A 537,645-nucleotide genomic window follows, 5' to 3' on the forward strand; every position below is an offset into this window, starting at 1 on the left:
ACTGCAAACCATTGTTCATGAAAATCATGAGACCTTGTGGGCTAAAATTGACTCAGTTGCATCTACCGATTCGGTTACGCAACTTGCAAAAACTCAGGAAAACTTAAAGGACACAGTAGATTCGATTTCAACACAAATGGACACTCTGAAACTTGGTTCAGAAAAACACACTGAGGAAATGTGTTCACTATCGGAGAAAGTAGCCGAACTTTCGGATCAGGTCACTAACTTATCTACAAAGGTAGATGATGATCTGAATGACACAAGACCTGTAGCCTTCACTGACACAGAAGAGAATGAACAAATTAGAAAATTCAAACAAAAACAAAATCAAATCAATACACAGTACAAAAGAGAAATCCGGGAAGTACAAGATCAGTTGACGCAGGTAATACAAGAATTACATATTTCAGAGGACACTCGCGCTCCAGTACGGGAAGAGGGACATAGAAATACGGAACAACCACAAAATAATAACACAGGACACTTCGGAAATTATGAAAGAAATTGGCAAGGCGCATTGGATTTTGAGATGGAACCGCCGAAACGAAGTAACAATGAGCGATGGGCGACTCGCCGACACGATGATTTCGACTATAAGCTGTTCATTACTACACGTAAATTCAAAACATTTAAGAATTCTGGCAACGACATTCATCCTCAAGCATGGATTCATCAATTTTCTCATTGTTTTCCTCCCAACTGGTCATTGGAGCACAGGTTAGAATTTATGTGTGGCTACTTGGAGAATGAACCAGCTGTAAGAATGCGATCGGTCGTTCACGATTGCCACAGTGAAGGAGATTTTTATCATGCCTTCCTCTCAGCGTATTGGTCTCAAGCTACACAAGACCGAGTAAAACATAGCATCATAATGATGAAACGTTTCGAACAATCTGAATTTTCCAGTCTTATGAAATATTTTGAAGACATGTTGCATAAGAATCAGTATCTTTCAAACCCGTACAGCCCCTCAGAACTCATCCGCATTTGCTTAATCAAACTGCCTGAACATTTACGACATATTATTTTAGCAGGACGTTGCAAAGACGACATTGAAGCTTTTCAGGGACTGTTACAAGAACTGGAAATTGACACTGACAATCGCGGAACGCGAAAACAGGAGCACAACAATTACAGGTCACATCTGTCACAATTCCGCGATGACAGAAATAATACACGACAAGGCTATTCTTATAACGTAAATCGTGACCAAAACAGACACCACCCGTATGACAACCGTTGGCAGAGTAGTAATAATTATAGGGAAAGATCACCTCTCCGCGGTAATGACTATCACAGAGACAATCAGAGAAACAGACAATATGGGAACCAAAATAATTATTATCAAGGGAGACAGAATAACTTTAGACGCAACAATCCTGCGCGCAGTTACGACTCAGGGAGAAATTCTCCACCACGTGACCGACAAGAAAGAAACTATGGAATCTACCGACATGACGACAGACGATATGATCGTAACGACAGACCTGAACTGCATCAGAACTGGCGGGATTTAAACAGGGCAGGGCCCTCTCGTCACGGTGAATTTGTGGAAGTTAGGTCTCCAAATCCCAATAACGACACGCGCCAAGAAAGAGACAATAGACAATGACTCGCACCGCAGGCAGCCACGTGCGCCTGCTGGCTCAGGGAAAAATAACATAGACGCTAACCTTGAGTCACAAATTCTTTCTAGTTTACAATGGACCTTACAGAATCCGACGTATACCACATGATAATTGCGTTGAAGTTGAAACTCTGCGTACTAGGAAGAGCAAAGGGTTACACCACATTTCACATGTAAAACCGTTTATTGAAAGATAATCTGCGTTTTAACTTTGTCTTTGCCATATAACTTTTCACTTTACATTACTAGTATGCTTTGTCAGACTTAGAATCTGTTTGCGGTGTTTCTGTTTCATATCTGCACAGTTTTTCTGTATTCTTCTGTAAAGTAAAACATGTTTTAGTAGTAACTTTTGTGCTATACCTACAAGGAGACAGCCTTTTCTGTAGGACAACAATACGTTACAGCACAGTACTTTCATCATCACAACAATAAGCGTAATAACTAAGATATCTATACGCAAAGCATTTCACTTTTGTTTATCATGAGGTAAGTACATTGGCTTCTGCAGAACTTAGCTTTCGGAGGAAAGTAACTACAACACTTCCAGAGAGATTATCTTACAACAAGATGCACATTTAGCGCTACAGGACACGCATTTCAGTGATTAATTTTGTACTTAAACCATTTATTTTTAAAGATTTTTGAATTACAAAGAAAGTTTTCTGTGATACATTTCATTCCATTGCTGTAATCTGTAACACCTGAGGGTATAATTACATTAATCCTCAGGGGGGTACACGCCTACTTTGTGTACCATGTGTTTGGCAAGCACAAGGAGCCTTAGCTAATATGGTATTTGCTTATACAACTTTACACATCGGTACCATATTCCTCTAACACACAAATTACACAGCTATCTGATTATTTACCAGAGAAACAAACATTTTTTTACTACATCAGTGACACATGTTTACGCAATTACACCGTTGGATAACTTCACACTTACGAAATTGTATTTTGTCTGTACTTTGTGAACTGTTCATATTTTTTCGGACCCATTGTGATATTATGAGAGCTTTGAATGATATATTTGGTATGGGATCACGATTTTTAAAGTACGTTTGAGGTAGATGACGCTATTTAAATGAGTAGAGAATGTTTTTAGGTTTTGAAATTATTGCAGAAAGCTACGACGTTTTTGAGATTTGACCGAGGTGTTATGATGTTATTATTATGACGACGACGTGTATTATGCTGTTGAGGAATGTTTATTATGATATGTATTTATTATGATGAATTGTTGAAGACGTGTTGATGAATATGTATATGTGTAATAAGGTAAGGAATAAGGAGTAGTGATTAGGGACTCTGACTTGTGAAAAAGGATGTTGGAAACCAAGAATCATACTTTAAGAGTTATGAAATGTGTGTAAATGCGTGAATGTATCACAATGCCGGCGAAAATTTTTTGGACACTGTTATATTCATAAGATTTTGTTTCTACGCATTTGCAACGCAAATTCTTGACCCGTGAAATTTTGTATATGAGACTGTCACTGTAGCGGAAACTGCTGTCGTAAATATTTCCATAAGAAAGTTAAGTGACCACCTGCACGTAATGCGTCGTGGGCACCCAGCTGTGTCAGACGCCTGAAAAAAAAGCCATTAGTGTGGGTCTTTTCAGAGGCACAGGTAGAAAAAAAAAAAAGGGAGGCCATTATCCTCGCTATTGACATTCCTTTGTAGAAAGCACCGCAAATACGACACGCTCATTACTTGGAAAGATACTTACATCTGCACACCTCATTATGACAAGCGTCTTTCTCGAGAGTTGAGAGAATTTTTACTGCCTTATGAAATGCCATATGGCTAATGAATGATGTCTCATGCCGTCCTTTGTACATATTTGCTCATTTTCTTTAATATCTAGTTTCTAGCTGCACTGCAGCATTGGTTAAAATAAAATTTTATGAATGTACTAATATAGATATTTTATGCCTACAGATCCAGTAAACAATAACTTAAAAAGAAAACGAAGGAGCACAAAAAGACATTTCCCTTTACAGACTTGCATACATAATTTTCTTTTCAACTATTTGGTAATATTTTTTGTAGAATAAGTTGTGGTGCACCACTTTAATCACATAGACATTAAGATGTGAATATACATTTCCCTTGTCTGCATTGTTGTCTTTAGTGTACTATTTTTTCTGCTTGAGCTTTGTCATGCTTAGGTATAAGTTATAGCATTTACTGCTGCTGTTTGCCAGGTATAGTACTACTAAATTTCACTTTACATTACTCTGTTAAGCCAGTTTTACTACTGATTTATTTTTCTTGTTGCTGCACATTGGCTCATACTAGTTGTAATTTTGCATTTTATCTGTTAATTTAGATTTACTGCTGCTTGCTTTGCAAATTGGCATTTTTTTGTCATTGCTGTTTGCGTTAATTGTTTTGTGCTGCTGCATTGCCTCGTCCCTTAGTTTAGCATCTGAGCTCAGTAGATTTAAGTTAGCTTAAGAGGGGTAGACTATATAAGAAACTGACTATGGAAAATAGGCAAAGAATGCATTGCGAAGTTATATGAAAAAGATTTGGGTCAAAATGAGTACTCTACAATCAGAAATAATTATTTTGAAAGAAATATGAACATAATTTAGGAAGGAGGTATAGATAGGACCTTTTGGGAATAATGATGAATGAAGGGAGATCTCCAAGAAGTAAAGAAAGTTTTGTTTGCAAAATACTGCACTAAAACAAACCCTGTCCTTTCCTTTTGTATTATTCCGCTATATGTGTTTGTGTACCCTTGTGTATTTGTGTTCTTCCTGTCTTTATGTGTTTATCTGATACGATTTATATCGTACAATTTTTCTAATACTCAGCTACATTCACTATGATGAGGAATACTGTTAGCCTCAAATATAATTTGCATTAATATGTTATTTACTTTGTAAAGATATTTAGACATTATTTATTCTGTTTTGTTTTAATGCTCATGTGTAAAGTTGATGTTTCAAAAGTTATTCTGATCTTTTATGTATGTACTCATGTCATAATTCCTGTAACACTGATGTATATGTTATTTCGATTCTTTTGTAAAACCTGTACTACAAATGTTATCTGTATTGTTATGTTCTTTAATGATGTATTTTGTACCTTTGTAATTGTATTCTTATGTTGTAAATTTATAATAATATTGACACCAGTTCATCAAATAAAGTAACTTGTAAGTTACATTTCACTGCACACGTTTCTGTTGGTCATAGTATATGGACAATATGTGAGAAGTAGGGAGTGATAGTGTTTGCACGTGTGTTAATAATTCAGCAAGGGACTGGATAACAGCATTGCTGGTTCTAAGGACAATTCCAAAAACTTTGTGAGTGCACAAGTGGTGGTTTATGGACTTGCTATATTCTCCGCAAGACTCTTCGATGGTGAATGTGCACCTGCACAGTCGCAACAGATGGCTGCTGGCCGTCTCTACATGGACTACAGTGGGTCTGCACCTTTGCTGACTCACCAGCACCATTATTTCTACAAGGACTGCAGTGGGTCTGCACCTCTGGTGGCCCACCAATACCGTAATCTCTACCAGGACTACAGTGGGTCTGCTCTGTGATGACATAGCTACCAATATTCTTCAAAACGTCGAATGACTCTGCTGTGGGTTTGCTCTGTTGTCGCCCATTACCTGTCAGCATGTCAAGAGTCAGCACTGTCTTTCCGTTGGAAGGACAACACTACTTCTTCAAGACTGCATGGAAATCCACTACTTCCGTGTGCATTGTCTTTTACTGCTCAGACCTTGAGAAAGAAACGGCAGTTTCACTGTGTTGAATGATCAGGACTGTCTTTATGGACTGTGAGAAAATTTTCGCTTTTGACCAACATTGTATCAGTAAGTGTGTGCATTTGATTTCTTTGTTATTGTAATTACGATTATGAAAAATTTTAACAAATATGTATTGCCCAGTGCCCAAAACAATTTGTAAAATTTTTTGTGGGGTGCGTGGGGGCTATGTAAGTAGGCTGTTTATGTTTTCTTATTGGCAACGTTACATAGCGCTCTGTATGAAAATCACTGGCTGTGCTGTGTGCAGTCTGTGGCTAGTTTGCATTGTTGTCTGCCATTGTAGCGTTGGGCAGCGGCAGCTGGATGTGAACAGCGCGTAGCGTTGCGCAGTTGGAGGTGAGCCGCCAGCAGTGGTGGATGTGGGGAGAGAGATGGCGGAGTTTTGAAATTTGTTTGACTGGATGTCATGAACTGCTATATATATTATGACTATTAAGGTAAATACATTGTTTGTTCTCTATTAAAATCTTTCATTTGCTAACTATGCCTATCAGTAGTTAGTGCCTTCCATAGTTTGAATCTTTTATTTAGCTGGCAGTAGTGGCGCTCGCTGTATTGCAGTAGTTCGAGTAACGAAGATTTTTGTGAGGTAAGTGATTTGTGAAAGGTATAGGTTAATGTTAGTCAGGGCCATTCCTTTGTAGGGATTTCTGAAAGTCAGACTGCGTTGCGCTAAAAAATATTGTGTGTCAGTTTAAGCACAGTCATACAGGGTGTTTCAAAAATGACCGGTATATTTGAAACGGCAATAAGAACTAAACGAGCAGCGATAGAAATACACCGTTTGTTGCAATATGCTTGGAACAACAGTACATTTTCAGGCGGACAAACTTTCGAAATTACAGTAGTTACAATGGCGCTGCGGTCTGGGAAACTCTATAGTACGATATTTTCCACATATCAACCATGCGTAGCAATAATATGGCGTAGTCTCTGAATGAAATTACCCGAAACCTTTGACATCGTGTCTGGCGGAATGGCTTCACATGCATATGAGATGTGCTGCTTCAGCTGTATGTATAAATTGTTGAAAGGGGACGTTTCACACGTCGTAGAAAAATCTTGTATCTGTTCAAGCCTTTCTTTCATGGATTTGAACACGGTGTCCAAAACAGCATTAAAAAACTTCACTTCAAATTTCTTTTTTGTGTCAATTATTTAATCATCAACAGCAAGCATCTTCATCCGGTCTGCGTTTAATACGTCTTAGTCGCATTTGTTGTTTAAATAATGGCTGTGTATTAAGATCCGACTCTAATTCAGTTGCTGTTACAATTGCTTGATCGAAACCTGTTTGTCTATATGTTTCCAAATAAGAGCAACATTTATCAAGGATTTCGATAAACTCGACAAAGCTGATTGTAGTTGACTGACTTGCTTTGCTCACAACGTTAATTTGAAACAGAACATCACACAATGTCACGAGAGAAACATTGAAACTGAAGTCATTTAATTGTCTTCCTAGTTTTGTCGCTTCGTGTGACGTCGCAGCATCGCTTTGTTGGGTAAAATCGGTCAAGGAAACCAAAACACTGTGTAGTTCACATAATTGATGACGAACCGCTTTGGCGCTTTCAATTCGACCTTTCCAGAGTGTTTCACTAACATTTTTCAGGTTGTATATTTTCAAATTGTTGGTCAAAATTTTCCATCTGTTCACCGAACTTGCAAATAAATTAAACATTTCTTGTAACATCCCGAACAGGGTCAAGGATTTTACTGATGATTTTGTCACATCACATAATACCAAATTATTACTATGGCATCCACGAGGTACAAAAAGTTAGCAGATTTAACTTCGTAATTCCGTTCTGAACGCCTTTATTTCTCCCCTTCATGTCCGTGCCATTATCGTAACCCTGTCCTCTGCAGTCACTAATGTTAAGGCCTAGATCACTCAGTGTTTTTAAATTCTTTCTGCATGACGTGTATCGGTTGTATCATCTATTTCCAAAAACGAAATAAATTAGTCTTTTTCACTTACGCCATCCTCTGTTATGTCGGCGCATCTTAAGGTTATCGAAAGTTGCTTTTTATGGCTTATACCAGGTTTACAATCAGCTATAATTGCATAGTGCTTTGAACCCTTTATGCGAGACGCTATTTTAGACATAACGTTTGATGACATCGGTTCCATTAATTTATTTTGTATACTTTTGCCACAATAATGGTCAGCCGAATCACCATTCACTGCTAATCTGACATGCTCTTACATGATGGGATCAAATTTTGCCAATAATTGTACAAGGCCTACGAATTTTTCAGTACTTTGTGTAAATAATTTATCTGATAGCCGTCTCATCGCCATATTATTGTCAGTTAAATACAAAGTTCTGTACATCAATCTTTGGAGCACATTGTTCCATCATAAACTTCCTTTAGAAATTAGCTTTTGTTCTGAAGACCACAACAACAACAACTTCCTTGTCAATAGTTAATCCAGCTTTAAACCTGATTTCAGCTTCAGTCCATTGAGTAAATGCTCTTTTGTGCTTCATTTAAATGTTTCCAATTTTTGAAACCCTCAGTGGTGGGCAAATTAGCAGTTTACTTTAAGTCAAACAATCGACAACAAAAGGAAAAGAGTCTGTCGTTTGTTACTGAATAAAGTAGTCCCGTCATCTGATAGTTCCTTTGTTTGATAGTTTTCTTGTGTAATGTGCTGAAGAGAAATTATGCCGATTTTCATCTTCTGGAAAATTATTTAGATATACTTGTGACACTCCACATAGTATAATGCGATCCATATCTCTTGCAGTAAGTATTTTTGGGCACGTACCTACATGTGAAGCATTGTATTCTTTTATTCCATGTACGTTGATACTTTCATTAACGACAGAAGTCATACATTGATTCTGGCTTAGAGAAATCTCAGAGGGTTCATGAAAGGATTTACTGATCTGGTCAATTTGATTACCTTCAATAGATGATTATATATTTATAGTGCCTAATTGCTCAGAATCTAAAGAAATATTAGCTGACACATGGACGTCTGATTCAATATCTGAAGTACTTGCCTTAGAATTTCTTTTAAGGTATTTATAAATATTCATGTGCCTTTTTAGTTTCTTCAAAAAAATTTCTTTTTCAACTTTTCTTTTCCGATTTTTTTAACTAGAAAGCTTTTTTTAAATTATTTCCGTGTCTTCTGGCATGATTTAATAATATGGTAAATTATTGCGTAGTCACTCTCTATTTCACAACCACAATATTACAGCTATAACAAATAAAGAAAATAATCTGGAGATGTAACTAAGAAAAACGTGACCCAAAAGATAAAAATGTTGTTTTGACTTACCAAAAATTAGAATATTGACACAGTCACCACACTCGTTTCAGTCACAATGACTCACCAACGAAAACATGACATCTGCCTCCGACGCTTACTCACAATTACTGAGTGTAAATAGTGGCCCTACCAACATATGCTGTCTAAAAATGTGTGGTGCTGTATTATTCCAGCACGTATTCTTTCGTTGTGACGTGGTATGTGAGATAACATGGGCGAAATTCTCGTGACTCCTCAGAGACTCTGAGCACTATGGGACTCAACATCTGAGGTCATCAGTCCCCTAGAACCTAAGGACATCACACACATCCATGCCCGAGGCAGGATTCGAACCTGCGACAGTAGTGGTCACGCGGTTCCAAACTGAAGCGCCTAGAACCGCACGGTCACACCAGCCGGCTATGACTCCTCAGACACCATGTATTAAGCCTGTGGTGCGAAAAATTATTATGAATGTGTATGAGCGCTGCAAAGAAGAAAAAAATTAAATACATTATCGGTCCTTTGGAGCAACCTGTGAAGCGTATTGTAACATACACAAAGTTCGGCAATTTGTCGGAAATAATCCTGGAGAATCACCCAGTACTCCTGGAAGGGAAAGATGAGCATTTATTCAATACACTCATTCGACCTCCCACTGTGACTCATAGCGTCCTCCATAGTACAAATTACATGTTAAAAATTCAGTGTATCGACGCCACACTAGGCAGGCAGCATGTTATCATAACTTAATATATGAATTGTCAGACTTGACGAAAAGAGTATTGTCAAGCTACCATTGTTATAATTATTATCACGAGTGATATTTACTTTCTTTTTGAGAGTCAGTTGTCGGCAGTGACAACAGCCCGCCTCCCCGCACCTCTGTGTTTGCGCGGTCGCCCAAGCCCTGACTTGTCTCGTGGCAAGGGGTCCTGCTTTCGTGGCTGAGTCGTACACATTATCATTTTTTGAAAAGTAGTAATATACTGTATTTAGTTTAGCCTAAAGTCTGACCAATTACAGTAATTTTCACGACTCAATAAGTATGAACCGTTCCAGCCAAGGTTTAGAAAGAAGTTTAATGAAACGAACTACTATTTCGTTTCAGTCATTCGTTAATAACTTCAGATCTACTTCACTTCAAAAAATCATTCCACAGTGAGACAGGGTACGTCACGCTGTACTTCCGAGGAGTTCCATCTGATGGCGATGGCATCGTTTTCACAGTTCTTTGGATTTAAATTCATCATTTATATATAAACAGACAGATAGAGAGAGAAAGAGATATACTACATACCATCCGCCCTCCCCCCACTCATTGGCTCCCCACCTACAAACCATCGTAGGGCGCCCTTGGTTACAAAATGGAGAATTGTTTTATTCATTCTTTCTCAATATCCATTCCTTTCATGACCGACGGCCCCTTTTTTTTGTTTTACTTATTTTATCTGTGGCCAGTGTCAAAAGAGTGCCGTAAATGTCATTGCGTTACAAGCGACTACTAATTCAGAGCTTTTTTGAATAACATTTTAGGCATCTTCAGAAATCCAAAAGTTTTATAAAATAAATGTTTTTAAGCTACTGTATAAATGTTAAAAACATTGAAGTGTTGTGGTTAATTTTAGATCCAACATTGTTCATCTCCTTTAGCGATTTTTTAGGTATGCACTGGCATGTGTGGCACCCCCTCCCTCCAAATTCGACGCTGCTTACACATTTTTCGAATATAGTTTACAGTTGATGCACATTAACCATAATTAATCAGAATATTTGCAGTTCACCTGTGGGACACAACATTAAATTACATGCACTCTTTATTGGTATTGTCAGCAGCAGTGCAACTTACCCTAAAGTTAAAGGAATATATACAATAAACAGTGTAATAAACTCACAGACATAGTGCACAAAACAATATAATCCACAAAAAAGGTGCGCAAAACAATACACAAGTGCTATTCGGAAAGCAAGTTCCGATCGGTCGTAAAATGGAAAACACTGTGAAAATTCTATGAAGCTTTGGGCTGTGTCTTACTATACCCATCGATTGCGTCACATTGCTCTTTTCAGTTCTGAACGCACAGTGACCACGTAAAGATGTCTAGGTAAGAGCGTCTCCCGCCAAGTATGAGGGCCTGGTGAGGGATTTCACCTGATGTCATGCAACCCACATAACACAACTGTCATGCGGTTCCTCCTACATGACAATTCTCGGCCGTACTAAGCAGGGGCAACGAAGATGCTCCTGCAGTGTTTACGATGGGAAGTCTTAGATCGCCCACAATAGAGTCCGTAACTGGATGCCCTGCTAGTTTCATCTCTGCTCACATGAACCGAGCTGTAGACCAGTGTAGAGTATTGGTAGAAAGCACAGGCGCCTGCCCTCTAGGACGAGACTATTATAAAGTTACGCTACGACAAATGTCTGAGTGACGACCATGTAGAAATGTAGCTGGAAGGTGTAGCTAGCTGTTGCAAATGAAACATTTTTGATTTTCACAGTGGTTTCCATTTCGCGACCGATAGGAAATTACTTTCAGAATACCCTTTGTATCTTGTACACAAGGTGTGTACTGACACATACAGTATGCCCTCTGCCACACACACATAGTGTACTCTCTCTTTCTCTCTCTCTCTCTCTCTCTCTCTCTCTCTATCTATCTATCTACCTCTTTCTCTCTGTCACACACACACACACACACACACACACACACACACACATCTCTCCCTCTCTCTCTCTCTCTCTCTCTCTCTCACATATACACTATACACGCACTGACTCACACACACAGATGTACATGTACACACCTATATTCCTAATACGATAAACTAAGCATACTATTCCACATACACACAGGCATTTTCTTACTCTATTGATAATATATACATGCACTTGCAAGAGGGCTGTCGCTGTCGTGAGCCTCGACTTAATTAGCCAGTTTAGTGTCTCATCCCGTCTGGACATCCCGGAAATCAGTACGCTCCCTATGTGTTCAGATGCGTAATGTAAAAAGTTTTCGCAATGAATAACGCAAAAGAACCCTCCCAAATGAACCATGGATGCCAGTCTTGCACAATCATTAAACATGGAGGAGCAGGGGTTGTCTAGCCTAAGAAAAGACGCAACAAGTCCATGTTACGTAACGTATTTGCTCTCATTGGCACACAAATGACATTGGGAGGCGGGGAGGGGTGAATCATTACCTGAGTGCACATTAAGCTCTGTCGAGTGGACCAGAGGGGACTGGGATAATAAAAGGGCAAAAATGTCATCTCCAAGGAAATCGTTCAAATTTACTTTTGCCGGTGGAACAAAAAAAAGTGCACTGATCATGTTATTTGAAAGTATTAATCAAGCATGCAAGGAGTTACCTGTACGTAATTGGCACAGCATGATCAATCGTATAAAAAAAGTATGTGGACAATCATCAACCAGGATAAGTCCACCTTCAAGTCACAGAAAAGAGTTAAATGACAAAATATTAATATGATACTAAAACAATCACGCATTCCCATAGAATTACTTATGAAATTAATAACGTGATTTCGGATTCACATCCTAGCCACTTTCCAAATCCATATTTCACAGAACAAAGCAACGCTCACCAACAAAGAGATGCCTTCAGACCCTGAAGGTAAAGTCTGCGTCCATCAAAATCTAAGGCCAGGAACCAAGTATCTCCATCGAAGTCAGATGCCAGAGTCACAAGAGCCTGGGCACCTGTCGAGATCTCAGTGTGTACCGCCTGTCTCAACCGAAATATCAACCCAGAATGTCAGAATATCTGCACCAATCGAGACCTGACGTCGGAGACCAAGTGCCGCAAAACTTCGCTTCTAACCACTCTCGAGCTTTCGGCAAAAAAACAGCCCCATCTAACCTTTCTCAGCCGATCAAAAAGAGTAACTTGTGCTCAGCCAACGACATGAGTGGAGATCGGCTCACCAAAACCTTATCCGCACAACTTTTTTTTGAAAAGGACCCAGTGGAAGTTTCCACTCAGGAAAGGAAGAGAGAGAAAGAGACAGGGAGAGCGAGAGAGAGAGAGAGAGAGAGAGAGAGAGAGAGGGACGGTACATCGGTGTTCCGTTCAGAAAGCTTTGAAATTCCATTGTCCAGATGTATCGGTCAAACAAGAGGTCTTCCTCCCATAATAGTGTGGCACACGCCTTCAGGATGCCAGACGGAAACCTCGGTCCTGGCCTGAGAAACGGTTTCAGCTTGCCAAGGGTTGCGTACCTCATTTTAGCTATTCAAACTGTAACGGGACAATTCCTTCAGTAAAATAGGAAAAACTTGCAAGTAAATGATCACTCGTGGCTCTCGTCGGTCGAGATGTGGCTATGCACAAACAGTTCTCACATTTGTAAACGACAAGTTCACCAGTACACAATAGGAGGATGTGTCTTGAAAGAGTTGCGTGACATCTTGGCACTAGCCTTACCAACCACGGAGCAAGAAATGATTCTTTTCTGAAGCTGGCCCCACCCACAGCATCTGAAGACGTAACCGGCCCCCCTTTTGTGCAGTCACAGAGAGACGCCGCACATTGGCCTGGATACACCAGAGCTGCACTCACATGCTGTATGGAGGCACTCTCGGTTGAGATGTGTCGCTTAGAAAAGAATTTAATGACGAGTAAAAGCGCGCCCACTTTATTAACGAGGAAATTTTGTCAGTCAATGCCCCTGCAGGGAAGTGCATCCAAATTACAATCGGAAAATGGAATGTGAGTGCCATTTGCCTGCCTCCTGCAATTATTTCTGTTATTTTGGAATTCAGTATTCATTCTCTCCATCAGGGTGACTGAAACTGGTATCTCATGAAACGAGTCATTCAGACAATTGGTGGATGCACTTCAGACTCTATCACTCAAGCCAATAGCGTATGTAGGGTAGAGTTTCAGTCCCATCAGCACAAATGACACCCTTATCATCTCCTTGTGATAGACCGATTCTCAGTTGCAATACAATTCGCACCTCATCTCTTCATGAGTGAATACTAACTTGGTGCGCCATATGCAAGAAGGAGGCGGAACACCACCAAATGATCCTCAACTGTAAGAGTCATTGAGGCCGCACACTTACGCGGCCTAAGGGTGGCACCTGTGCCTGTACAGTATGCTCACACTTTTGAGCGAAGACCTACCAATTCCACGACTGACGACCCATTCGCCTCAAATTTCATCAAGCCAATAACATTACTGTTAGCAGGTTTTATGCCATAAGGATTATCAGCTGTATATCCAGATGTGTCGAATGCATCGTGATGGCACCTTATTACTTCATATGGATCGCAGTTCTCTGCCCAAAGGGTGAGGCTGTCCGTGTCCATATAAAGTAACTTTTGATCAGTAAAATGACATTTTGCAAACTCAAAATGGAATTGGTATATGTGGAGTTTAGATGGGTCTATTATAAACTTACCTTTGTAAACAGGTTACAGGAAATCGACCGAAACCTGCGCCGTCTCCAGAGTGACGGATTCTTATTGAATATTGTGGCTCACTTAAAATTTACCCTGGTGAGATAATCTCCTGCACCATACACCCCTTCCAATGGGTGACTAAGTGATTTTCGCAGTGGTTTTTAATATTTTCCACAGTTTCGGGGAAAGCTGCATCATTCATATGTTTATAAAATCCTTTTCAAATGAACACGTTGCGGAAGCCCACTTTTTAGATTTTACATCAATCTATTCCTTCAACAAGGGACGGCTGCCTGAATCCTCTATCCATTTTCAGCCCCATCTTGAGACATTTTTTCAACCCCATCTTGAGACATTGCTGGATGTTTCGATAATGTATGATGCACCTTGTTTTAAGCTCTAGCGTTGTCAACAGCTTGGGTGGGAACCGTTTTGTGCAACATGGTTCTCTGAATATACACTCCTGGAAACTGAAATAAGAACACCGTGAATTCATTGTCCCAGGAAGGGGAAACTTTATTGACACATTCCTGGTGTCAGATACATCACATGATCACACTGACAGAACCACAGGCACACAGACACAGGCAACAGAGCATGCACAATGTCGGCACTAGTACAGTGTATATCCACCTTTCGCAGCAATGCAGGCTGCTATTCTCCCATGGAGACGATCGTAGAGATGCTGGATGTAGTCCTGTGGAACGGCTTGCCATGCCATTTCCACCTGGCGCCTCAGTTGGACCAGCGTTCGTGCTGGACGTGCAGACCGCGTGAGACGACGCTTCATCCAGTCCCAAACATGCTCAATGGGGGACAGATCCGGAGATCTTGCTGGCCAGGGTAGTTGACTTACACCTTCTAGAGCACGTTGGGTGGCACGGGATACATGCGGACGTGCATTGTCCTGTTGGAACAGCAAGTTCCCTTGCCGGTCTAGGAATGGTAGAACGATGGGTTCGATGACGGTTTGGATGTACCGTGCACTATTCAGTGTCCCCTCGACGATCACCAGTGGTATACGGCCAGTGTAGGAGATCGCTCCCCACACCATGATGCCGGGTGTTGGCCCTGTGTGCCTCGGTCGTATGCAGTCCTGATTGTGGCGCTAACCTGCACGGCGCCAAACATGCATACGACCATCATTGGCACCAAGGCAGAAGCGACTCTCATCGCTGAAGACGACACGTCTCCATTCGTCCCTCCATTCACGCCTGTCGCGACACCACTGGAGGCGGGCTGCACGATGTTGGGGCGTGAGCGGAAGACGGCCTAACGGTGTGCGGGACCGTAGCCCAGCTTCATGGAGACGGTTGCGAATGGTCCTCGCCGATACCCCAGGAGCAACAGTGTCCCTAATTTGCTGGGAAGTGGCGGTGCTGTCCCCTACGGCACTGCGTAGGATCCTACGGTCTTGGCGTGCATCCGTGCGTCGCTGCGGTCCGGTCCCAGGTCGACGGGCACGTGCACCTTCCGCCGACCACTGGCGATAACATCGATGTACTGTGGAGACCTCACGCTCCACGTGTTGAGCAATTCGGCGGTACATCCACTCGGCCTCCCGCATGCCCACTATACGCCCTCGCTCAAAGTCCGTCAACTGCACATACGGTTCACGTCCACGCTGTCGCGGCATGCTACCAGTGTTAAAGACTGCGATGGAGCTCCGTATGCCACGGCAAACTGGCTGACACTGACGGTGGCGGTGCACAAATGCTGCGCAGCTAGCGCCATTCGACGGCCAACACCGCGGTTCCTGGTGTGTCCGCTGTGCCGTGCGTGTGATCATTGCTTGTACAGCCCTCTCGCAGTGTCCGGAGCAAGTATGGTGGGTCTGACACACCGGTGTCAATGTGTTCTTTTTTCCATTTCCAGGAGTGTATATCAAATTCCTGAGCACGTCATGCATACTATTAGGATAAATTAAGTCTACCTCCAAAACATATCTTACATCAGAATCTGGTGTCACAGATAAAAAAATTACCGAATCCCATGATTTCCTCATCAGGCGGTATTTGAGATCCTGCAACAAGTAAAGATTGTTGCATGGCATGCCCTTATAAGCTGATTACATCCAAGTACGTGATATAGCTTAAATCGTCGGATGTTTCATTCAGATTTTCACCCATTCGTTTTGTTTCATTCAGATGTTCATCCATTCGTGGGTGATTTGACTTGGCGTGCCTACGAAAGCATTGGCACAGCTAAGTATGAATCACTTGCTCTAAAAGCAATGGCATGTCAATATCACTTAAAGTTCCATTTTGGCACGAGTGAGTGTGAGTATGGCATCCTACGAAAGCCGTAGCATAGTGTAGTGGAATACAGGTTGCAGAGAGGACGTTTCAAGGCATACACTGGGAAATCGTTCGAAACTGTCTGCAAGTGAGCTTACATCTGTGTCCATAGAAAAAATCTCATACCCCCATAGTTTAAAGATGTGAAACTCCTGCCAGACATTCACTGCCTGCTCATAAACCACATTCGATGTGACGGTGCCTCCAACGTTGCTGGAGAATGCGATTGTGTTGAACAGTGTGGTTTCGTTGAGTTTCTCCCTCGAATCCAGATAATCGTATGGAAAGACTCCTTTCTTTACTACAAGCTGATTATCAGGAAATGTAGACTGAGTGAGATGTTAATCCTCCTGAGATTTGATTTCAGCTAGTTACTGTAGTGATGCCTGCAAAAATCTCCGTTAGTCCAGGAAGGGCAGTGTAATTTTCTTTGTGATTCCCTTTGAAAACGAAATATATTTCTGTGTATTGTCAGGCAAGACACTAACCTGACCATTGCTCAGACTGAAATTTGCCAAGAGATCACCTAGGAAATGAGTACCACACCCACTTAAATTTTGGATGAAAAAGAGTATGTGCCATGGGAGATGGTGATTCAAGTTGAATGAATTGTGTGCAGCACCACGGAATTGGTCAGATGGATGTCAGTTACCTCTATGCACCTGTTCAGCTTTATTAGCTAATGGCTGCACGTAAAAATAACAACAGCTGCATTCTTGTACAGTGATCTAGCTTGCTGTGTGTCAGTCATAGAAACATTGAAGCAATAAATCACATCAACTTCCCTTGCAAGGTCTTCAAGTTCAGAGAGCAACTGTCTTGCAGGATCATCCTTAATATACACTCCTGGAAATGGAAAAAAGAACACATTGACACCGGTGTGTCAGACCCACCATACTTGCTCCGGACACTGCGAGAGGGCTGTACAAGCAATGATGACACGCACGGCACAGCGGACACACCAGGAACCGCGATGTTGGCCGTCGAATGGCGCTAGCTGCGCAGCATTTGTGCACCGCCACCGTCAGTGTCAGCCGGTTTGCCGTGGCATACGGAGCTCCATCGCAGTCTTTAACACTGGTAGCATGCCGCGACAGCGTGGACGTGAACCGTATGTGCAGTTGACGGACTTTGAGCGAGGGCGTATAGTGGGCATGCGGGAGGACGGGTGGACGTACCGCCGAATTGCTCAACACGTGGGGCGTGAGGTCTCCACAGTACATCGATGTTGTCGCCAGTGGTCGGCGGAAGGTGCACGTGCCCGTCGACCTGGGACCGGACCGCAGCGACGCACGGATGCACGCCAAGACCGTAGGATCCTACGCAGTGCCGTAGGGGACCGCACCGCCACTTCCCAGCAAATTAGGGACACTGTTGCTCCTGGGGTATCGGCGAGGACCATTCGCAACCGTCTCCATGAAGCTGAGCTACGGTCCCGCACACCGTTAGGCCGTCTTCCGCTCACGCCCCAACATCGTGCAGCCCGCCTCCAGTGGTGTCGCGACAGGCGTGAATGGAGGGACGAATGGAGGCGTGTCGTCTTCAGCGATGAGAGTCGCTTCTGCCTTGGTGCCAATGATGGTCGTATGCGTGTTTGGCGCCGTGCAGGTGAGCGCCACAATCAGGACTGCATACGACCGAGGCACACAGGGCCAACACCCGGCCTCATGGTGTGGGGAGCGATCTCCTACACTGGCCGTATACCACTGGTGATCTCTCGAGGGGACACTGAATAGTGCACGGTACATCCAAACCGTCATCGAACCCATCGTTCTACCATTCCTAGACCGGCAAGGGAACTTGCTGTTCCAACAGGACAATGCACGTCCGCATGTATCCCGTGCCACCCAACGTGCTCTAGAAGGTGTAAGTCAACTACCCTGGCCAGCAAGATCTCCGGATCTGTCCCCCATTGAGCATGTTTGGGACTGGATGAAGCGTCGTTTCACGCGGTCTGCACGTCCAGCACGAACGCTGGTCCAACTGAGGCGCCAGGTGGAAATGGCATGGCAAGCCGTTCCACAGGACTACATCCAGCATCTCTACGATCGTCTCCATGGGAGAATAGCAGCCTGCATTGCTGCGAAAGGTGGATATACACTGTACTAGTGCCGACATTGTGCATGCTCTGTTGCCTGTGTCTGTGTGCCTGTGGTTCTGTCAGTGTGATCATGTGATGTATCTGACACCAGGAATGTGTCAATAAAGTTTCCCCTTCCTGGGACAATGAATTCACGGTGTTCTTATTTCAATTTCCAGGAGTGTATAATCCGAATTGATTATGCATAGAATCGTTTGCAAGCACAACTTGATATACTGCTGCATAAGGTGTGTGGTATTCTGTGACAGTACTGTGTGAAGCAGTGTAGTTACCATCATAGCCCACAATGGGAGTGAGATGGCACTCAGAGTCAGCATATACAACATAGGGTACTCATTTACTGTATAAAACTTGTTAAACCTTAAGAATTTATTCACTCAGTGGCCATTTCTACACATGCCAGGTACTGTTAAGAGCAATACAGCAGATGAAACTTCCTGGCAGATTAAAACTGTGTGCCCGACCAAAACTCGAACTCGGGACCTCTGCCTTTCGCGGGCAAGTGCTCTACCATCTGAGCTACCGAAGCACGACTCACGCCCGGTACTCACAGCTTTACTTCTGCCAGTATCTCGTCTCCTACCTTCCAAACTTTACAGAATCTCTCCTGCGAGCCTTGCAGAACTAGCACTCCTGAAAGAAAGGATATAGCTTAGCCACAGCCTCGGGGATCTTTCCAGAATGAGATTTTCACTCTGCAGCGGAGTGTGCGCTGACATGAAACTTCCTGGCAGATTAAAACTGTGTGCCCGATCGAGACTCGAACTCGGGACCTTTGCCTTTCGCAGGCAAGTGCTCTACCATCTTTTTTTTTTTTTTTACATAGTTCACAAACACTAAATGAAATGCATCCTCTGCAAAAACAAAAAAAATCGTTGTAAAACAAATCACAAATGTAAAGGAATAGGGATACAGGGATGTCGTTTTTATTTTTTTTTATTTATTTATTTTCCATAAAGATGACTCTGTTAATAGGAACATGTAGATCATTTCATGGGATAGTATGAGCATTATATATGGAGCGGTGAGAGAAGCGTGAGGTTCAATATCAGCTGTCAAATGTGCTTACCGACTGCACCCGGCACATCCCAACTGCGTGGGGGGTCGAGGAAGACTGCCTGAAGATAGCTGGCAAAGGTTTTCCGATAGTGTGACCATCTATGAACCTCATTGTGGGCTTGCTGCAAGAAATACCAAAAGTCGAGTCGCGACTTGGCAGCGTCCCCATAGAGGTACGCTATCGTCCAACTTTTGACCCAGATGATCGAGTGTGATTTAGTCGCCGGAAAGTAGTCACTCTCCGGATATAAGAAGGAAGCAGGTGTAATATGTTGCGGGGTCACACGGAGATAGCAAGCCACCATCTGTCTTCCTAGGAGCCATACGTCCTCCACCGCGATACAAGTTAAGCGGTGATGGTCGTCATCCACTTGGCGACATTTCGGGCAAAGTGGAGTGTCCACTAGTCCAATTGCATAGAGTCGTTCGTTGGTGTTGAACTTGCCACAGGTGACAGAGAACCACAGTGCCCGAACGAAGGTAGGAAGGAATTTTTGGTGCACATGTCTCCAAATCTTCGGCCAATGCAACTTGGGGTGTTTGAGTTCAATGACATTACGACTTATCCGTCGTTGCAGCCAAACATAAAAATCCTTCGCGCATGGTGGTCTCGTGCGCGGAAGCTCGTCTCTGACATAACTAAGTCCCACGCTAAATGTTGATACATGCGCAAAATGTGGCGTAATGTTGCCCACCGCTACCGGAGGTGTGAGGGACGCTGGAACTAGGAGATCCAGTAGGCGGGATGTAAGGGAATCACGCCCGCTACGCCATTGCTTGTACATCGTGGCTAGAAGGAGCGCCGTCGCTCGGCAGTGAACATTCGTAAGTCCGAGTCCCCCCTTGTCCGTAGGGAGCGTGAGCGTTGTGTATCGCACTTTGAGGGGCGATCCAATCATCACAAAATAGCCTAGTGCTGATTGAAGTCGACGTCCGAGCGTGAGTGGTAGGGGCAGGATCTGCGAAATATGCACCATTCGAGAAACCACATAAGTGTTCAGATATTCGACTCGCTGCAAAGAATCGAGGCGCCGTAGGAGATGTTGTCGGACCATGGTACGTGTTGCCTGTAAAATCGTCGGTAGTTAACTGCCGCAGTATGTTTTACAGATGAGGTAAAGTCTATGCCGAGATAGCGGAATCGTTGCACACAAGGAAACGGACTGATTTCTTCTGGCGTAAGGCCCCTTCCAACAGGCATTGCTGCCGATTTGTTCATGTTCACTGCACTACCCGCCGTCACACTGTGGTCCAACAACAGTTCAAGGACCGTCTTCACCTCTTCTTCAGAACGAACGAGCAGCAGGAGGTCGTCCGCATAGGCACGACATTTGAAGGTGTAGCCCCGCAGTTCCATCCCAGAAAGAGAATTTGTTAGCCTCCCAATTAATGGTTCCAACGCTATCGCGAACAGCAGCATCGAAAGAGGGCAGCCCTGGCGAATGGATCGTCGAATTTGAATGGGCCCTGCTATACGCCCATTAACCTGTACCAAGGATTGTGCGCCCCCATAAATCCTTCTAATGAGACCAGTAAAACGGTCTGGAAATCCCATTTGTTCCAGTACAGCGTACAGATAGTTGTGGCGCACCTTATCAAAAGCACTGTCAAAATCAACCGCCACCATCGCCGCTTTAAGCCGGCACTCCTCCGCCAGCGCTATCACATCACGGCATTCGCCAGTAGCTGTTTGCACATTCACCGATCCACCCGGTGTCGTCTGTTCTGGAGAGAGAACGCTACGAATTAACATACGACATCGGGACGCTAGCAACCGTGCAAAGATCTTATAGTCGGCATTAAGCAGGGTGATGGGGCGATAATGTGTGACCGTAATTCCTGGCTTCGGTTTATGTACTGGCACCAAGAGGCCTTCCATAAAAGCCGGTGGAATAGGCGCATCGGAATTTAACATCTCGTTGTACATTTCCGTCCATCGCGGTGCCATTTAGTTGCGAAATTCTCGATAAAATTCAGCAGGAAGTCCATCAATGCCTGGGGACCGGTTCAACGCACCCTTTGCGATCGCATCACGTACTTCCTCACAGCTAATGGCTTCCAGTAAGGTTCCCGCGGCTTCCACCGTCAGTGTACGGGAGACGTACGTGGCTATACGTTCGAGGTCATCGACAGGGGCTGCTTCTTCCCGATAGATGTGTTGGTAATGGTCGACGAACGCAGAGACAATGTCCGCTTGACGCGTCACTCTCCGGCCTTCGCGGGTAATTAATTCCCGTACCAAAACGCGTCGTCGGTGCTTTCGTTCATTCACGACGTGGTGCATGGAAGGAATCTCATGCATTATCGTATCGTGACATCTGGCGTGCACCATGGTTCCCTGAAGATGTTTCCGAGCTAAAGCCACTAGTTTAGCTTTTATCCTTTTGCGTTCGATCCAGACGTCCTGTCCCGGCGGACCATCGTCCAGGTCGCGCAGCGCTGCAAAATAAAAGTCGGTCGTACGGCGGCGCCATTCTGCCATCTCCCTGCTATATGAGATGAACGTACGGCGAAGCGCCGGTTTAGCACAAGTCAGCCACCAATCAAGCTTCATCGCATACCTTCCAACCCTTCGCTCGCACATCGTCCATGTCTCAAGGATCCGGTGACGGCATTCAGGATCATGTAGATGTTGAATGTTTAATTTCCACGGGGCCTTACTGTTCCACACCTCTCTACGGGGAAGAAGCACCGTACAGATGTAAGCGCTGTGATCGGAAAATGCCAATGGCCAGCGTTCCGCGTCCTGGACATCATTTGCATGAGCGCGTGAGATATAAATGCGATCTAACCTGCTCGCCGAATGACTTGTCACATAGGTGTATCCCGGTGCATCTCCATGTCGTAATTCCCACGTGTCACTAAGTACAAGGTCGTTGACAACGATTCACAACTCTTGGCTGATGTTTGCTTGCGGCCATTGGTCTTTCGGGCTGAGAACACAGTTGAAATCTCCACCAATTATTACACATTCATAACGTCCATGGAAAAGTGGGGCAATGTCTTCTGCATAAAATCGCGCCCTTTCCCGCCGCCGATTGTTTCCCGACGGTGCATAAAGATTGATGATGCGTGTCCCAAACGTCGTGAAAGCCATTCCCCTAGCCGAGGGAAGGTAACACACGTTTTCCACTGGGAAGCCACCTCGCACGTAAACTGCCACCCCACTCCCATTGTGATCTCCATGTGACGAGTAGGATTGGTAGCCTGCGATGTATGGGAGTGCAGCTATGTGGACTTCCTGCAGCAAAGCAATATCCACATCAGATGCCCAAATCGTTTCCTTCAGTAGGTGTATTTTGGCCGGTGAACGCACGTCATTGATATTTAATGTCGCAATACGGTTCGCATGGCGTTGAATCCCACTCTGTCGATGCGCAACACCATCTCCCTGCATCGGCGCTGGGGACTGAGGTATAAGACGTTCTCTCGCCCCTCTCCCTTCACCTTCAGCAATTATTAGGCCGTCTTCGTGAGTGCCGGCTGCCTCTGTATGACGTCCGGCGCCTCCTCAATATCGTCATACCAGGCAGGCGGTAATATATTCGTGTCCATTGCCACAGCATCTGCTTCTGGAGAGCCAATTGGTTGTGATTCCTCTTCAGCATCACCACGTCCCGGTACCGTCAATGTGACAGACCGCTGCGGGTCTGATCGAACAGTTTCCATTGCCTCATCCTGTGTCGTAGAGGCTGTTGTGTCGTCTTGGTCCACAGGCACAGCGTCGTCGGGGCAAGGGGAGTCATCCTTAGGAGATGTCGTGTGACGACGCCGATTCCTCCTTTTCGGGGAACGTTGTTTGCGTGATCTTCCTTCCGTGTCCTCAGATTGTAGGGAATCACGGCTGCCCGACAGAAAAGCATCCGTAGGAACAGGAAGTGTGTCGAGTCCCATCGTTGTACTTGGCGGGAGTTCGGTCGAAACTGATGTTGTCGTCACAGAGTGCGTTCCAGACGGTACAGCATCCGTAGTGGCTGGAACTGCTTCATGTACTATCGGTGTGCTTGGTGGGAGTTCGGTCTCATCGGATGTTGTCGCTGTAGATTTTATGCTCGATGGAGCAGCAACCTCTGTCATCCCGACGTCTGCTACAAGGTTTCGGAGAGTGCCATCTTCCACCAGGGCTGTGTCTGTTCGGTCATCAGCGGACGCAGTGAGGGCTTTGGAATAGGTGATCGGAAGTACTGTCATCGCCGGCGACGGCTCCCGCACGTCTGAAGGCAGTTGCGTAATCCGCCGTTGCATACAGTTCGACCCGAGGTGTCCCTCCTGGCCACAGCCAGAACATGTACGTGGTTGACCATCGTAAATCACCACCGCCCGACAACCACCAATTGTCAGATAGGACGGTACATGCTTCTGAAGATCAATAGTGATCTGTCGCACTCCGTTAAGAACTGGGTACGTGGCGAATTGTGTCCAGCGTTCTGCTGTGTGACCATGTACCGTGCCGTATGGCTTAAAAGCCTCGATAACTTCGTCAGCCGGGAGCTCAAAAGGCAGCTCAAAAACACGTATTGTTCGTACACCCAGACCAGCATGTTCTACAGTTACCGTGCCGACATTCCCGTCACTATGGCAAAATCGGAGACCTGCTTTTGTCGCCTGTAGAATTCTCTCACACGCCGCGTCATTTACCATCTTAACATACACCGTGGGACTAACGATGGACAGATGAATTCCGACAATATCGTTTGGCGGTATCTTGACGTCCTCTCGAATGAATCGTTCCACTGCTAAAGCCTTTGGTCGTTCGTAGTCTTTGCAGAAATTGAATCGTAATGTAGTTTTCCTGTACTTGTTCGCCATGATCGTTGTTACTAGCTCGCGCGCAGACTAAGTCCACAAGTAAACAAACACTCGCACACGCCGCACAGGCGGAAGTAGCGGACCTCCGCTTCGCACGGCCGCTAGCGCCGAACTGCCCCAGAAACTGTGTGCCCGATCGAGACTCGAACTCGGGACCTTTGCCTTTCGCGGGCAAGTGCTCTACCATCTGAGCTACCGAAGCACGACTCACGCCCGGTACTCACAGCTTTACTTCTGCCAGTATCTCGTCTCCTACCTTCCAAACTTTACAGAAGCTCTCCTGCGAACCTTGCAGAACTAGCACTCCTGAAAGAAAGGATATAGCGAAGACATGGCTTAGCCACAGCCTGGGGGATCTTTCCAGAATGAGATTTTCACTCTGCAGCGGAGTGTGCTAGTTCTGCAAGGTTCACAGGAGAGCTTCTGTAAAGTTTGAAAGGTAGGAGACGAGATACTGGCAGAAGTAAAGCTGTGAGTACCGGGCGTGAGTCGTGCTTCGGTAGCTCAGATGGTAGAACACTTGCCCGCGAAAGGCAAAGGTCCCGAGTTCGAGTCTCGGTCAGGCACAAAGTTTTAATCTGCCAAGAAGTTTCATATCAGCGCACACTCCGCTGCAGAGTGAAAATCTCATTCTGAATACAGCAGATTTTTTTTTTAATTGCTCGTTTGTAGCAAACAAGTTATGGTACCCAAGGCATGTGTGGAATGCACCTTTACATTTTGACAGTTGATGGTAAAGAAGCTGGGACATTTTTTTGAACCAGAAGTAGTATTGTTTCTCATCCTTGGAGATAAACAACAAATCTGCATCGGCCGGAGTGAATGAGCGGTTCTAGACGCTACAGTCAGGAACCGTGCGACCGCTACGATCGCAGGTTCGAATCCTGCCTCGGGCATGGATGTGTGTGATGTCCTTAGGTTACTTAGGTTTAAGTAGTTCTAAGTTCTAGGAGACTGATGACCACAGCAGTTAAGTCTCATAGTGCTCAGAGCCATTTTGAACAAATCTGCATATGCTGCGTGCTGACCAGAGAGTTTGCAAAAGTGTAGTGGTCCAATGATTTTATGAATAACAAGACAATCACATGACTTGCACTATTTCAGGCTATATCATGAATAGGTACAAGCAGATTATGCCTCTCTAATTTACGGATGCACGAAGACTCATGGTAAATTCAAGAACATAATGTTTTCAATACCCACAAATATCTTCATGGTATTTCCTTGTACACTGATAATGATTTTTAACTCACAAGCCATAAGTTACCAAATAAAGCAGTATTTGTCGTTATTTTGGACGTTAATAACGCCCTGTTTATCAGCTGTATCGTTTGGAAGACAGATATAAGAGGACACCCACTCTCCCCCCTCCCCCCCCCCCTTATGTGCAGTATCAGGCACATGCACATGTAAGTCCAAGTGCAGGACTCTACTAAGAACTTTCCCGGAATCCCCCCCTGTTTATGTGTAATGGTATTTTCAGAGCACTCCTTTGGCGAAAGAGTTAAATCGCAGAATAGTGTTACACTTAATGGCAGGATACTGTGGATCATTTACTATCTTGGAAAGATCCCTGTCCAAAATGGGTAGCCACATATTTACGAAAATGATAGGTTCATGTTATCCTGTCCCCAAGTGCACCTCAGAGCAGACTGAGCACGACAGTTCCGCTTGGTATATCTGATCATCTTCATCCTCACTACCAGACCAGGCAGATATGTTGCTGCTGTCCTATAGCTTATCATCACTAAAACTGCAAAGACCACATCCAGATGGTCTGGGTGTCGGCCACGGTGCTGCTGCTCATGGCAAACCAAACGTTGGCGATGCCCTCGGTCTGTAGATGTGGACAGTGGAGGCGTCAGCGCTCGCGCTCACGCTCGCCATGTCTCAGGCATGGGATCTTGTACTGCTGGCCCCTGTAGTCCAGGCACGGGCTGTGTCATGGCTGCTGGTGCTGCAGGCTGTGTTGTACCCGATGCCGTGGGTGTAGATGCTGACATTGCTGCTCACAAAAGCCCAGTCTTGGGTGCAAGTGATAGGGGTGGCAGCTCCAATTCGTCCAGCATTTCTGAAACATGATAACAATCTATATGTATTATGCTGAAAACGTTATACACACATACCCATGTAGAGAGAGGGAGACAGACAGATTCATATACAAAAACGCTGCCTCCTGAAAATCAGTGACGGGTGTGAATCGCTACAGTTCTATCTCTAGTTTATGCGTTTGCTCATAATCTGTGATAGTAGGCTGCAGGTCATTACCATCCAACTCAACATCGTCATGAGACGGTGTGAGCTGGCTCACTGGGATGTAACGCATCATGACGAATAGCATGCACTGCATCTGGCTCACTAGAACAAACTAAATAACGAGACTTGTTAAGAATACATGGAAACAACAGCACTTGAAACGTATGTGCACAAAGAGATATAGATATAAATTACATAGCTTCATCATCATTACCTTCCTTAGTGTGGCCAATATTTCTGTGCACCTATTAATATTACGATGTGAGTCATCCGGTGCCAGCGAATTTGAATACTGACTCGGTATACGAACATCATTCATCAGTTCTAAAACAACAACGACACTAGACAAGTAAAATGTGAAAAATACAGACACTAGCACAGATATGTATACATGATACCTTGAAATGGGGCAGCCAACGTTTCTATAAACCTTTTAACGTTAGGGCCAACCTTCCAATGCCAGTCAAGACAAGAACAGAATGGGCTGCGCAATACCAACATTAATCCAACATAAAACAACAACGGCACTGGCCAGGTAAAAATGCTAAAAATGCAGACAAGAACACAGACATGTACATACGATACTCACCCTGAGGTTCTGCCACTTCATCATTTTCCAAACTGTTAATACAACGATTCACATTGAGACGCCAGTTCTCTGGTGCCGGTGAATCGGAGAACTGACTCAGTGGCAGTACATCGATGTTGATAGATCCTAAAAACAAGAACGACACTGGATAAGTAAGAAGCGAGAAATACAGACATTATGCGATTGTGTATTGAACCGGGGAACTAGAAACGACAGAGAGGCTTCGTCCTGCCGTAGCTCTCAGTGATTCACAACCCCAAAACAGGCCACAGCAGTCCACCCACCCCACCGCCGCCCAACATCGAACTCAGGGTTATTGTGCGGTTCGGCCCCCAGTATACCCCCCCCCCTCCTCCCCTCTGGAATGTCTCATACCAGACGAGTGTAACCCCAAATGTTTGTATGGTAGATTAATTATGGTGTTCGCGTACATGGAGACAGTGTTTGCGCTGCAATCGCCGACATAGTGTAACTGAGGCGCAATAAGGGGAACCAACCCGCATTCGCCGAGGCAGCTGGAAAACCGCCTTAAGAACCATCCACAGGTTGGCCGGCACATGGACCGTGACACTAATCCGCCGAGCGGATTCGTGCCGGGGACCGGCACGCCTTCCTGCTCGGGAAGCAACGCGTTAGACCGCGCGGCTAGCCAGGCGGGCTAACTATACGATACTCACCCTGAGATGGTGCTGCCACATCTATCACAGTTGCTCTGAAATGATTATCACCATTCAATATTCCTAAAACAACCGCAGTCTATAAGTATCGAAAATTTATACACAGTTGTGCACCCATGCGGGAAACAGCTGCTAATTGTGTGCAAGACCCTCGTCTGTAAAACGTTCCATTAAACCTGAAAACGTGTCTTCATCAAAGAAGACTGATGACCATGCTATCATCATCCTCCCTCTCAATATGACGACCCTTGTCGCCGCTGCTGCTGCCACTGCTGATGCTGCCAAGTCTCATTATGGTGTTGCTGATGATGATGATGCTAACGGCACACACGAATGCTGTAAACAGAGTGAAGCGAAATACAACCTGCTGGCCTGCCTTATATAACTTATTTTATTCTCTTCATGACTGGCACCTACTCCTTTGATGTATGAGTTACCGTCCATTCCATTTCGTACTAACAAGGGAACCTCCCCATCGCACCCCCCTCAGATTTAGTTATAAGTTGGCACAGTGGATAGGCATTGAAAAACTGAACACAGATCAATCGAGAAAACAGGAAGAAGTTGTGTGGAACTATGAAAAAAATAAGCAAAATATACAAACTGAGTAGTCCATGCGCAACATAGGCAACATCAAGGATAGTTTGAGTTCAGGAGCGCCGTGGTCCTGTGGTTAGCGTGGGCAGCTGCAGAACGAGGGGTCCTTGGTTCAAGTCTTCCCTCGAGTGAAAAGTTTACTTTCTTTATTTTCGCAAAGTTATGATCTGTCCGTTCATTGAGGTCTCTGTTCACTGTAATAAGTTAAGTGTCTGTGTTTTGCGACTGCACCGCAAAACCGTGCGATTAGTAGACGAAAGGACGTGCTTCTCCAATGGGAACCGAAAACATTTGACCGCAAGGTCATAGGTCAACCGATTCCTCCACAGGAAAATACGTCTGATATATTCTATACCACACTGGTGACGGCATGTGCGTCACATGACAGGAATATGTTGTCGACCCACCTAACTTGTACACTTGGCGAATGGGTAAAAAGATTCTTCTACCTTGCCCGATTTAGGTTTTCTTGTGGATGTGATAATTACTCCCAAAAAAGTGATGAAAACATAAGGGTTTGTCACATAAACTTCAACAAATGAATGCAACAGTTTCACAGTCGCACAGTTTTCCCTGTGCTCTGTCAAAACATATGTTTTTAACGTTTTCAAATTTTTCCGTGCGTAGACCGTCAAATCGTGCATATGTCCAAGCAAATCTGAACATGTCCTGGAATTTTGGAGAGCGAAGTTGATTATGTGTGAGTGCCTGAACTTTGATAATTGTCTGAAAAATAAAAAATTAAACTTTTCACTCGAGGGAGGACTTGAACCAAGGACCTCTCGTTCCGCAGCTGCTCACGCTAACCACGGGACCACGACGCTCCTGAACTCAAATTCTGCTTGATTTTGCCTATCTTACGCATGGACTACTCAGTTTGTATATGTTTCTTATTTTTTTCATAGTTCCACACAACTTCTTCCTGTTTTCTCGATTCATCTGTGTTCAGTTTATCTAGGCCTATCCACTGTGCCAACTTATAACTAAATCTGAGGGGGATGCGATGGGGAGGTTCCCTTGTAAGATGTCTTCCTGCTTAAAATTAACTAAAATGCACTTCATATAGTACAAGTTTCCTATCATCATCTTGAAACGTATGTACGCACTGAGTCGCTTATATTCGTCGGCTGATACCGGTTTCTCCACAAACCGTCCAGAATTTTCTAAACCGTTCAAGTCTAATTTTGGTGCCGGACTAGTGTTTTTAAGGTTGATGTGATACCTACATTATGAGTGCAGTCAATGTCAACACCATTCAGCCTGTGTCACACTTCATGAAACAGGAAAACAAATGCATTACGTATAAGATGAGATGTTGCTGTAGGAGCTTCTTCAAGAATTTCCCCTATAAACACAGGAAACTGTTGGTTGGAATGGTCAACTCATCTTGGTGCTCGATCAGAACTCGGATCTCGTCATTGTTCTCGAACATCACTGAAGCAGAAGGTTTCTGCCAGAATTAAAGCTGGCGAATGATTCATTCATCATATTCGACTGGAGCGGTTATGTTGAGCGACGAAGTTGTTCTTGCATATTTTCAAGCCCAAAGACAATGAACTGATGATCCATAACATTTCGGTTCTAAACTGATGTGCTGGTTTTATATCACATGCCCATTCTGCTTCAAATGTAAGCGCATAATGAGTTCTTCACCACGCAAGTCGATGAGACGATCGTATTGGTCCACAATCTTCCACATGAGATGATCTAATATCTGAACAGTCTGTAGGAGGTAAATGGCGTTGCTTGCCATATGTACAATTTTATATCCTGAGTCGACTGCACAGAAGACTCCGTAGATTGTATGACTCAGTTTGTCGCTGAGAAACCGACTGGTTGCAATACGTATTACACTCAGTCCAGATTGTGCTATCGGGGAGTGTATCCACTGAATGAGATGACTCGTAAGTATATTGCCTCCTTGGACATTCCTACTTGCATTTTAAGCGTATTGACATGAGTATGTAACTCAAAATCTGGTATAGTCTGCTTTAAATATATGTTTAAATCATCAGTGTCAAATGTGCGGTGGGATATTTGCACAACTTTACCACCTCTCAGATATAGACTGCTTTTCAATAATAGTGTCATACATATCCAGTCCATCAATGCAGCACTCCAATCCTCTTTGCTTAAGTCGGTTGGTTGAAAGTAACTGCTATGTCGCACCAACGATAGATCTTTTAAAGTTAAAGTGTATGACACAACTCCTCAAGCTCAACTGACGAACTGATGTGTTTGATTATTGCTTTTATATCTTCTTCTTCTTTTTGTCTGACAGGATGAACATGGGGCATTAGTGTCCGCACAGGTATGTATTGAAATTTTGGTAACATCGAAAATTGTAGAATATATCGTTCCTGTAAACTAGTGGCGTAATTCTTCTGGTGGTTGTAAATCTCTGAATGAATCAAAGTGACAGATTATATTTTGGGTTTTCCTTTTAACATAGCCACCCAGTGAGTCCCACCTGCTCCCTCAACGTCAGAATTTACAACCCTGCTTTCATTAGGGGAAAAAAATGGTTCAAATAGCTCTGAGCACTATGGGACTTAACATCTGAGGTCATCAGTCCCCTAGAACTTAGAACTACTTAAACCTAACTAACCTAAGGACATCACACACATCCATGCCCGAGGCAGGATTCGAACCTGCGACCGTAGCGGTCGCGCAATTCCAGACTGAAGCGCCTAGAACCGCTCGGCCACCGCGGCCGGCGCTTTCATTCCACATAAACACTCCACGAAATCTTGGAACAGAGAACTTTTTGAGAGATTTAAGCAGATGTACATTTGTCAGCGGTCTGCTGGGCAGTATGGCAAGCAGCTTATTTTTTTTTATGATCAATTCATGCCCTTTCCTATGTGGTTTTAAATATGGTACTTTCCAAACAACCACAAATTTCCTGAACCTATTGTGTCTTTTTCTTCACCAAGCTGCTGCTTTGCATTTTCCGCGTGTTTCACTGTTCTGGCGATAGCTGCCGTGCCACCAGCTAAAGAGCCAATTGCTGAAAGTCCCACTATAGCTGGAAGAATACCACCCAATGAGCTGGCAGTGGCAGGACACTTGGCATTTGAATCAGTTTTCCTTTCGAGGCTCTTTTAGCTGCCGCCATCGATAGCTGAATGCATTTTTTAATCATTTTGATGTGATCTTCTCCTTCTTCTTCCTCATTTTCAACAGACAACGAGCTGCATTCATAATTCAACTGAAATTTAGCCCCATACCCGATTTAAGTTTTGCACGTATTCTTTTATCGAATACAAGTGTCGCGATACGCTAACCAATACCGTTATCCCATCTTGCGTGTATTTTCGTAGCTCTGCCATCCAAATTTCGATGTGCAAAGTGAAATCCTAGGAGATCCTTGTTTTCTGCCTACGCGATATCGTGTTGTCTGCAGGACTCATCTAAAAATTTATTCCCTTGTAAAAATGTGTAAGTCATTTCTCAAGCTCAGTGCCTAGCCCATAATAATTACATGTGAATAATTATATGTGGTGATGCGAAGTTGTACAGGTAATTCGTCAAGAGTACCACTACCTCTGTTGATGTTCTTCCTGTCATTCGTGTAATCATATCAAACTGTTTGATGTTGGTGTACCATTTTATACGAGGTGAGTCAGGAGGAAAATCCTTTGAGGGGTGATGGTATTGATGATTCTGGACAGAAAACTTCAATTTTCTTAACCGTATATAACATACAGCTGTTTGAAAATTATGGGTATCAGTCGCATGACCTTCTTCACCAGCATTCACATGCGGCTCTAACCAAAGCGACTAGGCTACGTAGTGTTGTCCTTACTGAGCATATTCAACGTGCACTCCACATGCGCAGATGGGGCGTCGATTGCTTCAAGTGTACACGTTGTTAATCCCACGCCTCAGTACCACAGTGGTTGCACCAGTGTACTACAGTGTTGTTACGTGCACAGTCAAAACATTACGGGTCAGTGTAGTGAAAATGCCACAGGTCTTCATGCATGAGGAGTATGGTAACACGATCTTTGTCTGTGGGTTTTGCAGTGGGAATTCCACAGCAGATGTTTGCGTGTATGAACAACGATTTCCTAATCTCAGAGTTCATGATACCAGGGTATTTATCAGAGTGTTTGACAGAATATGTGGGTGCGCTTCGCTTCCCAGCGTACCTATTGTATCTAAACATCCTGTCCAACAAGACCTTAGTGAAGTTGATAACATTCTTCAAATGGTAGAATGCATCCCAACTACCAGATCTAGAAGAATTGCTTCTCAGCTTGGTATCCCACAAACACGAGTAATGTAATCAGCAGAGTCTGCATCTGTATGATCGGCAGAGTGTGCAACATATGCATGTGGGAGATTATGCCAAACAAAAGGAATACTGTCAATGGATCATTGCCAATGAACTCTGTATTCCACTCACTGATGAGTCTTCACTGATGAGTCAACATTCACTCGCAACGGTATCAATAATACGTTCAACTCTCACGTGCGGGCAGGTAAAAATCTTGATGGTATTGTGGAAACAAATTTTCAACGACGTTTCTCGGTGCACGTGTAGTGTTGTATTACTGATGATCAGCTCATCGGTCCAGTTGTATCAAGTAAGTATCTTAATGGAGTACTGTATCTTCATTTCCTTGAAAACGTGTTGCCAGAATACGTGGAGGATATACCTTTGGCAACATGATGTCATATTTACTTTCAGCATGATGGAGCTCTTGCACATCCCATACTCCCAGTGACATAGTAAATCGCAGAAGCGCTTCCTGGGAATTGGATCCGTCACCGAGCAGTCATTTCTTGGCCACTGAGGTCACCTGCTCTTACATTGCATTACTGTTTGTGAGTTTGGATTAAGAGCGAAGTTACAAGCGCAGAGTGGACACAGAGGACGAACGTCTCGCTCGTATTCTCCGTGCCCGTACGAATGAACTCAAATCATCAACTCAGCAGCTGTCTACAAGAGCTGCAAAATGCATTCAGTTGACGGTGGACTTTTAGAATATATTTCGTGAGGAAATGTACACAATTAAACAAAATATTAAATCACAATGTTTCATTTACTATAACCTGCATTTGACCTGTTCCCCATTGTTTTCATTAGTTTCCTCGGAAACTGTTAAGAACAGAACATACGTTCATATGACGTTTTTTGTTCAGAATCACTAATACTATGACAGCTCAAATCATGTACCTCTCCTCCTGATTCACCCTGTACAGAAAATCATAGCATCCACCTAATGTTGTGCGATGAACGGAAGCCAAGCCATTTAACAAGGGCCTTATTCCCCTATCGTCTTATGGCACATTCTACAAGAAAGACGTCCGGTTCATTGCTTCCCTGTAATTCTTCTGTGCAAAAACTACCAACAGTTTCACTACTGCTGCTATGCCCTAATATGTAAAGTCTAACATTCGTTCGCAATCCTTTGGAAACTGTAAATATCTCCGTCAACCAGTTTGGTAGATACACTCTAAAACAAAAATAAAAAAAGTAGGAAACGACTCACCACGAAGGATTTATCCGAATGAGACCGAAATCTGCAGATACCATGTACGTGTACAGACAAACAAGTGATTACAATTTCAGAAAAATTGGATTGGCTCAAATGGTTCAAATGGCTCTGAGCACCATGGGACTTAACATCTGAGGTCACCAGTCCCCTAGAACTTAGAACTACTTAAACCTAACTAACCTAAGGACATCACACACATCCATGCCCGAGGCAGGATTCGAACCTGCGACTGTGGCGGTCGCGCGGCTCCAGACCGAAGCACCTAGAACCGCTCGGCCACACCGGCCGGCAAAATCTGATTTATTGAAGAAAAAGAAATTCACAAACTGATCAAGTCAACAACACATTGGTTCACCTCTTGCCCTTATGCAAGCAGTTAATTGGATTGGTATTGGCTGATAAGGTTTTTGGATGCCATCCTGTGGGATATCATGCCAAATTCTGTCCAATGGCACGTTAGATCGTCAAAATCCCGAGTTGCTTGGGAGGCCCTGCCCATGATGCTCCAAACGTTCTCAACTGGGAGAGACCCGGCGACCTTGCTGGCCAAGGTAGGCTTTGGTAAGCGCGAAGAGAAGCATTAGAAACTTTCGCCGTGTGAGTGAGGGCATTCATTACCTTGCCGAAATGTAGCCCCTTGCCATGAAGGGCAACAAAATGGGGCGTAGAATATCGTCGACACACCGCTGTGCTGTAAGGTTTCCGCGGATGACAACCAAATGAGTTCTGCTATGAAAAGAAATGGCACCAAGAGCATCTTTCCTAGTTGTCGGGCCGTATGACGGGCGACAATCAGATTGGTGTCCCACCGTTCGCCGTGGAGTCTCACTCACTGGGGTAGAATGTCTTCAGTGATGAGTCCCTCGTCGAGGCTCTGAGCACTATGGGACTTAACATCTATGGTCATCAGTCCCATAGAACTTAGAACTACTTAAACCTAACTAACCTAAGGACAGCACACAACACCCAGTCATCACGAGGCAGAGAAAATCCCTGACCCCGCCGGGAATCGAACCCGGGAACCCGGGCGTGGGAAGCGAGAACGCTACCGCTCCCTCGTCGAACTGAGCCCCAATGACCATATGGCCTTGTGCTTTCTTTATCGTCATGGCATAACATAAGCTCACCGGGAATTGGACACGTTTATAGCGAAATGGTATATTGTTGGGAGTATGCGAGATTCGGAGTATAAGAACTCGCTCGCCTGCACCACTTTCCATCAAATTTTCTGCTTCTACGATGATATGTTGGAGAGAAGTCACTTAAAGCATCGGTCCGTTACACAACTTTGACGGGCCTAAATTTCTCAACAGATTAATTGAGACGCCGTTTTTCAAATTATTTTTGTGTGATGGAAAAATGGTTCAAATGGCTCTGAGCACTATGCGACTCAACTTCTGAGGTCATAAGTCACCTAGAACTTAGAACGAATTAAACCTAAATAACCTAAGGACATCACACACATCCATGCCCGAGGCAGGATTCGAAACTGCGACCTTAGCGGTCGCTCAGTTCCAGACCTGTAGCGCCTAGAGCCGCACGGCCACTGCGGCCGGCGTATGATGGAAAGCCAGGTGCGCTAAATTCTGTCACTGACGTATACTTCCGAAAATACATCAGTCACTCAGTTTAAAAAATTCCAGCCACCATGATCTGTTTAAAGATTGTCTGTGATGCGATTGGTTTCCGCTGCAATAATTGAACACATACCTATGCACCTGCCTTCACATCTTTGTTTCCACAGGTAAGGCCCAGGAAAATTTCGAGCACTTATCAATTATCATTACAATGTACTTGAAACCATTGTTTTCCCATTAATACTGCATCATATCTACAAGATCCATCTGCTGTAAGTCATCCAAACCTCGAATTGTATTATGCCTAGTCAAGTACGTCTTGCATGCTGGTTTATGGACCTCTTGATCTACTGTTTCCGTTATTATTCGATGATACCTCTTTCTCGAAGCTCTGAGATAACTGAAGTGATCTTATTCAAATGAACTGTATTCACAGCTGTAGCCGACGCTGTGAGCAGTCATAATCATTTAACTATTTCGTTGGGGTCGTCTCAGTAGCATGATCGATTGTTAATTTTCCTGTTCTGAGTGTCGATAATGTCACTGCCAGGTACACCCTTTAACGCCAGTTTAAGAATGTTTTTGTATTTCGAAATATTGGGTCTTTTTGCTCCTCTTCCATCGGTTTTCTTATAAACATTTTCTATACACTTCTTCCTACGCACTATTCACGAGTGGAACAAGGTTGGAGGGATAAGGCAGTGGTACCGAAAGTACCCTCCGCCACTCACCATTAGTTGGCTTGCCGAGTATGATGTAAATGTAGATGTCATTCTTAATATTTGACGATGTATTTCTATTTCTTTCTGTGATAACTGTCGAGTATTGTGATTTCTTTAAATATCAAATTCAGTAAACCAGTTGTCCTTTCAAATCACAGGTCACAATCCAAGATTTATTATAAACACGGCTTGCGGCGCTACGACTACGAGGAAGTACCAACACGTCCGATCGCTGTCACGTCCCAAGCGGAACTAAGCATATACGGTTTCTCCATGTTTTCTCCTTATATTTGATCTATATGACTATTGATGTGAGTCAGGGATTTTCTCTGCCTCGTGATGACTGGGTGTTGTGTGATGTCCTTAGGTTAGTTAGGTTTAAGTAGTTATAAGTTCTAGGGGACTGATGACCGTAGATGTTAAGTCCCATAGTGCTCAGAGCCATTTGAACTATTGATGTGATGTTTAATGAAATCGGCAATATCATATTCAGATTCACTCGTTTTCGAGAGTCGTTCAATAGATACTGTAACAGATCTAAACGTTGCGCTGAATGACTGATCTCTTTCCATAACCTAACTTCAGCAATCATAGTTTCTCGCAGACAGCCTTGTGCAGTTCAACAGCATTATGTTTCTATGACATATACGCTAAGCAGTGTACAACTCTCGTTTGCCTTCTTTACAATTACATCACCGCTTTCCTGAGAATGAGTGTTCGCTTCCCTGGTACTTTTGCTGAGTACATCAAGTCTAGTAGCATGACGTTTGATACTATCATCGCGTGCCTGAGTTTTGGCATCGTCATACAGACGAATGTACTCCCTTCCCCTCTCAGACTGATTTTGGATGGATGGGCGTGCAAGTTTATCCATAGCGTGAAGTATAGTGTGTATTATGACTGATTATCCATAAGATAATACGAATTTAAAACATATTCGCCAACCACATAGAGAAAGAGACATGGTAGTTGAGGGATTTATAACTTTATGCAGAGTTGCTGGAATCATTCACAGTACAGCTTTTCGGTTATCCATAAGCCGAAACAACTGAATGATTGTCTATACCAACAGAACTTTCAGGGGGGCTTTAGTTCTTAATTTGGGACTTTCAAAAACCTCCTGAAAGTTCTGTTAGTACAGACAATCATTCAATTCAGAATGAGATTTTCACTCTGCAGCGGAGTGTGCGCTGATATGAAATTTCCTGGCAGATTAAAACTGTGTGCCCGACCGAGACTCGAACTCGGGACCTTTTCCTTTCGCGGGCAAGTGCTCTACCATCTTTTTTTTAACCTTTTTTTCCTTTATTAAAACAACCATATATGTACATAAGCACAAAAACAAAATATTGAAGAGCTGGAACTGATTCAACATGGAATTGTATCCTACAATAGACTGAAGAACACATTTCAATATAGTGCCATTTGTAAGCTTACAAAATAGAACATAAATAGTAGCCACTTCAGTCCAGACAGAGATATAGATCCGAAACGCAAACACATATATAATTGATTGTCTTAAATGGAATGACAGTTCTGTCATTTGATTCATAACCGTCCAAACTCAAAATCATTTGGAGCACACAAACGGATAACAAGAGATTCACAGGTACATAAATTAATGAAAACGTCATAATGAATTTAATAACACCATTGAGAAGTCGGGAGTAGTCCTAGGAACTGGCATAACCCCTTACTCGTTGTGTATTTTGTTCGCTACATAGTCTTGCATGTGATTTGTGTCCTTACCGGCATCGAGAATTACCCTACGCCTTGTTTTTCAAAAATTATGTCTAACATGTTAGCAAACATCTTCCTGAAATTTGGGTAACATCTTCCAGCGTGCCGTTCTCATGTAAGCCTCGAAACTAATGAGATTATCTTCACTATTGTGGATGATGATATATGTCACAAACTGTCCTAACATCCACATCACGGTGTTGTTCTTGGTAGCGGGAAAATGTTTCGCGTCCGGCCAGAGCAGGATGTCGGTGCAGTGGCTGGCTGGGCTGCTGCGGGTAATCAGGCCCAGCCTCTGCTGCACCCATTTCCAGTTAATGATATGACCGCCACAAGTGAAGCGATGGCGTAAGGTGTCGACCAGGCCACAGCGGACGCATTTATCACTGTCATTAAACCGATTCCATGCAACCTTTCATTAGTGGGTATAACATCGTTTACCACTTTATACCATGTGGACGCCACTTCAGCAGTGTGGATGGTTAAACTTATGTTGTCCCAAACTGCCTTCCAATGAACACTCGGGTATTTAAGTTCAATGGGATTCCGGACTATTGGAGATGTCCATCTTTTTAATAACAGGTGCGTCGTCGGTAAATCCTGCGTGAAATAATGTCCATCAATATAGCTTACTTCAAGAAAAAACTGCTTGACATGTCGTAGTTTGTAATGTATTTTACCTACATCAATGGGTGGATGCGTATCGGTGGGTTGTAAGGTTCTGAAGAGCCAACTGGTTACGCTGAGAGGTTCCTTGTCCAACAAATGGGTGATTCGTTTAATATATAACGCAGTACACTTTCGGTTAATGTCAGGCATGTTTAGTCCGCCGGCCTGTCTGGAAGACGTCAGCGTGGTGTATTTCATTTTGAACAGATGCCCTTGCCAGATAAATCTATTAGAGAGTTTCATCACGTGTTTGGCCTGCATCTTGGGGACTGGAAAAAGTTGGGCCATATAGTACGCTTTACTGAATATATAACTGCTTAGGAGTCGTATGCGTTGGAGAATGTTAACGGACCGCCAATTGTTTTCATAGATGGCACCTTGCATGTTATTGGTGACCTGCTTCCAATTTTTTGCATTCATTTTTAGCGGGCATTTGTCGATAATCATCCCCAGAGTGGTGTGGTTTTCGACACGCTTCGCCCAAGGTATAATAACTGCGTCGAATCCTCGAATGTTGACAAAGTTGCATTTACCGGCGTTGATTTTAGCACCGGAAGCACGACAGTACTCGTCTACCGCGGTCTTGAGGGTTGATACGTCTCCGTCGTTGCGCAGTAACACTCCGACGTCGTCGGCGTAAGCACGAACCACGAAGGACGTCCCGGCGATCGAAAGGCCTGCAAGTTTGTCATGAATAGAGCGTAAGAGCGGCTCGAGCGATAAAACAAATAACATCATGGAGAGAGGGCTCCCCTGCGGCACTCCTCTTTGGACCTCGATGGGTTGAGTAAGCTGTCCATTTACGCTGATTCTGGTTGTAACGCCCGTGACGAAATGTTGCACGACATTTATAACCCGTTGCTCAAAACCACACCGTTGCAGTAGCTGTAGGAGGTACTCGTGGCGGACGCGATCAAAAGCCTTGCAAAAGTCGATAAACAGCAATGCGAGATTCACGTTAGTGACTGACGTTATGGCTATTACATCTCTATATTCCGAAAGGGGCGTCATAATAGTGCGACCAGGGATGCATGATTGATAGTTGTGAATCACTTGCTTCATTAACGGAGACAATCTGCTGTTGAGTGCTCTGGCGAAGGTTTTGTAATCAAAATTGAGTAAAGTAATAGGTCGGAAGTTATCTAAGGTTTTTCGGTGTTTGCTTTTTGGTATCAATACAATTCGGCCTTCCTTCATTTCGGCCGGCACGTCACTCCCTCGCATCACTTCATTGAGAACATCTGTAAATGCGTGTCCGATTATGGGCCAGAAGCGCACATAAAATTCCCGTGGCAAACCATCAGGGCCAGGGGATTTATTTGATGGCGAGCCAGAAATCAGTTCAAGGACTTCGTCTGGAGCAAAATCGTGTACGACCGCCAAGTTGTCCGCAGGCGTAATTACTGTGGGCAGAGCACTCACGATATCGCCGCCGTCATCACCATATGTATCGCATTGCGAGTACGATCCGTGAAGTACCGGTAAACTGCAGTAAGAATATCACTCTGTCGGGTCAAACGGAGTCCATCATCTGTGTCCAGCTCCCCGATAAAAGCTCGCTTGCGATGGGCACGATGTTTTATGAGGTGATACAGCGATACAAGTTCGTCCTCTTGAAGCTATTTTGCTTTAGATCTGATCTTCAGACCTTCAAGCTGCGTTCGCTTTATGCCTATAAGCTTCGCCTTTATTTGTTTGATGCTCGTCAGCTGTGTGTTGGTTGGTGTCTTAGTCGCATACAACTCTCTCAGAACTGTTTGGTAAAAATCAATCGTGCGTTTGACATCTTGCGCCCGTTGCCAACTGTAGTTCTTAAAGATAATCGCATTTTCCGTTTGACCACAGCATTCCACCAGGCTATCTTGCTCGGATATCTGCAGCATTGCTTGAGACAATCCGCCCATGTCGTGGAGATGACATCTTGTAGCAAGGCATCGGCGAGAATAGAAACATTTAGGCTCCACGGAACCCTATACCATTTAGTATGCTGTTTGTCCAGATTTATTGTGACACAGAGGGCGCAGTGGTCGGAGGAGCTAGCCGGAATGACATCGGCGTCCAGAACATGTTGGCAAATGTTCTCAGAGATGTACAAACGGTCTAGACGGCTACATGCGGTGGTGGTCAGGTACGTGTACTTTACCAGGGTAGGAAATTTTAGTTCCCACGCATCCTTCAGCAGCAGGTGACGCACCAGATCATGTAGTTCCCTACAGTAATTAAAGTTTGGCGATTGGTCTTTCCTGTGGATCACACAGTTGAAATCACCACTAATTATCAACTGGGTTGGGTTGCGGCGTAGCAAGTATATGATGTCTTGTTTAAAGAAGTTAGCTCTTTCTGATTTTAAGGTCGTTCCAGATGGAGCATAGATATTGACGAGGGTGACATCAAAAATTTGGCAAGCTATGCCTCTACCGGAGTCCAACATTTCGATATTGCTCACTGGGATTCCGTCTCGTGATAGAATGGCCGTACCTGTACCCCCGTCCGCCACGGTGTTTACGATTGTTGCAAATCCTGATACATGAAAACTTAAGATAGACACTTCCTGTAACAGAACTATATCAGCTTCGGACTCATGGAGAAACTGCCGTAGCATTGCTAATTTTAAATCTGTCCTAACTCTATTAATGTTCAGGGACAAAAACTTATAAGCTTGACTCATGATCGTCCGAGACTTGTGGGTGATGGGAAGCGTAGGAAGCCCAGTCCATCTCACCATCGGACTTCGAACCTACATCCGCAGGTTTTGTACCAGTTTTTGCGCTGACTTTACTTTTTGAGTTACTTCGAGCCACCGAGTCCTTTGGTTTTACTTTATTTTGCCGTCGCAAAGGCGTCCGAAGTGTCATTGAAGACGGCGGAGTCGGCGAGTCATGGTTGTAAGCAGTATGTGAAAGTCCTTGCTTCGGAACGGGTGACGGCAAGTCCGAAGACGCGGCGTCAGTAGGCTCACTGTGTTTGTTTGGAGCCGCACTGGCTGTTTGTATACAGCTGTCCGGGTCCTCGTGTTGTTTGGGAGCAGTTTCGAGGTGGCGACTGTTTATGTTATGCTCTACACCGCGTGCTTCATCCACCGTGGTTACGAGTTGCAGTTGACTGACTGCCGCCTCTTGTGTGTTGGCCACCTGCGGCGAGTCGGCAAGCGGCATCGGAACGGATTGCTGTAAACACTCGGCTGCACTCGTATTGACTGTTTCTGCGTCGGGCGGTTGAATGGGAATTAGGCGGGTCGTAACTGAACCATCCGACACATGCGTGTCCTGTGTAGAGGCCCGTGGCTCCGCGTCATCGGTTTGATTTTTTACTGCCTGTTCGCCGGAACCACTACCGTCACTTATAGTACGTCGTCGTTTGTTACCGACAGATAATGCAACACCGGTGGCTAAGGGGTGACTGGCCACGGGGTTTTGAGGCAAGGGTGGGAAGGTGCCGTTACCGAGATCGTTGTCCTCTGACACAGATGCACTCGGTTGGGAGTCAGTCACAGAAGGCGTCTGATTTTGAGTTAGGACATCAGCCAATGTTAATCTCTATCGTTGTTGCAGATTGTTTCGAAGTACGACAACTCGCCGTGGACAATCCTCTCGTAAATGGCCACTCGTGTTACAGATGAAACAAGTACCTACTTGCCCCTCGTAAATGACATGAGCCTTATAACCACAAACCATTATATACGATGGGATATTGACTTTAACGGCCATGTCAACTGAGCGAACCCCACTATAACATTGGAGTTTGTGACGGCTCGACCATTTTTCGTTTCTAATCTGTCGGATGTCACCGTATTTTGCGAGGACATCTCTAAGAAAACAATTCTCAACCTCAGGTGGCAAATTGAACACTCGCACTTGTTTATACTCAAAGTCAGCGTTAGTTATTGAAACTGTACTCACCGACTGATCACGATGTCGGAACTCTGCTTTCCCACCAGTATTCACCAAAATTTTCTCCAGTTGTATCTGGTCTAAAAACTTCACAAAGAAACAGTATTCCGCCATGTCATAATATGCTGTGTGGACCTGATCGGATGTGATGCCAATAATATCTACTATCCAGTCATGGATTTCTAGAGAACTCGGTTGCACATTCCTGGAAGATTTCTCAAATGCAAAACACAGGGTATTCTTACGTGGTACACTGGGAGCCATAACTGCACTATATGCGCGGTCGGGACCGCTGTGAGTAAATTAAGAAGCTTGTGTACGACGGTAGTGAAGAAGCACTGAGAATATCACAGGTCACAATCCAAGAATTATTATAAACACGGCTTGCGGCGCTACGACTACGAGGAAGAACCAACACGTCCGATCGCTGTCACGTCCCAAGCGGAACTAAGCATATACGGTTTCTCCATGTTTTCTCCTTATATTTGATCTATATGACTATTGATGTGAGTCAGGGATTTTCTCTGCCTCGTGATGACTGGGTGTTGTGTGATGTCCTTAGGTTAGTTAGGTTTAAGTAGTTATAAGTTCTAGGGGACTGATGACCGTAGATGTTAAGTCCCATAGTGCTCAGAGCCATTTGAACTATTGATGTGATGTTTAATGAAATCGGCAATATCATATTCAGATTCACTCGTTTTCGAGAGTCGTTCAATAGATACTGTAACAGATCTAAACGTTGCGCTGAATGACTGATCTCTTTCCATAACCTAACTTCAGCAATCATAGTTTCTCGCAGACAGCCTTGTGCAGTTCAACAGCATTATGTTTCTATGACATATACGCTAAGCAGTGTACAACTCTCGTTTGCCTTCTTTACAATTACATCACCGCTTTCCTGAGAATGAGTGTTCGCTTCCCTGGTACTTTTGCTGAGTACATCAAGTCTAGTAGCATGACGTTTGATACTATCATCGCGTGCCTGAGTTTTGGCATCGTCATACAGACGAATGTACTCCCTTCCCCTCTCAGACTGATTTTGGATGGATGGGCGTGCAAGTTTATCCATAGCGTGAAGTATAGTGTGTATTATGACTGATTATCCATAAGATAATACGAATTTAAAACATATTCGCCAACCACATAGAGAAAGAGACATGGTAGTTGAGGGATTTATAACTTTATGCAGAGTTGCTGGAATCATTCACAGTACAGCTTTTCGGTTATCCATAAGCCGAAACAACTGAATGATTGTCTATACCAACAGAACTTTCAGGGGGGCTTTAGTTCTTAATTTGGGACTTTCAAAAACCTCCTGAAAGTTCTGTTAGTACAGACAATCATTCAATTCAGAATGAGATTTTCACTCTGCAGCGGAGTGTGCGCTGATATGAAATTTCCTGGCAGATTAAAACTGTGTGCCCAACCGAGACTCGATCTCGGGACCTTTGCCTTTCGCGGGCAAGTGCTCTACCATCTGAGCTACCGAAGCACGACTCACGCCCGGTACTCACAGCTTTACTTCTGCCTTACTTACTTTCAGGAGTGCTAGTTCTGCAAGGTTCGCAGGAGAGCTTCTGTAAAGTTTGGAAGGTGGGAAACGAGATACTGGCAGAAGTAAAGCTGTGAGTACCGGCCGTGAGTCGTGCTTCGGTAGCTCAGATGGTAGAGCACTTACCCGCGAAAGGCAAAGGTCCCGAGTTCGAGTCTCGGTCGGGTACACAGTTTTAATCTGCCAGGAAGTTTCAATCATTCAGTTGTTTCGGTTCATCGATAACCAAAAAGCTGTACTGTGGATGATTCCATCAATCTCTGTATAATTCTTCAACTATCATGTCTCTTGCTGTATGTGGCTGGTAAACATGTTATAAATTTGTATTGTCTCGTTTGAATGCAGTAATAAGTTTGTATTATCTCGTATCAGTCGCTTTGGAATCCTAATGCACGTACATGTGAGTTAGGTAAAATACACCTGATGTGTCCGCCAAAGGCAGCAAAGGGAAATACCCATGTGCCAATGAACATGAAGTTTATTGTAACACACACAAACAGTTTTCTCCGATGGGAAATAGTTCGGAGCGTAGTTACTGAAACCAAGTCACTTCTTGAATATTGGTTGGTTGGTTTGGGGAAGGAGACCAGACAGCGTGGTCATCGGTCTCTTGAATATTGAAAGAACAATAATAAAATCTGAAGGCTGAAGAACTGCAATTGTCACGCAAAGTTGAAAGTTCCAACATTCATTGTCCATACACTAAGCATGCCACAATCGAAGTCCAAAAGGGACATGCGAACGTTAAAGTTCAGAAGGAATGCACAAAAGTTTAAGTCCGGTGTATTGTCGTTGAAAAACAAAGACAAATTTTACAAAGTCCATTTACTAGTCATGGCAGCGGAGGCCACGTCTCTTCGGCGTAGAGTCCATGAATGGTGTAAGTCCACAATGGCAGCTCCTGGAGGCGAGGATCGGCGTGGACGGCGTCACTGTCGTAGTGGTGGCTCCGGGGTCAGATCCTAATAGTCGGGATGCTTTCGCAATCGGCGCCAAACCCAGGTAACTCACTTGGAGTGAACTGCCTGAGTGTGCCCCGAGTGTCGATCTACGAGGGCAGTTCAATAAGTAATGCAACACATTTTTTTCTGAAACAGGGGTTGTTTTATTCAGCATTGAAATACACCAGGTTATTCCCCAATCTTTTAGCTACACAACACTATTTTTCAACGTAATCTCCATTCAATGCTACGGCCTTACGCCACCTTGAAATGAGGGCCTGTATGCCTGCACGGTACCATTCCACTGGTCGATGTCGGAGCCAACGTCGTACTGCATCAATAACTTCTTTATCATCCGCGTAGTGCCTCCCACGGATTGCGTCCTTCATTGGGCCAAACATATGGAAATCCGACGGTGCGAGTTCGGGGCTGTAGGGTGCATGAGGAAGAACAGTCCACTGAAGTTTTGTGAGCTCCTCTCGGGTGCGAAGACTTGTGTGAGGTCTTGCGTTGTCATGAAGAAGGAGAAGTTCGTTCAGATTTTTGTGCCTACGAACACGCTGAAGTCGTTTCTTCAATTTCTGAAGAGTAGCACGAGTGTGTTCGCACGCTCCGCCATTGCAGGAGTCACAGATGTGCACGGCCGGCCCGCACGCGGGAGATCAGACAGTCTTGCTTGACCTTGCGGCGATGATGACACACGCTTTGCCCAACGACTTACCGTGCTTTTGTCCACTGCCAGATCACCGTAGACATTCTGCAAGCGCCTATGAATATCTGAGATGCCCTGGTTTTCCGCCAAAAGAAACTCGATCACTGCCCGTTGTTTGCAACTCACATCCGTTACAGACGCCATTTTAACAGCTCCGTACAGCGCTGCCACCTGTCGGAAGTCAATGAAACTATACGAGACGAAGCGGGAATGTTTGAAAATATTCCACAAGATATTTCCGGTTTTTTCAACCAAAATTGGCCGAGAAAAAAAATGTGTTGCATTACTTATTGAACGGCCCTCGTTAATACTGCCTGAGTGCCAGGATACTTCATGTACTACTTTCAGCCACGTGACCCATGATGGAGAAAAGGTTCGATAGGTCAGTGACCTCTGGTGGCGCTTGGGTTACTGGGTGGGGCCGGGCCGAACGTGGCCGTCCCTTGCGTGTCACTGAACAGCTGTCCCGCGTGAAGTCTGCGCCCACATAACCTGTCCGTGTTACTGGTTCCAAGCGTCAGAAAAAAGAAGACAGATGACATACACGTACTTGCAGGAGTATACACATATTCAAATAAAAACGAAGTTCTATTCCTACATCAACACTGTAAACTCATATATACTTCTGCGTTTTGGCGACAACACATATCAAAATATCTTCTTCTGTAGGTTTCGGAGTTCGTCATGACGGTTGTAATAAATTACTCCATAGTGTTTAGAAGATATAAATGTACGGCTACCAATCCCTGGTTGAGTTCGTGGTTCGAACTGTATGGCATAACTACTATACACTAAATTCTTAAAAGTTCCTTCCTGCTTGTGACTGGATTCTGTTTCATTAAAAAGTTCATGGGGAATCGCCTGCATTGATCTTCTGATAACTTGATACCAATGTGGGTGTCTGAGTATTTCGGGCAAACATGCCTCCAATCGTAACTGAGCTATCGTACAGCCGACATCACTCTGTATGGGGTAGTATCACGTTAGCGCCACAATAACGAGGGTTTTCTAAAATGATAGCTGGCTTGAATACATAATCAGACATCACCGCAGAGCTCACACGTTTATTTTGACTTCAACTTAAGATGCAAGACATATTGAAAATGGATATATCGTCTTGTTAAGACATCTTCACCTATGGGTGCTGCACAACACTATCTGGAAACTAAAATAAAACGATTTAAACCAGATACGACACACATATACACAAGAATTTTGCCTATACTTACATGATGGTGGTGATGATGTAGCCTGCCACTTCATGAAGGGGATTTTCACCCTTTAACAGCTCATTACTAACTGAAATTATTATTTATCTGCAATATGTAGTATGAATAACTTCATCAAAAAAAGGGTGTGTTCGATGTGGTACAGAAAGTTACAGGATCTACTGTCTGAATCTTTGGTGTTAAAGTAGACCTTATTTGAGTCTATGGATTAAACTTACTATGATAGCTACAACTACTACTCGAAAGACTGGTTCACATTGACCACACATCTTTACTCGGTTTTAGGTAGGTCACGGTATATAAGGAAGGCTATTAACGTACGTCTATCATCTTCAGGTTTCTTTATTTGCTGATTGAGTTACAATTGTTTTGAATTACAGTATTCTTTATTCCTTCATTATCATATTGGAAGTTTTGACGCATTTCATTACTAATACCGGATGAACTGTATTCCAGTGTGTGTGTGTGTGTGTGTGTGTGTGTGTGTGTGTGTGTGCGCGCGCGCGCGTACGTGGAGTAACTTGAAACTCTGAAATCCTGACACCAGAAAGTACTCATATGTCTTCACATTTCTAGCAAGTAAATTACCGTGGAAAAATGTAGGTCTTCTGTAATTAGCTAGCAGGTTGGTACCTGTAAACTACAAATAGCATATCTAGGTCCTCTTATTGATGAATGGATAATAGGTTTCTCACTGCAGAGGAATAACATGTTTACGCCTGCGAAGTGGATTTTCACGTTGTCAGCTGTAAGTACGAGGGTCGGTCAGTAAACAATACAACTCATTTTTTCTCGCCAATTTCGGTTGAAAGAGGTGGAATTTGCTGTGGGACATCGTGAATTATTCCCTCTTTAGCCCCCATAGTCTCATGAAGTTACCATAGATGACGGCGCTATACGTAGCCTTCAAAATGGCTTCCGTAACGGAGGTGCGTTCCAAGCAGAGAACTCTCATTGAGTTCCTTTCGGCGAAAACCCAGAGCATCACAGACGTTCATAGACACTTGCAGAGTGTCGACGGAGACCTGGCAAGGAACAAAAGCACTGTGTGTCATTAGGTGAGGCGCCTGTCATCGTCGTAACAAGGTCACGCAAACCTGTCTGATCTCCCACGTGTCATCGGACGCACACTGATGTGAGTCTGAGTCCTGCGATGTTGGAACGTTACAACACTCTCATTCGAGGTTCTCTGTCGCACACCTCGCTGCTCAACTGGACGTCTCTGTTGGTAATGCCGACACATTCGTCCAACAGTTGGGGTACTCAAACGTGTGTGTCCGCTGGATTCCCCGCCGCCTAAAGGAAGACCATAAAGAGCAACGAAGGTCCATCTGTGCGGAACTGCTTGCGTGTTAGGAGTCTGATCGTGACAATTTTTTGTTGAACATCGTCACAGCCGATGAAACATGTCCATGGAGTAACGTCACACCACCTCTCATACGAAGAAAAAAGTTCAAAGCTACACCCTCAGCCAGTAAAGTCAGGGCGACAGTCTTATGGGACTCTGAAGGCGTTATTTGTTTGATATCCTCCGCCGGTTGCTGGTGGCCGAGCGGTTCTAGGCGCTTCAGTCTGGAACCGCGCGACCGCTACGGCCGCAGGTTCGAATCCTGCCTCGGGCATGGATGTGTGTGATGTCCTTAGGTTAGTTAGGTTTAAGTAGTTCTAAGTTCTAGGGGACTGATGACCTGAGATGTTAAGTCCCATAGTGCTCAGAGCCATTTGAACCATTTCTTTGCCACCAGGTCAGATGGAGCGTTTATGCATTTCAGCACGGACGCAGGCCGGCGGGGTTAGTGTTCTCCCCCTAGGATCCCATGGGATTTATAGTAGTAATCAAAGGCACCACGACGGCTGCGGACAACGTGAACATTACTTCGAATCACTTCCATCCCTCCAAGCAATATACTGCTTGACTCCTCGATGAAGGTATGTTCTCGAAACTTCAACAAAAGCCCGTACCGAGCTACTGGGCATCTCTCCTGCAGAGTCTTCCACTGGAGTTTATCTATCATCTCCGTAACGTTTTCGCGATTACTAAATGATCCTGTAACGAAGCGTGCTGCTCCCCGTTGGATCTTCTCTATCTCTTCTATCAACCCTATTTGGTACGGATCCCACACTGGTGAGCGGCATTCAAGTAGTGGGCGAACAAGTGTAGTGTAACCTACTTCCTTTATTTTCGGATTGCATTTCCTTAGGATTCTTCCAATGAATCTCAGTCTGGCATCTGCTTTACCGACGATCAACTTTATATGATCGTTCCATTTTAAATCACTCCTAATGCGTATTCCCAGATAATTTATGGAATTAACTGCTTCCAGTTGCTGACCTGCTGTATTGTAGCTAAATGATGAGGGATCTTTCTTTCTGTGTATTCGCAGCACATTAAACTTGTCTACATTGAGATTCAATTGCCATTCCCTGCACCATGCGTCAATTCGCTGCAGATCCTCCTGCATTTCAGTACAGTTTTCCATTGTTACTGTAGTGTTGGCAGAAGAGCCAACACCGAGTTACTAGAGGAGGCCGAAATGCACGCGTTTTAGCACACGCAGGCTGGCGTGAGGAGGGAAGAACTATACTGACGTGAGGTCTGGAACATGACAAGGAATTAGAATTCAGAAAGCGGACGGAAGTAGTTTGATACTTAACTTTAATCCATTGATGATGAACGTCGCTCTTGACGGTACATGAGTCACAATATTATCTGTTCAGAAGACATAGTAACTGAATATGGCGAATTGCTAGGTCGTAGCAAATGACGTAGCTGAAGGCTATGCTAAACTGTCGTCTCTGCAAATGAGAGCGTATGTAGACAGTGAACCCTCGCTAGCAAAGTCGGCTGTACAACTGGGGCGAGTGCTAGGGAGTCTCTCTAGACTAGACCTGCCATTTGGCGGCGCTCGGTCTGCAATCACTGATAGTGGCGACACGCGGGTCCGACGTATACTAACGGACCGCGGCCGATTTAAAGGCTACCACCTAGAAGTGTGGTGTCTGGCGGTGACACCACAGTTACAACCTCTCGATATACCACAGCATCATCCGCAAAAAGCCTCAGTGAACTTCCGATGTTATCCACAAGGACATTTATGTATATTGTGAGTAGAAATGGTCCTACCACACTCCCCTGCGGCACACCTGAAATCACTCTTACTTCGGAAGACTTCTCTCCATTGAGAATGACATGCTGCGTTCTGTTATCTAGGAACTCTTCAATCCAATCACACAATTGGTCTGATAGTCCATATACTCTTACTTTGTTCATTAAACGACTGTGGGGAACTGTATCGAACGCCTTGCAGAAGTCAAGAAACACGGCATCTACCTGGGAACCCGTGTCTATGGCCCTCTGAGTCTCGTGGACGAATAGCGCGAGCTGGGTTTCACACGATCGTCTTTTTTGAAACCCATGCTGATTCCTACAGAGTAGATTTCTAGTCTCCAGAAAAGTCATTATACTCGATCATAATACGTGTTCCAAAATTCTAGAACTGATCGACGTAAGTAGTTCTGCACATCTGTTCGACGTCCCTTCTTGAAAACGAGGATGACCTGTGCCCTTTTCCAAACTTTTGGAACGCTACGCTCTTCTAGAGACCTACGGTACACCACTGCAAGAAGGGGGGTAAGTTCCTTCTTGTACTCTGTGTAAAATCGAACTGGTATCCCATCAGGTCCAGCGGCCTTTCCTCTTTTGAGCGATTTTATTTGTTTCTCTATCCCTCTATCGTCTATTTCGATATCTACCATTTTGTCATCTGTGCGACAATCTAGAGAAGGAACTACAGTGCAGTCTTCCTCTGTGAAACAGCTTTGGAAAAAGACATTTAGTAATTCGGCATTTAGTCTGTCATCCTCTGTTTGAGTACCATTTTGGTCACAGAGTGTCTGGACATTTTGTTTTGATCCACCTACCGCTTTGACATAAGACCAAAATTTCTTAGGATTTTCTGCCAAGTCAGTACATAGAACTTTACTTTCGAATTCATTGAACGCCTATCGCATAGCCCTCCTCACACTACATTTCGCTTCACGTAATTTTTGTTTGTCTGCACATTTATTTAGAAAGCTTTAAGAGTTTTCACATAAAAAATTTGGAGGCATTACTTTTGAGCACGGCCTTATACGGGTTGCAATTGATTTTGTTAACTTCCTTATCGCTTGGTGTGAATAAGCCTAAGCTGTCAGGGGGCCAGGGACTCAGAATTTGAGGCACCAGATGTCGCTTGGGTTGGGGTAGCGTCTTCTCACTGTTCCTCGACGCACAGACATTGTACCACTCAACATTCGAACATTATGTACAGTAATCCAAAACGCTAAAAACTGATACAAATGGAATCCATTTGAAATTAAAACATCAAGCAAAGACAATATAATTTTTTTTATTTATTGAACCTGGCAAGATTAATGCAATAACGCCTTCTCTTAAATTTAACATGGACTTCTCCGTACTTTACACAACCTTTATTACGATAAGCATCTTATAAGACATATATGATACAATACACATTTAGACATTGCAGTAGCGCATAAAAAACACAATCTACATTCCTTCATGAGAATTACAGCAATCAAGACCAATTACAGAAAAGTAGATTTAAACTATGAGCGCTAGAAGGTAGGGACATGAGAGAAGGTGTAGAAGAGGAAAAAGAGCGGATTGTGGTAAAACACAATTAATGAAGATAGGGGAGAAAAACCGACATGACAGAGAAATGACTGGGAGAATATGGGATCAAAATGGCTCTGAGCACTATGGGACTTAACTTCTGAGGTCATCAGTCCCCTAGAACTTAGAACTACTTAAACCTAACTAACCTAAGGACATCACACAGCCGCGCGGGATTAGCTGAGCGGTCCAAGGCGCTGCAGTCATAGACTGTGTGGCCCGTCCCGGCGGAGGTTCGAGTCCTCCCTCGGGCATGAGTGTGTGTGTTTGTCCTTAGGATAATTTAGGTTAAGTAGTGTGTAAGCTTAGGGACTGATGACCTTAGCAGTTAAGTCCCATAAGATTTCACACACATTTGAACATTTTTTTTTTTTTTTTTTTTTTTTTTGACATCATACATCCATGCCCGAGGCAGGATTCGAACCTGCGTCCATAGCGGTCGCGCATGGGATCATTTTCTTTACTATTCAACAGAGAGAAAACTGGCCATATGCGTCAATTTTTAGGGAGACATAACGAGGGTGGCAGAAGAAGGTTCTCCAGCTTCTTAAAAGCGATTGCATGTGACCAGGAACTGTCAAAACCTCACAATCTAATCTCTCCTATATCTAACGGAAGGAGATGATGCAGGTGGCAGAACGGCCCATAATGGTGACATTCTTGTTGTCAGAGAGATTTGCGGGAAACCACTTCTAACTGATCTTCTGCAAGCTGGTAAGGACAGGCTGTCAGCGGAATAATTATTTTATCCGGGTTTTAATATGTAGTATTAATGCGTTAATTGCATTGAGATGGGCCGCTGTAGTCACTAACACAAATACTAGCAACAGGGAGAATTCCGGCAGCTGCTCCGAACTGCAATTTAGTTGGTACGCTTCTACTATTGGCAGCCTTGCGCCACGCGAGGATTTCCACTAAATCCCACCACACTGAAGCTTTCCAGAAAGATTAAGCTTTCAGAGCATGTCGAAAGCTTTGCTAGTCGTTGTCCCGAGAGTTTCAGATGATTTCACAGAATCTTTACTGGTCAGTACGTTGTAGAATAGACTTACGAGTGATTCTGTTAAGCGGCTGCAGGGACAAGAGTGGTTATTGGCTGTATAGAGACTGAACTAATTACGATATCTATAGGTGAGAGGCGGCCGGAGTGGCCGAGCGGTTCTAGGTGCTACAGTCTGGAACCGCGCGACCGCTACGGTCGCAGGTTCGAATCCTGCCTCGGGCATGGATGTGTGTAATGTCATTAGGTTAGTTAGGTTTAAGTAGTTCTAAGTTCTAGGGGACTGATGACCACAGAAGTTAAGTCCCGTAGTGCTCAGAACCAACCTACAGGTGAGAAAAAAGTCAAACATTTATTGGGAGAACTCTAGAAAGCATAGCTCATCTATAAAGGAGACCAAGTACAGAACACTTGTGCGACCCATTCTTGAAAACTGCTTGTAAGGGAGTGAATTGATAATGAAGTCGCCCTACGAGGTCGCAGAAATGTAAATTAAATTGATTGAGCAACTGAAATTCATATGGCCCCACGCTGAGCGCCCAAAATGTAATGAGGTAGTGAACGCTTGGAAACATGTACATTTAATATTATTGCCATTTAAAGATCAACAGTACTGGAATAATCTTAGAGTTAATTTGACTAGACATAAACACAACTCAGCAATTGAGTAAGAAGAGGGAGACTGGGGAATAAACCATTTCATCTCGCCACTCGAAGGGGTCAGGAACACTTGCTGATATCTGTGGCTGATGCGATGTTGGCGCGACATGTCGATCCCATCTCACATTGTGTGACTCGGCAGTTCTCATCTCTGGTGTCCCGCGGCTCTGCGGTGGCGATCTGGGCTAGCTCAATTCCTTCCTTCTTCCGCAATTTGACAGCCGGCCTGATTCCTCTATATGAATAATTAGAATGAAGGGAATGGAAAGGAAATGGGGTGGGAAAGAGATAGGAAGGAAATAATGACTGAGTTGAAAATTTGTGCCGGCCCGGGACTCGAAACCGGATGCTCCTTTTCTCTAGAACGTTTGTCTCAACCGCCTCGGCCATCCCGACACGCTTTCCGTCAGCCCGGAATCGCCAACTTCCCGCTCTCTACACCGCAACGACCCAGCCCACTAACCCCCTACTCGCAAATATCTGATGCCCGTAGGACTTCGGACGTTGGTTGTGCATTCGCACTGAAACTTTTTCACCAGAGACCGGCGCGCCCATAGAATTATAGATATGAGTATTGTCTGTTTTGTCGGACATATCCGACAGACCAGACACCACTCATATCTATAATTCCTCTATGTAGAGGCCGTGTTGCAGCCGACCTAATATTTTTGTCCACGCACTCAGCGCCTTTTGTCTACAGTGATTAGCTCTTAGAGGCGGTGTAATTATTGTATTTGGAGACAAAGGTCGTACAAGGGATACACAGTCGGATACTCTACCATGCGAAGTGGGACAGTGGTTAGCACACTGGACTTGCAATCTGGAGGAAGACGGTTCAGATCTCCATTCAGTCATCCAGATTTAGGTTTTCTATGGTTTCCCTAAATCGTTTCAGGCAAATGGCGGGATGGTTCCTTTGACAATGGTGCGGCCGATTTCCTTCCTCATTCTTTCGCAGTCGGAGCTTGTGCTCCGTCACTAAAGAGCACGCTGTCGACGGAACGTTAAGCTTTAATCTTCCTTTCTTCTTTCGAATGCTTAAAGCTTAATGCATTGGACAGTAAGAATTTCCATATGCCATAGAATGAAAACTGAGTATCACACAAAGCGACGAGAGACACTGAAATTAATGCAGGGATCCAACTCTGAGCCTGAAAAATGAGCAAACAATAGGCTGACATGCCTCCAGAAGGCAATGTATGAAGCAGCACGCAAATCACTTCTTCTCAGGCGCCTTTGGGTCCTTCTCTCACTGATCACTGAATCACACTACCTGTCTGATCTCTCACTTCCTACCTGTCTGAACTAACTCCTGGTGCTGCTCAACAGTTGTATTCATTTTCACCCACTCCGTCCTACAGTGCGCTGAATTTTCCGTCGTATCGTCTTTCTCACTAGTGAGCGCAATTTGCAATTTGGTATGATGAATGATCAACACTGCGAAACCTCTCCTTCCTTTCTTCGCACTAACAAAATTTCCATCCGTCCCTGTGCGGCAGTTGGCGTTTAGCACTTTCAGGCTGTATCATGTTGCGATACAATACTTAACACTACGTGCTGCGCGTTCTCTAGCGGCTTCCATGGCAGATTCTCTGTTGCACACAGTTAGTAACTACTTCAAGTGTTTGTCTGCATTGCTGAGTTGTCGGGAAGGCTACAGCACACCATCAAGCCCGCTTGTTTGTAACGGAAATACTTGTAAGCCTTTGATCAAGTGAGCCTAGGCACTTGGGCTCAACGGTGGCCCTCTGCTGCCCGTCAGTCTTTAAACGGGACAATCCTTTCAGACAGGAGCTAACAGTTCAGTTAAGCCGTAGTTGTCCGGCTTTAGAGAAAGTCTTTCTACGTGCAGATGCATATTAATTAGAAGCCTTTTGTCGTGAGGGACTGGCGGCGTTCTAACAGTTCGGATTAAAGGAAGACGTAGGGGTTCACATGCGTATTGCTAGATTTGTTACCGGTAGGTTCGATAAACTCGCTAGTAGTACGGAAATATTCCGTGAACTCAAATAGGAGTCATCGGAGGGAAGAAGACGAGTCTTTAGGCGAAACACTATTGAGAAAGTTTAGCAACTGACAATATGTACAACAACCAAGAGGGAATAATAAGAGTGGACGATCAAGAACAAAGGGCTCGCATTAAGAAGGGTGTAAGGCAAGGCTGTAGCCTTTCGCCCCTACTCTTCAATCTGTACATCGAGGAAGCAATGATGGAAATAAAAGAAAGGACAGGAGTGGAATTAAAATACAAGGTGAAAGGATATCAATGATACGATTCGCTGATGACATTGCTATCCTGAGTGAAAGTGAAGAAGAATTAAATGATCTGCTGAACGGAATGAACAGACTAATGAGTACACAGTATGGTTTGAGAGTAAATCGGAGAAAGACGAAGGTAATGAGAAGTGGTAGAAATGAGAACAGCGAGAAACTTAACATCAGGATTGATGCTCACGAAGTCAATGAAGTTAAGGAATTCTGCTACCTAGGCAGTAAAATAACCAATGACGGACGGGGCAAAAAGGATATCAAAAGCAGACTCGCTATGGCAAAAAAGGCATTTCTGGCCAAGAGAAGTCTACTAATATCAAATACCGGCCTTAATTTGAGGAAGAAATTTCTGAGGATGTACGTCTGGAGTACAGCATTGTATGGTAGTGAAACATGGACTGTGGGAAAACCAGAACAGAGGAGAATCGAAGCATTTGAGATGCGGTGCTATAGACGAATGTTGAAAATTAGGTGGACTGATAAGGTAAGGAATGAGGAGGTTCTACGCAGAATCGGAGAGGAAAGGAATATGTGGAAAACACTGATAAGGAGAAGGGACAAGATGATAGGACATCTGCTAAGACATGAGGGAATGACTTCCATGGTACTACAGGGAGCTGTAGAGGGCAAAAACTGTAGAGGAAGACAGAGATTGGAATACGTCAAGCAAATAATTGAGGACGTAGGTTGCAAGTGCTACTCTGAGATGAAGAGGTTAGCACAGGAAAGGAATTCGTGGCGGGCCGCATCAAACCAGTCAGTAGACTGACGACCAAAAAAAAAAAAAAAAAAAAAAATTGCAGCAGACTGCAGTACGATGCTACCACCACCAGTGCGTATCTCGCGTAAGGACCGCAAAGGCAAGGTAAATCAGAGCTCGTATGGAAGTATATAGATAGTCGTTTTTCCCTCCTTCCATTGGCGAGCGAACAAACAAAAGTAATGACTAGCTGTGGCACAAGATACCCTCCGCCAAGTCACGTATGGTGGCTTGCGAAGTGTGTATTTAGGTTCTGAAGATTCTTCAGCTCATAGTTAAAATTTAGAAGTGTTCAAAATATTTCTAGAGCTTCTCTGAACTCGGGAATTCTGAAGCGTCTGTCGTGGACTCAAGTGGAAGGTGAAGCCAGGTCCAACGAATCCAGGAAATTTAGTATTATCGGCAGTTCTCTACTTCGTAAATACAAATGCAGTCGTGTAGCAAGGCGCGTGTTATTTTATGGTGGCAGCTTTACTATAGTGATAGTTACTGAACAGGTGGGACTTTCAAAGACAAGTGTAGGATAATTTGTCCAAAGCGGTTGTTATTATTCGACTCTAGCCTTCCCCACATGAGGGGACTGATAGCAGGAGGAGCTGATAGTGGGAGAATCGAATTTCGCAAGTTTCAGTCTGTGACAATAAAATGTATTAACCTCAGAAAATTGATGTTGTTACGGCTACCTGACTCTCATGTCGGTGAACCATTAGACTTTGACTTTTCTGCGTTTGCCGAGGATGCTGCAAGGAGCCATGGAAGACAGGCGGAGGCATGCTGTTGACACTGTATATTAGAGTCCACTGGTCGGATCTTCGAATTATTTAAGTGCAGTTTGATTGTTACACTACTGGCCATTAAAATTGCTACACCAATAGGAAATGCAGATGATAAATGGGTATTCATTGGAAAATATATTATACGAGAACTGACATGTGATTATATTTTCACGCAATTTGGGTGCATGGATCCCGAAAAAAATCAGTACCCAGAACAACCACCTCTGGCCGTAATAACGGCCTTGATACGCCTAGGCATTGACTCCAACAGAGCTTGGATGGCGTGTACAGGTACAGTTGTCCATGCAGCTTCAACACGATACCACAGTTCATCAAGACTAGTGACAGGTGTATTGTGACGATCCAGTTGCTCGGCCACCGTTGACCAGGCGTTTACAGTTGTTGAGAGATCTGGAGAATGTGCTGGCCAGGGCAGCAGTCGAACATTTTCTGTGTCCAAAAAGGCCCGTACAGGACCTGCAACATGCGGTCGTGCATTATCCAGCTGAAATGTAGGGTTTCGCAGGGATCGAATGAAGGGTAGAGCCACGGGTCGTAACACATCTGAAATGTAACGTCCACTGTTCAAAGTGGCGTCAATGCGAACAAGAGATGACCGAGACGTGTAACCAATGGCACCCCATACCATCATGCCGGGTGATACGCCAGTATGGCGATGACGAATAAACGCTTCCAATGTACGTTCACCGTGATGTCGCCAAACACGGATGCGACCATCATGATGCTGTAAACACAACCTGGATTCATCCGAAAAAATGACGTTTTGCCATTCGTGCACCCAGGTTCGTCGTTGAGTACACCATCGCAGGCGCTCCTGCCTGTGATGCAGCGTCAAGGATATCCGTAGCCATGGTCTCCGAGCTGATAGTCCATGCTCCTGCAAACGTCGTCGAACTGTTCGTGCATATGGTTGTTGTCGTGCAAACGTCCCCATCTGTTGACTCAGGGATCGAGACGTGGCTGCACGATCCGTTACAGCCATGCGGATAGGATGCCTGTCATCTCGACTGCTAGTGATACGAGGCCGTTGGGATCCAGCACGGCGTTCCGTATTACCCTCCTGAACACACCGATTCCATATTCTGCTAACAGTCATTGGAGCTCGACCAACACGAGCAGCATGTCGCGATATGATAAACCACAATTGTGATAGGCTACAATGCGACCTTTATCAAAGTCGGAAACGCGATGGTACGCATTTCTCCTCCTTACACGAGGCATCACACCAACGTTTCACCAGGCAACGCCGTTGAGCTGCTGTTTGTGTATGAGAAATCGGTTGGAAACGTTCCTCATGTCAGCACGTTGTAGGTACCGCCACCGGCGCCATCCTTGTTTGAATGCTCTGAAAAGCTAATCATTTGCATATCACTGCATCTTCTTCCTGTCGGTTAAATTTCGCGTCAGTAGCACGTCATCTTCGTGGTGTACCAATTTTAATGGCCAATAGTGTACAGGGCTATAATCAGTAATATTAGACTTGTAATTTTTCAACTTTATCTCCGGGTCGAAGCAAAGCTGGTGACCATTATAAAAAATATTTTAGTGAATACGCTAGTGCATATAAAGCATTTACATGTCCTTGTATCAGCATTCGCTTTTTCCGACGGCTGAAAAATTACATTACATTACAAGGAAAGTTATATCGTAAAGAGGACTCATATGTTATACATGAACGGATGGGAAGGAGATGTTCGACGGATAAACGTAGCAGCTGTTCATAACATTGCCTAGCAAAAAAGTGGAACAACCAGAAGGAATTGTGGAACCGAAATAAAACTTCACGGGTTGAGGGTGCGTGTAGTGTTGTTTCAGTGATTATAAAATGGAGTCAAATTTACAGAGAACTTGGTAATATGAGCCCATTTATCAGTATGAGGTTTTGAAGTTGCCCTGGCACATACAGTGTTGTTGTTGTTGTTGTTGTTGTTGTTGTGGTCTTCAGTCCTGAGACTGGTTTGATGCAGCTCTCCATGCTACTCTATCCTGTGCAAGCTTCTTCATCTCCCACTACCTACTGCAACCTACATCCTTCTGAATCTGCTTAGTGTATTCATCTCTTGGTCTCCCTCTACGATTTTTACCCTCCACGCTGCCCTCCAGTACTAAACTGGTGATCCCTTGATGCCTCAGAACATGTCCTACCAACCGATCCCTTCTTCTAGTCAAGTTGTGCCACAAACTTCTCTTCTCCCCAGTCCTATTCAATACTTCCTCATTAGTTATGTGATCTACCCATCTAATCTTCAGCATTCTTCTGTAGCACCACATTTCGAAAGCTTCTATTCTCTTCTTGTCCAGACTATTTATCGTCCATGTTTCACTTCCATACATGGCTACACTCCATACAAATACTTTCAGAAACGACTTCCTGACACTTAAATCTATACTCGATGTTAACAAATTTCTCTTCTTCAGAAACGCTTCGATCTCATTTTTGAGACGTTTGTATTCCTTTTTGCCTGCTTCATTTACTGCCTTTTTATATTTCCTCGTTTCATCAATTAAATTCATTATTTCTTCTGTTACCCAAGGATTTCTACTAGCCCTCGTCTTCCTACCTACTTGATCCTCTGCTGCCTTCACTACTTCATCCTTCATAGCTACCCATTCTTCTTCTACTGTATTTCTTTCCCCCATTCTTGTCAATTGTTCGCTTCTGCTCTCCCTGAAAGTCTGTACAACCTCTGGTTTAGTTAGTTTATCCAGGTCCCATCTCCTTAAATTCCCACCTTTTTGCAGTTTCTTCAGTTTTAATCTACAGTTGATAACCAATAGATTGTGGTCAGAGTCCACATCTGCCCCTGGAAATGTCTTACAATTTATAACCTGGTTCCTAAATCTCTGTCTTACCATTATAGAATCTATCTGAAACCTGTCAGTATCTCCAGGCTTCTTCCATGTATACAATCTTCTTTTATGATTCTTGGACCAAGTGTTAGCTATGATTAAGTTGTGCTCTGTGCAAAATTCTACAAGGCGGCTTCCTCTTTCGTTTCTAACCCCCAATCCATATTCAGCTACTACGTTTCCTTCTCTCCCTTTTCCTACTGACCAGTTCCAGTCACCCATGACTATTAAATTTTCGTCTCCCTTCACTATCTGAATAATTTCTTTTATTTCATCATACATTTCTTCAATTTCTTCGTCATCTGCAGAGCTAGTAGGCATATAAACTTGTACTACTGTGGTAGGCGCGGGCTTCGTATCTATCTTGGCCACAATAATGCATTCACTATGCTGTTTGTAGTAGCTTACCCGCATTACTATTTTCCTATTCATTATTAAACCTACTCCTGCATTACCCCTATTTGATTTTGTGTTTATAACCCTGTATTCACCTGACCAGAAGTCTTGTTCCTCCTGCCACCGAACTTCACTAATTCCCATTATATCTAACTTTAACCTATCCATTTCCCTTTTTAAATTTTCTAACCTACCTGCCCGATTAAGGGATCTGACATTCCACGCTCCGATCCGTAGAACGCCAGTTTTCTTTCTCCTGATAACGACATCCTCTTGAGTTGTTCCCGCCCGGAGGTCCGAATGGGGGACTATTTTACCTCCGGAATGTTTTACCCAAGAGGACGCCATCATCATTTAACCATACAGTAAAGCTGCATGCCCTCGGGAAAAATTACGGTCGTAGTTTCCTCTTGCTTTCAGCCGTTCGCAGTACCAGCACAGCAAGGCCGTTTTGGTTAGTGTTACAAGGCCAGATCAGTCAATCATCCAGACTGTTGCCCCTGCAACTACTGAAAAGGCTGCTGCCCCTCTTCAGGAACCACACGTTTGTCTGGCCTCTCAACAGATACCCCTCCGTTGTGGTTGCACCTACGGTACGGCTATCTGTATCGCTGAGGAAAACAGAACACAGCATGTTGTTCTCAACGGAGAGACGTCTACAGACGTTAAAGTAACCTCTGGCGTGCCACAGGGGAGTGTTATGGGACCATTGCTTTTCACAGTATATATAAATGACCTAGTAGATAGTGCGGCTTTTCGCGGATGATGCTGTAGTATACAGAGAAGTTGCAGCATTAGAAAATTGTAGCGAAATGCAGGAAGATCTGCAGCGGATAGGCACTTGGTGCAGGGAGTGGCAACTGACCCTTAACATAGACAAATGTAATGTATTCCGAATACATAGAAAGAAGGATCCTTTATTGTATGATTATATGATAGCGGAACAAACACTGGTAGCAGTTACTTCTGTAAAATATCTGGGAGTATGCGTGCGGAACGATTTGAAGTGGAATGATCATATAAAATTAATTGTTGGTAAGGCGGGTACCAGGTTGAGATTCATTGGGAGAGTCCTTAGAAAATGTAGTCCATCAACAAAGGAGGTGGCTTACAAAACACTCGTTCGACCTATACTTGAGTATTGCTCATCAGTGTGGGATCCGTACCAGATCGGGTTGACGGAAGAGATAGAGAAGATCCAAAGAAGAGCGGCGCGTTTCGTCACAGGGTTATTTGGTAACCGTGATAGCGTTACGGAGATGTTTAACAAACTCCAGTGGCAGACTCTGCAAGAGAGGCGCTCTGCATCGCGGTGTAGCTTGCTCGCCAGGTTTCGAGAGGGTGCGTTTCTGGATGAGGTATCGAATATATTGCTTCCCCCTACTTATACCTCCCGAGGAGATCACGAATGTAAAATCAGAGAGATTAGAGCGCGCACAGAGGCTTTCAGACAGTCGTTCTTCCCGCGAAGCATACGCGACTGGAACAGGAAAGGGAGGTAATGACAGTGGCACGTAAAGTGCCCTCCGCCACACACCCTTGGGTGGCTTGCGGAGTATAAATGTAGAATGTAGATGTAGAAGCCTCCCCACCAACGGCAAGGTCCAAGGTTCATGGGGGAGAGAGGGGGGGGGGGGGTGACATAATCTACTTTGATAAATAGCAGATTGTTGTTACGGTACGACACTTGGGAACAAGCATCTCGTAAACGGCGAATTTGGTCTACTATTTGCGGGTACTCACGTGAGCATCTACAGAAGCTGGTCGAGGAACGGTGCAACCACGAGTAGGCGACAAGGTGTTAGACGTCCACGCCTTATCACAGAATGTGGACGTCGGAGACTTGCTCGCTCGGTAATGCAGGATAGGTGGTGATCTGTGACAGATCTGAAGACGGAATACAATGCTGGTGCACGTACAAGTGTTTCGGAGCACACTGTTCGGCGCACAGCGATGAACGTGGGATTACCCAGCAGACGACCCCTGCTTGTCCAAATGCTGACTTTACAATACAGTCATTTATGATTGCAGTGGGCATGGGATCATTGAGATTGAGCCATGAATCAAGGGAGACGTGCCACCAGGTAGCCGGCCGCGGTGACCGTGCGGTTCTAGGCACTTCAGTCCGGAACCGCGTGACTGCTACGGTCGCAGGTTCGAATCCTGCCTCGGGCATCGATGTGTGTGATGTCCTTAGGTTAGTTAGGTTTAAGTAGTTCAAAGTTCTAGGGGTGACCTCAGATGTTGAGCCCCATAGTGCTCAGAGCCATTTGAACCATTTCTTTGCCACCAGGTCAGATGGAGCGTTTATGCATTTCACCACGGATGCAGGCCGGCGGGGTTAGTGTTCTCCCCCTAGGATCCCATGGGATTTATAGTAGTAATCAAAGGCACCACGACGGCTGCGGACAACGTGAACATTACTTCGAATCACTTCCATCCCTCCATGCTTAATCTCTTACCCGACATTGATGGCATTGTCCAGAAGGATAATTATCCGTGTCACAAGGTGATAATAATGCTACAGTGGCTTGTGGAGCATGATAGTGAACTCATGTTGGTATCTGCGACGCCAAATTCGTCTGATTTGAACTACACTCCTGGAAATGGAAAAAAGAACACATTGACACCGGTGTGTCAGACCCACCATACTTGCTCCGGACACTGCGAGAGGGCTGTACAAGCAATGATCACACGCACGGCACAGCGGACACACCAGGAACCGCGGTGTTGGCCGTCGAATGGCGCTAGCTGCGCAGCATTTGTGCACCGCCGCCGTCAGTGTCAGCCAGTTTGCCGTGGCATACGGAGCTCCATCGCAGTGTTTAACACTGGTAGCATGCCGCGACAGCGTGGACGTGAACCGTATGTGCAGTTGACGGACTTTGAGCGAGGGCGTATAGTGGGCATGCGGGAGGCCGGGTGGACGTACCGCCGAATTGCTCAACACGTGGGGCGTGAGGTCTCCACAGTACATCGATGTTGTCGCCAGTGGTCGGCGGAAGGTGCACGTGCCCGTCGACCTGGGACCGGACCGCAGCGACGCACGGATGCACGCCAAGACCGTAAGATCCTACGCAGTGCCGTAGGGGACCGCACCGCCACTTCCCAGCAAATTAGGGACACTGTTGCTCCTGGGGTATCGGCGAGGACCATTCGCAACCGTCTCCATGAAGCTGGGCTACGGTCCCGCACACCGTTAGGCCGTCTTCCGCTCACGCCCCAACATCGTGCAGCCCGCCTCCAGTGGTGTCGCGACAGGCGTGAATGGAGGGACGAATGGAGACGTGTCGTCTTCAGCGATGAGAGTCGCTTCTGCCTTGGTGCCAATGATGGTCGTATGCGTGTTTGGCGCCGTGCAGGTGAGCGCACAATCAGGACTGCATACGACCGAGGCACACAGGGCCAACACCCGGCATCATGGTGTGGGGAGCGATCTCCTACACTGGCCGTACACCACTGGTGATCGTCGAGGGGACACTGAATAGTGCACGGTACATCCAAACCGTCATCGAACCCATCTTTCTACCATTCCTAGACCGGCAAGGGAACTTGCTGTTCCAACAGGACAATGCACGTCCGCATGTATCCCGTGCCACCCAACGTGCTCTAGAAGGTGTAAGTCAACTACCCTGGCCAGCAAGATCTCCGGATCTGTCCCCCATAGAGCATGTTTGGGACTGGATGAAGCGTCGTCTCACGCGGTCTGCACGTCCAGCACGAACGCTGGTCCAACTGAGGCGCCAGGTGGAAATGGCATGGCAAGCCGTTCCACAGGACTACATCCAGCATCTCTACGATCGTCTCCATGGGAGAATAGCAGCCTGCATTGCTGCGAAAGGTGGATATACACTGTACTAGTGCCGACATTGTGCATGCTCTGTTGCCTGTGTCTATGTGCCTGTGGTTCTGTCAGTGTGATCATGTGATGTATCTGACCCCAGGAATGTGTCAATAAAGTTTCCCCTTCCTGGGACAATGAATTCACGGTGTTCTTATTTCAATTTCCAGGAGTGTAGATAATCACTCACTGTAATCGACGATAATCGTCAAATACTGTACAAAGAGGAATCTTCCGAAGCTATTGAAGATATAACGCCACAGCACATATAATTATAGGGGAAAAAATGAAACGAGTATATGACATTTTTGGCCGGGAGTCCCCGTTTGAGAATTCAGCCGCCTGGTGTAGGTCTTTTTACTCGACGCCACTTCGACAATTTGCGTATCGATGACATTCATGAAATGATGATGAGGAAAACATTCACACCCAGTTCCGAGGGGTGAAAATCCCCGCCCCGCCAAGGAATTTAAACCGGTGCCCTGTGATCGAGAGTCAGCAACATCAACTAAAAGACCTCGAGCTGCTGACAGTTATGAGGAATACAGACGCCAACTAGAGGATCTCTGGAAGCAACGTAAAAAACTGTAATTCATTCATGATGGACGTCGCTTACAGAACTCTAGTTGGACTGATTGGTGAGTACAGTTAATCAGATCCACACTCCTGAGAGGCTGTGTTTACGGCAAGTGGGGACGGGAGTGTTGGGAGAGGGAGCGAGGGAGAGCGAGTGAGAGAGAAAAAGAAAAGACTTGCCAAATGTTACATCTGGAGCGTTGCACTGTATGGTGCTGAGACCTGGACATTGAGGAAGGAAGATGAAACAAGATTGGAGGCACTAGAGATGTGGGTATGAAGAAGAATGGAAAAAGTGAAATGGGAAGACCGAGTAAGGAATGGAGAAGTATTAAGAAGAGTTGGAGAAGAAAGAAACATGCTGAAAGTCATCACAAAGAGAAAACAGAACTGGATTGGACATTGTTTGAGGAAGGACTGTTTATTGAAGGAAGGAATAGAAGAAATGGTGGAGGGAAAAAGGGGAAGAGGAAAAAGGAGATACCAAATGCTGGACAATATCAAAGGAGACAAATATTCAGAAATGAAAAGACTGGCTATGGACAGACAAAAGTGGAAGAGGCTTAACCCATGACAAGACCTGCCGTAAGGCAGAGTACCATACTACTACGGAAACACATTTATGTATTTTAGACAAACAGTTTCAGCTGTCTTAAATGATTATCCTCAGATCTAAAAATACAATTTATAACTACATGTTTTGACATATTACATATAAAATAAATTTCTTATTATAAAAAATGTGATTTATAAAATTGTCATACCAATGAGTCACACACGTTGCCACTAGCATAAAAAGCGATATGGTCGTACTAGCGGTAGAAGCTACCCAGTGCATTGTGCTCATATGAGTTCTGGATGTGCTGGAGGAAATATGTTCGAATTATAAAAAAAATGGTTCAAATGGCTCTGAGCACTATGTGACTTAACATCTGACGTCATCACTCTCCTAGAACTTAGAACTACTTAAACCTAACTAACCTAAGGACATCACACACATCCATGCCCGAGGCAGGATTCGAACCTGCGACCGTAGCGGTCGCGCGGTTCCAGACTGTAGCGCCTAGAACCGCACGCCCACTCCTGCCGGCCCTGCCAGAGGGTTTAACGAATCACCTTCAAGCTATTTCTCTACTGTTCCGCTCTCGAAAAGCGGGGGAGGGGGGGGGGGGAACGAAAACTTATATCATTGCGTGCAAGCTCTGATTTCTCTTATTTTATTGCAATGATCATTTTCCCTATGTAGGTGAGCGCCAACAAAGTATTTTCGCATTCGGAGGAGGAAGTTGGTGATTGAATTTTCGTGAGAAGATCCTGCCGCAGCGAAAAACGTCTTTGTTTTAATGATTGCCATCCCAATTCGCGTATCGTATCCGTGGCATTCTCTACCGATTTCGCGATAATACAAAACGAGCTGCCCTTCGTTGAAATTTCTCTATGTCCTCTGTCAATCTTATCTGAGGTGAATCCCACAAAATGCAGTGCAGGGACAAGCGCAGGACGGATGAGCGTAGTATACGCGGTCTCTTTACAAGATCTGTTGCATTTCCTAAGTGTTGTGTCAATAAATCGCAATTTTTGGCTCGGTTTCCACACTAAATTATCCGCGTGATCGGATTATTCTCAACTGTAATCAATAAGTATTTAATTGAATTCATACCCTTTAAATTCGTGTGCTCTATCGTGTAAGCGAAATTTAGCGGATTCCTTTTAGCATTCATGTGAATGACTTCACGCTTTTCTTTATTTAGAGTCAATTGCCACCTTTCGCACCATACAGAAATGTTGTATAAATCATTTTGTAATTTTCATGATCATAGGATGATTTTACGAAGCGGTAAATGGCATCAGGTTATATAACATATTTTTTAAAATTATTGACGCAGTTGCTATACAGATAAGTTTTTATATAAATATAATAAAAATTAGTAAAATACTGACGCAGAAATGACTGAGATCCACTAGTGGACGCATCCTTTTCGACTGACGATTTATTTGCACTGTAGTCAAGTCTCGCAGTTGTTACTGGCAGGAAGACATGTAAAATCTTGCACATTTATTCGTATAGGGAATTGGGTGCATATACTGAAAAAAGTGTCCGTAATAAATTATTTTTTCCAGTCAGCAACTTACTCGAGTCCTTCCTGTTTGTTGTGCAGATTTTCAGCTTCTCCATTGTGTCAAAATAAAGTCCTCTTTACGCTGTTTACACGATTTTTCACAATTTCAATTAATATTTGTAATGTTTTTTTTTCGATTTGTAAGCGAAAATCTAGTGTTTGTTTACTCTTTATAAAGTATCTCTAAATTTCTTCTCGTTTGGCCCAGGTGGTATTTTTCAGTTACCAAACGTAATATTGTAAACGCTGCAACTGATGAACTTACTAATTCTAGCCTAGACGTCATTTCGGATACACCCTATGATTCAAACCGTGTACGTTACAGGACTAGTCAGGAACTAGAATACTTCCTTCCACATAAATCTTGCCTAAAAATCACGACATTAAAATGAGCGAAATCCGAGACGTTCTGACGTTCTTTCCGGCGCAATATCCGAAAATGTAATAGGAAGGAGAGAAAGCGATAAGAGTACATTATGAACCTTACGCCACACATATGAGGCTTGCAGAGTGTAAACGAGTCAGTGGAATACAAAACTGTGAACGGTACTCCCACAAATATTCCCGAGTGCGTGGCCTGACGCTCTTTGTTGGAAAATTGAGTCTGTAGATGACTATGTGCAAACACGCCCCGTTGACCTATTGGCATCGGCATTAACGATCTCAGTGGACACAGCAAAATAGTGATTTTAAAAAATATGCAGCTGAGAGCGTGATTCATCCGTCCATGCAACTAATTCCAGTGGTCCATGATCCAATCACTATTTTTGTGTGTCCGCTGAAATAGCTAAAGACGGCGTCATTGGTCAACGGGACGCACTAGTGCATGAAGTCAGTGACCGTGTATGAATGATTCCTCACTGGCAAACGCTTGAGTGAGTCGACCACGGACTGCGGTGACAATATTAAGACATGGTGGTTATGCAAGACACCTTAAAAGGCGTGTGTTGCATCTGCATTTACACTCTCGAAAAGCGCGAGAAAAACGAACACTTAAATCTTTCCGTTCGAGTTTTGATTTCTCTTATTTTATTTTCATAATCATTTCTTCCTACATTGGTGGGCGTCACCAAAATATTTTCATACTTTTAGGAGAAAGTTGGTGATTGAAATTTCACGAGAATGTCCTGCTTCAGCAAAAAAAAAGCCTTTGTTTTAATGTTTGCCACCTCAATTCGTGTACCATATCTTTGGTGTCGTCTCGTTGTCACTGTAGCCTTGTACTATGGGAAGCAAGGAGAAGATGATGTTTGGTGGTCGGTATCCTCTTTCTATAACACACCTGCACAAATATATTAACAGAGTTCTTTATTAACTTAAACAGGAAGGTACTTAACTTAAGATAGTCCAGGTTTTGTGGTACAAGCTCTTCTGTAATAGTACACGTTAGCCTCACTGGTGGCGAAGTATAAGTCTCGCTATGTACACTACTCTGGTACTGACTGATTCTGAGCTAGAGGCTGAGCTAACTAGCACTGCGACGCCCAGTGGGCTGCGACTGATGACTCGACCCGTTGACTCACAGGATGACTGACTGGGCCCTCTGGTGCGCGGCGGCGATCTAAATACTGGCGGTCGAGAGGGCGTTGGCGGTACGTTTCTTGCGAGTTTGTCTTTGGCCTCTCTCCTGATAGGTTCGCTTGCTCCGGTGCCTACTATCGATCTTCTCGTAGCCTCTTTAGCGATCAGAGTGCTGTCAACAACTTAAGACAGCACAATATCCACGGTACTCTCTCTCTTATATCTCAATAATACAAAACGAGCTGTCCTATTTTGATTTTTTCAGTGTCCTCCATCAATTCAATCTGATGTGTATCCCATATTGCGCAGCAATACTCCAGAAGAGAGCGGACATGCGTAGTGTAAGCTGTCTCTTAAGTTGAACTGTTACATTTTCTAAGTGTTCTGGCAATAAATCGCAGTCTTTGGTTTGCTTTGACCCCAACATTATATTTGTGATCGCTCCAATTTACGTTATTCGTTGTAATCCCTAAGTATTTAATTGAGTTTACAGCCTTTAGATTTGTGTAATTTATCGCGTGACTGACATTTAGCTGATTCCTTTTAGTGCTCATGTGGATGACTTCCCATTTTTCTTTACTTAGAGTCAATTGCCCCTTGCTGTATCATACAAATATCTTGTCTAAATTATTTTGCTGTTCTGTTTGATCATCTGATAACTTTGCAAAACGGTAAACGACAGCATCATCTACAAACAGTCTAAGAGACCGTTTAGATTGCCTCCTAAATCATTCCTGTAGATCAGGAACAACAGAATGTCTGTAAAACTTCCCTGGGGAACGCTGGTGTAGCTGTTCAGCCATCCACGACTATCTTCCCCACCGAAAACAACATTTTCCAAAAAGACACACGCCCATCTTAGAACACCCAGAAGTGAATAACAAAGCTTTGATGTCTTCTTGAGGTCCACATTTCCTTCGTATCAGCCATATCGAAGACACGTAGAGTGCCGTATGCAGTCAGCTCAGGGCTCAATAATCACTTTCCCGTAAAGTGCAGGAATTACTTAGCTTGATTCTACTTCGGAGAGTCATTGGGTTTTCTCCCTTGGTTATACATACTGCGCTGAATTATTCTAATTTTTCAGCTGAATTCACGTCCGTTTTCTCAATAGCGTCGTCAGGAAACAATCTCTGAAAACTATATATATTTTCAGTAACTTAAGTACGTTTTCTGTGTCCACCAGTATCTCAGTACTCTTCCGTCACGGCGTTCACTCATTTCCACCATGAACGCACTGTATCAAAAGTCCGAAAGTCAAGGGGTCGTTCAGAATGCCAGCATCTACCCCCACTTCGCATCTCGTAACCATCACAAAATGTTATCAGTTGAGATAAGATATTGTCGATCTATAACATTCTTATCGCCGTTGGCTACTGAACGTTAATCAACACTCTGAAATTTCATTAAGGTTGTGGCAGTGAGAAACATAGAACGATTATAAAACAGCATTAGATATTATCAGATACGTGTATCACTACGTACAGCACATGCAGCAGAAAAACAAAATAATTTTTGTGGTTGCTTTATGTGAATCATCCGGCTTTTTCAGCGTTCGCCACGTCTGCTAAGCTAGTCTCCCACCCGCTGCGTCGTTGGTGACACTGCAGGTGATGGATGGCGCAGACAAGATCAGATTGCCTGCAACACGTCAGCCACCAGTTCTGGCTTCGCTTCCACCTTCACTCCAAAGGCAGTTTCTCTTAAAAGTAATAGTGACCATATTCTGTGGCACTAAATGTAGAAAACAATTTTAACGAAAATAATGAATTCGTTCCCACGTGGGCTAGGCCGCTAAGGCAACTAGTACTGTGGTGTTCGAGCAGTAGGCACAGGTTTCAAATTCTGTTGGTGACTCAAAATTTCGTTGCACTTGATAAGGGAGGAGAGGTAGCGGTGAAAAGTTCTGAGTTACTGTACTGTTCGCCAATGTCCTGGGTTATACACAAAGCCTCGCTGCAGTGTCTACTGTTATCGATAGTTAATTACAGACGTGAGTTAGTAACGTCTACCAGATGATTGTGTGTGTGCACCACATACTATTCTAACAGCACGTTTTATAACAATGAAAACTTTCCTTCTTAAAATGAGTTATCCTGGAACATTATTCCATATGACATTACTGAATGAAAATATGCAAAATACACTGAGGCGCCAAGGAAACTGGTATAAGGATGCGTAGTCAAATACAGAGATACGTAAACAGGCAGAAACGGCGTTGTGGTCGGCAACGCCTATTTAAGACAAGTGTCTGGCGCAGTTGTTAGATCGGTTACTGCTGCTACAATGGCAGATTACCGATATTTAAGTGAGTTTGAACGTGGTGTTATAGTCGGCGCACGAGCGATGGGACAAAGCATCTCCGAGGTAGCGATGAAATGGGGATATTCCCGTACGACCATTTCAAGAGTCTACCGTGAATATCAGGAATCCGGTAAAACATTAAATCTCCGACATCACTGTTGCCGGAAAAAGATCCTGCAAGAACAGGACCAACGACGAATGAAGAGAATCGTTCAACATGAAAGAAGTGTAACCCTTCCGCAAATTGCTGCAGATTTCAATGCTCAGCCATCAGCAAGTGTCAGCGTGCGAACCATTCAACGAAACTTCATCGATATGGGCTTTCGGAGCCTTGGGCCCACTCATGTACCTTTGATTACTGCACGACACAAAGCTTTACGCCTCGCCTGGGCCCGTTAACACCGACATTGGACTGTTTGTTGATGGCTGGAAACATGTTGTCTGGTCGGACGAGTCTCGTTTCAAATTGTACCGTGCGGATGAATGTCTACGGGTATGGAAACAACCTGATGAATCCATCGACCCTGCATATCGGCAGGGTCCTCTTCAAGCTGTTGGAGGGTCTGTAATGGTATGGGGCGTGTACAGTTGGAGTGATACAGGTCCCCTAATACGTCTTGATACGACTCTGGCAGATGACACGTGCGAAAGCATCCTGTCCGATCATCTGCATCCATTCATGTCAACTGCTACGGTCGCAGGTTGGAATCCTGCCTCGGGCATGGATGTGTGTGATGTCCTTAAGTTAGTTAGGTTTAAGTAGTTCTAAGTTCTAGGGGACTGATGACCTCAGATGTTAAGTCCCATAGTGCTCAGAGCCATTTGAAACATTCATGTCAATTGTGCATTCCGACGGAGTTGGCCAATTCCAGCAGGACAATGCACCACCTCACACGTCCATAATTGCTAAAGAGTGGCTCCAGGAATACCTTTTGAGTTTAAACACTTCCACTGGCCACCAATCTCCCCAGACATGAACATTATTGAGCATATCTGGGATAACTTGCAACGTGCCTTTCAGAAGACATCTCCACCCCCTCGTACTCTTACGGATTTATGGAGAGTCCTGCAGAATTCATGATGTCAGTTCCCTCCAGCACTACTTCAGACATTAGTCGAATCCATGTCACGTCGTGTTGCGGCACTTCTGCGTACTCGCAGGGATCCTACACGATATCAGACAGGTGTACCAGTTCCTTTGGCTCTTAAGTGTATGTCAACTTGCTGACGAGCCTCTTCCCAAAATTTGCAATGATTCTGAGTACAAATGTGGCTGAATTAAGTTTCTTTTAAAATTTCCCAAATGAGCTTTTTCCAGACAAAATTCTCATCAATATGGACATTTAAGTATTTTGAAGTTTCCATCCTATTTATTGTTTCCTCACCATATTTTATTTTATTTATTTTACACGTCTAGTTTGGTAGGACCAAACTGAGGACCAAATCTCCAAGGTCATGGAACGAGTCATTTTATGAAATTACAACATAAAAGTAATAACAGATAAAATAAAATATTTATGAACCCAAAAAAAGACAAGCCATAAGTCTATATAAAAGAGATCAACAATATAACACATGAATTAGCTTAGTTTTTCAAGAAATCCTCGACAGAATAGAAGGAGTGATCCATGAGGACACTCTTCAGCTTCGGTTTGAAACCACGTTGATTGCTGCTAAGATTTTCGAATTCTTGTGGTAGCTTATTTAAGAGCACGTGGATTTCTGATAATATTTTTTAATTCTTGTGGTACATTATTGAAAATGGATACTGCACACCCTTCTGCACAGGAGTCAAGGAAGTGCGATCCAAATGCAGATTCGATTTCTGCCTGGTATTAACTGAGTCAAAGCTGCTAATTCTTGGGAATAAGATGATATTGTTAACAAGAAACGACAGTAAAAAATACATATATGTTGATAAACCAATGTCAGAACACCTAGTCTAGTGAGCAGGGGACGACAAGAGGTTGCGAACTTACTTCACTTATTGCCCGAACATCCCATTTCCGGGCCATAAATATCCTTTGAGAACGGGAAGAGTTACCCCAAAATATATACCATACGACTTAAGCGAATCAAAATAAGCAAAGTAGATTACTTTTCGTGTCGAACTATCACTTACTTCAGAAACTGTTCGAATAGAAAAAATGGCAGCATTAAGTCTCTGAACAAGATCCTGAACGTGGGCATTCCATGACAGTTTACGTCACTAATCATATGCCCATTTAGTGAAAAGAAAACGTTGGGTATTGTTGAATTGTGTGTTATAAAATGAAAAAACTGAGTCTTACTGTGATTTAGCGTTACTTTATTTTCTACAAGCCATCAACTTATGTAATGATCTGCACTATTTGAATCAGTGACAGTGTTGCATGCAACATCATTTACTACCTAGCTAGTGTCATCAGCAAACAGAAAAATTTTAGGATCACCTGTAATATTAGGGGGCATATCATTTATATAAATAAGGAACAGGAGAGACCCCAGCACTGATCCCTAGGGCACCCCCCCCCCCCCCCCATTTGACCGTGTCCCACTCAGCCTCCATATCATAGTCATGCTCAACACTATGGATAATGACCTTCTGCTGTCTGCTGTTAAAGTAAGAGGTGAACCAATTGACAGCTACTTTCCATATTCCATAATGGTCCAACTTCTGGAGCAATATTTTGTGATGGACACAATGAAACGCATTAGTTAAATCAAAAGCCTTCGAAACCTTTTGTTTAACCCATCCAGTACCTCACAGATAAAAGAGAATAGAGCATTTGCAGGTGTTAAACCACTTCTAAAACTGAACTGTACATTAGATAGCAAACTATGTGAAATAAAATGATCAATTATCCTTACATACGCAGCCTTGTCTAACATTAGCGAACACTGATGACATAGAAATAGGTCTAGAATTGTCTTCATTATCCCTTTCTCCCTTTTTATAAAGCGGATTTACTACTAGGTACTTTAATCTTTCAGGAAACAGACCATTCTTCAAGGAAAAATTACAAATATGACTAAGTACAGGGCTAACATGTGCAGCACAGTACTTTCATATTCTGCTAGGTACTCTATCATATGCATGAGAGTCCTTAGTCTTCAGTGATTTAATTATTGACTCAATCTATCCCTTGTCAGTATCACAGAGTATTATTTCAGACACCACTGTCGGAAATGCATTTTCCAAGAGAGATATATGATTCCCTGTAGAAATTAAATTTTTATATAATTGACCAGCAACACTCAGAAAGTGATAATTAAATACTGTACATATATCTGACTTACTGACTTTATATCGCCGGCCAGTGTGGCCACGCGGTTAAAGGCGCTTCAGTCTGGAACCGGGCGACCGCTACGGTCGCAGGTTCCAATCCTGCCTCGGGCATGGATGTGTGTGATGTCCTTAGGTTAGTTAGGTTTAAGTAGTTCTAAGTTGTAGGGGACTGATGACCTGAGATGTTAAGTCCCACAGTGCTCAGAGCCACTTGAACCATTTTTGACTTTATATCGTCGACCTTGTGCTGCTGACGAGACGCTTCATTCACGACTGACCATATGGTTTTAGTTTATGCTTTGAATTAGCTATTCTATTTGCGTACCACATAGTCTTCGCCTTCCTAATAATATTTTTAAGCACCTTACAATACTGTTTTTAATGGACTACTGTAGTTCGATTGTGACTACTTCTAACGTTTGGATATAATTCCCATTTTGTTGTTAATGATATCCTTATCTCACTAGTCAGCCACCCAGGCTGCCTTTTACTGCTAGTACACTTTTCAGAACATTCTAATGGAAAGCAACTTTCAAAGAGCATGAGAAATGTGTTAAGGAAAGCATTATATTTGTCATCTATGTTATCGGTACTATAAATGTCCTGCCACTCTTGTTCCTTAACGAGGTTTAAAAAACTCTCTATTCCCGTTGGGTTACATTTTCTACATAGTCTTCGCCTTCCTAATAATATTTTTAAGCACCTTACAATACTGTTTTTAATGGACTACTGTAGTTCGATTGTGACTACTTCTAACATTTGGATATAATTCCCACTTTGTTGTTAATGAGATCCTTATCTCACTAGTCAGCCACCCAGGCTGCCTTTTACTGCTAGTACACTTTTCAGAACATTCTAATGGAAAGCAACTTTCAAAGAGCATGAGAAATGTGTTAAGGAAAGCATTATATTTGTCATCTATGTTATCGGTACTATAAATGTCCTGCCACTCTTGTTCCTTAACGAGGTTTAAAAAACTCTCTATTCCCGTTGGGTTACATTTTCTACATAGTCTTCGCCTTCCTAATAATATTTTTAAGCACCTTACAATACTGTTTTTAATGGACTACTGTAGTTCGATTGTGACTACTTCTAACATTTGGATATAATTCCCACTTTGTTGTTAATGAGATCCTTATCTCACTAGTCAGCCACCCAGGCTGCCTTTTACTGCTAGTACACTTTTCAGAACATTCTAATGGAAAGCAACTTTCAAAGAGCATGAGAAATGTGTTAAGGAAAGCATTATATTTGTCATCTATGTTATCGGTACTATAAATGTCCTGCCACTCTTGTTCCTTAACGAGGTTTAAAAAACTCTCTATTCCCGTTGGGTTACATTTTCTACATAGTCTTCGCCTTCCTAATAATATTTTTAAGCACCTTACAATACTGTTTTTAATGGACTACTGTAGTTCGATTGTGACTACTTCTAACATTTGGATATAATTCCCACTTTGTTGTTAATGAGATCCTTATCTCACTAGTCAGCCACCCAGGCTGCCTTTTACTGCTAGTACACTTTTCAGAACATTCTAATGGAAAGCAACTTTCAAAGAGCATGAGAAATGTGTTAAGGAAAGCATTATATTTGTCATCTATGTTATCGGTACTATAAATGTCCTGCCACTCTTGTTCCTTAACGAGGTTTAAAAAACTCTCTATTCCCGTTGGGTTACATTTTCTACATAGTCTTCGCCTTCCTAATAATATTTTTAAGCACCTTACAATACTGTTTTTAATGGACTACTGTAGTTCGATTGTGACTACTTCTAACATTTGGATATAATTCCCACTTTGTTGTTAATGAGATCCTTATCTCACTAGTCAGCCACCCAGGCTGCCTTTTACTGCTAGTACACTTTTCAGAACATTCTAATGGAAAGCAACTTTCAAAGAGCATGAGAAATGTGTTAAGGAAAGCATTATATTTGTCATCTATGTTATCGGTACTATAAATGTCCTGCCACTCTTGTTCCTTAACGAGGTTTAAAAAACTCTCTATTCCCGTTGGGTTACATTTTCTACATAGTCTTCGCCTTCCTAATAATATTTTTAAGCACCTTACAATACTGTTTTTAATGGACTACTGTAGTTCGATTGTGACTACTTCTAACATTTGGATATAATTCCCACTTTGTTGTTAATGAGATCCTTATCTCACTAGTCAGCCACCCAGGCTGCCTTTTACTGCTAGTACACTTTTCAGAACATTCTAATGGAAAGCAACTTTCAAAGAGCATGAGAAATGTGTTAAGGAAAGCATTATATTTGTCATCTATGTTATCGGTACTATAAATGTCCTGCCACTCTTGTTCCTTAACGAGGTTTAAAAAACTCTCTATTCCCGTTGGGTTACATTTTCTACATAGTCTTCGCCTTCCTAATAATATTTTTAAGCACCTTACAATACTGTTTTTAATGGACTACTTTAGTTCGATTGTGACTACTTCTAACATTTGGATATAATTCCCACTTTGTTGTTAATGATATCCTTATCTCACTAATCAGCCACCCAGGCTGCCTTTTACTGCTAGTACACTTTTCAGAACATTCTAATGGAAAGCAACTTTCAAAGAGCATGAGAAATGTGTTAAGGAAAGTATTATATTTGTCATCTATGTTATCGGTACTATAAATGTCCTGCCACTCTTGTTCCTTAACAAGGTTTAAAAAACTCTCTATTCCCGTTGGGTTACATTTTCTACGTAGTTGTAATTATTGTTTGAGTACAAAAACCTTTTCGTATTAAAATTTGTGCATCATGGAATGAAAGACCATTCAACCTTTTACTAATAGAATGCCCATCTACTAATAAAGAATGAAAAAAATTTTGTCTACGGCTGTGCTACTTTTACCCTGCACCTAGGTTGAAAACAACACAGTCTGCATCAGATCATTTGAATTTAGGAGATCTGCCAACATCCATTTTCTTGCACAATCACATACGAAATTAATACTGAAGTCACCATATATAACTAATTTTTGGCACTTCGTATAAAGTGAACCAAGAACCCTCTCTAGCTTGAGCTGAAGTGCTCTGAAGTTAGAGTAAGGGGATCTATTAGCAACAGCAATTAGAAGTACAGTTTCGCTAAATTCAACTGCCCCTGCGGACTACGTACATGGCCACTCCCCCACTCAGCAAAGAACTTCTTGAAAAACAGACAGCTAATCTGTATTCTGGTAAAGGAAGCCTCTGAGTTGTCAAATTATTTAAGTGGCCTTCCGATATATCAATAATATCAGAGTCAACATCTATACGCAGGTCACTAGCTTTATCTGTAATACCTCTTACATTTTGATGAACTATGCTAATTCCTTCACTACCTGTATTTTTGGCCTCCTTTGAAGGTGACTACTTTGTTAGAGGGACCTCCCTTAAGCAGGGATACCTATCAGCTGACTTCAATCTAAAAAGAGTGCACCTCTAACATCAACTGCTACAGGAATTTTCCCATGTGTGATCCCACCACCACCCACTATACTGTCACCTATAAGCTTTGCTAGCCTGCACTTCCCATACCTATTGAACTGCAACCCATGCCTAGTGAAACCCGATTTATAGATAGACTCAAATGGCATCAGTGTTATGTGAGCCATGCCCTCCGCCATCAGCGCCTTCTCCAGCCCCATATTAACACGTCTAACAGCAGTAATAAGATGAGGCCTATCATAACGCTGAAACAGTTGCACGAAGTGCACATTAGTGCACCAGTTTGAGTAGCTACCTTTAGCAGGTCACCACCTACATCATACTCCCTGGCTATATCAAGACTATTCCCACTTCTATGCACAATTACTACATAAACCTCTTTCGTAAACTTCCTACATAACTCCTCTATGTTGTCAGTCACCTGAACCAAGCCTGCACTATGCTTCACAATTCTGGTGACCTGGTAGTTACTCCCCAGCACTTCCTGAAACTTCTGGCCCAGACCTCTGCGATTCGAACTACAATGATTAGCCAAAGAAATTGGTACCCCTGTCTAATATCGTGCAGAGGCCCTGCGAACACGCAGAAGTGCCGCAACACAGCGTGGCATGGACTCGACTAAAGTCTGAAGTAGCGCTGGAGGGAATTGACACCATAAATCCTGCAGGGGTGTTCATAAATCCGTAAGACTACGAGGGGGTGGAGATGTCATCTCAAAAGCACGTTGCAAGGTATCCCAGATATACTCAATAATGTTCATGCCTGGGGAGATTGGTGGCCCGTAGAAGTGGATAAATTCAGAAGAGTATTCCTGGAGCCACTCTGTAGCAACTCTGGACGTGTGAGGTGTCGCATTGTCATGCTGGAATTGGCCAACTCCGTCGGAAAGCACAAGTGACATGAACGGATGCAGGTGGTCAACAGGATGCTTACGTACGTGTCACCTGTCAGAGTCGTATCTAGACGTATCAGGGGTCCCCTATCACTCTAACTGTACACGCCCCGCACCACTACAGACCCTCCATCAGCTTTTTACAGTCCCCTGCTGACACGCAGTGCCCATGGACTCATGATGTTGTCTCCATACCCGTACACATCCATCCGCTCGATATAATTTGAAACGAGACTCGTCCTAACAGACAACATGTTTCCAGCCATCAACAGTCCAATGTCGGCGTTGAAGGGCCCAGGCGAAGCGTAAAGCTTTGTGTCGTGCAAACATCAAAGATACACGAGTGGGCCCAAGACTCCGAAAGCCCATATCGATGATGTTTCGTTGAATGGTTCGCACGCTGACACTTGCTGATGGCTCAGCATTGAAACCTGCAGCAGTTTGCGGAAGGGTTATACTTCTGTCACGTTCAACGATTCTCTTCATCCGTCGCTGGTCCCGTTCTTGCAGGATCTTTTTCGGCCGCAACGATGTCGGAGATTTGATTTTTTACCGGATTTCTGATATTCACGGTACACTCGTGTAATGGTCGTATGGGAAAATCCCCACTTCATCGCTACCACGAAGATGCTGTGTCCCCATCTCTCGTGCGCCGAATATATCGCCGCGTTCAAACTCACTTAAATCTTGATAACCTGCCATTGTAGTAGCAGCAACCGATCTAATCACTGCGCCAAACACGTGTTGTCTTATACAGGCGTTGCCGAGTGCAGCGCCATATTCTGCCTGTTTACATATCTCTTAATTTGAATACCCATACCTATACCAGTTTCTTTGGCACTTCTGTGTACCTAACAGCAGAACCTTCTTCTTTCTGTTAGAATTTCCAACTAACTGAGACATCGTAACTGTTGAGGACTGTTGCTTGTTTCGTACACCGAGAGCTACAAGAGGCTCCTCTCATGTAAACTCTGACAGTTGGTCAGATCCATTGGTTATACGCAATGTAAAACTGTCTGAATATCTCCTCGTCCTAGCTGCCTTCTTAGCAACTGCCAGTTCCCATTCTCTGCGGCCTTCACCCTTCTCAATCTGTGTAGTTTCTCTTTTGGTTTTTGTAACTGCAGCTGAAGGGAACAGATCTTACACTCCTGTTCCTCTATTTCGCTTAAATAGAAAAAAATTTTCGGTTGCCTGATGAATTATTATTGTACCCACGGTGTACCTGTTCGTCCTAAGCAGAGCAACGGCCATAAACATCTATCTTCCGGGCTCCAAAAATATGGAGATTGTATGGGGAGCGGTCGGGACTGTACGGTGGATGTGTAAGGTCTCCCCAGCGTAACTTCTGCATTGGAGACGAAACTACCTGCCATCAAAATTCCCTCCCAAATGTTGCCAAAGTTGTTTCGGTTACGCTGCAGAATTTTCGCTGGGCAACCTCCATACAGTCCCGATATCTCCCCATACGATTTACATATTTTTGGAGCTCGAAGAAAGACATTAATGGTCGTCTATTTGCTTCCACGAAGAGGTGCACGACTGTGTACAACCACAGTTCTGTAGTTAACGAAAAATTTTTCCAAGAAGGCACTGACCTTGTCTCACAGTGGGATAAGTGTATTAACAGCTGTGGCGGTTATAATGATTACTTTTGAAACAATAAACAGTTTGCTTACCTTTATCAATCTGTCTCGTTTTTGTTTGACTTACCCTTATACACTGTGACTGGCTGCTTCATTTTCATTGTCTATAAAGTGATTTTAGAAGTGGAAATACTGTAAGTTAAACCCTTCCCATAATTTTTTTGAAACATGCTTTTAAACGTGGTGCAAAAAAAAATCGGGACTTATGAGCATGACGAAAAATACTGCACTTTAGATGCTTTAGGTAATGTTTTGGATAAATACCTGTGAACACAGCACATAAATTCAGTGTGTTCAGATACTTTTGTGCACAAAGATGACTGCATTGTGACTGATTTTTCTTTCTAATAGTCTGTTAAGTCCTAGGCTCTGACTGGAAGAGAGCAGCTAGGAGGGCAGGGCTGAGATGCTACAAAACACAGTTGGCCTAGCTCCGCCAGCTTAGATTTCTTACATTTCTCTCCATCTCCCATATTTAATTTATAAATTTACCATCATCCACTATCTTTAATGTTTAAATTTCCCTCCAACTTCCATCTCCACGACATCGTTGAAAAAGGGATGTGGTTTATGACATCATAATGATGATGTCATAATTATAGGGGCATGGCTTGTGACGTCACAAATGCAAACAAATTAAAACTTTTTGACTTTCCAATATGGTGGTCTGTGATGCCCATAGACACACTTCTGTCACCGGCCTAAAATGGTTTGTGCATGGCTTGACTGATATTCAGCAGCAATGAAATATGTGTGTGTGACTGAAATATCGCAAATAACTAAGTACTACGTTAACTCTGAGAGTAAGCGAAGGCATCTACGCAGTCTCATCTGTCACCCAGGAGTAATTAAACGTTATTGTAACTCGCATTCAAAACCTCGTACTGTCTATCCCAAAGCGAATTTCAACTTTTATAGATCATCCTGGAAGTGTCACTGTATCAGGCCAGGGATGAATAATTGCATCTGTTATGAGCTCTATGTTTTTAATGGAGCTTGGAGACAGTTCGTTGGATTAAAGAGCTATTTGACTGCTATAAAGATGCGGAGTCATAATGTGTGGTGAAGCTTAGAAACTGAGATAAAATTTTTACTCTACGGTGGGCGTCGATATACGGTAGGATTTTGGAAATTTACTATGGTCGACTATTATGAATTACTTTGAAGAAAACGATTTACTGACCCATAGCCCGGATTAAGAAAATATCTTTCTTGAGATACACAACTATCTCGCTATCTGCACGAAGCAATGAGTGCTATCGACAGGGGAACTCAAGTTGATTCCATATTATAGATTTCCAGAAGGCTTTTGATTCCGTTCCTCACAAGAGACTTCTATCAAAAAACGGAGAACATCGAAAAAATCCAAAGAAGGGCAGCTCGTTTTGTATTATCGCGAAAGAAGGGAGAGAATACCACGGATATGATACGCGAGTTGGGGTGGCAACCATTAAAACAAAGGCGTTTTTCGTTGAGGCTAAATCTTTCCACTAATTTTCAGTCTGCAACTTTATCCTCGGAATATGAAAAAATTTTATTGTCGCACCCTGCATGGGGGGAGATGGCGATCGTGAAATAAGAGACACAATCAGCACGAATTCAGAAAACATCGTTCTTGTAGAACATAACGGAGCTCATGAAACTCATTGCACTGTTCTCCCTCATCCACCCTACAGCCCGGATCTCGCACCTTCCGACTTCCATCTGTTTGGCCCAATGAAGGATGCAGTCCATGGGAAGTAGTAAGTGGATGATGAGTAGGTTACTGATGCAGCAAGCCTTTGGGTCCGACGTCGACTAATAGAGCGGTACCCCGCGAGCCTACAGGCTATCCCAGTAAGGTGGTGTAAGGTCGTCGCATTCAGTGGAGATTATGTTGAAAAATAGAGGTTTGTCGCCAAAAGAGTGAGAAATAATAAATTGTACTGGTATTCTGAATAAAGCATTTCCGCTTTCAGAAAAAAATGTGTTGCATTACTTATTGAACACTCACGATAGCAAAGCACGTTTTAAATGTAATTGAAAATCATTTCTCCTGGACAACTCCTTGTATTCCATGGACGCATTTTTGTTTAAGAGTAGGTAGCCTGTAAAAACTGGTTTTCATTGCATTTACATGAGTAGAAATAAAGATGATGTGTTTATTAATATTAACACTAATCGTGTATACATATCCTGTAAACTGACCCGTTATGTCTCATTAATAATCGTTAAAATGGTCTACGAAACGTGTAACTAACTAAGAACAGGCTTACTGATACTTACTGATAAGTATCTCTGCGGCTTCAGAAGCCAACTGTGTGAAAACCAAAAGACATACAGAAAACAGACACATATCAGTAGATAATGCTTCTCTCCAAGTTCCCAACCCATATTACAGGTGCTCAATACAGACACCATTTATGAGACGGCAGATGTCCATGCTGGCGGAAGAGCAGGTGCACGTAATTCACTGAAGTCGCTGCTGGCGTAACAACAGAAGCCCATTATGGAAATCTGTTCTCTGGGTTGCCTATCGGCGGGTGCAAACTACAATAACGGAAAAAATCACAGCACCAAAAAATATTTAATGTGCAGCAATGAAATTTCGTGAAGATATTTGTTTATGGAACATATTTAAGTGAATAACATTGCAAGACCGCAGGTTAATACACGCGCAAGATAAACCATTGCAAATGTGAAAAGCTGGTACATTAATAACCGATGTAGCCGTCAGAATGTTGAATGAGAGCGTGGAGACGGGCAAGCATTTTGTTGTACAGGTGCCTGATGTCAGTTTGTACGATGGAGATCCATCCCTGTTGCACTTGCCCGGCCAATACAGGGATAGTTAGTGCCGTCTGTGGATAGCGCTGAAGTTGTCCAACGATGTCCCATATGTGCACGATTGAAGACATATCTAGTGATCGAGCAGGCGAAGGCAACATGTCGATACTCTGTAGACCACGTTGGGCTACAATAGCGGCATGTGCACGAGCATTATCGTACTGGAAAACACCCTCTGGAATGCTGTTCATGAATGGCAGCACAACAGGTTAAATTACCAAATCGACGTACAATTTTGCAGTCAGGGTGCTGAAGTTGTCCAACGATGTCCCATATGTGCACGATTGAAGACATATCTAGTGATCGAGCAGGCGAAGGCAACATGTCGATACACTGTAGACCACGTTGGGCTACAACAGCGGCATGTGCACGAGCATTATCGTATTGGAAAACACCCTCTGGAATGCTGTTCATGAATGGCAGCACAACAGGTTAAATTACCAAATCGATGTACAATTTTGCAGTCAGGGTGCATGGAATAACAACGAGAGTGCTCCTGCTGTCATACAAAATTGGACCGCAGACCATAACTCCTGGTGTAGGTGCAGTATGTCTAGCACGTCCAGTATGTCTGGTTGCGGGCTCTCAACTGGCCTCCTCCTAACCAACACACGGCCATTACCGGCACCGAGGGGGAACCAGCATTCATCAGAAAACATAGCAGACCACCGCCCTGCTCCCCAATGAGCTCTCGCTTGACGCCACTGAAGTTCCAAATGGCGGTGGTTTGGGGTCAGTGTAATGCACGCTACATGTCGTCTGGCACGGAGCTGTACTTGAAGTAACCTATTTGTAACAGTTCGTTGTGTAACTGTGGTGCCAATTGCCGCTTAAATTGCCGCTGCAGATGTAGTAAGTTGGCGAACGTGATGGTCTTACCTCTCGGTAGTGGCACGTTGCCTTGCCCAGTCTTCTTGCGAGCATACCTTCTCGTGACCACCACTGCCAGCAAATGTGTACAGTGGCTACATCCCTGCCAAGTCTATCTGCAGATCGCAGAAGGCTTCTCGTAACCCTACCACACGACCTCGTTCAAACTCACGCGAAATTTGAACAGACATCATGTTGAAGATGTAGAGAGATGCATGCCAACTTTCGTTTGTGTCGCACAACTCCTTCTTGGTATAACGCTTTCTTTTCGTCAGTAATTCGATGCGACAATACAGAGCGAATGATTTGCCTACATGTTCTGACACGCCTGTTCCCTAGTGCAGCTATGGTACGGCGCCTATTACGAATCGAAACTTGGAGAGATAGTCTAGTCACTGATATGTGTCATTTTTCTGTATGTCTTGTGTTTTCATACAGTTGTATTCTGAAACCCCAAATATACTTATGAATAACTCTGTATTCCTGTTGCTGATCTCGTGCTACTGCCTCTGTTCCTGCTACTGGTAAGTGACGCCAGATGGAGTTTGATCATCTACAAAGATTTTTATTAGGAGGAGGACCTCGAATACGGTACTGATAACACAACTTTAGTAGCCCCACAGCGTGTTCAGATGCGGATAGGTAAATATCTCGATCCACAAAAAAAAAAAAATGGTTCAAATGGCTCTGAGCACTATGGGACTCAACTGCTGAGGTCATAAGTCCCCAAGAACTTAGAAATACTTAAACCTAACTAACCTAAGGACATCACACACATCCATGCCCGAGGCAGGATTCGAACCTGCGACCGTAGCAGTTGCGCGGTTCCAGACTGTAGCGTCTAGAACCGCTCGGCCACTCCGGCCGGCCTCGATCCACAACGTTGGCTGAAGTTGGTATAGTCTATTGGAAAACAGCTCTGGAGTTCGTCCTCATTCTTCCCAAAGAGATAATTTAATGTGTTATTCACCATTCTTTTCGCTTTTAAGCTAGGTTACTGATAACGAAATGAGGTAGATATTTATATGTCGCACCTGGCTTAAGATCGGAATTGTTTCAGTCTTTTCTGATTGATGGAATTTCTATTTCTCAACATTTGTTTGAAATGGAGGACCGAATGCTGCTCATCTATACCAAGGTTTTTCTAAAGTTCAACAACGCCTCTAACGAGGCAAAGGCTGTTCTTCACCTTTAGGGACTTAAAAGTTTAAGAAACATAAATGATGAAGAGGTTCAAGTTCAGTTTTATCAAAAAATCTTAAATTTTTTGTTTTTATAATTTCCTATTTTTTTTTTAATTGCTTAGGAAGTGACTGCGAGTGGTTGTAGGATTTAAGTTGTTCCACTAAAACTTTATCTTTATACAAATAACACCTGTTTTAATTGAGTTACTGGCAACGGCCTTGACGCAGTGGCTACACCGGTTCCCGTGAGATCACCGAAGTTAAGCGCTGTTGGGCGTGGCCGGCACTTGGTTTGGTGACCATCTAGCCGCCATGCGCTGTTGCCATTTTTCGGGGTGCACTCAGCCTCGTGATGCCAGTTGAGGAGCTACTCGACCAAATAGTAGCTGCTTCGGTCAAGAATACCATCATAACGACCGGGAGAGTGGTGTGCTCACCCCATGTTCCTCCTATCCGCATCCTCCTCTGAGGATGACACGGCTGTCAGATGGTCCCGGTAGGCCACTCGTGGTCTGAAGACGGAGTGCCTTTAAGTGAGTTACTAGGCACTTATCTTTCTGCGTCTATAGGTGTAATAAATTTGAACACACTCCTACTATCTTTCCTGTAATCTTAATTACCCAGAAACTTGGAAAAATACTTTTAACGTTTATCACGTCCTTTCTCATTATTGCCACTTTTCATTTGCATTCTATGTCAAGTATTACAGCTTTTGCTTGCTTTGCTTGTCTTTTTACCTTGTAACTCTTACTTTTCTGCCTTTCTAATAATGAATTCCAAAAAGGTTTGCAACTATGTCGTTTTCGCTGCTAGAGAAGTAATTCACATATCCTCTCCGGGATTTTTTCTACATCTACATATATACTCCGCTAGCCACCAAGCTGTGTGTGGCGGAGGGCACAATTCGCGCCAAAGTCATTACCCCCCCCCCCCCCCCCCCCCCCTTCTGTTCGACTTGAGGATCGCGCGAGGGAAAAACGACTGTCTGAACGCCTCAGTAAGAGCTCTAATTTCCCTTATCTTTGAATAGTGATCATTGCGCGATTTGAAAGTTGTTGGTAATAATACATGCTCTACATCCTCGGTGACGATCGGATTTCGGAATTTAGTGAGCAGCCCCTTCCGTTTAGCGCGCCATCTATCTGCAAGTGTGTCCCATTTCAAACTTTCTATGAGATGTCTAAATGTACCAGTCACGCTCTTCTTTTGACCTTCTCAGTCTCTTGAATCAGACCCAACTGGTAAGGGTCCCATACAGACGAACAATACTCTAAGACTGGACAAACTAACGTATTGTAAGCCATTTCCTTTGTAGAAGGGCTGCATCGCTTCGGGACTCTACCAATAAACCGCACTCTAGAGTTTGCCTTACCCGTTACTTGTGTAATCTGATCATTCCATTTGAAATCATTTCGAATAGTCACACCCATATACTTGACGGATGTTACCACTTCCAAAGACTGGGCATTTGTTTTGTACTCGTACATTAATGGGAATTTTTGCCTTGTTATACGCAGTAGTTTACACATACTGATATTGAGAGATAACTGCCAGTCATTACACGCATTTATTTTCTGCAAATCCCCATTAATTTGTTCACAACTTTCGTGTGATACTACTTTCCTGTAGACTACAGCATCATCGGCAAACAGTCTAATGCCGCTGTCAATACCATCAACCAGATCGTTTATGTAAATCGTAAAAAGCAGCGGACCTATTACGCTGCCCTGGGGCACACCTGAAGTTACGCTTGTTTCTGTTGAAGTCACCCCGTTCTTGGAAGATTCCATGAAAGTTAAATTATTTTTGATGTAAATGTGTTTCCAATCTTTTTCTTAAACTTGGCTCTTTCCGTCTCCAAATGCCCTGGTGCACATCCGCAGTGTAGTGACTATGGCAGGGGAGAGTGTTGTACCTTGTAACGCTTTTCAAACTTTCACTTCTAGCCAGCACTGTAATAGAAGTTTAATATGTTTTCTTATTTCATGTAACTGTGTTGCAGTGTTTTGCTGACAAAAATCACTCCATAAAAGTAAGTGTTTTCCAAACGTGAAAAATTGTTCTATGTTCATGTATCAAGGAATAGACATTCTACTCAAATTTAAAAGTGTTGCGATCTACAGTTACTGATGTAGTGACTACAAAGTGTAAGCAGACAATGTGATGTTAAAGCATTGTACATTTACATTTCAGTAAATCTAACATCAAATATTAATAGTCACGAATGTCTGACTGCAACAACAAGCCGATATTTTCGTCTTATGAACAAATATAAAAGTTTTTATCCACAAAATTTGAATTATTTTCCTGCGAAAATGAAACATACTTTTGAAAGTCGATCGCTTGTTGACAGTAAGCCAAAAACACAGATATTCTAGCGGTTTTTGCTGCTGTGGTCCGACGTTACTTCGTATCTGGTTTATCTCTGGTTCTCTGCTAAATTGTAATATGGGTTCCACCATTTGAACTTATTATAAAATTTATAAAATACAGCTCTTGGAATTTTCCATCTCAGACTTTCATGTCCGATAAATATGTACCTGTAATTGAAACATTCGGTAAGTACTGAATCACTTAGTAATGATGAAATCTCAGGGCACTAGCTAATCGTCAATAGTAAAACTAAAACTGTCTACTATGAAACAAGGTTCCTGGAGTAGACGACATTGACTCAGAAATATTGAGATCGTCAGTAAAGCTATGACAAAACTATTTCACCTGGTATGCAAGATATTTGAGAGAGATGAAATACTCTCAGACTTCAAGAAGAATACAATAATTTCATTTCCATAGAACGTGCGTGCTGACAGGTGTGAGTGCTGCCGAACCATCTGTTTGATAAATCGTGATTGCAAAATACTGAGACGAATTATTTACAGAAGAATGGAGAAACTGGTGGAAGCTGATCATTCAGATTCGGTTCCATAGAAATGTAGGAATACACGAGGCAATACTGAGCCTGCAACTCTTATTAGGACACAGGTGGAAGAACGAGAAACCTATATGTGTAGCATTTGCGGATTTAGAGAAAGCCTTTGACAATATTGACTGGAAGGTAGCAGGGATAAAATACTTAGAGCGAGAGGTTATCTACGTCTTGTACAGAAATCAGGCTGCAGTAGTGGGTCGATGGACGTGAAAGGGAAGCAGTAGTTGAGAAGTCAGTGGGACAAGATTGTATCCTATCCCCGATTTCATTCAATCTGTGCAGTGAGGCAACTGTGAAGGAAAGCATTCAGAAACTTGGAGCGTCATAAAATTCGGGGGGAATTAGTTAAAACTTTGAGGTTTCCCGATGACAGTTTAATTCTGTCAGAGACGGCAAAGGACTTGGAAGTTGAACAAAATGAATATTGTCTTGAAAGGAGGATATAAGCTGAGTATTAACAAAAGTAAAAATTTGTGGTAAGTACTATGGCACCAAACTGCTGAGGTCATCGGTCCCTAAGCTTACCCACTACTTAATTTAATTCAAACTAACTTACTCTAAGAACAACACACACACCCATGCCCGAGGGAAGACTCGAACCTCCGACGGCAGGAGCCGCGCGAACCGTGACAAGACGCCCGAGACCACTCTGCTACACCGCGCGGCTAACAAAAGTAAAACAATGGTAACTGAATGTAGTCGAATTAGATCAGACGGTGCTCAGGGAATTCGATTAGAAAAAAAGACACCAAAAGTTGTAAATCACTTTTGTTTTTTGGACAGCAAAATAACCGAAGTAGAAAACAACCGAAGTGGAGAGAATGTCAAAGTCTGTCTGGCAGCAGCAAGAAAAGCGACTTTGAAAATGAGAAATTTGCTAACATAAAATATAAACATAAGGTATTTGCGTGGAGTCAGCATTGAACAGAAGTTAAACATCGACGATAAAAAGATGACGAGAAGGTACTGAATCGAATTGGGGAAATAAAGAAATTTATGGCACAATGTGACTAAAAGAAAAGATCAGTGTATAGGACACATCCTGAGGCATGAAGGAATAGTCGTTTGGCAATGGTAGGAATTCTGGGGGCGGTGGAGGGCAAGAATTGGAGAGTGCGACTACAGTAGCAGGTCAAGTTGGATGATGTAGACTACAGTATTTACACAGAAACTAAGCCCAAACCGTTAAGGATAAGTACTTGTATTTTGGAGATGGTGTGGATCTTGTACTGGATGCATCGTTTAAGAAGATATTGTTCGAAATTCCATTCTTAATGGGGTGAAATAGTGGATAAAAGGCTTTTTGAAAATATGTCACTGTTAAGGCAATTTTGAAGTGAGAACTACGAAAAATGGTATGTAGTTTCTCAGTCAGAAATAAAACGTGTTTCAGGATTTTTGGAAATTCAGCCACTAAAGGGATAAAATAGAGATGAAAATTTTAAAGAAAATATTTCGTTTTATTAAAAACATAATAAAGCTATGAAAATTGGTATTTCACTTCTCGGTGAATATAAAGGAGTACGTGTTAGAGCACGGAAGTTACTATGGAAATATCACTACAAGAACGCAAAGGGAATGGTCAACAAAACCCTTAGACACCAGCTACCAGAACCGTTTTTTGGTGAAAAGTACATTCAGAAAAGACCATGCTTATATGGCCTTAATTAGTGTGAAAAATTTAGAAAGTGTTACAATTTATGATCAACTTAAAATTTCGACTAAATAAAAAAAATCTGTGCGGTTCGTAACAGTCTACGTGAGCGAAGCAGCTTGCGCTGAGCTAGTTCAGCAGAAAATTAAAAAAGAAAAATCACTCAAAACCCTTAAACCATAGTATTACATTTCTTTATGATCCACGCTACCATAGCAGCGGATGGTTTACTGTCAGTTGCTGATCTTAACTTGTGGAACACCACGTGGTTAAAGAAGGTATGTTCTTCAAGAAGCCCCTGCTGATGAATTCTAAATCTGTTGATCTATGCTATCGTTACTTACGTCTATGCGAGTGAGTCCCCGACTTCTGCGGACAACATGCTGAATCTCTAGAACCGAAATTGCAGGAAACCCATATTATTCCCAAACAATTCCAAACCCAATACTTGATACTGACCTCAATTTGGCGAAGTAGAGAGCCGAAAAGTTTCTTCATGTATGCCATAAACAGGTTAAGCCACCCGTTGATAATTGCATCTCACAGAGCTACTAAAGTACGGTAATTTTGATTGCTATGATTCACCCGCTGTTCCAAGTATTTTCAGATATTTTCTATCAGATTAAGATAGGGTGATAGAGTGCGCCATTCGAGGTGGCGGAGGGTACCTGAAGGTTTCTCGAACCAGTTGTTGTTGTTGTTGTTGTTGTTGTTGTGGTCTTCAGTCCTGAAACTGGTTTGATGCAGCTCTCCATGCTACTCTATCCTGTGCAAGCTTCTTCATCTCCCAGTACCTACTGCAACCTACATCCTTCTGAATCTGTTTGGTGTACTCATCTCTTGGTCTCTCTTTACGATTTTTACCCTCCACGCTTCCCTCCAATACTAAATTGGTGATCCCTTGATGCCTCAGAACATGTCCCACCAACCGATCCCTTCTTCTAGTCAAGTTATGCCACAAACTTCTCTTCTCCCCAATCCTATTCAATACCTCCTCATTAGTTATATGATCAACCCATCTAATCTTAAGCATTCTTCTGTAGCACCACATTTCGAAAGCTTCTATTCTCTTCTTGTCCAAACTAGTTACCGTCCATGTTTCACTTCCATACGTGGTTACACTCCATACAAATACTTTCAGAAACGACTTCCTCACACTTAAATCTATACTCGATGTTAACAAATTTCTCTTCTTCAGAAACGCTTTCTTTGCCATTGCCAGTCTACATTTTATATCCTCTGCACTTCGACCGTCATCAGTTATTTTGCTCCCCAAATAGCAAAACTCCTTTACTACTTTAAGTGTCTCATTTCCTAATCTAATTCCCTCAATATCACCCGACTTAATTCGACTACATTCCATTATCCTCATTTTGCTTTTGTTGATGTTCATCTTATATCCTCCTTTCAAGACACTATCCATTCCGTTCAACTGCTCTTCCAAGTCCTTTGCTGTCTCTGACAGAATTACAATGTCATCGGCGAACCTCAAAGTTTTTATTTCTTCTCCGTGGATTTTAATACCTACTCCGAATTTTTCTTTTGTTTCCTTCACTGCTTGCTCAATATACAGATTGAATAACATTGGGAAGAGGCTACAACCCTGTCTCAAATGGTTCAAATGGCTCTGAGCACTATGGGCTGTTTCACAGAGGAAGACCGCACTGCAGTTCCTTCTCTAAATCCTCGCACAAACGAAAAAATGGCTGACATCGAAATAAATGTCCAAGGAATAGAAAAGCAACTGGAATCACTCAACAGAGGAAAGTCCACTGGACCTGACGGGATACCAATTCGATTCTACACAGAGTACGCGAAAGAACTTGCCCCCCTTCTAACAGCCGTGTACCGCAAGTCTCTAGAGGAACGGAAGGTTCCAAATGATTGGAAAAGAGCACAGGTAGTCCCAGTCTTCAAGAAGGGTCGTCGAGCAGATGCGCAAAACTATAGACCTATATCTCTGACGTCGATCTGTTGTAGAATTTTAGAACATGTTTTTTGCTCGAATATCATGTCGTTTTTGGAAACTCAGAATCTACTATGTAGGAATCAACATGGATTCCGGAAACAGCGATCGTGTGAGACCCAACTCGCATTATTTGTTCATGAGACCCAGAAAATATTAGATACAGGCTCCCAGGTAGATGCTATTTTTCTTGACTTCCGGAAGGCGTTCGATACAGTTCCGCACTGTCGCCTGATAAACAAAGTAAGAGCCTACGGAATATCAGACCAGCTGTGTGGCTGGATTGAAGAGTTTTTAGCAAACAGAACGCAGCATGTTGTTATCAACGGAGAGACGTCTACAGACGTTAAAGTAACCTCTGGTGTGCCACAGGGGAGTGTTATGGGACCATTGCTTTTCACAATATATATAAATGACCTAGTAGATAGTGTCGGAAGTTCCATGCGGCTTTTCGCGGATGATGCTGTAGTATACAGAGAAGTTTCAGCATTAGAAAATTGTAGCGAAATGCAGGAAGATCTGCAGCGGATAGGCACTTGGTGCAGGGAGTGGCAACTGACCCTTAACATAGACAAATGTAATGTATTGCGAATACATAGAAAGAAGGATCCTTTATTGTATGATTATATGATAGCGGAACAAACACTGGTAGCAGTTACTTCTGTAAAATATCTGGGAGTATGCGTGCGGAACGATTTGAAGTGGAATGATCATATAAAATTAATTGTTGGTAAGGCGGGTACCAGGTTGAGATTCATTGGGAGAGTCCTTAGAAAATGTAGTCCATCAACAAAGGAGGTGGCTTACAAAACACTCGTTCGACCTATACTTGAGTATTGCTCATCAGTGTGGGATCCGTACCAGATCGGGTTGACGGAGGAGATAGAGAAGATTCAAAGAAGAGCGGCGCGTTTCGTCACAGGGTTATTTGGTAACCGTGATAGCGTTACGCAGATGTTTAACAAACTCAAGTGGCGGACTCTGCAAGAGAGGCGCTCTGCTTCGCGGTGTAGCTTGCTCGCCAGGTTTCGAGAGGGTGCGTTTCTGGATGAGGTATCGAATATATTGCTTCCCCCTACTTATACCTCCCGAGGAGATCACGAATGTAAAATTAGAGAGATTAGAGCGCGCACAGAGGCTTTCAGACAGTCGTTCTTCCCGCGAACCATACGCGACTGGAACAGGAAAGGGAGGTAATGACAGTGGCACGTAAAGTGCCCTCCGCCACACACCGTTGGGTGGCTTGCGGAGTATAAATGTAGATGTAGTAGATGGGACTTAACATCTGTGGTCATCAGTCCCCTAGAACTTAGAACTACTTAAATCTAACTAACCTAAGGACATCACACACATCCATGCCCGAGGCAGGATTCGAACCTGTGACCGTAGCAGCCGCGCGGTTCCGGACTGCGCGCCTAGAACCGCTAGACCACCGCGGCCGGCCAAGCCTGTCTCACTCCCTTCCCAACCAGTAGCCCTGTGAATACAGCTGTTGTCATCTTGAATGACGGGAGTGTCCACAGTGTCATAAGGATGAGGGAAGGACAGCGCTTTTTTTACCAAGGATGTTGAAATAAACTTCCCAGTTCATGGTCATGGTCATGAGTGGCGTAGGTCATGGTGCGAAAAACACCCAAAAAACATCACAGAAGCACCTCTGGTCTACCCTCCACACCCTGCAGGTTGAACACCTCAATGGGCGTCAGTGCACTCGAAGCCTTGCATCACTTGAAAAGAGGCAAAATCGAAACTCGTCAGACCACTTTACACGCCTCCACTCAGCTACTATCCCGTTTCTGTCTCGTTTGGCTCACTGAAGACGTGCAGCTCAATGTGCCGCTGTGGGCAATGGCCTTTCGCTAGGTACCTGACTCTAATCTCCATTACATGCAGTTCCCTTCGTAACTTTCGCTCAGTAGCTAGTTGAGATGGATATGCATCCACTGACAGCAGAAATTCCTGTTGAGTTGTAAGCCTATTGTCACTAAAAAGGCGTGACACTTGTTTCCGGCCTCGGACTGTTAGGATCTTTTTACGACCACTCTCATAAGGGCGTGTTACATAGCTACAATTGATACGCAATTCCTTGTGCAGGGGACTATCAAAAAGTTTCCGGTGAGGGTGTTGCTGCGGCATATATGTAACGAATAGTGACTCTGACGTGAGTATATAAACACCGACTTTAGGCATGGGATTAGTGTGGCATTCGTGTCTTTCCGATGTGCGTGCGGTAAATGCGAAAATGTGAACTATGGCGACGTTATTACCAAATGAATCCAAACAAGACCAACGTGCTGTTATTCTTTTCTTTGTTTCCTAAGGACAAACACCAGTAAACATCCACCAGAGAATGAAGAATGTTTATTGGCATGTCTGTCAAATATCAACGTTGTGGAATGGTGCAGGAAGTTCCGTGCTGGTCGAGATTCGACACAAGACGCCGGTCGATCTGGAAGACTGTGAGATATAGGACACTCGAGCACCCCGCCCTGTAATCCTGATCTCTTCCCAAGCGATTATCACGCATTCGGTCCCTTAAAAAAGGCCTTGAACGGTTGACGATTTCTGTCTGTCAAGGATGTGCAGCAGGCAGTTACAGACTTCTTCAGGCAGCAGAACACGCTATTTTACCAAATGGGTATCTTCAACCAGATGCATGGGTGAGATGATTGCCTCAATGCAAACGGCCATTTTGCCTGATTCGCATACCGATTTCATACTGTACGGCCTTCGAACGGAAACTTTTTGATCACCTCTTGTCGATGCGCTGAATAGTCCGCGTTGGTACACTAACAAATCTGACAAATTCATTCAAGATGCGGACATGGACACGTTCGAACACTATAACTCCTTTCAGCCATTCTGTCACGTCTCCACGTCGCCCCCCCCCCCCCCCCTCCACTCCCTCATACGGCACGATTCCGTACAACTGACTACCACATACACAGCAATCCACTGCCATCACTTAGTCAGCAATGGACGGACACACGACCACATGGTACCAGTTATAAACCATATACAGCGCTCCAAAACGACTAGTACGCTTTTTTGTCCAATGAGCTTACGCGCGTGAACCTCGCAGATTTCAGCCGCAGTTCTCCTCGAAGTAGGTTTCGCCCTTGGCTTTCAACAATTAATTTCTTAGTAGCTGCAATTTCCTCTTGCGTAAAATACTATTATTTTCGTCCAGTTAAATACCCTTCCAGTGTTAACAGTAAATTTGTGTCTGCGTCAGTTAATGGTGGACTCACATCTATGACCACCAAAACAGATAATGGTACAATCAGAGTTCTTCAGTTAAAGATGATGTTTGCCCTAAGCGATGGCCCAGATTTCAGTAAAAGTTTTGGAATTCATTATATTAAATAAATTGAGGCGCAAAATAGAACTGAGTGGTAGAGAAAGTTTACGTGTATCTCTGTGTGTGTAGTAAACTTCGATACAATGGGATTTTAGAAAACAGAGCTGAATTTGTGTGGACTGTAAGAACATATTAAAAATCAAAGCAGCGCATCAGAATGAGGTCCTGTGTACCAAGCTCTTTTTTTTTTCCTTTAACTGGTAGAAGCCCTGTCCCCGGCCGCGCGGGATAGCCGCGTGGTCTACGGCGTTTTGTCACGGTCCGCGTGGCTCCCCCCATCGGAGGTTCGTGTCTCCCCTTAGTTTAAGTTAGATTAAGTAGTGTGTAAGGGGTTTGGGACCGATGACCTCAGCAGTTTGGTCCCATAAGACCTTACCACAAATATCCAAAAAATTCCCCTGTCCGCTACGTGGGCGCACCAACGTGACCCAGCACTCAGAAATGTGTGTCTAGAGCAGTTGATTTCTTGCTGTTGCAGCAGAGTTTTCACCGTACAGCGAAAAAACTAAAATTCAGGAATTAAAGACATAAAATGGATACCATATGCAGTAGCAAGTGAAACAATATTAGACTTTCTATCCCCTCTTGTCATAAGATCAATCCTTCAGTTGCAAATAAGAAGTAAATAAAAAACAAAAAACAAATAATGTGTTCCTCTCGTAATACTTTCAGGTTGTTTCAAAGAAACTATACATTTGCTTACTTCTTTCTGGTGATACTAACAGTTAGGCTGCGAAGTGATCATAAACTTAAAAATTTTAATGATATACTCGGGATAGACGCTGTGCTGTGAAAAAGGCGTATAAGGCAGCGTGTAATGGGTTGTTATCTTGTTGAAATGTAGTCCCAATAGTCAGCTGAAGGAAGGGTACGACGTTTCCTTCTATGGTTTCCAGAAGTAGCATCTGCTACAACTAGAATCCGATAATTGTTACAGCTCATATCGATTGTGACGTCCGAAGCAGACCACACTACCACGCCTGACAGTAAAAGTGTATGTTGCAACTGCCTAAGCAGCTCATACTAGCTTCTCATATTTGTTTTGTTTTGTAACAGTTTGCATAGATTTTATGCACTACACATAGTTTCTTCGCAGTTCCAGTTATTTGCTCCCTTTTCTAAAGTCTTATTCCAAAAGATGGCTGCAATATTCCCATACGATCAAAAAATGTATGCCAGCATTAAACGAATGTGTAATTAAATTGAATGAATCAATAATAATAATTTTGTGCCTTTGTCAGAGGATAATTTCAATCTACAGATAATGAGGCACCTGTTCCAGTAACCGATGCCTATAACGCATAATAGGGTTGTGGTACTTGACTCCCTGGCAGCAGCTTCAAAATGTGGTGGTACAAGAAAACTTCTCATTAATTTAAGATTTATAAACGAAAGGAGTAGTGGTAGCCAAAAATTCCTGATAAACAGACCACGTGCCAATGTCCCGAACTAAATCCCAAATATCTACATAGAGTCTCAAGGAGTGAGGGCACACGACTCGCCTGATGATGATTCATCTTTGGAGTGGGAGCGTTAAATATGGTGGGCTTTCTGATGCTATATGTAATAGTTCATGCACCAGAACAAAGTTTCACGGGTTCAGTAGTAGTAGTAGTAGTAGTAGTAGTAGTAGTAGTAGTAAAAGTAGTTGTAGTAGTGGTAGTTTTATTCCTCCATGGATCACTTTTACAAGGATATTGGACATGTCTTGGTATTACAATTTAAGAACAACAAAAGTAACATAATCCATGCATACAGGCATTTACACGTCCAGTTTGACAAGGATCGGACAGGTAATCGGCGGTGGCCTTATAGTACGAACCATCTGGGCATTTGTCTGAAGTAATTTGGGGAAACCACTGAGAACCTAAATCAGGATGGCCGGATGAAGGTTGGGGCCTCCGCCCTACTTCATTCGGTCTACTCCCAGTGTACAAAACTGTTTTGCAAAGAAGTTATTGAGAAACGTAAAAGGCTAATGCTACACTGTCCACTCATTTCTTACTCCCAGTCACTGTACACACTATACATACGAGGGCTGTCCAGAAAGTAAGTTACGATCGGTCGCGAAATGGAAACGACTATGAAAATCCGATAAAGATTTGCAAAGATGTGTAGGGCAGTGTCTCTAGTATGACTCTAGGTAGAATTATGTCGCTCTTTTCGTTCCTGACCTCTTAGTGAGCGCGTGAAGATGTTATAGAAAATAGTCTCTCCCGCCAAGTACGACGGCCTGGTGAGAATTTTCCCCTGAAGCTATGAAACCAGCATTACATAACTGTCGTGCGGTTTCTTCTTCAAGACAATTCTCAGCCTCATTCTGCAGGGACAATGAAGATGTTCCTGCATCGTTCCAATTGGAAACGTTTGGTTACCCAGAATACAGCCCGTAATTGTCTCCCACTGAGTTTCATCTCTGCTCAAACGAACCGCTGGCTATGAAAACAACATTTTGGCACAGACAACGAGCTTTAGGCCAGCGTAGAGAATTGGCGGAAAGCACTGGCGGCTGCCTTCTATGATGAGGGCACAGGAAAGTTGGTACAACGCTACGACGAATGTCTGAGTCAGAACGGCGACTACGTAGAGAAGTAGCTGAAAGGTGTAGCTAACTGTTACAAATGAAACATTTCTGATTTTCATTGTGATTTTCATTTCGCCATCAATCGTAACTTACTTTCTGGACAGCCCTCGTACATTGTTCCATAGTGTTACGCTACACATCCTATCAGCTGATGGCACGACCAAACGTGTGGTTTTCATTTTATGCACCGCAACTTTCCATTTGCTCGCGTGAAAAATAGAATCAGCATCCCTCTGCAACAAGTAAGACGTTGAGCTCAGGAAGAGGATAAAGTGTTAGTATTATACATCGCGCAGCTTTTGTAGTACGCTTTGTCAGAAAAGAAAACGGGCAAAAACACAATGTGAATGTGTTATGGGAACTGACAGATGTCTTATTATAGCTATTATTATTTATTGGTTATATATTTTACCAAACCACTGCTGTGTGTTATCTGAGTAATCTTTCAATTTATGGAATATTCTGCTTAACGGGTACTTTTTAACTACATTTTAAATAAGGTTGCTTCAGTAATCTATTTTATCTCTATGGATAGTTTATTGTATAGTTTTATTCCTTGGTAAAAAATGCTGTTTACGTTTATTCTTCTTTGGTAAATGTAAGTTCAGACTAGCTCTTCTTCCATGCTCATGGACAGAGGTCTTTGTGCAATAATTATCAGTGTTATATGTTATGTGTACAACTGACTGGTAAATGTACTCACATGGTGTAGTTAAAATCCTTAGTGTTTTGAACAGATTTTTACAACGAGCTCGACTGCTAGTTTTGGTTATAATCCTTATGGCAAGTATCGGTAGTTTAAAAACCGTGTTCATATTTTGTCCATTTGTTCCCCAGAAACGATTCCATAACAAGGAACTATACGAATAGCACGTAACTAAAAGACACTGCCTGTTACAGATGCCAGGATTCTACGGGCGTAACATGCTGATGACATTGTGTTTGTGTGTTCACGACGCTGCAGTATTCATTCCTAGAAATTCTGTGTTTGTTACGCAGTCTATAGAAGTTATGTCTACATTTAATGTAACAGTGTCATTTTCTTCTCTTCAAACCAAAGTTCATGACATTTGTTTTCCTTATGTTCAACGTCACTAATTGCGTATTGGCCAATTGTAAACTTCCTTGAGTGTTTCATTTGCTCTTTCTGGAGTCAGTTCTTTTGTTTTCTAAGTGACTATAATATTCCGGTCAACAGCAAGGAGAATTCACTTCACTCACTCATTGTAGTTAACTAAACAAGTATAACACTTTACTTTGTGAACACTCGTTACAGTCATCTACTCAATACAGTTATATTTAACTCAACCGCTCTTAGAATTCGTAATGGAATGGTGCAGAGTGAGCGTGACTAAAGAGAATCTTTCTGATTTAGACAGGTATGTCACTAGAGGACTTTCTGGCCAACGATGCCATGCGACATTTACTTTTATTGTTGCTGCTAATGGGAGGGAAATGGCGAAGGTGGCCTCTAGCAACCATGAGGGTATTTGCTTGGAATGAGTTGAGAAGACCGTTGAAAATTCAGATCAAGAAGGCAAAAAATCAAATGCATTCTGGAAGGCACCGATTCCTAGTACATAAACGTTCCTAACTTCCTTTCATATTAAATATGCTTGCTCTCGCCCTCATTTCAGTGACTTTAATATCGCGCGCGCTATTTTTACTTTTATCTAGCAATCGTAAATGCCATAAGTGAATTCTAAAGATACCTTTACAAAGGCTTTTAACAGTTTTACTGTCGGACATGTTCAGTTTTATCTACTTACAGCTGTCTGTTGTAGGTCACTACTGGTAATCTTCATATCTAATGAACAGGAAACGAAAAGAGTAAGCACTACAATACGTTCTTATAATGCTGTTTAGTCGAAAACGGCCTTTTCAGATCGTGGATGTGAACAAATAAAAACTGATTCTTGCAAAGAAGAAAACAGCAACTGGCCACTGTCAATAATCCTGTTTATTCACACAAATAACGCCTTTACTGGTTTGGAACTGACAGATTCGTCTTCAGAAGGCTGTTCACATTTAGATTACATTGTTGTTGTTTACATAGAAAAACCAGCAGGCAGCTAATGTAAACAACAACAAATGTGATCCAAACGTGAACAGCCTTCCGAAGATAAGTCTGTGTGTTCGAAACTGATAACTCCGCTATATTTTGAGAATAAATAGCGTTATTAATAGTATCTGGTTGAGTGGCCCGTCGAAATGTGTTAACTTTCTGAGTTATTTATATCCTGACCAAGTTACACAGTATGGATATAACTTATACAGCTTTTGTAAAAGCTTTAAAAACCTAAATATTTAAAAAATATTTTAAAAACTTCACAACTTTTACGTTAGAGTTCTGTAGCAATTTCAAAATAGTTTAAAAATGTGAACACACCCTACGTTTACACGCGAATTTCGGGAACTGTTTTTCGCTGTCGTATTGGGATGTTAAGGTCTGAAGCAGATTTGCTAGCCCAGATAAATATGGCGTCTGGAAAACAGCACAGCCAGTTGCTAATTCAGTCAACAAAAAAATGGCCCTGAGCACTATGGGACTTAACATCTGTGGTCATCAGTCCCCTAGAACTTAGAACTACTTAAAACTAACTAACCTAATGACATCACACACATCCATGCCCGAGGCAGGATTCGAACCTGCGACCGCAGCGGTCACGCCGTTCCAGACTGAAGCGCCTAGAACCGCACGGCCTTCTCGCTATTTCTCTTCACTTGATATTACAGTTAGACAGCTTCATGCTTAGTCTAATATTTCCGCTTCTCCTTCACTGCACAATAAGTCTGTGTAGCCGAATATTCTGAAACAAGGCGTAAGTTGACAACCGAAGCACGTTTCAAATCCAGTTGTGTTTACATGGAAGCGAAAATCGATAGCGGAACTGGAAAACTGGTAACTCGAAGCGTATTTCCAGAATCTTCCTCAGTTGCGTGTAATATTACGGTATATTGAAAATTTTTACTTATGGACCGTCTGACAGCAACTGAATAAAACACAATGTTAGTGCCATACGCGTTTCGCCTTTATTTTCTGCAAGGCATCATCAGTGGCCTGGAATATGTACATATGTTTGCTATTTAATTTACATTTTTGTCACTGTGCCTATAGGTTATTAACAGTTCTGGTGGTTGGTATTTCCTATTAAGTAGTAATGTTTTGACCTGTACTTACAGGTTGCGTGGACAGTTTCTTACATATTACGCTCCTGTTGCATTTTTGGTGTTGTTCTTCTTCTTATGAATGCCAATTTGCGGTTTTTTCCCCACATTCCAGAGCACTATGAACTGAACACTTGTTTCAATGCAATGTTTTGGTTTCTGTTGGCAACTGTCAAATGTTTTTGCCAAAGATCGAATGTTATTGCCAAACTTTCGAGTGTAATTACAGATCACAGATACTTCAATAATTACACTTGAAAGTTTGGCAATAACATTCGATCTTTGACAAATACATTTGACAGTCGCCAACAGAAATCAAAACATTGCATTGAAACAAGCGTTCAGTTCATAGTGCTCTGGAATGTGGGAAAAAAACCACAAATTGGCATTCATAAGAAGAACAACAACACAAAAAAATGCAACAGGAGCGTAACATGTAAGAAATTGTCCACGCAACCTGTAAGTACAGGTCAAAACATTACTACTTAATAGGAAATACCAACCACCAGAACTGTTAATAACCTATAGGCACAGTGACAAAAATGTAAATTAAATAGCAAACATATGTACATATTCCAGGCCACTGATGATGCCTTGCAGAAAATAAAGGCGAAACGCGTATGGCACTAACATTGTGTTTTATTCAGTTGCTGACAGACTGTTCATAAGTAAAAATTATCAATATATCGATTTTGAAGTGTCTACATGACCACCCAGAAACGATATTGGGAAATCGGTTTAGGATATCCGGTTTTGGGAGCTCCATGGAAACGGGACGACATACAAGTATAGTCCACTTCCACGATTTATAATTATCTCCACTGTCTAGAGACATCGGGAGATAATTTACAACATTTAGAAACTGTTCTCAAAGAAAAATACTTACGAAATACTTGCATAGACACTATTGCAAAAATGAAAAGGATTGCAATTAGACACGCAATACACTATCAAAAGGGTTTGATAAATCGGTTATAAAAGCCAGACTCTCGCTATAATATAAAAGATACGATAAAAAGACATTTGGCAACGTAACACGAGCCTTAGTTTAACCTATCCTCGACAGAGAGCGCTCCACTAGCGGGCCAGCGTGTTGCTTACACTACATCCAGACGTCCTCTGCAGTCTACACGAGCTGGTCAGCGTAAAGCGGCTGTTCCGTTGGCTGCACTGAGCCACATCGAAGATAGTTGCAATTATTTAAATACGCGTTTTTACCACGTTCATTCTGTTCATTTAGGACCCTTTCTCTTCGAAGCGTAGATTTCAGCTCCTTCGACATATGTATTCATTACCCTTTTGTACTGTCTTGAAAATTTTCAGACGCTGATCGGTGCAGATTGTATTATGCTTTCCTTTCTGCGTGTGAATATTCTTAGTGTCTTACCACCAGCATCAGTAAGTTACCTAAATGCTAGGCCAAAAGACCTTTCTAATTGGCATATAAATTTTCTCCCGAACAAGCAACAATTTTTTTTTTTTTAATACCTGGAATGTTCTCCCTTTGTTTCGTACTGGCATATCATGACATAATCGCATTTCTAGATTATCCGTTGTTTTCAAATACGTTTCATCGCTCTTATGACGCGTTGGTTCCACCTTGTCAGAGATGCCGGTGTGTTGTCGTAGAGGCATGTTTAGCCGTCTTTTCAGTTTATTGCGTTCCCCTTTGTTTTTAATTAGTTACGTATTTTACTCATTGACTGTTTCCTTTTTAGCCTCTGATTTTTAGAAGGAACTCGTATTATTACATACACCATACAAGGAAAATACGCCGGCTCGGGACGTTGCGGGTAGTTCGGTGGGGGCTGATAAATAATTGTCTGTACAGACTTGCTTCCCGTGTGTTTGAACAGTCTACTTCCTGCTTATTTTTAGATGCAAAATATTTATACTTCTCACCTCATATTCTGTAGTAAATTCAGTCTTGGGATGCATAGTGTACAGTTTTCGTGCCTTTTTTTAAATTTTTTGTCACATTGGGTAACCATGTCATCCACACATTTTCTGTATTAAATAACCTTATTTTTAATTTTAGGATTATCTTGGAAAAGTGCCAGCTGTTGTTCCTACTAGGCTGTTGCCTGGCGTGAAAGTCTCAATGAAAAGAACATTATTGGGAAAAAAACCTGTAACATAAACAGTCAGATTTGCAGTTATTGCTTCAGCGTAGAGAGTGAACTTATGTTTTGTAATGTCAGTTGCCTCGCAGAATGGAGTAACGGTGCAGAGGTTTGCTATGTCAGTTTAGACACTCGCTGTAGTTTAATTTCTCTTGTAAAGCCAGTGACGTATTACAATTTTTGCAAACTTTATTTCGTTGTCTGTTGACAGAGTATGTCGGGCAACGTGCCAACCAACTTAGTAGCAGCTCGGAAGTCAGTCACGAGGTTTGTTGACTTTATTGTGGATGCAAGTGCCGCACATTTGATGATACGGTTGCTACTGGTTGTTGAAGCGAACCATATAGCCACTTCCAATGGGCAACACTTGCTCCAGCCAACGTTAGGTTAGCTGTATTAAGCTGCCTGCTACTAGCAAGCGCATTGTAATATCAGATGTCACGGATTCCAGATTAACTACCACTAACTGTAGGTGATTGACTATCTCAATTACCAGTAACAGTACGAAACAGTAGCAGACATACCATAAGCTGGAGACACTCCTGTGCACCTTTTTACTGGGATGGTAATTGTTTCGCTCTTACATTCAGCCGTCAACAATGCAGTAGCGTAGTATAGATAACTGTACACACCTCCACTTGGTGAGAAGCCGACAAAATGTCTCCACAGGATGTTTCTCACAACAGTTAAATTTTTCTCATTTATACCAGTAATCATGTATGCTTTAACAAGAAGCGGAAGCAGTTCTAAAAAAATGTAGTGCAATTTGTGAAACAAAGTATTCTCGCAGTTTATATTTTCAGTGTAAAATGTCATTAATTTTTCTATTTTTCCTTTACTTTTAAATAGCCAGATGCATGGACAAGAACTGGTCGTATCTTCAAAAAGAGAACGTAAACTCTGCGATCTGTGTAATCTGTAACGTGTGTGAACAGATCAGAGTATGATGGTATAATGTAGCATTATATATGCATACACGCAGGCTGTATTGTGAGATGTGCCATACGGATAAGTTTCATATTTGCTATATAGCTCTGCCGAGCGAAGTGTTTCTGGGAAGACAACTGCATATCTCAGAAATATTTGGGGTGAATATACAAGTTGTCTTCTTCCGTTATTCCCTTGTATTACTTCTCTGATGGACAGAATAATGCTGATTGTAAGAGGTTGAGTATGTTTCTTTCCTGGAGTCTCCCATAATGCACGATACGACACGGTGCTACCCGCATCGTCGAGCAAAGGCTACATTTGATCGGACACTACACTGTTATTTCTAACTACAGTGATCAGGTACAGCTATGTTAACTGAAAGCAGTACGTACTGTTAACTTGTAGTACATACGTCGAATGTTCTCCAAGGAAAGTGTTCGTGAACAGGCGCGTCAACTTGGCGTTGACGTTTGCTAAATTTATGAGCAGAGGAAGGGAGTGAGGTCTGACGGAGAACGTGGCCGAAAAATATTAAACATTGCATGAAAATTACGGAATGGAGGGGGGATGAGATAACAGTATTTATTCAGACCGTAACTAGCAGAATAAAAAGTTTCTTAGCTCTGATGTTTTATTCCTTGTACAACAAGGAACTTTTTTCCCCCACAGTGTTGTTTAATTATAATACGGTACGTAATATGCATGAAGATGATGTAAAACTGATTAAGATTAATCGGTAAGAATCCATCTATCACAATTTAAGGAACGTAATATATGTTTGATACATCATGACATTACTCAACATTATGCCATTTACGTCCAGATACAGATTGCGCACGAGGTGGTATTGTTTCTTATCCGGCCATCCTGACTTTTTACATAAATTACGCCTAAAGCGAATGTAGACATCGGCAAGACAAGAGCATATTCCCTACCGCTTGTTGATTCATTGAACTAGAAACCAGTTTCTCATCCCAATGACGTTGAATTGTAAAACACAAAGATGAAGCGTGTCTAAACTCTTTATTCCTCCATGGATTTATGAATTCGTTCTAAACACAGATTTGGAACGTCTTGGATCTGACATATCTTCACATCATTCTCACGAGAAAATGTTTAAAACTGTAGGTAACGAACTTCCTGTGTAATACGAAGTCATTGGAGAGCATTGTTACACGATGACGTGAGCCAATGATCGATGGTTCCGGTTAGTCTGTACCAGATATAATTTTCATAATTTACGGGAACTCAAAGAAAGCCAAAACCTAAAATCAGATTGCCATGAACTGGTTTCAGAAGTCAGAGTAAATGCTTATTGTGATTGCTTTTTCATTGAATTTTTTTTCCGAACACTCACGAACTATCGTCATAACGTAGTGCAATAATTATATTGTTTTCATGCATACATAACCACCTTGAAGCGCTTCCCAGCAGGATAGGGGCACGGAAGACACTTCTGACAGGTGTTCAGTCCTGCTGGCTTCTGAGGAAAATGGACTCCCAGCACAGCTATTACACAACTCCTTTAGTTTCGGGCTGCTTCTAACAATAATGCATTCAAATGTTAGAAAGCACAGGTCAAATCTTACTTGGAGATGCAGCATTTTACTGGAAAACGCGGTTATGCATCAATAACCAAGGAAGTCAGTTTTTACCGCGTGACGTCACCGGCTGGTGCGCACTGGGGTGGGGAGAACTGATGCAGTGCGACTGACTCCACTCCCGCCCCTGCATGCCCTACGTGGACAGGTGAAGTGGAGAGAGAGGGAAGGTAACATTCAGCACGTCGTAGTCGGCTGGGAGCGTTCGCCGCAGCAATCGTACGTATCTTACACTGCTGAAGTTCCTTTCTATGGCTAAAGATTACAGCTAAAATGCAACAAACATTTGCTGTCTTTTCATTGACAATACGTAACTTTTACCAATTTTCGTGAAATGAAAGATCTGCTTTTTGTATTGTTTACTTAGATATTAATCGGCGTTTGCGTTTAATCGTATTCGACTTGCGATTCGTTTTCTCATCTTAGCAGGAGAGAGATTTTATAAAGCAAAGAATTCTTGTTTCAGCAGTGGAGAAAGTTGTTTGTTGAGTCTCTGTAACAGAACGATTGATCAAAAGTGTTTTTCACTGTCTCAGATGTTTACAGTACTTTGTTGTAGTTGTAGGATGTTTTTACGGAGTAGTAAGGAAAATATTTTAGTGATCGTGGGAAATGGTATGCATGTTCCGCAGAAAGGACAAAGTCTACGTAGACTATGTAGCGATGTCACTTTCGCGTTGCCTCATGTAGCTTCGGTTTTAAGTGGGCGACAATGTTGCATTTTAGTATTACTACTATTTTCTAGAGAATTTTTAAAGTGCTGATCTGTATGACCACTCGGTAACGTAATTTAAGGATTGCTAAGAGTCTGTTTGGCGATATCTCTCTGCCTTAGTCATTTAATTCATAAGTCAGTAATTCACTTATTGTTTACTAATATTTAGTAAATAAGTTTAATAATGATTAAATATTAAGTGATTATAAATGTTTGTCGCAGAATAATGTAATCAAATATTAGGACCCTCAGTCAGCGGACGACTCTTAGCAACTTTCTAGACTTGAAGTAGAAATGGAAATTGTAAACCTGTGACGTCATTTTAAGGAAATTGCTATTAGCTTCCATCAGGTACCTGTGCAGTAAGTTTGATGTGGAACAGGTACAGCAGGAAGTATCAAAGAACCTCACGGGCAGACTATCGTCCGTACTACTGAAGTTTCTGTATGTCACTGGCTTTTCCGGGAAGGGAGGAAGCCCACGCTGCCATTGGCCATTCGGTTTCAATGAACTCGCTTCGTATCCTTTCTGCATGACAATAAGCTGGTCCGCATGAGAATCAGGTTATCTAGAGTTTGCTGTAATGTTTCAAATACAGTATATTATGTTAACAAGAGTAACGCGGCTGGTTCGCAATTGTTTCCTAGTCCGAAACAGCCCATCCGATAGTTAAGGCAGATGTTGCCGGTGGTTTGTTTTTATAGTAATACGAAATGTAGCAGCAACAGCTGTAACTGACAAAAAAAGCCCCTAGAAGGATCTTACGTGATTCTTGTAACCTGCATTCATGCGCTGTAGGGCTGACTGTACCCGACAGTTGTGGGAGAATTACTCTGCAGTTTTCATAGACGGATCAATACATTTATCGTGCAGCACTTCCTTTCGGGAACGCTGGCAGCGTTATTTTGTGCTACGACAGCTAACAAGGGTAATATAAAAATTTTGTAGGTAGGCGTTATTTCCAACTAAGAATAGCATAGCTTTAAACTGCAGGTATTAAGCCCTTCATTGCAGCGGTCTTTCATTTCTAAAGAAAGAGTTAACTAATTAAGATATATACCTGTTTCTACATATTTTGGTGTAATAAAAGAAAGCACTGGCGTGTACCGAAGCATCTTTGGGTTATAGCAGCGATAAGTGTTTAACTTGTGGTAGTGACCTCTAAGTATCTTACTACAAATGGAAGAGCTTCTAAAAACTCCTACATAAATCAGGTGCGCTTGCAAACCATAGCCTAGACGAGACTGCAGCATTCTGAGCGGTACTTTCTCATTTCGAGGTACCTCATGAAAGAGCGGTCAAAAGAGGTTTCCTTCTGAGTATTACACTGCGCTCTTTTACTGAAATAAAATGCTAACTGATTGCGCCAAGATATACAACGATACTGTCTATGCTTCTTTGGTTCAATAATATTGAAGTCTTTGACACCAAAGTACGTACGAGAACATCTTTGGCTTTGTCCGTACGTGATTGACAGGATGTTGTCAACAAAATCCTTACGCAGTGATACGGAGGAATGGATAGAAAAAACCTGAACTATAATGGTACTAAAAACATTGAACCTTAAGAATCTGAGTTGATGGGGACTTAAAGTTAAAACCACGATTTCCATTCAAAAAGAGATTGATCGATCGTTGTAGGAACGAGAAATTGATTTACTTTACACTTGTGACATTTCCGAAATCTGTGCTGATTTGTGGGTTTGTCGTACGATTTTCTTTGAAAACGGATAAGACTGGTGTTCATAGTCACTTGGAATGCAATACGTTGCGAGCTGCCAACTCTACATGTGGCCTATCTACTACGAACTCAATATAAAATTTAACGCCAAATCTATCTGGTCTAGATTTCTCGAGTGTATCTGCCTCTTATTTTCCTAATTTACACGTTGTTATATACGTCCTCACATATCACAACAGTGGTTCTCTTCTTAAATGATAAAATTCCTGAAAACCATTCAGAATTTTAGCCTTAGGTCACCATTTACGCTCCTTGTTCACCCAAGCACCAAGTCGTTAACCGAGTTCATATATGATCGAAACAATTAAGGCTTTGCGCTAAATTTCATGCAAAGTATGCTTAGAAATCACAGTTTGTGATAGTGACGCAGATACTAAACATAGACCGCCGTGGTGTTGCCCTTCAGTCAGTTCCTGCTTGTTCGACGCGCAAGTCGCCGAAGTGGCGTCAAATCGAAAGACTTGCACCCGGCGAACGGTCTACCCGACGGGAGGCCCTAGTCACACGACATTTTATTTAGTTTCTGCTGGTTAATGCAAGTAGATGTTAAATACAAAAAGCAAATTTTCACCAAAACCGTGACCTGTAAGACCTCTTAAACAATGAATACGCCCAAGGAGAATAGTAAGTGATTATAGCAAGACTTCTTGTCTGAGATAACTTACTCGCCTGGAAGCACCCGTTTCGAATCGTGGTGGTGGACGAATACTTCGTCACGATAACATGACCAGCAAAGGAGGCAGATGTAACAGCGTAAAATTGCTGATCAGGACTTGCCCCAGTGCCGTCGTTTAAATCGCAAATCTATCCGTAGCATATAAGGCAAAAGGAAGACAGTAGTTCCGTAAGCCACAGGGCATTAGACTGAATATAAGCTCAGCTTGAACAAGAATGAAATAGTCTCTTTCTTTTAAGAAATCAGATCACTATTTGCTTAGTGTGGTGAAGGTAAACCACAGAAATCCTAAATCTTTATGACTGGACGAGGATTTAGATACTGATCCATAAAATTTCGGGCGTGCAGCCGCATAAATTCGACTTCTAATACTTCGGCTGAATACCGTCCAGCCATCTTCAGACTGAGCCGAAGTGACTGAAGATGGGTGGACTGTATTCAGCCGAAATATTAGAAGTCGAAATTATGCGGCTGCACGCCCGAAATTTTATGGATCAGTCTTTGCGCCGCGAATATATGATGATTTAGATACTGTTTCTCCATAATACGGTTACAATGACTTGACCATTACACCACGTCACTCCGTATCGTGGAGGGAAGATGTCAGACTATTGGTGTGTGCTAGTCTTGGTAGGCTGCATACTAAGCTAAGGGTTTCTCCTTCTCGCCTCATTCCCATACTTATTCATAACAACACTTCACCGAACACACTTGAATTATCCACACGACATGTAGACATTCGGCCAAAGAAATGAAATGAAATGTCCGTGTGGCATATTTTGGCCGTGAGTCGCCTTTCGGGGAGTTCGGCCGTCTGGTGCATGTCTCTTGACGACACTTTGACGACTTGCGTGTCGATGATGTTGGGGACAATGAAAAACACCCAGTCCCTGATAGGAGAAAAATCTCCAACCCGGCCGGGATTCGAACCCGGGCGTCTTGTGTCACGGTCAACTACTGTCCACCCAGTTGTAGTGACGGACATTCGACCCTTCAACAGCAATGCTCAGAACTGCAATGCGGGATTCCTTCATAGGGCTTTTTTCGTATTGTCTGAATACAGGATTTCGAGGAGTACTACTACTACTACTACTACTACTAGTAGTAGTAGTAGTAGTAGTAGTAGTAGTAGTAGTAGTGGTGGTGGTGGTGGTGGTGGTGGTGGTGGTGGTGGTGGTGCAGTTTCCTGATCCACCCGCGACTGTAATTGTTGGGGGAAGGAGAAGTGGTGATGTGAGGTATGATTGTCTGTCTGCCTCTGTACGTTTCCTGTTCGCCCTCTTATTCTAACTTGTGTGAGAGGTACGTCCGAAGCACTTGATTAGCTTCATACCAAGTCCAATACTAATTCTCTAAAGTTTCCTTGATATATTTTTAATAATCTTGTTCTGACAAATCGGGCTGGTTACAGCTCTATAACCCATCTAAGTACCAGCTCTTTTTGCTTTAACTTGATGAGGAACCCAAAAACCTGGGCTGCGCCCGAGAATAGTGGTTAGGATCTTGCAGTGTTTAATGCCATCCTCTTGTAGACGCTTCGAACACCCGTCTAGTCATTCAGAGTTAAGTTTCCCATAACTTAGAGATCTCGACGAGTACACTATATAGGTAACGGCAAAGTTTACGGCGCAAGCGGCCTAACTGCAGGCAGTGCAGCCCTTCTAGGAGGGCACTAACGGTAAGAGGGGGAGGGGTGGGTAGCCCATCGCTCCAGCTGCCTTTTATCCACAGGCGCCAGCAGCTTTCCATGTCAGTTGGAGCAAAACATAGATCAGATGTCAGTCATGAATTTTGTATATTTCGCTTGTGAGGATGATGCGACTGGCGTATTGTTATGAAAGTACTAACGCACTTACAACATTACGCTGGTATAAGGGTCCGCAACACTACTTATAATTTATTAACAAAGGTTGTCACAGTCGCATATGATAACAAATCTATTATATATTCCATCGAAATTATCTGCAGTCAAACATTGCAAATACAGGTAATGGTTTGAAAATGAACGAAGATGTTCGAAACTAGTCAGCAATAAAAATCTTTATCCAACTGTGACAAAAACCTTAATTAGTAAATTATATATTGTTTTAAATGATGTCACATCTTTGTTACTAATTTGATGCTAAGCGCAAAAAGAGCATAAGATTATGGATATCCTTTGTCTGCCACCCTCCCCCTCCTAGTGCTGCGGCGACGAGACTGCATTGTACCTGCAGCGAGGGCAATACCCTGGTGATGGGCTTGTGCCACAGACTTTCCCTTGCCTTACAGAGCAATATTCTTCAAAGACTCTAGTACGAATAGTCTTTCAAATAAGATTTAAAATTCTTTAGACGCAATAAGAACAGAATTGTGTAAGGAAGTTACTGTCTATATTAAGTAATGGTCATATAGATACCGTACTGTAATGTTTCAAATATGTCATTCTTAAAATTAAAGTGTTGCTCAGGAATTTATGTTGAAAATAAATTGATAGTTCATCTACTTATTGTCATTGTCGATTCACAAAAGCGATATTTTGTATCCATACTGTACCAAACATAATGTCCATTTGTGAAATATAGATATTCATGTGTCTACATTTTAGATTAGTTCATAAAACTAAATGGAAATAGCAAAGTGCCGTTCACGCTCAAGTTCTTTCAGCAAGTTATGAAAGATTTAATTACAAACACGTGTCGTCCGACGAGACATTCCCCAACCTTCAAGGACCTCTGCCGTCATACACTGCAACGGCTCTAACATTGTTATACAATAATTCTCGTATGTCTTCAAAGAATGAAATTTCTTAAAGACAACATAGGACTTTTAAATATCCTTTTTGTAATTTCGACTGAACCACCTATAAAACTTTTCATTGCTCTAGTTTATTTTATAGCTCACATTACACGTTTTGTATCATTTTTACGACATTTTACGGATATTTACAGGTGAGTTTTAAAAATTGAATCTTCTTAGGATCACGTTGTCCGTCTGTCTGTAAGACCCTTTATCTCAGGAATAGGTAGAGATATCCAGTCGAAAGTTACGTCAAATACTAAGGTCTTCCGTCACTTGGTAGTGTGAAAATTTTTTTAAGTCAGTGCAATGAAAAGATACGGCCATTTGTCACATATTTTGACTATCTAACTCATTCACCAAAACCTATAGATGAAGTCTATATGCGTAATTAAGTTTGTACGGAACCCTCACAGCGCGCTTCCACTCGCACTTGTCCAGTTTTTGTGATAATTTCCCAGGTATTTTAGGTAATAAATATCCGAGCCCTACAGTTACAGGCCTTTTCCCATATTCGTAAATTAAATGAAATTTCACGAGGGGCAGCTGCTCCCTCCCCCACTGGCCTCCCTCTGCTAGCGCCCCTGCTTTTATCCCCCGCACTCATTTTGATAGGCCGAGTGGACGTGGGACTGTCGTGGAGGAGGGACGAGGAAAAACCCCCACGCCCGCCCGGCATTGAAACCGGGAAACTCCAAAGCTGGAATGCAGTATTTTAACTGCTAGACCACCACGGCTACGCATTACAGGTGCAGGAGAAATTTCAATGGAAGACTCGGCAAAGAAGACATCGTGGTTCGCGAGAAAGAAAATTTTAGCTACCGATCACCTTTCTCTAGGTAGCTTTCGAAGAATATATTACTGCAAAATGTCTAGTGTGCAAGGACCATAGAGAAAATTAGAAGAGGCTCCTGCAAATATCCGTTTTCCACACACAGCATTCTTCGAGGAAGAAGGCTTTTCGTACACCCCCCCTCCCCCCCTCCTAGTACACTTTATAAGGAGCAACAAGCTGCATATAATTTCTCCGTTCTGTTTATTTTACACTGAGACCATGCAGTAAATACTTGGTTTCCCATGGAGAATTTCCTTCATTGAACGCGGGAGACGATTTATTCAGATATTCAGCTTCATATGTGCCAGATAACCCATACTTAAAAATTGGCGAACACGATTTTCCGAAGTTATCAACGAGGCACTTTTACAAATCTATCATTTCAGACATGCTAAAACGTAAATGTATTCACTTCATAAGAGAGAAGTTAAACTTGTTCCTTAAAAATAAGTCACAGTACGAAAAACAGGTACTAGTGAAGCTATGTAATACGTTATAAGAATACAAATCACAACTTCCCTGTTTACACGCTTGTAACTGTTTCATCGCACACTGTAGGCGGAAGCTTGAGCTACCAAGCTTTTATGCATTATGGATGGAATCACTGCATCTGTGATGAATTAAGGCTTCCAGAACTGGCTGCAACTAGTCACCTTTCGTAATGGAGGAATTTTTATTTTCACGTTACCTGCTTCAAGTCGCGTAGCGGCTCATCAGATGTTACAGCTTTTGGTAATCGCTCACAGCGTTGTAGGGACCGCCGTGTAACTGTGGCGAGACAGAACAAGATGGAAAAAAGTAAGCACTGAATGCGGCGAGGTACGTGGAGTTATTAACATCATAATGTCGACATGACTGAATTAATTGGTAAGGAAGAAAGATTAAAAAACAGTTCTGCAGCCAAAAACGTCATAGCTGATAGCGGAACACTCCTTCGGAAATAAAGCCCACATCTCAGTATCGGTTGCCTGATTCAGACAGCTGGACTGCTAACTTCAACATCTAGACACCTTCTCTCCTCCACTCTGCGCCCAGTTTAGTCTTAAATGGCCACTGCAAAAAACACTGTTGCCGTTGGAAAATTAGACGAGGACGGCCAGTGTGTATCGTGAGACTGGAAACTCTGCACCTGTCTACACGTACAGCGCACACCACTGCCTGATCTCGTTAAAGTGAAGATACTTTGTGGAGTGCTACACTCTGAGAGAAAAGAGCAAATAACACATCATGTCCAGTAGTTGCAATAAATGCTCAAGAAAAATAAAAGCGGTGCATCTTGCTGTGCGAGTACAAGTCAGAGCTCTCTTGCTACGGTATTCCAGCCAAGTCACAAAACCAGAGGTGACAGTGTGGAAGTGAGGGGACATCTTTTCTAGTCTGAAACTGCAGCTCTATCAAGAAGTTACTGGTCGTTACGTCAGAGCACAGTGCTATACGAGTTACATGCCCTTCGATAAAGCTGCTCTTGGGATAGAGTAGGCAAAATAGTGCCCTGCTGAAGTCGCTAAGGAGCCTGGAAACACCGTTCCACAGCGGTTGGTTGTTCCCTCAGCGTTTCAGTACAATGCTCAAAAGTTTGTAATGACTGAGCTGTAGCTGGCGTCAGACTTATAGCACTTGATCCACATGACTGTGTTCTTTCTATGACTATAAACCTGGATAAAATATTTTCAGCGGATGAAATTAAGCGACGTGCAGTGTGTTGCTTAGAGAACTACGTTCGAATTGGGTTGGTTGGTTTGGGGATTAAAGGGACTAAACTGCATGTGTGTGTCATAATTCATTCTTATGCAGTGCATTTATAATTTGTAATGAATATCATTGCATAAAACAAAACTAAGTCGACTAAATATTATTGCCTAATTGCTAATGCATTCCACCGCTGTAGCAGTGGCATTCACAAAATAATTCCACGTGCACTTATAGCATCGTAGAACGCACTCCTTTCTTATATGCCTGATAGATTGTTTCAATGCATCAGTCACATCTCGGAGATTCCACAATACTCAATTTATATTGTGAGTCAGAGCACCGACCGTTGCTATTCCCAATACACATAAATGACCTTGTGGATAACATTGGAAGATAACTGAGACTTTTTGTGGGTGATGCTGTAGTATATCGAGAGGTTGTAACAGTGGAAAATTGTACTGAAATACAGGAGGATCTGCAATGAATTGACCCATGGTGCAGGGAATGGCAATTGAATCTCAATGTAGACAAGTGTGATGTGCTGCGAGTACATAAAAAGAAAAATCCTTTATCATTTAGCTACAATATAGCAGGTCAGCAACTGGAATCAGTTAATTCCTTAAATTATCTGGGAGTAGGCATTAGGAGTGATTTAAAATGGAATGACCGTATAAAATTAATCGTCAGTAAAGCAGATGCCAGACTGAGATTCATTGGAAGAATCCTAAGGAAATGCAGTCCGAAAACAAAGGAAGTAGGTTACAGTACAATTGTTCGCCCACTGCTTGAATACTGCTCACCGGCGTGGGATCCGTACCAGATAGGGTTGATAGTAATCGCGAAAGCGTTACGGAGATGATAAACTCCAGTGGAAGACTCTGCAGGAGAGACGCTCAGTAGCTCGGTACGGGCTTTAGTTGAAGTTTCGAGAACATACCTTCACCAATGAGTCAAGCACGATATTGCTCCCTCCTAAGTATATCTCGCGAAGAGACCATGAGGATAAAATCAGAGAGATGAGCCCACACAGAAGCATACCGACAGTCTTTCTTTCCACGAACAATACGAGACTGGAATAGAAGGGAGAACTGTACACAGAGTCAGGTCGCTTGCGGAGTATGATGTAGATGTAGACCACATCCAGTGCGGATTCTATCTAAGCTGACCCACAGTTTCTTATCAGGTTAGACATCTACAATGTTACAGTTATATTTCTCGGACCATTTCCGATGTGTTGGCAGTTCTTGTTCGAGAGATATCTTCCTTTGGTGCTACTTGTGGCTAGTTGTCCTGCGGGCATTATTGGGGAGTGTCCCGAACGAAGCCTGTCTCTCCGTAAGACGTGTATGTCGTGGTGAATGGATAGTTCCTTATTTTCTTGTTTTTTGAGATAATCTGCTGGTAGGGTCTCAGTTCTGCGAATCTGTGGTGGATAGATATTATTTAGCAGGGGAAGCCAGTAGGCAGGATTTAGTCTGTGTAGCAGTAATCATGCGCATCGTTGAGACTAATATGACAACTATTACACCACATTGAAGCACAATACTTTGCAGCTGAAAAAAAAACAGTTGTCAGAAATAATCGTTCTCAGATGTTATTTGGTCTTAGTCGTTCAGAAAAACTACTCAACGCCGTCTTAACATGAAGAAAATCATTCCCTACAGTTTCCGCGGTGTTGCCACATAAGCATTGCGTTTTCTGTCAGGTTATTCAAGATTTTGTATTCAGTCTAAGAATTCAACTTAGTCCTATATGGAAAACAACTGTTTTTCTATAACAGACGTGAAGTTGATTAGAACTTTATTACTTCATCTCTACTGTAGTTCTCGCCTGTTACCCCTTCTGCGCTTACGAGAAACAGTTAAAATCATCTGCAGAATATTTTAATTTCTAATATCTCGAAAGGTTTATACTAAAGTGTTTAACCTAAAAACAGGAATACTTTTAATAGGATCGATGAAGCCTATTTCGCCGGATAAATAACGACTGCAGTGGGACAGCAAGGTATCAGGACACGTAATGTCGGATATGTATTCAAAAATTGGGCCAAACAATATTTTTTAAATAAAATCAACCAATACACATCAAATTCAGTAGCTATTCACACCAAAACATGAAGGAAAAAATTCAAACGATAATGATAAGAAACTGATATGAAACAACTTTCAAAATTTGGTGTTGTAGGAACCCAGAATTTCAGTGGTATATGCATTTTAATTGAACACAAGAATAACCAAAAACATTCTCTTTAATAAAGCATGTGAGTTAGAAAGGCAAAGATTCATGCCCGAAATAAAGATCTTAATTGTAATTAACGGTAAGTACAATGCTGAATAGTCAAACCACAAAATCACCGTAATGTGGGCTACACACAGATTTGAATACGCACCTTCGTAGCTTTTCGTCCTTCATTGTGATGCTTTGTAAGCTTCGGTTCGGCATTCGGCAGCTGGAACAACAGTGGTAGTTCTACCATACATGAATGGACGAAACTGTCCAGTAAGAGGTAATATAACGAATAACAGGTAATCTGTGTAAAGTCCCTGCACAACTAAAGAACCTAACTTAATATAGCCAACAGTGCTGTATTCTTACTGCTCCCGTCAGTTCTGACATCGCTGTGAACATATTTCTCATGTATATACATGAGTCGTCACTTAATACACTGAATATTTATTGGGTAATGTTGTCTGGAATCATTTCTGTTGTGAAATAGAGAAAATATTGAACAGAACGGTCATAATACCATGGGATTCATAGAGTCACCTTGAAAACACTACACAAGGTACAACTTAACGTAGGAAAACAAAGAAATGTAGCAAGTAGTACACACTAATGCATAACAAAGTAGCTCAGGGAAATAATGTAATAAAGAATCCCAGTGGAGTTTGATACAACACAGGAAATGTACGGACAAACAATAGAACCTCAGATAAATTTTGCAGCGAGGAAATATACGCACTTGCCTGCAATATGTGCCAAACCTACTATATAGCACAATTATGCAGGAATTGGGGAACCAGATAACGGAGAGGTGAAACTACTTTCGCAAATATGTATATATGGAAGGCCACCGCAAACAGTTCAATGCATTCTGAAACACCGACCTATACCGGAAATTAACATCCCAATAGCGGAAAGAAGAAGGGCAATAAATTAACACAACACATTGCATCAAAGCACTCTTCACTATTGTAAAAGACCAAACGAGGCTTTCTATTCTTCCCATCTAACATAGAACTCTTCGGTTGTAATAAGGTGGTTGCCTGGATAGACTTCGCTTTAGGGGCTTGTCGCGTTGTCGAAGTTTATCCATTTTGTGTCAAGTGTGTTGTAGGCTTAGAGATTGTGCCTGGAAGAGATCAGTGCAGAACTTCCCAATCTCCTCAAAATTGATGTGAGCGTCATAATTGGATGTCTTCTTATGTGGCCTCGCACACCAACTCCATTCCCTGCTTCGAGTCGCAAAAAATGCGTACGGCACACCTGGTGATAGACTGAAATCGGTCGATTTGGTTGTGGTGGTACTTTGGTTTGTAGCGTAGCCCGAAGTCTGGGTTATGTTGGACGGTCATAATTTGTCAATGTGAATATCAAGCAAAGGTGGTTGTAACAGCCTGACGTTAGCGTAGCCAATGTTGTCGTTCGCGGCATATTTAATCGGTCGATTTCAGCCGAAGGCTAGTTGTACTGTACTCATTTTAGTTGCTCGTTTCCGTATTAAGGATAAATTTTCAAAGGTTTCACTAAATATTGTTGTTTCAATAACACGCATGTACTTAACTACACGTAATGGAATTTTTTGAACATTTTACGCCAACGGACAATTGTGCTGCGCTGTGTACTCTCGTGACCGTTGGTCTCGTGCTGTTTGGATCGCAGCCGCTGTGGAAGCGTATGTCACGGTCTGCTGCATAGAAGACCACGAGTTTCCATTAGGCGTTCCTGCCGCAAGTTGCTACATGTAAGGGGGGAGGGGCAGCGACAGCGGCAAATTACTATCGTGCTCACCTTCGAACCTTGGGAAGACATCATTTCCTAACGCCTACATTTTTTTTCTTCGTTTGGTGGGGATGAGTAGTAATGTTAGAGTAATCTGGAGCATGACTAAAAGCAGTGGTATGCAATTTTAGCGTCTGTTCTAAGAACATTTTTATGTGCTTGTTAACATGAGGATTCGCATTGACAAAATTATCATCAGTTAAATGTTAGAATATACTTGACAAAACAAATTTTACGGAAGTTCTGTACGGATAATCTGTGTACTCTAGTTAAATTTAACAGTAGCGGTTTGTTTGCTAGTGTCTGTTATATTTCGTACCAGCTCTAACTGGTGTAAGACTTTTTGAGATGCCCTCCGTATCGTAACAGGAAAATATTGAAACCTTAAATTCGTGGGAAAACTTGGAAATGGGACACCACTTACAGGAACCGTTACCTCCCGTCAGATAAACACGTTTTTAAACGCTGAGTACCTTAGAGAACGCGCTTATTTACAGAAACGTTGTCGTGACCTGCAAGGACATCATGCAACGTGACAAAAGCGAACAGTAACCAGAATGCGATTATGCTGGTATCGCCGATGCTAAGAGTATTTCGAACTAAGTAATCGGTGAGTCCAAGTCAGCGGCATTGTGTTAACTTCCAAACCATTCATAGTCCCTGAATTTATTACAGGGATCTTTATCTGCAGGGAAGTACAACAGCCCTAAATCACCAACCTATATAAAAAAAAAAAAAAAAATTGTAATGGCCAAGAAGCTTGTGGTAAGTGTAGACGGGTTGCTAATGAAACGGAAGTGTTCATCAAAAATTGATGCTCGAGTTTGTTAGAGCATGTCTCGTTGCTTCTGTCTTAATGATCTGATCACTATACTATACAAAACGAGGTCGCTTGTCTTAGGAAACTAACAAATCCCTCAAATGGAACCGCTCTATACCACAGAATTTCGCCCTTGACGGTAAGACAGGGGTGAAAACAAAGAAACAAACACCACTAAAATACATTGCCTGACAAAAGTGAAACACAGAAGTGAAATTTCACGTGGTGACAGAGTACGAGGTGTTATTTCAGTAATTATAAATTCAAATCAATTTGCGAAGAACATGAAGACGCAGGATGTACGTGATGTATCGTTGTGCCGCCAAAGTTCCCTCGGTCCCCACCAGCCGAAACCTGTAGTCATATATGGCTCATGACACAGGTAGCGTCTCCAAAGCATTCGAGGGATGGAACCTCTACCAAGGCCGCCGCTGTACTCGCCGACGTTGGTCATCCGAGAGTAGTGCAGATCCACAATTAATCGCTGGACACAGTACGACACCGTTCGTTAGTAGTGATGCTTACCGGACAAGGTACCACACCACACCAGATGCGATCGTCTATGTCGCGGTGTTTACGGCACCCTACACATGCGACAGTAGCTGTCTATTCCGGTTGCTGCTAGTCTCCGACCAACGGCTCGGAATGACGCGTAGTGTTGCAGGAATCCATTACTTGTCCTCAGATGGCAACTGCAGATACGAAGGCGATACGACGTGCTTGGTGCACCTCTGCCACACACCGTTGGGTGGCTTGCTGAGTGTAAATGTAGATGTAGATGTAAATTGGTCCTTCCTTGTGATTGTCTGACGGACCTGGTCGACTAGAACCGTAATTGATAACAAGTATGCCTGCCATCACGTTCTGATGCAGTTCGACATCGGGCCACTGTCACATCCGAATGCCCCACAAATCTGTACATTACACGATTCGACCAGCCGGCCAGACGGAAATATACAATGAGGACCATTTCAAATTCTTTTGGTTGCTAACAGCGCCGTCTCTGACGAGTACGCGCCATCTCCGCGTCCTTCAGTGATCACTGAGAATCTGGCGCTGTTCAGGCCCCTTACACGGGTGTATCGTACCAGGCCACGTAACTATACGCGAACAACACCAGTGCACTCTGGTGGCCGTTCTACCTGTTACAAGGAATTGCAGCTCCGTTTACATAACCGCCGATGGTTTGTACGTGCACGAAGTCACACTGACATGCGATCACGGCGTCTGGGTGCTTCACTTTTTGTCAGGCAGTGTAGCTGCAATACTAGATCGTAGTATCAATGTATGCACATAGCGTGTGGATTTATTGCGACTTCTAGAGCGTGGGAAATCTTTGTGCTTGTGTCTGCCTTTGCAAGAGACACCCTAATGTTAAGTGATTATAGTCTGCGCAAGAAACACGATTACAGTTGCGAGAAGTGGCGCTACTGTCTGTATGAATGATATGCATCGTCACATACCTTTCCCTCCACATCGACATGTAAACAGTTGCTATAAGTTCACAGGCAGCAAAGGTGAAGATATCTTCCCTTTAACTTGGGTCTAGATAAGAGGAATCTACCCTGCCATATCACACGGCTACCGCGGCCGTTTCACCTCTGTGTGGATTTTAATGCACATTTTATTGTTTTAGTCTCCACTCCCGTGCGCAGCCCATGCTTTCCGGTCACGGCAACACTCCAAACGCAGCAGTTTGTGTTAAGGTGCTAATGGCTGCCTGCGTATTGGACGGTACCGTAGTCTGGCTGATGATGTTTGGTTTGTGGGGCGCTCAACTGCGCTGTCATCAGCACCTGTACAAAGTTCAAAAAATGGTTCAAATGGCTCTGAGCACTATGGGACTTAACAGCTATGGTCATCAGTCCCCTAGAACTTAGAACTACTTAAACCTAACTAACCTAAGGACAGCACACAACACCCAACCATCACGAGGCAGAGAAAATCCCTGACCCCGCCGGGAATCGAACCCGGGAACCCGGGCGTGGGAAGCGAGAACGCTACCGCACGACCACGAGATGCGGGCTGTACAAAGTCCCAAGTCTTTCACAGTCCAATTTCTTTTCACACAGACCAATCAAACCACTGTCACGAATGATCATGATGATGAAATGATGACAATACGAACACCCAGTTCCCGGGCAGAGAAAACCCCCCAACCCAGCTGGGAATCGAACCCGGGACCCCGTGATCCGGAGACAGCAACGCTAACCATTAGACCACGAGCTGTTGACCCTACTTTGGCAGCTACCAGTCTACGACTAATGGCGCGGGATGACACAGAAAGTTTCAGGGAGTCCTTTACTTGTTCTCAGATGATAGGCGCGTGGCCATACTACCTTGTGGTAGTTAGACATGATCAACTAGAACTTTGACGACGGGTATTCCAGCCCTCACGTTCCCATTCATTCTAACTTTGGGCTACCGTCGCATCCGAACGGCCCACAAATCTGGACATTGTTCGATTCGACCAGTAGGCCAAATGGAGATTCACAATGAAGCCTCTTTCAATCTGTGTCAAGTGCTGATAACGCTGCCTCATACGAGTACACGGCATCTCCATGTCCTTCAGTGGTTACTCAACATGTGATGTCTCTCACGGCCCTTATATACTCTACCAGGACAAGTACCAACACTAATGCACTCTTATGACCATTCTCGTTGTTACTGAGAATTTCAGTTCTAATTCTTTACATACGCGCCGGTGATTTATACGTGTACAGAGTTACATTGACATCCGACCATGTGTTCTGGGTGCTTCATTCTTCTTCTTCTTCTTCAGGTACTGTATTTTAAAGTGCATTGGGCACTGAACTTCTGTAGCAGACCCTGCTCGTACGCTCCAGTTTTATAGAACCGAGGTACTGCTCTGCCACACCGTCATACCTGAAGGTATTGGATACATTCCACGATAAGGGAGTTAGGCTGATCGCAAAGCTTTTGTAATGAGTATGGTGAGTTGCCACTTCACATCAGGCGGCAATTGTAAGTGATGCGACAAGCATGAAAAAATATAATCAATACCATTGTTCGCTCGCCCATGGAGCGACTCACTACGTGTTTGGAACTAGAGCTGTCTTTCAGAAATGGGTACGGCGAATATCGATGTTTTAAGTCAATGTTGGAGCAAGCACCTCTTTTGTTTCCAAGGAGATTCAGAATTGTTCTAGCTATGACGAATTTCCGAAAGCAAAATCCTGAAAAATGTGAATTCTATGCCTTTATCTTATAATATTGTAGAAAAGTACCACAATTTCATAGTGTATATATGAGGAACAGAGGAGGGCGAGACTCTCGGCTGCACATTACATTTTCCTGATTTAATCTTAAGAATTCTCCTATCAGATATTTTCAATGAACAACGATGAATTTAAGTTGCCCTGAAGGTACTGGATCAGGTGAGACACAATCGAGTAAAGGAACTTATCATCTTTTAAGATATTCTTAACACTTTTCAGACCATTCATAAAGTGTACCCAACAGAGAAAATGGCCCAGAGTACAGTCATACAGACAGCCTTTACTTGCTGGAACCATCGTATAAGGTTGTTGCACTCAGTTGGGTAGCAGAAGAGAAAAAAAGGTGAACAAGGAAAGTGATACAGGAGCGAAGGAGTCATCAGAGAAGACATAACTGAACGTTGTGCTATTCCCCTACAGACAGTAATCTCACTGAATCTTCCTGATACATTAAAACTATTTGCCGGAACGGGACACCAGTGCACAAGCTTGCGCTTCATGAGGATTTACCGACTGAGCTATCCGATCACTACTCACGACCCGCCCTCGCGGCTTCAAGGCAATATTTTGGGTTAGAAACTCAGCCCGTTACACATTTTAAGCCACCACTTACTTTGAAACACACCGTACTGTAAAGTGAAAGAATTATAGTGGGCGTAATTGCGCTACAGAGCCAAACGCTCCTGCACCAAAGGGAAAACTAGATGCTGGAGATGATGGACAAGGAGCTGTGGTGGTGAAAGCAATGATCCCGATCGTCGTGATCCTCCCGGTTACAAAGATGTGATGAATCACACTGCAGTTCACTCACGCATGTCTGTTCTTCAGCTGGAAGACGCACCTGCCTGTTATGCTTTTGACATACGCCACATTTTCGAAGAAGATAAGGGTTTATCGTCCCGTCGACAGCACTGGCTCGGATTACGAAAGGCTGGGGTAGGAAATAGGCCGTGCTCTTTTTAAAGGAATCATCCCGGCAATTGCCTGGAACGATTTAGGAAAAAGCATATTTTAATAGTGCGTTTTATGTTTTGATATGAGGGTAAAAGCAAACTTAGTAGGGATATATGCCCTCTATTTGATCTAATGACGTGACGAGAGCGGTAAACGTTCTAAAATTTTGTATAATGTCTGCATGCATCGCTAAGATTTTGGGCTGGAGGTTTTACTGCGTCGCTCGTCTTCCAGTCCAATGACCAACCAGTCAGGCAGCCAAGTTGGTGTGCAATAGAATTCTAAATCCTTCTGAGGCTTTGATGTCGTGCAACCAAAGAAATAAATCATGACTATCTAGTATTAAACCAGATTCCGTCTTGCGTGTTAGAATTGTGTTAGTCGTTATGCTTTTGCAAGAACTATAAATAAAATATTTCTGAAGATTTTAAATGTACGATATGTTTTTGTGTTTTGAGAATAGTCATTGCTGTTCTTTTTCATTTTGGTTGCAATATTTATCATATTTACTCCATAGGTAGTAGAAGTAGCTAACATTATTTATATACAGTTCACATTGATAATATTTCGAAAATCGGAATATCGTAACGGCATCTTTAGCGGCAAGAAAAGCTCGTGACTAACTATGAACTCGCAGTGGTGACAGTCACCGGAACGTGTGGAAGTAATTCGTGTGTAGGATTTCTGCCAGTTCCCACTACTATCACAAGGAAAGCTAAAGAATTTCATTCGCATTGCTTAAATTGGCACTATGAGTATATTTCGATGGGGTAAATTATGAGCTAATTCAAATAGAAAAATAAAATACAATGCGGAAAAAACGGAATGAAACGTTCACCAAAGGGAAGTGCATACGCGAAAGAAACAATATTATAATTGCCTCCTGTGTTGCCTTTCTTTTTCTTCCTTTTGTTCTGCGGCCAAATCCTTCTTTTAGGATTTGAGAGATCGCTAAACAGGGTGCCACTGACACCCATTCAGGACTTTTCCTGACTACCAACCTTTCAGCTTCGAGGGCGTTTGCGGTTTCGTGCCGTACCTGGCTCAGCCTAGGTGAATCAATATCACATGGTTCTTTAAACGTGACTTCCATCTTCCACTCTATGTTTGTCTTAATCTCCGCCTCCCCTCCTATAAAATATTGAACTGCGTAACTGCTTATCATTGGCCTCTTTCTGTGTTTTAAAAAATTACGAAAATTACTGGCATCTGATTGAGAGGATATAGCAAATGACGACTCGCGGACTCTCAACATCAGTTTTTACCAACATCCGTGGATTAAATAAGATTACTTCGCGGTATGTGGCGGATAAAAGGAGTACCACACTGCTTTAGTGAACTGTCTGTCGGCGACGACGACGAAAGCTCGGTTCCAGTACCTAAGTGTTTCCTGTTACTTATCTACGTATTGTGTGAAGAAGTTATTTCTCCCTTCGCTCTCCTGTCGCGCAAGCCGTTCGCGGAATGCTACTCTGCCGGCTCTAATTACTTGGTTCTGTTCTTTATATTCTTCGCGGAGTTACGCAGTGATACACGTGACATTTCGCAGGCTTATGAGTAGCGTTGAAATAAAATATTATTGGATTACACGAGATGTGCGTACGTGAGAATAACCAAACTAATCGGATGATTAAACAGAAAGCACTTGCTCTAAATCTGACATATGGTACTTATCTACAAGGCGCATTAGAATATGAGCTGTGGAAATATAAATAAGTTTGTTCGACCTGCTATCGGCACAGCATCTCATGGCGTAATAACGAATACTTTAGCACGCCGTGGAATGCAGTACAGCGGTGGACGACCACATTTGTAAAGACAGAGTTTGATAGAAAACGAAGTTTGGTCTGTCGAAGAGGAAAAGCGACGGTGTAAGAAGGCGATGCAAGCTGTGGCGGCTGCCATAATACCGTACACGGGATGCAGTTGTGACCTGCCGACTAGCGGCTACCCACTTTCACTCGCAACGGCCGGGAGATTGCAAGTGGCGGGCAGCGCGTGAGGTCGGCCCGAGAAGCCTGCGGTGACTCAGAACGTGCCGTTCAGACCGCGCGCTCTATAGCGGCGAGTAACGAGCCGACACATTTGTTGTGTCGCGGGTAGAACCCGGATTTCTGGTTTCAACCACAAGGTCGGTAGCTACTGGGAAACTCCATGAGCTGTTATGCTCAGTGCCACCGTAAATCGCACGAAGAAAGGGAATCCCAAATCATTTACTATACCCGAAATATAGGTTATGCTTAACTAAAGAGTGATATTTTCCACAGTTTTACCTGTGCATTCTCCTTAAAGTTGGGAAGATGACAACAAAATAAATCGTCTGTTGAATCTAGGTCTCAAATATTCACTCTCTGTAGTGTGTATCACATTTTTGGAGCTCATATCTTTACTAATTTCATGCGCCACCCTTTCATGTTGCCTACATCTAATAGTACTAAAGAACAGATGTCTCAAAAGCTACTCTTTAGCCGGCCGGGTGGCCGAGCGGTTCTAGGCGCTTCAGTCTGGAAACGCGCGACCGCTTCGGTCGCAGGCTCGAATCCTGCCTCGGGCGTGGGTGTGTGTGATGTCCTTAGGTTAGTTAGGTTTAAGTAGTTCTAAGTTCTAGGGGACTGATGACCACAGACGTTAAGTCCCATAGTGCTCAGAACCATTTGAACTATTTAGCTACCCTTTAAATATGACTGTGGCTGTTACATTGCATACGGGAAGTTATAGCCTTCATTTATACACTTAATCTAACCGAGTAGCATGTACAATATAGTTAAATTAATTTTTCTTCGATGTATGTCACAGTGAAATGCACATAACCTTTGCCTTACGTGTGAGAGCGGGCAAGAGATGACGTTCACGGAGCTCTATGGTCCTGGCCGGCGGACTTCGAAGGAGTAAAGTTCAAAAAGGTTCAAATGGCTCTGAGCACTGTGGGACTTAACATCTGAGGTCATCCGTCCCCTAGAACTTAGAACTACCTAAACCTAACTAACCTAAGGACATCACACACATCCATGCCCGAGGCAGGATTCGAACCTGCGACCGTAGCGGTCGCGCGGTTCCAGACTGTAGCGCCTAGAACCGCTCGGCCACCCTGGCCGGCAGGAGTCAAGTATTTGCAGATAGATTAGGAACTTCAACATCTCGTTCAATAAAAATCTTGGAAAACAAGTAGGACAAAAATACCTAATGCAACAATGAAAGAACACTTGAAAAATAATTTGCGTTTGGTATCAGATAACATAGTTTTGTACTTGTTTTTCAGGCTTCTGTCGCTAGCGGACTTCCAGTTTTCTATATCTTCCGTGTGAACCAGTTTGGAATCTGTTTTATCTATGTTAAATGCAAACTCTTATGATCTCAGAATTCCTTTCCAGAACACTCTTCGATAAGAGCCCATGTTACCTACAAATTACACTGGCCAGATGCCTCATCCTTGAAAACCCTCGGCTGATACGAGTACTCAGTTATCATCCCAGTTTCCGCCGTTCCTACTCAAAACACAAAACGGCAGCTGAAGTAGTTTTTGTAGCTGTGGCTCACCAATTGCTCTTTAGGATCTTCTCGAATTGATCATTATCGCACTTCAGAGGAGCATCATGGGGCCTTCTACCTGTGCCACTTCACTGTACGAACTCTGTTGTTTCGCATCCGATTGAGATGCACGATGACGGTGGCTCCTATACGGTAAATCTTCGCCTTCTCAGGACCAGTTGCCCTTGATATGAAGTCATCCCATTGGATGTTCCTAATGTATCTAAGCTTCTGTTGGTTCAAGTGTTCTAATTTCTTGAGCTGACGTCTACATAGCGTCCAGGTTTCGCAACCATAGAGCAGGGAAGAAACAACAACTGTTAGATACACCATCAGTTTGGTGTGTAGAGTCAGACCTTTATTCAGGAAGACTGATGTGTGAGACGTCTAAAAGCACATATCTTGTTTTCCATGTCTTCTTCCGAAGAGCAGTTACTTCCTAACATACATTGATTTGCAAACCTTAAGGGCGAAGGACAATGTTGACTGGAATACTCTCTTTCAAATTCTAAAGGTGTCAGGGGTAAAATACAGGGAGCGAAAGGCTATTTACAATTTGTACAGAAACCAGATGGCAGTTATAAGAGTCGAGGGACATGATAGGGAAGCAGTGGTTGGGAAGGGAGTGACACAGGGTTGTAGCCTCTCCCCGATGTTCTTCAATCTGTATATTGAGCAAGCAGTAAAGGAAACAAAAGAAAAATTCGGTGTAGGTATTAAAATCCATGGAGAAGAAATAAAAGCTTTGAGGTTCGCCGATGACATTGTAATTCTATCAGAGACAGCAAAGGACTTGGAAGAGCAGTTGAACGGAATGGACAGTGTCTTGAAAGGAGGATATAAGATGAACATCAACAAAAGCAAAACGAGGATAATGGAATGTGGTCGAATTAAGTCGGGTGATGCTGAGGGAATTAGATTAGGAAATGAGACACTTAAAGTAGTAAAGGAGTTTTGCTATTTGGGGAGCAAAATAACTGATGATGGTCGAAGTAGAGAAGATATAAAATGTAGACTGGCAATGGCAAGGAAAGCGTTTCTGAAGAAGAGAAATTTGTTAACATCGAGTATAGATTTAAGTGTCAGGAAGTCGTTTCTGAAAGTATTTGTATGGAGTGTAGCCATGTATGGAAGTGAAACATGGACGATAAATAGTATGGACAAGAAGAGAATACAAGCTTTCGAAATGTGGTGCTACAGAAGAATGCTGAAGATTAGATGGGTAGATCACATAACTAATGATGAGGTATTGAACGGAATTGGGGAGAAGAGGAGTATGTGGCACAACTTGACAAAAAGCAGGGACCGGTTAGTAGGAAATGTTCTGAGGCATCAAGGGATCACAAATTTAGCATTGGAGGGCAGCGTGGAGGGTAAAAATCGTAGAGGGAGACCAAGAGATGAATACACTAAGCAGATTCAGAAGGATGTGGGTTGCAGTGAGTACTGGGAGATGAAGAAGCTTGCACAGGATAGGGTAGCATGGAGAGCTGCATCAAACCTGTCTCAGGACTGAAGACCACAACAACAACAATAACAAGGAGGAAAGTAACTTTCGCGTAATGTCAGTGCCAAGCTCGATGCATCTCGAGCGATACACACATTCCTCACCCAGAACATTACGACAACCGACCTACTATCGATATAAACCCGTCCAGGCGGTAGCAGCGTCACCTGGCGTGGGATGACTGCTAGTCAGACACACACACGGTGCATGTAGTATCAGGGAGCGTGCTGTCCGTGCGTAGAATGGGGAAGGCGCGCTATCTGAGTGTGACCGAGTGCATATTTGATGGCCCGGAGACCCGACACGAGCATTTCGGAAACTGCACAAATTGTCGGGTGTTCGAGAAGTGCTGAGTGTATTCAACACGTGGTGAAACCAAGGTGAAACCTCGTCCAGGCGTCGTGGGGTTGGCTGCCACCCCTCATTACAGATGTCGGGCGTCATAGGTTGAGCAGACTGGTAAAACAGGACAGGCGGCGAACTGTGGCGGAACTAACAACAAACTTTAATGCTGGCCAGAGCACAAGTGTGTCTGAACACAAAGAGCACCGACTACTGTTAACGATGGGCCTCCGCAATTGACGACCTATGCATGCGCCAATGTTAACACCACGACATCGGTAAGTACGACTGAAATGGGCACATGACCATCGGCACTGGACGTTGGCGCAGTGGCAGAGCACTGCAAGGTCTGATGAATGAGTCCAGTGGAGCTCGTGCAAGGCGTCGTGACGGCCAAGGAGTATCGTACACTGACTGCAGACCAAGTACTCCCCTTCATGCCAATCATGTCTACCGACGGCAGTGGTATTTTTCGACAAGGAAATGCGTCATGTCACAAGGCCAGGAGTGTGATGTAGTGGTTCGAAGAACACAATGGCGAGTTCCAGTTGATGTGCTGGCCCCCCAACTCACCAGATCTGAACCCGATCGAACACATGTTGGATGTGATTGAACGTGGCGTCAGACCTCGTCGTCTCCCTTCCAGGAATTTACGGAAATTAGATGACTTGCATGTGCAGATGTGGTGCTAGCTCCCTCCAACGACCTAAAAAGGCCTCACTGCTTCCCAGTACAGAAGGTGACTGAATGAAATACGAAATGACACGGACAGAAATGATACTTTTATTCAAAGACAGTAATAATTACACTGAAGTCGCTGCGATTCATCATGGTCCCCTGGACATTACAAAAGGCTGGACATGGGTCTTAATAGGGTGCGTGATAACCACGGACGGCAGTGCACGCTCTGGTAAGAAGTTGCCGTAGTGTGACCCAGTCCACCAGTAGAGCGATTGAAAACTGCTGAATGGTCGTTGCTGTATATGTTATAATACGTCTCTCCAACTCACCTAACACGTGCTCGATGGCATTTAAGTCGGGTGAACGGTCAAGCCAGTCCATTCGCCAATTATCCACCCGTTCCAAGAGCTCCTTCCTCCATATGCGCTATTCGATGCGGTCTCACATTGCCATCCAGAAGAATGAAGTCATGGCCGAATGCTGTCCTGGGCAGACGCATATGGAGAAGAGGACAATGTCACAATTAGTGTACCGAGTGCAAGTATTTGGAGGTCAATACGGCCATGCCTCCCCACAGTATAACACCTGGGCCATTGTTAGACAATGCTAGACGTACTATCGTATGGCGAGAGGTAGGAACACATAATGCACCCAGGAACATTGTAGAACTTGATCGTTTTGTTGGTCCAGGTGTCATAGCGTGGGGAGGCATAATGTTGTTTCATGAGGGTTCAAATGGCTCTAAGCACTATGGGACTTAACATCTATGGTCATCAGTTCCCTAGAACTTAGAACTACTTAAACCTAACTAACCTAAGGACATCACACAACACTCAGTCATCACGAGGCAGAGAAAATCCCTGACCCGGCCGGGAATCTAACCCGGGCGCGGGAAGCGAGAACGCTACCGCACGACCACGAGCTGCGGACGTTTCATGAGGGCATTGACCTAAAAATCGTTGAACACGCTACACTCTGCGGCCAATGTTGTAGCGACTCTGTACTCTTTCTCCATGTGCAACTTTTAATGCGTGTATTTGAACCTGACTTCATTTTTATGAGTTACAATGTGCGACCGCATCGAACATCGCAGGCGGTGGAGCTCTTGGAACGAAAGGATATTCGGTGAATGGACTGCCCTGCCCGTTGTCCCGATTTAAATCCCATCGAACACGGGTGGGATGCGTTGGGAAGCACGTCCATGTAGACCGATGACCCTCCACCACTGAAATCTTCTTGAGAACCTGAGGGCACGTTGCAGAGCATTCATTGCTGTCTGTAGTGATTCTACACCCTATTAAGAAACATCTCCAGCCATTTATACTGTCCAGGTGACCATAATGAATCGAGGTGACTTCAGCGTAATTATTGTGCTTGAATAAAAATGTCATTTCTGTTCGTTTCATTGCGTATTTCTTTCAGTTACCATCTGTGCCATACTGTAGCACTTCTTTCTATGTATGGTCCAAGTTTCATCTAGTTACGTCAATTGGTAGTGACACGTCATACTGAAGTTACTTTCGTCCGTTAAGTTTTGCACACCAATACACTTCCTAGACAGAGGAAGTGATCTACTTGTTGTGAAAGTGTGCTGGAAACAGAGGTATTGAAATCCGGAAAGGCAGTTCCAGGAGTTGGCTGTGCGAGTACCGTTGTTTTTGCGAAGTTTATTGTGAGGCAAAACCGTTTATATGCACTACTGAATCAATTTACAGACAGTTTCAGATCTGTTGGAGTATAAGGTGGAGAAGCATTATCGTCTGCATGTTGCAGTTCAGTTACCTGCGTAAGACTAGTGACCCGTTTATATCGGAGTTTGAACTGTGTAAATGCACGTTTATTCTAGTTATAATTGCGAAACACGTATAACCATTGTAAGATTTTAATCTAAAACTATCATGACCTGTGTAGACATACTACATATTTGTTAATAATAGAAGTCTGATCTGTCCTGTTCTGACCCGTAATTTAGCTTTTTCACTGAGTGTTGGACTAATTGTGAAATGAAAAAAAAAAGAAACATTGACAGAGACAGTGTCTCAGTACCACCGCGGAGTTCTAACAACTTATGAGCAGCCACTAATCACTGTGGACAACCAAAGCACCTTCTAGTGCTCTATATACTAAAGCAGTTAACTCTACTATTCGACTATGGGGTCCGCCGCTCGTGGTCTCGTGGTAGCGTTCTCGCTTCCCGAGCACGGGGTCCCGGGTTCGATTCCCGGCGGGGTCAGGGATTTTCACCTGCCTCGAGATGACTGGGTGTTTGTGTTGTCCTCATCATTTCATCATCATCCAGGAAAGTGGCGAAATTGGACTGAGCAAAGGTTGGGAAATTGTACGGGCGCTGATAACCACGCAGTTGAGCGCCCCACAAACCAAACAACAACATCATCATCATCATCGACTATGGCGAAATTATTCCTAACCGATTGCGTTCTTATGATAGCGCTCCTTTCCTAGAACCCGTGAGAACGCTATTTGAGATTTTTTTTCTTGAAGAAAATGCAAATGTGTTGCTTTCGGCAACTTGGCAAGCGATATACCGACTGGCAATTGATATTAAACTAATTTGACTGCGTAAGATCGCAAGATACGCATGGATGTGCGATAAATAATATATTACGTTACGGCACAATTGTCCACATCCCTGGTAGACTATTAAAAGTGAGTGAAGCTGTGTAGCTCAACAGTTGGAGTGCAGTAGTATGTCATATTTCATCATTAGTTCATCGGATGCGAAAGTCAAACTCACCTTGAGGTGAATTTCAACACGCGAAAGTTGTTTTCCTTATTATTCGCATAATGCATTAGACAACTGTTCGTCGTAACGATCTACTCTATTTAAGAAACGCACACTGTTTGAAATGTTGACAAGCGTGTCATAACCGTCGTTGCCACTTGAACTATCCTAAGAACTTTAGCAGCAAAACGGCGGCCACAGACTATCTAATTCCCTTTTTCACAAACTTGTATCAGCTACAGAATTCCAGAGTCACGCTGGATGGGATGGTAACACGGAAACTTGGACTGGAATGACAGTAATTCCGTGATTTTCTGAGTGCCCTCGACCCAAGCTATTTAAGTTTCGAGTTATCTCAAGATGTGAAGTACATCAGAAACAATAAAAAATTGGGGTATCACGCAATACTCTAACAAGAGTTTCTTCTTCTATAGAACAGCTGCACGTAGGACATCAGGACAAGAGGAATCCTGTCGTAGATCTTTCACAAATTTATTTAGCAATAATTTTTATTTCAACATTACTCTTCCATAGGATAGACCAAGCACTATTAAAATAATTCCACTGGCATTGAACTCCATCAGTGGTTAAAAGCGCAGGTGTGTGGCACTACCACGTATGATTCTGTGGCTTGTCGTGAGAGGTAGAGTGCCGGCTGGAAATCCGTGCCGCGCTTACGTCAAACTGCTTACCTGTGTTGGACTGGAAATACGTTGTTGCGAAACGCCTCGTAATTCCGAGTTTTTGTGGCACGTAGATAGTATGTCAGAAAACGCCTGTGTCTCCACCCAGATCCTGCGCTCCAAACCGCCGTAAAGACAATGTAAGAATGATTTCCAACTGTCTGTCTTGCAATAAAGGTGTTCAACACGCATTTTATTACCCTGATACAGCTCTAGAGGGCTCTTTCGGTCTCCATTTAGAAGATGGCTTCAAAATACGGAAATAGGGTAACTAAACACAAGGTAGAATGTATTAGTCAAGCGGTAGAGAAAATGGTAAATTACTGGTCTCATCAAGTGTTTTTTAGTTAGTTTCAGTCGGAGCAATGAATTGGTTATGTACGATTTCCTTAAATCATATTGGAATAACAACTGAACCGCAGAAATTACAATAAATGATTGTCTTATTAGTAAAATTCAAAGCAAATGTACCGACTGTTCGCTAAATCTCAAAAGTTTAACAAAAAGTATAAAATCCTTTAAGTTTTCTTGTAAAGCATAAGAATGTGACAGAATATTATTTTCGCTACAGACGGCGAATAAATTAACCTCTGCTTATTGTGCGTTAAGCAAAACTGCAATATTCGGCAGTCGATCAAATACTGAAGGTTGCGAAGTTTGAAATTTTTTTAAGAAATGTCCACAAGACCGGAAAGATGCAAAGATATCGCAAACCGCGCTGAAATTTGATACTATCACATTTTATATCTATAGTAGTGTACTCAAGCATGAATTACTATAACACGTAAACAATGAAGTAGGGACAAAACTCAATTATACACTGTTTGATGACTATACGGTTGACTATCTGGAAAGTTGATTTAAGTTTAGTACACGACCAAATTTCCCTGCTTAACTAACGGTTGTTTGTCTCCCGCGGTAAATTAGAGGCAAATGGGGATTTCCGTGCAGCCTAACGAGAACATTCAGATTCGTAGCTGCTTCAGAGTCAAATGCTTCAGACAAGAAGCAGCAGCTTACAAAGTGTCACTTTGTAAAATCCTGAAATTTTGCATGAAACATGAATGTTTCTCTGTCACATGGTGCCGGCTATAATGGGATTACATCGAAATAGTAGGTATTAAATGCCAAACGTTACTGAATACGTATGGACTCACTCTAGCCTCTTAATAATATGCAACAACTTTCATTGCTTGCCTCTCTGGTTTAACGACGTCATATGCTACCACCATAGGCACAAGTAGTAGTTCGACTCGTCAGCTTAAACGTACTGTAAAAAAAGGAATGTAATCAGGTATATGATGCGAGCAGCACTTAGTAATACATGTCCATCATTCATTCCATTTAGATTACGGAGTTGACATTTAAATACCCACATTTACTTCTAGAAATAACGCACAGAACGTTAGAAATGTAAACGATGTCTCGCTATTTAATAGGCTTGGTATTTTGTATGCATCTATGCGCGTATGGAATGTCTAATGTCACTTCACTATACAGAGTGTCCGAGGAGTAACGGTTAATATTTAGAGATATGACAAGCATGAGCATTTGAAGCAGAAAATTTCATATGAACGTATGCTCTATTCCGAATGGTTTCCGAGGGAGGACACATTAAATACAAGTCATTTATTTTTTGAATAATGCAATGCATTGTCAGGTTTATACTTGTTAGTAAACATTACAACATCCGCTTTACAAAATATCGGTTAAAGAATGTATATTTTTTAACACTCACCTCTAAGTATTATCGTAGACGTCACACTACAGCTGTTTTACAGTTCACAATAAATGGTTGAATATCCACCGTCAACTTTGGTGCATATGTGCGTTCTTGGGAGAACATATTATGTTGTTTGTCTGAGTACCTCTGCATGTCTCCTAATGAGGGTATCAGTGACCATGGTGTGATCAAGAATTTCATCTAGCGTGTTCGCCTTTTGTTTGTACTCCGCAGAGTCCATCCGAACCCGTAAACAAGACAGTCTAATGACGCAGAAGTCTGGCGATCTTGGTGGTAAGTTAATTGTACTAACCAAGACCAATCAAGCGATTCGGGTTAGTGCGGTTGAGATGTCCTTCAAAAAATGGCTCTGAGCACTATGGGACTTAACATCTGAGGTCATCAGTCCCCTAGAACTTAACTTAGAGCTACTTAAACCTAACTAACCTAAGGACATCACACATATCCATGCCCGAGGCAGGATTCGAACCTGCGACCGGAGCGGTCGCGCGGTTCCAGACTGAAGCGCCTAGAACCGTTCGGCCACACCGGCCGGCGAGATGTCCTTCACAGTATGGTGAAATGTGGAGGGGATTCGTCATGCTGACAGTACACAGAAGTACGTGTGGCCAAAGGAACTCCTTCAAGTCTCGGTCGCTCTTCTAAAATGACTGGACCTCTCAACATTTTACCGAACATGCAGTATCAAACATCAGTCGAAAAACGAACTTGGAAATTGGTTTCCACTGTGACGTGTGGTTTTTTCCTGCCAATATCGATTACTGTTACGTGTGGTGTTGGTTGAATTCCGTGTGAACGTGAGGGAATAGTTTTCATGGAAGCAAATGACGATTGTCATTTAACGAGTGGCAAAATTCGAATCGTGTGGCATTGTAGCCAATGTGAAGATTGCGGTATGGGTACAACTTACCCGTATGTAATGTTCGTCATACACGTGGTCGTGGGACATTGATGCCGGCACGGTAGCTCAACGTGTTCGGTCAGAGGGCTACTCGCCCTCTGTAATAAAAAACTGAGTAAAGGAATCAACGATCAACTTGAACGGATATCTTGCGACGTCCGCCCAGACCAAACGCAATGAACAATACCGAACAAAATGGAAAAAAAGAAGAAAAAAGTGGCCGCGTGGTTTGAGGCGTCATGTCACGGACTGCGCGGCCCCTTCCCGCCGGAGGTTCGAGTCTTCACTCGGGTATGGGTGAGTGTGTTGCTCTTAGGATAAGTTAGTTTAAGTGGTGTGTAATTGCAGGGACCGATGACCTAAGCAGTTTGGTCCCTTAGGAATTCACACACACACTACGCTGCAACATTTCAACGATGTTTGGCCGTTCATATACGGGTTGTTGAACTACACGTTCAGAAGAAAAATGGGAACTTGGAAGAGTACTTGTTTCACGCAATATGCTCAAAACTCCGGTAAACACTCCACGATCAGGAATTAGACGTCTCGGAAAGCGCCGACAGTATTCTTAGACAGCAGCAGGAGCGCTACCATCGCAGAACCCACAAACATGCACCATATCTGCTTACTGTATTCCTCAATAGTGCTGTAGTGTAGCATTTTAGCAAGCGCTTGTTCAAACACAGGTAACCGATGCTTCTCTTTAATGCAATCTCAGTCCCTGGCACTACTTCACGCACAACACACAATGGACAATTGCGCGTTCTACCGACTAGTTTAATGGTAGAAAGACATTCTTTGCGAAGAGGTTGAATGCATCGAGGAGGTTGGGTTAGAATGAAACGTAAAAAGGTTAGGTGGCTAAGGGACATGCACCACTGACTCATAAGTTAATGCACATTAAATGTGTTTTATCTAAGAAATCATTCGGAGTAGTGTACATGTACATCTCAAGTCTTTTGCTTTAAATCAGGGTTCTTGTTATATCCCTGAATGTTGACCATTCCTGCTGGGACACACCGTACGTTTGTCCGCCTCTGCAAAATACTATTTATTTTACTAAAGCGCACTTCTGGAAACTTTTACAGTCATTAGTGGCTCTTTTTCTTTCTTTCTTTTATAAATGTGATGCCCTTCGGTTTTTCAAGCGTTTAATTTTTTGTTATAGTACAATGTGCCATACGGATTAGGTTTATTATTTGCATCACTAATAGAACGTTTGTTCCTGGAGTGTCACTCTGGTTAAGGAATCTTATTGACCGCAGGCAGGCTGTGTGCGGAGTGAGGTGAGTAATGCGGTGACGCCGGCTCTTGGTTCTGGGTTTGTTTGCTGACGGAGGTGCCTGCCTTCTTCGGCAGCTGTACACTGCCGTGCTGATTGTTCTCCCTGCTCACGTGTTGTAGACACTGGGGTCATCACCTAAACAGACACTCGCAGTCTGCGAGGGGCAGAGGGGCTACTCTCCTTTACTCAGCAGATTTTGGCGAGTTGTTCATTAGTAAGTAATTGGGTGGAATATTGAAAAGGCACCTGATAACAATCAAACATGTTTTTTAAATTCGCTGTCTCCTATACGTGAGCTTGTCAGACAAGAGCGCAGACGTACCAATAAAGTTTAATAAATTAAACCTCGTTTCTGAAGCAGCTGTGCGTACGTGCGCAAAGTATTTTGACATTATTGGAAATGACTACCAATGCAGGCAAAGTATTTCTTGCATTGTCTTTAGCACTGGGTATAAAGAAGAAAAATGACAGAAGACACCGGTCCAGGGAATGGCTGAAACAGAGATAAATACACCCATGAAAACCTGCTAAATTAAATATTGCACTCAAAACCTGATGATTAAATCCATTTCTATTTATTACTTTTTATTTATTGCACTCCCGCTCGTATGTTGCGCGTAGGATACGCACTTTCCTCGTAACGTCATCCTGCGAAATACGAGCAGCGTTTGAAAAGTCCGTGCAAAGTCCTACAGATGGCACCATCGGCGCGTATCGAGGTCATGTTTAGGTAATAGCATCTTTGGAAAGAACGCACACTAAGTTTCAGCCATATTGGTCTAGTTCTTTGTGTTTGGCATTCATGTGAATCAAGGAAGTCGAGTGATTGTCAAAAACTGGACGAATAAGAATTTCATGTGGTGATTAATCATTAGTTTATGGAAGGCAACACGCCTCAGGAGACTAAAGAGAAGCTTGATAAACATTACAGTGACTCTGCACCTTCGATTAGAACAGTTTATAAGTGGTTTCAAAATTTTCGGAGTGGCCATATGGGCGCAAGTGATGCTGAACGTTCTGGACGCCCTGTGGAGGTTACGACTCCAGAAATAAATCATTGATAAAATCCATGATTTGGTGTTGGTGACAGAAGAGTTAAGGTGCGTGAGATTGCTAATGCTGTGGGCATCTCGAATGAAGGGGTGCATAATATTTTGCATAAACATTTGAACATGAGAAAGCTATCCGTAAGATGGGTTCCTCAATTGGTCACGCTTGACCAAAAACGGAATCGTGTGAAGTGTTGCAGGGATGGTTTGCAGCTGTTCAGGAAGAACCCGCAGTGCTTTAAGCTTCGTTTCGTCACTATGGGTGAAACATGGATACATTACTATATTCCTGAGGCCAAAAAACAATCTAAACAATGGGTTACCAAGGGAGAATCTGCACCAAAAAAGGCGAAGACCATTCCTTCGGCCGGAAAGGTTATGGCGACTGTCTTTTCGGATTCGCAAGGGATAATTCTCATGGACTATCTGGAAAACGGTAAAACTAGTACAGGTACATATTATTCATCGTCATTGGACCGTTTGAAAACCGAGCTGCAAGAAAAACTCCGGCGACTGGACCGTAAAAAAGTATTTTCCATCACGACAATGCACCAGCACACACTTCAGCAGTTGTGGTAGCAAAATTAATGGAAATAGGATTCCAACTCGTTTCACATTCCTCCTATTCTCTAAACTTGGCTCCCTCAGGGTGCTATTTGTTTCCCAGTTTGAAGAAATGGCTGTCGGGACAAAGATTTTATTCAAACGAGGAGGTGATTGCAGCAACTAATAGCTATTTTACAGACTTGGACAATTCCTATTATTCGGAAGGGATCAACAAATTAGAACAGCGTTAGACGAAGTGTATAAGTCTAGAAGGAGACTATGTCGAAAAATAAAAAAGCTTTACCCCAAACACGTTAGTAATTTCTATTTTTGCACGGACTTTTCAAACGCTCTTCGTATATGTGGTTGGAAAACACGCGACACCTCCTATCATTTTGGTAATTTCCCGTGCTCTGTCGTTGTTATCCATGTACTATTTGATCGCAATTTCCACAACTGTGGATATTCACAATACACTGGGATAAATTGTGATGAAAACTTTCTCGCTAAACATACGCGGAGAAACATCAGTAAAACCAACGACATATTGTAAAATCGGACGTCAGTCAAAATTTCTCTCGACACGTCAGACACGATCTATGTTTGACGAACATACCATAGTAAGCGTCACATTGACAAATAATTTGACGAGCTAGATAAGTTTAACAAATTGTCTGATCGTTTCCAGGGACTTTTAAAACATGGAACATCTTAATTGCTGCCACGCATTTTAGTGGAGCACCGATGATACACTTCGTTTTGTGTATTTCGCTAGCTTCTCAAGACGCCTTACGTGTTCAGTTTCGCGGAACGTTCCGTTAAAAATAAGAATCTCAGTGCTAAGCAAATGTCAGATACCACAAGCTTAAAGCTTCACTTGACATTATATTGATTTCCTTCGCGATAGTTGTACGTTCTCGTTCGAGGTAGTTTACACGTAGCAAATATTCTAACCAATTTTAAACGATCGCCCCAGTGTTGAATGGAACTCTAACCAGTAAATTATAGTGGCGAACTTGAATATTGCATCCATAAATAATGCCTGTATCGCAAATTTATTCTTATTAAATATTCAAACAGCCCTTCTCGAAACTGTGACAAGCTAGGATCTTAAAAGTGGAAGTATAATTATACATATTGTTTTACGAATTCTTGCATCGATTTAGGGCCATAATTTCATCAAATAGTTATTTCGCAATTTCATCACGTAACATGTGTTCCGCTTGGGTAATATATGTGGGGCATTCAATAAGTAATGCAACCTTTTTTCTCTGAAAGCAGGTTGGTTTTATTCAGGATTACAGTACACAATATTATACCCCACTCTTATGGATACAAACCCAGCATTCAACATAATCTTTGTTCAGTGCGACGGCCTTACGCTACATTACTAGGAGGGCCTGAGTGCTTGCAGGGTACCACTCTACTGGTCGACGTCGGAGCCTTCAGCAACTTCCCTATTAACCATGTACTGCTTCGCAAGGAGTGCATCCTTCATTGGGTCAACCAGATGGAAGTCGGAACATGCGAGATCCGTGCTGTACGGCAGATGAGGAAGAACAGTCCAATGAACCTGTGTGTGCTCCTCTCGGGTGCGCAGAGTTGTATGAAACCTTGTGTTGTCATGGAGAAGAAGTTCAGCGAACACGTTGAAGTTGTTTCTTCAACTTCAGAGTTTATCGTTGCACCATGAAGGAGGATATCAAAATGACTAAACCCTCTAAACCCTGAAGACCGGCGCCATGAATTTACCGGCTGAGGGTGCGGCTTTGAACTTTTTCTTCGGAGTAGTTATCTTAGGTGTTGGGAAACAAACTCAAATCACTTAAGGAAGGCAAGTCTTCAGGTCCAGATGGTATACCAGTCAGGTTCCTTTCAGAGTATGCAGACACAATAGCGCCTACCTTCGCAATCATATACAACCGCTAACTTGACGAAAGGTCTGTTCCTAAATACTGGAAAGTAGCGCAGTTCACACCAATATTCAAGAAAGGAAATAGGAGTAACGTATTGAATTACAGACCCATCTCACTGACTTCAATTTGGAGAAGGATTTTGGAGCATATACTGTACTCGAACATTATGAATCACCTTGAAGAAAATGACTTATTGATACATAACCAACACGGATTCAGAAAATATCGTTCTTGTGCTGTCGACAAGGGATCTCAGATCGATACCATATTCCTAGATTTCCAGAAGCATTTTGATACTGTTCCTCATAAGCGACTGTTAATCAGATTGGGTACAAATGGAGTATCGTCTCAGTTCTGTGACTGGATTCGTGATTTCCTCTCAGAGAGGTCACAGTTCGTAGTGATAGACGGTAAATCATCGAGTAGAACAGAAGTGATATCTGGCGTTCCTCAAGGTAGTGTCATTGGCCCTTTGCTGTTTCTGGCTAGCCGGAGTGGCCGTGCGGTTCTAGGCGCTACAGTCTGAAACCGCGCGACCGCTGCGGTCGCAGGTTCGAATCCTGCCTCGGGCATGGATGTGTGTGACGTCCTTAGGTTAGTTAGGTTTAAGTAGTTATAGGTTCTAGGGGACTGATGACCTCAGATGTTAAGTCCCATAGTGCTCAGAGCCATTTGAACCATTTGCTGTTCCTGATTTACATTAATGAGCTAGGTGATAATCTGAGCAGCCCTCTTAGATCGTTTGCAGATGACGCTGTAATTCACCGTCTAGTAAAATCATCAGACGATCAATTTCAATTACAAAATGATCTAGAGAGAATTTCTGTATGGTGCGAAAAGTGGCAATTGGCACCAAACAAAAAAAAGTGCGAGTTCATCCGCAAGGGTACTAAAAGAAATCCGATAAAATTTGTGTATACGATAAATCTCACAAACCTAAGGGCTGTCATTTCGACTAAATACCTAGGACTTACAATTACGAGCAACTTAAATTGGAAAGACCACATAGATAATATTGTTGGGAAGGTGGAACAAAGACTGCGCTTTGTTGGCAGAACACCTAGAAGATGCGTCAAACCCACTAAAGAGACAGCCTACATTACACTTGTCCGTCCTCTGCTGGAATATTGCTGCACGGTATGGAATCCTTACCAAGTAGGATTGACGGAGGACATCGGAAAAGTGCAAAGAAGGGCAGCTCGCTTCGTGTTATCGCGCAATAGGGGTGAGAGTGTCACTGATATGATACGCGAGTTGGGGCGGCAGTCACTGAAACAAAGGCGGTTTTCTTTGCGGCGAGATCTATTTACGAAATTTCAGCCACCAACTTTCTCTTCCGAATGCGTAAATATTTTGTTGACAGCCTCCTACGTAGGGAGAAATGATCATCATAATAAAATAAGAGAAATCAGAGCTCGAACGGAAAGATTTAGGTGTTCATTTTTCCCACGCGCCATTCGAGAGCGGAATGGTAGAGAAGTGGTATGAAAATGGTGCGATGAACCCTCTGCCAGGCACATAAGGGTGAATTGCGGAGTAACCATGTAGATGTAGATGTAGATGGAGGCGAGGTGCGCGGCGCCATTCCAGAGATTGCCGTTTTGTTTCCGCTTCGAAGTGGTGAACCCATGTGTCATCGCCTGTAACGATGTTAGATAAAAAATTGTGACGGTCAGCCTCATAACGTGCAAGCAATTCCGCACAGATGGTCCTCCATTGCCTTTTATGGTCATCTGTTTGGCAGCGAGGAACCCAGTAGGCACAAACCTTTGAGTACCCCAACTGGTGGACGAGTGTGTCAGCGATACCAGCAGAGACGTGTAGCGGTGCAGCGAGGTTTTTGATTATGATCCGTCGATCACCTCGAATGAGAGTGTCCGCACGTTCCAACACTACAGGAGTCACAGCCGTGTGCGGCCTGCTGGCACGCGGGAGATCGGACGGGTTTGCGCGACTTTGTTGTGGTGGTGACAGACGCCTCGCTTTTTTGCTTTTGTGCATTGCCGTGTCTCCGTAGACATTCTGCAAGCGCCTGTGAAAATCTGCTATGCTCTGGTTTTCCGCCAAAACAAACTCAGTGACAGCTCACTGCTTAGAACGCAGCTCCGTTACAGACGCCACCTATCGGAACTACACGAAATTTCAGGTCCTAGGTGCTGAAGCGGGAATATTCTATTCTGTCCCACAATAAATTCCTCATTTTTCCAACCAAAAGTGGCCGACAAAAAAAAGTGTTGCATTAATTGTTGATTGCCCTTCGTGCATCGTCGTAGAACCGGGAAATTGGAAAGTTTGTTTCTCAAATAAAACTAATCGACTGCTGTGCAAAACTTAAGGACGAAAGCCACTTTCGAATGGTGTTGTCACTGCGAAGTAACTAACATAGCTTGATGAAACTTGGGCCATACATACGAGCAGAAAGAACTGCTGCAGTATAGCACAGAAGGTAACTGAAAGAAATACGCAATTATACGAATAGAAACAACACTTTTATTCAACGACAATAATTACACTGAAGCCACAGCGATTCATAGTGTTCCCCTGGGCATTACAAACGGCGGGACATGGTTCATAGTAGGCTAGGGTGTGTGATCATCACGGACGCCAGTGGCCATTCTTGGACGTGGTGCAGTACGTCTGCCCAACGCATCCCACGAGTGCTCAATGGAAGTCGAGGGAACAGGCAGACCAGTCCACCCACCTAATATCTTCTCGTTCCAATAGCTTCTCTAACTGCTCTGTTTTATGTGGTCGCGCGTTACTATCCATAAAAGTGAAGTCAGGGATGAATGCACCCCTGAAAAGACGCAGATGGGGAAGGAATGCTGTGCGACGATGAAGTTGGCCGGTGAGTGTACCGTGTTTGATGATTTGGAGCCGGCCTCTGTCGCCGAGCGGTTCTAGGCGCTTCAGTCCGGAACCGCGCTGCTGCTACGGTCGCAGGTTCGAATCCTGCCTCGAGCATGGCTGTGTGTGATGTCCTTCGGTTAGTTAGGTTTAAGTAGTTCTAAGTCTAGGGGACTGATGACGTCAGATGTTAAGTCCCATAGTGCTTAGAGCCATTTGAACCATTTGATCATTTGGAGGTCAGTACGCCCATGCAACATTACGCCGCCTCACACCATAACACCTGGACGACCAAAACGATCATTTTTGCAAGGTTCCCGGATGCATTATATGTTCACACCTCTCTTCATATTAGAGTAGTCCAGCATTGTCGAACGTGATCGTTTTCGTAGTTCAGGTGTTACGGTGTGGGAAGGCACAATGCTGAATAGGCCTACTAGCTTCCAAATCTTTGAACACGATATACTCCCCGGTCAACGTTATCGTGGCACCGTACCACGTCCCCATGTGCGTCTTTTCTGGAGTGCATTCGAACCTGATTTCATTTCTATGGATGACGATATGCGCGCAGATGGAGGCGCCCTTGGAAAGACACGATATTCGGCGAATGGACTGGCCTGACTTGAATACCAATGAGCACGTGTGAGATGCGTCACGGAGACGTATTATAGCACGTGAACATGCGCCAACGACCATCCAGTAGTTATCAATCGTGTTATTATAAGAATGGAAACTCGTCTTTAAGCTTTTGGCACAACGGACGAGTTAGCTAACGTTGACATGGCGCTATACCAGTTTTTTTCATCACTTCCACTTCCACTTGAGGAGCCATTTCGTCACATGAAACACGAAAGTTTGCGATATTTCGGCGACGTGTCACGTAAAGGAGAACTAGCAGGAAGCAAGAACGCGTCTTTCGTAACAAGCAGTAAGCTTGAAGCCCACGCAAAGCTAGACGCCATATTGTACTTGGCTTGTTCAAAATGGCTCTAAGCCCTATGGGACTTAACATCTGAAGTCATCAGTCCCCTAGACTTTGAACTACTTCAACCTAACTAACCTAAGGACATCACACACATCCATGCCCGAGGCAGGATTCGAACCTGCGACCGTAGCAGCAGCGCGGTTCCAGACTGAAGCGCCTAGAACCGCTCGGCCACAGGGGCCGGCTTGTCTTGTTCACTAGAAGCCCATATTCCGTGGGTTTTATGTTATACCTTACACCCCATGAATGTATGCTGTTTCTGTACACCAGCATATCGAATGTTTCGAGAACGAATCGTTATTTGTACGATTTGTTGTGCTAATACGACGGAAAAGTCGTATTGGTGGCTGAAGAATTTTCGTATTTAATTATGGCGTTGTAACTCACGTGTTATCATAGAAAGCTGTTTAAAGGCAACGGCACATTGAAGAGTCATTAAAACGTGTCGTTCTTGTTAGGATATGTTATAATTAAATGTAAATTAATAACTTTTCAGTGAATAAAGCCTCTGAAAGACCATAAGATACAATATAAAGTCATTTGTAACGAAGCTGCTGTCTAACGTAGTAACTAGAGGCACTGTATTATGAAACGGTAGTTGGGTGGCTATAGGTTTCCAGATCTGTCGTAATTTTTTTCACCTTCGTGTTTACCAAAATTTCTGTAATACCTGATGTTATTTAGATATAAGTGCATTCTGTGCCAGGAGTGAGTTTGTTCGATCTGATGAACTTCTTAATGCTTTTGTCCTTACTGATTTGATTTCGTCTTGTTACATGTTCTCGGACATTGAAGTTTTTATTTATGTAAACCACAGACAGAACAACATGGCTAGCATATGGAAAACGGAGGAAACGTGCATTTAATAACGTAGGAATTTTACACGCTTCCATTTTTGTAAACAAACTGTATTTTTTGTGAGCCAAATAAAGCCGTCACCTGTCGCTGGAGAGCGCTGAGAGCGATAAATCACGCTAACCAGACAGTCAGTGTGCAGACGACGCTGTCTCGTGATGTTGGATGTCCCGTCTGCGTGCACGTCAACGTTAGCTGCCTCCTCCCGGCCAAAGCCCTTAGGGAGACGTCGGCCCGAAATAAGAATAACCAATAGCATTTCACGGCATTCGGGTCGGGTCACGTGACGTTGCTCCCCTGCTACTTCGGAGCCTCCACATGGGAGTTCATCGTATTCGACCTTATTTACACATAAAAACCTGCTCTCCCAGGAAAGAGTTTCTTCGATTTTGTGCCTTCATTATTACTAAAAACCGAAACGACCAAAAATCGTATTTGTGCTGTAGCTTGTTGTGAACACTGCTATTTATTCCGAATGTGTAGCGATTTTCTGGGGGTATCGTTAGGCAGGAACCTAAGAGTACTGCTTAAATTGCTACGAACTAAACGAGAAGCAATGACATTGACATTACTGCTTGTCACAAATATTTAGCTGTGATCGAATCGTTGACAACACTTTCGTAAATTCAGCGCTCCAGACAAAGATCGCATCACACAGACAGTGACAATGAACTTTGTGCAAAATAGAGAGTGAGCGGTATGTTGATAATTATTATTTTGGAACCGTCTAATCACATCCTAATTCAGTTGTGATTAGAAAGTCCCAGAGTAACAATTATCGGCGTACCGTAATATTATACAGACCGACGACGACAGGACTACAAAAGCTGAAGATGTTAGAGAATGGAGAGAATGGACAGTGATTTTACGGTGTCCTACTGTGATTTGTATCATAATTTCCGCACTTTACGTTTTACGTCCCGATAAACATCATTCAAATGGCTCTAAGCACTATGGGACTTAACATCTGAGGTCATCAGTCCCCTATACTTAGAAATACTTATACCTAACTAACCTAAGGACATCACACACATCCATGTCCGAGGCAGGATTCGAACCTGCGAAGCCGGCCGCGGTGGTCTAGCGGTTCTGGCGCTGCAGTCCGGAACCGCGGGACTGCTACGGTCGCAGGTTCGAATCCTGCCTCGGGCATGGGTGTGTGTGATGTCCTTAGGTTAGTTAGGTTTAAGTAGTTCTAAGTTCTAGGGGACTTATGACCTAAGATGTTGAGTCCCATAGTTCTCAGAGCCATTTGAACCATTTTTTTTCGAACCTGCGACCGTAGCAGCAGCGCGGTTCCGGACAATAAACATAATTTAAAGGCAAAATATTCACTTAAATGTAGCAAGAAACACTTTCGCCATGACAACTAGTCAATACACTGAGCGCTACAAATTACAAAAAGAGTTGTCGGTGAATCTTTGAAACACGCAAATTTCCCAGAAGCAGAAGCCACGTATTGAAAATATGGACCAACTTTTTTTCCCTCCTCTTTTTCGCAAAAATTACTGCAGTGACAAAATACACTATCCTGTGAATCGTTTCCTGACAAGTTGTTACCGCAGTGTTTCACATGTAAACATTCAGCTTTAGTTATGTATGTCACAGTGCCAACGCAACACCAAAGCTAAAAACGTATCCGCCAGACTGCACACAGGCTCATTCAAAACGAAGCAATTCGGGCCGAGGTGTCCCTAACGATAAGTGAATAGAACGCCCTGCCACAACTCCATACCAACCTTGTGGTCACCATCGGAGCAAATTGCAGAGCACCCATTGCCGCCCGTTGTGATCACACGCCTTATTAACAACCATGAACCACCGTTCAAACCGGCTTCCGGCCATCCAGATTTAGGTTTTCCGTGATTTCCCTAAATCGCTTCCCGGGATGGTCCCTTCGCAAAGGCACGGCCGATTTCCTTCCCCATCCTTCCCTAATCCGAGCTTGCGTTCCGTCCCTAACGACTCGTTGACGACGAGTCGTTAAACATTAATTTCCTCCATTACCAGTAAATAAACAAAGATCGTAGAGCAAGTTCTACAAGAGGCACGTCTTAGCGTATACACTTGCGCAATGCGCATTAAATTGTCAGTAGAACATCCGGTAGCGTAATATATTTTAGTCAAGCGGAATCACCAAAAAGCGGGTCATCTGAGTGTCTCCCAAGAACTCTCGGGACAGCGGGACATTTTTAGTGAAAACCTAACTGTCTTGTGAAAAACGAGACGAATGGACTCCCTGATCTAACTGCATGAAACGTCACCTGACATTTGTATTGTTACAACAACAAAAAAAAATGGTTCAAATGGCTCTGAGCACTATGGGACTTAACTACTGAGGTCTTCAGTCCCCTATAACTTAGAACTACTTAAACCTAACTAACCTAAGGACGTCACACACATCCATGCCCGAGGCAGGATTCGAAACTGCGACCGTAGTGGTCGCGCAGTTCCAGACTGAAGCGCCTAGAACCGCTCAGCCACAACGACCGGCTGGTAGCAGAGACTTTTACTGCTAATAAAATTTAACGGGTACTATTCAAGCAAACCTCACAAGGGAGACAATAACGTACAAAATTTTACTGTTACTACATGGAAATCCACGCAATAAATCATAGCTTAATTCCATAGACTGCAAGGTAAGTTAGTGTTACACATAGTTATTTATTCAGTGGAAGTGCAGTCCCCTTTAGCAGACTTTTCAAATTTGGTACTGTATGGACGAAAAATCTGTAGTGTAATCTATAAAGACTGAGCATTATGAAAACGTTTACTATGTGTGGTAATTCTCAAATCATTTTACCTGTATGTCAGACAGATGTATGCGTGCGGAACGATTTGAAGTGGAATGATCATATAAAATTAATTGTTGATAAGGCGGGTACCAGGTTGAGATTCATTGGGAGAGTCCTTAGAAAATGTAGTCTATCAACAAAGGAGGTGGCTTACAAAACAGTCATTCCACCTATACTTGAGTATTGCTCATCAGTGTGGGATCCGTACCAGGTCGGGTTGACAGAGGAGATAGAGAAGATCCAAAGTAGAGCGGCGCGTTTCGTCACAGGGTTATTTGGTAAGCGTGATAGCGTTACGGAGATGTTTCGAGAGGGTGCGTTTCTGGATGAGGTATCGAATATATTGCTTCCCCCTACTTATCAAATTAGAAAGATTCGAGCGCGCACGGAGGCTTTTCGGCAGTCGTTCTTCCCGCGAACCATACGCGACTGGAACTGGAAAGGGAGGTAATGACAGTGGCACGTAAAGTGCCCTCCGCCACACATCGTTGAGGGACTAGCGGAGTATAAATGTAGAAATAGAAGTAGAAACTGTTTTCAGTCACCAGAGGAAATGTGAGGAGAATTGTTTAGATAAAAAAAAAACGAACGAGCGTTTTCTCTGCAGAGACAGTGGCAATGAAATTGACAGTGAGAGTTGGAGAATGTACCGTAACTAATAATCTGGGGATATCCTGCTTTTACAAAGAGATACTTGTGATTCTCTGTTGTCGCATGCTTACGTGCAGATAATGCGAGGATTTGGGAGAAGTAGTGTAACTATAGACACTTTTTGCTGCTCACGGTTAGTGCACTTTATTGATTGCTGCGTCGGTTATTCTAATACGAGGTCTTTTACAGCATCCAGGTTGAGTATGCCTCTGTAAAGACAGACGAGGACAAAATCTTCAACTTTCATGTGGCAGGGGAAACGTGGTTCAGGTAGGCGGCCATTTCAGTGTGTGCGCGGACAATGGCCGATGCAATGGACAGCACATGAGTGACGAGCGCGTGACGCCAGTCGCGAGCACACAAAGCGCCAGTCACGCCGCGACGGACACACTGCCGCCTCGCGGATACGTGCGCAATCCCCTCTAACAAACTACGTCCACGAGGAACTCTAAGTTAGGTCTACTGTACGCTCCAACAATATTCCCCGAGAAGATTTTTTTCATTAGATTTTTCCCACTTGCTATCTGCATGAAAAGCTCCCATGGAATCATTCAGATTAGACAGTTTCACAAGACTTTAAAACTTTACCAGAACGTGTATGGGTTTTTATGGCGCAGCGTGATACATTCAGGGTCATTTCCATTAGCGCTGATGACTAACTACATATTTGTGTATCTTGGCCACGAGTTACAAGAATATATGACTAAAAGAATGTACGTCATTTGTATAGCTGTTTGGAAACTCAGGTGTAGGCAGTACATTGTCTTCAAGAGTTCGTTACCTTCATCTTACTGTTCTCGTTTGTTGGAACAGGAAAGCATATTTACTTCAAGACACGAAGTACAAAAGAAGTCAGAATCTCTCCGTCTGACGTACAGGTAAAATGATTTGAGAATTACCACACATAGTAAACGTATTCATAAAGCTCAGTCTTTATAGATTACACTACAGATTTTTCGGCAATACAGTACCAAATTTGAAAAGTCTGCTAAAGGAGACTGCACTTCCACTGAATAAATAACTATGTGTAACACTAACTTACCTTGCAGTCTATGGAATTAAGCTATGATTTATTGCGAGGATTTCCATGTAGTAACAGTAAAATTTTGTACGTTATTGTCTCCCTTGTGAGGTTTGCTTGAATAGTACCCGTTAAATTTTATCAGCAGTAAAAGTCTCTGCTACTAGTACCAATCTGGAACAATACAGCCGGTCGTTGTGGCTGAGCGGTTCTAGGCGCTTCAGTCTGGAACTGCGCGACCACTACGGTCGCAGGTTCGAATCCTGCCTCGGGCATGGATGTATGTGATGTGCTTAGGTTTAAGTAGTTCTAAGTTCCAGGAGACTGATGACCTCAGATGTTGAGTCCCACAGTGCTCAGAGCCATTTTTATAGCATTTGTATGCTCGAAGAAAGCTTTGGACAATGTTGTCTGGAATACTATCTTTGAAATTCTGAAAGTACCAGGGGTAAAATCCAGACTATTGACAACTTGTACAGAAACCAGACGGTAGTTATAAAAATCGAGGTGCGTGAAAGGGAAGCAGTAGTTGAGAAGGGAATGACACAGGGCTGCAGCCTATCCCCGATGTTATTCATTCTGTACATTGAGCAAGCAGTAAAGGAAACCAAAGAAAAATTTGGAATGGGAATTAAAATTGAGAGAGTAGAAATAAATACTTTGAGGTTTGGCACTGACGTAATTCTGTCAGAGACAGCAAAGGACTTGCAGTTGAACTGAATGGACAGTGTCCTGAAAGAAGGATATGAGACATGAACATCAGCAAAAGCGAAACGAGGATAATGGAATGTAGTCGAATTAAATTAGGTGATGCTGAGGGAATTAGATTAGGGAACGAGATACTTAAAGTATAGATGAATTTTGCTATTTGGGCAGCAGAGTGACTGATGGTGGCCGAAGTAGAGAGGATATAAAATGTAGACTGGCAATGGCAAGAAAAGCTTCTCAGAGGAAAAGAAATTTGTTAACGTCGAATGTAGATCGGAAGTGTTAAGAAGTCTTTTCTGAAAGTATTTGTATGGAGTGTAGCCATGTATGGAGGTGAACATGGACGATAAGTAATTTATACAAGAAGAGAACAGAAGCTTTTGAACTGTGGTGCTACAGAAGAATGCTGAAGATTAGATGTTTAGATCACGTAACTAATGAGTAGGTACTGAATAGAATTGGGAAAAAAGAAATTTGTGGCTCAACCTGACTAGAAGTAGTGATCGGTTGATAGGACACATTCTGAGACACCAAGGGATCACCAATTTACTATTGGAGGGAAGTGTGTATGTGTGTGCGGGGGGGGGGGGGGATTCGTAGAGGGAGACTAAGAGATGAATACAGTAAGCAAAGCCAGAAGGATGTAAGTTGTAGTAATTATTCGGTGATGAAGAGGCTTGCACAGGATAAAGTAGCACAGAGACCGGTATCAAACCAGTCTTCGGACTGAAGACCACGATATCATTCACCCAAATGCTGCTCCTGCTGCTGCATGTAACGTCTGCAAATATATGGAATGAAACTAATTTTGTTTTACAGTAACGCCCCTGTAAATATAACAGCAAATTCTTGAAGTTCCCGTTGGTTAACAATTTTTGGCTGATTTTTTAGTTCTCGTAAGCTATTCTCTGAAACAGTGTTAATGAATTGAATGTTAACCTTCCTTTCTCAGTCTTGGGCCCTTCGGAGAATGGCCAACTCCGTAGGAAATACCATGTGATGATATGGACTTGTCAGCTGTCACAACGATGAAAGCTGAAAGTTTCGATGTCGTTTTTCCACTCAATGTAGCATGTCTCTGAACTTCGCGACTCGTGAGAAAAGAGAAGTTACAGTTAGTTTACGGAACAGAGGTCCAATTCAGTTGGCTAAGGGAAGGGAAGGATTCGGTCGAGTGGTTGCAAGTCCATTCTTCCCGAGTAACTGTTTAACCATTGAGAAGTTACAACTAACACTGCCATTCAAACATTTGCGCTGTCGGATGACCTTGTGTGCAGTGTAGAAGTTTCTCACGGCACCGTTCTGATAGGGCGGGTCGTTGGTTCAACTCGTTATACGCACGAAAGCAGACTTGATTGAAGGTCAAAACAGTGGTCAACGTAGTTTGAAGGACTTACCGCTTCTATTTGAAGGAGTGATTTGCTGGGTCTTTCAAAAGTTACTGTGAAAGATATCATATGATGGGCAGACGAACAGGCTACTTGGAGAGGTATTTTAGACCCACTTAGATAATAAAATTTGAATGTAGAGGGTTCCACTGTTTGCAAGTGTTTGTGGATTCGATTGTATTTAAATTTACTTGTTAGTTTTATTGCTGTGAAAAGAGCCCTGGGCATCTCAGGTATGGAACAATTTTCAATAAAAACAGTGCATAATTGCTTTACTGCCGGCCGCGGTGGTCTTGCAGTTCTAGGCGCTGCAGTCTGGAACGGCGGGACTGCTACGGTCGCAGGTTCGAATCCTGCCTCGGGCATGGATGTGTGTGATGTCTTTAGGTTAGTTAGGTTTAAGTCGTTCTAAGTTCTAGGGGACTGATGACCTAAGATGTTAAGTCCCATAGTGCTCAGAGCCATTTGAACCAATTACTTTACTGTCAAAATATATGAAAGTTTAGCAGTACAGCCGGGCGGGGTGGCCGAGTGGTTCTAGGCGCTACATTCTGGAACCGAGCGACCGCTACGGTCGCAGGTTCGAATCCTGCCTCGGGCTTGGATGTGTGTGATGTCCTTAGGTTAGTAGTTTCAAGTTCTAGGGGACTGATGACCTCAGATGTTAAGTCCCATTGTTCTCAGAGGCATTTGAACCATTTAGCAATACAATAAAATAGTTACTCATTCGTGGTCACAAAATTATTTGTGGTATGATCATCATAGCGTAGTATAGTACATAATGTTCTGGAAACTGAGTTCACCGTAAGCTCTATAAAGCAAAGCTATCATTGAGACGAAAGATTGGTTTCATTGCCACTTTGTTTTAACAGTCATGAAACTGTGTGAAGCGGTATTCCCATGTCTTCCTTGGACGTGAGTATCAGCTTACACAGTCAGTTACTGAGGACCTACAGTTTAACGCGAAAACCGAATCATGGTGCAGCTTATGTTTCATAAACAGAAAGCATAACCAAAGATGATCGTCGTATTTACTGTCGAAAAAAAATGTAAAACAAGTCAGGAATCAAGCCAGTTGCCCTTTTGATTTTTCGTCCATATCCTCACTGCCATCATACATCCAGTTTTACCTCTTCTTTTCTATTTAGGTCCCGATGTTAACTTCTTACTGACTGTAAGCAGTCTCCCAGCACGCAACTGACCGCCGACACTCAGTATTTTGAAGTACGAAAATTAGCTTGGTAACTGTGTCGTGTGCTACAAACCACCTAGAGATTTGTACGCCATTTGATATTGTTCCTATGTGCTTTGTTGCTGCTTGCGCTAGCCTTAACGGTAGCTTCTATGCCGTCCTTAGGGTCTCGTGTTGCGGGTGTTGCCCTGACGTTATAAAGTTCACAGTAGTATTTACATGCATATGAACGTGGGTCTCTATTACAGATGTATATCGAACAAATCTTGTGGGTTTGTTTTCAAAAATGCGTTTTCCCAACAATGGTCATTTTGGGACACCTTGTACCGTATATCTATGGATCAGATGCATTGCCATTTGGACCCCGAAACCTAAATCACATGCGATTAAAAGTTTTTGAAACATAGATTAAAATGTGTTTTTGTCCGTATCAGCATAAACGTTAGTAACAAAAATGTTGGCAACAAAAATGTCAGCAACAAAAATGTCCATCCAAACTATGAAACAGAGGGCGTACATAATGAGTCACGAACGGACAAGAACCTCATGGACGTTTTAGGAACTTATAAAACGCAAAGCCATGAGCATATAATGAGCGAAGTGAAGATAACAAGGGTATCCCAAGCAAATGATGGCAAGAAACTGTAAAAAGGGGTTAAGTGGAATGCGTTTTTAAAACAATATGTGACGATAGGGAGACAGCGTGGGCATGCACATCAAACACTGGAAACTAGAGATTGTGACTAGACAAATGGAGAGTGCTGGAAAATGAAATGCGCACGCAGAAAACGTGTCGTTACAACAACGAAATGTCATTTCTGTAGCGTGCGTCCAAGATAGAACGCAGTGAAGAAGAGAAAGCAACACGCAATCCGAACGTAGCTGATGTTCCCAGTAGATTAAAAAGAATGCGCGGAAGACAGTCGTAATAAGTTGAATATTTTAGTAAATCTCAAGTTCTTTGTTGTTGGTAGACAGACAACAGCCATTGCAGACAGCAATTACAGCAAGAACTATTCTCATTTGTTTGGTTTCATAGGCATGGTGGCTTCCTCGTTCCAGCTGTGGTCTTATCACTTTGCGTGCCTTCAGTTAGTTTACAGGTTTCTTCGCTTTACTTATCGCGCACGACTTCAGTTGTCGCACGTTTTGCTGAACCTGTCTCCTATCGGAGGGCGACCTAAAAGTTGTCTGGAAGAAAAAATGAAGCCAATGTTTGAGAAAGTAACCATGTTCCTTGCATGTTAAACATTAAGAATAATGTATTCCTCTCTTCATTGAAAGATAAAAGTTCTTGACTTTTTATTCTCATAGTCTGCTCTGTTAGAGATAACATGCTTTATTTGAGCTAGCTGCCTAAATACTTTATTTACTGTGGTCTTTGGTTAGTGTGTTCTTATTGCTTAAATTGTTCCTAGAATTCCAGACAATATTGCCAATTTCGAGTTCTTCAAGCGCGCTAACAGCATGTGAGTACTCATTTTTTTTATTTTCGAAGGTTGTATTAATGGGTTAGAGATAAGTATGAATAAAAGGGACACTCCGTACTCATTTATACAAAGCAGTAATCGTTTGTTTTCTAATCGTGAAGTCGCTTAGAGGGCGGACTCTTTTCCCACCGGATGTAATTTGCTTTTCCGTGTGTCACAAATGTATCACTGGGTTTGCACTTTACACGGTTTCATCGTCGCTCTTAATAGCATTACAGCCATCATTCGGAATGTGGGACCTTGAGAGTCACTACAACGCTTTTGTAATATCACAAAATCCCTCTCGGGACGGTACCGCTCTAATTCATGGTCGTTTAGTGTGGTGTGAAGGATGGTCCCCCATAAACATTAGCACTTTTGGCTGATCTACATGTTTTATCAGGTAAGATAGGAACAATAATTCTTATGTCATGCTAGGCATGCTCCGTTGAATAATATTATGTTGCATATCAAAGTTAGAGATAAAAAGGTGTTACTTGTTTTGCTGTTAGCGCTAGTATTAATAATTTAGTTTGGCAGGGGAGAGAGAGAGACACGGGGTGAGGGTGGAAAGACCAGAAAAAGCCATCCTCCGTGGATGAGCCTGAGAGTCGCTGGTAATATGAAATCACTTTACGGTTTCCCAAGCATTGAGAATTAAATAGTAGGCAATGAACAGTATCACCATAGTGCAGTCGCATGAGGATTAAATAGTATGCAAAAACAGTAACATCGTAGTGCAGTCACACGAACAATGACAGAGCATTTCTCGCTTTTTTTGGAAGAAATGTTCCTAAATTCTTGAATAGCGTATAAACGAGAGAGATTTACTTCGTGGTGCAACCGCTAGCCCTACCCAATAGCTCATAAAAGATTAGGACAAGGTCGAACAGTTCGTGTTTCTCGAGTTAATGTTATAAAGTCGATAGGAAAGACAGTACTCTTTTTCAGAGAAACTCTGAGTTCTGAAGGTAAGATACTTAACTCAGCTGTGACTTTTTTGTATTCAGCTTAACACACAGGTATTACACCAATCGTAATAACAGGAGACGATGGGCATCATTCACGCTTGAGAAAGGTATAAAAACGTTATTCGATCTGTTACGTGAAGGACTGGGATTATCAGATTGTAGCTGATATATAAATACTAGAGATAAGTGATACAAATGGTTCAAATGGTTCTGAGCACTATGGGACTTAACATCTGAGGGCACCAGTCCCATAGAACTTAAAACTACTTAAACCCAACTTACCTAAGGACATCACACACATCCATGCCCGAGGCAGGATTCTAACTTGCGACCGTAGCAGTCGCGCGGTTCCGGACTGAAGCGCCTAGAGCCGCTCGGCCACAATTGAAGAATGTAATGAAATAGGATCGATTCTTTAGCAATATTGAAAATAAAAGTTTTGAAAGGTGCTTCCTTCCACAGACTAAACGTTGTTTTCCAGATGGCTGGCGAACCACATCAGAGTAAGTATATGTGTAAAATGTTTACGGATACGACACTTATTTGATAATACATACTGCTGATCGTCCTGAAGTGTCATCGGCAGTATGGACTATTGTTCTTATTGATATTTTGTCTCGAGTTGGATCTGTACCACTGAGAAAGAGTATGTGAAGGTTCTTAAGTAGATTTACTAGTACACAAAAAGAAGATTAAGCGGAGTAAAAGTAATGAGGGCTAATTATTCGTACTCTTATTAGCTTCCAGCGTCTACAACTGAGCAGTTGACTTCTCAGTGAAACGATTAGACCAGAATTTTTTTTAAAAATTACGCGAAACCACGAGAACAGGACGAAAAACAATGATAGTTATGGATGCAGCGTTTGCCTGTGAACTCGCAACCGTTGTCACCAAGAGTTTGTAACATGCGGGCGAGCTTTTATCTGGGGTACTGATAGTACGCTACACTCCTCTGCCTGCATTTCCGGCCATACAGGGAGCTGTCTATTCCGTGCTAGTTCCTGCTAACTCTTTAAAGCGGAACTATTTCATTTAATTGGGCAGCTGTGTGAAGTAGCTATAAAGTTCAGTCTTGAGGTACGAAAATTCGTTTCACAGTGCGAAAAACTCCCTATCCTACCACTACGCAACCCGGTGGTCGCCGGCGTCGATTTCGTTTGACTTTGTAATGTATGGTTTAACATTTGCTGCTACGTTATACTTCTCACGGCATAAATAAATGATTTGACTGTGTCTACGGAATGTTAGTAAAGAATCAATCAGTTGTAGTGCATGTACAAATATATGAAGGAGTAGGAGGAAAAGGAGGAGACTAGTGTTTAACGCCCGCCGACAACGAGGTCATTAGAGATGGAGCACAAGCTCGAATTAGGGAAGGATGGGAAAGGATTCGGTCGTGCCCTTTCAAAGGAACCGTCCCGGCATTTGCCTGAAGCGATTCAGGTAAATCACGGAAAACTTAAATCTGGATGGTCGGAAGCGGGTTTCAACCGTCGTCCTCCCGAATGCGAATCCAATGTGCTAGCCACTACACCACCTCGCTCAATAACATAGAGGAAAAGAATATTCTTGTATGGTCACTTTATAGATCGCAAAAAACTCGTTGCATAGAAAAAAGTAAGCAATGCGTAGAGGTAAAATCCCCAGGTAAAAATAGGGATGCATTTACAGAATGCTTATTTCTTATTCCATTCGCGAATGGTCCGAGGGAAGAAAGACTATCGATAAACCCCTCCGCAATAGCTATAATTTCTCTGATTCCCTCGTTGTGGTCATTTCGCGAGATGTATGTGGCAGGAAAAAGTAAGTTACCCGAGTCTTCTTGAAACATACTGTCTCGGTATTTCAACAGGAAACCGCCCCGCGATGTTCATCGCTTCTGTTGTAGCGTCTGGCACTGGATTTTCGTGAGCACCGGCGTAACGTTCTCGCTCACACTGAACGATGCCATGACGAAATGTGTTTCTTCGTTGGATCTTCTCTCCCCTATTAATCCAGTCTGTTAATGGTCCTAGATTCATGAGCAATACTCGATCAGTAGAAAAAGTGTTCCCTAAGGCACTCCTTTCATTGGTGAATTTCGTTCCGTAATATTCTTCCTGTGAATTAGTTTTATGTGCTCATTCTGCTTCAGGCCACTCTAGGTGAATACTCCTCGGTATTTTACGGTTGTGACTGCCTCCACTGATTTTTCGCCAATAGCGGAATTTGACAGTAAATGATCTCTTCGGCAATTTATGCGCAACACGTTTCATTTACTTACCTTCGGGGTCAGCTGCCAGTCCCTGCACCAATCACCGATCCTCCGCAGGTCTTCCTACATTTCACTAGTTTCTAGTGCTGCTGCCTTTCTACAGATGATTGTATCGTCTAGTAACAGCCTCTTAGTTTCCAGCGTCATCCACTAAATCATTTACACATACTTTAAGCAGTATTGGTCTTTTAACAGTCACAGGGTACTCTCGAAATTACCGTTATATTTTTCGACTCCGTCACGTTAAGAGCTACGTGTCGAATTCTATGTTACGTGTCGAATTGTGTGTGTTAAGAAGAAGACCTGAACCCAGTCACAAATCTTGTCCGATACTCCATAAGCTCGCATTTTGCTCACTAAACGACAGTGCGCTACTGCCTTCCTGAAGTAGCATATAAAGCATAATATGTCATTTGAAAACATCTTTAATTATATTTGTAGAATATTTATAAACGGCAGCAGATAAAATATTACACACTGTTCAAAATGCTCACTCGCTATTCCATTTCCAGTATGAAGGAGTGCGAGTAGTTACTCGCCGTCGTGAGCCCCCAAAGGTGAAGAGATGACATAGTTACAGCGCGTGTTGTCTCAAGTGCTTTCACAACTCAAGTCAGTGGCAGAAAGAATTCTAACGTGTTAAAATCAAGTGAGCCTAGAAGACAAGGAATCGGCATATCAGCTTTCCACTCACCATTATAGTATGCAGCAAGGTGCGCTGAGACACGCAAACCGAAATATACACGAGCGCCACTTGGCGATGGACCGCGGGTGCCCTGTAATCCAAGGTATCGAGCAATATATTGCGCAATAAACTTTTTTAGTTCGCCTTCCGTACGCCTATTTAGCATTAAATTGGATCTCAAGTACCCCAATATCCGATGTCTCATCATTCGGAATTTCCTGATCTATGCCACAAACTTACTTTGAAGGCAAGAATGCAGTAGCTAAATATTGTCGGTAGTTTCGAAATGTCCTGTATGACAACTACATATGCTCCGGTGAACCACAAAGCTTGTATCATGTAAGCAACGGTATATTATTATTATTATTATTATTATTATTATTATTATTATTATTATTTAAATCTTATGGGACATAACTGCTAAGGTCATCAGTCCCTAAGCTTACCCACTACTTAACCTAAATTATCCTAAGGACAAATACACACACTCATACCCGAGGGAGGACTCGAACCTCCACCGGGACCAGCCGCACAGTCCAGGACTGCAGCGCCCCAGACCGCTCGGGTAATCCCGCGTGGCGCAACAATATACTTCAGTTTACTTTAATTGAAGACATCAATTCATTGCATTACGAATTAATATCAGACATCCCATCAGTGACTAAGTACGTCCATGAATTCAGACATTGGACTGGAAATAGACCTGTTGGCAATCTTTTTATTTTTAAATCTTGCTGAAATATTGGAACAGATCGTTGCTTGATACCTAACAGTCCGAATTACAAAATACAATTTCTGACAGTATATGGAAAAGCCATCACAAATTGTGATGACGGTTTAATACGGCGTCTCTAGAAAAATTGAAATTTCAGAGACTGATGAGAATAAAATTCTTCGTGGATGACTATGGAATGTGAAAGTTCAGAAAAGAGGCTAAATTTTTTGGTGCCGTGCGGCTCAACTTGAGTGTAGATGCACATGGTCATCCTGTCGCAAAAATGGTTCAAATGGCCCTGAGCACTATGGGACTTAACATCTGAGGTCATCAGCCCCCTATAACTTAGAACTAATTAAACCTAACGAACCTAAGGACATCACACACATCCATTCCCGAGGCAGAATTCGAACTTGCGACCATAGCAGTCGCGCGGTTCTGGACTGAAGCGCCTAGAGCCGCTCGGCCACCGCGGCCGGCCATCCTGTCGCATTAAAAAGCTTTACGTGTATCTGGAAAGCAACAGGCAGTCGTTAAATGTGGGGTTCACAAAGCTGAAACAACAGAACAAGTAGCCCTTAGTGAATTTGCCTACATCCAAGAGTTTCCGCTATTGGTCGTAATTTGGTTACAGTGCATCAGGTTACATAACACAAATGAATTATGGACGAATTGCCTTCAGAAAACGATTACCGTGCAATCTGCGTAGTCACATCCAGAAAAGAAATCTCTCTTTGCTGTGTGTTCAGTAATCCTAAATCAGCGTCCGTCGGTGTACTATGGAATACTGCAAGATGTGTTAAGAAATGACTAGATGTTTCTACTGGATCTTAACTTTCCTTCAAAGCGTCCTGTTAACTGCACTGGCGTGCAAATCTTAAGGATAATATTAACTTAAACATGTGTTACTGCCAAGTAACATAGTTCGATGAAACTTGGGCCATACGCTGAAGGAACTACTACATTATTCACTCAAGCTCATAAATTAAGGATAATTGCAGAATGTGGTGCCACACAACGTGGCACTACACAAAACTGGCGCTGATAGCATAGGCACATAGGGAACACACACGACACAGATCTGTAAGTCCACGGTATTGGTGATAAGTTGAGAAAACCGTCCCGAAACACATGTGCTACAAACCGCCACCACTTCGTGCGCATGTACCCCGACATCAATAAGGGATATGTTCACCATGCACACGTACAAAGGCTGCACAATCGGGATGGAATACTCTGGATCAGGTGATCCAGCAGCTGCTGGGGTATAGCCTCCCATTCTTGCACAAGTGCCTGTCGGAGCTCCTGAAGTGTCGTAGGGGTCTGAAGACGTGCAGCGATACGTCGACCGAGAGCATCCGAGACATGCTCGACGGGGTTTAGGTATGGAGAACAGGCAGGCCACTCCATTCGACTGATATCTTCTGTTTCAAGGTACTCCTCCACGATGGCAGCTCGGTGGGGCCGTAAGTTATCATCCATCAGGAGGAAGGTGGGACCCACTGCACCCCTGAAAAGGCGGACATACTGATGCAAAATGACGTCCCGATACATCTGACCTGTTACAGTTACTCTGTCAAGGACATGCAGGGGTGTACGTGCACCAATCATAATCCCACCCCACACCATCAAACCACGACCTCCATACAGATCCCTTTAAAGCATTTTAAAATATTGGTATCTGGTTCCTGCTTCACGCCAGATGAAAACCCGGCGAGAATCACAGTTCAGACTATACCTGGACTCGTCCGTGAACATAACCTCGGACCACTGTCCCAGTGACCATGTACTGTGTTCTTGACACCAGGCTTTACGGGCTCTCCTGTGACCAGGGGTCAGTGGAATGCACCTTGCAGGTCTCCGGGCGAATAAACCATGTCTGTTCAGTCGTCTGTAGACTGTGTGTCTGGAGACAACTGTTCCAGTGGCTTTCAGGAGGGCTTTTGTTAAGGTTGGAAGGTAGGTTCAAATGGCTCTGAGCACTATGCGACTTTACTTCTGAGGTCATCAGTCGCCTAGAACTTAGAACTAATTAAACCTAACTAACCTAAAGACATCACACACATCCATGCCCGAGGCAGGATTCGAACCTGCGACCGTAGCGGTCGCTCGGCTCCAGACTGCAGCGCCTAGAACCGCACGGCCACTCCGGCCGGTGACTTGGAAGGTAGGAGACGAGGTACTGGCAGAAGTAAATCTGTGAGGGCGGGGCGTGAGTCGTGCTTGGGTAGCTCAGATGGTAGAGCACTTGCCCGCGAAAGGCAAAGGTCCCGAGTTGGAGTCTCGGTCCGGCACACAGTTTTAATCTGCCAGGAAGTTTCATTACAAAAGGCGGCCATCGTTCTTGATACGGAGTGTGAAAACCGTGGATGGCAATGCATGCTCTGAAACCTGCTCCCACGCCGCCCACAGCGTTGGTGAGGAGTTCTTGTAGTAGGACTTTCCATTCCTTTACCAGCGCGTTTAACAACTGCTGGACGGTCGTTGGTGGATGTGGTGGTGCTGCAATACGTGTCCCCAACGCATCCCACAAGCGTTCGATGGGATTTAAGTCGGGATAACGGCAGGCCAGTCCATTCGCCAAATATCCTCTCGTTCCAAGAGCTGCTCCACCTGTGCAGTTCGATGCGATCATGTATTGTCATCCATCAAAATCAAGTCAGGGTCAATTGCACCCCAGAAAAGACGTACGTTGGGAAGGAGTACATTGTGACAATAACTTTCACCGGTGAGTTTACCGTCTTTGAAGATTTGGAGGTTAGTACGCTCTTGTAACTTTAACCCTACCCACACCATAACATCTGAACCAACTAAACAACAAAGTTCGTGGGTTCATTACGTATTCTTATTTGGCGAACGTGGGAACACACAATGCACCCAAGAAGCGTCGAACATGATAGTTTTTGTGGCCGAGGTGATGTGGGAAGGCATAATGTTGCATAGGCGTACTGACGCCAAAATCTTTGTAAACAATACACTCACCGGTCAACGCTATTGTCATATTGTTCTCCTCCCTCACGAGCGTCTTTTTTAAAATTTAGCCATCGTCATTTGCTAAGTGGTGCTACCGCACCACCTTGTGCACATTGCGCCCAAATTTTAACTGCAGCCTAGGCAGCAGCATCAGCAGCCTCGTTTCCTGGCAGACCGACATGACCAGGGACCCACAGAAACATGACACTGGCTCCATGAAGAGTGAGCAGGTGACAGTATTCCTGGACCCGCTGCACTTAGGGATGAGCAGTGTACAGCGCACATAGACTTTGGAGGGCACTGAATGAGTCTGAGCAGAGGACACAATCGGAAAGGCTGTGTCGCCGGATGTACTCCGTGGCCCGATACAAGGCGAAGAGCTCGGCTGTAAATACTGAGGAGTGTGCCGAAAGCCGATATCGAAAGTCACGAGTGCCAATGACGAAGGCAGCCCCGATCTCATGGTCAGTCTGAGAGCCATAACTGTAGACAAAGGTACTATCGTGAAGTTCCATATGAAGGTCGTGAAACTGGAGTCCATAGACTGAGGCTGGAGTAATGTCCTTAGGAAGCGAATGAAGGGCAAGGTTAACATGGGCCGCTTCACGAATCCAAGGTGATGAAGGGTTCACACACACCGAGAAAGCTGATGATAGTGTGAAGTTAAGCCGTCGTAGCAAGTGGCGAAAGCTGACTCCAAGAGGTGACAGAGAAGAGGGACGAGCCCTATACTGACGATCAAAGGAATTATCAAAGAAGGAGGCATAGGACGGGTGGCCACGCATGGCAGACAAACGACATGCATATCTGCTGAGGTGAAAGTCACTACGGTAGGGCAGTGGTAGTTCAGCAGCTTCAGCATACTGACTCTCAACTGGGGTGGTGTAAAAGGCGCCCGTGGCCGAACGGATGCCACGATGGTGGATAGTGTTGAGACGGCGTAGGAGGGATGAGCGTGCAGATGCATAAACAAAGCACCCATAGTCGAGTTTCGAACGGACAAGGGACCGGTACAAACGAAGGAGAGTGGTTCGATCGGCACCCCAGGAAGTACATTTGAGGACACGTAGGAGATTGAGGGACCGTGTACAGGGGGCTGCCAGGTAAGACACATGGGAGGACCAAGACAGTTTCCTATCTAGCGTGAGCCCCAGAAATTTAATTTCAACGAACGGAAGGGCAACAGGCCCAGGATGTAGAGACGATGGGAGAAACCATTTGCGCCACCAGAATTTCATACAGACGGTTTTGTCAGGGGAAAGCGAAAGCCATTGTCGATGCTCCAAGAGTAAAGACAATCAAGACAGCGATGAAGACGCCGCTCAATGAGACAGGCCCGTGGAGAACTGCAATAGATGGCAAAGTCGTCTACAAAAAGAGAGCCGAAGATGCCCGGCGGGCGACAGGCCATTATAGGGTTAATGACGATCGCAAAGAGGAAAACGCTCAGGACGGAACCCTGAGGCACACCATTTTCCTGGATAAAGATGTCCTACAAGGTAGAGCCCACAATCACCTTGAAAACTCGGTCTTGTAAAAATGCCCGAAGAAAACAGGGCAGGCGCCCACGGAAGCTTCACGTGTAAAGAGCACGGAGGATACAAGTTCTCCAGCAGGTGTCGTATGCCTTCTCCAAATCGAAAAACACGGCCATAGTTTAGGATTTCCGCAGAAAACCATTCATGACATGGGTGGACAGAGTAACGAGGTGGTCAACTGCAAAACACTGCGCTCGAAATCCACGCTGTGCATTCGTTAGTAAATGTCGAGCCATCACACCAGCCGGGCATGAATCATACGTTCCATCACCTTGCAAACTCAGCAAGTAAGAGAGGTGTGGAGGTAGCTAGAAGGAAGGTATTTGCCCTTACAGGGCTTAGGTGTGGATATGACGGTGGCTTCACGCCACCGTCCAGGAAATGTGCCCTCTGGAGGGAAATTTGCCGTGCCCTTCCTAAGGAACCATCCCGGCATTTGCCCGAAGCGACTTAGGGAAATCACAGAAAACCTAAATCAGGATGGCCAGACGCGGGTTTGAACCGTCGTCCTCCCGAATGCATACAGGGCACAGAAGCAGGAGGATCCTGCTCCATGGGGTTCACGGAAGCATGTTTGCTTGTGCAGTCGGTCTGTGGAGTCCAACGCCGAAAAACGGTTATTGGTGCGCACCGGCGACACGGAGGCTGGCCGGGCTAAGGTATCATGTGCCGACACCATCGAAGAGGATCATTGAGGTGGCGAAGGAGAAGACCATTTGCCTTTGGAGGACTTCTTCAAGCCTTTCCAGGTACATGAAGACTCGGGTGTTGTTTGGATGGACGGACAGAGGAAGTCGTCACGGGAGTACTCCTTTTATCCTTTCCGGCCTACCGGTTGTGTAGATGGTGGTGTCGCCCCTTGAGGCGAGAGTTTGACGGCTTCTTGCTCAGCTTGATGGGGCGATGGCGATGCTACCTTGATACTGGGCGATTTCACGACCTCAAAGCTGAGTTGGAGCGAGGGTTAACAACAACAGAACTATAGGTACCAGACGGGTACACAGGGTTTGCTACTAGCCAGTAACTTGCGAGCAACTGGATAAGGCACCTTTTCCTTTACCCGGATCTCTTGAATAGCCCGCTCATCAAGATACACTGGACACTCCCGAGAGGAAGCGGCATGGCCGCCATTTCAGTTGATACAGCGGGGAGAAGGAGGTGGACAATCGCCCTCGTGCGCATCCGTAACACAGGTGACACATTTGGCTGGGTGTCGACAAGACGTTCTAGTGTGGTTAAAACGTTGACGCTGGTAGCAGTACATCGGGTTCGGAATGTATGGCCGGACAATGATAATTTCATGGCCTGCTTTGAGCTTGGATGGAAGCAGCACTCTATCATAGGTGAGAAAGAGAGTGCGTGTAGGCACTAAGGAGGAATCTACTTTTTTCATTACATGACGAATGGCAGTGACATCCTGATCAGAGAGGTAAGATTGTATTTTGGCCTCAGTTAGACCGTCGAACAGCCTGGTGAAAATTACACCACGGGAAGAATTCAAAGTTCTGTGGGCCTCGATACGAACAGGGTAACCGTGGAGAAGCGAGGCAGCAAGCAGTTGTTGTGCCTGAGAATCAGAAGTGGTCTCCAAAAGCAAAATGCCATTCCGTAAACGAGAGCAGGATTTCAGAGGGCCAGCAGTTGCACCTACACCCTTCTGAATAATGAACGGATTTACTGTGGTGAAGGACTGACCAGCTTCAGTATGTGAGACCACGAGGAACCGTGGTGCAGCGGGAAGGGTCTTTGAATCATTAGCCTCGTTACGTTTACGTTTTGTAGAAGTTGAGTGGGAAGATGATTGACTCATAGCGAGGAAATCCCCCTGATTGTCAATGTCTCCGATGGCGCGCTCCTTGCAACAGGCGGCCCCCGTCACAAGGGGGAGCACCCGCCTTAGGTGACTGTTCACACCTCAGGTCACACCTCCCGAACACCTGACGGAGGCACCAATCGGCAATTTGGGAGAGTACAGCTCAGGAAATCACCCCTCCCTGGGCCTGGCCTGTACCAAGGGGTACGTGCGAACCCAACCTGTCGACTCGGAGCTGGGAGTTACGCGTTACCCAGTCACCTGTTACGCGTCCGACCCGTGGGCCGGCCTTCAGGAGCGCACAGGGAGGATGAAGAAAAAAAGAGGATCCTCAAACGCCGAAGCGGAGGAACGAGAGGAGAAGGGAAACAAAGAAAGGAAAAGAGAGCGAAAAACAAAGGTGAGACTGTTCGCACATCACCGACAGAATGCAGAACATTCCCAAGAATACCCCAGACATGTTCCACAAGGGAGGGGAAAAGAATAGTAAGAGGATAGACACGCAGAACGGAAGGGAAAAAATGCTGCAAATGCTGGGGCCCTGTGGTAACCAAGCAAGAACCCGCCAAAGAGTGGTGACCCCCCTAGGGGGAGCGCCTACATACGAGTATAAGAACTACTACCTCATCTACATTTACACTATTGACTGCATAAAAGAACTTACTCTTGTTTGAAAACACAGAGCCATCTGCGAAACAGTGTAAAACCTATCATAGCACTTACTGGATTCAAAAGTAAAGAGAAAAAATTGTAAATATTTTGCTAAATGAAAATGTTGCAGTAATGTTGTTTGTCAGTTAACGTTAATTCCGTGGCTGTCTTTTGGAGATTGTTAGTTAACGTTGCAGGACTTAAGTGTCATCTTTGAAGAAGATCGGTATTGCTCTAACAGGAACACATTATAAAGAAGAAGAGTAGAAAAAAACACACTGACATCGACTATCTTAAATGGATAGACTCGCAGAATGCTTCTATTACCCGCTTACCCTGTCGTATCCAAGAACAGAATAATAATCGCAAGGTGCAAGATATAAATCATTTCAGTACAGTAGAGGAAAGGGGAGAACTGATAATACACTTGTGTGCAAAACATCTGGACAAAAGTAACTTTCGCATGATGTGTCACTGCCGAGTAACATAACTCGGTGAAACTTGGGCCATATATAGAAAGAACTGCTACAGCATAGTACAGAAGTCAGCTAAAAGAAATAAGCTATGACGCGAACACAAATGACACTTTTATTCAAAGAGATGGTGCATGTGGCCGTACCGCAATACGTCTCCCCAACAAACCCCATCGAGCACGTGTGGAATGAGAGTCGGGAGAACGGGCAGGCCAGTACATTCACCGAATATCCTCTCGTTCCAAAAGTTGCTCTAGCTGCGCAGTTCGATGCGGTCATGCAGTGTCATTCACCAAGATGAAGTCAGGCTAAATTTGACTTGGGCGCGTATGACTCCAGTTGTTTTTGCGCCCTAAAGCAAAACAAAACAAAAATACTAAGGCGCTAGGTGATTACTGAAGTGAAGTCCCCTCTATATAAATTTTTTGATACGATGTTTCATCAGCCAACCTTTTGGAAATAGTGGAAACGTATAAAACTTGTATCAAAAAATCTAACCACGCAGGAGACATAAATCACACAATAATTCTGTCACTTCGTCATTGTTTATGGAAATTAGAACGTCTAAAATAGAGCAAGAGCAAAAGTGTCCCAACTTAGTAGAAATAGTGCTTGGTAGAGTGGTGGAACAATTCTCAACTATACGTAGTACTTTTGGGCAGACTCATTTTGATCTGAAAGTGGTGAGAAAACAGCAGTTTCGCCCTACCATCCTTCCTATACTGGCGAGCTAAGGCACCAAACTCGGACTTCACACGGTGTTAAGTTGTGGATACTGCTGAGTGCCGAATCACCAATTTCATGTACCGGGTGATCAAAAAGCCACTATAAATTTGAAAACTGAATAAATCACGGAATAATGTAGATATAGAGGTACAAATTGACACACATGCTTGGAATGACATGGGGTTTCATTAGAACCAAAAAAAGCGAACGTTCAAAAAATGTCCGACAGATGGCGCTTCATCTGATCAGAATAGCAATAATTAGCATAACAAAGTAAGACAAAGCAAAGATGATGTTCTTTACAGGAGATGCTCAATATGTCCACCATCATTCCTCAACAATAGCTGTAGTCGAGGAATAATATTGTGAACAGCACTGTAAAGCATGTCCGGAGTTATGGTGAGGCATTGGCGTCGGATGTTGTTTTTCAGCATCCCTAGAGATGTCGGTCGATCACGATACACTTGCGACTTCAGGTAAACCCAAAGCCGGTAATCGCACGGACTGAGGTCTGGGGACCTGGGAGGCCAAGCATGACGAAAGTGGTGGCTGAGCACACGATCATCACCAAACGACGCGCGCAAGAGATCTTTCACGCGTCTAGCAATATGGGGTGGAGCGCCATCCTGCATAAACATCGTACCATCGTACGTTCCAGCAGGTGTTTATCAGCCAGGCTGGGGATGATGTGATTCTATATCACGATTGTCATGCGCAGTCACTGACGTTTTGCTGTCCAGCGCCATCTGTCGGACATTTTGTGAACTTTTTTTTTTGTTCTAATAAAACCACATGTCATTCCAAGCATGTGTGTCAATTTTTATCTCTCTATCTACATTATTCCGTGGTTTATTAAGTTTTCAAATTTATACTGACTTTTTGATCACCCGGTATATTTACGTTTTACTAGTGAAGCCAGCTTCACTAAGAAATTGCCGTTGTTAGGCAGATGTATCTTAATATAATAGTTACGGAACGCAATGAAAAAGGAATAAACAAATGAAAAGCATGAACGGGCACTGTAACACAATACTTAATAAGACCATTTTCCGTAATGCGTGTTAAATGGATCTCACTTTCTTAAACCATAGACGCTCAGTTGTCTATCAGTGCCTAAAGAAACTAAACGATGTGTCACTTTGTACGTGGTGTAGCAGTTCTAATTGGACGTACCCTGAAGGGGTGGGGCATGAATTATTGTCTTTGAAGGCGTAATTAAAACACGTTGAAAACCTGTGTATATCCTTCTATTTTGAAGAAACACTGCATCAAAATTTTAAAATTCCCGGTGACACCTCATTCTGGCTTTTGGCTAGTGTTTTATACATGCCCTTTCAAACGTTTGTTATCCTATTTTGCCGCTTCCTGCGGCTCTTCATCATTTTGTGTTTGGCCTCATCTTGAAAATAGCCTGTTAATGGGCACCCATATGAGATGTGAAGATCTCTCACTCTACATCAAATGTTTGGGCACAAATTAATTAGTACTCATTAAAAATGTGCAAACAATATTTATGTTGCAGCTACCGTCCATTATTGTAAGATATAATATTTTTCGATTAATGGTTACATTTATTGACGGCTGACCCATTATTTTAGTAATCATAGATTATTGAACAAAGACCATCCATAGTACAGCCCTCTCACATGAAACGCATTTTAATTATTGTATCGAAAATAAGAAACTACGCACTACGTTAACAACAAACAGTTGATTTCTAAGTTATGTGCCTTTAATTTTCCATTATCCTACAAAATGCAAGTAACATTGTTAGCCCTACGCTGAAATAGAGAAATCGGATATAGGATAACCCAGACGAATTCTGTAAGGCACTACAGCTCTTATGCACTTGAAAGTTTCAGTCCATAGTCGAGCAACAATTTTCCACATTTAATGGTGTTACTTACCGCGAAGATTGTTGCCGAACTTCGACGTATGTTCTTGCTCGAATCCGGATATTAGATTCTTTATTAGCAGCGTCGGCAGGCAAACCATTTAAATTTTTGAAAATGGTTTCAGTGAGCTAAGGTACCTCCATTTACGAAAAAGTTTTTGAGACATTTCGCAGCAATACCAGTTACTATCCGCATAGGTGAACACTGGGATAGATACAGGGTGTTCCAAAATTACCTTTACTGCTTTGATCACTCATAATTCAGAAATGGTGATAGGTAGAAACGTGCGGTTTGCGACATAATGTTCACACACACCTGAAGTTTTTTGCTAGTTAGTTATTGAAGAAAATGACCATCCTGTAGCGGATGGCTCAGTGTGTGGAATGATTGATACAGGCCATAGCCCTATTACATTTTTTCTTTGGGGCTTTGTGAAGCATGCTATCAGACACTGGTCCAGAACCTGCATAAGAGCAGCAATTGCACGCATTAATGAGTACATGCTAGGTCGGACATAGGAGGAACTGCAAATCGCTTAGATATCTTGCGTGTTAGATGGCACATCCGTTGAGCTCTGTTAAGACTCTAGGTGTGTGTGAACTATTGTGACCAGGCGAAACTACTTTCTGGTCAGAGATGTGGGTTCTTTGATTGCTCTGGTAGAGCGTTCATCATACTAGAACACATGAAATATTTGTTCACTTTAATGCATAAATGAATAAAAGATTTACCTACCTTTGACTCACTTCTTTGTCACAGGAGTACTGGATAATTTACAACTGTCATAGGCTAGCAAAGCATCACTTGATGTATAGATTAACAAACTGTCTTTTGCAATACACCGTTCCACATTAAAATGAACAAGTCCATTAGAAACCTTAAGTATCACGTTGGTCCTATACTATGATGGTGACTCCTTCAGATGAGGTCTTGCACGCTCATCGCTATATGGACCTCAGTGCTGGGACGCTGCTGTTGCTGCGAGGGGGGACATGGTGCTCAGGAGCGCATCCCGTTCGTTGTTGCAGATTGTAGCGAGTCCTCGCTAATTTCTGTGGTATCGATTCGCGTTGCCAACTTTGGTGTGGCACATGAGTATTACGCCGCAAACGGTACCTTTCTACCTATCCACAATTCTGAAATACCCGTGATCAAATCTCCAAATATCATTTAGGAACAACCTGTACAAAGGCGCTCGATAGTTTTTGATATATTCATAAGTAAAGGCGAGTGGCGTGTTTCTTAGAAGAAATGTGGGGGATGACCTTTCGGTTGGCGTACCGATTCGGGTGTCCATATTTCAGACCTCGCTTAATATGAAGGCCATTCACGTAGACCGCAACCGCCGCAACTGTCAGGCCAAGCCAGTGACAGCGCTTCATTAATTTAAAAATGCTGGGGCATTATAGTCCTAGAAAAGTAGGTAATGACCTGAATCTCTCGCCAGAACGGGGCACTCAGTTTGTATAGTGCCTAGGATATTGACAGCTGATGTTTGAGTAGGGAGGTCCTGCTGCCTTGCCGCAAAAGCCGTTATGAAAAAGACTTCCGACTTGTGACCTACGTGCTACACGAGATCCGTCAATTTTTTTTGTAACTTTTCCACCGTACGTGTGAATGCTTCATGTATCTGTCAAGTTTGTCCTTATGAAGTTGAGTAGGGAGTATTCACATATGAGACATCGGCTAAAGGAAGCTTCTACTCACTGTTCTTGTGGCTTACGAAACGGAGCTGATGCAACAGTTTCCATGTTAGTGTTTGGGTATTAATTGTAAGACAGGGAAAAAAAAAAACTGAAACTGATAATTACGTTTTCTGTGCGCGCGTTTTTGGTTTATTTGTGTTGACCAATTTTAATCCAGACTTCTCTGGCGGATATATTCATGTTGAATAGTTTCCTTTTCCCACCCTTACTCTACGGGAGGGAAAAGTGAATTCGCTTTACCGATGGACCAGTTGGCGAAACAGCTGTGGACGATAGTGCCGTATGATAACGTGATAACTAAGCAGCAGTTCATCGAGGCAGGGTTGCTAGAAACAGTGGCTAAACTATGCGTTGTCAGTGAGGGTACCGACAAAAATTTGCGATTTGAACGAAGTAACTGAATGATACGAATACTTTGTTACAAGATTCGGAGTTGCCGTTATGAACCGACATTCTTATGCTTTACCATCTGCTGTAACATTTGTGGTATATCGAACATCATATGATAACAGTAAATTTCGTAATTACCAGTTTCACCTTACCGTAAGAAGCGTTGTCAACCTTCAACATTACAGTAGTGCTATTTAGCAAAGACATCATGGAACGTTGTATGTGTAACGAGTGTGAATTTGGATGCTGCTATGGCTAGTGAGTAGCCGAAACATATTCACAGTGGCTGCTGTTAAGACGGAAGGGAGGAAGGAAGGTAAGTAAGTTAGGGTTTAACGACCCGTCAACATCGAGGTCAATAGAGACGGAGCACAAGCTCAGGCTCAGGGAGACCACGTAAAACGTAAATCTGGATTGTCGGACGCGAATTTGAACTGCCGTACTCCCGAATTTGAGTCCAGTGTGATAACCACTACGCCACCTCGCTCGATGTTAAGATGCAGACTGTGAATAAATTTTTTACGCGGTTTGTAATAAGTCTAGTTTCTGATCTGACATTAAACTCAATGTCATTGATTATGACCTCTTAAAGTGTTATGAGGTGCCAGCATGCCGCTGATTGTCGTGGTGCCGCGTTGGTATATTTCCTGTTGGACTTTACAGACTTCAAATCAGGATAGGTCATCAGTGCCAGCTTAGAATGCGCATCTGTGACAACAGTCTCTAATTTACATAGAGAGATACATAAAGCTATTGTATCTAGTGCAGTGTCATAGCCGTCTATGGAGATCACGGGAGAAACGTCGCGCCCTGAGCGCAGATGGAAAAAGAAGCTGCATCCGCCACATTTTTATGGTGGCTTGTAGAGTGTAGATGAACTTACTGACACAGACGCTGAAGACGACAGTTGTCTTTAAGATGTCCAGCACTACGAAACGGGTCGCCGGCCTTATACGCGACTAGAAAAAACAACGTGAAGGTAAGCTATTCGACGGGAGCTACCCAAACAAAACGTTGAAGACACAGTTGTTAGGTGGCTATTATTATTTTAACCAAGCCCCTGACTGATTCAAAGTAAGACAGCATTTTTTGGGTGACGTGTATTATTAATTAGCCTAACGCTGTTGCTGCAGATCGTTACAATACTTTATAACGATGCTATCACAGTTCTTTGCATCGCCGTCTGTTTCTTGCAAACCGTTTCAATCGCTATTGTGCGATCAGTGTTTGATGCACTGTTTCACTAGTAGAAATTTATGAAGCCCTTCTCCTTTTAACGTTATTATCGGTATAACATGGTAATTTACGAAGTTTAAACCACGTTAATATAACTTCAGTTTCACAAACACACGGTCAACCTTGTTATAAGACAGCTAGTTCGGTGTCTCTATTTGACAGTGTCTGTATAGTTAGACGCAAATGCATGCATGCATATACTTAGAAGGAGAGACAGCATTGGTCGTATTTTTTTGTTTTATTAACCGCAAAATCGATTTTCGGTCACTTAGTGACCATCCTCAGTGCTGTAATATACAATTTAAATTAGTAGGCACTGGTGTCAACAAGCTTAGAGCGATCACATAAACTGCAAAATCGATTTTCGGTCAGTTAGTAACCATCCTCAGTGCAGTAATATACAGTTTAAATTGGTAGCCACTGGTGTCAACAAGCTTAGAGCGATCACATAAACTCAGTTTATGTGATGGCTCTAAGCTTGTTGACACCAGTGCCTACCAATTTAAATTGTATATTAAAGCACTGAGGATGGTCACTAACTGACCGAAAATCGATTTTGCGGTTAATAAAACAAAAAAATACGACCAACGCTGTCTCTCCTTCTAAGTATATCCATTATCTGGTCGTGGGGCACAGGACACTCCATGGAGTCGCCAATCAATAGCATGCATGCATGTTTGAGGGAACACAGGCCCCTCCCGCCGGAGGTTCGAGTCCTCTCTCGTGCATGTGTGTGTGTGTGTGTGTGTGTGTGTGTGTGTGTGTGTGTGTGTGTGTGTGTTGTTCTTAGCATACGTTAGTTCAAGTAGAGTGTAAGTCTAGGGACCGATGACCTCAGCAGTTTGGTCCCTTATGACTTCACACACATTTGAAGGAACACATACCGCCGACAATGTACGGCTGTATTAAATTATGAAATACACCGGTGTCCAAAATTAAAGCAACAAACGAAAATTTTGCAAGGTTGTGTTTACTTTGGCACAGAACAGTATAAACAGGTGATAGTAAAGTAGAGACAATGTAACGAATACAGAACCTAAGTAAGTGCAATATGCATAACGGTAGACAAAAATGTTCTTCGTTTTCTCCAACTTAACGGATTTGCACACACATTCCGACAACTGGTTAATGTGCTCAGTATGGGGTATGACCATTTCTGGCAGCAATACGGGCCTGCCAATGATGGGACATGCTATGAATGATATCTCATGTTGAGACAGTAACGCCCATTCTTCCTGGAGAGTTGCTCGCAAGTCTTGGAGAGTGGTTGGTGAATGCTGACATGATTCAACCTGTCTCCCTAATACACCCCAGACGTGCTTTATGAGGTTCAAATCGGGAGAGCGAGCAGGCCACACCATGCGTGCAATATCTACCGTTTCCAAGTAAATATCAGCCGATCTTGCTCTGTGAGGACGATCATTATTGTCCCTCAGTACGAAGTCTGCGCTTGCCCCGTGTCGCAACAACCGCACCTGAGGTCCCAAGATCTCGTCACGATATCTGACAGCAGTTAAACCTTGTCGGTTTACCCATACAATTTCATGAAGAGGTGTTCATGTGGTCAACATAATCCCTGCCCACAACATAACGGATCCTCCTCGGTATCGGTCTCTTTCCATAATGTTTGGGTTGCGAAATCGTGTTTTCTACGTTCCCTCCAGATGCGAATGCGCCGAGAATCACTCTCCAGACAAAATCGGGATTCATCTGCGAAAAGAACATTGGCGCTCAGTCCGGAACCGCACGACTGCTACGGTCGCAGGTTCGAATCCTGCCTCGGGCATGGATGTTTGTAATGTCCTTAGGTTAGTTAGGTTTAAGTAGTTCTAAGTTCTAGGGGACTGATGACCTTAGAAGTTAAGTCCCATAGTGCTCAGAGCCATTTTTTTGTTCGACCGTCCAGGTGGCATGTTGACGACTCCACCGTAGGCGTTCCCTTCTGTGAAGACGCGTCAGAAGCACACAAACAGCAGGTCCCCGACAACAAAGGCCACTCTGCTGAAGCCCTCTGTACACCATTCGTCTCGATACAGCACTTCCAGTGGACGCACATTAAGCCATCGGGCCTCGTCAGTTTGCGACTGTCTTGCTTCCATTCTTCTTATGGCCCTCCACCGCAGAGAGTCTGGCAGGCGTCTTCTCTGTGCCATACTGCACCGTCGGTGACTGTATACACAGCAATTGTGGATGTCGGACTACCCGGCAAACACTACCTCGTTTGCTTGATGCCCTGATGTCATCATAGACGTGGTTGTCCGTTGATCGTAATACCATTTTCCGTGCAGATCACGATTGTATGGACATATGCTGACAGTTTGTATGTTTGTATCTTGAATTAGACACAGGATGGGGAAATAGCCTTTGTTGCTTTAATTTTGAGCACCAGTGAATACTCGCAGCTTGCGAATACGATGTTTCAGCAGCTGTATGGTTTACTATGGATAAATGAAAATTTGTGCCTGACCGGGACTCGAACACAGATTTACCCCTTACTACGACCGGCAACCTTAATCACTTCATCCGGCCGCTGTGACCGAGCGGTTCTAGACGCTTAGTCCGGAACCGCGCTGCTGCTACGGTCGCAGGTTGGAATCCTGCTTCGGGGATGGATGTGTGTGATGTCCTTAGGTTAGTTAGGTTTGAGTAGTTCTAAGTCTAGGGGACTGATGACCTCAGAAGTCCCATAGTGCTCCATTTGAACCATTTTGAACTTAATCACTTCGGTTATCTGTGCATGCCTCCAGGACCGATCCAAATTTCTGTATGGCATAGTGTCTACGTCCCTTAGAGATCGCACACCGTTCGTACAATTCCCGCATGGGGGGGGGGGAGGGGGGGAGAGACAAAGTTTTCCTCGTGAGTTTGCCTTGCTTTGGCACGAAATACAGTTTGTATTTGACAGTGTAAGTGTAGATCGATGCAGATGTCGTCCAGACAAGTATGTATGCATGGATGCATGCATGTCAGAATGGCATTTACATCGACCTATACGGACACTGTCAAATACAGACACCGAAGTAACTGTATTTCATGCTAAAACGAGGCAAACTGACCAGAAAAAAAACAGTGCCTCTCTCTGTGCGGGAGCCACACGAACGGTGTGTGAGCACTGTGGGACGTAGACAATACGGCATAAGGAAATCTGGATCGGTCTGGAGAGAGTCTGCCCGGATAGCCGAAGTGGTTAAGGCGACCGCTCGTGATAAACAGGAAATGCGGGCTCTAGTCCCGTTCCAGCACAAATTTTCATGTGTCCACAGTAAACCAGAGATCTGCTGTAATATCGTATTCTCAAACTGCGAATATGTTGCATAATTCATAGCCTGATATAAAAATCTGCACGTAAGAGAAAAACCGCTGAGAGGAACCGTGTAGCATGTCAGCTAAAGTCACTTAGGCAAGCTAACACGACTATGAGTGTGAGGACAAAGAAGTTATGCTATGACGTGAATTGTGCAAAATTCCACAAAAGTGTCGTGCACCGGAAGCGCTGAGCGTTCCACTTAGATGACGGAGATATGTAAAAAGATGGTTCACATCTCCACTATAGCATGTGAGCTTTGAACTAAAAAAGATATTTATTAAACGCCACAGCCGACATTTTCAGCACGACAGTTAATTCCCTACGGAAATTACCATACTGTACAGCCACTGCATCGAAGCAACTATCTGCTAAATATATTAATATTTTGTTGCTCATAACACTCTTGTTTAAGGCGTATATTTTGCATTATAATGTTCTTCATTCGTTAATCATTAGGCAAGGAAATACCAATTACCATCGTTTTGTGTACTGAGGTATTTGACGTTTGCATATAATTAACCTACCTGAAACAGTTTAATTGTTTTCGGAAAACTGGTAAACCAGTTGCTGTTCCGACAGCTTCTTTTCGTTCACCTGGCTGCGATTATCCTAACATACGATCAAACAACCGTTATTAATTCTTTCCTCAAAACTAATTAAGGGTTTTACTAATTTCATAAATCACAGATCTGAGACGGAAACAATGTACTTTTCCATTACTGAATATTACGTAGAATGCCGTTCATAAATCGCTGTCAGGTACATCGGAGCGACGTGAATTTATTCGACTGCATACTTGCATGTTTCCCGTGGTTCAGTAACCAAAAATTTAAAACTTAAAATTCTGCGTGCAAACACTATAAATCATGAAGTATCTGGAGCACACATCAGGTTGAATCAAATCACACATGGCTTAGGAGATCACAAAAAAATGGTTCAAATGGCTCTGAGCACTATGGGACTTAACTTCTAAGGTCATCAGTCCCCTAGAACTTAGAACTACTTAAACCTAACTAACCTAAGGGCATCACACACATCCATGCCAGAGGCAGGATTCGAACCTGCTACCGTAGCGGTCGCGCGGTTCCAGACTGTAGTGCCTAGAACCGCTCGGCCACTCTGGCCGGCTTAGGAGATCACACATTTAGAATTTTTAAATGAAGCGTTTCTGTGCCTTTCGAGTAATTGTAGCAATCTAACTTAAGTTCAGTTAGAATACTAGAGGAATTCTTAACTATAACATTTTTTCCCAGGAAAAATAAATTAAAACGTCAGCTTTCGTTTTTTCGCACCTAACGCTTGAATGTAGCGACATCCAATTACTATATCTTATTCTAGTCCATTGGCTTCAGATCGGGATGCGAATTGTAGCTGATAAGTACAACTGTGATGGTCAGCGAAATCTCCTAGTGAATATGACTGTGCGTGCAGTTTTTCATTGCTGTGTGCAAACAGCTGAAACACAAAAAGGGTGAACACCGTTACTGTAAACTCCCTCACTCACTCTTTCTTTACCTTTTTTCCAAGCCTTGCGTTTTCACACGGGGCTTCAGTTAAGCTGTCTTAAAGTTGCCTCCTGCTGTTTCATTTCAGTGTGTGACCGGAAGTTGAGCAGGTTATATATTTTTTCCCTTGACGCGGCTCTTCCCACATCGCACGTGAGAACTTCGTGCTTGTGTAGCAGACTTTGGGCGCTCACTCTTCAGTATCTTACTTTAATCGACCACGTCACCGGTCTCCTTAGCCTGTCGGCACGATAACTCAGCGTTTTCGGTCAGAGGGCTAGCTGTTCTGTGTAATAAAAAACTGAATGAAGGAATGAATGATGAACTTGAAAGGGTGTCATGTGACGTCCGCCCAAAGCAAATACCGAGAATAATAACGAACACAATGAAAAACGGAAAAAAAATCCGAGGTCGATAGTGCTCTCCCTCGCGTGGCGCTCGACTCGGAGTTAAGCTGATTCGAATGAAATTTTCACTGCCAATATTTGGCCAGCAAGGGGAAGAGAGGTGGTGGCGTTAAGTTCCTCACCACCAATCTTTGTGCTACGCAGTGTCTTATAAAGTGAGTTCATGTGACACTGCTGATGGCGACCCTCCGCCGGATGGAGACATTAAGCTCCGTGGTTCTCTTGTTGCCATTCGCGAGGACTGGGCTATGTGGCAGCACCAGGTTTCACCCTGTCTTTCTCTCGTCATAATCATTATAAGACACCAAAATAAACACCACGCTCCGCTAGGCAGCTGAACTCTCCCCAGCCGACAGTACTATCTCCTTCTCCCTCTGTCTCTTGTCGTTTAGTTTCTTCTGCCCCGCACAATTCCCCGAAGACCACCGAGGGTGGAATCATTACTTCGTTGATACCATCAATCGATCCCATCCTTTGCCAACCTCGTCTTCCTGTGCCTTCGAACTTCCCCAGTATTATTGTCTTTTCCAGTGAATCATGTCTTCTCATGATGATGCGTCCAAATTAGGTCAGTTTTTGTTTTAGTATGAGATATTCCAAGGAGCAGTCTGGTTTATTTCCTGTAATTCCGACCTATTTGTTATCTCTGCAGTCCGTGAAACTCGATTTTATAGCTCATAATAAAACATATTTTAACAGCTTCGTACGACGAGACTTACCGTGGAATATGATCAAAATATTTGTTTTTCAAGTGGCCTCTCCGCTTGTCCCACGTTCATCATCCTCTTAGAGCCCTCTAAGAGAAGTGCATGTCAATACTTCACAGTTCTGACATTCCTCTACGCTATCTGTATCTGCTGTCCGAGTTCAGCTACTAAGACATATACTATCTTTCAAGTACATAGAGTCTCACCTCTGGTCGGACTGAGCTCTAGCGTAGAACGCCAACTGTTCTAATCGGTTTCAGTGATGAAATCAACTGTCAGTTTTTATGTCGAAAATTTTAAGTTAGACTAGCCTTCACCGTCTATTCTGTCAAATTAGCATACATGAACAGCAGATAAACATATATAGGAGTGTCATATCACATTCTACACTTAATTGCTAAACAAAGAACTAATTTCTCATGTTTGCAGTCAGTAAATCCCACCTCATACGTGAATATGCTATCTGTGATGTTGGAAATAGTTGTATGCAAGAATTAGTATCATTCACGTTTTGTAGTTTCTAGCTGACAGGGAACACCATTAAACGTTAAAATTTATGAATATACCCCCTACACTGTGGAAGTTGCTAAGGGAAAAATATCAAATAAATGCTTCAAATGTACAATTTTAAGAGAGACAATAGGGCCTCAGGGGCTATCTTTTTCACCCCTCCCCATCCATCCTTCCGACAGAATCTGGCTGCATATTTTCGCAGGTATCGATAGTATCTTTGACAGACGACAGAAAACCGTACGCAAATCGCTTCAGATTCCCACATATTGGAAAGATCAAAATTTGTCTAAGGGTCGTGAAGATGGTCCTGTATTTTATTCAGTGAAACTGAGAACTTCCTGGTAATCAAGGAAACTTGAGAACCATAATGTTTTTCCGTATTATACTGCACATTGTTTTGAACTGAACTGTCAATAATTGTATATTTTTATTAGGAAAATTTTGTGAAACAAATGCTTTAGTGTCAACTGTGTATTCCTGCGTGTAATACGCACCTGGAGGAAGGTTACGATATGAGGTAGTTTTTAAAACATATGTCCTGTTCGTATTAAGGGATGCTCGTATTGGAGCATGGCGGACTTCGTCTTTAAGGTGCAATAACGAAATTTCTAAAGTATCACTCACTGAAAATATTTAAACGCTAAGCTGCGTGACACATAAAGTAAAATAATCAGACGCGGAGACAGAGAGGGGACGGATGGCATGGGGTAGTATTTGTCTCTATACGAAGAAATGTGGGAACCGTTCAAAGAACTAGTTTAGAAGAAAGAGTGATGAACTTTTTTTGCTGGACTGGAATTGGAGAAAAACACCTATTACCGTGGCTTCTCAATAGGCCTAAAATAATTTTTTTTAAATATTCTGAAAAGAATGTCTTCCCAGTTTTTCTAGATAGTTATTTTACATAATGTTAAATAAGCGCCACAATTTTAACGTAAATTCGGAAGGCTTTACGTGAGAGAATTTCCTTGGCTTCGCAGGCGTCGTGCGTTGTCGGTTATTCAGCAAGTCTTCACCCAAAGCAAGGTACTGTACACGGAATATAGTATGCCAAAATAAAGATACATAATCAGCCGATACAAAATCGAGTGAAGAACTCAGATCTGTTAATATTATTGCAGTGTCCTTCAAGCGATAGGACATGTTACCCAGGTGAGTTGTCTAGAATATACAGTACTCTTCTCCTCTTCTGATCGTATATTGCTACTGGCATTCTCACTGACTGACAAGCAATTTAATTTAGACCTTTCCAGTGTTATATGCGAATTTAGACTTTCTCGGCGAATCTCGATGAGGAAGCCTTCTCGAGTTATCGCCTTCATTCGGCTGATAACCTGAGAAGAATTCATCTTTCCAGTGTTGTCTTCACTTTCGTATCAAAATCCCCAACTCTTAGTCCAGATTACGATTTTTCTGGTCGTTTTCCAACCCTACTTACGGCAAATGCCGTGATGATGCATTTCAAAACAGGATGTAGTCGATTCCCTTCCTACCCTCCCATAGTTCTAATGACCTCATCATCGATAGGATGCTGAACCCTGATCTTTATTTTCTTCAGATTAATACACGTATTACAGAACCCAAAATCTCTCCTGTATAGTTTTTGGTGTTCTTCACTGGTGTATGTTTACAATTTTACACTATTTTTAGCTAGTTTACATCTTAAATAACAATTTTCATTTATTTTACTCTCAGTATTGATTAATTCATTATAAGTGGTGATGAGTTTTTAGTATTTTACCACGCTTTTATTAGGTCGCTTTTTTGTGTGTCTGTCTGTTCAGTACAAATTTTGCAATTGATTTTTAAAGCTAAGTGAGCTAGAGACTTGAAATTTTAAACATAATTCAGAACTACAGGACAATTTAAAATTAACTCGCTTTCTTGTCAGTGTATTCTGTAGGGGTGGGGTGATATGAAAAAGATTGGTAGTGCCCGACATCTAAGCTGCCCTGCACAACTGCGTGTTCTAAGCATAGTTTCAGAATGCATTCCAGGGGTATACAAGTGGACGTGCATGGCTCAGCAAAGATAGGAAGGAAGAGGAGATTGCTTTCTTATCTTTTGCAGTTGATTTGAAACTAATTTCACAGTAAGCTACAGAGTGCAAATTTTAAGCATAGTCCATAACTGGATGACAATGCAGTATTAACTGGCTTTCTTAACCTGTGTTTCGTGAAGAGTACTTTGTGCGCCACTGCTATGTCCCCCTTTTCCTGTTCCAGCCACAAACGGTTCGTGGGAAGAACGATTGCTGGTCAGTCTGTGTGAGATCTCTAACCTCTCTAATTTATACCTTCACGGTCTTTTCGCGAAATATACATAATATTCATAAGAGTAAGCAATATGCAGGGCGAATCACCTAAAACTTGCACCGCAGAAATTTCGATTATGGAAGGCGTTATTGATATGCGGATTTCACAAATTCGAATGGTAGGCAAGGGCCCACGTTTACAACCCATACACAGAGTGGTATGAGTTCCATATTTGCATTTATTTACAAAAGGTATAAATATTTCAATGGAGCCATGCTTCTCGACAGTACCGCAATCAGAGTAGACTACATTAGAAGGTCAGTGGTGTTTGTTGCTGGAGTCTAATGCAAGTAGTTCACGAGATATCGTAGTTTGAACATTGTAAATACCGACTGTTGTTTGTTCCATGTTATAGCATAAACGAATGTGGGTGGTGTGTAAGTGCAGCCCTCCACAGATGTTAATACGTCCCCGGAGGTGTCGTGTTGTTAAACGGGACACTGCGTAGGACAAACGAAAGACAAAGATGAATACAGTCTCTCTGTGGGATCTGACAGGTAAATAACCAATGTACGTTCAAAGCTTGTGGGCAAAATGACCACCACCAGCGTCAGTACAAGCCTGCAGTCTACCATGCAACGATTTCTGCACACGTTCTATCATTTCAGCGGAAATTCCAGCGCAGGCAGTAGTAACATGCGGTTTCATATCTGTAATTATATGAAGATGTTAGGCGTATGCGGTACACGAAGGACGGCATACTTCCTTCATTAACCATAAACCATGAGCACGTCTGCTTTTTTTCGCAGTGAGAAATACCATCTTCCAGCACGTACTACTACGTAAACCATCACACAATAAGTGACAGGACCGTCTCAATTCAATCTCATTGTGCACACAACACAAGTAAACAAACATAACGTCATAGGATGGAACAAATATCTGACGCTGTTTACGATGTTCACGGTATGATAACTCGTAAACAACTTGTACCAGCTTCCTGCAAAAACACCATTGACATTCTCATTTACGCTGCTTTCCGGATTTTATTGTCAATAGGCATGTCCCATTTTGTAACTATTGTAAAAAAACTGCACTTTCGTCAACGTCTCAAAATCTGTGTATTGCCTGCAAATACGCGCCCTTGCCTACTATTCGATTCTGTGAAAGCTGCATATGTATAGTGCCTTTCATGTCCGAAATATTTGCGGTGCAAGTGTTAAGTGGTACACACTGCTTTAGTTGAGTAACGTGAAGGTAAACCTAAATAATACTGAAATTTACTACATGTTTCTGTTGTAATCTCTTCAAAATGTATGAAAACGATTGAAAAATTTCACAAGCACGAGACTAAAAAGCAGGAATAGTTATTTAAATGAAAATGAATTTTTAGTATACTGTGTTTAAAGTATAAAATACTTTTTCCTAGCCCCATACAGATAGTCCTGATTATTTATAATTGTGAATTTTTAATAGCTGTGAAAATACTTGTAAGATTTAAAACTAAAAAATGTGGGCAGCATGAAATACAAAATTTATGCATGAATAGTTCGCCTCGTTAGTGTTACATTACTTCCTAACTTACGCGTGAATAACTCACCTCCTTACTATTATCTATTACACGCACCCCACGTTTTTCATTTTAAATCTTAAAAGTTATTTCACAGAAATTAAAAATTCTAAGCACAAACTTTCAGGGGTTAGGAATCTGTGTGGGGCTAGACGAATTATTTTATACTTGAAGTCTGATTTGAAAACGTGGTATTTTAAAAATTATTTTTTAGATAATTATATGTTGTACCACCTATTACATTTGCACTTCATAAATGGCAGTAGCCATAAATAGCGAAAGTGCTAAGACTGTGACAACGCACCTATTTTTTTAATAAATTGAAGTTCGCAAAAGGACAAGTTTTCCAACTCGAGACTGCAGGTAAAAAGTCACATTGTGCCGATTTCTGTATTTTAACCTCAGTCATAGATTTTCTTTACACGCTGGCTAGGACTCCCCATAAGAAATTTGCTGTAGCTATTGGTTCGAGAGATCATAGAGGGAGAGAGATTTTGGGCCGAGAGGTTTTTAGTGCAATATTCTTTTTTTTGCAATTTATATAGCATTTTTGCAACTGTAATAAAAGTCTTACTTATACACTACACTTTCCGCTTTAGATCAAAGCATCTTCAGTCGGCAGTTTTGTTTCCAACTTCACTCCTAATGTTCTTCCACACATGGGTCTTCGATTTTAGTACACTGTACTCCACTGACACGGAACATATTTTCGTTTCCATGCCCTGTAGGTCCACTTACACCTCGAGCACTTTGTGTTTTCAAAGGATACGAGGTTTATATTTTTTTCATGCCGTGAAGATCCACTTACATTTCATGGACTTTGTTTTTTCAAGGTACACAAGGGATAAGTAAATCTACACACCATGAAAATAAAAATATATTCAGTGTATTACAGTGTGCTAAAATGAAGTAGGAAACAAGAAAAAATCTGACCACTGAGAATACTTTAAAATAAGCACGTACGATCTAAATAAAACTTTTATGACAGACGCTAAAGGAGGTATACAGCCTACATTACTTATTTAACTGCGACGTGGAAACAAGGCCTATCAGTAACAATAAAAAAAATATTCTTTCTTTATCACTGATTGTGAATCCGCCTTTAAGGGCAGACGTACGAGAAAATGCATGGGTAGATATAAGGTAATGTAACTTTTGCTGTTTGGGAGATAATTGAACCAAATTTTGCACATTTTGTCAATACGGTATCATGAAGAGACTATATATTTTTCGAACACATGCTATCACATGAGGAACATTTTTTCAAGGATTACTTTACTCATCAGTCTCACAATGTCATAAGTTATTCTTAAGTGATAAGATAAACAAGTCAGTTTACCAGTTTTTAAATCATTCTTAGAAGTTTCACAATCTATTTTTAAATGTATGTGTATAGTACAGCAACTTGTATTTTACAAAATTTTAAATGAATTTGGCAGAAATGCATTTCGAAAGTTATTTTACAGTATTTATAAGGTCTGTAGCAAATTTCACCTTTTTATCTGCCGTGGTTCAGCAGAAAATGTTGTTTATACACTGGAAATTGTAAGTTGCGGGAAATGTGAAAAGATTATTTTAAGATTTAACCCGTAAACAAGCATCTTAATGTTAGCTGTAACCAATATATTTGGTCTTCTTGGTTCTTATGTAGTTCTGTTTTTCTAGTCTGATCCTTCTGGCGTGCTCTTTTGGCAATATCCTTCACTGACATTTCAGAACTAGCAATACGCATATTATAAATCTTCTTCAATAGCTGGCTCAAACATTTTTAAACGTCAATGACGACTTTCAGTCGCTTTCTTAAAAGCCTTACTGCTATATCTTGGCAATTTAAACGGTGATTTAGTCGAAAAGTTTACAGACGCTCGTGCTTCTTCCAGTAACTGTTTATATTTTTACACCAAAGACAATAACAGCAGGCAAAGATACACTGAAGCGCCAAAGAAACTGGTATAGGCATGCATATTCAAATACAGAGATATGTAAATAGGCAGAATACGGCCCGGCGGTCGGCAACGTGTATATAAGACAAGTGTCTGGTGCAGTTGTTAGATCGGTTAACGCTGCTACAGTGGCAGGTTATCAAGATTTAAATGAGATTGAAGATGCTGTTACAGTCAGCGCACAAGCGATGGAAAGCAGCATCTGCGGGCTAGGGATGAAGTGGGGATTTTCCCGTGCGACTCTTTCACGAGTGGACCATGAATATGAGGAATCCGGTAAAACATCATATCTCGGACATAGCTGCGGCCGGAAAAAGATCCTGCAAGAACGGGACCAACGACGACTGAAGAGAATCGTTTAATGTGACAGAAGTGCAACCCTTCCGCAAATCGCTGCAGATTTCAATGCTAGGCCGTCAGCAGGTGTCAGCGTGCCAACCATTCAACGAGACATCATCGATATGACTTTCGGAGACGAAGGCCCACTCGTGCACCCTTGATAACTGCACGACACAAAGCTTCACGCCTCGCCTCTGCCCGTCAACACAGTCACTGGACTGCTGATGATTGGAAACATGTTGCCTGGTCAGACGACTATCGTTTCAAATTGTATCGAGCGAATGGACGTGCACGGGGATGGAGACATCATGAGTCCATGGACACTGCATGTCAACAGGGGACTGTTGAAGCTGGTGGAGGGTCTGTAATGGTGCGGGTCGTGTACAGTTGGAGTGATACGAGACACCTGATACGTCTAGATACGACTCTGGCAGGTGACACGTACGTAAAGCATCGTGTCTGATCATCTGCATCCATTCATATCAGTTGTGTATTCCGACGGACTTGGGCAATTCCAGCAGGACAGTGCGACACTCCACACGTCCAGAAATTGCTACAGAGTGGCTCCAGGAACACTCTTCTGAGGTTAAACACTTCATCTGGCCACCAAACTCCCCAGACATGATCGTTATTGAGTATATCTGGGATGCCTTGCAACGAGCTGTTCAGAAGAGATCTCCACCCTCCTACACTTACGGATTAACGGACAGCCCTGCAGGATTTTTGGTGTCAATTACCTCCAGCACTGCTTCAGACTTTAGTCGAGTCCATGCTTCGTCGATTTGCGGCACTTCTGTGTGCTCGTGGGGGCCCTACACGATATTAAGCAGATGTACCAACTTTTTTGGCTCTTCAGTGTAGCTAACGACAGGGAAAGATAACTCATCGTGAACTGCCTCACTGCCTTATATACTCTTTAAATGCTTCTCTAACCTCAGGCAGCCTGCATCTCGTGGTCGTGCGGTAGCGTTCTCGCTTCCCACGCCCGGGTTCCCGGGTTCGATTCCCGGCGGGGTCAGGGATTTTCTCTGCCTCGTGATGGCTGGGTGTTGTGTGCTGTCCTTAAGTTAGTTAGGTTTAAGTAGTTCTAAGTTCTAGGGGACTGATGACCATAGATGTTAAGTCCCATAGTGCTCAGAGCTATTTTTTTGACCTCAGGCAATAATAAAACATGGCGAACAAGGACAGATTCGTGTATAAAAGGGGCTGTGACACTATGCATTGATTGAAACAAGATGAATTCTACATCATTTGCAGTATGGATTAAACTCTAAAAACCGAAGGCATAATTTCTAACATGCTCAGAACTAAATGGTGGGGAAAAAAATATACAGTTTTGACCAATTTTACGTACGTGTGTCAAATACTTGAAGATCGGCTATAGGTCTCGACCAGATTCGTACCATTCAGCCTGAGAGCGAACTATTATCTCCAGCACACTTCTCACTTGGCTCGTCTTGCATTAGTGTAGGGTATCAATCCATCAGATAGTTCAATAGTGGTTTTAATAAAACAGTGTTCCGTCATGGTCGTAAAACAAAAAGTGTCTGTGGAGATATAAGTGAACATGTGAGGCAGACGTTCCCATTGCGGTATCGATGGCACCGGCACGCCGCGCGCCGCTCACGGGTGACGCTTCTCAACGTCCCTCCAGTGTGCCGCCAGGCGAGCTCGCTGTTCCATCGTCCGTGGTTTCCGATGGTGGAGGGAGGGGGAGGGGGCGCCACGCATACACGCTACCAGAAGACGTGGAATTGATATGGTCTCAGTACTTACGACTCTAATTGGCCGGCGCGTCTTTTTAAGCAGCCGCACTCAGAGCTTCGCCCCATATCCAGTGCGTCTATAGACTTACGAACATTAATATACACTCCTGGAAATAGAAAAAAGAACACATTGACACCGGTGTGTCAGACCCACCATACTTGCTCCGGACACTGCGAGAGGGCTGTACAAGCAATGATCACACGCACGGCACAGCGGACACACCAGGAACCGCGGTGTTGGCCGTCGAATGGCGCTAGCTGCGCAGCATTTGTGCACCGCCGCCGTCAGTGTCAGCCAGTTTGCCGTGGCATACGGAGCTCCATCGCAGTCTTTAACACTGGTAGCATGCCGCGACAGCGTGGACGTGAACCGTATGTGCAGTTGACGGACTTTGAGCGAGGGCGTATAGTGGGCATGCGGGAGGCCGGGTGGACGTACCGCCGAATTGCTCAACACGTGGGGCGTGAGGTCTCCACAGTACATCGATGTTGTCGCCAGTGGTCGGCGGAAGGTGCACGTACCCGTCGACCTGGGACCGGACCGCAGCGACGCACGGATGCACGCACGCCAAGACCGTAGGATCCTACGCAGTGCCGTAGGGGACCGCACCGCCACTTCCCAGCAAATTAGGGACACTGTTGCTCCTGGGGTATCGGCGAGGACCATTCGCAACCGTCTCCATGAAGCTGGGCTACGGTCCCGCACACCGTTAGGCCGTCTTCCGCTCACGCCCCAACATCGTGCAGCCCGCCTCCAGTGGTGTCGCGACAGGCGTGAATGGAGGGACGAATGGAAACGTGTCGTCTTCAGCGATGAGAGTCGCTTCTGCCTTGGTGCCAATGATGGTCGTATGCGTGTTTGGCGCCGTGCAGGTGAGCGCCACAATCAGGACTGCATACGACCGAGGCATACAGGGCCAACACCTGGCATCATGGTGTGGGGAGCGATCTCCTACACTGGCCGTACACCACTGGTGATCGTCGAGGGGACACTGAATAGTGCACGGTACATCCAAACCGCCATCGAACCCATCGTTCTACCATTCCTATACCGGCAAGGGAACTTGCTGTTCCAACAGGACAATGCACGTCCGCATGTATCCCGTGCCACCCAACGTGCTCTAGAAGGTGTAAGTCAACTACCCTGGCCAGCAAGATCTCCGGATCTGTCCCCCATTGAGCATGTTTGGGACTGGATGAAGCGTCGTCTCACGCGGTCTGCACGTCCAGCACGAACGCTGGTCCAACTGAGGCGCCAGGTGGAAATGGCATGGCAAGCCGTTCCACAGGACTACATCCAGCATCTCTACGATCGTCTCCATGGGAGAATAGCAGCCTGCATTGCTGCGAAAGGTGGATATACACTGTACTAGTGCCGACATTGTGCATGCTCTGTTGCCTGTGTCTGTGTGCCTGTGGTTCTGTCAGTGTGATCATGTGATGTATCTGACCCCAGGAATGTGTCAATAAAGTTTCCCCTTCCTGGGACAATGAATTCACGGTGTTCTTATTTCAATTTCCAGGAGTGTAGAAGATGGCAGTGCGGAGAGTATCCACACACATCGACTGAATGTACCTGAAACATTACGACACGTAATTCGGAAGATATTGGAGTTAGTTTATTTAACACGTTCGGGCAGGATTTGAGAATTGTGTTCGTAGCTGTAGGGCACCGCGTGTATCCCTCATCTGGCGGCGCCGCTAGTCCTGTTTCTCGCTGTGTGGCGGTGGTCGTATTCATACGCCCTTCATTTTGAGAAACAACGACAGATCACATAAAATAGTGTTACACTAAATTAATCACGAATTATGTGATATGTCATTTGTACAGAAAGCTCTCTCGTTGAAGAGTCACATATTATCGTATTCACTGCTGTTCGTTGGGCCTGGGTGAGCTAATGCATCATACAGCATACGGTAGTGTATTGCTGGTAGCATAATTGGTAGAGTCGAGCGTGAGCCACACTGGTGATAACGCCAGATGGGAATATTAAACGTGAGCCATCGGCGGTAGACGCCGGAGTGCACGTTTTAAAGAATCGGGTCGGGGGTGGAAGTTTGCTGGTCTGTACGAAACGTCAATAACATTTTTTTTAAAAAGAAAGCACGGGATTTAAGCATTTCTGGCCGATTTTAGAAAATTATTGTAATAGACTTTGGGCACCTCAGTTGAGCCGTCGTCGTCATCGTCACCAGTAATTCGGCATCCGTTGCTTGATGAAAGCTTCTAGACCTCTCCATGCATTACGGTCTTAAGTTAAACATATGCATATTGTTTTTGTATGTTTTCTAGCATGTATACACCGTCCATTAGTTTCTTCTTGGTGTAAACTTTTATGGGAACCCAACAAACAACTTCCTTGTTGCAGCTGTCACACATTCTCCTGACTATAAAAATCGCCTTCCTCCATTTCATTTTCGTTACAGTCACGCTTAAGTTTTCCACACCAGACTGCTCCCTAAATGATTTGTTTTCCTCTATTTCTGTAACTTCAAACATGCACGTCTCCATTGCCCGCTGAGTAACCCTCATATGTTGATTTAAATGGTTCAGATGGCTCTAGGCACTATGGGACTTAACATCGGAGGTCATCAGTCCCCTAGACTTAGAACTACTTCAACCTAAGACACCACACACATCCATGCCCGAGGCAGGATTCGAACCTGCGACCGTAGCAGCCGCGTGGTTCCGGATTGAAACGCCTAGAACGGCTCATATGTTGAATGGTTATCGTATTAAAAATATATGTCCCACTATCATCGGTAAAAAGTGGTAATCGTGCACACTGATTGTAGTCTTTTATTTTATCGGACTCAGCAGTTTGGTTTTGAAAACTATACCAAAAACACATCAAGCATTTTTTTCTCTTTATTTCTTTTGCGGTCAGTCCAGTTGTTGCCTTCACCTATCGCAAAACAAAAACTTTACGCCATACCTTTATTGTTAATTCGTACAATTTTCTCGTGGATAATTTGAGCATGCCTCATTTTATTCTAATTAGAATTGATTTTGATGCCTGTATGAAACTTGGTACAGTAATTTCTTGAATTAGTTGTTGAAATTCGTTTGAAGTAAAGTACATTCGTACGGCATGATTGGCTGGGAGTCTCTCAGATATGATGTTCAGCCGTTTTTTTGCACGTTCTTCCCACTGAAGACCACTTCGGCGACTTCGAAACCCTTAACGTACCCCAGTAATCGTACCGGAATTGAACATTAAAATGAAAGCTGGTGCAATCCATTATTTATAAAGTGGAGGAACGTAAACGTCAGTTCCGTCCACAGGCCCTAACGGGCCCTCGGTACCGACCGACCGCCTCCTCCTCATCCTCCTCGAATGACGTCATTGGATACGGTATGGAGGGGTGTGGGTTCAGAACACCGCTCTCCCGGTTCTTGTCAGTTCGTCACCTGGAGCCACTACTATTGTGTCAAGTAGCTCCTAGACTGCCATCACGAGGCTGACTCCTCCCACCAAGGAAATACCTCTGACCCTACAGGGGAACAAACTCGGACTCTCCGCGTGGTAATCAGCAGCGCTAACCATTCATCTGCTTGGCGGACGATAAAGTGGAGTATCGCACGGTAAACTGTTTTCAGCAGCAGCGAAAATGTTGCAGCTATCACAGGTGCATCGAGACGAATGAAGAAGTACTCTAGATTTCTCTGAAAGAGGTGTATCATTTCCGCTGGTGCCGAAAACAATTTACGGCCCAATACTCGATTTTTTTAGGCGGCTGCGCTGTTTTGTTTTGGTACCTCTAGCTGACAGCTACAGTACTGTCCCGCGGAGATTTAAACGTGTAGTGCGAGTGCAGACATATACCTCCACACAAACAAACAAAAAATTGCGTGTATTTATTTCTTCGAGTGTCCTTATTTGGTCAGTGCCCTAACATATGCCGGATGAACGCCCTAGACAGTCAATCTAGACGTTGTTGAATTCGAGTCACAAGCTTTGTCAAAATCTACGAATGGCGGGCAAAATGGTACACTACTGCCCATTAAAATTGCTACGCCAAGAAGAAATGCACACGATAAACGGGTATTCGTTGGACTAATATATTATACTACAACTGACATGTGATAACATTTTCACGCAATTTGGGTGCATACATCCTGAGATATCAGTACCCAGAACAACCACCTCTGGCCGTAATAACGGCCTTGATACGCCTGAGCATTGAGTCAAACAGAGCTTGGATGGCGTGTACAGGTACAGCTGCCCATGCAGCTACAACACGATACCACAGTTCGTCAAGAGTAATGACTGGCGTATTGTGACGAGCCAGTTGCTCGACTACCATTGAACAGACGTTTTCAGTTGGTGAGAGATCTGGAGAATGTGCTGGCCAGGGCAGCAGTCGAACATTTTCTGTATCCAGAAAGGCCCGTACAGGACCTGAAACATGCGGTCGTGCATTATGCTGCTGAAATGCAGAGTTTCAGAGGGATAGAATGAAGGGTAGAACCACGGGTCGTAACACATCTGAAATGTAACGTCCACTGTTCAAAGTGCCGTCAATGCGAACAAGAGGTGTCCGAGACGTGTAACCAATGGCACCCCACACCATCACGCCGTGTGATACGCCAGTGTAGCGATAACGAATACACGCTTCCAATGTGCGTTCACCGCGCACGGATGCGACCATCATGATGCTGTAAACAGAACCTGGATTCATCCGAAAAAATGACGTTTTGCCATTTGTGCACCCACGTTCGTCGTTGAGTACACCATCGCAGGCACTCCTGTCTGTTCAAAAATGTGTGAAAATCTTATGGGACTTAACTGCTAAGGTCGCCAGTCCCTAACGTTACACACTACTTAACCTAAATTATCCTATGGACAAACACACACACCCATGCCCGAGGGAGGACTCGAACCTCGGCCGGGACCAGCCGCACATTCCATGACTGCAGCGCCTCAGACCGCTCGGCTAATCCCGTGCGGCACTCTTGTCTGTGATGCAGCGTCAAGGGTAACCGCAGCCATGGTCTCCGAGCTGATAGTCCATGCTGCTGCAAACGTCGTCGAACTGTTCGTGCAGATGGTTGTTGTCTTTCCAACATCTCCATCTGTTGACTCAGGGATCGAGACGTGGCTGCACGATCCGTTACAGCCATGCGGATAAGATGTCTGTCATCTCCACTGCTAGTGATACGAGGCCGTTGGGATCCAGCACGGCGTTCCGTATTACCCTCCTGAACCCACCGATTCCATATTCTGCTAACAGTCGTTGAATCTCGACCAACGCGAGCAGCAGTGTCGCGATACGATAAACCGCAGTCGCGATAGGCTACAATCCGGCCTTTATCAAAGTCGGAAACGCGATGGTACGCATTTCTCCTCCATACACGAGGCATCACAACAACGTTTCACCGTGCAACTGCTGTTTGTGTATGAGAAATCGGTTGAAAACTTTCCTCATGTCAGCACGTTTTAGGTGTCACCACCGGCGCCAACCTTGTGTGAATGTTCTGAAAAGCTAATCATTTGCATATCACAGCATCTTGTCGGTTAAATTTCGCAACTGTAGCACGTCGTCATCGTGGTGTAGCAATTTTAATGGCCAGTAGTGCATTTCTTGCTTATTACCCCGATCTGGGCGGGAAACGAGTGACCACGACGACAGTGATAAAATAGACATGTAACAGAGAATAAATGTACGGCGCAGAGTTAGTAGAGGGCAGGAAAGCTGTAGGGCTGTTTTGTGGAGGAAGTGCGTCGGCCGGCGGAAGCCGTGGACACGCAACGCCGGCCGTGGGAGCAGCGGCCGCACCAGCGCGCTCTCACAGCGACGCTCCGCCGCCTCCGGCTGAGAACCGCATTATCAGCCTCTCCGCAGTTCACTGTCCGTGACGACCAGCTCGTATTCTGCTTGTGTGCCTATACGTGCAAACTACAACGGTCGATTTTAACACCGGACTTCTTGATAACCACGGTCCTGTTGGAGGTGATACGGATATGCCCGTGCCTTATTCCAACGTGGTGATTGGTTCATCCAGCCGGTTATGGAGAAGTGGGTTGCGGGCCGGCAGGGGAGGGGAGGGGGGAGAGTTGATACCTGCAACTGTACACGCTAAAAGAACTACGGCGTAACTTCGTTTTTTTCTGCATGTGAAAATTATTGCGAGAGATAAATGTCACGGTCTTAGGCGCTGCAGTCGTGGACTGTGCGGCTGGTCCCGGCGGAGGTTCGAGTCCTCCCTCGGGCATGGGTGTGTGTGTTTGTCCTTAGGATAATTTAGGTTAAGTAGTGTGTAAGCTTAGGGACTGATGACCTTAGCAGTTAAGTCTCATAAAATTTCACACACATTTGAACATTTTGATAAATGTCACATTAACTGAAACTTCCTGGCAGATTAAAACTGTATGCCCGACCGAGACTCGAACTCGGGACCTTTGCCTTTCGCGGGCAAGTGCTCTACCAACTGAGCTACCGAAGCACGACTCACGCCCGGTCCTCAAAAAATGGTTCAAATGGCTCTGAGCACTATGGGACTTAACGTCTATGGTCATCAGTCCCCTAGAACTTAGAACTACTTAAACCTAACTAACCTAAGGACAGCACACAACACCCAGCCATCACGAGGCAGAGAAAATCCCTGACCCCGCCGGGAATCGAACCCGGGAACCCGGGCGTGGGAAGCGAGAACGCTACCGCACGCCCACGAGATGCGGGCTCCCGGTCCTCACAGCTTTACTTTTGCCAGTATCTAGTCTCCTACCTTCCAAACTGCGAACCTTGCAAGGTAGAGCACTTACCCGAGAAAGGCAAAGGTCCCGAGTTCGAGTCTCGGTCGGGCACACAGTTTTAATCTTCCAGGAAGTTTCGTATCAGCGCGTACTCCGCTGCAGAGTGAAACTCTCATTCTGGTCACATTAACTGCTTGAGGAAACCGTAGGACCAACAAAGATCGACCTCTGAAGTTTTGCAATATTTTTGTCTACACACCAGTGCCTTTTGTGGTAAGTTCCTATGGGACCAAACTGCTGAGGTCATCGGTCCCTAGGCTTACACAGTAATTAATCAAACTAACTTACGCTAAGTAAGGACAACACACACGCACTCATGCCAGAGGGAGGACTCGAACCTCCGACGGGGAGAGCCGCGCGAACCGTGGCAAGGCGCCTAAGACCGCACGGCTACTCCGCGCGGCTACCATTGCCTCACACATGCTTTTTTGAAAGGGTGCATTGTCATACTGATACAGCGATCATCTCCCAACTGTTCCCCTGTTGTACTCACTAAACAATTATGTAAAATACCGTATGAATCCGCATTTATCATTTTCTTGAGCGCAGTAAGGGTACCACACACGAAGTACAAAAATCACTTCCGTACCCTAACATCACGTCCTTCGTAATTCGCTATTGCCACTGCACATGATGGCAGATAACGTTCTCCAGGTATTCAGCAAACCCAAACCCTTCCATCGGATTGCCGCACTGTTAAAATTATGTAAAACTCACCTTTCAACCTGCCACTGTGGCCGAGCGGTTCTAGGCGCTTATGTCCGGAACCGTGCGACTGCTACGGTCGCAGGTTCGAATCTGCCTCGGGCATGAATATATGTGATGTCCTTAGGTTAGTTAGGTTTAAGTAGTTCTAAGTTCTAGGGGACTGATGACCTCAGATGTTAAGTCCCATAGTGCTCAGAGCCATTTGAACCATTTTGAACCCACCTTTCACTTTTCTCATATGACATCCTGAAAGCCGTTAAACAACGAAGTCGGGCAGATGCACGATTTCTCGATTTCAGACGAGAATTTGATTCAGTACAACACCTGCGCTTATTATCGAAAGTACGACCGCACTGGGTATCAGGCGAAATTTGTGACTGAATACAGTATTTTCTGGTATGGACGACTCAGCATGTTATCTTTAATGGAGAGTCATCGAGAGATATAGAAGTAACTTCGAGTATACCTCAGGGAAGCGTGTTGGGTCCCTTGCTGGTTATGCTGTATTCTACCTTGAGGACAGTATTAATAATAACCTCAAATTTTCCCAGATGATGCAGTTATCTATAAGGGAGATCAAAATGTTTCCGTTTGAGGGCGTTGCTGCAGTCTTTATGCGCAGCAGCGCGACTCCGATTCGGGTATCTAAGGACCGACACGTAAGCAAAGGATGAATGTGGCATTCGTGTATTTCCGACGTGCGTCGTCTTGACAAGGTTTGCGCGGCTCCCCCCATCGGAGGTTCAAGTCCTCCTTCGGGCATGTCTGTGCGTGTTGTCCTTAGCGTAATTTAGTTTAAGTTAGATTAAGTAGTGAGTAGGCCTAGGGAGCCCGCCCGATTGGCCGTGCGGACTAACGCACGTCCTTCCGGGCGGGAAGGAGCGCCTGGTCCCAGGCACGAATCCGCCCGGCGGATTTGTGTCGAGGTCCGATGAACCGGCCAGTCTGTTGATGGTTTTTAGGCGGTTTTCCATCTGCCTCGGCGAATGCGGGCTGGTTCCCCTTATTCCGCCTCAGTTACACTATGCCGGCGATTGCAGGGCAAACAAGTTTTCCACGTACGCGTACATCATCATTACTCTACCACGCAAACATAGGGGTTACACTCGTCTGGTGTGAGACGTTCCCTGGGAGGGTCCACCGGGGGCCGAACCACACAATAACCCTGGGTTCGGTGTGGGGCGACGGAGGGGTGAAGTGGACTGCGGTAGTCGTCGTGGGGTTGTGGACCACTGCGACTGCGGCGGGGACTGAGCTTCTCCGTCGTTTCTAGGTCCCCGGTTACAATACAATACAAGCCTAGGGACTGATGACCTCAGCAGTTTGGTCCCACAGGAACTTACCACAAATTTCCAAAAAGAAAAAAAAAGACGTGCGTGTGGTAAATGCGCAAACGTGAACTACGGCGACATTATTACCAAATGCGTCCAAACAGGACCAACGTGCAGTTATTCTTTTCTTGACTGGCGTATGACAAACATCGGCAAACATCCATCGGAGAACGGAAAATGTGTATAGAGCAATATATTTGTCGAAAACCACTATTATGAAATGGTGCGACAAGAGGTGTTGCTGCTTCTTGATGACGCACGTCCTCGTATCGCAAATGTCGTAACGCAGACGTTACGCCAACACAAGTTTGAGACGCTCGAGCACCCGCGCTGCAGTCCTGATATCTCCCCATGTGATTATCGGGCCTTCGGTCCCTTAAAAAAGGCCTTGAAGGATCGATGATTCCTGTAGGACGAGGCTGTGCAGCAGGCAGTTAGGGACTTTATGACACAGCAGGAGACGGTCTTTCACCAAATGGGTATCTGCAACCTGGTACCTCGGTGGGATGATTGCCTCAATGCTCGCGGTGATTTTCCCTGATCGTATTGTAGACTGTTCGGCCTTCGAACGTAAACTTTTTGGTCACCCCTTATACAGTGAAGTACGGTCTAAACGAAGCTGCACAAATATTTAGCCAGACCTTGATAAGATTTGAAAGTGGTGGAAAGATTGACAACTTGCTTTAAATGTTAATGAAAAATTGTGCATTTCACAAAACGAAATAATACAGTATCCTGTAGTTATAATACGAGTGAGTCACAGTTGGAATGTGTAAACTCGTACAAATACTTGGGTGTAACACTTCGTAGGGACATGAAATGGAACGATTACAAAGCCTCATTCGTGGGTAAAGTATGTAGCAGACTTCGGTTTTGTTAGAATACTAGGGGAATGCAATTAGTCTACAAAGAAGATTGCTCACAAATCACTCGTGCGATCCATCCTACAGTTATGCTCGAGTGTCTGGGACCCGTACCAAATTGGACTAACTGGGGATACTGAACGTATACAGAGAAGAGCAGCACGAATGGTCACAGATTTGCTTGACCCGCAGGGGAGTGTCACAGAGACGTTGAAAGAACTGAATTGGCAGAATCTGAAAGATAGACGTAAACTATTACTAGAAAGCTTTCTTACAAAATTTCAAGAACCGCCTTTAAATGATGACTATAGGAATATACGACAACCTCCGAAGTATCGTTCCTATATGGTTGGTGAGGACAAGATTAGATTAATTACAGCACGCGCTGAGGCATTTAAATAACCATTCTTCCCGCGCTCCATACGTGAATGGAACGAGAAAAGGCTCTAATAACTGGTATAGAGCGACGTACCCTGTGCCATGCACTTCACAGTGGTGCACATAGTGTAGATGTATGGCTCTGAGCACTATGGGACTTAACTTCTGAGGTCATCAGTCCCCTAGAACTTAGAACTACTTAAACCTAACTAACCTAAGGACATCACACACATCCATGCCCGAGGCAGGATTCGAACCTGCGACCGCAGCGGTCGCGCGGCTCCAGACTGTAGCGCCTAGAACCGCACGGCCACTCCGGCCGGCGATGTAGATGTAGATGTGTAGCGCGATTCATGGTTCCTTGTCACTCGTTAGCTGTCAGTCACTGACTAGTGGGGTCACTGTTTACAGGACCTCAAGCATCGTTTAGAACTGGCTACAGAAACGTGTGGCTTACAAGGAGCTGCTCGACCACTGTACCACATTCTTCCTAACTCCCTTCACACAGTTATTGTGCTAACTGTATTGCTGGTAGCACCGTGCAACTCGAGCGTTTCCTTCCATTGTTTTCATGCGATTTTTACAAATACTCTCCTCAATGCTCGAATGCTGTCCGTGGTCTGCTTGGTCTTGGTTTAACGGTGGTTGTTCTTTGACATTTGCAATTCACAGTCTCATTTTCACAAATATGCGCACAACAAGTATTCGCATGTAAAAATTTTTTTCGTGGTAAGAGCCTCTCGTGGTGTACGGAATAAGTTTGAGATCATTTGGCCGCAGTGTTATGTGAACGAGCATATGGCACTAACACACACAACCGACCACGTGCTAGAGACAAGCGGTGAAAGTTTGTCCGTCAGATCCACCCACACGATGGACCTGATTGTTTACTGTCATATTGAACAAGAAGACTACCAGACACGAACTCTGCTGGAGAGAGGCAGACGGTTTGTCACTGAACATTCTAATTCGGGCGAACAGGTGCACGACCGTCGGAAATGAGACTTCGCTGATTGACGAAGTCTTACCGTCTCCATTGTGTCAAGCTACGTTTACGAGTGTGCCGGGACTAACAGGAGAGTTAACATCCTGCAAGCATCGATAGAAGAATACAAAAGGATCGCTCTGGTTGAATTAAGTTTGAAAGATGTAACATCTGGTAACATCTGGGATCAACTGTTTGGCTTTCTCCATCGATTCAGTCATAAATTGATGGCGATTAGACGCGTTGTTTAAGTTGACCTATGAATTGACAATATCCTTAGATAACGAATTTTGGACGATATGTTTCTGAGTATTGAGTAGAAGGGATCATTTCTGTCCTCCGCTGATTGTGTTTCTTTTCCGGCAGTGTGGTAAGAGTTCCGTTTGTATCTTATATAAGCAAGCAATATCCTAGGTGCTATTATCGTTTTGCTCTCAAAGACAAAATTTTACGCCGTTTTCGTATTTTCTGTTCTTGATACGGATAGAAATAGTTGTAAAAAATAACTTCGTACACTGTAATTTGTTGGGCCATTCTCGATTGGTTCGAAGCATATATGATTCCATAGTTCAGTCATGGAAGAAACTGAAAAAAAAAAAGTGGTGACAAATGTTTTTGCGTTCTGCTGAATCTGCAACACTTGTAAATTTTATTCCCAAAAGTTTCAGTAAATATATGCTACCTACAATAATTTGCAGATTTTAGTTCTAAAGAAATCGTTAAACATGCGACTGATGGTAATATTTTGAGTGGCTAGATCTAACTAGCTTAGGACTGCAGTCGTGAACGGGAAAGGGTGTTGGTACTTCGTGTATCTACAAGGTGAGGATTATTAAACTATATGAAATAAAACTGTCATAACCTCTGAACGGTTGGCGTTAGAACGTTCAAACCATCTAGTTGGCCGCGGGGCGTGATGGGAATTGTATGGTTTGGTTTAGCGACGAAGCCCACTTTCATTTGGATGGACTCGTCAATAAACAAAGTCGGGTCATTTGGAGGACTGAGAATCCGCATTTCGCGATCGAGAAGTCTCTTCACCCTCAACGAGTGACTGTGTGGTGTGCAACGTCCAGTCACGGAATAACCGGTGCGATATTCCGTAATGGCACGGTGACTGCCGAACGATACGTGAAGGTTTTGGAAGATGATTTCATACCCATTATCCGAAGTGACCCTGATTTCGACAACATGTGGTTCATGCAAGACGGAGCTCGACCCCATCGCAGCAGGAGAGTGTTTGATGCCCTGGAGGAGCACTGGCATGGGCCTCGATTGGCCGCCATATTCTCCGAATCTGGACACATGCGACTCCTTTTTGTGGGACTATACATATTAAAGACAAGATATACAGCAATAACCCCAAAACCATTGCTGAGCCATTCAGGGGGCCATCGACGGCATCGATGTTCCGACACTTCAGTGAGTCAGGCAGAATTTCGCCATTCGTCTACGCCACATCTTCGCCAATGACGGAAGGCATATCAAACATGTCATAGCCTAAATCAAAATATCTGGAATATCTGTAGTGACGTTTACGTGTTCAATAAAGCGTGTGCACGCCGCAGTTTGTAACTAAATTACGTTTTTTTCATATAGTTCAATAATTGTCACCCCGTAAATAATTATTCTGCAAGTCCCTCGTAACTCCTTGGAGGAAGAGGATACTCGGGGCACGTATTTATACTTTTCTTTCCTGTACTTCCTACGAACGGTGTACAGGAAAAAATGGCGACGTGTATGACTCTGTACACACCCTAAACTCTCTCTTCTTTTTCTGGTAGTTGTTTTGTGAGATATACTGTGAGTGTAATTCTATAGCTTTACAGTCTGTGCTTAACTTTGATCGTGTAAAATTTCCGAATACGATTTCGCAAAAAAAAAAAAAAAAAAAAAAGAAGAGACTGCAGTTTGCCCTCCAAAGGTTACCACAGAGAACTTCTTATAATCTTAATCATGCAGCTGGTCAACATTATGTCTTGCAACCATTTTGCGCTCTCTCCTTTGTAGTCGCGCAGCAGTGGATTATAATATTCCTATAATTAAAAATGGTTCAAATGGCTCTAACCACTATCGGACTTAACATCTGAGGTCATCAGTCCCCTAGACTCAGAACTAGTTAAACCTCACTAACCTAAGGACATCACACACATCCATGCCCGAGGCAGAATTCGAACCTGCGACCGTAGCAGCAGCGCGGTTCCGGACTGAAGCGCCTAGAACCGCTCGGCCACAGCGGCCGGCTATTCCAATAATACAACTTCGTATTTAAAAAGTCGAAAAGTCATGTACGCAATAACAAAGACCCGCAAGTTGTATTATACTTTCAATGTAAATGTTGAAGATAATTGGAAAGGTGTCTTAACCAGCTCGTTACAACATACTGCTGATATCCAATCTCCATACCAGAGGTTACTACTTGATTTCTCAACACCCACAAAAGTTATCATGAACATCTTGTTTCAAATTCTTGCCTATGGCTTTTTAATATTAGTATTTTAATTCGTTTTTGGTACTTCTCTTAACCGTAAGTCCTATTTACAAGTGAAAAATTTCCTAAGTACGCGTCGATCCTATTCTGTCATTCATATTTGTGGCCCATTCAAATAAAGGTCTAATTTTATAGGAATGTTTTCAATGGACTCCGCTTCAGCCATAGGGTTCGTTCATGCTCTGCTGCAGCCACTATTTTAGCCCTGCTGCTGGCAGAATGGCGTAAGCCATATAATGGTCGACAGGCGCAGATTCAGCACAAACAGTTGGAACTGTGAAAGGGAAAATGCTCGTATTGTGATGCCGAAATTGTGCAACGCTGCGGCATTGTCGAGTGACGGCTGGTAATTACAGGGAGGAAGGAAGAGCGTAAACGCGTGCTTCCGGCGTGGCGGCCGGCGTGCGGCGCAAGGACGCCTGCAGGTTGCCGTCGAAAATCTGCCACACTATAGACGCCCACCACGGATAGCGTTCGCAGTCGCAAGGAGACTGGGCGAGGGACCGGACTGAGACGTGCTGTCGAGCCCACGGAATACCAGCGTCAGCTTAAACGTGTGCTTCCTATGTATCTAGTCACGACCGGTGATCTCAGCCCCCCAAACTACACCTGTTTCACCGATTGGACGTGTGGTAGTGAGTTTATTATCTCATGTTGGTCACTCCCTTTTTATCGAGTGGTTATAATTAAAATACAGCTACTCACCGAGATCCAGTGTGGGATTTGATTATCGTATGGCAGTGTAACTTGGTAGATATTCTAATGCGATAGTGCGGAACCGAATTACGGTGGAAAAAAATTAGTTCTAACTTTGGCCACCAGATGCAAATCTGGCGCAGTACAGCATGTCGTCGACATCCCTGGCGCCCATATTCAATAAATTGTGCAAGCGCCGGTAAATAATATCCCATTATGCCTTTCTCACTACAGTCTGGAACCGCGCGACAGCTACGGTCGCAGGTTCGAATCCTGCCTCGGGCATGGATGTGTGTGATGTCCTTAGATTAGTAAGGTTTAAGAAGTTCTAAGTTCTAGGGGACTGATGACCTCAGAAGTTAAGTCCCATAGTGCTCAGAGCCATTTCAACCATTTTGAACCTTTCTCACTTGTTTGACCTCTTCTGCCCACTCCCTTTCCTAATCCATTGCATATGGAAACATTTCTGTACGACTTTCTTGTTTTCACAGTGCGAGATTTGCACCTGGTGGCCAAAATTGGAACTAATTTTTTCGAGAGTAAATCGGTGGTACATTGACGCATTAGAATATCTACCAAGTTTCGCTGCCCTACGATAATTACAGCCCATACAGGACCTCTGTGAATAGCTGCACTTCAGTTATAACCATCCGACAGCTGACACTGTCGGAGTGGCTTATAGGGTCCGTGCAACTGTTTTAGCGAAGAAGGTTGTGTCGAATGCACGTTTTACTCCTACTACTACTACGACTACGACGCGACGCGCATTATACCATTCTTCACATACCGAGTGATACGGAGCAAATCTTGGTACACTGGACACATATTTGGATGAGGAGAAATTTACATTTTCATCCAGTCATTCTGATTTAGATTTTTTACATTATTTTCACACGAGTCGAGTAATGGGTTGTTTGATAGAGACCTCGGCAGACTCACTCCGTTATCGTTTGTCCACACTGAGAGTATGCTACTTCTGATTAAACCGACGTCGATGAGTCGCTAAATTCCAAACCTTCCATCCTTCTTCCCGCTCGAACACAGAATGGAAGGTAATGTCTCTGCGCATAAACTCCATGCGTTACCAATAGAGGCTTCACTAGTCTGAGGATGGTCTGTCTACGACTGAAAGCGGTTACCACACTAACACCATTTGCGATTTGGCCCAGGAAATCGGCGCAGTATGGTGATGAGGAGTCGTACGCCGCATCATCTCACCCCTTTACGAATAAATAATAATGATCGTTCCTGCAGGATGCACCAGAGTCCAGCGTTATCTCATAAGCGAGCATTGGCGATCTCGACTACGGAGGTGGGTCAGTAGTGAGCTGGAATGTGAGCATCCTAAAAAGTAAACAGGCTGCCTACAGAATTAATGTCTAGAGGGAGCCAAGTGCTCAAAAGCGGACGTCTGTTAAATCAGTGCTCTTCATTTTGACCTCCAGAAATTAATCCCACAATGATAGTATCCATTCTTAGCATAACGAACGTGAACCACGAGAAGAAGAAACTTGGATTTCGTGGTCGAACGGCTGCCCGCAAACCACGCAACGTACTGGCAAATGCTGGTCTTCCAAATGAAACTTGCGACAAAGTTGTCACAGGAACGAGCATCGCCGGCCGTGGTGGCCGAGCGGTTCTAGGCGCTTCAGTCCGGAATCGCGCGAATGCTACGGTCGCAGGTTCGAATCCTGCCTCGGGCATGGATGTGTGTGATGTCCTTAGGTTAGTTAGGTTTAAGTAGTTCTAAGTTCTAGGGGACTGATGACTTCAGATGTTAAGTCCCATAGTGCTCAGAGCCATTTCAATCTTTGCAGCACGTCACTAGTCTGAGAAATAAACAGTTGGCTACTCGAGATAATTTATCATATCGTTACTGCAGCAGGAGTTGCGTGATAAATTAGTGGTTCCCAAACTTCAGATTCTGTTAGTGTCTTCCAGGTGGTGCTTGTATGGAGACCACAATGACTCCTCACATTGAACCGATTCAATCTAGAAAAATATAATATATGTACTATTAAACTACACAATAACTTCCAGTATTGTTGCAAATATAATTTTATAAAATCATTTTGGCTCCTTTTAAAAAAAGTGAATAGTTTGAATAGAACTGATGAGTGTTACATGTAAACAACATTTTATTTGATATTATACGTTATCAGTTTCGTTGAGTTAAATCTATAGATTTCACGACCTGACGTAATGCAAATACTTATTTCCTTCCCATAGTATTATCTTCTTTGAGATATCACAGAAATACGAAATGAAAGGGGAAAGAGGCTAGTGTTGAATGTTGAAAATTGGTCTCATAGTTATGTTAACCGGAGACCTAGAAACGACGGAGAGGCTCCGTCCCCGCCGCGGCCGCAGTAGTCCACAACCCCACGACGACTACCGCAGTCCACTTCACCCCTCCGCCGCCCCACACCGAACCCAGGGTTATTGTGCGGTTCGGCCCCCGGTGGACCCCCCAGGGAACGTCTCACACCAGACGAGTGTAGCCCCTGTGTTTGCGTGGTAGAGTAATGGTGGTGTACGCGTACGTGGAGAACTTGTTTGCGCAGCAATCGCCGACAGTGTAGCTGAGGCGGAATAAGGGGAACCAGCCCACCTTTGCCGAGGCAGATGGAAAACCGCCTAAAAACCATCCACAGACTGGCCGGTTCTTCGGACCTCGACACAATTCGTGCCGGGGACCGGCGCTCCTTCCCGCCTGGAAAGCCGAGCGTTAGACCGCACGGCCAACCGGGCGGGCGGTCTCATAGTTGCGTGCAAACTTGTTGAAACTGCGCGTTACTTGTACGTTAGGTGCGTTGCATATCTGTCGGACTTAACCTACCGAACAAGGTGGCGCCGTGGTTATCACACAGGACTCGCATTCTGGAGGACGACGGTTAAAACTCCAGTCCGGCTATCCTGATTAAGGTTATCCCGTGATTTCCCTAGATCGCTCCAGGCAAATGCCTGGATAGTTCCTTTGAAAGCTCACGACATATTTCCTTCCCAATCCTTCCCGAATCCGAGCTTGTGCTCCATCTCTAATGACCTCATTGTCGACGGGCCGTGAAACATCAGTTTCCTTCCTCCCCGGATGTTACCTCATTTCGATAGCTTTCTTTACGTATTAGAACAGTGTCTTATTAGATTTCCCTGAAAACCGGAAGCGGAGAACCGTCTAGAAACTGAGTGAGAATATATCAATGGCCGGGTAAGCTAGGGACCTTCCTTTTCTAAATTGTTACGCTGTTGTCTGTTACTTAAAAGTAATCAGTATTTATAGCAAAATTGGAATTCTCGATGCCTATTTCAGGTTTTATTCGGAAATCGTTGATTTGTAAAGTGAATAAAGTAAAGATTTATCATGTTTTATTCAACAACAAAAAGGTAAGATAAGGAAAAAACACAAAACAAAAATACGAGGTTTGCCCAGAAAGTAATGCACCGCACTTTTTTTTCTCAGCCGAATACAGTGCTAGGAATGCGAAAGGTTACGTACCCATTATTTGACGTCTCCTGAGTGCGCGCGCCAAGTTTCCGTTACTTCCGACAGGTAGCGTAGTCACAGGAAAGTTTCAAAATGGCGTTTGTAGTGAAGTGCGTTACAAACAACGTGGCGTCATTGAATTTCTCACTGCAGAGAAAGAAACTGTGGGGAATATTCACAAACGCTTGTGCAAAGTCTATGGAGAATCTGCTATCGACAGGAGTACAGTTAGTCGCTGGGCACGGAGGATGAGGTCATGAGAAGGCGGTTCGGGTTGGTTGGTTGGTTGGTTGGTTGGTTGGTTGATTTGGGGGAGGAGACCAAACAGTGAGGTCATCGGTCCCATACGGTTCGGCGGAGCTTCACGATGTGCAGCGGTCAAGGAGACCATCCACAGCTGTCACACCATACGTGTTGCAGCGAGCTGAAGTTGTCATTCGTGAGGACAGACGCATTACGACTCAGCACTTGGAGCTGCATCTGTCAATCGGCAAAGGGAGTGTGAATGCAATTATCGGCACTCTTGGATATTCAAAAGTGCGTGCAAAATGGGTCCCGCGGTTCATAACGGTGGATCACAAATCGCACAGAAAAAACATTTTCCTTCATTTGTTGCAACGTTTTGAAGCTGAGGGGGAGGCCTTCTTGTCCAGGATTGTGACAGGAGATGAAACCTGAGTTCACCATTTTGAGCCCGAAACAAAAATGCAGTCGATGGAATGGTGCCATTCCCACTCGTCACAGAAGAAAAGATTAAAAGCAACTGCTTCCGCCAGTAAGCTCATGATCACTGTATTCTGGGACAGTGAAGGTGTGATTCTCATTGGTGTGATGCCAAGAGGCGGTACCATTAATTCAGAAGCATATGTCAACACAGTAACAAAACTCAAGACACGCTTCCGGCTACTCTCGGCGCCACAATAACCCAGGAGATGTTTTGCTACAACACGATAACGCAGTCTGAGGACTGCTGAACACATCGCAAAACACGGTTGGACAGTGGTACCCCATCCACCCTACGGCCCTGATCTAGCCCCCTCGGACTTCCACTTATCTGGGCCATTAAAGGATGGCATTCGTGAAAGACATTTTGAGGACAGTGAATCAATGGATGCGCCACCAGGACAACGATTGGTACCGACAGGGCATACACGCCCTAGTTTCGCGCTGGAGGAAGGCCATAGAACGGGATGGAGATTACGTGGAGAAATAGGGTGTGTGGGTAAAATAAGATTCTTTCATGTGTGTAATTCTCATTGTGTTCAATAAAGAATTCTCGAAGAAAAAAAAATGCTGTGCATTACTTTCAAAAAATGTTCAAATGTGTGTGAAATCTTATGGGACTTAACTGCTAAGGTCATCAGTCCCTAAGCTTACACACTACTTAACCTAAATTATCCTCTGGACAAACACACACAGCCATGCCCGAGGGAGGACTCGAACCTCCGCCGGGACCAGCCGCACAGTCCATGACTGCAGCACCTTAGATGCATTACTTTCTGGGCAACCGTCGTATATCAAACATCACTTCAATACTTCTTCGAACTTATATAAAACACGTTTCTGTTATTCATAAACAACTTTCTAATTTATCAATAATAACAGGAAACTCCTGTCTTTGATCATAATGAAGAACGTTCTACTGAGTACAAAATAACAACGGTAATTACAATATTTATGCATCTAAACCGGACTTGCATCAGAAGTGATTGCTCTGGTTACATAAAAGCACAGAAGTTACGCATCCAACTAATTTTATTACTTACAAAATGCAATTTATATTCAATAAGTTTATGAAATCCACAATGTACTAAAAGTCTATGATGTGTGGTTCTAACTGTGTGCAAATCAAACAACCAAACAAACAAACAAATTAAGTGAAGTCGTTGGCTACCAGTTTCTCTCTTAAACATTCATTTATATTTCTTTCCCTACCAGTGCTACGAGTACTACCGGTAATCATACCGTTTACTACGTCATTTACGTAGTGTACCAGAACTACCGAACCGTAGTCTTGGGAGAGCGCAACTAATTACCAGGATACAAGGACTACTAGTAGCCACGCTCTTGTGTCACCAGAACTCTTGACAGGCGAGGCGCTGTGCGTCATGTGTTATAGACTGAACGTGGTGTTTCAGAAGGAATGGTAGATATTCAAGGAAATTGTTGTATTTGCAATTTTTTCTCTTCTTAATGTTTTTGCGTACGTTTCAGATACACGTGCGAGTCTGGAACAAACGACTTTGCATCACGTCCCTTATTACTGAGTCAAACGACATGGCAGTTTCAGGCTTGCTGTCTGTTGTAAAACTATTCAAAACAATGCTGCAAATAATTGACAAATGCTGTAGATACGAACGTGGTATTTGACAGATTCCGTAGTGGAAACACTCCTGCTACTTACGAAGAATACCGTATGCGGTTTCCAAATCTGCTGAATACAAGCTTGTTCACACCCGATTTCAACCGATTTAATGAGAAGAGAGTAGTTCCCTGATCATACATTTCTTCTGAGTGCTTAGCTGAACAAAATGAATTCATGTCCAAGTAGAATATAACACAACAACATACACGGGAAGAATTTTAATGCGTATCGCTGTTCCACATACAGAAGTATTAACCCTGCGTATAAATGTACATACACTATGTGATCAAAAGTATCCGGACACCCCCAAAAACATACGTTTTTTATATTAGGTGCATTGTGCTGCCACCTACTGACAAGTACTTCATATCAGCGACCTCAGTAGTTATTAGACATCGTGAGAGAGAAGAAAGGGGCGCTCCGCGGAACTCACGGACTTCGAACGTGGTCAGGTGATTGGGGTGTCACTTGTGTCATACGTCTGTACGCGAGATTTCCACACTCCTAAAAATCCCTAGGTCCACTGTTTCCGATGTGATAGTGAAGTGGACACGTGAAGGGACACGTACAGTACAAAAGCGTACAGGCCGACCTCGTCTGTTGACTGAGAGAGATCGCCGACGGTTGAAGAGGGTCGTAATGTGTAAAAGTCAGACATCTATCCAGATTATCACATAGGAATTCCAAACTACACCAGGATTCACTGCAAGTACTATGACAGTTAGGCGGGAGGTGAGAAAACTTGGATTTCATTGTCGAGCGGCTGCTCAAAAACCACACATCATTCCGGTAAATGCTTGGTGTAAGGAGCGTAAACATTGGACGATTGAACAGTGGAAAAACTTTGTGTGGATTGACGAATCACGGTACACTGTGTGGCGATTCGATGGCAGGGTGTGGGTATGGCGAATGCTTGGTGAACGTTATCTGCCAGCTTGTGTAGTGCCAACAGTAAAACGGTTCAAATGGCTCTGAGAACTATGGGACTTAACATCTATGGTCATCAGTCCCCTAGAACTTAGAATACTTGAACCTAACTAACCTAAGGACAGCACACAACACCCAGTCATCACGAGGCAGAGAAAATCCCTGACCCCGCTGCGAATCGAACCCGGGAACCCGGGCGTGGGAAGCGAGAACGCTACCGCAAACCACGAGCTGCGGACCAACAGTAAAATTCGAAGGCGGTGGTGTTATGGTGAGGTCGTGATTTTCATGGAGTGGGCTTGCACCCATTGTTGTTTTGCGTGGCACTATCGCAGCACTGCCGTACATTGATGTTTTAAGCACCTTCTTGCTTCCCACTGTTGAAGCACAATTCGGGTATGGCGATTGCATCTTTCAACACGATCGAGCATCTGTTCGTAATTCACGGCCTGTGGCGGAGTGGTTACAATTCAGTAACATCCCTGTAATGGACTGGCCTGCTGAGAATCCTGACCTGAATCCTACAGAACACCTTTTGGATGTTTTTGAACGCCGACTTCGTGCCAGGCCTCACTGACCGACATCAATACCTGTCCTAAGTGTAGCACTCCGTGAAGAATAGGCTGCCATTCCCCACCAAGAAACTTTCCAGCACCTGATTGAACGTATGCGTACGAGAGTGGAGGCTGTCATCAAGGTTAAGGGTGGGCCAACACCATATTGAATTCCAGCATTACCGATGGAGGGCTCCACGAACTTGTAAGTCATTTTCAGCCCGGTGTCAGGATACTTTTGATCACATAGTGTACATAATCAACGGATGGAACACCCTCACGCAGGTGGTGAAACTCGATTATTGAAATTTTGAAGACAGTCCTTGTACCAAAAGTACCATACTTGCTGAAGAGGTCTTTCTGGCTGAAACAATGGACATGTATATTCATGGATTCTCTGCACATACTAATCGTGTCGACAATGTGGCGCAATAGCTAAGGCACAGCATTCCTATTTGGGAGGAGATGTGTTCAAATGATTGTCCGACCATACAGATTTAGGTTTCCGGTGATTTCCCGTAAGTCAATTCTGGTAAATGCTGAAACAGTTTCTTTGGAAAGGACACAATAGATGTCCTTCATTATCCTTTTTTTCATCCGAGCGTATGTTGGTCTATAATGACTTCATTGTCGACGGGATGTTAAACACTAATCTTTCTAATTCATTTTCCACAACAAGTAACAGTTACCTAAATCAAACACGTTATTATCGATGGATTAACTGCACCAGTCAGCCGGCCGAGGTGGCTGTGCGGTTCTAGGCGCTCCAGTCCGGAGCCGCGCTGCTGCTACGGTCGCAGGTTCGAATCCTGCCTCGGGCATGGGTGTGTGTGATGTTCTTAGGTTAGTTAGGTTTAATTAGTTCTAAGTTCTAGGGGACTGATGACCACAGCAGTTGAGTCCCATAGTACTCAGAGCCATTTGAACCATTTTTTGCACCAGCCATACCTTTCCTCGCCAGTGTTTATCTGGAAATACATTGTAATCCCTGAGAAATGTAAACGCTACAGACCCTGTGGCCAGTGTTACCGTCACAAATTTCCAGCTACAAATAATATATAGAAACGTGTTGAGATCGGCGATGGAATTTTTGAAAATTTGATATTAGCGATATATACTCTTAGAGCACTTTTTCAACCATAAGTTAGTGTGCTCTTGACCTTTCCAGGTTTCTTTGTGCGTAATAGCCCAACAGCTGCAGATTTACATCAGCTGAAAATTTGTCACATTTTTATATTAAATTTCAAAACTTGTCCGTAGTGGTATCACAGTTCTAATCAAATATTTGTATGTTTCAGGATGCAGAGTGGAAGGTGGAACTAGTGTGACAACACAGCTGAAGCTTGTCGCATGGTACGTACTCAACGCTCACACAATGCTAAGACTCCAACGCATCTTTTCGCGTTATTATACTCTGTGTAGAAGATGCTGTCTCTCTCTCTCTCTCGCTCTCTCTCTCTCTCTCTCTCTCTCTCTCTCTGTCTGTCTCTCTCTGTACTTGATAACGCACGGAGTGATTACGACAAAAAACATTATCGAAGCTCTTCATTTTACATTTACAAACAATACCTCCCATTCTAAGCTCAATTACGGTGTCGTCGCGTCCGAAAGTAGACAACCGCCACCTTATCATGCAACACACAAGCATGACTTAACTCTTTAGAAGGCTATGACTCTTTCCTGATAATACAGATGTACTTGTGACGCGGTTTCTAGAAGCCCTAGCCAGCCGGCTATAGTGTTATCTGTAGACTCAGTTTTACACATACACTGCCTGGCAAAAAGAAAGTGGAGGCACCCAGAAGACGTGATCGGATGTCAGTATAACTTCGTACACCTACACACCATCTGCGTGTATGTTTGCAGTTCTCTTTGACATGTGGAACAGTCACCAGAGTTCATTAGCGTTGTTCGTGTTTAGTGTTGTTACCAAGCGTTGTAGGGTATTTAATGGTCGAGAACAGTGACAGATGTTGGGTAATAACTGTGAAGGACACGGAAATGTCGCGTACTCCTGTGACAGTGTTATCAGAACCTGACAGAGTTTGAAAGAGGCCCCGTTGTAGGTATCCATTTGTCCGAGCTGGTCGTGTTGCACAATGTCCACATTTGTGGGGCAGTTGAATGTACCAGTGGCCCGATGTTGGACTGCATGGGAACGTGAGGGCAGGCATACTCGCCGTCAAGGTTCTGGTCGACCACAGCAAGGAAGGATCGCCGTATTGTGCACCAAGCAAATCGTAACCCCTTCATATCTATTCCCACCATCCGAGAACAAGTAATGGACTCCCTGCAACATTCTGTAAATTCCGCACCATCGATCGAAGACTAGGAGCAATCGGATTTGCTAATTTTCGTCTTATGCGGAAACTGCCGTCAGCACATCAACATACACGGCTGCGTTTGTATTGGTCCCGTGACCAAGTAGTACGAATTTCTGATGAGTGTCGTCGCACTGTGTTCAGCGATGAATCGCGGTTTAGTAGACCCCACATGACCATCTACGGATGATGTCCGTAATATTTTTAGCTTTCTCACTCGAACTGTTCTCAGTCTGTCGACTAGAAGACAGTCTTTGTTCTGTAACTGTCTTCGCCTTTCACCGGACTGGCGGTGGTTGGATGCTAGGTGGAACTTTTCACGCCATTGGATATCACCTGCGAGAACCCTCGTCTGTTCCGACCTACGCACCAGCCTGATGCATGCACCCCTCCGTAAATTCTTTCTCAGCTGTGGCATCAGTATTGCTTCCAATTGCTCAGTCTTACCTCTACTACGTGCTTTCATCATCAGAACATGCACTTCACGGACGTCACTAACATATGAACTACCCCTGGATCGAGTGACTGATGACCTTTCTGTGTAGTCCGTTAACCTCCAACCAACCAACTAACCATGTACAGCGAGTATGGCGGCGATCTGGCGAGAGATCCGATTCTTCCAATGTTTTGGATAGGTACGAGGGGTACTCAAAAATAACCGAAACTATTTTTAAAAGCTACATATTTTCATTTTTTTTTTTACAAAACAGCCTTATCCTCTTCAAAATACTCTCCCTTACAACTAATACAATTGTCCCACCTATGCTTCCACTGTTCGAAACATTTTTTTAGTAATCTTTAGAAATGGCTGACAGCTCCTCCTCACTACGGATACCTTGTACGATCTACCAATAAATTAATACTGGTTTCTGGAACTTCAGGATAACAGTTCAGTGATCGTTTTATTTCTCTCTCATGGTTTGCATTGTTGATGCAAGTAAGTACATTCAAGAGAAGCTGCCAGTTGGTGTCGTCGAAATAACAGTTGTAAAGCAAATGGCTGCAAGCTTAAAACAAGAGAATGAATTGCAACTAGCTGAAGAATGTGAACAAGCCGAGCTGTCGGCTACCGAGTGCAGGCAAGCGTAGATCGTAACGTGATCCAAAGTGGCGCTGCCGAAGGTCAGGCTACTGTTTCAGGTTGACCTCCTGCGCAGATGCGGATCGCTATGTCACCATCACCACACAAAGCACCTCTCTTCAGTTATTTTAAGTGTCTCTGGAGTGCAGTACTGCATTGGTGGAACAATTGGCAGCTAGCCTTAAATATGGAGAAATGGGAAAGAGAACACGAAAAAGAAGAAGCCTTCTTGTTTTATTTGTGGTAATCCGCGACTAACGTGTAGATTATATATCTAAATATCGATAAAACGTGACACTAGCGCGTAAAATGACTTGATAGCATGGCTAAACCAGAATATGTCAGATAGAATTCAATGGAACTTTGGAGTACATGTAAAGGAAACTTCATGCGGCTCTATCATTCTTTAGTAGTGCCACTGTCGCCTTGAAATCGATCGAACACAGATAACCGCTGCTAAGTCTGCAGAATATTAGCACTTGATGGTAACATTGGCCACAGACATTCGTTACAAGTAAATGTAAGGTAATTCAATTCGGGCGAACAAGCGAAAAGATTCAAAACAGGTTGGTTACGTCATATGTAACGAGAGATTCACAATAATGAAATATTTAACGATACCAACCACAGCGACGTAACATGAAACAACTATACTAATCTAGAGCAGGGAAACTAGAAAGCCGGCCGCGGTGGCCGTGCGGTTCTAGGCGCTCAGTCCGGAACCGCGTGACTGCTACGGTCGCAGGTTCGAATCCTGCCTCGGGCATGGATGTGTGTGATGTCCTTAGGTTAGTTAAGTTTCAGTAGTTCTAAGTTCTAGGGGACTGATGGCCACAGATGTTAAGTCCCATAGTGCTCAGAGCCATATGAACCATATGAAACTAGAAAATGGCTCTGAGCACTATGGGACTTAACTCCTGAGGTCATCAGTCCCCTAGAACTTAGAACTAATTAAACCGAACTAACCTAAGGACATCACACACATCCATGCCCGAGGCAGGATTCGAACCTGCGACCGTAGCTGTCGCACGGTTCCAGACTGTAGCGCCTAGAACCGCTCGGCCACGCAGGCCGGCAGGGAAACTAGACACTAGGCTACGATGCATTAGAGCAAATCTTGGAAAATATAATGTAGTTACTTACACTTTCATCCAACCCATTACTGAGTCTTTCTCTCCTCTCGGAGATTCATACGAAAGAGGATTGAAAGAGAGAAGGTTCAAAGATGACCTTTAGAATTCGTCGTGGGTTCAAGCCATAGGTGCCTTTTCACAGCGAGTGTCACGTTTTCTCAGAAAATTGCAGTAAGAGACTATTAGATAATGTCTTTGTACGAGGTGCATTAAAGTTCTAAGGCCTCCGATTTTTTTTCTGACTAACTACTCACCCTAAATCGATGAAACTGAAGTTACTTCTCGACGTAATCGCCCTGCAGACGTACACATTTTTCACAACGCTGACGCCATGATTCCATGGCAGCGGCGAAGGCTTCTTTAGGAGTCTGTTTTGACCACTGGAAAATCGCTGAGGCAATAGCAACACGGCTGGTGAATGTGCGGCCACGGAGAGTGTCTTTCATTGTTGGAAAAAGCCAAAAGTCACTAGGAGCCAGGTCAGGTGAGTAGGGAGCATGAGGAATCACTTCAAAGTTGTTATTACGAAGAAACTGTTGCGTAACGTTAGCTCGATGTGCGGGTGCGTTGTCTTGGTGAAACAGCACACGCGCAGCCCTTCCTGGACGTTTTTGTTGCAGTGCAGGAAGGAATTTGTTCTTCAAAACATTTTCGTAGGATGCACCTGTTACCGTAGTGCCCTTTGGAACGTAGTGGGTAAGGATTACGCCCTCGCTGTCCCAGAACACGGACACTATCATTTTTTCAGCACTGGCGGTTACCCGAAATTTTTTTGGTGGCGGTGAATCTGTGTGCTTCCATTGAGCTGACTGGCGCTTTGTTTCTGGATTGAAAAATGGCATCCACGTCTCATCCATTGTCACAACCGACGAAAAGAAAGTCCCATTCATGCTGTCGTTGCGCGTCAACATTGCTTGGCAACATGCCACACGGGCAGCCATGTGGTCGTCCGTCAGCATTCGTGGCACCCACCTGGATGACACTTTTCGCATTTTCAGGTCGTCATGCAGAATTGTGTGCACAGAATCCACAGAAATGCCAACTCTGGAGGCGATCTGTTCAACAGTCATTTGGCGATCCCCCAAAACACTTCTCTCCACTTTCTCGATCATGTCGTCAGACTGGCTTGTGCGAGCCCGAGGTTGTTTCGGTTTGTTGTCACACGATGTTCTGCCTTCATTAAAGTGTCGCACCCACAACTCCATCACCACATGTCTCCTTCAACTGTCGATGAATTTCTATTGGTTTCACACCACGCAAATTCAGAAAACGAATGGTTGCACGCTGTTCAAGTAAGGAAAACGTCGCCATTTTAAGTATTTAAAACAGTTCTCATTCTCGCCGCTGGCGGTAAAATTCCATCTGCCGTACGGTGCTGCCATCTCTGGGACGTATTGACAATGAACGCTGCCTCATTTTAAAACTATGCGCATGTTTCTATCTCTTTCCAGTCCGGAGGAAAAAAATCGGAGGCCTTAGAACTTGAATGCACCTCGTACATCACAAACAAGATATCTCCACAGCTTCCTAGAACCCACCTTCCGAGCAGAGTCAAGGAACAACTCTGCGTCCTATAGTCGTTCTTATCGAGGGAGTTGTCTCAATGATTGACGCACAGCTCTCGCATTCGAGATGGTTCAGATTCCTCTTGCCAGTCAGAATTACGTTTCCCCAGGTTGCTTTAAATCACTTTAGACGAGTGCCGATATTTTCTATTGGTCACTAGCGATTTCCTAATCCAGCTTGTTGAATCTCAGCTCGTGCTTTGTCACTTATGATCTCATTGTTTATGGGACGTTAGAATATAAACCTCCCTCCTCTGTCCATCTACCTATCCTTTCTTTCTTTCCTTCCAGGAGCCCAGTTCCGCCTTCCTCAGGATAACTGCAGAGAGCAAGAGACAACGTATGACTCAATAACGAACATGTTATAAGTGCAGCGTACGTGATATTTTAGCTACTTGATTGACGTTCTAGCTTAATTGGTGCTCCAGATTAAAATACGACTTAGTTCTTGCTCAGCTGGAAACACTCATAAACGTATTGGACTGGACAGGGCCGTCAATGCTCTACCTGTAACTCGCCACTTAAACTACGTCATGTCATTTCGTCTAAAAGTGGCTTTGGGTGGCTCTCCGCACTTTCTCTAGTGAACTAGTTCACCGCTTAGATTATACATACAAAAAATTTACAAGCAAAGTTTTGCTAATAAGTATTGCCCATTTAAATTTCGATCAGTTTAATTAGTCTGAATATTTCTTCCCTGACAGGATGGAAAAACTGTACGGAATGGGAGTTGGAGATAAATTTGTATGAAGTTTATTTAAGGTACACTCTTGTTATGTTTTACATTACTATAGCGGATGGTGCTTAGAACATTAACGAAGTACAAAATGGTTCAAATGGCTCTGAGCACTATGGGACTCAACTGCTGTGGTCATAAGTCCCCCAGAACTTAGAACTACTTAAACCTAACTAACCTAAGGACAGCACACAACACCCAGCCATCACGAGGCAGAGAAAATCCCTGACCCCGCCGGGAATCGAACCCGGGAACCCGGGTGTGGGAAGCGAGAACGCTACCGCACGACCACGAGATGCGGGCAACGAAGTACAAACCAGCCCAAAATTAGACTGTGGATGATTTATGATAAGAACTATTTTTCTATCGCGTTTTGCGATATCACCTTCAAATTTTGTGTTAATAATTATTTAGTGTAGATTTTCCTGGCCACCACTTTAATAGTTCATGGAAACAATGGATCTAAGGATAAGAAACTTCTGATTTTGTTCGTACATCATGTGAAACCTTACTGTTGTTGACGTGCATAGATTACCATAGAAAATACTTGTCAAATACTCCGAATACTGCCAAATATCGTCTCTAATGACTTCAGCACCGATGGGACGTAAAGCTTTAATCTTCCTATTATTCCCAAAGTTTTCATGGAGATAAAATGGGATTACATATGATGGCTGACTACATACGGTATTCAATCGAAATCCCAGTTTTCAAATTGCATCTATTTATTCGTTTCCACATTTGCTGTCATGTCTACCAATGACGACAGTGCTGTAAGTGAAGTAACAGTCTACCTCCACGGGCCGTAGTTGTGTTGAGAATAAGCCCCGTAGCCCCAGTCCTTAAAATAATGCCTTTAGAGATCTGTGAATTGTTAAAAAGTTCAGCTGTTCAGACGTCTAAGAGGCTTATAAAGTCAACTGAACTCGAAGCCACTTTACCATTCGCAATAGAGGCGAAGAGTTTTCTAACACCGGCAAACGACTGATTTACACACATTGCCTTCACGGATTTCACAGCGAGATGCAGATTTGCATAAGGTCACAAGAAACGTATTCGGTAATTTGGCTGGAGCGTAGCGCATCCAAGACACACATCTCTCATATTTTACTAGTAGTCGTCTTCGAAGAGAGACAATTAACGCAGGATAAGTGGTCAATAAATCATTTCGCCGATAGTTATGACATGTAAGTGTGTCGGGCATGGTGGTCTAGCGGTAAAGTGTGAGTCTGGAAACTGTGAGGTCGAGGGACAGCATCAACTAGATAGATGTGTTTGCAGGAGTTTATGATTTTACGTTTTCTTTCCAGAAAACTGTATTTCTTAAATTTTAATTTTTTTTACTCTGTGAACCACTGTTGAGACATGATGATTTAAATTTCAGAAATTTGATGAGTTTCCCAATTCTTATTTTTCGATGATTGACAGTGTTCCAGCACTTATGTTCTCAATGTTTTCAGTATTAAAATGCCATTGTCACCGGTCATGGAAACCGATAGTGCTCGTCTACTACATTTCTACAAGGTTTTCGCACGAACCTGGCTCTGTGAAGTGCTACGAGTTTAATGATCTACAATGTTAACGACTTTTCGTCACGGAGAGAATAGTCATTTCATGGCCAGACTTACCGCAAATTCTGTGCTGAAATTGGTTACCCACTCCATGAAATCCGGTGAAGATTAATGGTAGAGTCCGTTGACCCCATAATTTCAAACCGTTGCTGGCACTCCAACGGAGCGATTTTTCATATGCTTTCAGTGACTTACGAAACCATTTTGGATTTGTGCCATAGCTACTGGAGAAATGTAGCTTCTTAACAATGTGGTGTCTTTCACCATCTTATTTGTTGAAACAGTACACACTTTTTTTTAGCTATACTGGCGCAGAGAAATTTGTGTACTCAAGAACGTAGGAGTATGTTGATCTGTGCTTTAAGTGAACAGCGCAGTCATGTGGTAGCATACATTGACAGGTCTAAACAGGATGCTCCTCTTGGTTGCCGTTCTGAATCGTTACTTTGAAATCGGAGTTCACTTGTGAAAGACATTTATCGTCCGTGATTCAGAGCTGGCCTCCATCTTGAGTACTCTGTAACACATGAAACGTGACGATGCCAATAAATATCCCGCTTTTGTTAAGGCCGGCCGCGGTGGTCTCGCGGTTCTAGGCGCGCAGTCCGGAACCGTGCGACTGCTACGGTCGCAGGTTCGAATCCTGCCTCGGGCATGGATGTGTGTGATGTCCTTAGGTTAGTTAGGTTTAAGTAGTTCTAAGTTCTAGGGGACTGATGACCACAGCTGTTAAGTCCCATAGTGCTCAGAGCCTTTTTTTTTTTTTTGAGCTTTTGTTAAACTCTCTGAAAACTTTTGAAGTAAAGTATGTACACACAACTGAGAAATAATTCTTGTATAGTAGGATTAGCTGCGTGCAGACGGGGGAAGGGCTTGTTATTCTACGAGACCACTCGCCACATGGGAAACTGAAGTTGGTAAAAACCATATTTCGCAGCCGTGGCCCACATGATACTTTTCACACGGGCGAAAAGAACGTCGCCTTCCCACAAGCGCTTCCCATCTGAGTTCACGAACTATCTCCGTAATATTCTGTTGGTAATCGAACCTACTAAATTAGTAGCATGCTTTTGAATTACTACGATGTGTTCCTGACCTGGCCTGATGGGTATCCCAAAGGGTTCCAAATACTCGATCAGCACTAACTAATCGGTCGCACTGGTGTTTTGTACATGGTCTGTTTTATAGATGAGCTACAATTTCCTAGAATAAACCGAAATTTAGCATTCGAATATTCCCTACAACCGTCCTTACGTGCTCGTGGCATTTCATATCGCTTTGCTACATTACGCCTAGAATTTAATCAACTTGACTGTGTCAAGCAGCACATTCGAATATTACAGGGTTGTTTTTCCTATCCATCTACATTAGCTTACTGCTTTCTGCATTTAGAGCAAGCTGCCATTCATCGCACCAAATAGAAATTCTAAGTCATTGTGTAAACTCAGACAGTTACTCAGCGACGACAGTTTCCCGTACACCATAGTATCACAGACAAAGAGTCGCAGATGGCTGCTCAACATTTCAGATCGTTTATGTATATAGAGAACACAAGCGGTACTATCACACTTCCCAGGGGCGCTCCAGACGAAAGCCTTGTCTCTGATAAAACCATTAGAAGTCTAAAGTCGTACATGTTTGGTAACTATGCATATTACACTTGCTCATTGAAGATATGTCGTGATGAAGCAGCATTTTAAAGATGAAACTGGCGAGAAAGACCAGGGTTCAAAACTGTGTCCGACCACCATCCATATAGTTTTCCGGTTTCAAAAGAACAGCAGTGAAGCTTTCCCCATTATTTGTCCAGCTTCACGTTTAATTATCCAGATGTAATGTTATAAGAACGTGAAGTTCTCTCACTAAATCCACATACCTTGGAGAACTTCGATGTAGGTGCTAATAGCCTTGCGATGTGGTGCAACGGTTAATATGCCGTACTCTCATTTGGGAAGTAGGTTTCAAATAGCCGGCAACCCATCCAGATTTAGGTTCTCCTAAAATCACTTAATGCGAATGCCAGAATGATTCGTTCAAAAAGGCCACGACCACTTTCCTGCGCTAACCTTGCCCATTCCGAGCTTGTACTCCGTCGACTGGTCCTAAAACCCTTTCTTCCTTTGTAGGCTCTGACGATCATCCAGTGGATGGATCGCTCCTCTTTTAATATCATCCGCACTTCTCAATCTCCAAAAAGCGGTAGCATAATTGATAATGGGAGCAACTTGTTGACGAAGTTTTGCAGCTGATGATGTGCGTAGAGCGGCATCTGGAGGCCGTATCAAGAAGTGTCATAAGTTCTGTGTGTGGCTCAGAGTGGTTGTGGGGGCGTCAAACGTGTAGTCGGGGTAGGGCCGTGAATGTAATTTGGCTTTGGCTTCTGCTGAGGCGGGTTCCGCAATGCGCCACTGTTATCGACCGACCGGTATTGATCGTACCACCTCAGATAGCGCCGCCATTATGCCGCCGCGAAATTGCACTGCTCATGACTTCAACTTTTAATATTTCCTACTCTGTTGCTTCTGACATCACTTTTACAACCAGCTTATTTCGGCTGTACACTTGTGTAATGATGCTATAAACCCTTGTTACTGACGAAAGATCACGCTCCTAATCAACTTGGTTATACTGCTTGCAGAATAGCATTTATGTATCACGTTTCGGTATTTTTAGCATTAATTACTATTAATTTTTTTTAAATTATGACAAGAATTTGGCTGATTTTGATCATTTATAGATATTAGAAAAGCACTTTATTCTATTAATTAGGTATAGTTGTTAGCTTTTCCATTTCACAGTCCACTCTCCAGTAGCAGATATATGGAATTCTATTTCCCATATCCTCATTAAGGCGACAAATATCTTCAGGTATGGGTTCATTCCAGTAAATACCAATGACAAATTACATTGTAGTAATTTGCTAATATCCAGACTTTCAGTAAAAAATGACTAAAAGAAAATAAATAATACGAGGGTAATCCCAAAAGTAATGTCTCCAATTTTTTTATGAGTACATAGACCTGTTTATTTCTACAATGGTTTACATCAGTTTACAGCTTGAACATTTAGCTATTTTTCGACATAATCTCCATTTCTGTCGATGCATTTTTGTAGACGCTGTGGCAGTTGGTGTATGCCTATGTCATACCAGCTCGCCGCCATGCTGTTCAGAAAGTTATGAAACTCTTCTTTCACCTCATCGTCGAAGCTGACTCGCTGGGACCATAATTAACGCTGACAGGTACTATGAGACTCTGAAAAAGCTCAAACGGGCATTTCAGAACTGGAGAAGGGGAATGTTGAGCAAGTGCGTACACATTCTCCATGACAACGCTCGCCCACACATCGCTCGGCAAACCGTTGCTCTCCTGCAACAGTTTCAGTAGAACGCAATCGCCCATAAATAATCTGACTTGACGCCCAGTGACTGTAACCTGTTCCCTAGGTTAAAAGAACGTTTGGCCGGAAAACGATTCAGCTGCGACGACGAGGTGAAATAAGAGGTTAATAACTTTCTGAACAGCATAGCGGCGAGCTGGTATGACATGGGCGTACAAAAACTGCCACAGCGTCTACAAAAATGCATCGACAGGAATAGTGATTATGTCGAAAAATAGCTAAATGTTCAAGCTGTAAACTGATGTAAACCATTGTTGAAATAAACAGGTCTATGTACTTATAAAAAAAGAGGAGACCTTACTTTTGAGATTACCCTTGTACATTTATTCTCTAGTGGCCATCTGACAAAAAATAGAGTTTCCAACCTGGCTGGATTCCTGGAAATATTTCGTGCACTCGAACAAACTTCATCCAATATCCTCGCAAAACTGATCGACAGATGAATGAAACTACTACTACTACTACTACTACTACTACCACCTCAGGTCACATACTTTTAATGAACAGAAATACTTAAGGAAACTAACTATTTCGGTGGAGTAAAATATTTGTCAATGTGGCTAAGTTTTTCCCACACGTTTCTGAATTCGTAGCTGACTGTACACAAAAGTATGGTTTTGCCTTACGGATTATTTGCGTCGATGTCGAGAGGAGATATCCAATCGTTTATGGGTCTTTTTTTGTTGAAATAAATGTGATAGATCGTTGAAAGAACTTTTTTTCCGAAATGCGTTGCAGAAAGGCAAGCTCTATGCTAAAACTGATTGTTGTGCTTACTTCGTCATCGACCTTATATGCACATACACCTAAAACAAGAGATTTCCGCAAAATCTTCTTCGAAAAAGGGCTGTATTCTGTAAACAAACTGTTTTCATACCCCATTTTCCCGAAGGTGTCTCGTTAAACACTGTTTTAATTTAACAACAATTTAACGCACGGCCATCGTTAATAAGAAATCAGCTTACTTTGATGAGAATAATAAAGTAAACCTTCAAGTTGGTTTTGTGGAAATGACCCTACGCAACGTAAGAGTGCGCCCTATACCAGATGATTCTGGAGGCGATAGTATGAACAAGTTTAAAGTTAAAAAATTCCTACAAAAATGTGCCCTTTTGACAGTGCGTGTAGTTAATTTTGAAGTTATAAATGAAAGAATTCTTACAAAATGGTTACAGGCTTAAAAATTGTTGAAACTATTTGAGGATAAAAACGCAGGAGTAATTTTCAACTGTTCAGATAAAGTGTTCAGAATCACAACTCAGTTTTCAGTTCTTTTCACAACTTTATGTGTAGTTGTTCTTCCAGTGATATTGTGACATACTTTCATGAGAGGAGTACTTTTATCAGCGTGAGAGACAAATTTGTCATTTGGGTTCGTAATCTCGTGCCCACTTCGCTCTTTAGATTGTCTCCACAGTCGAGACTCCATTTGTCCACTGAACATGATCGGGGCGGGTAAAAAGTATAGGGCGAGAATGTAGCTTGACTACATTAGGCAAGTTCCGTGGATGTACGAGGGCGTGGTGAAAGAAATACCTTTGAATTTCACATGTGAAAAATCTTAAGCTTTTTGAATAAGACAAACTTTGTTAACTTTCTACAGCTTTATTCTTCATATCTACATATTTATTTCTCAGCGTAGTCACCCAGGTGACGAACACATTTCTCCAAACGAGAGAGCATTTTGTTGATACTCTCACTTTTATATGTTTGATTTTGTTGACGGAGCCACAACCTCACCTCAGCTTTCACCGCTTCATCACTATCAAAGTGAAGTCCTCGAAGGCGGGACTGTATGGAGGATGATTGCAGAGGTTGCAGCGCTCGCGTGTGTGGTCTTGCATTCTGAAGTCGAAGGAGAGTGTGCCCCATGTGTGGAAGAACTCTTCGAATTGGAAATTAGATTACAGCACGCTATTTCTCATGCACCGCGATATTAACACACTACAATTCGGAACCCTATAGTGGCAGAGGGTTGCAACTAGCGTCAGGGAAGCTGGCAAGTCGGCCGAGTAATAGAGTTCCATCATAAGAAAATCCGCAATAAAAGCACTACCTTGTGTACTTAAAAATACAAGTTTCATCGTGGCTGAAATTTCATGTAAACCTGTATGTGCTTCCGTAACTGGGCGAGCCATTTCTCATGTCAGTATAAGCCAAGTGTATCAGGGATATACAGGTATCATTTCCAGCACCGCCATTTCTCCTAAAAGGGTGTAAAAGAACACCCGAGTCGAGGAATCGAGGACAGATTTACTTCTGGTCCACTTCTTATCACTTTCACGAACGAATAATCAAGCCGAAATTGATAAAAAATGTGATATACTTTTTGCTGCCGTAAGAGCTATCTTATGCGTAATTCATTACAATTACCTCCCAAATATTCCCGTACCCCAATAGGGAGGTGTCCTCATATGAGAGCAGTGGGAACAAAAACTACTGCATCTTACATAGAACATTTGTTAGTAATATCAAACAATACATGGGAAGTGTACATACTATTTTGGATTTTATTTTGTGGAAGAAACTGTTTCATATAATCAGGGCACAGAGCAACATTATACTTCTCACATACGAACGTGGTTTCCAAAACTAGACATGATTGTCTTAATGGGATTTCCGCGATCGTTCATTAAATAAAAATATGGCATTTCAGTCTATGATCGCTATTTTTTATTTTCAATGACTGGTTTCAGGCTAGCTGCCCATCTTCAGATCGTATATTGCAGTTACAGAGTAACTCGTCAGTACAGAACTATGAGTTCGCTGTCATAACTATGACGGTGAAATGTTTTTTCTTATTGCGTTTTGCCGTGGTTTTGCTCATTCCGGGATATATTATCTGCGATGATTATCGTAGCGACGGAGTACTGAATTCCCTGTGTGAAAATATATATTAAACCTTTTAGAAACACTGAAAACACGCACAACTGTCCATTGTGCACGCGCACATTGATACATGAAAAATCAGGATGACCGAGGCTCAAGTAGTGTGTACATCGTACTTCAACCAGGTAAATAAAAGAGCCGTTAATATTCTTTCAAGCTAACTTCAGAGGAATGAGTATAAATGTCTTGGTAAGAGCACAAGAAAACTTGCCACCGCTGCGATCCTCTAGGACGCTGATGCTGCGAAACCGCCGTGGGAAGTTGATGCGCTCGCTAAGGCAACCTGTTTGCATCCGCTGATGAAATTAGATTTGGCTGCTGCTGCGTGACTTCGCTCAGCAGTCGTCACTGAAAATTTGATCCGTATGAAGTTCAATACACTCGTACCACATACCTGAAATGATTGCAAGCGCTATGTCCACCTCAGTATCTCAAGGAAAATTTCGTACGATGTAATATTCGCACGGTCATCTTTCGTATGTTACCCGCAAGCATAGAAGGTGGTCCCAATACTTAAACTCTTATCTCCTCCTCTGCCCCTTTTAGTTTTGCCATAAACCACATTGGAAAAAGACTTGCAAATATGAGTGTACCCGAATAATAACTAAAAATTGGCCACGGTGGAGTAGGGCTAGCGAGCTCTGAGGTTTCCGTACAAACTTAATTATGTAAAAGGGCTACTCGGAAAGTATGATCCGATCGGTCGCGAAATGGAAACCACTATGAAAATCAAAAATGTTTTTTATGCAACAGTTAGCTACATCTTTCAGCTACTTCTGTACATAGTCGCCGCTCCGTCTGAGACGTTCGACGTAGCATTGTACTAAATTTTCAATACCCTCGTCACAGAAGGCAGCCGCCTCAGCTTTCTGCCAATTCTCTAGGCTGAACTACAGCTTGATGTATGTGCCAAAATGTTTTCTTCAAAGGCAGCGGTTCATGTGGACAGAGATAAAAATCAGAGGACCCAAGTCCGGGCTGTATGGTGGGCGATGAAACCCTTGCCATCGTAAACGCTGCAGGAGCGTCCTCATGAAGAAGGAAATGCATGACAGTTACGTTGTGTGCGCTCCATGAAATCAGCGAAATCTTTCACAGGCTATCGTACTTGGCGGGAGACACAATTTTCTAGTCATCTTTACGCGCTCAGAACTGAGAAGAGCGACGTGACGTCATCGAAGAGCATACTGCAAGACACTGCCCAACACGTCTATGCAAAGCTTCATCGGATTTTCTCTATGGTTTCCATTTCGCGATCGATCGGAACTTACTTTCCGAATAGCCCTCGTATACAGGGTGTAACAAAAATGTGCGGTACAAGTTGCAGGACACATTCCTCACACGTAGACGAAGAAATTATATTATATGAACGTATGTCTATAAACGCTTTGTTTCCATGATACAACTCATTGTCTCCAACGTGTTTCAAGGAGATCAGATTCTAAATTTTCACAGTTGGCTTGTACGGGCAGTCATCAGCCCTAACGCAACTGTTGAAGCAAGTCATCAACAAAGATTTTATGTCAATGTGTTGGGCCGGTATTGTTGGTGACTGTTTCGTAGGGCCTCACTTTCCTCCACCCAGGCTCAACGGACAAAGTTATCATAATTTCGTAGAGAATGCTCTACCTGAACTGTTAGCAGATGTACCTTTAGCTGTGCAATAAAACATGTACTTCACGCGCCACGGAGCACCTTCTCACTTAGTGTTAATGTCCATTGGCTTCTAAATAACAGATTGGGTAGAGGACCAATTGCGTAGCCTCTACGCTCGCCGGATCTAAACCCACTTGAGTTTTATTTTTGGGGGCTTTCGAAAGCTCTTGTGTAAGGAACCGCAGTACAAGATTTTCAAAGTCTCCTTCCCCGTATTAGGGAAGGCTGCGAAACCATACGCACTACTCCACGGCTGCATCAGCGCATCCGAGATTCACTACGACGGCGGGTTGATGTATCAATGCCCTCGGAGGGAATATTGAACATCTCCTCTAAGAAAGACTTGCATGTGGTATGCTGATGTGTTCTGTTTATGTGTGTTTCCCATAATTAATGCGTTGGAGAAAATGAGATGTAACATGGAAACAAAACGTTTCCAGACCCATGTCCATATAACATAATTTCTTCATCTACGTCTGAGGAATGTGTCGTGTAACTTGTGCCGTACTTTTTTGTTGTACCCTGTACAGATAGTTAATCCATCCCGGAAATCGAGACTCTCCGCAATTTTTGCCCGTTATCGATATCGATACTGGCAAGATGTCTGTCGCTGATATTCCAAGATTTTCGAGAATGTTTTAATTCTAAGTTGAAACTTTTTTGTGCATAATCGCATTTTTTATTGTAATTCCTGAGAAAAGGGGGTCTTAACAGACGTACAGAAAGACAGATGGATAACAAATGACACAAAAAATTTAATAATTTTTTCTAGTGACGTAAGTACAAATTGACAATTTTAGGTTCAAATGGTTCAAATGGCTCTGAGCACTATAGGACTTAACATCTGAGGTCATAAATCCCCTAGAACTTAGAACTACTTAAACCTAACTAACCTAAGGACATCACACACATCCATGCCCGAGGCAGGATTCGAACCTGCGACCGTAGCGGTCGCGCGGTTCCAGACTGAAGCGCCTAGAACCGCTCGGCCACCACGGCCGGCGACAATTTTAAGATTTTTCCGTTACTTGTACCGTGAAACATACCTGCTTGCCAAATTTCATGATTCTAGGTCAACAGGAAATACCTTATATGTTTTGGTGAGTGAGATTGCGAGTATGAATATATGTGAAATGGTCGTGTCTTTTGATTAAGTTGACTTGAAGCTGAAATTTTTTACATCGCAAGGGACCGTAGAGCAACGTATGTTACACAAATTTCAACTAGGTACGACTATCCGTTGCAGAGAAAAAGGCTTCTCAACAGGCGGACAAACAGACAGACCGAGAGACAGACAACAATACGATCTTATAAGGGTGACGTTTTTACTTACTGAGGTACGGATCCCTAAAGAGCAGGAGGAAGAACTAATATCACAGTAGACTATTTAACTTTCGTAGACGACCTAGCGGATCTTTATCAAGAGGTTCAAACTGCACAAAAGAAATAGAAATGCTTAAAGAAACAGCAGAAACTGTAGGGCTCGAAATACCGTTTGAAAAAAAAAAAAAAACAAAATACGTGTCCAGCAACAATCTGGCACGGAAAATTCTAAAAACTAAATATAGTAAAATCGAGAGAGTTCCTTATTTTAGCCGGCCGGTGTGGCCGAGCGCTTCTAGACGCTCCAGTCTGGAACCGCGCGACCGCTACGGTCGCAGGTGCGAATCCTGCCTCGGGCATGGATGTGTGTGAAGTCCTTAGGTTAGTTTGGTTTAAGTAGTTCTAAGTTCTACAGTGCTGATGCTCTCAGATGTTAAGTCCCATAGCGCTCGGAGCCATTTCAAACGTTTAATTTGAACCTCATTTTAAATATTTAGGCGAAACCAATCAAGGAACTGTTATGGATAACAGACAGCAACATCGGTTACAAAATTCATTATCACAAAATGAAAACGGCTTTCAGGCTTACAAGACACATCCATAACAAAAAATGCAATTCAAAACGCATCAAACTGAGATACTACAAAACATTCGTCAAATCAGAGTGTCTGTATGGGGCTGAGAAACTCATTTTAAACAGAGAGACACTGATGAAACCCGAGACAGGGAACGTAAAGTACTGAGCAAAACTTTAGACCCAAATTATACTGAAAAAGGAACGTACAGACTAAGAACAAATAAAGACATTGAAAAGTGTACCAAGATATATTGGGATATGAAAAAACGTACCCTAAAATTCTGTAAGCATATTAAAAGAATGCAGTTAACCATATTAACTAGACAGGTTGTGGAATTCTACGAAACACGCAGTAAAGCAAAAACTGAAACAATAAAATAGACCGGAGTCGTAGAAGAAGATCTGAGAGAAGCAGGAATAATACAACTTGATATAAAAGAAAGGAAACTGTTTATGCAGACTCTATCAACACAGCAATATGTAGGCTTGTGCCTCCCTTGTGATTCCTCTTGAAAATGATATCGGTAACAGTGGACCTGGTGCACATTTACACTACAGGCCATTAAAATTGCTACACCACGAAGATGGCTGCTACAGACGTGAAATTTAACCGACAGGAAGAAGATGCTGTGATATGCAAATGATTAGTTTTACACAGCGTTCACACAAGGTTGGCGCCACCATACGCGTTCCTAACTCCATACAGATAGTCCTGAAAATTTGTTCTTGTGAATTTTTAATAGCTACGACAATACGTGTACGATTTGTAACGAAAAACGTGGGGCGTCTGCAGTAGATAATAGGAGATGAACGACTCGTGCATCAAGTATGTGTTGTATACGCCCCACGTTTTTCGTTATAAATCTTACAAGTATTGCCACAGGTATTGAAAATTCACAAACACAAATTTTCAAGACTATCTGCATGGGTTTATTAATCTGTATCGGGATAAAAAATGGTTCAAATGGCTCTGAGCACTATGGGACTCAACTGCTGAGGTCATCAGTCCCCTAGAACTTAGAACTACTTAAACCTAACTAACCTAAGGACATCACACACAACGATGCCCGAGGCAGGATTCGAACCTGCGACCGTAGCGGTCGCGCGGTTCCGGACTGAAGCGCCTAGAACTGCTTGGCCACATCGGCCGGCTGTATCGGGATAGGAGAAATTATTTTATGCAGAATGGGCCAAATAAAAGTGGCCTGGACGAGTGGATGGAATTGGACGTGAATGTATACATATCACCACACACCATGACACGGACACCATGTGTACTCCCGCCACGTGATCCACAACGGTTCAGATCATAGTGCGGGCTGCGTTAGCGTGTGTGGAGCAGTGCAAAGGTGACGATGGTACTCACAGTTCAGCAGCAGGTGTTCGTTGTGGATAGTTAGGTGACAACAAAGTCGTGGAAACTGTATCGTCAGTTGTCTGCGTAGTGTCAAAGTGGCAGCAGAGAGTGACTTGCAACACTTCGTCCGGAAATGGCGTGAGACAGGATCTGTCTTGAACAAGTCAAAAAACATTCCGTAACGTGACCAGAAAATGTGACTGCAGTTCAACAAAAAATGCTTCAGAGTCCCATCAAATCAACCCGACGCCTGTCTCAAGAAACCGGTATATCACGCTGATTATGCGGACGAATATTCCACCCGGACCTGGACACGCATCCCTACAGAGTGTCTGCTGTTCATGCATTATAATCAGCAGGTGCTCGTCAGCTCCTCCAGTTTTGTATGTCGCTGTTCACTGAGACGGCACTGAATGGCCTGAACATGGATCTGTTCTTTATGTCTGATTAAACCTGGTTTCACCTGAGTGATTATGTCAACTCAAAGAATCACAGGTTCTGGGCAGCGGAGAATCCGCATAACTTCCACGAAACACCATTGCATGATCGGAAAGGTGGTGTTTGGTGTGCAGTGTCTACACGCCGCATTATTTGCCCCATCTTCTTTTATCAGACGCTAACTTCGGCGCGTTACGTTGCCGACATTTTGAAACCATTTGTGGGAGCATTAACGGAGGAGGAAAAGACCTATAGTTACGTCCAACAGGATGGAGCAAGTGTCCGTACAGGCGATCGAACCTTGGAGCACATTTACACAATCTTCACTCCTGACAGAGATGTTAGCAGAAGTCAGTCTTGTCGCGGCCTAGCTGGCCACCCAGGTCACCTGATTTGACAGTGTGCGATTACTTTGTGTGGGCATCCCTCAGGTCTCAAATGGTTCAAATGGCTCTGAGCACTTAACTTCTGAGGTCATCAGTCGCCTAGAACTTAGAACTAATTAAACCTAACTAACCTAAGGACATCACACACATCCATGCCCGAGGCAGGATTCGAACCTGCGACCGTAGCAGTCGCTCGGCTCCAGGCTGTAGCGCCTAGAACCGCACGGCCACTCCGGCCGGCCCCTCAGGTCTAAGGTGTATCGAAACAACCCTCATAGTCCGGAATGAAATTTTCATTCTGCAGCGGAGTGTGCGCTGATATGAAACTTCCTGGCAGATTAAAACTGTGTGCCCGATCGAGACTCGAACTCGGGACCTTTGCCTTTCGCGGGCAAGGTCCCGAGTTCGAGTCTCGGTCGGGCACACAGTTTTAATCTGCCAGGAAGTTTCAACCCTCATAGTCTTCAAGAACTGCAGCAGAACATTTCGGATGAGACTGCAGCAATTCCAACAGTCCATCTTCGATACGCCTTCAGCAACCAGCTGACCAGAGCATTGCCAAAAGATGAATGATGGTGACTTTCAACATCTGTTATAGTCAGATTAGTACTGTATTTCCTTTCCTCTGCTTCGTTTCTTTGTACCCTGGAACTCAGTATTTTGGGTATTAATTTGAAATACTCTGTATACTGGCGGTTCAGTACCCAAAGTATTGAACGCTTGGGTAAAATAAGTCTTGCAGTCATCTCTCAGCACATTACTAAGTCAATAGATGCCAGTTTGCGGACATGGTTTTCGCGTCTGCGTCAGAGCCGAGTGCCACATGCTGTTAACCAACGGTTTATGTTTACCGTCGGTGCACTTAATACAACTATCCCAGTTTCCTGCACACCACGGGTGTTGGGTGGCGATGACATTTGCAGCTAGAGTCGTCCTACACGTTACGAGGGTAGACTGAAATAAGCGCTCTTCCACTGTCATTATGATTTGCAGCATGTTAGTAACTGCCCTTAGTTGACAGCTTATCTAGGCAGGCAGGCAGGCAGGACGTTTTAATGACTGGACAGCTTGCCTTGGCACCGCTTCCCCCCAGCCCGGACGTGTCCTCCTTAAGACATGCGTGCAAGCGTGCCCTGAGCGCATATCTGCGTTCTTATTTCCACCTTACATGGGTAGCTTGTTTCGCCACGCTGAGCATGGTTGAACGTCACTGCCAGTGCTCCCTACCGCTGAGGTTGCAGTGTCTTCCGGAATCGTAATTATGGCTTCCGCCTGTGACGTCGACAAATTTGCATATTTAAACCACAGTAAATGTGTAGAATTAATAAAAATAGAATGAATGATGTTAGCGCACTCAGCTATAAACAAAAGCGCAACACCAACAATAATACAAAAAAAAGGTTCAAATGGCTCTGAGCACTATGGGACTGAACTTCTGAGGTCATTAGTCCCCTAGAACTGAGAACTACTTAAACCTAACTAACTTAAGGACATCACACACACCCATGCCCGAGGCAGGATTCGAACCTGCGACCGTAGAGGTCGCGCGGTTCCAGACTGTGGCACCTAGAACCTCTCGGCCACCCCAGCCGGCCAACAATACTACAGTCTGGAGTCTAGGTAGCGAGTACGCATAAGAACACAGGAAGCAGCTCCTGAAGATAATGACACGGTCAGTTGTTGAAATATTGTGAAGAAAAACGCTATCAACAGTTCGGCTGAATACCTGAAAGCTCATCATTAAGCAGTTACGCCCTGAAAATCTGAGAGATCACGATGATAGATGTGTTGAACTTTTTTCCCGAAGCCGCAAGGATAGTTGTTTGCTAATTTTATGGATACCATATGGCCTTCTGCTGCATCACGGTAAACATGACAGCAAAGTAAGAATGCTGCATGCCTGACACCATAAGTTCATTAATACATTGAGGTGACAAAAGTCTTTGGATTAGCGATAAGCACATGTACATATGGCGGTAGTATCGCGTACACAAGGTACAAAACGGCAGCGCATTGGCGGAATTGTCATTTGTACTCATTTGTATTCATGTGAAAAGGTTACCGACGTGTTTATGGCCGCACGACGGGGATTAAGACTTTCAACGCAGAATGGTAGGTGGAGCTAGACGCATGGGACATTCCATTTCGGAAATCGTTAGGGAATTCAATATTCCGAGATCCACAGTGTTAAGAGTTTGCCAGGAATACTACATTTCGGGCATTACCTCTCACCACGGACAACGCAGTGACCGTCAGCCTGCACGTAACGACCGAGAGCAGCGGCGTTTGCGTAGAGTTGTCAGTGCTAACAGACAAGCAACACTGCATGAAATAGCTATAGAAATCAACGTGCGACATACGATGAAGTATCCGTCAGTGCCCTTGCTAATACCACATCGCCTGCAGCGCCTCTCATAGGTTTGTGATCATATCGGTTCGACACTAGACGACTGGAAAACGGTGGCCTGACCAGATGAGTCCCGATTTCAATTGATAAGAGCTGATGGTAATGTTCGAGTGTGGCACAGACCCCATGAAGCTATGGACCCAAGTTGTCAACAAGGTACTGTGCAAGCTGCCGGCGACCCCATAATGTTGCGAGTTGTGGTTGAGTGGAATGGACTGGGTCCTGTGGTCCAACTGAACTGCCCATCGACTGGAAATACTTACGTTCGGCTACTTGGAGACCATTCGTATGCATTCATGGACTTCATGTTCTCAAACAACGATGGCATTTTTAAGGATGACAATGCGCCATGTCACCGGGCCACAATTGTTCGCGACTGGTTTGATAAACATTTTCGGCTATTCGAGCGAAAGATTTGGCTCCCAGATCGCTCGACATGAATCCCATCGAACATTTATGGGGCATAATCGAGACGTCAGTTCGTGCAGAAAATCCTACACGGGCAACACCTTCGCAATTATGGACACCATAGAGTCAGCGTGGCTCACTGTCTGCAGGGGACTTGCAACGACTTGTTGAGTTCGTGCCACGTCGCGTTGCTGCAGTGCGCCAAGCGAAAGAAGGTTCAAGACAATATTAGCAGGTATCCCGACGCGTTTAGTAGTCCGCAGCTCGTGTGAAGCCCAACCTCTCTCACTCAGTATACAAATAGAATGAACTCGCTTATTGTACCATATGTTATAATTCCTGCAGCGTGGAAACGTTATTATCCGGAGACGTGTTTCTGCCCTCTACAAGTCCTAAGAGTGTGCATGAGGAATTTGTAAGAGATCCGTATTTGTGTGCGTCAACGACTCTAAGAATTCTTGATGGACAGAATCCAGCGGCCAATAGTGGAGGGGAAATGTCAGTTATCTATACTAAGGAGTAGCAGACAAAGTCCGCAGCTCGTCGTCGTGCGGAAGCGTTCGCGCTTCCCGCGCCCAGGTTCCCGGGTTCGATTCCCGGCGGGGTCAGGGATTTTCTCTGCCTCGTGATGACTGGGTGTTGTGTGATGTCCTTAGGTTAGTTCGGTTTAAGCAGTTCTGAGTTCTAGGGGACTGATGACCATAGATGTTAAGTCCCATAGTGCTCAGAGCCATTTGAACCATTTTTGAACAAAGTCGGCCGCATTCTGATAGTTTGCTGGCGTATTTTTCATCTACCGGACACTATTATCCTGAGAAACAGTAGAGAAATCCGTAATAACCGAGTGAAAATGTTTGTTGTTGTAATAAGTGACAGCTCGCCTTAAACTTCAATAAGTGTTGTACAATGCGCATGAATAAAAACGCCGCGAGTGTTAGAAGTTTTTCTGGAAAAATATAATTAGAGTGAGCACATCTATAAAGAATACAGCACAGTACAGTCTGTTACTGACTACTGCTACCTTGAAACTTCCTGGCAGATTAAAACTGTGTGCCCGACCGAGACTCGAACTCGGGACCTTTTAATCTGCCAGGAAGTTTTATATCAGCGCACACTCCGCTGCAGAGTGAAAATCTCATTCTGGAAACATCCTCCAGGCTGTGACTAAGCCATGTCTCCGCAGTATCCTTTCTTTAAGGAGTGCTAGTTCTGCAAGGTTGGCAGGAGAGCTTCTGTAAAGTTTGGAAGGTAGGAGACGAGATACTGGCAGAAGTAAAGCTGTGAGGACCGGGCGTGAGTCGTGCTTCGGTAGCTCAGATGGTAGAGCACTTGCCCGCGAAAGGCAAAGGTCCCGAGTTCGAGTCTCGGTCGGGCACACAGTTTTAATCTCCCAGGAAGTTTCATATCAGCGCACACTCCGGTGCAGAATGAAAATCTCATTCTACTGCTACCTTATTTACGCACTTCATAAATCGTTCTGAAGGAAAAGAATGAAAGCATAATATTGGTTGCAACTGTCCACTTTAGTTAATGTTTGACGAAGACATTCGGCGGAATAAATGAGAAAGGAGTACATTACGTCAAATGACGTTGTTTTGTAGTGTTTGTTCGCGTTCGTATCATTGGAACAATGTAAGAAAAGTTAAGACACATTCGAAGAAAGTGTCAAATCTCCTCCTGCCTGGACATTAACGGAACACAATAGTAAGACTGCTCTTTGGCTCGCGTAATATACAAAAGTAAATTAGAACAGCTGACTTATCGAATGAATGTCGTTTCTACGGCACTGGACCATCTGTAGTGTATCAAACAGCTGACAATGGTATATCGGCAACTGTGAGTTTCGGATATTAATGGAGTTTCGACAGAGGTCCGTCGAGGTTTTCAAAAATCGACTTGTGTCTATCTTCTAATGATTATAGCAGATTGGTGAGGGACTCAGTGACACTTGAAAGATGTAGAGTCGTGAAAAGTTGTAAGTAGGCTGTTTATGTTTTATTATTGGCAACGTTACGTAGCGCTCTGTATGAAAATCACTGGCTGTGCTTTGTGCAGTCTGTGGCTAGTTTGCATTGTTGTCTGCCATTGTAGTGTTGGGCAGCTGGATGTGAACAGCGCGTAGCGTTGCGCAGTTGGAGGTGAGCCGCCAGCAGTGGTGGATGTTGGGAGAGAAATGGCGGAGTTTTGAAATTTGTAAGACTGGATGTCATGAACTGCTATGTATATTATGATTTTTCAACACTGTTAAGGTAAATACATTGTTTGTTCTCTATCAAAATCTTTCATTTGCCAACTATGCCTATCAGTAGTTAGTGCCTTCAGTAGTTTGAATCTTTTATTTAGCTGGCAGTAGTGGCGCTCGCTGTATTGCAGTAGTTAGAGTAACGAAGATTTTTGGTGAGGTAAGTGATTTGTGAAAGGTATAGGTTAATGTTAGTCAGGGCCATTCTTTTGTAGGGATTTTTGAAAGTCAGTTTGCGTTGCGCTAAAAATATTGTGTGTCACTTTAGTGAATGTTTGAGTACGTTCAGTTTTACTCAGCTGTTTGAAAAGCAAATAATGTAAGAGGTTTATCAGCACAGTAATTCATAATTTTTTCTAAGGGGACGTTTCAAAGTCCGCTTGCCGATTTTGACGAAATTTTCCTGTGTAACTTTTTTATCGGCAACTAGGAAGTATTTTAATAAAAGTTTAATGTGCACGAGATCGTGAATATTGTCGAAATTTGCATTTTTATTACCAATCTATACCTCATTTAGTTTGGATGCAAGTAATAATAAAACGTTCGACCTTTGCCACTCAACTGATTTGTTCCTCACACAACCGGTTTTGGAGAGCATCCATCTTGACATGCGTTTTACTAACGTACTTAGACTACACCAGCAGTGGCGAGATAAGTCACCATTGTCAGTAGGTTGTTCCAAAACACTGTCAATAGCGGCACATCGCGGTATGAATTAACGGGAATCATGTAAATATTTCATCTAAAAACACTTGAAGCTGGAAGATACCTTCTGAAACGAGTAGTGTTAGAAATGAATCACCTTAGTGCCAATCGTCGAACGTCTTAAATGGTCCAGTCACACTAATATGACCATCGGCTAAGTTCGGCGTCAATGTGCAATAATCAGTCACAGACGGCAGGTGGCAGCACTAGCAGTGGAGGGGGGGAGGGGAGTAGATAAAGCGCATCGGCGGGACGCGGTAAGCAGTGCAAACAAACGTTGACGTAATGCGGAAACGGACGTTCAGAAAGGCACGGTCATCGGGTTTCGGGCCAAGGGTGGAACCATCCTCGAAACGGCTAAGTTTGTAAACTGTACGCGTGCCGCCCTGGTTAAAGTATACCGTGCATGGCAAAATGACACTATCCAAAACCGGCGCCAAGGCAACTGTGATGCACCACAGGCCATAGATGGCAGCGGTGAACAACGACTGCGGAGATGAGTAGGGGCGAATAGGCGTGCAACTGTTGAGTAACTGATCGCCTAAGTGAACCTAGGGGCTAAGGATAATATCTCCTCAACGACCGTTCAACAGCAGGCGCCTGGTTCACGCAGCCATGCTGATTGCTGTTCATTGGCGACGAAAGCTGGAATCTGAACACTAATACCGCAAGTAGATGTCCACTGAGCGGCGACGGGTGGCCTTTTCAGAGGAATCGTTTTATAGTTCATTGGACAGATGGTTGTTGGCGTTTGCGGCGTGAGACGCCTGAAAGCAAACGAATCTAGGCTGGAGGAGGGAGCGTATCGGTCTAGAGCAACGTCTTCCTTTTGCATTCGGTGGGTGATGTCGTCGTTCTGGAACAAGCAGTGAATCGACACACGTATCGCTCTGTCATTGGGAACATTGTTCACCCCCAGATGAAGTTTGTGTTTCCTCGACACGAACACAGGATAGCATATACTAGGAGGACAGTGCAACTTGTCACACAGTGCGCAGTTTGTATGCGTGGTTCGAAGAGGACCAGGATGCGTTTACTTTACTCCACTGGCCACCAAACTCTCCGGATTTAGACCCAATCGAGAATCTATCGGTCCACCTCGATCAGACTGTTCGAAGTATGGATCCTCATCCGAGAAATCTAGCGCAGTTGACCACGGCACTGGAGTCGGCGTGGCTCCACATACCTGTCGGTTCCTTCCAGACACGCAGTGACTCTCTTCCTGCACGTCTGCGCTGCAAAAGTTGGTTACTCAGGTTTCTCTGACAGGTTGTCACAGTAATGTGACAGGCCCGTGTATCGCTGCTTACCATGGTTGTCACCATCGTTAGAATTCCATGTATTGAGATGAACAACTTTATAGTATTTATGTGTTGTAACAAACCAGGATTGAACAAAAGATACACTGAACAGTAAACGTACAACGTAAGTGCCCAGTTATTAGGCATTCGCTTAATGTAGAATTACGTTCACCGACGTGCCCCACTGTCGCAAAACGCTACTATGTTCATGTAAGATAAGAGAATTAGTTAGAATATTAAAAGGCATATTATTTTTTGAAAAATTACAGTTTACATGAGATAAAAGTTTCGTCAAACTCAAAATACGGACTACATACATACATACATACATTTATACATACATTAATTCTTGTGCCATAGATCATGAATACGACATTTCGAATGATGTGGAACGTGTCCCTTTAACATAAGTTTTCTTTACACAAAATAATATATATTACAGTTACTACTTCATATCTACGAATTCATCTTTTGAGTAGAAGGAGTTGACATTCAGAAATTCTTTTAATTTCCTTTTACATGTTGGTTGGCAACTGTCAGACTTTTAATACTATTTGGCAAATGACCATAGATTTTTGTGGCAGCATAATTCACCCCCTTCTCTGCCAAAGACAGATTTAATCCAGAATAGTGAAGATCATCCTTTCTTCTAGTGTTGTAGCTATGCACTTCGCTGTTATTTTTTAATTAGAATGGGTAATTAATGACAAATTTCGTAAGTGAATATATGTATTGCGAAGGTACTGTGAACTTCCAGAGTTCCTTCAATAAATGTCTGCAAGGTGATCTTGGGTAGGCTCCAGCTATGATTCTGATTACACGCTTTCGTGCAATGAATACTTTCTCTCTTAATGACGAATTGCCCCAAAATATGATGCCATATTAAAGCAGTGAATGAAAATAGGCATAGTAGGCCAACTTACTGATATGTTTATCTCCAAAATTTGCAATAACCCTAATAGCATAAGTAGCTAAACCTAACCGTTTCAGCAGATCATCAACGTGTTTCTTCCAATTCAATTTCTCATCAATGCACACACCCAGAAATGTTGTGTATTCTGCCTTAGCAACAGACTTCTGTTCATAGTCTATATTTATCAATGTCGTTATGGCATTTACTGTACAGAATTGTATAAACTGGGTTTTCTCAAAATTTAGTGAGAGTCCATTTGCAGAGAACCACTTAATAATTTTCTGAAAGACATTATTTGCAATTTCCTCAACTGATTCTTGCTTGCTGGGTGTGATTACTATACTTGTATCATTAGCAAAAAGAACTAGCTTTGCATCTTCATGAATGTAGAGTGGCAAGTCGTTAATGTATATTAAGAACAATAAGGGACCCAAGACTGAACCCTATGGGACACCATTCTTGGTACCTCCCCAGTTAGAGGACTCTGCTGGTTTTTGCAGACTATCTGTACTGTTAATTTCAACCTTCTGCATTCTTCCAGTTAAGTATGAATTAAACCATTTGTGCACTGTCCCACTTATATCACAATACTTAAGCTTATGTAGAAGAATTTCATGATTGACACAATCAAAAGCCTTTGAGAGATCACAAAATATACCAATGGGTAATGTTCGGTTATTCAGTGCATCTAATACTTGATCAGTGAAAGCATATATAGCATTTTGTGTTGAAAAGCCTGCCTGAAAACCGAACTGACATTTTGTTAGTACTTCTTTTTTACAAATATGTGATGCTACTCTTGAATACATTGCTTTTTCAAGAATTTTGGATGAAGCTGTCAGAAGTGAGATTTGGCACCCGAGTTTACAAATCTGGAGCATGACACCTGCACCACCCACTAACCGCTTATAGTAATTACGACATAAGCGATACCTAATACTTCTGTGCCGATTTTGTACTAAACAATGGAGCTAAAGGCCGAAAACGCCGAAATAGGGTGTATTGACTCTCTTCCGTTGTGTGATTTGCTCGGAATTAAAACTCAAAATTCGAGAATTGTTTGCCAGAGGTATTTTGTACAGTTTCTCACCCAGTGTAGCTTCTAAGCCGCCGTAGACAACGGGAGATAGGAAACCTGCACCGATTTCCGTATGTAATCTATCTCGGATGGTCGGTGACGGGTCCACAAGAGGTGAAGTTAACTGGAATTTTCATCAAACCACATCTTGACAGAGATGGCGTGGAGTGGGCGTTCCCATTTTGGAAAACGGTAGTCTTGTTAGATAACGTGTGTACAGTAAGTCCAGCGACCTCAGTTTCACGTAAGGTCGGTAGTAGGGAGGCGAGGGGTTCAATCTACTTGCGAGTATTTAGGAAGTGTTCCGTGAACTGAAATCTCTGGCGAGGAGACTACGTTCTTTTCGCCAAACAATACTGAGAAAATTCAGAGAAACGACATTTGTGACTGACTGCAGAACTATTCTACTGCCGCTGAGGTAAATTTCGCATCAGAACCGCGATGTAAAGATAGAAAAACGAAGGATCGCATGGAGGCAATTAGACAGTCGTCGTTCCCTCGCACTTGCGAGCGGAACAGGAAAAGGAGTGACTAGTAGTGGTACAAGGTACCACCGTATGGTGGTTGCGGAGTATCGTATGTAGAGTTAGACATGGAATTGAAATGTTTCTGTACTTCTTCCCATAATTCTTCCTTCTAGGGAACCAACGAAATACCATAAACGACACACAACCACGTCATTTATTGGAAAAAGGTAAGCTGACGCGTTAAGTTCAATACATGTCCGGATTAGATAAACATAATCTCTTTTTCAAAAAACTGTGAAGGATAGTCTAGGATCAGAGTTTCACTTCGTCATCGCTAGCACCGTGGTTCAGAGACTGCCTCGGGGCCACCGATATTCAGGTTCTGTAGCTCGTGTGGAATTATGAGTAGTAATACTGCATACTCGAGAGCTAGTTTCCTTATGACACAACTGGTATCGTATTCAACTCGGTTAGTGACAGCCGCGCATCTGATCAGGAAGGCTACATTATGATAATGGGTGCGGAGCTCACGCAAGCTGACGAGAGAATGTGAGGACTCAAGTACCTGTTAATCCTTTCTGTGTATTCACGTAATATTTAAAAGCCACTCACCAGTTTTACCAGAAAAGTGTCAGTCGGACGCGCAATACATTATTATTCTGGAGGATAGTGATTAGAATTTCATCCGGCTATTCTCATTTTCTGCAACCACTGCAAATCAATATTGACTTTATCAAACAACGACGGGTCAGTTCCTGCAAACCTGAATTTAGTGAAGGGTCTTTAGAGGATGTCTTTGTGATCACTTAATTACGAACGCCTGAAAACAAAACAAATGAGTGCTGAGGAAGTTTAGGGGCTGGTTCGAGGTACGTACCTTGTCAAGAGAAATAGTTCCTTTAGGAGGGGTAATCGTTAAGTTTTAATTATCCCGTAGAGAACCAAGCTGCGGGCATGAATCCTTGTGATGGAGCCAGTCCTTCTCTACATATTCGACACTCAATGCGAAAAATTTAACCCAATGATCGATGACCTGGCGAAGATCTTATCTTTGGAAATCTGCATTTTGGCTGGTCAGGAAACTTTCCACCTCAGAAGTAACCTCGTCATTCTGGAACTGTCAGCCACACAATAGTTTCTTCATTCGAGGCAAGAAGAAGAAGTCACCGGGTGCGATCTCAGACAAGTACGGAGGGTGAAGCAAAATTTGATGGTCCAAGGAAGCAGGTTGTGAGTCTGCATCCTGTGCAGAATGAGCTGCGGCATTGTCATGGAGTAAGAACATCCCACTGGACAGCTTACCGCAATGCGTCGTCTGAACAGCCAGCCTCCCGCAATCTCGTCAGGAGATTTCGGTAGTATGCTCTTGTGACGGTTTGCCCCCTTACGAGCATAATATTGACGTTCGAGCTACATTAATGTGACCGACGCGTATGTTTAACGTCAACGTGTAATAATCACTCACAGACGGTAGGTGGCAGCACTAGCAGTGGAGGGGGCGGGGGGACGCGGTAAAAAGTGCAGTCGTTGTTGTTATGTAGAAACAGAGCGATTCATCTAACGTCCAAAAGGACATCATTGGCTTTCGGTCCAGGGTGGAAGAATTCCGAAAACGCTAAATTTGTCAACTGTTGCCGGCCGGGGAGGCCGAGAGGTTCTAGGCGCTACAGTCTGGAACCGCGCGACCGCTACGGTCGCAGGTTCGAATCCTGCCTCGGGCATGGATGTGTGTGATGTCCTTAGGTTAGTTAGATTTAAGTAGTTCTAAGGGACTGATGACCTCAGATGTTAAGTCCCATAGTGCTCAGAGCCATTTGAGCCATTTGTCAACTGTTCATGTGCCGTCGTGGTTACAGTGTACCGGGCATGGCAAAATGGCGCCATCCAAAACCGGCGCCAAGGCAGCTTTGGTGCACCATGGGATATAGATGACAGAGGTGAACGACGGCTGCGGAGATGTGTACGGGCGAACAGACGCGAACAGACAGCCCAGATGAACCAAGAGATGTCAGCAGTGTCTCCGCAACGACAGTTCAGCGAACGTTGGTGCGTATGGGCCTCCGCAGCAGGCGCCTGGTTCATGCAGCAATGCTGACTGGCGTTCATTGGCAACGAAGGCTGTAATTTGCACGCGAGTGCCGCAGCTGGACGTCCACTGACAGATGGCCTTTTCAGATGAATCACGTTTTACGCTCCATAGGGCAGGCGGCCACTGGCGTGTACTTCGTGAAATGTCTGAAAGCAAACGGATCCACGCCGGAGGAGGGGCGTTATTCTCTGGTGAATGTTTTCATGGCATTCCCTGGATGATCTCATTAGTCTGGAAAGCACAATGGATCAACATAAGTATGCATCTGTCCTTTGGGACTATGTGCACCACTACATGCAGTTCATTTTTCTTCGACCCGAAGACACGATGGCATCTACCAGCAGGACAGTGCAACTTGTCATACAGCTGGCAGTGTATATGCGTGGTTCGAAGAGCTCCAGGATGAGTTTACCGTACTCCCCTGGCCACCAAACTCCACAGATTTAAACGCCATCGAGAATCTGTGGGACCAACTCGATGGGACTGTTTGGACCACGGATCGTCGACTGAGAAACCTAGCACAGCTGGCTACGGCACTGAAGTCGACATGGCTCCACATCTCTGTAGGTATTTTCGAGAGTCTATTCCTGCATTTCTGGCAGCGTTCCACGCTGCCAAAGATGTATTTCAGGGTTTTGACAGGTGGGCTCATTAATGTGACTGGACAGTGCCACTAAGCCGTGCTAGTCCCAAAAGACAGTCAACATCCTCTTACTAGATTATAGCTGGGGGGCTTCGCCTATTCTAGGGGTGGTGAATGCATAGGTTTACCCTGCTTGCTTTGCCACTTTGTCTAGGGGTCATAATGACAACCAAGCAGTCGCCCATTGTGATTTGGCGACCAAAGAAGTCATATAGATTGGACTGACACAGCTGCAACATTGCCGCTGTTGCCTCGGTTCAGACATCTGTATTGGACTGACACAGCTGCAACATTTTCGCTGCTACCTCCGTTCAGCAGACTTTTTGCGTTGATGTGAGCAATCGTGGAACCCAGCTGGTGACGATGTCTGCCATATTGCAAATGTTGCGCAAGATTATGAAACTGATCCGTGATTAACTTTCAGTTTTTCCTTTATCGTTTTAGTTGTGATAAGCTAATGTTTGAACTCCAGGCCCCCACCAATCTCGTGATTCGCGGTTCCTCACATAGAGATGGTCTGCCAGTTCGTCGGCCATACCTGTTTGACCACAGTGGAAGCAGCGTTTCCAGATTGAGTATACTAAATTCCACCATAGCAGACAAAAGGTTCCCCAAAATTATACCGTTTCCTTAACTTTTCCTCAGATACCTTAAATCTATCCAATCCTTTAAATTATTGTTATTTGTTATCAGTGTTTTCACCTTGAAGAGGAGGAATTAATGTGTTCATGGCCGTAAAATTATCGTAACATATCAAAGAAATTATAGTACGTAAACTAAAATTTTTAATTTGTAAACAAAAACAATATTCTGACCAGAAAAATAAAAAAACCTGCTCTAAAGGCGCCACATTTGCTTTTTTTCTTGCTTTTTTCATGGTTCTATTGATTTACCATCACCGCACCACCTATATCTCACTTAGCAGCTCGACGCTTCCATCCACTGTGCTACTGAGAACACACAAAATCTGTGCCTGTGATTTTTACTTGCACCTGCTGAAGGCTCGTAGCCGCCGATTTGTCATTACCTTACATTTAATTATAACAAATCATATCAATACCAATGCGTTTTCGAGAGAGCGTCAATATTTGAAATAGCTTATATTCATAGGACATATGTTGTAATATAAAACACTGCACATACAAGCTTCAACTAAAACGACGAAATCCAATATGATGTCTCCCCAAAACTCATTACGACCACGAAAGTCGACAGACATCCCAAACGGTCGAAACTGGGCATGTCCACGTCATAGTGATGTCATGTAGAGGCATCACCGTGTTAAGCCTAAAGTCTCCCACGAAGTGAAAGGTGTAATTGTTGATTTGGAGTGCGACATCCTAATGTCAGTGAAACAAAACTTAATGAATAAAACACAGGCACAATCTCGTACCGAAGCGACACCTATTACCACCTGAAATACCGATATGTGTGTGAATCTAGTGAATATCTAGAAAATTTGTTTGAAATAAAATATCAGAGATGGTATTACTAGTAAGACAAGGAAGATAAACTACTTCCCTTATTTCTCTGGCACCTAAACTTTTTCCTCAGAAATTTACCCCAAGTTTCTATTTCCCCACAAGTTCCCCCCGAAAAACATTTTCCTCCAAAATTGAGAAAAAAAATCAGGAGTCGCTGAGTGGAAATGTATGCGCCACTGAGGTAGTCACTACGTTTACATGTGACACATCTTCCGTAAGATGAAAACCGAATTTCGGAAACCGTTTATCGCTGTCGTTAAGGTCTGAAGCGGATTTACCAGCTCTGTTAAATATGGCGCCTGGAAAACAGCTGTTACAGTTTGATTTGTCCGCAGCTCGTGTTCAAGTGGCTAGAGTTGCTGCCTCTGGATCACGGGGTCCCGGGTTCGATTCGCGTCCGGGTTGGGGATTTTCTCACCAAGGGTCCGGGTGTTTGTGTTGTCCTCATTATTTCATCACCATTCGTACAAATGGCGAGATTGTACTGTGTAAAGATTGGAACTTTGTATGGGCGCTGATAACCGCGCATTTGAGCACCCCACAAACCAATCATCATCATCACAGTTTGATTTAGTCAGCACAATCTCTATTTCTCTTCAATTAGACAAGGTATAAACAGCTTCAATCTAATATTTCTCCTTATTCTTCACTGTACAAAAAGCCACTTCCTCCATATTATCCGAAAATTTTGAAAAACAAGACGAGACCTGACAGCCCAAGCACGTTTCGAAACTGGTTGCGTTTTCACGGGAGCGAAAATCGAATGCGGAAAAAACCGGCAACCAGAAGCGGATTTCCAGAATCGATTTTGAAGTGTTTACATGACCACCCAGAAGCGGTATTGGGAAATCCGTTTAGGAAATCAAATTTTGGGAGCCCTAAGTAAACCGGATGACCGTGGCATATGATGATGCATTGTTGACGTCGACTTCCACCAGTTCGGCGCGGATTGTTGGAGCGTTGTTCTCCTTGTAATGAACAAAATAACTTTATCAATTGACTGCGCCATTTTGTTCTTGCTCCTCTAGTGGTGTGCTGTATCATTTTGGCAAGAAGATTTCAATACTTGCCAGAACTATAGACATTTACCTGCAAGAAAAACAAAAAAGTAAAAAGTACCTTTATTTTTTCGTGGTGACAGTTAAAATTTTGAGTACCCGTCGTACCTCTTCCCCTCATGCCTCGCATTACATGTAATGTGTTGATAGTATAGTCACAGTCCGCCTCCTTAGTTGGGTGGTTGCGTGCTTGCTTCCCACGCAGCGGGCCCGGGTTCGATTCTCGGCCGGGTTAGACATTTTATCCGCTCGTGGACTGGGTGTTGTGTTGTCCTTATCATCATTTCGTCATCATTCCAAGCAAATCGCCCGATGTGGCGTCGAAAGACTTCCACTTGGCGGCCGAACTTCCCCGGATGGGGCCTCCCGGCCAACAATGCCCATTTCAGTATAGTCACAGTCGCTTCTATAGCTTACTTCGCGTCATGTCCGACTTAAAAATAATTTCAGTTGCATGTGAATCCCACAGCTTCCTGTGACGTAACAGAATCTTTTTATGAAATAAAAACCGCACCATATCTTAACGGTCACTTACCACAATAAGATACTGACACGGGAAACTCCACACCGTATCCCACTCAGATTTAGTGGTATGATTGCCCAGTGAATAGACTGTCAAAAACATGACACAGATCAAGCATGAAAATAGGAAAGGGGTGTACTGAACTGTGAAAAAAGAAGCAAATTAGAAACAGTGAACGGTCCAAGCTCAAGACGTGCGGCATCAAGTGATCTGGAAGAGCCAAGACGTCGTGTGGTTACTAGTCATGGTGTTGGACTGCAAAATGGGAGTTCCGTGTTAGATCTCCCTCGTTCCCCTCCCTCCCGCCCCCTCCCTCGCCACACACACACACACACACACACACACACACACACACACACACAAACAAACAAATTTATGAGCTGCCCGTCCGGTGTCTGTTCGCTGTATTCAAATCTTTATGATCGTCTAACGTCCGTTTGCAACTGCGAGATGTAAGGAAGGGACCTATAATGAAAGTTGATTCCGAGATCTTCAGTGTTTTTACCGTTACTCGACACTGGGATCCCGTGTCTAGAAGGCGATGAACCTCCAGACGTACATACCTCCTATTTGTTCTACGCAAGTACCACTTTTTATGACTCTTGCGTACCGTTTTGGAAGTTTTGACTCTTGAATTCCTTTGTTGTAACATAGTTCACATCCGTTTATTTGTTGTTTTCATTTCTGTGAAAGGTCTATGCAGCCTTACGCCCGCTCTCGCTATTCACCACATTTGCTTGCGACGGTAATATATTCTTGCCACATTATTGATATTCTATAAAAAGTGAGTAGTATGACAATATCCAAGAATACGGAAATAGAGCAGGCACGTCAATGACAGGACTGACAGTTCACAATTTTGTGAAAAATTTGGACACGAGTGAGATTTGAACACGGATCTCCACTTTGCAATTCAACACCGTCACCACATAACCACGACGGCGTGCCTCTGCAAAATTTGCTCGTTGTTGCGCATCTTGATCTAGAACCGTTCACTATTTCCATTTAGCTTCTTTCTTCACACAGTTCAACCACTTTCTTCCTGTTTCCATACTAGATCTGTGTTCAGTTTTCGACGGGCTATCCGTGGCCCATCTTACCGTTAAAACTGAGAGGGAGGAGGGGTGATAGGGAGTTTCCCTTGTGAGAAAGTTCGGTTCCATCTCAAGGCTGCATCAGCTGTGTGCCCTTTCCGTCTCATTACTGGAAACACCATTTCAGTTGGAGTTGTCAACAAAAAAAGTTTTATTTGAAAATAGATTTCTTATAAATTTATAGGAAAAGAAAGGTGGCTAGTGCATGGTGGGACTGTGCTGAGTGCGCACGATAGTGTAATAACGATGGGTGCTGGCCACTGAGTGGGGAGCAGGGCAGGCTGCCGGTTCCTGTTTAACCGTTCACTGGCGCCCACCTGTCAGGACGTGCCTCCCCCCCCCCCTCCCCTCCCTCCCGGTGGCTCAGAGAGCGGTCTACTTTCTTTGTGACGGCCGTAGGCTTACGAGCTTCTTGGAATAAAATTATAAAGGAAACATTTTAAGTGAGTTGAAAATGTGAATGTAAAGCTTCGTAAAGATAAAAGAATGATAAAATTTTAGTTTGGACCTCTCGTGACTTCAGTAGTAAAGCTGTCCTCAACAAGATGGTTGCTTTCACCACCGCAGTGCTCTACTAGTCACGATCCTGTCGGTGATGTTATGTCCTATCCTTTCTCCGAACTTTGGACCGACTTACCCAGCCAGTTGTACAGGACCTACAATTTAATGTGACGTCCGTACCACAGTGCGGTTAGGCATCGGTTTGACATTTTTGACGTTAACAAATCGCCAGATGTGAAAGATGTGATGAGGGGTAGGAAATGATACTAGGACTGAGTGGGTATCAAACCGCAGACTTTTGGATTTTTGGGTTGGCACTTACCTACTGAACCACCGACTTACAGTACTATTAAATGCCAATCGAAATACACGAGAAACTGTAACTGTCACTGTAGTTTTGTGTCCACCACAAGTTTCTGAGGATTACGTATCCATCATCAAGTACGTTTGTTTCAAATTAACTTAACATAGTTTGCATGTGCAATTGTTGCAGTCCTTACAAACTGCTTTTCTAGACTGTACACTGTCAGACGACACAGAAGACGTGGTCGGATATCTATATAACTTCGTACACACACACACACACACACACACACACACACACACACACACACACACACACCACCGCAATGATGTAAATAGAGTTCCAGTTCTCTGATGACAGGTAGAACGTTCAGCAGAGTGCTTTAAGCCTAGTTCACACGACGACACTAGGTTGCAGGCAACTGCGCTACCGGCCACTGCGTCTCGCGTTTGCGCAGCTCGTCGGCGAAACTAAACAGTTTCGGCGTGTTCTAACTTTGGCGACACTAGTTGCATGGGTTTTGAGGTTATGTGTGTTCGTAGAGTGTAGACAAACTGAAATTTGAAATGGGGAACGGAGAATAATGTTCCCTTTTGGGATATCTGTGCTTTGCATAGGTATTTGGGGGGTTTCAGTGATGCTGATTACAAAAATAAGCAACATATTGCTGCTTTTGAGACCGTCACGTGCGATCAGAACATAGATATTTTGACAATATCTGAGCTGCAAGGCAAAATATATTGAATTAGGAACCCCTATACAACTAAATGTAACTCTAGCTGTAGAAATGCTCTTGTCTACAAGACTAAAATCCCATCGTTCGAATTGGCCAAATCTCTCTCTTTTTTTTTTTTTTTTTTTTAAAGGAGTAATGTTGACAGGACGGAGGCTACACAGACCAAGAAGCTACATTCTTTATTCAATATCCATCTATTTAAAACGTCGCAGCAGTACTCCCCATTCACATACGTTTGAATTTTGAAATATTGCCACTGTACAGATCAGTAGTTTGCAAATCATTCTCTTCTTAAGGCGACCTGCTTCGAATAATTACTGCTGCTAATGTTAATAATTATTACTGTTAATAATCATTGGTGTTAATCAAAAAGCGTCATCACCAATTAAAACCGCATCTTATAGCATGCCGAGCGTTCTAGATTGTAATGCACGCATTATGATACGTAATTTCAGTTCTGGCAACAGTGCTTCGTGCATTACAGTATCTTTACTCCTTATCGCATAATTAACTCTGCTGAGAAGAAACGTTAACAGTTCTACTGACATTCTAAGATCGCTGAAGGAACTTCTTCGGTCTTCCATTATAAATTATTTCAGCAAGGATGCTGAGCAACCAGCTGACGTCTGTTCTTCATCCAGCCACGAATCGAAACACGTTTCTTATTTTTTTTTTCTTATGCAGCGATTCCACACAACAAGCTTTTACTCCATCACAACCCGTGTGACGTGCAGCTGCCAAAACTTTCATTTCAGACACGACTCAGGAAACGACAAAACGACGAAACTGGAGTATACACTGGTTTCGCGTGTCTACAGTCAAATACGAAAGCATTTGCGTGCAACGCATTCCACGCAAGGAGTGGCGCAACCCAATGTCGTCGTGTAAACTAGGCTTTAGTGTTATTCTCGTTTTTTTTCTGCATCATTAGTCGGAAATCAGCAGCAGCTGGACTAGGGAATTACTGTCCTGTGCTTACAAGGGAACATCCCCATCGCACCCCCCTCAGATTTAGTTATAAGTAGGCACAGTGGATAGGCCTTGGAAAACTGAACACAGATCAATCGAGAAAACAGGAAGAAGTTGTGTGGAACTATGAAATAATAAGCAAAATATACAAACTGAGTAGTCCATGCGCAAGATAAGCAATGTCAAGGATAGTCTGAGCTCAATAGTGCAGTGGTCCCGTGGTTAGCGTGAGCAGCTGCGGAACGGGAGGACCTTGGTTCAAATCTTCCCTCGAGTGAAAAGTTTACTTTCTTTATTTTCACAAAGTTATGATCTGTCCGTTCGTTCATTGACGTCTCTGTTCACTGTAATAAGTTGAGTGTCTGCGTTTTGCGACCGCACCGCAAAACCGTACGATTAGTAGACGGAAGGACGTACCTCTCCAATGGGAACAGAAAAAATTTGAACGCAAGGTCATAGGTCAACCGATTCCTCCACAGGAAAACACGTCTGATATATTCTATACGACACTGGTGGCGGCATGTGCGTCACATGACAGGAATATGTTGTCGACCCACCTAACTTGTACACTTGGCCAATGGGTAAAAAGATTCTTCTACCTTGCCCGATTTAGGTTTTCTTGTGGATGTGATAATCACTCCCAAAAAAGTGATGAAAACATAAGAGTTTGTCACATAAACTAAAAATAAAAAAATTAAACTTTTCGTTCGAGGGAAGACTTGAACCAAGGACCTCACCTTCCGGAGCTGCTCACGCTAACCACGGGACCACGGCGCTCCTGAGCTGACATTATCCATGATATTGCATATCTTGCGCATAGACTACTCAGTTTGTATATTTTGCTTATTTTTTCATAGTTCCACACAACTTCTTCCTGTTTTCTCGATTGATATGTGTTCAGTTTTTCAAGGCCTATCCACTGTGCCAACTTATAACTAAATCTGAGGGGGGTGCGATGGGGAGGTTCCCTTGTTAGACTGCCGTTAACTTACAACACAAACGGCTGTATTCGGACTGATGCCGTGACCGGGAAGCTTAGCCTGCTTAGCCGCATTGTATACAGCGATGAATGTCGATTCAGCTCTACCCCGGATGACTGTCTTCGGCTAGTATCACGGCGACCTGGGGGAGAGGTCGGTGTTTTGTACAGTCACAGCGGTGATATTCCTGGCGTCCTAGTGTGCGGAGCCATCGGTGTATGACTTTAGGTGACGGCGGTAGTGATTTGGGGAACTCTGACGACTAAACTGTACGTCTGGGCATCCTGCGACAGTGTCGTGGTGCTCTTTTATTGGCAGGTCAATGCTCGTCCACACGTGGTACGTGCCTCTATAACCTGTCTGCGTGATGTTGAAGTACACCAGTGGCCAGCAAGATCCCCAGATCTGTTCCTGTAGAACATGTGAGGCATCAGCTCGGACAACTCCGTCGCAGTTTCAGTATCAAAGATATCAACGACCAGTTACTACAGTAGTGGGTCAGTTGCTTCAGGAGAAGATACGACTGATTTGTGACATCACTCTCAACCGAATCAAAGTGCGCATCGATGCCAAACAGGGTGCAATGTCATTATGATAAATGGACCAATTCTGCCAAGTTATTCATAAATTTGACTCGATCTTGTAATCACCGAAATAACATCACATAACCACTCAAGCCATGAAGTTTCATTTCGTTTCCTCCTCCCCGACTGGGTGCTTCACTTTTCTTTGTCCGGCAGTGTATTTACATCACACACAATTGACTTTTCATGAATTTCATTAATATTGGCTAAAACAAATTCGTTATTTGATCCCTGAACTATTATCGTTCAAAGGCTGTTTGAAATATAATTTTGCTACAGGCTTTATTTCTTTTGCTTACACTGCCAAATCCGTCATTTTCGGAAGTATTAGGATTTTGAGTCTTGACAGACGATTGATGTCCAGTACGAACTTGTTCTCAGTCTCTAATTACGAGAACTGATAAAAACATGGCCATGTCCTTCTCAGATTTTCGCAACATTAACTTTATACTATTTAAAGTAATCGCGGAGAACCTAAATCTCATTGGTTGGACGAGTACTTCAGCTCCACATCTTTCCCGAGCACGGGGTCCCGGGTTCGATTCCCGGCGGGGTCAGGGATTTTCACCTGCCTCGAGATGACTGGGTGTTTGTGTTGTCCTCATCATTTCATCATCATCCAGGAAAGTGGCGAAATTGGACTGAGCAAAGATTGGGTAATTGTACGGGCGCTGATAACCACGCAGTTGAGCGCCTCACAAACCAAACATCATCATCATCAGCTCCACATCTTAATCATTCCTGTGTATTAATCACTGCATTACCTATCACTCCGAAAATATTTGAAACCCTTACGAGTACCGAAAGTAATATACTGGGTTTTGTGACATCCGTCTCATCATTAGCAACGTAACTATGCGAACAGTGCTTGGCGGAAAGCACTTTTAGTATATATCTTAGACCATTGCCGTGGTAAGTAACAAGGCGATCAGTGCTAATCTTGAATGCTATTCCGCAGTAGCAAATTCATAAAAGCAATAAACATTCGTCGTCTGATACTGCTCTACTGCTAGGAGCTATGGCACAGGCAACTTTTTCTAGTTAACACCGTTATTTTCAACGAACTATGTAAACTTGTCCATCAAATATCACCGAAAATGATTAGTTAATTTCGACTGCGGAATATGTGTCGGTAGTAAGGTGTTGCACTATTTGTGAGAAATAGCTATTAGACGACTCACCAAATAATTTTTCAGCAGGAAAACTTTTAGCTGTTTTCGTTTTAACGTTGTATTACTTTGTTTGATTCTTTAATATAAATGTGAACATACGCAAACGAAAAAGAAGGAATCGCTATATGATACATTACCACTCGTTAGCACAACAATGGATATCTACACGTGAAAATCATACCTAGGAAGAATTTAGAAATGGATAATTGTAGTACATGTTGCTAGACTGCAATGTTTATAATCGCATAATTTAAGAATTTACTTAAAAATAATGTCTCTGTAATTAATGTCACTTTTTGCTTAAACTGGAGCATGGTATTATCATCCTTCAATAAAAACGTATTTTCGATCTCTCTCATCATATCCCAGTTGCAGATTCGTACAATGATATCGTAGAAGCGAGCAAACATGACTCGAACTTTATACATCTACGTGACTACTCTGACCAGGTTAAGGTTTCACAGTCTTCTAGGGTCCAACCGATATGGTCACGAGCCCAGGAGAGGAACTGCAGCCGGCCGGAGTGGCCGAGCGGTTCTAGGCGCTACAGTCTGGAACCGCGCGACTGCTACGGTCGTAAGTTCGAATCCTGCCTCGGGCATGGATGTGTGTGATGTCTTTAGGTTAGTCAGGTTTAAGTAGTTCTAAGTCTAGGTACTGATGACCTCAGAAGTTAAGTCCCATAGTGTTCAGAGCCATTTGAACCATTCTGAGGAACTGCAGACAATGTCGTGCTGTTACCAAAGGCACTCGCGCCGGTCGTCTGCTGCCACAGGCCATCAACACCAAATTTCGCCGCACTACCCTAACGTATACGTTAATCGCACTTACCATATTGATTTCTGCTGTTATTTCACGCAATGTTGCTTGTCTGTTAGCACTGACAAATCTATGAAAACACCGCTGGTCTCGGTCGTTAAGTGAAGGCCGTCGGCCACTGCGCTGTCCGTGGTGAGAGACAGTGCCTGAAATTTGGTATTCTCATCACACTGTTAACACTGTGGATCTCGGAATATTGACACTGGACTCGCATTCGGGAGGACGACGGTTCAATCCCGCGTCCGGCCATCCTGATTTAGGTTTTCCGTGATTTCCCTAAATCGCTCCAGGCAAATGCTGGGATTGTTCCTTTGAAAGGGCACGGCCGACTTCCTTCCCCATCCTTCCCTAATCCGATGAGACCGATGACCTCGCTGTTTGGTCTCTTCCCCCAAACCTACCTCGGAATATTGAATTCCCTGACGATTTTCGAAATGGAATGTCCCATGCGTCTAGCTCCAACTACAATCCGCGTTCAAAGTCCGTTAATTGCCGTCGCGCTGCCATAACCACGTCGGAAACCTTTTCATATGAATAACCTGAGTACAAATGATAGCTCCGCCAATGCACTGCGCTTTTATACCTCGTGTACGCGACACTACCGCCATCTGTATATGTGCATATCGCTATCCCATGACTCCTGTCACCTCAGAGTATCATTGTAAGTAGCAAAATAAACTAAATGTGCTGTCAGGACACACCACTTTTCATAACAATTCATGTATCAACAAATATCTTTTACTCTATTGGTCAGTGATGACGCGTAATTCGTTTAGTTCAGACGTGTATGGTTGCAAGCAAGTTATGGTCTTCAGTCCTGAGACTGGTTTGATGCAGCTCTCCATGCTACTCTATCCTGTGCAAGCCTCTTCATCTCCCAGTAACTAGTGCAACCTACATCCTTCTGAATTTGCTTAGTGTATTCATCTCTTGGTCTCCCTCTACGATTTTTACCCTCCACGCTGCCCTCCAATATTAAATTGGTGATCCCTTGATGCCTCATAACATGTCCTACCAACCGATCCCTTGTTCTAGTCAAGTTGTGCCACAAACTTCTCTTCTCCCCAATCCTATTCAGTACCTCCTCATTAGTTATCTGATCTACCCATCTAATCTTCAGAATTCTTGTGTAGCACCACATTTCAAAAGCTTCTATTCTCTTCTTGTCCAAACTATTTATCGTCCATGTTTCACTTCCATACATGGCTACACTCCATACAAATATTTTCAGAAACGACTTCCTAACACTTAAATCTATACTCGATGTTAAAAAATTTCTCTTCTTCAGAAACGCTTTTCTTGCCATTGCCAGTCTACATTTTATATCCTCTCTACATCGACGATCATCAGTTATTTTGCTCCCCAAACAGCAAAACTCCTTTACTACTTTAAGTTCTCATTTCCTTATCTAATTCCCTCAGCATCACCCGAGGCAACTCGAATACATTCCATTATCCTCGTTTTGCTTTTGTTGATGTTCATCTTATATCCTCCTTTCAAGACACTATCCATTCCATTCAACTGCTCTTCCAAGCCCTTTGCTGTCTCTGACAGAATTACAATGTCATCGGCGAACCTCTACGTTTTTATTTCTTCTCCATGGATTTTAATACCTACTCCGAATTTTTCTTTTGTTTCCTTTACTGCTTGCTCAATATAGAGATTGAATAACATCGGGGAGAGGCTACAACCCTGTCTCACTCCCTTCCCAACCACTGCTTCCCTTTCGTGTCCCTCGACTCTTATAACTGCCATCTGGTTTCTGTACAAATTGTAAATAGCCTTTCGCTCCCTGTATTTTACCCCTGACACCTTCGGAATTTGAAAGAGAGTATTCCAGTCAACATCGTCAAAAGCTTTCTCTAAGTCTACAAATGCTAGAAACGTAGGTTTGCCTTTCCTTAATGTAGCATCTAAGATAAGTCGTAGGGTCGGTATTGCCTCACGTGTTCCAGTATTTCTACGGAATCCAAACTGATCTTCCCCGAGGTTGGTTTCTACTAGTTTTTCCATTCGTCTGTAAAGAATTCGCATTAGTATTTTGCAGCCGTGACTTATTAAACTGATAGTTCGGTAATTTTCGCATCTGTCAACACCTGCTTTCTTTGGGATTGGAATTATTATATTCTTCTCGAAGTCTGAGGGTATTTCGCTTGTCTCATATATGTTGCTCACCAGATGGTAGAGTTTTGTCAGGACTGGCTCTCCCAAGGCTGTCAGTAGTTCTAATGGAATGTTGTCTACTCCAGAATGGTTGCAAGCATTAACAATTTCGATACAGAATTGACACGTCTGTGTGTCTGTCTGTGCAGGATGAGAGTTCCGATGGCGAAGATTTTTTGCTTTTATTGAGGAATGCCCTGTCCCCTCTGGGTATCTGGGTGCACCCGTGTGTGGTTACTAGAGACCTGAATAAACTGCTCTTCAGTTGAGTCCGACCGCAGTTTTGCACGTAGGTGTGATGAATGAGAGCAGAGCGGGTGTCGGTGTCGTAGACCCCGGCAGCAGCGTTAATTTGCGGCGAGGCCGGCGACGGCGGTGCGCTGGCGCAGTTCCGGCGGTTCCGGTGGCGCGCGCGGCCGCGTGTGCTGTGCCCACTGCCCGCGCTTCCGGCAGCCGCCGCCGTCCACCTGCCGCGCGCAGCTGCCGCTCCGCCGCACAAAAGCTGCGCCTCCATCTCCACCAGCTTCCCTTTGCCGTTACACTCTCTGTATACTGCGTCTCGACAATGACGGGGGATTGCGTTTGCAGATTTGCTGACGTTCGTGACGTCGCAGTGCAGCTCCGTGTGACCACGAAAGTCTACAGCAGTCGGACGCTATACTAGATTCCGTAGTGTTTCATTGTGTTCGTACTATAAAGTTACGTAGTATGCAGCAAACTGTATCAAGGCAACGGCGCATTCGAAATTTATCACAATCTCGTCACTGACGAAAAAAAATTATGAATGTAAAGTAATGAAATTTCGGGAATACTTTTGTCTAGGTAACATTTCTAACAAGAGAACCTCCCCATCGCACCCTCCTCAGATTTAGTTACAAGTTGGCACAGTGGATAGGCCTTGAAAAACTGAACACAGATCAGTCGAGAAAACAGGAAGAAGTTGTGTAGAACTATGAAAAAAATAAGCAAAATATACAAACTGAGTAGTCCATGGGCAAGATAGGAGCGCCGTGGTCCCGTGGTTAGCGTGAGTAGCTGCGGAACGAGAGGCCCAGTGTATTGCTCTTTGCTCAATCTGAAAAAAAAGGTTTAATAATTCGCTAAAATGGTAATGTCCTTTTCTTTTGTCATGGATTGTTTAATATGTTAAGATAGTTTCTCATGAGTGTTTCCCCTTTCGATACCACTTTACTCACCAAACAACAGTTGACAATTGATACACTCGTTAACATTTCTGTCAAACTGATTTCATGCCTAGTGCATGTCCCACTAAGGTCTCGTTTTCAAGACCCAACGTACAATGCCTCCCCCTTTGTTTTCTAACACAAGATTTAATAAGAAGATAGTAATAATTCAACATTATTTTAAAATGAATAGAGCACATCCACAACCCAAAATATATATAAAAATAATGACAATAATAATAATAATAATAATAATAATAATACAACTAGTAATAAGTAAAATTTCCATAAAATAACTTCTATTTATTAATTATTCTGTGTACAATCAATGCTTATTCCAAACGCCTTCTGCCACACGTACAAATGTAGTGTACAAAGACTCAGAAAAAGCTAAACTGCAACAATAAACAGTGCAAGAAACCACTAACGAACTCAGACTGACAGACTCTCAAAAAATATTTTTAAAAAAGCACCAAATGAAATAAATACCTGGACAGTAACAGAAAAATAAAAGCAAAGAATGGATTGTATCGTCTTTACAGATAAAATGCAAACTGTATTTATAAAACGAAAATTGTTAATTTGTAAATAAAAGTCTATATACTTTAAAAAAAAAGGTTCAAGTCTTCCCTCGAGTGAAAAGTTTATTTTCTTTACTTTCGCAAAGTTATGATCTTTCCGTTCGTTCATTGACGTCTCTGTTCACTGTAATAAGTTTAGTGTCTGTGTTTTGCGACCGCACCGCAAAACCGTACGGTTAGTAGACGAAAGGACGTGCCTCTCCAATGGGAACCGAAAACATTTGATCGCAAGGTCATTGGTCAACCGATTCCTCCACAGGAAAACACGTCTGATATATTCTAAACGACACTGGTGACGGCATGTGCGTCACATGACAGGAATATGTTGTCGACCCACCTAATTTGTACACTTGGCGAATGGGTAAAAAGATTCTTCTACCTTGCCCGATTTAAGTTTTCTTGTGGGTGTGATAATCACTCCCAAAAAAGTGATGAAAACATAAGAGTGTGTCACATAAACTGCAACAAATGAATGCAACAGTTTCACAATCGCACAGTTTTCCCTGTGCTCTATCAAAACATATGTTTTTAACGTTTTCAAATTTTTCCGTGTGTAGACCGTCAAATTCTGCATATGTCCAAGCAAATCTGAACATGTCCTGGAATTTTGGAGAGCGAAGTTGATTATATTTCACTCGAGGGAAGACTTGAACCAAGGACCTCTCGTTCCGCAGCTGCTCACGCTAACCACTGGACCACGGCGCTCCTGAGCTCACACTATCCTTGACATTGCCTATCTTGCGCATGGACTACTCAGTTTGTATATTTTGCTTATTTTTTTCATGGTTCCATACAACTTCTTCCTGTTTTCTCGATTGATCTGTGTTCAGTTTTTCAATGCCTATCCACGGTGCCAACTTATAACTAAATCTGAGGGGGGTGCGATAGGAAGGTTCCCTTGTAAGCGATTAACACTACAATGTCACAGCTTAATGTACGCGCGAGGTAAGCCATTGCAAATGTGAAATGTTGGTACATTAATAACAGGTGTAATCGCTGGAATGTTGAATGCAAGCATGCAAACGTACTAGTATATGCATTGCGTTGTACAGGTGCCGGATGTAGTTTGTTAGGTGCAGTTCCATGCCTCTTGCACCTGGTGTGTCAATACCGTGCCAGTTAATGAAGTTTGTGGATGACTTTGGTGTTGTCGTCCGATGATGTCCCATATGTGCTCGATTGGAGACAGATCTGGTTGTCGAGCAGGCCAACGCAACGAGTCGACACTTTGTAGAGCATGTTCGATTACAACAGCAGTATGTAGGAGAGCGTTATCCTGTTGGAAAATATCCCCTGGAATGCTGTTCATAAATGGCAGCACAACAGGTCGAATCACCGGACGGATGTACAGATTTGCAGTCAGAATGCGTGGGATAGCCACGGGAGTGCCCCTTGTGTCATACGAAATCGCACCCCACACCATAAATCTTGGTGAAGGTCCAACGTCTCTAGCACGCAGACAGGTTGATTTTAGGCCCTCAACTGACCTGCTTCTAACCAATCCACGGCCATCACTGGCACCGAGGCAGAACCATCTTCTATCAGAAAACACAACAGACCTCCTCCACCCTGCCCACCACTGAAGTCAAAAATGGCTCTGAGCACTATGGGACTCAACTGCTGTGGTCATAAGTCCCCTAGAACTTAGAACTACTTAAACCTAACTAACCTAAGGACATCACACACATCCATGCCCGAGGCAGGATTCGAACCTGCGACCGTAGCGGTCGTGCGGTTCCAGACTGTAGCGCCTTTAACCGCTCGGCCACTCCGGCCGGCCCATTGAAGTCGCAACTGGCGGTGGTTTGGGTACAGTGGAATGCATGCTACAGGACGTCTGGCTAGGAGCTATCCTTGAAGTAACCGATTTGTAACAGATAGTTGTCACTGTGGTGCAGTACTATGCGGCAGAGCCAAACACCCAACACGATGGTCTTCCGTCTCCGTAATGCCACGTGCCCGTCCGGATCCAGGTCATCTTGCGACCGTACATTCTCGTGACGCTGCCAGCGGTTTATGTACAGTGGCTATAGTCCCGCCAAGTCTTTCTGCAATGTCGCAGAAGGAACATCCAGTTTCTCGTAGTTCTATTACATAACCTCACTCAAACTCAGTGAGGTGTTGATAACGGCTTCATTGTCACCTCGAAGGGATTCTTGACTAACATCAACTCACGACTGTATTGAAAGCAAACCTGATTTTCATTGTCACAGTGGCACTACTAGCGCCACTCTTATGCGACTGGTGCTAAATTTGAATAGACATCATCTTTCAGATGTAGAAACACTCCTACCAACTTTCGTTTGTGTCGTACAACTCATTCTTGGTGTTGCGATTTTTCTTCCGTCGGTGTAATCAGACATCAGTTAATGACAAATCGGTGGTAAAATACTTCAGAGAATCGTGACACGAGAAAGATAATGTCTGAAGTTACATGAGTTCACCGCAGCGTAATGAACAGAGGCATGGTGTTATGGGATCGACAGAAGTAGGTTTGCTTCCAACTATACCCAGACTTTTTTTAATCTTAGGGTTTTAACATATTGTAGGACTTATTAATTAAAGTATAACAAGTACTTTCTGCAATAATCACTGCTATTTACATATAAGAGTGCACTCTCTCAGGACTGAGTTTCTTCCATTTTGTAGCTCCAGTCTGATTAAAACGAATCCGCCCGGCGGATTAGTGTCGATGTCCGGTGTGCCGGCCAGTCTGTGGATGGTTTTTAAGACTGTTTTCGTCCTGCCTCGGCGAATGTGGGCTGGTTCCCCTTATTCCGCCTCAGTTACACTATGTCGGCGATTGCTGCGCAAACACTGTCTCCACGTATGCGTACACCATAATTACCAGCAAACATTGGGGTTACACTCGTCTGGTGCGTACGTTTCAGTTTTCACGTATGCTGTCCGCAGTAGAGTGTGAGGCAGATGTTGAATATGTTTGAATTTCTGCGTAAGTGGACTACACAAAAACTGTTAACTATACATAAGAATCAATCCTTCTTTACATTTACCCTGTTTATAAGTTACAGTAAAGTCAACATAGTAATTCAGCAGCCCACACATCGAAAACAAGAAGCACCGAGGCCTAATACACGAAAAAACACAATCGAAAATGGGAAACATTTCTCGAAACGCGTCTTAATTAGCAGCAGCAGAAGATGTTTCTCCAACAAATCCATTGTTTTTATAGTCGCAGGCTTCACTAAGCATTTCTAACGGATACGCGGTCGTATTTATAGATGAACCACACTTTCCTAAAATTCTCCCAAGAAACCGAAGTCTACCAATCCCCTTCCCTACTACAATCCTTACACACTCATTCCATTTCATAATGCTTTGCAACGTTACGCGCATATATTTAATAGACGTGACTATGTCAGGCAGCATACTATTAATACTGTATTCTATAATTGTGGGTTTGTTTTTCCTACTCATCTACATTGACTTACATTTCTCTACATTTAGAGCTAGCGGTCATTCATCACACAAACTAAAAGTTTTATCTTACATCCTCCTATAGTTATTAAACGACGACACTTTCCTATACACCACAGCAGCCGCAGATTGCTTCTTATCCTGTCCGACAGACCATTTATGTACACTCATACCATGCTGATACATGGTGAAACAACACTCTGGTGGGTGGTTTGCGGGTTTTAAATCACCTTGGGGTATGACCATGGGTGCATTTGACCTCCAGTCGTCGCACGGTGGCCCTGGCAGCAGTCCACATACGCAGAGGTGTGTTGGTGCACGAGTAAATGTGCAGACGTTTTCAGGCGTGCTAATGGTGACTGTGTGTTGAAAATGGCTCAAAGAACACACATTTATGACGTTATGAGGGGTAGAATGCAAAGGAGACTGGAGGCTGGTCAAACACAGCAGGTCGTAGCACGGGCCCTCCGTGCGCCACAAAGTGTGATCTCAAGTTTATGGCAACGATTCCAGCGGACAGGAAACGTGTACATGCGCTACAGTACGGGACGTCCACAGTGTACAACATCACAAAAAGACCGATATCTCACCATCAGTGCCCGCAGACGGCCACGGAGTACTGCAGGTAGCCTTGCTCGGGACCTTACCGCAGCCACTGGAACAGTTGTCCCCAGACAAACAGTCTACAGACGACTGAACAGACATGCTTTATTCGCCCGGAGACCTGAAAGGTGCATTCTACTGACTCCTGGTCACAGGAGAGCCCTTAAAGCCTAGTGTCAAGAACACAGTACATGATAAATCGTAGTAACCTAGGAAATGGTCTGTAAGGATAAGGAAATAACTACCACTGCCCATGCCAATGTTTATATTAAAATCACATGTACACTTAAAAACAGGGAGTGATGTGTAAAGAGAAGTGATGGAACTGTGTGACCTGGTAAGTTGTTAAAATGGTGGAACCGTGTTACTTCAAAAATAGGAAATCACTTTGGTGGCTCGTGTACAACAAAAACTGCAATATTATCTAGTTCGAGAATACGCACCTCAGCGTCATTTCATTTATTGATCACTTGATCGCTAGAGCATAGGACAGTATGCCGAACATATCGTTGGCGTTTTGAAATTATAACAACAGTTCAGACATTGGTAAAACTTCAAATTTACGTTAACGCATGCAGAAATGATAGGCGTTCGTCATTTGGAACACCATGTTGTTCGACTTCTAGTTGTCAGTAACTGCGCTGAGTTGGTTCCGTTCTTTGCTGGTTGAGCAGATCGGTAGATCGCTGAGGGGTGATAGAGCTGTGTCACCAGTTGCCACTAAAGCTGACAGTGTAGCCGTGTTATCGTTTCGCAACTGCACGGCTGTTGTCGAACACAACACCAGGTGACTTTCGGTAAACTCAATGCCTAGAATGTCTGCCAACATCTTCGGCGATAAATATCTATATAGTTGGTGCAATAATTTTTATCAAACCAACCGTGAATAGCAGATTAATGTCTATCTGTAGCTCGAAGAAAGTAGATTTACATGAGTCGGTTATCTTGGTTTCATCTTGAGTGAAATACTGTACTTCATAAGTAAGGAATCAACGCGATTTTCGTAAAGAAACAGTTCGAAATCGATCGAAAATAACGTAAATAGGACTACTGGCTGGTGGACACGCGCGTACACTCCGTTTATGTACATAACCCTCTACTACATAACCTGCCGAATTCTGTTTACTTTTTCATCCCATAACTCGAGGTTGTTGTAGAGAGTGTATTCTTCGCCACAGAAAGAACATATGTACACAACCTTTACGTTCTCTGTTACAAAGGTGAAGCACCGTTTGCGTTACACTTGCTGCGTTCCATTTAGCCAGTAATTTTCCTCTGTGTGTGAACCAAAATGTCTCCGAGATGTTGAGAACTGGACGCTTCTCATGTACTGATTAAAACAACACCCGAAATACTCAGTCATAGATAATTATTTACGAAATTATTATGGCATCTAATTCAGCTTCACTGTCGCAAGATGATGTGGATGTCATTAAGAGAGTCATAAAATGGTTCAAATGGCTCTGAGCACTATGGGACTTAACTTCTGAGGTCATCAGTCCCCTAGAACTTAGAACTACTTAAACCTAACTAACCTAAGGACATCACACACATCCATGCCCGAGGCAGGATTCGAATCTGCGACTGTAGCGGTCGCGCGGTTCCAGACTGTAGCGCCTAGAACCGCTCGGCCACACCGGCCGGCAGAGATTCATAAATCTAAGGGTCTATTCCTAAATAATTATTTTTCTCGGAATGCTCCAGTATCACTCAACGTGGCCTTACTTTTCTCGGAGATGTGAATTTTACCGTCCAACCAATTAGGTAGAAGTAAATCGGCATTTTTCACATCGACAGCGTTATCCTGACCATGAAAATGAAGGCTGGTCAGATTTCTTCCTTTGTAACATACTACTGAAGATGTGATTATTGGATATATATTTTTCAAGAATGCTGACTAGCGCGATTATCTTCAACCTTGTTTTCGTTGCCTATCAGGCGCACAACTATAACAAGGCATGTGGCTATGACACAAGGCCAGTACGAAATTCTCATTTCTGCTGAACGGTAAGACATTTTTGGCGTTAAAGCGTTATACAAAACAAACACCGCCCGAGCAGGCCGTGAAGCCCCAACGGTACCGACCGGCCGCTGTGTCATCCTCAAATCTTAGGCGTCACCGGATCCAGTTACTGATGGGCATGTGGTCGGCACACCGCTCTCCTGGCTGTTGTCAGTTTTCGGGACGGTATCGCTACTTCTCAATTGGCCTCACAAGGGCTGAGTGCGCCCCGCTTGCCAACAGCACTCGGCAGACCCGGACAGTGACCCACCAAGTGCTAGCCAAGCCAACAGGTGATCTGACGGGAACCGGTGTTACCACTATAGCAAGGCCGTTGGCAAAGGGCTATACAGTGCCTAGAAGACATGGGCGAATGTCAATGTAACTTCCTATACGTACACATCGTACAATGATCAGAGCTGCAGCAATTCTCTGTGACAGGTAGAACGGCCATCAAAGAAGTACACTCCTGGAAATTGAAATAAGAACACCGTGAATTCATTGTCCCAGGAAGGGGAAACTTTATTGACACATTCCTGGGGTCAGATACATCACATGATCACACTGACAGAACCACAGGCACATAGACACAGGCAACAGAGCATGCACAATGTCGGCACTAGTACAGTGTATATCCACCTTTCGCAGCAATGCAGGCTGCTATTCTCCCATGGAGACGATCGTAGAGATGCTGGATGTAGTCCTGTGGAACGGCTTGCCATGCCATTTCCACCTGGCGCCTCAGTTGGACCAGCGTTCGTGCTGGGCGTGCAGACCGCGTGAGACGACGCTTCATCCAGTCCCAAACATGCTCAATGGGGGACAGATCCGGAGATCTTGCTGGCCAGGGTAGTTGACTTACACCTTCTAGAGCACGTTGGGTGGCACGGGATACATGCGGACGTGCATTGTCCTGTTGGAACTGCAAGTTCCCTTGCCGGTCTAGGAATGGTAGAACGATGGGTTCGATGACGGTTTGGATGTACCGTGCACTATTCAGTGTCCCCTCGACGATCACCAGTGGTGTACGGCCAGTGTAGGAGATCGCTCCCCACACCATGATGCCGGGTGTTGGCCCTGTGTGCCTCGGTCGTATGCAGTCCTGATTGTGGCGCTCACCTGCACGGCGCCAAACACGCATACGACCATCATTGGCACCAAGGCAGAAGCGACTCTCATCGCTGAAGACGACACGTCTCCATTCGTCCCTCCATTCGCGCCTGTCGCGACACCACTGGAGGCGGGCTGCACGATGTTGGGGCGTGAGCGGAAGACGGCCTAACGGTGTGCGGGACCGTAGCCCAGCTTCATGGAGACGGTTGCGAATGGTCCTCGCCGATACCCCAGGAGCAACAGTGTCCCTAATTTGCTGGGAAGTGGCGGTGCGGTCCCCTACGGCAGTGCGTAGGATCCTACGGTCTTGGCGTGCACCCGTGCGTCGCTGCGGTCCGGTCCCAGGTCGACGGGCACGTGCACCTTACGCCGACCACTGGCGACAACATCGATGTACTGTGGAGACCTCACGCCCCACGTGTTGAGCAATTCGGCGGTACGTCCACCCGGCCTCCCGGATGCCCACTATATGCCCTCGCTCCAAGTCCGTCAACTGCACATACGGTTCACGTCCACGCTGTCGCGGCATGCTACCAGTGTTAAAGACTGCGATGGAACTCCGTATGCCACGGCAAACTGGCTGACACTGACGGCGGCGGTGCACAAATGCTGCGCAGCTAGCGCCATTCGACGGCCAACACCGCGGTTCCTGGTGTGTCCGCTGTGCCGTGTGTGTGATCATTGCTTGTACAGCCCTCTCGCAGTGTCCGGAGCAAGTATGGTGGGTCTGACACACCGGTGTCAATGTGTTCTTTTTTCCATTTCCAGGAGTGTACATTAATGTTGTTGTGTGAAGTGTTGGTACCAGACCTGGTAGTGTACAGCGTAAGATCTTGAGTGATCACAGTGAACGACATGGATATGCCGCATACTCGTGTGAGACAGCATTATCATCATCCGACAAGAGTTCGAAGTAGGTCTCATTCTGGGTCTCCGTTTTGCCAGCTGGTCGAATCGTGCAATATGTGGGGCAGTGACAGTGCCCCGATGGACTGCACGGGAACGTTCAGGGCAGGCATACTTCTCGTCAAGGTTCTGGTCTACCACATCCGCCCACCAAACACTTTGTAACTCGTTCCCATCTGTGCCAGCCATCTGAGAACAAGTAATGGACTCACTGTAATATTCTGTATCATACTGCACCATTGGCCGGAGACTAGCAGCAGCCGGAGTAGGGGCTTAACGTCCCATATGTAAGCTGCTGTCTACACCACGCTACTTTGAAGTGGTGTCATGACTGGGAAGCAAGTACAGCTGATGAATGACGTTGCGTTGTGTTCAGCGATGAATCGTGGTTCTGCAAGACCCCGGATGACCTATCGTCAGCGAGTATGAAGGCGACTTCGGGACAGGTCTCATTCTTGCAATGTTTCAGAGAGGCACAACGGCCGGCCGCTGTGGCCGAGCGGTTCTAGGTCCTTCAGTCCGGAACCGCGCTGCTGCTACGGTCGCAGGTTCGAATCCTGCCTCAGGCATGGATGTGTGTGATGTCCTTAGGTTAGTTAGGTTTAAGTAGTTCTAAGGCTAGGGGACTGATGACCTCAGACGTTAAGTCCCATAGTGCTTAGAGCCAGGCACAACGTTGTTACTCCTGACGTCACGGCGTGGGGACCCATTGGGTACGGCTTCAAGTCGCGGGTGGTGGTGATTGAGGGAGCTCTGATGGCACAATGGTACATCACTGACTGCCTGCGTCATAATGCTACATCTCATGCGACAGTATCGTGGTGCCATTTTTCAACAGGACAGTGCTCGTCCACGTATGGGACCAGTCTCTGTGAACTGACTGCGCGATGCTGATGTACTCCCATGGTCAGCAAGTTATCCAGATCTGTCCCCAGTAGAACATCTGTGGGACCAGTTCGGATGTCCCACGTCCTTCTCCCCTTCTGCCTGTTTTACTTTTTTTGTCAGACAATGTACTTCGTTTTAGTATTGATTCTGACAGCGCGTCACTTCAGCACTAATTCATAAACAAATGCATAACTTCCCTCGCATTTTGAATCCAAAGATACCTACTGTAAAGGTATTCAACGTAATTCTGCGTAGAAACGGTAGCACATACTACGAAACTCTTGAAGACGTATTAGAAATTTGATTGGGTGGCCGTTCGGCATTCGCGCTGCAGCCACATCTTCCGCCATCCTGCGTTTCACAATTTTGGAGACGGGAAGAAAAAAGGTTAGACAGTTCATAAGACGTTAGACGAGAAGATCTAAACTGGCCAGCTTGTAAAACGGTTATTAATTACTTCGCTCGTTCAGAGAGACCGACAGGTAGTTCAATAACCGACCTTGCCACCCAGTGAGATAATGAATAATCACACTTAAGTACCCAGCAACCCAGTCTTTCATCGCAGTTTCTTTTACCTTACTTTATGGTCGATTTTGACCCATGTGATCATCACCAGACAGAGGTATCTGATAATATCACATATATCGGAAACGTTCATAAAACAAAGAGAAAAAGCAATTCGATCAAAAACTATGTTGGCTTCTACAATGACGTAGCATCTGAAAAGGTGTCCTAATAACTTGTTCAAAAGTGTTATTTATGTTTTAACGCTCCACATCTAGTCGGTTTTTGTTTGTTACCCCAATACATACAGATACTTATTTGGCTGCCGTATGTATATACCATTACCATTACCATTACACATTACAAATGTAGACCAACTTTATATTGTCCCCCCCCCCCCCCGCCCCCGGTAGCTGAGTGGTCAGCGCGACAGAATGTCAATCCTAACGGCCCGGGTTCGATTCCCGGCGAGGTGGGAGATCTTCTCAGCTCAGGGACTGGGTGTTGTGTTGTCCTAACCATCATCATTTCATCCCCATCTCCGACGCGCAAGTCGCCCAATTTGGCGTCAAATGCAATAAGTACTTGCCCTCGGCGACCGAACTTCCCCGAATGTCCTACCTGGTAAGGATCCCAGAGTGATGAACAATACTCAAGAATCGGTGGAACATACTCAAGAATCAGTCGAAGAAGCGCTTTGTAAGCCACTTCCTTCGTTCAAAATGGCTCTGAGCACTATGGGACTCAACTGCTGTGGTCATAAGTCCCCTAGAACTTAGAACTACTTAAACCTAACTAACCTAAGGACAGCACACAACACCCAGCCATCACGAGGCAGAGAAAATCCCTGACCCCGCCGGGAATCGAACCCGGGCGTGGGAAGCGAGAACGCTACCGCACGACCACGAGATGCGGGCTCTTCCTTCGTGAACGAGTCACTTTTCTTATGAATCTCAGTCTCGCATCTCCTTTTCCTACTATTTGTTTTATGTGGTCATTTCATTTATCGTCGCTCTGGATAGTTATTTCTAGATGTTTTACGGTAGAGGTTGTTTCCAGCAGTTTGTCATCAATAGTGTAGCTGTACAGTAGTGATTTCTTGTCCTATGTATGCGCAATATGTTACATTTATTCACGTCCAGAGTCAAGTGCCAGCTTCTAGGCGCTTCAGTCTGGAACCGCGTGACCGCCACGGTCGCAGGTTCGAATCCTGCCTCGGGCATGGATGTGTGTGATGTCCTTAGGTTAGTTAGGTTTAAGTAGTTCTTAGGGGACTGATGACCACAGATGTTAAGTCCCATAGTGCTCAGAGCCATTTTTTTTTCAACTGCCAGCGTCTGCACCATTCATCAGTCGTCTGCAGGTCATTCTGCAAATCGATACTGTCTTCTGGCGTTGCTACTTTGTTATAGGCAACCGAATCATCTTCGAACAGCCTTAAAGAGCTTCCGAAGGTTTCCACTAGGTCTTTTACATACGTTGTAAACAGTAACGATCCTATCACACTTCCTTGGAATACTTCTGAAATTGCCTATAGACCTACATCTGTCGTTTTGTTCTGTTAAGGGCGATGTGTTGAGTTCTATCTGCAATAAAGACTTGAATCCAGTCGCAAATCTGGCCCGACACTCGATAAGCTCGTGTTTTTTTCGCTAACCGGTTGTGCGGGACGGTGTCAAATGCCTTCCTGAAGTCAAGCAACACGGCATTAACCTGAGTGTCGTTGCCTACAGCGCTATGGATCTCATGGAGGAACAGAGCGAGCTGAGTTACGCAAGATCTCTGTGTTGGGAATCCATGTTAATTTCTATAGAGAAGATTTTCGTTCTCGAAAAACGTCATAATTCTTGAGCATAAAACATGTTCCATAAATCTACTTAGATTGACGTCAGCGATATAGGCCTATAATTATGCGCATCTGCCCTATGGTCCTTCTTGAAAACGGGAATGATCTGCGCTTTCTTCCACTCGCTAAGTACTCTTCGTTGCTCCAGCGATCTACGATAAACTGCTGCCAGAGGGGAGCAAGTTCTTTCGCCTAATCTTCGTAGAATCTTATAGGTATTTCGTCTCGCTGTAATGCCTTTCCACTATTAAGTGATGGTAGTTGATTTTCTATTCCACGGTCGGCTATCTCAGTACCTGCCATTTCCACGCTCGTACCATGACTGAAAGGAGGGACCGTGTTACGATCTCCGCGATGAAGGAATTTCGGGAGACCGAATTCAGTATTTCGGCATTCTGTCAGTTATTTTCCGTTTGGGTGCCACTATGGTCACTGAGTGAATGAATAGTGGTTTTCGAACAGCTTTCTAATTTTACATAAAACCAAAACCTCTTAGGGTTTTTACTCAGTTTGGTTGATGACAGCATTTTTCTTTCACAGTGATTGAACACTTGTTTCACACTGCTCTCCTTATGCTCATTTTCGTTTCGTTCAGCCTTTATTTGTCAACTAGGTTTGGGCTTCTCTTGAATCTGTGATAAAGCTTTCTTTGTTTATGTAGCACTTTCTAACATTGCTATTCAATCGCGGTGGGTCTTTCCCATCCCTTAAAACCTGGCTTGGACAATAGTTATGTAAGTCATATTGAACGATGGTTTGAATTTTTCTCATTTTCCTCATCACTGAATTTCTGATGCTGACTACTCAGATACTCTGAAATTAGTATCCTTTCACTCTTACTAACAAGGGAACCTCCCCATCGCACCCCCCTCAGATTTAGTTATAGTTTGGCACAGTGGATAGGCCTTGAAAAACTGAACTCAAATCAATCTAGAAAACAGGAAGAAGTTGTATGGAACTATGAAAAAATAGGCAAAGTATACAAACTGAGTAGTCCATGGGAAATATAAACAACATCAAGGATGATGTGAGCACAGGAGCGTCGTGGTCCCATGGTTAGCGTGAGCAGCTGCGGAGCGAGAGGTCGTTGGTTCAAGTCTTCCCTCGAGCGAAAATTTTACTTACTTTATTTTTGCAAAGTTGTGATCTGCCGTTCGTTCATTGACGTCTCTGTTCACTGTAAAAAGTTAAGTGTCTGCGTTTTGCGACCGCACCGCAAAACCGTGCGATTAGTAGACGAAAGGACGTGCTCTTCAATGGGAACCGAAAACATTTGATCCAGGAAAACACGTCTGATATATTCTATACGACACTGGTGACGGCATGTGCGCTACATGACAGGAATATGTTGTCGAACCACCTAACTTGCACACTTGGCGAATGGGTAAAAAGATTCTTCTACCTTGCCCGATTTAGGTTTTCTTATGGATGTGATAATCACTCCCAAAAAGTGATGAAAACATAAGAGTGTGTCACATAAACTGCAACAAATGAATGCAACAATTTCACAGTCGCACAGTTTTCTCTGTGCTCTGTCAAAACATATGTTTTTAACGTTTTCAAATTTTTCCGTGTGTAGACCGTCAAATCGTGCATATGTCCAAGCAAATCTGAACATGTCCTGGAATTTTGGAGAGCGAAGTTGATTATGTGTGAGTGCCTGAACTCTGATAATTGTCTGAAAATAAAAAATTAAACTTTTCACGCGAGGGAAGACTTGAACTAACGACCTCTCGTTCCGCAGCTGCTCACGCTTACCACGGGACCACGGCGCTCTTGAGCTCACATTATCCTTAATGTGGCCTATGTTACCCATGGACTACTCAGTTTGTGTATTTTGCTTATTTTTTCATAGTTCCACACAACTTCTTCCTGTTTTCTCGATTGATCTGTGTTCAGTTTTTCAAGGCCTATCCACTGTGCCAACTTATAACTAAATCTGAGGGGGGTGCGATGGGGAGGTTCCCTTGTAAAATTAAAATATCTTCTACCTCTCTTAACATTCCTAGGCTGTAATTCCATGTGCCAAACTTAACACAAGTGCACTACAAAGTATCTTATGTGTTAACAAAATTCAAGGGCAACAAATGATATAGCGGTCTGGAATTTTCTGTTACAGGAAGCTGAGAGCGACGGGACGTACGTCAGAAAGCCAGAGTCTAGTGCTGACAGCTAGTGGGTACTGCTGCGCCTTCCCGGAGCCCAGTGGTACGTTGACAGAATAATTTCGGAAAGCTCAGAAAGAGAACGCTGATATCGCTTTAACGTTTGTGTGCCACATGTTTGTCAAACCACGTATGGTCAGAACTGGCAGTGAATTACGGTCATTATCATCTTTATACACGACGTCCTTACTAAGAACCACACGGTGTATGAAAAACACATGAGATATAAAGTGATGATATAGTCCTTGGTTGTAATTAAACCGTGTAGATGATGAAAAGATCACCTTGAAACTAGAACCCCCGCTGCAGCAAAATTACTTCCATGTAAAATGGTAAGAGGTCTGTAGTTCACCGTACTAGTTGGCCTGTGTTTCCGCCGAAAATAAATCCGACGTTTTGTTGGGCATTTACTGATTGGGACATTTTACAGTATTCCAAACATCCTTGGTTTATGTTTACATGTCTTTCCTATATGTGTCCTGTTAAAGGAGTATCTCTGTTAAGCAAAGGTTTTGAGCTTCAAACCTCAACAGGGAGGATCTGTTTTTGCATTTTGCGTCGTTTCATGATTTCACGGAAAGGTTGTTCCACTTAATTCTGAAGTTGCTTGTCCCATTATGTCTATTGTTCCTTCGCGACAGTCCTGTGCAGTCTCCTTCTGTTAATATTTCGTATGTTTTGTCTATAATCTTAAAAGCATTTATGACTTCAGACATAATCTCGAGACCTCTAACAGAATAATTGCCCTACGTCTACATCTACATGATTACTCTGCAATTCACAATTAAATGCCTGACAGAGGGTTCATCGAACCACCTTCAAGCTATTTATCTACCGTTCCACTCTCGAACGGACACTTAAATCTTTCTGTGCCAGCTCTGATTTCTCTTTTTTTTATCATGATAATTATTTCTTCCTATGTAGGTGGGCGCCAACAGAATATTTTCGCATTCGGATGAGAAAGTTGGTGATTGAGATTTCACGAGATTCTGCCTTTGTTTCAATGACTGCCATCCCAATTCACGTATCTTGTCCGTGGCACTCTCTCGCCTATTTCGCGATAATACAAAACGAGCTGCCTTTCTTTGAACTTTTTCGATATCCTCCGTCGGTCCCATCTGATGTGAATTCCACATTCCACACCGCAGAGCTGTACTCCAGAAGAGGCGGACAAGCATGTTGTAAGCAGTACTTTTAGTACACCTGTTGCATTTTATAAGTATTCTGCCAATAAATCGCAGTCTTTGGTTTGCTTTGACCACAACATGAAGTATGTGATCGTTCCAATTTGTTATTCGTTACTGTAATACCTAAGTATTTAGTTAGTATTAAGATACATTTGGTCCCATAAGCTGTGCTCTGACAGTCTGCGCTCACAGACATGTCATCAGGTACACAGAACAATTTGGAATCCAGCGCCTAAAGTAACGACTACCACTTTCCTGTGATGCTATAACAAACGACTCTGGCAGTACACAAGAGAGTGGTGGTGGTCCCTCATACGAAGTTTTGCTCAGTAGGTGTTCCCGTTGATTTAATAGCAACTTGCAAATTATGCCACAATATTAGACAAAAGTTAAGAATCAGGCTCTGAGAGCAGACGTCGCCTTACATAAAGTGCGAAAACCTCTTTGAGTGGCCCACGGTTGAACATAGGTGTAAGTCATCTCCAGTCATATTCGTTTCCTGGTCATAACATATGCTGCCTGACAATAAAAGACGATGCCCCCAGAAGCGGTGGAGGAACCGAAATGAAACTTCATCGGCTGAGAGAGTATGTGATGTGTTAGTGATTGCAATACCGAATCAAATTTACGAAGACTTTGGTAGTTTGAGCCCACTTATCATCACAACGTTACACCCCTTCTGGTTTTGATGCGTGCACCAATTCGGTTGTGAAGAGTTTCTTTAAACCTTTCGTATCCTCTCCTGACGCTAAATGGATCAAACTGTTGTAACTGGTCCTTAATATGCTGAGCACTGGTACTAGGACAGAGTTGACGTCCGACCCAGTACCACACGTCCAATTGGGGACAGATCCACGAATAATGTAAATAAATGTAAATGTCGTGTGATTAGCGCCTCCCGTCGGGTAGACCGTTCGCCGGGTGCAAGTCTTTCGATTTGACGCCACTTCGGCGACTTGCGCATCGATGGGGATGAAATGATGATGATTAGGACAACACAACACCCAGTCCCTGAGCGGAGAAAGTGTCTGACCCAGCCGGGAATCGAACCCGGGCCCTTAGGACTGACATTCTGTCGCGCTGACCACTCAGCTACCGGGGACGGACCACGGATCATGCTGGCCGCGGGAGTACCTCGGCATTCTGCAGACAGTTCATAGAGACACGTGCCAATTGTGAACGAGTATTGTCCTGTTGAAAAATAGCATCCTGATACTGTTCCATGATGAGGTCGCTGGATGTCAGGGACGTACTGTTTTTCTGTCAGAATTCCTTCAGTCATTACTGTCCGTGATCTGGAATCATACTCTATGGCTCCTGATACAGTGACGCCTGGAGTAACACAGGTGTTCCTCTCCTAAACATTTGAAGAATGGAACCTCTCCCAAGGTTGCCGTCAAACTCGCCGACGATGTTCATCCGGGGTAGTGCAGAACCACGATTTATTAGGCCCCTTTTAATCTCTCATATACTTATAAAGCTGTTTCACACGAGTACACTGCATCTCCGTGTCTTTCACGGTGATCACTTAATATCTGACACTGATCGCGCTCCTTATATACCCTACCAGGTATGCAACAACACTTAACATAAACAACACTAATGTACCCTGTTGGCCGCTATACCCGTCACAGAGAATTGTAACTATTATCATCTACATAACTGCTTCCAGAATGAGATTTTCACTCTGCAGCGGAGTGTCCGCTGATATGAAACTTCCTGGCAGATTAAAACTGTGTGCCCGACCGAGACTCGAACTCGGGAACTTCGCCTTTCGCGGGCAAGTGCTCTACCATCTGAGCTACCGAAGCACGACTCACGCCCGGTACTCACAGCTTTACTTCTGACAGTATCCGTCTCCTACCTTCCAAACTTTACAGAAACTCTCCTGCGAACCTTGCAGAACTAGTACTCCTGAAAGAAAGGATACTGCGGAGACATGGCTTAGCCACAGCCTGGGGGATGTTTCCAGAATGAGATTTTCACTCTGCAGCGGAGTGTGCGCTGATATGGAACTTCCTGGCAGATTAAAACTGCGTGCCCGACCGAGACTCGAACTCGGGAACTTCGCCTTTCGCGGGCAAGTGCTCTACCATCTGAGCTACCGAAGCACGACTCACGCCCGGTACTCACAGCTTTACTTCTGCCAGTATCCGTCTCCTACCTTCCAAACTTTACAGAAGCTCTCATATCAGCGCACACTCCGCTGCAGAGTGAAAATCTCATTCTGGAAACATCCCCCAGGCTGTGGCTAAGCCATGTCTCCGCAGTATCCTTTCTTTCGGGAGTGCTAGTTCTGCAAGGTTCGCAGGAGAGCTTCTGTAAAGTTTGGAAGGTAGGAGACGGATACTGGCAGAAGTAAAGCTGTGAGTACCGGGCGTGAGTCGTGCTTCGGTAGCTCAGATGGTAGAGCACTTGCCCGCGAAAGGTGAAGGTCCCGAGTTCGAGTCTCAGTCGGGCACACAGTTTTAATCTGCCAGGAAGTTTTACATAACTGCTAATGGTGTGTAAGTGTACCAACTTACTTCGACGTCCGACCATGTCTTCTGGGTAACCACGTACTTTCTTCCACACAGTGAATTATTGTTGACATTTGTTGACTTTGTTCTTTTGTACATTGGTATCTGGGCAGCGCGTTTACTGTTGTTTGATCGTACTAAAACCAGATTATCATTTTTAAGTCTCTAATAAAAACACACTCGATTGTCCTCAGTTGCTTTGACGAAAATGGGTCGTTATCCGTAGTATCACGTGATGATACAAGAACCATAGATTGAGGCAGTCGAACAGAGTCGGTGATTTTCAACTTTGATAATAGCCTTAGATTCGGCATTATACCGACGCCTGCCGAATAAAATCTAGTCAGCTTTGCGACCGGATTTGAAGTTTAATATGAGGCGAAAGGTAACATGTTGATCTCGATGTTAAGTCTCCACATAGACGCAGTAGTAGTTTCACATGCACCTCAGCAAGCGTGGTAAGGCCAACAATATTCGTATGGATGCATGCAGATGACGCGGCTTTCTGAGATGACGACATCAAATAAAAATTTGGAGTAGTGGTCAGTCTGATCTGTACACTTTGATTTGGTGCACTGTCTGGCAACCAGCTGTTAATGCAGTGTTATAAATTCCGTTTTCTTCTTGAAACGGAAAATGTAGTAGACTTCGACTCAACATTTAATTAGTTAAAATTTGATTCAGTCATATAAAAATGATCATTTGGACTCTGTTATAAGAAAAACATGTGACAGGATTTGTTTTATTGGTAGGATATTGTGTACACGCAGTTTGACTACGATATATTGCTTACAAAACATTTGCACAACTTCGTAGATTGGAATACAGCTAAGGTGTCTGCAATTCATATTAGGTCTCACTGACAGATCGCATCGAACGTACTCTAATCAAGAGAGGCGTATGGTCCCGGTCTTTTCCGGGTGTTGAGTGTAACTGTAATTCTAAGAAGTCTCACCCGCCGTACGTGGAAGGGATTCGTAATATTTGGAAAAAAATCTACTTTGGAAAGTCCATGAACACGTTTTCAGATCGGAATCCACGAATATTCCTAGATGCCCTACGTATCGCTTCCGCAGAGACTGTGAAGATGGCATTAGTTAGTAACAGACAACAAATAATTCGTCACGCCTTCCATCCGTGAAGGGGACTTGGCGGAACGTTAGTATATGGTAAACTAAGAAGTACCCTCTACCATGGATTAGATTGCAGAGTATAGATGAAGAGTCTTTTATTCATCATTTATGTAATACATCTCTGTGACTGTACGATGACAATAATCACAAATATAAAAAAAATTACATGAAGTTTCGCGAAATCATGGCCTGCTTCATGATTTCCGTACCTTACTGCGGCCAAATAGTCATAGAGTTTGTAACCAATCACGTACAGTCTACTTCTGTTGTTAAGTTCATTCTGTCCCACACGTATCCTCCGTTATAATTATTATATGCTTGAGGAAGTGGACCCCACATATCTGCAAAATTCCCACCGTTCCGTCGTTACGTCTGCTGTGTTTTCTAACCACAGCTCCTTTTATGTGTACATACTTGCGTAAAAGAAAAAAAAAACACATTTTTTCACATACCCTGTACTGAAGAATTTGTAACTGACATTGCTAGGAATAACTTTCGCTCATAAGGAAACGCTTTACGTGGCCTACACCAAAAGAATTTCCAAGCTGAAGGTACTATATTTAAAATATTCTTCAAAGCATCTAGGAGTACAGATCACTCTCTGGAAGCAGAAGCAAATAGTAAATAAGAATACAGCTGTCATTAAGATATATATGTGGGGTCAGGCGCCGGGCCATGCAAAATTACGGCGCCAGCGAAGCTTTGTACCATACTTCGCCACAGTACGACTCACAACAGTGGCATAGAACACGATAAAGGTCATGGTTTGTTAAGGGGTTCTTTCTGTTCCTATTTTTTGTACGTATACCTTGCTAACTGGTATACATTGCTTTATTTACCAGTAGAACGGTATGTGAAATAAGTGATAGTTCAATACGAAAAGTAGAGCCGCGCGGGGTATCCGCGCGGTCTCGGCGCCATGCCATGGTTCGCGCGGGTCCCCCTGTCGGAGGTTAGAGTTCTCCCTCGGGCATGGGTGTATGTTGTCCTTAGCGTAAGTTAGTTTAAGTGCGATTAAGTAGTGTGTACGCCTAGGGACCCATGACCTCAGCAGTTTGGTCCCATAGGAACTTACCACAAATTTCCAAAAACACGAAAAGTAGTCTACTTTGCTTATTTTCATTCGCTTATGACGTATGTTATTATTTTTTGGTGTAACTCTTCTGATTCAAAAAGGGTATTTTTTACTTTTTTAACGGGTGGTTCGAGCAATTTCTGGTGTAAATTTGCGAACCTCTTGTCGACCCCTGTTCATGAGTCTGTGAATTATGACATTGGCCTACCAATACATATTTTCATTAATGTCGTTTGTAGTTCTTTAATGTCGATTGTTGTTAACAATATCAGATTATTCCTAAGAGTTAACAGCGTCCACTCAGTTAATATTAGTCAGAAATACAATCTGCATTTGGAATGCTCCTTCTTGACTCGTGCGCAGAATCGCGTGCAGTATTCTGCTGCATCCATTTTCGGTAATCGGCCATAAGAATTCAAAAATCTTGGCAGTAATCCACGCACTTTCAAGTCTTAACTGAAAAGTTTCCTCAGGACTCACTCCTTCTATTCAGTCGAGGTATTCCTGGAAAAGTTAACAAATTAACATAATTCCTGTGTTACGTTGTTGATTATATTCATTTAAACTTTTGTGTTTTTGTCTGTATAGGATTCACATACATTCATTTAATCTATTACTGCTCTTCTGTTACTATTTCATGTACTGACTCATCCATGACCATGGAGACTTCCTTCTCAAATTGGTCCTACACAACATGACATTTAAAAATATTTTAAAAAACTCGTACAGAATGGCTTCTGGCACATAATGTGCCTTTTCCTTTGGAAAGTATTTTTTTTTTTTTGTTATAAAATTGACATTCATGCTGTACCACAAGTGTGTTGAAGTAGCACTTTAACACCTTTCAGATGTCTTCATCACACTTTTTATTTCCAAAATCGCCTCATGCGTTTCGACATACCACCCTCCATCATCCTATGAAAATGACGGAATGTCGAAAGGGGTAATGCAATTTTGAGAATAATAAAAGGTGTGGTCAAGACATCTGAAAGTTACTAAAGTGCATCCAAATGACTGCTTCGTCTCATATCATTTTCATGCAAATTGCAGACTTTGAAGTCGTATTCGCTAAAAGTCTTGTCCAATACTTCACCGCAGTACAGTTCATTTACTGAGGTTCAAAACGTTAATTTCGGTTTTTCACGTCCAGTTTTTACTGCTCCGTATTGAATGTTGATGCAAAGGCCGGACAGAGTGGCCGAGCGGTTCTAGGCGCTACAGTCTGGAACCGCGCGACCGCTACGGTCGCAGGTTCGAATCCTGCCTTGGGCATGGATGTGTGTGATGTCCTTAGGTTAGTTAGGTTTAAGTAGTTCTTAGTTCTAGGGGACTGATGACCACAGAAGTTAAGTCCCATAGTGCTCAGAGCCATTTGAACCTTTTTTTTTTGTTGATGTAAATGATCAAATGGTTAAAATGACTCCTAGCACTATGGGACTTAACATCCCGTAGTCATCAGCCCCCTAGAACTTAGAACTACTTAAACCTAACTAACCTAAGGACATTACACACAGCCATGCCCGAGGCAGGTTTCGAACCTGCGACCGTAGCGATCGCACGGTTCCAGACGGAAGCGCCTAGAACCCCTCGGCCACAGCGGCCGGCGTAAATGATCAGCTATTCCATTAGTGGCCTGATAACAGGTTGAGCTCGTGATATCGAGTCTAGACGTGACACGAAGTAATCACCGTAGTTAAATGATTCGTTGTAATAACGGTTTAACTGACATTCACTACGGGAGTCACAATAATGCAATGATGCTTTAACATTATTATTTGCTCTTTTTGTTACACATTATGTACTTTATGTAAGATCAAGTAGCCAGTATTTTCACTCAAACCTGTGTAGCTAGGTCCATCGTCCAGGGCATTAGATATTTTAAACACATACAGCCTTGCTCTTTGACAGCATGTGTATGCGACTTTAGCAATTAATACTTTCAACACCTGAATTAAGGTATGGAGACTGATGTAAGATACCAGTCGCAACACGAACAAAAATAGAACAGCTGCTCTTCAACGAGGCGAGAAGACTGGACATGTAAATTCCACTTCGGCAGGCAGAAGATACATATTCAGGACGCCTGACCCTCTATATCATGGTAAATTAACATAATTGCTGTGACGCAAAGAGTCGTGTTAGTGGAAGGGCCAGGTGCAAAGGTATGGAGGACTAGTGCAAGGAAAACTGGTTGCTACGTTCTTACTGCCGCATGGCTTCTGGCTATCGTCTACAGTGTACACGTTTCTCTAAATTTATTATTTTGGTAAGGATCGCACCAGAAAAAAATTCTGAAACTACCTAATGGTGGGCGATGTTAAATTATTTGCCACCTTCATTTGGACATGCTAATCACGGTGAATAACACATTGCATCGCGTCACATTGGTACTAATGTTGGGGCAAGAAGCTCACAATCTGTATTACTCCTACCTCGATAAACATCACCATGTTGATGTTTTCAGCAAAATCTATACATAGTCATTTAGCGAAGATACTTTACAGTATGAGATCAGATTTATGTCCGTTTAAATTTCATCAATTACTAAACGACTCAGACTGTGACCTTTACAGAGTTACAAAGAAACAGACACATAAGAGGTTCATATCTTCAGATTTTCTTTCAGATTACTACTACAACAACAACTACTACTACTACTACTGCTACACAACCACAACCACTATCACCACCACCAACGACGACACCAAGTTACTCTCAAGGTAATTCTGATGTTAATGAAGCGTAACGTGAGATCGATGCTGCGGTATATATAACTGTGAGCGCCAAGTCAACATTGCCATTTCTTTCTGTAATATTCCGGTCTAAATGGGATTAATGTATGATCGGAGAGTCAAAACGAATTTTCTGCCTCTGCAGGTTAAGATACGTAATGTAGTATAACATAGTAACACACACAAGTAATCAATTACGTGTTCTTATATGCATTGCCTGACAAAAAAAGTTAAGCACACAGACGGCGTGGTCGCATGTTAGTACATCTTCGTCCTCGCACACGACGTCACCGAGCATGTTAATGATTATAGAGTTGCAATACCTTTCTGACGAGTAGAATGTCCACCAGAGTGCATTAGTGTTGTTCGTGTTTAGTGTTATTACGAGGCTTGGTAGGCTATGTAAAGGACCAGCGTCATATATTGAGTGATCGCTGTAAAAGACATGACGGTGCCGCGTATTCATATGAGACAGCGTCATCAGCAACTGACACAGTTTGAAAGGGGCCTCATTGAGTGTCTCAACTTGGCCAGCTGCTCGAATCGTGCAGTATGCAGATCTGTGCAAAGTTCGGTTGTGACAGTGGCCCGATGTTGGACGGCATGGGAACGTGAGGGCAGATATACTCGTCAAGGTTCCGGTTGACGGCGTCTGACCACCGCAAGGGAGGTTCGCCGTACTATACAGCTAACACATCGTAACCCCTCCACATTTATGTCTGCCACCTGAGAACAAGTAGTAGACTCCTTCTGTGTAATTCCACATCATTTTTCGGAGATCAACAGCAGCTAGGCCAGGAAATTACCGGTCCATCAGTAGGCTGCTGTCAACACCGCAGTCGGCAGCGTTTGGAGTAGTGACATGACCGGGAAGCATGGACTTCTGATGAATGGTGTCGCATTGTATTCATCGATGAACTGCGGTTATGTATTACTGCGGATGACCATCATCAGCGAGTTTGGTGGCGACTTGGGGAGATGTCCCATTCTTCCAATGTTTTGGACAGGAACAGCTATGTCATTGTTTGTGGGGAGGAGGGGGGGGGACCATCGAGTATGACTTCCTGTCACGGCTGGTAGAGACTGAGTGAGCCCTGTCGGCACAACGGTACATCACATACGAGGGCTGGAACTTAAATAGTGGCAACTATTTATTTACACCTCGTAAAAAATAGATGGTTCAAATGGCTCTGAGCACTATGGGACTTAACTTCTGTGGTCATCAGTCCCCTAGAACTTAGAACTACTTAAACCTAACTAACCTAAGGACATCACACACATCCATGCCCGAGGCAGGATTCGAACCTGCGACCGTAGCAGTCCCGCGGTTCCGGACTGCGCGCCTAGAACCACTAGACCACCGCGGCCGGCTACAAAATAGATATGTGTTTCAAAGTTTTATTGACCTTCAAAGTAGTCGCCAGCATTTTGTATAACCCGTTGCCAGCGATGTGGAAGTCGTAGGATACTCTTAGCAGTGCAAATTGTGTTGACATTTCGAGCGGTGCGGTCTATTGCACGACGAATTTGTAGCAGTTCTGAAGCGAATGTCGTGAAGTGTTTCCTTCAGTTTATAAATTGAGTTGAACTCACGAGGGCTTAAGTCAGGGGAGTGCAGTAAGTGGTATAACACTTAGCAGCCCCATCAGTCAAACAAATCAGTAACAGCTTGCACTGTACGTTTTTGAGCATTGTCCTGCAAAATGATGGTGGGGTCCTGTGTCTCTATGCTGTTCATTTTTGGAACACAACCTACGACCAGCTTAGAGACAGAAATGATGACACTTTCTACAGGACATGACCATCATTTTGCAGGACAATGCTCAAGCACGTGCAGTACAAGCTGTTTCTGATTTGTTCGACGATTGGGGCTGCTAAGTGCTATACCACCAACTGCACTCCCCTGACTTAAGCCCTCGTGAGTTCAACTCGATTTCTAAACTGAAGGAAACACTTCACGGCATTCACTTCAGAACTGCTACAAATTCGTCGGGCAATAGACCTCGCCACTCGAACTGTCAACACAATTGGTACTGCTAAGAGTATCCTACGACTTCCACATCGCTGGCAACGGATTATACACAATGCTGGAGACTACTTTGAAGGTCAGTAAAACTTTGAAACACGTATCTATTTTGTGCGAGCTGTAAATGAATAGTTTCCACTATTAAAGTTCCAACCCTCGTACAATCTGCGTCCTGATGTGTTGCCTTTCATGCAAAAGTATCGTGATGTCATTTTTCAATAGGACAACGGTCGTCCACACATAGCACACGTTTCTATGAACTATGTGAGTGAACTTAGGTACTCCCGTGGCCAGCTAATCCCCAGATCTAAAAAAAAATGGCTCTGAGCAGTATGGGACTTAACATCTGTGGTCATCAGTCCCCTAGAACTTAGAACTACTTAAACCTAACTAACCTAAGGACATAACACACATCCATGCCCGAGGCAAGATTCGAACCTGCGATCGTGGCAGTCAACTGGTTCCAGACTGAAGCACCTAGAACCACACGGCCACACCGGACGGCTAATCCCCAGATCTGTCCTCGGTAGAATGTGTGTGGGACCAGCTCAGACGTCAACTTCGTCCCAACGCCAGTATCAACCTTTTTCGTTTGCGACATATCAATGTACTTTTCAAACTTTCGTAACAGCCCTACACATATTTTCTTCCTAGTTGCAAAAAAAGCAAACACATATAGTGAATACTACACTTTTTTATATTATCCGTATAATAACGTATAATGACGGGTGATTTCTTGCAAGTTGAGCTACTTCAAGAAACGGTTTTGCGATAAATTTATTTATCTTCTAGATATTTTATTTATGAAAGATTAGAAGATATTTGCCGCTCAATGTCTGAATAAATTTCTTCATAGAAGAATAAAATCAAAAATGATATCGCTCTAGAAATACCCGAAACACTCAGGACATGGCAGCAAACATCAGAAGCGTTGGTAGCGTCTCTGGTGCTGAAAACAGTTAACCTTACATTTACTAGAGTCGCATTGATATGATGCGAATTCGCGACGCCCGGCGTTGAGGTGTTAACAGCCTCACTACACACCTGGCATGTCGCGGCAGATTGGTGTGTCGCGAATACAACGTTACACAGTTGTAGGCCAGCTTGCCTGAAGAGAAAACACACCGGCTTCATGGCACTCTTTCCAGCCGAATTAGCGCACGCGTCCAGGCCAAAGGGGCGCACCGCCAGACTGATAAGTAGTCTTATATTGAACCGTCTTACTAAATTTGACACGATTTTGTAATCAGTGATATAACATCACATACGCTGTCAACCCATGAAGTTCTGTTTTGTCATTCGTCACTTCTGGGTACTACATTGTTTTGCTCAGGTAGTGTATGAAGGTCTAAGCACAAAAACTGACGTATTTTGGAAACATACGTTTTGCCCTTTTTGCGTCGATTGTTTACTTTCGTGAGCTATGTTTCGGATAATTAATTCATTATCTACCATTATTGACAAAGAAGTTATGCGTAATGGTACAGTCCACAAAGAAATTAATTGCTGATACGAGCCGGCCGCGGTGGTCTAGCGGTTCTGGCGCTGCAGTCCGGAACCGCGGGACTGCTACGGTCGCAGGTTCGAATCCTGCCTCGGGCATGGGTGTGTGTGATGTCCTTAGGTTAGTTAGGTTTAAGTAGTTCTAAGTTCTAGGGGACTTATGACCTAAGATGTTGAGTCCCATAGTGCTCAGAGCCATTTGAACCATTTGCTGATACGAAGTACAATAAATAGCATTCACAATCATAGAACACTGGCATCAATAAATGGCAGATGCATTTATAGTGGAAGCGCAATCAAAAAAAAATAGATTGGACAGTTTTGGCAATATAAAGAAATGGGGAGTTCTGAAGTCCGTTTGTTCATTTTAGAAGCGGTTCAGGATGTTTCCTGTAGTGCAGTGAACTGGACTGACTTCAGTTACTCTCCACTCCTTCATACTGTCAAAAGTGACTGATTGGCCATTTCATTTCTTTTCCAATGGTGTCCGACTATAAATGAAGTTGGCAGTTACTGGAGTTAGTATTCTCCTTATTGCAACGGTATTTTTGTATGTTTGGTATTTGCAATTAATTTCTTTGAGGACTGTAATTTTGCTGTTGTTTACGTTTGTACCGTTTACACAACAATATCTTTCTCAGTAATGGTGGACAGTGCGCTAATAACCCGAAACCTAGGTTGCAAAAATTGTGAAACAAGTGAGGTTGCAAAAATAGTGAAGCAAGTGGCAAAGAATGTTTTTCTTTTTTTTTTTTACGTGCCATGTTTCAACAGATACGCAGTAAAATTAACAGAAACAGACCAGTCGTTCTTGTTTCAACTAGATTATTATTGCGTGTGTTTGAGTGGAGGTGGGGTAGGAGGAGGGAGGCACTGTTAAATTCCCATCGTGGCATTCTGCTTTAGATGCTCTACAGCTTCCCTACTTCACATCAGGACTATACGGAGAGGGGACGCCTCTAGTAGGCTGCAGCAGATTCCTTTCCCAATCTTTTTTCTGCTGAACTTGCCTACTGTTCACTCCCTAACTGCATTGATGTCGACGAGACGTTATATTTGTACTTATTTTTCATTCTTCTGTTTTCTATTTGTTTAGAACAGGTAGTTCAGTTTTCGAGTACGGAGCCGTGGTTTCGTGCATATAAAGCAGGTTTGACTAATATCTTTTTGTTCTTTGGAATAAGCCATTGTGAAGAACTGAATGCTCTCAAACTGCAGGGGTACAAAGTAAATAGAAAAGGTAGATTCCAAAAAATTGTTCAAATGGCTCTGAGCACTATGGGATTTAACTGCTGAGGTCATCAGTCCCCTAGAACTTAGAACTACTTAAACCTAACTAACCTAAGGACGTCACACACACCCATGCCCGAGGCAGGATTCGAACCTGCGACTGTAGCGGTCGCGCGGTTCCAGACTGTAGCGCCTAGAACCGCTCGGCCACCCCGGCCGGCGCAGATTCCAATCCAGTCTGTGAATACTGAAGTGCAGTTTCATGTGATGCTTACTAAATTTAACACAGTTACTGTGGTTGCGCATTATCACAGCAGTAGGCCGTGAGAGAGTAAGTAAGTTTTGACGACGGATTTCCCGAGCGAAGTTATGGGATAACATAGATGATACAGAATATCGAGAAACGGGTTCCATAGGAATAGCTGAGAAAATACTTTTAAACGAAATTATTTCGCCTAGGGTTGAAATGTTAAATAATCTGCTCAGATTTGGCCTAGAAATAACTGAAAAACAGGAAAATACAATAATTTTCTCCCCCAAAACTTATTGAAAAAGAGGATTCTTGAACTGTCTCCTGCATTGTTTCATATAGTAATTGATGAAGGTCGCTTGCGATGCAGGTAATATAAGAAACTGAGGAAGGCATCTCGAAGGACAACGAATGAGGGGTTAGGTAATATGACACGATCACTACCAGAGATTGAGTCGTGAAACAGCTGTGCCATCACCACAAACATTCCATTTCTTTAGTATAATTTTTGTTCACAGTTACTGATCCCAACGTCTGTCGATTTATTTAGATGGCGGAGTCATCGAAAATAGAAAATTTTATTTGCTTTGATTTGATAAAATTCGGCAGTAACCAACGTTGCTCTTGCTCTTCATAAAATAATGCAGCCAGCATTGCCCTGTTATTCATGGGCAACTTAGTAGTAATTTATTGAGTGACATGAACGAATCACACTATTCGGGATGAGAAGAAACTCATCAGTCTCCGAGTGTAGATAACTAACAAATAGTTAGTGTTCTTACTGGTATCAAAATGTAATCGTCGATGTAGTTGAGGAACCCTAATAAACTAAGATACATAATGAAAGTTGTAATCTGATGACACAGTTCCACTTAATGAATAGTGCGCTGTACGTTAGGTAACTTAGTTCTTGCTTCCTTAAACACGAACTACAATCAAGAGATGTCCGTTTCATGATACATGGCCAAGAAATTTAATAGCCTTAGTTAGAAGTGTCTTATGATACACGTGGGCTACAAATGCGAACGGAAAATTTAAAGTCCATCTGAATTGAGTTTTACTATATGTTTGTTACAGACTTATAAATTAATATGCAAACAAGTCCATAGCTTTTGTTCTTCGGTCTTTCGAAATTCCAAGTTCTCCTACGAGACTAGATTTTGTATATTTAAAATGGCTTTTTATTTTCCCAAAGAAAAATGTACAGTAACTGCAGAGGCTTGAAAAATAAGACTGTCAGACCAGCGAAATGCGATATTTCGCCAGAAATTGCAATAATTTGAGCCGTTCGATCCTTTAAGAAAATCGGAGATTCTTTGACAAGCTCAGTCGTAACTGTGTGTAAATACTCTCATAAACCATGAAGTAGCATTCGGTTTCACAAACGCGGCTATGTTTCTGATTCCTTTTTAAAAATCATTCAGACCTTAAAAAATACAGTTTTCTTAGCAGTGGAAGCTTCACTCGCAAATCCTTAAGAATAAATGTAATCAATTCGTAAGCACTATACAATTTAAAGTGTCACTGTGACAAAACATTCTTCTCTATAGCCGACATACTCGTCACGAGTGATTGGCAACTATATTGGTTCAAATGGCTCTGAGCACTATGGGACTTAACTGCTGAGGTCATCAGTCCTCTAGAACTTAGAACTACTTAAACCTAGCTAACCTAAGGACATTACACACATCCATGCCCGAGGCAGGATTCGAACCTGCGACCGTAGCGGTCGCGCGGTTCCAGACTGTAGCGCCTAGAACAGCTCGGCCACCCCGGCCGGCGGCAACTATATTGATGTTTAAAACAGTTCTCATTTATTCTTCAGTCTCAGTTTCACTTTTGTGAATACATGACATGTTTCGATCTCTCTGGATCATTTTCAGATCTCTGATACGAGATTCTGACACAGACGCGAGGTGTTGTTGACGCAACCACGTAGCTCTGAAGAGGATCCAGAGAGCTCGAAAAATGTCATGTGTTCAGAAATGAGCAACTGAGACTGAAGAATAGATGAGAATAGTTTTCTAAAACATCTTCGATTGTACACACGGATAGGGTTTCAACATATGTATCACTACACTAGAGAAAAGTTCAGTCACAGATAGGTGCTATGTTGGACCGAACGCTATCCTGTCAACAAGATAAATTTACTAGTTCGACGTGTCCCGTAACTTGGGGACTGTCAGACCTTTTACTGTTCGTCGGCGTGACAGTCTTGCACAAGATGGACAAGACGCCCGCTATTAGCGCATTTAATCGCTGCCAGATCGTGGGAGCCATACGCGTAGGACAGGTCATCTCTTACTGTTAGGTCGTACAGACACTGGGCTATTCACGAGCCAAGTGTCAGTTGTGTGTCGATCAGTAGAAAACCACCGCTGCCAGAGCCAAATGGTATGGGCAGCAACGTGTTACTAACAGGTTTTGCCATCGACTAACGAGGATTGTAACAGCGGATAAAAGCTCACAGTGCGACAATAGCTAATTTAGCGCTGGACAGTCAGAATCGGCGCACACTCATAGTATTACGAATCCTTATTATGGAGTACAGAAGCTATCGACCCACACTTGTTCACCACTCGTCACAGAGCCCACAGGTCATCAGGGGCAGTAACACCGCCATCGGATGCTTAAAGCATCGTAAAGGGTCACCTGGGCTGATGGTGTCGGTACACGTTGGGACATGGCAGACTACTAGTATATTCAAAACCACAAGAACCGATGCAGCCTACTTGCCAACAGGGTACCCTTCACGCTGGCGGCTGAGGTATTTTCGTGTAGGGGATGTTTACATGGGATGAAGTAGGGCCCTTGATACGTCTGCCGTCTTGTCTCACCAGCGAACGATATAGCAACCTACTGCCCCGCTATGTGCATCCATTGGTTCACCTGCAGCACCTTCAAGTTGATCTTGCGTTTTTAAGATTGGTGTGAAGAACAATTCACTGACACGAAGGCGATTCTCCATTCGTCCACACATGGCACGTGTCTCTATGAACTGTCTGCATGATGTTGAGGTACTCAAGTGGCAGCAGGATCCCCGTATATGCACCCGATGGACGTGTGGGACCAGATCGAACGTCCAACTCCTTCCCAGTGCCAGTATCCAGTATATCAAGGGCCAGTTACACAGTTGTGGGCCATCCTGGCCCAGGAGAGGATACAACGGCTTTCACACACTTCCCAAACGAATGAAGGCATGCGTCGAGCCAGAGGGGGGGGGGGGGGGGGGGGGTGCACCGTCATACTGATAAGTGGGCTCATACTGCCTAGTTATATGTAGGCACCACGCACCCTCTCAATCCGTGAAGTTATATTTTGCTTCCCCCTCCCACTCTAGGTAATTCACTTTCTTTGTCAGATTGTGTATATGGGGGAAGAATGCGGAGCTAATGCCAAGAACAGCGAAAGAGTGCTAGGACTATTCTTATAGCCTTGTAGTACATTCTGAAAAGCTTGTATGATGAAAATTCCACCATGCCATTTCGTAAACGAACATGTGGCATTCAGTACGCTATATGGAACTAAGTTTATCTCCTTCCTAAGACATTAGAGCACCTATGAAGTGATTATATCACATTAAAGCCCTTGTGACAAAATTTCAGGATAGTAGTTGATACCTCTAACCTTCCTGGTTGAATACAAGCATAAAACAGTCATTGATACCCCTATTTAAACGCTTTGTAATCTCATTGACAGCAAGCTGTCGAATTTGCATAGATCTGCATTGCTTGTGCCCAGTACCTTCTTAAAAGATGAAACCTACCCAACTTAAGGTTTCAGCATCGGCGAATGGCATTTAGATATTAAGTCCATTCATAAGTTTTTATCAATATGATAAGTTTCCACTAAGGAAACAGTAATGAAAATCTTATCACACTGCTTCGACACACATTTCCACACGAAAGCTATTACTCCTGCTGAAACAAGTGGCCCCATGCATGCAATTTTAACGTGAGCATTTAACTTTAACCGAAAGTCGCGTGTCGTCGAATTATCGTGGCTTGTTTCGCTTATGGTTCGTTTGTGGGAAGAGCAGCGCGAATTTTTGGAGACGTGTGTGTCCAGAAGACAGCGGGGGGCATGCGGAACTGCGAGCCGCTATAAGGTCGCTTCCGCAGGCTGGCTGCGTATGCCACGCACGCACGCACCATTACGCAGGGCGTGTTCCTTCCTGCGTGAGACGCCGCACGCACTCGTCACTCTCTCAGCCGTCGACTTTATTGTTGCGAAATTTCACCAACCGTTTTCCCGCGAAACAGTGGAATTCTTTTGTTTGGATTTTCCCATTCCTGTAGCTGGTTCCCACCAGCTCAGCTATGCAAGTTGGCTCGTAGTCTCACGCTCTCTCATTCTTTTTTAGTTCATTTCCGTTCTATGTTTTCCATCCTCTCATTCCTCTGCTTTTCGAAATGACTGCCCTTGGTTGGTGTTGAATTACTACTTTACACTGAGTATAAAATGGGTTAGTCAAACCTGCACTTGGCGTCTGATTTATAGTAATTTATTGGTCTCACTACCACCCAACGTTCTTCCAAAGCAGTAATTCTTCTTGAGAATCGGATTGCGTATTTAATCTCATTCGCAACTTGTTTCATGCGGTATTTGCATTCTCACCATCAATAAAACTCAGTAAGCACGCAGATTCGTGAAATTATATTCTAAAATTATTCACTAAGTGAGCATTTAGTTTAGGGTTTGCCAGCCGTCTACTTAACGCTACGACCTAGTCCAGGATGGAAAAAAGTACCATTCTAAACTTCCCAGATCCAGCAAGCTGACGAGCGAACGTACTGAGCACATAGATTGGAGCTGAAGTACCTCCTACCATTTGCTTTTTGTAAAAATAAACTTACTCAGTAGCAGAAACCAGCGTATTTGTAATTCGTGGACCAAATTATACATGTTTGGAAACTAAAATACAGCCACATAACGATTCTCCACCATTCCCCTATCTGCCAATTTCCAACAAATTGCAACAAAACTGTCAACGAACAATAGGAGATTTGCCATATGATTGTCATGAAACAGGCACACCATCGGAAGCATTTTCAACTCACGAGAATGTGGCATAAATTAAAAATCCCCTTCCCACCCCCTACCTCCTGTCTCTCTTTCTCTCTCTCTCTCGCACACACACACACACACACACACACACACACACACACACACAAATTTGAAATTTAATACGGGATAGACATAGTTTCCTTTCTTTAGTTGTCAGCTGATGTAGCTAAAAGCTTATAATCGTTCATTTCCAAGCAGTGTAGCCTATCTTTGGCGAAAGATAAGAGATTGGGGAACATGGAATTACGTTAGCACTTATAAAAAAATCAGGTGGAAACTCAGCTGAAGCATGCTACTGCAGAAACCGTTTTCATTGGTTCTTGAATCAAACATCGCCATTTGACTGTATTGTTGTTTATTTAGCTGCGACCCAGATTTCGGCTTTTTATGCCATTTACAAGTGACTGACTTTGAAAATTGCATAAAAGCCCGAAACATGGGCTGTAATTAAATAAACAGCGGTACAGTCAAATGGCGATGTGTTCATTTAAAAATTATTGTATGACTGTTGCTCAGTAACATCAAAAACCATTTTTCATTGGAAGTGAGTATGTATGACTCCTAAGAGTCGTCAGGCAGATTTTCTCTGATGCTTCGGTAGATATTTGCAATTTCGTTTTTGCAGTGTTTGGCCGGGGTCAGCCAACACAAATATTAGTTCAAAAAATGGTTCAAATGGCTCTGAGCACTATGGGACTTAAAACTAATTAAACCTAACTAACCTAAGGACATCACACACATCCATGCCCGAAGCAGGATTCGAACCTGCGACACAAATATTAGTCATCGCGTCTTTCATGCGACGCCCAGTGTCAACGCAAAACGTCGGTTTCCTTCCAGTTACAAACAAAATTCTTTTTAAAGTGGAATATTACGTGCCCATTCGCTAGAACGCTCCCAAATTAGTCTAGTGCCATATTCGTTTTATCCGTACGTATTAATATGACATTAAAACATTGCTGATGATCTTAGCAGTTAAGTCCCATAAGATTTCACACACATTTGAACAGTTGAGAGAAATCTGTTGGGTGCGTTAGTCAGTTTGAGAACCACTGTATGTATGGAATAGGCAGACATAAAGAGCGTTGGATATTGGTTTATACAGAAAAATGGACAGAGGACGTAGAACTGAATGCTATCAAGTGGCGTGGGGTAACAACAGATCGATACGTTGAAAGAGACACGGGGTGCTGCGTAACGCAGAACAACTGACAGAACAACGTGGCCGAATTAAGAGAGGTCATGGTTATGGAGTGAGTAGTCTCAAGACAAACAATCACACTACAAATGTGAGAGTTTAGTGTTTGAGCTAGAGGCAACAACAGTGCGTAATGTGTAAACCCTGATTCGGGGTTTCTATAGATTGCTTTGAAGCTTGTATAATGACATTATTGTGTTATCAAATACTAACGGGAGCTAAATACATTTAGATATTACAATATATCTGCTAGCACTCCAGTGTCACCAAATATTTTATTCCTATTTTCTGGAGCATTTGATATGTGATGGTTTGTAGCAAAGAGAGTCGCGAAGAAATATTTACTTGTTTTTGTATATATAGTATCAGTTATTTCGAACATGTCCTGAAGAACAGAAACCACATATAGGCTATAATTAAGACGACGACAGCCAATGATTCCTTCAGTGTAGATAAACTCCAAACTCGAACTCTTACAGGAATTGGCGAGATTCCGCAAGTAATTAGGCTAATGAGCAGGGGCACTACATCAATAGTGTGTGGTATAAAGTTGAGAATTTGGGTCTGAGGGTAGGCGTACTAGAGTAATCCGTGCAGTTGTGGTGACCACTGTCTGCCTCGTAATCAGGAGACAAGGGTCCGAATCTTGGTCCGGCACAAATTTTCATCTTACCCTATTGATGTAAATCAATGTCTACTGGAGGCTAATGTCTTTAATTCTTTTGTGTATTTACCCATGTTTGTTCGTAACACGTAAGCTTTCGGAACAGCATGTGAGCCAAGAACTTATAATAAACAGCACGGAAACTTTTATCGATGATAATCATTCTCATTTTTATAATTTCTTCATGAAAGTACCATTCGGGTCATTTAAAAACGCTTAAGTATCCACTGTTGTGTATAGACTGTGAATGCTATTCTCTGCTGCATGCATCCGCGAATTTCTAAACAGTAATAATGATGATGGGAGCAGAAGGGTAATAAGCACTCTATAGAATGTCCATCTTCATAAACCCGACGACTCACTTTTGGAGAGCAAGAAAAATAACATGTCTACTGCAGTATGGGAACGCTATGCGCACTCTTTGGACTTAGTTTCTCAATTATATCGAAACTCGAGTTTGTTTTTTCGATTTTATCTTTTGTTTGCCCCATCATCATCAGGGGGAGGGAGTATTTAAGAGATGAATAGCTCCTGGAGAATACTGCGGCCAACAGTGGCTAGAAGTAAAGCCATCTTAGCGGCGTGCTTGATATAGAACCATACAGGAAGCCGGGCAGGCCGAATGCATTCATTTCGAACATGGTGTCCGAGCCTTTCTGGTAGATTGAGCGTGATTGCCCCATCCCTGCCTACATACATTCCAACTCCTTGGGTTGTTTATGGAATGTGTGAAGGTTGAGGTCTACGGAGATGAAGTATTTCCTCGTATGATGGAGACCACAGCAAAAGATCATCACGATCATCTCCTGAGAACAAACATCTCCGATGTTCTTATACCGATTTTGAAGAAAGGAACTTTTAGAACATTTTGTAAAGTTTCTTATGTGAATAAAAAATGTGGATATTTTTTCACTTCAACACGAACGAGCAATGATTGTCTTCTTCTTGAAGCTTATAGTCTATTCAAACCATTCAATGTCATCATTCGGAATATACCGAAGACTGATGTCAAAATTTTGGTCATCGTGACCATCAGTGTCGTTTTCGATAAAGATCGCCACTGTAATGTAAAGTTTCACTGTATAAACGCATCAAGGCAAAGCGGCATTAGGCGAGAAAATAACTGTCGGTAATAAATCCTCAGTAGAGATGCCTTCCTTTCAAACATGGTGGCCGAGCGTACTTCGTTGTCGCGGAGAGCACAGCGCTAATGGCAGCAGTGTTCTGCCAACGCTTTGAACACACCGTTCCAGCAAACTGTTCCAATCTCTATGATACAGTTCCCGCTGCAACCGTAATGGAACATATCGCTGGGTCAACATGGTCAATAATGTGTGGTGAACAGTGTGCTCCGTAACACATGAGCTTGCACCATCCCTGTACTCTGTCGTTAGATCTGTCACAGTCGCCACCTATCCTGCTTTACAGAGCGAGCAAGCTTCATATCGCCACGTTCTATGATGAGGTGTGGACGTCCAGCATTTGGTCGCCTATTTGTCTCTCATTTTGTCAAAAATACAGATATGCGGAACAAGACATTTTACTTCATTTTACGGTGTCTTTCCGAACACATTGAATATTGTTTCAGCGTTCTATCGACAACGAAGTCTTTACAGGCGGAGAACGACCTTGGATTGCAAAAGGATGAGGAAGGAAACCGGCTGCGTCCCTCACAAAAGAACCATTCCAACACTCGTCGTAATCGATTTAGCGAAACCATAGAAAAATTAAATCCCGATTGCTGGGCGGTGATTTTAAACCCCGCTTCTCCTGAATGCGTTGCAGTGTCTACCACTGCGTCATCGCGCTCGATTATGTTCTGAAACATTGACTTTCCTCTAGGCCAGTTAGCTTTCCTGTTGAAGTCAGCATCAGAAACAACGATTTTGAGAAAACCCCCCTCTCTCTTTCTATTCTTCATCTACATCCATACTCCGCAAGCCACCTGACGGTGTGTGGCGGAAAGTACCTTGAGTACCTCTATCGGTTCTCCCTTCTATTCCAGTCTCGTATTGTTCGTGGAAAGAAGAATTCTCGGTATGCCTCTGTGTGGGCTCTAATCTCTCTGATTTTATCCTTATGGTCTCTTCGCGAGATATACATAGGAGGGAGATCTAGACTGGTACAAGGAAGGCCGGCCAGATCAAATGGTTCAAATGTCTCTGAGCACTATGGGACTTAACTTCTGAGGTCATCATTCCCCTAGAACTTAGACCTACTTAAACCTAACTAACCTAGGGACATCAGACACATCCATGCCCGAGGCAGGATTCGAACCTGCGACCGTAGCGGTGGCTCGGTTCCAGACTGTAGCGCCTAGAACTGCTCGGCCACCCCGGCCGGCCCGGCCAGGTCAGTACTGTGAATCTTGTCTTTGGTAAGGTTATGAGAACAGTTTAGCGCTATTAATCATCTTTTCGTTTTTAATGCTCACTGAAACACAAGTGCTTGCAAAATACACTCCTGGAAATTGAAATAAGAACATCGTGAATTCATTGTCCCAGGAAGGGGAAACTTTATTGACACATTCCTGGGGTCAGATACATCACATGATCACACTGACAGAACCACAGGCACATAGACACAGGCAACAGAGCATGCACAATGTCGGCACTAGTACAGTGTATATCCACCTTTCGCAGCAATGCAGGCTGCTATTCTCCCATGAGACGATCGTAGAGATGCTGGATGTAGTCCTGTGGAACGGCTTGCCATGCCATTTCCACCTGGCGCCTCAGTTGGACCAGCGTTCGTGCTGGACGTGCAGACCGCGTGAGACGACGCTTCACCCAGTCCCAAACATGCTCAATGGGGGACAGATCCGGAGATCTTGCTGGCCAGGGTAGTTGACTTACACCTTCTAGAGCACGTTGGGTGGCACGGGATACATGCGGACGTGCATTGTCCTGTTGGAACAGCAAGTTCCCTTGCCGGTCTAGGAATGGTAGAACGATGGGTTCGATGACGGTTTGGATGTACCGTGCACTATTCAGTGTCCCCTCGACGATCACCAGTGATGTACGGCCAGTGTAGGAGATCGCTCCCCACACCATGATGCCGGGTGTTGGCCCTGTGTGCCTCGGTCGTATGCAGTCCTGATTGTGGCGCTCACCTGCACGGCGCCAAACACGCATACGACCATCATTGGCACCAAGGCAGAAGCGACTCTCATCGCTGAAGACGACACGTCTCCATTCGTCCCTCCATTCACGCCTGTCGCGACACCACTGGAGGCGGGCTGCACGATGTTGGGGCGTGAGCGGAAGACGGCCTAACGGTGAGCGGGACCGTAGCCCAGCTTCATGGAGACGGTTGCGAATGGTCCTCGCCGATACCCCAGGAGCAACAGTGTCCCTAATTTGCTGGGAAGTGGCGGTGCGGTCCCCTACGGCACTGCGTAGGATCCTACGGTCTTGGCGTGCATCCGTGCGTCGCTGCGGTCCGGTCCCAGGTCGACGGGCACGTGCACCTTCCGCCGACCACTGGCGACAACATCGATGTACTGTGGAGACCTCACGCCCCACGTGTTGAGCAATTCGGCGGTACGTCCACCCGGCCTCCCGCATGCCCACTATACGCCCTCGCTCAAAGTCCGTCAACTGCACATACGGTTCACGTCCACGCTGTCGCGGCATGCTACCAGTGTTAAAGACTGCGATGGAGCTCCGTATGCCACGGCAAACTGGCTGACACTGACGGCGGCGGTGCACAAATGCTGCGCAGCTAGCGCCATTCGACGGCCAACACCGCGGTTCCTGGTGTGTCCGCTGTGCCGTGCGTGTGATCATTGCTTGTACAGCCCTCTCGCAGTGTCCGGAGCAAGTATGGTGGGTCTGACACACCGGTGTCAATGTGTTCTTTTTTCCATTTCCAGGAGTGTATATTGTCGGATCGGGTTCGGTGTTGTATTTCCGCGAAACACACGTTCTCCTTACGTTATTTTTCTTCGCCCAAACATGTTTCAGCACATTTGTGTCATCACAGGAGGGTTGTTGTTTTATTTAAATCTTAATGTTACTAGTTACTTTGATACTATTAAAACCTTCATTAGCCGATTAGATATCTTCTCATAGTCTGTTTCGTTGTTCTTGTCGGCCGGCTGTAGCGGCCGTGCGGTTCTAGGCGCTTCAGTCTGGAACCGTGTGGCCGCTACGGTCGCAGGTTCGAATCGTGCCTCGGGCATGGATGTGTGTGATGTCCTTAGGTTAGTTAGGTTTAAGTAGTTCTAAGTTCTAGGGGACTGATGACCATAAATGTTAAGTCCCATAGTGCTCAGAGCCATTTGAACCATTTTTTTGTTCTTGTCATGTACATGCTTCGCCCGTGAAGACGGAGGTCTGCTCTTCATTCTTAGTAACGGGGGTCTATTTTAGGCACTAATTTCCAACACAATGTTTGTATTCGTACTCTGTGCGCGGTTGTAGCAACACGAAAGGAGCATCTGTCGTTTTTGCAGAAACAGGTGGAACCCAGTTCAGTAATTTAGTACTACTTGTTGCTCAACGAGGTACGACATTGCTGCATATATGATCAAGCATATTTACGGATCGATTTTTCTACAGCAGAACTCAGTTTGTAGTTGTGGGATCGCACTCTCGTGGGAAGGGCACATAACATCAGTTGTACCTCAGCAGAGTGCGATAGGGGCACTGTTCAAAAATGGTTCAAATGGCTCTGAGCACTATGGGACTCAACATCTTAGGTCATAAGTCCCCTAGAACTTAGAACTACTTAAACCTAACTAACCTAAGGACATCACACACACCCATGCCCGAGGCAGGATTCGAACCTGCGACCGTAGTAGTCCCGCGGTTCCGGACTGCAGCGCCAGAAGCGCACGGCCACCGCGGCCGGCAGCGGCACTGTTATTCACTATAACAGCACTTACTGCTACTGGTCGTAGATGATACTGCCGTTTGTATAAAGGGAACCAGTCGTATTAAATGTTTCGTCATTCAAGGAGATCTGCGCAAAATAAGCGTTTAATATGGAGCCCGGTAGCTTGTTAAGCAAAATAAAATGATAAGTAAAGCACACAAGGTAGGTGAAAAACCTGTCATTGTGCCTGTATAACATTTGTAGCATTTGTGCTACATTTAAATTCCACGGCAAATCCGTTTGGAATTATATAAAATGCAGCTTCCCCGTTGCAGCGCAGCCTGAAAGCCAAGCATCAGATTCCTTTTGGAGGTGTTTTGGGAGCTGTAACTCCTATACGTAAGACGACTTCACGATGCTCGTGCAGTCCATCCTCTAATATTGCACGTCTTCTTGTTTCTGAAGCCCATATCAAATGCAAATCACTGAAAAGGTTCACAGTGTAGCTGCGTAATTTGTGATCGGTTTATGTGATGAGTACTCAAAGGTTACGGAGATAGTCAACTACAGTCTGATACTGTGTAATAACAACGTCCCATTGCACATCAAGACGTGCTCTTGAAATTTGGAGAACTTGTACTTCTAGAAATCTAAATGCCTTTTCTTCCTCTAGATATCAATAGCGCAGAGGCGGTGTGATAAAATTATTGGGAAATGTACAAGAGCGTTTGGGCATCCGCGGAGGAAATAAAGAAGGAGAAGTAGTACTGAGTATGAGGGACCATCTTCCAATCACGATACAGAGACTTAGAGAGTAGATCCAGATCTAAATGTACAGGAACGCCTGAAGCAATTGGACCTGAGAGCAAGTCACCTGTCAAGCAACACATTAAAGATGGAAGTACCTACAAATCGATGTTTTTTAGAGACGACAAAGAGTTCTCACAACAGTTCCTCACTCTGAACGTAGCTACAAAAGATAAAAGTTTCGCTGGGTGCGTTAGACATGGAGCCAGTGGCAAAATTGTGGACGACAAAACACACACAAAGACACACACACACACACACACACACACACACACACACACACACACACACACACACACAATGAATTCTGCCAGCGTTTTATCATAAACGCTTCCGTCTGACATTGACACATCATAACGTTTCTCCTCAACTACACTGCCTCGACGTCCTCTTTCGGATGCTACATCAGCGCTTGGTATCTTGGCAGTTCCAGGCCATATGCCAAAAACTAGAGCGAACACACCACGAATATGCATGTCACATCTAACATCGATGGTACTATTGAGCAACTGTAGAATTACTGTCAAAGGAGCCGTAGCATGTCTTCCGAACTTGTACAGATATGTGGAATTTTGTCCACTGTGTTGTTAAATATTAATTCACTGCAGAGTTTTGATAACTATCCAAATCAGTCAGCCACACAGACACAGCCTGAAGCTGAAAAAAAGTATGGTAGTACAGTGCGGTGACATTTATTTTATTTAGCGTGTGGCTCATAACATCACAGTAAAAATTACAGAAACAACACGATTTAAAAAAATGACATATGTATAAACAGAGCAATAAATAACAGTTTGTATATAAGGACACCGCCAATTGTAAATTTACACTCACAGAAGAGCAATCACAAGCAGACGTCCAGCTTAGATAATAAATAGTCGATTGCCTGTTGGGTCGCCATTAGGAAATCCTGTGGGTCACCCTCGTATGCCCTTAGTGGGCATTCCTGCACGATGTGTTTGACTGTCTGTCTCTCAGCGCCACAGTCGCAAGCGGCCGAAGGAAGTTTACCCCATCTGTGTAAGGAGTCTGCGCATCTCCCACAGTTGGTTCTGATGCGATTAAGAGTTGACCAAACTTTGCGAGGGCAATCAAATCCTTTTGGTTTACTAAAGATGCATGGCATACTGTGGCAGTTTACTGCGGTTCTGCTCTCCCATTCCTCTTTCCATCGGTCATTTATTTTAAAGTTGGTTTGGTGCAGAGCCTGTGCGGTCTTTAGTGGAGGATGCCTGGACCGGAGTCGATTTCCTTGGATGTCGTGAGTATCTTCATGGATTTATAATTGAGGGTTGGTCATGATTTTTTGAAATTCTCTAACCAGAGCGTGTTCACGGCGCAGGTTAGGAGGGGCTATGTTACTGAGAACGGGCAGCCACACTGTAGGAGTTGGCTTGATTGTGCCTGATATAATACGCATTGTTGCATTAAGTTGGCTATCTACCATGTGTGTGTGTGTTTGCTGTTGAGCCACACTGGGGCACAGTATTCTGCCACTGGATACATCAAGCCAAGTGCGGATGTTCTTAAGGTAGATGCTGTGGAGCCCCAAGTGGTGCCACAGAGCTTCTGCAATATGTTGTTGCGTGTTTTAAGTTTCGCTGCAGTTTTCGTCAGGTGTTCTTTGAATGTTAGTGTCCTATCTAGGGTAACCCCAAGGTACTTTGGGTGTTTGTTGTGATTTAGTAATTTCCCGTCTAGATAGACTTGTAGTTCTCTGTTGGCCATTTTGTTGTTCAAATGGAAGGCAGATACTTCCGTCTTTGTAGCACTAGGTTGTAGCCTTCATTTTCTAAAGTACTCGCTGAGAATCCCTAGGTCACTCGTAAGGATATCTTCGCCAGTTTCTATATTTCTGTGGGCTGTTGCTAGAGCCCAGTCGTCAGCATAACCAAATTTGCGCGATCTGGTTGCAGGCATGTCAGCGATGTAAAGGCTGAAAAGGGGCGCAAGGACAGAGCCTTGTGGGAGTCCATTATTGAGTTTCATCTGTTTACTTCTCTGATTCCCCATTATTACTTGGAAGGTTCTATTAGACAACATATCATTAATGAGGTTGGTTATCTTCTTGCAGGGGACGGCACAGATTAATTTGTACATGAGCCCCTGTTTCCAAACTGTATCATAGGCTGCTGTTAGGTCTACGAATGCTGCAGCTACTTTATGTTTCTTCTGGAACCCCGCCTCTATATATATTGTCAGTGATAGGACTTGATCTGTACAGCAGCGATATGGACGGAATCCTACTTGTTCGATAGGGATTTTTTTGAGTATAGTCTGGCCTATTCTGTTGAGCAGTCTTTCTAGTAATTTATAGACCATACTGAGAAGGGCAATGGGGCGGTAACTCTCTGGTCTATCGCCTGGTTTACCAGGTTTCAGAACTGCGATGATCTTTGCTCGTTTAAGTGAGGGAGGAATGTTACCCACTTGGAGAATGTCCGTAAAGAACTTAGCCAGCCATTGTTTTGTGTAGGCTCCGACATGTATGAGGAACTCAGGGTGGATACCATCGAAACCCGGAGCTTTGCCTGATTTAACCTTCTTCAGGGCATTGGTAACCTCCTCGATGCGAATATCTGATGAATATTCTGAGTCCATTGCACGGGTCCTTTTTAATGTTTTTAAGTCTTTCTTCACTTTCGTTGTGTAATGCGGGTGACAAAAGTCATGGGACGCCTCTTAATATGTCGAACCTCCTTTTGCCCGATGTACTGCAGCAACTCGACGTGGCATGGACTCAGTAAGTCGTTGGAAGTTCCCTGCGGAAAAAATGACCGACGCTGCCTTTTTAGCCGTCCATAATTGAGAAATTTTGGGCGGTGCAGGATTTTGTGTAGGAACTGACCTCTTGATTATGTCCCATAAATATTCCATGGGATTCATGACGGACGATCTGGGTGGCCACATCATTCGCTCATATTTTCCAGAATGTTCTTCAAACCAATCACGAATAATTGTGGCCAGGTGACATGGCGTACTGTCATACATAAGAATTCCCATCATTATTTGGGAACGTGAAGTCCGTGAATGGCTGCAGATGGTCTCCAAGAAGCCGATCATATCTATTTACAGTCAATGATCGATTCAGTTGGATCAGAGGACCCAGTCCATTCCACCACCAGCTTGCACAGTGCGTTGTTGACAACTTGGGACCACGTGGGATCTGCGCCACACTCGAACTCTGCCATCAGCTCTTACGAACTGAAATCTGGACTCATCTGACCAGGTCACGGTTTTCCAGTCGTCTAGGATCCAACCGATATGGTCACGAGCCCAGGAGAGGCGCCAAAAATGATGTGCTGTTAGCAAGACACCCGCGACGGCCTTCTGCTGCCAATTGGAGCCAAATTTCGCCGCACTGTCCTAACGGATACGTCCGCCGTACGAACCACACTGATTTCTGCGATTATTTCACGCAGTGCTGCTTATCTGATAGCGCTGATAACTCTATGCAAACGCCGTTGCTCTCGGTCGTTAAGTGACGGCGGTCGGCCACTGCATTGTCTGTGGTGAGGAGTACTGCCTGAAACCTAGTATTCTCGACACACTCTTGACACTGTAGATCTCGGAATATTGAATTCCCTAACGATTTGCGAAACGGACTGTCTCATGAGTCTAGCTCCAACTACCATTCCGCGTTCAAAGTCTGTTAATTCCCATCGTACAGTGATAATGATGTTGGAAACCATTTCACGTGAAGCACGGGAGTACAAATGACAGCCCCGCCAATGCACTGCCCTTTTATACCTCGTGTACACAATACTACTGCCATCTGTATACAGGGTGGTCCATTGATAGTGACTGGGCCAAATATCTCACGAAATAAGCGTCAAACGAAAAAACTACAAAGAACGAAACTTGTCTAGCTTGAAGGGGGAAACCAGATGGCGCTATGGTTGGCGCGCTAGATGGCGCTGCCATAGGTCAAACGAATGTCAACTGCGTTTTTTTGAAATAGCAACCCCCATTTTTTATTACGTATGCGTGTAGTACGTAAAGAAATATGTATGTTTTAGTTGGACCACTTTTTTCGCTTTGTGATAGATGGCGCTGTAATAGTCACAAACATATGGCTCACGATTGTAGACGAACAGTTGGTAACGGGTAGGTTTTTTAAATTAAAATACAGAACGTAAGTACGTTTGAACATTTTATTTCGTTGTTCCAATGTGAGACATGTACCATTGTGGACTTATCATTTCTGAGAGCGCATGCTGTTACAGCGTGATTACCTGTAAATACCACATTAATGCAATAAATGCTCAAAATTATGTCCGTTAACCTCAATGCATTTGGCAATACGTCTAACGACACTCCTCTCAACAGCGAGTAGTTCGCCTTCCGTAATATTCTCACATGCATTGACAATGCGCTGACGCATGTTGTCTGGCGTTGTCGGTGGATCACGATAGCAAATATCCTTCAACTTTCCCCACAGAAAGAAATCCGGGGACGTCAGATCCGGTGAACGTGCGGGCCATGGTACGGTGCTTCGACGACCAAGCCACACGACCAAGCCACCTGTCATGAAATATGCTGTTCAATACCGCTTCAACCGCACGCGAGCTATGTGCCGGACATCCATCATGTTGGAAGTACGTCGCCATTCTGTCATGCAGTGAAACATCTTGTAGTAACATCGGTAGAACATTACGTAGGAAATCAGCATACATTGCACCATTTAGACTGCCATCGATGAAATGGGGGCCAATTATCCTTCCTCCCGCCGGCCGGAGTGGTCGAGCGGTTAAAGGCGCTACAGTCTGGAACCGCACGACCGCTACGGTCGCAGGTTCGAATCCTGCCTCGGGCATGGATGTGTGTAATGTCCTTAGGTTAGTTAGTTTTAATTAGTTCTAAGTTCTAGGGGACTTATGACCACAGCAGTTGAGTCCCATAGTGCTCAGAGCCATTTTATCCTTCCTCCCATAATGCTGCACCATACATTAACCGCCACTGTCGCTGATGTTCCACTTCTCGCAGCCATCGTGGATTTTCCGTTGCCCAATAGTGCATATTATGCCAGTTTACGTTACTGCTGTTGGTGAATGATCCCACGACTTTTGTTTCCTCAGTGTATGTAATTTGAATGACACTCAAAATATTAAATCTGGGTTTTATACAGAATGAACCACTCATGGACTTAGTTTGTAGTGACCAGTGATATCTTCCAGAACATGGTAAGTGCTCCCTGGACACCTTATTCATTATACGAAGGCATTGCAATGAAAGAAGGCTTTTGCTATGGATAGTCGTTCAGTGGTTACAATCCGCTAAACAAGTAGCACGATAATATTATTCGTGTTGTAGAGGGGCGTGGTGAAAACTTATTAAGAAACCTAAAGCTCAGATGAAAGCGGTAGTTTCCTTTGTTACTTTAACGGCAGACGATTTCGACATAACACTGTGGATGCAACGTAAAGGACGCAGAACAAACGAAGAAAAGAATGCGTCGCGGAGAGCAGGTAGCGCGGCGCGAGGTTTTTGGAGGAAATTGTTTGAGATTGGCGGATAGGAAGTCATGGAGTGGCAGCAGACTGTGACGCACCGTCACGGAAAAACTGGGCTGTGCTTGGCTGCTCGCTGCGTGCTTCCCTCGGCCAGCGAACCCTCGCGCTCGTCCGTCACGCCTGCGGCCGGCACCGTCTTGCCCAAGCGCCGGACCGCTGCATTCTCACAGCGGGTAAACACGCCGCTGCCACCTCTCACATACTACCCAACCGTCATATTATTGCACTTGGCCTCCCGTAGCCGTTATCGCAAACACGCAAATCATCGAGTAAAACTGAAGTGATATCAGGTGTTCCCCAGGGAACCGTCCTGGGACCTCTGCTGTTCCTGATCTATATAATCTGAGCAGTTCTCTTAGGTTGTTCACAGATGATGCTGTAATTTACCGTCTAGTAAGGTCATCCGAAGACCAGTACCAGTTGCAAAGCGATTTAGAAAAGATTGCTGTATGGTGTGGCAGGTGGCAGTTCGCGCTAAATAACGAAAAGTGTGAGGTGATCCACATGAGTTCCAAAAGAAATCCGTTGGAATTCGATTACTCGATAAATAGAAAAATTCTCAAGGCTGTCAATTCAACTAAGTACCTGGGTGTTAAAATTACGAACAACTTCAGTTGGAAGACCACATAGATAATATTGTGGGGAAGGCGAGCCAAAGGTTGCGTTCCATTGGCAGGACACTTAGAAGATGCAACAAGTCCACTAAAGAGACAGCTTACACTACACTCGTTCGTCCTCTGTTAGCATATTGCTGCGCGGTGTGGGATCCTTACCAGGTGACGGAGGACATCGAAAGGTTGCAAAAAAGGGCAGCTCGTTTTGTATTATCACGTAATAGGGGAGAGAGTGTGGCAGGTATGATACGCGAGTTGGGATGGAAGTCATTAAAGCAAAGACGTTTTTCGTCGCGGCGAGATCTATTTGCGAAATTTCAGTCACCAACTTTCTCTTCCGAATGCGAAAATATTTTGTTGAGCCCAACCTACATAGGTAGGAATGATCATCAAAATAAAATAAGATAAATCAGAGCTCGAACAGAAAGGGTTAGGTGTTCGTTTTTCTAGCGCGTTGTTCGGGAGTGGAATGGTAGAGAGATAGTATGATTGTGGTTCGATGAACCCTCTGCCAAGCACTTAAAAGTGAATTGCAGAGTAATCATGTAGATGTAGATGACGTTATAACAAACAAAAACCTTATCCGTTTTTCGACTGTCGTATACACTGTGGAAGTCTGAACAGCTTCGAGATCAAGGTGTCTAATCGGAGCAGCAGAGCACATTCTGGCGGGCTTCAAGAACACAGGTAAACGCACGAGCCGACCAAAACGCCCTCGCTACCAAGTGCAATAACATTGTGGTCGAGCCGGCCGAAGTGGCCGTGCGGTTAAAGGCGCTGCAGTCTGGAACCGCAAGACCGCTACGGTCGCAGGTTCGAATCCTGCCTCGGGCATGGATATTTGTGATGTCCTTAGGTTAGTTAGGTTTAACTAGTTCTAACTTCTAGGGGACTAATGACCTCAGAAGTTGAGTCCCATAGTGCTCAGAGCCATTTGAACTATTGTGGTCGACTAGTACGTACCGCACCTTTACTTGTCCCCTTTTTGATAGCTTTCGTGTATCTACCGTGGAACAAAGCGCGGATTTCATGTGATGACGAACCGAGATTGGTAAATTTCTACTGTACCACACCTCTGTACATGAAAATGTGGATACCTTGCGTATTTAGACTTTGTTTCTCTTTTATCGAGATTGACATTGCACTACCACCAATACTCTCTTCTTTGAATCTACATCACTACTCTGCAAGTCACACTTAAGTGCTTGGCAGAGGGTTCAGAGAACGGCTTTCAAATTATTTCTCGAAAGTTCTGTTCTCTAATAGCACATGGGAAAAGTTAGCACCTAAATCTTCCCGTGCGAGTTCTGATTTCTCTTATTTTATTACAGTGGTCGTTTCTCCCAATGTGCGTGGAAGTCGACAAAATATTTTCACATCTGGATGCCGGCCGCCGCACTAGCCGCGCGGTTCTAGGCGCTTCAGTCCGGAACCGCGTGACTGCTACGGTCGCAGGTTCGAATCCTGCCTCGGGCGTGGGTGTGTGTGATGTCCTTCGGTTAGTTAGGTTTAACTAGTTCTAAGTTCTAGGGGACTAATGACCTCAGATGTTAAGTACCATAGTGCTCAGAGCCACATCTGGATGAGAGAGTTGGTGGTTGAAATTTCGTAACAGGATCTCGTCGCAACTAGAAACACCTTTGCCTTAATGTTGGCCACCGCAATGCCCTTGTCACTTCCGTGACACTCTCGGTACTATTTCGCGATAATTTAAAACGAGCTGCATTTCTTTGAACTTTTTCGATATCCACCGTCAGTCCTATCTGATGACAACCCATACCGCGCAGCAATATTCCAGAACAGAACCGTCAGGCGTGGTGTGGGCGTATTTATTGCATCTTCTATGTATTCTGCCAATAAAACGCAGTCCTTGCTTGGTTCATCTTCCTGACAATATTTTCTATGTGAAGGTTCCTGGTTTAGTTCTTCGTAATTGTAATACCTAGTTATTTAGCTGAATCGACAATCTTCAAATCTGTACTCATGTGGAGGACCTCACGTAAATTAGTTCTGTCGTTGTAAAACAAAAAGTAAACTCCCTTCAAAGTATTTTGGTATCACCTCAAATTCAAAATACAATCGTTTATGCCATCATGGATGCTATGCAGTATAGTCAGCCAACCTGTTTCCCACACATCATTCCAGAAGAAAGAATTAATATTAATAGTAAACAAAGTTTCCGCGTTTTGACTGAAATGAAGGCAGTGATAAGCAGTTTTATCGTGCTAGTGTGTAATACGTGTAATAGTTGCCTGACGCCCCACCATAAGGAAGCTGAATTTTGATAGTGGTGGTTTACAGGGTGTGTAGAGGCAGACTAAGATGAAGTTTATTACAGTATAAAGCCACAAGCCGGAGGTTCCGATTAAAGATGGCGACCAAAATGATTAGTCGCGAAATCACTGAAGACAGTCATCTACCGGAAAAATACATGCAAGAGAGATTGTCCTAATTTTTGTCTGGCAATATAACAAAACGTGCTAGCGGTAATGCCCTAGAGCGTTGGCCACAAATCCGGGAAAATATTTATTCTTAGTTTTCGGCACAAGCCATCGAATCTATAATGGCTGGAAAGATTCGCAAGGCAAAAGATAGGTCCCTGCAGCGCTCAGACGAAAGGAGGTTCAGTACAACTCCTTACAATTATTTGAACTTCCGGGGAAGATAGTTTTGTTTTTGGTGTCGACGACGATATTCAAGGTACAGAATCTGACGGATTTTGTTAGTGTCTAGAGACAAACCTTGGAGAGGTTTCGACGAGGCTCAGACCATCATAATTATGAAATACATGACCGAGGGATACGTAAACGAGCTATCAGTCGTTATTACTAAGCACTGCAGCTGGTGTGTAAATCGGAAGTACAGACCAGTAACAACACCGGCTCTTCTTTGCCTGGGTTTTCTTTGTCCCTTTGGTAAGATATGTTGAGCATCGGTAATGATATGTGATCGCGCATTCACTTTATCGTTCGTTGTGTATTTCGAGCTTTTAAATGTGAAAAACGCCGACTTGCAACGTGATTCTAAGCACACACTAACCTGTAGGTCTCCGTGTTGGTCACTCAGTTGGAATGTCGGAAAAAGGCCGGGGCATACCACTTGCAATATGACCATGCCTAGTAAAACACTGAATAGGTTAGATTATTAGTCGTTCCAGTAGATCCACAGCGAGGATATTGTCTAGAATGTGTCGGAAAACAAAAATACACAATAAATATCTACAAAGAAAAGTGTATATGTTGGTGCAGAGCGCAAGTGGAAAGGTCTACATGGATGTGGAATAAGTCACGAAAATTTTAACATATTTTCATTTCAAAGGCAATAAAAAAACTTGTCACAAAATACACAAATATTCAATACACGGAGGCGCATTGATAATTCTTAGGCTGTTGTAGCCGTTCATCAACAAATAGGAAACTTATTTTACAACATTTATATGCAGTGATTGCATTACTGCACTGAATTTGAACAAAAGTCAGATTGGCTCTGAGCACTATGGGACTTAATTTCTGAGGTCATCAGTCCCCTAGAACTTAGAAGTACTTAAACCTAACTAACCTAAGGACATCACACACATCCATGCCCGAGGCAGGATTCGAACCTGCAACCGTAGCGGTCGCGTGGTTCCAGACTGTAGCGCCTAGAACCGCTCGGCCTCATATTGTACACAACACTCACATTATTTGATAATATTAGTATCATATGCAGATCTGTCGGTTCTGGTGAGAAATTAATCAGTGGAATAGAAGGATTTAGCCACCAGTAAATCCTTTATTAAACTGAAGTTTATTAGTAGTTCCACTTTCTATGGCTCCTAGCAAGTTACTGAAAATGTGTGTTCCTGACTAATGAACACCTTTCTGGAAGAAAATAAGCCGGCTACTGTGAGCGAGCGGTTCTAGGCGCTACAGTCTGGAACCGCGCGACCGCTACGGTTGCAGGTTCGAATCCTGCCTCGGGCATGGATGTGTGTGATGTCCTTAAGTTAGTTAGGTTTAAGTAGTTCTAAGTTCTAGGGGACTGATGACCCCAAAAGTTAAGTCCCATAGTGCTCAGAGCCATTTGAACCATTTAGGACTGTGGTCGCCTAGTACGAATGCAGTGTATTTCTCAGCGTGGAGTTTACGTATAAGACTTGCTATGTACACTTGGAAGCCTCGCCTGGAAATTTATTGTACGGCAGATTATTATTTGTGCTTTAGGTAGCAAGGCATGAAGAGAAACGTTGGTTTTTAAAAGGCTGATGACTGTTTGGGCACGTGATTGCAGGTTAGCGTCCGGAAGTGTTGTAGGGAGGGAGCTGGGAATGAGGAGGGAGAGAGAGAGAGAGAGAGAGAGAGAGAGAGAGAGAGAGAGAATCTGCATTCTAGAAATCAGCGACGGTGGCAGTGCCGGTGTGGGTGTAATGACCTGCGCCAGCATTGTTGGTAGTTGCCCCCCTCCCCGCCCTCCCCCTCCCCCCCTCCACGGCGGCTCACGACCCCCCACCCTCCGCTCTCCGCTGCCCCTGCCGGAGCCAGGCGCCGGCTGTGCAGCGGACGCAGACGGCGCAGTGCGACGGCCGCCGCCCTAGCAATGGCACTGGAAGAATTCACGGGGTCTCTTCCTGCCGTGGATTCTCGGTGCCGTAGCTAGTGCCGTGGCCACACGACGCTCCCTCGACGTCGCCTCTGGCGCAGCGCATCTCATCTTACGTTGTTTTTGCCGCTCTTCTCTCAGCACTCATCTGATGAGCACTGTCTTCCGGCTTACAAAGATACCTGCCATTACTGTAATCTTCAGGCGCCTGTCTTTTTACTTCACTCTTTGTGTGTATGTGTGTGTGTGTGTGTGTGTGTGTGTGTGTGTGTGTGTGTGTTTTAATGGGGACTGTGGTCTGTGGCTCTTCATATTTCAATACCTCACAACAACCCTCGCTTAATGGCACTTACAGCTGACATCAAGTTCTTATTCAGCTACTGCCTTACTACTTGCAGTGCTTGTAAATGATGGTAACTATAGTTGTGATCGTATTCAGAAAGTGTGGTGGTGGTAGTAGTAGAAGTGGTGGTGGTGGTGGTGGTGGTGGTGGTGGTGGTGGTGGTTTCAGTTTTTTGGTGTTTTTTCAGCTGTAGCAGAAGCAGCAGCCGACCGCATCTCTTTTCTCCCGAACTGGGAGCTCTGGCGGAGAACTAATGGACAATCTGCTTCACAGTCCCGACCCACTGGCGCCAGCCAGGCCGAAGACCTCTTACAAGTTGGCGTGCTGCTTCCCAGTCCGTAGCACACTTTTTTTTATGAAGATGGAATTTTTGCCTGGAGAGGAACGAGTGGCTAGGATTGGGACGGAGAGAACTTGTAACCATTTTACGGAAGCTGAATTTCCGTGTTGCGCAATTGCTTGCGCAGAAAGTCACGCGCGCGTAATTACCGCCCTGTGATCGTGTCCTGGCAGTCCTCAGCTTCCATCTGCCTAGGTTGTTTGAACCAAAAGTGAGTGTTTTAGCCCGCATCTCGTGGTCGTGCGCTAGCATTCTCGCTTCCCACGCCCGGGTTCCCGGGTTCGATTCCCGGCGGGGTCAGGAATTTTCTCTGCCTAGTGATAGCAGGGTGTTGTGTGCTGTCCTTAGGTTAGTTAGGTTTAAGTAGTGCTAAGTTCTAGGGGACTGATGACCATAGATGTTAAGTCCCATAGTGCTCAGAGCCATTTGAACCATTTTTTTGAGTGTTTTGGATTCGAGCTACAGTGTTCTCACATTTTCTAACACGTTACGTCATTCGTCTTCCTGTGCGAGGAAAACTGAGTCGTTGGGGGTTGACGGGTTTTCTGTCGTCCATCGTGTAAATAACATTTCAAATAGATCTAATTCGAATCATATCAGGTTTACTGACCGTACAGTCTGCTAGTCCACCCATTTTCAGAAAAATACGGTTGTATTTTCTTAAAATCGAGTACAGTGTTTTGAAAGGTAGCCTTGCAGTAATAACGAAACGAGTAGGGATCTTGGCCGGCCGCTTATGGCCGAGCGGTTCTAGGCGCTTCAGTCTGGAACCGCGCGACCGCTATGGTAGCAGGTTTGAATCGTGCCTCGGTCATGGATGTGTGTGATGTCCTTAGGTTAGTTAGGCTTAAGTAGTTCTAAGTTCTAGGGGACTGATGACCTGAGATGTTAAGTCCCATAGTGCTCAGAGCCATTTGAACCATTTAGTAGGCATCTTGCCTGGTCAGGGTGGAGTTGTAGATTTCGTTGTTGATTTCTTTGTTCTTGCATACGTCACGTGACAATCAAAACATTCACCGCTAAAACTGCCATCAGGAAGAACTTCGCATGCCGGCCGTTGTAGCCAAGCGGTTCTAGGCGCTTCAGTCTGGAACCGCGCGACCGCTACGGTGGCAGGTTCGAATCCTGCCTCGGGCATGGATGTGTGTGATGTCCTTAGGTTAGTCAGGTTTTAAGTAGTTCTCAAGTTCTAGGGGACTGATGACCTCAGATGTTAAGTCCCATAGTGCTCAGAGCCATTTGAACCATGTTTTGAAGAATTTCGCACGTTTTTGAGATGTGGAACTAGTCATTCTGATATAGACTCATCGTAATTAAGCTTAAAATACAAGGGAATACCGTGATGGTTCTTTTAAAAAGATGTCGGCAGCTTCCTTTCCCGTCTTTGTCTAATTGAGCTCTGTATACAATAAGTTAGATGACAAATAAACGGTGAAGCTTCGAGAGAATATGAAGTGGAATAAATGTATTAGTCAGTTTTCATTCGAGCTTCGCGTTTTGACTGTGATAAAGTTTCTTGTGTCTCCACTGTGCATGGAGTCTTCCAAGACTAACAGGAGCATTCGATTTTCGCGTTATTATTTTTCCGGTTGAATGTTAATCATTTTTGTGCTGTAATATTTCATCACTGATTTATGTGAATAAAAGCGCGTAACAAAATCTGAAAATGCATGTAGTGTACGGACTTATTCCGCCCGAGTGAAATTGAAATGATAGGATCTGAAACGGAGAAGTTATACTTCTTCTTCGCAACCACGTCACTAGAGCCGAGAGTCCGGTGTGACGGTGGCACTCTGCATAACTCCGCGAGCGTTCTGGGAGAGAAAATGTTTAGATTGCCTCTTCCCTGGTTGGCATGGCCTTGTCAGACAAACACAGTGGAGACTGCAAGGCTACGCTCACATTTCGTGGGACAAGACTGAGCCCTGTTGCACGTTCTGCTGTGCACTGGTACCTGTGCTACACTGCCTTTCAATACCAAACAGTCGGCTGTGTGAGTGATCGTGAATGTGGATTGTTTTTATTTTCACTGCCATTTCGATGCACATATCGTTTTTTAGTGGCTAGAGCGACGCTTGCGAATCTTGTTGAATTGGGAAGGGTGTTGGGAAATGGAATTAAGGTATGTTACGATCAGTTCTTAAATTTGTAACGACAGAATTCATGTAAGAGTAGGTACGAAGAGAACTCTATTCCGCTTCCCAAATTTTTCAATTTAACTGTTTGTCAGCTTTTAACTTCTTTATATCTCGTAATTTTGAACATGTAAAAGAAGGTGTGATTTACGTGATCATACTTTGAAATTTACGTTGTTTTGTTGTATTTTCTAAGCTGAAGCACTCAGAAAATGTTTTTACTGCAACTCAGCGCTTCACAACAAACCAGCTACAACGGCCTCGCATAGAGGTGGAAAAGTAATACTGGGTTTGCTCTCTGCGTGAACAGTCAATAGTTGCTGATAGTCATTCTGTGTTGCCTGCAACACACATAAGTAACTCCGTCTGGGATAAAGTGTTAATAACTTTTGTTGTAGACCTTAAAAGTAATTCTGAGGATAAATTGCAGGAACACTGCAACCCATAATTTGAGGTGTTTCGGTGTATGTTTTCAACTAGAAATCTTGAGAACCTGATTTTGTATTTTTTTTTTTTAGGTCCATTACAAGCGGTCAAAAAACCTTGCAATAATATTGTAAGTGAATGGGAAATAGTTATAGACGTCAGTATGAAAACATGAAGCATGCCACAGATGATCATAATTGGACCGCCCATGTCAGTATTGTACGTAGTGTCAGAAGCGATGAGGTACAGATGGAGAATGTATAGGGGTAAATTCCATTTCGTAACAATTTTGGTGAAGTTTACCTTATTCTACGAAATATTTGCATTCTCTGTGATGATTCACCTGATATATAGAGGACTTTAAAAAGCCTGTCAAAGTTTCGACGCATATTAGTGGTCGATTACGCCAACATTGAAGTTCCGATAAACATTCACCAGAAAATCACACTCAGTAGCTGTGAAGATTCGACTTTCGTAAACTGGACATATAAAATAAAATTGTAGTAATTTAACTTACTCTCAAGAAAATACCGGATAAAAGAAATCTGGTGTCACATGTTGGTGATTAACGTCCTGTAAACAGATTTCTTCAAGGGACCGTATTTGAAACATAACACATGAAACGTCTTCTGTCGATTCTTAACATCTGTATTTTCGCCAAGAGATATGTAATGTGTTCCGCATACAACGCAAGCTCTCTTTTTTCGTGGGCAGGCTGCGATGATTGCACATTGTGGCTGATAGTGATTCAGTTTTAGCCGAGAATAAAGTAGACAATTTAGGAAAAGCTCTAGAAAACTGTTGCGCCGTTTAGCACTTCAGAGTTGTGTGTCAGTAGCATTTTCTCATAGAGCTGAGCGTAAGCAAACGGAAACCTTGTAAAGTGCATAGACTAGCCAACTCGAATGCTGTCGTGTGAAGTCAGTACTGCAACAGGTTGTTGCAGTACATGCATTATGGAGAATATGATCCTGATGATCTTCTGTCCGGCCGCTGTGGCCGAGCGGTTCTAGGCGCTTCAGTCCGGAACCGCGCGGCTGCTCCAGTCGCAGGTTCGAATCCTGCCTCGGGCATGGATGTGTGTGATGTCCTTAGGTTGGTTAGGTTTAAGTAGTTCTAGGTTCTAGGAGACCGATGACCTCAGATGTTAAGTCCCATACTGCTTAGAGCCATTTGAACATTTGACCTTTTGGCTGATGAAGAATGGCTGCATTTATCGGTGTACATGAACACACAGAGCATTTGACGTTGGTTCCGATCAGCAAAAGTACCTCGTAACAGATGCGTTTGTGGTGTGTGTGTGTGTTCTTACCACTGCCGTGCATGAGATAACCGTAGATACTTCTGTTATTTGTTAGTTCTGGGAGAAAGGAACTTATCAGCAGTTGAAAAAAAAAAGGGCAAATGGCTGTGAGCACTATGGGGCTTAACTTCTGAGGTCATCAGTCCCCTAGAACTTAGAACTATTTAAACCTAACTAACCTAAGGACATCACACACATCCATGCCCGAGGCAGGATTCGAACCTGCGATTGTAGCAGCCGCGCTGTTCCGGACTGCGGCCGGCTCAGCAGTTGCACACTGGTATGAAAAACTGAAGGACGAAAGTAACTTTCGCCTAGTGTGTCACTACCATATAAAATAACTCGATGAAACTTGGACCTTGCACAGAACGAAATGCTGCAGTATTGTACAGAAGGCAACTGAAACAAATACGCAATAACATGAACAAAAATGACATTTTTATTCGAAGACAGTAATTGTACTGTCACCGCGACTCGTGCTGGTCACCTGACATTACAAAAGGCAGGACATGGTTCTTAATAGGGTGTGTGATCACCACGGCGGCAGTGCATGCTCTGCAACGTACTCCCATGATGGCTGCAAGGTTGGTAAGGAGTTTATGTGGTAAGGCGTTTAGTTCCTCTAATAGCGCGGTTATAACTCCTGGGTGGTCGCTGGTACATGTGGACGTGCTGCAGTACGCCTCCCAACGCATTCCACATATGCTCGATCGGATTTAAGTTAGGGGAACTGGCAGCACCCGAATCCATTCGCCGAATATCCCCTCGTTCCAAGAGCTCCACCACTTGCGCTGTTCGATGCTGTAGCGCATTGTCATCCATAAAAATGAAGTCTCAGCCGAACGCACCACTCAGAAGACGCTCATAGGGAAAGATTACAATGTGGAAATAACTTTGACGGTTGAGTGTGCCGTGTTCGAAGATATGGAGGTCACAACGCCCATGCAACATTATGCCTCTCCACTCCATAACATCTGGACCACATAAGCGATAATATTCGACAATGCTAGCAGGCCGTCGTGGCCGAGCAGTTCTAGGCGCTTCAGTCCCGAACCGCGCGACTGTTACGGTCGCAGGTTGGAATCCTGCCTCGGGCATGGATGTGTGTGATGTTCTTAGTTTAGTTAGGTTTAAGTCGTTCTAGATTCTAGGGGACTGATGACCTCAGATGTTAAGTCCCATATTGCTCAGAGCCATTTGACAATGCTAGACGTACCCTCATATGGCGGGAGGTGGAACTCATAGTTAACCGAGGAACATTGTCGAATACGATCGTTTCGATGGTCCAGGTATTATGACGTGGGGAGGCATAATGTTGCGTGGGCGTAGTGACCTCTAAATACTATAATACGGTACACTAACCGGTCAAAGTTATCATCACAATGTACTCTTTCCCCACGTGTGTCTTTTGGGAGAGCCGTGATTCCATTTTTGTTGATAACAATGCGCAACCTTATGCAACAGCGCAAGTGGAGGAGCTCGGAACGAGACAATATCCGGCGAATGGACTGGACTGCCCGTTCCCCCGACTTAAATCCCGTCGAGCACATGTGGGATGCTTTGGGGTACGTCCACATCTATCAACGACTATCGAGCAGTTGTCAACCGATCTGGTGGAGGAATGGAACGCCATACCGCAAAAACTCCTTACCAACCTTGTGGGCAGCGTGGGAGGTTTGTAATGTCCAGGGGCCATCATAAATCGCCGTGACGTCAGTGTAATTATTGTCTTATAAAAAGGTGTCATTTCTCTTTATATCATTGCATATGTCTTACATTTACCTTCTGTACTACACTGTAGCAGTTTTTTCTATGTATGGTCCCAGTTTCTTCGAAATATTTTGCTTGACAGTGGTACATCATGCGAAAATTACATTTCTCCTTAAGTTTTACGCACCAGCGTTTTTTGGTAGCAAAAGATCGGTTCAGTAATTCGTGTTGCGCTAATTGCACACCGTAATCCTGTTTTCCAATCGCTCGGAGGCTCTTTATTTAATTGATGTGAATTATCAGAATTTCAACTTCTATTGCTCTGCGAGTTCACGTACACCGATACTGACCGGTGTGGCCGAGCGGTTCTAGGCGCTTCAGTCTGGAACCGCGCGACCACTACGGTCGCAGGTTCGAATCCTGCCTCGGGCATGGATGTGTGTGATATCCTTAGGTTAGTTAGGTTTAAGTAGTTCTAAGTTCTAGGGGACTGATGACCTCAGATGTGAAGTCCCATAGTGCTCAGAGCCATTTGAACCATTTTGAACACCGATACTGAAGCCATGCTTCGTCAGAAAAAGGATCATTTCAAGGTCATTCTCTCCACATGCACAGACTTCAAATAGCCGGTTGCAGTACTGACATCGAGGAACAGTATCTGAATCGTACAGTAGGGGCACTACCGTTGCTTCGTTAAGTCTCTATCTCTACATAGCTCTGTGAGCATAAGCTGATGACTTAAAAATCAGAGTGCTAAACAGCGCAACAGTTTTTTCATCATTTCCTTTCCATGCCTTTCCTAACTCGTCTCGCTTATCTCGGTTAAAACCGATATATCTCCTGACACACTGTCCGAACGTCCGCCACCGGTAGCTGAGTGGTCAGCGCGACAGAATGTCCCGGCTGGGTCGGAGATTTTCTCCGCTCAGGGGCTGGGTGTTGTGTTGTCCTAATCATCATCATTTCATCCCCATCGACGCGCAAGTCGCCGAAGTGGCGTCAAATCGAAATACTTGCACCCGGCGAACGGTCTACCCGATTGGAGGCCCTAGTCACACGACTGTCCGAACAACGCGCCGGAGTGCCATCTGGTGACAGGAGCCTATCTACAGGGTTATTACAAATGATTGAAACGATTTCACAGCTCTACAATAACTTCATTATTTGAGATATTTTCACAATGCTTTGCACACACATACAAAAACTCAAAAAGTTTTTGTAGGCATTCACAAATGTTCGATATGTGCCCGTTTAGTGATTCGGCAGACATCAAGCCGATAATCAAGTTCCTCCCACACTCGGTGCAGCATGTCCCCATCAATGAGTTCGAAAGCATCGTTGATGCGAGCTCACAGTTCTGGCACGTTTCTTGGTAGAGGAGGTTTAAACACTGAATCTTTCACATAACCCCATCACTTCATCACTGAAAACAAGTTTCACACTGAACGCATCCTCTTCCATGAGCTGTTGCAACCGCGCCGAAAATTCAAGCGTTTGACTTTGTCATCGAGTGTCAGGGCTTGTAGCAATTGTAAACGGTAAGGCTTCTGCTTTAGCCTTTTCCGTAAGATTTTCGAAACCGTCGGCTGTGGTACGTTTAGCTCCCTGCTTGCTTTATTCGTCGACTTCCGCGGGCTACGCGTGAAACTTGTCCGCACGCGTTCAACCGTTTCTTCGCTCACTGCAGGCCGACCCGTTGATTTCCCCTTACAGAGGCATCCAGAAGCTTTAAACTGCGCATACCATCGCCGAATGGAGTTAGCAGTTGGTGGATCTTTGTTGAACTTCGTCCTGAAGTGTCGTTGCACTGTTATGACTGACTGATGTGAGTGCATTTCAAGCACGACATACGCTTTCTCGGCTCCTGTCGCCATTTTGTCTCACTGTGCTCTCGAGCGCTCTGGCGGCAGAAACCTGAAGTGCGGCTTCAGCAGAACAAAACTTTGTGAGTTTTTCTACGGAACTGTAGTGTGTCGTGACCATATGTCAATGAATGGAGCTACAGTGAATTTATGAAATCGCTTCAATCATTTGTAATAGCCCTGTATTACATCCCGTGCAACGCTGGAGACAGTATCCGCATCGTACATGAGGTACACTATGCAAACGAGTAGTAGAAAATTTTAAAATAGCGAGCTTTCGAGTAGGTGACCGTACTGTCACGGCAGGTGCGGAGAATTCGTATAATTTCTTGTCGAAGCTTAAATAAAAAAATGTCCTGTCGTATTTACCCTGTGCTACCAACTGAAGCTTGGTGTGCGGATGAATTTTCGGACAATTATAAAATCGCTACTTACATGTAATCAGCGGATGAACAATCTGCGAAGTATTAAGAGCAAAACTGGAATTGTAATATTTAACTGGTGAACAGCAAGTCGTGATGTATGAATGAGTTATCAGAAGTGGCGAATTTACAACTACGTCAGTGACTCGTATACCTACACGAAATATGCCAACATGTACGGTAATTCACATTTCACGTTAAGCTGTATGCACCTCTCCACTTAGATGAGTGAGCTGTCCGGTTGGAGAAAAAGGGTGCATCAGCATTCAATGGGGCCGTGGCCGCTGAAGCTGTGTGATATTCAGTGCAACCTTCGGACTGATGGCCGCCTTACCTTCATAGCTTACACTATGGTAACCCACTTAGTCTTTTTCCCTAAATAGATTTGCTGGTTCACGTCCTTGCATATTCACGAGTACAGATTTTAATGGGTTTTACTGCGAATATCGTGTCATGTGTTTTTGAGAGGCACTTATTGCCAATCCTATTGTCACAGACCCGCAAACGTATCCGTTTACTACGAGATCCAAAGAAGAAAAAAAAGTCCTTGTGAACTGGCATTCCTCGAACCGAGTACGTATTACAATGTACCGCTTTCAGACGAAATGAAAACGTAAATTCAGATGCTAGTATGCCGCGACAATGTCAAATAGTACCAGCATACGGGCGAGGTCGAATCGGGCAGAGTACTCGAGCTCAGAAAAAATAGATTTTTCGTATTGCAATCTTTATGATTACGGCTCGTGGCGGGCAGGTGTGTGTGGAACTAGTGTATAGATGTTGCTCGCAAGCAGCAACCAGTGCATACTGGACCAGGCAGTGCTCTAACAACGTGGAATGACCTCCGAACTGACATCATGGCCGTAAAGGATCGTCCAGCTTCATTCAGCTCTGCGCTGAAAATCTGGAACAAGTATGGTCCTGTCAGCGACGACCGTTCGTCTAGCACATATTTAAGGCAGTCTGGATGCTACATCACGAAGGTTAGTGAGGTTATAGAGCCTGGAGTACTACACATTTCTTCAAGCAACTCCACTTGCCATACGTCTGCAGCATAATGTCCAGCCACATCTGATGAGGAATATATAAGACGTCTCCGAAGAGTGACGGGTACAGTTGCTTTCCAGATGTGTCTGTTCTTCACAGTGTTCCAGCAATCGCTGTCGACGCTTTGTGGACACACTCATAAAATGCGTTATGGAGACTCGTCAGTACACGTCAGAGATTACTTATAGTTCTGTAATCGTAGCCATTTGTGTATCAACTTGTACCTAAGCTTTGGTATGATGTTCATTTTTCACATGTGTACTACGTGGTTGTGCAGTTTTTGTCAACAAAAAGAAAAGGACTATTGGTTTAACGTTTCGTCGACAACGATGTCATTAGAGCGGGAACAGAAGTTTGGGATTGTGCCAAGGATGGGGAGGGAAATTGCCCGTGCCCTTTCAAAGTAACCATCCCGGCCTTTGCCTGGAGCAATTTAGTGAAATCACAAAAAACCTAAATCTGGATGGCCGGACGCGGATTTGAGCCATCGTCCTCCCGAATGCGAGTCCAATGTGCTAACGACTGCGCCACCTAGCTCGGTAATTTTTGTTAGCGTCGGAGTACTTCAACCCTAGTAAACTCGCAGGTCCGTCACGGCGCTGATAAGACGCAGTTGCTATGTAACTACATCATCATTGTTCTTTCGTCGTCCACAAACAATTGAGTACTTCGTTCAGAATAGTTTGTCAGGCTACAATTGAGCAGAACCTCAAGAACTACCCGCACTGGAAATGACAAACTTTCATTTGTTGCACTTTGATATGCCTCATTGCATAAAACTAATGTTCTGTTAAGTGTGGTTGCGTGCGTCTGTAAATAAAATCATTTATTTGTACAACTATTTTGTGGCACATCAATTTACTGCTGTTGTACTAATCCATTCGCGAATCCGCCGTATTTGCATTGACACTTGTTTCGGACTGTCTGAAAGCATTAGAGCAATGCATTGTTAACTTACTTAACCTACAGACTACGTCTTGTGGACGTGATACAGTAGGAAATGATGCCGTAAGCTCTCCTGCCTACACAACAGTACAACCTTTACCTACATCTCGTCGCTGTAACAGTGAGGCTCTCGTATCCACTGAGTATCATACCGAAAAACATGAGCGGTTCTTTTAACGTCAGAAGGAAGTTGGATGTTTAACGTAACGTTATAATACGACTCTCGTCTATCGCCACAAATTAAAACAATTACTTATGTACGAACGATAAGCAGTAGAATTTCTGTACCAATAGAGCAAGCCAAACTTCACTGCCTCAATGTCGAAGTAAACACGTGGGGGATAAAATTCCGGCATAAGTACGTCCAGACTTTTACATGTTGAAATGTTAAATGACATACCAAGATGTAGAGTTTTTTCTTGGAGGAAAAAAGACGGATCTTGTGAAATAAGGCTTGCGAATTACGTGGAAAGTTAAAACTTTCTGCAGCAGTGAGACTCAAACCGCTTTACCTGTTTTCACATGCAGTACGCTACCAGTTGCATTACCTAAACACCCATCACGGACTGACTCAAAGCTTCATCTTCACTTTCATTCAAAAGTCCTCAGGGGCTGAAGAAGATTGCATGCAAACCACTTGCATATTAGAGCAATAAGAATTTCTTGTTTCAAAATATTTAACTGAAGGATTTCAATCGAATTTAGCAACTCTACGTATAGTTTTACTTTGTAAACCAGTAAATAGGAAGTGCTTAAGTGCTTAGTAGTCTTAGGCTATCTGCAACAAAACTGGGATAGTAGGGTTTCGGACGAGACTCCTTTGAAGCTAATCCATACGTTGCTTTTGGGGAACGCGTGATGAACGATAGTAGCTTTCTAAGCTAAGCGTTAGACACATTTCAGCGCGTTATGATACCAACTTTGATAACCAAGTGAATAAATTTCACACATTTGTGCTGTGCCATAGTTCTTCTGTACGAGAGAGACTATTTACATACCTACTGAAAATTGTTTCTTGGAAAATAAAGCCTCTTGCGCTAATGCAAAGTAAAATTCGTTTCCCTCAATGAACAATGAAGATTGCATGGTATCATTTCGTTTTGACTACTAATTCCACTCTCCACTCCGTATATACGTGTTTCTCCAGTGTTAACACCCCACACTGTCTCTTAATACACACGAGCTGCCGCTAGCAAGTATTGGGACAAGTTACTCTTGAGCCCATAGGAGCGATTTCTAACGTACTACATTTCGGTGCTCGTTAGTCCGCTGAAGGCATTCTTTACGTAACGTCCACCGACGAGTCAGAACATTATGACCACCTGATTAATAGCGTGTACGTTCAACACTGGAACGAAGTACAGCAGCGATTCTACGTGGCATGGATCCGACAATCCTTGATTAGATTCCGGTGGTACGTGGCATCCGATGTCTGCGCACAGGTCTCGAAATTCCGGAAAACTACTGGCCGCTGGTTTGTGGGACCGGCGCTGGCACCCTATACCTTCCCAGATGACTTCTATCTGGTTCGGATCAGATGGATTTTGTGGCCAAAACGTCAACATGAGTCCATTATCACGCTCCTCAATCCATTGTACTAGGTCTACAACTTCGCGTCCACCATTTTTTTCTCGAAGTTAGGAGCTTTATTGTGAAAAACTACAAAAAAAAAAAAAAAATGATTCATGCCCATCGCTGGCCACTACATTCTCCCATCTTTCAGATAGCATACGAATCCTGTGGCGGAAGAACTGGGCGTCTTTTGTGGGGATGCATGAATTGATTCAATCTTGCACTTGTTCATGTGATCAGAAGTGCTGGTCAGCCGGACTGTATGCCACTGGTCGAGAAAGGTGGTAGTCAGAGAGAGCAACATATGGAGAATACGGCGGGAGGGATAGGACTTCTCATTTCAACGTTTCTATTTATATTTTGACGGGTTTTGTGACATAGGGTCGAGCACTGACCTGTTGCAAAATTACCTTTACGTGTCTATCGCTGTATTGTGGCCGTTTGTGTTTCAGTGCTGGGCTCGAACGCATCAATTGCTTTCGATAATGGTGTCCTGTGACTGTCTTCATCTGTTTCAGTAGCTACGAAAATGTTCTGTCTTCCACCGCCATGCCAGTCTTCGACATCAGAATCACCGTTCTTAAGGCGGTGAAAACATTCTCTGCACGTTCTTCCACTAATAGTTCCTTCACCATTGGTCTTACCCAGCATTTTAAGAGCCACAGCTGCAGATTTCTTCATGTTAAAGCAGAAAATTCAAACTTTCCGCAAATGGCGAGAAATGGGTACGTAAGTTGACGTACATAATCGAGAATAACCTTATGATGCAATCACAAATCGACTAATATTTTTATGACATTATGTTTACAGATGGCTAAGCTTATTGTATTACACCTATGACCAACCACCTGAACCCCACTTGCCGCTACTGCCGTCTATTTGCAAAACGGCGGAAGCAAAGTTGTAGACCTAATAAACACTTTTGCCTTGTCAGAGCTGGGAGATGCCATCGCCGTCGGAGATGCGATGCAGGTGGTCTTCAGCAATGTTATTGTATTCTACGGTTGTCATAGTGCCTTCGATTACTGCAAGTCCCACGGAAGCACAGGTGGATGTCACCCATACCATAATACTGTGACCCAAGCAGCCAGCGTGCGTGGTGCAATGCATGTTCCAAGCAGTCGTACGCCTGTATGACGGCGTATCTGGGCACGAACATCGATCTGGTGTAACAATAAACACGATTCATCCAACCAGGTGACAAGTTTCAGTCGATCCACCGGTCCAATCTCGATGATCCGAGCCTACTGAAAGCGTAATTGACTATGTCGTTGGATGGAGCCCCATGTTCAAAAATGTGCACTGATCAATGTGCTCCGAAACTCAGTGCCGCACGAGCGTTGTACGCTGTCGTCAGCTCTGCCATATATCGCCGCCTATCCAGCTTCACAGGTTGGCCAAGCCTCTGACCTCCATGTTTTGTGATGAAGCGTAGATCTCCTGCGCCTATTATACTCCAGCGTTAACCGCCCTTCAAACACTTTCCGTGGATGCTCACGTCAGCAGCACACAAACAAACAACTAGCTTCGCCACTCAGTCTCGTGAAGGGCAGTTATCATAATGTTTTGGCTCATCAATTTATTTTACTAATATGAGAAATTTGCAACTCCGAGGAGGATCATGTGATAAAATAATTTTACACACCATATCTGGTACATCGGAATATGCAAATGGGTTTAATAGGTCAAAATAATGTCGCTAGCAGAACTGAAAATGATACGAAGCCCTGCTGCAGAGGAAGCTCTAAACATAAATATATGGACACTGGAGAGGGAAAAAAAGGTTCAAATGGCTCTAAGCACTACCGGACTTAACATCTGAGGTCATCAGTCCCCTAGACTCAGAACTACTTAAACCTAACTAACCTAACGACATCACACACATCCATGCCTGAGGCAGGATTCGAACCTGCGACCGCAGCAGCAGCGCGGTTCCGGACTGAAGCGCCTAGAACCGCTCGGCACAGCGGCCGGCTAGACACTGGAGACGTTGGTGGGGAATCTCGCTCCATGCGGTTTATAGCATGTCTTCAATGCATGGACAGTGCTGTGCAAGAGTCCCTTCACGCAGCAATGTAGGTGGTATGTATGCAATGGCGCCAGTTGGCAGTCATTATGGCAGTCCTTGACCTTCACTGTAGAGCATGTTAGACGGCAGTTGTCGGAAAACACAAACCTTGGCACTCGGCATGTCAACCATGGTGTTCACTCATCTGCTGCAGTCAGAGTAAATTTTAGTTTGTGGATAATGGAAGCGACACAACAGCATGACTGCCACCAACAGAATCCACTTAGATGACGTCAAACCATCGACAGAGAAAGGGCCACAAACGCTTATCCTTTTCTTGGCCATACTGTGTGCTTCAGACGCTATTCGTCACTGTATGACCATCTTCTACCCAATCGCTCCACCCAGGCATGACTGTTGTAGCGGTACACAGTATGTTAACCAAAATGTCACGTTTTGACAAACCCGTTTCCTCTGAAACCGTGTTTACTCCTCCCTTCGAACTTCGGGCCAATCTTTCTGCATGTTGCAGTCTTTACAAACAGTAGTGTGGGTCAAATGGCTCTGAGCACTATGGGACTTAACATCTGAGGTCTTCAGTCCCCTGGAACTTAGAACTACTTAAACCTAACTAACCCAAGGACATCACACACATCCATGCCCGAGGCAGGATTCGAACCTGCAATGTTGCGATCGCGCGGTTCCAGACTGAAGCACCTAGAACCGCTCGGCCACACTGGCCAGCCAAACAGTAGTGTGAATCCTCAACAACTGAAATAATTAGAACTATTTCGGACAAATGAGTTGTTTCAAAACGTAGGCTCAATGAAGGAAGCTTAGGAATGTGCGCAAAAGCATTACGTGAAGAATAGGAAAACACCATTTGACATCTGGGATGCTAGTTTGCTGGGAAATGCAGTGCTGTAACAGTGAGTGTAGTGACGCTTGCGTAAGAACGGAAATTGCTCAAGCAAGCGGACGTTCCCGCTGCCAGTGGAGCCGTGACTGCAACCTCAATTCCAGTTTTGCTTTGTTACTAGCCGTTGTTTTGGATTTTCGTTCACTGTATCACATTGCACTGGTGCGTTACGTTATAAACGTTTAGTGTTTAATAAGATGCCAGACGAAATAATAAAGGGCGTTTATGTATTTTCATATTTAGTATCATTCAGTAAATGATATCCAAGAGCAGTTTTATTTCTGATAACGTACAGGGAAAATGGGGAAGCAATTTACAGCTTTGTGCTAACATAATTAACATACAGCAATAATAAATCTCTCTCTCCCTCCCTCCCTCTCTCTCTCTCTCTCTCTCTCTCACACACACACAAACACAAACACAAACACAAAAGCGCGCGCGAGCGCAAATATTCACACGTGGTAGATGAACTCGACATTGACTGTTTTGTCTGGTGAAATATTAAAATGAATCATTTATCAGTGTTCGAAAATCCCAGTGCTCTAGTAGGAATGGCTGTATTGGACGTGCTACAAACTACCGTTTCTCTAGTCCAGCAATTCTCAACCTTTTTTAACTCCACCCCCCTCCAATAGTAAATATAAATAAAATGAATACGTCACGCCCCCCCCCCCCCCCCAAAAAAAGGAATAACGACTCAAGGAGAATCGACGCATAGCTGACGAAGTTCGCGATCAGATAATTCAGCAAATTAGTTCAAGTTAATTACTCAGTATTCCGCTTGATGAATCAACAGATACCATGGGCAGAATTGACGTACTGCTTCCTTCACAGAGCCGGCCGTTGTGGCCGAGCGGTTCTAGGTGCTACAGTCTGGAACCGCGCGACCACTACGGTCGCAGGTTCGAATCCTGCCTCGAACATGGATGTGTGTAATGTCCTTAGGTTAGTTAGGTTTAAGTAGTTCTAAGTTCTAGGGGACTGATGACCTCAGGTGTTAAGTCCCATAGTGCTCAGAGCCATTTGAACCATCCTTCACAGGTATTATATTGTCACAAAATCTCAATCCAATTGTTCGTGAAGCTGTAAAAATGTTCTTTGTCCACACGGAAGTTAGATTGGTTATCGCGAGGAATGGTATTACCTCGGGTATTGAAATTGCGAGACGAATGAGTAATATTTCTCCATGATAAAAAAACGCCACGCCATTCTAATTGTGATAAAAATACTTTATTAATGACGAAGTTCATGCTGTCATTAAGAAGGTTGATATCTGAACTCCTCACCTTCAAAGCAAAAATTTGGAAATGTTTCTACTCACTTCGGATTATATTGAGTAAAATTTGAATGAAACACCACAGTTTGGATGCTTGAAGATGCATTTGCGTGAGCTAAAGATGTCAGTTAACAGAGTATTTGTCGGAAGTTAAAATTGATTTCTCGAAAAGATGGGTACTTAATCCGTCTAGTGAAAGCGTTGTGGCTGCGACTAAGTTAACAGTTGACATTCACGACTAGCTCACAGAACTGTCTGCCAACAAAACGCTACTACTGCAATTTACATCTGAAGATTACAATACATTTTGGCTTCCTCGTCGAAATGAATATGGAAATTTAGCCACAGAAGTACTGAAAAGGAGTTTTCGTCTATGATTGTGCTAAAAACTAAATAAAGGGATTGTCTTTTATCGCTCGAAAATAATTTGCTTTTGTGTGTTTCTAACGTAGAGCCACGTATAGAGAAATTTTTAAATTATAAACAAATGCAACCATCACATTAGTTTATTTTCTTTAGATGTGTACTTATTATAAGCAAAATGTTTATAATAAATGATTTCTTCTCATAAAATTATTTTATTGTTGTTTAGGTTACTTCACCATCATTCTCTCCCCCCCCCCCTCTTAATATCACCGCGACCCCATGTGGGTCGCGAACTCCAGGTTGAGAAACGATGCTCTAGCCTAATAAGCAGATCCCCAGACGATTATGGAAATATCTGCAGTATGCTATGAAATTCAAATACGACTTCAGGTTTTTCACATTCAGAGAGTATTTATTACCAAAGCTGACAGTCACAGAAAGTGTTGACAAAACCATTATCAACTGCATATCGAATTCAGAACTCTTACATTTGACATTTAATCTTCAGTAGTGAAATGATGTCACTAAGTCCCCGCGTTGTCGTCGTTTTCGATTAATTCCCCTGTTCAGATTTTTTATTGGCAGATTTTATTTCTAGAATAAAAATATTTATACATCTCTGATACTCACTTGTTTCCAAAGCTTTCTTAATTCCATTAGGATGCACGATTACAGACAGTCATTTGTTTGGTGTTAGAGAGCGAATAAAGCGGTTAAGAGTTATACATGAAAGAAAATTAAAAACCATGTATTTAAAAATTGACTTAAAGGTGAAATTGGGCCCGCCCGGTTAGCGGAGCGGTCTAACGCACGGCTTTCCGGAGCGGGAAGGAGCTCCGGGCCCCGGGGGACGAATCCACCCGGCGGACTTGTGTCGAGGTCCGGAGAGCTGGCCAATCTGTGGATGGTTTTTAGGCGGTTTTCCATCTGCCTCGACGAATGCAGGCTGGTTCCCCTCGTTCCACCTCAGCTACACTATGTCGCCGATTGCTGCGCAAACAAGTTCTCCATGTACGCGTACACCACCATTACTCTACCACGCAAACATAGGGGTTACACTCGTCTGGTGTGAGACGTTCCCTGGGGTGGGAGTCCACCGGGGGCCGAACCGCACGCTAACCCTGGGTTCGGTGTGGGGAGGCGGAGTGGTGAAGTGGACTGCGGTAGTCGTCGTGGGGTTGTGGACCACTGCGGCTGCGGCGGGGACGGAGCCTCTCCGTCGTTTCTAGGTCCCCGGTTACCATACAACATACAACCATACAACATAAAGGTGAAATTAATTTTATTTTACGTAACAGTTATTTCATACTTCTGGGGAGTCAGAAAAGTAGCTTCTGCAACTGTCCACAACCAGGATAGGGTATGTAACAGGGGAAAATAGCTCGAAAACAAGGAGTTACTCATAAAGAAAAATTTTTAGAGAGATTCACAAGCTGTCCAGTCAAATATTCATAACTGTAGATATTGCAAACAGAAGGCGATAGCAAACAGCGAATTACGAGGGGCGTTCAATAAGTAATGCAACACATTTTTTTTCTCAAAGCAGGTTGGTTTTATTCGTGATACCGTATGCCCGCTTGGTATCTGTCTATTGGTCGCCGTGGGAGCCAACGTCTTGATGCATCAATAAACCCCCCCTACCCCCCCCCCCCCCCCCTCATCCAAGTGCTGCTTCCCGCGGACTGCATTCTTCATTGGGCCAAACAGATGGAGGTGCGAGATCCGGACTGTAGGGTGGACGATGAAAAACAGTCCAATGAAATTTTGTGAGCTTATCAAGGGTGTACAGACTTGTGTGAAGCCTTGCGTTTTCATGGAGACGACGATCACTTCGAATGAGAGCATCCGTCCGTTCCAGCATTGCGGAGCTCACAGCTGTGTGCGACCGGCCGGCACTCGGGAAGTAGGACAGGGTTGCGCGGCATTGTTGCGACGATGACAGACGTCTCGCCAACGTGCTTTTGTTCACTACCAAGTGTCCGTAGACATTCTATAAGAGCCTATGAATATCTGCTATGCTCTAGTTTTTCTCCAAAAGAAAGTCAATGACAGCTATCTGCTTGGAACGGACCTCCGTCACTGACGCCATTTAGAAGACTCCGTACAGCGCCGCCACCTATGGCGACTTCGTGAAACGATAGGGGCTAAAGCGGGAATATCCCGCAATGTCCCACAGCAAATTCTGCATTTCTTCAAACGAGACTGGCCGAGAAAAAAAGTGTTGCATTAGTTATTGAACACCCTTCGTACTTTGAGGAAACTTGCCTTTGAGGTGGCAGGGGATTCGTAAATTACCAATGTTGTAAGAGTCATAGGAACAGATATATGTATAATGTAATGAAATAAAAGGAATATTGTTTTTAACGTCCCGTCGACCTCGAGATCATTAGAGACGGAGCACAAGCTCGGATGGTGCCCTTCCAAAGAAACCATCCCATCATTTACCTGGAGCGATTTAGGGATATCGCGGAAAACGTAAATCTGGATGACCGGACGCGGGTTTGAACTGTTGTCCTCGCGAATGAGAGTCCACTGTGGTAACGACTGTGTCACCTTGCTCGGTGTTTAATGAACTGGAAAGGTGGTGGGTGCAGACAAACACGAGCGATTCAGGTTGATGCTCAGTCAATGCAGCGAATTTACAAATCATGAGAGAAACATCCTAAGCAGTATTTTACTGTCGGGGTTTACAGAGCCAGATTAAAATCCCACACTAAGAATAGTAGGTTGGCGTCTGCATTGTCGACATAGATGTCATTAGAATGAGTACCAGCACAGTTGGACAAGAACGCAGGTTTTGAGCCGTGGGTAAGCCATCTTGGCAGTTGGTTGGTGCTAGTTCCCCCATTCAGCCTGATTGGTTCTCCTCGGTTGGATTATATAATTCCATATAAACATTAGGATTGCTCCTGAAGGAGGCAGTGGCCAACTGCTTCACCAGTTTTTAAAATTTTTCTTATTTATTTTTCTCTTTAATAACGTGGATAACGATGGACTATTAAGCGTTAACAAAGCTACAAGTGTCTTCTCTAAGACTTGAATTTCGTAAGAACACGATTAGGGATGGGTAGACATAAAATCCAAAACTATTCTTCGCGGTCGTAGCACACGGAGTGTTCTGACACCACTAACGTCTGAACAGGGAAAAGGACGTAACAAACAAGTAATTGTACAGTCGATAGCTACTAGATTTTATTAACGATTTTTGGAACATTTGTCCTGAGGACGGCTTTAGACAGTGATAACTGTTCGCAGTTACAGTTGTTTCGTTCCAGGAAGACCTATAATTTCATACTTGTCCACCGTTCCAGCCAGGGATCAGTTGAAATGGGAAGTGGCGATAAAGGCTTAGTATGAAAATTGTACTCAGTAAAATCTCATCTTGCTAAGGCACACATAATATAACTAGACTAACTTGTACTTCTTACAACGTTGGAGGTGTTCGTTTTCAAATTAGCGTTGTGCATTTTTGGAAACTATTGGTGGCAGAGTTGTAACTTGATGTTTCACTTCTATGAAGATGCAGCCGCCTCGCAAAGGAGTAAACAGAGTTCTCCGTTAGTTGCACCGAAAGTATAACGCCGAATGATGCCGCCGCCGCCGCCGCCGCCACCACAACCACCACCACCACACAGTACTCGTAAAGACTGCGTACCAGAAGTGAAACAATGCCTGTGTGCAGTCATTAAATATCGTGTTATGCTTCCTGCCGTATTGTTCTGGCTGAGTCACACTCTGACGTATTAAGGCCCATGGTTTGCGTGACAGTTTTCAGTGATGAAGGCCGCGCCGCGAGTTTCTGTTCTCCTCCGAACACTTTCTCATCGAACTCGCGGAGCGGATTGTTAGGGAGCAGCTTCCCATAGGGCCAGTTTGTTAGAATGGTTTGTTGACCAACATCTGTGGTGAGAGGTCAGCGAGTGCTGTAATGGCTCAATGCCTCTTCAGAAAATGGAAACTCCTTCGACGTACTAATCCTTTAATCTCAACCGCGTAATAGTTATGCATACTTCATCGGTTGACCTTCAATGTTCAGTCGACTTAGAGATCTCCGGGTCCCAAAGCGTCTTTGGTATTTTATGGACTACTGTAGGGGCCACACAGTCGAATGCATCGCTGAACAGTGAAAAAAGATCACCAATGGCTGCCAACAGGGCCCCATACATAGTTAAATATTCTGGAACCTGACAGTAGAGCAGCTGATGAACCTCTTGGATGAGGCTGATGAAGCGGATGAAGTTGTAGATTGTGTTGACAATATCTTAGTGATGATCTCTGGGTACTCCAGACGGAAGGTTGAAGAAAATGCAAACCACGTGCTCTCAAAGGCGCTGTGATGGGACATGGGTAACAAGTTAACAATATCCGTAAACGAAAAGACTGTATATAATAAAGTTTAACGGTAAGCTCTCGCTAAAACAAAATCCATCGCGCAAGCTAGATAACAACCCAATCTCTGGAACCACTGTGTACAGGCACGAAGGCACGAAAGAAAAACAACATCAAAAAAAGTGTATAAAACTGCCAGCGTTAGCACTGCTATTTACAACTTAATCTTAGAGACTGTGGAGCTATACCAAAGAATAGTTCTGACTGCCATTGTGGGCTTTGCAGTAATTACTAGGGCTCTCCAGCTCCTTTTGGTACGAAGATCAGCTCTAAGGCGCATACAGTTGAGAGTCCCCCTATGGTTGAAGGGAGCCTTCAGTACTACACCAGAAGAGGCTTTCATTGCCATTCTTGAAATATGCCCCGCTGTCATCACAGTAATGTGTCTGTCCGCGACTTATTGGTCACGGCTAAATAATTTATCTAAGTTATAAAGTAGTAGAGGTTCTAGAATAAACAAGTCAGGTTTCCGAAACTGGACTCTTGACTTGCAGCGGGACTAGGTCAGTGGAAATGCGGGACTATCCTCCTGAACATCAGAGAGACTAGAAATGATTTCAGTCGTATGGTGTATCTTATGGTAGGACACGACCAGGACCTCCAATATTTGGAATACAGCTTAGCAAAGAGACCATGAGAATTTTGTTAGTGTAGTAGCTTCGAATCTGCTGAAAATGTGCTTTCCAGATGTCACCTCCAACAATAGGGCTAGCAGACGTGAACCCTTTCGGGGTGAAATTAAGTTATTACGCAGGAATACCAATACTCTGAGGTTACTGGACATTGTAACGTACAAGAAGATAGATGATTTGGTGTAGATACCATGGCAGAATAGGTGCAAGTGGCTGTTAGCAGTGGTGGTCGTTAGGGAATAAGTGTTTTGATACGGCATGCAAGTGATTGGCCAGGAATACGTGCGCGAATACATTTGTAACAAAAAAATCGCAGAAGCTCTGTAAGATCAGTGAAGTATTGTATATATTGTGAGAATCACCTCCATAATAGCAGCATACATAATTGTAATTCTGTTTAACAGAAACACATTACTAGCTAATTATAGGACAGTATGCTTAATTTTGCGTGGAACTCCATTGACTCCAGAAATGGTCTAGTCCCACAATAACCTGTGAGTTTTTTATAATACAATATTAAATGTAATGTAGTACAGTAATAAGATTATATGTAAGTTGTGATGGCTCAAGTGTTATTGAAGCCACACAGTGGCAGAAGGGCTAGTCCCAGTAGATTAATACAAAAATAGCATAGTTTGCTTATATCTTTAGTAAATGGAGGTGTATAAATTTTCATCATTCGGTGCCGTCAGTCTTAGAGACATGCTGAGGTTGCCGCAAAGCGGAAGGCCTCAGTATTTAACATTGTTTCAAATGGAATGGGAGACTACTTCCAGTCTTTTGTTAATTAGTTAGTTTCATCTCGGTTTATTTCTAAGTAATTATAACTTCCGCTTTGTATAATCATGATTAAGTTATTTTGTTTGCATTAATAGTGTTAGTAGTGTCCGACCCCGGTACTTGAGTGGTCAGCGCGACAGACTGTCAATCCTAAGGGTCCGGGTTCGACTCCCGGCTGGGTCGGGGTTTTTCTCGGCTCAGGGACTGGGTGTTGTGTAGTCCTAATCATCATCGTTTCATCCCCATCGACGCGCAAGTCGCCGAAGTGGCGTCAAATCGAAAGACTTGCACCCGGCGAACGGTCTACCCGACGGGAGGCCCTAGTCACACGACGACAAGGACAACAGTGTTAGTAGTATTATTTAGTACTGCATTATTAGGGCTAAGAATGTTAATGTTGTTGTTGTGGCCTTCAGTCCAAAGACTGGTTTTATGCAGCTCTCCATCATGCTGTGCAAGTTTCTTCATCTTCTAATAGCTACTGCAACCTACCACCTCCTGAATCTGCCTACTGCATTCATCTTTTGGTCTCCCTCTACGATTTTTACGCCCCCCTCCCGACGCCCACTTCCCTCTAGTACTACACTGGTGATCCCTTGATGCCTCAAAACGTGTCCTACCAACCGATCCCTTCTTTTAGTCAGGTTGTGCCACAAATTTCTTTTCTCCCCAGTTCTATTCAGTGCCTCCTCATTAGTTACGTGATTTACCCATCTAATCTTCAGCATTCTTCTGGAGCACTGCATTTCAAAAGCTTCTATTCTCTTCTTGTCCAAACTGTTTATCGTCCATGTTTCACTTCCACACATGGCTACACTCCATACAAATAATTTCAGAAAATACTTCCTGACACTTAAATCTATACTCGATGTTAACAAATTTCTCTTTCTCAGAAACGCTTTTCTTGCCATTGTTGGTCTACATTTTACATCCTCTCTACTTCGACCATCATCACTTATTTTGCTGCCCAAATAGCAACACTCATCTGGTACTTTCAGTGTCTCATTTCCTAATATAATTCCCTCAGCATCGCCTGATTTAATTGGACTACATTCCATTACCTTCGTTTTCCTTTTGCTGATGTTCATGTTACATCCTTCTTTCAAGACACTGTCCATTCCGTTCAACTGCTCTTCCAGGTCTTTTGCTGTCTCTGAATTTCAATGTCATCGGCAAACCTCAACTTTTGTATTTCTTCTCCCTGAAGTTTAATTCCTACTCCAAATTTTTCTTTTGTTTCCTTTACTGCTTGCTCAATATACAGATTGAATAACATCTGGGATAGGCTACAGCCCTATCTCTCTCTCTTCTCAACCACTGCTTCCCTTTCACGCCCTTCGACTCTTACAACTGCCGTCTGGTTTCTGTACAAATTATAAATAACCTTTCGCTCCCTGTATCTTACCTATGCTACCCTCAGAATTTCAAAGAGAGTATTCCAGTCATCATTGTCAAAAGCTTTCTTTAAGTCCACAAATGCTATAAACGTGGGTTCGCCTTTCCTTAACCTATCTTCTAAGATAAGTCGTAGGGTGAGTATAGCCTCGCGTGTTCGTACATTTCTCCGGAATCCAAACAGATCTTCCCCGAGGTCGGCTTCTATCGGTTTTTCCATTCTTCTGTAAAGAATTCGTGCTAGTATTTTGCAATAATGAATTATTAAACTGATAGTTCGGTAATGTTTACACCTGTCAGCACCTGCTTTCTTTGGAATTGGCATTATTATATTCTTCTTGAGGTCTGTGAGTATTTCGCCTGTCTCATACATCTTGCTCACCAGATGGAAGAGTTTTGCCACTGGTGGCTCTCCCAAGACTCTCAGTAGTTCTAACGGAATGTTGTCTACTCTGGGGGTCTTGTTTCGACTTAAGTCTTTCAGTGCTCTGTCAAATTATTCACGCATTATCAGATCTCCCATCTCATCTTCATCTACGTTCTCTTCCAGTTCCATAACATTGCTCTCAAGTACAACTCCCTTGCATAGACCCTCTATATTGTCCTTCCACCTTTCTACTTTCCCCCTTTGCTTAGGACTGATTTTCTATCTGAGCTCTTGATATTCTTACAGGTGCTTCTCTTTTCTCCAAAGGTCTCTTTAACCTTCATATGGGCGGCATCTATCTTTCCTCTAGCGATATATGCTTCTAAATCCTTGCATTTGTCCTCTAGTTATTTCTGCTTTGCCATTTTGCACTTCCTGTCAATCTCATTTTTTAACGTTTGTATTCCTTTCATTTGCTTCATTTACTAGATTTTTGTATTTTCTCCTTTCATCAGTTAAATTCAATATCTCTTGTGTTACACAAGGATTTCTACTAGTCCTCATTTCCTTACCTACTTGATCCTCTGGTGCCTTCACTATTTCATCTCTCAAAGTTACCCACTCTTCTTCGCCTGTATTCCTTTCCCGTGTTCTTGTCAATAGTTCCGTAACGCTCCTTCTGAAACTTTCTACAACATCTCGTTCTTTCAGTTTATTCAGGTCCCATCCTCTTAAATTCCTATCTTTTTACAGTTTCTTCAGTTTTAGTCTACAGTTCATAACCAATAAATTGCGGTCAGAGACCACATCTGTTCCTGGTAATTCCTTACAATTTAAAATATGGTTCCAAAGTCTCTGTCTTAGCAGAAATAGCGTACTCGTTACAAAATGATCACAGGCCGGAAAATTTGTTTGGAAATGGTGCATCCTATTACAGTTTTAAGGTGCACGCAGTTTTGAGAGTTCGTGTATGTACGCAAGGGAATGTTCCACATTCTTTGAAGATGGTAAGAGATGTTTTATACCTTAACATCAAGTATGAACAAGGTTTTAAAGTGTCAGTCATCTAAGACTGAATGAACTGTTTTCAAGACAATGGAAACTGATTTAATTGGAATCTTGATAGAGCAGACGGTACTTCGATTCGCAATGCACAACAGAGAAAAATTTTATTCGATAAACGACGTCCGCCATAATGTATTACAGTTGATGGCCTTCCACTTCTTGAAGGACATCATCTTTACGCCACTGACTGTTATAAGTTTTTATTACACACTATCGCAATTTCGGCCTTAGGCCATTATCAAGTGCTGATATTACGGCTTTAAGCCATGTCAACGTAATGTAAGCTGACACATTTGTATGTCTGTTAAATATATTCGTGTCGTTGTTACATAGTGCTAGCACACGTATTCAAACATCGTAAAACAACATAATCTGTAAATGCACATGTTCGTTAACCCATTACTAGACACAGTGGCGTTAAGATGATGTCCTGCAAAAAGTTTTTTATGACTGTGAATCCCAACTACAGCAAGTGTATTCCACTTCTTGGGTTGTCCTCAGCGCTTACCCGTTCTTCATAGAAACGAGCAGACTACCGTGAAACTGTGCTACGACCCGCTATACTATTCCCTCACACCTCTCTCAAGGTACTAATCACTACGTGTAATCCGACCTGATTGAGTTTCAGCTTCCATTTTAAGACTGAATTACTCACGACACAACCACGCGAACCAGCAAACACACATACGACCGTCACACCTAAAGTCTCGCTCAGAACTGACTTGAATTTCAACTTTATCTCGCTACCGTAATTGTCGCGCTTGCGCAGTGTCAGTACTTTTGAAATGGACCTCGTATATTTCCTTTCTTCATTGCCATCCTCGGTGTTGGCACAGAGTAAGAGCACGAATAGATATTTGTAATGGCGTGGACACTGAAGTTGCTAAGAAGTAATAAGACTGCAGCCTAAGCGATACTGGCTATTTCAAGCGGAAGTTGCTTCCCAGATTGAATGTAATGTGACGGTAGCTGTTCGCGATCGCCCGCAGCCAGTGGAGAAGCACCCCAGCGCTTGCTGTCCTGGGAGCCGCCTAGCTTTTTGCAGTGCATTCCTCGCCGGCCGACTCGTAGGCCAAGAGGAGAAATCGCGATACTTCTCTTCTCAACGCTTTCTAGCATCGAAGCGAAAGCGTTTATGCTTCATCTGCACTGGGTATGGCTACAGAATCTTATTTCTGCGGAGTTCTTGAGCCTTACCTTGTGCTGATGCCCTCTAATTTTTCTCCGCACCCGTCATTAGAATTTTTATTCCAAGCGTATAATTATACTTCCTCGTTCTGCTAAGCTCTTTAGTCCTGATGGTCGCAGCAACGCTTTGTAACTTCGGCTCAGTAAGAGGACGGAGGATATAACTGCATAGGCACCCGCGGCCAGAGTCAGTTGACATAGAAGATTTCTGAGCACAGTACCGCGTCATAATGTAAAAAGCTATACTGGAGAAACCAACGACTCGGTCACGTGTACAATGGCCTTTTTCTGGGTCTAGACCAGCACGGTTTTTTTTTTTTTTTTTTTTTTTTTACATTATGATGCGGTGCCATATTCAGAAAACTTATCCCAACTTGACGGGGACTAATTTTCTTCGTGTACAGATCTAGGGTAAAAAAAGTCCTTTTTTTTTCACCGCATCTCTCCCCTCCATCACACGAAGGTGGCTTGAGCATTAGAGTGCTGTACTAAACATTAATGGCCGTAATGGACTTGATATGCCATTGTCTCCCTCCGAACTGAGAACCCACTACCCCAACCAAGAGCTGTAGTTCAAGATATAATGTGAACCACAGTGCAACTTCTTTCTTTCTCACGTGCACAACGTATTGGCAGAGGTGAAACTGCCCTTAACTGACAGACGCACCGATTGAATAACGGACTTCTAGTCTGTCATCCCAACAGCCACCATGTCACAATATGAAAGCCAGAATTATCCAGTGTGCACACTAAACTAAATTCAAACATCAATTATGTTTAAACCAACACATTACACGATTACTATTTTCACCGTTTAGATTTGTTTGTAGTGTTAACTTGGCAATGTAGTAAGAGCGAAAAAATGCGGAATAAGTATGAGTGTGTACTGTCGTGGTGTCATAGTTTCGTCCACATCGGAATCCGATCAGCAGCTCGTGTCTGTCCTCTATGGCCCAGTAAAATATGCTGGAGCACACACGAGGCGCTTCCTCTATACTGGTGACTTACAAGAAGCCATCTAGTACGTATTCTGCTTCCATATACAGTCCTATAGCCCACTCCACATCTTGTAGCTTCTTCAATACATTTGATGTCGCTGTAGACACTCTGACCATTGGTCACAAACAGTCTGAAAATCTTGTAAGGATGTTGCAGGTAAAGTTGTGCTGGGAAATGGTTGTTAAGAAAAAAAATTCGATACGTTGCGCCATTTCCGAGTTAACCAGTATTGAAGTTAGCCAATCAGGCCGTTGGGGGCAAAAATTCAAGCATCCCGCCAGATACAATTAGTGTCAGTTATTCTCGTAGCGTATATGATAGCGCACGAGACTGCTCAGCCTTTGCTAGTGTCCGATCCTTTCTATCGTTCCATGTCCAATTTTTGTACCGCTCTGTTTTTCGCGCATTTGACGACACCGTCTCTCGCGGGCCACTTGTATTTGTGCACACAACGACCTAATTGGCTAACTTCAATGCTGAAACTCGGAAACGGCGTAACGTACCAAATTTTTCATTTAACAATTATTTCTCAGTAAACCTACCACGGAACACCCTTACAAGCTTTTCAGACTGTTTCTGATCACCCTGTGTACCTCGCGAACCACGTTACGGTCTATGGTGGTGGTTACTTCTGGTAGCACTATCTTCCTTCTCCCTATTCACGGTTCCATTCGTAGATGGCGCGTGGAAAGAATGATTGTCGGTAAACTACTTTATGGGCTCTAATTCCTCTGATTGTCATAATTTAGCGAGACGTATGTAGGAGGAAGTAATATTCTGACGTACTCTTCCTGAAACGTACTCTCTCGGAATTTCAGTAGCAAACTCTCCGTGATATACAGCACCTTTCTTGTAAGGTTTGCCATTGGAGTTTGTTGAGCATCTCCGTAACGCTCTCGCACCGACTAAACGATTCTATGACGAAACGCGCTGCTCTTCGTTGTATCTTTTCTCTTATATTAATCCAACCTTGTAAGGGTCCCAGACTGATGAACAATACTCAAGAATCGTTCATCAATAGTTTTGAAAACTATTTCTTTCGTGGGTGAATTACATATCCTTAAGATTCTTCCAGTGTATCTCGGCCTGGCATCTACACTCCTGGAAATTGAAATAAGAACACCGTGAATTCATTGTCCCAGGAAGGGGAAACTTTATTGACACATTCCTGGGGTCAGATACATCACATGATCACACTGACAGAACCACAGGCACATAGACACAGGCAACAGAGCATGCACAATGTCGGCACTAGTACAGCATATATCCACCTTTCGCAGCAATGCAGGCTGCTATTCTCCCATGGAGACGATCGTAGAGATGCTGGATGTAGTCCTGTGGAACGGCTTGCCATGCCATTTCCACCTGGCGCCTCAGTTGGACCAGCGTTCGTGCTGGACGTGCAGACCGCGTGAGACGACGCTTCATCCAGTCCCAAACATGCTCAATGGGGGACAGATCCGGAGATCTTGCTGGCCAGGGTAGTTGACTTACACCTTCTAGAGCACGTTGGGTGGCACGGGATACATGCGGACGTGCATTGTCCTGTTGGAACAGCAAGTTCCCTTGCCGGTCTAGGAATGGTAGAACGATGGGTTCGATGACGGTTTGGATGTACCGTGCACTATTCAGTGTCCCCTCGACGATCACCAGTGGTGTACGGCCAGTGTAGGAGATCGCTCCCCACACCATGATGCCGGGTGTTGGCCCTGTGTGCCTCGGTCGTATGCAGTCCTGATTGTGGCGCTCACCTGCACGGCGCCAAACACGCATACGACCATCATTGGCACCAAGGCAGAAGCGACTCTCATCGCTGAAGACGACACGTCTTCATTCGTCCCTCCATTCACGCCTGTCGCGACACCACTGGAGGCGGGCTGCACGATGTTGGGGCGTGAGCGGAAGACGGCCTAACGGTGTGCGGGACCGTAGCCTAGCTTCATGGAGACGGTTGCGAATGGTCCTCGCCGATACCCCAGGAGCAACAGTGTCCCTAATTTGCTGGGAAGTGGCGGTGCGGCCCCTACGGCACTGCGTAGGATCCTACGGTCTTGGCGTGCATCCGTGCGTCGCTGCGGTCCGGTCCCAGGTCGACGGGCACGTGCACCTTCCGCCGACCACTGGCGACAACATCGATGTACTGTGGAGACCTCACGCCCCACGTGTTGAGCAATTCGGCGGTACGTCCACCCGGCCTCCCGCATGCCCACTATACGCCCTCGCTCAAAGTCCGTCAACTGCACATACGGTTCACGTCCACGCTGTCGCGGCATGCTACCAGTGTTAAAGACTGCGATGGAGCTCCGTATGCCACGGCAAACTGGCTGACACTGACGGCGGCGGTGCACAAATGCTGCGCAGCTAGCGCCATTCGACGGCCAACACCGCGGTTCCTGGTGTGTCCGCTGTGCCGTGCGTGTGATCATTGCTTGTACAGCCCTCTCGCAGTGTCCGGAGCAAGTATGGTGGGTCTGACACACCGGTGTCAATGTGTTCTTTTTTCCATTTCCAGGGGTGTATTTTGCCTACAGTTTCTTCTATGTGGTCATTTCACTTTAAATCTCTCTGGATTGTTACTTCTAGGTATCTTACGGTATTAACTCTTTCCAGTACGATTTCTTTGCGAAATCACGGGGTGGTTCTGATTAAAGAGCAGCTACTCACAGAGGTCCATTGTGGGCGGTAATTATCGTATGGCAGCGAAACCTGGTATATGCTAATGCGTTACACTGAAAAGAATTAGTTCCAATTGTGCCAACCTGGTACAAATCTGGCACTGTAAAGCATCTCGTCGACATCTCCTGTGCTAATATTGAACAAATTGTGCAACCGACGGTTAATAATAAAATCAACGTTCTGCCTTTCTCACTTGTTTGACCTTTTCTGTTCACGTCCCGTTCCTAATCCGTTACATATGGAAACAATTCTGTACGTCTTTTTTGCATTCACAGCGCCAGATTTGCACCTGGTTGCCGAAATTGAAATTATTTTTTTCCTGTGTAAATCGGTTCCGCAGTAACGGACTAGGCTATCTACCAAGTTTTGCTGCCATACGATAATTACAGCCCACACTGGACCTCTGTTAGTAGCTGCGGTTTAGTTATAACCACGAGGTATTAGTAGTTTCCTCCGAAGACATCTTCATTAGCAGGTTTTTAAATTAAATGATTAGAACTCCACACGCTTGTGGTACAATACTACCCGACCTTGATTGGTTGGTAACGACGGACTGGTAGTGTCTTTGCTGATCCAAGGTAATGCTGAAACTGGTTGCATATAAGAAGTTCATGAAATAAATGTCTGCAGTACATACGGCTGTTGGTAAATTATTGTATCAAGAAAGACTGGTGGTGTGGTTGACGGCATCTTTCTTATGACCCTGTTACATATAGCGACGCCACTGTTGTCCAGTCCATCGCTGTATAACGTAATATATGCCCTCAGCGACGGCTGCTTCCGTGTATAACCTTCTCACTGCTGAACCCACGCCCGATTCGGCTGAATATCACCATCATAGTCTAGGATGATCTTTTCCTTGGCCTTAGCTCATATCTTCACAGGGTCGGCATGTTAATCTGCATATAGCAGGGAGGTAATCATCGCAGCATCCGCGGTATTTTCGATGAAGCCACACGTGCCTCTCGGGTCGTTATAAATGACGAGCACCTCAGAGAGCTTTTTCTGCGTACAGGATTGGCGAACCCGGGTTTTCTGAGTCGGGGAACGGGAGTGCCGTCAGTCCTCTGCAACCATTAAGCTCAGGGCACACTTCAGATGTAACACCGTTTGTAACATCTGACAACGTGATTTTAATTGTTTTGTAAGTGTGTGTGTGTGTGTGTGTGTGTGTGTTTATTAATCACGTAATTGAAGCGAGATGTGGCTACCAATACGATATTCACCTAGTCGTATGCGGGAAACCGCCTAAAAACCACATCCACGCTGGCCGGCGCACCAACCGGCCCTCGTCATCAATCCCCCCGATGGATTCGAACACGCGGCAATCGGGGCAGATATAATAATCTATCTTAATTTCTGTATTTTCTTTTGTGATGTTATCCCAAAGCAGCTTGTCCGCCTATCGATAAAGCATTTAGCGAATAAAATGTGTTGTCCATTTTCTAGACCGTGTTTCGTAACTGATTTATTCACTTAGCGTAGTAGCAAAAGCCTCATGGTCTTTCTGTGGCTACTCCACAGAGTAAATTTCTGCTTGACAGTCAGCGATTTGAGCTCGAAAATTACCGTGATGTGGTCGGCCGAAAGCTCAAGATGCATCCGACACTAAAAGGATTTTATTACGCAGTATCGCCGCGAGATTATGCATTTGGACATTAACAAGCCCTGTTCAGCTGCTGTGTACGGGGATATCTTCAATACAGCTTTCTGGCAAACACGAGTAGAATCTAGAAATACTAACGATTCGAACAACTTGGCGCATGGTATCCATAATCATGCTGTTCAGCAATTAGGTCCAGTCGGGTGGCTCTCCATAGGTTCAAGTGTTGGCAAACTTTTCCATCAGTGGAAGTAAAACAACAATGAGAGCTGGTGGTATGTTCGCCCGAGTCGTGATTTTACTGTACCATGACTGCAGATACTGGGCCCTGTCAGTAATTTGTGTACAGTCTTGATTTTCAAATATATAATAAATAAAAGAAGTAAATTTTCAAGTTGTGACATAAAGTTCCTTCCGGAGTTGTAGCTAAGCAATCTGAATATTTTCAGTTAAGGAATATGTTATGACAATATTGCACTGCAATTCTCAAAAACTTAGCGTCGTCAAATACAACTACATTATTCGAGTAATAGGTACTCGGAACAGAGCTTGAGAATTTGGAACCTTGACGGTTGAGTAATGATGTAGTTAGATATTAGACTTGACTTCAGAAGTTTGAGAGGAAAATATACCGATTTCCATTCTGATACAGGATTACTATAATGTCCATCGCTCATATTATGTGAATACCATGTTCATTCTTTCAACATCACTACCTATAAAAAAAAACCATAATGCCCATTAGTCATAAACGACACATTTAAAACACTTGTTGATGAAAGAATAGTCTCTGTGAATTTCGTTATTTACAACACCATAGTTGAAGATCGCCTCATACACGCTGTAGTTTATCACGAACTAGTTCCAACTACGGTACGGGATTTTCACCTGTTTAAGAACGACGTAGATATGAGTACCGTTCTCAAAATGGGGAGGAAGTCTGTGTTGCTCGGCGACGGCCACCATCGTGAGAGCGGCAACCGGAAAGATGGAGATGACGACGGGCCGTGAGAAATTTCGCACGCACAGAAAGCGGCATACGAGCGTGCAACGCGTGTGTTGCGGCCAGTGCAGAAAGGTCACGGCGCGTTGCTCCGCTGCAATACTCAGGCCCCAGCACCAGCAGCAAAGTGGAAGTGCGTGTGCAACTTACTTTCAGAACGCCTTACTTCAGTTGGGTCACGTAACTATTCAGTAGGCTAAATGTCGGCACTGGAATTCGCCCTTTCCTTTACCGCCGCCGCCGCCGCCGCCCCATAGAAATCACACGACACTTCAAAACCACTGCCTGACAAAAGTAGTTAAGCACCCGGAAGTGGAGGAGGAAACGAAAAGGAACTTCACGGATTGAGAGTTTATGTGATTTTATTTCGTGATCACAAAATCTAAACAAATTAATGAATAACATGGTAATGTGGGCCCAGTTGTCAGTATGACATCGCATCCCCTCAAGCCTGGATGATTGTGCTAGGTAGGGTGGTACAAAGCCGTTGTATGCTCATCTGATGCAAGCTGGCCCATGGCTGTTATAATTGGTCCTTGGTATACTGGCACTGGAACAGAGTTGGTCCCGTACATGTTCTATTGGGGTCAGATCTGGCTGTTCTTACTGGCCGATGTAGTACCTCAACATCACGAGAGACACGTGCCATACGTGGACGAGTATTGCCGCCATACGTGGACGAGCATTTCCCTGTTGAAAAATGGCGTCGCGATACTGTCGCATGAGAGGTAACACATGTGGACGCAGGATGAGCGCGACCTGCCGTTGTGCCATCAGAGCTTCCGCAGTCACTGCTGTCCGTGACATAAAGTTATACTCGATGGCTTCCCATAACACTGTGTCTCACCAAAATGTTAGAAGAGTTAGATCTCTCCCAGCTCGCCGCCATACTCGCCGCCGATGTTTGTTTGGGGTGGTGCACAACCGCTGTTCACCGTTGGACACAATACGATTTCATCCATTAGCATCCCACACTTCCCAGTACCACTCCAAACACAGCCGTTTGTGTTTTGTTAACGGCAGCCTACGCATGGAACGATAGTTCCATAGTCCGGCTGCTACTAGTATCCGGCCAGTGGTGCGTGTTGACACATATTACTCCAGGGAGTCCACTTGTTCTCGGATAGCAGGCGCATATGTGGAGTAGTTACGACGTGCTTGGTGTACAATACTGCGATCCTACCTTGTGGCGGTTAGACATGGTCGGTCAGAACCTTGACGATGAGTATGTCTGCCCTTGCATTTCCAAGCAGTCCGACATCGGGCCACTGTCACATCCGAATGCCTCATAAATCTACACATTGTACGATTCGACCTGGCGAAACTCTTTCCAGGTGTTGATAACGCTGTCTCACACGGTTACGCGCCACCTCCATGTCCTTCATAGTGATCACTCAGCATGTGATGTTGTACCCTACGAAGCCTCGTAAAAGAACTAAACACGAACAACACTAATGCTCTACGGTGGCCGTTCTACTTTTCACAGAGAAATTTCAGCTCTCATCATTTACATACTGGCCGTTGCTGTGTGCTTGTACGAAGATACTCTGACATTTGACAATGTCTTCTGGGTATTTCACTTTTTTTGCCAAGCAGTTTAGAAAATGTTACGTTGCTTTACCGGAGGGAATTCGTCAGACGTTGAAGTAGCTGTAGTCGTACTACGAGGGAGCGTTAGAAGACCGTTACTGTTCACTATACGGGGTGCCCCACGTGGAATGGTCAATATCCAGGGATATGACAGAAACGATCATTTGATGCAAAATAACTTCATATGGACATATGCGCTATTGCGAATGATTTCCGAGATAGATCACATACTGTATAATGTACGTTGTTATTTATTTCCTGTATTGTTCAGTACATTGTCAGATTTGCACACGTACAACAGTTTGTAAAAATCACAACATGCGTTTTACGCATTATCAACTGAAAAATACGTATTTTTAACACATTCGCCTCTAAGAACTATCGAACACGTCACTTACAGTTGTTGCACAGTTCACAATAAATGTTCGAAGATCGCACTGATAGCTTCAGTACATTTGTGCTCTCTTGGGAGAACATGTTGAGTTGCTTGTGTCAGTGCCTCTGCATGTTCCCTAATGAGGGCATAAGAGTCCATAATGCGACAAAGACTTTCATCTCGCGTATTCACTTTTCGTTTGTACGCCTTAGACGTCATCCAACCCATAAACAAAAGTCTAATTGCGTAAGGTCTGCTGATCTTGTGGCAAGTTAATGGTACTGCCACGACCAATCCAACGATTAGGGTAAGTGGTGAGGTTCCGTCGGAAGTACACTGCGATCCGCCTCGCCAAAGGGACGTCTTCGCGGTGTTCAACAAACGAATTTTCACCAAAAGTTGATCGAGAAACGAACTTAGAAACTGATTTCCACTGTAGCGTGTGAATTTAACGATTGTTTTTGACTCCATTGCGCGTAAACGTCACTTCATCAGTGAATAGTATTAATGGAAGCATATGACGATTCTCATTTAACTAGTGACAAAATAAAAATAAATAAAATAAAATTCAAGTCGTGTGGCATTGTCGCCAATGAAAAGACTGTGGACACTCTTATAGTAAATGGGTACAAGTTCTCCGAGACGCCGATATGTGCAGGAGGTCGCCGTGTGCTGGTGGTAGGTCTACGCTGCGCCATTTCAACGATGTGTTGCCGTTCCTGCACAGCTTGTTGAACTACACGTTTAGATGAAAAATGGGAACTTGGGAGAATACGTGTTTCACGAAATGTGCTAAAATCTCTGGTAAACACTGTACAATCGTGAATTCGACATGTCGTAAAGCGCCGACGGTATTCTTAGATTGGAGCAGGAGTGCTACCATAGCAGAAGCTGTAAACATTTACCATATCCGCACATTCTTCATTAGAGTAGACGTGTGGAACCCTAGCCAGCGCGTGTACAAACACGGTTAATCCATGGTTGTCTCTTTTCTTCCTGGTCGCAGCTATTCGTCACTGATCGTTCTACTTGTTACGGGTGGCACAGACAGTGACATTCAAGTGTGCAGCTCCCTCGGAGCTACATAGTAGGTTTAGAACGCTTTAAGATTAGATTCTAACTTGGGGCGCACACCTTCTTTTTTCCTGGCCTTTATCCCTGTCTCCACGGAATCGGCATGTTAATCTGCTTCCTGCATCCCCCCCCCCTCTCCTCCGCCTTCCCCCTCCCCATTCCTCCAGCTTTCCTCACCCTCGCCGCCTGTGACGGAAATTGTGTACCCCATCGTTTCGCATCTAGTGTTATCCGTGTGAAAGTCTGAGAACGTTCTCGAAATGTTTGCAGTTCGTGTATGGAACGTGGGTACTAGTCCGGAGGGGAGGAGATTATAGTGTTTAACGTCCCGTCGACAGCGAGGTCATTAGAGACGGAACACAAGCTCGGATTAGGAAAGGATGGGGAAGGAAATCGGCCGTGCCCTTTCAAAGGAACCATCCCGGCAATTGCCTGAAGTGATTTAGGGAAATCGCGGAAAAGCTAAATCAGGATGACCGGAGACGGGTTTGAACAGTCGGCCTCCCGAATGTGAGTGCAGTGTGCTATCCACTGCGCCCACTCACTCGGTAGATACTAGTCCGGAATTCACGTAGTCAGATGCGCACAGCTATTCGGGTCAGTCATTATCTCGGGACCACTGCTTCATTTAATTTTAACGCGTAACTATAAGACTTTGAGCTTCTACATTGATGTATGACACAATAAAACATTTTTTCAACAAACTTTCTCATTTCAAAGTCACTGAGTTGAAATACTTTTCTGATTGACAACTGCGCATCCTTCCATTTAATAACAATCGTGGGTTGTCTGCACAATATCATTATTTAAAAAAGAGTAGAAAGATTTATCATATTTTTTAGGTACTATACTGTGGGTTTGTTGATTTCTCAGTATAATGACAAATAGTTGGTAACTAACGGCAACAAAGAACTAAATTATATCCAGATGCAAAAAGATGGGAAAAGTTCCAAAAGCTACACCTTTCTATTCTGCGAGATGTTTGACGGTACGGGTCGTTAGGAAGGAGCTACGTGCGTGCGAGGTCATTTGGGAGAGCCTCATGGCCATGCAGCGGAAGTTTCCGCAGAGTTAATAAGACAGCACTCAGAAAATACTTTATAACGAAGCGAGGGTTTCTTTTCGCTTTTTTTTTTTTTTTTTTTTTAATTACACAGACGGGACTGTGCACACGAAATAGCTTTCCCGGTCCGTATCGACGTGTTAGGTTGCGCCATTCAGACTTGCAAGTCGACTGTTGTGATAACAAATGTTCTTCCTTGCCGATGATGGATTTTACGTAGCTGCTCATGGTATATAATAATAGAATAAAAGATTATATCGTCCCAGTTATTTCCTGATTTCACAAGTGTTGGGTAGCAATACCGAAGCGACAACTCGAGCCTGTACATTACACAAACCTGAAAACTATTTCATGAGGCTTTCTGAACTTTTGCAGAAGCGGATAAGTAGAAATACCACATTCACTGCGATTTTACGGCCATGCACTTCAGAGAATAACGGGAAAAATAAAACTGCGGGCACTAATTGCATTTCACTTCGAATACCACTGCTCTCGTCCGCAGGCACACGCTTGGAATTTAATTTTTACCGTATCATCGGCGGATGGGCCGTTAGAGACGAAGCACTAATTCGAGCTTAAAGGGATTTAGGATGGGGAAGAACTGACTATGGGCTTCTTGGAGCTTGAAGATATGAACCACTCCGGGCTTTGAACCTGTCACCTCATTAACGGGCACAGTACCACGTTGCCCCAACTTTTAGTCGTCCGCAGTTGGTACAGAACCGCCAGGTGAAAGGATTCCATGCTTTCCAAAGAACCAGAAATTCGTACCATACGTTTGACAGTGATTAATGAGGTGGAAAACTTTAGCTAGTAGGATGGCATTAGCGTGTTTGGCATAGAGCACCAAATTTCAGATACCTGCATTTCCATATAGAGCTAAATATCTCACCGGCAGATTACTTAAATTCGCGGCACTACTTCCTTTTAGTTAAAAGGGTGTTTAGGAAGAGGGTGGAGGATATGAGAGGATACACGCTTTCAGTTCGCGGCGAGATTAGATTGAAACAATGGATATTCATAATCTGCTATAACAATTTCAACTTCGTTCGTTCCTAAGGAAATATCCAGTGCTTCAACGCGCGTCCATCTCACTCGATTGCCACAGCTGCGTCTGTTTATACGTATACACGAGGTCCCAGAAGGCATGGTCAATATTCAGGGTTATGTCAGGAAAGATCATTCGGAACAAAAACATCTACTGAACATGGGCTCTAAAATGCATACCTTAAGAGCTATGAGCACTTCATTATATTCAACATTATGAAACAAATCTTTTGTACTACAGACTCTTTGCTTTCCATATTTTGAGATGTGGCAATAAGGATCAAACCAAGACAAAAGTTCAGTAGCCTGGGACTAAAATACCTTAAGAGCTATCAGTACTTGATCATCTTCGCTACTGTGAAACAATCTCTTCTACTGATATGTTTCACACTACTGAAAATGAAAAAGTGTTCGTAGGTCTTAAGATATGCATTTTGGAGCCTATATTTACTACCAAAATTTCCTCCTACACGAATGATCGTTACTGTCATATTACTGAATATTAACCATTCCTCCTGGAACACCCTGTATAATCCGGACCAATGAGCAAGTTCACATTTTCACACAGAGGTAATTAAGGTAAAAGTGTCATCAACCCGAAGGTTTATTTGGGCACCATAGAGCATTGTCCTATTGAAGGTAGTATGTCCTTGCCTTCCTACGACCTCTGAATCGACTTACCCTTTACGCGGATTCCGAAACACTGTGCTTCTTGGCATTTTTCATATATAAACCTCATAGCCATAGATGAAAGAATTCATAAGTGACAGAAAAAATCCTAGACGGAATAGGGGTCGAGCACACTTAGAGAGGTAAAAGTCAGGTTGAACATGGAAAAAATAACCTCTGACCAAACGAAAATTATCATCGAGCTACGTTTTAGTAGTAAACCAATACCTAACGAATCCAGCTACCGAGTTAAAGTAAAACACACTGCAGCAGGCTAGGTGCTTTCTTCCGTACACCATTACCTAATTCTACATCTGCATCTACATTCATACTCCGCAAGCCACCTTACGGTGTGTGGCGGAGGGTACCTTGAGTACCTCTATCAAAAATGGCTCTGAGCACTATGGGACTCAACTGCTGTGGTCATCAGTCCCCTAGAACTTAGAACTAATTAGACCTAACTAACCTAAGGACATCACACACATCCATGCCCGAGGCGGGATTCGAACCTGCGACCGTAGCAGCAGCGCGGCTCCGGACTGGAGCGCCTAGAACCGCACGACCACCGCGGCCGGCGTACCTCTATCGGTTCTCCCTTCTATTCCAGTCTCGTATTGTCCGTGGAAAGGAGGATTGTCGGTATGCCTCTGTGTGGGCTCTAATCTCTCTGATTTTATCCTCATGGTCTCTTCGTGAGATATACGTAGGAGGGAGCAATATACTACTTGACAACCGAGCGGGGTGGCGCAGTGGTTAGACGCTGGACTCGCATTCGGGAGGACGACGGTTCAATCCCGCGTCCGGCCATCCTGATTTAGGTTTTCCGTGATTTCCCTAAATCACTGCAGGCAAATGCCGGGATGGTTCCTCTGAAAGGGCACGGCCGACTTCTTTCCAATCTTTCCCTAATCCGATGAGACCGATGACCACGCTGTCTGGTCTCCTTCCCCGAACCAACCAACCAACCAACTACTTGACTCTTCGGTGAAGGTATGTTCTCAAAACTTCAACAAAAACCCGTACCGAGCTACCGAGCGTCTCTCCTGCAGAGTCTTCCACTGTAGTTTATCCATCATCTCTGTAACGCTTTCGCGATTACTAAATGATCCTGTAACGAAGCGCGCTGCTCTCCGTTGGATCTTCTCTATCTCTTCTATCAACCCTATATGGTACGAATCCCACACTGCTGAGCACTATTCAAGCAGTGGGCGAACAAGCGTACTGTATCCTACTTCCTTTGTTTTCGGATTTCATTTCCTTAGGATTCTTCCAATGAATCTCAGTCTGGCATCTGCTTTACCGACGATCAACTTTATATGATCATTCCATTTTAAATCATGTCTACTCGCTGCATGTCTACTCCCAGATAATTTATGGAGTTAACTGCTTCCAGTTGCTGACTTGCTATATTGTAGCTAAATGATAAGGGATCTTTCTTTCAAAAAATGGTTCAAATGGCTCTGAGCACTATGGGACTTAACATCTGTGGTCATCAGTCCCCTAGAACTTAGAACTACTTAAACCTAACTAATCTAAGGACATCACACACACCCATGCCCGAGGCAGGATTCGAACCTGCGACCGTAGCGGTCGCGTCGTTCCAGACTGAAGCGCCTAGAACCGCTCGGCCACCTCGGCCGGCTGGATCTTTCTTTCTATGTATGCGCAGCACATTACACTTGTCTACATTGAGATTCAATTGCCATTCCCTGCACCATGCGTCAATTCGCTGCGGGTCCTCCTGCATTTCAGTACAATTTTCCATTGGTAATTAATGAATGTTAAGCACGGCACAGAAAATACTGGATGTGCGAAGGACCACAGGAAGCGTGTGTATAGGAAACGACTACGAGTGAAAGTAATGTAGAGGATAAATGTAGTAGTACCATTGTAGCCCAAGAAACTGTCGGCGTAAATCATGGCGTATAGCGGCTGTGTCGATGGGGGAACGGAAGTTGAGGGATGGCGTAGACTTGGAGGCTGTGGCGGTGATTATGACGCTCCGTTACAGCGGCTGCCCGTGCTAACCTTGACAGCGCTGCCTGCGCAGCCGCGCCAAGCGCAGGCACCTTCATTCCAACCTGCGTTACTTCCTCTGCAACAGAGCATCCCCTCAAATTTCTTCTGTAGTTCTGAATCAGTGCCATATCTAATGGAATCTCTTTGGCTGCTGTTACGGCATATATATCGCTAATACACAGCCGGGAGTCTTGTGTTTGATTTTTACTTTAAATCTCAGTAGAAATGATTCAGGAGCAGAGAGCGCTGATGTCTTCGCGTAAAAGCTAATGACAGCCAGTCTTAAGCAAAGAAAGAACTGAGTGTCAAAGCAGCCACAAAAGTGTGCTTTATTAAGGAAGGCAACAGCAAGACAAGGACGCATTGCGCTGAAAATGATGATGAATATAATTATTCGAATGTCAACATTAACAGGAATGTGTTCAGTCGTTATTTTCCACCAGACGACATTTTCAGTTTGTTTTAGAAACCAAACGATAAGTGAACAATAGAAACGTTAAAAAAATTGACACTAAATTTTATTAGAATTGTTACGAACAGTTGTGAATACCCTTGTGGGCCGTGAATAAACTATTGAGAAACGTTAAGTAACTACTAGACCATTGTTTGGAAGGTAGGAAACGAGGTACTGGCGGAATTAAAGCTGTGAGTACGGTGCGTGAGTCGTGCTTGGGTAGCTCAGTTGGTAGAGCACTTGCCCGCGAAAGGCAAAGGTCCCGAGTTCGAGTCTCGGTCCGGCACACAGTTTTAATCTTCCAGGAAGTTTCAACTACTAGACACTATGGAAATGTAAGTGTACCTCGCGACCCGACAGCTAATAGTCATTCTGCCGTTTCTGTCTAAACTGATTCGCAAAGAGAAATTCTGCCGAACCAGGAGGGTATCGGAGGAAACAATGACGAGTTCACTTTTAGCCAGTTGGTGAGGTGTACACGGATAACGCAATTGCTAGCGCATTGCCCGCCAAATGCGGATCATGCTCGAGTTCTAGAGAAAAAAAAAAAAGAAAGCGCGCGCTAAGCGTTTTTATGGGATGTTGATTACTATAGCGCCCTGTGAGATGGCTATAGTAGACAGTTCATCCATCCTCGGAATCGAGAATCTCGACGAGTTTTGCCCGTTATAGATATCGATACTGGCAGAATATCGGTCCCAGGAATTGCGAGACTTTCAAGAATGTTTCAATTTTAAGTTTAAATTTTTCGTGTAATTTCGCATTCACTATAGTATTTTTTCATTTATTTCATTAATTTTGGACTTGCATTAACATGCTATGCTAGTTGGCAATTGCAGATGCTTTGAATTCGTCTGCTCTCGTCGCTCTTGGGGTTACTGCTAAGATTTGACGGAAGTTTCCATAGAAGAATACGTACAGCCGGCCATAGGTCTAGTGTCGTTACGCAAATGAATTGTTCTGTGGAATGCTTCAACGGATATCTTATGGCATATCGGAACTTCATACAAAACAACAGAAGTGCAATTCTGAATGAGTTGCCAGTATTACTTTGCTCTGAAGCATTGCAGATGATGTATGTGTCGTAGGCATCGACTGCCAGGGAATATTTATACGCCTATCGCCGGTAGATGGCAGTGACATGGTTTTCACAGCGACAGGGGACTTTACTTCATCGTATCTCAGCCAGTTAGCACGAAATGTTTGTAAATGATCTACACAAACCTTCCTTGTGAATCACTCTACGTGTTGCTGGAAACCAGATCAAAATCTCTGCTGTACTTGCTGAGGTTTTTGACGGATTACGAATGCAATATACACTCCTGGAAATTGAAATAAGAACACCGTGAATTCATTGTCCCAGGAAGGGGAAACTTTATTGACACATTCCTGGGGTCAGATACATCACATGATCACACTGACAGAACCACAGACACATAGACACAGGCAACAGAGCATGCACAATGTCGGCACTAGTACAGTGTATATCCACCTTTCGCAGCAATGCAGGCTGCTATTCTCCCATGGAGACGATCGTAGAGATGCTGGATGTAGTCCTGTGGAACGGCTTGCCATGCCATTTCCACCTGGCGCCTCAGTTGGACCAGCGTTCATGTTGGACGTGCAGACCGCGTGAGACGACGCTTCATCCAGTCACAAACATGCTCAATGGGGGACAGATCCGGAGATCTTGCTGGCCAGGGTAGTTGACTTACACCTTCTAGAGCACGTTGGGTGGCACGGGATACATGCGGACGTGCATTGTCCTGTTGTAACAGCAAGTTCCCTTGCCGGTCTAGGAATGGTAGAACGATGGGTTCGATGACGGTTTGGATGTACCGTGCACTATTCAGTGTCCCCTCGACGATCACCAGTGGTGTACGGCCAGTGTAGGAAATCGCTCCCCACACCATGATGCCGGGTGTTGGCCCTGTGTGCCTCGGTCGTATGCAGTCCTGATTGTGGCGCTCACCTGCACGGCGCCAAACACGCATACGACCATCATTGGCACCAAGGCAGAAGCGACTCTCATCGCTGAAGACGACACGTCTCCATTCGTCCCTCCATTCACGCCTGTCGCGACACCACTGGAGGCGGGCTGCACGATGTTGGGGCGTGAGCGGAAGACGGCCTAACGGTGTGCGGGACCGTAGCCCAGCTTCATGGAGACGGTTGCGAATGGTCCTCGCCGATACCCCAGGAGCAACAGTGTCCCTAATTTGCTGGGAAGTGGCGGTGCGGTCCCCTACGGCACTGCGTAGGATCCTACGGTCTTGGCGTGCATCCGTGCGTCGCTGCGGTCCGGTCCCAGGTCGACGGGCACGTGCACCTTCCGCCGACCACTGGCGACAACATCGATGTACTGTGGAGACCTCACGCCCCACGTGTTGAGCAATTCGGCGGTACGTCCACCCGGCCTCCCGCATGCCCACTATACGCCCTCGCTCAAAGTCCGTCAACTGTACATACGGTTCACGTCCACGCTGTCGCGGCATGCTACCAGTGTTAAAGACTGCGATGGAGCTCCGTATGCCACGGCAAACTGGCTGACACTGACGGCGGCGGTGCACAAATGCTGCGCAGCTAGCGCCATTCGACGGCCAACACCGCGGTTCCTGGTGTGTCCGCTGTGCCGTGCGTGTGATCATTGCTTGTACAGCCCTCTCGCAGTGTCCGGAGCAAGTATGGTGGGTCTGACACACCGGTGTCAATGTGTTCTTTTTTCCATTTCCAGGAGTGTAAATTACTAAAGGTAAAAAATATTTTTATGTGATATAATTAACGATTTTTAGATTTTTTCTTTATTGGTATTGTGAGACCTTGCTTCTTAAAACGGGAAATACCACATAGGTTTTGATGGGTAAGTTAGCGAGTATCAGCATCTTAGATTGTGACGTAAACTTCAAATTGGTACCTCTGCCTATCCCTTAGAAAAAGAGGTCTTAACAGACAGACGGGCAACAAAGTGCTCCTATAAGCGTTCCTTTTTTAACGATTGAGGAACGGAACCCTTGGAACCCCGAAAAAAAAGACATTTGTGAGAGTATGCTAAAGCTGTACCAACGCACGAGACGATCTGCAGTCCGTCATTGCGGCTTCGGAGAGGTTATTTCATTTCAGGCTGCAGTCACATTTCGCTGTCCGGCGTCAGTTCAAATGGTTCTGAGCACTATGGGACTTAACATCTGAGGTCATCAGTCCCCTAGAACTTAGAACTACTTATACCTAACTAACCTAAGGACATCACACACATCCATGCCCAAGGCAGGATTCGAACCTGCGACCGTAGTAGCAGCGCGGTTCCGGACTGAAGCGCCTAGAACCGCTCGGCCACAGAGGCCGGCCATGCCTAAATGACATATATATGTCTCAATTCGACGATGTTAAGTCATTTAGATACGTCGGACATATTGTGGCATTTCATTTTGCACTTGAAAGTGACTATAAAGCCGAACTCACGGTTGTGTAGGATAAATGAATAGTAATTTACAGTAAAGACGGCAGAAATTTCTTTCAAAAAGTTCTACATAACATTGGTCCCCCATGAGGGAAAAATCATCAAAATAGGGGGTACATGACTGTGAGGGACGCAATGGCTTTTAGCTATGGGGAGTGCCCAGCTACCTCTACCCCCACACCTTGCTGCGCCAAGTTTAGCTGAAGAGAGTGACATGAGCCTTAGAAATCCAACTGCTTGTACCAAATTTTATTTAAGGAGAATAATTTAAAGAACTCCAGTATCCGATTATAGTTTAATGGAGTTAAAAAAGAAGTTAAATAACGTTAAATAGGATACTGTAGGGTTATCATAAGAGTGACCGAAGAACCAAAAACTAAATTAAATTAATACCAGGATACTTTTTTTTTTTATAACAGTGGAACAGAGTAGGAAGGAACTTTGGGCATAGGCTTTAGTGTAAGCAAGAAATTTTAAAAATATATATAAAAGTATTGAAGGTATCTCAAACAGCGTAGTAAGATGTGTTTTAAAAATACGCGAAACCTACTCCACGCAATTCGTTCAACTATGATACATCAGCGTGCTCATTTTCTGATGAGACAGAACAACTTTACGAACCGTACATCTACACCTACATACGTTCTCCACAAGCCACGGTACGGAGCGTAGCGGAGAGGATCCTGCATTGCTACTAGTTATTTCATTTCCTGTTCCACTTGCAAAAAGAGCGACGGGGAAACGACTCTCTACATGCCTCTGTGTGAGACCTGATTTATGGTATCTTATCTTCGTGGTCCTTACGCGAAATGTATGTTTGTGGCATTAGAATCGTTCTGCAGGCAGCTTCAAATGCCGGTTCTCTAAATTTTTTTGATAGTATTTCTGGAAAAGAATGTCGCTTTACCTCGATGCAGTCCCATTTGAGTTCCCGAACCATCTCCGTAACACTTGTGCGTTGTCGAACGTACCGGTAACAAAACTAGCAGCCCGCCTCCAATTGCTTCGAAGTTATTCTTTAATCCAAACTGGTGTGGATCCCAAACACTCGTGCCGTACGCAAGAACAGACAAAAAGGGTATGCCATTAATGCACCCACGAGGAAGGGGACCATGGTGAATAATTTGCGTAGTCTGCAGTTTGCTGAATTGGGCGCAGATGAAGGAATTGCAATGCAGAGAAACGTGGAAACCAGTATTCCTTCATGTATTCATTCATTTTTACTCTCTCCACCGGTAGCCATCATCAAAATCCAGGTTCAGATAAAAACCAGAGGATTACATCGTTACATGGTTGACTTGCAACGAACGTGAACAGACTGCCGAAACGCGCAAAAATGGATTAATAAATGAAGGAATACTGGTTTTTAGTTTTTCCTGCATTGCAATTCCTTCATCTGCGACAAATTCTGCAAATGGCAGACCAGGTAAATTTCTCAACAATAGGTCGCACTAACGTCCTATATGCGGTGCCCTATACAGATGAACCACACTTTCTTAAAATTCTCTCAATAAACTGAAGTCGACCATTCGCCTTCCCTACCACAGACCGACGTGACTGTGTCAAGGACACTACTAATGCTGTATTCGAGCATTACGGGTTTCTTTTTTCTACTCATCTGCATTAAATTAAATTTTTCTACATTTAGAGACAGCTGCCATTCATCACATCAACTAGAATTTTGTCTAAGTCATCTTGTATCTTCCTACAGTCACTCAACTTCGACACCTTCCTCTGCACAACAGCATCACCAGAAAACAACAGCAAATTGCTGCCCACCCTCTCCATCAGATCATTTATGTATACAGAGAATAATAGCGGTTCTATCACACTTCCCTTGGACACTCCAGACGATGCCCTTGTCGCTGATGTACATTCGCCGTCGAGGACAACGAAATGGATTCTATTTCTTAAGAAATGTACGAGCCACTCACATTTCTGAGAACCAATGCCATATGCTCGTACGTTCGTTAACAGTCTGCGGTGGGACACCGCGTCAAATGCTTTTCGGAGATCCAGAAATATGGAATCTGTCAGTTGCCCTGGATCCATAGTTCGCAGTATATCATATGAGAAAATGGCAAGCTGAGTTTCGCACGAACGCTGCTTTCTTAAACCGTGCTGATTCGTGGACAGCAAATCCCACAAAATAAGGGATTTTCAAGCTGCTAAAGAAGTGGCCGTGGTAATTGTTAATAAGAGCGTGATTAAAGTAATGATAGTGTTTAACCGTTTTCAGTTCTCTCTGTCAATAAATTCCAGAAGCACTGAGAGGAAGAGATGGCAGAACAGCAGTATTAGTAATAGTAGTGGTTGTTGTTGTTGTTGTTGTTGAAGAAGCAACCTATCCTATTAGAGGAACACAACACATACTAGTAGACATGGGCGTGCGTATTACCATCTATTACCAACAAGAGCACGACAAATTTCGTTGGAAGTCAGCTGAGGGGAATAATGTCATTACAGTTCAATGTCACCCAAGGGAAACCGCATCTGTGTTCAGTAGAGTTCTCATCCAGTAAATATGATGTGTATCCGTACTGAATTTTCTGCAGGTAATCTCAAATTCTGATCTGGCATAAAAAAATAAAATCGTCTATCTCGAATTTGTTCTCGTTTGGTTCAGAGGGATAATTGCTGTCGGTATATCCTGTGTTCTCAAGATTGGTTCAAGTGCTGAAATGGAACATAGACTACAGCGCATTATTCTTGGCCGATTAATTGGCCATTCGATAACGGTCAAGAAATCTCATATTTAAACCACGGCAAGATAAATCAGTTGTCCGTTGCATATATATTATGTATGTTACAATACGTTTTAAAAATTGTCTGATCTTGTAAAACACAAAACGACAAAACCGAGACTGTAAAAGCCAAACCTCACATAGAAAAGGAGTAAAGTTAAAGCCAAGAAATAAGAGAAGTATGAATGACGCCTTTTGTGGTACACTAGAGAAAATTAAAAAACGAATCTCACTAAAGACGTGACCTAGAAACATCTTTCGCATCCAGCGATCAGCTACATCTGATCTCACATGGACCACAGAACAACTTGAGAGAGATAATTGCCCTAGCGTGTCCGCAAGGACTATCAGGAACCATTTGCTGTGGAATGGGCTGAGTAAAAGGACGTGAAACGCTCTTCCTCACATCTAAACTCTGTGCAGCCCGGCTGCAATTGTGTGACACAATATGGAAGTGGTGTGATGAGGGAGAATTCTGCTGTCGAGTCAGTAATGGTCATTTGAGATTTCTGCGTCGGTAGCGAGTGTCAACAACTAGAGTGTATCTGGCACTAACATACAGGCCCTAAACTGGTTATCGTGGTTAAGGGGAGCCATAGCTTTCAACGGAAGTTAAGAGAACACCAGACAGTCTCATCACCAAACGACCACTACAAGGAAAAAAAGAATTAAAATCACTCCACTCCATGACTGCCACAGTGGCACTGGTACAGCAACCGTAATAGATCTTTAGAACAGAAAAACAGTTTTAGTTGCACCTATCTTGTGCAACCAAGATTGTTTTTTCTGTTCTAAAGGGAAAAAAAATGGTTATAGGTTATAAGTCCCCTAGAACTTAGAACTACTTAAACCTAACTAACCTAAGGACATCACACACACACCCATGCCCGAAGCAGGATTCGAACCTGCGACCGTAGCAGTCCCGCGGTCCCAGACTGCAGCGCCAGAACCGCACGGCCACCGCGGCCGGCTAAAGGAAAAAAAGAAGAATGATTAGGATTTAACGTCTCGTAGACGACGAGGCCATTAGAGATGGAGCACAAGCTCGGATTGGCCAAGGATGGGAAAAGAAATTGGTCACGCCCTTTCGAAGGCACTATGCCGGCATTTACCTTAAGCGATTTAGGAAAGTTATGGAAAACCTAAATCTGAATGACCAGACAGGGGTTTGACATGGCCACCTCCAGAATACTCAGTGCGCCACCTACGAAATGTTCACATTTTTCTCTGTCTGTCACAATCTTCTGACCTGTAGCGATATGACTGTCTGCATTATTTGCAAAGTCATCTGACCAAGTGAGACAATAGGAGGATTTAGTGTGAAATATTACCTTCCCAAACCACGTCTGACACACCTACGTTCATGTCTGTGCACGACTGTGTTGTAAATACAGTAGGCTGTAAGATAGTAAAGCTTTTGTCCGATCCAATCTGTCAGGTACCTACAACCAGCGAATAAAACTTAATACATGTGAGGCTATTTCTCCGGGTTTTCATTTTAGTCTTGCAAATTTTCATTCTCGCTAAGAAAAAGAAAGAAAAGAAAACCATGTGATGCAAGAAAGCATTTCAACTTGGATTTGAAATTCTGATACTTATTAATCAATTGTTATTGGTTTCTTATTTTTTTGTTTGTTATTGGGGCCCTTATAAAACGCAGCCTCCAGTGTAAGGCACAATTTTTAATTGTCAAGGAAATCTTGCCAAAGTGCAGATTTTTCCACTTTTTGTGTTTGATTAGTTGGGTTGGGTTGGGTTGTTTGGGGGAAGAGACCAGACAGCAAGGTCATCGGTCTCATCGGATTAGGGAAGGACGGGGAAGGAAGTCGGCCATGCGCTTTCAAAGGAACCATCCCGGCATTTGCCTGGAGCGATTTAGGGAAATTGCGGAAAACCTTAATCAGGATGGCCGGATGCGGAACCGTCGTCCTCCCGAATGCGAGTCCAGTGTGTTCGTTTAGTGAATGTTGCAGTTGTCCCTGAATGTTTCGATGCATCCATGTTCCTAACACGAAGTATAACGAGGAAGTAATTTTCTAGAGTAGAACAGCCATTATGTGGCTGATTCTCAGACATAATAATCCGTAATGTAAATCGTAAAAAAAGCAGCATAAAGAACGATTATCAACAATGACAGTTCTGGTAGACTGCGGGAAGTCACAAGCCATTTCACTAGTCAACTCATTCGAACTACATGTTTGTTGTGTAAGGGAACCCTGTCCTCAGCGTACTTACTATGGTTGACCATACTAACCTTGGTACACATTTCTCAAAAGCTATTCGTTCAAATCAAACCAAATTTGGAACGAGCATAAGTTGTCATATCTTCTTCAAGGTATGTTCCTTATATGACAGAAGCTTTGTTATCACACTGGGTATTTTAACTGCTCCGTGTGGACACATTTACCAGTCAGTTGTACACATAAAAAATAACATTGGTAATTACCGCACAAATAGTTCTGTCCATGAACATGGAACAAGAGCTAGACTCATCTTACATTTACCAAGAAAAAATAAACATAAAACTCAAAACAGCATTTTCTACCAAGGAATAAAACTGTACAACGAATTACCAAAATCTCTGGAAACGGCCCTCCTGCTCATGATTATATATGTTACCCATCTTTCCCCATAGCTTATACCTATTTTTCCGACTATTTCAACATCCTGCACAATTTCAGATTTTCAACCCTTTTTCTAGGTCGAGAAATCCTATAAAATTGCCTTGATTTTTTTTTTTATTAAGTCTTGCTTCCATCATCAAGTTCAATGTCAGAAGTGTACCTCTGGTGCATTTACCTTTCCTAGGGCCAAATTCGTTGTTTTTCTGAGTCTGACAGCATGTCTCCAGAATGAGATTTTCACTCTGCAGCGGAGTGTGCACTGATATGAAACTTCCGCACTTGCCCGCGAAAGGCAAAGGTCCCGAGTTCGAGTCTCGCTCGGGCACACAGTTTTAATGTGCCAGGAAGTTTCAGCATGTCTCCAGTCTCATAGATTCTACACACTAACTTGAATAATTTTGTTTCCCCAGTGATTTTCAGAACTCTGAAAGAATGTCAGCTATCCCTTATGGATCCCCTGAGATCTGGAGTAGAGAGTTTTTATTCATTTCAAAATTCTCTTACAGTTTGAGAAATGAAAAAATGTCTGCAGACGCCCATGTCAAAATCCATTTGTTTCATTCTCCATCATGTTGGCCTAGAGGCCTTTGGCATAATCTTCCCACCTCTCTGCTCCATGTTCTCTATTTAACAGTGAAATTCCTTTTGCACTCTTGATGTTGAGACCTTTGCTTTTGATTTCACAGAACGTTTTATTGACTCTTTATGCACAGAACCTGTTCTTATATCCTCGATTGTTCCTGCTATCATTTCACTTCAGTTTCCAAGCCCTACCTACTGATTTCATTCCTTAGTTATTTATGTGATTTACATTGCTGCATCCCTGTATCTTGCTGAACAATTTTGTGTTTCAGTCTACCATCAATTGTCTGAAGTATTTCTTCTGTTACACAAGGTTTCATTGCAATTACATTCCTTTTATCTATGTTTTTCTGCCGAGTTTCTGTGATCGCCCTGTATAGAGATGTTGACTCTTCTTCTACTGAACTGCCTACTGTGGTATTCATTATCATACTATTTAAAACCTCACAACTTCAGATGTGCATACTTATTTTTGAGTACTTTAGAATCTAACTTCTTTAGACATTTATTCTTCCTGATCATTCTCTTCAACTTCAGCCTACTCTTCATCCTTATTAAATTGTGTTCAGAATTTGTATCTGCTACTTGGTGCACCTTAAAATCCTGCATCTGATTTCAGAATCTCTGCCTCATTATGATGTAATCCAGATGGTATCTTCCCATTCCTCCAAGCCTCTTCCAAGTATATCTCATCCTCTTGTGAGTATTGAACATTGTATTTGCTATTGGCAATACTAGTTGAAATTTACTGTGGGACTCAGTCTTTCTCCTCTTCTTCTTTCTGTATTTCTGCTGTGACTCTATATTTTATTCCTTCTCCTACTATAGTGTTCCAGTCCTCCATTAATATTATATTTCCATCTCCTTTATTTACTGAATTACATGTTGCATGCTCTCTCTCTCTCTCTCTCTCTCTCTCTCTCTCTCTCTCTCTCTCTCTCTCTCTCTCTCTCTCTCTCTCTCTCTCTCTCTTTCTCTCTCATTTTCTGCTTTTGCTGTTGACAAGTATAAAGTATACCTGAATTATTGTTGTTGGTGATGACTGTTTGCCAATCCTCATAGGAATAATCATGTTACTGAACTGTTAATAATAACTCATTATATCCTCTACTTTCCTGTTCATAGTGAATCCTGCTTCTGTTATATCATATCTTGCTGTGACTGAACCTATATTTGTATGATGCTCTCCTGAAAATTTTTGCTGACCTTTTCCAAAATTCCATCTCTCTTACTTTCAGCTTGTTTATATGTCTCTGATTAGTTGTCCAGGTCTCTGCTGCATAAAAGACTATACACTCTAATATCGAATATCGACTTGCATATGAGTCTTTTCATTCCATTCATCACATTCCTGCTCCATAAGACAGCCAAAATCTTTCTCCGAGTCAAAGAATCCCAGAAGTTATATGTATGGTATTTTAAAAAAGTATTTGACAGACAATTCCCTCCTCTCTCCTTACTAAATGACACCTGCCATATAATCTCATGCAAAATCATTTCAAGTGTGCCAGACAGTGTGACGAATACTTGTCCTATTGAAAACTGTTTTTATATTCAGTTAAGAAATAAAGAAAATGTGATGTGATCTAAAATAAGATATATGGTGTGCATTTTTTTTCCAGTGCAATAGTAATAACATTGTTGGACCACTGCTAATGTGGGATTTATAATGTCTTCTAGTAATGAACATAATGTTGTGTGATGTCCGTTCTTCTCTTGTCTCCAGATGTGAAAAACTGCCAGTAGCAGCAATACTGTGCATCCAACCATTCAGCTTGTCTGCTATGAAGATGGACAGTCAGATGTGACCAGAACAAGAGTGTCCTGAACCTTTTAAGTGACATGAGACTTTTCATCAGCAGCAGCCTGTGTGAGAAGAGAAAGCTATGGTCCTGTACAAAATGCATCACTGGGACCCAGTTGATGTTTTTGCTCAAATGGCAGATGAGTGTGGTAATAAAACTCTCTGAAAGTAACAAATTTAGCACTCTTTGTTAATGGTAACATTTCTTGCTTAAGACAATACAAATTTAAGTTAGTATGACTACTTACTAATCATATTACTTAATATACAGTAAATGTTAGCTCAGTTAACATAAAATACCTTGAATAGCGTTGTTTGTAAATCTAATGTCGTAGAAATCTATGGTCCCTGAAGGAGAGAATTATACTTAATTTTCACGTGGATTATGTGAACTAGGGTGCAAAAACTGTAGGGAAATTGCATTTTATGGATATATTGGCCTGGAGATGAACAGAACACATTCTGACTCTTAGTGTTCACCATAAATGTACTGAAACATAGTTGTATATGCATTCATCAGTCATTGCTATCTAGGACAAAGCAGTGGTGTTTTCAAAAGTGCAGTACCTGAGTTCTGCAGCAATAGGAATACAGGGCAGAAAATTTGTCATGATCTCTGACTTGTCTGCCATGTCAATCAAGGGGCAGTAGAGATATCCTGAAGTAGCCCTTTTCCTCTGTATAATGACAGTTGGACAGCATTAACTTCATAATGGAGAAGCATCAGATGTGATTAATATTCTGCCCACCTAACAAAATTAGATTATTCCTGGGTATCATAACATGTTATATTGATCTCCATAAGTCATGAATTTTATCTACTCCCTTGTCTTTGCAGCCTAGCATATATCAGGTAAACAGTCAGAATCCTGGAATATCACTGCATAGAATGTAAGCAGCACCCATTGCAAAGATACCAACCGCCTTCAACCACCACGACCACCATCACCCATCACCCAAACCAGCAGTCATTAACACAACTTGCCAAGTGAGCTCTCTATGGATATCAAACAAATAAAGTTGCTGATTCATAAATTAAACTTATGGGTTCAATTAGAAAATATTCATTAAAATTAAAATCATAGAATATATTATCTGTTACTCAGGGTATTGCCACAGCTATGTCTAGGATCTGCAGCCTTCATCTGCATGAATAACAGCAGAGATATAAATTAGAATTTTGTGAACAAAATCCCTGTCAGAGATGGATAAAATGTAACAAGATAGCTTTTAGAATGCTTGGAGAGCCATAGAGAGCAAAAGCAATCTCTGTGACAGGGTGACAACGTAAAATGATTTGCCTGGAATGACATAGGTTGCAAGAGTGGTAAATGCCTCCATGTATACAGTAAAACTGCTCTTTCCTCCTGGCATCAATCAGCTACCTGATATACTACAAAATATTGTATATTTCTGCCACAATTGTTTCACCATTAGCCTCAACTTCTTGTATATCTTGTATGCTGGAATAACTGTCCTCCTCCTCCTCCTCCTCCTCCGCCTTTGGTGTCGGGGGTTAGAATATACCTATGGCCCTTCCTTGCCTGTAGTAAGAGTCAACTAATAGGAGTCTTTTTTTTATTGGGTCAAGTTTTTTACTGTGGTCTCATGACTGTTCTTCAAACTTCTGAAGGTTTCCACCCTTCTCACTTTTTTGGTGCTTTTTCCCATCACTTTTTTTGGATTTTTAAATTCTGGTCCCCATTTTGAGTTTGACCACCTCTTTCCAAATTTTACTGAAGTGCGAGCCATTTTGGGAAGGATGCCTTACTGTGGTGTGTTAACTCTCCACTATGCACTGTTATCTTACGCACCTAGCAATCAAGTGGATCTACCTCTGCACCGAAATCCAGCTCAGTAGCCAGTCCATCATGGTCAGGTTGTCATGCACCCCCTCGTTGGTAGCCCCCTGACAACACAGGGATCGCACTGCTGGGACTCTGGGCAATGCCTGCTGTGCCAGGTGGCCTTTGCCCTGGTGGGGTGCACCCATGGGAGATACTCCGATCAGAGTGAGTGGCATTGGGGTGAATGATCTGCAATGAAATGGATCAAACTTAATTGTGATCATGCCAACACAGCCATCTCATCAGCCAGGAACAGTGATTTTAATGCAGAAGTTTACAATACTATGGCGTTCCTGTCATTGACCATGTCTTAAGACAAGAACCAGGCAAGGAGATATGGAAATGGACGGTTTGCCAAGTTATTGGTTTGCTCCCACACTGATGGTGACTCTTTCACTACAACAAAGCAAATGTTTTTTCATTAAAAATATTGAAGATTGGTTTGGGGAGGTTGTGGCAATAGAGAAGATGAGAAATGGCAAGTTAGGGGATACACCAATCACCATTTCTCCTCATAACAGGCTCAATAGAATTCAAGGTGTAATCTTCCATTGGCACCTAATGCTACAAGCTGACGGAGAGTTGTGTACTAATCTGGCACAGCGTGGAGTCCATTTTTTTTCCTGCATCCAGAAGGGACCCAAGGATAATATAGTGGGCACTGGAGCTTTTATCCTAGCCTTCGATGGCAACATTTTACTTGATAAGGTTAAGGTCATGGTTTATAGGCGTGATGTCAGGCCTAAAGTTCATACACATGTCCTCCTGCTGTTTTAATGAGGCTATCTGTAGGGCATGGGGATGGGTGTCCCATGAGGACAGCCCTTGTGACCAATCCCTCAATGTGTCAACTGTCCAGAAATGCCCCCTCCTCGTTCACTGCAATGCTCAGTGTTCAAGAGGGAGAAGAAAATGCAAGAGTATAAAATACTTGACCACGTATGTTACCGAGATGCAAGGAAAAGTTTGAAATATTTCATCTGACTAATATGGTCTTCAGTTTTGTGACTGTCATGTCCCAGACCACACCTCACACAATGACAATGTTGTGCACAACACCTCCTGGCCCTGGTTGTGTTCCAGGGCCTGCCCTACAGTTGGGGGAGGGAACATCAGTTCCGTCACTGGGGAGAACATGTCAGTTTCTTCACCCCTACACCTGTGGCACCAGTGGTTCCCTCACCACCAGTGCAGTCAGAGATGCCCAGTCATCCTCTCATCCTCTCATCCTCTGGTGTCAGGGATGAGGACACCTGTGTCCCCCCCCCCCCCCAACCCCTTCCCCCCCTCTGAAGACAAGAAGCAGCAGCCACAGGCTGAAGAAAAGTACGGTCCTCTTTGCTCTCGGAAGATAAAATGGAGAAATCCTCCTAGAAATCCAAGTCATAGAAGGATAAGCAGAAAGATAAACTACTTTCTGAGGCTTCAGATGTTTCACTCCCCAGCCCTGCAGCAGTTCAACCTATGCACATGGATGATGGATTGTACGTTCAGGTGGACCACAACCTGGTTGTGACGTAACCACACCCATCTTTTCTCATTCGTCACTTTCTCAGACCTGACTCCAATGCTCCTTCAATGGAACTAACAACTATGGAATTATAACTGCTCTCACCATTTGACCAAACTCCATCATTTAATGGCTTCTTACTCTGTAACTGGCATAGCACTTCAGGAAACACAGTTTACTGCAACACACTTCCCTGCTCTGAAAAATTACAAACCCTACTGTACCAATCATGTTAATGTCAAGAGAGCATCCAGTGGGTCTGCACCCACATACGCTTTGATATTTTCAGTGAGCAGGTGCCCCTTACAACTGCACTACAGGCCTGTCAGTTTGGATAACAATAAGTAATTTTATCTACCTCCAGATAGATCTTTCCATTATCATGATGTGTTTGAGTTAGTGGCACAACTCCCTGCCCCCTTCCTCTTTTTGGGGGACTTTAATGCCCATAATCCTCTGTGGGGCTGTGACACTGTGTCTCACAGATGCCGAGTACTGGAACACCTCCTTTGAGAACTGGATGTCTGCCTACTCAACATTGGAGCTGCAGCCCATTTCAGTGTGGCCCACGGAATATTTTCAACTATTGATTTCGCAGTTTGCAGCCCAAGTATCCTACCGTCAGTTAAGCGGTGTGTCCATGGCGATCTTTGTGACAGTGACCATTTTCCTATCATTCTCTCCCTCCCCCCTCGCAGACATCTGGCACAAGCTCCATGTTGGTCACTTCAGAAAGCTGACTGACAGGACTTTCTCCTCTACAATCACTTTTGCAGCCAGTCATATGACAGATATCGACAAATTGGTACAGGATACTATTGATACTATTACTCATGCTACAGCAGCAATGAAACCCTACTCCTCCTGCTCATCATGACGACTTCCAGTGCCATGATAGCCTGAAGATATAGCCACAGCTGTCAGGGAATCCTACAGGCGCTTCAACGGCACAAGTGCCAACCCTCTATGGATAATTTAATAGCATTAGTGAGACTCCAAGCAAAAGCATGGTTTTTAATAAAGAAAATGAAGCAAGAGTGTTGGGACAAATACGTCTCAACTATGCGGTCCCAAATCCCATCATCCCAAATATAGACTAAACTCCGCCACATTTGTGGTCATCCACTGCCTGTGGCAGTTCCCGGCATCCTTGTCAATAATAACATCTGCACTGATCCTGTGATACTAGCCGAATGTTTTACAGCACACTTTGCTGAAGTGCCCACTTGCAGTAATTGCTATAGTCATTTCCTGATCCAGAAACACCTTATTGAGTGCCGCCTGCTGTTTGGCGGGAGGAATTATTTCCCTCTCAGTGGTGGGAATGCATTATTATTCCTGTCCTGAAACCAGTACAGGACCCACATATTTTAATTAACTACTGGCCAGTCTCTCTGATGAATTGGCTGTGTAAGCTATTCAAATGAATGGTCAACCACTGTCTTTGTTAGTGCCTTGAAGCCGAAAGGCATATGTCACAATTCCAAAGTGACTTTTGGGTCTTCTGGTCCACTACAGGTCACTTGTTTCATCTGCAGTGTGCAATGCTTTCATGCACTGCCATCATCTGATTGTTGTGTTCTTTGACCTAAGGAAGGCATACGATACCACCTGGCAACATCACATCCTATCCACACTGCATGAATGGGGTTTCTGGGGCAGTTTACCCATTTTTATCCTGAATTTCATACCTTTCTGACTTTTTTGTGTCCAGTTAGGTTCAACTATCAGCAAAAAATAAGTACAGGAAACCAGTGTCCATCAAGGACTGGTTCTGAGCATCGTGCTGTTCACTATTGCCATCAATAGTATCACAAGGGGGGCCCCACAGTCTCTCCGTCACTGTACGTGGATGATCTTTGTCTGTACTATGCCTCTGCATCACTGCACACCACTGAGCACTAGCTTCAGGGGTTGTCTGGAGAGTCCATGACTGAGCCCTGAATCACGGCTATCAATTTTCTCCTACAAAATAATGAGTTGTGCATTTTTATCAACTCCAGGCTGTGCACCCGCACCCAGAAAACCATGGTGACCAATTACTTAAAGTCATTAAAAATTTTCAATTCTTGGATATTTTGTTTGACAATAAGCTAACTTGGCTGCCACACATCTGCCAGCTCAAGGCAACTTGCATAAAGAAGCTGAATGCTCTCCATTTTTGTAGTCACTCCTCGTGGGGCGTGGACCGCACAGATCTTCTGAAATTTCACAAAGCACTGATTTTATCCCACTTGGACTATGGATGTGTTGCCTATGGGTTGGCAGCACCATCCATACTGAGCTTGCTGGACCTTGTTCACCACAATGCCATGCTGTTGGCAACAGGGTCCTTCCGTACGAGTCCTGTTGACAGCCTCCTGGCAGAAGCCAGTGTCCCACTGCTGCAGGTTAGATGACAGCAGCTTCTGGCAAGTTACACAGTCCCAATCTGTTAGATCCCTACCCACACATGTCACTCAACTCTGTTCCACAACTAAAAGCTTCGAGTGTTTCTGCATATCCCAAAACTGGGTAGACCAGCTGGGGTCTGGCTCGATATTCTACTGAAGGCCTAGAGCTCCCTCCCAGCACTGTCCTGTGATACAAATGGACCTCTTTTGTGCCGCAAGAAGGATGCTGATCCTACCCTGCTCCAACACGTTTCTTTTGATCCACCATGGATAGGAAGTCAACAACAGGGTCAGTTACACTTTTGCACGTGATTGAGGGCACATGAGAAGCATTCTCTGCAGAGTGCCTGCAGTGTATACACTACAGAGTTGGTTGCCAAATCTCTGGATTTGCTGTACATGAAATCCCAGGCCATGACAGACTTTCTGATCTGTAGCAATTCCATGAGTCGCTTAAAAGGTATTACCCTGTGCTATCCCAAAAATTTTTTGGTCACCAAGACCTGGGGCCTATTGACTGACCCTAGAGCTGTGAAAAGACAATGGCCTTCATGTGGACACTGAGTCACATAGGCAATCCAGGAAATGAACTCAACTACCATTTAGCTAAATACAAAACTACAGGAGATCAACTTGACATAGGGATACCAAGCACAGACCTACAATTACAACTTTGATGGGATATTTTGAGGTTCTGGGAATTGGAATGGCAGGCTACTATGACCTAAAACAAGTGGAGAGCAATTAAAGGGTCCACTAAGGTGTGGCATACATCTTTCCAGGCCTCTCGGAAAGATGTCATTGTGTTTTTTGCCACATATGCATCAGCCACACAAGACAGGCATGATTTCCTTCTGCATCAGCAAGATCCTGCTCACTGCAGCTGCAGTAGTCTACTGCTAATAGTGCATGTTCTTGTTGAGTGCACCCTGCTGGCCGATCTGCAGCGTGCTCTCAGCTTGCATACCTCAGGTGCCTGTGGATGACTAGACAGCCACTACCAAGCATTTCCTGAGCAAGAGCTGATTTTACACTGAATTATAGTACTCCTCCACTTCCAGTGTTAGGGATGGTTGTGGGTGGGAGAGCCTCCCCCTTTAGCAGGTACCCTCCATTCGACCACAGGTTACTTTCTTCTCCCCTCACCTTGTTGTGCCTTAAGACCCTCTTGTGGAAGATGCTGCCTGGGTTATCTCTGTTTTCTTTTACCTATCATGTTACAGCTACTGTCATACCCTTTTAAATTCTTTCACTTGCTTATGTAGTTGGAGCAGCTAAGTCCCCATTTTTTTCACTTTTTATGTTTTTATCTCATGATAAGGAGAGACTGATGACCCGGTAGTTCATTCCCTTTAAACTCATAAACATCATCATCATCATCATCATCATCATCATCATCATCCTCTTCCTCCTCCTCACTGGTCTATCTCTTCAAGTCGAGTCACTACTTCCTTACTAGTTATTCTATCAACCCACCTCTTCATCATTCTTCTATAGCATCACATTTCAAAAGCTTATCTTCTGTTCACGTCTCAACTGTTTATCATCAATGTTTCACCTCTGTAAAAGGCTATACACCAGACTGAGACCTTCAGAAAAGAATTCCTAAAATTTGAATTTATGTTCAATATTAACATAATTCTCTTTTTCAGAAATGTTTTTCTTGCTATTGTCAGTTAACATTTTGTATCCTCTCTTCTTCAGCCATCATCACTTATTTTTCTACCCAAATAGCAATACTTATCTGTTTTTATTAGTGTCTCATTTCTTGATCTAATTCTCTCAGCATCACCTGATTTCATTCAAATACACTACTTCCATTTTCCTTGTTTTCCTTTTGCTGATGTTCACCTTATAACCTGTTTTTAAGACACTTTCCATTCTGTTTAAATACTTAGCCAAATCCTTTGCTGTCCCTGATAATTTCTTCCCCCTGTTAAATTCCCTTCCCAAATTTTGCCTTCATTTCTTTCATAGCTTGCTTAATGTACAGACTGAATAATATCAGAGGAAGGCTACAACCCTAGCTTACTCCCTTTGCAATTACTGCTTCCCTTTTTTGTTCTTTGACTAGCAACTGCTGCCTGGTTTCTGTACACATTGTAGATAACCTTTTGCTCACTGGATTTTATGCCAGTTGCCTTCAGAATTTCAAAGAGTATATTCCAGTCACAATTTTCAAAAGCTTTCTTCAGACCTACAAAAGCTGCAAATGTAGGTTTTCCTTTCTTCAAACTAAATTCGAAGGTAAGTTGTTAGGTTAGTATGCTTCTGGTGTTTATACATTGCTCTGGAACTCAGACTGATCTTCTCTGAGGTAGGTCTCTACCAATTTTTCCATTGTTCTGCAAATAATTTGAGTCAATATCTTGCAAGCATGACTTACTAAACTAATGGTTCAGTAGGACTCACTCCTGTCAGCACTTGCTTGCTTTGGAATTGGAATTATTACATTATTCTTGAAGCCTGAAGGTTTTCATCTGTCCCATACATCTTGCACACCAGGTGGGATGGTTTTGTCATGACTAGCTCTCCCAAGAATCTCAATAACTCTGAGGTGATGTTGCCTATTCCATGTGGCTTCTTTCAACTTAAGTCTTTCACTGCTCTGCCAAATTTTTTCTTGCAGTATCATATATTCCATCTTATTTTCATCTAAGTCTTCTTCTACATTTACATTACATCTGTACTCTACAAACCACTGTGAAGTGCATGTCAGGGGGCATTTCCCATTGTAAAGCTTTGCAGTTGCAATCTAGGCATTCTTGCTTTGTCACTTTGCATTTTGTCACTCAATATGTAGATGCATGTATTCCATTTGCTGCATTCTTATATTTTCTTTTAAATTCAATATTTCATGTGTTATCAAAAGATTTCTGTTGGACCTAGTTTTTCATCTCTCAAAGCTACCCCATTTGTCTTCTGTTGTATTCTTTTGTCCAGTTTTAGTGTGCCATTGCCTTTATGCTCCCTTTGAGAATCTCAAAAATATCTGGTTCTTCCAGTTGATCCAAATCCCATCCCCATAATTTGCTACCATTCTACAATTTCCTCTGTTTTAATCTGAAGCTCACTACCAGTAAATTATGGTCAGGTTCCACATGTGCCATTGGAAATGACTTACAATTTAAAATAGGGTTTTGAAATATGTCTTAACATTATATGATCATTCTGAAACCTTTGGATGTCTCCAAGTCTCTACTGGGTATACAATCTTCTTTTATGATTTTTAAATGAAATGTCAGCAGTAATTAAATTGTGCTTTGTGCTATGTTGTACCAGGTGAAATCCTCTTTCATTCATTTTTCCAGTCCATGTTCTCCTACTATTTCTCCTTTTTCTACTATCAAATTCCAGCCCCCATCATAATTAAATTTTCAACTGCTTTGACTATCTGAGTAATTTCTTCTATCTTTTAATGCATTCTTTGAATATCTTCATCTGTGTAGGTAGTAGGCATATAAACTCCTGCTATTGATTGTACAGATTATACATGGTTAATTAAAAAGTGAGATTGGCTGGCTCTGAGCACTAGAACTTAGAACTAATTAAACCCAACTAACCTAAGGACACCACACACATCCATGCCCGAGGCAGGATTCGAACCTGCGACCATAGTGGTCGCTTGGCTCCAGACTGTAGCGCCTAGAACCGCACGGCCACTCCGGCCAGCAAAGTGAGATTCATTGTCAATTTTGCTGCCTTCTGATTGTATATTCCTTTTAATACTACATAAACACTGTTTAGATGGGATGAGTCAGTTTCATTGTATCGTTTCTCTGCATTGAAGAAATAATTAACTTAGACACAGCTGGAGAAAAATTTAAACTACATCCATAAAACAATGTGGAAAAATTAAATTTATTCTAAAAGTGACTATACAAGTGAATGGTTTGAACTTTAGACCCTTATAACAGAGCTCTTATAGAATCATTTTTTTCTAAAGCTATTTGGAGCTGAGAATGATTTGGTTTTATTGCAATTACACACAAAGGAGTTTGAGATACTGTCTATGGGACTCCTTGATGCAGTTCTGTGATTTGTTGATACTTACAAGTGGGGACACCCAAGGGCTAATTACCAAATGATCACAAATTGCAAATTTTTGTTCTACAACATACCTGTCAGTGCAAGCGGAAAATATAAACATTATGAACAATGTCTTGAAATGTCGCTGAAATGCACACTTAAAAATTACTTGTTCATTTATAAGGAAAAAACTAAACTCCTGTTCCAAAGGGAAACTGATAGTCAATAAGAAATTCCTTTCCAGGTACTTAATAATATAGTCATACAGTGATTTTTTTTAACTTCTGGTATATTTGATATGATGGTCATTGGTCTATAATTATTGATATACTTCCTTTCCTGTTAATTAGAGAGGGAAAAACTTTTGTAGCCTTGAAAAATTTTCAGATAGTGACCTGACTGTAAAGAGCAGTTTGTTGTACTTAAGAAGTAACAAGATGCATTACAGTAGGTTTATTCTGTTAGGTAATCATGTAAACTACAAAACCACAGAAGTGTGCAATTGCTTTATGTCTGTATTATAATATTGTGTATGTGTCAAGAAACAGTGATCTTGGGAGTAACTCAAGGTCAGAGCTAAGAGATGATGTTTGAGTACTCATTAAAGAAGAAGCTTCGCCAACACTGTTTATGAAATGATTTTTGACTAACAGTGTTTATGAAATGATTTTTGACTATGTCTTCATGCTTAAGGCACATTGTTGATTGATTCTTCACTTTTGTTTAACATTTCACTCATTGATAACTTTCTATATTTGATGTATTCCTAGAGTTTATCATAAATCGATGTTCAGTTTATTGTGTTCATAACTGCCTTTGTTCAGGATTTTCATATGAAGTTTGAAATAGTCATGGAATGGCTCACTGTCTGTAATTTTACCACATGTGAATTTCAGTCTTTTATTTTTGGAAGGTGTCTATATTTCTAATGTTAATTGGTTACTACTAATTTGTATTGCATAAATAAGATATTAATTAAAAATGCTATATCATTAGTGCTGCAGAATATTCGTCGCTGCCACAAAATGTTCCTCCAGTCAGCTTTATTTAGTGGATGTTTCAAAGAAAAAAAAATTATTTTATAATGATTATTTACTTATTTATTTATTTTTTTAATTGCTTTCAGTTCATGTCTTTCCTGCTGAGAATGACATCTGATTCTTATAGTTTGAAATGTGCCTTCTAAGTGGGTTATTGATTAAGCCCAGATATCAATTTAGTATTGTCTTCTTTGTATCAGCTGATCAGCTGTTTGAAGATTTCTTGCTTCTTTGAGTAACATGTATTAAAAGGTGCTGCCCAAGACCATTTAAATGAAGCTTATTAGTGATTTAAAATGTATGACCAACAGCACTACTTACATAATGTGAGAGCTGTTCCTTAGCAGTAAGAATTAAAAACACTCATGTAAGTGCTCCAGTTGACTAACTATCTTCTTTCCTTTCTTTCTTCTTTACTTTCTTTTCTTTTTCTTTTTTAAAGGAATCCTATTTTTGGTGTCTTTTACTAAAGAATAAATTGACCAAGGTGGCACTTCTTTGTAGATTACAGATTTTTATACACATAAATAAAACTGTGAAACAGTATAATGCAATAATTTAAGAAAAGTTGTCAGTTTTTCAAGAGTGAGCATGCGTATGTCTGGTAGGGGAGCTCTACACACTTGACAAAACTCACAGTTGATGCTTCATTAACATATAACATATTATAACATATTAGAGGGACTGAAAAGTAATGTCATTTCTGCACATGTCGACATTCATTTATCAGCCCATTGCATACTCCAGAGTTATATCAAAGACATTTAAATGACAATCAAGGCACAGCTGGACACCATTAACCAACCTTGCTCAACAATCAAAGAACATTTTTAGCAGATTGGTAAAGACAAAAAAAGCTAACCAATGTACCACATGCAAATTATTGCTTCAGGGGCACAATGCAGAAGCGTTCTTTTGATGACTGGAGATGAAATATGGGCAATGCCTTTTTCTGAATGAATTGCCATGAAGAACAGCTAAGCCAGGTTTACACCCAAAACAGGCGCTTTTGTGTGTCTGGTGGCATAGTCACAGACTCATTCATTTTGAAGTGCTTGGACATGGATAAACTGTGAATATAGACCTTTACTGTCAACAATTGCATCAAGAAAATCAATCTTTAATTGAAAAGTGCTAAGTGGTTGTCAACAGAAAAGGTATTATTCTGCAACCCAATAATACGAGACTGCACTGTGCAAGACGAACCCAGGAAAAAATTAATGAATTGAGATGGGAGGTATTACCTCACCCACCATACTTGCCTGATATTGCACCATCAGATTTCCACTTATTCTTATAGCTACAGAATTATCTATGTGGTAAATGATTTGAAAATGTTGATGATGTCAAAAATGCCATCTCCAAATATTTTGCTCTAAAACCAATTGATTTTTATTGATCCAGCATTGAAAATTTGCACACTAGGTGGCAAAATGTTGTTCATAACTATGGTGATTACATCATTGATTAAAAATAAAAACATGTAAGCAATACATGTGTTTCAATTTAATGTAGAAAAATTACAGTACTTTCCAGTCCCTCTAATGTATACTATACTATGTCCATAAGTATTATCAATGATCACAAGCTTCATAAAGAAATATGAATATTTAGCAATTTGATATCATTTCCAGGTGTGTGGAGAACAGCAGCAGCAGCATGTGGTTTTGATGTTAATTCATTAAGATGCTGAGGAGCACTGACATCACTTCACAGCTGGTTGCTAAAAGAATATTTCCAGTTCATACTTTTCTACACATTCACATTTCCACACCATCACAGATTTCTGGACTCATTTCAATGAGGGATCTACTTTTCCATATCAAAAGTGGAATGCTGTTTCATATATAATGCACTTAACATGGCTAGCAGCAGGTTTTCATATCTTTCTTTTCATAATTTGCATGTACATAGCTATCAAAAATCTGTTTTGTGCTGTTTGTTTGGCTTCTTCAGTTTGTCATATCCATATTTATTAGTAGCTGTGATAATTTTGTCATTACAATTTTTTTAAGTTTCTACCTTAAATCCTGTTCATTATATCTAATGGAAAACCATGCCTTTCACTTTAAATTAACTTACTCAAAATCACACACAGTTTCAGTTATCATACCCATCACAGCATAATTCTTACTATAGCATTTACATTCAATTGATGCTTACTAATGAGAATACATACACTGTAGCAGTGTCAACCCTAACTGATGACTCATCATACCCCCTAACACATGCTTGAGATTATACCAGTATAACCCTACCGGCTCTTCTCTAAACTACAAAAAGTGTGTGAACTTGCAGATAACATTTTCAAAGTTGAGCTTGTTATCCCTTCCCCCAACATGGAAAGTTTATAAGGAAACAGAAAACGTAAACTGAGGAGTTGAATCACCATAACTACTATGCATCTGTTTGGTATAAACCCAAAAGATTTATGGAAACTCAAAGGAATAATAATTCATTTCAGAACTGTAGAAGTATACTAACATAGTGTATAATATTCCAGTGAGAGAAGCTAAATAACTTACTTCCAATACCGAACTTGTTATGTACCTTGCTGAAGACAAAATCCAGAATTTTTAATTGAGGTTTTCAGGCACCTAGGAATGAGTAACTGATACATCTAGTAAACAAAATAAGTATACCAGATTAATTTCAAGATAGTTTCATAGTTAGCCTAGGTTCCTTACTTGTAAACAATTAAGTTCCACTAATAAGGCACAGAAACAGATTATTCATCTCTAAACAAACCATAAGCTGACCATCACTTGAAGTCAAAAATCCTGACTTCATAACAGAAAATGGTTTTGGCAGTGACAATGTCCAAGTATTAATATTTCACATAGTATCAGCTGTAAATAGCATCTGCAATAATATTATTGAGAAACTTCACACTTAAAAATGAATAATTTATTACAGGAAAATATTTAATAAGAACAATGAATTGTCTATCCTCCATAATCTTAATTAAAACTCTCCAAGTAATTGGAAATACTGCTAAAGCTTCACAGAACATTTGCTCCATGATGAAGTATGTATTCCAAAACTGATAATAACTTTGAATAATAGCATTCCTAATCATACTGTTCAAGCACCATACCATGACCAACCTTTTGTCATCCAAATCATCAGAATGGGTAGTATGCAGACCGCAAGATGGGCTGCAAAATTTGGGTAACAGATGCAGGGAACAAAGAATTTAGTGACCCTGTATGTAAACAGTGTGGAAAGCTTACTGATGTTTGCAACTTTAATAAGGAACAAATTGTAGAAGCCTACTGACTGTATAAAGTATCCGGAAAACAGTGAGAGTTTTGGTGCATTCATTAGAATAAACCGAAAATGTGTGAATGATGATGAAGCCAGTAGCAGATGCAACGTGAGCATCCATTCCTCATTCATTGGATGTGTGGCCACATCGAAACTACAAAACTCATACCTTGTGGAACTCCTACCAAACACTAGGTTCTAAAAACGTAAGAGTGAGAACTGCGTGTTAAACACATAATTGATTCTACCATTATCTCACCTAGTCTCTGTTATTCCTTGAAGTGAGGTGAGTGTATCTATCCCCTCATTAGTTTATGCTTTCCTGTACCTCATTTTAGCACTGAGTGTTATGACAACAGATCTGTATTCAAAAGTCAGTCCCTCTCATGTAACCTGAGTTGTGGTTGGTGTTGTATTTCTTGTTTCTAATGTAAATTGATTCTTAAATTATTACATGCCAGATTACTTGTCAAGTTAACTGTCTTGCATGCCACTGGTGTTCAGTGTAGCATTCCTGCACTGTTCTTACCATTTAAGCAATGAAGTAGACCACGCATGTAAGGAATTTGGTACATTAACAAGTTAAGATATCTTAATTCTCAATCATAAGTGGAACACAGTGGCATTCACATGTTAATGACTCCAGTTTCCCAATTATGAAAGATGATTGACATACCCCACATAAATAAAATAACTAACTTATGAATTTTTTAAAGGAAAATTTGCCGTTGACTGTAGAAGTAACTTATCAAACAAACGGTGTGCCATAAAGGCTGTAGTCTGCAATTTGCTAAACTGGCCACAGATGACGAAACTGTAATACAGAGAAAACTTTACACCAACATTCCTTCAGTTATTAATCCATCATAATACAGGTTCAGAAAAAAACAGAGGATTACATTATTACATGATTGACTCTGATCATGTTCGTTGCAAGTCAACCATGTAACTATGTCATCCACCGGTTTTTATACCGACCAGGTTTCTGATGATGGCTAAAACCAACACACATAAAAATGGGTTAATAAATGAAGGCATACTGGTTTCTAGTTTTCTCTGAATATATTATTCCTTCATCTGTGACCAATTCAGCAAATTACAGACTACAGAAATTAATTATTTCACAATCATGATTTTGGCCTTTGGGCCATTTTCAAGTGGTGGTGCAAAAGATTTTTCTCCAGCACATGTCAGTCTTTAAAATCCTCCAACACTGAAGCAAATTCTTTTGCAGCACTACTTGAAAATGGCCCAAAGGCCAAAATTGCAATTGTGGAATAAATAATTTCTACTGTCAATGGTGAATATGATGTCTTTAAAAAAATTCTAAATGACTGTGAACACTGACCATGAGAAGTTAACTTATAAATAATTTTCATAGATTTAAGTTTTTGCTATTAACAATGAAGTATTTGACTTTGCTGTGAATAATTGTGCAATTGTAACAGGTGGTGTGAAGCAGAATGAAGAAGCAGAGTGGGGTGAAATGCAGGCCATGAAAGACACCATGGAACATCTAACCCCCGCTACCATTTTACTTTCAAGCAAAATTTTCAAGATACGTCTCTTCAGTACCAATGATCTTTATTTGTGTGACTTGGCACTGGAAGAATTCACAGATAGTTTGATAAATCGTGGATCTCCTGGTGCCAAAGCATACATATAAAAACTGCTACAATAAGGAGTGGAAATGCATCGCAGATCCTTCAGTAATACATTAAAACATTGTATTGTAGTGAAATGTTGGAATCCATAATATTTATATGTAAATAAATTTGAGTAACAACTTCAGAAGTGTATTAACTCATGTAATTCATTTTTATGGTAAGATGACTAAGTAAGATACTTGTACTAATTCTGCTCACTGAACTAATTATGGAGTTCCCATTTTACATAATGTAGGAGAAAGATAAGCATCCACTGTTGTCTGAAGCTATTTATCTTAATTCAAAATAAAACCTAAGTAATTCTGTTGTGGAGAGCATGTTCAGCATACATTTTCAGTATGTAGGAAGCATTGAGAAGAAAATCATTGCGCTATATGAGAGGCTGTTTTTTTATAAATATTTTGTGTAAAAACTGATAAAAAGAGTAATTATATAGGAATGGGACAAGACTGTGTTACATGTTTAAGTATGTGATGCCTCAGCTGATATAAGTTAGCATTAATGTGATACATTATAGAACGATTGTTGTTAATAAATCAGACACAGTGCTGTGAATATTTTGTCACTAAATTAATTTAACATAATTAGTTTAGATTATATATATTGGTTTGTCTATTAAGCACTGCACAAGGTTTCCTGTTTTGCGATAATTAGTTGTTTCTTTGGATGTATAAATAAAACATTAATGACCAAGAGCTGTCACAATCTGTCCACTGATAGTTGTAGAGTTCTGGGATTATATTTAATGAAAATAAATGAGATTGAAAATGTTGTCTGTATTTTTTTCAATATTGAATGTTATTTTTTGAATGAAACAACTCCAGTCCTCCTCCCCCCCCCCCCCCCTTCCCCTCCCATTTCTCGGTTCTCTCTCTCTCTCTCTCTCTCTCTCTCTCTCTCTCTCTCTCTCTCTTTTCAGAGTCCAACACTGCCTGAATATGTTATTACATGATTTAGCTATCACAAGGTGCAAACTCTTGTCCTGAAAACCATGTCATGCTGCATCTGAACAAACAAAGATTCCATGTGCAGGCAAAGAAACCTGTGGAAAATATTGCTTGACAACATATGATGCAGGGACACATAGGCCTGATGCATCTCTGCTTTGTTTTGCTTTCCTGTGTTTCTCTGGTGACCACCAATGCAGAACAAGAACAGTCCTATGTTTGCCAAGAAGAAGAAAAATTCAAGAACTGAAGTGCACCAAATAAATATCTTAATGCTGAAGCAAGGTATGCATTTATAACTGTACAGTCTCCAGCATTGTCCCCATTATTTGCCTCTACTCTCATGAAAACTGCCACAAATTGAATGGCAAGTGATACTGCTGCAGACACTACCTGCACCTGCATATGTACCTGCTAAGCAACACCCATAATCAACAGTGAAAAATTTTAGAGATAGCCACCAATAATTAAAAAAAAAAGCATCTGGTACAGAATTGCTTTCAAGTGGCAATAAACTGTTCCTTGACCAACCCCCACCCTCCATTCTCTAGTGTAATAAAAGCATATGCAAAATAAAACATGCCCTGAGAGACAAACTACAAAAACATTAGAGGAGAAATCTCCTACATTAGATGGATATTACTTCAGCCTAGAGCTTGATATATGTACCTAGGAACAAGGAAGTCTTAAGGCACTGTCTTCTAATATTTTGGACTAATCACCAAGACAGAACAATGAAAATAAACCTCACTGCTGAAATGGCTCCTATTATACAATGAAGTATGACTGTATTCCAGACATGTGCAGAATACCTGTACACTTGCCTCCAGAAACACACTTTAAAGATACCAGTACTCTTGTACTAAGAGGCTACAATCTGCACAAAATAGCTGAGCTTGGTGGTAACAAAGCCAATAGTGGGTGACTGTATTTTCTAATAAAACATATGTCTCCTCACCAAACATAATTACCATTGAATTACAAACAACTCTCATCATAATTTGGGTCTCACTAAAAATAATGGTTTGCTCTTTATACACTGAAAATAATGGTTTTCTCTTTATATCTGCAACTGTATCACTCAAAAGGTATAGTTCTCAGAGACAATCTCAGGCTGCTCCTCCTCCTCCTCCTCCTCCTCCTCCCCCTCCTCCTCCTCCAGAGAACCCAACTAACACCATTTCCTTTTGTTACACACCAAGCATAAAAGCTTAGGAGTCACTCAGGAGAGTATCAAACAACTACAATACACTTCTTCTTATGAGTATATTAACAAATTATATGTAGTAGAGTAAATCTACAGATGTAGATCAGGAAATGGGAAGGCACCTTTTTTTAAGATCACTGTCTTCACTTAGATTAACTCCAGTATTCCACGTCGTGGAGGTGAACAGGTTGAGCTGCTTCTCAAACAGTGGGGAAGCACATTATCACCTGTTCTCTTGTGGTGCCAAATCTTTGCTCTGGCATGAGAACTAGACCCAAGACTGGATCAGATTCATTATACCGTGCTGTATCATCCATGCTTGGGTGTTAAATGTGGACTAACAGATCCTTTTTAGAAAATATTTTCTGGTGGTCAATATCCAGTCACCAGGAGGGGGGCAATGAGTTTTCTATTAAAACATAGCAAGGCCCATACCAGGTGAAACAGATATAACTGTATTGTCTCCCTGACTAGCTGTGTAGGAAAGATTTATTAGCAGATAGTCTACTGCACTGTGTGTGTTCTTCAATTTTAAATCTCTTTGAGAATGTTGTCTAAGCTACCATGATGCCCCAATACTATACTTGAGGGTAGAATTGTAGAGATTTAAGTGTAATCTGCAAAAGCTATCAACAGCATTTAACCCACAGTAAGGATTCTTGTGGACAAGTTTGTGTTTTTATGCTCTTAACCCAGCATTCCAACCTTAGTGCAGCAAAAGGTTGGAAGTATAGGCTGAAAAGACTGATTCACATTTTTACATGTGTAAATTTGGATGGTTCATATCTAACTTTTAACAAAATATTGTGCAAAATGGCAACTTTTTATATTTTAGTGTCTCTGATTTCTGGGCCTACCCTTTCATTAGAAATTCATGATACCTTAGTCTTAAGAGCAAAGAGTGTGAAACAGCTGAAAATTTTAAAATGCTTCAGCAGTGAGCATGGAGCACTGACAGGTCTTGTCTTCTACAGCTCTGTAAATCATTTGTTAGGTTTCATTTTGGCTGTGGCAGTGATGTTTATGGATCAGACTGTGAGCCTCTTATCCTGAAATTCCCAGCTAACCATGCACAAAAATGCAGCGTCATGCTGTCAGCAGGTACCTAATGGGTTATTTTAGTTCCGAGTCTATGACCATATAAAGGTGAACCACTACTCTGAACTAACTGGTGTCTTTTCATGGTTAGATAAGCTCTAAAATTAATAACATTGTCACATCACTGACAGTTAATGTGGAGTAGATATTCAGAAATACATCACATTTGAACCATCCTTTTGAAATCCATGCTATAAATGTCTTGTGGATCTGGCAGTATCAAACCTCAAGAAAATGAGCCATGGATGGAATAAATTGCTTCACCGACTTCTTTAAATTATTTTTGAAAGTTTGTCCATCAGTTTTGAGGTCTTTCATGATTTTATCATTATGTATATTGATGGATATAACATACAAAATATCCTTGGTTCTTCCACTGTTTTCCCTGATAATGTGTTCACATTTTGCTTCCCTAATTTAACAAATTACAATACACAAATATACACTGTCCTCAAACCACTGGAAGGCATGAGAAACCATAACAGCAAAAATATCTGTCAGCTCTGACTGTCTATAAACCTTAGCAGTAAAACAAATGCAGCCAATAAAAAAAAAATCAGAGCAGCCAAGAGACCAAGCAGCAACACAATACCAAGGTAAAGAGGAGACATCAAACTGGCTATCTGGATACTTCAGCCCAGCTAATGAAGGAGCCAAGAATGTCGGTAGAGAGGGCACCACATCACAGTGTGCCATCCCCCATTAAGCTCCCATCTTATTGTTGAGGAGAAGGATCATGTGTTGGTGCGAAAATGACTGGTTGAAAGTAGCAGTCAAGATGCTATGGACAATCAAATCACCAACCCAGCTGTCGTGAATCTCTTACCAACCACACTCATGAAACAAAGTGATGAAATATGACACTCCCCTTTGGTACACTGGTGCCTCATCTAGTGAAACAATCAACCAGTACTTAAAGAAAGAAAATGAAATTTGCATATGGCCTTACCGATTGGGAGATCCGATCTGGGCTGTGCGCGCACACACACACACACACACACACACACACACACACACACACACACACACAGTTCTGAATGGAGAAAATCACTGGGCCAGCCAGGAATCAAACACGGCGCCCCATGATTAAGTCAGTAATGCTAACCACAAACCAAAGAGCTGCTAACAGCATATGAAAATTGTTATACCACATATTTTAACTAGATGTTTTATCTCCCAAAACGACAGATTCCCTGCCTTTTTGTTTAGGTAACAACAAGACAAGTGTAGCATATATTTACAATTTTGTAAAGTGTCTGGCCACATCCCTAAAGTGTTAAAAGAGTTAAAAGGGTGATTTCTGGAACTGCTGCCTTTTTAAAAAAGAATTAGTACTTCTATTCAGTTAATGACTGTTATCAAGTAAGATTTTATATAAAAACTATGTTTGTTGTATTAAACAAAGAGACCATGTGTGCATACTCATCTGTTTTATATTCAAATACATTGACAAACAACCTTTTGTGCAATTTCTGTGCATTAATTAAATAACTGAGTAATCAACCGCTCTCATAATAATGCAATGAATATTTTAAATGTTGTGTCATTTAGAGTGTCATCCAAACCTGCCCCTAAATTACTAGGACATTTTGGCGTACTGGAAGTGGAAACAAGTCTGATCTTTCCCAGCAACCAGCTACATCTTCATCTACATAGATACTGCGCAAGCCACCATAAGGTGCTTGGCAGAGGGTACTCTGCACCACTTCTTGTCATTTCCCCTTCTGCTCCACTTGCAAATAGTGCAAGGGAAAAACGACTATCTGTACGCCTCCATATGAGCCCTAATTTCTTGTTTACGTATCTTCACAGTCCTTGTGCACAATGTATGTTGGCAGCAGCAGAATTGTTCAGCAGTCAGCTTCAAATGCTGGTTCTCTATATTTTCTCAATAGTGTTTTCTGAAAAGATGGCCACCTTCTCTCCAGAGATTCCCTTTTGAGTTCCCAAAGCATCTCTATAACACTTAGGTTTTGTTCGATCCTACCGATGACAAATCTAGCAACCTTCTTCTGAACTGCTTTGATGTCTTCCTTCAATCTAACCTGGTATGGATCCCAAACACTCAAGCAGTACTCAAGAATAGGTCACACCAGTGTCTTATATGCGATCTCCTATACAGGTGAACCACTCTTTCCTAAAATTCTCCCAGTAAACTGAGATCAACCATTTGCCTTCCCTACCACAGTTTTCACATATTTGTTCCTCCTCATATTGCTTTGCAACATTGCACCCAGATACTTAAATGACTTGACTGTGTCAAGCTGGACACTAGTAATACTGTATCCGAACATTATAGGTTTGTTATTCCTACTCACCCGCATTGACTTACGTTTTTCCACATTTAGGGCTAGCTGCCACTCATCACACCAACTGGAAATTTTGTCTAAGTTGTCTTGTACCTTCCTATAGTCACTCAACTTCAACACATCACTGTACACCATGGCATCATCAGCAAAAAACTGCAGACTGCTGCCCACCCTGCCTGCCAAATTAGTTACATGTATAGAGAACAACAGTGGTCCTATCACGCTTTCCTGGGGAATGATACCTTTGTCTCTGATGAACAGAGATGCAATGGGTAATCATAAAATTTTGATTATCACCTTGAAAAAATAAGGATACGTATTCAACTTTTTTGTTTGTAGCTACATGTCTGCGATCCTGTTATACATCACTGTGCAACAGTACCGTAGCCTACTGCCAGAAAAGCAAAGATGAAATGGTGCAGCCCATTGACAAAGTGGAGTATCATATGGGAGTTCATTTTCAACAACACCAGAAATGTTACAGCCTTGAAACACCAATCCAGACAGGTAAAAAGGTTCTCTAGATTGGCCTGACATTGTTGCAACATTTTTGCTGTTGCTGAAATTGAATTTCTACACAATACTCCACTTTATCAGTGGGCTGCACTATTTTGTCTGGGCTCTTCTAGTGGTGTGCTATGAACTGTTGTGCAAGGATGTATAGCAGGACTGCTGATACATACCTGCAAAATAAACAAAAAAAAACTGCATAACATTTTTTTGGGATGATAATTAAAACTTAGATTACCCCTTCTACATTCATATTCTGACTCGATGGTTTTACCATCTTTTGCTCTTTTATAAAGTGAAATGGGAGGATAACTCCAGATAATTGTCTATTATCACTTTTACTTAGACTGTTAGTGCCCTAGTGATAAACACGGATGCTGTGGAATGACCATAACATCTGACATCAGCAAGACAGACAATATGGTGTAGGTGGGGACTGGGAGAACCAGCTCTCAATATAGATTTGCGCTGAGTAGTAGCTTTCCACATCCTCATAAGTATTGACATTGCCAGGTGTCCCCAAAGTTGCTAATATGGGTAAATCTGTTTTGCATTGCAACTATTTGGACTGATCTTCTTCATTTGTGTCACTTACCTACAACTGCAGACCTTCCAGTGATGAAAAGAAAGGTTGTGGAATGTTCAAAACCTGAGAAATGACCAATGCAGCTGGTGGTATCATAGCTCTTTTATAGAGGGAAAATGCTAATATATGTGCATGGAATATGTGGAGAAACTAACTAAATGCACATGTTTATATTCAGCCAGGTCACTGATGACCATTCCATTGAATGCTCTATTGGAACAACTACCACCACCACCACCACCACCATCATTCTTCAAATTGAAAACAAGGTGTAAGTTTTTCAGTGCCTCTACCCCAGTTAATAAAGACAATGAACAGACTAATTCTAAGTAGACGAGTTTTTATCACAACTTCATGAAATCTACAACAAAAAAAGGAAATAAACATGGTGATAAGTGGGTGAATGTGTATTAGTTTTAAAAAATATTGAATGACTTATTTGATTACAACTTTGACCATGTTATTGGTGTTCACATTCTATTCTGTGTTATTTGATTTTGTATTACATTATAAAATAATAAGAATTTATTTCATTCCATTACTTAGCTTCATTGAACAAGGTATGGTTACTAAATGTTTCCACTGTGAGGATGAGGATGTTCCCAATATCAGTTATACTGCTGATCAAACCTTTGTTTTACCAACCCCACACAGACAACCAATTACCCTACAACTATAGTGGTGGTGGTTGTTGGGATGTTTAAGGGGGACTAAACAGCGAAGGTCATCAGTCCCAACTATAGTGTTCACTGACTTCATAGAGCATATTTAAACAGCACATTTAAAATTTGAAATGTTTTTTGAGACAGTTGAAAAGCATCCAGCTACAGTACAAATTCTTTGGCTGCCAAACTTACCCTGTATTTCTATAAAGTGGGGTGCTTGCTATAGTTCAATCATATATCACTTGTGTATGTTGTTACTAGAGTTCTGATCTGCACCCATATGTCAGGTGGCAAATGGACAAACCAGTCCTAAACATGGTAACCTGTCCCGTGTTGTATTGAGTGTGTTATTGAGTATTTATTGTTTCCTCTTCTTTGTGGTACTGCATCTCTTCACCTGCCTCCACAGTGAGGTGTGTTCTTTTTATTTTTTTCATGCTTTCTCCCATACTGGCTTAGGTGAGCAGGTTACTAACTTATTGTGAAGTGTAACCTAGCATTTTACAAACATGTCTGTCAATTTTTTAAATTTTACAAACATTTCATTTCTTAAAACGGCATATACATCTTATGTTCTAAGAGTGCTTATGCATTTGAGTAATACTCAAATATGCCACACTCTGTAGTACCTATCTCTTGCCAACAGTGACATTCGATCTCACCTGTTTCACCATCTTGCATAGATTGCATAGATACCGAGGATATAGGTTAAGTCCTCTGAGGAGATGTATGAGGTCATTGGTCAGATGAAAATATTTTAATTTCTGCCTTTCTTTAATATCTGGGAGCACTATTTAGGGCCTTCTTCCAATGTCTCAAGTGTTCTACCAAATGTATATTCTCTGCTTAATTTCCCTTTTACTGTAAGTGAACTAATCCAGTATCATTCTATATCCCCCCCCCCCCCCCCCCTGCCCTCCTTCACCCTCTTAGAATAGGGTTCCTTTAGCCAATAGTTGGCTGCTTATTTTGTAATTACCAAGTCTAGAAGACATAAACTGATTATTGTTAGTAAAAAATTATTTTAAGAGATTGTGCACTCCCCAGTACATTACAACAGTACATTTATCTTAACTCTCTTGATGATGACTCAACCATCACCCTATACACCTAAATACAGAATATGTAGCCTACTACTGATGACTCTCTACTATTATGGTATAATTTGGTCAGACCTGGGGCCAAGTGATTTTTCACTAACCAGTAGCTGTAAGTTTGTTGAGAACTGTTAATACTTGTGTTCCCACAGTCAATGTGAGCCCCAAAGTTATTGTGCTCACTGAAATAAACTTATGCATATCTCAGCCATACTGCTGGCTGCAATATACTTCAGTTCATCACTTAGTCATGTAAAGATAGATTTGTGTGATGTAGCTGACAGTTTTGTCTTAGAGCACCACAGTCCCAGGATGTCTATCACCATCCATGCTCTTACCTACATTTTATTGTTGTTATTTCTCTCAATAAGCAGTACAGAGCTGTCAACATAAGCTATCCCATTGAATACAACTCTTTCCTCATGTAGTTTATATCTAAAAAATGTGCTAAAACTGAAAGGCAAGGTGGCTGTAATTGGTTGTTGTTGTGTAAAAAGTGCCAAGGGGAGCTCTCATGCCAGTTTCTGTCATATCAAACCTTTCAACAAATTACTAGTATGCACTACATAACTAGCAAGAAATGTGACATCTATCAACAGATCATTCCTGACTCAACATTCTTTGCACACAGACATGTATGCCAATGAGGAAAACTATATTATGCGATGTACACTATACGTGCTTAAGAAATGCCATCAGAACAGTATGGCAGTGCTGGGATCACTATCCTGCAATTAAGTGTACAATTCTCCAGGCACTTGTAGAAATTATTAGGACACTAGTGCGAACAGGCAGCTTGAATGTCAGACAAAAAGGGAGAAAACTGCAACTGACAGACCATATGAAGACACTGTTCTGGCTATGACACTTATCAATGCACATGGTCACGTAAGATGTATCACCAAGAAAAGTGGTATCAGTCAGATAAGTGTCATTCACATTGTTCATCAACAATCATTTCATCTTTTTCATCTCTCATTTCATCAGACACTGAAAGAAAGTGATTTTGAGCATATAGAATTGTGTCAGTTTGTGTTACAATGTGTGAAAGATGATACACGATTTTTGAAACATGTGCTCTTTGCCAATAAAACAATACTTTCTGTAATGTAAATTTACATAACATTCACTACTGGCATCAGAAAATCCATGCTGATTTCATCAGGTACAACAGTAATAGACAAGGAGTGTAAACATATGGCATGACATTGTATGAAATTTAATTGTCTGGCCTTACTTCATCTGAGGCAAATTACATGGAAATATATATGCATCATTTTCCTATGAACATTCTACCCATTGTTCTACATGAGATACCACCAGAAGAGCTACAGTGTATATGATTTGAAAGGAAATTATGGAGTGTTGTAGTAAAATGGCCTGTCAGGTCAGCACAGTTGACTCCTCTCAGTCTCTTCTGTGGAGAGCACTGAACGATGTGTTTTACTATGAAGACCCAACTGCACCAAATGATATTTTGCGATGAACCACCTCATCATCCACCACCATATCGTGCACTGATATCTCGTCTGTTCATCTCTCTCTTGACATGTTAACTGCATTATGCCTTGATGTCAATGGGAAACAGTTTGATCATAAACTGCATTATAGCTTGATGTCAATGGGAAATAGTTTGATCATGCGCTTAAGCGAAGTATAAAACTATATTTTGTTACAGAAAGGATTTCTTTTGCAGGTGATGGTAGTCACCAGATAACCGTGAGGAAAAATTTTAGTTCATTGATTTCTTACTCCATTTAATTGCAGTTTCAGGTATTATCTGTAGTCACAGTTGTTCACCAACAGGTGTTTTACCTACAAGAAATATTCAGGTATATCTGGACAAAGACAGGTCAGATAATGTAAAAACTGTTATTTATTAAGAAAACTTAAAGAAAACTGCAATTTTGAAACAGTACTATGTGCCTACTACTCTTACATACATAGTAATCTAAGATATGGTATTATATTTTGGGGGAATATATGTTTCTCAAAAAGTTGTTTTGAGCCTTAAAAGAAAGCTATTCATATTCTGAAGGGTGTTGTCTACAGAGACCCATGTAGAGGACTCTTTAAGAAGTTGAAAATTTTGACCCTCCCTAGTTTGTTCATCGATGAATCAGTATGTTTCCTGAAGTCAAATCAAGAATTCTCTTCTCCAAACAGTGAAGTACATGACTATCAAACCAGAAACAGGCATGATTTCCATAGAAACATACATTCGAAAGCTGTGTACCAAAATAGTGTGATGTATCTGTCCAAAATAATGTTCAATGCCTTTCCAAAAGAAATAAAAAGCATACAAGACTTACATATTTTTAAAAAAGAATTAAAGATGCTACTATTAGGTCAAAGTTACTATAATGTTAATGAATTTCTTTGCTATCTAAACAGATAGTGGTCATCTTTTGATTTTTCTGCATAAACAGAGTGTATACATGGAGAAGGAAAAAAAATTCCCCGAACTTTTCCCGGATTTCTCAGTTAAAAATACACTTTCTCCTGGGTGAAAATACACTTTTTCCATGTTAAGTGACAGTATAATCTTCCTCGGCACTGAAAAACTCATCAATTCTTTGAATGTTTATGGTTTTATATACCAACGTAGAATTTCCCAGCACTTTAGCAAACAAAACTCAGGGGGGAAAAACACTTTTTGAAAGACCTTTGATGTGCAGCAACATGTATGCTCCATATTTCCATATTATGAAGGTACAAATTTGAATTCCACCAAACACTGCATGACACTTTCCAAAGCATTGAAATCAATTTTTTTTCCCTTTATTGTCATTTCCATTTCCCATCAGGGGCAGGCTGGCAGCAGCATAAGCGCTGCTCTTCAGCCGAGAGACATAAATAGGCAGGAAGACATTTAAAAACAATATAAAGGAGATAACATGGCGAAATATAAAGCAAAAAAGATGGAACAGAAGCAAACAAGACATACAAAGCGGTGACTGTAAATTGGAGATAAAAATCTAAAAAAGTATGTTACAAAAAAAACGACACACTACATGAAAAGGCACCAGGCAAAGTACGGTCAGAGCATAAAAGTCCGTAGAACGTGTAAAACAGCCACATGACGGACGGCGTAGCGAGGAACTGCACGGACAATAAATGGGTCGAGCACACAGTTAAAACCCACATCACTAGATGACACTGTAGAATGGTACCGAAACACAACACTAACGTAGCACACTGATACCGAATAAAAACCTGGGAGGATCTGCATGGGAGGGGGGGACAAGGGAAATGAGAAGAAGGGGAAGGTGGCGAGGAGGAGAGGAAAGAAAGGGGGATGAGGTGGGGGGAACGCTGAAGGTGGGCTGGAAAGGGAAGGGACGGGAGAGGAAAACAGCCGAGGAGGGGGTGCAGGGACTCAGGGAGGGAAGAAGGAAAATATGCCATGGGCTTTACTTCCGCCAGTACCTCGCCTCCTACCTTCCAAACTTTATAGAAGCTGTGAGGACAGGGTGTGAGTCGTGCTCGGGTAGCTCAGTTGGTAGAGGACTTGCCCGCGAAAGGCAAAGATCCCGAGTTCGAGTCTCGGTCCGGCACACAGTTTTAATCTGCCAGGAAGTTTCATATCGGCGCACACTCTGCTGCAGAGTTAAAATCTCATTCTGGAAACATTCCCCAGGCTGTGGCTAAGCCGTGTCTCCGCAATATCTTTTCTTTCAGGAGTGCTAGTTCTGCAAGGTTCGCAGGAGAGCTTCTGTAAAGTTTGGAAGGTAGGAGGCGAGGTACTGGCGGAAGTAAAGCTGTGAGGACGGAGCGTGAGTCGTGCTTGGGTAGCTCAGTCGGTAGAGCACTTGCCCGCGAAAGGCAAAGATCCCGAGTTCGAGTCTCGGTCCGGCACACAGTTTTAATCTGCCAGGAAGTTTCATAACACATGGGAGTTTACGGAGGAGGTGAAAGGAGGGTGATGGGGACTTGATAAAGACTGAGTCCCTGCGGGGAATAAGCTGGGAGATTGGAGTACCAGGTATCTCCATGGTGAGGGTAAGGGCATCAAGGAACTTAGGATCGGGATTTCATAGTACAAAGGAGCTGGGGCACGGGTGGCTGGAGGAAGGTGGCGTCCATGGTGACGACAGGAGGAGGGGGAGGAGGTCGTGACATTTTGTGGGAAGTGGTGGGAGCAGAGTCGGTAATGATGGGCTTTTGGTTTTTTTTGGAGACTCTCGGTTTGGAGGAGGGGAGAGGGACAGGGAGAAGAGGAAAGTGGCAGGTGGGAGGTGGCGTAGTGGAGATGCCGGGAGAAGCAGCCGGTTCAGTGTCGGCGATGGTGGCACGGCGTGACGTGATGCGTGCGGGGGATGCAGATGATGAAGTGACGGGGGGCTGAGAGGGGAAGCCGACCACCTGAGGGGTGGTAGCAGAGGCAGCGACAGAGGCGTATGTGAGGGCGGGGGCAGTAGTGGGAGCTGTTGAGGGTCTGGAGGAAGGGTGTAGAGGTGGGGGTACACAGGAGGGGAGGAGGTAGGGGAATGAGTAAGTGGGGGAAGGGGAGGTGAGGTGTAAGGAGGGAGGCCAGGGGCGGCACTCCAGGAAGTGACTGTGGGAGAGGAGGAGGGGGAGGTGTAGATTACAGTGGAGGTGGGAGTGCTCATGGTGGACGAACGGCGACGGACGGACAGCAGGCGGCGGCGAGCCCCGAACGGTGGTGAGCAGGCAGGCAGGCGGGTGGACAGACGGCAACAGCAGCAGCAGGCGGCGGTAGACAGACAGACAGCAACAGAACTAGCGCTTCGAAGACGTAGATCACACCCTGAGGGTAGCCCAGGCTCTGGAATCTTGTGCCTTCGAAGGAGGGAATGCAACCCTCTAGAGTCTAGATGCTGAAATCGAGATTGCGATGCACTTTTGTAAGCCAGTCATAGCTCACGTCACGTGATCCCGCCAGCTGATGAAACCATAGGACACGTGATGTAGTCAGACAATAGCAAGATCACTCTTAAGTAGCGCGAACACACAAATAAAAAAAGTTAATGGTTTAAATTAATATACATAGTATTCACATATAATATTGGTCTCGAAGATTAATAAGCTGGAAGAGAAGCTAAGCTTCCACATGTAATGTTTATCTTTCTTGCGCGTGTTACACTTTAAGATACATCACACAAATGTACCTCTAAAATTTTTGATAACGACGTAAATGTCTGATCTTCTGGGCTCGAAATTCTTCTAAAAGGTCGTCCTCAAAGAGTTGATTTTTAAATGAGAGTCAAACGCTTTGTTCGAAAATGGTTCAAATGGCTCTGAGCACTATGGGACTCAACTGCTGTGGTCATAAGTCCCCTAGAACTTAGAACTACTTAAACCTAACTAACATAAGGACATCACACATATCCATGCCCGAGGCAGGATTCGAACCTGCGACCGTAGCCATTCCAGACTGTAGCGCCTTTAACCACTCGGCCACTCCGGCCGGCAAACGCTTTGTGATTTAACAAATTCATCGTACATTCTCGGACATAGTTCATCTTGCGTAAAAGGAAATTTGGTTTGAATGTAACGTTTTTCAAACCACCATTCGCAATATTTTCCTGCGACGTGTTAGAAATAGGTTCGTTTCAGCAGTTGGAAGAGAGCGCCAGATAATAGGCGTCACCGCGCTTACGCAGTTACGATGACGCAGGAAGCCCATATGTTCCTACGTGTAAAACATTAAAAGATCTTAGATTATGTCATAAAAGAAACAAGACATCAGAGGATACTTCAAGAGCATCGGAATTTCGTGAAGCATACTAAAATGCATAATTCGGCTTAAAATGCACATTCATATGTCCAGATTCGTATGTAAATTTTCTTGGCGTACCAGTACCGTATTATCTCATGTTTGGCTCTTTATTATGGCATACTGCCATACGTGCAGTTGAAATGCTGCGAACAGTTGAAACTAGCCAATAGTGTGAAATTAAACACTTCGTTTCAAATAAAGCAGAAAAGATTAATGAAAGCCAAATCTCTTTAGCAAACCGACAAAAATAACTTCATTGTTCTGCAAGGCGATTAATGCTTGACTGTCAGGAAGGTGGAAATAAAATCTAAAACTAATAACATATTTTAGCCTTCCGTAATTATGCGAACGTATTTTAATTCATTTGAGAACTCCCGGCCTCAAAAATCCGTTTGTTATCATTTAACGTGAGAGCAATAAACGAAGAGGAAACAACAAAATCACTGAACGTAAACACAGGTCATGTGGAGACAACCCATCTCCCCACCACAACTCAGACTGCTCTGGGCATCAGCGCCAGATTTACATTTCTGAACTGGGGCAATATTAAGTAGTGGCGCCCAGCCATACTTCTGCAACCAGAAGCGAAAGAAGGTACTACTCATACGCGACTCAACTGCGCATGCGCAAGAGCCCGCCCGCAACTGCTCAAACGAATCGAATTAAAACAGTTGTCACGTCACGCTCATCGGAGGCAATTTGTTGTTATGAAGCATCGCATAGTATCATGTTTTGCTGCTGCAGTATTATTCTGCAATAGCGGGATTCAGTAATATCCTTTGTTAGAGTATTGGTTCTTACGAATCAAAATCACAAAAATTTAACTGGAAACTAAAACAATGAAAAATTCCCCGAATTCTAAACAATTCCCGGGATTTTCCCGGATCTCCCGGTTGTCCCGGGTCGTATACACCCTGTTAACCTTCGTTTTTTCAACTTGCATGTAAAAAGAACACACAATATGTAAAGTGTAATTAAGAAAATGGTAAAGTGAAATTAAGAAAATGTTATTTCCCTTAATGCATTTTTTGTATAAACCTTGAAAATTTTCTTTTTCATCTTGCATGTAAAAAGAAGACAAAATATGTAATGTGTAATTAAGAAAATGTTATTTCCGTTAATGGATTTTTTTTGTATAAACCTCGTAATTTTTTTTTCATCTTGCACGTAAAAAGAAGACAAAACATGTAAAGTGAAATTAATAAAATGTTATTTCCCTTAATTGTTTAAAATATAAATCATGCTCTCTCTCTCTTTCTCTCTCTCTCTTTCTATATGACAATTCCTAGATCATGTATATGATAACATGGATGATAATAAATTGAATTGAATCATTTCGCAAATCCAGAATTTAATACAGTAGTTCATTTTTCCATGGACAGGACTCTTTTTTTTATTATGGAGAATTTCAGCCGTGATAAGCAAGCAGCCACAGCACAGGTTAGTTAGTTTCATGTCCCATGGATCATTTTGTACAATAAATGCTAATGATGTGGAACAAGTCATTTTACATTACAGGTTTAATCGTAAAATGAAGTGACAAAAATGCAGCAGTTTCCACAAAAGCTGTTCAGTTAAACATAATGATGAACAGACATTTGAAATAGTTTTGCTAAACCATTTCTGGTGTGGTAGATATTACCACATACAGAACGGAAAAATATCGCTGCACCAAGAAGAAGTTGTGCGACATGAACCAAAGTTGGTAGGCATGTTTCTACATCTGAACGACGATGTCTATACATATTTTGCACCAGTCGCATACAAGTGACACTAGTAGCGCCACTATGAAGATGAAAATCAGGTTTGCTTTAAATACACGCTGTAACGGTCATTTTACCTCTGAGATTGGACATGGTGAGCTGATGTTAATCAGGAATGCTTTTAAGCGATAAAGATGCCATTATAAGCACCTCGCTGAGTTTGAGTGATGTCGTGTAATATGGCTATGAGAAGCTGGATGTTCCTTCTATGATACTGCAGAAAGACTTGGCAGGAATGTAGCCACTGTACATGATTGCTGGCAGTGATGGTCACGAAAATGCACGGTCTCAAGAAGACCGAGTTCTGAACAGCCACGTGGCAGTATCGAGAGGGAAGACCACCATGTTCGATGTGTTCTGAGACGCATCTGCAGCAGAAATTGCAGTAGCAGTTGCCACACAGTGACACTGTTACAAATTGGTTACTTCAAGGGCAGCTCTAAACCAGAGGCCCTATTGTACGCAATGACCCCAAATCACAGTCATTTGCGACTTCAGTCGTCTCAAGCGAGAGTTCACTGGAGGGCAGGGTGGAGTTCTGTTGTGTTTTCTGTTGAAAGCTGGGTCTACTTCGGCACCAGTAACGGCCATGTGTTGGTTAGGAGGAGGCCAGTGTAGGGCCTGAACCAACCTGTTTGCATGCTAGACACACCAGACCTACACCTGGAGTCATAGACTGGGGTGCGATTTCGCATGGCAGCAGAACTCTCGCGGTTATCCCATGCGCCCTGACTACAAATTCTTACTCAGTCTGGTGATTCAAACTGTTGTGCTGCCATTCGTGAACACCATCCAGTGGGTGTTTTACAACAGGATAACTCTTGCCCACATACCGCTATTGTAGCCCAACATGCTCTACAGAGTGTCAACATGTTGCCTTGGCCTGCTTGATCAACAGATCTGTCTCCAATCAAGCACATATGGGACATCATTGGACGACAATTAACCGTTATCCACAAACGGCATTAACTGTACCTGTACTGAACGACCAAATGCAACACACATGGAACTCCATCCCACAATCTGACATCCGGCACCTGCACGACACAATTCGTGCACGTTTGCATGCTTGAATTCAACATTCTGGCAGTTACAGCGCTTATAATGTTCCAGCACTTCACATTTGCAATGGCTTATCTCGCGTTTCCATTAACCTGTGATCTTGCAATGTTAATCACCTACATGTATTACCTAGACAGATGTATTCCCGAAATTTCATTACGGTACATTATTATGTTTTGGTGTTACGATTTTTTCCGCCATTGTATTTTCATTTACGAAAATCATAGCTGACTTTGTACCTACCTAATATAAAGTAGTGTAAAGAGGAAATACATTTCATCTTAGAAACATAAGCCTGTCTTCTAGCAAAGTATGACAGCCTGACTTAAGAGCCGCTGTTGTCAGGTTTTACATGAAAACATCTGATTCCAGTTGCCTTGTCTTTCAATTTAGCACGTTACTGACAAGGGAACCTCCCCATCGCACCACCCTCAGATTTAGTTATAAGTTGGCACAGTGGATAGGCCTTGAAAAACGGAACACAGATTAATCGAGAAAACAGGAAGAAGTTGTGTGGAACTATGACAAAAATAAACAAAATATACAAACTGAGTAGTCCATGCATAAGATATGCAACATCAAGGACACCATAGGTGAAGAACCGCCGTGGTCCCGTGGTTAGCGTGAGCGGCTGCGGAACAAAAGAGGTCCTTGGTTCAAGTCTTCTCTCGAGTGAAAATTTTAATTTTTTATTTTCAGACAATCATTATCTGTCCGTCCGTTATGTTTTCATCACTTTTTTGGGAGTGATTATAACATCCACAAGAAAACCTAAATCGGCCAAGGTAGAAGAATCTTTTTACCCATTCGCCAAGTGTACAAGTTAGGTGGGTCAACAACATATTCCTGTCATGTGACGCACATGCCGTCACCAGTGTCATATAGAATATATCAGACGTGTTTTCCTGTGGAGGAATCGGTTGACCTATGACCTTGCGATCAAATGTTTTCGGGTCCCATTGGAGAGGCACGTCCTTTCGTCTACTAATCGCACGGTTTTGCGGTGCGGTCGCAAAACACAGACACTTAACCTATTACAGTGAATAGAGACATCAATGAACGAACGGACAGATCATAACTTTGCGAAGATAAAAAAAATAATCTTACTCGAGAGAGGATTTGAACCATGGACCTCTCGTTCCACAGTCGCTCAAGCTAACTACGGGACCACGGCGCCCCTTAGGTCACACTGTCCTTGATGTTGCCTATCTTACACATGGACTACACAGTTTGTATAATTTGCTTATTTTTTTCATAGTTCCACACAAGTTCTTCCTGTTTTCTCGATTGATCTGTGTTCCGTTTTTCAAGGCCTATCCACTATGCCAACTTATAACTAAATCTGAGTGGGGTGCGATGGGGAGGTTTCCTTGTGAGAAACATTTTTGAAAAATCTCAATATCAACATGAACAGGCATACTCGTGATTTCAGCTATTTAAAAATGTTTGTCGTTCTGATAAGACAATACTGCTCCAGTACCTCAAGTGACACCAGAGTTAACCAAATTATAAGGGGCAGTCAAAAAGTTTGCTGTGTCACATATGCAACCTAGCATGACTCCGACATTGGCATATAAGCACCGACATGTAGGCAAGGGATGAGCGCTGCATTTGTGTCTTTTCGATGTGTGTGGGAAATGCGGACGGTATTACCGATCAGCGAACTGTTGTCCTCTCTAGAGGACTGGAAGTAAAATAAAACGAAAAATACATGCAGTATACCCAGTAAAAAATATCGATAGGCCTATTGTGTTTACGAAGAGAGACACCTACCGCAAACCATAGCAATTTTGTGATACTCTTTCTTAAAAAGAAATAAATTATGCAAGCACATACTTGTGGGAAACATAATTTTACTAAATAGGCGGTACAAAGTTGTACAGTACCTACTTGTAGCGCAACTTTGTGACAGTTGCATTTCTACTTCGCCAGCTCATGTATTTAGAGCCTGTTTGAAAGTTGCAATTGTGGAGGTCTTCTTTAGGATAAATAATTGCATACAAACCAACTTAAGACAGTTTGTTGAGAAAGAGTACCATAAACAAATTAATGATAACACTGCGATGCAACCCAAGAGAAGCAGCATTCTAAGTAAAACAGAGTAACAAACGTCAAAACATAAATTTTCAGCTGCAACTACCAAGTACTCTTTCATTAAATCACCATCCATGAAAGGGAGCAAGGACTTTGCTAAAAGTAGTGCAATTTTGTTGCTAATTTGTATGGCACATTAACTTGATATTTCTTCCTCTTCAGAAAGCTTCCATTTAAATTTTGAAAGCCCTTCAGTGTTTTACAATACACTAAACATTTTTCAGAGCCATCTTCTTGTGTAAAATGATAAAATTTCTCGAACTGTCAATTGAAGTGTGAAGACATTGTCAGTGTTACACTATGCTGACTCACCATTGTTGCTATTAGATGTCATTGCTTTCATAACTAACCCTCCCCTGCTTCACAGTTGGTGCTTCTCCATTGTTGGAAACAGGAACATACGAGGTGCATTCAAATTCTAAGGCCTTCGATTTTTTTTCTCCAGACTGGAAAGAGATAGAAACATATCGCATTGTTTTAAAATGAGGCCGCGTTCATTGTCAATATGTCCCAGAGATGGCAGCACCATACGGCAGATGGAATTTTACCGCCAGCGGCGAGAATGAGAACTGTTTTAAATACTTAAAATGGTGACGTTTTCCTTACTTGAACAGCGTGCAATCATTCGTTTTCTGAATTTGCGTGGTGTGAAACCAATTGAAATTCATCAACAGTTGAAGGAGACATGTGGTGATGGAGTTATGGATGTGTCGAAAGTGCGTTCGTGGCTGCGACTGTTTAATGAAGGCAGAACATCGTGTGACAACAAACCGAAACAACCTCGGGCTCGCACAAGCCGGTCTGACGACATGATCGAGAAAGTGGAGAGAATTGTTTTGGGGGATCGCCAAATGACTGTTGAACAGATCGCCTCCAGAGTTGGCATTTCTGTGGGTTCCGTGCACACAATCCTGCATGACGACCTGAAAATGCGAAAAGTGTCATCCAGGTTGGTGCCAAGAATGCTGTCGGACGACCACACGGCTGCCCGTGTGGCATGTTGCCAAGCAATGTTGACGCACAACGACAGCATGAATGGGACTTTCTTTTCGTCGGTTGTGACAATGGATGAGACGTGGATGCCATTTTTCAATCCAGAAACAAAGTGCCAGTCAGCTCAATGGAAGCACACAGATTCACCGCCACCAAAAAAATTTTGGGTAACCGCCAGTGCTGAAAAAATGATGGTGTCCATGTTCTGGGACAGCGAGGGCATAATCCTTGCCCATTGCGTTCCAAAGGGCACTACGGTAACAGGTGCATCCTACGAAAATGTTTTGAAGAACAAATTCCTTCCTGTACTGCAACAAAAACGTCCGGGAAGGGCTGCGCGTGTGCTGTTTCACCAAGACAACGCACCCGCACATCGAGCTAACGTTACGCAACAGTTTCTTCGTGATAACAATTTTGAAGTGATTCCTCATGCTCCCTACTCACCTGACCTGGCTCCTAGTGACTTTTGGCTTCTTCCAACAATGAAAGACACTCTCCGTGACCGCACATTCACCAGCCGTGCTGCTATTGCCTCAGCGATTTTCCAGTGGTCAAAACAGACACCTAAAGAAACCTTCGCCGCTGCCATGGAATCATGGCGTCAACGTTGTGAAAAATGTGTACGTTTGCAGGGCGATTACGTCGAGACGTAACGCCAGTTTCATCGATTTCGGGTGAGTAGTTAATTAGAAAAAACATCGGAGGCCTTAGAACTTGAATGCACCTCATATGTGTCAGTACTAGAGATTCTGGATGAGGAAGATTGTCAGACAGGTGTTGTGAGCTATAAGGGGGCAGAGGACATCACTAGGACTGGATTTCGTGAGAAGTCAGAGCACAGTTGGAGGACCTGTTGCTAGAATTCCAGGAATTATTATTATTATTTATTTTTTTTTCTGAGAGGGCCATTGCCTGCCAAGCCAGTAAGGTAATACAGGAGTCCAACAGGAAAAGAAGCACCAGCATACCGAAGACCATTCAGGATACCAAGATCATTACAACCAGTTTTAGAAGAGTTCACAGGTCAACAGTTAGCTGATGAAACAATAGAAGAAATTAATAGTGCATGGGGGGGGGGGGGGAATTGTAATCATACCTGAGAAGTCTATGGACAGTTTGGTGAACTATCAGTTTTGTTGCAATTTTCGGTAATTGAATAGCAACACTACAACACATGCATACCCTATTCCAAATGTCACGGAGACCATAGATAACGTAGGCAAAGGAACTATTTCTTGATGTTGGCCTTAAAGAGCGAACACTGTCAGTTAGTAGTGGCTCCTGATGATAGACTAAAAGTAGCTTTTTCAGCATATGAGGGACAGTACCAATACAGGAGGATGCCTTTTGGGTTGAAAAATGTGCCGGCAGCATTCCAATAGTTCCTGGACGGAGTACTGAGAGAATTTAGATAACGTAGATGTTTAGTTTTTTTCAGTAACTGTAAAATTTTCCCATGATTGAGAAATGTGGGCTCTGTTGTAGGTTTGTGAGTAGCAGGTTATGATGTGGGATTTGTTCAAAGTATTTTTATTGGGATGGGGGTGGGAGAATGCAGTGGAGAAGCCAGTGGGCATTCTAGTGAGATCCTCTCCTGAGAATGCAGAATCTGTAGTAGAAATAAGTTGATAGAGGAGCAGGAGCATAAGATCTGTGCCCTTCAGGTGCCATTACAATACACAAAGGAGGAACTACATAGGTTGAGGAGGCTGAAGGGTGCAGGGGAATGGGAAGGCAGCTAGGAGGAGGAGGTATTCAGACAGTTGTACTTTGCGTATATGCAATAGATTTGACCAACTGTTGGAGATGAGTGGACAGGAAGCTCTTTTAGCTGTAGGTGTAGGAAACATGCAGCTGTCCTCAGCAGTTAGGAGGCCTAAGTTAGTTGCAAAGGTCCGCAGCTTGTGGTCTTGCAGTCGCGTTCTCGCTTCCTGAGCATGGGGTCCCAGTTTCGATTCCCAGCAGGGTCAGGGATTTTCACCTGCTTCGAGATGACTGGGTGTTTGTGTTGTCCTCATCATTTCATCTTCATTGATGAAAGTGGCGAGATTGGGATGAGCAAAGGTTGGGAATTTGTATGGACGCTGATAACCATACAGTTGAGTGCCCCAAAAAACCAATCATCATCGTCATCATCACCATAATCATCATCATCAGTTGCAAAGTCTAACAGAAAGAAGAAGTTTCTACTGGTAGGTAGTTCACATGGTAGAGGTGTGGGTCACCAGTTGCAGGAAGTGTTGGGGAGTAAGTTCCAGATCACCAGCATTGTGAAGCCTAGTGCAGGGTTGGTTCAGGTGACTGACAGCACAGAAGAGTTATGTAGGAATTTTACTAAGGAGCATCAGGTAGTGATAATGGGTGGAACAGAGAATACTCTTGATAGGGACGAGGAATATGATGTAGGTGGTCACCTGGTAAAGATAGCTACTCAAACTGGTGGCACTAATGTGCATTTAATGCAACTGTTTCAGTGTCATGATCAGCCTCATTTTAATGGGGCTGTTAGGTGCGTTAACATGGAGCCAGAGAGGGCACTGATGGCAGAGGACATGGGGCACATCGCAGTGGTGCCAGTTGAGTCTATCAGTAGATCGTGTTTCATTAGGCATGGCCTACACCTCAAAAGGCATGGGAAGGGGAGGCTGGCAAAGCTTGGTCGAATCACTTGTGGAAAAATTCCTTAAGGGGCTCCGGAATGCCCTATACTTGCAATTTTAAAATAACGCTTATAAATTACATCTTTCCTCACAAAGTATTTGAGGTAGGAAGTTGAACTTTTTACAGATTATTTATTGGAATATGGGCTACAACTGAACACAGGGATTTTACAAAATTTTAGTTCAGTTATTAAAGATGATTTTTTTTTCAATTGTAATGAAAATTCACAACATTTTTTTGCAATTTTTTATTTATATATTCAAAAATATACAGTTTTTTTGGAAAAAGGCTGTGTTAAATTATGCAGAAGGTACTGTGTAACAGTTACTGAAAGTTTGAAACAAATACGTTTGGAAGATCCTTAGAAAACATGTAATTAGTATGAGAAAGTGAAAGTTTTGGGAATCGAGTGACAAAGATTGGATTAACTTTTTAGTGCATTCCAGGTCCATAGGATGGACTATCTTCATCCTCTGCAAACTCCTCCTTCAGCTTCCTCTTGTTCCTCCTCCTGTTTACTCTTGCTTGTATTTCTAGACTCTTTACAGCCCTGTCTGCAGCCCGAAGGCGTTCCTTGTCTAAAGCAAGCATCGCTCGTACCATGTTAGAACCTATCTTCATTCCCATATTTCTAAATACCTCGCACCTTACAATGTTGCCATCATTGAAAGTCGCAACAGCATCATACACACCAAAGTGAAGTGTTTCTATTCCAACAAATACAGTCTTGGGGATTCTCGACCATATAACTCTATTTACACTTTCATTGGGGTTTTGAGTTTTTCCGTGAATACACTTTTTCAACAGTTCAGGTGCTGCTAAGTCTCTGAAAATAGGTTTTATCACCTCCATTATTGCATGAGGCAGACTATGCTTATGAGTGTACACTTCACCAGTTAGCAATCCTTTGTTATATTTACACCAACTGTCTTCTTCTTTGGGACACAAGCTATGTTGGGGATTTTCATCGGTTGAAGAAGTATGAAAAAAAAGAGCCCAAACAGCCTTCTTCATTTCGTCGACACTTTGTGTATTTTGCCTAATAGCCATTCCATAATAGTTCTGTATTTTGTCAATTACACTGTCAGTTAACCTTCCCTTCCCATCCAACCCTTTACCATCACTGAGTTTTTGTTTTTTGTACGAAGCTTTCAGTCACCGAAGTCTTGTTCCCATTCGCTTCTGTACGTGTCCAATACACTCAAATTTCTGCACTACAACATCATCACCATAGGGCTTCAGTCCTTGAACATGTTTGAAACTTTTAGAATCACCGTCACCAAGGTAATTAACATATTGCACTTTATCACACGCCTCAGAATGCTGGAATATACTGGCAACACCAGCCACTTCCATTCCTTCATTACTGCCACTATAGTTAGCTTTGCAATTATTTTCATGTGTACCTTTATATTTTTGTGGACATCTACAATACTTTGATATTACTGCTACATCTAAAACTTTCCCTGTATACATACTGGTGGCAGATACTACACCATGAAGAGATGTGTGTCCCCGTTTATGCCAGGTACCATTGAACGCTGCAGTCAAATCTCTGTTACCATTATTTTCCATTACTGCCTCTTCCACAGCGTTCTTCATAGATTCTATACAGACATCTTCTACTTTAGACCCTATTAATTTATTATAGGTCGTAAACTTGGTCTAATAATAACACCATTTGACAGCAGTTTAACAGCGCCACAGTGGGTCACGCCCATGTAGAACACATTTCAAAAAAAATTTAAAAATAGTTGTAGTCTTCGGAATTGAATAAATTATATATCTATTAAAAGGTTTTCTGCAGATTCAGAAAACGCAAAAAAGTAAAAATTGAACTTTTCATGATTTTGAGCCTTTCCGGAGCCCCTTAAGTAGTTAGTGTTAGAGCTGCACCTTTTTTAGGCTGAAGTCAGCTGATAGGTATAATTGCTTAAAGGAAGTCCCTCCAACTAAGGAATCACCTTCAGAGGATGTCATGTTTCCAAGTAGAGAAGGAATCAGCATATTTCATCAAAATATAAGAGGTATTGGAGATAAAGTTAGTGAACTGCTTATAGATGTTAACTCTGAAATTATTGGTATATCAGAGCACTACTTAAATAATTTGACAATTCAGAGGCTTCCTTTACCAGGATACAGATTCACTGGCTATCTTTCAAGGACTTCCTTGCGGGGTGGCCATGAGTGTAAAAACAATAATCCATTTGAGTCCACAGATGTATCACAGCACTGCATTGAACATATATCTGAATGTTGTGCAGGGCAGTTAAATTTAATGAAACTAAATGCAGTAGCCACCAGAAAGATCGCGGGAGGCGCACATCGGCACGGCGCGTCACGGACAGTAGTTGCCGCAAGTAAAGTCCTGTCCACCAGAGGGCACGCGAGAATTCGGCTGCGACCTCTGCCGGTGGAACAACAACAACCCAGGCAGCACGGGCCGTGCCCAGCCAGTTGACATCGGGCATGCCTATCAGACGGTTCCCGGTCTACACTATGTAAAGGGCGACAGAAACGTGAATCATGTTACTACACAATTGGCGACGAGTAGGGTCGTTCTTTCGCGTGTTGCGTTGTTGTTCCGGTTTCGCAGCTTATCCACAGCATGGAGGACTTAGTGCGAGTTTTGGTTGAGCAGCAGACAGAGCTCATGGCCACTATGAAAGAAGTGCTTCCGGCGTTGCTCTCCACGCAGTCTGCTCCAGCGCCGTTCCCTCCTCCCTTTCCACCCGTATGACGAGACATCAGAGGATTGGGACGCATATGAACATCGCCTTCGGCAGCATTTCCAGGCGTTTGATGTTGCTGATGTGGAGGTATGTCGTGCTCTTTTCTTGTCTTGGATATCTCCCTCGCTGTATCAAGTTTTGCGGCAGTTGGCGCCGTTGCAGGAACCCTCGTCCTTGTCTTTTGACGCATTGTGTTCATTGCTGTCTTCATATTATCGCCGCCGCACGCATGTTGTGGCGGCTAGGGTTGAGTTCTATCAATGCAAGAAGCAGCCCCATCAGTCTTACCGGGCGTGGGCCGCTACCCTGCACGGTCTTAGTCCCAAGTGTCATTTTGTCACGGAGCAATCATGAGAGTCCTATGCCCACGTTATGGTGCGCGACGTCATTGTTCGTCCGGCCCTGGATGGGGAGGTCCGGCTACGGGCCCTGCAGTTGGAAGACCCTTCCCTTGAGGAAGTCCAGTCCATTGCTCAATCGTATATTGTCTCTCACGCCGCAGGTCAACAGTTGAAAGCGTGGTGCGACGTCGCGGCGGTTCAGGGCGGCGCGGCCGTGTCCACTGCGTCCGGGGTGGACGACGTACGAGCAGTACAATCCGGCCGTTACAGCCGCTCCCGCACGGCGCGTAGAGTTCCGGCTGCCGGCCTCTGTTACCGTCCTGTGCGTCATGCTATATACATCATGATCGGTCAGAGTGTCCCCAGCGTTGGGCCGTTTGTCGCAAATGTAATAAAAAAGGACACATTGTTAAAGTTTGCCACTCAGCCTCAAAAGAATCGAAGGAAGGAGGTACAGAGGACATGGACGTTGACATTCAGGAAGTTTCATTGGGCCAGGTTCCCGACGCATCGGCACACAAACTCTTTATCGAGATGTCGGTTCGGTCGCGCCGATTAGAACTGCAAGTAGATACGGGCACGGCAGTTTCCTTGTTGAATGCACAAATTTACTCCGACCTTGGGTCGCCCCCGTTGGCGCCAGTTTACCGGCGTCTACGCGGTTATGGTAAACAGTTCATTCCCCTACTGGGTCAATTCACTACCGACGTTACTTACAAATCAGTCACTCGGCCTCTGACTTTTATTGTTGTCAGTGATGTGAGCTCCGCTAACCTTTTTGGATTGGATGCCTTTCAAGCTTTCGGTTTTTCTATCACAGACACCATACAGTTGGTCTTCGAAGACGTTCCCTATCAATCATTGGAGTCTTTGATCTCTGACTTTAAGGATATCTTTGAGGAGAACCTGGAGCGTGTTTCAGACTTTCGGAGGCTCTGAGCAGCCGCTGGCGTTTGCGTCTAAAACTCTTAGTCCCGCACAGGCCCATTACTCCCAGGTGGAAAAAGAGGCTTTGGCCGTTGTCTACGCTGTTACCAAGTTTCACCCTTTCTTGTATGGCACAAAGTTTCAGTTAATCACTGACCATAAGCCATTAATATCGTTATTTGGCCCCGCCTCTCAGATTCTGGATAGGGCAGCCCACAGACTGCAGCGCTGGGTGTTGTTCCTCTCTAAGTACCATTATGACATTTTTTCGCCCTACCGGACAGCATACCAACGCCGACGCTCTTTCCCGTCTTCCGGTGGGCCCGGATCCTAAGTTCGATCGGGAGGAGATTATGTTTTTTCATTTGGATGTGGCATCCCGCCAAGCGGTTGATGGCTTCCTGATCACTACTTCTAGAGTCGCCAGGGAAACAGCAGCTGACTCGGTTCTCCGGCAAGTAGTTCGCCTCGTTCAGCAGGGGTGGTCGTCCTGACCCCCAGGCCGGGCCTCGAACCATCTTCATAATTATTTTGTTCTATGAGACCACCTCTGTCTTGGAAGGAGTTCTCCTTCTGGCTACCGATGATACAGCTCCTCACGTGGTTGTTCCTGCAAGTTTGCGAAGGGAGGTCCTCACGTTATTACATGAGGGGCACTGGGGTGTTTCCCGTACTAAAACCTTGGCTCGCAGACATGTGTACTGGTCCAGTATTGACAGAGAAATTGAGCACTCGGCAGCCGCCTGTTCCCAGTGTGAGAGTCAACAGGCGTCTCCCAGGTCAGTGTTCTCTTCATGGCCGCCTGCAACCCAGGCATGGAAATGTGTTCACGTAGATTTTGCGGTCCCCTTTCTCAATGGCTTTTGGCTCATTGTCATTGATGCTTATTCCCGATCCCCATATGTGGTTCGCTGCTCCTCAACCATTTCAGAAGTTGCAATCCAGGCACTAGTAAACATATTTCTGTGGAAGGTCTACCAGTCACCCTGGTATCGGACAGTGGACCTCAGTTTATTTCGCAGACCTTCCAGGATTATTGTAGGCGCTTCAGTATTCAGCACGTTTGCTCTCCCCCCTTTCATCCACAATCGAATGGGGAAGCTGAGCGCACGGTGCGCACATTTAAGACGCAGATGAAAAAGTATGTGCACGAATTGCCTGCAGAGAAGGCGTTGACGTTTTTCCTGATGGCATACCAGACCACACTGATGGGAGAACACAGCCCCGCAGAGCTCCTCCACGGGCGCCAACCTAGGACTCTCCTGCACCTCCTCTGGCCTGGTTCTCGCCAGTCTTCGCAAAACGGGGTACCCGGCTTTCCACCGGGTATGTTAGTCTGGGCACGTGTGTTTGGTTGCAATCCATGTTGGGTACCGGCGGTGGTCCTACGCCGCAATGGCCGCCGGCTCTATACCTTGCAGGCGGGGGACCGGGAGGTACATCGTCACCAAAATCAGCTACGTCCACGTTTGGACACCCACCCTCCAACCCCTCGGGCGCCGGCTTCCCCATTGCCGGCACCCGTGTTGTTTTCTCAGGGGACGCTACTGCCCCTCCCACCTGTGACTCCGCCCCGCTGTGATGGTTCTCAGCCTTGGCAGCCTGCAGTAGCTCCAGCACAGGCATCGCCATCGTTCGCGATGCCCCAGTGAGAGCCGGCCACCCTCGCAGGCCCGGTTTCTCAGGAGGCTGGTTCACCTGTGGTCATCCCTTCCCCATCGTCCCCGCCACTGGGTCTTGCCCCTCCCGAGGTGGACCAGGATCCGGAATTTGATGGCTTGTCGCCCGTTCTGTCCCGCCATACACAATATTTTTATTCATTCTTCATTACTAGATGAGCATTCTGTTAGTAACAGGGTGAATGGCCTTTCAGACCATGATGTACAAATTTTAACGCTGAAAGGCTTTTGCACTCAAACAAATGCCACATATATTTACAAACTATGTAGGAAATTTAATCCAATGGCAATAGAGAGTTTTTTAAAACTCGTCAAGGAACAAGAGTGGCAGGATGTTTATAATGCCAATAACATAAATGACAAATATAATGCTTTCCTTAACACATTTCTCATGCTCTTTGAGAGTTGCTTTCCATTAGAATGTCATAAATGGGGTGCTAGCAGTAAAAGGCAGCCCGGGTGGCAGACTAGTGGGATAAGGATATCGTGTAGAACAAAGCAGGAATTATATCAAAATTTTAGATGTAGTCACAATCAAGCTAGAGTTGCCCATTACAGACAGTATTGTAAGGTGCTTAAAAATGTTATTAGGAAGCAAAGAGTATGTGGTGCACAAATAGAATAGCTAATAGCTAAATCAGATATATGTACAGTATTTAACAATAATTTTCTGAGCATTGCTGATGAATTAAATAAAAATTTAGTTTCTACAAGGAATCGTATAACTCTCTTGACAAATGCCTTTCCGAGATTGATGTCTAAAATACTCCTCTGTGATACAGACAAGGGGGAGATTGAGTCAATAATTAAATCACTGAAGAGTAAGGGCTCCCATGGATATGATGGAGTGCCTAACAGAGTATTAAAGTACTGTTCTGCACATGTTAGCCCTTACTTAGCCATATTTGTAATTTTTCCTTTAGGAATGTTCAGTTTCCTGAACGATTAAAGTACTCAGTAGTAAAGCCGCTTTATAAAAAGGGAGAAAGTGATAATGTAGACAATTTTAGACCTATTTCTTATACCATCAGTGTTCGCTAAAGTTACTGAAAATGCTATGCATGTAAGGAAAATTGATCATTTTATATCACATAATTTGCTAGCAAGTGTACAGTTTGGTTTTAGAAATCATTTAACAACTGAAAATGCTATATTCTCTTTTCTCTGTGAGGTACTGGATGGGTTAAACAAGGAATTTTTTTTAAATTTAACTAAGGTGTTTGATTGTGTTGATCACAAAATATTGCTCCAGAAGTTGTTGGACCAACACAGAATATAGGGAATAGCTCACAATTGGTTCACCTCTTACTTCAACAACAGACAGCAAAAGGTCGGTTATACACAGTGCTGAGAATGGGTGTGATGTGGGGTCTGAGTGGGGTATGGTCAAATAGGGGGTGTCCCAGGGATCAGTGTTTGGAACACTCATGTTCCTTATTTATATAAGTGACGTACCCTGCAGTATTGTGGGTGACTGTAAAATATTTCTGTTTGCTGATGACACTAGGTTGGTAGTGAAGGATGTTGTGTGCAACATTGACTCAGTTTCAAACAATGCAGTTCATGACATAAGTTAACAGCTTGTAGAAAATAAACTAACACTAAATCACAGTAAGACTCAGTTTTTATGGTTTCTAACAAACAATTCAACAAAACTCGATGTTTCAATTTTACAGAATGGGCATATGATTAGAAACACTGAACAGTTCAAATCTATAGGTGTTCAGATAGATAGTAAACTGTCGTGGAAAGCCCATGTTCAGGATCTTGTTCAAAGACTTAATGCTGTCATTTTTACTATTTGAGCGGTATCTGAAGTAAGTGATCATTTGACATGAAAATTCGTCTACTTTGCTAATTTTCATTCACTTATGTTGTATGGTATTTTATTCTGGGGTAACTCTTCCCATTCTAAAAGGATATTTTTGGCTCAGAAACGGTGGTTCGGGCAATAAGTGGTGTAGGTTCGAGAACCTCTTCTCAACTCCTGTTCAATAGTCTATATATTCTTTGCTGTTGTTTCTTGTTAACAATAGCAGTTTATTCCCAATAATAAGCAGCTTTCACTCACTTAATACTTGGCAGAAATCCAACCCACATTTGGATCGGACTTCCTTAACTCTTGTGGAGGAAGGTGTACAGTATAAAGCTGCATCCATTTTCAGTAAGCTCCCACAAGAATTCAAAAATCTTAGCACTAATCCACATGCTTTCAAATCAAAACTGAAGAGTTTTGTCATGGTCACTCCTTCTATTCTGTTGAGGAGTTCCTTGAAAAATTAAGCTGATTCTTATGTTACATTGTTTATTGCGTTTACTTAAACTTATGGCTTGACTTTTTTAGGGTTCATAAACATTTTATTTTTATCTATTATTACTTTTATGTTGTAATTTCACGTACTGACACATTCCACGAACTTGGAGATTTGCTCCTCAATTTTGTCCTACGGAACTTGACATGTAAATAAAAATAAATAAAAACTGAAACCACACCAGGGCTTAGTATATCTTGATGACACAATCATCCATTCAAAGGCAATGCAGGAACATGGGCAACATCTAAAAGAAGTATTCAGCAGATTACGGGAGGCACGTCTCACACTCAGTGCTAAAAAATGTCACTTTGTGCTGGAGGACGTTAACGATTTGGGCCATTTCATAAGAAAGGATGGTTTAATGACTGATTCAAGGTTGGTGCAAGATTTTACAATACCACAAACTACTAGGCAGTTACAATCTTTCCTCAGTCTCATGAATTATTATAGGGGTTTCATGAAGGAATCTGCGGATATTGCAAGACAGATTACGCAATTGTTGAAGAAAGGGGTTAAGTTTTTGTGGTCGAAGGAATGTGAGGGAGCATTTGATGAGTTAAAGAAGGTGCTGATATCCAGTCCAGTTTCCAGACTATCAGAAAGAATTTATATTGTCATGTGATGGCTGCATTTTGGGCCAGGAGGTCGATGGTCAAGAATATCCTGTTGCCTTTGCATCAAGACAATTGAATGCCGCAGGAAGAAATTATTCTACAATGGTGAGTGAGATGCTTAGTCTGGCATATGGATTAATTTAATTTTGATGTTACTTGTGTGGGACGAAGTTTATGATGATGATAAGCTATGAAGCTTTCAAATGGTTACCAGGCTTGAAGGACCCGTCTAGTAGATTAATGAGATGGGCATTGAAACTCAGTAGATTTGAGTATGAAGTAATCCACAATCCAGGAGGGAAACACTGATATGCAGATGGGCTAAGCTGAAAGATAGCTTTATTAAAAGCACTGGGTCATTATCTTGTAGAATGATGAGCAGCATAGAACACCAATGAAGACTGTAGGCTGTATAAGAAACAGCAATTTGGTATGCATGATGGATTATTGTGCAGAGAGACAAAACTAGAACCACAAGAGGTGGTGCCAGTCAAGTTAAAACTGGAAGCTTTACATGAGATGCATGATCTTATATTGCCAGGAGATGGTGGATGCAGGGCAATGAACAGAAGGATGGCGCAAAGAAGTATTGGTGGAAAGGTTGATGTGTGGCTCGATACATCAAGAATTGTGTGGATTGTGCATAGAGGGCCACTTTGAGTCAGAAGTATGTATTGTTACAAAGATTGCCATAAGCAACCGAATCTTTTAGTTCCATTAAAGTGGACATGCTAGGACCATTCAACTGAACGCCAGTGAGTAATCATTTTGTGCTGACCATAACAGATCATTTTTCTTGTTACGTTGAGATAGTGCCAATGCTGGACCAACAGGCAACCACAGTTGCACAGGTGTTAATTAATAGGTGAATATTAAAGTTCTGAGTGCCACAGATGATGATAACATACCAGGGGACGAACTTGATGTCAGATCTGATGAAAGAATTGTCAGTTTGTATGGGTGAAGAAGATGGAGACTAGCCCATTACATCCACAAACTAATGGAAGAACAGAGAGAGTTAATGAAACAATTGGGAAAATTCTTAGTTACTAAATGGATTCGAATCATTCAAACTGGGATGCATAACTCTAAAGTATATATTAGCATTGGATTATCACCTTTCGACATAGTATATGGCACAAAAATGCTGTCACCTATCAACATGACTGACCGGAAGAATGGCAGAAAGGGATAAGCAATCTGCAATTTTGCAATAAAATTGAAGGAAGTGTGGAATAGGGAACAAAGAACAAATACAAAGGCTTTGGAGAAACAGGAAGAGGCAGTGAGACGTGTGGGGACGTTACTGCAGTATAATGTGGGTCAATGGGTGATGTCGAGTCCATATACGTTGAAGGGAAAGACAAAGAAGTTCTTAACACAGTACCAAAGACTGTGCTAAGTAGTCAAGCCTACGTCACTGATAAATGTGAAGCTGCAGTTGCCAACAAGGATATCAATTGTGCATGTGGAACGTCTGCGACCATTCAGGTGTGCACCAAAGGCATTCCAAGAGAAGCACTAGTAAAGGTAAGGAAGGACATTATGAAGAAAAAGCAAAACTGTGAGCAATGGGAGAAGTCAGTCCAATTACATCAGACTTGTTATACATTAAGGTCGAGAGAGTAGTTAGGTGTATCGATTTTGTGCAGTTTATTTGTATGTGTAGCATAGTACGTAATGTTGATATGGATAGAAGTAGACCTATATATTTATTTGTGGTAGTTTTATCAGTAAAACAATAAGATGATCACTTTTTAGAGACAGCACTCTTCTTAGGGGAGGAGAGGTGATATGAATCCCTGACAGGTTGTCAGGTGGAGGAGGAGAAGAATGCTAGTTTTGGCAGTACTGTACCTCTTCGCCCGGGGTGTAGTAATGGGACTGCAAGTGGATCACCTGGAAGTTGGAGTGTAGTTTTCCAGACAGCCAGATGTGATATTTTCTAGCCATAAACGGTTTTTAAGTTTAGTATTTAACATGTGGGAGCTAGGAAATGAAATCAGGAGACTGGAAGAAATATTTTCAGGGGTGCAAGAATTGGCAGTTAGTAATGGATACACTCCTGGAATGTCAGAATGGGGTAGTCACCATATGCCCAACTCACAAGGTCATAGAGAGTAGGGACACATGCATCCTGTAACTATTTAAGGGAAAAATCTTTACCCAAAGGAAGTGGCTGAACCAAAACATTATTTTTGGAGAGCAGGGCTTCGCCGGATCTGTTCAGTGTACAATGACACAGTGATCATTGCTAGTTGTTGTGAGCAAGGGAAACTCATGGGAGCAAAATGTTTGGAGTTGCAAGACAGCGGACTACTAATTAACAGGACTAACTGTGATACAGTAGGACCTACATTTCATTTACCAGCAACTATGATTGGAGTTACTGTTTAGTGTGCCACAGCCACAGCTGTACTGGCCAGATGTACCACTAGAGATCTTATCAAAACAGAATGTTACCTTTCTGAATAATACTTGCATGCCAGGTCTGGACCACTCCTTAAGCCCAAGAAGGGCAGGTAACTGCAGAACAAATGCCACAGCATGTAGAGCCATATTGGAATAAGTACCAATGACTTAAAGTGTCACAATTGCTAGCATGATGGTGATTCTGATTGCTCCACCTAGGTTTTTTTTATATCTGAGGTGATGTAGTGTTAGGAAACCTCATGATGGGGTAATACAAGTTCCAGTAGATTAGATTCTCAGGACAAAAGATGACAGATAGATCAACTTACTTGATATAGTACTTATATAATAGCAAGGAACAGAGAAGTTGGGGTAACTGTATAGATAAAGAGTATAGTTGTAATCAAAGTAGAGTAATGGGTCAGAGTAAGATTTGAGGGACCAGGTCTTATCCATGGAGGGAGACAGTGTAGTGGCACTACGCAGTATTTTAGGAAAAAGTATTAAAAATCTTTGGTGTAAGTGACTAAAAGTAGCATTGAGGCCACCATGGAGTATTTTGGTAACAGCGTTGGCCGTCATCCTTGCTATGTGAATATGTAGTGACCAATACCAGGTGTGCAAGTGAATTGCAAGACGAGGATAGTTGAGCGCAGCAAGGAATGATATAGTAAATGGGCCATTACCATGTGACTTGAGTGAGTTTGTTTGTTATGGGTGACATGACTGGACACCAGATTTGAGAGAAACAAATGGGCAGTAAAGAAGTATAAATGAGCCTGAATTTGAGGACAGGATGGCATTAGATTCAGGGCCTTGGTCATCGCTGAGTAGCCGCACCACAACACCAGAGCCATGCTGGACTGCGACACAACTGGGCAGCGCCAGCAGTAACTTATAGTTCGAGACCAGGCTGCATCTGCTGTCATACTGGGTCCTTCACAGAACTTGGTGGCACAGCCCTGTCAGCCTGCTATTCATGCCAGCTGCCACCGACACTGAGGCCCAGGGAGGGACTCAGTATCACAATGCCAGCCTATGTCTACTGCCTGTCTGAGGAGCGCAGCTCGGGACCCTCGCACAGCTGCCTCCACCACCGTGGAGCAAAGAGCAGCAGGCCAGCACCTGGCATATCATTGTGATGGGAACCACTGCTGTCGCAACTGGCCACGGCCTTGCCTTCACCACCGGGCCAGAGTCCTGACGCAGCATCACTGGGCGTCGACCTAGCAGCCGACACCAGCTGTACAGTCCACAGCTCACAAGGAGAGGTGTTCCTGCCTCATGTTTCCACTGGTTTCCCACCACCTATAGCATTACCACACATGCACCACAGATGTGCCACTACAGAGTGGTCCACAGACCTCACACCTTACTGTTGTTCTCGACCAACTGTGTGTTTTCCCACTAGCACATCACTTTGTGGCTGAGCACTGAACAAGATGGTGCAGCGAACATAAATTCAAGAGGGCAGTTGGTCAAATCCCTGTCTGGTCATTTAGATCAAGTTTTGTTGTGATTTCCCTAAATACTTTTAAAGGACACTCCCAGTTTCCTTCCATATCCTTCCCCAATCTGAACTTGTGTTCCATTTCTAATGACCTCATTATCAATAGGACATTAAACCCTAATTGTTTTCTTAATAGTGAGGTAACTGCATGCAAGGAGCTGGCAGTCTGCACTGTGCAGGCTCCACACGGACCTCATCTCCCACTTTGTCAGCTGTTTCATTGCCATGTATCCCACATGGTTAGGAACCCTTAAGAGTGCCATTTTCTTCCATTGATATTGTAACTAGAAACTGATGTTCTACATTTTATGGACAGTTTAGTCTGCTGACTAAAAGTGCTGGATGGCCTATACAACAACTAGGGAATTGGAGCAGGTGAGAAATTTTGTCTTATTCACAACTCAGCTGTTTCGTTGTCTCCACAATATCATGATGTTCGGTGTCCAAAGTAGTGCAATCATTCAAGAGACAAATTCTGGAGACACACTCAGGAGAAATGATAGCAAAGCCTACACTTTCTACTGCTTAAATGTATGAAATAATATACCCTAAAAACCATTCTTCTGATTTTAAATCTTAACTAAACGTTACCTGAATTATAAGATTTGAAGCAAATGACTTTCTGTACTCCATTAAATTTAAAAATATCCAAGGTCTTTCAAATAACAGGACCCACTTTGCTTGAATCCTCAATAGCATTGTGGCATTTGGGTGTCATGCATACAAGTGTTCCATATGTATCTGGGCAACTCATGAGCATAGAAGTGACTATTCTATGGAGTGATATTGGTGTCTGTGTTGCATCATGAGGAGCTGCCATCAGATGGATAATCGTGGTTACCACACCACAGTGCAAAGACTTGGAATAGGGCTTGTTCTCTAAGCTCCAGTAGCCAAACTAATGCCCTCGTGATGGACTGCATCTAATTTCTATAGATATGATGCTTGTACAGAGTCATAAACCATACAGCCATAATAGATGCAGGAACAAATAAAGCTTCTATAAAATTGCAGCAGGCATGATCTATCTGCTCTCCAAGTTTAAAACACTCTCCGATATAGCTTTAAGAGTTTCAAATGTGGCAGCCAACTAAGCCTCTTGTCACATATAAGGCCAAGGAGCATCACCAAATTCATAAAACGTGTAAGTCATGTATGTTAACAATGTCACTGGATGAATAAGTTACTGTACTGGTACAGTACTACAGAGTATGAATGACTAAATTTGATGCACACAGTTTTAGAGGTGGAAAACTTAAAGCTAGTATTCTCTGCCCGTTTCTCATGTGCTTTTCCCATCTTTTGAAGTTGATGACGTATGGTTAAGACTGGAGGGTAAGTAAAAATATAGAAAAAATATCCATGTACAGTGAACATTTGACAGGACATTTTAGAATGGGCAAAATATTGTTTAAAGAAAAAGGACAAGGCTAACATTTAAAATACTTCCTGTAGGGGACATCATTTTCCTGAATAAAATAATTTGAGAAGCTGTCTCTCACTCTGTATTTCAAATATCATTCACTAAGGAAGGATCACAATAAAATGTGGAGATGCCAGTGGAAAAAATATTGTATCTCCAAGTAGTGTCGTATGCCTATTCAAGATCAAAAACCATCTGTACGAGGTGTCTCAAACAAAACTTTCATATTGCCACTTACATTTGGATTGGATTATTAAGTGTAAAATAATACTTGACTTCAAGATGTGTGATCCTTTCCTGGTTTTGGGTGAGAGATCAGGATAGATTCTGTCCAAGAACTGTCATAATCAGATCTTATTCAAACATTCCAGGAGGATTTCTTTGGCTTGGGAATTCAGTAGGACCTCACAGACAGTTCTGTCAAGGCCAGGAGCTGTGTTTTTTTTTTTCCCTACAGACAAGGCAGTTTCTAAATCCCACATTGATAACAGGTAGCTGTATGTCAGTGTGAGCAGAATCGAAGTTCCATCTTCTATTATCCACAGTACCTCACAGTATTTGAATGTGGCAGTCTCATTTCACTTGGATACTACATAATGAAAATTATCTGCACAGTAAGATGTGGTGACATTATACAAATGTTATTTTGCTGTATAGATGCTACTGTGGTTCTACCCTTCCTTGCAGAAATCTTCCTAATTGACACTGATGGCCAAACTGGAATGATTTATCAAACTCAGGAACACTTCCCATGGCCTGTGACTACTTTATTATTTTTTTCACTGAGTCTTTGTCATCACTATCTGAAAGAATGCAATTTTCACTCCTGGTGGTATGGACTTGAACCTTCACAGTGCCACTGACCTGTCCCTAGGTAGAGTGACGTGACCTGTCCCTAGGTAGAGTGACGTTCATCATTCCATCAGGCTGCAACTTCTACTGTCCTAAAGACTGTGTGATGGATGCTTCGGCATTGTTGTGGGTCATGCTTCTGATGAAATCCAGTTTGTCCTGGATGCTCTCTCAACATTCAAATGTCACTAGTTAATTGTATAGTGTCAAGTTTGCTCTGTTGAGCATCCATAGCGGTGGTTTCCTTTTATAGACTGCCCTTCCTGTAAGGTGTTACCATATTGGAAAATGGTTGCTTGATTGTATACCAGCAACATCTTCCCATTGAGCAGTGTTCACAAGGTAGATGAAAAAAATGGAAAGAGCTATGGTATAGAAGGGCCCTTTTTCAAAAATAAGGGTGTCACTAACCTCTGTTCAGGAAGGGCATGCCATGTGACAAGAGGGGATTTTTACATTCTTAGCTTGTGGGGCAGCTGGTTATGGAACCCTAGAGATGATTATGGGCACCAAAATCTCCAAGCAGGAGGAACAGAGAAGGAAGTTCTTTAGTTAAATCTCTGAGAGTGTCTCTGACAAGTGACCCATATGGTGATAGATAAACTGAGGGTAGTGTAATCTGTAGTAATAAATTTGGCAACTGCCTGTAACTGGGAGTTGAGTGTGATACGGTTGTCATAGTTGCTACTGCTGCTCACTGACACACACAGACTCGCCGATTTTTACTGTTTCATCATCAGCCTCATTCTTCCTGTAGAGCATACAGTATTCTAGCACAGGTATGTCAGATTCTTTAAAGTTTATTTCATGTAGACATGAGCCTAATGGACTTCCTGAACTAGAAGTTTTAGCTTGCCTATGTGAGTTCTGAATCCATTAATATTCTGCCATGCAATGAGAACCATTTATTGGTGGGAATTTTCTTTCCATCTTTTTCTCTGCCTTGGAGATGTGGCTATGCCATTAGCAGGAGTGGTAGGTTTCATCCACATAGTCAACATTTATAAACTTACATTCACTGTCAGACAGCAAAAATACTCTGTAATCCAATGCATTTAGTGCAACTGCATTTGATTTTGATTCAGTATTTCCTGTGGGTTTTTCACTACTTGTCAATATAGATAAGGATGTGTGGTGACCTAGCAATGATCAAGTGTTCCAATGAGGAAATTCTTTAAACAGTGCTGAAGCAACAATCTCTGACTCGGTCAGCTCTAGCCTTGTGTATGCATGTGTTTTGTGTGTGTCTCCATCAGATAATAAAGTGTAGACATTTGGTATTTATGGTCTCCTTCACTCCATCTGGAATATCTCTATCTTAGCCTACACCACAGATGATTTTATTACACAGTCCTTTAATGCCATAGTGAAACTCCCTTGGCTATCTGATGTATCCGTCAGTTTTGCGGTAGATGTGGGCAACGTAACAATGATTACCTTGCAGGTGCATTTGCAGTTATAGATACTTTTTTTTCCAACTTCATTGGTTTTTGTCTGTGTGGAGGTATTATTTATAAGTTGCTACTTTATCAGTGCCACAGCAAAATGAGGTTGTAAAACTTAGATGGCACAGAGCCTTCAATGCTTATTTCACTTCACTACAGGGTATTTTCCTAATTACTTAGATCGTCTGAATTTTCCACTGCTCACCGCATATAACTGCTTCAAATGGGATGATGTCGAGGGGCTTCGCCAGTTGTATACAGATGCAGGGGGAATTGGCCACTGTCTGTAAACACTTGGAAGTTGTGTTGGCCACAATCAACAGGATAGTGCCCTATAGTGACACTGGGGCACCTGAGATGAATGCTTTGGCACTTCTAGTGCCTATAATGTTGCCTTTGATCCCCAATGTCACAGCACCTTTTGATCACACACCCTGGCCACTTGAAACTTACCTGAAGTTCAATAGCAATAGTGGTGGGGTCACAAATCTCTGGGCAGATGGCAAAAATGGGTAGTGGCTGTCCCCCTATGCTTTAAAAAACAGGCTTGAGTGAGTACATCTGAACCAGCACAGGGCATCTTGTCTATTGGAACTGGAGCTGATCTTCCTGAAAGGGCCAAACATGGGCAGAGGGTGGGGTTGCTTGTCATTGGGAGCCCCAACATTAGATGAGCCCCTTAGGGAACTAGCAGGCAAGCCGGAGAAGATAGCCAGTGTCCACTCTGTTTGCTTGTCAGGTGTCATGTACTAATGTCTTAGATGCGTAGGAGGCTCTGTCAGCAGCGACTGAGCACACTGGGTGTGGTCAGCTGCAAATCATGGCTCATGCTGGCATGAATTACACGTGTCATGTGGGTTCAGAGGCCAGTGTTGGTTCCTACGGGCAGCTGGCTGCTTTAGTGAAGACAAACTGTCTTGCTCACAGAGAGAAAGCAGAGCTGATGCTAAATAATTTGGTGAAGATAAATGTCGAAGGTGCATCAAGCATGGCAATCAGATGCTGTTTTATAGACCTCACCCCCCCCCCCCCCCCCACTCTCAGGATCAGTAGTGGCAGAGCATAGAGCATTTGATGGGAAACTTGGAGAATACTTCACATAATTTACTGGCCATGTTATGGTATTAGTTGGAGATTCCAACTTACCTATTACTGACTAGGAGTTGCAAGGGGTTGAGATGGGTAGTGGGGACAGGGAATCATGTGAAACTGTTCTAAATGCTTTGTCTGTAAATTAGCTGGAGCAGATAATCAGAGAACCCCCTCTTGGAGGCAACATATTAGATCTCCTGGTTACCAACAGGCCCAAATCTTCAAGCTTAGCTAGTGTAGAAAGGGAATCAGTGGTCATAAGATCATTACAGCATCACAGATTATAGCCGCAAATAAGAATATAAATAAAGATAGGATGATATTTTTTGCTTAGCAAAAGTGACAAGGAAAAGTTTTCAGATAACCTAAATGACCAACATGAAAATTGCATCTTCAGTCCTGACAATGTTGATCATCAATGGACAAAATTCAAGGATATTTGTACAATACACTTTAGACAGATATGTGCCAAGCAAAGTTGAGAGCAATGGGAAAGACATGTCATAGGGCGACAGTCTCGTTAGAAAGCTGCTACAAAAGCAAGGACAGATTCAATGCAAATTTAAATGCAATCAAGCCTCACAGACCAAACTGAGGAGCAACTTGATTGAGAAGTCGTGGCTCCAGTCTTGGAACCACATGCAGCCGGGAGAGCAGTGTGCTGACCACATGCCCCTCCATATCCGCATCCAGTGACGCCTATGGGCTGAAGATGAATTGGTGGCTGGTCAGTTCCATTGGGCCTTCATGGCCTGTTCGGGAGGAGAGGAAGCCTCACAGACAAACAGAAACTGAACCCAGCCAAAATTTGTATAAGGAGAGCCATGCAAAAGGCACTGAACAAATCTGAAAGTAAAATTCTATCTACTGACTTGATGGAAAATCCTAAAAAGTCTTATGTAAAATCAGTGATCAGATCAAAGCAATCTATCCAGACACACTGTGAACATAATGACACTGAAATGGAGGAAGACAGAGAGATGGCCAAATACTAAATATCTTTTTCCAAAACTGATTCTGTTCGGATTTCTCCTTTAAATCATCACACAAACATCAGAACGACAGATGTCAAACCCACTGGACGTGATAGGGTACCAGTATGATTCTAATTAAGCATGCAAAAGAACTTGCTCCTATTCTACCAGCAGCATACCATAGGTCACTGGTAGAGCAAAAGTGCAGGCCATTCCCATTTTCAAGAAGGGTCATCGAACATATGCACAAAACTATAGACCTATCCCTCTGACATCAGTCTGTTACAGAACTCTGGAATATGCTTTATGTTCACATATTATGACATTTCTGGAGGCCAAACATCTCCTTTGTAGGAAATAACATTGGTTCTAAAACCAATGATTGTATGAAACCCAGCTAGCCCTGTTAGTCCACAAGACCAAGAAAGCAGTAACTACTGTCACCCAGGTTCACGTTGTTCTGCTGCCTAATGAACAAAATACAAGTATACGGTGTATCTGACTAGCTAAGAGACTGCAGTGAAGAGATTTCAGCAAACAAAATACAGCATGTCATTCACAATGGCGAGGAATCTCCAGATGTAAAAGTAACTTCGGGTGGACCCTAAGAGAGAGTTACAAGACCATTACTTTTCACAATATATATAAATGACATCATTGATAATGTTGAAGTCCCATGGTCCGTAATGCAAATAATGACAGAGAAGTCACAATGCTAGAAAATTGTAGTGAAATGCAAGAAGACCTGCAGGTGAGTGACATTTGTGCAGGAAGTTGCAATTGACTCTCAGCGCAGACGAATGTAACACATTGTGCATAAACAGGTACAAAGACCCATTACTCTGTGATTACAAAATTGCAGAACAATCACTGGGAGCAGTCACATCCATAAAATCTCTAGGAGTATGTGCATGGAGTGATTTAAAGTGGAATGACACAAGGCAAGGCAGATGTCAGACTGAGATTCATTTGATGAATTCTCAGGAAATGTGGCCCACCCATAAAGGAGGTAACTTGTAAAGCCCTCATTCAAATAATACTTGAATAATGCTCATCAATCTGAAATCTGTATGAGATAGGACTGATGATGGAAATGGTCAAGATCCAAAGAAGAGCAGTGCATTTCATTTCAGGTTTGTTTAATAAGTATGAAAGTGTCGCGGAGATGCTCAGCCAAGTCCAGTGGCAGATACTGCAACAGAGGTGTTCCACATCACAGTGTGGTTTACTGTTAAAAGTTCAGAGAAAGTTTTTCCCTAGAAGAGTCAACCAATAAATTATTTCCTTCTACACGTATGTTGCAAAATGACGATTAAGGTAAAATTAGAGATATTTGAGCCCTTACGGAGGCATAAAAGCAACTGTTCTACCAGCAAACATTTGTAACTGGAACAGGAAAACAGGTTAGTGACAGGTACTCAAAGTACCCTCCGCCATACACCATATAGGTGGCTTGTGGCATATAGCTGTAGATACAGATGTAGACCACCTTTGCAGTTAACTCACTTCAGTGGAGATGTGCATGGGGATTTGGGTTCATGGGCTACTGATCCACATCTGATACAGGTCGATTGACTCGTGCAGTCATAGACAGAAAATGTGGCTGTTGACCAGCCACAGCACAGACTAAGTTCAAGTAAATCGCTTAAGGTGCCAATAAAACTGGCCACCTCTCAGAATTCTAACTCCAAGCACCTGCAGTATTTGGCAACACTTTAGGATGTGGAAGTTTCTGGAGCAAATGTTGCTTTCTGCTCGAGATGATGTAGTGCTGCATCTGCTTACAGTCTAATGATACACATCGCAAATGTAGAAACAAAGTTGTGAGATTGAGTTCCCTCCTTTGCTTAATTATTAAATCTCAATATGTCTGTCTGCTGAAAGTATCAATCTGGTGGTGTCTTAAAGATGATTTTCTTTATTTTCTGACCCACCAGTAATAGCAAAAACTTCCTGAAACATTTCTGTGAAAGAACTCATGACTGCATCAAGATCAGAACAGTTTATGTTCAAGTTTCCTCGCCATACATAGGCCACCAGCTAATGCCAGTGACACCTAGCTGATCGCAATGCAGTGCACCTTTGGCCCATTTCTGCTCTCACACTGGCATGCATAAACTTGTTTATTATTATTGTTTGGCTTTCTGCATGAAGTAGATTAAATAAACCATGCAATAACACAATACATGTAAGTTGCTACAAGTACATTTATCACTTGTCTTTTTTGAATTTGAAGCTCTAGTAGTTATCCTGCAGTTATGTATTGGATTTTGCATATTTGAATCATGTAAATGTTGCTTAAATGTTATAAAATAGTAAAAAAAATGGCTCTGAGCACTATGGGACTTAACTGCTGTGGTCACCAGTCCCCTAGAACTTAGAACTACTTAAACCTAACTAACCTAAGGACATCACACACATCCATGCCCAAGGCAGGATTCGAACCTGCGACTGTAGCGGTCGCACGGTTCCAGACTGTAGCGCCTAGAACCGCTCAGCCACTCCGGCCAGCTATAAAATAGTCAAAAGTAGAAAAATTTCTAACATTTTGGACAAATTGTTGGCTTTTGTTGTAATAGAAGGGTGAAGAAGTTGATTCAAAATAAATGGGACATAAAAAAAAAGTATTTCTGTGACTACAGTAATGACTTTATTTCAGAAACACACATATAGATGGAAAGGTTAACTTTCACAGCTTCTATGCTCATTCACAGATGTTTGATGTGGGCTTCGTTTGTGACATGGCAGGCATCTATTTAGTGCTGCACTTTCTGCCAGACCATTTCCAATTTAGCCTGATCAGTCAGTTAACCATGCTGACTGTCTGATGCCTTAGCTGCTGAAGTCCTGCAGCAATAAGGGTAGGTAAACCACATCCTTCACAATCCCCAAATAAATAAATAAATCCAGTGGTGTCAGGTCAGGTGAGATGAGGGCCACAACATGAAAGGCGCATCATTCAGCCCAGCACAACAAATCCAGGTGTTCCTTGAGGTGACTGTACGATGTTATGCCCATGTGGCTGGGGTCCATCCTGCTGCAAAATGAAGTTGGGTAACTCTTCTGGCAGCTGAAGCAACAGCCAGACATGAGATGTTATGCCTCTATCAGCAGATTCTGCAAAGTAGAAAGGGCTACTGACTCTGCATCTGGTTATGGTGTAAAAACATTGACTTTTGGATAATTACATTCATGTTCTAGACACACATGCAGGTTTTGTGTACTCATTCTCAAATTATGCTTGTTCACTTTACCACTTAAGAGAAATATGGCTTCTTTGAACCATCAGCTGTTTTTATTTTAAGCCCATATTCTACTGGTTTCGGTCTTGGACCATTTTCACGGATGAAGGGTTAAAATGGTTTAAGTTACCATATTACAGTAGTCATTACTTAAAATATGTAGTGCATGCCATGAATTAAATATATGACACAGGACTTTAAAAGCAAACATCCAAATATTAAATTATACAGAACAGTACTGAGATAAGATCAGGACTGTAAGTATTACTTACTTTATACATTACTTAACGGCTGTCGGCAGTCACTTCCAAAAATGTTTAAGTATGGCTTCATTAGGAACACAAGCATGTCTGAGAAACCATCTGCATCCATCCATACTTGACAATCAATGCACAATTGTCTCCATTTTGGTTTATTAGCTGGCTTTAGCGTCTGCAACATTTGAATTCTGTAAGCCTTGAACTGCAGACGCTTGGGCAGCACATGCCACATTGTTGATTGACGCACATGCTCTACTTGGTTCTGGGGCTTTTTTAAGGGTCGTACAAATGTTTTCCACTACTTTGTTCCTGACAGAGGGCCATCCTGTGGTTTTATTTATTTATTTATACATAAAGTTCCGTAGGACCAAATTGATGAGCAAATCTCCAAGGTCATGGAACGTGTCAGTACATGAAATTACAACATAAAAGTAATAACAGATAAAAAAAATGTTTATGAACCCAAAACAAGTCAAGCTGTAAGTTTAAGTAAACACAATCAACAACGTATCATAGGAATCAGCTTAATTTTTCAAGAACTCCTCGACAGAATAGGAGTAGTGACTCATCAGTTTCGATTTGAAAGTGTGTGGATTACTGCTAAGCTTTTTGATTTCTTGTGGTAGCTTACTGAAAATGGATGCAGCAGTATATTGCCCACCTTCCTGCACAGTTATGGAATTCCTATCCAAATGCGGGTTGGATTTCTGCCAAGTATTAACTGAGTGAAAGCTGCTTATTCTTGAGAATAAGCTGATATTGTTAACAAGAAACAACAGCAAAGAATATATACACTCCTGGAAATTGAAATAAGAACACCGTGAATTCATTGTCCCAGGAAGGGGAAACTTTATTGACACATTCCTGGGGTCAGATACATCACATGATCACACTGACAGAACCACAGGCACATAGACACAGGCAACAGAGCATGCACAATGTCGGCACTAGTACAGTGTATATCCACCTTTCGCAGCAATGCAGGCTGCTATTCTCCCATGGAGACGATCGTAGAGATGCTGGATGTAGTCCTGTGGAACGGCTTGCCATGCCATTTCCACCTGGCGCCTCAGTTGGACCAGCGTTCGTGCTGGACGTGCAGACCGCGTGAGACGACGCTTCATCCAGTCCCAAATATGCTCAATGGGGGACAGATCCGGAGATCTTGCTGGCCAGGGTAGTTGACTTACACCTTCTAGAGCACGTTGGGTGGCACGGGATACATGCGGACGTGCATTGTCCTGTTGGAACAGCAAGTTCCCGTGCCAGTCTAGGAATGGTAGAACGATGGGTTCGATGACGGTTTGGATGTACCGTGCACTATTCAGTGTCCCCTCGACGATCACCAGTGGTGTACGGCCAGTGTAGGAGATCGCTCCCCACACCATGATGCCGGGTGTTGGCCCTGTGTGCCTCGGTCGTATGCAGTCCTGATTGTGGCGCTCACCTGCACGGCGCCAAACACGCATACGACCATCATTGGCACCAAGGCAGAAGCGACTCTCATCGCTGAAGACGACACGTCTCCATTCGTCCCTCCATTCACGCCTGTCGCGACGCCACTGGAGGCGGGCTGCACGATGTTGGGGCGTGAGCGGAAGACGGCCTAACGGTGTGCGGGCCTGTAGCCCAGCTTCATGGAGACGGTTGCGAATGGTCCTTGCCGATACCCCAGGAGCAACAGTGTCCCAAATTTGCTGGGAAGTGGCGGTGCGGTCCCCTACGGCACTGCGTAGGATCCTACGGTCTTGGCGTGCATCCGTGCGTCGCTGCGGTCCGGTCCCAGGTCGACAGGCACGTGCACCTTCTGCCGACCACTGGCGACAACATCGATGTACTGTGGAGACCTCACGCCCCACGTGTTGAGCAATTCGGCGGTACGTCCACCCGGCCTCCCGCACTATACGCCCTCGCTCAAAGTCCGTCAACTGCACATACAGTTCACATCCACGCTGTCGCGGCATGCTACCAGTGTTAAAGACTGCGATGGAGCTCCGTATGCCACGGCAAACTGGCTGACACTGACGGCGGCGGTGCACAAATGCTGCGCAGCTAGCGCCATTCGACGGCCAACACCGCGGTTCCTGGTGTGTCCGCTGTGCCGTGCGTGCGATCATTGCTTGTACAGCCCTCTCGCAGTGTCTGGAGCAAGTATGGTGGGTCTGACACACCGGTGTCAATGTGTTCTTTTTTCCATTTCCAGGAGTGTATATATATATATATATATATATATATATATATATATATATAGTTATAATAGAAGGAAACATTCCACGAAGGAAAAATATACCTAAAAACAAAGATGATGTGACTTACCAAATGAAAGTGCTGGCGGGTCGACAGACACACAAACGAACACAAACATACACACAAAATTCAAGCTTTCGCAACAAACTGTTGCCTCATCAGGAAAGAGGGAAGGAGAGGGAAAGACGAAAGGATGTGGGTTTTAAGGGAGAGGGTAAGGAGTCATTCCAGTCCCGGGAGCGGAAAGACTTACCTTAGGGGGAAAAAAGGACGGGTATACACTCGCACTCACACACATATCCATCCACACATATACAGACACAAGCAGACATATTTAAAGACCTCTGGCTAGGGTGAAGGCATGTTTGCAGAGGGAATGTAAATAAAACTTAATGGGGTCGTTGTGGGGGTGTTGTGAGGGTGACATGGTATTAGAAGGTGGAAAGTTTAACATGAGGTTGAAATGAAAAAGAAAGATAGAAATATATGGGGAGAGATAAAGGTGAACTAGAAAGCAATTGGAGATCTGGTATGAAAAAAGGCGAAAAAGTGTTGGTTAAGTTGATCCTGTGGTGAACTTGAGTTGGTAGACAGCGATGTGCAAAAAGGTTAGGTGGTTGTGTTGCCGCTAAATCACGTTAAAGGACGGAGAAATTCGGGAAAATTTCGAGAAAATTTTGAAAAAACGTATTAAAGGAGTGGTGTTGTGGTGAAAGACTACGAAAATGGGGCTAACAATTGTAGAAATAATGACGTTAAAACCTGTGGAGAGCGGCTAAAATGATCAGTGATGTGCAAAAAACGGAAGTGGAAATAAAGTTAAAGTTATTAGAACTAGCCGAAATGGTTGTTAAATACGTGAAAGCAGCTGTTATTGAACTAGAAACGGTGGATTTTATAGCAGCGGTAGTGTTGAAAGCAGAAAATTAAATTTTTTGGTTATGGTTGGGAAGTGGGTTACGTATTGTTGAGCATATATAGGCGGGATAAAATTGTATAGTAGATTACGGTAAAAGGGGAAGGTGAATACAAAGTGAAACTACTGGTAAAAACAGAAAGAGAAAATAAAGAGAAAAAAGAGAAATAAGACGACAGGAAAGATTTCGAAATGCAAAGGCGACAATAACAAACGTAATTGTTGGGTTCAAATTAATGATATGGTTATAATAGAAGGAAACATTCCACGAAGGAAAAATATACCTAAAAACAAAGATGATGTGACTTACCAAATGAAAGTGCTGGCAGGTTGACAGACACACAAACGAACACAAACATACACACAAAATTCAAGCTTTCGCAACAAACTGTTGCCTCATCAGGAAAGAGGGAAGGAGAGGGAAAGATGAAAGGATGTGGGTTTTAAGGGAGAGGGTAAGGAGTCATTCCAGTCCCGGGAGCGGAAAGACTTACCTTAGGGGGAAAAAAGGACGGGTATACACTCGCACTCACACACATATCCATCCACACATATACAGACACAAGCAGACATATTTATATATATTGAGAGGCCAATGTCATAATACCCAGACTGTTGAATAGGGGTTAACAAGAGGTTCACGAACTTACACCACTTATTGCCCGAACCACCCATTTCTGAGCAAAAAAATCCTTTTAGAATGGGAAGAGTTACCCTAAAATAAAATACCATACGACATAAGCAAATGAAAATAAGCAAAGTAGACTAATTTTCGTGTTGAACAATCTCAGATACTGTTCAAATAGGAAAAATTAAGTCATCGAACAAGATCCTGAATGTAGACTTTCCATGACAGTTTACTATCTATCTGAACACACATAAATTTGAACAGTTCAGTTTCACTAATCGTGTGCCCATTCTGTAAAATTAAAACATCGGGTTTCATTGAATTGTATGTTAGAAACCATAAAAACTGAGTCTTACTGTGATTTACCATTATTTTATTTTCTACAAGCCATGAACTTATGTCATGAACTGCTCTATTTGAAACTGAGCCAATGCTGCACACATCATCATTTACTACCAAGCTAGTGTCATCAGTAAACAGAAATATTTTCGAGTTGCTTGTAATACTGGAGGGCATATCATTTATATAAAGTTTATATAAAGAAGGAACAGGTGTGGCTGATCCCTGACCCCCCCCCCTCCTCACAATTTGACCATACCCCCCTCAGATCACAGCCATTCCAACACTGAATAATGACCTTTTGCTGTCTGCAGTTAAAGTAAGAGGTGAACCAATTGTGAGCTGCTCCCCATATTCCATAATGGCCCAACTTCTGTAGCAATATTTTGCGATCAACTCAATTAAACTCCTTAGTTAAATCAAAAAATAGGCCTAGCCTTCAAAGCATTTTGTTTAACCCATCCAGTATCTCACAGAGAAAAGATAATATAGCATTTTCAGTTGTTAAATGACTTCTAAAGCCGAACTGTTCATTTGATAGCTAATTATGTGATATAAAATTATCAATTGTCCTTACACAGCCTTTTCAATAACTTTAGCAAATACTGATGGCATACATATAGGTCTAAAATTGTCTACATTATCCCTTTTTATAAAGTGGCTTTACTACTGAGTAATCGTTCAGGAAACTAACCATACCTAAAGGAAAAATCACAAATATGGCTCAGTAAGGGCTAACATGTGCAGAACAGTACTTTAATATTCTGCTAGAGACTCCATCATGTCTGTGATAGTCCTAAGTCTTCAGTGATTTAATTATTGACTCAATACCCCCCTTGTCTGTATCAGAGAGGAGTATTTAAGACATCAATCTCGGAAAGGCATTGCGAAGAGAGTTATATGATTCCCTGTAGAAACTACATTTTTATTTAATTCACCAACAATGCTCAGAAAATGATTGTTAAATACTGTACATATATCTGAATTATCAGTAACAGAAATATTTTTACTACGAACTGACAGTATCGTCGACCTTGTGGTGCTGACCAGACACTTCCTTCACAACTGACCATATGGTTTTAATTTAGCTATTCCATTTGCGTATGTTTTGCCTTCCTAATAACATTTTTAAGCATCTTACAATACCATTTGTAATGCGCTACTGTAGCTTGATTGTGACTATTTGTAACATTATGATAAAATTCCCACTTTGTTCTACATGATATCCTAAACCCACTAGTCAGCCACCCAGGCTACTTTTTACTCCTAGTACCCCCTTTAGAATGTTCTAATGGAAATCAGCTCTCAAAGAGCATGAGAAATGAGTTAAGGAAAGCATTATATTTGTCATCTGTGTTATTGGCACTATGAACACCCTGCCACTCTTGTTCCTTGTCGAGTTTTAAAAAACTCTCTATTGCCATTGGATTAACTTTCTTACATAATTTGTAGTTATATGTGACATTTGTTTGAATACAAAAGCCTTTTAGTGATAAAATTTGTGCATCATAATCTGAAAGGCCATTCAACCTTTTGCTAACAGAATGCCCATCTAGTAATGAAGAATGAATAAAAGTAATGTCTGTGGCTGTGCTACGGTTCCACTGCACCCTAGTTGGAATAAACACAGTCTGCATCAGATCGTATGAATTTATGAGATCTACTAACATCCTTTTTCTTGCACAACCATATACAAAAGTAATATTGAAGTCACCACTTATAACTAGTTTCTGGTACTTCCTATAAAGTGAATCAAAAACACTCTAGGTTGAGCAGAAATGCTCTGAAGTCAGAGTCAGGGGACTTATAAAAAACAAAAATTAAAAGTTTAGTTTCATTAAATTCAACTACCCCTGCACAACATTCAAATATCTGTTCAGTGCAGTGCCGGGGTACCTCTATGGACTCAAAGGAACACTGTTTTTTTACACACATGGTCACTCCCCACCCCCCTACTCCACAAGAAGCTCTTTGAAAAACAGCCAGCTAATCCATGTCCTGGTGAAGGAAGCCTCTGCATTGTCAAATTGTTTTAGTGGTGCTCCGACATACCAATAATTTCAGAGTCAACACCTATAAGCAGTTCACCAACTTTATCTCTAATCTCTCTCATATTTTGATGAAATATGCTAAATCCTCCTCTACCTGTAAACATGACATCCTCTGAAGGTGATACCTTAGTTAGAGGGACTTCCTTTAAGCAGATATACGTATCAGCTGATTTCAATCAAACAGGTGCAGCTCTAACATCAACTACTGCAGGAATTTTTTCATTAGTGACCCCACCACCACCCACTACACTGTCACCTATAAGGTTTGCCAGCCTCCCCTTCACATACATATTGAGGTGCAGGCCATGCCCAGTGAAACCCGATCTCCCCTTGTATTGGTTTGTCCATCTAACCATGTGTGATGGTTTGATGCCACTTTACCAAACTTGTGTCAAAAATGTCTTTCGACAACAATTATTGATGATGTTTTTGCATATTCTATGACACAATGCATCTTTTCTATTGCAGGTGATGCCACTTTGAATACTAACATCGATGAACAACAAACAACAATGGCAACTCACCGCACGGGTTGGCCACGTGTGTGTGTGTGTGTGTGTGTGTGTGTGTGTGTGTGTGTGTGTGTGTGTTTATTTTCCATTTTCCATATATGATACACCATGCTTTACTAATGAATTAGTTGAACCTGCTACATTTCTTAGTGCAAGTTACATCTACAGACATAATGGTTATGGTAATTTTAGGGAACTAAGCAGCATGGATATTAGTACCCTTTCTCATTATGAACATATTGTTTAGTAAAACAAATCACATAATTCTCCATGAGGAAAGTTACTTTTGCATTATTAGTAAATATTTATAGAACAGCAGTTCGATTATTTGGAAGCGGAGTGCTGGCTCTATGGGCCAGACACAGAGAGAACGGAGTCTCATGTTGGTGGCTTCTCAAACATACCTTTTCACCACTGGGTATTCCACGGAGAGAAACAGATAACATTCAAAATGCTGAAGAATCCTGTATATTACAGTGCGAAACAGTTTTTATGATCAGCAGGTTATTGGTAATGCTGGGCCATGTAAATGTCTAGGAGAGAAACTCAGTCCCCCACCAATGTCAACACTTCTTGTCATAGTTTGTTTTGTTTTAGGGCGTAAAACCAATTAGGGTCATACACACCTATGTCATAACTGTAGAACACAAAGACAAAGAGAAGAGTTAAAATTGGAAATACATCAATCCCAATCGATGGACGACAAAACAGCTAAAAACAGGGACATGGAGAAAGGTCTATAAAATATACCATAGAAAAACAGAGGTCCTGAAATAAAAATCAAATCGCTTTTGCCATTTTACTATGACAGATAAAAAGTAAAACACAGTTAACTGCCCGCGTGTTGTCCATAAAAACAGGCGATAACTCAAGACGCCAAGCACAAACGAGAATGTAAACAGTAAAAAAAAAATGGCGCATTCTGTCAGGAAATGGTGGACCGTCAAAAGTTGAGTGCAATGGTGATGGCTGAAAAGACAGTGCCCAGTACGCAACCTTGTTAAAATGATCTCATCACAGCGAGAGGGCCCAGAGGAGGTAATCTGAGCCACTGGTAGAGACTTAATAACCTGGAGCTTGTTCCCATGAAGGGAGGACCAGTGGTGATGCGAAAGTGACATCATCTGCGGACAGACAGCAACACAGAGATCATCACAGAAAATGTAAGAACTAGCGCGCTGAGGTACGAGGACTGCATCCTTGGCAGCAGCGTCAGCAGCCTTGTTTCCTGTCAGACCCACATAAACATTCCAGTGGCTCCCTCAAAAGTGAGTAAGTGACAGCTTTCCTAGACCTGGTGCACTAAGGGATGAACGGTGTACAGCACGCAGCAGAGGCTTAGAAGGCCACTAATAGAGTATGAGCAGATGACATATTTGAAGAGCCTGTCTCACCAGACGTTCTGGGTGGCATGATACAGGGTGAAGAGCTCTAAAAATTCACAAAAAATAAATAAATAAAGAATAAAAAAAGGCGTGTATGAGGTGCCGATTCTATGCTGTCAATGAGATCAGTGAAATGACATTTTTTTAAACAAGAGACGAAGTAAAATATTTTCACATTCTCGCGTCATAGTTGTGAAATCCACTATACATTCGGGGGGGGGGGGGGGGTGAGTTTTCAGGTCTCACCTTAACCAAAACTTCAGAAATCATGACAATCAGAATCAGAAGAAACAGCAAAATTATTGTGACAGCCAAAGATTATATAAATTACATTGCTGCCCATATATAGAAATACATTGCCTCTTTTCTTGCTGTCAGTGGTTAGCTGTTATCCCACGTAATGACGTCACTGGTGTTGATGACGATTAAAAATAATAATACCATAGACAGCTGGCTGGTTGTAAACAAAGAAGTAGTGAATTCAAAAATTAATGTAAACTTTTTCTTTGTTTATTGTATTTCTCCCTGTATTTCAGAACGTAGGCAACCAATAAATGGCATACGTTCAAAACTGATATAGTGTTAAAATTATGATTTAATGAACAACGTGTTGACTGGTAAATCCTAAGATTTGACAATGATGCACATACACTCAACTGAAGAAGTGGAAGGATGCTGTGTTTGTTGGGCTTGAGACAGGGCATTCTTCCATGGCCAACAGGCAAAAGGTCCCACTAGCTTCCAGTGTTGCTATCTGTACTCCGCATTTTAACTAAAGGCATTTTATTTACTAGCAAGTGCATAGGCTTAATATGTCATGAGGACTTGCCACAAGTTTTGTCCCAGGATAACACAGTAATGCAACAATTTTTAAAGTGTGTGTGGAATGGAACCATCTTCTTTAATGTCAGTATATAACAAGAGTGACTAGCTCATCCATATTTTATCATTTGATCAGCCAGTCAATATTTATTTGCAGTGCTATTTTATCTTTTCTTGGCTTTACTTTTTTTATTATAAATTTTGTTTATCCATGGATTTGATCATGCAGTAAAACATATTTTAAATAATAGTATTCAACTAGATTTTGGGAGCAGCAATCTATATGCGCCTTCTATAATTTTAAGCATTCTTCTAGTGAATTTGTGTAATGGAGAAGACTTTTTTGTTCATCTGTCTGTTTTCTTCCACTGTCACAGTTTTGTTATTTTCCTTTTCTGTAATGTTTTACTCTAAGCGCATTTCATTACTCGTAACACCAGTCTTTGTTCAGTTTTAGTTTCACACTGACAAAAGTGAATGATGTGGAGCTATTCGAATGTCTGATAGCACTATGACAAGATCCTCATTACCATGCTGTGTCCTGGTCCCTTGGTGGATTGAGGCGTACTGCAACTCAATTTGCTCACACAGACTTTCTCTCCGCATTTTTAACCATCATCCTATGATGACAAACTGTATTTATTATAAACAGTTGCCTGCACGGTGTAATCGCGTTCTTCAGGATAGCAAGAAAGCTAGCTGGATTTAATTCACTAGTTCTTTTAACAGTTCCACTCCCTCTTCCGTCATGTGGGCCAGCCCCCGAAATCTCTCTGGGACCGAGATCCATTCCCCAATTTCCGGCCTGACAGTACCAGATGATATCATTGTCAACCCTATTGTTATCTCCAACACCTTGGGCCACCATTTTGTGGAGATCACTGCCTTCCTCCATAGGAAACGAGTGGAGGAGGCTCGGGTGATACCCTCCTCTTGTCAGAAACGTGAGTGCTACAATGCCACATTTACTATGAGGGAGCTAGATCTTGCTCTCACTTCATTCCGACCCTCCGCCCCAAGGCCAGGTGATGTTCACAGTCAGATGTTGCTACACCTTTCTCTTGCGGGCAAGCACTTTCTGCTTCGTATGTACAACTGCATCTGGGCACATTACAACTTTCCGGGACTCTGGCGTGAAACCACTATCATACTCATACCTAAGCCCGGTAAGAACAAACACCTTCCTTCCAGATACTGCTCCATTTCTCTCACCAGCTGCGTGTGCCAGGTGATGCATGTATGATTCATGCCCAGCTGGTATAGTGGCTCGAGTCTCGCAATTTACTAACCACTGTACAGTGTGGATTTCGAATGCACCATTCTGCAATTGACCATCTCGTCACTTTGTCTTCCCATATCATGAAAGCCTAAGACACCTGCTGGAGGACTTGAACCCTCCGTACTCTCTACCCATGGGGCTTCCAAGACCGCATGCCTAATTTATTTCAGGAATTTTTAAAAGACTGAGTTTTCAAGGTAAGTATGGGTTCTACATTGTCAGACACCTTTAGCCAGGAAAACGGTGTGACTCAGGGTTCCGTCCCGAGCGTCGTCCTCTTTGCTATTGCCATTAATCCTATAGTGGCCTGTCTCCCGCCAGCCTTCTCCAGCTCCCTTTTCATTGGCAATTTTGCCATCTATTGCAGTTCTCCACGGACTTGTCTCATAGAGCGGCATCCTCAGTAGATGTCTTGATCATGTTTACTCATGGAGCATCGACAATGGCTTTCGATTTTCCATTGACAAAACTGTTTGTTTGAATTTCTGGCAGCACAATTGGTGTCTTCCACCATGTTTACATCTTGGGCTTGTTGCTCTTTCATTCACTGAAACAACAACACTCCTCGGGCTCCTTCTAGACAGGAAACTTCTTTGGTCCCCCACGTCTTACTTGGCAACCCACTGTATGTGGTCCCTCAAAGCCCTACGTGTCCTCAATAGTACTTCCTGGAGAGCAGATCGAACCACTCTCCTCCATTTGTACCGATCCCTTGTCCATTCAAAACTTGACAATGGGTGTTTCGTTTATGCCTCTGCACATCCGTCCCTTTTACGCCGTCTCAATACTATCCACCATCGTGGCATCCATTTGGCCACTGGCACCTTTTACACTAGTCCGGTTTTGTGCGTGTATGCAGAAGCTGCCAAACTAACGCTGTCCTACCGTCGTGACTTTCTCCTCACCAGATATGCATGAGGTTTGTCTGCCATGTGTGGCTACCCGTCATACGCCACCTCTCTCGATGACTCCTTTGATCGCCAATATGGTGCACATCCCTCTTCTCTATTACTTCCTGGAGTTTGCTTTCGGCTCTGGCTCCGGCAGCTTAACTTCACTCTACCTGCAACTTTCCCAGTGGGTGTGAACCCTTTACCAACTTGGCTACATGCTGAGGCCCGTGTTCACCTTGGCCTTTATTCGCTTCCTAAGGACACTACTCCAGCCTCACCCTAATTGCCTACAGTTTCATGACCTACACATGGAAATTCGTGATAGTACCTTTGTGTACACTGATGGCTCTTGGACTGACCATGGTGTTGTGTGTGCCTTCATCATTGGCACCGACGTTTTTAGGCATCAGCTTCCAGAATACTGCTACTACTATTTTAAATATCTGTGTTACACATGCTTTACTGCATGTTCAAATACATGGATAAACAAAATTCATAATAAAAAAGTACAGCTACGACAAGATAAAATAGCACTACGAATAAATGTGACTGGCTGACCAAATGATAAAATAGGGATGAGTTAGTCACTCTTGTTATATACTGACATTGAAGAAGATGGTTCCACTACACACACACTTTTAAAATTGTTGCATTACTGTGTTACCCTGGGACAAAACTTGTGGCAAGTCCTCATGACATATTAAGCCTATGCACCTGCTAGTAAATAAAATGCCTTTAGTTAAAATGTAGAGTACAGAGAGTAACACTGGAAGCTAGTGGGACCTCTCGCCTGCTGGCCATGGAAGAATGCCCTGTTTTGGGCCCGACAAGCACAACTTGCTTCCACTTTTTCAGTTGAGAGTATGTGCACCATTGTCAAATCTTAGGATTTACCACTCACAGCTTGTTGTTCATAAAATCATAATTTTCTTTCCCACCAGTGAGAGAAAGAACATATAGGGACACAACTATCACAGCACAGAACCAGAATCTCAACCACCCCCTCTTGTTCCCGTCATATCATCAATGTGAGTGTTGACAATATTGCTGCACGAAACACTTAAGTATGCCACTAGCCATTGTTGAGTATTTACCCAATTTTATAGTCAATTCAATTCCAACTACAAATGAAAAGGCAGGTAACTCTGAAAAATATTTAGTTGCCATTTTTTTTAAATGCGACTATGAAAATAGCCATCTTTTTACTTTTGCTGAAGTATAATATATTTTGGTAAAGTCACTGTGACATTTTGCTCAATAGAGCTAATTAACAAGTATCATTACTTTTGTAACAACTTTCTCCAACCAATCCTGATAAATAATGAACAATAATGTATATTTTAGAAAAGAACAGTGTCTATGTGGAACAAGGAGGTACAATAGATTCTAATCTCCCTGATGCAGCATCATGGAAGTTCGTCCTCTCAATATCTTTGGCCGTGAAATAAAGAAGTGCATGTATTAAATAGTAGTCAATTATAACAAATTGTAGTCTCTATTAGACATTGCCTGCGATTGCTCCAGCAGCTGGAGTACGAACGCCACTGTCAAAAATTTTGTGACACAATACGACTTTTCACAATTCTTCAGAATAAATCCTCAGTGAGATCAATTGCCAAAGCTCCATTTTTAAATGTAAGAAAACCCCTGTATTAATCTTTCACATAACATAAAAATGTTGTCCTCGGCAGTAGTAGTTTAGCCTGCAAATATACGACAACCTCATATTTTTTTGAATAATGAATTCGGAAAAAATCTTGTGTTATAATGGGGTAAATACAATATGTCTTGTACTGCGCCATCAATACAGGGCTCTTTGGCTGCTTTGCTTGTTTATTTCAACTAGGCACCGATATTTTCTTCCTTTGGTTATAAATATCCAGGGGAGTATCTAGAAAGTTTGAATAATTCTCTGTGTTGGGTAGATTTCCACTATTGGATAGAGGGAACAGAGAGAGTCTGAGCAGATGGCAACTTTGCTAGGTTAATTTCTTATCCTCTTAAGTCACTTTTTGAAAGTGTTTAGTTTGGCATTATACACACTACACATTTTAGGAGCACAACTTTAAGGCCCTGTGTGGGGCAGTAAAAGAACACCCTAAATTATTTGCTGCTTGAATCTGTCAGTGCGCAAAACAATCATGAAGCTCATTATGTATAAAGTTAAAAATAGAGGTGCAAGTATTATGAGAAGCATACCGTTTCACACACACACACACACACACACACACACACACACACACACACACACACAAAAGGTACAGAGCTTCACTTTGCTAGCTTTTGGAATGGAATTCCTTTCTCAAGTTTTAAGAGAAAAACACAAACACACACTACGCTGTAGGGACACTCGTGTATTGTGTTGTGGTGTGGTGCGTTTTTCTCTTATAGCTTGAGACAGGAATTCCATTCCGAAAGCTAGCAAAGTAAAGCTCTGTACCTATTGTGTGTGTATCTGTCAACAATGCAGCACTTCTGCCTTTCGGTGAGTTGTCTCCTTTATTCCTAAATAATTCATTATTCTCAACCACAACTTTCCGTACATTATTACACTATTTCTTCTCTTTTGTCATTTCTAAAAATAGGTGGCCTTTTTATTTCCCACAGTGACAACATACTCTAGTCACAGTATAGGATCTTAAAGCCAGCTTATTCCAATCTCTGAAAAAAATCTCCTGGCAATAAAGGAGTTTCATTTTGTGCCTCCAAAATTCAAACGTTCCTGTAGTGTTACTGTACTGCTAGAGGGAGTTTGTATTTTAATTCTAATAGTTCCACTATTAATTTTTCATCTCTAAGAGTAGACAACCTCTCCAGTTAAAAATTATTCAATTGCCTTAACGGCTCATGAACAATTTCTAAACACACATAAATTGCCTGACAAACATGGTATTTAAAAAGTAAGTACTATACCAAAATGAAACACAGACAAATACAAACTCATTGTAATTTACTTTCATACTTTTTTTGATTGCATGTAACACCAAGGCTTCCAGATGTTTCTGTAAATTTACAGACAAGTTATTCATAATATCAGAATAAATCTGCATATAAAGAACTAGAACTAAATTTACTGCTCAGTGTACATTAGTGTAAAAACAAAACAAAATACAGACAGCTCTTTGTATGCCATATTACATAATGTAATATGTCAACCAGTTTTTCTTTTACTCACTTTTGAAAGTAAGCTTTTACAGAATAAAAATTGAACACTTGAACCAAGCTCAAAATTTTTAAAAAATATAAATTAAAATCATGTCCAACACCACAAAATGCTGGTGTGGTAAAATGACTTTTCTTAAAACTTTTACTCTTGGAGAAGAATATGCTGATGTGAAGAAACAGTTCTGATACTGTCTACTGATATTCATCAACATTCTGCACACTTTAAGCATAGTTATGGTAATAATAAATTAAATACAAATCTGGATATCTTCACGGCTGAGCTATTAACACACTAAACATGATTTAAAAAATATCGTTATTGATTTTAATGTTATCATTAAACTACAACAGATACACAAACACAACTCTTAAACAATTAAAATAATTATTACAAAAAGAAACTGTGTGTATGTACTTTCATTTGAAGTTCTCTGTACATAATAATTAAAATTATTTTAAAATTTAAGCAAAGAACAAAATTTAGAAGCTAGTAGTCTTGAAAAAGGTGAAAATATCGGACACACTAAATGCCAAGCCCTTTTTGTCTAATGTGAAACAAATTCCATAGAAGAACATTTCTGACAAAAACAGATTTTTACCAATTTAATACATTTCATTGATGTAATGCATTTCTCAACAGCATTTTTGTTTCTATTACTTGTTCCCTAAAGCAGCCACATTTAGCTTTACTCTTAACGTATTCTCCATTTCTTGACAAGATGCCTAGATTTGAAAGTACCAACCTGAATGACAAATTTATCATGACTGTTAGGGCGTTAAATACCATATGAAAAAATTCAACTAGTTCACCACTGGAAAATTTGAGTATCATTAGCTTTTCATGTAAAGCTTTTGAAACAACACTGCAGGTTAATGGAAGCATTACATGTCAAGCACATGATACACTGAATGGCAATTGTTCTTTGTGGAATCAAAAGACATTATACTGAACAATCTTTCAGAGATAGTGAAATAAATATTTTTGTACCAAGAGAGGGCATGCGTTTCATGGAAGCAATGCAAGTGTCTGAGAAAGGTTATTTTCATTGCTTTTACAAGGCATTTAACAGAACTTTAAACATTGAATGCTTATGTTTCATAGTGATATCCAAGTCTTTCTAATAATGAAAACTTTGATGACAGTACTAATACACTGTCATGTAACAGCATCTAAACAATATTTTACACTATGCATTGCTCTGCAAACAAAATAAGACATTCAGCTGACATTTAACTGAAGTCAAGCAAAGATTAAAGGATATCAAACAAAATGGTGTACAATCAAATGAAACTACCATCCACCCAATGACTTTCTTATAAGATGCTGTTAAAATAGCTGATAGAAACAAAAAATAACACACATTGAGCATGTGCATGTACATCTTAAGTTACACAGACTGATTTCCAAAGAAAAAAAATCACACATCCGCTCCATAAATTACAAATCTTTACCAGAAGACTTGCAAAACTTTGCAACTCATATGTGATTAAACTATTTGCACATCTCTAAGTCAGTACAACACTGCAGTTTCTAGACATAGATGTTATGGCAATGAAAATTACTGTTAACAACAGTCACACGAAACCACGCAGTCCGCACAACAAGTTATTTAATTTATAGTTATTAGTCTCACTTATGACTGATGCACCTCGGCCAAAGGATTTAAATGTTTATCACTCTCGAAAGTTTCTGCACACGATTCAAGAGAATATCACCTTGCTTAATTGTTGCTTGATACTGCCAGTTCTTTGAGTCAGGTCTATTTGTTTCTACTACGCCACCGACTTTATCAATTTTACAATGTAATCTTCCAGCAGAAATAAATCTTGACAGTTCCCTGTAAAAAATTACTGAAATTAGCAATAATTACAACACATGTGGCAGAGAGAGAGAGGGAGGGAGGGAGGGAGGGAGAGAGGGAGGGAGAGAGGGAGGGAGAGAGGGAGGGAGGGAGGGAGGGAGGGAGGGAGGGAGGGAGGGAGGGAGGGAGGGAGGGAGGGAGGGAGGGAGGGAGGGAGGGAGGGAGGGAGGGAGGGAGGGAGGGAGGGAGGGAGGGAGGGAGGGAGGGGGGAGGGAGGGAGGGGGGGAGGGAGGGGGGAGGGAGGGGGGGAGGGAGGGGGGAGGGAGGGGGTGGCAGCTGCAGCTGTCTTACCCACAATTTTCCAAAGTTAAATTGTGATAAAACATTAAGCCAATTTTTTTCACTTACTGATCGATATAGTCAATAGTAACACCGAAAGCATCAGCCATGTACTGCAGTGTTAGACTGCGATATGACTCTAATAGCTGTGAGTATGCCATAATCCTCATCTCACGTACATAGAAGCGGTAGTGTGGATTCAGAAAATAGTCTCTCTTAAGAAGTCCCTCAACATGAGCTGTGAAAAGAATTGAAGGTGTCAAACAAAATTTTCAAACAATCTTCACAAAAATAAATATATATTTCATAAAACCAGTTACCTAAATTTTTGAAGAAATCAGCATAAAGGCAGTTGTACAGTGAAAATAAATAATCTTTCACATCTGTATTTGAATGCAACACTTCTAGAATTTCTGAGCCTTTAACAATCTGTAAAGGAATAAATATTTAACAAATGTGGGACGTATGTTGTCTTAAATATATTCAAACTAAAATAGAAGTTACGAACCAATATATATAGTACTGAAATACTGATGTAATTGGCAATGTGTATTAGATGAGAAGTACGACAAATACTCACCTTGTCCCTCAGTTCATTACGAGGTAGTGATATCATGCTAATATAAACAGTATAACGCACGAATGTATTATAGTCCATGAGTTCATACGATGTAAAAGTAGAAATCGTGTCGAGGAAATAAGCTGCTGCACTTTTGAAATCTCTGATAACCATACAGTACGTTCCTTGGTAAACTTTCAGCCTATTCCTTCTGTCCCAATCACCACCTTCATCTATCAAACTTTCAAAAAAAATAGAAAATACAAAGAATTATTCCTTTATTCCTCCAATCATTCAGAAACACAACAGTTGACTTTGTTTCCTTATTCTCTCGCTAAATTTTCCTCAACAAATTCTACTAAATATTCCTATGAAACAAATATTCACAACACCTGCAAATCTGAGTTAAGATTTTCAAAAATTTAAGAATTTAACTAATTAATTTATAAATTACCTCTTTGCTTTGTCAATATTCTTAGTTATCAGATCATGATCCAGATAAAACAGACCTATTCGTATTATGTGGAAAACTATGTCCAAACGGTTTCCAAGAGAGACCGTTTTTTCATATGTTTTCCTAAAACACTGCAATGATAAATCCTGAAAAACAAAAACATTATGGAACACTTTTTCCCAAACAGAACATGGGAGAGATATTTTCAGCTACAACGATACATACCTTCGCACCAATCTTGCAGAGATACTCTGACTTTTTCAAATTAGCATCTCTTACTTCCATTTCACCAAGATTTTTCTCTGCATCTTCAATTGCTTCATCTAGTTCTTTGAGTCTCTGGGTATTGGCTGCCTGCATTCTTGACATCAATTCTTCATCAAGTGGCCAGCCAAGAGAACTGCAGCACTCCTCATAGAATGGTGCCATGTCTGTAAATAAATAATACATTTTAAGATATTTGAAGGCAGAAGTAGTCTCAATGACACAAAATTCCTCCTCCCCCCCCTACACACACACACACACACACACACACACACACACACACACACACACTATGGAGACCTAAGAATTTTGAAGTTTCCATCTTATTTATTATTTCCTTAACAAGCGTTACACTAATCATGGGTGTAGTACCCCTATATGTGTGAAACTGAATATGCTATGTGTTTAAAATTGAGGGTGAGGCCATTCGCAAACAAACAGTCAATGATACTTTTAACAGCACTGTTTACTATTATCTTCTCTTTTGTATCTATGCTTGATTGATTACAATACTAGTGTCGTCTGCAAAAAGAACTAATTCTGCTTCATGCATATTAGACAGAAAATCATTTACATAAATGGGGAACAACAGTACACCTAAGATTGAGCCTTGGGGAACCCTATAAGTGATTTCTCACCAGTCAGAATTAAGTCACCAGACTACATTTGTTGAGTTACTGAATACAACTTTCCACATTACTTTGGTTAACTATGACTTTATCCACCAGCTCCTTATATCATCAACACAAGATATTACTGAAAAAAGTTGGAGCCATTATATCTCAGCCACGAAAAAACCTAATGCAAAATTTAAAGATGATGTGGTAAGTTTTTCACAAACAGATGCTAGTGAAATGGCAGGTTTTCTTGCTAGGACAAACTATGTAGTGGGAAACTTAAAAAGTTGCATAAACTACAAAACACTAAAATTATACTCTTCTCAGTGCAGTTTTGGCATGATGATCTGCTCCGGTCACACGTTAATGTGTAAACGGTACGAGTACATGAAGAAATTTTGCAAATACTTTAAATATGTCCCTTTTGTAAATATAACTGATATGGGTAAAAGACTTCATACCATTCATGGCCTCCAAATGAATGAACTTGAAAAAAAAAATATTTGAGTGGAGAAATCAAAAATTTAGCTGATAATTTAGTCTTAGCACAAATTGATAGGTTATAGTCACCAACACTGTTTAGTTTTAAGGATTTTTTAAGAGATAACAAAGAAGGCCAGGGCCTAGCTGCTTTATCCAGATTCACACTGGAGAACCAGTTTAAAGATAAGCAAGATTTCATAAAAATACCATGAAGGTGGTTACGGAAAACATCTATGGTCTAAACCAAATTAGCATTAGCAATTTTGTACATACTGCTTCACCTTGCGACACTGTGTAGTACGAAGTTTTCACCTTGTGGTAAAGCCTAATATGAAGTTTTCACTTTGTGACACAGTCTACTATGAAGTTAGTCACTGTTTTTGAGAAAAATAGCAGGAATAATGAGTTGGGAATAATGCTTGACCTTATAATACAGCTTATTCATGAACACTGACATTTAAGATAGGCTATCTCAATGTTGAAAGTATGAGTGGAAAACGTAGTTTAAAATGATTTTGAAAATGAGAGTACGATTGATTCATTATGTTTAACTGAGCACTGGTGTAAAGGAAAAGAAATTTCTTGTCATATATTAGATTCTTTCCAGTTAACAGTTTCAGCAGATAGAGCATATTCAAGGGGGTGGGGTCAAATAATAGTGAGAAACCTTTCATAAATGAATGTAGGTTGATTCTTACAAAGAAGACAGCAATCAGCCACTATTAATACTGCTATTTATTTAAGTAAATAGCGCTGCAACATGTTTCGAACTGAAAAGTTTTTAATTCTTCCACTGCGAAATATTCTTGGTGTGTTGGTGCCATCGAAAATTCCGTGCGATTTTGTTGCGAAGTTGCAGAATTGTATTTTCCAAATATTCCAAAATATATGCAGCACTTATATAATTTTTGTGTGTGTGTGTGTGTGTGTGTGTGTGTGTGTGTGTGTGTGTGTGTGTGTGTGTGTAGAATATGGTGATGTACAAATTATGTAAGTGCTGCATATATTTTGGAATGTTCAGAAAATACAAACCTGCAACTTCGCAACAAAATCGCGCAGAATTTTCGATGGCACCAACACACCAAGAATATTTTGCCACAGTGGAAGAATAAAAATCGAAAAATGACAATTATGTAAAGTGTATCTTGCAAATCATGTGAACAGCCATCTGATGATGAACTTGCCAGTTCGAAACCAGTTACGGCACTATTTACTTAAATAAATAGCAGTATTAATAGTGGCTGGTTGCTGTTTTCTTCTTTGTAAGAATCAACCTACATTAATTGTACACAGCCACGGTCTCACAATGTCAATTTTAGACAAAATAGTTTTCATAAATGGTAACAGTGGATTAGGTCTAGGTTTTGTGTGTGATGAGTTGCTCTCTAAAGCTACGGCTATATACTTAGAGCATTTAAATATTGTTATTGTATCACTTTAAAGGTAACCCAATGGTGATCCACTAATCTTTTACAAAAAAATTGAGTATTTCTTTATTTTCATAGTCCTTAGTGGAGAAAGTATAATAAAGTGATCTTTGGTGACATAAATCCTGTATCTGATGTAACAAAAGACACACTATGTAAGTGAATTTAAAAATTTGTTAAACAGTAAACCTCTAAGAAAAATTGCTTATTTTGACACTATACTTACAAATGTTAGTAGAGATTTAATGTGTTCTAATATAGCTGTTTTTGCTTATTCAGATCACGATTCGGTTTGGGTGGAAATGAGTAGGCCTAATATGAAGTCTAAAGAGCTCAAAGAGTCTAATGTGGCCATCTCAAGGCCAATAACATACAAAAAAATTTCTAATTTTATGGTTTCACTCAAGAGTTATGACTGGAAGCATTTGTTTAATAGTAATAGTCACTGTTCTGCTAATATAGTCTTTGATAGATTTTCCACTTTTTTTTTTTAATATTTTTGAGTCCAACTTTCCTCATTACAAATGTTAAGTCAATCCCAACACATGTAACCTGAATAAGCACAGGCACACAAATACATGGTAAATTTTCAACCAGCCAATACAAAAAACAGATTGTTAATATGTTTAGATTTTCATAGATTACACACATATGGCTAAGCTAAGATATTTCAGTAATCAAAAGAATTATAAACATGCATTCAATGTGGCTAAGAAACAACAACTTGTTTCATACAGATTCATCCAAAAATAAATGCAAGGAAGTGTGGAGTAATAAACCCAGTGGCCAGAGGCTGAAGAGTTATCACCAGCTGAATTTAATAACTTTTGCCTACAGCATGTTAATGAAATTTGTGAAAGCATTATTAGGCCTCGTGAAACTGTATCTGATCTTGTAAAATGTCATAATGTGAAAGGGGTTAAAATTATAGAGTGTTGTGCCCATTTATAAGAAGGGAAAGAGAAATTGCACCTCTGGTTATCACCCAGTATCTCAGACAGTTTTTTGATCAAAAATTTTAGAATGTGTCGTCCATTACCAGTTTTGTAACTTTTTGTGACCTTGCAGGGAAGGTCACGATATGCTGCAGCGGAAATTATATTCATACATATCACAGTTAATACAGCAAAAAATATACGTACGCTATAAAAATTGTACCTGCTATGGACTATTAGAACAGGAGATATTACTTGTCAAAGTTACAATGAGAATATTACAATACGAATGATTACGCAAATTGATTATTTGAGACAAATAGTCAATGATATGACATGAAATACACTATAACAGAGCTTACTTATTTGACTACACTATTGGAGGCAGAAGATATGCAAGTCAACAATAACAGCATGGCCAATACATAGGCAGTTCTTGCAGTGTGCACATATGATGAAAGTAGGTTGGTCACAGTTTTCATGGAAACACTCTTCCATTAATCCTTCTTCAAAGCAGTACTTCAAGGGTGTTCGAAATACACCAGGAAGTTTTTTTACTTGTATTTGTGGCCACATCACATGTTATAGGAAGACTTTTAAATCCCTCTTTTGTCATGTTAGCAGATTTACTAGCAAGCACCTTGATATTTGGCAAATTTATATTTACATTTGCAGGAGGTCGGGTGGCCTCCGATTCAAGGACATGTAAACTGCGTAGCTGCATACCGTTCATCGTAATCTTAGATATTATCGTATAAGATTATGTGGTTGCCACTATGGATCCAACTGCACCAAAGACATGCTCGCTTCCCTTCACTCCTAGAGTCCGTCCATATCTTAACTCATTATCAAATTCTGACTGGTCGGCATTAATTGTTTGACCTGGTGACACTTCTTCCTCAATGAGAGACCTGACTTATCTCACGAACTGATTAACTTTTTGTTGAATATCGGCATTCCCTTCAACCGACCGCTTGTTAACTTTGTGGGTTATTTTGTGACAGACGATCTTATTCCTACATTTAAATTTCTTTACCCACAAGTTGTAAGCTTTGAACAGCAGTGAATTCTCGTCTTTATTTTCAGTGAAGAAGTCTCAATTGCAGTCATTTATTCATGCGGTTTCCTCTCTCTTTACTATAAAATGATCACTTAATTCACAATTTATCACATCCTGCAGAATTGGGGTGTTTGACAAAAAACTGTTGTTTTAGTCTACTTTCAAACTTTTTTAACATAGCCTTGCTCTTTATATTCCTTTTCTATGCCAACACTGTTGTAATTTTCAGGTATGGTGTCATATCAGTTGCTAATACCAGATGACACAGATGGGGAGGATCTATCTTTCTATCTCGGGGCGGAACTGCACAATAACCCTGGGTTCGGTGTGGGGCAGTGGTGGGGTGAGTGGACTGCTGTAGCCTGTTGTGGGATTGTGTACCACTGCGGATTATGGCGGAGACAAAGTCATTTCTGGGTCCCCAGTGCCATACAATACAATACAATACAATTTGTTCTCCATGGCCTTCCCTTGTTATCCAGGCCTTCAACTGTGTAGAGCATGATTCATTTCTCAACAAATTAGTTTATCATAGAATCATTAACAACAAAGTTAGTGACATTTCAATCATTTCTTAACAATGGTAAACAAATTATGTTTAGTGAAAGGGAGAGATCGCAGATAGCTGAAATTAAGGGTGGCATGCCACAAGACTGAGTTTGGGATCTTTGTACTTTATTCTAATGATAAATGATTTGTCATTTTATATGAGTAAAACTCAAACTGTATTAAGAGCTTAGCCAGTAGAAGATTTTTCAGGTAGTGTTAAGGTTTTTAGGTGGTGTTGTTGATTGTAAGTTGTCTTGGGATTCACATATTAAATATTTTAGCACAAATATTTCTTAGTGGGGTGTAATTGTTAAAAAAACATGTACCATTGACTTATGTAACATCAGCCTATTTTGCTTTTTTCATAGTATTATGTCTTAAGAGGTTTTCATTTTTGGGGCAATAACACACATGTTCAGGAGATTTTGGTACTTCAAAAGAAAGTTATTAGAATTATTACAAACACAGAAAAACTTGCCCACTGCAGACAATAGTTTATTGACCTAAAAACATTAACAGTAATCAACTTGAATATTTACACTTTTCTCTTGTATACAAAGAATAACTTATCAGAATACCAGTGTAGATACAATTTACACTCTCATGGTACTTTTATTGAAAATTTATTCTAACTTACTGCAGTTTTAGATTTCATGAATTAATCTTTTTTTGTGTATATACTGTACGTACCTCCCCCTCCCTCTCCCCCATAAACCATGGACCATGGACCTTGCCAATCGTGTGGAGGCTTGCATGCCTTAACGATACTGATAGCCGTACCATAGGTGCAACCACAACGGAGGGATATCTGTTGAGAGGCCAGACAAGCATGTTGTTCCTGAGCAGGGGCAGCACCCTTTTCAGTAGTTGCAGGGGGCAACAGTCTGGATGACTGACTGATCTAGCCTTGTAAATTAACCAAAACGGCCTTGCCGTGCTGGTACTGTGAACAGCTGAAAGCAAGGGGAAACTACAGCCATAATTTTTCCTGATGGCGTGGAGCTTTACTGTACAGTTAAATGATGATGGCATCCTCTTGGGTAAAATATTCCAGGGATAAAAATAGTCCCTCATCCAGATTTCCAGGCGGTGACTACTCAGGAGGACATTGTTATCAGAAGAAAGAAAACTGGCATTCTACGGATCGGAGCATGGAATGTCAAATCCCTTAACTGAGCAAGTAGGTTAGAAAATTTAAAAAGGTAAATACAAAATGAAATAGGGGTAATGCAGGTGTAGATTTACTATTGAATAAAAAAATAGAAGCACAGATAAGCTACTACAAACATGATAGTGAACAAATTATTGTAGCCCAGATAGACACAAAGCTCTCACTACCACAGTAGTACAAGTTTACACACAAACTAGCTCCGCAGATGACGATCAAATTGAAGAAATTTATGGTGTGATAAAAAAATTATTCAGATAGTTAAGGGAGACAAAAATTTAATAGTTATGGGGGATTGGAATTTGGCCATAGGGAAAGGAAGAGAAGGAAAAATAGTAGGTGAATATGGACTGAGTGTAAGGAATGAAAGACAAAGCCGCCTGGTAAAATTTTGCACAGAGCATAACTTAATCATAGCTAACACTTGGTTTAAGAATCATGAAAGAAGTTTGTATATGTGGAAGAGGCCTGGAGACACTGGAAGATTTCAGATAGATTATATAATGGTGAGACAGAGATTTAGGAATAGGTTTTAAATTTTAAGACATTTCCAGGGGCAGATGTGGACTCTGACCACAATTTATTGGTTACGAACTACATGTCAAAACTGAAGAAACTGCAAAAAGGTAAAAGTTTAAGGAGACGGGACCTGAATAAACTGGAAAAAATAGAGGGAATAGATAGTTTCGAAGAGAGCATTAGGGAATGATTAAATACAGGGCAAAGGAATACAGCAGAAGAAGAATGGGTAGCTTTGAAAGATGAAATAGTGAAGGCAGCAGAGGATCAAGTAGGTAAAAAGACAAGGACTAGTAGAAATTCTTGGATAACAGAAGAGATATTGAATTTAATTGACGAAAGGAGAAAATCTAAAAATGCAGTAAATGAAGCAGGCGAAAAGGAATACAAGCGTCTCACAAATGAGATTGACAATAAGTACAAAATGACTAAGCAAGAATAGCTAGAGACCAAATGTAATGATTTAGAGGCATGTATCACTGGGGGTAGATCGATGCTGCCTACAGGAAAATTAAAAAGACCTTTGGAGAAACGAGAACCACCTGTATGAATATCAAGAGCTCAGATGGAAAACCAGTCCTAAGCAAAGAAGGGAAAGAAGAAAGGTGGAAGGACTATGTAGAGGGTCTATACAAGGGTGATGTACTTGAGGGCAATATTATGGAAATGGAAGAGGACATAGATGAAGATGCATTTCATCACTGCTTTGTGTCAAGAAGATTATTACTGCCAGTTAGCATTGTCTAAATAATAATGGGAAACCTGCAAATGAACCTTACTGTGTGATTATGTAGGGAATTAGTCATGGGAAATGTGTTAACATTCATGCAGGGTACACCAAGTGAATGAAGTTCTATAAGCTAGTGTTGTTATAACCTCAAAATTATTACAAGACATCTGGAGAAAGAATGAGTCATGGCTTTTTAGCAGCTGCTCATGGTTCACTAATTTTCAAATGCATACCCTAAGGCACAAACAAATCTCTCAAATACACTCCTGGAAATTGAAATAAGAACACCGTGAATTCATTGTCCCAGGAAGGGGAAACTTTATTGACACATTCCTGGGGTCAGATACATCACATGATCACACTGACAGAACCACAGGCACATAGACACAGGCAACAGAGCATGCACAATGTCGGCACTAGTACAGTGTATATCCACCTTTCGCAGCAATGCAGGCTGCTATTCTCCCATGGAGACGATCGTAGAGATGCTGGATGTAGTCCTGTGGAACGGCTTGCCATGCCATTTCCACCTGGCGCCTCAGTTGGACCAGCGTTCGTGCTGGACGTGCAGACCGCGTGAGACGACACTTCATCCAGTCCCAAATATGCTCAATGGGGGACAGATCCGGAGATCTTGCTGGCCAGGGTAGTTGACTTACACCTTCTAGAGCACGTTGGGTGGCACGGGATACATGCGGACGTGCATTGTCCTGTTGGAACAGCAAGTTCCCGTGCCAGTCTAGGAATGGTAGAACGATGGGTTCGATGACGGTTTGGATGTACCGTGCACTATTCAGTGTCCCCTCGACGATCACCAGTGGTGTACGGCCAGTGTAGGAGATCGCTCCCCACACCATGATGCCGGGAGTTGGCCCTGTGTGCCTCGGTCGTATGCAGTCCTGATTGTGGCGCTCACCTGCACGGCGCCAAACACGCATACGACCATCATTGGCACCAAGGCAGAAGCGACTCTCATCGCTGAAGACGACACGTCTCCATTCGTCCCTCCATTCACGCTTGTCGCGACACCACTGGAGGCGGGCTGCACGATGTTGGGGCGTGAGCGGACGACGGCCTAACGGTGTGCGGGACCGTAGCCCAGCTTCATGGAGACGGTTGCGAATCGTCCTCGCCGATACCCCAGGAGCAACAGTGTCCCTAATTTGCTGGGAAGTGGCGGTGCGGTCCCCTACGGCACTGCGTAGGATCCTACGGTCTTGGCGTGCATCCGTGCGTCGCTGCGGTCCGGTCCCAGGTCGACGGGCAACTTGCACCTTCCGCCGACCACTGGCGACAACATCGATGTACTGTGGAGACCTCACGCCCCACGTGTTTAGCAATTCGGCGGTACGTCCACCCGGCCTCCCGCATGCCCACTATACGCCCTCGCTCAAAGTCCGTCAACTGCACATACGGTTCACGTCCACGCTGTCGCGGCATGCTACCAGTGTTAAAGACTGCGATGGAGCTCCGTATGCCACGGCAAACTGGCTGACACTGACGGCGGCGGTGCACAAATGCTGCGCAGCTAGCGCCATTCGACGGCCAACACCGCGGTTCCTGGTGTGTCCGCTGTGCCGTGCGTGTGATCATTGCTTGTACAGCCCTCTCGCAGTGTCCGGAGCAAGTATGGTGGGTCTGACACACCGGTGTCAATGTGTTCTTTTTTCCATTTCCAGGAGTGTATATCCTGTAAATGCTCAACCATGTCCACATTGCACAAATACTGGGCCTATATCATTGTTTGAAGTTCTTTAGAAAATTAGTAAAACAAAGCTTAAGAACATATGTATTATTCATTAAATTTTTCATTGTTTTTGGAGTATTTCACATACACGTATTCTCCAACCAACAGCAGCAGCAGCTGCTGCTGCTGCTGCTAAGTGCCCGAGATGTGGCCTTATCAAGTTTACAATTACTTTAAAGATATTTACAAGAAAGTATCATGTGGCTGCTCCAACACTTGCGAGTATACACAACAGGTTTAAGTTTTTCATGCTTTGAATATTTCCAATGGCATCATGCATTCTGCAGCTATACAGATCAGAGCAAAAGAGGTCTACAGTTGCCTGGGAAAGGTGAGAGTTCAATTTCTGATCAACTCTTTAACTGAAGTGAAAGATTGACAGTAATGTTAACACAATTGGTTTCAGGCTACTGACGTAAGAGACATCAACATAGGCAGTACTGACACAATTAAGGCAGTTTACTTTCATGTTCTGCAAATTTTCTAACAGTAATGTGCTAAAATATCAAAGTATGCCCTTGTTCACAAATACAGCATGTAACCTGTACAAAATATCAAAGTATGCCCTTGTTCACAAATACAGCATGTAACCTGTACAATCAGTATAATGTTATTGCATTCTGATAAGAACGATACCTTTTTTATATAAAAAATGCTGCATATAATATCTGTAATATCACTCTCCCACTCCACACATTTTTATACTGACATATAGGATTCTCTGATATGGCAACTTATTATTATAGTAAACAAGAGGACTTTATTACACTTTATTATACCTAAACTGACAAATTATACCTAAATTGGTACAAATTTTCCCAGTCATATTCTCATCATTGGAGAAGACTTTAGAAATCCAACAATTGTTTGGGAAAACTACAATTCTGTAAATGGAGGTGTGACAAGACACACAGAAAAACAGTACAAAATGCAATCTCTGAATACTACCTATATCAGATATTTCAGGAGCCTACTCATAACGATTAGACCTGACCTCTTTCATAGTATCAATATTGAATGTGGTATCAGTGACAATGAGGCAGCTGTAACAACAACTAAGTAGGTAGAAAGACAGCTAAATTAAGTAGCAAGATTTACATATTTAGTGAGTAAAATGAAGAGACACAGGGTCATATGTCAGAGTGAAACTAAGAATATTTTACTCTGGGCAGGAGCATGTGGAAGAACTGTCTCTCAAGTTTAAAGGAATAGTTGACCATACACTGGATATGTATGTACCTAGTAGAACTGTTCATGGTGGATGCAATCCTCCTTGGTATACAGGTACAGTCGCTGTAACGAAACTAGTAAAGAAACAGCAATTACCATAACAGAATCCTACCAAAATATCTCATAAAAACTAAGGAAGTCCTGGTCATAAGGAAAGGCTGTCAGTGGTACCAAAATCAGTGTCCAAGCACTCATGGATCATACAGGAACTGGAACTGTGTGTGGCAAAACAAAAGCAGAAATACTGGACCCCATTTTTTAAATGTTCCTTTACATGTAATACCCCAGATTAGTTCTTGCACCACTGCAAAGACAAGTGATACAGATTATTACTGTCAGCTGCCGTTTTAACCATAACATATTGTACAGCTGCTGAATAAAAAAGCTGAGCCCAGTGATTAGGGGGAAAAAATAGCACAGGTCACATCTGTCTAGAAGAAGGGTAACAGCTGTTATCAACAAAACTAACATCCAATCACACTGATACCTATCTGTTGTATAATCCTACAATATAAGCTCCGCTCAAATGTAATGAGGTATGTCTAACAGAATGACATGGTAAATACATTATTTCTTGACTTCCAAAAAGTGACTTCCCAAAAGCATTTGACTCAGTACCACATATACGCTTTTTATCAAAATGACGATCATAGGAGGCTTCAAGCAAAATTTGTTACTGGAACGAGGATTTCTTGGCAGAGAGGACACAGCATGTTATCTTGGATGAGGAGTCACTGCAGATGTATATGTAACTTAAAATTGCACAAGGGAAGGGTTTTGAGACCCTTGCAGATCATGTTTTATATCAATGGCCTTGCAGACAATATTAATAGCACCTCAGACTTTTCACAGATGATGCAGTTACCTTAAATGAAGTACTGTCTGAAACAAAGCTGCATAAATACTCAGTTAGAACTTAACTAGATTTCAATTTGAAGCAAGTACGTGCAACTTGCTTTAAATGTTAATATATGTAAAATTATGCACTTCACAAAATGAAAAAAAAAGCTTGGTATCCAATGACTACAATATCAATTATTTAAAATGAGAACCAGTCAACTTATATAAATACCTAGATACAACAATTTGTAGAACTTGAAGGGGGAACAATCACAGAGGCTCAATTTTATGGAAGGCAGGTGGTAGACCATCGTTTACTGGCAAGATAGTGGGAAAATATAGTCAGTTTACAAAGGAGACTGCTAATGAATCACTTGTGCAATATTCCAAGATGGGATGCATATGTGTGTGGGATCCATATCAAATGTAGCTTACAAGGGATATTGAATGTACCGAAAGAAGTGGGGCACTAATGGTCACAGATCTGTTTAACTTATGGGAAAGTGTCGTAGAAATGTTAAAAACACCTGAACTGGAACACTGTTGAAGATAATGCAAATTATCCCATGAAAACATGCTTACAAAACTTCTAGAATCAATATTAAGTGAAGAATCAGTCCCCCATAGGGCCCGTGAAGACAAAATTAGACTAATTACAACACACAAACAGGCATTTACGTAATCATTCTATGTGTTCTCCACAGCTATTAAAGCCAGAAAAAACCTAACAACCTAACATGAGGAACCATGTTAAGTAACCTCTGCCATGCATTTCAAAGCAGTTTAGAAAGCATGCATATAGATGCAGAGTGTGTATAAGTTTACATTCCAATACAGTGAACCTTTTAGTCAAGTGAAGATATCACACACACAGCATTTCAATCAAGATCCTTTCACAAACTGGCTGACTGGCATCGCCCAATACTTTCTCTTTCTGAATTTCTTTCTCTCAGAATGTAAGATAACTACAGAGAGCATATTAGAGAAGATATTGAGAAATAACAGGAAGATGAAATGGCAAGCAATCAGAAAAATGTTATTAAAGGAAAAATACTGTCTCTGATACAATAAAAGTGACTAATTGTGGTATAGATAGAGGTAATGTACATTCAAAACTTTCAGTCGAAGACAATAAATGGCATCCTGTAAGTCAAGAAAGGGATCACCGCCACCACCACACATTTGACATCCACTGCTAGATAAAGGCCTCCTCTATATTACTCTATTTTTCAGACTTAAGTCATGTGTGCCCATGTGGCTCTAGCACCTTCTTTAATCAATTAACCTTTCATTAGGTAGTCATTAGCCTTTTCTTCTATTTTTGAATCCACTGAATGACTGCCTTGTCCCTGTACCAAAAATTCATCTAGTTACAAGACTTGCACTACCATTTCATTTCATTTCATCATCAATTTGCTTATTTTTGGTCTCACCCAATAATTCCTAAAATGCACCTCTCCATTACACACTGAATACCTCATAGTAGTTTAACAGTTTTTACATTAAAATGTTATCTCACTACCATAAGACTGATTGGAAACTTTTTATATCACATATGCTGGAAACTTAGCTTTGAGAGCTCTAGTTTTTGTAACGCACTATAGGACACTCAGTTGTGTTTGTTTCTTTTCCTAGCCATTCATAGGTTTTCAGTTTCCCTAAATACTAAAGCATATCAACTGGTTTTGGATTAATAGTTAATTTTATTTTCTGTGTCTTGATTAAACAGTGCTTTAATCCTATAATTAAACTTCAGGCCCACTTTTAAACTTACTCTATTTAGTTCTTGCATTATTTGTAAAAGTGTATGAGCAATCACCAGTGAAATGAAGATAGTGCAGAATATACATTCCACTACTATGTTATCCTCCAGTTTCCCAGTTTAAGCGTCTGAAAACTTTCTCTAGGACTGCTGAGAACAGTTTTTGTGATTTGGAATCAGCTGGACTAAATCATTACTAAAGCCAACTTGTTCCTTGAGCTGATTAAAATCTGATACATCCCCCCTTGCTTCAGATGGTTAGTCTTTACTTCCAACTATCTCATACATTACAGAAATGAGGCTGATATTTCTACAGGTTGTGTGTGTGTGTGTGTGTGTGTGTGTGTGTGTGTGACCACCTTTCTTCCTTGTGAACTTGTGAAGCAGAATTATTACAACATTTATTCAGTTTTTGTGAATCACCTTGCTCCACAGATATTCTTTAAGTTCCTTTCATGTTACCTTTCTTCCAGCTTCAATAATTTACACTTAAACACAATCTCCTGGTGTATTTCCTTTATTTACATCAAATGGCTTTACATATATCATCTGACATTATTTCCTGAATCTCATTACACTATGAGCAATCTGTGATTCTATATTATACAGTGATTTGAAGGAATCTCTGAATGTATGTATGAATTTCTCTTCTGATATCATACTGAAGACATTTCCAAATAGATTTGTCTAATTAGGTATATTCTTTCACATTCCAAGAAACATTTATTTTAAATGCCACTTTCTCCGAAACAGATTTCACAATTTTTTTTATCTGTGTTCACCAAAGCAACATCTTTTGCTGTTGGTGAAGTACCTTTGTTAGATAGTTGCGCCACTTTGTCTATCTCTATACAACCTTCACTTTTTAATAGACCCAATCTGTCCTATCCTTCAGTAAATTCTCATAATACAAATTTCTTACACTACCTGATCAGGGTTTCTCTCTACACTGTTACCTAGTTTTACGAATATATTATCATTTTCAGTTCATACGTGGTTTAAGACTGACACAACCTGAATAATTTTTGTTTGATAAAATGTACTCTGTTGAATTTTTAGTTCCATTTGGTACTTGCTAAACCAATATTCTATTTGTTTTCTTCTGGAATAATGTAATAAAGAGCATCATCATCTTGTTTCTGGCATATCTACTAACACACAACCTATCAAACTACAGTTTTGATCCTACTCTGGAATTAAAATCCCGAATACCACATTGTAGTGGGTTTGGTGTCATTTATCCATTCCAGTAACTCTTCATAGAGATGGTTCCTTGATCAAGGCCATGACAGACCCGTCCTATCCCCATACAGCATACTTTATATTCTGATTACATGTAAATTTTTGAGCTACTTGACTTCTTTGTATTATGGCGACAAATCTATCACTGTACAATCCGTGGATAGATGGTGGAATGAATAAATAATAAATCAAATAACCACAACTTCTGCCACCTCATCTGAATATGAACACGTTAGCAAAGAGACTAGAATGACAGGTATGGAACATTCCTTTTTTTTTTACCATTATTGTATTCTGTCATCTTCCTTCATTACCTGCAATTTTTTAATTTTCCTATTTGCAGTAACGCCTACATCATAACTTCTGTCTAGCTATTTCTCTGTAGTAAAACGTGTGCCAATTCTGATTCTATTTGGTTTTTCTGTTTTGTCACACTTTGGGGAAATACGAAAGCATCCGATCCCGCCCGTCTGCTTTGACCCATGACGTCACAAATATGGCGAAAACGACCATAAACCACGATTCCAATATGGTGCATATGAAGTCGGTACGTACACATTATGAGAACGAAAATACATAAAAAAAAAAAACACACACACACACACACTTTCCACAAATAGCTTAATGACACTAATGGGACAAGCATAGGAAATGGAGTGTTTTTGGGTGGGGGCAAACTAAATATAAACAAATTTAGACACCCACCCCCATACAAACCACACAAAACGACAAAAAAATCATCACGAAACTCCACAAATACCACTAAACACAATATAATCTGGAATCTGACACTTCCCTTGACCTATATAGCTCAACAGCAGCTCCCGATCCCATAAGTTAGGATCAAACACTTCCCTGGGCCTATATAGCTCGAAAACATCTCTCGATACCAATATCAACATACACAGCCACACATTGGGATCGAACACTTCCCTTGACCTGTGCACTGTTAATTTTATCCGTCATATCCATTCGTGAACATAAACAACAACAGATTAATTTTACTAAAATTACCACGCGATGTACAGCGAACAACACTAAATTAACCTTCACACAAAATCGTTAACTCACTGAAATGAATTACACTACAAACACAGCCGACACTAACAATTCTGAATAATGAGCAAAAGCAAACTGAGCCCATTACACCACACAAACGAAAACCCTGAACATACTATCAGAGAGCACAACAAACCACAACACGACGACATCTACAAACACGCCACACTCACAAACCTAACTCCGCGCCGTCATGACATCACACACGACAACACCCTTACGTCACGGGTCAAAGCAGACGCATGGGATCGGATGCTTCTGTCGACCCCACTTTGGATAGCCTTACTATATCCCATTTGAATCTATAACTCCTTTTCCACCTTCATTAACCTACATTTAGTTCTTAAAGCTTTGCAATTTATTGTCTCTTGAAGAGAGAACAGTTTAATTTCAAATGTCTATGTTACTATTCATTTGGCCAAACTTCATATAGCGTCTTCCTCCAAATACTCTAAATATCCTTTCATCCAGTCAGAAAAGTGAGGTCCCTGGACCTTTTCTTTGACATCCCCCCCTCTGGTACAATAGCCTACTTGGATTGTAAGAGTTTCGACTCACCATGCTGTCTGCAGTGAAGGTTGGTATGCACACCATATTTGTTTCCCACAAAACAAGCCACAAAGATGGTTACCTTAAGTGTATCAACAGCCACATAAACGACTACTGAAAATGTATGTACTCTTCTACTTCCCAACAATCTCTTCTAAAATTTAACTAAGAGGTCTATCCCAGTTTTTAGTTGATCCACATTTTACAAGATGACATACTTTAAATTTAAATCAAGAAAAATGTCCACACACTAGCTCTGGTCAAGAAGAATGTTCAATACCTCCCGTAATACGCTAAGTACCTTCAGAACTACATACCCACTGAAGATGGAAGATCAAGATAAAGGTAAAGTTTGTGGCACACATTCACGACTGGACTAAAAATCTACGAACTTCGTCAAGATGATAATATAGTGAATTTTATGCCAAAAAACATGCTTAACAACGAACCCTGATGCGATAGGAATGAAAAACAACAACAACAACAACAATAATAATAATAATAATCCACAGTCATGACACTTTCTACCAGTGGCCAACCAGGCCACCTCAGCCTCTGTCTCTGGGGATAGACTGAGACAATGTTCTCTTCCTCTAACATTTCCTTTTTCTTGCTGTTATTCTGCCAATCATTTTGTTTCAGGCCTCTTGACATTACTGAGGTCTGCTAATTATTACCTCGGTCTCTATTTCAAGCCTATTCATTTCCATTCTATTTCTACAATCAAAAGGAATGTGTCGTTACACAGTGCCTGATGTTTGAAAACAGTTGGCAACATTCATCAGTTTACAGCTTCGGCTGTGGTACCTACCAGTATTTCACCACAACTGAGATTTTACATTCACATTACTTGGCTTTGCAAATACAACGCAATTATTACCGTTGAACCTCATCTACATCTACGTGGATACTATGCAAATCGCATTTAAGTGCCTGGCAGAGGTTTTGTCGAACGACCTTCATAATACTCTATTGTTCCAATCTTGTATAGCATGCAGAAAATAACGAACCCCTATATCTTTCCGCGCAAGCTCTGATCTCCCTTATTTTATTATAGCGATCATTTCTCCCTATGTAGATTGGCGCCAAAAAATATTTTTGCATTCGGAGAAGAAAGTTGGTGATAGAAATTTTGTGAAAAGATTCCAAATGCCTTTGTTTTAATGATGTCCACCCCAAATCCTGTATCATTTCAGTGACACACACTCCCCTATTTTGCGATAATACAAAATGTGCTGCGCTTCTTTGAACTTTTTCGATGTACTCTGTCAATACTATCTGATAAGGATCTTACACCGCTCAGCAGTATTCTAAAAGAGGATGGACAAGCGTAGTGTCGGCAGCAGTGTGTCCTCCAATCCACACCCCAAAAAATAATTGACACAAAACAAATATGCCACTGTTCTGTTCTCTTCCTGCTGACACATGCCACAATGTCATTACGTCTAGGGGGGATGAAGCCAACATATGATACTGGTAGGTTCAGTTGACCATTAGTTGCTGGGCATGTTAAATATTCTCAGAAGACAGGAATACATATTCAGAATCCTGATGAAGTAAAATACCATGCACAATATGAAACTCTGATAATGTACAACAAGTTTATGAATTTAGAAGACAAATGGGCTACAGTGTGGTATTTAACACCCCCCCCCCCCCACTCCCGAATTCTTGGTTGCAACGAACGACTGATGTGTAGCACAGCTCTATGTCCATGTCGTAGCTTAAGGTGATAATCTGGTTGTTAGTTGGCTAATCCAACAAATATAAATGCCACATATAGGTTGTGTTAACAGACTGACCTATAACATAGACTAATGTTTACATTTGTGCCATACTTAAGTACTCTTTGCTATAGTTAATGCACTTTTCATCATGAAAGCTAAAGCCGCAAAGTAAATTCAGAAACCGCACATTAGATAATGGACAAGCCACCGATGAGTATTCTCATGCATTCTGTGTACATATATTGCACACAAACTACAAAAAATGCAGGGGAGGACCCACTATGTAACTTTTCCCGACAAATGAGCAAAACCTGTACATCCATCATATTAAGAATTGAGTGTACACAGAATATTGTATCGGATAAAGCTGGAAAGTCTGAATAATAAGTTTGTAGAATATTGATAATTTCCCTACATAGAAACACATACAAATATGCAAGAGAACTGGACACAACCTAATGAATATGGACATAACATTCTTCAGAGAACTGTGGGAGCAGATGACATCAGGTTTCACCATTTTGAACTTTAAACTAAGTTGTTGTTGTTGTTGTTGTTGTTGCAACAAGTAAACTTGCTTAATAAAACAAATGTACACCTTGACAGGTGATTTTGTGAGCACAGTAATTCTCCCTCTAGCTTGTTTCCTTCTTTTTGTTTTTTTTTCTTTTTTTAGTGCAGAAGAATTTGAATTTGTGGCCTCATGCTTTAGGGAGGTACTGTTCATTCTCATGCATAACATACATAAGGAAACTTCAAGTCAGACAGTGCTATACGCCAATATATTGTCAGAACAAAAACAATGCGCTATCGAATGACAAAGCAAAATGATTAAAATACTTCAACATGAACTGCTGCCAGACACACACGAGCAACCCCTCTGGGGATGAGAGTTTTGAAACTTTCCAAACTATCTCTTCGGCACAATCCTGCAGATATTTACTGTGGCAGCATATTGATTCCCTTGCTAGGTAATTTATGGCAACTGCCGAGATCACGATGATGAGGGAATGAATTTCTTAATAATTCATTTATCAACATTCTAACTATGATAAAAAATAAACAGTCTTGACATTTTTAGTTTCAATGCCCACTGTGAATGCTCTTAATAGCAAGCCAGGCTGTATTTCTCATACACTCTATTCCAGCTTATATATTTCTGCATGATGGCTGACTTCACAATACTTCATTTCGTCCTCTAACTGTGCTTCTGTAAACAAATACTTCAGAAGTAAGAGGTCATGTGAATGTGTGGACTATACCAAGTTACTGACACAGTACATAAATTCACAACTATATGCTAACACTGTTCTCCAGATGAGTGAGTGTGGTGGATTACCACATGACAGCTGTCTTCATTATCTCCACATACTTTATGCCCTATCTACAAACAATCTGGGCAATTAGTGATTTCAGTGGAAACTAACAAGCCACGCTTGCAACAGAAATGGGGCCAGTGTTTGCCACACTGCAGAACAGCAGTTCATGCTCACCCTTGATCATAACATCATCATAAGGATTTATGTAGCACGATCAGAAAAAGCACACAGTTCCAAATAAATTAAGTATGCAAGTAGAGGTTGCTTGCATCTTAATAATACATCAAAGCAGTAGCAGCTGATGTAGTGATTTCAAAGGGTTACCAGTAACAACAAGTAATGAATTTGTCCACTAGCCCACTAAATGTTCAGAAAGCAGATAACCACTTCACAGCAGAAGATCTGAATGGAAGCAGAAATCACTAAAATATAATCTGTAAACTCAGATACACTCTCATAATAATAAAACAAGATAATCTATTTAAGTCTACATGAAAAAATGAAGTTCCTAACAGTACACAGTGGACAATTTCTTCAATACAAGAGGCACCAAAATACAAAGACACAGTAATGTTGTGCTTTTAGTCTATGGTGACTAGCTGTAAAGTTCAGGGCCCCTGCACCTTTAGCAAAAATTACTGGAAAGCCATTGAAAACGGCGGTAAGAAGCAGTATTAGGAACTGTTGACTGCTATAGCAATTGTCGAGGAATTTTTGGATGTTTAACATCATTGTTATGAGGCCAATAAACAAACACAGTGACGAAGCCAGTGACCCCACAAACAGCAAATAACGCAGAAACCATATCCAAAAAAATTCTACTGTTTTTTCTGAAACGTCTCTGTGATAGGAAAGAAACTGTGCCACTTAAAATTATAAAAGAATATAAATATACAGCTACAATACACGGCATGACTTGCAGTGTTACTCATGATACTCACTGTCACGAGTAATTGCTTCCAGCAATTGGTGTTTCACTTGGGTATCATTTGTGTGCTCTGGCAGGCTTAAAAGGAATCGCCATTGCGCTAGCATAAGATTCGGATTTTTATCTAATCCTTCTTCCTCCATATTTTCCACAGGCATAACCTCTACGCTAATAGAACTCTGCACACAACAAATCACAATACTACGTTACGGGCTACCAACCTCTACAAACCCAACTTTCTTACCAACCAACACGACACCAATGCAACTCACAACCGGAAACCGAAGATGTGCTGGTGGTTTAAAGCGCTACAATAATATTGCTTTAAAACATTTATTAATTGGTTTAAGTATTGTAGTTAGATGTAATCGGGAAATCATATCATCACATACGAAAGGTATTTCAGCATTTGAATTAAAGTGTTTGTTATCAGTTGTTCAGTATGTATACACTGAAGGAAAAAAGGACAGACCAATTCACACTGACCATCACGTTACGTCTCGTCAAAACATCCCACAATGCATTTCGAATGGCGACATCTACACTGGCAGCATCATGTCACGACATGGCACCTCGAACACCTATGACGTATATATGCAGACTAAAGCGGTGAATGAAAATTCGTACCAAGGCAGAGATTTGAACCCGGATCCTCTCTTCACTGGGTAGAAGCGCTAATCACTACGCCCCCCGGGCACAGAGGTTTCCCACAACTGCACGGAGTATCCAGCATGCCTTCAGACTTAGAAAAGACTCTGGAACCACATAGTTTAATTTGATGAAAATCACCTATGCCTGAGATTCAGGCAGGATCCTCCGTTTTGTTGGATGCTGAAATGCTGTTCCATTACAGTTGGAGAACCTCTGCAGTGTTGTTCGAGTTAAGGGGGAATACCAGTGGGCTGAAGCGTGAATGAGAATTTGGGCTGAGAAGGGAAGCGTGCTAGTGTAGTCCATGCAGTTGTGCAAAGCCATTATGCCAAATGGCGTAGTGGTTACTACGTCTGCCTAGTTGCAGAAAAGGATAGAACAGAATATTTAGAATATAATATTTATCCACCTTTGAATATGTCTGTACCCATACAACTACAAAATTACACAGATTTTACACGGATCGTTACCTAATTATGTTACAAGGAAGCTATTATGTGAGTAAGTACTTCACGAAAGTAGTTTGCTATAAAACTGATCACTTTTTGCAAACGTAATAGAGTATGACACAATGAAGCAGTGTATCACATGAATGGCCTTGTACTTATGTAATCTGTAAATAATTATAATAATCATAAACCTTATCTCTGTGGACCCTTATAGAATATAGCACACAAAATCAACGTCACAGTGTTAGCTTCATAAACTATTACAATTTATCATTTTGTATACTCCCATGTCAAAACTCTTAAGTAATCTATTGTACATGCTTCAAATTCGTTCATTGTGTAAGAGGCTCAACTTTTTACTCACTTTTTTATTTCGCTTTTAAATATATTACAGGGCAATAATGGGCATTTTTAGGGTTTGTTAAAACATGTTAGATCAAGATGTTTGCAGCTGTTGGACCTTTGCTAGTCTGGTATGCGACTTGTCAGTTGCATGTCTATGTCTAGTGTTATGATGATGTATTGACATCCGAAAGACAAAATTATTCAGGTTTTCTTTGGTGTATACTAGGCGACTATAAATATGTAAACTAGGCACTGTCTTAATATTCATTTCCTTGAAGTAGTGTCTACAAGATTCTCATAATATGAGTCCCAAAATGCAGCGGATGGCCTTTTTTGGCATTGAAATGCCGTCTTAGCACCAGGCGAGTCTCCACATAGCAAAATTGCATATGTTAGATGGGAATTAAAAAAGCAAAGCATGCATATAGCAGCAGAGTTCAACTTACATGGCCTCTTGGCTTGTACAACAGGTAAATCACACATGCAGGCCTAGAGCATAACTTGTCTGTATGTTTATCCCAGCTTTGACTTTGATCATTAAGGAATCCAAGAAGTTTCACTGATTTATTCTCATTATTGAGGGCATTCGTATTAAATACGATGTTTCCTGTCTTGCTACTGTTTATGTGTAATGCATTAACCTCAGACCAGGAGGTACATCTATCTACTGCTATTTCAGCATAGTTGTAACTCATTCATGTTGGTATTCTGAGCAATTAATTTGGTGTCGTCTGCATATAGTACAGCTTCAGATCATTTACGATGGTAAGTCAATTACTATCCGCAAAGTAGTTATAAAATTTTATTGTAATCAATTAGGAAATTTACAAGAACATAATTTTTCGATATAGTCTCCTTGCATTTCAACGCACTTGGTCCGTCGTTGTACAAGCTTCTTGATGTCCTCATAGAAGAAGATTCTCGCTTGAGCTGCCAGGAATGCACCACTTCTTTCATTACTTCTTCCGAGGCGAGGCAAATCGATGGCCCCTTAATGCTTGTTTGAGTGGACCAAACAAGTGATAGTCAGAAGGGGCAAGATCTGGACTATATGGAGGATGACCCAGTACTTCAAATTAGAGTTTCTGGTGCGTTTCAGTAGTGTGGGCAGCAGTATGCAGACGGGCACTGCCGTGCAACAACGCAACACATTACTACAGCAATCCTAGGCTTTAGCTTCGAATTACAGGCTTTAGCCTGGCAATAAGCATCTCATTGTATTGTACACTGTTTATTGTTGTGCCCCTTTCCCCATAATGATGCAGTACTGGATCACAAAAAAAAACCGTAAGCATCAGTTTTCCTGCTGATGGTTGGGTCTTGAACTTTTTCTTGCACGGAGAATTTGGATGTCTCCATTCCATCCTGTCTAAGAAGTTGTCCCCTTCGTTACCATAGCGATCCAAATGTTTTTTGTAGATGTCCAAGCGAGTTTGCTCATATGAAACTGTGTGAGTTGTTTTGGGACCCATCTTGCACAAACTTTGTGAAACCCAAGCCTGTTGATGATGATTTCGTAGGCAGAACTGTGACTAGTTTACAGATGATGTGCCACTTCGTCAATAGTTAATCGTCTGTCGAAGAGAATCATTTCACGTGAATGCTCAGTGGTTCCTTCAATTATGGCGGTAAACGGTCGCCCAGCTCCTTCATTGTGCGTAACACTTGTACAACCATTTCGGAATTTCTCAATCCACTCATAGACACTCCGTTGTGGCAAAACACTGTTCCCGACCTGTACCGAAAGTCTTCGATGAATTTCGTTCCCTGATACACCTTCCGAGCACAAAAAACGGATCACTGAACGTTGCTCTTCTTTGGTGCAAATACACAGCGGAGCTGATTAATAGCATGGCAGCGATAACGAAACTAACCTAGCAGCTTGAAAATAGCAAATAGATAACAACAAATAAATAAAGCATGCGTCATCAATGCAAAACGACAGTACTACCAAAATAAACATAAATATAACTCAATTGCGGATAACAATTGACTTACCCTCATATAATAAACTGGACGGACGCAAGAGCTCTGCAGCACTCTTTCTTAAAGAGGTAAAGGATATGATTTTTGGGTATTCACACACGCTGGCTGTTTTCTATTGCTTAGGTATTACTGCAGTAGGACGAGAGCTTTTCTCCTATTCCATAGCACTGTAGTTTTCTGATTAGAATTTCTTATTAGGATAGTGTGGGACACTGTATCAAAGCCTTTCCTTTAATTCATGCTCACGTCATTCTTGATGTTGGTTTTTGATATAAAATTGGCAAATATTTGTTTAGTGTATCAGGAGCAAATGAAATACTGTAATTTTTCTTTTGACAATTCATTTCAGTTTTTATGACTGCCAATGCTGCTTAACATTTATGTAAAGAATTGAGGATGTGTCCATCATTGGCCTCTAAATTTTGATGTCCTGACTGTAGATCTGCAATGTTTTTTATGATCTTGTATTTATACATATCTGCTTCACACAATACAGGAACATCAAGATTCTTTTTATTTATTTGTGGCATGTACCAGTCTTTTAAACTTCCTGGTTTAGGATGGGGGCTACACTTGAAATGTTTCTTATAATATCTGGGGCATATTTCTTCAAAGATTTCAGGAGACCTGGGTTTGAATCCTGGCCTTGGAACAAATTTTCATTCGCCACTTCAATCTGTGTGTACACAAATTATAATGACGCCGCAGGCAGATATATTACAATAAAGATATATGAAGTACAGTAATATGTGCTCAGAAAACAGTTCAAGTTAGATGTATACTCAGTATCACATGAAAAAATACGATCAGGATTGAGCCTAAAAACAACAGCACACATAAAAGACCCAATTTGTTACTGTAGAGGGAAATGACATAGAAAAGCAGAATATAAAGCGAATGAAGGAAGAGATATTACATCTGAAAGCTATAATTACCAGACTCAGTAGTGACTCAGTTGTTTTGGAAGATGGTTTCCGTCAGACAGACTGTCACAACCATCGGCACAACCTTGTAAAAATTCAGACGAACAGGTCAAAATTACAGAATAACATCAGATCAGAAAACGAGCGGTTCAAGAACAAGTACACCAGTTTGAAAAAGCTAGGACACCCGCTTGGAAGAAATTCGTTCTCTAAATGCTGTAAAATATAAGAACACATGTAGAACACAGTCAAGCGAAGCATTTAAGCAAGATGAAAAAAACTTCTGACAGGAAGTTCTTTTACGAAGTGTCAGTCATGGTAGGAAGTGCAGAAAGCTTCTGAATAATATGCTGGAAAAAATTACACTGTAACCTCGTTTTTAATACCAGGTACACATTTTTCTAAAGTTATAGAAAACGTTAGCGAATACAATAATCATTAATGTAAAACCAGCAGTGTAGTAGTGCTTGCTGGAACAAACGATAGCTACACTGAAGAAAAACCATAATACACAACACAGTTTAGATGAAATTAATATTGAGTACAATCCCATACAAACACGACGCACCAAACAAAAACAAATAAATTTACAGATTAAACAGCCAAATAATAAAAGCAGCAGCTGGGCAAGATGATGTTATAACGGCTGACATAAACACCTTCCTCAGCACAAATTATTATACAAGGCATGCGCCGCATCTGATGTATAACTGATTGAAAGCAGAGCTGATCAGTGAGTGGAGCAAAACAAAAGAGCCACCCAAAATTAATCTCAGAATAATGCTCTGAACTGTGATTATTGTAGTAGAAATGAACAAACCAAATCAAAATCCAAGATCTGCTGCAGAAGAAGAAGGATTAAGCAATGAAATCTTCACATCAGAAACCAAGGAAAATTCAACAACAGCAGTTGAACAAGTATCAGGGGAGCCAAATACAAAAGAAATATTCTGAATGCAAGAATAAGTGCAGTGGGGAACAGGAAAACGGTGCTTCCTGCGTGAATGAACGATTTTGTATTGACCAAAGGAAAGAAGAAACCCATGGATGTAGCATCACCTGCAGAAAAAGAACAATCAACAACAGAAGTCCCAACAATGATCATCAACTCGTCATTTTTTAAGAAAAAACCAGTAAATGACAAACATGTAGCCATATATAGTTGTTCCATTGGCACATCTCACATGATAACGATTATCATCAATATGATCTACAGAAAAACTATCTAAAAGACGTAAAAAATCAATTTATAATCAATAAAGAGAAAGATTTCAATAACCGTTCTCCATTTGATTTTCAACAAATCTGATGTCTGATTATTCGTATATACGAGTGGCGTTTGAAAAATCCGTGCAAAATCCGAGAGATGGCACCACTGGTGCATATCGTGGTCATGTTTAGTTAGTAGCATCTTTGGAAAGAACGCACACCAAGTTTCAGACATATTGGTCTATTTCTTTGTGTTTGGCATTTGTATGAGTCAAGGAAGTCGAGTGATTGTCAAAAAATGGACTAAAGAGAATTTCGTGTGGTGATTAAACATTACTTAATGAAAGGTAAAACGACTCAGGAGACGAAAGAGAAGCTTGATAAACATTACAGTGACTCTGCACCTTCGAGCTGGCCAGGGTGACAGAGCGGTTCTAGGCGCTACAGTCTGGAACCGAGCGACCGCTACAGTCGCAGGTTCGAATCCTGCCTCGGGCATGGATGTGTGTGATGTCCTTAGGTTAGTTAGATTTAAGTAGTTATAAGTTCTAGGGGACTGATGGCCTCAGAAGTCCCATAGTGCTCAGAGCCATGTTTTGCACCTTCGATTAGAACAGTTTATAAGCGGTTTCAAAAATTTCGGAGTGGCCATATGGGCACAAGTGATGATGAACGCTCTGGACCCCCTGTGGAGATTATGTCTCCAGAAATCATTGATGAAATCCATGATACGGTGATGGATGACAGAAGAGTTAAGGTGCGTGAGACTGCTAGTGCTGGGGGCATCTCGAATGAATGGGTACATAATATTTTGCATAAACATTTAGACATGAGAAAGCTATCGGCAAGATGGGTTCCGCGTTTGCTCACGCTTGAACAAAAACGGAATCGTGGTAAGTGTTGCAAGGATGGTTTGCAGTTGTTCAGGAAGAATCCGCAGGACTTAAAGCATCGTTTCGTCACTGTGGGATGAAACAGGGATATATTACTATACTCCTGAGACCAAACAACAATCTAGACAATGGATTACCAAGGAAGAATCTGCACCAAAAAGGTGAAGACCATTCCTTTGGCTGGAAAGGTTATGATGACTATCTTTTGGGATTCACAGGGGATAATCCTCATCGACAATCTGGAAAAGGGTAAAACTATTACAGGTGCATATTATTAATCGTTATTGGACCGTTTGAAAACCGAGCTGTAAGAAAACGTCGGCGTTTGGACCGCAAAAAAGCCCTCTTCCATCACAATAATGCACCAGCACACACCTCAGCAGTTGTGGTCGCAAAATTAATGGAAATAGGATTCCAACACGTTTCACATCCCCCCTATTCTCCAGACTTGGCTCCCTCAGACTACTATTTGTTCCCCAATTTGAATAAATGGCTGGCAGGACAAAAATGTTATACAAACAAGGAGGTGATTGCAGCAACTAATAGCTATTTTGCAGACTTGGACAAGTCCTATTATTCGTAAGGGGTCAACAAATTAGTACAGTGTTGGACGAAGTTCATAAGTCTAAAATGAGACTATGTCGAAAAATAAAAAAGGTTTAACCCAAACATGTAAGTAGTTTTTATTTTTGCACAGACTTTTCAAACGCCACTCATACTTGCTGTAGCGTCAGATAGAAAGGTTCTAAATATACTTAGTGACTTATCTCTTATGACACGGTAAGCTAACTGTATTATTATAGTCTCATGTGACACTGAGTCAAATACTTTGCTCAAGTCTGTAAGTGTAGCACAAGTACTTCGCCCCTTCTCAACACCATCATGTTTAGCATCTGACAGAGTTCATACAGCTTTTACTGTTGACAGATTTGATCTAAATCCAAACTGGCTTCCAATCAATAAATGTTATTTTCAAAATAGTCATATATTTGTTTGTGAATAGAGCTTTCCGTTATTTTTTATTCGTTTGGGACAATTGAATCTGATCTGTAGTTACTAGGAGATGTCTTTCGCCTTTCTTAAACATCGAAAGAGTAAAGCTGATTTCAAGAGCTCCAGGAAAAATATTGTGTCACAACTCTGTTGGCAGTATATAGCAAGTTCACTTCCTATGCTCTTTTCAGTAAAATTACTAATGCTATAAAAGTCCACTGTTTCGTAATTGCTAAGTTTACTAATTACTGTACTAATATTGTGGGGAGTATTTAGACTACAAGAATGTAGTTATAATTATTGTCTGAGGTAGAAATGTCTCAGCAATTGAGCTGTTGTTACTTCTTGAGTGACGAGAGCCTGTACAATTTAGAACACATTCATTTAATGTATTAGAGTCAATGGGAATCGTATTATCTTTTTTAAGTTGGTGTCTATCACATTTAGTGACATTCCACGCAGTTTTAGGAGTATTTTTGAATCCTAAAATGTATGATGATGATGATGATGATGTTTGGTTTGTGGGGCGCTCAACTGCGTGGTTATCAGCGCCCGTACAATGTCCCAACCTTTGCTCAGTCCAATTTCGCCACTTTCCTGGGTGATGATGAAACGATGAGGACAACACAAACACCCAGTCATCTCGAGGCAGGTGAAAATCCCTGACCCCGCCGGGAATCGAACCCGGGACCCCGTGCTCGGGAAGCGAGAACGCTACCGCGAGACCACGAGCGGCGGACCCTAAAATGTAGTTATCATTTCCTTCACTCTTGGCTGTGTAAATTTGGGAGACTTTTTTGAGTTTTATGTATATCTCCTGAACTTCAACCCTTTTAAAAGATCTGTCTTTAGTTGTAAGAATCAGTATTCCAACTTCATACAGTCTTGGAGTATGCTGTATTTTAGTATTCTGTGGTCTACATTTAGTGTTGTTAATATTTTTCTATTTTTCTTACAGATGTTTGGACAGTTCCTATTTAGTACACACTGAACAGAGTCTAGAAAAATAGAAGAGCATCAATTAATAGTTCTCTCAGTGATCAATCACAAGACCAGTCCACTGACTTTAGCTCCCTTACCATATTTTCAATGTTATTTATATTTTATATTCTGTGCTTTAGAGCATCTTGGGTACATTCAAAGTGTGGCTGCCTTATTTTTTGTCACAGTCCTTCCTGATCAGACATTCCTAATTGAACCACACTATCTTCTACATAGTGTCCATGTTCATTGGTAATTAAGTTGTCTAAGCATGCTTGTAGCCTTGCGGATTTTTCATTGAGGAAGCAGAGAGTAAATGACTTCATTGTATTTATAAAGTGATTGATTGACTGACTGATTTATTCATCTGTAGAACAATAAACATTTTATGGATGTCATCAAATGTTTGCACAATATTTCTTATTAAAATAAACATCCTTCTTACACTGTTTATAGCTCCCATAGAGAGTTCTACTTTTCTAAATGTGTCATAAATTGTTACATATTACAATGTTCATGAACATTAAGTTATTATCTATAATTATGTTAATATTCATTTGCAGTATAACAGCTATTATTTAGAAAACATTTTTTTAGGCTTAGGCTAAATGTGTGGCGATCATTTGCATCTTTTACTTCTTGTGGCAGTCTATTGTACAATTTTATTCTATGGTATAATACACTATTCTGAGTTTTGATTTGTTTCTTCTGTTGTTGTTCTTGGTTGATTTGAGAGAGGGGACCAAACAGCAAGGTCATTGGTCCCATTGGATTAGAGAAAGATGGGGAAGGAAGTCGACCATGCCATTTCAAAGGAGCCATCCTGGCAATTTAGGGAAATCATGGAAAACCTAAATCAGGATGACCAGATGCGGGTTTGAACCATCATTCTCCCGAATGTGAGTCCAGTGTGATAATCACGCGCCACCTTACTTGGCTCTTGTTTCTTCCATTTTGATGTATACACTGTCTGGATTTGGTTCCATGGTCATGTGTTGTACTGTTTGTGGTGTACAGATTAAGATTTTTTCTTATATACATTATGTTGTGATAGATGTATACAAACAGATTTATTCAAATTTCTAGTTTTTTGAACAATTCTTTGCAGTGTGCTCTGTTACTAGCATTTGTTACTTATACATCTCTTATCTTGAAAACAGTCTGTATGTTTCCGACACTTATTCCTCAACACTTTGAGTCATGGAATATTGCACATTGGATTCGCAAGGTGTAACATGCTGAGGATAGCCTCTTTGCTAAAATTCCCACATGTTCTGTCCATATCAATTAATAGTCTACAATACCACAACTGAAGTATGGAACCAAGGTGGGTAATTGCTGTTGGCATCTGCACCATGTGGACTCAAACTTGTGTCTGCAATTCACCGCATCAAGAAGGGCCACATTGAGGCACCACGGACCTCTACGTCGTTGTACACGTTTATGGGGTAGGGTGAGAGTACACACATATGCTAGGTGCTCCATGAATGCTGCTGGCCACATATCAGCATCGACAACAGCCGATCACAGGCCCCGTGTGACGTAAACTCGATCCAAACGGCTCGTGGAATGACTAGTAAAGTAGGTGTATGCCTTTTGGTCCTACGTTGTATGACCCATGTGTCCAACAAAGCCAAGTCCTTTACAAGCACCTGAAGTGCTGGACAGATGGTATAGTGTGGCTTCTAGTTGGATGGTCTGAGCACACAATTGAAATCTTTGACTACTACCAAGTGGTCATCATTGCCCTGGAAGAGCAGTGCCATGTCTTTGCCAAAAAAGGTGCGGTGTTCTCTCCTTCTGTCAGTGCGGGAAGGAGCATACAGGTATACCAGGTGAACCGTACCACCTGTGAGTAGACTCCCTGGGCAGATGGTAAATAGGATACATCAGTTGCTATAATCCCTTCCCTCAGCAGAATAGCTGTATCTCCTCTGCATACATATGAAGGTATAACGTAGGCATCATATCCGTAGGCATCGATACAGAGACCTGATTGGACTTCTTGAAGGAAAACAACATCCAGATCCTCAGCTCGTAATGTATCTTGCAGCATATGGGTTTTGAGAGCAGAAGTAAAACCATTGACATTGATCGTGGTGACTAGGTATGCCTGTTCCATCAAGTTGCGGGGGCTGTCCTTGGTATTACAGGTGGGCAGTAGTAGCGGTGTGCAGCATCTTCATGTCGTAGAGATAGGAAGTGATGGGTGTGGGTCATGCCAGCCTAGGCATCTGTTGGTGTCAACATAGACGCTGCCAATGGCATCTGTGTATCGTCATGGTCCTGAAACCCCTCCTGCATCTCCATCTCCTGCGCCCAGTCTCCCAGGGAGGTCGACAACACTGGATCTCGAGAGGCAGACATAGTTGTGGGTGCATCCCCGGGAGCGGGTCTTTGGTACGGAAACACTGGTAGCAGAAGAAGACATCGAACTGTGTGGTACGTTAGTATCGGCCCTGTCGGACTGGATTATTGGCTGACCGCACATCATCATCCATCGTTGCTGTCTCGGGCCGTTCTACTGCGTCGGTTGTTATGCGCTGTTTCTTATGGCACTTCGGCGATTTCTATTTATGCTGTCTCTCCTCTCTGTCCAACGCAGGGCATGGGGAGGACGCAGCATCCTGTTCTTCAACTTCACAACACCACTGGCTTGTCGTTAGTACTAGGGAGTTGCGGGCCTCAGCGCAATTTTGATATCAAATTGATATGCAAATTGATTAAATTGATCAATTAATCACCCCACCCCCGCCTCCGACCACGCCCACCCTCGCCCCTGGATGACGTCACGTGTTTTCTCAGTTGCACGTGTGCCCCAGCATCCTCCTTCCCCTCCCCCACCTCGCTCCCTATAACCTACCCTGTTGGCGGGAATTTCGAATTTTTGCGGGAATTTCGAATTTTCGTGGGAATTTCTTTGTCCCAGGGTTGCGCCGACCAGGGTTGTGCCGACATCCCACCCTACCCCCCATCCGGGAAGTGACGCGAAATTAAAATTGGCAATACTCTCTGGGACTCAAATCCTGGCCCTCCTGGCTGGAAAGCCCAAGTGCACTCCCCTAACATAATTAAACCACTAGAGTCGCGTGGAATTAACGGGAAGTTAAAAATGGCGGTGCCCTTTCTGGCTCTCGAACCCTGGTGCTCCTGGATGGAAAGTCCAAGTGTATCCCCTAACACATGGAAACTGTCCAGATGCGGGAGAGGAAGCTCAGGTTAATGTACTTTATTTATTTTCGTCGGGAAACTGACGCCCTAATTACGTAATTAATCGTAAAGATCGGTCCTAATTACACAACTATATGTATATCGCTAGACAAGGACGACATAAAAGCGCAATACACCACAAAAACTAGGGATACCATACAAGTGCTGTTATCCTGCTGGGAAAAAATTTCGCAATACCACTCGAAACTAGCGACAGACACACTCAAACTCTACCCTACACCTACACGCTGGCGGGAAAAAGGCTGGGGGAAATACGTTCAACTAACGAGATGCTGGTGTTGAACAGAGAGGAGTTTAAAAAGTGTATTATCTGTAAGCATACAGTATCTATCCCTGTTTGACGTCAGAGTTCGCTACAGATGCCTGCTCAAAATCCATCCTGCAGCCCAGGTAATCGAAGCCAATACACGCTACCACAACTGATGAAAAAAATGCATCGCAATTCTAATTACACTTCGAAAATGTCGTGAAAAAACCAGCACTCGTAATGAACAGGTCATAATGCAGCACATGTACTGGGGAAAATCGTCGTATTAAAGAACTGCAGAGGAGGCGGTAGTTGAATGTGCGTCCCCAAACTGCCGAAAACCGAGGCCCTCTTCCTCTATCCCACCCTCCACCCCTACCTCCCTCCATCCACCAACGAGGGGGACACATGCTCCTTCAAACGGCCAGCTGTTCCGCCGACCACCTCTTGGGGTTGGCAGGCTGCTGCCCGCCCTTTGCTACCACCCTTTGCGGTCGCTGGCCGCACTCGGCTTTCCACCATCTGGCCGCCGCCTTAAGGTGGCGGTCCTACACAACACAAAAGGGAAATTAAGTAGCATAACGGCGCTCATCCGGAGAACGGTCCAGATCAGCACTCGGCTTTCCACCATATGCGATGCTGTATCATACGATCATTTACGAAACAAATTGTGAGAGCCTGTCGCGCCCTGTGAAGGTGGGAGATTGAAATTTCGTTAAAAGATTTCGCCAAAACGAAAAAAAACCGCTTGCCAAGAATCATTCCGCGGTGCCCTAGCCATCTCTTCGACCCGCCAGGTGGCAAGTCATTGATATCAGTTCGATAGGCTAATTAATTAAATTGATCATGAGAATCACTTTGCATGGCGAATTTTTTTTTTTCAGCAGTCGGATTACACTCACCAGCTAGGACAACTAGGAATCCATAGAGGGAACATGATGTTCCTTTCGAGGAACACTATTGAGAAATGACATTTGAAACTGACTACAGAGGGGATTCTACAGCCCACAACATACCTTTCACATAAGAACTGTGCTATTAAAACACGATCATAATGCCTTAGTTATCGTCACCCTGCATAAAAAGCGGTTTTGTGTCTACAGGCGCACACACGAGTAGCTGATAGTGTTACACTTTCAGGTAGAAATGCTCTCTGCGATTTGGAATCAAGTCTATCAATTCCATCAGGTACACAAGTTTTATCTCGTAGAGACGTCTTTTAATGGTTACAGCCACTGTTGAATCATATTCGTGCTACTCTCGTATCTAGAAACAAGTCACCCTTTTTTTTCGAACCTATCTGCTAAGGATCCCATACACCAAGAACTCCAGCGCTGTTTTTAGACAGTCCCTCTGCATCTTGTAACTGCTTTTAATATTCTGTCCCGCCCTCCCTGCAGCTTAGTCCATGTGATGATCCCAATTTAAGTCTGACCTGTACGGAAGGTGGAGAGCGCTATATCTAAGGCCTTTTGTATCCTGTAGGGAAACAGGACGAGCTGAGTTAATGCCGCAGGAGCGTGTTTTGATCACTCAGTGGAAATGGGAACATGGTGTCATAGCTCCGCCAAGTGTGTACAGTGTGTAAGGCCAGCGCCAAATGAAGCTTTCCCCTGCAACACGAGGTAGTAGAAGAGATAGTACAAGCAGTTATGGTGGTGTTTCTTGTTGAGAAAATTGGGAAGGCTACATATCATGGAGGTAGGTCGAAGATTTTGCGACACATCTCCAAACTACATACAGGTAGTCCGAAGGAGATCTGTGTCTCTCAGGGTGCATTCATGTCTGTCACCCAAACATATGGGTCGATCCTTTTAAATATACAGGTATTGGTTCATTGGAGCACAGGTGGTTTGTGATCGAAGTCGCTTCCACAGACCGGTGTGAAGTTTCATCGCCTGTACTGTAGGATGATATATCCAACAGACTATTAATCACACGAGAGGGTTCCTGTATTGCTCCTTCATAAGCAGTTTAATACATTGTTTTTATTTTTTTTTATTTTTTTTATATAACACACCCAATCAGTGTACACCGCCATACACTTTGTTTTTTCTATCATGACTTAGAGACCTGTGCCAGCTGCTGCTAACCCAACATTAACACGTTTCCATCCTCTGGCTCTCATAGAAAACTGAACATCGCATGGCATAAACTATACAGCTACCACAGCACAGGCTGGTAAAAATGAAATACAGATGCAATGTTTATCATTAACAAAAATGTGGCCGGCCGCGGTGGCCGAGCGGTTCTAGGCGCTCCAGTCCGGAGCCGCGCTGCTGCTACGGTCGCAGATTCAAATCGTGCCTCGGGCATGGATGTGTGTGATGTCCTTAGGTTAGTTAGGTTTACGTAGTTCTAAGTTCTAGGGGACTGATGACCACAGCAGTTAAGTTCCATAGTGCTCAGAGCCATTTGAACCATTTTTGAACAAAAATGTGGAAGGGGGGATCAGATAGTGGTACAATAAGTACCCTCCGCCACACACCGTAAGGTGGCTCGCGGAGTATAGATGTAGATGTAGACATATGGAAACTGGAAGAGTTTGTGGTACTGTAGGGAGCTTCCAGCAACTATTTGACGGTGATTATTTGTACAGTTAATCTCATCTTCCCATCGAAAGGGTAGCGGATGTCTCTGTGCTCCATTTCAAAAAAGCATTGTTCCTTCATTTTGCAGTCATGTACATGATTACTGTTCCTGCCGGCCGCGGTGGTCTAGCGGTTCTGGCGCTGCAGTCCGGAACCGCGGGACTGCTACGGTCGCAGGTTCGAATCCTGCCTCGGGCATGAGTATGTGTGATGTCCTTAGGTTAGTTGGGTTTAAGTAGTTCTAAGTTCTAGGGAACTTATGACCTAAGATGTTGAGTCCCATAGTGCTCAGAGCCATTTGAACCATTTTTGATTACTGTTCCGGTATTGACTATCGCCGGAAGGTGCTGCTCACATCATGCGTGAGGTAGCACAAATAAAAAGAGGTACTGTTGTCTTATTGGTGAAAAAAATAAAAATAAAAAAGACCGAGCGAGGTGGCGCAGTGGTTAGCACACTGGCCTCGCATTCGGGAGGACGACGGTTCAATCCCGCGTCCGGCCACCCTGATTTAGGTTTTCCATGATTTCCCTAAATTGCTCCAGGCAAATGCCGGGATGGTTCCTTTGAAAGGGAACGGCCGACTTCCTTCCCTGTCCTTCCCTAATCCGATGAGACCGATGATCTCGCTGTCTGGTCTCCTCCCCGAAACAACCCAACCCAACAATAAAAATAAAACAAAGTGTAGGGTATCGCAGCATATGGTAATATGATGAGTCTGTAGCAATGAGGAACGCTTCCAAACAACTGTATTAAGGTGATGACCTCTACATTTAATCCCATGTTCCACAGCAAGAAGCAGCAGACATCCAGTGTTCCGTCAAGGTTCGCTCCATCTCAACGGAGTGGTGTCAGTCAATCATTATGAGGTAATCAACAGTGTACCAAGTGTATCGTCGGGGTTGGAAAGACGCCATTGATATGGAGCAATGTACTATAATACACACTGCAGTTGATGGCAAGATCAATTTTAGCAATTTTAGCCAGAAGTCGGAGAGAGCAATATGCACCACATTCTGCAACCTGTGTACAAACAGAGTGAGCTGAGTTACTGCTATAGGAGCATGTTTTGACCATTCGATGGAAGTGGGAACATGTTGTCGTAGCTCTGCCACCCATGTATGATGTTTAAGGTCAGCGTCAAATGAAGCCTGCTCCTACAACACGACGACAATACGAACAGTTATGGTCGTGTTTCCTGCTGGGAACATTAGGAAGATTCAACACCGAAATGGTTCAAATGGCTCTGAGCACTATGGGACTTAACATCTGAGGTCATCAGTCCCCTAGACTTAGAACTACTTAAACCTAATTAACCTAAGAACATCACACACATCCATGCCTGAGGCAGGATTTGAACCTGCGGCCGTAGCAGCAGCGTCGTGCCGGACTGAAGTGCCTAGAACCGCTCGGCCACTGAGGCCTGCCTCAACATCGAAGCAGATCCGCGTCACTCAGGATCCATTCACGTCTATCACCCAAACATTGTAGCATCGTTATTCTGTACGATCCAGCAGAGAAAAATTACGAACTATAAAAGCTCCATTAATTTCATCCGATAGACTTTTACCCCATCTCTCTCTTCTGATATATCGAAAACGAATACCGTCTACATGCCAGTATCGAGCATATGTGGCGATCATATTAAATATACAGGTATTTATCCACTGGGGCAGGTAGTCAGTGAGTGATGTCGCTTGCACAGACCGGTGTAATGTTTCATTTCCTGAACTGTACAAGAACCTTCTCCCACGTTATCAGTCGCAGGAGAGGCACGCTGTTTCGTTGTTTGATACACCGCTTTTTCTGCAGTAACACGCTTTGTACACAGCCATACATTTCCGACGTCTGTGTCAGATTCTAAACTGACATTAAAACGTCTGGTCCATTGAGTCCCTCAGGAAACTAGACATTACATGGTGTAAACCACATTATGTGGTAATCAACAGCGTACCTGGACTGTTGGGACGGAAAAGACAACGTCGATGTACTGTAATAATAAGCATCATAGTTGATAGTGCGATCAATTTTAGCAATTTTAGCGTAATTTCAAAACCAACCAATGACGCGGCAGCATGCTCACCAATTTCTGTATCGTCGCTAAACAGCTCCTTCCCCACTTTGCGAGTACCATCGCGAAAGCAAGTAGATGACTGTGCAGTATGTTCAATCATTGTTAATTCTTGTACGTATACGCCAAAGTATACCAGACAGCGTCCTACATATCTCTAGCACTTCGATCACAGTGCGTAACTTACGATCTTTCTCTATGTGGATGTGAGTCACAGGGCATTCTCGCATTCTTAAGATAAAGTTAGAGAGCGAAAGATATCCTCGCATTGTCTTTGACCAACGCTCCCTGCAGCTGACCAGAAGTAGACCGCTAAATTCCACGTTTCGTGGTTTCGTGTAGGAACAGTGCGAACCAAGGTTGTAACTACTGTCCCTCACCCATCCAAGAGCACAAGATATCTCCAGATGTGCGAATGTCGAGGAGATTAGCACCCCTTATCGGTGTACAGTAGATGTGAAACTGTTGTGATGATATAACAGTCGGTTAAGAACAAGAAACGGGTGGTTTTTATGCATGATAGAGCTCCAGACGGATGGAGTTTGCTGCGTTTTACGTAAATCAACTGCGCTAGCAATTCTAAAGTATTGTTCTAGTGTCTGGTGTCATTACCAAGCAGATATTGGTAAGAGAGAACATAAACACATGCACTTCTAAGGCTACAATGTTCTGCACTTAAAACACGTTGCGGTTTCCAATCTATTAGTCATATGGTATGCAACGCTGTTACTATCCCAATGTAAGAAATATGTTTCCAGGGCATGACATACATTCTCCTTGCAGGTTTCTCGACGATAAACTATGGTGATAAACTGTAAAATGAAAAACTACTTCCTTAAAACATCGATTCCTCGTGATACTCGTACAATATAGCTTTCCTGAACTCTATAGTCCCCACTATCCACATCTGATCTCGGCTCAGAAATTATACTCTGCTCGCATCAGTCCTGTATAAAATGATCGTTAGTAGCAGGGAATGCCTCTTACAAAGAAAGGGACAAACGCATAGCAACGGTGATTGACATGTAAAATTACACGTCATTCCGCCACTAACTCCATAAACAGGAAACTGTCAAGCAGATGTATACACGGAGATTGTAGTACCTCACAAACACCTATCGCAAACTTAGAATCACCGTAGTTATGAAACTGAAGACTCGATTTTACGCCCAAGATGCGGCAGGGAAATGGAGTACATCGCATAAATCTTCGTTCATCTAGAGGAATGTGTCGAAACAGGATGGAAGTCCTCTGATGAGCGAGAGATTTGCTGTTAACGATCGCAAGTAGACAGAACACGCAGTTGTATGCGAGTCAAACGCAGGTCATGTCACACAACTGATGCATCCCGACAGAGCAACAGAAAAAAATGGCAAAATGACCCGCAACACCATATCCCTCGCCGGCCATGGTGGCCGAGCGGTTCTAGGCGCTTCAGTCTGGAACCGAGCGACTGCTACGGTCGCAGGTTCGAATCCTGCCTCGGGCATGGATGTGTGTGATGTCCTTAGGTTAGTTAGGTTTAAGTAGTTCTAAGTTCTAGGGGACTTATGACCTCAGCTGTTGAGTCCCATAGTGCTCAGAGCCATTTGAACCATATCCCTCTCTCTCTAGAATACATCATCAGTCTACCATTAAATCCTACTTCTTTAGAGCTCCATCTCGCCCTATCACTCCATCCATTCTCTGTCATCCTCCAACGCACATGCAAATAAGTTTAGAGGCAGATGGTTTTCGTTTTTCCAGGAAAGCATCAAAGACAACAGTCAGCTTGCACGTGTCACCATTACCTCAATAGGCATACAGTAGAATGTTGCCTCGACGAAAAATAAAAGATTGTATCCCCAGTTCCCGGTGCTTCCATCTCGCTGTTTTCCCGCATTCCTCTTGCTGTCGTATACTCGTTTCCACTTACAAGAATTGTTCTGCACCAATCAGAAGACATGCAAGAACTCCCTCAATTTCCCCACATTTCGGCATATTTTCCCTCAATTTGTATGTATTTTTCGCAATTCTATCGATTTTTTTGTGTCGCTTCTATCCATGCGATCATGACATAACCTTTCGGTCCGTGTTCTAAAATTGCTTGTAAATGTAGTACAGCTGCCAACACCTAGCGCAAATGCACTATTTTTCTGATCGGGAGGCGTAGTATAGCACTGTACTCGATTTCATCCTGTCGCCTCCACCCACATATTCCACATTTGCAGTGAGTTTGCTCTGTTTTCTGTATGTCTGTGAATACTCTTGTGTCGCGGATGGCACCCAGACATACAGAAAACAGAGTAAACGTGCTGCAGCTGTAGAATACGCGGTTGGAGGTGACTGGTTGCATTCGACTATGGTGCTATACTATGCCGCCCGACCAGAAAAATAGTGCGTTTGCGCTAGTTGTTGGCAGCTGTACTACAGTTACAAGCAATTTTGGAACACGGAATGATAAGTGATATCATGATCAAATGGATAGAAGAGAAAAGTTTGTAGTACGGATGCTCTCAGGTCGTGTAATTTGTTCAAGTTAGAAGAATTTGCTTAATATATTTTTTTTCTTTGGAGTTTAAACTCTCGCTTTTTTTTTTTTTTATTCCGATGACGGTTCCGAAATAACGAGGACATTCTGCAGTGATCGGTAGTTCGTGCATAAAAATTGTCGAAGTTTTTTTTTTCCTGATTTCACGCTGATCATTTGTGATCGATGGCGGTACGCGTCCCTGAAAGTCACAAAACAATGAGATGCAACTGCAGTCGAATGTAAAAACTATACTGATTTCTATCATAAAACTAAAAGACAATGGACTTCACCTATTTTCGTGAAAAGAGGACATTTATTATGGCCGCAAATGTGTTTTCCTTTTTTAATAGATGCTTCATTATACAGGGTGTTACAAAAAGGTACGGCCAAACTTTCAGGAAACATTCCTCACACACAAATAAAGAAAAGATGTTATGTGGACATGTGTCCGGAAACGCTTAATTTCCATGTTAGAGCTCATTTTAGTTTCGTCAGTAGGTATTGTACTTCCTCGATTCACCGCCAGTTGGCCCAATTGAAAGAAGGTAATGTTGACTTCGGTGCTTGTGTTGACATGCGACTCATTGCTCTACAGTACTAACATCGAGCACATCAGTACGTAGCATCAACAGTTTAGTGTTCATCACGAACGTGGTTTTGCAGTCAGTGCAATGTTTACAAATGCGGAGTTGGCAGATGCCCATTTGATGTATGGATTAGCACGGGGCAATAGCCGTGGCGCGGCACGTTTGTATCGAGACAGATTTCCAGAACGAAGGTGTCCCGACAGGAAGACGTTGGAAGGCATTGTTGGTGATGTCTTGATCGGCGTCTTAGGGAGCACGGAACATTCCAGCCTATGACTCGCGACTGGGGAAGGCCTAGAACAACGAGGACACCTTCAATGGACGAGGCAATTCTTCGTGCAGTTGACGATAACCCTAATGTCAGCGTAAGAGAAGTTGCTGCTGTACAAGGTAACGTTGACCACGTCACTGTATGGAGAGTGCTACGGGAGAACCAGTTGTTTCCGTACCATGTACAGCGTGTGCAGGCACTAACAGCAACTGATTGGCCTCCACGGGTACACTTCTGCGAATGGTTCATCCAACAATGAGTCAATCCTCATTTCAGTGCAAATGTGCTCTTTACGGATGAGGCTTCATTCCAACGTGATCAAATTGTAAATTTTCACAATCAACATGTGTGGGCTGACGAGAATCCTCACGCAATTGTGCAATCACGTCATCAACACAGATTTTCTGTGAACGTTTGGGCAGGCATTATTGGTGATGTCTTGATTGGGCCCCATGTTCTTCCACCTACGCTCAGTGGAGCACGTTATCATGATTTCATACGAGATATTCTACCTGTGCTGCTAGAACATGTGCCTTTACAAGTACGACACAACATGTGGTTCATGCACGATGGAGCTCCTGCACATTTCAGTCGAAGTGTTCGTACGCTTCTCAACAACAGATTCGGTGACCGATGGATTGGCAGAACCGGACCAATTCCACGGCCTCCACGGTCTCCTGACCTCAACCCTCTTGACTTTCATTTATGGGGGCATTTGGAAGCTCTTGTCTACGCAACCCCGGTACCAAATGTAGAGACTCTTCGTGCTCGTATTGTGGACGGCTGTGATACAATACGCCATTCTCCAGGGCTGGATCAGCGCATCAGGGATTCCATGCGACGGAGGGTGGATGCATGTATCTTCGCTAACAGAGGACATTTTGAACATTTTCTGTAACAAAGTGTTTGAAGTCACGCTGGTACGTTCTGTTGCTGTGTGTTTCCATTCCATGATTAATGTGATTTGAAGAGAAGTAATAAAATGAGCTCTAACATCGGACACATGTCCACATAACATATTTTCTTTCTTTGTGTGTGAGGAATGTTTCCTGGAAGTTTGGCCGTACCTTTTTGTAACACCCTGTAGATGCATTGACGTAAAATACAAATGTTCTCCACCCCCGAACGGCCGGCTACTGGGGGGTAAGGGGGCGAGGGGCATGTCTCCGAGGGGGCGGGGGGGGGGGGGGGCGGCGGCGTGTGAGGGCTCTGTCACTATATTTTAGACGAACAAGTTGCTCTTGAGGCGGCCGTCCTTTTATCTCCTATTGTTCAGCTCACTATACACGCTACTGTGTTGGCATAGGAGTGTCGCATTAAGGCGGCGGCCAGATGGTGGAAAGCCGAGTGCGGCCAGTGACCGCAGAGGGTGGTAGCAAAGGGCGGACAGCAGCCTGCCAACCCCAAGAGGCGGTCTGCGGAACAGCTGGCCGTTTGAAGGAGCATGTGCCCGCCCCCCCCCCCGCCCCCCGGAGGTGGATGGCGGGAGGGATGGGTGGAGGGAAGGATGGAGGAAGGGGGCCTCGATTTTCGGCAGTTTGTGGACGCCTATCGAGGAGAACGCACATTCAGCTACCGACTCCTCTGCAGTCCTTTAATACGACGATTTTCCCCAGTACATGTGCTGCATTATGACCTGTTCATTACGAGTGCTGGTTTTTTCACGACATTTTCGAAGTGTAACTACATCATTTAATCGGGCAGGTAGGTTAGAAAACTTAAAAAGGGAGATGGATAGGTTAAAGTTAGATATAGTGGGAATTAGTGAAGTTCGGTGGCAGGAGGAACAAGACTTTTGGTCAGGTGATTACAGGGTTATAAATACAAAATCAAATAGGGGTAATGCAGGAGTAGGTTTAATAATGAATAAAAAAATAGGAGTGCGGGTTAGCTACTACAAACAGCATAGTGAACGCATTATTGTGGCCAAGATAGACACAAAGCCCATGCCTACTACAGTAGTACAAGTTTATATGCCAACTAGCTCTGCAGATGATGAAGAAATAGATGAAATGTATGACGAGATAAAAGAAATTATTCAGGTAGTGAAGGGAGACGAAAATTTAATAGTGATGGGTGACTGGAATTCGTCAGTAGGAAAAGGGAGAGAAGGAAACATAGTAGGTGAATATGGATTGGGGGGAAGGAATGAAAGAGGAAGCCGCCTTGTAGAATTTTGCACAGAGCATAACTTAATCATAGCTAACACTTGGTTCAAGAATCATGAAAGGAGGCTGTATACATGGAAGAATCCTGGAGATACTGTCAGGTTTCAGATAGATTATATAATGGTAAGACAGAGATTTAGGAACCAGGTTTTAAATTGTAAGACATTTCCTGGGGCAGATGTAGATTCTGACCACAATCTATTGGTTATGAACTGCAGATTGAAACTGAAGAAACTGCAAAAAGGTGGGAATTTAAGGAGATGGGACCTGGATAAACTGAAAGAACCAGAGGTTGTAGAGAGTTTCAGGGAGAGCATTAGGGAACAATTGACAGGAATGGGGGAAAGAAATACAGTAGAAGAAGAATGGGTAGCTCTGAGGGATGAAGTGGTGAAGGCAGCAGACGATCAAGTAGGTAAAAAGACGAGGGCTAATAGAAATCCTTGGGTAACAGAAGAAATACTGAATTTAATTGATGAAAGGAGAAAATATAAAAATGCAGTAAATGAAGCAGGCAAAAAGGAATACAAACGTCTCAAAAATGAAATCGACAGGAAGTGCAAAATGGCTAAGCAGGGATGGCTAGAGGACAAATGTAAGGATGTAGAGGCTTGTCTCACTAGGGGTAAGATAGATACGGCCTACAGGAAAATTAAAGAGACCTTTGGAGAGAAGAGAACCACTTGTATGAATATCAAGAGCTCAGATGGCAACCCAGTTCTAAGCAAAGAAGGGAAAGCAGAAAGGTGGAAGGAGTATATAGAGGGTTTATACAAGGGCGATGTACTTGCGGACAATATTATGGAAATGGAAGAGGATGTAGATGAAGAGGAAATGGGAGATAAGATTCTGCGTGAAGAGTTTGACAGAGCACTGAAAGACCTGAGTCAAAACAAGGCTCCGGGAGTAGACAACATTCCATTAGAACTACTGATGGCCTCAGGAGAGCCAGTCATGACAAAACTCTACCATCTGGTGAGCACGATGTATGAGACAGGCGAAATACCCTCAGACTTTAAGAAGAATATAATAATTCCAATCCCAAAGAAAGCAGGTGTTGACAGATGTGAAAGTTACCGAACTATCAGTTTAATAAGTCACAGCTGCAAAATACTAACGCGAATTCTTTACAGACGAATGGAAAAACTGGTAGAAGCCGACCTCGGGGAAGATCAGTTTGGATTCCGTAGAAATGTTGGAACACGTGAGGCAATACTGACCTTACGACTTATCTTGGAAGAAAGATTAAGAAAAGGCAAACCTACGTTTCTAGCATTTGTAGACTTAGAGAAAGCTTTTGACAATGTTGACTGGAATACTCTCTTTCAAATTCTGAAGGTGGCAGGGGTAAAATACAGGGAGCGAAAGGCTATTTACAATTTGTACAGAAACCAGATGGCAGTTATAAGAGTCGAGGGGCATGAAAGGGAAGCAGTGGTTGGGAAAGGAGTGAGACAGGGTTGTAGCGTCTCCCCGATGTTATTCAATCTGTATATTGAGCAAGCAGTAAAGGAAACAAAAGAAAAATTCGGAGTAGGTATTAAAATTCATGGAGAAGAAGTAAAAACTTTGAGGTTCGCCGATGACATTGTAATTCTGTCAGAGACAGCAAAGCACTTGGAAGAGCAGTTGAACGGAATGGACAGTGTCTTGAAAGGAGGATATAAGATGAACATCAACAAAAGCAAAACGAGGATAATGGAATGTAGTCAAATTAAGTCGGGTGATGCTAAGGGAATTAGATTAGGAAATGAGACACTTAAAGTAGTAAAGGAGTTTTGCTATTTAGGGAGTAAAATAACCGATGATGGTCGAAGTAGAGAGGATATAAAATGTAGACTGGCAATGGCAAGGAAAGCGTTTCTCAAGAAGAGAAATTTTTTAACATCGAATATAGATTTAGGTGTCAGGAAGTCGTTTCTGAAAGTATTTGTATGGAGTGTAGCCATGTATGGAAGTGAGACATGGACGATAACTAGTTTGGACAAGAAGAGAATAGAAGCTTTCGAAATGTGGTGCTACAGAAGAATGCTGAAGATAAGGTGGGTAGATCACGTAACTAATGAGGAGGTATTGAATAGGATTGGGGAGAAGAGAAGTTTGTGGCACAACTTGACTAGAAGAAGGGATCGGTTGGTAGGACATGTTCTGAGGCATCGAGGGATCACAAATTTAGCATTGGAGGGCAGCGTGGAGGGTAAAAATCGTAGAGGGAGACCAAGAGATCAATACACTAAGCAGATTCAGAAGGATGTAGGTTGCAGTAGGTACTGGGAGATGAAGAAGCTTGCACAGGATAGAGTAACATGGAGAGCTGCATCAAACCAGTCTCAGGACTGAAGACCACAACAACAACAACAATTACAAGTGTGATGCATTTTTTTTTTCGTCAGTTGTGGTAGCGTGTATTGGCTTCGATTACCTGGTCTACAGGATGGTTTTTGAGCAGGCATCTGTAGCGAACTCTGACGTCAAACAGCGATAGTTACTGTATGCTTGCAGGTAATACACTTTTTAAATTCCTCTCTGTTCAGCACCAGAACCTCATCAGTTGAATGTATTTCCCACAAAAAAGAATAAAGGTAGTACCTTACACCCCAGCCTTTTTACTGCCAGCTTGTAGGTGTAGGGTAGAGTTTGAGTGTGTCTGTCGCTAGTTTCGAGTGGTATTGCGAAATTTTTTCCCAGCAGGATAACACCACTTGTATAATATCGCCAGTTTTTACGGTGTATCGCGCTTTTATGTCTTCCTTGTGTAACGCTATGCATATAGTTGTGTAATTAGGACCGATCTTTGTGATTCATTACGTAATTAGGATCGATCTTTGCATCAGTTTCCCGACCAAAATAAGAAAGTACACCAACCTAACCTTCCTCTCCCGCATCTGGACAGTTTTCATGTGTCAGGGGTTGCACTTAGGCTTTCCATCCAGGAGCACCAGGGTTCGAATCCCAGAAAGGGTGTCACCATTTTTAATTTCCCGTCAATTCCAAACGACTCTGGAGGTTTAATTGTGCTATGGGGGTACACTTGGGCTTTCCACCCAAGAGGACCCGGGTTTGAGTCCCAGAAAGGGTACTGCCAAATTTAATTTCCCATCAACTCCCGGGTGAGGAGTGGGGTGGGATGTCAGCACAACCCTGGGACAATGAAATTCCCACGAAAATTCGTAATTCCCGGCAAAATTCAAAATTCCGCCAGAATACGAAATTCCCGCTAATAAGGTAGGTTGGAGGGAGGGGGGATTGGAGAGGGTGAGGGTGAGGAGGGGGCTGGGGCACACGTGCAGCTGAGAAAACATGTGACGTCATCCAGGGCCTGGGTGGGTGGGGGTGGTCGAGGGCGGGGTGATTAACTGATCAATTTAATTAATTTGCATATCAATTTTATATCAAAACTGCACTGAGGCCGTCAGCTTCCTACTACTGTCATTGTAGCGATGCACCTGGGCTCGACAAGAGGGCAACAGAGGCATCGCGTGCTGGAAGAGACTGAGGGTTCTTCAGAAACTGTTGGAAGGGCCTCCAAGGCTTGTACCAATATAGAAGGGTCGTCATTGACAGCTGGTGTCTCCCGTCTCGCCGCCGCAACATACGTAAGCGGCACAGTGGTCGCTATCGACGGTCGAATCTGGTCGGCTGAGGGCGTCTGCACGAGACGGCGTTGCAGGCATTCAGTACGCACGTGTCCTGCCTGTCCACATCCGAAGCAGGTCGTCGGCTGACCGTCATAAATAATTATCGCCCGGCAACCAGCGATCGTGAGATACGAAGTATATGGCTGTGTAATTCAAATACGGATCTGTCGCACCCTGTTAAGGACAAGATAAGTTTCGAAGGGCTTCCATTTTTCGGCCGTATGGCCGAGGACTGTGCCATAGTGTCGAAGAGCAAGGGTGACCAAATCCGCTGTAACTTCAAATGGTAGCTCAAACACGCGCACATTTTGTATTCCCAGTGCAGCACATTCGAACACTACCACACCCACGTTTCCATTAGAGTGGCAGAATCTATAACCTTCTGTCAAGTTTCTGAGAAGTTTGTCACAGACCTCACTGTCAGTGAACTTAAGATATACAACATTTGAGACGATAGATAAGTGGATACCTAGCAGCTCTTTCTTGACAACATGTATCACATCACGTAAAAATCTCTCTACTTCGTGGGCCTTGGGTCTATACTACGTAGCATCAAACTGCAGCTTGATCGTGGCTTTCTGATACGAAAGAGCCATCGGATGTGACGAACGTAGCTATAACACTCAACACTAGCGCGGTGGCGCAGTAAACAACAACACACCTGGAAACGCGACACGGAGATGTCGGGACGTACCGCACTGCTCCACAGCCTAAGGCTGACTGAACCACTTCAGCCGTCTAGACACGGTCCCTGACTAACTCAAATTTCCAGCTTACGGCACGCCGCAACACAGCGGTCCTTCGTTTGTTAAACCCTATTAGCAAATGATTGATTCCCATAGGGGTTCAGGCGATGTAAGTACATCTGCACTGAAACAAACGTCAGAGACTTATGGCAACAGTTCATAAGAAGTAGTAGGACCAGCATAAATTTTAAACTTTTGTCATTGCGTTACCATAACGCCTTATGCATCTGGAAGTCGTGAGTTTCCCACACATCCTTTTCCTTTCCTTCCCCATCCTCCGTTTCACATAAAGACCCAATGTGCCAGCAGATTCAAGTAATGTCATACACGCTTTCAAATTCACGCTTGGAAGTATCATTAGCGGGATAGGACGCTACCAAGAGGATTTATGACACTATGCGTCATAACCAATGTTCCATGCCCTAGACTGGTACCTCTGTTAACTTGCTTCATACCTCTTAAGCTAAACATCTTCTGTAGAAAACCAAGACTCGAACCAGAGGTTGGAGCAGAGAAAGACTCTGGGCGGGACTATGGGGACACATTATGTCAGCTGTCGCTCTGTTGAGTAAGCTGCGACATCAGACTACATGTCTGGACAGCACAGAATGGTTACTGCAAGTGATCTACTGCCAGTTACAACACCCAGCCATCTTCAGAAAGACATTAATACCTTACCAGATACGGTCATGATGAGAGGCTTTGGCTTCACACACTAATGATGCCACCGCCGCACAGTCAGCAGCCAGCATCATATTTAAGCCTGACCCCAATGTCATTTGTCATTCATCAGCCATCATGTACGATGATGTATGGTCAATCCATGATGCTCTAACCCATGCAGGTGACGCATCTGCTTCTGCCGCCGCCAGGCTCTGAACCCCTGCCTGTTGCCTGTCCTCACCACCAGCCTATGGGACAAATTTGGAAGTTCTGGCCCGCCCTGCTGTCGCTGAGGCGACAACACAGGAGTCGTGTGAAGTTAGCACCCCTTTTTCGAGAAATATACATTTTTTTCACAGTTCTTGATAGATGTAGCATAGTTCTAGAGTTCTTTGTACAAAATTTCAATAGTTCTGCAGAATTTAGCGACGAAAACAACAATACTCGAAAAAATTTTCGTATCGAAAAGAGTCTTTGGCAATTTCCGCAAAATGTGAATAAGTACAAGAGTTCTGAGCACAGTTGTGAACAGAGCTCCAAGAGTTCTTTCGAAAATCCAAGTATCATTTTTTTGTGCAGCTAATAGTTTACGAGATAATTGCATTTTAATGAGAAAATCTTTTCACTTACTGTGAAGTTGGCACCCTTTTTTTCAGAACTATATATTTTTTTCAGAGTTCTTGATAGATATGGCATAGTTCTAAAGTTCTTTGTACAAAATTTGAATAGTTCTGCAGAATTTAGCGAAGAAAACAACATTATTCGAAAAATTTTCGTATCGAAAATATTTTTTGTCAATTTTCGCAAAAATTAAACTTGTACAACAGTTCTGAGGACAGTTCTGAACAGAACCCCAAGAGCTCTATCGAAAATCCCAACAACATTTTTCTATGGCGATAATGGTTTCAGATAAATTGATTTAAAATATGGGACACACTTTCTCTACGGAAAATATAAATATATTCGTACAACAGTTCTGATGACAGTTCTGGACACCACATGACGAGTTCTATCGAAAATGCTACTAGAATTTTTTTGTGCAGGTAATAGTTTAAGAGGTAATTGCAACTAAATAAGAATTCCATAAGAACTCCTACTGTGAAGTTGGCACCCTTTTTTTCAGAAATATATATTTTTTTCAGAGTTCTTGATAGATAAGTCATAGTTCTAGAGTTCTCTGTACAAAATTTCAATAGTTCTGCAGGAATTAGCGAAGAAAACAACAATACTCGAAAAATTTTCGTATCGAAAACATTCTATGGCAATTTCCGGAAAATGTAAATAAGTACAAGAGTTCTGAGCATAGTTCTGAACAGAGTCCCAAGAGTTATTTCGAAAATCCAAGTAACATTTGTACTGCAGCTACTATTTTACGAGATAATTGCATTTTAATGAGAAAATCTTTCCACTTACTGTGAAGTTGGCACTATTTTTTTCAGAAATATATATTTTTTTCAGAGTTCTTGATAGATATGGCATAGTTATAGAGTTCTTTGTACAAAATTTCAATAAAATTTGGCGAGTAAAACAATATTCGAAAAAAATTTCGTATCGAAAACATTCTTCGTCAATTTTCGCAAATTGTAAATAAGTCCAAGAGTTCTGAGCACAGTTCTGAACAGAACTCCAAGAGTTCTATCGAAAACCCAAATAACATTTTTTTGTGCAGCTAATAGCTTACGAGATAATTGCAATTTAAGGAGAAAATCTATTCACTTACTGTGAAGTTGGCACCCTTTTTTTCAGAAATGTATACTTCCTTCAGAGTTCTTGATAGATATGCCATAGTTCTAGAGTTCTTTGTACAAAATTTCAATAGTTCTGCAGAATTTGGCGAGGAAAACGATATTCGAAAAAAATTTCGTATCGAAAACATTCTTCGTCAATTTTCGCAAATTGTAAATAAGTACAAGAGTTCTGAGCACAGTTCTGAACAGAACTCCAAGAGTTCTATCGAAAACCCAAGTAACACTTTTTTGTGCTGCTAATAGCTTACGAGATAATTGCAATTTAAGGAGAAAATCTATTCACTTAATGTGAAGTTGGCACCCTTTTTTTCAGAAATGTATACTTTCTTCAGAGTTCTTGATAGATATGCCATAGTTCTAGATTTCTTTGTACAAAATTTCAATAGTTCTGCAGATATTAGCGAAGAAAACAACAACACTCGAAAGAATTTTCGTATCGAAACGTTTTTTGTCAATTTTCGCAAAAATTAAACTTGTACAACAGTTCTGAGGACAGTTCTGGACACCACGTGAAGAGTTCTATCGAAAATCTTAGTAGAATTTTTTTTGCAGGTAATAGTTTAAGAGGTAATTGCAACTTAATTAGGAACCCCATAAGAGCTCCTACTGTGAAGCTGGCACCCTTTTTTTCAGAAATATATATTTTTTTCAGAGTTCTTGATAGATAAGTCTTAGTTCTAGAGTTCTCTGTACAAAATTTCAATAGTTCTGCAGAATTTAGCGAAGAAAACAACAATACTCGAAAAATTTTCGTATCGAAAACATTGTTTGTCAATTTTCGCAAAAATTAAACTTGTACAACAGTTCTGAACAGAACACCAATAGCTCTATCGAAAATCCTAATAATATCTTTTTGTGGCGATGATAGTTTATACGGTAACTGCTTTGATGTTAGACCCACTTTCTCCACAGAAAAAGTAAATTCGTTCAACAGTTTTGATGAACAGTTCTGGTTAACACCTCAAGACTTGTATCGATAGTCATAATAACATTTTTTGTGGTTATAATAGTTTGTATGGTAATTGATTAATTGTGGGGCACACTTACTCAAAAAAAAAAAATTATGTCGGTTCGTATGTTCCGATGCCAGCTCTGGATAGCATTGTAAGAGTTCTATCGAAAATACTAGTAACATATTCTGTGCAGGTAATTGTTTACGTAGTAACTGCCTTTATTAAGGAATGCTTATGAGCATTTCCCGTGAAGTTTGAACCCCTTTTACGATAAATATACATTTTTTCATAGTTCTTGATATATATGTAATAGTTCTAGATTTCCCTGCTCAAAACAAGAATAGTTCTGCAGAATTTCGGGAAGAAAACAATAACTCGGCAAAATTTTGGTATGGTAAAAAATTATTTGTCAGTTTGGAAAAAATAAGTTTGTGTAACAGTTCTGTTGGCAGTTCTGGATAGCACCGGAAGAGTTGCATTGAAAACGATAAGAACATTTTTGTGGCGATAATAGTTTATACGGTAATTGTTTTAATCTGATACTCACTTTCTCTACTATAGCAAAATTCGTAGAATAGTTCTGATGACAGTTTTGAATATCACCCACAGAGTTCTACCAAAACCTATAATAACATTATTTGTGACGATGACATATGAGATAATTAATGTGGGACTCACTTTTGTCATGTAAAAGTAATAAATTCGTACAAAAGGTCTGATGGCATTTCTTAATACTACCCTAAGAGTTCTACCGAAAATTGTAATAATATTTTTTGTGGGGACAACAGTTAATGAGATAATAGCATTTTCGAGAGACCCACTTGGTCTACATTATAATAAATTGGCACAACCCTTTTGCTGACAGCTCTGGATAGCACCGAAAGAGTTATTTTAAAAACCCTCATAACATTTTTATGGTGCCAGTAGATTATGAAATAGATTGTGTGTTCACTCTGCAGTGGGTGTGCGCCGATGTGAAACTTACTGGCAGATAAAAACTGTGTGCCGGACCGGGTCTCTAACCCCAGGCTATGACGAAGGAATATCGTCACAATATCCTTTCGTCAGGAGTGCTTCTTCTGCAATTTTGGTAGGACAGCTTCTACGAAATTGGGAAACGGAGGAGATGAAGTACTGCTGGAAGTACAGCTATGAGGACGATCGTAAATTCTCACTTTTATTTGGAAAACCGAAAATCGAAAACCCGGATGTATATTCTACTAAATACAAAAAATCTAAATGTTCAGCACTATACAAATGCCAGTACACCTTTCTTAAGACTGACTGTAGTAACTGTAGGTGGAAGCGTGGGATGTGCACGCTTAGATGATTCAAGGAGAGAAGGCTGGTCAGTGCAAAACAAACAGATGGCTGAGAGAGCGGATACATTCACACGCACCACTAACCAGATGGTGTCACACCTGTCGAGAAGCGCACCAGAGGTACAATGAGCTGTGGTGGAGTGCTGTTGGCGTGGTTACTATGCAACTTACTTGATGGGCATCAATACACGTTATATTAATGTAAAATACTTGAGAAACAATGTCATTCACACACTCCGAGTTCCTTATCACTCCATACTAGACTAAATTGCCGGCCTAGTGATAAGCAGCCTATGTATCTCACCGACTACACATCTCGTGTTATGAGAAAAAAGAGAAAAATACCTAGGGACACAAAATATGAATCCGGATAAACCGGGAATCCGGATTACTGAGGACCAAATAAACGAGGTTCTTACTTACAAATTTCTAACTTCTTATTAACTTTAATACTGTATCCCCTCAACATAACACATCTATCAGTCATGTATTGAATTAGGATTTAAACATACTAATTAGTTCGCTTGTACAATATATTCAGTAAATATACTTACATTTCTATACATTGTAAAGACTTTTAACTCTCGCTGTAGTGTAACTCATCGAACTTCCACACTTCCTTTCTAACTAGAACAAATGATTGCAACAATATTAACGACAGCATTTCAAATTTATTCGTTACACACAGCACATGTTTTTATGTATCCTAGCGTCTGGTGATGTTGCCACATAACTTTCATCCATGAGGGTCCTGGGCATATTTTTAGCTGTTAGTGGGTCCTGGATGTCATGAGAGCTCAAAACAATTACTGTTTTACGTAATAAAATTCATCTGGCTCTTCCTGATTCTAAAAAATATACACTTCCTGTACAGTACCTCGTAATTCTCGTGTTTAAATGTCCATTTTGTTTAATTTGGCGTGCCGCACCGTATTAGCCGAGCGGTGTAAGGCGCTGCAGTCATGTACTGAGCGGCTGGTCCTGACGGAGGTTCGAGTCCTCCCTCGGGCATGGGTGTGTGTGTTTGTCCTTAGGATAATTTAGGTTAAGTAGTGTGTAAGCTTAGGGACTGATGACCTTAGCAGTTAAGTCCCATAAGATTTCACACACATTTGAACATTTAATTTGGCAGTTTCCGTAGAACCTCGTTTATGTAATACCTTTGAAGAACCTGTCGACTGTCGTATGTGCAGGAAAAATGTTTACATGGCATAAAACAAAATCAGAATGCGTTTCAACAGTTGCAATACGTTTTAATGGTAGAGTAAAAATGGTTCAAATGGCTCTGAGCACTATGGCACTTAACTTCTGAGGTCATCAGTCCACTATAACTTAGAACTACTTAAACCTGACTAACCTAAGGACATCACACTCATCCATGCCCGAGGCAGGAATCGAACCTGCGACCGGAGCGGTCGCGCGGTTCCAGACTGTAGCGCCTAGAACCGCTCGGCCACTCCGGCCAGCCTGATGGAGTAAAGATTAAAAACAATGAGCAGAACAGGCATCAAAACTAGGAACAACACGAAAATTGTGCTGGTATGGGCGGACAGGCAACATGTTACGTAAACTGAAAAAAGCTGCTAAAAGCATGAAAAAGGAGGCCAGAATAACAAAGAAAAGAAGCAAAACTAAAGAAAATTAAAAGGACATGAAAGGTATCAACAAGATTATGGAGCAGGAATGGTTTGCAATGACGTCATTGAGAGGAAAATGACATACAAATCTTTAGTTTCAATTTTCTGCAATCAACGTGTTTGCATACAGAGATACTGTTACCGGTATCTCATCCACTATTAAAGCTACATAAACAAAGCTATGGATGAATAATAATATAGTGCTTGCCTACACACTGAACCACATTATTCAAGAATGGATTAAATATTTTAAGCTGCAGTATGTCATATTATGTTCTTAAATTATTAGGAGAAAAATTTTTCTCTTAAAATACATTGTTTTTAAAATAATCAAAACATGAAACTGAAAAATATTACTGGTTTGCTGTTTCAACAAGGCAATAATTCAAAGAATAAAATTTGTTTTTTATCTTTTATTTGGAATAGCGTGTAAGTACATTGAACCTAAAATAACAATTACGTGTAATTCTGTAGGTAAGAAAAACATCAATATTCACTCCACAATGTATTCCACAGATTTACAATGTATTTCACCTAAAGCTCACAATATACCAATTCTTTTATTAAAGTTTCATTCCTGAATCTATTGACAGTCTTGCATTATTAAATTTCAAAGTACCAGGAAAAACTACAGGCCGTGATATACAGGTCCCCTTAACAGCTCTTCTTCAGGATACACTAAAACCCAGAAGGAAATACATATGTAGGGAATTTAGTAATAAATAAGCATAGAATTTATGAGGTGTGAAACAACTATGAAAAATAAGTACAAAAAATATATAAGTGACATTTAGGGCATAAAATGCTCTTATTCTAGTAACTAAAACAGGAGGGCTCTGGTTCCAGAAACAAAGATACGACGAACTAACATAAGAGCTGTATTTGTAATATTTAAATATCAACTTTTAGCAATTGCTTACCTTATAAAGCAAAGTTCCTATGTAGGAACTACTTGTTTCATCTCGTCGGTCTTGTAGCTGCCATTTGAAAATTTTCCTGTCTTGACATACATGAACAGGTGTGGAGAAATTATCGTTTCTTTTGAAACTCTCTGTACTTCTTTATACAGGTCATCGTACTGCTTCCAGTAGGTTCCATCGAAGACATATGCCGTGTAGTGTTTGATGGAGCTATTATAATGAATGGCACCAACGAGAGTGTACTCTTGATTGTCGACTACGATTTCTTTCGTGATCGTTTGCAACACACATTTCTTCCTTTGATTCGGTGGAAATTGATCTTCAGTTAGTGGACAAGTTGTTATACTAGTATCCATCATCAAGTAGCATCCGAATTTCTTTTCTTCGACTGCTTCTCCTTTACATTTCTTGCATTTTATAATAGTCTTTAGACCTCCGTTTGTTGCATCTACAGCCTCTTGCATGAAATTATAACCAAGTCTGAAAAGCACATACGTATCAACGGAAATATAATGTAGTTTCACATAGCGTGAATTTAGGCACGTCACACACGATATCTTTTTGTTGCAAATCGGGTTATCTTTTAATATTGTCTCGTATAATTCCCCAACATTCGACTCTGCATTCAGAGACAATATTTTTCGAGAGATTACTCCTTTTTTTAGGAACGGTATCACATATAAAATATCAAATCTCTCCTTAAAATGCTGGGAGTTTATAATTTTTTTGTCTAACACATCAAAAGCCAGATCCAAAAATGGATGGCTCACCATTTGAATGGTACTTTTGAAATCATCACTGAGTGATATTGCTTGCATGAATAAGGTTATCAAAGAATCGAAACCGCACGTTCCCTTCAAGTTGTAGGTAGCAGATTTGAATTTGCTTGAGGACCCATTTGGGAAAAGTGGCAAATTAATGTCTATGAATTTCTTAGTCGAATTCCAGTTTGGGCAATCATCTAAGTACTTTTTCTTGCTCTTAGTTTGCATGCTCGATGTGACAATGATTTCGTTTTGAAGCTTTTTCAGCATTGCACTCCCCTCCATTTTATTGTTACAGGTCTCGCGATTTTCTTCCGTTTTCGAACCACAGGATGAAATTTCATTGACATCCCTGGTGAAGCATGATTCTCGATAGTCTTTTGTGGAATGACATATCTCTTTAGAGTCCAAATTCGGCAGTAAATTATTATCTGAAGAGCGCTGAAAACACACACTCTCACTATTGATTGAGAGACAGTTGTTCTCCGCATTCATAACAAGTGTGCTCGAAGTAGGAGAAAATCTGTGTTCAAAACTATTAAAAATTTTGTTTAACTCTGTCTTATTGGCATCATCGAGTTGGGTCTCACTTCTTAAGGTATTGTTCAGTGTGCTCTCAGAATTATCAAGGATATGATTGCTTTTGGGGTTTGTTATCTTCAGGTTCTTATTTTTTCCTCTCCAGTTTTCTTCTTCATGGTAAGGCAACGATGCTTCAGTTGGTTTGTGCTTCACAGCTTGCTTTGAATCTTGTTTTTCCATCATAAGTGGCGCTAACAGTTTTGTTTCCTCATGCAGCCACTTCAAATGTTGAAAAATGAATTTGTCTACTCGTAAAGGCAGCTTGTCAAAGCCCATTGTCTTTAATTTTGAAAATTGTCCTTCAGTCGCTGCTGACGAACGAATAGATAAAGGAATATGGAAAGAAGGATACATCACAGCTGTCCACAGTGGTATATAGTACATCAACTCTTTCAGCATCTCTGCAGCATTAGGAATGTTGTACGGATTCACATAAAATAGATTGTCATCCTTAGTCTGATTCGCGATGACTTCAGCTTCATTGTAGATACTTTGCCCTATCAACCCACGCGTTTGCAGTAGATTCCTTAGAGTTCAAAACTGATTCCAAAAGACAGTCATCATTGTCTTCAACATCATCAGTTTTCTTGTCATCATCTTTATTTTCGTCAATATATGAATGACGTGGACCACCTCTGATAATGTTATCAAGGTGGCGCTGATGTTCCATTGATGCATATTCTTGACCGCACTCATCAATACCAAGATGTTCACTTAACGCAACAACCAAAAGTGAGCGCAAAGCACTTTCAATATCACGAAAATCTGTCATCATGTAAATATGGGCCAAAACTCGAAGATAAAGTTGTTTGACTTGTGATTTAACTCTCGAGAAGCATTTCCACCTCGAAATCATGACCATAAAATGGTTTAAATCTATTCTCAAACAACACGAGGGTAGAATTACTCTTTCATGCAAAACAATATGACTATAACACCTATTCAAATAATCTGTTAAGTCCGAGCAATTGGCTATTGCTCTAGAAATGGCACCAACAAAGCCTTACCAAAATCAGTTACCATGATTTTTGGTCTGGGAGCTCCAGATCTGACGATTTCCATAAAGAAAAATGACAGGAATGATGCGTCATGCCTAGAGGATATCATCTGATAAGTTGGGCAACTGATTGATGATCGATTGACGATATTTGGATCTTTACTAGTGACGTTTACTTCGCGGATGCACATGTACTGATACAGGTATATGTACTTTGATTTAATTTCCACACAGTCAGCCCTGTTTGACAGATCCCCAAATCGTGAAATAACTCGAAATGCAACGCCACCTGTAGCATCTACTGAATCGTATACACTGCTATTGATTTGATGACAATATTTGTGCAACTGACTTTGATCTTTCAGCCAATATATACAGAAGAATGGGTCCAATCCGATTGCGTGAATTTCGTCCTGATGGGTTGTATGTTTTGCAATTTGCAGGTTTTCAACAGGCTTACTGGTTGTTATACCAAAACGTTTGTCCCTTTCCTCTTCTTTAGCCTTTCTCAAGACATCAGCATTTGGTAAATTTGGAGGAATCATGTCTCCAAAAGACATATTTTTCGCTTCATAATTTCGCCAAAGAGCTGCAGGCATCCTGTTATCAACCAATTTAGGAGCTACCTGTTGTCTTCTCGTGCCACGAAGTTGTCTTCATTTAAGGTGAATACTATCGTCTGAAAAGTTTGAAAGTCTGCAGTTTATAATAATATCGTTGTCCTTTTTTGGCTTCTTCAGAGCAATCCCTTCGAAAGTGGCTCCGCATTCTGGGCATCTTCCTTTGATCTTCAAGAAATACTTTGAACTTGAACTCTCACATACTTTCGCATATTTGAAAGAAAAGGCACATGGAATTTTGTGATGTTCATAAATTTTATGAGCCATCAAATCGGTCCATTTCCCTATTTCCAGTCTTGAAGGCTTTCCAAGTTTCCTCTTTGTTGGTTTTATGGTAGACCATTTTTCTGCTGACAGTAGTAAGTCGAATTGCTTTGTCATGTCCTTGTTGCACAAAGAACCAAAATCATTCCACGACTCATCTTTGCTGTCGTCGTCTTTTTCTTCAACGAAACATTCCAGCCTGAAAGTGTTTCTAACAAAAGCAAGCAGATCGTGACGATCTTCTTTAATTGTTGTGTAAATATGTTTTGAAGACATTTTCGAGCCGATGTCGGCCATGGCATCGGACAGTTTTTGGAAGACCGGATGAGACGGAGTGAATTGAATGCCTCTATCATCGATTACTTTAAATTCCTCCATGCTGAGAAGACGTTTCAATTCTGGTAGATTGTACATTTTTATGGGTGTTCTGGTTCATAAATATCACTTACACAACAGCACCGACTGCACAACGGGCAACGACTGCACAAGAGCTCTGACTGAACGAGCATAACGATTATTCCATGAGAGTGAGCAGTATTGTTACGTTTAGTCATTAGGGGCAGATCAAGGAGCGAAATGCAGCGCTGGCGGGCGGCTTCACACGACGCGGCGCGCGCCACCCAAAAAGTGCAGCTGTTGTTGTCATTAGCCTTGATGCTACCGTGAGAAGCTTTCATGCTACCTCTATTGTAACTACTACACTGACGTCATTTGCCGATTGTTTAAAAGACGCAGTTCACGTGTTCATTGTTTCCAGATGTAGTGCCACGACTTTTGCATTGTTGCTGTGCTGTGTTTATTATTTTTTGGTCTTGAGAGGTCTCAGGGACGTATCATAGTTTTCATTATCCTTCCATCGGGCGCAGCTGTTCAGATTGACACGTGTCGAAATTTTCTGTAAATTACTTTTCAACAATTTGCAGTATTGGCGCTGCTTGGTTAACAGCTTCCCTTCTCCGTATGCTTTTCATTGTTGTGTGTTGTGAAATACGATAGGGCGCAGTGGATAAAAACGAGCAATTACTTGTCAACAATTGGCAGCACTGGCGCCTTCTCGTTATAGCTTCCTTTCTCGGTATACCTTTCATTGTTGTATGATTCAGTATCGACGCTAATGCTCTCTTGATGAGATATGAGCCGATTGCTCGTTTTTATCCACTGTGCCCTTTCGTATTTCGTTTCAGCGATTAATTTATTTGTTTATCAACGTAGTAAGTTGTACAAAGCTAATCCAGAATGTAAACTGCACTTAAATTCTGTTTGAACTGTTTAACCGTCAGTGTCCGCTGTCTGAACGTCAAATATCAGATTAATACACTGTGCCTGGTTGCGTTATGTTTTAGGAATTTTATTATTTTAAGTGGGAAGTACTAGATAATGTTGAAGAAACCCAAAGCATATTGTTCGAAGAGCATAATATTATTCGAAATTTACCTGTACCAATAGGTGAAGCCAAAACAGCCTTTGTGATGCTGTAACTACCTCATAGATAACGATATTTGTCTATTGTAGTTTTATATTCCAATCAGAATTTTCAGAGCATCAAAGCCTCATTTCAGCATGAGAGAAGGGCAAAATCCATAGGTGATATTGAATTGAAAGCCTTCATCAGTCTCTTGTTTTTAATTGTTGTTAACAAAAGTAACAGATAAAGCCTGGAAGATCTATGTGGAACTGATGGTGATGGCACTGAAAAATTTTACCTCGCAAGTGAACATAAAACGTTTCAAATTTATTCTGGAGAGCCATAGGTTTTACAGTCGCGCTATTTGTGATGAAAAGAGACAATTAGACAAGCTAACAGCTATTCGGGAAATATTTACTGTGTTTGTACGCAACTACCACAAATCTTACACCCTTGGAGAAAATGTTAAAATAGACAAGAAGCTGGAAGGATTCTGTGGAAGGTACAGTTTTCGCCAATATGTATCAATCAAAACAAACGAGTATGGATTCTTAAGTGTGGATTCTTAGGTATTTTACCTGTACAATTTGGAAATATACTCTGTGTTGCAACCAGAAGGATTTACCAACTGAGCAATAAACATTTTGATGTTGTTCTGTGACTGCGTAAACCTATATATCAGTCAGGTCGAAATGTGAAAGCGGACAACTGGTTTACTAGTACTGGAATGATAATAGAGCTATGAAGGGAGAATTTTTCTTTTGTTGGCATGATGAAGAAAAACAAGGTTGGAGATTTCTCCAGAGTTTGCTATCAGTAAAAGAAGGGCTGCCCACATTTCCTTTTTTGGCTTCCACAAGACTGAACTCTAGTTTCCTCCGTACCTAAAAAGGGGAAGTGAGTGATCCAGGCATCACGTTTGTATGAATATAATTCGATAGATGCTGACATTGTAGATAAACGGAAGCCATCCACCGTAAATTTTACAATAGCGTTAAGTGTGGTATTTTCACATCGGATCAGCTGAATGCTTTGTACAACGCTGCAAGAAATGTGCGCCGCTGGTCAATGGTTATATTTTTGTAATGATCAGTACAGTTGGAATGTATGCACAAGTGATTTATTGTGGCAACAGTAAGAATTGTATCAGAAGGAAAGGGTTCCTGAATCAGCTATGTTATACAATGTTGTTTTCTTCGCTAAATTCTGCAAAACTATTGAAATTTTGTACAGAGAACTCTAGAACTATGACTTATCTATCAAGAACTCTGAAAAAATACATATTTCTGAAAAAAAGGGTGCCAGCTTCACAGTAGGAGCTCTTATGGGGTTCTTAATTAAGTTGCAATTACCTCTTAAACTATTACCTGCACAAAAAAATTCTACTAAGATTTTCGATAGAACTCTTCACGTGGTGTCCAGAACTGTCCTCAGAACTGTTGTACAGGTTTAATTTTTGCGAAAATTGACAAAAAACGTTTCGATACGAAAATTCTTTCGAGTGTTGTTGTTTTCTTCGCTAAATTCTGCAGAACTATTGAAATTTTGTACAAAGAAATCTAGAACTATGGCATATCTATCAAGAACTCTGAAGAAAGTATACATTTCTGAAAAAAAGGGTGCCAACTTCACATTAAGTGAATAGATTTTCTCCTTAAATTGCAATTATCTCGTAAGCTATTAGCTGCACAAAAAAATGTTATTTGGGTTTTCGATAGAACTCTTGGAGTTCTCTTCAGAACTGTGCTCAGAACTGTTGTACTTATTTACAATTTGCGAAAATTGCCAAATAATATTTTCGATACGAAAATTTTTTCGAGTATTGTTGTTTTCCTCGCTAAATTCTGCAGAACTATTCAAATTGTGTACAAAGAACTCTAGAACTATGGCATATCTATCAAGAACTCTGAAAATAATATACATTTCTGAAAAAAAGGGTGCCAACTTCACAGTAAATGAAAAGATTTTCTCCTTAAATTGCAATTATCTCGTAGCTATTAGCTGCACAAAAAAATGTTACTTGGATTTTCGAAAGAACTCTTGGAGCTCTGTTCAGAACTGTGCTCAGAACTCTTGTACTTATTTACATTTTGCGGAAATTGTCAGAGAATGTTTTCGATACGAAAATTTTTTCGAGTATTGTTGTTTTCTTCGTTACATTTTGCAGAACTATTGAAATTTTGTGCAAAGAACTCTAGAACTATGGCACATCTAACAAGAACTGTGAAAAAAATGTATATTTCTCGAAAAAGGGGTGCTAACTTCACACGACTCAACACAGGTCTCCTGCGCTCTGGGGCTCAGAGCATGATGCAGCCAGGGTCTTCCTCGGCACCGCCCTCCATGATGTGAACCGGTACTACAAGCCTTTCCGTGATGCAAAAACAGCAGCTTCCATGAGTACCTGGTCGGCAGTCAGTGGCCAATGCAATCAATGGCTATCTATTGGCTAAAATGGTTCAAATGGCTCTGAGCACTATGGGACTTAACATCTGTGGTCATCAGTCCCCTAGAACTTAGAACTACTTAAACATAACTAACCTAAGGACATCACACACATCCATGCCCAAGGCAGGATTCGAACCTGCGACCGTAGCAGTCGCGCGGTTCCGGACTGAGCGCCTAGAACCGCGAGACCACCGCGGCCGGCGCTATCTATTGTACACAATGTTAATAAAGTAGCACTGCAGTTCACGAACGCTTCCCTCAATTATTAGACCTCCTGCTTCACCAGCAGCAACCCACAGCTCGCCATCTGCCATTCTTGTACCCCTTAAAACTACTGGTGTCAGTATGCTACTGATATTGAAGATGGATGACGTCCTATGTTAAACAAGATATCATACTATGCTCCTCTGCCAGTAAATGCCACGTTCTGAGAATTATTTTGGCATCTGTTTGGTTGTCTCCTATCCTTTCTTACCTTACATTGTGTTGGGTGTATATTTGTATTGTTAGTTAACATGCATTATGACACGGAAGGGGCAGCTAAGGAAGTTTCAGAGTAAAGCGCAATACAGCACCTAATCTATCAGACAGCACAATTACGAACAGAGTGTTGCGACCACATGGCAAAACAGAGGCACGCCGGCGATCGAGGCGTTGCAAAGTAAGCATTCTCAGATAGCCTTGCTGACAGCAGCAGTCTACCAACTGGTTGACGCAAGGACGCACACAGACCGAGCGCCGAGCGAAGCCTGGAGAGTGCTGAGTAAGGGAAATTGAGGCCAGCACACTAAGTTACGCTGCAATATACTGCAGGAGTAATAACAAAAAGCTACCACCGAGGGTAAAAAACGTCCTCCTGCCGGATGTAAATAGTGGAGTGCAGGCAGCAACGGACAGAAGCCATTAGGCAGCAGTTTGGATCTGAGGACGGACGTGGTCCGTGTCCGAATGTTCAATCTTCGTAACTGACGATTTCGGAAGTCTGTTCCAGCTTGCAGGAGTCATCCGTTCGTCACCAGATGTCAACTTCAGCTCTGGAGGTCGGCCCGAGTCCGGTCGGCACCATGGCTGACTAACTACAGTGAGAACATCCAGCAGGACCGGCCGCAGCGCGGTCTTGGTCACAGGCGCCGCCGGGGACTGACGCCAAGACTTCCCGGCAACCCCAACGGCGCGTGGTCCATCCATGACAGGACCTCGCGGACATCGCGACTGATGGCTTCCCATCCGCTGGTGCAGCAGGCGTCGGCAGCTGACCTCACGGCGACGCAGCTCCATGGGCGTGGCCGTACTGGGGGCGCCGAGCGGCGACGAGTTCATCTCAACCACAGGGCATCCTGGCTTCAGCGGAGCACTGGTGGCCTGAGGCCCCCGAGTGCGATCAGCGGCGCGCGTTGCGTGGATTGTCGGAGTCTTCACAGCAGCAGCCAGGCGAAGGGATCTGCAGGGCTGGGCAGCGATGACGAGGGAGAAATTGTAAAGAAAGTACAATAAATAATTGTAAAACTCCGCGCCGTCTCAGTTTCTGGTGCAGCCACTGTGTCTGCTGCTAACAAATGGTACAGAAGCCATAACAAGTGGTGTCAGGCGCACCCATAGTACGACTCTGACTAGCACCATGCGGAGCAACCGAGAAACACTGAATAGGGTGTCCAGCAACTGCCTTCTCTCTATGTTTTCTGTATAGCTAGACATGTCGAGGGTAACATTAAGGGATGTGTGAGTGTTATTTGAAAGGCCTGGCAGCCCTGTAGACATATAACTGTTTCGTGGGAATGATAGAATTATTTTGGCATCTGTTTGGTTGCCTCCTATCCTTTCTTAGCTTAATTTGTGTTGGGTGTATATTTGTACTGTTAGTTAACATGCATTATGACACGGGGCAGCTAAGGAAGTTTCAGTGTAAAGCGCAGTACAGCACCTAATCTATCAGACAGCACAATTATGAACAGAGTTAAATCAATTTAGGGTAGGAGAAATGGGGAAAGTAACTTCCTACTTCACCTGTCCTTGATACTAGTACCTCAGCGTTGGTTGCTCCATTTTCTGGGAAACATGCAGAGGATAAATTTGTATTCTTGGATAATCTGAATACAGCGGTCACCTTAGGAAACTGGAATAAGGATTAGTTATTAAGCATGGCTAAGCTTAAAATAACAGATGATGGTAGAGTTTATTTGATGTACCCTGAGAAGTTAAGGGAGGCTCAGTCTTTTGACACTCTCCAGGAAGGGCTGATTGATAGGTATATAAGGAAGAATATGGCAAGGTATTTAAGTGAGCAACTCAATGGGTTATGTTAGGAAGACGGGTAATCTCTGGAGAGTTTTGTAGATTGCATTCATAAGATCAATCTCAATACCTATGAACTAACAAACAATAACAAAACGAATAAGGATGTTCTGCAAGAAGCCAAGCAAAGAGCTCTAGATATATTATTGACGGGTTGTCTGTTGATATTCGTAAAGAAATAATGTTTGGTCTCATGCAGTTTTAATTTAATGAAGATGGTGGGCCCTTCCCCCTCCCCCTCCACTCCCAGAGAAAAATTGGTGGGAAAAATCGCTCAGTCTGTCTGAGCTGTTGTATTGGAAGGATTTCTTTATTTTTTCTTTATTTTGGGCGTTAACCTGTTGGAGATCAGCACAAAAACCGTAACCAGTGCTGAGCTGTTGGTATGAAAGGCCATAGGGTGTTTTTTTTCTTTAGTTTAGGGCGTTATCCTGTAGGAAAATGCTTCCTAAAATTTTTTTCCCCTTGCATGTGCTCACCTTGATGTGTGGGGACCTACTGACCTAGTTCACACTACCTCCATCAAAGAGACGCTCAAAACGGTGACGTCATTGGTAAAAAAATTGGCGGGATCCAATGAAAATGTTGCATCCAATCACATGATTGTGAGTCAGCTCTCTGGCACTAGTCAGTGGGAGGATCATGAGGCATCAATAACAGCAGCAGCCATGATCATCCAACGCCTGCCAGCACAATAGGAAGAAGTGGTAGAGCATCTACTAATTACATGTCTTTGCTATTGGTATTGCTTCTTCTTTGTCCAGCTCCATTTCTTTGTCCACATGTAATGGTTCTTTTTCTTTTTGTTCAACACCTGAGGTGGCCTCCAGCATTTTGTGACATGCAGCAGTGGCAATGGCTTCCATCTTGTTTGGATCTGCATTGACCTCCAGCCTGTCAGTACCTGCATTAGCAGCAGCAGCAGCCTACTACGTTTCAGGACCTGCAGCTAGGGTGGTGATTTCCAGCACACGGGATCCTGTAGCACATCTGGTCAGCATGTTGGGGCATGATGTGGAGCTGCTATTGTCCACGACAGTCATCGATGACGACACCTAACATATTCCTGACTTGCAGAAGTGCACCGTACATTTCAAACAGCATGCAGCAGGTCACTACTGGACTCCAACACACGCACCATCCATTGCACTGTAGAACATTCCAGTGAGGCTGCAAGAAGTATGGAGGTGGTGGATGAGAAGATACGAGTCGCTCCCTGTGCACTACAACTATTCACTTCCACATATAATTTAACTGCTAGTGGATCAAAGCATCTCAATATAGGCATAGAAGCAGTGGGCAGCTACTGGCGTGTGGTAATGGAGATCGAAAATGCAACAAAGAACGTTAAAGTAGTTTCCTAAGCTCAAATGATAAGAACTGTGCTGTACAATACCCTACATCAGAGCTCAGATGATTACAAATTATAGCCCACTTCTGTCTTTGCTGGATGTTTACTGTGCTGGCCTGACACTATCTGTCACATCAATGCACAATGATGCGTCACTCAGAGTGAAATCTGGAGACTGATCCATTTATTTATAGCACCCCACTGTGGCGAACTTATGTGGATTAAGGATACTGGAGCCTTGGCTACGATGTATTCAAGCTGTGTACAAAGTCACTGTGAAATGTTCAAAAAATGTTCAAATGTGTTTGAATTCCTAAGGGACAAAACTGCTGTGGCCATTGGTCCTAGACTTACACACTGCTTAAGTTAACTCAAACTAACTTATGCTAAGAACAACACACACACACACACCCATGCCTGAGGGAGGACTCGAACCACCAGTGGGAGGGGCCGTGCAATCTGTGACATGGCGCCTCAAACCTTGTGGCCACTCATGCGTGGCATTGTGAAATGTCTCAATGTATGTCATGTACATGTAGGTGATTTAGAACAGTGCTGTAATTCATGTTTCAATGTAGTGCCAAAGTCGACTCCGGTAGCTATGAAGTCCATCCATGCAAAATATACAGATGGAGTACTCGATTTTTGTGATGCTCCAATCAGTTTCAGGGAAATAATTACTGAATTTAGGCAAAGGCCAGAAGTTTAGGGTCTGGTGGGGCAGAGGCAGCTGCATAATTACCATGGGGTGCAAAGTCATGAAAAAACCCACACATCACTGTTCATGTTGCTGATGAATGACAAATGGCAGTGGGATTGGGACTAAATGTGATGCTACCTGCTGATTGTGCAATGGTGGCATCATTAGTGCATCGCACCAAAGCCTCTCATAGTGACCATATTTGGTAAGGTATTGGTGTCTTCCTGAAGGTGGCTGGGTGTTGTAACTGCAGTAGGTCGCTTGCAGTGGCCATTCCAGGCTGTCTGAGTGCTGTCTGACGTAACAGCGCACTTGGCAGGGCGATGGCCAGTGCAGTGTGTCCCCATCCCCACATCCGGCAGCTATCTCTGATTCAACTTCTGTTCTAGGTCTCCGGGTTCTTCTCACATGCACATCCTAGCTACAGTCACTTGAGAACCTCAGAACCTCATTCCAACAGAAATTTACTTTACTTGTTATTTACGCACCTAGTGTGCAAAAACTCCACCACTGGTTCTGCACAGAGGTGCCCCATGCTAACCCATGTTTCGTTTAACTATCAATTACATGGAGCATTCTGAGGCCACATCTGATGCCCATGCAAATTCCCAGTACTACAGTTCCTATCTGAGAGCCTGAACTGTTTGTGCATCTTTTCACATGACTTGTACAACCGCATCTGAAACACTTAATGTCCATATTAAATACTAAGTTCTTTTCTTTTGCCTTGGTCATTGTCTCTATTTTCGCTAACACTGTTGCAACCTCCACTGTTTCATTCAAAGCATCTGGCAACTCGATTTGTACCTTCCAGGAAATGTCGATAGAGGAATAATGTTCTTTTTAGTGCAGTTTTAATTTATTCAAGATGGCGGACCCTCCAGCACCCATTCCCTCTGCCCCCTGTTATAGATATGGCAAGATTGAACTGACGACATCATGAATTTTTCCGCTTTACCCACTCTCAGACCTCTCATCCGAACTTCCCATCCCCTCCACCACTTCCACTCCTCTCTCCCACTTGGAAATTGTCGGGAAAAAAGGTGCTTGACTGGAAGTATCTCCTTATCTTTATATCCTGTGTGTTATCTGTTGAAAATTGGTGGGAAATTCTAATTTTTGGCGGTAAATGTGTGCAATTGATGAGATGTTGGTGTTGGACACATATAATCAGTGTTCTTTCTTTAATTGCAGCAGCAGCAGGTGAGTTCATGACACATGTATTTGGTTTTTATTAGTCTCTCTGTACAGTCGGCAAGCCAACACTTCCAGGGGTGCAATCCAGTCCGTCATCCCCACAATACACTGTGGCACAGTGTGCGGGCAGGTGATGACAGCATTCCCAGAACACACCTCGCCCTCCAGGATGAGACTCATTGCTGCACGGCTGCAGCCATGTCAGCCACCACCATCCTCACCATTGTCGCCACTGCCACTGCCGCCGCCAATGCGGCACCACTCTGGCGGCCATCCCTCTGGCTACAATCCACCAGGCCATTAGGACACCACCAACAATGTCAGGGATCACCGCCGCCACTGCTTCCTCACCTGCGCCATCACTCAGACGACTGCTGGTAGTAATTGGACTACAGGCATCTGCCCCTCCAGCTACACTTCTCCGTGTCATTAGGATGCTGCCGCCAACTGGGTCAGGGCTAGGAGTTGCCAACACACCTTGTCCTCCCACACGGTGGCCACCTCAGCAGCCTGGATGCTCACACTGGACTGATGTGCCTGCGCTTCACCATCAGCAGCCTTATAAGGACGTGTCACCATCCCATATACCACCTTGCTCTACCCAATATCCTGCCTCGCCCACAGGATGGGCGCAGTTCTCAGCTGCCACTCATTGTGCTAGTAACAGTGACCCTGAGGCTAGTGGCAGTTCCGTCTCTTGCCCTATTATAGATGGACACCAGGTTGGTGATGTGACGCCATAGCTAAACTATGAAGATTAGATTAGATTAGATTAATGCTTGTTCCATAGATCATGAATACGGCACTTCGTAATGATGTGGAATGTGTGATTGAGTATTCATTTGAGAAGGATCCTGATATTTAAAAAAAGATGCCCTTGGTTTGTTGTTAAGCCAGATTACCGTGCCATTGAAGGTGAAACGTGCTGTAAGATGGAAAGACAAAAAATAAGCTATTTGCTCTAAATTTATTATGTCCAGCTCTCAGATGTACAGGTTTTGTTATAATGCTTTATGTTTCCATCAGTGCATACATTACAGAGATGCGTGGAAGGCATACAAATAAAATGTGGGATAAGTGACAATATATTCCACCTTTTAAAGCAGAAGGTACAGCATTTCTCTGATACTGATAAACTAGTGAATATGTCACTGGATGAAACGTCTCTAATGGTAAATTTAACATATGACTGTCTTTCAGTCAATGTTATTGGCTTTGAGGACTTGTGGTTTACTCGCCCTGCATGTTTCTCCCTCTATTTTACAATTACTTTTACCACCAGAATAACATAAAGATGAAGATCGTACTTGTGGCAACAGGCGACAATGACAACACAGTATGCCTACTGAACGACAAATGGGGTGACAATCCCTTTTGCACACAGTATTAGATGTCTGTGTTTCTTACGTGTGAATCTGTCTGTTTATATTCATTTAATATCAATGTGGTAATCTGCAGTTCTATCCAACGTCACAAGTGTTTCTTCACGAATGTGTTGTAACTTGCCACTGGATTCATGATTTTTATCCCTACTTGCGCTTATTTTAGAATCATTTTTAGGAACATCTACGTCTTCTAATATTACACAAACACTTGGAGATAAAAAAAATTCCAATATTTCGCAAATCATGTAGGAAAGAGGTGCAAAACAAACATTATGCTTACGATGCACCTAACGTTCTCCTTTCTCGCCGCTTGGAGCGCTCATGTTGCTCCAGCTGTCAAACGGTAACAACTTCTACAGTAGTGAATGTCGCGACTGTTATGTTAGACTGCCACTGCAGTCAACACGTGTACCTACACAGTAAATAATCCTTAAAGTATTTTTCCACAGAACAAGAAGGTTATTGGCCTTATAAAAGATGAGGTGAATGGGTTGCCAACTGTAGACTTTGTGGGTCTTAGATCCAACATGTATGTGTATACACCTTGGGAGGTGCCACCCAGAGGTGGGCAAATGGTGGCGTTGTGTGGCATCCAAGACCCTCATGAATGAAGATTACTTGCAGTGCATGTACAGCAGTGTTTATATTCATTCAATATCAATGTGGTAATCTGCAGTTCTATCCAACGTCACAAGTGTTTCTTCACAAATGTGTTGTAGCTTGCCACAGCATCTGCAGCATATGGTACAGCAAACTAGTATTCAGTCATCAGTGCATGAGGTGTACAGCATGCTGCAATCTAAAATTGTTCTGCCGCCTCATGACAATAGGCGAGTCATTTATGAAGTTGGGATTGAAACTCACCCATACTCACATTATTCATTTGATGAGAGTGGTATGAATGAGAGAGAGTGAGAGTGCATGTGAATAGTGTATGCATGCACATTATGTGTGCAGACAGAATGAATACTTGTAAATAGCACCTTCAGATGCATACACTTGTAAATAGTCCATGCACATCATGTAACTCAAGTAGTTTTTAAGTTTCACCTGCAACTAGCCAGCCAAGTCTGATTAGTTATTAGTGGAGACGTATTTAACCTCCAGTTATCGAAAAAATGCGAATATTTTCAACTAGTGCCACCTATCGAAAAAACTGAATATTTTCCACCAAGGCTTGTATGCACTGAATATTGTGAGTGCTCAACCAGTGCTACTGCTGGGTGGACTGTGGGATTTTTTTGAGTCATAGTTATTAGTATAAGAAATAGTGTTTATACAAACAGTATCTCAGCACTGAAAAGTATTATGTGAGAAATAACTAAATTTTATCTGAAGATCCAGACTGTATCAGTGTTGTGAAAAAGAATCAAATTGTATCTGAAGAACCAAACTGTATCTATATTTCTGTGAGAATTGAACAAATGATATTCATTACCATACGTCTTTCTTATTGTTACTTAAAAAACCCTATTCCCATTGCATTCCATACATAATGGGGGTGCAAGACATAAACATGTCATTAAGGCTCAACAAGAGTGCTATAAAGGAGGTGAAGTTTAGGATGAAGAGTTATTAAATGGTTGCATGGTATTTTTCATATCATGCTGCACATTTTTGGTCATGGGAGCAGGTGGCATGTGACCCTGTCTGCTTCAAAAGACATATACCAACATGTTTAAAATTATATCTGCTGTGCTTGATGAAAGCCACAGGCACGGTGTCTGGACAAAGCTGTATACTATATAACTATCAGCTGCCGGCCGCGGTGGTCTAACGGTTCTGGCGCTGCAGTCCGGAACCGCGGGACTGCTACGGTCGCAGGTTCGAATCCTGCCTCGGGCATGGGTGTGTGTGATGTCCTTAGGTTAGTTAGGTTTAAGTAGTTCTAAGTTCTAGGGGACTTATGACCTAAGATGTTGAGTCCCATAGTGCTCAGAGCCATTTGCACCATTTTAACTATCAGCTTGTGTGCAGGGTGAAATCAGTAATAAAATACATGGAATGTGAGGTAAAAAATCATTTACTTTTCATCCAACTTAAAAGCAATTTTACATTTTCAGAAGCAGACACAGTACTATTTTGTTAATATTCACACATCAGTTTGAGCTGATGGAAGGTAGTACTCCAGATCATGAACAGCTGTATACTTGTAAAATCCACTCATTGATGTGAGCTTCTCCTTGCCTTTTATGCTGATGATGATATCTGTGTAGTCGAATAACTGAAGCAATGCCACCATATCTTTATGGTTGTGAAACAATAAAGCGCCTACAGCCATTCTTATGATTTTATTTATTTCGTTGCAACCAGTTTCGGCACATCAATGTGCCATCTTCAGGCCTGCGTGCATAAAACAGTAATGATAGCATTATCAACATTATCAATCAAGCTACATAAAAACAGATTAAAAACAGAATGATAAACAAGGACAAGACTCTACAAGTGAATCTACTCATAACTATATGAAGTTAAAAAATAAATAAATAATTGTAATTTTGTGTGTTTACTTGTGTCTCATACATATATGTGGTGGGAAACACTCACAATTTTTAGATAGGTGGCACTAGTTGAAAATATTCGCATTTCGTCGATAACTGGAGGTTAAATAATACTAATCAGACTTGGAAGACTAGCTGCAGGCGAAACTTAAAAACAACTCGATTTACATGATGAACATGGACTACTTACAATTGTATGCCTCTGAAAGGGCTATTTACAAATATATATTCTGTCACATGGTGTGCATGTATTTTACAAGATTTTTACACTATAATTCCACATATGGTGTGTATACATTTACAAGTGCGCAACCATATTGGCACACATGATATGCATATATTTTACAAAATTTTTGGGCTGTTTAGATTACAACTGCACACATGCTGTACACATATCCTTACAAGTGCACAACTATGTTAGCACACATGGTATATACATATATTTACACTAAAACATATTTACACTGTGATGACTGGATTGTACCATTCTACATGCGTACACTATTCACATGCACTCTCACTCTCTCTCCTTCACACCACTCTCATCGAGTGAATAATGTGAGTAGGGGTGAGTTTCAATCAAATACTCACAAATGACTCGCTTATAGTCATGAGGCGACAGAACAATTTTAGATTGCAGCATGCTGTACACCTCGCGCCCTTATGACTGAATACTAGTTTGCTGTACCATATGCTGCAGCTACAGTGGAGTACCATGAGCACTGCTGTACAAGCACTGCAAGTAATCTACAATCATGAGGCCCTTGGATGCCACAAAACACCACCCTTCGCCCACCTCTGGGTGGCACCTCCCAGTGTGCGATACACATACATTTTGGATCTAAGACCCACAAACTCCACAGTTGGCAACCCATTCACCTCATCTTTCATAAGGCCAATTCTGTTCTTGTTCTGTGCAAAATACAGTAAATATTTCTGACCGTGTAGGAAGATGTGTCAACTGCTATGCTGAGGGATCTCATTACTTTATATGGATGGCAGCCCAATAGTTGAAGCTATCTACATCTATGTTAAGTATCTTTCGATCAAGTAAATGAATTACCGCAAACTCTTAATGGAATCGGTATATGTGGGGTTTGTACAGGTCTAATATACACATGCCCACATAGACAGTGTTCGTGAACTCTACTGTAATCTTTGCCATCTCCACAGCAATGAAGTTATTATTGAAGATGGTGACCTGTTTAAAATTTGGTCTGGTGATACATTTCCTTACGCCCCAACGTCCATCTCATTGTGTTCTAATAACAATTTCGCAGTGTTTTACCAAATTTTCCATTGCCTTGCACAAATTCGCATTATTCATTAATTTAAAAAGTCGGTTTCCAAATCATTCTTTACAGATGCCCTCTTCCCAGTGTTCAAATCACTATATTCCTTCAACCTGGATCACTGCGAGAAGAAGATACTGCATGTGATTCTAACCAGCTCCATCCTTAAACTGAGATGCTGCAGAAGTTTTCTGTAATGCATAATGTACATCAGCTTGCCCCTCAGTGTTCTCATCAGTGGTGCCTCCTTGTGGAACTGGATGCTCTGGACATAGAGGAAAATTACTTTGATCATCACACAAACTGATATAGTATTTGAGGTCTGCCCCCACAAGATACTTTAAACCAGAATCAGCTGCCACATTATGGATATCTTCACCTAATCCGTTACATTTGTTTTTAGACAACTATCGAAACTCGCCAGTTGCATGGCATGCCCGCGTAAATTATTCACATCCAAGTACATGATGTAGCTCAAATCAAGGAATGTGTTAAACCACTCACTCATCTGTGAGCTATTTGGCTTAGCATGCTTACGGATACATTGGCAAAGTCCCCCACCAATCCTGTGCTCAAAGAAAAGAAGCATGTAAAAATAGGTCAATAGTTTAATGTCGACTTTCGTTTTCCTGAGCATAGCATCCCAAGAGAACCTAGGTGATGTGTAATAGAAACCAAGATCCAGAGCATATGTGGTCATGCATACGCTCCAGAAATTCTCAAAAACTTCCACAAGCAAATGCACTTCTGTGTCCATATAAAGTTTTGCATACTCTCCTAAAACGGAGTTGTTAAACTTCTTCCAAACTCATACTCATGCTTATACTCTACATCCAATATGGCACTGCCTGTAAGGCAGTTATGTTGGGTAGTCTGGTTTTGTCGAGTTTTCCCATATAATCCAGATATTGACAAACTGCCTATTGGCTTCTGTCTCGGGTTCTTCAGCCGACGTTCATTTAATGATTTTACTGACATTTCGCCAGCAAGAGCGGCTGGCATTGTCAAACCTTCGCCCTCCATTGCCAGTGGTTGACCACTGGCAATGGAGGGTGAAGCTTTGACAATGCCAGCGAAACGTGTATAAAATCATTAGATGAACGTCGGCTAAAGAACCCGAGACAGAAGCAGTCTGTCAACAAGTGGCCACGAAAGCTTTAACAACTTTGAATCCAGATATTCATATAACTCTTCCATGTCACAAGTTGTACTTAGTGTCATTGGAATATGCTCATTGAGTGATTTGCATATCCTCCTGAGGCAAAGTTTCAACATGTTTCTGGAGTGGTGCCTGCATAAAACGTAACGACTCCAGGAAGAGGGTTTAATTCTTGGCGTCATTCATTTGGAGAATGAAATATATTTTTCAATGCTGTCATGCAGGGCACTGACCAGATCACTCTCCATACCGAAATCAGCCAAATGCTCAATGATAAATTGAACTTCATATCTGCTCAAACTGTGGAAAAAGACGGGTATGTGTCGTAATTTATACTTCAGGTTGCATGTGTTAGGGGCAGCCCAGTAGAACTTCCCTGTTAGGTGACAATTGTATCTACGAGGAGTTTCCACTTTTCAGTCTAACTGCTGCCCATAGATATGACAGTCAATCGCCTTCTTGTACAAATTGTTATTCTCCTTTGGCTTGCTCATGGGAATGTTGGCGCTGAGAGCTTATCAACCTCCCATGAAAGATTTTCCAGCTCAGTGAGAAGCCAAATCGCAGGATTATCTCTGACATATGAACTGTCTTGGCTAAGATTTGAACTTTATGAACATACCGCCTGGTATGCTGCCACGTACAGAACGCGTTTTTCTGTGATGGTGGTATGTGAAGCTGTACGATCGCTCTCACATTGTGTAATAGGAACTAGGAGTTCTCAAAGTCAGCATACACTACAAAACAGCAATGCTCCTGACGTTGGTCATTCTTAAACTTTAAGATTTTGTTCTCCTCGGTGGGCATTACAACATGTACCAGTTTCCTGGTAGAGGTATCCACTTTATGCTTTGTAAATACACTCCTGGAAATGGAAAAAAGAACAGATTGACACTGGTGTGTCAGACCCACCATACTTGCTCCGGACACTGCGAGAGGGCTGTACAAGCAATGATCACACGCACGGCACAGCGGACACACCATGAACCGCGGTGTTGGCCGTCGAATGGCGCTAGCTGCGCAGCATTTGTGCACCGCCGCCGTCAGTGTCAGCCAGTTTGCCGTGGCATACGGAGCTCCATCGCAGTCTTTAACACTGGTAGCATGCCGCGACAGCGTGGACGTGAACCGTATGTGTAGTTGACGGACTTTGAGCGAGGGCATATAGTGGGCATACGGGAGGCCGGGTGGACGTACCGCCGAATTGCTCAACACGTGGGGCGTGAGGTCTCCACAGTACACCGATGTTGTCACCAGTGGTCGGCGGAAGGTGCACGTGCCCGTCGACCGGGGACCGGGGACCAGACCGCAGTGACGCACGGATGCACGCCAAGACCGTAGGATCCTACGCAGTGCCGTAGGGGACCGCACCGCCACTTCCCAGCAAATTAGGGACACTGTTGCTCCTGGGGTATCGGCGAGGACCATTCGCAACCGTCTCCATGAAGCTGGGCTACGGTCCCGCACACCGTTAGGCCGTCTTCCGCTCACGCCCCAACATCGTGCAGCCCGCCTCCAGTGGTGTCGCGACAGGCGTGAATGGAGGGACGAATGGAGACGTGTCGTCTTCAGCGATGAGAGTCGCTTCTGCCTTGGTGCCAATGATGGTCGTATGCGTGTTTGGCGCCGTGCAGGTGAGCGCCACAATCAGGACTGCATACGACCGAGGCACACAGGGCCAACACCCGTCATCATGGTGTGGGGAGCGATCTCCTACACTGGCCGTACACCACTGGTGATCGTCGAGGGGACACTGAATAGTGCACGGTACATCCAAACCGTCATCGAACCCATCGTTCTACCATTCCTAGACCGGTAAGGGAACTTGCTGTTCCAACAGGACAATGCACGTCCGCACGTATCCCGTGCCACCCAACGTGCTCTAGAAGGTGTAAGTCAACTACCCTGGCCAGCAAGATCTCCGGATCTGTCCCCCATTGAGCATGTTTGGGACTGGATGAAGCGTCGTCTCACGCGGTCTGCACGTCCAGCACGAACGCTGGTCCAACTGAGGCGCCAGGTGGAAATGGCATGGCAAGCCGTTCCACAGGACTACATCCAGCATCTCTACGATCGTCTCCATGGGAGAATAGCAGCCTGCATTGCTGCGAAAGGTGGATATACACTGTACTAGTGCCGACATTGTGCATGCTCTGTTGCCTGTGTCTATGTGCCTGTGGTTCTGTCAGTGTGATCATGTGATGTATCTGACCCCAGGAATGTGTCAATAAAGTTTCCCCTTCCTGGGACAATGAATTCACAGTGTTGTTATTTCAATTTCCAGGAGTGTATGTCGCTCATGGAAAATGCATTGGGGCACTTGAATCAAAAATGCTTTACACAATGATTTTCTTTACAACTGGGATGAAAGGAGTCAGGACATATCTCTTATCCATAACAGTGATGATCTTCGCCTTTGGAGAACAGTAACATGTTTACATGTAGCTCCCACTGACTGGAAAATTCAGAGAAATGAAGGGGTCCAACAACTTGGCTTGTAACTTTACCATCTTTGTCTGGCTTGTTCTTCTTCTGGTCATAAACATGAACCAATATCCTGGTATTCTGTGCCTCAAATTTAGGAATGTCCTGGATGTTAATGGGGAACTCGGTACCTTTAAAATTATAAAACCCATGATCATAGATATCTCTGCCATATTGATATGTGAGCTCTCGATTTTGTTTAATTTTTCTCTCACAAGCCAGGACTGACCACGCAAAACAATAGTTGTCTTTTTTATTATGGACACTAATTCATGTCTTCTTATCAGCTATATTCTTTGGAAGCTCAATGTAACTTGACCCCCAGTTATCAGATCAAAGACATGTATATAGATGCCAAGGTGTAGTACTTGGCTGAGTGATTTACCTGAGCCTCTAACTTCCATCTTGAAAACTTTGGCCTGTATAGCACTCAAGGTGGAGTCATGAAACCACTTAGCGACTGAGGTGCTCTGCAATACCACGCCATCCCCCCCTCCCCCCCCCCCCCCAAATGTTCACAATACTTGTCACTTTAACACTGGAGTCCTGTTTGAGGGGATATGTGACTTCACAACACAGCGCTGCAGTTAATGGTGGGGTACTGTGGATCATGAATGATTTTGAGGAGCTCTGTTTCCAGAACAGGAAGGCACACGTCTAGAAAACCGATTGAGTCTCTATGCTCTCCTGTTAGGTTCTCTGTGCGAAAAAACGACATGCGCTTCTCAAATAATCCTCAATCACATCGTAGTTTAGCTGCGGCTTCACATTACCAACCTGGTGTCCATCTATAATAGACGAGGAGACGGAACTGCCACTAGTCACAGGATAACTGCTACTAGCACTATGACTGACAGCTGAGAACCGCGACCATCCAGTGTGTGAGGCCGGGTGTTGGCTGGAGCAAGGTGGTATGCGGCACTGTGCCACGTCCCTATGAGGCTGCTGGTGGTGGAGTGCAGGCACATCAGGACAATATGAGCATCCAGGCTGCTGAGATGGACAACGTGTGTCAGCAGCTCCTAGCCCTGACCCAGTTGGCAGCAGCATCCTAATGACAGGGGGGAGTCTAGCTGGAGGGGCGGATGCCTGTGAGCCAATTACTACCAGCGGGCATCTGAGCGATGGCGCAGGTGAGGCAGCAGCGGCGGCGGTGACCCCTGACGTGGTTGGTGGCGTCCTAATGGCCTGATGGAGTGTAGCCAGAGGGCTGGAAGCCCATGGCCGCTAGAGTGGTGCCGCATTGGCGACGGCAGTGGCAGTGGCGACAATGGTGAAGATGGTGGAGGTTGATGCGGCTGCAGTTGGTGCAGCAATAAGTCTCATCCTGGAGGGCGAGGCATGTTGTGGCAATGCTGTCATCACCTGCCCGCACACTGTGCCACAGTGTATTGTGGGGATCACGGACTGGATTGCACCCCTGGAAGTGTTGGCTTGTCGACTGTACAGAGAGACTAATAAAAAACAAATATATGTGTCATGAACTCGCCTGCTGCTGCTGCAATGAAAGAAAGAACACTGATTATATGTGTTGTAAAAAATATAGATTGGTAATAAATTACCTGAAGCAGTGGTGTTGTCACCATTCCTCGACGATGACACCACATCCCGAAGGTCACCAGGGGTCTCCACTCTGTAAGACATCGGTAATTGAACTTCACGCAGCTCTCACTTCATTTCTTCCACCCATTGTGGCACCTACTCTTATGGACCGGCATGGAACTACCAGTCCAACTCATCGATATCGCCTACTATAGTGTGCATCATTTACGACGGCGGCCGAGTTTAGGTTCGTTCTGCGCATCTGACATCACAAAACACAGTCAGCCAATGAACAGAGAACGACATTGCCAGAGCTCGACTCCAGTGCAGAGCACGGACGATTGTCTTCAGTTTTAGAAACGTTCAGTCATAAATAAAGTAATTCTATTAATTAATTAAACCAAACAAGCAATAAGGTGTTTGTATCATTCTCACAAACCGCTTTTACGCAATAAAGAACAGCAGTAATTGTTTATTTCCTATTGTACCTCGACGAAACGTTAGTAATTCATAGTCATACCAGCAGTGTTTGTCGGTATTTTGCGTGATACATTTCTAGAGTCCTCATAGAGTTCCGTTAAACGACAGGCTGCGTTAACGTAAGGGGTCGCCGGCACGGTAGCTCAGCATGTTCGGTCAGAGGGCTGCGTGCTCTCTGTAATAAAAAAACTGAGTCAAAGGATCAACTTTAACGGATGTCTTGTGACGTCTGCCCAGACCAAACGCAACGAACAATATCGAACCAAATGAAAAAAAAAGGGGTAAGGTATTTCGCTGCTAAGCTAAAGGTTCTGAGTTCAAACCTTGTTGGTTGCTTAATGTTTTCTTTATTTAAAAATGATATCGAAGTGTCTTACTTCATGAATTTTATTCGTCTGAATGTAATTTTTTGAAATTTCTAGTGGTTTGTCTCTTCATTATAATCATAATAAGTTTTCGGTTTTTTCTAATTTTGTCCTCCAATATTTCTTTTCACAGCAATTAAAAACAATGAAAAGACACACATACAATATTCATGTTATCTGATTTGTTTGTATATCTTCCCTTCCGCCGTCGCTGTTTTACTATTCATATTGAGATAGGCATTTATTCTTTTGTGACAGTATTAAAAGTATTATTCAGAGCAGAATTTCGGCTCGTACGTTGCCGAGCTACTTGATTTTCTGATGCAGTTCTTTGCTTCAATGCTTTAGCAACATCATATTCAATGTTTTCGTCGACTGATCTATGTTTTGGCAAATATTTGCTGTCCGTTGTGACAAACACAAATTGCTTGCGCACTGTGCCTCACTGACAATATATTTTAGTTTCTATGTATTATTACGTCCACAGTTCAGTTTTGTGTACTTCGACGACTTTGTTCTAATCAGAACGTTTTAGAAAAAGCGAAATGATTTTGGTATAAATAAAAGTTTTATTACAGTTGCTAAAGATGGAATATTTCTCAATATTACATATGACACCTATCTGGTACTTAAATTAAATGAGATATTGTTATACAGTAAATTTTATATGAAATGTAGGCATCTTGTCCACATTTCATTCTCAACATTGTGGCAACTAAAATCGACCATATCGAAAGTATACGCTATGGACTTTTACCTCTGCAAACTCTTCAAAATTCCGTGCAATAGTTTACTACATTTAATGCTGCACAATAACTGCGCTGAACATCGAAACAAAATTAAGTCATTTATGGGGGGACGGTATCTGTAAATAAGACATGTAAAAATCAAATTTTTGGCTAAATAGTTTTTGTGAAATCGAGTGGTAAGTGTGTCAAAGCAGCCGGGACACCATGTGTCTGCACAGGCGAGTAGTGCAGTGATGACAAAATCGCGCATAGCGCGGAATGCGGGGAGCACGTCCCTGTAGCAGCGAAAGGGTTAATGCGGTCGTGGTGGCTTTACTTCATAAACTGCGTCCTCCCCCCTAAACGTAAGTTTGCAAACTATACTATACTATGGGGCTGCTTCTCTTAACGCGTGCGTCGTTTGCAACTGGCTACACAGCAATCTCCCGCGTCTGGGCGGGCATGCGCGAGCCGCCAAGATAAAAGAATTGAACTATACAACAAGAACAACATACTGATTTTTTTTAAAAGCTTACAGCAACATAAAAAAGTAATGAATAGAATGCATACTTACAGGGTGACAATTATTGAACTATATGAAAAAAAACGTAAATTAGTTACAAACTACAGTGTGCACACACTTCATACAACATGTAAATGTCACTACAGATATTCGATTTTATGTTATGACATGTTCGATATGCCTGCTATCATTTGCGGTTATGTGTCGCAGACATATAGCGGATTCCTGAATGAACGCTGAAGTGTCCAAAAATGGATGCTGTCGATGAGCTCCTGAATGGCTGTTTTCAGCCCAGCAATGGTTTTGGGGTTATTGTTGGAGAGCTTGTCTTTAATATAGCTCCACAAAAAGGAGTCACATGTGTTCATAACCAGAGAATATAGTGGCCATTGGAGGCCCATGCCAGTGGCCGCTGAGTACCCCAGAGCCAGAGTTCAGTCCTCAATGTGATCCTCCAGGATATCAAACACTCTCCTGCTCCCATGGGGTTTAGCTCCGTATTGCATGAAGCACATCTTATCGAAACCAGGGTCACTTTGGGTAATGCGGACGAAATCATCTTCCAAAACCTTCACATAGCGTTCAGTAGTCACCATGTCACCAAGGAATAATGCACTCATTGTTCCTTGACTGGACATTGCACACCACATAGTCACTCGTTGCAGGTGAAGAGACTTCTTGACCGCGAAATATGGATTATCAGTCATCCAAGGGCGCCAGTTTTGCTTATTGACCAACCCATCCAAAATGAAAGTGGGCTTCGTCGCTAAGCCAAACCATACTAATTCCCGTCATGCTCCATGGCCAACCATGCAGTTTAAACGTCCTAAAGCAATTCATATAGTTCAATAACTGTCACCCTGTACAAGATATCTACGATAGGTTTATCGGGGGTGGTGTAACACTACCCTCGATCTCCTCAAAATTGTCTATAACAGCACGAAAATATCGATATAAAAACGTATACACCTACAGGAAATACAACACTACGAAAATTTTTATAATAAGAAGACGTACTTACATGGCGGGATTGCCACTGGAGACTGCTCTGGGGGATGTACAGGATCGTCAGCCTGCATCCTCTCAAGCCTCCAGCTGCCGATCGAGGTTAGTCAACATTTCCTGAATGAATGCTGTAACAACAAGGAAACCTTCTTCTAGCAAAAATGTACTACTGAACTTAAAACGTGTGCTGCAAAATAACGAAAACATATTTCGAAATCTGAAAACTTGCTAGTAAATTTTAACACATTGATTTGATAAAAACCTGCTACAAAATATACCACGAACAATTGCTGCTAAATTCGTTCTGACAAAATCTGAATACTCAGAGTAACGTAATAACGAAAACATACATCGGAATCTGAAGTGTCCGAGCAACAAACGCACACACTTGCTACGAAAATATGTACTTACATGGCAGTTCCTCCAAGCCTCGGTGGTTAGACACTGGACTCGCATTCGGGAGGACGACGGTTCAATCCCGCGTCCGGTCATCCTGATTTAGGTTTTCCGTGATTTCCCTAAATCACTCCAGGCAAATGCCGGGATGGTTCCTCTGAAAGAGTACGGCTGCCTTCCTTCCCAGTCCTTCCCTAATCCGATGAGACCGATGACCACGCTGTCTGGTCTCCTTCCCCAAACCAACCAACCAACCAACAATCCAAGCCTCGGAAGTTTCCCGCTGTCACTCACGCTGCTGATGTTGCTTGAAGATGCTGAACGCTTCATGGTGGAGCTAGATGATGACAACTCGACAAACAGGTCGACAGATGCACTAACGACAACAACTGAACATACTCACAAACTAGTACAGAATGAAGATGATTGAGGACGGGGTAGGGTTAATACAGACTTAAGCTCTACCCATTAATTTCGGGGAAAACCCTGGTCAGTATGTTGAGACAAATCGGTTATTGTCCACATCCTTCAGGACCACCCTCATACAGAATGCAGGTGGTAAGACAGGGAACGCCATAGTTAGCATTCAGACTTTCCCAGAAAACTGGATGGCATCTACATCATATCCAAGGTCAACGTCCTGGTGTTTGCTATATAACTTTCCCAGACGCCTTTGAAGCAACTGCTTCTGTGTGTGTAGAGACAGGAAACACACCGTACTTCGTCGGTCTTTCTAGGAAAGTCCCTGAAGCTACTGATGCTGGTTTACTGGTTCAAACATGATGGGGTGGTTTCAAAGGGAAGAGCGTGTTTCAGACAGAATGTCGGAAGTGTATTGTTAAGTGAGCACTCCTTTCAGGAATGTCTTTGATACAATTGCCACAAGCTGACAGACCACATCAAGGTGAGAGCGATATAACGGCCATATGCGCCACTTCCAGTCTGTAACTATTGGAGTGGGAACAAAAACAAAACCGATCCACAAAGTCTGGTCGTGGCTGCTGTGCACAAGGTGATATCAGTTTTCTAGGCTGTCCTTCGAAGTAGCCATTGACAGTGTGAACGTTTCGATCTGGGAAATCCACATAACGATATGCTGGTGGCACAGGCACCACCAGATGATAGATGGTGCTGGAGCAGATCGCTCACCCTCCAGACCGATGACCATTTGCTGCTGCGGCACAGAAATACGCATCCAGTGTTGAGCGCCAGTGTTTCTTTTTTTCGTAATACGTATGGGACTTCCTGTCAATTTTTATGTGTGTAATGGGTGCCATTTCAGTTTCCTGCGATTATTTCTGCCCATGACAATGTTATAAACTTTTGTTTATCGCGATATGTATTATTTACCATCAATTTCTATGCGTGTGATCGGTGTCAATTACTTTTTTCGCGATTATTTCTACCTGTGACGATGTTTTTAACTACCTATTTTTTGTAATATGTATGATTTGCCATCAAAAAGACCTCTCTTTTGACAGATATATCTTGACTGACTATATTTTGTGCTACAGTAGCTATCTGTAACACTGTATTTACGTGCACTTAATGTTAATGCCGATTTCGTGGCAGTATTGCACACACAATAGGAAAACATGTGATCTATCTGCATATTTAATCACTTTTTGACAGGTTAGTAGTTTTTTCCTTGGTATTTTACTACGCTTGAACCTTCCAGAAGTAAGTAAACAGCAGAGAATTTTCAACAAAATAACACACAAAATAAAAAGATAAAGAAATGCTTCCAGTCCACCATCATTTTTCCCGACAATTTCCAAGTGGGAAAGAGGAGAGGAAGTGGTGGAGGGAATGGGAAGTTCGGATGAGAGGTCTGAGAGTGGGTAAAGCGGAAGAATTCATGATGTCGTCAGTGCAATCTTGCCACATCTACAACAGGGGGCAGAGGGAATGGGTGCTGGAGGGTCCGCCATCTTGAATAAATTAAAACTACACTAAAAAGCACATTATTCTTCTATCGACATTTCCTGGAAGGTGCAAATGGAGTTGCCAGATGCGTTGAATGAAACAGTTGAGGTTGCAGCAGTGTTAGCGAAAATAGAGACAATGACCAAGGCTAAGGAAAGGAAGTTAGTGTTTAATATGGACATTAAGTTATTCAGATGTGGTTGTACAAGTCATGTGAAAAGGAACTGCAGAGAGCAACGGTGTCAGATACACAAACAGTTCGGGCTCTCAGATAGGAACTGTAGGACCGGGAATTTGCATGGGCTTCAAACATGACCTCAGAATGGACCATGTAACACATAGTTAATCCAAACAGGGGTGCTGTGTCCACTGAGCTACGTGGGTTAGCATGGGGCACCTTTGTGCAGAATCGGTGGTGTAGTTTTTGCACACTGGGTGTATAAATAATAAGTAAAGTAAATTTCTGTTGGATAAGGTTTTCAAGTGTCTGTATCTAGGATGGGTATAATAGAAGGACTTGAATTAAGCTCCCACACTGTGAGCTGAGAGGTGTAGGTGGCTGTCATGTGGATGCACTCAGGTCAATGCGAATGAGTTTCTGAGTGAGGGGATGTAACTTCCAGATAGATGTTGAAGTTCTTCCTATGGTTGGCAGTGGCTACAATGTCATACTAAGGTTAGGTTTCAAAGCTGGGCATCACACTGAAGTTGATTTGGAGTGGCGTGTTGTGGAGCTGGACTGAACTCTGCTTCTTCTTGGGTGTACAACCAGAAAACCATTACTACTGCAAGACACATCTCTAGGCCAGAGGGAGCTGCATAAACTGCATACCATGCCCTTTGCAGCCAAGTTGCAGGACATCATACCAAGTAATACCGGAAGGTTGATCTGGGTTGATGTGGAAGCTGATCTACCACTAACTTCATTGCATATTGTGAATCTACTGTCAGAAAATGAGGAATTGGATGAAATTCAGTGTTCCGCATGACGTAGCTTGTCCTGCGTTTGGGAAATTAAAGCTCATAAAGTGGTACCAATAAGTATTGATAATTTTATCCCTGAGCATGTGAATACGCCACATGGCGTTCTGGTAGTTAATTCAGAAGCAGAGGATGAGGACGAATTGGAAAGGAAATTCTTGCCTCATTATGCAGCACCACCAATAGTCCAGCAGTTTGTCCGCACTGAAGGGAAAAGTAGCACGTTTACAGGGAAAATACGGGGCAAGCATGGAGAAGCTGTTGCAGTAAAACATTGACCTATTTGACCCTTCTGGACCTCTGCCTGCGATACCAACATGTCATCATCGTATTCCAACAGGGAATGAAACAGTGTCTTGTATATATGGATGACATAATATTATTTGTTAAAGATTTTCTGGAACATCTCCAACGTTTGTGTGAAGGTTTTGACTGAGTACCACAGTCTAACATGTTAGACTGTGCTGAGTACATTCAGAAAGACTGGCACTTAGTTCAGAGAAATGCCACTTCGTTTTGCCTGAAGTTCGTTGTTTAGTGCACATCATTGGGCAGGGTGGCGTAAGCACTGACTCTTGTCTGGTGGAAGCTGTGTAAAATTTTCCAACACTTAATTCAATTGAACAATTACAAGCATATCGTGGCCTGGCGAATTTCTACCGAAAATTCGTGCTGCACTTTGTTGAAATTGCAATGCCGTTTACACAATTATTGCAAAAGGGGGTAAAATTTCAATGGTCTTACAGTTATGCAGCGGCATTTCAAAAACTGAAAGCCTTCTTAAGTTCAGTCCAGTTCTTGTTTTTCCCTGTTTTCAAAAACAGGTGATAGTATCCTGTGATTTCACTCTTGACTATGTTGTGAGCCAGGAAATCAATGGTGATGAGCATCCCATAACACACACATCTAGGCAACTAAATTCAGCTGAGAAAATCTATTCAACAGCTGACAAGGAAATGATTGCACTCATATTTGGTATAACGTATTTCGGATGTTATTTTTGTGGTAGATGCTTCAACGTGCTTATGGATGGCTACTATGTCTTAAACAATCAACCAGCAGGTGGGCTTTACATGTCAGTAAAGGCCGGTCTCACGTGAATACGGACGGTCTGAGTCGTGAAATTCGCGCTTTGGAGTGCACTGGCTTCGGTAATGACGCTTGGAGGCAAGCACAGAGTCATAACCCAGATTGTCAGTGATTTGCAAGGAAGCCGCAGTTCTGCACAGAAGACGGTCTCCTTCACAGGTAAACAAGATGTGGCTTGTGTGTGGTAATAACAGATGAGCTACAAACTGAAGCATTCAGGCAGGCCTATGACTTGATTCTGTTCTGGCAATGGAACACAGGGCAGTGGACGTAGGGTAATAGAATACAGAATGGTGCAAACATACTGGTAGATGACACGCAACCAAGACGCCGAGCATTATGCAACAACTGCATTCCATGCGCCCAAAGAGCAGATTCAGGCCGCCAAACGACTGCATTATAATGACTAACTGAAGCCAAAAAATTTTCAAAATGATTGAGAATGACACGTGAGGGCCATTTGCATGCACACTGCTGGAAACCGATATGTGCTAACTATTATTGATCATATATCGCATTTTATGGCTATGATATTTTTGGTCGAAACGTGCTTTCACACTGCCATCAAGCCACCCAAGGGGAGAGATGTTTCACAATTAAAAGATTTTTCCAAACGCTTTAAAATGATTTGGCAAAAGATGCAGAAAAATTAACACGAAAACTGTAAGCAGCTGGAGAGGGCTCAAGACAAAAAAGTTATTGTTGTTGTAGTCTTCAGTCTTGGGACTGGTTTGATGCAGCTCTCCATGTTATCCTATCCTGTGCAAGCTTCTTCATCTCCCAGTACTTACTGCAACCTACATCCTTCTGAATCTCCTTAGTATATTCATCTCTTGGTCTCCCTCTACAATTTTTACCCTCCATGCTGCCCTCCAATGCTAAATTTGTGATCCCTTGATGCCTCAGAACATGTCCTACCAACTGGTCCCTTCTTCTTGTCAAGTTGTGCCACAAACTCCTCTTCTCCACAATTCTATTCAATACTTCCTCATTAGTTATGTGTTTTACCCATCTAATCTTCAGCATTCTTCTGTAGCACCACATTTCAAAAGCTTCTATTCTCATCTTGTCCAAACTATTAATCGTCCATGTTTCACTTCCATACGTGGCAACACTCCATACAAATACTTTCAGAAAAGACTTCCTGACACTTAAATCTGTACTTGATGTTAACATATTTCTCTTCTTCGGAAACGCTTTCCTTGCCATTGCCAGTCTACATTTTATATCTTCTCTACTTCGACCATCATAAGTTATTTTGCTCCCCAAATAGCAAAACTCCTTTACTACTTTAAGTGTCTCATGTCCTAAACTAATTCCCTCAGCATCACCCGACTTAATTGGACTACATTCCATTATCTTCGTTTTGCCTTTGTTGATGTCCATCTTATACTCTCATTTCAAGACACTGTCCATTCCATTCAACTGCTCTTCCAAGTCCTTGGCTGTCTCTGACAGAATTACAATGTCATCGGCGAACCTCTAAGTTTTTATTTCTTCTCCATGGATTTTAATTCCCACTGCGAATTTTTCTTTTGTTTCCTTTGCTGTTTGCTCTATATACAGATTGAATAACATCGGGGAGAGGCTACAACCCTGTCTCACTCCCTTCCCAACCACTGCTTCCCTTTCATGCCCCTCGACTCTTATAACTGCCACCTGGTTTCTGTACAAATTGTAAATAGCCTTTCGCTCCCTGTATTTTACCCCTGCCACCTTTAGAATTTGAAAGAGTGTATTCCAGTCAACATTGTCAAAAGCTTTCTCTAAGTCTACAAATGCTAAAAACGTAGGTTTTCACATCTGTCAACACCTGCTTTCTTTGGGATTGGTATTATTATATTCTTCTTGAAGTCTGAGGGTATTTCGCCTGTCTCATACAACTTGCTCACCAGATGGTAGAGTTTTGTCAGGACTGGCTCTCCCAAGGCCGTCAGTAGTTCTAATGCAATGTTGTCAACCCCCGGGGCCTTGTTTCGACTTAGGTCTTTCAGTGTTTTGTCAAACTCTTCACGCAGTATTATATCTCCCATTTCATCTTCATCTACATTCTCTTCCATTTCCATAATATTGTCCTCAATTACATCGCCCTTGTATAGACCTTCTATATACTCCTTCTATCTTTCTGCTTTCCCTTCTTTGCTTAGAACTGGGTTTCCATCTGAGCTCTTGATATTCACACAAGTGGTTCTCTCTTCTCCAAAGGCCTCCTTAATTTTCCTGTAGGCAGTATCTATCTTACCCCTTGTGAGATAAGCCTCTACATCCTTACATTTGTCCTCTAGCCATCCCTGCTTAGCCATTTTGCACTTCCTGTCGATCTCATTTTTGAGACGTTTGTATTCCTTTTGGCCTGCTTCATTTACTGCATTTTTATATTTTCTCCTTTCATCAGTTAAATTCAATACCTCTTCTGCTACCCAAGGATTTCTACTAGCCCTCGTCTTTTTACCTACTTGATCCTCTCCTGCCTTCACTACTTCATCCCTCAGAGCTATCCATTCTTCTTTTACTGTATTTCTTTCCCCAATTCCTGTCAATTGTTCCCTTATGCTGTCCCTGAAACTCTGTACAACCCGACTGCTACGGTCGCAGGTTCGAATCCTGCCTCGGGCATGGATGTGAGTGATGTCCTTAGGTTAGTTAGGTTTAAGCAGTTCTAAGTTCTAGGGGACTTATGACCTCAGCAGTTGAATCCCATAGTGCTCAGAGCCATTTGAACCATTTTTCTGTACAACCTCTGTTTCTTTCGGTTTATCCAGGTCCCATCTCCTTAAATTCCCTCCTTTTTGCGGTTTCTTCAGTTTTAATCTTCAGTTCATAACCAATAGATTGTGGTCAGAGTCCACATCTGTCCCTGGAAAGTCTTACAATTTAAAACCTGGTTCCTAAATCTCTGTCTTATCATTATATAATCTATCTGATACCTTCTAGTATCTCCAGGATTCTTCCATGTATACAACCTTCTTTTATGATTCTTGAACCGAGTGTTAGCTATGACTAATTTATGCTCTGTGCAAAATTCTACCAGACGGCTTCCTCTTTCATTTATTACCCCCAATCCATATTCACCTACTATGTTTCCTTCTCTCCCTTTTCCTACTCTCGAATTCGAGTCACCCATGACTATTAAATTTTCGTCTCCCTTCACTACCTGAATAATTTCTTTTATCTCATCATACATTTCATCAGTTTCTTCATCATCTGCAGAGCTAGTTGGCATATAAACTTGTACTACTGTAGTAGGTGTGGGCTTAGTGTCTATATTGGCCACAAGAATGCGTTCACTATGCTGTTTGTAGTAGCTTACCTGCACCCCTACTTTTTTATTCATTATTAAACGTACTCCTGCATTACCCCTATTTGATTTTGTATTTATAACCCTGTATTCACCTGACCAAAAGTCTTGTTTCTCCTGCCAGCGAACTTCACTAATTCCCACTATATCTAACTTTAACCTATCCATTTCCCTTTTTAAATTTTCTAACCTACCTGCCTGATTAAGGGATCTGACAGTCCACGCTCCGATCCGTAGAACGCCAGTTTTCTTTCTCCTGATAACGATGTCCTCTTGAATAGTCCCCGCCTGGAGATCCGAATGGGGGACTATTTTACATCCGGAATATTTTACCCAAGAGGATGCCATCATCATTTAACCATACAGTAAAGCTGCATGCCCTTGTGACAAATTACGGCTGTAGTTTCACCTTGCTTTCAGCCGTTTGCAGTACCAGCACAGTAAGGCCGTTTTGGTTAGTGTTACAAGGCCAGATCAGTCAATCATCCAGACTGTTGCCCCTGCAACTACTGAAAAGGCTGCCGCCCCTCTTCAGGAACCACACGTTTGTCTGGCCTGTCAACAGCTTCCATTGTGGTTGCACCTACGGTATGGCCATCTGTATCGCTGAGGCACGCAAGCCTCCCCACCAACGGCAAGGTCCGTGGTTCATGGGGGAAGGGACAAAAAAGTAGTATGTATTAGCAAAATATCGGGTAGGTCAGTGGGTCATGTGAACCAACTCTTGCATACCTAAAGGGAGACGAAGAACTTTATCTGGGGCCATTTCATGTGATCGAGATGCCGTCACTAGCACATGTAAAGTTACTCTTCAAAATCATGTCATGATTGTTCACATCAACAGGGTTTGCCCTTTTGGGTGTTTCATATATCCACTACCTCCTTCATAAACAACTTCCGCGAAAGGGGTAGGGGGGAGTATGTGAGGTTAGCAGGAGCAAAAATACACTGGTAGCCAAAATTGAAAAAAACATACCGCTATTTCCCTGTACTTTGTCTAATGTATGACATCAGAAAGAGAGGACCGTTATTTGGCTGTAAGGGTATGACAATATAGCGTTAGTACTGCACAGAAACTGGTATCTGACCTCGCAGCATCAATTGGATGTGTTGTATTGAGGCAGACGGTGTACAGAAGTCTTTCGCAGAGTGGTCTTTATTGTCATTATGTGTACCTCTAATGTGACTTCATAGAATGGAGCATCTAGATTGGATTCGTCAAGATGCCACCTGTGTGGTCGAACAGTGGGCCAATGTTCTTTGCACAGATGAGTTCCAATTTGCTCCAGAGAGTGATTCTCGACAGATTTGCATTTGGAGGGCACATGTAACATGATTTTGGGAGCAAACATAACGGAAATAGACCGATATCGAGGAAGATCCCTAATAGTGTGAGCACTGACCACTCAAACAAATGGTTCAAATGGCTCTGAGCACTATGGGACTTAACATCTGAGGTCTTCAGTCCCCTATAAGTTAGAACTACTTAAACCTAACTAACCTAAGGACATCATACACATCCATGCCCCAGGCAGGATTCGAACCTGCGACTGTAGCGGTCACACGGTTCCAGACTGAAGCGCCTAGAACCACACGACCACACCGGCCAGTCCACTGGAACACCTCTTCATGAAATTGCACAGGTGAATCAGCAGGGTTTAACTGCTGTCAGGTATCTTGATGAGACCTTGGGGTCTCATGTGCGGTCGTAACGAGGTTTTGTGGACACAGACTTTGCACTAATGGACGATGATGCTCGACCTCATGGAGCACAGATGCTTGATGTTTTCTTGGAAACAGAATATATCACACACATGGTGTGGCCTGCTCACTCTCCCAATTTGAATCCCATGGTGCATGTCTGGGATACACTAGGGAGATAGGTTGCATCACATCAGCATCCATCAACCACTCTACAAGACATGCAAGCAGCTCTGCAAGAAGAATGGGCATTATCACCTAAACATGAGATTGATGACATTATTCACAGAATGTCCCATCATTGTCAGGTCTGTATTGTTGCCAGAGGTGATCACACCACATACTAAGCACATTAACCAGTTGTCGGAATGTGTGAACAAATCCGTTAAGTTGGAGAAAACGAAGAAGGTTTTTGTCTACTGTTATGTGTGTTGCAGTTGTTTATGTTCTTTATTTTTTACATTGTTTTTACTTTACTATCACCTGTTTATACTGTTTTGTAGCAAAACAAACGCAACCTTGCTGTTTGTTGCTTTAATTTTGGACACCAGTGTAGAAAGAGGCAGAAAAATCAAGGCAGCACAGTCACTAACCTGATGCATCACTATGTGCTTCGGCTGTGAGCTGGGACAATAAACTAGCACTAGGCTTACCTTTCCCTTAGGGAAAGGAGTGGTCTGACCCTGGGACAGGGAAAGGCAGTTCCAGCGTCAAGCATCCAGCCCAGGATGATGGGGAAAAGGAGTATGAAGATATTCATCCTAATGAGACTCCTAAGCTGGTGCAGGATGACAAAAGCACTTTGAGGTACGGGTTGGGGATTTGCTCTGTCCAGGGACTGGGTGTTTGTGTTGTCCTCATCATTTCCTCATCATCATCATTCATGATCGTGGCTAGACTGGACTGTGTAAAAATTGGAACTTCATACAGGTGCTGATGACTGCACAGTTGAGTGCCCCACAAACTAAACATCATCATCATAACCAGCATGTAAGCTGAAGAATTACATCACAGGATATTGCAGATGTGAGTAGTTGTCACAACCACCTTTATCAGCTAGTAATTTCCAAACACGTATGGGTTGTCACCTAATAGTACTGAGGTAGCAGGAGCACTAGGGATTGATACCATACAATCACAACATTGATTATGAGTTCTGTAAATAATAACACAATCCACAAACAGCAGGCAGTTTTTACAAGCATAGGGCAATTTTCATCCCAAAGTGCATTAAAAAATTGCAGACTTCACAGTCTTCAGTTATTTATGAAGGAAAATAAATACCACACAACCTGGAGAACCCTGAAAAAATCCACAGACATGGGATTCCACAAGCATAACTTAGGTGAGATTATGAGGAACTCTAGCTGAGGGGTGAAACTGGATACGCACAGATGGTGGACATTAGCTGATAATAATGTAACAATCATAAGTTTTTGCTGCTGAAAGACTGAGAACACCTCTACCACATATGACAGAGTGATACATGCAATGGCTGTCTCTTTCAAAGAGTCAATTTGGTCTGCCACATACAAAAGTGACCCTCACTACAGACAAATGCATGGCACTCTACCAAACTATGTCATGGACAACTATCAGATATGACTGACAACACAATACAACCAACATGTCAAAATCTTGGCATCAGAGTAAAGTTGAAAGATTCTGTTCAGAGCAAGTTAAGCACCAAATTACAAAGTGTAAGTGGCAAATAAATGATGTAAACAATTTCTGTCAAATAAGATCACACTGCTATATACAAGGGAGATACCAAAATGTGGGAGATGCTGAAATGACAGCACATATCCACACTTTAATGAAATAACACTAAATTTCTTCCATAAGCCAATGTTTTTCATATTCTGCAGGAAAGAGACAGTAGATTTCAGCAACCTACAGAACTTGTTAGCAGCAAACTATTAGTACATGCCAAAACATAACATCACCAGAATCATGCATTAAAAATTTGTATCATCAGGTCAGACTCTTATAGACAATAATTGCTGTCACATAAATTGTAAACGTCCAAGTACAAGATGCAACTTGAACTGATATTGTTGCTGAAGAGTTAAACTATTCATGGGTTATTTTCCTTGTTGTGCCTATGAATACATTGGCAAAGATGCCCACAAATATCGCTCAAAGGACAATGACATATCAACATTGATTAAAAGCTCCACACACGTTTGAGCACTGCATTTCATGCTAATACAGGATCCAGACTGTACGTTGCTTGAATACATCTGCAAGGAGTTTACATGTGTGCCATTTGCATTGAATTCGTACCTCACCCATTGGACATGCCCACATTCTGTGTTGATCATAAGTTTACTCAACATCTGCAGCACAGTATAGAAGAGTGTGTCCTGTGAATCAAGACATTATCACACCGCATGTGAAATTTTATGTCATCAGGATGGGAGAGACTGCAATCTACAAGATTGCTCATCTAATATGCTGTAATGTCTTTCAGAGCTTGGGAATAAAGAAGATGAGATAGAGGATATTATACTTGATACCTGGTGCCAAGGTGTTTCACAGGAGAACAACAGTCTTTCAGGAAAAGAAACTAAACTTATCAAAAGATAAATGTTGTGCCTATATAGACTGTTTCAATAATGATACTAAAAAGACTAGTTGGCAAGCTGGTGTTACTACAAGGAACTGGAAAAAAAGACAAAAGGGCCATTGCAGACTGAAATAACTAAAACCTGTAGTTACTTAATAATTACAGCGTGTGACAGATCAGAAATCAGTTTCGATTTAAGCTCGGTAGGCATATACAGAACATTGCAAAAGTTTTAACACAATCCACATTGATTTACTTCTTTTTTCTCGAACCATTAAATGCTATTAGAAATTTCTGTGTAGTGAATAAATGAACAAATTGTAAGGGAATACATCCAAAAAATTATTATACATATGGTATATGCTCTCAATACATGGAGAGAAAAAATGACAAAAGCAATAGTTTTTTGAGACTTCATGACTTTTTAATGAAATTTCTCTTACATATGGCTTCTATGATGTACATCCAATGCAGGAAACACAGTTTGCACCTGTCCTCAATACATCTATGCAAACAGCTATGATCACATGCCATGTGTTTCCAACAATCAATACATGTGGATCAATAGGCAAAATCACATGCTATTGCTTTGTGATCTATCTCATATTTTTCTATAAGCCTCACTTTCTTATTAAATGAAACAAAATTTTCAGTCAGTATAGCTTAGTCAGTTGGGCAAAAGTAAGGGTAATAACCTATTTTGTACAAGCTCCTACTAGTACCTTTACCTAGCTTTACTTAAGAAGAATCAAATGTCTCACTGACTCAGCTGTAATGACCAAACATCTTTATAAACTGCACACTCCCATCAAAACAGACATGCAGGGACATGTACAGACATGCTCATAAAACAGTAGACATCATTTAAAGATATAATTAATTTATATTTATTTAACCAGTAAACAATTGAAAATACATTTTCAACAGAACATGTCAATTAGTTTCTTGTGAGCATTATGAAAAACTATTTTCTCTTCATTTTCTGATCATAATTTATCTAATGACAGACATACTCCTCAATACTGTACACATTAGCTTCGGAAAACAGTCACTCTTTAGCCCAGCTCATTTTCTGTTGTTATTTGACAAAAACATACAAACACATGCTGCTCAATGCTTTACTACAGATGTCTTTCTTTGACTTATACTGCTAAAAAATGTCATGTGACTAGGGCCTCCTGTCAGGTAGACCGTTCACCGGGTGCAAGTCTTTTGATCCGACGCCACTTCAGTGACTTGCGTGTCGATGGGGATGAAATTATGATGATTAAGACAGCACAACACCCAGTTCCTGAGCGGAGAAAATCTCTGACCCAGCCGGGAATCGAACCTGTCGCGCTGACCACTCAGCTACCGGGGGCGGACACTTCTGCTGCTGAATGCTTTACAATGTGTGTGAGTTGTTTTCATGTTCCATGGACCATTAGCATGATAAACTGTAATGATGTGGAATGAATCATTTTACATTGGCATCAAAAATTAATTTGTAAATATGGCTACACACTGAACATTTATTTATTTATTTATGTTTTAAATCTACAGATGTGTATTAGCAGTTCCTATCCATCACCTTTTACATATTACAATAATAGAAATTCATCTATGGAATAAAAGGAGTTGTCAAGGAGAATCTTTCTGTGTTTGTTTTCAAATTTTACTTTGCTGTCCATCAGATGTTTTATGTCACTGGGTAAGTTATCAAAAATTTTAGTTGCAGAACTGTTCACTCCTTTTTGTGCTAAAGATAACTTTAATGTGGTGTAATGAATGTTATTTTTCCTTCTGGTATTGTAATTATGTATAGCATTGTTCGTTTTGAACTGCAGTGGACTATTTACAACAAAGTTCATGCAAAACAGTAGTCAGAATGCCCAACTCCTTAAACAGATGTTTACAGGGTGATCATAGATGAGCACTACATATTATTCTTAAAGCATGTTTTTGCACAATGACGCGTTTCTTTCTTAAAGATGAGTTACACAGAACGTTATTCCGTATCACATTATTGAATGAAAATATGCAGAACATGCCAGTTTACTGATTTGTCTCTCTCCAAGATATGCAAATGTGGCTGAACTAAGTTGTTTTAGGAGTTCCAAACTGTCCTTTTTCCAGTTTAAATTCTCATCAATATGAGCACCCCAAGTTTCTATCCTATTCATTATTTCCTCATCACGTGTTACACTTCACTGGTGTAGTACCCCTAGATGTGCAGAGCTGAATGTGTCATGTCATTTCAAAATTAAAGGTGAGACCATTTCAAGAAAACCAGTCACTCATTCTTTTAAGAACATTGCTTACCATTCCTCCAGTTTCTGTGGATTGATTACAATACTAGTATAATCTGCAAAAAGAACTAATTCTGCTTGTTGTATATTAGAGGGAAGAACCTTTAAATGTATGAGGAATGATAATGGACATAAGATTGAGCCTCGATGTTCCCCTGCATGATTTCTCCCCAGTCAGTCCTGGACAACATTGATTGAATTACTAAGCACAACTTTCCATGTTCTTTTGGTTAGAATTGACATTATCTATTGGTTGGCTATACCATCAGTATCATTAAACTTCAATTTATCTAGCAGAATACTTTGATTCACAAAATCAAATGCCTTAGATAGATTGCAGAAAATACCAACTGGTGCTATTTTATTATTTATACATTGAAGTGGGGAAGCAGTGACTGTAGAGTTACTTGCTAAATGGTGGTGTCACTAGCATTTCTGCAGGTATCAATTCACAATAGCAGTCAATGTTCAATGAAAATGGGTATTAAGTGATGAGAAATTATTTTATTCATTTACAAAATTGTTATTCAGGATGGTGGTGATATTATTGATTTTGTAAAGGACTAACAGAGTTTATTATTTGCACAGTGTGTGTGATAATGTAATAAAACTAGATTTTATGTTACAGTAATCCAATTGTTGTGTTTCTTATCAAATCCTGAGCATTGCACAAATGCCTTCTTCCTCAATAATTTCTCTGCAAGGCAGGCTTGTGGACAGTTAGTTTTCTGCATGTCCATAAAATCAGCCAGTAATATGTTCTCAGATTTGTTTCTTGGAATTTAGCTACCTTAAACATTTCAGTTTCGAGCATACACCTTATCAAAAACTGCTTTGTGCTTGTTGATTCTTACAAAATATCCCATCCTGACCGCCACCACTGCTGTTGACTGTAGCTCTTGCTGCTCTGCCAAGCAATAAATACATCAAGCTTATCAGTGAACCAGAATCAAACATACATTGAATTGAATTGAATTTTATTTGATCCTGTAAGATTACATTGTGTACAGTAAATGTACGTGTAATATAGGACATGTCAAAGTATTAACATTCTTTATCACTTATTTTTCTACACCTTTAGCTTACATTTTTACATCACTGATAATGAGTAACAATATATACAAATTTAATGGCATAAGTATTCTGCAACACTGTAAAACTCTTTTTCAATGAGATAGTCTTTAAGTTTCTTTGGAAAGTCATTGTGAAGTAAACTATCTTGCAGGGTTTTGGGCAGACTTCTTAGTAGTCTGATACCAGAGTACTGGGGTCCTTTTTCTAGCCCTGCCAGTCGGTGGGGTATGTCCGTACTTCATTCTTCTTTCTTGTATTGTGGGTGTGTACACTAGCATTTGTAATCCAGTCCTCACTACCTTTTGTGATGTACATTATTGTTTTGTATATATACAACGATGAAAAAGTTAAGATATCTAAATTCTTGAAACAGTTTCTGCATGTTTCAGAGGTCTTTCTTCTTAAAATGGTCCTAATAGCTTTTTTTTGTAATGTGAACACTCGTTTTGTCTCTTGTTTGTTTGAGTTTCCCCACACAGTCACTCCATACTGTAAGTATGGTTCAAAAAGTCCATGATACACTGTACACAGAAGGTTCTTGTCTGAATACTGTGATAGCTGCATCATTAAGAATATGTCAGAGCTCAGTTTCTTACAGACATTATTAATATGTTTTTTTTTTCCATTTCAGTTCATTATCCACAAGAATACCTAAGAATCTAGCAGATTCTACTTCTTCCAGCCTTGTTCCATCAACCTCTAAATCCATGTCTACAGCCTTTTCCTTGTTTTTAAACACTGTATACATAGTCTTTTTTAGATTTATAACCAGTTCATTTTCCAACAGCCATTGAGCTGTGACATTTGCAGATATGTATGCTCTTCTCTCAAGCTGTTCCATATTTTGGTCACTGTTTAGTATTGTCATGTCATCAGCATACAATATTTTCTTTTCTTCCTCCTCAACACCTATATCATTAACAAATACATTAAATAACAATGGCCCCATTACCGAACCCTGCGGCACTCCATATTTGATGGATTTGGTTTCTGATTGGTACGAGTTTCCTAATGATACATACTGCTTGCAGTTGCACAAGTATGATTTTATCCATTCACCTGGTTGCTCCCAAATGCCATAGTTGCTTAATTTTTGTATCAGCATTTCATGGTGAATGGTGTCAAATGCCTTTGAAAGATCCAGAAACATTGCAGAGACAACCTTTTTCTCATCTAAGGACTGTAAAATGTATTCTGTTAGACTGACAATTGCTGATTCTGTAGATTTACCCTTTCTGAAACCATGTTGTGAGGTCATGAGAATGTTATGTTTGTCCAAATAGTTAACTAATCTGGTATACATAAGCATTTCTAGGATTTTTGAGAAACCTGATATCAGTGAAACTGGTCTGCAGTTGTTGGGATCATCCTTACACCCTTTCTTGTACACTGGCACTACCTTCGTTATCTTCAGTTTTTCTGGAAAAATTGCATCTCTGAAAGAACAGTTTGCTATGTTCAGCAGTGGTGTTATTATCTCCTCACATACCAGCTTTATTACATGATTTGATATTTCATCATCACCAGCTGATTTCTTGGACTTCAGTTTCTGTATAGTATTCCGCAATTCATCTTCCATGACTGGTCTTAAGAACATAGTACTGCATGATCTTTTTGGTACCTTAATACCCTTCTGTTTTTGACTATTTATTTCCAATTTTAGGTTTTCTACTACACTGATATAGTTATTATTCAGTATGTTTGCTATTTCCATACCATCTGTGACCACTGTGTTGTGTACTTTAATTGACCTAACACCTTCTTCTTTGTTTGACCCATCTTTTTCCTTTCTTTCAGCATTGATTGCATTCCAAGCTGCCTTTGCCTTGTTTTTTGAGTTTGCTATAGTGGTGTCAATTGCCCTTGCTTTCGCTTCTCTTATTGTTTTTCTATACTTCTTTTTTAACATTTTATAGTTTTCAGCTTCGTCCATCCGTCTCACGCCCTGAAGCTTCCTTCGCTGTTCTAGTATTTCACTGGTAATCCATTGTGTTTGATCTTGCTGCCTTTCTTGTCTCTTCACTTTGGGAAATGCTACATTAAAATGGTACTTAATTGTTGAAATAAATGCATCATATTTTTCATCTACACTCTGGGCCTGTAGGGTTTCATTCCAGGTTTCCTTACTTAACATTGTTCTAAAGATGTTGATATTTTCAGAATGAGATTTTCACTCTGCAGCGGAGTGTGCGCTGATATGAAACTTCCTGGCAGATTAAAACTGTGTGCCCGACCGAGACTCGAACTCGGGACCTTTGCCTTTCGCGGGCAAGTGCTCTACCAACTGAGCTACCGAAGCACGACTCACGCCCGGTACTCACAGCTTTACTTCTGCCCGCGAAAGGCAAAGGTCCCGAGTTCGAGTCTCGGTCGGGCACACAGTTTTAATCTGCCAGGAAGTTTCATGTTGATATTTTGTTCACTGATAATCCTAATTTCTTTGGTTGTTTGTTTTGGTTCTGATACTGCGTCATTACTTCTGCAAAAGCTGATTAGTTGTCCATGATGATCAGATATTTCTGTCTGAACTACATGTGACTCATAGTTACACATATTAGTAATTATGTTGTCAATAATTGTCTCACTTTGTGAAGTCACTCTTGTTGGTGCAGTTATTGTCACTTTCATGTTATGCTGTATTAACAATTCTTCAAAATCCTGTCTTATGGGCTGCTATCACAAAGAAAATAACCCACAGTCACAAAAACAGATACAAAACACTACTGAAGCATTACTGTAGACTTTCAGGTTACAAAATTGAAGATAAACACCATGCAGACTCTGAGAGACATGAAACCTCAAGGAGAGAAAAAAGTCAATATATCCAAAGAAGTGACTGGTGCTGCAGGGACGATCTTGACAGTTTTGTTCTAAGAATAACATAATTACATTAATTAAATAAACAAAATTTTGTCAGTGCTAAAGCAGCTAACTGCACATGCAACATAGAAAACAGAAACAGGTTCCTTTAGTTTGACTGCTCACTGATAATGGCTGTGACATCATCAAGAAAACTGAATAATACACTAAATCCATTTACGTGTGTCTTATAGGGACTTTAATTTTTTTCATGGTTTTAAGTCATACATCCAATGCTCTACACTAACTTTGGAACTGAGCAATGTCAAACAAGTGATGTAATATGAAGAACAGATTTTAGAGAAGTAGGTATTGTTTGAGTCCAGGTGTTCTCTGGTCAAGGTTGGTGGGCAGGATAAGTCATAAGTAGCTCATTCACAGTAGAAACCTTTATATACTTATCAGCAGTCTACAATGGTAAACTTGAGCCACATCTTGTGAGCATTGGGTGGTGGGTGTTGAATTCACAGAACATGGTGTATAATGTGTAGAGGTGATGTAGCCAGCAGTTTCAGACATCCACAGATCCTCTTCAGCACAGCAGCAAAGCAACCTTGACACTTTTCCTTTTTTGGGCAACCAGCAGTGCTGGATGACCTTCACAGTGAGGTATCTCCGCTGGACTAGGCTGTAGGTGAAGGTGGCTAGCAGAGGATGATGGTGTGTGGCAGCAAAGGCATCGGGTAAAACCACCTATACCTGTGTCTGGCTGTCGGCATATGGCAATGGAGGGTGCCCATTGGCTCAGTGGCTGGGAGGATTTCAAATTGACCCTTGGCTCATCAGTGCCGTGGCTGGACCCCCTTGCAGGTGGGCCTGTCAGTATGATAGTCAAGCAACGGTGGCCTCATGGTGGTAGCCCACACTATGGCAGATGCTGATTCTACGACTCATGATTTGATGCCCAACCTGGATGGACAGCCAGTATTTATATGCACCAGAGCAGGTTTGTTGCTGAGTGGCCATCACAGGTGCCATGTATGTCACATGCCAAAGCATTTGTGGGTTTGGTAACCTTGTAGGTCATCAATAGGACAGGCATGCTGCAGCTCAGAGGTGGGCAGCCAGGCATGATTCTTTGTCAGTGTGTTGTAGCAGGTACTATGATTTCAGTAAGAAGCCCTTGTCTTTACTCACGCCATTACTCTCTTACACTCTTAGCAGAGTGCAGCCCTATTGCTATAGGCCTGCAGGTGGAAGGTCAGTAGAGGCAGGAACTGTGCGACTGCAGGTGTGCGGTATCAATGGACAGACCCTTATTTTTGTAAATTACGTGTATGACTGACATGTAGAAGTTCTCCACATGATGAGTCAGTGCTGATGTTCATTGTGGTACTGTCTTATATGGCCATAAACAAACTCATGCAGTGTAAAAGTCAATGGAAAAAATCTTTCATTACCTCAGACATAAAATTAGTGCCATGGTTGGTTGTCACAGTCTCCAGTGCCCCAAATTTCAAAATCCAGCTTTACTGATGCCGGAGTTACTATCTTCACTTGCTGATTTGACACAGCAATCACATATAAATGACACAAACAGTGATCAATTATACCCAAAAAAACTGATTCTCTCCTGGAGTCTGTGCAAAGGGTCCAAGATTATCCATAACAATCATATGAAACGCTTTGTTGGCCTTTGGTAATCTCTACAATGACATTCGCTGGTGATTACACTCATCCCTTTGTGCACACAGCAGCAGTTTTCCACATATTGCTCCATGTCCTGCTTGTGCATTTTCCACCAATAATTCTCTCCAACATATTGGTTGGTAATTTGGTGACCACCATGGCCTGCTAAGATAAGACTTGTGGGCTTGCCTTAATGCCTCATCGCGCATACTCACTGGCACAACTATATGTCATCTGCACTTTGTTTGTTTATGCAATACTCCATCATCAGCATAGAACTATTCGCATATCCTCCTGGCTGACAACGTAGTGCTAATAATGAACTTCCTTCAATATTAAATGGCACTTTCTTGAACTAAGTATCAATTGTACTGCTGTTTATTAAACACATCCCTAAATGTATCCCACATTCTTGGGTGTCCTTAGAAAATAATATAATGGAATCTAAGTATACCATAAACTGTTTTGGTTTCAGGGCTCATAATACTCCATGTAACAGGCATTTCAAAATCATTGGTGCATACCCCAATAGCATTTAGTGGTAGTGGTAATGACCATATGGAGCCATACACTTGGGCTTATGACTGTCCTTTGGCACTACCACCAACTGACAATACCTACTTTGCGTATCCAAGATTGTAAAATAACAGCATTGCCCCAGGTTAACCAAAGATTCTGTGATATTAGGCACTGTGCATGTATCTATGACCATACACTGATTTAAATACCAATAGTCACAATAGCATCTATAGGTCTTATTCCTATCTGAGATTCTTTTTATACAGTTACTACTGGTGCACTCCATAGGCTGGTACTCTCTTGTATTATTCTGTCACAGAGCTGTTGATTTCTAAATTCTTCCTCCACCTGTTGGAGGTGATATGGTAGTCGGTATGCTTTCCTGTACACCAGCAGTTCATTCTCAGTGGGAATCCTATGCTATGTTATCAGTGTAACTTTCAATGGTCCACAAGGATTACATGATTCCTAAAAACTTTTACATTACTCCCCTGTCATTTCCTTACAAATGTGACACTTTTCACCATAGTGCAGCTATGTAGCTATATCAGCAGTGCCATGGCTTACAACCTTTAAGATTGAAATTCCTATACAACTTTTCTAACTCCAACCCTTCCAGGTTGATTATCAGTGCATGTCATGATAGCTCTTCTTCCAATGACTCAAAATTATTCATGCTGACAGGCACTACCTGGCATCCATGAAGCTCTTGCGCGTATGACAAACTATAGCATGCAAAACACTGTGCCTTGTTCAGGTTCTCATTTTATGTTGAGTCCAACTATATACAATGTATTCCTTAAGGTTATTTATTAAAAATAGACTGCAAAAGGTTTATGACGCGCACATAAGGACATTGTACCAAAACATTTTCAGTTTTACTGGTCCAAATATTTCACAGCACTTGCACAACAAAGATATGACAATACTTTTTGTATTTTTATTTTCAATGTCAACACTTCCTACAAAGAAAAATATGAAATGTGAGAACTGAATTTTACATGGATTTAATCTTCTGCACTTCAATTCTTTCATGCAGAATCTTGAGTCAAACCCTTTCGAAGGGCTTTGTTAGCACATCAACTGACTGGTTGGTCCTGCCAGTGTGTTCAAATCCAAGGTCTGCATTCAAGAATCTCTTACTGATGTAGAAGTAACGAACTTTTATATGCTTTGATTTTCAAAGAAACATTGGATTTTTGGACAACTTCAACGTACTTACATTGTCAAAGTAGAACTTAGGTGATTTCATGTGTTTGGAAGTTCCAGTCAGTTAATACAGCAACCCCTCCAGCCAGACCAATTCCTTTGCCCCTTCACTTGCTGAGAGTATTTCTGCTTCCATAGGGGATATTGCCACTGTCTGTCATAAGTGAATGGTCCATGATGGAGTCCCAAAACTGAGACTTTGACATCTGTTGTTAAATGTCTCTTGCAATTGCCATCTGCATAATCAGCATCACTGTTAAACTTTAAACCTCTTTGTATATGTAGATGGTCCCACAATCCATTGTATTCTTCAAGTATCTAAAAATTCATTTCATTTGATTCCAGTCTTGAGTCGTAGGATATTCCATGGCTCCAGGTGCTTTGTTCACTGTGAAAGCCCTGTCTGGACGTGAGACGACTGTATTCAAACACATCAGACAACTCACCACCTTGCGATAAGGAACTTTGGCTGTGATCTTTTCTTCGACATTACTTCCTATGTGCTAACTGACGCAAAAACTCCATTAGACTTGGCCACTCCAGATACTTCTAGAATTTCCCTTGCATAGTCCTCTTGGTTCACTGCTGCTGGCCCGTCTTCATTCTGCTGTATCTTCAGACTCAAAAAATTGTTGAGACACTCTAACTGTATGAAACTCCAGCATCAATGTTTTCATTAACTCCTTAATATCTGCTCTGTTGCTGCCCAGAACTAAAATATTAACAACAAAGATTGCAACAGATAAATGATTATTCTTGCTTCAACAGTACAACAGACATGGATCACCATCAGTTTTTAAATCCAGCCTTTGTCACGAAGTCTATGAAACATTTGCCCCAACAACAGAGTGCCTGTTCGAGAAAATACGGACTTTTATTCAGCAAACATACACGTCCAGTATCATCTTCAACTCCTTCAGGTTGTTACACATACACACCTTCCTCGAATACACCGTTTAGAAAAGCTGTTTTGACATCGAACTGATCAGGCTTCATTTTCTCTGCAGCAGGCACTGCCAATAGGGTTTGAATAGTATAATAAACCGTAACAGGGCTGGATGTTTCTTCATGGTCGATTTCCTGCCTTTTGCCACACATGAACAGGTGAAACAAACTTTCCCATTTCCTAGTTTTCTTACACAAGACCCACAGTATCTGCAAAATCTGTGCACCACAGGGACACTCAGCAAGTACCCAAGTATTATTCTCTTTCCAGGGACTTCAATTCTTCATGAATGGCCTCCAGCCACTGACTTTTATTGCTGGACTGCAAAGCTTTTCCTGATGATAGAAGTTCCAGCCATGTACACATAATCTCCACTGGTCATCCATTCTGGTTTCCTTCTTTCATGTTTGTTCTTCATTTATCACTTAATATTTGACTTGCTCCAGAACTTATGGTTGTATCCAAATCTTCCTCCTCTTCACTTAAACCTTCTGTTCTCTTGCCATGGCTGACGTTTTCTGATACCCTTTTCTCATTGGAAGTCTGGTTACACTGACTCTGTTGGATGGTT

General features: G+C 42.7%; 1 protein-coding gene, 1 long non-coding RNA gene and 1 other non-coding gene across 3 annotated transcripts; 1 reads left to right on the forward strand and 2 right to left on the reverse strand.

Moving 5' to 3' along the window:
- The first annotated feature begins 105,432 nt into the window (after positions 1–105,432).
- Positions 105,433–373,444, forward strand: LOC126183698 (uncharacterized). The gene is made up of 5 exons (XR_007536792.1): positions 105,433–105,483; positions 208,728–208,782; positions 267,686–267,774; positions 356,842–357,068; positions 372,454–373,444. It is a non-coding gene; the product is annotated as an uncharacterized LOC126183698 (long non-coding RNA).
- On the reverse strand, positions 192,264–192,338 carry Trnas-cga (transfer RNA serine (anticodon CGA)). The gene has a single exon. It is a non-coding gene; the product is annotated as a tRNA-Ser (tRNA).
- Positions 373,445–431,230: 57,786 nt separating the features above from the next.
- Positions 431,231–455,006, reverse strand: LOC126183702 (26S proteasome non-ATPase regulatory subunit 6). The gene is made up of 7 exons (XM_049925886.1): positions 454,785–455,006; positions 434,842–435,047; positions 434,617–434,762; positions 434,184–434,403; positions 433,924–434,032; positions 433,673–433,841; positions 431,231–433,300 (listed from the first exon to the last, which is right to left on the reverse strand). Exons 1-7 carry the CDS (start codon positions 454,927–454,929, stop codon positions 433,126–433,128), a joined length of 1,170 nt encoding a protein of 389 aa, XP_049781843.1. The 5' UTR covers positions 454,930–455,006; the 3' UTR covers positions 431,231–433,125.
- Between the last annotated feature and the right edge of the window lie 82,639 nt (positions 455,007–537,645).

The sequence above is a fragment of the Schistocerca cancellata genome, chromosome 4 (assembly GCF_023864275.1).
Source record: "Schistocerca cancellata isolate TAMUIC-IGC-003103 chromosome 4, iqSchCanc2.1, whole genome shotgun sequence".
NCBI classification, from domain to species: domain Eukaryota; kingdom Metazoa; phylum Arthropoda; class Insecta; order Orthoptera; family Acrididae; genus Schistocerca; species Schistocerca cancellata.

Coding starts and splice junctions, on each gene's coding strand:
- LOC126183702 (XM_049925886.1), bottom strand. CDS start 454,929: ATGCCTGTGGAAAATATGGAGGAAGAAGGATTAGATAAAAATCCGAAT. Junction 434,404..434,616: donor AATATTGACAAAGCAAAGAG/GTAATTTATAAA, acceptor TTTTTTTGAAAG/TTTGATAGATGAAGGTGGTG. Junction 433,301..433,672: donor ACTATTGACTATATCGATCA/GTAAGTGAAAAA, acceptor AATTTTTTACAG/GGAACTGTCAAGATTTATTT.